This window comes from Nasonia vitripennis, chromosome 3 (genome assembly GCF_009193385.2).
Source record: "Nasonia vitripennis strain AsymCx chromosome 3, Nvit_psr_1.1, whole genome shotgun sequence".
In the NCBI taxonomy this organism is placed as follows: domain Eukaryota; kingdom Metazoa; phylum Arthropoda; class Insecta; order Hymenoptera; family Pteromalidae; genus Nasonia; species Nasonia vitripennis.
In genome coordinates, this window is record NC_045759.1 from 22,253,534 (window position 1) to 22,661,542 (window position 408,009).

Below are 408,009 nucleotides of genomic sequence, written 5' to 3' on the forward strand. Positions count from 1 at the left end.
TGTATTTCTCATAGAAATCAATAACGCAGATATATCATATACCGAACTAAGGAAATGATCTCTTAAAAGTACATACACAGGCGAAATGGACGATTTTTGTATATTCGCGTGATGCGACCCCCTCGCCGCCTCTAAAGTCGCGCGCAGTAAAAAAGGATGAGCTCGCGGCGGTTCGTGCATTGTTCTTTCTTCCAACTATATAATATTACATTATGTAAGAAATTTTTTGCCGGTTTAACAGCGCGGGATTCTTTTCATCTACACGTAAGCACTTGAATTATCGAAAGTCATTATTTTTATATACTGAAAATAGCTCCTGTACAGAGGTTGAATTGTCATCAGCAGCACTGAACCGCGTGAGTGTACTAGTAAACTTTTTCTTTTTTCTTATACCGAACGCTCGCCGTTAGCTCGTGTATCACACTCTCGCCAGAGGTAAAGAGTACGAAAGCGACAATTTTCCCGTTCTCTAGCTCGCGGTCTTATATACGTTACAACTAGAAACGAAAAAAAATACTTTATGCTTCTCATCTCTTTTATAAGACCCTCGTGGTGTGTCACGAGGACGCACCGCAAATCTTTGTAACACACAGTAACGAAATATACATAGATAAATCGCTCTTTGAATTTCAACAATCGAACAATGTATAATAAACGCTTAAAGTATAATCGTACGCTAAGATAACGGTTAAAAACTATCGTACAATGCCAACTGCATTATATCGGATAAACGCACGTATATAGATGCATGGACGTAAAAAAGAAACGTATCATTTACATAATAAAGCGCCGTATACAATACGGCTCGACGACACTGGATCGAAGTATAGAAAAGAAGAAGAAAACAACTATCCAGAGCTCGGCTTAAAATCGTATACGCAAACGAGCCACGAAAGACAAGAAAATCATAATTGTACAAAAGACTCGCAACAGTGGTGGATCTTTCGCCCCATGCGCAGGACTCACTGCCGTCGCCTCGCTCTCTGCGTGTGTCTCGACTCGCAAACCGCTTACATCTCTGAGTTATCTACATTATTTTGTTAAATCTCCTTTGTCGAGTTATTACAAAAGTGCGCGCTATAATAATCTACACGGCTTTCGATGAGCTCGATTATAAAGCTTTGAGAGAGAGAGAGAGAGAGAGAGAGAGAGAGAGAGAGAGAGAGAGAGAGAGAGAGAGAGAGAGAGATTAAGATTTCTGCGAATTTAGCCTTGTACGAGAAGCGACGCTATCGCTCTATACGAGAAAGTGAGATGTGTGTGTATCAACGTGAAAAAAGAAACTATGTCGTGAGAAAGAGAGATAGACGGTGCAAGTGTGTGTGTGCAGTGTATACGAAAAGAATTACACGCGTCAACGCGACTGGCGCGCGACGTCCTCCTGCTCCTCCAAGTGACTAAATTTTTTTCAGGTACTCGATTACGCTGTACTATACGCTCACGCGCATATCGTACACCTAACTACTTAAAGAATACAATCAATAACAAATCGCGCCTCCTCTACGGCGCGAGTCTCTTCCTTTGTCTTTTTTTTTTCTTCTACATCGTCGTCGTCGTCGTTTTATAAAAAGGAACTTTTGGCGATCGCCGACAAAAGTTGATAATAACCTACACCTACACCTTGCTGCACTTTCGTTTATAGAAAAATATTGATAAGAGTAGTCGGGGGATGCGAGCGGGGCGAAAGGTGCATATCTGCAGCCTGCGAGCGGATAGTACGAAGAAAAATCGTGTAAGCTGAATCGTTATACTCCAGAATCGGTATCGCATAATAGAGTCACAATCGATCGATCATCAGAGAGCGAGAGCTGCACGCGCTGGGAAGAGCATAAGAGCTTTGGAGAATCTACGGCTAAGTGCGCCCGGCAGCGGTTTGCCTGCGCATGGCCGATGATAGCTCGAGGATGTCCTGGTGAAGTTGATGGTGCGGCTGGCAGTTGACTAGGTCGGCTCGGGACAGTTGCCGGCTGCCAGGCTGGCACCTGGGCTAGATGAGTGCGAGCTTGGGGGGACAGCAGCCACCCTGGAAGTGCCCGGCTGGACCGCTTGCCTCCCGCTCGCGCTTGCGACGGCCCTGGCGTTCTGCAGTCTGTCAACAGAGACACGTGCGCCTTCGCTTTAGTACATATAATCGTCTGATTCGAGATTTATCGATCCCGATGTACACGTATATATAAAAGAGTACACGAAATTGGCGCAAGAACCGGTGGTGCACAGGAGCAGCTCGATTGAAATTCAACGAAAAAGCCGAATTAGCTTCTTTTTCTTCGGTACTTCCGAGCGCGGCGAATTTCCGCCGAGGCTGTGTGTGTGTGTGTGTTCGTGCGATATTATTTCCGTGCAGATCGGCGAGAGATGGAACGTAATTTTAAGCACCACGCGATACGTGACTTACGGCTATCTGGCATTCTCTCCCGTGGCACGTGTTTCTTTTTTGCTTCTCCCGAGACAGAGAGAGAGAGAGAGAGAGAGAGAGAGAGAGAGAGAGAGAGAGAGAGAGCTGTTATTATCATCAGCTGCTGTTTTTCGTTTAGTACACAGCTACTACAATCGCGAGTTACACACTAACTGACGTGCAGTACTACGTGATTCTTATACTCACCGGTCGCGAGTCGTCCCATGACAGGCTGCGATGATAGATGGGGAGAAACGAGAGGTTAGTGTGTTAGTTGAATTAGAGAAATACTTATACGTACGTTAGTAAAATATATACCAAGCACAAGATAGAAGAAAAAACTCACTTGATTTTTGATTGCCGCATAAACTGCTGGATCTTCCTTGCAGCCTGATGTGCCGCTTGTTGGTGTACCGCCTGCTGTCTGGCACTGGTCGCCGATCCAGGCCTCGATCGGTAGTTCCTGTAGTTGCTCTGGATCACCATCGCGGCCTTGGTCGCTTGCCTAAGAAGAAAGCCACGCGAGAAACTTCAATAATTTATCCCAATTGGCTGATGATTACGGGCGCGATTAATTTCCATGAAAGGCCGCCGCCGTCGCCGCCGACGATACATCAGCCGATTCCCTCGGCGGCGGCGGCGGCCAAAACAAAGGCGAAGAAAAGCCAAGGCGCTAAGCAGACAGGCGGCCCGCGTTTCATTTCGCGCAACAACGAGCAGCAGCCGCACGCGGAAGACGAATCTTCTCCTCTCTCTCAGGGCTGCACCGAAAGTCGTATTAATTTAATGCCAGCTTAATTTCGTATTCGGCCCGTCGCGGGCAAGAAACGACGAAGCAAGTCCCCGCAAAGTTTCCGAATTATTTACGATGGCAATTAAAAGTTCAACGCCGGACTAGACTCTACTCTTTCTCTCTCTCTCTCTCTCTTTCACTCGCGTATAGGCCCTCGGTTATACGTAGAGGCGCCGCAGCAGCGCCGTCGGATCGTTAACTCGGAGCACGCTACATCGTATAATCGTGACTTATTTCGAGGGAGAGAGAGAGAGAGAGAGAGACTCGTTCGAATAACTGATGATCTCGCGCGGCCGTGTATATTAAACGGGAGAGAGTCTTGCGCGCTGCATTGTTCGATTATGAGTAATTATCGCGACGGAGTTATATATTGTTGACCCTCTTACAAACTCGGGCAAGTTTCAGAGGCCGATATTTTTAAGAGCTTTTTATCGCGCGCCGGATTCCCACTTTACTTTATTTCCCATCTTCCGCGGCTTCTACTACTTGCTCATCGTTTTCTGATTTTATCAGCCGCGTATACAAGTATATACCAAGCCTCGTAATTACCTCGGCTCAATTTTTGCCGAGAGAGCGAGTTATGCCGAAATTAGATCTACTTTTCATCGCCGCGGAATATTACACGACGAGGGATGCCGATCGTTCGCGTGTGTGTCGTGAATTATACAAGACGCCCACCTGTGATAAGCGTACTGCTTGTGCCGCCGATAATACTGCTGGATGAGCACGGCCGCGTGTCTCTCGGCCTCCTCCTGCCTCTGCCTGCCCTTGTAGCTCCTGTAAGCCTTCTGGATCATCCTGGCGGCTTGGTAGAGCTCCCTCTGCTCCCGATCCGAGAGGGTCAGCCTGCTGAGATCGGCTTCGCCCTCGGACTGCTGCTGCTGCTGGGAGCCGTTGCTGGCGGCGATGGCGGCGCTACCTATGATCTTGTCGGTCGAGCAGTTGCTGCTACCGGCGCCGTTGTCCAGCTGAAGCTGGAGCTGGAGGAAGTCGCAGAAGTCGGCCGTGGTCGGGGGTGGCGAGGGCGAGTCAGGAGTCAGGCAGCTGCTGGACGGCGAGGAGGGCGAGGCCTCAGCGTCCGCGTCGGAGACGGAGGCCGCGCCGCCACTGCACTCGCGGTACGAGTCGAACAGCTCGCCGCTGTCTAATGGCTGGAATAACGATCTCGGTTTAGTTTATCGGTCATGTATAACGAGATTTACAAGTCGAGCGCTCTCACCATTTGCTCCATCAAGGCATCCTCGAGTGGCGGCAACGGCGGTGGCGGCGGTGGCGAGGACGGAGACGGGGGGTCACATTGCTCTCTCTTGATCCTCTCGGGCAGAGCGGCTATAATTTGCTCGGCCAAGGTCAAGACCCTCGCATCCTCCTCCCCTACAAACAAGCAATCAGTTGCCTAGCCGAACTCGCACAACTCCTGATCCTCTCGCACAACGCGACACGTGCTTTTGATGCAAACACGCACATCGATTGACAACAGAGATTATATGTATATATGATTGTAATAATGTAATAGTATATAGGGAGGGTATACAAAAGCGCGACTCGTCTCGATACGTGGGATGTAAAACACATCTATGAAACACTGAACATCACACAACATCGAATTCGCTGCAGGTCCCCCAGATCAGCTGCTCCTGTGTCGCGCAATAATACAACATACACACCTGCACAGTCATTCAACACTCAATCGCAGTCTATAATGCAGTAGAAACAAGGAAAGCAGTACAGGCGAGGAGTGTAGGACACAGGAAAATCCTTAATTGACTGGTCCGAAGTGACGCGGGTCATGTGTGTTACGTCCGCGCCAGTGGCAGTAACGGGGACAGTAGGAGCTGGATAAGAGCTTTACACGTGTACGTAGCTGGTGTATACATGGAAGGAGCGAGGCTTTGAGAGCGACGGACGGACGGACGGACGACGTGAATGCCGGAGCCATTCCGCTGCCCCGGCAGCGATAATGTAGAGCCGAGACGTTCGGTGTCACGCACGAGTACGTATATATATATCAATCAATGCTAAGACCAAGACGTAGAGCTTACCAAGGCCAAGCAACACCGAACCACACACAAGCTGCTACTGCTGCTGGGCTTTCTCTCTCTCGGTATAGTGCTAAATCTTAGGCCCGCGCATTAATCACAGTGCTAAAACACACACACACACACACACACACACACACTTAGTGAGATAGATAGAGAGAGAGAGACCAAGATTCGCGTCGTTGTCTCGTCTCGCCATTAATATGGATGCTAGCTCCTGTCGCTGCTTTCATTCGAGCTTGAGATATTACCGACTACCGACGGCTCTACTATACATATAGCCACTCCACAGCTGATAAGAGTATACACGTGCTTCTTCCACATATAGATATATGTATAGAGAGAGAGAAAGATACACACTCTTTGTATTATTGCAGAGAGAAGAATTTACGTGTGTTAGTGCGAGATAGAGAGAGGTACATAGTCAGATCGCAGGCAAACAAACAAACAGCACAGCAATAATGTACACATGTAATAACACACACAGAGTTAAAGAACAGAGCAATTCGGGCGAGACAGAGAGATTAGGTACGGACCTACGGACTCCGGGGGACTAGGGCAGCTATCCATGCCCTGCTGGCCGAGGCCCAACGACGAATCGTCGTCCTGCAGCAGCTCCATATTGTCCAGGAGCGGCGAGCCACCTGCGTAGTTTGGGTTTTATTTTTTTTTTCCTTTCTTATTGGAAGATCGAGAGTCCGATCATCGGGGGAAAAAATTATAGTGCGCCGAGGGCTCTATACGATATACTCGAATACGTAATGGAATACAGCGAGCTACTTTAGCATAGAGGCATAACTACTACTTGATCTTACGTTATTTCTAGACACGGGTCGAGGGAGCGAGTGTGACTAGCTTTTATACGCTTAGAGTCTCTGATGGTACTGATTTGTTCGCAAGGATCGACAGAAACCGAGTGCGCAGGAACAGCGATTACGATCGTCGCTTTTCCTGTAAACCATAAACTGCACCAGCAGAGAATCTCAAAAAAATAACAATGATATAGTGTACACACAGAACGCAAAGATAGATACGGAGAGTGTGTACACGCCCTTCTGTTGAACAGCAGAGGCGTACACCGCGCCGGAGAGAGAAAAAAAGTCAAGGAGGTGGTGGTTAAACACAAAAGATTAATAATAAATACACAGAGAGAAGAAGAAAGAAAAAAATAATAAAATGAACGAGAACTAACAGAGAGCCAGATCGAGACCGCTGTCTTGGGAAGGCCTCCTAGGGCTCGGGCTGGCCGGTCTCAAGAAGAGCCTCTCGTCTTGCCGGCGAGCTTCCAAGCGATTCAGCTCTTCGGCGATAAGCGTGTGGCCGTTCTCCGCGGCGAGCTCGGTCGCGCTCCTGTTCTGACAATCTCGCACGCGCAGCGCCATCGCATTCCATCTACGACAAACCAGACAGAAAAGAGAAAAACCCTTTTTTTTAGCTGCTCTCTGCTCTCTGCCCGCTAGTCATCATCATCATCATCATCATCATCATCGCGGCACTCTCTGCGTCGGCACTTTTGTCATGCCACTTGCGCGCGCTTGCCTTTCCCATTTTCTCATCATCAGCCTTTTTGCGCTCGACCTTCTTTTATCGTTCTCTGCGATCGGCAAGTGTGTGTGACAAAAGGCGGAGTCGACCGACTGGTTTCGAACTCGTGTCTTCGTCTATATCGAAAGCAGTTTCGGAGAAGCGCAGAGGTTTCGCCTTCGAGCGGCCGCATTGGTACGTAATTACCGGTGTGAACTTGTTGCCGGTTGGCCGTTCTCCAGTTACAGCCGGCTATCGAAATCGTAACTCGAGTATTCACGCTTTCGACAACCCATAGCTCGAAGGAAAGCCTCTGCTGCTCCGAAAGGAAAAAAATCCCCGACCAGATGTAGAAGCCGCCAAGGCAGTGTGGCCTCACCGGTAGAGGATCCTCGCGGTGTCGGCGTGTCCAGCGGCGCAGGCCCAGGCTAGCGGCGTCAGACCTGCGGCGTCCTGCCTCAGCGCGTCCACCTCGGCGTCCAGCACACTGCTGGGGTTCTCGGCGCGCCAGTGCAGCAGCGCGCAGGCCAGTCGGGAGTAGCCCAGACCCGCCGCCAGGTGCAGCAGCGTTGGCCCGCCGGACTGCAGGGGCTCCGCGCCGGTGCGCCAGGGTCTCACCACCGCGTCCTGGGAAAATTAATCGAAAATTTTGTTACAGGATGATTCAGCTGGCTAAACGCTGAGAAATGAGAAATTACCTGACAGTAGGCGACGAGCCTCTCCTCGAGATGCGCGGCCGGCGAGGGTGGCCCTGGTCCCTGGAGCCTGGTCTCAACGTCGGCCAGTCGATCGAGCAGAGCCTTCTCGGGACTAGGTTCGCTCTGGGGCGGCCTGCGGTACTCGAAGGCGACGCTGTCCGAGACGACGAAGCCGTCGCAGGCGACCTGCAGCGAGGCGACCCCCGCCGCGTGCGCCGGACACCTGCAGCGCAACACCCCCGGCTGCACGAGACAGGCCTCCACCGGCTCGCCGTCGAACAGGATCGAGTAGGACTGCGAAGCGCCGCCCGTCCACGGCCCCGCCACCAGCACCTGTCGTCGTTTTTTGGATTTAATTTTTCTTCCGATCGTCGACACGGACGACAAATTCGAAGAGGGTTAGAGGTATATTAGAGGTTACGAATGGGCCGTATAACATGTAGCTGGAATTTACTCGCGCGTGTAACGAGAGCAGCGCGGGGCCGATAACGTACAGCGCCGTCGAAAGAAAGTCGAAAATGGCCGGCTTTAACGAAATTAACGAGCGGCCGTTAATCATCGAGTTGCCGATAATTACCACCGCGGCGGCAGACTAATGCGCGCATTACGATCTCTTGCAAATTGTTTTCCGCGCGTAATAACTCACCGCGAGCGCGAAACATATAATTATACAACGTGCCTTGACGCCGCCCTCGGTGTAGCTCCACTCGGGGCTGTACTCGGCGATGTGGACGGGAGCGGTCGGGTGGCAGCCGTGTCCGGGCTCGGCGCTCTCGGGGGGGCTGATCCGCACGCTACTATCAGTCTTGTGGTTGCTCTCGGCCTCGTTAGCCGCGGCCTCGAAGTCGTGCAGCTCCGGCAGGTCGCTGAACATGTCGAAAGCGTCGAGGTTCACCAGCACGTCGTCCGTCGAGTCGATGAAGTCCATCGGATTGATGATGCTGTTGTCGGCCGGCGAGGGCGACGGCGATGGGTGCACCATGTTCGCCGACAGCGTGCGCTGGATGTCCTCCTGGCTCAAGTCCAGCGTCTCCACGAAGTCGGCCACGACCGCCGACTGCTGCGAGCCCGAGCAGTCGGACGCGATGCCGGTTCTGTGGATCGACGTAGCGAAAGTTTTGAACTTGGTGCGTTTGGATACAGGCGGATGATACGTACCCGTGACTAGGGTCCTTGGAGTCGATCTCGTGCTGCTGCTGCTGCTGCTGCGTCTGCTGCTCGCGATCGACGCTGGTCTGCTGCTGCACGACGTGTTGCTGCTGTTGATCCGTCACTTGCTGCATCTCCACCTGCTGGTTCTGACTCTGCTGCTGCTGTTGGCTCTGCGCTTGCTGTTGCTGGACCTGCTGCTGCTGCTGCTGCTGCTGCTGGTGATGATATGGCTGACTGTTGAGTATGAGAAGGCCGCCGCCGCCCTGGATCTGTTGCAAACTTAAAACTAGCGGAGCCGGCTGCTGGCCCTGAGTCGAGTGGGAATGTCTCGAGTAAACCCGCGGAGTGGTCGAGGCCGTCGTGCTCGGCTGTTGACCTCCGGTAGTCGAAGAGACCTGATTGTCGGGTGTGAGCCTCCTCGGCGCGAGCTGGGCTGCCGCGCTCGAGTTGACGGCGCTGGCCCTCTGCCTATCCAGCAGCTGGGAGACGATCATGTCGACGGGGTGCTGGCTCGGGTGGCCGGGTCCGAGGCCGATTCCCGGATCGACCTCGTCGCCGCCGAGGAACATCGGCCTGAGCTGCGAGGCCAGCTCGTCGCGCGTCCACTCCTTCTTGTCGGGCGGCAGAGCGAGACAGGGCGGCAAAGCCGCGAGCTTGGCGTCGCCGTCCGGATAGGGCACGTTCAGGTAGTGCACCAGCACCACGTCCGGGTTCTGCAGCAGCCAGTAGCAGCGCCGGTGGAACGTCGGCAGGATCGCCGAGTGCACGTAGCAGCCGTAGATGCACTCCACGCCCTGGACCTGTGCGAGCACGAGTGTTTTAGGGATCCGGTACAGCATTCAGAATCGTTAGTATCAATATTCCGCGCACCTTCAGCTTCATGTGATCTTCCCTTGTGGTCTTGCCGTCCTTTCGCTTCTTCCAGCAGTAGCCGTCCCGTCGATAGCGGACCTTCTTCCTCGAGTAGAGCAGCATCGAGCCGCTCCTGGGTCGCACCTTCACCTCCCGACTCTGCCATTCTGCGTGACGCTGAAAGCTTATTAGGATCGCCGCGATCTCCTGCAACGCCATGAATTTCGCTTTTCAAAACCTATTCTGCTCACTCTCGTTATATTATTGTTATTATTATTGACATCGCGCGATCGCGATCTCGTTAGCGTGCGTCGCGATAACTCAATCGCGCGAATTAATCCTCTCTCCGGGATAATTTATTCCTCGACATGCACGCGCCGGGTGGGCATCAGCCTTGGAAAAATCGATTTTTCTCTTATTCCGTGATTCCGCTATAAATACGAGCGTTACAGCGAGCCCTCGACGGGAATAAATACACTCCGTCGAAATTAGCAGCGCTTTAAGCCGTTCCCTCCAAGGATTTCTTCGAGCACTCGACGCTCTTCTCCTCGAGATAACACGAGGCCGACTTCTTCATCCTCCCTTTTCTCCGTATTTTTTTTTCTCTCTCAAGAGAGAGAGATTCGCTTGGTGAGCGACTGGCTCGAGTGCCAAAGCGCACGTGGGCCGAAATTACGATGCCGAGCGCGTCCCTCCGACGGCGGCGGCGCGATAGGCATTGGTCCACGTGACTCGAGTCGAACGACAGTCGAGGAAGAGCAGCGAAATAAAAGGGGATCTGTGTGGCGGAGGAAACGCGCCGCTGACGGGGATGAATTTTCGAAAAAAGCGCCCTGTAACCTACTTGCTCCGCGGGAAGTTTAAGATCGCGATCTATTGTGCCAGCGTTGTAGTATGTACTACGATAAGGCCGCGGCAAAAGGGAGAAGAATAAATAGAGGGACGAGATAACAAAGGGTTATACGGTTGAAAAAGCCAGACAAATACGAGGCAAAGATTCATCGATCTATTTTGATTTATTCGGTATAGCAGCGGGAATCAAACTGACCCTGCAGCCGTGCACGGATTCAAAAGTTAAAATACCGGCCGAGTTATTATACGGACGATTTGCCGTGATTTAGCGCTCGCCTTCGAAGACAAGGCCGCGGCGAGTAAAAAGCTATACGAGCGGATGTAGAGAGCAGAGACATGTCGAGAGGGAGAAACGCGGAGCGCGAAATAAATAGAATAAGAGAGAGAGAGAGGTCTAGAGAATTCGGCGAGTGCAAGCTCTCGACGCCGCCGTATTGATTGGCCGGAGCCGCGAGGGGAGAGGGAGGATGCAACCCTGAGAGGATCTCTCTCTCTCTCTCTCTCTCTCTCTCTCTCTCTCTCTCTCTCTCTCCACCTACACACCGGGGAGTCTTATCGTTTCATTCATGCCGTCGCTCGTCGCGGAATATGATCCCGCACTGCCGAGTACCGGAGGAAAGTTTTTAATTCCATTGCAGCCGCCGCATCCCTTTTTCCAACCGGGTTATATTTGCGGTGATATATCCTAAAGACCAACCGTAAGTCTCTCTTGATTAATTTGCCGAGAGCAGTCGAAAAAAAAATATAATTTACTCGCCCTAAGAGCTAAAACGCGCGGCGGCGCACGTTTCGGCGCAACTTTCCACTTGACTTTCATGTCGATGCATCGCGCGCGAATTATTACGTGTAGCTACACAGCCGTATTTGGACATGCAAATGCCGCCAGGCCCGCTCGTTATTTACATACATTAAGTGCGCTTTTTTTCCACAGCCGCGAGCGCTATTAGCTTCAATAAAATTTTTTCAGCCCGACTATTCTGCCTCTGCCGGCAAAACATGTAAATTATTTTACGACTTGTGCTATCGAGTCGAAGAAAACGCTGGCGTAAGAAAAAACTGATACGACTCGGTACGTAGAGTGTATAACTATGTACTCCTTTGTTACCGTCGGACACAGAGAGCGGGACAAAGAGAAGACAAAGGGCGACTGTTTTACTTCGCGATGTACCGGAGGGCCTCGGCGGCTTTATTTCAAGCTAATTAAAGGGCCGCCTTTGACTCTAACAAGTCTCTTGTGCCTACTTTGCAGCTCTCCCTCTCTGCACAGCTGCGGCGGATTCGCCCGCGAACAATTGATTTTTCAAACGGAATAAACACGCGCTTTTTCGCGCGTGTATTAATTCGTAAAATATACTCTGCGAACGAGAGCGATAAATTGGATTTTTCCCGCGCGGGGTCATCGCAGCGAAGCCGCTTTTAATCGCATTACTCGCTCTCTCGATCGCGAAAATACATCGCGTTGAAAATTTTTCGCGATCGAGCCGAGAGAGAGAGAGAGAGAGAGAGAGAGAGAGAGAGAGAGAGAGAGAGAGCAATCGACTGGTAAGTATTTGTTTCGTCCGCGCGTTAATCTGAAATAATTCGTTTCATTTATTCTCCATGATAACTCGCGCGAGCTATAGCTGGACAAGAATCTCGAGGCCGAGATAAAAATGAAAGCATCATCGCTTTATATACGACCGGGCGAACAATCGAAATGATTAACCAAAGTGTCCGGATAAATCGCCCGACTGAATGGGCCAATTCTCCCGGGGAGAGGGGTGAGAAACTCATTGCGCTCTCCCTCGGCACCTGGCGCGGAGGTATAAAAAGTCCTCTCTAAGTCATTCGCCGCGTGAGAGAGAGAATCAGAGCTTTTTTTCCACCAGCAACGACCCGCTCCATTTACCGCGAGCGGTGAGCTTGGCCCTCTCGCATATACATCTTTATTCACTTTCCTTCTCAGCTGGAGCTGCAGCTGCATCTAATAAAGGACGCGCGCGAGGATAGGGCTTCGAACTTTTCCGGCCATCGCTCAGCTCTCGTCGTACCTGCGCAGCCTGAGAGGATTTTCACTATTATCAGAATTCCGGGATCTTCATAAAGCTCCGCGCAAGCGCGATTTACTCTGAGAAAGAGAGAGAAGTAAGGAGCTGTCCTTCAGCGAGGAGAGCTCAGGCTGTCGAGAGTCTGGGACGTCAGGATGATGGAAGGAGATATTTTCGAGCGGATTTATAACGCGCTCTTTTCTCTGCCTCTAAGAGCTAAGCGAGATATAGATGTATACTTTTAATGCGCGAGAAAGAAATTTCGTTTTTTTTTTTTATTGTTTCTCCTCGCGAAAATACGTTATACAGAAGAGGGAGAAAAAAACGTTATATGGGATCCGGTAGATTTGCAAGAACGCGAAGGAAGATTGCGCGAGACAGCCGCGCGAGATTTTCCATCGCGTCGACGGCTTTCCGCTGAAATACATTTCACCCGATGCGTTTCCGAACGATTGTCGGGGGCTTCACCGCCGCGGGAAACGTTTACCGCGCGAAATACTCGATTTCACGCGACGCTTTTCGTCTCCAGCTTTATACACCTATATACTTCTTGTTTTTCATTTTTCGGAATATCTCACCCACACATGCTCGCGTTAACGTCACACACATATACAGTCGATTGATTTTCGGGCAAAGCGCGCGCGACTTGCGGTGAAAAAGTATATACGCCCGCGCGCGCGCGACGACACATGCCGGTTTGATCGATGAACCAATTTCGAGAGAGTTGAAGGGTTGAGAGAACTTTCTTCCTGCCACACGCGCGCGCGCTTGGACGGGGAGAGAAAAAATGCCCGCGTGCAAAGTTGCCGAAGTGCGATTTTTATTCGAATTGCAAATGCCCCTCGTCGAGTACTTGCGGAAATTTAAATGTAAATCATTCGCGCACACGTATACACAGAGAAAAGGTGACTCGGCGAAACGGTTACTCGTGCGTTAATAAAATTACGCCAATTTGTGTCTACGTAGCCGCGCGTGAGTGTAGGTATAGTCCAGGAAGAATTCTTTTCCGGGTGAAATAGGGCATGAAGGAAAGAAATTGTCGGAGAGAGAGAGGAAAGAATTCGCCAGCCCTTCTCCCCAGCATCGGCTTTCTTTATTCCCAGGCAGTCAAAGCGCCCGCCGCCTCTTGCAATTCCCAGAACATTCCGAACGTGGTTTGGATGTAAATATCTTCTTTTCCGAGCCGGGACGCAGAAATTACAGCCCACGACGGCCTGACGTATATGCGCGGATGTCAACGTCGAGCGACGACGAGGTCTTCTATATCTGCGTGTATGAATCTGCCGTTTATTTTTTCATTTTTTCTTTACGATGAGGCTCGTAAAGCTCAAACGCGCGACTGTGTAGGTAATTTCCTCTTTTGAAAAGCGAGCGATATCGATCGGCAGGAGGAGTGAGAGAGAACTTCATTAGCGAGATGAGAAAGTTAACGAGGGATTGTTTGAGTCAACCGTACGGCTTAGCTCTCTCTCTCTCTCTCTCTCTCTCTCTCTCTCTCTCTCTCTCTCTCTCTCTCTCTCTCTCCCCTGCAACATTCGACTGAAACCATCTATTGCCTCATTCAAAGTTGCCCTATTCGACTACCTCTTAAATAATTAATTAGATCGAGCTTTAAACTGTTAACTAGTGTTTGGCATTAGCGAGTAATCAACTGTTAACTAGTGATTAGCACTCCGATAAATTGTGATCAATACCGCTTTAAGTAGCCCTAAGCACTTCGTTGTTAACTACGTTAGTATTTCAAACTTCTATCATAATTTGTTATATCTTGCGCAACATTGTTTTCCTATTGAAAGCATAGTATATACATCTATATTTATATATTGGTTTCTACTTTCTACTTTCATGCGTAAATTGTTTGTTATATTATAAAGTTTATTATTGTATCATTTATATGCACCCCGGCATACGGTTCTGATGGGCCTTGCCGGTAATAATAAGTTTTCAATCAATCAATCAATCTCTCTCTCTCTCTCTCTCTCTCTCTCTCTCTCGGGGAAGGATTAAGTTCCTTTTTTATTCTCCTCTCATTCCGAGAGGTGCTACTGCTGCTGAAATTCGTGTAGAATAGCCGGAAGTTATCCCGAGTGTTTAATCTTCCGGACGACGAGCTGAGTTGGAAAAGTCGAAAAATCGAGACTATGGAACTTCCCGATCGGCCTCTATTACTATTCCTCGAGATTACGAGCGCAAAGGTGCGCAGACACTCGTTCTTATCTAGTTTTTATTTCGCAACGTGCACAGCACAGCGTGTTTACTGATGAAAGCGCGATGCATACGACACGAGGTTAATAAAAAAGCTAGAGAAACTCCGCACCTGTTGTGTGCATGTGTGCAGTGCTGCAAGAAAAATCCGAGGGGCGATAGGTATTCGCGCGCGTAAAATCGCGAGCGAATTCTCGCCGGAGTGGCGGAAAAATTTTGCATTATTAAGGAAACAGCCCCTGGAACAATCGCTACCTCTCGACGACATTTTTCCCCGGGAGGCATTCCGGACGTGTCTCGGATATAAATATCGAGACGCGCAAAGGCGCAGCTGCCAAACGGTAGGACCTCCCTCTCGTTGCGCTGATTTACAACTGGTTAATTGATCATTTGCATTCGAGTCGCGAGGCGAACTTCGTCTTTTCCTCTTTTTTTGCTCACCTGTCCAATTAGGAAAAAACAGGGTGCCCTTCCGCGGAATTATATTTTCAGGCGCGTAAGGTCCGCAGAAACTTGAAATTCTGCAAGCTCCCCCGACGCGTTATACACTATATCGCGTGAAAAATTAAGAAACTGACTTTCTTACTCCTGTTTACGCGGGGGTTAATGTACATTAAAACTTCCTCGCGCGCTGTGAGCGAGCGGCTCAGTCTCGCAGAGCTGCCGAAGGAAAAAAATCAGGACGGCGCAGACTAGCTCGTTTCCCGCGGCGAATATATAGGACGAGTTGTACTTTCACTCAAATGAGCACTTGACCTAATAAAAATATTGTCATAGTAAAGCTGAATATTTAAAAACTCCTACTACGACGAGAGAAGCTGCAGCAGCAGCGACGCTGCAGCCACTTCGTCATCCGGGCTTATCCAAAACCGAAGAATTTCCCTATCCCGATTCAATCCTTTTCTCGCGAGTAGGAGGCCATTTCTCTGTAAGTGACTATCGCCTCTCTCTTTCGCGCAAAAGAGCAGCCGCGTCGGTTGGCTCGCGTCTGAGAGTGAAACTTCGCGCGGAGATTCGAAACGAGGGAGAGAGCTTTTGCAAGCGCCGCCAATCGGGAAAATAGGTCAGGAAATGCAGCCTCGGAGAGAAGGAGCTGAGATGGATATAGAAATTAGAGGTACCTTCCTCTCGTTACGTAAGGCGTTATTTTTCTATAACGGCAGCTCTCCTTGTAGACACTATGCGCGAGCTTGAATTTTTCGTGCGCGAAATATGCATCGCAGCTGCTGGAGGTGGGGGAGTCACGAAGAAGCGGCAAGAAATTCGCTAATTCACGTCCGCCGACTAAACGCTAAATCACTCGTGCGCGATGTGCAGGCGGGGAAGGAGAAAGTACTGCAGCGAAATTGCGACGGGAGAGAGAGAGAGAGAGAGAGAGAGAGAGAGAGAGAGAGAACGGCCCCGATCCTATCTTCAAATATGTACGTATATACGAATGCGAGCACACAGGGAAGAAATTTTGGAATTGTTTCGCTTGATCGATGCCGCGAGCGGCGCAGTTGAATTAGCCGCGTTTATTATGTTATGTGTATGCAGATTTCTCGCTTCTTTTCTCTCTCTCTCTCTCTCTCTCTCTCTCTCTCTCTCTCTCTCTCTCTCTCTCTCTCTCTCTCTCTCTCTCTCTCTCTCTCTCTCCGACGATTTCAACTTTCGCTCCGCCGCGATGTGCGTTTCGGGCCGCCTTCGTGCGATTATTATACAAGGAGCTGGCTATATGTAGTTCGGGAGAATTGTTATTTATGAGGCTCCACTACACCGGGACGTATTATGCAAATTAATTTTCGGCTGTAATGAATAGCAGAGGCATATAAGTGAGCCGGTGAGGAGGCCGGGCTCGTTTATTTTTCGCGGTTTCTGGGACTCGCGCATAATAATATTCCACGCCGCGATTAAGTACACGCGGTTCTTTTTCGAACTTTCTTATCGCGTTTGTACGAGATAAAATACAAGTTTCGTATACGCCTGATCGTTTAATCGGTTAATCGAGAATTAAACTAGTACAGCGGCGCGATTCTATCTCGTGAATCATCGCAGAGAAGATAAACGCAGCTCGTCGCTAGAAAATGATGACTGTTTGCGATTTGCGATGCGGCGCCGCTAAAATCGCATTATTCCCGATAGCCCCCGGCAATATTTGTCACCCTGTAATGACGCGAAAATTATACTATCCGCTAGATAATCGTAAACAACGATGATAATACACCCACTGCCGCGTGTACAGTGATTAACAAACTCACGTGCATATCGGAATTCAATATATCGCGCAATTTTAATCGAAGAGAAAAGCAGGGATTTTATCAGAGAGAAATACTATATAGACCACATTGTCGGGTTATGACTATAAGCTCGACGCGCGACGGCGGCGGCAGCGTCTTGTTCTCTCCTTATCTGGCCGATCTCAGCCCGAGAGTCGAGTATAGGATAAAACGGAATATGCCTTTCTCTCTGCCTCTCACTCCTGCGTATTTAGAGCGTCGGAGAGTGAGAGAGAAGGCTACACGGCGGTGGCGAAGCGTGCCAAAGCAATAGATTCCGCGACTCAGCTTCCGGGAGCCTTGAGGCGGTGGCAGCGGCGGCGTCTCTACGTCCCGAGCGTGAACCGGAAGTGATGTGTCCCGGGCGCTGATTTACGCGCGGGGCTTCGGGAAATCGGTAAATCCGCCCTTATAGCTTCCTACGCTCCTTATGTGCGCAAGTGCGAGTAGTTTACACGCAAAGTGCATTTCCATCCGCTCTAGGTTCTCTATACGTATACGCCTATACCTATACTCTCGCGCTATCTCAGGGCGTAAATGGGATCTCGCGATTTGTTACAATTAGCGCCGATCTGCGAAGTAGTGGGACGATTTGGCCAGGTACGCGCGCCGGCGCGTTTACGTGAAACAATCAGACGTCCCGCGCGCGGCACGAGTGTTATCAAAAGCTAGGACTCGTGGGCTGAAAATTGAAACTTCGCTACGATCGCGTAATTTTTACGAGCTGCACGCGAAACGATAAAACTGCGAAGACACTCGGATTAAAGAAGCCGACAGCTGACAGTTATCAGAGAGAGTGATATGTGTGTGTGTGTGACGCGCCCTCAAAAAACTGCAGATATCTCGAGTTCGGAAACTTTGACAGACCTTGTCCTTCATACAGCACCGACTGTTTTTCTCCGCTGGCTCGAATGACTAGAACTTTCGGATTTTTCAATTAAACCCGTCGCTCGGCGTAATGTACTGCCCGCGATCGAAGTAGTAGCAGAGAGAGAGAACAAATATTTTTCGCGGCGCGCAGATAGTTCGAAACCACCGGGATCGTAAACAGCGGAATGGCTCTGCGTGTGTGCTTCCGGAAGAGAATTTCCACAGCGAGCGAAAAATACCTTCGCGGAGGGGCGAATTTCAATTATAAACGCGTCGAATAATATATCGCGCCGAGGGAGGTGGAAAAAAACAAAGGAGCGTGTTTAGAGCGGGGAACCGCAAAATTCGCTGCTGCTGCTGCTGCTGCTGGCGAGTATAGGCTGCCTAAAAAATGTATATATCCGAAGCGGGTGAAGAATTTCCGAATGGAATTCTTTCGTTCGAGCCAGTGAGGGAGACGCCGCACCGTTTTTTTTCGAGAGAGAGAGCGGAATAAACCTTCCCTTTTCATTATTTCGATGCGGCTGGCCCAGTTTCGTCGGTTACACAGTGTGTGTGTGTGTATGCACACACACACGCTCGCAGCGGCCCTAATTACGCAGTCTCGACTAGCTCGAGGGAGAGAGGAAAAAGTGGAGTATTTTTCATGAGCCTTATGAAGCCGGCCTGTGATCTCGGCTACGTTTAGCCGAATGCGAGAACTGCCTTTTACACCTGCGGATCCGTCGGCTATATATATGGATTTCACAGCGACCGCGATAGGTTAAGTTGATTTTAATTCAGAGGGTGACCCAGATACGATCGCGTTGATTTTTTTCAGATTTCACAGTGATCAAATCGACGGCGCGAGAAGATTATCCGTGAACCGATTAGAGAAAAGTATATGTATACGCTCGTCTGACCGAACTCGGGCTCGACTACTGGCGGAGGGAACATTCCGCTTTGTTTAATACAAAGCCGAGAGAGCGAATATTGACCTCTGACATGAATATTAAAACGCGAGCCGCCGGGTATTCCGAAAATTTCGGTTAACATTGTAATCTATACAATATTTACGCGAAATCGATGAATATTAATATAAAGCGCGTTGTTTACCGCGGGTACGCCGCGGCCGATAAAAATTTTAATAGCCGCGCGTATTAAACTGAATTGTCCGATTATATTATGGTATGTCACTTATTTTACGCGAAAAGGCGTTAATACGATGGAGCGAAAAGTTTTTTTTTTTTAATCCCTCGCGCAATTTTTCTACGCTATCGATACGCGGTATTCACTCGAATTCGAATAAAACGTCGAAGCAGCACAGGCAGAGGGAGATAGTTTTCCCGCGTGATATTGTGTAACCCAACGACGAGCTAATGTCGATATGAAAGTCGAAAATACGACTCGACGAGATAACACTGACCGATGGCTATTCACGGTCGAGAAATTCATTCAGCGGTAGCAGTGAGATATATCGAACATCGAATGAAACACTGGCGAGTTTTATTCTGCACCGCAATGGCGCACGTCGGGGAAATGGATTTTCCTTTCGAGAAAAAATAAGAGAAGTACATCGAGCCGCGTTTATCAAAGTGTGGAAATATTACAGTCACATGAGAATCTAATAAGGGGATATGATAATTCGGCGTTTCCAATTTTCTTCGACTTTCCTTCCTTTTTCCCGCCGAGTTCGCCGCAGAGAAAATGAAGTTTCCAGGGGGAGACGATCGTAAGTCAGGGAAAGCTCGGGGGACTCGTTGATAGAGTTCGCGGCCAGAACATATGAAACCCCTTTTATGGCTCAGGAAAAATTGATCTAGTTTTACACTTCCCACCCTCCTTCTCTCTCTCTCTCTCTCTCTCTCCGGCTGCGGTTACGGATGGAAAATAAAGTGTGAATAAGCCTTAATTTTTCACACCTTCGCTCGATCTCGAGGCTTCCTCTTTTTTCTCTCTTTCTCACGGCGAGTAACGCTGCTCGAGGTCGAATAAAACCGGCTCTCCGATACATCAAAGTTTAAGCCCAAAGCCCGAGAGCGGAGCAGATCGCAATCGCTCTTTCTCGTGTAGCGGCCATTCGTCAAAAAATCCCCGCAGCCTTAGATCCGCCGCTAAAGTGTCTCCCCCGCGCGTCGTCGCCAATAAAACCTGAAGAAGGAGGCCAGCTTGGAAGAGGAAAAAAAAAGAACGAAGTAGCGGCCAAGACGATGACCGAAGCGGATAAAAGAGCAGAGCCAAGGCAATAAATCTCGGCCTGTGTGCGCAGCCCTCGCGAAATAATTTAAAGAACAATGCGCGATGCATCTCGGCTTATATAGCGTGTGTAGAGCATCTTGAAAAAATTAGCCAATTTCCCGGCGCTGCAGCCTTTGTGCGCGGAACACACCAGACTCCTCAATGGAGCGCCTCGCAGCTCGTGTGTCCCGATACAGCGATATTTCAATGCTTTCTCTCTCGCGAGCGCGCGGCATAAAACGAGCCGGCGGAAACGCTTCCTGACGGCGAAGAGCCCGATAAATCTGTCCCCTTCTAGCTCACACGCTTACATAAGGACGCGATAAGAGCTCCGCAAGCGCATACACTGGGAGAGAGAGAGAAGCGGGGGCCAATTAAGCGGGGAATATGGGGGCGGCGGAAATTGCCGGGAATCGATATCGCTCGCTTTGTGCACTACTGGTGGCGCTACTACTGCTGCTGCTCTGCTTCTGCTGTTATACTGGGACCGGACAGAGCGGAGAGAGGCTCGATTTTCGGCCGATGATAATGAACCTAACGATGCACAATTAGCTGTCGCTTTGTCGCCCGGCGATCGATGCAGCTGCGCGGCGCTGCTGGTCTGCGGGTCGGTTTTGTTCGACGCGACGAGTGTTTTTGAGTAACGGCTCTCTGCTCTGCGATTCGATTTTGTCCGATTGCACAAGTGCGCCGGTCGTCTGCAGTTTACTGTTATGTCGTATTTAGGAAGACACGAACTCTGTGAAAGATGTTTAATTTTTCTACGATTATATCCGAAAAGAGATATAACAGCCGGAGGACGATTTATACATCCCCGTGTATACCGAGGATAATTGGCTAATCTATTTAAAGTATATCGTATCATACTACACACACGCACACATTTTTAATTATTACGACTTGCTAACACGAGATATGGTGTGCGCGCAGCCATTTTATTATACCACTCGACGACTCTCCTCGGTCTCGGAGCAAAAAAGTAAAGCACGTGTGCATAATCGACCCGCTCGCCAAAGTAAATGCCGCGAGAGAGAAAGAGAGGTATTACAGAATTCATAACAAGTATAAATATTTAATTTCAAAACAGCTTCTTCGCCACCGCGCGACTCTAAGACAGTAATCTCTACCGCGGCCAAAGCGTCGCGTCTCTCCTGCATATGCATTATACGCGCCAAGTTTATTCAATCAGCGAAATATATAAGGAAATAAAAGATATACGCGTACATAAATATAGATTAGATTTTAAAAACGCGCGCGTACACATAACCGCTGCCCCTTTTTGGCAAACGCACTCGCGCGGCCGCTTGGTTTTCAGCCAATGTAAATTTCATAAAGCTACTGCGTATAGCGAATTTACGAAGACTATAACGATATTTTCTTCCGCTACTCCCTTATTCTCTGTCGACACTGTTCTGGAGAATGATTTGGCGTCGATGAGAGAATTGCGTACGTCTAATCGAAGCCGGTAAAATGAAATAGCGCAATTTAAAAGCGAATCGATCGCGAGAAAGTGAGTGAAAAAAAAGACAAGTACGCGGAGAAGAATTCATGGAAATCGTTGTAAAGAAAAGAGACTACTCGTCCGACTGCACATCGCCGGATCCTTTTCGCCGGATCATCGCCGCTCCCACGCGCTTATACACACGTGTACGGGTTATATAGGATGCAAATTGGATTTGTCCCTCCCCCTATACTAAACCTCGTCCGTGTGTTAAATTCCACAAGGGCGATTAAGGCACGGCCGATCAGAGTCCGTATAATATCGTCAAAAGGGAAGCTTCGATGCAAAAAAGGAATAGAGCCGCGAATTCGGATTAATGAGACACCGGATATAAAGTGCGCAGAGATACGCTAAAGCGTGAATAACGCGGCGCGCTCGGCGAGGCGTCAATTCGTCAGTTGACAGCGTTATTTTTCAAACGGTCAGCCGACCGTGCGCTTGCACGCCTGATGAATTTCGACAATCGTCGACCCTTGACACTCTCTTCTCTCTCGCTTTTTTCAGCATTTTTTCCGTCTCTCTCGTTTTTTTTTTTTAATGTCACTTCGTTAGCGTAATTGATATTTACGCGTCGCCTGTGGGACGGAAAGAGAGCGACGTTTTTAATGAGTCGTCGGTGGGGACATTCGACGATTCTGAAACTGCTTTGTTTTACAGCTCGAATCAGAGCCACAACAGTTTTTTAATAAAAAATCGCACTAACGCGCAACTTCGCAACCAAGCTCGCTCGCGCACCTCGTAAAAATCCTCAGCCCTCTTTCTCTCTCTGGTATATGAGAATTAAAAGCCCGAAATTCTGGAAACAAGGGTGTCCATCCGCGACTGTACATACGCTACGCGCAAAAAGCTCAGGCGGCGGCAAAAAGGATCTCGCTAATGGAGCACAGCACGGAGAGAGAGAGAGAGAGAGAGAGAGAGAGAGAGAGAGACGTACTTTGGCCCGACGCTCCAAACTTGCTCTCGCTCTCACCATCGCGAACATGTGTGAGAGAGCGAAGAAAAAGCTCGCGACTATACGTAGGTATACCTAGACGCAGCGAGCTCTGACTCTGGAGAAAAATGGCGCTGAAGAGCCCGACACGATTTACGGTGGAGGCTCGTGAGCGATAAGACTCTGAGAAAACAAGATCAAGCGCGCACTCGTGCAGCTCGCGGAATAAGACTACGCGCTCGACTCTGACGGATTTCGGACTTGACGCGAGCTCTTAAAGTCTCGGGATTCTGCTGAGCCACCCCGAGAGAGAAAGAGAGAGCGGCCGGTGCCAAAAATTCTTGAAAATTATTTCTCCGCTCCTTCTCTCTCCCGCGTGTGATTTATCGCACTTAAAAAGTCTTTGAATTTTGTTTATATCAGAGAGAGAGAGAGAGAGAGAGAGAGAGAGAGAGAGCCGGCGTTGAAGTAGGTATGAACTGTCATAGATCTTGCGGAGCGAGGTATCAAAATGAAATTTGAGGAGGATTTTTACACAAGCGTCGCACGTTCTCATCTCGCCCAGCAGCCGCGAGAGAGAAAGATCGAGTGGATGAATTTTCCATTCTTCGCGCGCAAGGCCATGCACGTATTCCATTTTTCTTCGTATAATTTATACTGTGCGTTCGAAACAACGAGCTTCTATAAGACAGTAAGCCGATAAAGGGGGAGGGTAATTATCCTTGTCAAACATAGAGAGGGGCTAGAGGCAAAACGTGATCTTGACACGGTGATCAGCTGCATCCCTATCCGACGGCGCAGCTGCTTCGACCTCATTAAGCAATCGGGTTGAGCTCTATCTGATTTTTAATCTACCGGAGAGTATGAACCTTCTACTGGTATGCTTTGAAAAAGCGCGACACGCGTAGCGGGAAATTCCTCTCGCTTTTTCTACACTCACACAGCTCGTTTCCAATTAGAGAGGATTTGTGTGTACACTGCGCGAAAAAACAAACGGATAAAAGACGTCGATTCGAGGGACACGTCGCACTCTGGAAATAGCGAAGCGTGCGTGGGAGGGAAACGAAATTATTTCGAAAAAAAGCCTCTTTGCCGAACAATGTGTGCTCAGCGCGAAGATCGCCGAGCAAAAAAAGAGAAGAAGAAGAAGCAGCTTCTCGAAGAAAGCGGCTATTCAGTCTCACACGTGTTTACACACTATATAGAGTATGTGTATATATCGTCGGGCATCTCTTGGTCTACTTCCGGCGACGAAGAGTCGACGACGACGACGGCTTTCACTTCTCTCTCTCTCTCTCTCTCTCTCTCTCTCTCGGCCCAAAGCCACAAAAGCTCATTAATTTTACACGCGCCGGAGGGGAAAATCGAGAGACTGTGGGCGGGTGTCGCCGTTGTGTATACGCCGCTTAGCACGTGATTCTCCAGATTCCATTTTCACCAGGAACGTTCTTTCCTCGCTCCTTCGAATTTCTAGCGAAATATTGTGCATCGTGAAATCCCCTTAGCCGAGTTTCGCCGCGAAAGAGCGAAAAAATCGGCTCATCAAGATAAGCGCGCACGAAGTGTCCGTGTATAGAGCCGAAAGTTCGAAAAGCTAATTTTCGTTACGACGCGAATTACACCCGCTCGCTCGCGCGGGGCTAAACAGCTGTTTAACGAGGTATAAACGGCGTCGCGACACGAGGATCTCTCGTAAAAAAAAAGTACAGAGGAGAGATCGGGTGACTTATACTCCCTCTCTACGTATTAATAGAGCCCCACGAGCGCACACGGCTCGAATTATCCTACTCGGAGTTTCCCAGCTCTGCGTGACGAGTCGCATCATCGAACTTTGCCGATTTGTCGTGCCGAAATTACAGAACTGTATCCATTATCAGCTAACCACACGCATAATCTCGCCGGCGTTTCTTCTCGCGAATTCTCATCACCAGAGCTTTTTCCAATTACACACCTCCTTCCTCCTCGAGTGCATTGTTTCCCGAGCCTTTCTCTCACTCCTTCTCCAATTATTCCGGCGCTACAGCCTTTCCCGGCGACGTTCCTCGCGCACAGAATTCCGCCGAGCGCGCGAGCGCTCCAGCTATTGATCGGAGGCCAAGCGGGGTCAGAGCAGCAGCAGCAGCGGACGTGTGCGCGCGGCATCGGTGACGGTGCACCACTACCACCATCCCCGCGGCGGCAGACACAGCTGCGCACGTGCTGCTCGCGCGGCGGAAAACTGCACGTCCCTCTCACTCTTTTTTTTTTTTTTCGATTTCAAAGCGCGCAGTCTTATCGGCCCTCCCGATGCTGGAAATTACTATAGGATTTCGATGGCTAATACCGAGGGCTTCTTTCCTCTCTCGTTTTTTTTTCTACTTTGCGAAAGTGCGTGCTTCGATTACACATTACAACGACGAGACTTACGCATATCGGGCTCTGCGATGAGTTACAAGCCACCGCAGCTAGTATAGTATCTTCAGCTTCGAAACTCCGAAAGCGTTCTTCTGTAGCGCAGCAGCCGCTCGGCTATTATACGAGAGCAGAGAGCAGAGGCTAAAAAGAGGAACTGTACAGAGCGGCTCGACCGCGAACTGCGCGATACCATCTGTGTGCTGCTGCAGCGTCCGTGTGTTAACCGAGCTCCCCCCCCCTCCCCCCCCCGCCGAAAATACTCCGTAAATATATTCATGCCAGCTCGCTATAAAAAGCCGCTTAGAGCTTCGCATATGTTTACAAATTAAAAAGCGCGCGATACACCGACTCTGTACTCTCTTTCGCTTCTAGCGCCGCGGAGCCGAAATTGCCTTTCATTCTGCGCTCTTGGCTCGGCTTCCTTTTTTCTTCATTTTAATTACGAGCAGAGGCATCGAGAACCGTTAAACGCGAGCGAGCGATTGTTTTGCAACGACCTATATTCTCTCTTTCTCGCGCGCAAGCGTTCGTAAGAAAATTTTCGTATCGCATGTTGAGACGGAATTACGTGTACTTATTCTGAAACACGTGTATTGACCTGCGACGGCGATTATACTCTCGTCGTCGCCACGAGAAAATCCAGCTAATTTTCAGTGATAGTTCGGAGATTATATTTGCTTAGAGGAATGCTTTTTCATATAACACACACCTCTCGACTCTGCATCACGCACACGTGCGGCTTTATCGCGAGCATATTTACGTGCCGATTTGATTTTTTAAATCCCTCGTTTTTCTTCACCCGAGAGCGGCGTGATTTACAGCTCGTGTATGTGTTCGTTCTCGAGAATCATTTGGAAAAGTACATCGCCGGTCACTTACCTCGTTGGTATTCCATCGATGCCTCTGCGTGGGGAAATGCTCCGCGCGAGGCAAAGTCTCCAAATTCTCCGGCAGCTTGATCGGATCTCCATCTGAATGCATTTCATGGAACAGAAGAAAAGGAAGGCCACTTAGAAACGGGCTTCTTTGCCTTTTTTTTGCGTATCTATATCGTTTTGAGTATTTTTGTATAGCGTCGTTGCATAATTATGATGTTCTTTTTTTTCCTTATATAGCTGATCTCTACGGTGATAAAGCAGAATTACCCGCGAAAGGGGGATTTTTTCGCGGAGGATCGTCGTGCGGCTGGAATATATTCTAAAAGCTTTCGCGGTATTACCGTGAGGAAATAACTCTCAGGACTGCATTGTACTCGCGCGATTATTTAGAAACGCAGTAGGCTAAGAAAATATTAAAATTCAAAGCGTCCCACTTGCGTTTGTATAACTCGATTTTTCCGCATATTCAAGGCAAGAAGATCTAGAGCTGCGTCTTATTAAATCTGCGACTATAATGTGGCATGCATGTGCGCGCCTCTATAGATAAAAAGCAATTCATGTAAACAGGACTTTTAAAGTGATTCCTTTCATTCGCATTATCTTATTCACTCGTGTGTGCACATGCGAACTTCGTTTCGAATTCAGCGAGTCGTTTCATATTTCCGAGTGTGTGTGCATGTGTGTGGGAAGTACGTACGTATACAAAAGTATAATGCATTCGGAAACGTCGGACTACGGAACCTTGAACCAATTGTCGAGTTTCGCGACTGACGTTTCCGTATCTCTTTCTCTCTTTCTCTCTCTCTCTCTCTCTCTCTCTCTCTAACTCCCGTGGAGATAAACAAAAAGCAGAAAAAACAATGCCGCGAATAAAGTTTGAAATACGTCCAGCTATACAGAGAGAGAGAGAGAGGAAGAGACAACGCTCGGATTAATAAGCGAGAGTTTTCCAAGTCCCGCTTCCTTATATTATTGTAATGCCGCCGCGGAAAGAAGACCCTGTTCCATAATGACGGAAGTTTGCAGCGTCGTTATAATAATGCGATCGTGACTTTTTCAAACGCATAATCGCGCAGGGCGTATATCGATTGCAATTATCTCCATCAGGTATATATAAGGGCCATTTATCACGATTAAATCGCGGACGAGCGCAAAAAGCCGAGAGGCTTAATTAGAGAAGTAAACAAGAATCCGATACGGCGAATCCATTGACCAACATTCCGAGCACGATAAAAGCCAGCAGCGAAAAAGCTACGCTTCCTTCTCTCAGCTCTCTCCCTTTCCGAAAAAAGAGAGGAAGGGAAAAGCTCCCCGCACAGCGAGTCTCGACCGTAAACACTCGCGCGAGACGCATTATCAATTCAAATGACCGAAACAAAGCAGAGCGGCGGCACCAGAGCCTCGAAGATTTGCATATACGTCAGGAATCGACGACGCGCATAATGAAAGAGCCGCACGCTTGGACGACGATAAAAGTGAAAGAAGACCATAGGCCCTCGGCCAAGAGATTCCGCCGAAGCTTGCAGTGCACATAGTGTGTGTGTGTATGTATGTGTGTATAACGAGCTTGAGACACGGAAAGTATATAAGGCGCGAGAGGGAGCCTTTTATATACGGCTGTATAAGCCTATGTGACGATGCATGTCGCCTTCTAGTACTACATAGCACACGCGCGGAGCTGGCACACATTCCGCGCGCGAGTTACTTGCGTGCGCTCTCTCGGCTACCTTTGCCCCCCTCGCTGTGTGTAATTTTCGATCGGGGTGGGGTTTTTGCACACACACACACACACACACGCATATAGATCGTTAATCGCTTTCCGCCCTCGAATTAGAGGCTGTCGCGCGGATTTCTCGCAAGAGGCTAATGAGCGCGCCTTTTTATTCTTTCTACAAGCGCTGCTGGAAAGCTGAGAGCTAATGAAAAGCGAATCTCGTAAGGAGAGAAGAGAGCTAATATAGGAGAGAGAGAGAGAGAGAGAGAGAGAGAGAGAGAGAGAGAGAGAGAGAGAGCATCACAGCCGATAAATGTGTAAATCCCTCAGCGAAGCTGCATCCGACGCGCTGCGTCTATTGAAACTAATGGTCGGCTCGAAAGGAGCTCGATCATCAATCAAAAGCCAAGGTGGTTTATAGCGCATGTGTATAGCTGCGAACTAAAAGCTGTGTGTATAGGTGTGTGTCTGTGTAAATGAAAAGCTCGTGGCGTACAAGTCGTCTCACTGACGCACATCTCCAGCGCCGTGTACGCCTAATGGGGCACCGTGTCGTGCGTGTGTGTGTGTGTTTACGTTCTAAGAAGCGGAGAAGAGAGAAAAATAGAGAGAGAGAGAGAGAGAGAGAGATAGTAAAGAGAGTAAAGAGAGAATGAAAAGAGAAAAAATCGTAGTACACTACTGCATGTCGTGCGTGCGCTCGAGCAAGTCTCACTTGGTGCGAGTGGCGTCGGGTAAGTCGCGTGGTAGACGACCCTCTGCTGGGGATGCTGCTGCTGGTTGTATCCGGCCATGGTACTGTTGTTGCTCTGTTCGCCACCGATAACGACGAGTTTGTTGCAGCCGCGTCCGCGCATCAGCAGCACGTGCAGCACGTCTTCCTCCTCTGTATCGGCTTCCTGCTGCAGCTCTGGCTATCTGTCCGTACCAGGCTCATCCCTGACGACGACGCGTCGCGGTCGTCTCCTCGCCAGCCTGAAGAACTCGCTGACGCCGCGCGGCGGCTCCGTCTGCTGCTGCAGCTGCTGCTTGTGATGGTGCTGTATTGTACGGAGTCGCGGCTGAGGCACATCGCCGCCACCGCGAGCTGATGGCCACGTGGTGCAAGCTGCTGCAGCTGCACGACGGGGCGACCTCCTGGAGCGTGGCGCCGTTGCGGCAGGCACCTCCGCGGCCGTCGCTGATTCCACCTGAGGCTTCGTCGTGAAGAGAAGATAGTCGATAGGCTCGCGGAGCACCTCCTGATAATATTCGCAGCACAGCGATCTTTTTTCACTCTGTTATTCAAGCACGTGATTCTTCCTTCCGTCACTCGCGCTGTCTCCTCTTCTTGCTATATGTACCTGAGCGATTCTCTCAATTCTTCGCTGTCCTCTTGGGGGCTTGATCCTCTTCGTTTACAGCGACAACAGTAAGACAGATATACATACAACAGACAGAAAGACAGGCAGCAGGCAAGACAGAGAGAGAGAGAGAGACAGACAGACAGACAGACAGTGTTGGTGTGTGTTTGTATGTGGGTGTGTGGGTGTGATGCAGTTACAGATACACACAGCGGATGTACAAATACATAGAGAAGAACGAGGATTACAGTGAGAGAGAGAGAGAGAGAGAGAAAGAGAGAAATAGAGAAAGAAAGAGTTGTATAGAGACAAGGAGGTGATGTGACGGTGGTGTTGTTATATGTTATATGTCGGCCTCCCGCGTGTCTGCTCCCGAGCGGCGGGAGCCGCAGAGTGAGCCAGCCCGCGCGACTCTGTACATGCGTGAGCGAACGAGAGAGAGAGAGAGAGAGAGAGAGAGGGCTTACCCCTAGTTTCGACTAGTCCCGCTTGGCATCGCTGCTGCTCTCCAGACCTCCCCGACAACGAGCGCGCGCACCCCTTCGACCAATCCAGCTCCGCGAGCGGCCACAGCCCCTAGCTATAGCTATATACATGGAGGTCTCTCTACCTCCGTCTCTCTCTCTCTCTCTCTCTCTCGCGGAGCAGACACTTTTCAGGAGAGAGAGAGAGAGAGAGAGAGCTCGTTTTCCCTCGTGTGTGCGAGTGCCAGGACGACAGTCCTGCCTCGTCGCCTTCGTCAGAGGAGCAGCCAGGCACGACGAAGCACATGGCTCTCTCTCCCCGACGTCATTTCGACGAGTGCCTGTAATTCCCTGGCTTTTATCGCTCCCTCTCCCTTTGAGAGAGAAATACGTTGCACCAGCGCCGAAAAAATCGATGTGTCTTGATTTTCGCGCGAGTGTATAATAATGCACACTGCTCACCCTTTACATACCCGTACGCGTGATCTAGGTTCCGCACAAGGGGAGGCGCGTGTCACGTGGAAAAGCGATAAGTCAATCCGCTTTATATGCGCGCCGGCGGCCTAAAAATTCCTACATTCCGAGAGAATGGCTTAAGATCTACGAGATATCGATGAATAATTCGATCCGCTGAATTATTCCTCGCGAGTACGCGTCGAGCTTTTCGCGACGTTATTAGCGAATCGGGATGTTTGTAATCGGTCGCGCTGGTGTATTGGCCAAATTCTACCTATCTCCCGGTAAACAAGTTGGCGGGCCGAAAACGAGTCTCTCGCATGAAAGAGCAATAAGTCAATCTGTTTTATATGCCCCTTGGCAAGCGCGCTACAGCTCTTATCAGGGGGATCGATAAATAATTCGATCAGAAGCTCTCGAGAATCTTTTTAGAATCAGCGATCGAAAATTACCGAGCGGAAAGTTCAAAAAGCCTCGGCTTTAATCCTTCCTACTTACGGCTCCGAAAAAGCGTGAAAAACGTCACAAGCGCCTAATCGGTAGATCATTAGCGCCCGCCGAGGTGTACACGGCCCAGCTGTAAAGGCTTTGGAAATTAAGCGGACCGGCTTATACGTGCGGTGATGCTGGCGGAAAAAGCGTACAGCAGCAGCGGCCGGCCGGTGATAAATGGATTATTTACTTGAATAATGCAGCTGGCCCGCTCGAATTTCAACGCTGTTAGCAAGTGTAGAGCAGTTTACCGCCGGTGCTGGCCACTACCGACGCTCATTTCTCTCTCGGCCTGTTCCGCATCGATATAGCTTCATCTGCATGTTTCGAGCGAGAATCGGACTGTACAACGTCGCGCGTCGCTACCGATGTTTGCGACGCGTGTGTGTATACATGTGGCTCGCGGAAACTTGACTTTGTCGGCGACTCGCGAAGGGGGCGTTTTCCCTCCTACTATCTCTCTCGCCAAAGTCAATTATTATCCTCGAGCGCGGCCCTGCAATTTCGCGCTAAATTAGCCGCCGCGCGAATGTTTAATGAAAGGTGATTGCGAGCGAGAGCGGATTAATGCGCTAATGTTTGCGTTTGACCGGTAATCGATCGCTCGAGAGAGAGAGAGAGAGAGAGAGAGATTCAATTTCCAAAAACGCTCGCGAGCGCAATAAATCCCCCCCCCCCCTGTAGTACACAAGCGCACACACACACACTACTGCGAGCTTTGTTTCGTCTTTCCGCTCTAATGGCGATTCTAGGGACACGCGCGCGCGCGCGCTTCTGGCTTTGAAAAAAGAAACGGCTGTTAAAACGTGATTTTTCTTTGACCCACTTCAGCGACCGCTGCACGGACGCGCGGATCGATTTATATTTTACCGCCGTGTGGCGCGCGGGGAAGAAAATTTGTAATTCATCGCGTACAGTAGCCATAGTGTGTCTCTGTGTGTCGATGTTTTGGAAAATGTATCGCTCTGTGTGTTTTTGAATTTTAAGCTCGTCTCCTATACCCGTTTGTGCGTTCCAAAATTCCGATCTGGTGAACAGCCGAATGATTTAACGCCGGTATGTACAGCCACTGCTGCTATATCATAATGAAATTGAAAGTTCGCCGCGAGTGCGCTGAATGCGGTTTTACAATTTACGCAAGAAAAGTCAGCAGCTTGTAAATCCTCGCTGCTATGCTGCTGCTGTTGTTGCTAGTGTGTATAGCGAGTGTATCGAAACAAAAAGACGCTTTTGGAAAATCCAAACCAAAATGCGCAGACAGACAGAGAGTATACCGCTGGATTCTAATGCTCTTATCTCGAGGAGGCAGAGACACGCCGAGGATCGGTTTTGTGTACGGCTACTCCAACTCGCCTTAATTAAAGCTCGCGAGAGAGAGAGAGAGAGAGAGTGAGAGAAAGAGTCACGCACGTATATATACAGCAGTATAGTGGAAGACGCAGCGCGAGGGAGAGCCGGCGAAAGAGTTAAATCCAAAGCGGGAGATAAATTCGGATTATCTCTCTGGAGCTAGAGAGGCCGGCATATGGCCGAGCTTTATTGTCGTTTTTCTCGCGTCGCGCCGCGCTTTTTTATTTCGCGGAGAGAGGGCAAGTCCAAGGGATTCGCCTTGAATTTTAAGAACCGGTGCTGCCACCTAACAGTGACCCCGAGAAAGGAGCTGCCGCCACTATGCTGCCTGGGAACGGAGTAGGTAGCGAAAAGCTCTTCCGAGAGCGCAGTTGTTGGAATTTCGAGAGTAGTGCTTTTTTGATTCGAAATTCTGCCTCTGAGATTTCATCCTCGAAATTTCATTAATTTTCATACCTCTGCGGAGAAAAGAGAAGCTTAGTATTATAGGAGCAGAGCAGAGATAAAGCTCTTCGGGCTACCTAATACCATACAGCGGATAATAGAAGAGCCAGTGGAGCTTTGGCATAGCATAGAGAGCAAAAAGCGGCGTCGGCGGCTGCACGTCGGCTAAAAATCACTCGCTCTGGCGCCTCTCTGACTTTATCCCTATCGAGAGAATCTGATTAATAGCCGGATTTGCGCCTGCCCGACTATGTCGTACACCTATATCTATACAGCGGGATTTTCGGGATTATGTATACGTCCGGGTTATAACACACGTGTGCTCTCCCTCTCCCTCTCGCGCGAGTGCGTTACATTAAGTATAAAGCCCTTTCCCTGCTGCACTGATAGCCCGCGTACGAGCATTTTAGAGCTCGCGATTTTTATCTTCCTCCCCCTGTAACTCGATTTTTCCCGCGGAAAAGCGGCCGGTTGATTAAACGAGAGGGGAAGAAATCAAACGCGTCATCGGCAAACGCTCGAGAGAGTGAGCTAACACGCGTCGCCGGTAAATTCGAAAATCTCGCCCAGCGGAATCGAAAGCAGCTCTCTCTTTGAACCGCGAGCGAGAGACGGAGAAAAAGCGAGGAAAAAAGAGCGAGAGCTGCACCTCGAGGGAGCGTCGCTCTCTCTCTCTCTCTCTCGAAAGATTTGCGACTCTCCACTCGGGATTTAATGTCCTCGAGTAAAGGCCAGAGCGAGAGGGAGATAGAACTCTGTCGTTAGGTCGGGGGCCAAAGGACTGGTCGCGTCCAGCTCCGGCGAGCGCATTTATTCGTTAATCGATTCCGGCACGTCAACGAGCAGAGAAAGCCCTAGTGCGCTCGTTTGCTCGGAGCTCCTGCTGCCGCTGCAGCTCGTAAAGAGAATAATCTAAAGGGGTTGACACGTACACACAGCTCTCTGCGAAGGGTGTAGAGGCTAAAGTCGCCCCTCTGTGTGTGTATGTGTGTATACGGCCGCGTATACTCGAGACACCTTGGGCCGCCTCCGGTGCAGTAATATGTTGCGGCGTTAACGCTTAATGTGGCGAAATCCCGGCGTCGAGCGAGATGCCGCGACGCAGATAACCGAGACTCTCTCGATTATTACTCCTGCGGGCCGAGCGCGCGAGTTATTGTTTTAAATCGAGAAAGAGGACCGATACCCGCCGCAAGGATATCAGACACGCGACGATCAATTATACACGTGACTCCCGCGATAGAACCGGGTCACGCGTCAAAGCGAGCTGTCCAACTTTTTTTTCTGTGTATGTAGGCTCGTAAATTACCGCCGCTGCGCTTTTTTCACTGCTCGCTCTCGGATATAATACATATAGCCCTCCATCCCGGCGGCGTTTGGCATCGGAACCCACTATACTCGCGCCGCGTCTAACTAATCTTCCGCTCTCCGTCTTCTTCGTTCTTACTCTTCCAGCACGCGACGTCTGTATACTGCAAGCTCCTTTTTTACCCGCGTCTGAGCTTTATCTCGCGTCAGGCTGTATGAGTTACTTCCGGCCCAATACTCTCCCATCCGTCTCCTCTCGCGGCTTTTTTTCTTACTTTTTCAACTCGAAAAGCGAAATAATAAAGAGGAGGGGAAAAAAGCTCGCCTCGATCCCAAGCGGTACGTAGGCCCTTACGAATTCACGTCTCGAGGTAGTTACGTCGCGCACGACCCGTCCTTCGCTCTCAATTTTTTCCTCTCTCTCTCTCTCTCTCTCTCTCTCTCTCTCGCTCCTCCGGCCCGAGAGACCTCGGACGTGCGAGGCGCCGGTCGTTAGTCGTATTTATTCGAAAGGGACCGACGGCAAAGAGGGAGAGAGAGAGAGAGAAAGACTCGCAGTGCCTTTTTAAGACAATCGATAAGATTACCTACTCGTCATGGCCTCTCTCTCTCTCTCGCTTCCTTCTTTTCGCTCTTGCTCCGCTGGGAAAAGTTTGCGCCGTCTGCACGTCGAGCTTCCGTTACGTATACCTATACGCTCGTCTCTTCGTCCGGGAGCTTTCGTCGCTTGTTTACGCGGATAATCGAACGCTTCGTGAAAAATGCACTCGCGAGGCGAAATATAGATAGCCAGTCGCGGCTGTGTGTTTATAATTTACGATTAGCCGCGCCTCGTCGTCGCGTTAAGATGATTGACCGAAAATTATAAGTGCTCTCGGTCGCTCAATTATTTCTGACATTAGCGCGGCTATAAGACGTTACGACGCCGAGCTAAAGCCTCGAGCAGACCCGCGTCGTATCGTCTAACGCCCTAAACGCCTTGATCTAAGTCAATGATTCCATTAACGTCATGCAAATTATGAGCGTCGCTATATAAGCGATGTATATTTTACAACATCGCCGTACATAAGTCACCTAGTAAATCTAAGAATAACGGCAGCCGTCGGCTCGCAACAAAGGAATTAAAATCACGAGAGAGAGAGGGAGAGGGGGGGGGGAGGGAGTTAACGGAGTGAATTTATGGGCCGACATCGAGTGCATTTAAACGAAATTACTTCCTCCGCGCTCGCGCATGGGCTTCTCTCCCTCCCGGCAAAGTAACTTTCAACAAACTTCGGGCGAAACTTCAAAAAGTAAGTGTATATCCGAGTATACTTGTTTACCCACGAGCCTTAAAAAGCCTTAAAATTACCTCCTCGGGACAGAAACATCCCCGTCCGTGTGTGTAAGTGTGTACAAAAGGAGAGGAGCGAAGGCTAACCCAGAAACAAGCCGTGTAGGTTTTCAAAAAAAGCTCGGCCCTCTCGCGCGCAATTCCTCCTCCCGACGGCGAGTCTCGTGACCTCATCTTTTTCCTTTGAGAAACCGAAGAAGCAGCTGCGGCTTTTGGGGAGCTAGTCGAGCTTAGAGACGCCGGAGGATGAACTCCCTCTCGCGATCGATCGGCTCCAGAGGGAAGAAGTACAGAAAGAAACAACGAGCGAAGAGACGTAGAAAGCGGAGAAAGAGATGGTCGATAGCCAGGATAGGCTGCTGCGCGACGCGTTTAATATTTTTGCCCCGATGTGTATACTGGGATTATATCGAGAGGCAATTGGAAATCCATCGCGAGAGAAGTGTCGGCGATGGATAGCCTATAATTACGCACTGTGTATAGTAGAGAGACGCGATGAATTTCTATCGACTGTGGGTCGAAGCTTTCCCTCTCGCTCGACGGATTAAGTAAATCGAATAGCTTCTCCTTCGACCACGCAGCGAAGGTTATTCATTAGCTCGCGCCTGACGTCTGTATACGCGCGTCGACGAAGCTTTTTTTCCCCCTTCCTTACCGAAGGAAGACGTCGGTATTTTTTTCACGGCTCCGTTTGTTTCCGTAGTGACTGCGCGATATTATCCCGCGTCTATACACTAGAACTAATGAAAACACTGTGCCGAACAGCCTCGAAAATCTACAACCCACAAGCGGACTTATTTCGAAGGTCCTTGAGAGCGAAGCGGTAAACAGACGTTCGTGCGAGAATCGCATATCCAAAGTTCGCACGACACGGCGCGTCAGCGCGTTAAGGACCTTATAAAGATGCCGCGCGCGAGAGAGAGAGAGAGAGAGAGAGAGTTCAAACAATTACATTTCCTGCTTTCTCTCGTTCTCTCTTACAATTAAATGCGAAGTTTAATTGCGAAAGGCACAGGCGCGTTAAAACTTATCGCGTTTACTCTCTCCTTCTTTCCTCGAGCTTTGGCCGCGTGCTTTTTTTCCCCGACAAAATTCCAATTTGAAAGAGCCGCTTTATAGCACGTACATCGATCGTCGAGCTTGATTTATTCGCGAGATACGTTGAGGAACGACGTCGCTGATGCACTTTGCATAAGCAATACGTACGCGCGAGTCCGGGATTTATGCCCGTAATTTTGAGAGCTTTTAGTTTCCGCGACGACGCTTCGATCTCGTCTCGCGGCCGTATTTTATTTCTTAAATTCAAATTCGATAAATTCGGACTTTTTTCCATCACAAAAACAATTCGCCTGGGGGGGGGGGGCGAATTACAAGCTTGGAAAATTGAATTAAAAGCCCGAGAGCGAGCGAGTCAGCGTCGCCGTTGGCCCATAATTTCAACGGCCCCGGAATCCGGGGAGCGGCGAAAACGCTCGGAATGCAATATCCGCCGTAAACTTTCGCTGTGTGTGTCGCTCTCTCTCTCTCTCTCTCTCTCTCTCTCTCTCTCTCTCTCTCTCTCTGTCTCTCTCTCTCCTCCCACGCTTCCTTTTTCTCTCTTCGGGAATCCTCGCATGATTATCGGCGCAAAAGACGGAGGAGCCGCGCGTGCGTATCTAAATATTGTGGAAAATCGCGGCGGCTCTTTTTTTCATCGCCTATATATAGGTATTCGAAAGAAGGAGGAGGAGAAGGAGAAGAAGAAGCAACGCTACGTGTCTGGCGTGGTTTCTGGAGCGGCCCGCGACTATTGCGATGCGGCTCGCGTCCCTCTCGCGCGGCCGCCGGGATCTAACGAATCAATATAGCGCGCGGAGCGAGGTGTGGGCGCCGAGATATCGGCTTGATTGTTTTATCGCACCGCGAGAGAACCGGCGCTATATACACGCGCTCGTTTTGATTGGTGATCATCGGGGGGATGATTAGGAAAAAGCGGCCAACTGAATTATATTTATACGTCGGCTCGCGAGCTTTCGAGTTTTACGGCCGAGCTTTTACGGCGCTGCTGCTGCTGCTGCTCTTCTCGCTTTTTATTATAGGTACTCCACTCCCTCTCTTCTTCAGCCCGGTATATGCCCTCATAAAGCTGATATGCGTGAAGCCGATCGATCGCGGATTACACTACGTATCCGTTTCGAAAAATCGATCGAGAGCTACTGAAGCTGCCTCCCGAGATAATTCATGCGGCTCTCGGGCGGTTTTTATCCCACACACGGCCGCGATCGGCTTCATTTAAAATTTAAATAACCGAGAGAGAGAGAGAGAGAGAGAGAGAGAGAGAGAGAGAGAGAGAGAGTAGAGCCAGATAAGGCGGCGAAAGTTGAGACTGCGCGAACTTGAGGTACACTTTCGGCTGAATAATAACAACGCGGCGCAGCTTGTTTCGTATTCTTCGGGATTTTTTTTCTCCTCGCGCAACTCGTCGCGTTATTACGCGGTATTTCTCTCGTATACAACACTGGCTCTCTCGAGCGATAAAAGTACACGCGAGTCGAGGTACGAGACTTTTACGGCCCGAGGTGTATGATTCAATTCGTTCAATATTTAACGAAGCTCTTCTGTGCGTTTATGCGAGCATCTTCGTATTATGTACGCTTACGCCCTGTTTTTTTTTGAATACCAAACGATCGAGACGAACACGCCTACGTATTTTTTTTATTTTAAGCGAGGAGACATCCAGAGGAGCATAAAGTAAAGTACCGTCTTAAAAAATAGAAACAGTCCCAGCCGTAAAGCTTCTCTCTCTCTCTCTCTCTCTCTCTCTCTCTCTCTCTCTCTCTCTCTCTCTCTCTTCCGCACAGAGGGAAGCACACATAAATAGCAATAAAGCAATGAAGCAATTTCGTGAATAAAGCCGCCCCCGCATTTGGCGGTCACCACGGGGGGCAATCAGCATCGAAAAGTAGTCGCAAAGTAGCGCAGCCGTCGTAAAAGCTCGAAGACACACCGCCTGTGTGTGTATCCCCTGCACCTATACACACACACACACATACACACACACACACGAACGTACGTGTGTACTGCACGAGCGAGCCAACGACACAGCAGCCGCTCGCAATAAACGTTCGGCGTAACTCTCTCTCTCTCTCTCTCTCTCCCAACGTGCACCTACCTGCGTGTGTATATATATATATATAGGTAGACACGCACAAAGACACGTGTGTATACGGGGGAGCTTTAGCAGCCAGAGAGCGAGTGTGTAACGAAGCGGGCAAATCCGAGGGTTGGTTGGTTGCCGCGGGCGGCCATAGTTAAGCGTCGTAAACTATAATCCCAATTACAGCGAACGGAATTATCCGCGCAGAAATGTATAGCGCCGCGACCACAGCAGCAGCCGTCGGCTTACACACGTTCTATATACGTGTGTGTATGGGTAAAGTGCACGAGGAGGGGAGTGAATCGCGACCTCGGCGCGGCGTTTGGCCTAATATTCACGAAAGAACGAGCACTGCGAAGCTCTCGATCGTGAACTTGCACGTCTAAAGCTCGAGCTTCCGTAATCCCGAGGCTTCGCTCGCGAGATATATATGTGCGGCACTACACTGTCATACGCTAGTCTCTGCTACTCTCGCTGTCTCTTCGCTCGGTTGGACGCGAAGATATTCTTTCGATGCCGCGTCCGAGAACACTAGGCTATAATTCAATTAAGAACGCGGGCCGGTTCAATGATTTACACAGCGAGCTTGCGGAAAGCTTTTAGCTTCGACGCGCTCGATAGACCGTCGAGGAGCGGGATGTACATTATCTCGAACTTTGCGACCTTGGCGTAGCTGCGAAAACTTTTCGTCAGCCGAGGGAAAACAAGTCGCGAGCGCGACGAGCTTTTTCTCCTTTTTCTCTCTCTCTCTCTCTCTCTCTCTCTCTCTCTCTCTCTCTCTCTCTCTCTCTCTGTGTACGTCTCACTCGAGTTGCCGCAGTGTATGGAACGACGCGCTGTTTTGCTCGCGGTTGTGTGACCTACGCGAAGCTTTGTTGCGCGCTCGACGTTTGACGTTCGCATTGTGCGGAAGACTACTCGACGTAAAGAGTATATAATCGATTTCGAACGAGCGAGCTGAGGATTCCATTGTGTCTGTGCGTCGGACAGTCTCTGAAGGAGACGAGTTTACGAGAGGACGATTATGCGCTTTTTTCGAGAATCTATATATACTATATTCTCTTCAGTTTTCTATAAATCGCGCGCGACACCTTGGATTCATTGGTCTCCTCAAAAATTACTCTCTCTAGCACATTACGTATTCGAAACTCTCGTGATTTATTATAACGGCAGCCCGTTGAACGGTAATTGATTCCTGATTTTCTTTTGATATGTATGCGTCGCCCAACGTATACCACAGTCGCATACTCTCGACAAGAACGACACACATCGAAAGCGTTTTTATCCCGCGCGATATCGATTCTCATACTTTAATTGCAATTCCTTTCCGATGACCGCGCGGCGAGTAATTATTTCCGCAATACTCTAGCCAACAATTTCCGGCTTTTCATTTGTTATCGGCGAGCGCGGCTTTCGAAACGATTCGATTCGCCGTGTGTATAATGTGCGACGAAACGTTATTAATTCGGCTGGGAAATGCGTGCGCATGTTTTGGACAAATGCTGTTATATAATCGTCGCCGGCAGAGATGTAAGAGTTAAACGAGTTTTCTCTCTCGCTTTATATATATATATATATATATATATATATATATATATATATATATATATATATATATATATATATATAGTAATACAACAAATTAGGAATTAAACGTATAGAGCGCTTCTATATCCGCGCAGCGACTGAATCGTTCTCTCGTGTCGAGCTCATCCCACGCGACACGTATCTATATATAGCCTCACGCTACCATACCAAGTTTAATTGCTTCTTCCTCTCTTCCCTCATTAAAAGTACGAGCGTCGGATCCACACGATTCCTGGCGTCGTTTTCAATCATAATTATGCATCGACGTACCTATATAGACATACGCATCAGCACTTACCGTTCAATGCACTGGCGTCGGCCGTCTCGGCGATTTTCGACTCCGAAACAGCCGCGGAGTCGTCCTTGCTCGTTCTGTTCAACTGGGCCTTTTTGCCATCTCCGATTCCTTGGCTGCGCTCCTGGCGCAGTTCGTTCGTCTTGGCGACCTGCGCTGACGTCGTCCTCCCGCTGCTATTGTTATTGTTGTTGTTGACGTTGTTGTTGACGTTGTTCTCGGCCGATGTAGCCGCCTGCGGAATTGCGCAATTCGATAATGCCATTATATGGAAGGGAGAGTGTATACGTATACAGGGAGGGAGGGGGGGGGTATCTCTAGTCTCTCGCGGACACGTGCACCGAGCTGAGTGCAAAAGTGCGTCACGATATAGTGGGCCGACGCGTTCGTGCATTAGCTTCTCGCGTCGCGAGTTTTTGGATATACAGCTCCATTCGATTCACTTGGAGCGTATTCCCTCTAGAGAGTAGGCGAGTTGAACTTGCAAAAACGCAAGTCGCCCACAGATCTACCTGCCAGATGAGCTTGCGCGCGATCCTTAAACCAGGCGCCCGCAGGTTGTACGTGTCCGTTCCTGAGAACCGCATCAAAGAACCGCGTCCGTACTGCACACGCATCTCGTGTGCGACGACACCCCGAGAATTCAGCCGCACAGCAGCGCGTTTAATCCAATATGCATTGACGACGAGTACAAGGCATCCCCCGCGGACATATATAGTATAAGGGGCAAAATCGCAATCAAACACGCCTGTGTGTGTGTGTGTGTGTGTGTAGGTGCTGTACAGTGTGATATATACGTACCGGCGGCTGGAGCGCCGAGGATCGCACGACGACGATCCTGTTCTGATTGTGGTCAGCTGGCGTGTTGGCGGCGGTGACCTCGAGGGCATTCGAACTCGCCGTCGTCGACTGGTTCGTAGCGCAAGAGCCGTTGGTGGTGGTGGCGCTGCCGAGCGAGTGCTGCCGGATCACCAGGACACTGCCCGCCGGCTCGAGCACCACCACCTGCCGCATACTGCTGAGTCGCGTCGTCGCCGTCTTGAGGCTTGTAGAGACGCGAGTACGATGACAAGGGGCTGCGCTAAAACAGCGATAGCGGCTGTACGCTTAGAGGGGGACAGTCACTGCTGCCATCCGCTTGCTGTGCTCTGCGAACAGAAATGCGAGAATAATTTTTTTGACTTTTCCTTGTAATATAAGGGGCTGCCGGGGTACTGCTTTACCGACTGTGGCGCGAAATTCAAATTCTTCGCTAATACCACAATCTCCGTTAATGCAGAATAAAGCATAACACGCAAGCGCACTATATGCATACGCGTTATCTGATAAGCTGAGATTCGTAAGTGCATTATGCGGACGTAGGGAGTGAGAAGGAGAGCCGCGTAGTACACTGATTCTCGCACTTGTCGTGCAAATTCGGTACATCCTATACACCGTACGTGTACATACACCGCGACGCTCTGCTCGGCGTCTCGACCTCTGCTACTACATACTCTCGGCTCTCCCCCTCGTGCACTCGAGAGGGCCTGAGCGCATATCAAATTTCTGTTGTATCCGACCGACCGACGCGTGTCAGATTTTTATTAATATTGGAATTGGATACTCCCACGACCTCTTCGACGCTCTTCTCTCTCTCTCCCTCACTGCACGAGAAAATAGAAACTAATGCTCCGTCACCTACAACATTTTTCTTCCCTCTTTTTTTCCCCGCAACATACCGAGCGATTCATTACGAGAACTGCGGCAATCAATACGCTTCTCGCGAGCGAGAAGTAAAAAAGCGACGATCGGAAAATCAATACTCAGCCGTGAAATAAATCCCGACGCGAAAAGCTGCCATTAAACCGTCAGAAGCGTTATAATTGCCGAGCCATTATCCTCAGGCTGCAGAGCGCCGAGCGGAGGAAGAGAGAAAAAAGAGGGAAAAAAGGACGCGAGTCGATCGTTGAAAGTGGAATACTCGCGCGTTTAGGCCACACGTTCTCCCCGCGGCGCTAAAAATCGCACATCCTCATACAGACAGACGGGCAGACACTGTGCTATATACAGTTCTCCTGTAGGGAAGGAGTGTATCAAGAGAGAGGGGAGACAGGGGGGAAAGGACGAAGGAGCAATGAAAAATTCTGCTGACTGCTAGTCGCCCGAGGTGTATTTCGATGCGGCTCACGTGCGACTCAGCTAGCAATATAAAACAAAAAAACGAGCCCAGAGGACCAGAGAGAGAGAGAGAGAGAGAGAGAGAGAGAGAGAGAAAGAGAGAGAAAGCAGCAACGCCGGCACATATATATATATGGGGAATTCTACGGGAAAAATGCCATTTTCTGGTTGGAGAAATCGAAAAAAACAAATGTTGGGTCACACTCCAGCAACTTTTTTTTTCTTATTGTACATGTTTAGAACCATGCAAAACCACGTTCCAACATCAAAGAAGTGCCTTGTGACACTGTTTTCTGGGCCCTTCAAATTCGTCGAAAAATAGGATTGGAAATGCGGATAAATCATGAAAAAAGATAGAAATTGCTTGACTTTGAAAAATCCTGGAATTTTCATGATTTATCCGCATTTCCAATTGTACTTAACTTTTGACCAAATCAAGCATTTCTAACGCATTTTTTTAAAATTCATTTTCCGTTTGTGCCTTAATCCTTTAGGTACATGCCCTTGAACAATGGCTATTTTTCGACGAATTTGAAGGGCGTAGAAAACAGTGTCACAAGGCACTTCTTTGATGTTGGAACGTGGTTTTGCATGGTTCTAAACATGTACAATAAGAAAAAAAAAGTTACGGGAGTGTGCCCCAACATTTGTTTTTTTTCGGTTGCTCCAACCAGAAAATGGCATTTTTCCCGTAGAATTCCCCATATATATAGAAGAGAGAGACGAAGGCTAGCGAAAAATCGCGAGACGGAGCAATTGCAATCGCGATGCACGAGCGAGCTTTTCTCTTTCTCTCTCTCTCTCTCTCTCTCTCTGTCTGTCTCTCTTTGAGTGAACTCGCGGAGCTAAAAAAAGTGCCGCTACTGCAGCGACAAAGAGAGCCATCCTCGCCTTTTCTTCCACCCGCAGTCATGTGCGTATACTTCTTGACGAACACGCTGTATACGAATCGGTGCATTCCATCGTCCGCGGCAGCGTATAATCTCGTCTGATTACCGATACTTTTCAATCGCACCGACGTCTGATATCAAACGAAACGCTCGTCGTCGGCGGGGAAATAAATATTTATAAGCGCAAGCACACACACACACACACACACACACACACGTGCACATATACAGAGTGGTCTGTATGTAGGTAGGGAGGAAAAGAGCAAGATAGAGATTGAATTCGACCGCGAGAGCAGTGCGCGAGGCCCTTAATGCAGCGAAGCGTCGGGAATTGAGAAATCTTTTGATATCCAGACGCTCTTTGAATCGTTGCCAGCGCGGCGGCGAGCGGGAGAGAGCTGCGCGCATGCAGCCTTCTTTTAGAATCGTATATTAATTTCCACGGACTCGATTAGGGGGAAAGCTGGTATTTTCGGGGATGTATAGAGCGAAACAAATGGAACATGCCCGGGAAAGTGAGGTTTCTAGTCTGATTGATTGGCTGTTATTTGTTTGTCTAATGTACGAAGGTATACGGAGATATCTTTTCCGAGGAGGCTATAAATCTATCATAGGATTATTAATTAGTCGCCAATTAGCCGCTAACACACGTCGGGAAAAAAGCCCCGTTGAGACTTATTTTTTCCGCGAATATTTGTCTAGCAATTATACACCGCAGTCGCTCGATTAATCAAAAAAAGTATCCGCTCTCTAAGACACTGCTTCGTCTCTCTTGGCAATTGTTGATCACATGCGCGTATATCGATGATACATCGGATTTCACGCCGCAATATCTTCTTTGTGTAATAGTATATACAACGTCGGCACTGAAACACTGCCAGCGAGCGTATGACATACGCGACGATGCTTTTTATAACACTGCAACAACGCCTGTGTGCGAAATAAAAAGTGAAAAATCGACGTTGCAAAAGTTTACCTATACGCCTGTATAACTCTCGCGCTGAAGTTATTTCGAAGTAGCGCGAGAGCTGTTTTATGAAGCGTGTCGCCTCTTATTCGAGCGAGTATAGTATATAGCCTGTAAATTTTATTTGACAATGAAATTTTATCGGCGATTTTCGCTATTAGTTGCTTTGTTTGATGTGTACAAGCCGAGCGTTATATAGCGAGCGTCGTCGGATTAAAAATAGACAGACCGCAGGAGAGAACACGAGCGCACGCTCTCGCGGATGAGGAATTTTGAAACGTCGTAAATTCCACGAAAAATTATTGCGCTATCTAGCGCGAACATTGCCGTCATTATTTTTAACCGAATGGAGGGCCCCTTATTTTTCTATCTAATTAAAAAATTCATTCAAAGCTCCCTAGTTTATCGCTTTACGTACCACACACACACACACACACTCTCGATGTATATTATACACACAATTAAAATTCCGAGCACGTGTTACATTTGCATACGACTGTGGCGCTCTCGAGTAGACAACACACATACACATGCACGCAGTAGATGGCAAAAATAAAATTCATTATCTTACATTATTTTTTCGCCGCGCTCATTAATTAGCGGTGGCATTGTTTCCGCGAGCAGCGCGCGATTGAAACAGTTCGTAAAATATATAGCATCCGCGCGAGAACGTTAGCTTTGACAAGCGTTGCCAACGAATGAGAATTTGGCACACCGAGCATAGGCCTCCTCTCTCGCGGCAGTGTTATATATCATCGGAGTTGAAAAAACCGAGAAACATTGTAGGCGGGAAAAATCCCTTTGACTCGAGGAGCCTTATATACTTTTATAATTTACATATGCACGTAATAATAATAACGAAGGATGAAAAATTTTCGGACTCGCGACAGTCGTGTATAGTCGGCATTACCCTAATTTGCTCTTGAATCCAGCATACACCTATATAGAGCGTCGGCGTGCGGGGCTAAGCGCTCTTTAAAAATTCTCTAATATTAGAGCGAATGCATGTATAGCTAGGGAGAGAGAGAGAGAGAGAGTTGCGAGGCCCACGCACGCAGCGCGCACAGGCTTGGAGCTACCGGCACTAATAATAAAACGTCCAGAGCTATGCCCGCGAGTTTAAAAGGCAGAGGAGTGAAAACCGAGACTTATTTTCTAACAAACTCGTGTGTGATGTATTCGCTATAATTGTTTCTATAGCTATAATTGCCATTCGCGATGCGCTGAAAAAGTGAAATAAACACTCAGGCTTGCATCGACCGGTGCATACAAAGCCGCGTCGACGAGAGAGAGAGAGAGAGAAAAGCTCGATCCATCGAACGCCTCGTCGTCTGCAAAAGGTCTAGACGAAAATAAACGCGCGCCCCCCGTTGTGCGCTTTCTATTCGTGAATTGTCGTCGTCGCTCGCGCGGCTACTGATATGCGCAGGACTTTGACACCAGCGGTTACAACTATATATAATTTGTATCTGTAAGGGGGAAAATTCTCGCTGTTGCATGTGAGGCGGAATTCAGCTGAGGACCGCAGTTTACCTTCCTTTGAGTAGACGACCAGCTGTCGCTGTATGACCCACTTAGCCTACTGCTCTTCGTCGTGTCCGTTTATCTCCTCGTCGTCGTTGCGTTAACACTCGCTAATTGTTTCGCAACTGCTGTCGAATTTTTTTTCATGTTCCTTAGAGCTACTCTCTAGGATCTGGTATGCTATCTACTTCGCGTCTAATATTCATCTCGAAATTTCAGTCGGCGCGCGGATATGATGAAATTTAAAAATTGATCGCAACACACACGTGTACACGGACTACTGCTAACGGAGAAATCTATCCGTTCCATCTATATGTAAATATAATCAAGAGCGCGTAATGCGATATACATCCGCGTAACGCATCCCCGAGCACTTTTGCGACTGCTACTATACTCGATCTCTATTTCCGTCGCCGGCAGTATATACAGCGGCAGTTACTTTTTTTACGCGGATTATTACGCGAGTCTCCTCTTCATCCGCCAGTATAACACAGCCGATCGAAAAAAGCTCGCCATGTTACTAACCTATACACGAGGCTAGGTACAAGCAGATCAAATATTCAAAATTCAAATCCAGCCCGCGCGCAAGCTCGGACGCGCATGAATTTTGGAAAAGGGAGCCGCCTTTACCCTCCCTCTTTCTCCTCTTTCTAATCAGCCCGTTAACCCGTTTTGCAGAGGGCGAGAGCGCGATCTATTTATAGAATAGCACGTGCACTCTTCTCGCCTCTTCATACTTTCGGACATAACGAGATAGACGACACTTCTGTGAGGCTCCTCCACGAGCGAGATATTCAGAGACCCTTACGCCGGCCCTAGCAGCGAGCGCTCTTTGTGAATACATTATCTTTTTCCCTCTCCGCTTTATCACCTTCGGAGATGTTCGCGCGCGTCGTGCTTCTTTATTTCGCCTCGAGAGAGCTGAGGGACACGACGATGTTTACATCAAGTCCTGCTGGGGCCTGTCTGACCGGGCTCGGAATCGCTCTACTTACACAGAGTCGCTTAATTTTGGTAAAACAACGACGGCGAATTTATCGCTCGCGAATTTTCGTACCCCGCGCCTGCGAGGGAGAGAGAGAGAGCAGGCGTGCGTGCGCGCAGCGTTTTATTTTCCTTTATCTTTTATGTTTGTGCCCCCGTACGTTTCCTTCTTCTTCTTCTTCATTTGACTCGCGGCGGCGTATACGCCGGAAATCGAGGGGATACTTGGCAACGGAATCGCAAAGTTGCGGCACGTGCAGGAATTGAGTATCCAGGCCGAGTAGTAGCGTCGCTACACGACGACGACGACGACGACGACGACGACGAAGCAACAACGAGAAGTAGAGGAAAAAGAACCGCGACTACTGTGTACAGCCGAAAAATCAGCCGAGACACAATTCTCATCCCGCGTTTAAAGATTAAATCTCGGCTCCGCCGCGATGTAGGAAACCGATTAGAATACACGTGTCTGTGTGGGATTGAGCTGCCATGGAATAAAAAGTTTGTTAGAAAAGTCAAAGCGTTAGAGTCGCGCCATATAACAAGAGGAGACTAGAGAGAGAGAGAGAGAGAGAGAATAATTGCAAAGCGGCCGATTATACACTCGGCGGCTGCCGCCGGGGCACAATAGTAAAAAAGATTTAATCGCAAAGTTTTCCCCGAGAAAAGCCGATAAATCAACGCGTACGTACACCCGCCCGCGCACACAGCTACAGAGAAAGATCGCGAAGGTGTGTGCAGCAGCAGCAGCAGGAGCTACTCGTTCGGCGAAAAGAGAGCTGCACGAAAAGCTCGTGTACACGCGCGCATACAGAGAAAGAAAGAAAGGCAGTAGGGAGAAACTGAAAAATTGATCAAGCGGGAGCTTGGCACCGGGCAGCACGTCTAGCTCTCTCTCTCTCTCTCTCTCTCTCTCTCTCTCTCTCTCTGTATGTATGTGTGTATACGTGTAGAGGACACGGAGAGAAAAGCGGAAATTGTTGCACGCGCCAGCGAATTCGCGGAGCGCGAAAAAAGCGCCAGCAGGGCATATCCTACGCCGTAATGAGAGTCGCTCGCGAGAGAGGCTTGGAAAAAGGAAGGGAAAAAGAGTCGCGTGATGTGTACACGCACAAACTCCCTCTGGTTTATCGATTAGCCGAACGAGACTCGTATAGCTCTCGTAGCTTTTTTAACAGCCAATTGAGTGCGAGAGGTACTGTGTGCAAGCTCTCTCCGATGTTTATATCGCGAGGGTAAACAGCGAGCTTTTTTGTCTCCCGCGTAAAAATCAGCGCGACTTCACGAGGGAGTATTACGTATAAAAGTGTATATATCTCAGCAGACGGTCCGTCTTGCGTCGGTCTGACGTCAAACGACCTGACCCGCCGCGCGAGACGAAGAGCGAAAGAGCTGCCGTCCATTAACGAGAGCTAATTGATTAATAAGTATGGCCGCGGTCGTCGCTTTAATTGACCCGCGCTTCAGCTCCGTCTCTAGTTCGCAATTAAATCATATATACGTATACCCCGAGAGAGAAGGTGCTTTTTTCTCTCGCGAGCTGACCGAGCGCGAATCGATATAGCACAGCCGCGGGCTAATTAACGCTCAACTCCAAAAATACAGCGCGCGTTTCGTAAACATTGCTCTTTCTCTCTCTCTCTCTCTCTCTTTCTCTCCCTTTCTCGTTTATCAAACGCCGCGGAAAACTCCTCGAGAGATCTCGCGCGCGGTATAATAAGCCGCGCCGTGCGCGGAAATAAAGAAACCGACACACAAAGCTCGCGCACCCACTAACCAAGTCAATTTTCACTCCTCGCGCGCGAGTGTGCCAGTGTGTGCGTATGTATATGGTGATTTCTCCAGCGTACACGCAGGGAGCGACTCATGCATGCCGGAGCACTTCTGTGTAATGAAAAACTAGCTCCCTCTAGCATACTCTCGCTGCTACTGCTGCTTTTTTATCAACACCTCTCGCGGGAGAGAGAGCCAGTATACGCTAGTGCTGCTGTATATATAGGAGTGGAAGCACGTGAGGCCGCGTGTATAGAGCGAAAGAGAGAGAGAGAGAGAGAGAGAGAGAGAGAGAGAGAGAGAGAGAGAGAGAGACTGTTTGATCAATCCATTAGGCCGAGTCACGAAAGCCAAGCCGGTGACGTAGATTCTCCTCCATAAGGTACATATGCGCGAGTATGTGTGTGTGTGTGTGTATGTACAGGGGGTGTGAACCACGAGAATCGCATGACTGAACTCGCCCCGCGAGTGTATTTTCGACAATTGTTACGACGATTTTGTTCCCCGGCCTATTTTCGAAGCTGCTGAGCTGTGTACTTTAGGACTTGGATTTTCGCGCCTACTCGAATTACGTTTTTTTTTCAGTAGCGGCGAGGCTGATTAGATTTTTCAACGGGGAAATCGTGTGCGACCTTGATTTCGAAGGCTGCGATCAAAATTATTTCTCGAGCGCGCGCAATTATATGCAAATCGTAAGGCATTGATTAAGTTGGCGCTTGTCGAGCATCGGGGCGAAAATCGAAAACGACCTTAGCAGTAGTTTTCGAGAGATGCTATCGGGTAGTACGGCTGTAGGAAACGCAAGTCGGAAAGAAATATTAATAAAGAATATAATGAAAGAGAGAAAGAAGTGTACATGTGCAGAAGCAGCGCGATATTCGAGGAGAAAAACGGGCTGAAAGTTTTATTAGTTCGAACGAGATTTAAATCTCTCCCTAACAAGGACAATTTCGTGACACAGAAAGCTACTTTTAGCGGAGAAAGAGAGTAACGATACAGGCGTCGTTATCTGCGCGAAAGGAATATCTCGTGTGCATGTGACTCTGATTCTTCTATATACGTGTATACATGTATGTATGCCATGTATAATCTTGGCTTCCAATGTTTTCGAAACAAACGAGGGGGACTCGTCCCAGGGCGCATTCTTATATACCTATATATATATGAATTTGCATACATACACGGCGGATTGATTTCGTGCAGTTCGCGGGCTGAGATATCCCGACGACGATTCTTATCTATAAATTATCCTTCGCGACTGCGCACAGACACTGTAATATACTAGCTCTTTTTCCTATAAAGTCGCGCAGGCATTATAACACGCAGCGGACTATCCATACCCGTTTTAAAACGAAGCTCGCGCTCGCGCGGGAGACATCAGGGTTTCTTTGACTACAGGATTACAAAGAGGCTTCTAAGTATATATTAGATCGAGCGACTTAGCCTTAAGACGCTTAAACGCGCCACCCGCTACTCTATATGCACTCGTATATATATATATGCTCATAAACCGAGTCGATCGCCGCCGAGCAGCGCACGTGTGTCCGCGATTGAATTCTCGCTTTTTAACTTCCTCGTAAATCAAGGACTGCATATATAATCGATATACATCCAGCCCCGATTTTACGATCTCGTCGCTCTCGCGCATTAAATTAAGCACGTAGTGTCATTAAGATCAAATGCGCGTGTAACGAAATGCGGAATAATCGCCGGTGCAGCAAGTGTGACAACTATATATATATATACGGCGCGATATCGCGCTTCTCTGTTAATAAGCGACGTTATCAATGTCGCGCTTATACAACTGTATTTAACACTGCAAGAAGCGTATTCCAGCGGAGATAATCGAAATGTGACGGGATTCCCTATATACTGTGCATTAGGTATATTGTATTTACGCGTGAAATATTTCGATAATACACGCGCGCTTGGCTGTAAATCGATATTATTTTTTCCCGCAATCTCCACACTCCCAAGCATAAGCGGCTATCAATTAAAAGCCCCTCGTGTATAATAGCACTGAGCTAAAATCTCATATGCAGAAGAAAAGAACGTCGCGATCCTTAACAGGTGGCAGCGATCCACGAGTGAGCAAACAAAAACAGCGGACGGAAGATGGATCGAGGCTAAAGCCGCGACGTTTCTCTGCCGCAGACACGACGACGAATCCAATAGCACTATACACACTCGACCGAGCGGTTTAGCCGAAAAGGAAGCGCGGCAAAGGAGAAAAAAGAGAAAAGAAAAGAAAAAAAGAAAGCCAAAGCACCGCGACGGAGCTGCTGAGAAAGAGAAGAGAAAAAACAAACTGCCGCGCTCGCGACTTGTCATTTTACCTCCTATTTCAAACGGCTAAGGAATTGCGCTTTTCCCGCCGCCCACACACACACACGCGCGGATTATATTAAATTCTTTATCGCGCCTTTTATTTATATCCCTCCTATGTTTAACCGACGAAAAATAAAGCAGCAACAACGAGGAGCGATTTTTCCTCGAAAAACCTATCGATTATTATAAAAGCTCGCGTCTCCATCCAATTATACCCGCATACGACGGCGGCGTAAAAAGGGCTTTGTGCCGAGTTTTTCCATAGGCCAGAGCTAATCGACTTTGAGAGCGAGAAAGAGCAGCTGCGATGAGCGCGTGGAACGTGAGAAGAAAGCGCGGGCATATACCATAAGCATATCGCTAAAAATAGCCCCGACAGAGACTCCTCACTCCTCTGCCGGCGCTTCACGAAAATTCGATTCCAATTTCGCGGGATATTTCGTTATAGCTCATATACAGACTGTACATGGAATATTGTTACTTTTGTCCGGTAGTCTGTGTAGTCGCGAGGCCGAGTTGCGCGGTAAATCACGCTGAATTGTGGCCGCGCGCGATAACAAAGATTCGAGCTCTCGACTTTAAATCACTGTATATGACGTATATTTCGCCGAAAAAGCGCACGCAATGGACTGCTCGGTAGAACGTTGCGGGGAAAAACGTTATGTGGCTGAGTAATAAGATCCGACGTGAGAAGAATGTGAATCGCGAGTGGTAGTTCGAAAACGACTGCGGACGAGCGTTTGTACTTTATATTAGCGGCGGTATAGCGGATAAAATCTGATGAAATTATTAGATTTGCTCGAGAACCTTTTCTAGTCCAAAAATAACTCATGCGATTGTTTGCAGAAGCTCACGCCTACGCACAGCTTTACACAATCTAGCGTTATACCGAATGAAAACGCGACGCGTATCGCGAATAACGTCGCATTGATAACGCAAAAAAGAGAGATCGAGCGCAGCAGCAAATCAAAGTGCGGCGTATAAATAAAAAAAAAAAAAAGCCATTATAAAAGTCCAGTGCAAACAAAAGGGACGCGAGAGGCATGAACAGCCTGTGGGTTGTGTGTATGTGGGAAAAAACAAATTGCCCAAACGGGAAAAAGTTTGTACATGAAAACTCGACACTATAGTACACGGCGTTTATGAAAAACTACGCGACGCAAAGTTGCCACCCACACGTATACGCAATCATCGCGGAGGATTGGAAAAAATCTCTCTCGGACGTGGGCGAAATGTGTGATACACACGGGGGAAGATTCGTTTTGCGACGTTGTTGTTTTATTTGATTTTTCGCGCCGGGACTAGCCGAGTCGCGGCCAGTGGTAAAATTGACCTGAATTGAACGTTGCCCGACTCGTGTCTCTGTGTGTTAGTGTCCAGTGCCAGCTGCTGAAATTACGAAAATTGATGTTAACGATTCGCGAGGTGAACCTTCTGTGACGAAAAAAAAATGTTCGAATAAATCTCTTTATAGCTCTCTCTCTCTCTCGTCTATTTCTTGAATCAAGCATCTCTCGATGCTTTTTACTGCATCATACACGATGCTTCGTTGTTACACACACGCACAACATACGAATATATGCATGAAACGCGAGATCTAGAGTTACGTATCTATACACACACACACACACACACATCCAAGCCACAGCTATATACCGTTTACATTAAATATGAAAACAACGACTAAAAATACATGGAGTAATCCCTTTATTTTTTCATAATACATGATTATACGCAGTCGAGGCACATATGTATAGCCGGAGAGTTACGTACATGGTGAACTACGCAGAAGTTGGTGAGAGCAAAAGGCTTTGCGTTCTATATACTTTTACACCTATCGCCTCTCGCGGGCACATAATAATCCAATAAGAAAAACTCGACAATAACCAGCAGCTGTAACCCGATTAACAACGCCGACGGCAACGAAATATACCGTCTATGAGCATACAACATCTGTAGAACGCAAAAGATTTTGCCCCCAACATCAAGAGCAACATCAAAAGCCAACAACAACAACAACAACAACATCAAGAATCATATGTGAAAAACACACTGCTATATAAGTCGGCGTAGTAGTGCAGCAGAGCAGCGGCCCGTCCATGTCGTGCCGCAGGCCTCGAGGATCGTCTGCTGCTACACCCCAGCTCTGTCATCGCGCTGCTATTCTACTATACGATCCCGTCCTATGCACAACCTTCAGTCGCTGCTGCATCTCATCGCTGCTCTCGGTGTATACGTGTGTGTGCGTGTGTGTGCGCGCACACGTTACAAAAGTCCCGAATCAAAGAGCTACTACAGCTCGTCGAGAGATATCGCACGCACGAAGACGCTAGCTGTGTACGAGGGAAATTCCGGCTGCCGCGAATTCCGGTCACGCACTGGCATTCCGCGCGCAAGTGTGCCATATCGCGAGTGTATACGCCGCGAGCAGCAGCGGGCGGCGTATTTCCGTCCGCGAGACGCAAGCGCACACCAGCTACTTACACACTTTTCCTAGCTATCAGACCAGCTACCCTCCGATGGTCTAACTGCACTGACAGCACGGAGGCTACCTATATATACGCGCACTGCACACTGGATCGCTTAATGGGGTTTTTTTCCTTTCAGAGTAGACACTCGTTTTTATTACTGCTCCTATGCGCAGCTGGACACATGCTGCGCGCGCTTTACTTGGCTTTTTTGTCCTCGGACACTCGCGCGCGAGCTCCTATATGTTTGTTTATTTATCCGCGCGCGAGCACACTTGTTCCCGGCGACGACGGCGAGAAAGGCCGTGTGTGCAGCGTCCACACGTTCGCCGAGCCGAGAGAGTGGAGTAGGTGAGGAGGACAAGAGCGATAGGGAGGCAGAGCCGCGAGGGGCTTGAAAAATCGAACGCGGCAGAGCTGCATGTACAAGCCTATATATGTATGTATATACTCACGTAGGCGTAGTGTAGTCGGCGACGAGCCCGCCAGCACCAGCTGACTACTCGAGCCATGCTCCAACTCTCTCTCGCTCTCTCTCTCTCTCTCTCTCTAGCCCGGGCCAGCTGACATGTCGCGCTGCTCGTCCGAGTAAACTATAGGAGCCTCTGACTCCAGGACGAGGATGAGCGACGCACTTAACCTCTGCGGAGGAGATGCGGCCAAGGAGGAGACGACGATTCACTCGCGGATTCCATGACAGCGGCCGCCCGCGAAGGAAGAAAGAATACGTATTATGGATGGATATAGAGGTGCACCAGCGCGCACACACATACACGCGGAACGAACGCCAGAGAAAAACTACTGCCGCTGCTGGCCTTTCGCATGCGCCGTAGCAGAAGACACTGCCCGCGAACAGGATTTTAGGTTAGGTCTGCTCTCGCTCCCTACTCTCTCTCTCACTATATACCTATATATGTATAGATGTTGGGCTGAGAGTATAACGCTGTTGCTCCTTTTTGCTGCTGATGCGTGACGTGCGATTGGGATATAGGATGAACTGCCGGTGAAGAATTGATGACGGTCTGATGGTACACGACATTCTACTACTTGGTTTGGAGTTTTTTTTTATTTTTTGTGCGGGAAAATCAGTTGCGTTTCAAATATTTTACAGCTTTTATTTAACCATCAACTTTTATTAATTTATTACACAGGCTCGATAAAAGTAATATAAAATGGGAACCAATTGGGAAACGTAAAAAAAATCAATTTAGCCGATAATTTTCCTTAAAAGAATGCACATCACGTTCTCGAATACTATATTGGATATGTAATCTCAATGATGTTATTGGTGAGAGAGCCCGCTTACTGACAGAAGGCGTCATACTTTGGTTTTTCGGTTCGAGAATTTTCGCCAAGATCCGAGATGTGTTTATCTCTCCGAACTTGGTTAACACTCTTATCACCCTGAGATATGACACTATTCCTCTGTCGGTGATCAGGCAATAATTTTGACAATCAAGGTTCACATTATCTTTGTTAAACATTGTTACTAATTCATTCAATTCCTTAATAATTAACATTGTTCTCAATAATAACTGATAAAGATCATTTTGAAAATTCATTCAAATAATATATTTATATAAGATCTCGAAGGTTTTGCTAATAATTACTCCGTAATTGCGAATAAACAAGATGTTTGTATCAGTTGCACATGTATTTCAACATACATTATAATGACTTTGATATACAGACAAAAGTCACAAAACTTTTTTACTCGATAAAACTCGAACAAAGTATATATATATTCCCACAACAAAGTTTCTTTCCACGTCTTTTGGTACTCGTTATTCGGTATTTGTCTACAGAATCACTGTCATGAACTGTTTATGAACCAGAGGCAATGTCGATTATATGGTCAACATCGGGCGAAACAATGATACTAAAGAGACAAGAGACTCATCCTCCATTCTACAGAGAGCCGCACGCTTACCAAACACCCATGCATTGAAAAAATTGATAACCGACGCAATCGGCGGCGTTGCGTTTGATCTTACAAAATATCGACAGATTTTCAATACCCGGTCGTTCTGGCAAATTTCTGCACCTAATCTCAGAAAAGCTATATATTCGTCTTTGCAACGATTCACCGCGTAAGTCAAGCTATTGAAGACAAGTGGGTTATATCTCTACGGTATCAGTGTTAAGCATACATTTTCGTTTTACTGAATATAAGATACAATAACTCCAGGTGATTTCGTCGCATTCGCAAGTGTACATACATCATAACAAAACCATATTTCTTCTTCTGTGTTGAGATTACTCGTTTACTATTAACGAATGAATCGGAGTATTATTAGCATCTCGTCTCGTAGAGACCACTTCGGCCGATGTACCTAACCCATTTAATAACATCGTGATCAGAGTAGTTCAGCTTCGATTCGAAGACTTTCAAGTAACGAACTTTGAAGCCTGACGGGGCGAAAGGTACTTCAAAGTTCATAGATATGGGAGGACGCGTCCACTTCTTCTTCGTGTCGGTCTCCAGCAAGTCAATTTCGGCGGAGAGCTGAGTCTCTTTCATGCCAGCCATGCGCTTGATTTTCCAAACTATCGCATTTTCGGAGGCCTTGTACTTTGCCTTTCCTTTCAAGCAAATCAATTGAACCCCAGCAGTATTCAGGGGCGTTGGAACGCGTACCTCGATTTTCTGTCCCAACAGAGATGGCTTAAAGTTAGACTTTAGCACAGCTTTGACTTCCATTTTAGTGCGGCCAACCTCGCGTACCAACGGAATTACGCGGAAGGGCAATGAAATATCTTTCGTTGTGCGGTACCTGCAAGTTACGCGGCAAAATTAGAATCGAATTTGATTGACATTAAAATCCTCAATGAAAATCTATTTACCTCATCAATTCAAATTCTCCATCCGGTGGTATAAAACTAATGGAATGTTCCGTTTCGAATTTGGATAATTTGACGCATTGGTGAAACTGGCAATCGTCGATAACAACTACAGGCTTACCGGATCGTGCTCCAGTAGGATCATCTCCACCAACATTGCCCAGTCCACCGCCTCCTTTCGTATTTTTAGATTCCATTACAATCTTATCATTGATCCCAAATTTACACTCAGGCATGCCGGATAGATAGGATTTCATGACCACCTGTAGAGATGTAATAGTTTTGGTTAGCATCAGCAGAAATGATAAATACTTGATAATTTCAATTGAAAGAGATGCAAACCTTTCCGGCTACATGAGCGCTTAGTACTTGCCCTTGCGGGCTCATCAATAAATTAACGTATTCTAATACATCAAGGAAAAGTTCGTTGCGTCGGTATTTAATGCCCTCTCTTCTCCATCCAATCTGCCCAGTTACTTGCGATGTTATTTGTGCTTGTTCTTCTTTCGTGGCAGATTTCACACCTTGCTGTGTGATGAAGATCTTCAGTACTCCAGTGTCACAGTTTTGTGGGTAACCAAAGTCAAGAATTTCTGTTAGATAAAACTCATCGATCAGCTTGTTCATTTGCTACTCGCTCTCTTACTATACTGGGACTTGGTCTTACCATCGAGAAGCTCGTAAATCAGAACAAAGTTGTTCTTGATGTTCTCCTCGGAGATCTTTCCAAAGTAAGACTGCATGACATCAATAATCTTAAGCAGGAATTCAAACACCATGGCAGCGTTGACATTCTGCTTTGTAACAGCAGCGAGCCAAATATTGGCTCTCTTAATGTGGAAGAAGGAGGTCCTAGCGATGTTGGTCACTGGCGAGCGTACCTGCTGCCTGGCATGAATGACATTGACCCGAAATGCATCCACTGCATTGCGACCAATGTCATCGCGGTACACCCGGGAGATGAGGACCTCTCCCTTGTGGTTGTAGACAAACAAGCCACCAATCATTTTGGTGGATGCGCTGATCTAGCTTTACTATTCACTACCTGCAACGAAAAGAATCATCATTAGAGCAGGTGTACGAGATAAAATATTCTTGTGATCTGATGAAGCATTCGGTTGAATGAACTCGAGCTTCGTAATCAGACAATCCATCAATCAAATCTCCTGCCCCGCGGTATCGGATAAGAGTACAAGACTTCATTAAACCATTACAACATTTCAGAGTGCAAGAGCCCTTGAATCTCCGCGTGTACAAATATCACAGTTGATGAGAAAATTGTGGAAAAAAAATCCAGCGGCTCTTTATTACACTTAAGAAGAGCCTCATGTCTGTGATGGTTATCAATAGCTATATCAAGTAATTGGTGCAAACAAGTGACACACAGAGTAGACGTACGAGGCCAAGCTTTCCTGCTATACTTATCTCTCTGCATGTAAGACACTATCAACACAAACAATCGCAGCTACGGCTCTTAAACAAATAAAGCCGTCGGCGGGCAGTAAACTACGGCAAAAGGCAACAATTACAGGTGTAAACCGCGGAACAGCGTTAAGCCTATGTGTCCTCGCATCGACCCACGTATGAATATAGACACGTTACTGCAGCTGCAGCAGCAGCGGAGGCAGTAATATCCCAAACGAAGCTCCGAGAGATGCAAAACTAATCGACGTGTAATTGAATTCAGAGCCGAGAGATATCAAGTCGATACGCCCCATTCTATAAATGACACTTCCCGACAAGACCGAAAGGAGGAGGAGGGAGTACAGCAGCAGCAGCAGCAGCGAGTGTCGTGTCGGCAGCGGCAGCCTTTGCCAAACGGTCCGCTATATTATCGATCTGTGCAGGAGCTGTTCGTTCTGCTCTGTGTGTCATCGGCGATATAGCCCCGAAATCGCGAATCTCAGCCTCTACCGAGGAGGCGATAACTGTTAAGGAATAACAGGTAGAAATCGAGGATACTCACGCATAACTAGGCTGAAACTATACTGCAGCCGAGCCAGAGAAAATATCCGAGAAAAGGCCCTCCCTCTCACTCGCTCACTACTCTGCCGTGTACTGAAACACGGCCCACTGGTCCGTACCAACCTAACGGACACTCGAGCCTCGCTATATGCTTACTGCGTGACGTAGCCGCGGCCGCAGGAGCGACACCCACTTCCCACGACTACTCTGGTCATACTCTGCCTCGGCTCTTTTTATCAATCGCCTCGCTCTTTCTCTCTTCGATTTTTAATAATACTCGAACTATTTAAAAAATTACGACGACCACTGACCGACCCACACCTTCGCGTAAAACGCGACAAGCGTTAAACGCTCGCTTGACTCGGTGTCGTGGCGCGACTGCGCTGGCGCCGATTTGAATGTGCGCGAGATGCTTCTCTCTCTCTCTCTCTCTCTCTCTCTCTCTCTCTCTCTCTCTCTCTCTCTCTCTTCTCTCGCATCTCCGAAATCTCGGCTAGTCGCGCGTTAACCACTTGCTCGATCGCGCTGATGATAATCAGTCCGCGCTGTACAAGTGCGAAAAATGACGCGGACGTAGCCGATCGAGTTCCATTCGCGTTCGTTTTGAAAAATTCGAAGTATAACGGTTTTTATGGGGCATTTTATCAACGAAACTTTAAGTGATATGCGGGAACAGAGGAGAGAGTGTTAAGGCTGAAGATTTTTTAGTGTCCTTTTTTTTTTGTTGACGAGATTATTTTTTGTTTTACGATGTCGTACGACGATAAAAAGCAGCTGAACGAAGGCAGCTCGAGTAAGCCGAAGAAATGCATCGAGCCGGAGACTCTGAAAAAAATCAAGTCCATAGCTAGTCACGTTGGTCTGCTGGTGACGCTGATGATTTACTGCCTGATTGGAGGACTGGTGAGATTTCATTTTTTTATTCGATAATAATCAAAGTATAACATAAATTGATTATTATATCCAATCGTTTGCTCCATCAAAAAAAAAAAAAAAAAACGTGGGTCCATCGGAAACACACGAGCGGCTTTTACGCAAACGCGAAAATGACAAGAGAATAAATTTTTGTCTCGTTCTTACGATATTTATATACGTCCCAGTTTTACGAGTTCTCGGCGTATAACACAGAGCGAGAGAGCTTGCGATGTTCGCTCGCGCGCGCGAGCTTCCGTTACTATTTCTGCTGCGACTCCGAATGAGAGACTTAAAGAACGTTGTTTTGGAAAAGAAACAAAAGTATCGCATCACAAATAAAGCGTGGCGATCTCGCGCGCGAAGCGAACCGCGCTGTTGTATTATTTTCAGGGAACGGCTTCGAGCCGCTTGTTGATTCGACGATTTTTATGCGCGATTTTTCGCCAAATCTCGAACGAAACGACGTCTTCTTCGGCGAATCGCTGAACGGTGTCCTTTACCTTAAAATTTCCCAGGAATCGAACTTTTTAGTACAAACCATGTTAGCATTACACTCGAAGCTAAAGCGGTGACGTACTGCAGATAGATAGCGTGAAAAATTTCCCGCATATCGACCCACTCCGCGAATAGTTCTCTCTAATATTCAAACGAAATTCGAACGGGCTCGTAATCGAGCAGCAGTAAAAACCGGCGTCTTTCGCACAAATGAAAGCTCGCGCGTTTACGCGTTAAGAGTCGTCTCGATGATGTCGGGGGCGTTTGATGCGTCGAATCATCGATATTCTCGGATCCGCAGCGCTAGTAACACACGCTGAGCAGAGCCGCAGCACGGCAGTTCAGCTCTATCGGCACTTCTTCGAGTTATTAGCTTTATAACGCGCTCTATAAACATTTTTTCTACAAACAAGCACTAAACTCTCCCGCACTCTCAGCTGCAGCTATTCGCTTTGGAATAAACAGAAGCACGTGCGTGTGTCTGTCGGAATCTGCGTTGTTATATCGGTATCGATCGATGATTAATTAAAAAATTATCGCGTCGAGACGACTCTAATTTTAGCGAAAATTCGCGCGATGATGATTAAAAAGCGCGGAAAGACCAATTAAGGCAGCGGTGAAACCGTCGTCGTCGCGATGTTATTAACGACCTCCGACGAGAGCCGAGATGTGGGAAAAGCGAAAAAAAAAGTTCTCGCTCTCTCGCGGACGTGTGTATTTAGCAGACGACGACGACTTCTGTTTGGTCAACAGAGCGCGAGACGCGGTGCATACAAGTGCCTCTTCGACGATCGAAAATAATCCCGGTTGTTGATTCGAGAAATAATGAACCCGATCCGGCTCTGATGTGGGTGGGAGTTGCGGGGAATTAGTGGGATTCCGACGTGATCGGATGGCGAAAGAACTTTATTTTTGGGCTTTGCTCTGCGAAATCGACGATTATATAGAACGATTCGTTGATTTTTTCTTCCCGCAGGTGTTTAGGAATCTCGAATTGCCGGCGGAATTCGAGAAACTGAACGGTTTGAAGTCTGCGCTTTTGAAGCAACGACAGGACTTGCTGTCCTCCGTCAACGGCAGCGTCATCACCAATCTCACGGATCTAGCCAAATGGGTAAAATATAACGAAGCTTCTGTATAATAGTACTTATATTAACTGATGCACTCGATAAATCGTATCCACAGGAGGAAGCCACATTGCGACCCTACGAACAAGCCGTCCAGGACGCAGCGCGTTCCGGCCTCTCAATGGAGCTAGTACCGAAAATCACAGCCACGGAAGAGGACATACTCAAGGCGGAACCGATAATCGCTGAGAGATGGAGCATCCTTCAGGCCGTCTTTTTCGCCAGTACCATCCTCACGACTATAGGTGATTTTTTAAAATATAAACAAACATCTAAGCTCTGCGGCGAAATGCTCAAAGGACTGTACAGCAGACGCATTGTGCGTCCCCTTGATTATTAGACGGACGCTTACAGATACTCCGGACGCGCTCTTATCGTACTGGAGCCAACTCGCCGGCCGCTTTTGTCTCCATTGTGTCCTTTGATAGCGCCGCTGCTTCTCTCCTCTTGCCTGTACAGACTATCGTATTCTCTGTGATGAAATTTCTGATCTTAAAGGCAAGTTATTTAAATTAAATAATGTGGAAAAATTCGTTAATTTCCAGGCTACGGAAACGTCTTCCCCTCGACGACGTCCGGCCGAGTGTTCTGCATCATGTTCGCCCTGGTGGGCATACCCCTGACTTTGACTGTGATCGCCGACTACGGTAAGCTCTTCGCCGAGGGTGTAAGCTCCGTCGCGAAGAGGATGCGATCGAAGCTCCCGAAGAAGTTGATCTCGTGCGTTCCCAGCAATCAGACTGGGAAAAAGTCGTTGGGAGCACTGGCGGCTGTGCTGCTGCTGCTCATCTATCTGGCATGTGGAGCCGCGCTTTTCATGCTCTGGGAGACCAACTGGAGCTTCTTCGAGGGGTTCTACTTCTGCTTCGTGACCATGACGACTATTGGATTCGGTGACGTCGTTCCCAGTACGTTTTATATTCTACCATTTTAAATTCGAGATTACGATATAAAAACGTTCTGTTTTAGCGAATCCAAAGTACATGCTCTTCTGCACTGGCTACATCCTGGTCGGTCTCGCGCTCACCAGTACGATAATCGAGCTGGTGCGCCGTCAGTACGCGCACTCTTGGAAGAAACTGCAAGCTCTGAGCGGGCCCTTTGCCGAGACTCTGAGAAAGCTCGGGGAACAGGCCGGCGGTGACATGTCCATCTTCCAAACTGATCTCAAGTAAATTACATCCATCATTGCTCTATACTTCTATATTTTGCGTATCCAAAATTTTCAAAATTAAAAAAAATTTTTTTAGACGACTAATGAGCACCGCAATGTCGATGTCGCGGCGAAAGAAGAGTGGCGTTGAAAAGAGCGATCTGAAGGATGCCGACTGGGCGGAGGCTTTTGTAGCCGCTTATCAGGCCATGGAGGAGAGCAAGAAGGATGAGCCCAAGCCGGAGCCCGAACCGTCTAGAAAGCCCATCATGCAGATCATTATTTACGAGTCCAGCGTCTGAGTATGCGCTGAACTTTTTCATCAGCGCGTCGATCACCATATTTTGATATACTGTTTCATTTTCTAACCGGTTTTTACGAAACTCCATTAACTGTGGCCAAAGTTACGCGATGCCAAAGAATGACTTTTGTTATTAATGACTTAATGTAAGCTTAAGAAAATATTTTGATATACGAAACCATGAATAACAAACTTCAAAATAAGAATACACCGCATTAACCGTTATTACTCGAACTCACCTCTAACCGCCAAATTCAAACTCTCGAACGTCGGGCAATCGAACGCGCTTCACCGCCAGGTGTCGCTAGACTCAAGGAAAAAAGTCGGTTATACAGGCGAGTTTCGCGCGCAGCGGTCGCCATTTTCGTTTGAAAAGGCGCCGTCCAGTCGGAAAACAAGCCGCTGCAGCGTTCGTACGCGAGGGTGAGACGCGCGCGCGCGTTTATTGCAACGAAAAAGCCGTAAAAAAGTAGACGAGATAAAAAGCGCGTTCGCGTTCTTCGTGTGTATCCGCGAATACACAAACGCCCGTAGGCTGTAGTGCGCGAACACGACCGTCCGTGACAGATTCCCGGCAATACTGACGTCGCGATTGACACATTGTGTGTTTATTGGAACGAGACCAAAAGCGCGCGCGTGCACCGTACATATAGGTATATACACACTCGAGAGAGGATTTCGCATAGCTGTGGTAGTGAAAAACACTGAGCTGACATGTCGGGGGAAAACTGCCTGGTCTGCGCAAGTGACGAGGGTATCTTCCTGGACGTCGTCGAGCAGCCGACGCTGACGACCAAGGCCCAGAATTGCCGTTTGGAGAAGGTGAGTGTGAAGAGGGCTCTTGTGTAGTTTGGAGGTTAGGACGCGTTTTATCGATGAGGAGGGGAAGACTCGCCCGGCGTCGTGGGGGACTGCTGCTGCTGTGGGAAGCATGTTATGAAAAATTCAACTTTACTAGCTTTCGCAGCTTGGATACGCTTTGTTCGCGGGCTCTCGTAGTTTTGGAGCAAAGATCTTATTTTTTCAACACTTGTTGCTACGGTGAACGGTACCATGAGTGTCTTAGTTCCTGTTTTGCTGGATAAATAAGTCAAGAGAGGCTGCTGGGATTACCGCATCGACAGGTTTTACACAATTTAAACACAATTAAAAGCAGTTCCCAACGATTCGTTCGTTGCATCAGTGCAACAAAGCCCCTGCGCATACCTATACACACCATTCGCCACTTCCACTCTCCCAACGAAAAAATCGATCGGAAAAAATTCAAACCACACGAGAGAGTCGAGCCAACGAGCGCTTTATCGCTGTAGGGGGGTCAGATTGTAATTCAAACGGCTCATGGCGCATGTGCATCGCGGAGACACACGCGAGTTTAAAGTGCAAGCCCTGCATAAGATAGCGATGCTGCACACACGCATCCTCAGCACGATAATCGCGCGCTTTTCCGCGACTCGCGCCTGCGCGCGTCGAGCTTCTCCCTTTTTTTTACTCGCGAGAATATCGATGTACAAGCGGGGTGAAAGAGCGCGAGGGGATACGTGCATGCGTGTATGTAACACATCAGCGGAGCAGAACACACAGCGCGAGGGAAAGAAAAAGAGAAAAAAGAGAGCCGTTTTATTTTGCCCGGTTCTTCGTCCTGTTGCGGCGAGAACACACAGAGTGAGAGAGGGAGAGTGAAGCTTGCTCCGAAATGTTTGAAGCAGTAGTAGTCATGACGTGGTGCAATGCATGCCGGGAGCGTTTTCATTTGATTGTTTTCTGGTATTAAGTATTAATGAGACTGATCTTCGAGTAACCCAGTGGGCCGCCGAATGGAACTCTATGTTCGAAACGCTCCGATGAGACCTTGGACGTCCTTAAAAAAGTAAACAAGGATTATTTACACGATTACGTAAACCCTAATCGCTACACATATAAAGATTCCATTCTCGCGCAATGAGTGACATCCACTTGCGAAACCGTGTTTTGAACAATCTCTCGCAACGCGCAGTATATATGCAACGCTTTTTTTTCGCTTCAGAAATAAAGACGGTTTAATTGCACGGCTGATGTAGCTATATGTGTGCAGTAGTAATAGACGCATCTTATAATATTATATTACGGAGTCCATACCATTCTCTATCGCAGCGCCGTCCTCCCGCTCGACCGCCGCCGCAGCTGCTATAGGCTGGTTGCTGGCGCGCACACATGCTCGATGCCTGCTGCAAGCCCTCCCATATACTTATAGTGTATGCTGTACGTATATACGTCGCGAAAACGTATACCCTTTCCACACAAGCATAACGCCTGTGTGAGAACTGCGAGAAGACTCGTTTTTCCTCCGACTTATGAGCAGCTTGTGTACTGGACAATCTCGAAGTGGGAGAAGCAAGCGAGCGCACACACATATAAGAGCCCGAGAGTCGAGCTTCGGTCTAAACTTTTAACCTCTAATCCATCAGCCAAGCTCAGCCGGATCCTGTATATCTGGAGCAGAATAGTTTTTCAGGAAAATAAGCTGGAGCGGAGCTGACACGGATCGCGAGGTATCACCACGCGTTCATGGGCTTCCGGTGGTTTTTCGCGCGAGACATAGCGTGCTTTCTCTCGGTCGAAGGGCTTCGCGATGTCGGCCTCGTGAATATTGTTGTTGAGACTCGTTGCTCTTTCTCTCTTTTTGCCGCAGTAAATACATGCTTATCTGTATTGTTTCTTTGCTAATTGTAGTAGCTGGGTTATGTGTGGATGCTGTTACGATTGCATTTATGAGTGAGTGCGAAATCTATGTCATGTGTGTTTGCTGAGCAAGTGTTGTAATTATTAATGAATTAATTCTTATTTTATGAATCCCCAGGTCACTGATAAGGCCCAATCGACAAAAGTCTGTCACAAATGTGCATTTGAAATCGAGCAATGCCATAACTTCGTTGAAAAAGTCAAGTCAACTACCGGCACGCCAACTCCCAAGAGGGATTGCTGCGTTTTGTGCTTTGATCCATATGACAAGGACACATTCTTTGATCTATCGAAGCAGAAATTTGGCGTAAATGATTTCGTACAGAGGATACATGACCTTTTTACAGACGAAGTGAGTATAGGAGTTCAAAGTCATGCTCTTAATTTGGTGATAAACCATTATTGAACAAGCTTTCATATTTGCAGTTCAAAAATAAACAACTACAGAAACTATTGATCTGCCTGTCCTGTCGATACTGCATTGATTTACTGACAGATTTGAGGAATTTATCTCAAGAGGTACCTCCCAAATTAAGAACCATAATAAAAAATGGCATTAATCCAGCTGATCTCCCAAAGGTAAATAATATAACGACATTTCTACAAAGCATATAGCTTTTCATTTCTAGAGAATATGGTTATCAAATTATACTTCTTTTTCCAGACTAAAACATCAATAGTAAGTCGCAAAACAACTTACATCCAATCCTCTAATTTGGATTTAAATACTCCGTCGGACACAGACAGCGAGTCCTCCAGCATCATGGCCAGTAAGAAGAAAACAACTAGGAATAACAGATCACCTGTCGCAAAGACACAGCAAAAATGTGAAAAATGCAAGATAGCAATCAATGGTTTGGATTTTTACAAAATACATAAAACAAGATCTACAGTTTGTAAAACATGTTGGCTTTCTACAGACCTTAGCAAGACACCAACTAAATCTAAGTCTAAGAAGCGTAAAAAGGTTATATACCCTGAAACAAGTCTGTGCTCTGTACTGTTAAACGATGTACTGCAATCTAGTTATAACGATAACAAGGAATTCAAAATTGAAAAAGATAGTGAAGGTAATACTTTGTTCAAAGTAAATAATCACAGTGGATGTGAAAACATGACTGAAGTTGAAATCCATTATCCAAAACCAACTTTAGTAGAGAGTCAAAAAAATGAAAGGATCTCAAGTACAGAAGAGAACAAAGAAATCAAACAGATCAAATCTTCCAGGGCTAATAACAGAAGAAGAAAGGAATCTGAGGAAAGTATTCAGGAGGTGCCTGAAATAAAATCAACAAGAAACAGACAGCGTAAAGAATCAGAGCAAAGTATTCAAGAAGTATCTGAAGTACAATCTACAAGACAGCGAAGAGATTCAGAGCAAAGTCATCAGGAAGAGTCTGAAGTAAAATCGATCAGATCGAGCAGAAGAAGGAAAGAATCGGAACAAAGTATACAGGAGGAAACTGAAGTTAATAGTAGCGTTGGTCGGACTCGTCGGGGATCTGAGCAAAGTATACAAGAAAGTGCGGATGCAAAAAAATCGACTAGAACAACTAGAAGGAGAAAGGAGTCTGAACAGAGCATCCAAGAAGTTAATGAAGAAAAACCAGTACGAACGACTAGAAGGCGAAAAGAATCTGAACAGAGTACTCAAGATGAATCAGAAGTCAAGACTAAAAGAAGTACTAGAAGCCGAAAGGACTCAGAACAAAGCGTACAAGAAACTGAGAAAGTTCAAAATTCAACAGAAGTAAGAAAAAGAAAAGATTCCGAACAGGAAATACAAGAAGAAGATGAAATAAATGTTGATACTGATAGTGATACTGCACCAGTTTTGAAAAAGGCTAAAAAGTCGGAAACAAAAGCAGAGCCATGGCAAAATTCAAAGTCGAAAGTAAAAGGCCAAAAGAGCCCACCTACGCGTAAAAGAGGTAGAAGTAGTTCCATTGAATCGACAGGAAGTGTCAGAAAATCAGCCCGGAATGCCAGAAAAAATAAAGCTCAAGAGTTAGATGAAATCATAGAAATTGATAATGAGTCAGATACAGATGCGGTGCAAAAAGAAAATGTTTCCGATAATGAAGATGTATTGCCCAAAAGAAAACGTACAAAAAGATCTAGTTCAATTTCTAGTAAAGAATCAACGCCAGCATCGCATTTTAAAACACCTTCAAATAAAAGTAGCCCAGAAAGTACACGATCTACAAAAGATTCACCAAATCAAGATAAATTAACTACTCCCAAAAATCTAAATATAGAGTCTTCAGAATCTGAAGAAATCGATATTTTAAAATCTACCGATGAAGAAACAAAAGGTGATGATTCTTTGGAAACTGAAACCAAAGATGAAGATGTTTTTGAACCTAAAGTTAACGATGACACAAAATCAAATAAAGATGAAGAAGAACAGATTACAAAGGAAGCTGACGTTTCACTAGAGACAAACTCAAAGACTCCAGATGATGATGCCCCTGCAGAAAATGAGGATGAAAAAAGCGACGATGAGGTAGTTCCAGGTACTCCAATAAAAAACAGTACAAAATCAAATGTCCAAGAAAGTCCAAAATCAATTGCAGAAGAAAAGGCTAAATCCGAAGACCGAGAAAACACGGAAAATATTAACAATGAAAATGATGCAACTGCAGAAGATAAAGATGACAGCGAAGAAAAGCCTTCATCTAGTAGACGATCATCTGCAAGCTCTACTAGATCACGAAAGACGAAATCATTAGGAAAACAAAAATCAAAGAAAGGAGGAAAGAAGTCTACAAATGACATAATAGTCTATGATACTTCTGATACTGAAGAACCTAAAGATTTGGAAAAAATAGTAGAATCGTATACGTGCACTATATGTGACAAAGTATATGAAAACAAATTCATTGGTCTTCAACATGAACTTACGCACATGAAAACCTTGGAAATAAAGTTACCAAGAGTTGAAGTTGAAGTATCAAAAACTGATAAATCCAATAACGAATCAAATACAAAATCAGATAGCAGTGCAAAAATAGATGCTTCTCCTTCGAAAAAAGATGTCGATGATAATGAAGAGAAAATGGAATCCGAAAATGAAGATGAAAAAGCCGAAAATGAAAATGAAGAAGTCGAAAATGAGAAGAATGAAGCCGAGAATGAAAAGGAAGAAGCCGACAATGACAAAGAAGAAGCCGAGAATGAAAAGGAAGACGCCGACAATGACAAAGAAGAAGCCGAAAATATAAATGAGAACGAAGAAGAAAAAACGAATGATGATGAGGCTATAGATGATGAAGAACCAAACGTTAAAGAGAGCGATGAAACATCCAATGCTGGTGCAGAGGGCGTTGAAAAGGAAGAATCCAAAAGAACGGATGAATCTGAAAAGATTGCAGTGAGTGATAAAGAAGATGAGCAAACGGTTGAAAAAGATACTCTTAGTGAAAAGTCTGAAACTGAACAAAATGATGACGTTGAAGAAGAGAATGACGATGACGTGAGTAACAAACGATCTCCAAGAAGATCAACTAGAAACACTGAAGGCAACTCGGATAGAAAATCTAGAGGACGAAGAAAAACCACGAATGAAACTGCCGAAACCGAAGAACAATCGCTTACAGCAGTGATATCCGATGACGACAAAATTGCAGAGGCTGTCAAAGAAACTTTAAACGATATAGCGGAACTGCAAGGAAAAATACAAGCTGCTTCCGCAGAAGAAGCATCAGAATCAAATCAACCAGATCAATCTACAATAGAAGCAGTTCAGGAAAAAGAAGAACAAAATGAAAATAACATGGAAGTTGTGGAATCCGTGGAAATCAGTCCTCATCAAAATGATGACGATGACGAAGTCACAGAAATATCTGAGGATAAAGACAATGACGCTATGGAAGTCGATGAAGTACAAAATGAAACACCAAAATCTGATGAGGAAGTCATGGAATGTGATTCCGTCCAGGATAATAACGAGGAAGCCGTAAATGGAAAAGAAACAACTCCTGTAGTGGACATAGACGCTGAATCTCCGAGAGAAGTAGTGGACGTGGAACAGGAAGCTGCAAAACAAGTTGAAGAATCTGAAGTTGAAATAACAGAGGTCGACGAAGCAGAGGCTGAAACGATTGAACCTGTGGACGAAGTTGTTTGCGAGCAAGTAGACTTAACAGAAAATGACGAGTGCGAAGTACCAAGGCCCGACGACGATATTGAAATCGAAGAAGTTGTGGAGCCCGATAACGTCCAAGAAGATGAAAATACCGTAGATTCAGTGACTGAAATCAACATAATTGCCGAGGGGGAACCTTGCGTGGAAAATAATGCAGGAAATACAGGTAAAGAACGAAATGAGGCAATCAACGAAAATAACGACGATGAAGATAATACTACCGAAGACGAAGCTCTGGCACAACAAAGTTTAGAAGAACTATTGCAACGTAAGGGTCTTCAAATCATTGACGAGTTTGCAGAGTCAGTGACTGATGGTGATGAAGAAAGTGAAAAAGAAGCAAATCTTGGTTCGGAAAAAGAAAATTGTCCAGATAAAGACGCAGACGTCGACAATGAATTAGAAATCAAAATATCCGATGCAGAGTGTACAGAAATCCTGGGTATCCACAACCGATCAATCAACAAGCAGAAAGACGTTGAAGTTAGTATAGCCGGTGAAAATCAAATCATCCAAGACGTCGATGTGGTCGAGGAAGTGATACACGACAGTGATGTGGTGCAAGAAGTTGAAGTGGAAAGCAACGGTAATTGTTTAGACGTAGCTAATAATGTTGTAGGCCAAGTGACGACAAACGCCTTTAATACGGGAACTGTGGACACTCAAAAACGTTCGGATTTACAAACGGAACCTATTTCCGATGACGAGACGGTCTTTGTGTCGGAAACCTTCGGAAATATTTCGAAAGAAATTCGCAACAATCCAGATATGCCTTCGCTCGATCCCATTGACGAGGGCATTGATGATGAATAATTGTTTTATTTTTAAGAATCTAGTCCACCCAGTCGTATCATTTTAATGTAAATCCAACGTTTTTTTTTATTTCGATCTTTGTTCCACATTTTTTTTTTTATTTTTTAGTTTATGTTATACGTTTTACACCAATTTTCTACCCGTAATTTAATTCCAATCATATATCATATACACATTAAGTTATCCCTCATCACAATCATGACATCCTTTTATTTCATTTTGATCATCGAGCTGGGCAATGTGTCCAAAGTGTTTTATCATTATAAATTATTTACTTTTTGATCTTTTTAATAACTTTAATGAACTGAAATTCGGTAATGTTTTATACCGATAATATGATTCTATTGCTAGGAAATTTTACCCTTGTCGTTAATTTATATTTCAAAAATCAATCTAATGTAATTAAAGTAATTGAAGCATCTTTTAATTCTAAATATTCTTGTAAAAAATTCTTTATAAACTTATGGTAGTTGTGCTTCAATTATAATTGTAAATAAAACAAATGAATTATTAAATATACATGCAACATAGATACTTAAAGTAACAAAAATTATTTGTATGAAAAAATATAGTTGAAATGCGTTGAACTCCGTACCCAACGGATTATAGGATAGAGATAATGCATCAATTTAATGTGCACCTTCATTTGAGAAACGCATATAGGTTAATCACGACTGCTTGTTTTGTAAATATTAATGGTTTGTGTATTAGGCCCGTAAAAAACATAAAATTTTATCATTGTGAAGAAGAGTTCAAAATTAAATAGTATAAAAAAAAGTTATCTATTGTTTGAGTATACATAACGTGAAGATATGAATCGTACAATTATGTGATTTTTACAGTTAAACTAGAAGTATAAGTTTTGTATTGTATGAAAACAAATTTGTTTCTAGATATATTAGATTTTTATTAGTAAAATATTGGTCAAACATTGGCCTTATAATTATAAACTGAATAAACTTGAGTAAAGCATTACGATTATACGCAACTAATGCCAAAATCTCAGCATAAACTTACAACATGATTGAAAACCAATAAATAAAATAAAAACATTAAACTTTATTGTTTGAACCAAAATATTCTGTAAAATTTGCTTGAAAAGGCAAAAAATATTTGATCATGAAAATTGTAGAATGATTCTCGTCCCGACTGTCCAATATTTTTCTAATAAAAAGCAATTTTGGAAAATGCAACATTATTTACCTAATTTTTCATTAACTAACACTCAGCTTGCTCGTAAAAATTAACTTTCCGAAAGTATCTTGAAAAAGTGCCTCAAATCCACCAAACATTACACTCTCATCCATCAAATCATGCCATAATAAATTTTGTTTTTTTTTTCTTAATTTCTTGCTTTATTTTCCAGTTGTTTATTAACACTTTCCGGCGCCATATAATTCTTATATTGGATTTTTCGACACCCACATGTTCATGACGTCACATGTGAAAGGAAAGAGATAGATGATTAGACGAGTAACCGAGAGATCTTCGTATTGTACATTTTCCCTGCGGTGTATCTCTCCTCGACCAGCCATTCCAGGAACACTGTCAGGATGACGTGCACATCGTCATTCTCATGATAGAAATCCTTCATTTTCTGCATCCTTTGAGGCTTTCTCTTAAAGCAAGGACAAAACGAGTCTTTGGATGTATGTACGCTTGTATAGATGAATCACAATCAAATATGTATCACCTAATATAAGAACGGTAATCGATTTTGCACAAATATCATAAGGTGTTTTCGAAGGATTTCTTTAGTTTGGTTTAGCTCCGATTGTTCGCGTAGCGTACAAAGTGGCTATTTATTTATTATATACTATTGTGTTACGTGTTATTGTATTGTTTATAATGATTACGCAAAATTTTATTTGTACGGAATTCTAATGGTTTCTTTTCAATGTTAAAAAAAATGAGTAAACTTCAGAAAAAGCTAAACTAAATGAAATCCGTGAAAACTTCAATGATAGAACCATACAGTACACAAACAGAATGTACCTTTTTCATGTATCGGGATTTTGTCAAAGCCCTCGCCACGGTCCCTCCATCGGCAGAGATTTAGCGTGGCTTGAACATCGCCCTTGATACTCCGCATTATCAAAGCCTTGTATACATCCATCATCTCTTGGCCTTATATTAGCGCGAGAAAAACATCTAATTACAATATGTAGGCGTCTCTCGGCAAATGTGCATAGCAAAAAGTAGTAAAACCTAACGAAATCTAAATATTTCTTAACGATCGCAAGTCGAAAATATGTAAATAAATACTAGAACAGTAAAGCAAAGATAGCTGACTCATGTTTTATTATTATTTATTAATCTTAACGTTGAATTCTATCTTTAAGCCGTCTGTTTATGCGGAGCACAATTGTGAGATGCCGAAACAGAAACAGCATTGTTAATTTTGCTACTGTTGAGTATGCATCGATGCGTTAAATACAATGTAGGAAATTGCAATTCAAACTTAGGATTGATAACAAATTGTTTATTTTTTCAACTTGTTCAAGTTTCAAGAGTTAGACTACTTCGTTTTATTATGTAGTGTTAACCTTAGTTCTAGTATAATAGTTACGAAAGGAAACAAATTTTTATACGACTCAGAGTGAGTGTTGTAATTGAGGATAGCCCGAGTGAAATTGTAATTAGATTAATTGGCGTTTATCAATATCGATAATTGCTCTACAATAAACACCTGTCTTTTAGTTTAATCACAATCGACATATCTACGCGTATTGATAGGTAATTACATACTTTATTTTCACTGATTCAACGATAAGAGACATTATAATTATTTCATAATATAACAATGATATAAACATCTTGTAAGATAATAATACTGCGTATTACACTATGAAACGATTTAAACAATCACAATGAACTTTTTATGTAAATCGGTGTAATAAATAAAAAAAAACCGAGTGAACAGTTACTTTTAATCGTTACCTCTAGAAACTCCTATCAAACACCTGACACGACTCGCTTTCTTCATCTCGCCGATTCTGGTGTACAGCGAAAGTGACATTTCAAGATTCGGAGTAGCTTCCTTGGGATTATCCTTTAAAAACCGTCGTATGACTGTACATAAGTTTCAAACCATTATTGCTTATCAAAAATGTATTACTTGGCTCAAATGATATTCTCCGGCAAGCCAATGGGCTTCAGCCAATTTATCTTGCAAATTAAACTTCTCGGCGCTGTCTTTGAATTTTTCTAAGTGCTCAAAAACTTTGTCGTGATCGCCCGTCATCTAGAATATGGTTTAGACAGTTAATTTTATTATTTTTGTTTATCGTTTAAATTATTGTACTGCGAACACTTGGTTATTTGTATACTTTGTGCGCAAGAGCCATCTCCGAGTGAGCGTTGCATATGCCCAGAGGATCGGGGATCCTCTCTAGTATCGCAAGGCCTCTAGAGAAATGCTTAATTGCTTCCTTGACATTTCCAGCGGCAATTTCGCTCTTACCGAGCTCGTGATGAGCCTGCGCCACGGATTCTTCGTGACCGGCTGCAGAAATAATCGCGTAAGATAAAAATCAAATGTGAAATTTTGCGATTCGGAATAAAAAAATAATGAAAATGTTTTCACCGACATTCGCAAGCAGCGGACAGCGCGACTCTGCAAGAGTTCACCGACAGCTCGACCTCGCTATCTCGAACATCGCGAGCTATAGACAGAAGGACTTTCTGCAGTAATGTGCAACATTCCCGAAACAAGTTCTCTTGCTTGAAGCCCAAAATTTTGGAGGCGTTCCAAGGCTTCTCTCTGGAATCCCGCTGGGCTGCGCGTACATGCTCCAGCGCAGTTTTTGCATCGTTCACTAAAATGTTTACCGCAGTTTTTAAACAATCCGTCAACTTTGTTTACGCCATCTGAAATACCGAATTTTGCTGACACTCGTAAAATAAAAATCTCGCGTAGACATATCTCAAGACGGAGACGACTTGCTTGTCTTTCTCTTTGATCTCTTTGGCTATCCATACGGCAGTGCGATACAGGCTGTCGGCTACCCACAACCATTCCCAGCCCAGATTTTGAACGAACACTGCCGTCTCGATTAGGGACATGGTTCTCGAAGCCGCTGGTACTGAGGAAATTATTCATCGCGTCTGTCGACTTAATAAACAAAATTCTGAAAAGTAGATAAATTTACTTGTACGCCGACAGAAAATGGTGAAAACTTTCCGGAGTCTATCGACCAGCTCCTCGTTGTCCCTCAGTCGAGGTTTATTCCAAACGACAGTATCCGGTCCTGCTACTCTCCTGGTTTGCTCCTCTAGATCAAAGAGAAATTCGAAGTATTCCGCCGCCTCGTGCGAGCCCTCCTCGCGCAACTCGCTTATCACTGCATCGTTGTACGGGATTTTCTGCCTTTACGAGGAAAAATCGGATTTATTTATTTATTTACACTCGAAAGAACTGTTATTTAACCTTCTGATTTCTGTGGACGTTAGAAAAGGTAATTTTGATTTGATTTCCTCCTTGGTTTTGGGGATGTCCCTCGCCGCTACGGACGTTAAACTCTTCACACGCGTCGACCTTATCATGCTCGACATTTTTTCTCAAAATTTTTAACAAAAGTCTTCCTGATAACCTAATCTCCACTGATATTATTCTCTTACTGCGAAGTTTGCTTTATTCATCTCGATATATAGTAATGGAACATAAGTATCTTAGTGACGTTATTTCAAATGAAAAGCATCGGTTAATGGTTTTGCAGTAAATCCACTGCATAATTTATTGCACGAGATAAATACCGGGTAAACAATATAAATGACAATAATATTTTATCGCTGGGCGTTAAGGTAGCCTTATACACATACGGCGCGTCGGATACGCGTCACCTCAGTGGCATGTTCAACGATGACAAAAAAAAAATTCGCATTCGAAATTTTACGATGCAGCAAAAAAACGAGACGAATCGAAGATAAACGACATGCTCAGAGCGATAACGCGCCCGATCCACGCCGTCTGTATACGTTCCTCCTCTCGCACTAAAAACTATAACGTGTGTGACGAATAATCGTTAGAAATCGTTGCACAAAGTGTGCACATTGAGACCCCCCACGACAAACAAAAATTATAGTATTAAATGTATATAGAATATATAAGAACAACAACGAAAAAAAAAACAAACATATAAGTAAAATCTGTCGCGAAAAATTTCGCGACGACTGTACTCCCGAGCAACGTGCGTTTCTTTCAAAATATTATAAACGGCGCTTCATAATCATCCCTCTCGGAAAAAGAAGATATATATATATATATATATGTGTGTGTGTGTATATAGAATGTACACATTAACAGGTAATAACAGTTAAAAATGAATCAATTGACTCTCGTTAAGCTTTGCGACGAGGCGGGTTGTTTTTATCCGATAATGTAAAGGAAGTAGATAAGAAGAAAAGGTGTTTTATGTCTACACTGTATAGTGTGCGCTCAGCGCAAGCCAGTCTAAGCCTTGAGGCCAGCAGCGCGTTTCCTGGGCTCGAGCTTGACCTTGAAGCCCTCGGCGCGCTTGAGGATGATGTCGGCCTGGAGCCTGAAGTCCTCCTCCTTGACGGTCGACCTGACGCGGAAGTTCCTCAGGATGGTGGAGAGGAGGATCTTGAGCTTGAGCATGGCGTACTTGCGGCCGACGCATGAGCGGGGACCGGCCGAGAAGGGAACGAAGGCGTAGTAGTGACGGTTGGCCGTCTTCTCGGGCAGGAAGTTGTCCGGGTTGAAGACATCGGGGTTGGGGTAGATGTGCGGCTGGCGGTGGAGCTTGAACGTCGCCACGACTACCGTGCAGCCGGCTGGGATCGTGTAGTCTCCCGAAGCTGTTGTTTGGGAAGAAATCGTTATATCAATAGCGATCGTTTACAGACGGGCTTAGTCTCGCTGATACGTACCGAGCTTCAGGTCGGTCTTGACCTCGCGCGCGATGATGGGCACTGGCGGGTACATACGGAGGGTCTCCATGAGACACCTCTCGAGGTACTTCATCTCCAGGGTGTCCTGGAAGGTGGCGGGCCTGTCGCTGTCGCCGAAGATCTCGTCGAGCTCCTGGATGACCTTCTCCTGGATGTCGGGGTGGCAGCCCATCATGGAGAGGAAGAAGCTGGAACCGGCGGCGGTGGTGTCGTGGCCCTCGAACATTATGGTGTCGACCTGCTCCTTGACCTCCTCGTCGGTCAACACGACTCCGTTCTGGCTGGCCTCGACCAGGAGGTCGAGGAAGGCCTGCCTCTTCTTCTCGCCGACGTCGTTGTCGTCGACGTCCAAGTCGTCCTTCAGTCCGGCGGACTGTCCGAAGGACAGACCCTCGACGACGGTGGTGCTCTTGTTGTCCTTGGCGGCGGCGCTGGTGTCGACAAAGTTGCGCTTGCCGCTCTTGTAGTCCTCCTTCTTGCGGGCGATGACCTTCTTGGTCAGGCCGTGGATGATGTCGAGCAGATGGACCTGCTCCTTGCCGTACTTGGTCAGGTTGAACAGCCAGTCGGGCCTCAGCCAGACGCGGGTGTGACGCAGATGGAGGATGTCGCACATCCTGTTGAACATCGAGGAAAACGGAAATCGCCGCGTCAGCAAAATTCGGAGACATGCAAATAGCCTTCATTCTCGGATAATCGGGCGCATTAGCGATGCGCCTGCTCTCATCCATATTGAAAAAAGCGCTATCCGGCGCGTTAAATCGAAAGACTCACTTCATCACGGCCATGGCGTACTCGAAGCCGCTCTTGTCCTGGGTGCTCTTGGACACGCCCATGGCGGTCTCGAGGAGGATCTCGACGGTGGTCTCGGACATGTAGTCGTGGATGTCGAATTCACGCTCGTCCTCCTTGCGCATCTTCTGCACGACGGCCCGGGAGTTGGCGTTGAACAGGTCGATGAAGCTCTTGAGGACGTTCAGGTGGAAAGTCGGGGCGATCAGCTTGCGGTGAGCGCGCCATTTCTGACCTGTGGAAAATCGCCGAGAGCGACGTTCTTTCAGGTTCTGGTTTTTCACGTCGAACGCGAGATCGATCGACACGGCTTACGTAAAGCACGGGATATCTACTTTTCGCGGACTTTTACACGACGCTTGCGTATATAGAGAGACTTACGTTCTCTTTACCGATGAGCTAACGCCGCATCGTTACGTAGAATCGGTAACTATTCGAAAGCTCTTGTTCGAGTTGAAGAAAAAGAACGATTCGATACGAACGTCACAGCTTAAGCGCGTAATCGTCAACACAAAGAAGAAGAACGAGCTGCCAGCCGCGACGGCTAGAAAAATCCACCGAGAGAAAGCACCCGTGCGAGCGCGAAAATCGGCTTCCTGCTCCGGAGAGCTGCATTTAAATTTTCGGTCGCGCGCGAGAGATGGAAAAAGAGACTCTCGAGAAAGCGTTTCCTACTCGCGGCAATTTAGCTCGCGAGCGAGAGAGAGAGAGAGAGAAATTACACCAGATACACGTAATAATCTGCCGCGGCAGGCCGTGTGTCTCTCCGGACTGTGTTTACGTTTTTCCTTTTTCGCTGCCGCCGGTGACGTCTATTACAAGTTTGCCTTCGGGAATTTTGTTGTCACTTCTAGGCTTTACGCAATGAGCGTCGTGTTGTATAGCGGGCGCTAATTATATCGCGCGAAATTGAGATTCCGGGCTAATAATGGCGGATATATTTTTCGAAAGTTTCTTTAGCGGGGGGGACAAGAAAAAAATCGCAAACGTACCGGTGGAGATGAGGAGGCCGTTTCCGAGCCAGGGCTGGAAGAACCTGTACTCAGGGGACTTGTCGATGTAGACGTGGCTGGAGAGGATGACCTCGACGTCACGGGGGTCGATCAGGAAGATGACCAGCTTGGGTCCGACCCACAGCTTGATGACCTGGTCGAACTCGAAGGACCTCTTGTAGACGTTACGGAAGATGGCTGTGGAAAAATTCATGTTAAATAATGTCATGTTAAATAATCGACAACGATGGTAGCTATGAATACTCACTGTCGGAGCTTCCGATGAGCTCGAGGGCGTTTCCCAGCAGAGGCAGTCCTTTGGGTCCGGGAATCTTGTCGGAGAGCTCGATCATGTGACGACGCGAGATCCTGAAGTAGACGTAGTACAGCAGGATGGCTGGCACTAGGAGGGTGAAGAAGACGCTGGTAGCGGAAAATCCACTGGCCGCGGCCGCAGCCACCGATCCAGCGACCACTTCCGGTCCGGCTGCCGACATCTCGATGTCCTTATTTCGGTTCTGCAAAAGTGTTTTTTTTTTTGTTTTTTTTTTCAGCACTGCGGGCTGTAATTTTCGCTGCGCGTGATTGCGAGGACTCGACACGTTCGGTTGTAACCCGTGTGTATTATTATCGCGTTGGACCGATTTGGAATGTCGTTTGTCGTTATTTACAAATAGAGCGAGACTGGCCGATGGTTGGGAAGCAAGCTGATGTTGATTACGTATATAGGACATAGTGCTATCGCTCGTTCACAAATCGGTGACAATTTATCAAAGTGACCGTCGAATAGTAAAAATCTCATCTCACGTCGACTCCAAGCACTATGTATATATATATATATATGTATATCAAACGGTCACTTTCATAAATCACAATTCAAAATCAGCCTGCATCCGATCCCCTCGTCACATCCTCGTCGAACTTTCAAAACCGGCACTTGTTCTCGAATTCTCGAAATTCCCGAAGATCCGATCAAATGACGATGAAAAAATTGAAAAAAAAAAAAAGGCGAGATATTCGCAATCACTGTGTATGCACTACGCGCTGGCTATATCCTCTGACGACACTTACGCTCGAAGCACAAAATAAAACAAAAGGTCGAGTTCCAGCCGATGAACCACCACCGAACTACCTGGGCCGTGCTCGCGACGGGCCTTTTATAACCGCCGCAGTATAACGCGCTTCTCCCACCATATCGACGGCTCCGTACACCGGCGCGCGAGAATCTTGGACTGACTATACGGCTTTTCCCCATTAGAATCGCTAATGTAACAGCGCGACGAGAGGTCGGACGCGAGTAGCCCCCCCCCCCCCCCCCCGAAATACATATCGCGACGCAAGACGTCATCGGTATAAGGGGATGCGCGCGGTTGGAAAATTTTCCTAGAGACTTTTCAGATCGTCTGAAATGATCGTGATTTCTTTATCGATGCCTTTTTTTTAAAAAGAATCATGGTCGATTTTGAATAAACAGAGTGCATAAGAATCGATATTTCGATATTCCGCTTTTTTTCATCGATACAAGCCAGCATAAATGTTCGCATCGGCATTTTCCCTCTTCCGCTTTCTTTTCCCGGAAAAGCGTGCGAAAATCATTATAGCTATATATCAGTATAGCAGCTCGACATTGTACAGCCGCGAGACGGTACACTTGGCGTAAATAAATAATACATTATTAACGAGGTCGGAATCAGACACGACGAGCTCGTGCGTAATCGTGCGTTTGTCGTCTGGCGTATAGGGAGGAGGCGGGGGGGGGGTGATCTAATAGATATAGACAGCTCACTATATGAACGTATCTTTGTAATGTGAAATTCAATTGGATATGACGTATAGGTATGTTAGCAGGCAAAATTGAATAAGGAGTCTTTTTTTAACAATACAAGCCATCGCACAGATTGATTGTCATGTGTTTGTTTTTGGTAAAGTTACGTTCAAATTCGTACTGAGCTATGTCTGTCTATTTGACCCCCCCCCCGGTATATCTAATTTACTGGCAGAGATTAATTGTTTGCATCGATAAGATTGACATCGAAATATTTCTCGAAAAAAAGCTCATGCTCTGACGAGTCATCGACACGTGAATCCGCGGTGCTGACCCGATGATGTTTGACCGATCATTAACAAACAATGCCCCCGTGAGTTTTGCGTCCTCAGCCGATTTTTCCCACGCTCATGAGTCTATCGCTCGTTCTCTCCACGGCTATAGCTGGTATAGACTCTTACAGCGCATATATGTGCTCGCAAGCAAGGAAATCACTTGTGTTGCAGTTTCTCCCCGACTTCCGCGACATATCGTGTAATGTTTATTTCGGGGCGAGGTGCGCCGATTTCAATAAAACATCGCGGCGAGAGGGAGAGATCGGCATTGCAAATGATCGCTATGTGGCGGCGATTTAAAAGTCGACGAGATAATAAGCACCGACGTATCGAGAGCTCAACGAGTGATGTCATAGTATATTACAGCTTTCGGGGACTGTTGTTTGATAACGTGTGCGCGGGACGAATTGTTTTAATAGAAATCGCTGCATCACACCAGACGAACCGAAATTTAAGCAATAGTCGTGCGCGTTCGCTGGAATACGTTAGTTTTGTATGTATAGATTCACTACAATCTGTATGTATAGAGCCGAGCATACGGAGACTAGAATCGGATCTGAAAACGAAATTTAAAGACTAGCTTTAAATTTTCCACGGCTATGCGTCTGGAATATCGTTAATTTGTGCGTAACAGATAATGCATCGGACGAATTTTTCACGTTCATATGTTTCCTCAAAGTGACGAGTTGTGGAGAAATTGCATCAGAATGTAACACCTCGTTACATTATAAAGATCCGAGTTGCGGTGAGCTCGGAAATAAATGTGTCATTTTCACCGCGATTCGGTCAATGAATTATTTATCGATCTACTTGGGAAGATTTTAGGAGAGGCACGAACTTTCCGCATGATTTAGTGAACGACGTGTTTAGTGTCACACGTGTACAGTCTGTTGAATTATACAACTTTTCCGAGTCGTTCTCGATGGTTGATGTTTGTTTACACTACGTGTGTAATGATGAGCGAGAATATCGAATATGATTCAGGTAAGTAAGTACTATGTACAAAATTGTTGCGATTATCAATGGCATTCCATAAATTTGTAACTTAAAATTGAAGAAAATAAAATACTCCGAGGCTAACAACGAAAGCCAGCAGCTTCGCATGTTCGCCTGCAAGCTCGTCCGCCTACGCCACTGAGTTTTCCCGGGAAAAGCTTCTCTCCCGCGGCTCGTACTATAGCAGCACTATACGCATAAATGGCCGAAGCGAAAGCGAAAGCGATGTCTCGGCACCGCGAGCGCCGAGCGAAACGGCGCACCAGGGTGAAAAAGCCGGCGGGAGCTCGTCGAAAGCTCGCAAGCGTCTCCTTGGCGACGAAGCTCACCAATAGGCAACTTTGCGTACTAGGAAAACATAGCCATGCCACGGGTGCGTGTTGTCGAGAGAGTCGCGGCGACGCGTCGTTACCCTCTTGTCTCCCCCTCGTGCGTCGACGCCGCCCTCGCGGTCTATATCCTATACGCCGCCTCTACGCGCCTATAGCTATATATAGAGGTGTGGGTGCGCGCGCCCGCGGCTATTATTGGAAAACGCATCCCGATGGCGCTCGCCTCAACTGCCTCGAAGAGAGATTGTGCTGGTATGGCCGATTGCGGCTTTGCGGCTGAGGGGGAGTTATGGAACGTGCTTGAGGTTTGACAAAAATTCGGGATGACTGTAGGTTTTTATATAGAAGAGATTTTATTTAGCTTGGAAAATGTGACAACTGTATTATGATACAGCTCGAGTGAAGACTTTTTACTGTAGGCTAAATTGCAAAACGAGTAAAGTAATATCGCACTGCTATCGGCATGTAAGAGCGAAATTCATTTCCATCATAAGGAGAGGACAAATTGGTAGTCCGCAGACTTAGGAAGAGTTACATCAAAGTTGTGTAATCTAGATTACGTGGAATGATTATTTCGAGAACATTTAATAATAATTTGAAAATATCACAGAGTTGAATATGTATTTAATACATATAAGTGAGGTCCTTAATATAATCAAGCCCAAAGAGTTAAGAGCAACGTCATTTTATTCAACATTGCGTGCGTCGAGTCGATTTATATAATATACAAGTGCAATTTTCAAAACCCAACTAAATAAGTACAGCACGATTTCCTCCGCATTTATCGCGAAAAAAAACGTCAAATCGCAAAAAAAACAACAAAAAAAAAATCCGCACAGTTTTCTCCCATCTTATATATAGCTGCAGCAGCAGGTGCAAGTCCACAGCGCACCATCGCTCGGCGCATCTGCAGCAGCAACAGCAGTACACAACGATACCGGCTGCGCGGCATCAAGCGCTGTGTAATACATATAGCCGTCCCTCGCGTTGTTACGCCCTTGCAAGTGAAAGCTCTCGCTTTCCCGCGCCGGCAAAAGTGAGAGGGAAAGTGCGCCGCCTCGTCCCAGCGACATCTAATCCTAATCTCTGTCGCGACTCCCTCTGCATATGCTACTGCGACGGTATCAGGCGGACAGAAGCCGCGAGGAGAGCTATGCCAGAGTCGCGCAGAGAGAGGAGGTTTCGCGCCGCCGCCGCCGCCGCTACATACATGTATGTATAGGTATAGTACGAGAGGGAGAGTGAGAGAGATAGACGAGAGCGGAGTCGGGAGGTATAGGGTGGGAGGAAACGCTGCGGTGCGGACGGCGTGTGTTGCGTGGAATGAAACTGACTTTTATTGCTCTTTTTATTTACCAAATTAAATTTTAAATTAATTATATTCAGAGCAAACTAACACTGTTGCGTGTCTAGTAATAGCGCCGAGTTGTGAAGCGGCAAAAAGATTAAGATAAAGAGAGAGAGATGCGTTCGACGCTAAAGGATATTACGGCGCGGGTATATAATTGGATTATCTCGAGACGAACTTGATTAAATTGTGCGATGGCCTGTGCACAAACTCGCCTAATGGACGCGGATTATTAACGGCTTGCTCCGCTTTCCTGCTAGACGGAATGCGTGTGTATGTATAGTAGCGCAGATTATGGCTTGATTCAATTACGAACTTTACTCTGTGTTGCTGTTTATTAAAACGTCGCGCGGTTTCTCGTGAGAATTGACGCTTCCACTATTTTCCAGTGACCTGGAAATGAGATATTTCCATTTTTACGAGGTAATCTAATCTAATTTATATTATAAAAAAAAGGAGCGCATTATAATCTAATCTTATCTAATCTAATCTAATATAATCTAATCTAATCTAATATAATCTATCTAATCCAATATAATCTAATCTAATTTATATTGTAAAAAAAAGGAGCGCATCGACTTTTGTAGGAAGCGGCTTGTATTAAAAAAAAAAAAAGTGGAATTAGGGAAAAAAACTTTCATTCTTTTTTATCGAGGCGCAAACATCGATGTATCACGCGAAAACACGTCCAATCGAGTCGTTTTCAAAGTTTTCAATGTCTCGTGGGAAAAAAGCGAATCACGCTTACAATGGGCGGATATCCAGGTCAGCGCCCGATGACCCGACCGACGATGTTCTGCGTTTGTCGCGTGTATATAGCTTTTAACACCGAATATTCGTTTTTAAGCTTGGTTTCTGATGGAATAGAAATCAAAGACTGAAAATATCATATTGATTTCATAGACTGCGTCTACATCTTAATGAAATAAATAAATGTGACAATTATGAATTTCTGTATAATCTAGTCTGCAAAGGTATATACCGAATAATTCGCTGATATCTGTTACCGACGTAAATTAGGTTAGCTCGAGGAATCGAAACAGTAAAAATAATATTAATTATGTTGTCTCAATATTGTTGGCCTGATAACGTCGCTTCTCCAATGAGTTGCGATTTTGGCATTTGAATTTCGCGCCAACGCCGACATTTCCAATATCAGTTCCTCTCCTCTGCAGCAGAGGTCACTAAAACCAAGATGGCGTTATCAGATGGAATTTTCAATTTTTCCGGTATAGTGGGATGACGTTATTGTTGTGATTTTTTTTAAATTTCCAGTGAATCTACGTATTGAGCTCTCGTCACATTTTAACGGAAGATTTGTAAGAGACTAAATTGTTCGAACAACTGAGAAGAATATCGTCGTCGACTCACCTTCTACGAAAACCAAAGTAATAAACACAGTGTGGTATCTCTAACTTTCGTTTATTTGTATTGCATTAAGTAAATTCTGTCGAACAGAACAAGTTTAGAATTAACATGGCTTTAACAATTAACGATTATTAAATTACTTGTCTTACAGAGCATATAAAATGTATTCTACACGATACAAATGTATGTCAAAACAACACTTAATCCATAAGTGAGGTTATGCAGATCCAAGTGTTTGCATTGCCGCACCCGGATGTATTTACGATTTTCAATGTAACATTTAATAAGTTATTAATGATACGAGTACGTCCTTTTTTCAGTGGCACGATTAAGTAGGTGATGTAGAATGTAACTGGCAGTGCGTAATTAATGGTACAGCAGTCGCTAAGTGGGAATATTTATTTTGAATCTTTCTTAGCAACCACTGCACTCTGTATGCGCTTCTTTCCTGCTGTGATATTGTTCTTCTTCTTGATGCTCTTACGTCTGGCAAGTGGAGAGTTTTCAGAGCTCGAACTGTCACCCACTGAATCAACAGGAGGTTTTGGTTTCATTTTTGATGTTGTTATGGTTGCCGCAAGAACTGCTCTGTTGAGCTTTCTTTTAGACTCTGACTTGTGCTTTGACTGAACCTTGGGAAGTTTGGCAGTTCCAAATAGCTTTAGAGAGTCTAATCCATCAGAGGTAAGCATGATTGCATTGTTATCCAGAGGTTCTAGGCTAGATTTGACTGCTCTCTGTCGCTTCACTCGAGGCTTTTTCTTTTTCAGGGCCTGTCGATTCTCTTCTTCTATGTTTATCACAGGAGGAATCTCAATGACTTTAGTGGATTTCTTGCGGGCTTTCTTTTTTGATTTCTTCGAGTCATTTTGCTTGTTGTAGCTCAATTCTTCTAACTTTCTTGAGCAAGATCTAGAATATAAAGGTAAAATATTAGCAACAATTTCTGTACTCTGCTAAACAAGGCTCAAGTAATATAATTATTTTACTCTAAAAGGGCTTCGTTGTCAGTTTGGTATTCACAGGCCATCTTGGAAACACCCCAGCTGAGAGGATAATTGTTGGTCAAAGAAATCTCAACGCTCTCTTCATTTTTCACCTCATAATTGCCCATTCCAGTCCAAATTTGTCGTCTCAGAGACAACAATTTTATCTGCATGTCCTGGCTCTTTTGTATAACGGGAGACAGATTTCTGAGAGGCCTGCAAGCGTACGGATAATCATTCAAATTTTGAACAGAGAGAAGCGATTAAAAATTAATACAAACCTAGGCAGTCGTCGGCGCCGCAAGCGCCGCTTGTTTTTCCTGGCCAGATCGGCCGAAATGATTTCTTCGCCGAGCGACAGGCTTCGAGGTCTTACGATTAAGGGTAAATCTAAGTCAGACTTCTTTTCATCTTGATTCTCCTTGCCGTAGAATCGCGTCTCGTCGTCCGAATCTTTCTCCTTCGTCTCTGCGGCCGAACGGAAGTTGGTTTCGTCGCCCGAATCCGTGAAGTACAAATCGCTGCCGGGATCAGTCGTTGGTAAATCCATCGCCTTTCTGTTTCTCATCTGAATCAAGGATAGGAGGTCAAATTATTGAAAGTTTGTATTACTTTGTTTTTCAGAATAGAACGACTGACTGCCTTTCTGCGCATCATTACAGTCCTCGGAAGATTGGTCTTGGGCTTTTTCATCTTTCGAAATGGGTCCGCTGTGGCAGGCTTCAAGAGCATAGGAGAAGGCGGTGGCACGCACAAATATCGTCGGTCCTCGGTACAGGAATTCAAGCGCCTCTGTATCATCTCGTTGTTGTACTTGTCTTCTTCCGACGAGCTGTCGGAGGTGTCCCCTTCATCGCTGAATCGAAAGAAAATTTCTTTAATAGCCTTCTCGTAATTTTTAATTACTCGTCCTTACCTAGAGTAATCGGTAAGCTCGATATTCGTCGGTTCATCCGCGCTGGATCCTTCCTTAGCCAGCCTTGCTATTATCTTATTTCTCAGTTTTTCCTAAAATACGCAACGCGTCAAAATACCGCAAAGTAAAATTTAATATTGCCAACTCTACCTTAATAGGATCGTTATCCGAGAAGTCAAGCAGCGTCTCGCAGAAAGCCTTGCCGATCTGCTCGTAATCCTGCGTGGAAAAGTGGGTCCCGGACCTCGAGCCGAGCTTCGATCCTCCCAAGGACGCCTCCATAGTATAGCTGTTCTGTATGCCCATCAGCCAGACGACGACTCTTCCAGTGCCCTCCTTGCCCTTCTCGATGTGAAACTTGCAGTTCTCGAAGGAAAACTAGAATCACCGCATGAAAACCTCCTCGTTCTCAGAGAACCGCTATGAGAGAAAAATCAGAGACAGACCTTATCCGCTGCGTTCTTGTGCAGCATGAGTGGAAACACCTGCTCGGCGAGTTTCCCAGGACAGCCGGCTCTCTTGCTCTCGCAGCCGTAGATGAATATATTTTGCTTGCGCGAGTGAGCGTGTAGATCGCAGTACATGGCGATGCCGCATTCCTCCATCAGTCGGCGAATCATGAGCTTCGTGTGCCAGACCGAGGGGTAGCTCTCGCGCATTACCGTTCGGTACTGCCGGTTCAGGTCTTTGCCCGATAAGGAGCAGCGGTTGTTGCCGACTATCACGCCGTCGGGGTTCAGCATCGGCACCAGCTTGAAGATGAAGCGCTCGCGGAGTTCCTTTGAAATTCAGACTTTTCAATTGCTCGTATAGTGTAACGATTCGTACCTCGTATTTTACATCGGAGATAATTTCCGCGGAGGAAACGTTTCGCGCGCGGATCGCGTTGCGCCAAGCGGGAAGCAGTCGAGGATAATCATATGCAATTAGGCGAGGGCCGTTATTATCGCGTGCCTGTCAAATTCGCTTATATTCGGTAAACCAACTGTATATACTGTATATACGTATAGGTGTACACTACACAGAGAAAGAATTCTGAAAAAGAATTTCATTTTCCTCTTACCCTGGCCTGATTGGACTCGCCGGTGAGAAAGTCGATGATCCCCTTCATTATCCAGCTCGACGGCGTCTCGCCCGGATGCACGCGGGCGGTGATTACGACGCCCTTTTTTCGACGAGCCTCGTCGTTCGCCGTTGGCGCCGTTATCGTCAGGTAGTAAACGCCGTTGCCTGCCAGACTGCGGCATAGCAGGCGCAGTTTCGTGAAGCGTGTTTTCACCGGGTCGTTGGCTATTTTCGCTAGGTACTCCTGCAAGTTTTTTTTTTCAAAGAAAAGTGGTAGCTGCGAAGTTCGGTTTATTTTCTTTTACCTGGAGATCGGTATAGGTGTAGGGGTAGCAGTGGGCCAGGTAGACGATGTCCTGGTCGTGGGGGAAGTAGATGTTGAAAGTCAGCGTGTGCTTCTCCTTCTCCTCGTCCCTGTTGGAGAGAAATTTTATTGTAGAGTTGGGTGCAACGCGCGATAGCGATATAGTGTTTTTGCCACAACTCACGACGAATCGTTCTTGTAGTAGCTGATGTTCTCGCCGCATCTCCTCCAGCCGATCGACTTCAGGTTCGCGTCTTTGGTGGAATAGAGCAGGGGCCTCAGTCCCTCGTTGTACAGGCTGTCTTCTTTGCACAAATTGACGATGGACAGTCTGAATTTGAATGGAAATGTCGATCGTTTAAAACTTCGTCTCGATCGTGGATAGTTGAATGCATACTCGCACACCTGTACATCGTCCCACTTTTCGTGTTGGATATCCTAAAGTAGTACCATTGCATGTGTCGCTGGGTGTAGAGGTCCTTGCGCAAGTGCAGCTGATAATAAGTGTCAGTAATTTTAATGACTTTGCCCAGATTCCCCGACTCGAATCTAGACTCGAAGCAGAGGTCCGTTCCGCTTGATTGTGTCACGCAATCCGCCGCAGTTTCTTCGATCGTCGACGGGGCGTCGAGGCTCAAAACTGTGCTACCGCCTATGCATGATCTGCTGAACTGTAATTTTATTTTATTTTTTCCTGTACACTAACTCGTGCTAACTTCTGTCGGATTCGATAAGCCGAACTTTCGTTAACCCAATTCACTACTGCCTAAAATTTGATCTAAAGGATATTTCTATACATTCAAGACTATTTACGTAATTCGTCGCATTTGCAGGACAGTAGCGGTAGACGATAGTCCCGGACTCGTCCCCGATGGGCTTTGGTCTTGGCTCCTTTCCGGTGGGCACGTAGAAAGGCTCCGGCTCCGCAGGACTGTACTCCACGTGTCGAACTCTGTCTGGCAAGACCTGCGATCGAAGAGGAACAAAAAGAAAACAACAATATAATCTCATCGCATAGCATAGCGTGATTTCGCAAATTGGGGGCGCTTTACTTGACATTCCGTGGGCCATCGTGCTTCCTGTGTCACTGCGTCTAATCCAATAAGGTTGGAATCGACCAGCAGCGTTTGAAAAGTTTCCTTGCTCTCGCGGCACCTGACAAATCCCGAGGTCAAGGATAAGACGGAATCTAGGTCCTTCCTCTCGATTCCACAGCGCGACTGCAGACATTGGCTTGCTATTGAATTACCTGCGATGCATAATACGGACTCTTGCTTATTGTACTCTTTAAACAATGGTAGTAATTTAAAGAATAATTTGTGGATCGATAGATTCGTATAGGTACGCGTTCGGAGTGACTGCGGCGTATACGTTAATTTTATTTTTCTAAATTTTCAATAAAAAAAAGACGTGGCAAATGTTACATGGACGATGTCATTGCCGACGATTTGCCTCGAGAGAAATAAAGTTTACCAGGAATCGGTTGTACCGGAAATAAGGCAGCTTGCAGGTCTTTCACTTTGCCGCTCACGACGTACTCCATTTCTCAGCGTCAGCATGCCAAGCAGTCCGGACTGCAGTTTCGCTTGTAGCATCGTCGTCCCACATTGTTATCACTGCATTGATAGTAAATAATTCTTAAAACACTCGCCGACGAGCTCACCTTTCGAGCTCGTACACCCGTACACTTCGCGGCTCGCCTCTATGTTTAATACTGTCATTTTCCTTCGTGATCAATAATTATTGCATCCGAGAATCTCTCATTTACGTTCTCATTCCATAATCTCGAGGATAAAAAATCCGATCAAATTACACAACATTTGCAACGCGACATTCCGTTTCCTACACTCGAACGAGTCATCCTCGCTTCCCCTCGCAATCATATCCCAAAAAAGCTCGACTGCCGCAAACGACCCTTATAGCTCGACCACGAAACAGCCCTCCTCACGAATTTCCCCAAACTTTTCACGCGATGCAGCAGCAGCAGCAGCAGCAGCCGGGGGAATCCCCGGCAGTCGTTCGTTCAACCTACTCGCGTGGCGCCTGACTCTAAGACTACTACTACTGGGCTACGACGTCTCCACGAGCGCAGCCGCGAGCGCGTCCGGCTGCTTCCTTGACAACGGCGAAATATCGACGTTTCGGAGGAGAGCTATGCAGCGGCCGCCGCCGCACACACGGTGATCGCCCTCTAAATTATTCGCCGGCAGGCGTGAGATTGATACGCGACGCGTATATGTGTGATGTATATGGGCAGGTGCGGTTATTACCATTAGCTGCGGACGCTCTCTTGGATACCAGCCAGAAAATTTCGCTTTGACTTTGCGGATAGTTCGGGGGATTCATCGGAATAGCTATTAGAGCGACTTTGATGGGTTCTTTTTTCTCTCTCTCTCTCTCACTCTCGGCGATCGATGTAGGCGCACACTTGTGCGGAGGGAATACTTAAAAATCTTTTTTTAGAATTATTGGAAGAAAGTTTTCATTGGCTGAGATTGCTCAATTAGCGACTTCCTTTGCCGGTGAGCTATCGGTTCGGAGAAGTTATGCTCGTTGCTTTTTTATTGATCGCGAGCTACCTTGAATCGCTCGTTTGAGGCAAGCGAAAAGAGATTAATGATGAAAAGTAGGAGTCTTTTATCGATAGCAGGAGCATTTAGTCGGATGCTATTTTTAAGGCTCCTCGGCTACATCGTTCGTTATTTTTAAACGGAATCGCATCTGTCTCTTTTTGCCTGCAATTCATAATTGATTCGATTTTCTAAAATTGTAGCCGAAGAAATAATTGAACCACAGAGCAAATCGCAAAAAGGAACCCGAAAAAAATCCTCGAAAAAAATAAACGATATACCAGCAACTATATAGACCTCCCGTCTAGACGGGAGTTAAGGTGATATTGATCAATCAAGCGGAACGCTATCTCCCATCGGCGGCAGCGGCAGAAGGCAATTTGATTTTCTCGCGCGTTCAATTTGCACTTTTGCTTATTTGCCCGCAGATTCTGGAAAAAACAGTCCAATAGACGAGCAACAAAATGGGGCGAACGGCGACCGTCGCAGTTTGCACCCTCAATCAGTGGGCCATGGATTTCGAGGGTAACTCGCGCAGGATCCTCCAGAGCATACAAACGGCCAAGGAGGCCGGCGCCACTTACAGGAGCGGACCTGAGCTCGAGATATGGTAATTTTTTTTTTTCTTAAGCGCTAGTGACGAGGTGATCGAATTGATGATGTAAATGATTCATACTTTGCAGTGGATACAGCTGCGAGGATCATTTCTACGAGTCGGACACGCTGCTGCACTGCTGGGAGGTGCTGGCCGGCCTGCTGAAGGCGCCGGAATGCGAGGACATACTCGTGGACGTCGGTATGCCGGTCATGCACAAGAATGTCACTTACAATTGCAGAGTCGCCTTTCTGAACAGGAGGATACTGCTGATACGGCCAAAGATGTACCTGTGCGAGGACGGCAATTACCGCGAGACCAGGTGGTTCTCGCCTTGGACAAAGGTACGATTTTGCTATTTTTTACTGAGTTTTTTGATATTTTTTGTTCGTTGTATTTATCGTGCTTTATTTTTACATTTTTTTGTTATTGATTTGCTTGTTAAAATTTCGTTATGCAACTACCGATGTGATATCTGTTAGACATTACGTGACATTTTCGAATTTGGTTTATTTATGAGAATTGTTTATGGAATTAGGTTATGTGCTTCTTGGATATTGAAAAGTTAAAGATTTTATATTACGAATTCACTCAACGATTGACAATTTTATTGCCAGTTTCTGTATAATAAAACGAAATACTTTAAAATCTGACAACTATTTTCATTAATCAAGCTGCAATTAGAAGCTGCGATCGGTAACTACAGGTTATTAAACTGTCAATCGCGATTGTCTTATTTTTTTATTTGCGTTCATCTACTTACCTACTTGTTGTTATTGATGCGCATTACTTTTCAATTTTTAGGAAAGAACCGTCGAAGATTACTTTCTGCCAAGAATGATCGCACAAATAACGAATGAAACCAGAGTGCCGTTCGGTGACGCTGTCATTTCAACTCGAGATACGTGCATAGGTTTTGAGATTTGCGAAGAACTGTGGAATCCGTCCAGCAACCATATACCAATGGCTCTCGACGGAGTTGAAATTATCTCCAACGGTACTTTACCGCATATTTATAAAAATGTATCATTGTCATCAAGTTTATTTGTCAAATTATTCTTCAGGCAGTGCATCCTACTTCGAACTTCGAAAGGCCTACATAACGATAGACTTGGTAAAGTCAGCGACATTCAAATCGGGTGGCTGCTATATGTTCAGCAATTTACGTGGCTGTGACGGCGCTAGGGTGTATTTCAATGGGGGTTCGAGTATCACGTTAAACGGCCACATTCTCAATCGGGGAAAGCAGTTCGCTTTGGAAGAAGTGGAAGTCACGTTATCCACTATTGATCTTGAAGATATTCGGTAATTATCGTTTGTTCGATATCGTTACGCTTGAGTAAGACGCGAGAAATATTTCGATCGTGTTTTAGTATTCCGATTCATTGGGGAATATTTTATATCACTTTCCGTACGAGATATACGATTTCTATTTTGGAGCAAAAATGATTGCTGAACTGATGATCTTTTGAAATATTCAACAGGAGCTACCGGAATAGTATTCGCTCTAGATCTCATTTAGCTGCCAGGTCAAACCCGTATCCCAGAGTAGAAGTGAATTTTGCATTAACGTCAGAGAATCTGATTTCGAATCCACCAGATAGACCCATCGATTGCGACGAGGATACGCATACGAAGATTGAATATCATTCCCCTGAAGAGGAAATTTCAATGGCGCCAGCCTGTTGGCTGTGGGATTACCTGCGGTATATACATAATCATCTTCTTACTGCAGTATTAAAGAACTTTCTTTAAAGTGTATATCTTCAAGTATTTTAGGAGATCGTGCCAAGGTGGCTTCTTTCTGCCACTGAGTGGTGGTGTAGATTCGTCTTCCACAGCTTGTTTAGTTTACTCGATGTGTTGTATGATTGTTGAATCCGTCAATAAAGGAGGTATTATTACGCTTTCATTGATTTATAATTAGCCAATGCAATCGATTATGATACATTTAACATTCCGTTGATTCGTAGACATGCAAGTAATTACGGATATAAGGAAAATAGTGGGAGATCCGGAATACGTACCGACGGATCCAAAGCAACTTTGCAACACACTTCTCGTTACGTGCTACATGGCTACCGAAAATTCCTCAGCTGAGACCAAGGGTAGAGCCGCCGAGCTTGCGAGTCAAATCGGCTCTTATCATCATAGTATTGTCATCGATACAGCTATTTCAGCAATTTTAGGAATATTTCAGCAAGTTACGAAGTTGACGCCGAAATTCAAAGTTCAAGGAGGTTCGCCAAGAGAAAACTTGGCTCTACAAAATATTCAAGTAAAAAACATTGTATTCAGGATACCGACTTGCAAAACTTATTTTTATGCTAACAAAATATCTTTGTAGGCTAGAATACGTATGGTGATTGCTTATTTGTTTGCCCAATTGATGTTGTGGGTACGAGGTAGGCCAGGTGGTCTCTTAGTCCTTGGAAGTAGCAATGTCGACGAGGCTCTGCGTGGATACTTTACGAAATACGATTGCAGCAGTGCAGATGTGAATCCAATTGGAGGAATTGCCAAAAATGATTTGAAAAGATTCCTTGCGTTCTTCCGCAAGAAGTACAATCTTCCCGCGATTGATCAAATCTTAGAGGCTCAGCCAACTGCCGAACTAGAACCTCTTCAAGGTGGTCAGCTAGCACAACTTGACGAAGTTGATATGGGAATGACTTATGTCGAACTGGGGATTTTTGGTCGACTTCGAAAACAGAACTGTGCAGGACCATTTTCCATGTTTTGTAAACTCATCCATACTTGGGACAATATCACTCCGAAAGAGGTAACTAACTTGTAAGAAAAAGGTTGATTGACAACTACTTTTTACTAAAATAATAAAAAAATTTAGGTTGCGGATAAAGTTAAACATTTCTATCGTTGTTACGCTATTAATCGGCATAAAATGACGATTTTAACACCATCTTGTCATGCGGAAACGTACAGCCCTGATGACAACAGATTTGATCACCGACAATTCCTGTACAATCACACATGGAAATGGCAGTTTAATGCTATTGATGAACAGGTATCTACAACTTCTTGTATTTATAATCACTGCTCAGGATTTATTCCAATGTTTTACATTTTCTTCAGGTGCAAAAGTTGAACAGCGAAGACAGGACTACGAGACCCAGAAAGAGTGCTCCAAAAGTCCCTGCAAAGCCTAGGTTTATGTCAATCAGCTCTGTTGTCAGTAGTGAGTAGTAGAAATGCGTATGAATTTGCGAAAGGCATATTGTATGTTTGCTTCTTGGATGAAAGCCTGAACGTGCTTATTAAAAGTTCAAAAATCAATATGTTTTAAACATACATAAAAAATATTTAAATAATTTGACGAATCTTATCTTTACAGATAAAACCCATCCAGGCGTCGTAGTTTGACAGTAATAGCCAAATATATTGATGGCAGTTAAAAGACTATTAGTTATCAATGTAATTGAACAATGGCGTTATGAAAAATTATATTGTATATTCTTGTACCTCATTGTAAATTCAAAATATACGATAGAGATTAATATTTTTAAAAAGACTGAAGTGCAATGTTCCATGTTTGGCATATCAGAATCAATAAATATATTTTACAATAATTTTATGACTGTCATTGCCTACTAATTCTTTTGTTTTACCAATGAGAATTTTATAGTTGATCAGGATGAAAACGAGGTTTCAATAATCGCAGTACTCCACTTTTGTGCGTTAAATTATTTATTTTAATATTTGTAGAACGCTAGTTACGCAGCTTTTACATCAGCAATTTTATAAGCGCGTAGAATAGTCATTGTGATGTTGAATCATTGAGTTCAGACGTTCGTCAAAGCGCAGTTTGCATATTATTGCAAGATGCATTTACCATTTCATTATACTATATGATAACATTCGTATGCGATGGTCTTAACGATGATAAATATTTATATAATAATATATTTAATAATATTAATAGTAATATATATATATAATAAGAAGACAATAACCATTATATTATCAACGATGAGAATACAGCGGTATAAGTAAAAAGAGTTTATCGTTTTGAGAATAGAAAGATACATCCTGCACATCGGGTGTTGCTGCGTATACATTCAAAAGGACTTTGCTCTTTTTATTAAACCGACTCGAGCGCAATTTAAAATAGTCGGCCAGGTGAATCACGACAACAGTAATTATTATGCGGTAAAAACAATACTGGACGTAAAATTAAATAATTGACGAGACATGGAAATCGCGCGTCTTGTAAGATCTCGTTATTTACTGCTTTCTCATGAGTATTTCAGTGGACAGATTGATTTGTATGTTTTTTCGCAATCGATTCGTAATCCATAATTCATAATGAAATAATAATCAATAAAAATAATATATATGGTTATATATAATAATAATTATAATAATATTAATGTACGAATAAATCTCACGCTATTTATACACAATTAATCGTTTACTCTACACGATTTAATTAAAATATGCAAGGTACTAATAGTTGTAAGACTAAATTGGACCCGCGTTGGCCTGAAAAGCAGCCGAAATATCGATTAGACATTATTTACAGTCACCAACATAGATAGTTTTGTATATAGATATTTTTACAATTAAAGAATACAATTCCAACGGCTACAAACTAAATTGGACGCATATCGAAAACAACTTAACCGATGATCATTGGGATCGGTGTATAGAACAAACAATCGTCAAAGTGAAAGAAATATCCATTATATAAATATGTATTTCGTGTGTGTTCTGACGCTTTGACGATATATTTTTCTATCACTTCCTTCATATACTTTTATCTAACTCTCTTACAGTTTTTCTTTCAGAAATCGTTCTGATATCATTACGATATATCTATAAGAATAATATGTACAATAATTTTATATTCCGCGAGCTTAATGCGTTAAAAAAGTGAGAAAGCACCTCATCTCTTTCATCTGCTATATAAGATTCAATTCCTCCTTGAAAAATCGTCAGCACCTTATGCGCCCTTCTTTCACCGTCGCGCGGATTCAAGTATACAGAACTACGAGCATATACGTAATTTGTTCCTCAAGCGAAAGGCGCCTACAAGATTTTCTACCACCGCGAAATTGCACGAAACCCCGATTGTGTATGTGTGCGCGTATACATATATATTTTAAATATTATATTTAAGGTACTACGTGGAAAAAAGATTCTCTTCACTACGCGCTTTTACATTCATGTGTGCCCTTTGAGTAAGCTTCGCGCATTAGATAGTGATTCGATGCAACGCGAATGCCTTGATGTATTTACAATTGAAGTACATATGCAAGATTCGATTGCATCGACTCCCTCCGAAGACTTTACGTTCCAGACGATATACATAAATGTATTTATGTAATTATCTCTTTAACGCGAAGACTTGACGAGAAGGACCCTTTGATTATGCGACGAACACATACGCATGTATGCACGCGTAGAGTGTATTTGCGTCTAATTGTAACGAAAGTTTCATTCGCGCGAGAAAAATCGTTCAAATATGCTTTTTTCTGCCGCTCTCTATATCACAGGTTATACCGTTTAACAAGGTGCGCGTAAACTCTATAAATGATTAGAAAAAAAGAATATCCTCTCCTGTCTTATTTATACAGTATATCATTAAACATAATTTACCACGTCAGTCGATCGAAAGCCACGCGAAGTGCAACTTCCCCGTGACCTTCTTATATAGTTTATAAAGTTGATCCATTGTTTTAAGTACATTAAGAGATCTCTAACGTCCAGCAGTCTTTATTACCATAGAACCTTCAGAATCAGATTCTCAAGTCTTATATTGTTCATTTCTATTCGAGAGATTTGTGCAAGTGTCTACTATGGAGAAAAACAGCTAAAGTTATGCTTATTGAAAGTAAAAGGAGAAAAAAATGGTGCTCAGTTGCTGCTTAAGAATGTCGGCGTCAAGGGTCCTTGGCGCTTCTTCGTTGAAACGCGAAAGATCTCTTAGGAAAGTCTGCCCGCAAAGTCGGAAAGCAACGTAACGCGCCGTGCATCTCGTTAAAGTAATCTATCATGGATAAACAAGCAACCGGCCGCGGCGCACATATCGGTATACTCTCGTGTAGATATACATGCGGGAGAATCGGAGTACAGGAGGAAAGTCGCGCCGCGGTAGACATGACATTCCTGAAACGTTGAATCCAAGTCTTTGGGCTCTCTAAACATACGCAGTCCTCCATTAATAAAGAAACTTAGGTATCCCCCTACCAGCAACAACTCACTAAAGTATACTGTCTAAAGTCGAATAGTAAATACTGAACGATGCCACTTCGCATGGACAAAGTCGGCGGCGCTGCGTCTCTCTCTCACTCTCACTCGGGTTAGCTGCTCTCTCTCTCCCTCTCTCTCTCTCTCCTTGAATGCCGACGTTGTCATCGTCGTCCTCGTCGTCTTCTTCCTCGGCATCAGAAAGTGGTTGCCCGACCCATGTGCAAGAGGTTTGAGGCCCGGCGCAGCTGACTGGACTCGAGCGCCTTCGAGGCAGACTTGACGCAGGAGTCGGCGTTTCGCGAGTCCCGCTGCAGCAGCCCACCCTGAAGATTGACACGAGCAAGAACAGTTGACGTGTTTGTTCTCTTTCTGCTTGTGGCTTGTTTGCTTGCGCTTATAATGCGCCTTATTTTTTCTAACTCTTTTGCGGAATCAATAAAAAAAACTATGCTCTACGAGACGTTGTTGCGCGAGCTTTGCTTATCGTTGGCGTGTTTTAGACTTTTTTGCATTCTTAAAATTTTCGCTCAGATCTCTCGAAGGAAGCTTCCCTTTGTCTTCGTTGGTTCTCTGTTATTAGGAATGTAAAAATGAAAAGAAGAGCAGCGATAAGCAAAGTCGGCCAGCGCGTCGCTCTAACAAGTATCTTTATTCGCATCTATATGAGTAACGCAAGTACTTCTTGGTTTGTTTTTTCTACGTGCGCACCTGCAGCAGCATGTTGGCGAAGTTGCTGTTAGTGAATTTGAAGTGCCGTTTGTCGTAAAACTTGAGCAGAGCCGGACTGTACGGGTGCTTGTCCTTGAGGTGGAGATAGTGTACTTCCGGTTCCTGTGTCGTGTGGCCGCACTCTTCGCAAACATAAACCTGCGAACACAAAGAACAAAAGTTCCAATTAATAAAACTGTCGCAGACACGAGCTATCGTAAAAGATATCGAGTTTAGAATGAAGATCGGCGTATTTACCTTAGTACGACGTTCCTTGTAGGCGTACTGATGTTGGACACCGTGCACCTTGAGGCAGTGGCTCTCGAGGGAGCATCGCTGCGTGAAACTTTTTTCGCACAAATTACACTTGTAGGGACGCACGCCCGTGTGCGTTCGCGTGTGCCTCTTGAGGTCGAACGTATCGTTGAAGCCCTTGCCGCAGAACGTGCAGAGGTATCGCTTGACGTCGCTGTGGCACTTCATGTGTCGGTTCAGCAATCTCTGGAGACTGAAGTTTTTGCTGCATACTCGGCAGGTGAACCTGTTCGGATCGTCATCCTGCAAACAAACGAATCGAACATTTTACATTGCATACTATTGCTTCGTGATCGCAGGCTGTAGCTGTATTCGCGAGCCTTGGAAGTCGAGGAAAAAAAAATTCGCGCAATAAAGAAACGCCTGTCTGTACCGTTCTTTGTCTTCGCGATCGCGGCAAAAACGGCATTATAATTAAAAACAATCGAGCGGGAGCGGGAGGAGAAAAAAACCGCACGAGCGAAGAAAGAAAATTGCATTACCTTGCCAGGTGGCGGTCTCGCGGTGCGATCTTCGTCACGGGTGGTCGCCGCTTGCCTCTGGCCTTCGATTGCCAATGGATTCTTGATTCCGTGTCCTCCATTGACAAACTCCAGTTGGCAGTCACCGGGAAGTCCCAACTGTGCAAGAAGAATAACACAACGTTTAGTAAGATTCGCGAAGAGAAAAAGAACCCGACGAAAACAGCCGTGCCGTTAAAAATGGGATAAAGCAGTCAAGTTGATTGGCATTGCATAATTACGAATTTGAAACTAATCGACCGATTGGAAATTCTCTAACTTTTTCCTAATGTATGCTTTTGCCTCTATCAAACCGAGCTGCTTACCCTCTGTTGAAGTACACCGACCCTTTGCGTGAGCGGCGGCTCCCCGGTGGTCGAAGACGTGCTCGAGGCGACTCCGGCTGGACTGGGTGCGTGATCCATGAGGTTGCAAGGTGGAGAGGTGCTCGTCGAGGTCGCGTCGAGCGAGCAGCTTCCGGCTCCGGGGCTCGGCAAGCTTCCACCAGCACTGCTTGCTGAATCGAGTTCTAAACCTGTAAAGAGAGGAAAGCAGTCGTTATAGTCGAGCCGAGAAAAGAGTTGACGTTAGAATTTGTTAGTCGATTGTTAGATTCTACGAGACAAAACATTGGCTACGTTTGCTGGCTACTGAAGTTCTCGAAACAATTATTGAAGTATACGAAGGATGAATGTCAAGTCCGATGAATGAAGTAAATCTATTGTTACTTTGGCATACACAGAGTAGACTCTACAAAAGTGGAGGATGCGGGGGAAGGGGGAAAATAGTCAAGAGGCCCACCACTGCCAGTAAAGCTGAGACCGGGACTCAGCAAACCTTGATGATGATGCTGCTGATGCGGAGACATGGCCTGCTGCTGTTGCTGCTGCAGTTGGACCTGGATCTGGAGCTGCTGAAGCTGGGGCTCGTTCGGGCTCTGGTTCAAGTGCAGGCCCAGCTCGGATCGTTCTTTGGAAAGAGTCTGGTAATTCGACTCGCCGTTCGAGTAGAGGCTCGACAGTTTCGACGAGGTGAAGTGCTGTGGTGCTCCGTAGTGTCTGAAAATGGAAAGAAAATGTTCACGTCAGCTCCGCCGTCACAACCACTAGAAAATCCTCGACTCTCTCTCTCTCTCTCTCTCTCTCTCTCTCTCTCTCTCTCTCTATCGCAAGATACCTACCTCGAAGCATCGAATCCACGCGTGAGGGAAATGCTGTGCTCAGGGAAAGGGTCGACACTGGGCTCGACGGGCGTGTTCATCTGTCCGTCCTGTCCACCCATGCCGGTGCTACCAGCGGACGCGGGGGAGTGCAGGGTCTCGTCGAGAAGTTCACCGTTGCCTTCCTCGGCTGGCAGCCTCGGCAGGAACAGGTCCGCGGCGTCGCTCAAGCTCTCCAGCAAAGCCGTGTGGTCTGAGCTGAAGGTCAGCGTGGCCGAGAACTGAAGCGGGTCGACGACGGCGCCCGAGACCACGTCGAGCATCATGCCAGAGTCGGTGACGTCGTACGCGCCGTACTGGCCGCTGAGCAGGTCGTTCGGCTGCATTTTGTAAGCCGTGAGGTCTTCCTCTTCCTTGAGTGCGAGGCCGTAGGAGGCGCAGACGTTCTGGAGCAGGGAATACTGTTTGCCTTCCTGGGCGGCGTACTGGTGCTGGCTGTTGAGGGAGCTGTCCTGCTGGCCGGTGTCGCACTCCATGCCGACAGCTTGCGAAGCTGTCAGATAGCCATTGCCTGTTGGGAGACAAGGATCTTTAGTCGGGGCTTTATTTTTCAGTTGGTTTAGGCTAAAGGTCGCGAGACCATTACTTTCGTAATAGTTTGGCATGTAATTCATGTGGTGAAAATCCATATTACTGTAGTAATAATCCATATAACTGTGGTAATAATTTGTATTACTGCAGTAATAATTCATTATTCCGAGCACCGAAGCGATCGGCACTTTCACGTTTTTAATTTACAAACTATTAGGACGAGTGTCGCTCGCGCATAAAGCCCGGTAGTAAAATTTTCAATTTGAATGAGGAAATTCCACGTCAATCCCGGCGCGCGGTACTCGACTGACTGGCCTGTATACACAAGCTACACCACTTGATTCTCGGTACAGCAGCGAGAGTACACACGATCACAACATCGAAAAGAGAAGCTTACTATAAGCGTAGCATTACGCACACTCACCATTGTACTGATTGGCGAAGTTGGCGAGGTTGTTGCCCCCCTTGAGGCTCTCGTAGAACGGCGGCAGGGACCCGGTCGGCGGCGAGCTGGGCCCGTAGTTGCCGCGGCCTCCGTTGCCACCGGGGTTCATTCCGCCACCACCGGCACCACCGCCGCTCGCACCACCGGCTGCGCCACCGGCACCACCACCGCTAGCGAATCCACCCGCGGATCCTCCGCCGGAAGCTCCGCCACCGGAACCGGCTCCTCCGTTCCCCGACTGTCCCGAGGATCCACCGGAGGACTGTCCACCTCCGCTAGCCGCGCTGGAGCGTCCGTGACCACTGGCTGCCGAGTGGATGGCCGCTGCTTGGGGTCCGGAGAGGCGCATCGCCAGGAGAGGTCGGGCTATCGAGTTGCCGATCGCCGAGCGCTGTGCCTTGGCCGCCTCGCGGCCGGATTCCTCGGGCTCGGACTCCTTTCGCTTGGGCACCGCGTAGTCGATCGGCTGCTCCTGTGAGAATGAACAAGTTGGTATATTCGTATACAATAGTTGAAGCGCGTGTACTCGAAAGGGCTCTCCATTCGACTGACTCTATTTGCCCGCCCCCTAAATCCCCGTAAATACTTATGCGTAATCTGTACCATAAAAACCAACTCACCTGCTCCGGCTCCTGTGTACGTGGAATCTCGATCTTGGTATCCTCCCTCCTGGTGCTCTGCACCTTCGGCGGCACCCTCTGAATCACTGAGACCCTCGTAGGTGCCTCGAGTCTGGGCGTCCTGGTGCCGGGACTCACCGGCCTCGGCAGCTCGATCCTCTCGGGTTTGCCAATGAGTTCGGCTGCCGCCGTTTTGCGGCTGAGGACGTGGCCGCGACTGCCGTAGGGGACGTCGCCGCCGAGGATACTCGAGATGAAGCGACGAGCCGGTGTCGCCTGCGCCGTTGGCTGAGGCTCTGGTCGACAAAGTCCCGGAGACGACGAGGTACCGGGCGGCAGGACCAGGCTTGGCGGCGGCGAACACGCCGGCGACGAACCGCTGCGCAGCGATTCCGGAGTCGTGGCGCGCTCATCGTCGGATTTTTCACGATCTGTAACAGAAGATAGAGGTATTGTTTTAAAAATCAACTCAATCAACCGCTCGAATCGCTCAATCACAATCTTCGCGACACGCAATGATCAACTATTCATAAGCGTGTGCGCACGCGCGAGTGATTAATCGCCGGCGCAGCGAAAAAATCAATTAACCGAAGAAAAAAGCGAATCGCGCGCATAGATTCGCAGCTGGCGCCGGCAGCTGCTCACCGGTATTATAAGCGAGACGGAGAGGGGATACATAGTGGGCGTCTAAGCGCAGGTTCTCTTGACTTTGACACTGATGCAGCGGCGCAAAAGTCCTCGAGCGGAAGCGACTTTTTTCCGAGCGCGCGCGCGGCTCTTTGTCCGCGATAGGAAAAGACTCGCCGAGTGGAACGACGACGAGTCATTTTACGGGAGTTTGGCTAATTTCATTTAAAAGTGAAATCATCGCATCGAGATTTCGCTTTTACGAGCGAAACTCAACGTTATGTTATACAGACGCGTTACGAAAAAAGAATGTCGGAAAATCCTCGGGACCTTCGCCGCCGCCGATTTCCTAACGAGCGATAATAGTTGGACATGTATAAATACTCCGAGGAAGAAGACGCGACGCGGTCAAACAACTATGGACACCGTTGCTCGTTTGCGCAACGCCGCGAGATTACGTCAGGTGTATGCGCGTATGTGTGCGACGCAACGTCACACACACACACACACACGCACGAGCGAACGAGAGAGCATCCAAAATGGCTGCCGCCGCTGCCAGGTATGTATGTAGTATGTGTCGCGTTAGGTAACCTTCGCCGCGCAGGGAACCCGTTCTCGGAGTCGGTTTCGTTTCGAAAAAGAATTTTTTTCGAGGGACGCGATCTTTTGCAGCTCCGACGCGCGGAAGGAGTGAGTAGAAAGCGCTTCCGAAGGATCCTCGTAAAACCGTCGTGCTTTATTATTTTCATTTTTTTTTTCGTCGCCTTATCTCCTCCGTCGACGCGAGTGAAAAGTATCGAAGGCTGTACACTGCACCGCTGCAGTAATGAGTGACTCGATTGTCGGCTTGAAAGATTCGGATTAGCATTTTTTTTTGTAGCGGATCGTATAGTGTCCAGGGAAGATTCGAGAGACGGAAAAGTACTCGCGAAGCGGAGCGTGTCGAAACACACTCAGCCGCGCGCGACAGAGACAAAGTACGAGAGCGGTTTTTTTTCCAGCTCTCTCGTAAAAATAAAAATGAAAAGAGCGAGTGTATTACACACACGCGGTGTACGATGCACTCTCGGCTTATCGGACACTTTCCTCTCTCTCTCTCTCTCTCTCTCTCTCTCGCGAATATTTCAGCGCTTCTCTCGCTTTTTTATCACCGTCACGAATATATAAGACAAACCGTATAATTTTTTCGACACTTTATCGCTATATTTTTTCGCAGTTACATCGAGCCGCGCGCTTTATAAATAGTCCCATTCTTATATCCTCGGCCGTTTTATAACGCTAAAGCAGCCGAGGCAGCGGCGAAGCGAGTTTCTCCCGTATAGCCTCGGTAAAAGGCAAACCAGCTTCGCCGTGTACAAGAAGAAGAAGAAGAAGAAGAAGACGACGACGACGACGACGAAGCAGCGGCAGCAACAGCAGTACAGCGAAGTGCCGGAGAAGCCGAGGAGACGGCGACAAAAAGAAACTACAAGTCTCTCTCTCTCTCTCTCTCTCTCTCTCTCCTACAACAGGAGGCGCTGGAATGCCAGAGATACACCGCGCTGTATAACGGAGAGAGAGACTCGAACGCTCGATAAAGAGGGAGCGTGTTGTATAGCGGTGAGCAGGTACTATACGCTGCGGTGATTTTGATGCGCGAGAGGGAAGGACTTTTTCGCCTGCTGACAGCGGGATTTTTCTAAAACGGCAGCCTTCGCGGATCCTTATTCACAGTCGGAGCTCCTTAATCACTCAGAAGTGCATAACGGTCGCAATTACTAATCGGCGACACATCGCAGGTGAACAAAAAAAGTGCGTGTACATATATAAAATCGCGAGAGAGCCAATCACGGGCAGAAAAATTCGGGTCAATGTCAGAGCCGCGAGCGCGGAATGAGAGTGCGTGAGTTTGCTCTTGGATCGCAGCGCATATTGTGCCCGCTCTACTCGCGCAGAAGAAAGATCGATCCGCTCGCTTTTATGCGCGGCACGACGCGTTTCGACGTTTCAATGTCAGCGCGAGAGATTCGCGATTTCTACACGGAGCGGATTTTCGCGTGCGCTATCCGGGCACGCGTAGATTTTAAGCTCGAAGGACGAGGACGATTTTTGAGGAGCAAATACGCGCGCGCACGTGTGGTTTATGCTCTGACCTTAATGGTAATGCGATTCAAATGGCAATTAGGACAGCGTGTCGAGGACAAGTCGGCGATTCTTTTTTCTCTCCTCGCTGATGCCGCGGGGATGCTAATTGCGAATTTTCGAGCGGAGGACCCTGGGCCTATTTGTTTCCTGCGGCGATCTGGGAATATTTATAGGAGAGAGAAACACACACGCGTGCGTCGCTTGTCGAGATTTCTGCGGAATCGATTTATATTAGGATCGGCTTACCGGCGAGGAGATCGGTATGTATACGGTTTCGCCGATCGTAGATCCGAAAATCCCTAATTCATCGCTTGCGGCCTATTAACAACCTGTTGACTGCACGCGGATGCAATTAAAATCGGCTCAGGCGTATACACATCGATTTACCGATACCGATCCCCGAGATCGTGTACTACCAGCTTTACCGCTCGAAATCCCCGACGATCTATGCGATCGACCTTTAAGCTCGACCTACTTGTCTCTCTCGTCGGCGCAACCACTCCCAGAAATCGTTTTCGCGCCTCTAGCCATGTAGCTATAATTACACGTACAAGCGGCGGAGAGAGAGAGAGAGAGAGAGAGAGAGAGAGAGAGAGAGAGATGGGGCGAGGAGCGGCGGAAACGGAATGTGTCGCTCTTTTGCAATGCGCATCGATATGACGTGCGAGAGCTTTTTTTCTCTCCTCGCGAGGAATGCGCGAGTGATAGATAAGAGTTACAACCGTGATTTATCGCAAGGGCGAGGAAAATGTTTGTTTTCCCCGATCTCTACGACTTCCGTAGAACCGCTTTTTATACATTGATAGCGAAGCACCTGGCGAGGAGCTGTGCTATACGCTCGCTTTTAATTTTCTGCCCGTCCATTAACGATTATGCGCCCGTATGCCCGCAGCGCCTGTCGTATAATTAGACGCGAGTGAGTGTATGGCTGCGGAGAAAAATAAAAACGAGCTTTACGCGCGCGGAGACAAAGAGTAATCTGCCGCGACGACTGTCCGGACTCATGCAGGTGATTGAATAATCGCAGGTATGAACTTTTTTTTATTTATTCGTGAAAAAAAATCGTTCGATTATTTCCAATCGCATAAACATGCGTTGTGTGCGTTAGAACGATCGCTTATGCTAATCGATCGTTAACGGTTCCCGCAGCGCGCGTGAGTGTGTGCCATTGAACTCGCGCGTATTAGTCGAGAGAGACGTCGATGAATTAACTTTCCGTCGCAACAAACGATATTTTTCAACTTTCATGTGTGCGTAAACGCAACAGGGTCACGATCGTCGATTTTCGCACCCGACGAAAATAACCAGCCGATGTGTCCATTAAAGGACGTAATATCACGAGAAAACCCGATTCGCGCATACAAAATTTTAAAAAATTCGCCGGATACACGAGCGCGCGTGCGAAAAAATCGACTCTCCGCAAAACGCCGATCGCCGGCGAGGGTATATCCCTGAGCTCAATCCGTTACGCAGAATCATCGCTCGGCCATAAAAGCGCGAGCCGGTCGAAAATAAAAAAGAAATGTATGTACGTATATACATATATATATAGAAAAAGGAGATCGGAATCGAACAAAGGAGAGCGAGAACAAGGCTGCAGTGCTCTGGGCGCGACGATTTTTTTTTTTGCTTCAACGCAGAGCGGAGAAATTGCGATGCGCCCGCGGCAGCATGTAGCCGACTAATTGAACTTGCAAAATCTAGACGAGATTTTCATTGTCGCCGATGACTCGGGCACTTTCGAGACACTCGCGCGTGTACGCATTGATGACTCATCGCCGTATATAATAGCGATTTTTCTCGCGCCGCAAAATTTATCGCCGGTGTAACATCAGATCGTATACGCGAGAGAAGAGCACAGGAGAGCCATGCTGGAGAAGAAAATAAAATCGGCGAGCGGCATGAGAAATCGCGAAAGCTCGTGCACTTGGCCCCCATCGCCGGCTGGGAATTTCGGTCAGGGCTCTTTGGTACAACGTTGCGCCATCGCCGTCTCGACGCGAATGTATAAACGATCGTTGCTACACTCTACACACACACACACACACGGTGCGCGCGAGTGTATATTAATGTAAAACCGCCGAAACTCACTCGGCCCCTCGGGCGAGGTTGCGAATATTGTTGTGTGTGTTACGGTTATTACGCAATAACCGTGAACATTTATATATTATAGTAATAGCGAAACAAAGCTGTATAACATACCGTTATATAGCTAACACGCGACTCTGCACTGCACGCTTTGGAAAAATTAACATGACAAAGTCGCGGCGCACGTGCTCCGCGGCATTATTTAACTCTCGTCTCTCGCTCAGAAACCTCTACCGACCGAGAGCGGCCTGTTCACCGGTATGGTTATGTCTGGCCGAACCTGTTTCGCGCGAGCGATGATACCCGCCGAGGTGAATCCGATCGCGACCGTTTCGTTCGACGAGCGCGCAAAAAGCGCCGCCGCCAGTGTGCCTTCTATAGGTCTCTCTCTCTCTCTCTCTCTCTCTCTCTCTCTCTCTCTCTCTCTCTCTCGATCTTTGTACTCATTGCTTCTTTTTTCAGGCGAAGCCGAGGAGTGGCTTTCGTCCTTGTAGGCGGGATAACTTCAAATTTCGATTTCTTTCGGGACAAAGGACGCGTTATATAGTTTCTCGAAACACAGAGATCTATAAGAAAAAGCTCGATGAATCAGCGCGAACGGTAAACCTGCATAGCGCGCGTGCTATCCCCTCGTGAAAAGTATGTAGCGCATCGCTCGTGTACACGCCGACGAGAGAACAGGTCGCATATATAAACCTGCAGCACGCGCAGACACTTCCGGACTAGCCGCCGGCGGCGCAGCGATATAGATATCGCGAGTCCATTTCTGCCGCTGTGTGTATATATGTATATGTATACAGGCTTGCTAAGCGCGAGCGAGAGAGAGAGAGAGAGAGAGAAATAGAAAAAGAGCACCGGCGCATTGTAATTCGTCTCGATGAGCGAGCAACCTGATAGGCACCTGCCCCACTACGCGCCGGCGCATATATTATAACGCCGCTGTCGAGTGCTCTACCCTACTGGCCCCTCCGGCTAGCGTATCGCGCCTCTTTGTATAACGCGCCTGCGTGTCAACTGCAGCTATGCACGCGTCCGTTAGCGATTCTTCTTCCGCTATAGCTCTCGCTCTCTGTGTGTGTGTGTGTGTTTTTTTTTCTTTTTGTTTGGTTCCGAGATAACACGAGATAAGCGATTGTAAAAAAATTGATCGGCTACCTTTGTTGCGGATAACAGATTTACGCGCGGCGATATCGAGAAGACGGATATATCGGCGAGTCCGTTACAAGAGAGCGGAGGGATCACCTTGAAACTTGTTATTATTTCTCCGATTCGACTCGTTAATCCTCGTAGCTCGACAAAGTCCTATACAATCGCGGTGGAGCAGGAGGATACCCGCGAGAAAAAAAAATATTTATCTTTCGAAAAGTCCCCCGAAAAGAGAGAAATCCCTGCCGCGGGAATCTTTTTTACGGCTCCTCTTCGTCGGAGCGCACACAATAACGAAGGCGGACAGCAGGAAAAGGGAGGGCGGCTCTAATGCCCGCGGTCGTCAAAACCCCCTCTCGATTAACGCCGACGCCGAGGAGGAAGAGAGGCCCTTTTTTTCTAAACCAGTTTTAGGACCTGTGTATCCATACCGATCGGCCGTGAGTGCATATATGCACACTCGAGAAACACCTACTCACTGTACCGTTGCTCGTATAGCGAACAACGAAAAAGGGGCTCGAAAATCTCTCTCTCTCTCTCTCTCTTTCATTCCCGCGCCGGTGTTAATCTCGACGGCGAGTTCCCACACGGGAATGCACATCACGCGTATATCGTAGCGCAGGTGAGTTATGGATTATATGCGGTTACAAGCATTTAAATGCCGTAAGAAAATTTTCGATCGGTTACGCGGCGCGCGGTTACACACACTCGTATGGAAATAAAACGCGACAGTGCGTTATATTAGCCTGCGATTAGGGAATTACGAAAACCGACATTATCGGACACGCGCAGCGAGTACCGTTACAGCCACACGACGGGCGAAGTTAATTAGAGACGCGAAAAAGCGCGCGATTTACGAATCGAAGCGCGGTTACAGTCTTATGTCAACTAGCGATGATTTCACATCGCTCCGATACTTATTATGCACGCACGCCGCGGACGTAACCTTTCTGTATGCAGTAATAACTCGACTACTATCGAGCTACCGCGGCACTGCAACCCAGTGTAAATAGCATTTATTTTTAAGCGTGATGTGCCTGCCGCCGGCTGCTGTTTTCGCGGAGAAAATAACATTTTTCTCAATGCCGATATCTCGCCTCGATAAACAGCGCGCCGATCGTAAATCGCGCGGCAGGCAATAGGAAGCTCCATAAAAAACAAGAGCCGCGAGCCAGCAGTAGTCTCTGTTTGAAAAGTGAAAGAAGCAGTGTAGCATACAGCTCGATCGTATTCCGAGAATAGGAAGAAGAGAGGAAAGGACGATCGGTAAATATATACGATTCTCCGAACGCGTGTCGTCTCTCTCTCTCTCTCTCTCTCCGCGATTTCGAGTTCTCCTCAAGGGCAGCGCAGCGCTCTCGCGAGTTTTATTCGCGCTAACGAGCGGCTCCTCTAAGCAATACACCTGCGTGTGTCAGGTGCCAGCACCTGCGGCCTCAGAGATGCTCCACACACTTCCCGTATTACGTGTATGCGTGCGTATACGGAACTGGGTATATAAGAAGTGCCCGAGGGGCTGCGCGAGGACTATCCGAAAATCGCCGGCCTTGCGCGTTAGAGGTCCTTCTCGACTCCGGCTTATATACATATCTATGATTCTTTTTGCACGCGCTCGTATCCTTCCTCGGGCGCTGATTTTATGCGAGCGCGCGCGCTGACCTTATAACATTTACGAGATTTAAATATTTATTTTTTTCGCGCGCTGAGCTCTTTCCTGATGCTTTTTTTTTATCCTCGTCGGTTCGACTGTGAGAGAGAGAGAGAGAGAGAGATTATAAGTGCGCGAGGGGAGGAGAGACAAGGTGAGCGTAATTTATGTAAGAGGCTGCAGTTATGCTATTTATATAAGAAAATTATTCGCGGAAACGGCTCGTGCTTTATTTGTTATTGATTTAATTACGGTAACGTTACACGCTTGATTTTAGAAATGCGTGTGATTTGCGTTATCGGATTATCAGGGCTTCGCGTAATGGCTTAAGTAAACGTGCGTTAATATACGGTGTAACGGTAGCGAGAGCAGCGTAATCGGTCGAACCGATTGATTTCACGACATTCGTTAACGAGTCGCTCGGAAAAGCAGCTCGTAATGGTCAATTTGCGGAGAACGCTCTCTCGAGTTATCGTCGGAGATCCGTTTCGAGCGTGCGCCGGCGTAAATACACAAGAGATAAAAAAGTCGCTCGCGCGCGCCTCTAATTACCGACACAAGCGTATGCAAACGAATCAGAATTTGAAATTTGGAAAAGCTCTTACCGATACCGAGCGGTATCGGTATCGGTACGAATCGAAAATCGCTATACTCACACTGGTGCTTGTTGACGATGAGGCTGAGTGGCTCGGCACCTCCGAGTGGGCTCTCCTTGCCGCCGCCGGAGGAAGGTGGGCTCTTGCCGAGGTGCTGCGCCTCGAGGAGACGCAGCTGCTGCTGGTGCAGCCGATTCTTGATGAGGAATATCTTGGGCATCCTGAGGCTGCTCTGCTAGCGCTACTACTCGCGAGAAAGGAGCAGCAGATCTCCTCCGACGGAGAGACGTGCGGGCGCTCTTCTTCTAGCTGGACTCGCCGCGGCTCTTATCACCGCATGCTGCCGCAACGGCATCCACTCAACAACAGATCGGTAGCACTTTTTTTTTTTTTATTTCCAATAGCTCTTGCTCGGAATAACAAAAAAAAATCTCTCAGTCGTTCCTACGATTATCTCGAAATTCGACTATGTTCTGCAAAAAAAAACACACTCGCGTCACACTCGGCGATGATGAGGATGTACAGTTATTATTGAGATGGGTACAGCGCAGCTCTGGAGTGAGAGCAGTTGTCGGCGCGCAGGTAGGAGCGCGACTGATGCGTGTCTTGTAACTGTGCAGATAGCGTGGTAGACGATCGGAACGACTACAACGACGACAGCGGCGTTTGGTTCGCTCGGCCTCTCGTGCTCGACTGGCCGGGGGCCTTGGCTCTCGCTCCTGCGCCTCCACGAGCCGCCGTTGCCGCCGCAGCCGCGTATACACAGGTAAGTCCAGGGCCTCGGCGCTCTCTCATCCCCACCCCTCGCCTACGCTACCGTTCTCTCTCTCTCTCTCTCTCTCGCTCGCTCGCTCTGTCCCGGGGCCCTTTCGCTCTTTCTCTTTCTCGGAGGAAAGAGAGAGAGAGAGAGAGAGAGGGACCGGTTCTCTCTCGCTCACTCACCTTCGCCGCTAGATTCTCTCGCGCTCTCGCGAGAAGGAGGAGCTGTGCGCGTATAGAGGAAAGAGAGAGAGAGAGAGAGAGAGCGCGCGAGAAGGAGGAGGAGGTGGAGAGGCGCAGAGGAGAGAAAAGAACGGGGAGGTGTATTACAGCCGTGTGCATCTCTCGGTCCCGCTTCGGGCCTCCCCGAGCACGGGCTGCGTGCGCATGCGCAGCTAACGGGCTCCGATGCAGTTCTGCACTCCACTCCCTCTCTCTTTTCATCCTTTCCTTCTTCTCTCTCTCTCTCTCTCTCTCTCTCTCTCTCTCTCTCTCTCTCTCTCTCTCTCTCGCTTCGCTCCGCAGCTCTATATCCGCCGGCTCACCGCATCGCGGGCTTTTCTCGCGTTTTATGGATAGCCTCTCTCTCTTTCTCTCTCTGGTACTTATTCGCGAGCACCGGGGAATTCGTGCGTGCACGCACTCTCCGTACACCGCGGCGTAATTTTCTCTCGAGGGATACACCAGCATTGCGAGACTCGACAGACTCTCTGCGGCTCGCGCTTTTTCCGTTTCCGTTTCCACGCGAGCGGCTGTAGGTTTCCCTTGGCTTCTTCTTATTCTTCTTCTTTTCTCTCGCGTCGGTTGTACATATTTCTGCGGGACGTCGAACGTTACAGTACACGCAGTTTTATTTTTTCTTCGCGCGCAATACAAGACATCGCTATGAATCAGCGCTGATGATTTTCTCTCCGGGCCGATCGCGTTTTTCCGCGTCTGACTAACAGCCTTTCGCCGTAGCTAAGGATGTAAGTAGAGACTCTCCTCTGGGCTGCAAAAAACCATCAGGAATGTGTAAGCCGATCCACGCGCACGTGTAAGTATAGAAAAGATCGATGATCCGTATGGAAGTGTGTACAGCATATAAGCCCATATCGACGGAGAGCCCTTATCTACGCGGCGAATCGGCGCACTATTTGCGAGCCCGTATACACACACTCACTCTCGCGCGAGTATATTTACTCCGACCGATAAGGAGAGAATCGTGCGGACACATATCCCGCAAAAAGCTGGAGAAAGAGAGAGAGAGAGAAATCCATGAGACGTAGAGAGATACCGCGAGCGTGTGTAGAGGGAGGAGTCGGCTCTCTCTCTCTCTCTCTCTCTCTCTCTCTCTCTCTCTTAATGGCAAGGTATGCGCGTGAGAAAGGGCGCATGTGTGTGTGCGAACCGGCAAGGTTACGTACAGTGCCGGTTACGCGCCAGCTATACGGTATATCCGCGCACGCGCGAGTTTAGCGGTATGGAACGTGCAGCTGAGAGAGATGACACGGAAACTTTTTTGCTCGCATTATCAAAAAAAAAAAAAAAAATTTCGATATCTACAGGTCCGACGATTAGTGCGCGATTAGTGTCCTAATGATCGCAGAGCCTCACGGCATAGCTATAAACTCTTTCGAGGCCCCGAGTCCAGGCGGGAGGTAATTCTGAAAGGAAGGATTATAATCAAAAGAGTAATGGACTCCACTAATCGCGCATCATCGCAAACCAAAGACAATCTCGCCGGGGGATTATCCTAAATCCTTCGGGTTAATCCTTCTTCCGCGGCAGCAAACAGACCAGTCGAGCACAAAGCGACACCAAAGGGCTCGATTACAAATCCGGAGCAAAGCATCAGCTCCATCCGCTCTCTCTCTCTCTCTCTCTCTCTCTCTCTCTCTCTCTCCGGTGCGCATTTCCCTCTCACACTCCGGTCATATACGTACACCGGCGAGAGCCAAGGAGGCCGGAGGCCATTATGCAGCCCAGTGGGGTGCTACAGGTAGACGGACAAATAGAGACGTGTATATATACCTGGTTCGCAGCGCCAATTGTCTGTCCTCCCGACTACCTGAGTGCGGGAGAGGCATGTATATTCATTCGGACCGAAGTGTTTGAAGAGAGAGGGCCAACGAGGGTGATTTCAACGATGACCGCTTCATTGGAAAACGGACTCGATCGGAGCGTCGGATAAGTCGAGGAACGATCTGCTGGAGACAAACGAGTTCAAGAGTATTACAGATTCAACAGATCAGAGTCGCGTCACATGTTTGCGCGAGAACCGGAATCGATTATACGCTCGCGACACCTTTTGCCGCATGAGCCGCTCACATGCTGTGCAACTCTCGTTGTTGCAGAGCTCATGTGCCAAGTATGATCGGTAAAAGAGGGTATATGACACTGCCCCTATGGGGGGACAGCCCCCTTTTTTCCTATATAGCGAAGAGCAGATCTCGACGAGGAGATGCAGACAGCGGCGTCGCATAACTCAGGAGTGGCGCCGGACGAATCGGCACAAGTGCAGGCGTTTCGTCGTCGAGAAAAGGAATTCCCCGCCGCGTGTGACTTTTCTCGGTTAAAGTGGCGCGTTTTCTATTATGTACCGACGATGTGTTTGTCTTGCGCGGCCGATTGGTTTGCCATGAATTATTTATCGCGTTTTTGAGAAAAACCTCTTCGAAAAATTCGTTATATAGTGTAAGCGAAGTAGAGAGACTGCGAGAAGATAATGCTAGTGTCGCGCGCGATTTCTAAAATAATTTACGGCGTCGCTTATTTTTATCTCCTAATTACCCGCCGCCAGGAGCTTTTTCTTTCGCCAAACAATTAAAGGCACTTCAACGCGCGCATTTCTCCTTGATCATCATCCGAGCCATAAAACACAATCCGCGTATAGATGGAGAAAACCAAGGAGCCGATCGCGAAGAAATCGCTTGCATTACATACAGTTTCAGGATCACTTTTACGCGCGATGACTATAAGGTCGAAAATCCTACGCGCATAACGAGCATCAAGGTGATACACCCACACACACACACACACACGCACACGAGAGCGGAGCACATCTCTCTCGCTCACAACGGGCCTACTTTCTCTGGGACGGCGCACTGTGAGCTCGCGAGCGGCAGAAAGAGAAAGAAAGACAGTCCTTTCCCAGAATTTCATTTTGCCTCTCTCGCTCGCTCGGCTCGACTCGCGCTCGTTACGCCGAGGCGGGCGCCATTCGCATAATGATTACGCGCCGAGCGCGCAACCGATTATCTAACGCTTCGCGTAATGGTCCGCGCACGCTCGGCTCTGTATATGTGTGTATATATATATATACCTGTATAGTGTATAGCGAAGGCACGAGAGATGATAGTGCTGTGCGCGCGCGCGATGGTACGTTTTTTGTGAACGGCTTTTTTGTCTGCTTTTGGCTCTGAAGTGCCTCGTGGAATTCGCGGGATGTCTCTTTATATATAGGTGCGGTTTTTTCGAAAAAAATTATGTATTATACGACCCGCTTTTATCATATACGGATGTGTATAATATGTTCATTCGAATTTCCCGTTACTCCAGAGCTCCAAAAAAAAAAAAATATAACATTTTTATCCCCAGCTGATAAGCCCGCGAATAAACCCGAAACCAGTGCAAAACATAATCAACGCGAATATACATCTCTCGCGAATATCCGCAGATTACGAAATCCGCGAGCTTACGCGCGTGCGAGTCGCTTTTAAAAATATCCGCAGCTCGTGTGAAACCGAATCGCCGCGCGCGGATTTAAAAAATCGATCGGATTTCATCGTCATGCGCAGTTCTCCAGCGTATAATTTACAAGCTCTATATATCTACACGTCGATCGATCGAAATTTTGCAGCTTTTTCGTACAATCATCTATAACGCACGACAGCCGACACGTGCGCTTAATTACAAAATCAATTAGCCATTAGCAAATCCAGACCCCCTCCCGCAGCATCCGCATCGATCAGAACTCTCTTGATTATCCGCGTATATAGTGTTTGCCACGCGCGCAGCACAAGCGGATACATTCCGGATGCAAATGTTGCGAAGCTATATATAAACACGATTAAAATTGAAGCGCGCGCTTCCATATCCCCGTTGATGAAACATTCACGCGCGTCTTTCCCACGTGCCGCTCGATGATACCGATGTATATAGGTATACGTATACCTACATGCATTAGCGGCGTGTGTATATAGAGCCAGTGCGACAATACGAGCTATAGGCACAGCCGCACAAAGACAGAGGCACAAAGAAGCGGGAAAATGTGTCTAGGCTTGCGAAACCGTTTGTTGTCGTAACCAAGTGCCAAAGTCAAGGCCAAGGCGCTCTTGGCTTCTTATGCAACTATCCGCGCGCGCGCGCGAGCGGGAAAATCAGCGCCGCGAGATGCGGTTAATGCGCGCTACAGGTATATACATATAGCCTATCCTACCTACCTATATACCCATTGCTCGAGCGTTTCACCCGTGCACTTTGTGTAAAAGGAGAAACTGCGCCTCGTCGATGTTTATGTTCCGCCGCCGCCGCCGCTGTAATGACTGGCACTGAACTTGGACGCAATTATCGAGCTGTACACACGTGGAGTTCTTTTTTCGTGCTCTCTCGGCACTTATATTCTTATTGTTTTTATCGTTTTTTTTTTATTGGAGAGGAGACGTTTCAGTGGATTTTTCAGGTATGATTTTCGAAAGTTCGAATGTCGCGAGTGTCGCTTTTTGCGCTCCGGCTAATCGTCTATGACCGGTCGTTGCGTGTATCGCGCGGTTCCGTTATACGCGTGCGGCTAAATTTATATGCGCGAGATTTTTCAGCGCTGATTCAGGAGCTGCAACTTTCGTCGCGCATTTTTGGCGCTATTGATAAAGTTGCTAAAATAAGAGCTGCTGGAGAGAGAGAGAATTTACGTAATTACACTAGTCTATCAAGGCAGCCGCAGATTTTTGGAAAAATTCCAGCACAGAAGCAACAGAAGCACAGCGCTGACGTCATGATTTCGGAGTGTATAGTGCAATTTAATAACCGCAGGTGTCCCCGGTAGCGCAGCTTTATACGACGGGTTTTCGCGCAGGCCTCGTCACTGTCTTTAATTAGCTGCAAATTCGTGAGATTGTCGCACTTTACAGTAGAACTGGCCTTTACCGTTATGTTTATTTCCCCCTTTTTTCCTCTGCACCTTTTCGTGAGAGAGAAAAAATCGCGTCCCCTTATTGCCGACGCACTGCAGCGCCGTCGTCGTCATAAACGCATTTTATTGGTCATTAGGGCTACGTAATAAATGCGTTATAGTTATCGATAAATGCTTTGACGCGCATCGGACCGTTAACGAAGCCGCGTATTAAAAAATCGAGCGGAAGTTACACCAGTTAACGCGTAATTAGATTATGCCGAAAAATAAGGCAAATAAAGCGATCAATTCCCGCCGTGTAATGCGTGATTTATAGAAAGATATGCGTGAGATAAGCGTTACGCGCATTACCTAACATTCAAAAAAGTCATTACGCGTCCTCTAGTTCTATAAATAATCCATACAGCAGTGTGTTACAAAAGCGTACATGCGAGCTTTTTCCGCAAATCGTAACTACAAATATAAAACCATCAGCATTCGGTCATCGATATACACACGTAGATCCCACGTAACTACTTGCTGCGCTTATCGAGAAGCCTCGATCGCAAGTTCTACTGCTCTTTTTTTTTCAAAAATCCCGCGGGAGTTTTAAAGACTAACGGTGCGACAGCGCGCGTCACATAATGCTACTCGAAAAACAATGGCAGCGATTTTCCTCGCGCGCAAAACAAAAAAACTGGTGCGGAAAATTAACGCTCAAGGATTCGCCAATGAGAGCTTACGCAATATTACGCTTTGCGCGCGGCTCTGCATCACTCAAATAAGCAGCGACGGACGACGTAACCGAACGACGACGACAAAAAAGCGCTATACTCGGACGTCGTCCCGCATTCGGAAAAGTTTTTACTCGCGGCTTTAATGACAGCGCCGCTCGAGATAACTTCATCGCGCGGCGAGATGTTATCGGTTCTTTCAGCGATCGTATAAGCGCATCGGGCGCCTTGTATAATTATAAGGCGTTGATTTTTATAATTCGCTGAAAATAAAAGCGCGCAAACGTTCGGGGTTGACTGAACTCCTGAAAGATGTATAATATACTGCATCGGCGCAAACTTTCACGGACTTTTAACCTTCGGCAAAGGTTGAACGCGCATGCGCGTCTATAGACCTGCCGAAAGCGCGTAACTTATTCCGTAACCCACATTACGGTCTCCCTCCCCCCCCCCTCTATCTCTCTCTCTCTCTCTCTCTCTCTCTCTCTCTCTCTCTCTCTCTCTCTCTCTCTCTCTCTCTCTCTCTCTCTCTCTCTCTCTCTCTCTCTCTCTCTCTCTCTCTCTCTCTCTCTCTCTCTCTCTCTCTCTCTCTCTCTCTCTCTCTCTCTCTCTCTCTCTCTCTCTCTCTCTCTCTCTCTCTGCTGCAGTCGAGTTATTTATACACATTTCGCTAATTGTCCGGCCGAGAACGAATATAGCGTGAGGGAACAATGGGTGGAGACCCTCGGCGAAATTGCTACACTGCACCCAAACAAACCTCCCACCGTCCTGAGCCTCGCCCTTTTTCAAGGGATTACGTATAATGCGTACCCCTCGTAACTCGACGCAATTACGACGCAACGATGGGACAGTGCACCGGTGACCCGAATTTTTCCTGCGGAGGCTGGGATTGCTATTTACATACAGTCCAGGTATACGATTCGCACCCAATAAAGACACAAAAAAGGATTCGGGGCGGGGAGGAATTACTGCGATTTATGCCGGCTGCTGCGCAATTCCTTTTCCAGTATGCGAAAACCTTCCCTGAACGACGGCAATAATACAGTATGGGCGAAGTACGATCGGTTAATAACAATAAATTAGCGTATAACGGTCGCGTTTTCAGAATTTAAGGCTGTAAAAGATTTTGGTGGAACGGAAAACGTTTGACCGAAGAGGTGATAAATTAGACCGCGTTAAGGTAGTACTACCCATACTGTGCGGTAGTCAAAACAAGTCCACTTTTTATATTATGTTTATTTGCGAGATACACATAATAACAGAAGTTGCATAAATTAAGTTACATTAAATAATGATTAAACATTCTCATCAAATAATTTTATTTACCGTAATTATCAATATAAAGTTTCAGCCAGAAGCTGATTTGACTCATTTTTTTGAAGTTAAATGTACATTTTTTAACGTTTATTTGTTTATAACTACGCTTACACGTTCCAAGTTTATATTTTTGAGGTATCAACTTATTCGTTACATGTTTATCTACTAATTTGCAAAGTTTGGGTGAATTCTGAACGGTCAGTTTTGTGAAATCAAGCAATTACTCGAAAAGTGTAGATTTTCGCAAATTGAAATGTTTCTAACCTTTGTCACAGGTTCTAAACCTTCACCAAATTTTAACTGAATGTTTATCTTATTAATATCTAACAGCATACCGAATTTTATCAAATTCTGAACGGTCAATCACTTTTGGGTAGTACTACCTTAAATCAGCACAAAGCCTACGACGGCATATTTATGGCAAATTAATTGTCAAAATTGTGCGCGCGAGGATTGCACAATATACAGCCGCGAGCACGACTGAAGAGATTTGGAAAAGCGCACGCGTCACATAGTAGCCGAGCGCATGAAGGCAAATATAACTTCATTCATAATGGATTCACTCGCGGAATAATGATATCCTCGTCGGTTTCAGCTCGTGTGTGCAGCAGTCGATGCAAGAGAAGCCAGAGATTACATAAACGCCGCGGCGTCTGTCGGCTCTCGATCCGTGCATATATTAGTGCGCGCGTTCGACATAACGAGGAATGCAGCATATGCAGAGATTACGAATATCTGAAATCGAAAACAGTTTTTCGAATAATATTTTTAGCCGCTTAATCATCGAAATTGATAAGCATCCGTGACGGCATCTCTACTCGAGATCTATAGGGAAAACTCGTAATAGGTGTTAGAGCTCCGACGACCACTATTAGCATAACGTTCCCCCGAAACACACACCCCTGTACGGATTACACCTCTTGGATAGTACACAGTATCGGGTTCAAAGGTCAGCTCGTTCGCGCGCAAACGCCTAATCACGATCGTGTTCCGGCGCGTAATCAGTCGACGATCGGCCCCGTGACTTGGAGAAAAAAAGGCCCATCTCTCTCTCTCTCTCTCTCTCTCTCTCTCTCTCTCTCTCTCTCTCTCTCTCCAGGTGTATGCTCTCTTACACGCGCTCCTTCTCGTTTCCCTCGGCTGGAGTTTTCCCGACGTCGCTTTTTTCCCCGGAGTTCACTGGCACCGACGAGTTCCGGTCGTTGCTCGCCAGCAGCTAGCACAGAGAGTGAGAGAGAGAGAGAGAGAGAGAGAGAGAGAGAAGAGGTGTACTGTATATTACAGGTATACTACGCAGAGAGAGAAAGACCGGCTACGGGCTTTAATTCGCCTCCCGACTGTTTCGTTATACGCGTCCTTTTTTCGCTCGCTTCGCGCACTTCTTTTTTTTTTTCATTCTCGTTATTTCCGCGTCCTCGTCGCTGAAATACACCGGCTGTTACGCAATTTTCTTCATACTGTGACCGCTGCGGAAATCGGTTTTATTTTCGCGTCGCGCTTTTTTCCTCCAAGCGCTGCATTTTACTCGATTCATCATACTCGCCAACGCGTTTCTTCTTCTTCTTTTTTTTTTCTCGAAAAACACTCGGTGAAAAATAATTCCCACAGCGGCGAGAGACAAGCGCGACGGTAATGACCTTAACCCCGCGAGTGTATAGCGTATAGCTTCGCTTCGCCTATATGCGCTTCGTCTAACGCCGTGTAGAGAGAGAGAGAAGCTTGCGCGCGCGCAGCAATCACTTCGCCGGATGTACGTCGTCGCAGCAGCTGACGCGTACGTACTCACGTAGGCGCTTCAATGTCAACGCACCGGGAACAAGCTGTATTTTTCTTGGTCAGCGCAGCCGAGATAGAGAGAAAAGAGTGTAATTGACGGACACGAGGCAGAAGAGGCGGGCGCATAGATCGTATTTTAATAATCACGCGCGCAAGAAAGACGTAAGTAATTTACTTTGCGCCGCGGTTCTCCCGGTGAGCTGCAATTGTGATGTCGTAATCATAGAAATTCGCCGCGGTCGGCTTCCCTCGCGCGGCGTCGTATTTTCGAAATGCTTCTTATCGCGGCGCGTCGATTTTTCGGTATAAAATCGCGCCAGCCACACACACACATACACAGGTATACAGCAGTCAAACATACGTGCTTCGCCGGCGAATACACAGCACGAGAGGGAGAGAGAGAGAGAGAGAGAGAGAGAGAGAGAGAGAGAGAGAGAGAAGCGTCTGCTCAAAGACACGTTCTAGGTCCCGTACGCTTCCCGCGATAGCAGCGGCAGCCCCGACCTGGCCAATTAAGGGCCTCGAGCCACGGCGGCGGGCCCCCCTCTGTCTTATACGTGCCTCAGCGCTATAATACCCCAGAGAGAAGAGACGTGTGTGTGCGCGCGAGTGAGAGTATCCTTATATACCAGGTTCTGCACTTGTAGCGCTGCTTGTTAGAGCCGCTGTTCCGCTCGCGCGTATACGCGGGGATGTGTAGAGATAAGCGCGGCGTATAATATACCTTAGACTCTGCTGTTTGTACGAGAAAGAGAAATTTCCATAGGATAGCGCGTCTAATGCGCACACACGGCAAAAGGCACTTTCCGAGTATACGCACACGCGGCTAATCGAACAGGGACAGTGTGTTACTCGTCGAGACACACAAAGCTCGTAACGCACTTCCTTTTGTCTGACCGACATGCAGATTCGGGGCCGGTTTGCAATCTACGCGGCGTAATTTTCTCCTTGTACGGATGAGACGAGCTTATATCCATCAGCAGAGCCCTCCCGCGAATTTCGATTACACAGAGACGCGCTTCCTTTCTCGCGGTAGCAGAAACGCGCCTCTGCGTGTATAATACACACTCGTTTTCGCTGGGAACGAGAGATTTCATCGTATAGCGTACCTGTATATACGCGGCTCTCCCGACAGAGACGGACGGCGAAAAACCGCGCGAAAAAGGAGCAAAACGCGCGTGCGCTTATATATATACGTGCAGAAGGGAGAGGAACGTGTAGACGCTCGTGACCTCAAGAAGAACTCGTCGAGGGACCGGTCTGAGCAGTACAGAGCGAGTGTGTGCTGTACGTGTATGTGCGCCGCGCAGGGACGGAGAACACGGTACCAACAGCGGCTTTATACCTCTCCGCGGCGTTGCAGCCGTGGAGTCTTTCTACTCGGTCAGGCTTTTTAACTCTTTGTCCCTTCCTTCTTCTTCTTCTTCTTCTTCTTCTTCTTCTTCTCAGTCTCCCTTCTCGTCGATTAATTCACCTTTCTTCTCGGCGATGATTTTCCAGAGACGCCTTATTATTTATTTTTGATTAGGAAGATTAGACACGCGCGCACGCCGCCTGGGACGGCAGAGAGCTGAGGTAATCATTTCGTTGTCCGTGAGAGAGCTGTGAGAACTGAGAGCTGACGTTATATGTTTTGATGGAATTCAAAGCTGATTCAATCATTGGATACAAAAAGTTTAAAAAAAAAAGGAGACTCAAGCTTCTAGGTTTATAGCTATACACCGGGACACCTTACGGACGAAGTTACGCCCGTACCAGACTCATTACTCGTCGTGCTATACATAACACACAAGATGGGAAGGTATAGCGCGTAAAGTAACATCATCAGCGATGCGCGGCCGTTTCTGTGAAAATTCGCGCGCTTCAGCGGAAGCGGATTATACTTATATACGCATAAAGCGCAGCCGCGCGTATTATACACGTTCGCCGAGTTCCTCCGTATTCAAACGTGCATTATAAGAATAATTCGAATTTCCCGCCGATTACACTCGAAATACGAATCAATCATCGCGAACTCGCACCTTAATACGTTATACAGCTCGAGCTATCGTGTGTGTTATACATCTACGGCAAACGTATATCCTCGCCGAGGACGCGGGGTGCGCGCAGGAGCATTAAATATAAATTGCCGCGAAGGAACACGGGAAGGCTGTTATATGTGCCGCGCGGCGTCCTAGTCGCGAGCGCGTTTATCCTTTTTGCCGGGGAGAGAGAGAGAGAGAGAGCAATCTCGGGTATACGGCTTTTAAAAGACCGTAAAAAGTACGAAAACAGTCGGAGAGCGGCGCGCGAGGAGATTGCCGGGAAGTTTGCGGAGGATTTTTTTTTCCACGCGAGTATAGTAGTACAAGCATTTTGAGTATTATATAGTAGCAGGAGGATATACGATATTGTAATACAACATTGTTTTGCCTGACGCAACGGCGGTTTATTTATTCAAATGCGCGGCGAACGGCGAAAATATGCGCGATCGTTCCGTCCTTTCCATAATTCATAAAAGCAGGTTAGTCACGCCAATTAAATGCGCGATCTGCATTCCCGGCTCGCGAGGATCGCCAACGGTTAAGCATGCGCATTTGCGTTTATATGCGGAAATTCTCCTATCATCGATTGAACTTTTCGTCATCGGCGTTCGATCGTTTCACCTTAGTATTGTACACACAGCTCGTAGTTCATAATACACTGTATACAGCGAGTCGAGTAAACAGCGCCGGAAGTGCGGCGCATTTAAATGGTCGCTTCCCATGACCAGTACTCCTCGGCTGGCTGAGCTCCTTGGAGGAGCTTCTTCTTCTTCTTCTTCTCCTTCGACGAGTGCACAGGGCCATTCTCACGCGAGCGAGTTATATAGCAGTCTGTTCCCCCGACTCGCGCGCGCGCTGCGCATCTTGATTATCCGGCTTTTCGGAATTTATTATTCGGCGCGCGAGAGTCTCGACTTTACGCTTAGCTGCTTGCGTGCGTATGTGGTAATATGTAGGCAAGCTCGTCGTTCACGTCTGCCGCGGCGACTATTTTTTCTCTCGATTCGAGAGAGTCGGTTATGTTTTCAAGGCTGCAGGGCCACGAGGCCGTGTTGGTGAAGAACTGTATATTAAATGTAATAATTATCGTCGATCTTTGATTTTCCTCATGTCACTTTGCATTATAACAAGCTGTCGATGACGAAATGTGAGAGCAGAGCGCCTTTTAATTTTATTCGATCCGTTCGATAAACCCGAGAATCTCAAGCAAAGTGTAAATCAAACGAAATATGAAATACTCATTTTCCCACCAAAGAATCTCCCCAGAAATCCGGTTTTTATATATTTTCCAACGCGCAGCAGCGGCATTCCGCGGCCGAGTTTGAAGATTTTACTATATACAATACATCCACGGCGTCATGCGGAAACGCCTGGATGTAATGTGTAAGAATGTTATCGAACCCTCTCTCGGACCGGCATCGCGCACAAAGCGCGCGAGCGCGCGATAACGGGTCCGAAATAAACTTGAAAAACAGCGGGTACCTGCATCGCGCACACATCGCACCTCCACACACATCCCACTAGATTCCATTCTTGTTTTCACTGTCGTTACGACGGCAACGCGCGCGCGAAACTCGAGACTCAAAAATGCATTTCCCTTTTACGGACGTGGGCTCTCTGCACCGTTGCGAGTGCTACATATTATATTCCCGACGATAAAACTCGAAATTCTTTCGGCTGCGTGTACGAACTCGTAAAGTTACGCGCAATTTTTTTCCTCCATCTGGCACTGCCTTTCCCACGACGTCTGTCTTCGCGGCTGTATTTTCCGTTATCGTCGGAACTTGACAAGGATAGTGATCGAGTTCGAAGATAGGTGGCGCACGGACGCTTTCCTACTCCCGTGATCGAAATTTGCGAGTCCAGTGCACATAAAGCGGTATGTTGCAGCTACGCCGAATTGGCCTTGTTTGGCCTGCTGCTTCGGCCGCTCATGCTATAACTGCTATCATCAATAAAATGATCCTTATGTGCTTTAGCAAGTGTATTTTTATAAACTTAGGCGGTTCATACTGTGACTGCCTAAATTCTTTATCAAAAGTAAATTAATATAACAATAACCCCCTCTTTGCTGCGCGGGCGTGGCATCAGCCAGCTTTACTTTCTTCGCAGCACCGTTAAAATACCGCGCGAGAACATACTCTCATCCAGGTGGCGGCGGAGGTCAGCTTACGCGAGGTTAGGGTATATCGCGGCCTTCTTCTCTTCACAGCACACAGCGAGGCTTCGCTAAAACACACGAAGCGACTAGCGGTGTGTTCTTTGTTCGCGTCATTTATTCCTCTTTCGAGGAGGGTGGGAGAGACGAAAATAGAGGTGACGCGAGAGCGAAATGAAGAATTTTTTTTTCTTCCATCTTCAAACTCCAGAGCGCAATTTAATGAGCGCTTGATGAGCGGACGGGTGCGTTCACCTCTGAAAGAGAGAGAGAGAGAGAGAGAGAGAGAGAGACTATAATACTCGCCGCGCGGCAATGATTAAGGCTTTGCTATGGTATTATATGGCTTTGGGTATAATAGCATCTCCCGAGATTCTTTTTTTTCCTTCGTTCATTCGTGACGGTGCACGTGGATAAAGAATACAAATGTAATTAAAGGATCATCGCTAAGGGTAATGGAACTCTGATAGATAAAAAGCTCGTGCAACGCTAACGAACGAGTTACCATAACTCAATCAACGTGTACGCACATCATACTAGAAGCTGCCAGCTAGCGCTCGCTAATGGATAAAAATAGCGCGATCTCGGTGTGAAAGACCGGCTGCAGAGGTCACACGCGGCATCTCAGCTCCTCAGCTGTTGTGCAATTTGCTCTCCGGTAGTGTCGGCTGTATACAGCTCATAATGCGCCGTCGGAGGAGAATACGCGGCCGGCCGGCAACAGGTGTGTGATCGCGCGGGGGGGCGAAGAACCGTTGGTCCGTCGCGCGAAGCTCCCCGCGAGCAACGGAGCCTCATGTAAGAGAGCAGCAGCTAACGAAACCGAGAGTCGTTTCGATCTCGATTCCCCGTTGACGGACCGACGGTTTATGCGCGTCGTGCTTATTTTCCTGCTCGAGGATACTGAGGCCTTTGTTTTGCTGATGTTTTCGAGCGAGTATACGAAAAGTCGGGGAATCCTGCGCTCGGGCTTCGGAAAAAAGACACACAGAGGGCCTTTCATTAATCTTCCTAATGATTTATAGTTCGCGCGCGCGAGCGCGTAATGTCCCACATCAATCGATCATCCCGGAGCGTAATTACATTCATAATTCACATTCCGTCTCTCGGAGCGCGCGTTGTGTTAAATTACGGCGAGTCGGGGCTCGTAAAGGCAAATTAACGAAAAAGCTCCAGAGAATTATTAAAACGAATCTCCCCGCGTAATCGGAGAATATTCTCTCTACGCTCGGAAGCTCGTAGAGCGCGAGATGATCGTCTCGGTCCATCTGAGAAAACTTCCATATACCTCCCACGGACACAGCTCGCGCGCGTTTCACGATCGATCGCCGCTCTGTGCTCGCTCGCTCGGATCGCGATCTCGGCTCTCCGTACTTTTCCGCGCGATTCTCCTTCCGGCCAGCAGCGCAGCGGCATATCAGGGATTCCAGCGATGACTCCTTGGAATTCAGGCCCGGCAAGAGCGAGAGAGAGAGAGAGAGAGAGGGTTTCCTCCGTGTGTATGTACGTATACGTATGTATACGTGTACGAAGGCGAAGGAAGGAACGAGAAGGAAAAAGAGCGTGTGTAGGTACACGCGCCGCCGCTGCGAGTTCTGAGTGTGTATACGCTCTTGCTCAGTGGGTTTCGCCAAGAAGACGTAACGGTACATCCGCGGCCGTCGGCGTCCAATGAACCCGCTGCCGCCGCTGCTGCTGCTGCGCAGCTCCTGGGGCTGAGCGAGAGAGAGAGAGAGAGAGGAGGTAGAGCCACGTCCTTATGCCTCCTTCCTCTTTCTTTCTCGGGCTTCTCACTCAGCCACCGCCGCCGGTTTCTTCGTGTGCTTGTACGCGTGTGTGTGTGTGTGTGAGTGTGTGAGACTCACCACCGGACTGACGCACTGCACAGAGAGATCCTTTTTCAGCTCGGAGGTTATTTTTTCAGAACGCTCGCGAATTCGAAAAAAATGTATAAATCATCACGTATTCAGCGTTGTGTTCTTTTTTTTTCTTGAAAAGGTTCTTCCGCGCTTTAGGAAACTCCCATCATAGCGGTTTCGGTGTTTTTACGCTTCCTGTTTTTTTCCTCCGTCTCGATCTCAGAGGAGCATTAGTGTCGTAGCGTCTCGGTGTTTTGTCAAGCAGCGAACGCACAAAATGTACTCGTCCATAGCGTATATAAGCTGCGCGAGTTTTACTTTTTAAAAACCGTTAACGCGAGCCAGCGGAGCTCGAGAGATTGAATCATCCGGGCTGACTTTCCGCCTGGAAAGTAAACAGCCGAGAATCTTTGTTTATCGAGCACCTTTGTCCATACACACATTAGTATATCCCTCAAAGTTTAAAGCCCACACGGAGGCGAGAGCGAAGGATTCCCGAAATCCTCGTAAAAATCAGCGGCGGGTAAATTACGGTAAGAATGAACCTGCGCCCGAGAGGACCGACCTCGGCAAGGTCATAATTTACATAATTAAAAAGCCATTCCACTGTGCGACGTGTCGAAGCGCGCCCCTCTATAGAGCTGCACAGAGAGCGCAGTTTTAACGTCTCCCCGAGCGGCGGGGGGGGGGGGGGGGACGGGGGGAGCGAGACACGGACAATCGCATCGCGATGAAGATTACCATCTGAGCCGTGCGCGGTGACTGACCATGATTCAACGAGGAGGAAAGAAGAGGAAAAAAATAACGAGAAAGACCGACAGGTCTAGCTATAGCGCGGCGGTGTGTAGGCAGTTGCGCAAGACGGACACATAGGAGCCTCTCTCTCTCTCTCTCTCTCTCTCTAACGAGAGTCAAAGTCCCAGGGTCTCGAATAACCCGTTTGGAGTCGGTGCGTGTGTGCACGGCTGACGTGGAGAGAACATCGCTATACGGGCCCATGGCCTAATCCGTGCAGCGTCGTTACGACACCTGAGAGAGGGCATGAATGTTGATTTCTACTCGGATGGATATTTGGATTCCCGCGTCGTCAGGTGACTTGGCTGCTTCCTCGACTCGCCCGCTGCTTCTTCTTCTTCTTCTTCTTTGGTTTCCACGCAGAGACTCGTCCTGCCGCTCACGGCGTGTCTTCCCCCACTCCTTACTCCTTTATACTTTCGTGGCTGAGCTCATTGCGTCATCCGCAGGCAAGATCACCGGCCTGAAACTAGGTCGTCTCTCTCCTCTCTCTCTCTGTCTTTTTTTCACCTCTGAGAGTTCTCGGTTTTTTTTTGTACATAGAAGCCGCGTGATTTTTTCGCTCCACGAGTTTCCTCGAGATAATCGATTACAGAGTGGGATTCGGGGTTGAGTGACTGCAAGGTGCACGTTTTCCTCGAGCTTATAGCTCACTTTGGTTCCCCAGAAAAATATGCGACTGACTCAGATGTATACCACGTTCACCCCGCGACGAGGCTCTAAAATCCAGGGAATTTCAAGGATGAATCAGGGGCGGCTCTCTGTCGGTCATCCACACCTCGCGGGGGAATTCCGCGAAGAGCATCATCAGCGGAACGCAAAAGAGAGAGGAAAGCCAAAAAACCCGACTCCGAATATCCGGTTATAATACCTTCTCCTTACAGCTCGCTCCTGTTAATTGGCTTTTATGCGCTTCGGCGGAAATTCGGCAGGACTTTACCGCGCACTACTGGCGCTAATTAATTTTAGGTCTCGATGTATAGCGGTATACCCCTTTCACACACACACACACACACACACACACACACACACACACACACACACACACATCCTATACATCCAAGCCTTTTGCGCGAAGAATTTCGAAATCGAAACCGGCGATCTTCGATTCTAGCGCGGGTCTGCAGCATCAACGATCCATGCAGCATACATCTCTAATCCGGATTTCCCTTTTGCATACAACTCTCCGCGGCGAAAACAAGCGACTCGATTACAGCGTCCACTGATCTCTCTCGAGTCGTCGGCCGAAACATGCAAAACGATCGCTGCACACACACACACACGTATAAGCTCGGCCGAATGGCATTTGAATGCGATTATCCGCGCTCCTCCGAGAATCGTATTTCAGCAAGGGTAATCGCATGCGCGCGCGAGAGATATTCATCGAGGGGATGCCGTCACGTGACTGATATAACACGCTCCGCGAGACAGAGCGAGAGAGATGTCGGCTACGAAAATTTATTCAACCGGACAGCGTAACGCGGGGCAACACACGAGCCGAATGTTTGATGAGTGTGTGGAGCCTATCCGAAAAATCGAATCACGATGCACACGGCGTGCTATTATCGCGGTATGGTTAATAAAATAGCCGCGCGGTAGCGGCTACGCGTATACAGCTCTGAGGTAACGTCCTCGCGCCGGCGGCGTATAAATACATTTTTAACGGTTTATTCGGCTTTTCCTTATGATTTCGCGTCGCGCGCGGTGACGTGCGGTTCATCGGAGTATAATATAGCCGACGATGACTGCGAGTTCGAATTTTGAATGTGCGAGGGAAAAATGGCCTTGTTCGCTGCGCGAGAGGAACCGGTGAGGTGAGAAAATTAAAAAAAAATATTACCGTCACGTACGCTCAGCGTACATTATAATGCTCAAAATTTAAAAGTGTGAGAAAAAAAAACTTGAGAAAATAATTTTTCGCCGAGTTTAGCCGATGAGTAATCCGCGGCGTATAATAGCCGCTCGCGATACGTCCGATATCCATAATTCTAATGTAACGCCTCTGCGCGATCTCGCGTCACACCTCGCCACACTGGCTCTTCGTTATTCCCACTCGATCGCGGAGCCAAAACAAAGGGATCCGCAGCGATTCTATTCGTCCGTGCAATAATCGCGCGCGAGCTTTACGTAACTTATTGGCGCGCGCGGAAAACAATCCGATGACGCTTTATGCCATTGAGAGAAGCTTTTTGCCCGCGAAAACAAAAAGAGCGATAGGGTAATCGGTAAAGAACAAAGACTGAAAATTCCGAGGAACAGCTCGCAGAGGTGGTATAATTTCTTCGCATATACCAGGCACATACACGGGAAGAAGAAAGAAGAAGAAGAGCGCAGCGTCGCGTATCCGGAAAGCAGGGCTAATAACGTCTCCGGCGATGTCGCGCTTAACCCTCTCGGAAAGCCCGGAGGCAAAGACGGAAGGAGGCGGACTCTGTATACGCCTCGGGAGAGCCTAATGGAATAGACGAGAAGCAGATAGAGAGAGAGAGAGAGAGAGAGAGAGAGAGAGAGAGAGAGAGAGAGAGAGAGAGAGAGAGGCCGGTGTATAGCTACCGCACGCGAAGAAGGAGAGAGAGAGAGAGAGAGAAAGACGGAGAGGAAGAATTTACAGTTATCTTGTTCGCGGCGCGGCGCGTTCTTGTCGCGATCGACTCGCCTATGAGCACGTGGTATTCGCGTATCGCGCTTTTCTCATTCTCTCTCTCTCTCTCTCTCTCTCTCTCTCTCCCTCGTACTCTCCCGCGGTGTAAAGCAATACCGACCGCGAGGATTTCACGGTAAGCCGATCGCGCGATCGATTTAAAGAGCGCAGAAGTAAAAAAGATACTTTTTTTACCCATATACACAGGTATACATCCACGCGTATAATACTCGCGCGGCGGCGATTGAACTTGACCCCTGGCTTGGCAACCGCGCGCGATGCTTCGCGAGTAGACTCTATACACTGATGTGGAAGCGTGAATATATAAAATTGTGCTGCTTACGCAACGAAATCTATTCCGATGTAGCGTCTTACGTTATACGCGAGCGGCAACACACACACTAACTCTCTTTCCCTCTCATTATCGCCGTTAACTCGTCTGCAGCGAACGTGTATTCTCGGGCAAGGTCTTGACTTAGAAAGTCGTGCGCGCTGGCCGCTATACGGACTTTGATGCGCCGCGCGAGTGTGATGTAACTCTCCGCACGCGCTAGAGAGATATTTTCCATTACCTATACAGAGATTACACACGCTTTTGTCTCGATCGTGAATCTCGCCCGCGCGAGCTTTATTGAAATGGAATCTTCGGCCTATCTCTCGGCGCTTCGGGATTGTTTACACTCTCCGCGATAGGACGGCGTTGTTAACGGTTATCGCTTTCTGTGTTCCGAGAGTTTTTCCTTTCAGCCTTGGGGTATCCCATATGCGGAACGCCGTTTTTCACGCGCAGCGCCCTCGGAAAAACGCTTCCTTCGTGGAAAAATATGAGCATCCGCCCCGACGCCTATATATACCTGACGATTCGAAAGGGTAGAAAAAGAGAGAAAAGGGTCCGACGTGCGCTTTCCATTGTGGGGGATGTTTATACCTGTACGCGCGAATGCGGAGGGGAAAAAAGCCTCTCGATATCCATGCGTGTGTGTGTGTGTATGTGGGTACAGCTTCGACAGGTAAAGGGATGGAGAGGATAGGGTCGATTTCCGGCGCGGGATGAAAAGACGCGCCGGGAAAGTGTCTATAGACATATATTATACGAGTTTAATCACTTCCGTCGATGCTGCATCCCGCGTTTCCGGCTCGAGTGTGTGGGCCGTGTGTGTGTTTGGATAAAGGGGTGGATTTGATGTCTCTTTGATTCGAACGATTAGCCTTGAGCTGTGCGCGCGATTGAAACAAAGCGAGAGCGCTGTCGATATACAATGGATTTCATTCACTCCGCGTCAGTCGATGTTCGTTTCGAGTGAGTCGATGTTTTTATTAATTTTTAAGGAAGACCGTTATCCCGCTTATTCAATCACTTGTCTATTATGTATCTAAAAACGAACACGGGATGAAAGTATCTTTCGCGCAAGGATTACACGGCTGATTCTCTCTCTCTCTCTCTCTCTCTCTCTCTCTCTCTCTCTCTCTCTCTCTCTCTCTCTCTCTCTCTCTCTCTGTCGGCTAATTTTTTCAACGGAGTATACAGAGAGAAAAAAAAGAGGAACGAGCGATGTGTATCTGGTTAGCATAAGTCGCGCGTCGCTTTTTTCCGAGGCCGAGTCGGCAGATCCTTTGCATGACAAAGATTCCGCGCGAGCGACAAAGTTTAATGACACCAAACGCTCGTATAATATCGCTACGCAGAGAGAGAGAGAGAAAGAGAGAGAGAGAGAGAGAGAGAGAGAGAGAGAGATATGTATAGGACGCGGCTAAGTGACCACGCCCGCGACTATTAATAGGAATAACACGCGCGCATTTTTATTTATGTAAAAAACACACACGCACACATACATCAGGAGGATCTGAATTCCAGTTCTATCGTTTGACTCGTACGCGATGATACAAGACCAATACGTATACGAAAGTAACAGTTACGTATGCAAAACTCATTATACCATTTGTTTTGCTCCCGGCCGCAAATTTCCTTTTGTAATTAGCAGCGTCGCGTTTGCGTCGTCTCGAAAAAAAAAAAAAAAATTCTGTACACATACGCACTGGTTCGATCGATTAAACCTCTCAGCGAAGCGCGAGTAAGTATTATTCGACTTCACGGAGTGCGAGCAAACACACGCACGAATCTCCGTGCGCGGAAAAAATATCTGTATAAGATCGTGTACACGTCTCGGCGATCGTAACGCATTGACGCTCGGCGTCACTTTAAAAGGCGACTTAAACACACGCTGTGCGCTATAGGACGTTAATTAAAACGTAGCCCCAACCGGAGAGCGAGAGACTCGACAACAACGACAACTACGATTCGACGACGGGATATATAACGAGTAAACCGCTAGTTGTACGCGCGTCTCTCTTATACCTATATAATCCGCAGCTCGAGTGAGAGAGAGGCTCGCGACGAAGAAAAAGAGAGCCGTACGCGAGCGAGCGCGATGAGCACGGCAGAAAACCTGCCGAGCGAACGCGCGGACCTTGAAAGTGCGCGCACTCGAGCCAGCGCCGGCAGACATGTCAATGAACCTATTAAAAATAAAACTCGTTATCGTCCTCTCGCAGCTCGTTGCCGGGGAGCAAGGAAAAAATTATTAAAAACTTGAGGAGCTTGAGAGCAAGCCGGCAGACGAAATATCTGAGCGATCCGATCTATCGATTTATATACGTGTGCGTGTATGGATATGAGAGAATATCGGCCGACGCGACTGCGTAACTATGCGAGAATTATGTATGTGTCTTATTTATAGCGGATATGCCCGCAGAGAGAGAGATGCTGGGCAGCTCTCGAGAGTTTAGTGGCCGGAGATAGTGTACGTGTATAGGTATTATGCGGAGAGAGGATGGCTTGGATTTTGCGATTTTATGGTGATCGATTATATATAGATATGTGTGTGTGGGGGGGGGGGGGGTAATTTGCATGCGAACTTCGTCATTTTTTATTATACGCATACAGTGCATTGAGGGATATCCTGAGAGAAATGTGTTTCGAAACGACGCTTATTATGTAAAGTGAAAGACGATAATAATTTTCCTGCCTCAAAAATTAAACTCGTGTACATATCGCAGTCTTTCTCAACCCTGCGCTGACGTCAAAATCGCAATCTATAATTTCCACGCTATCACGTATAATGAGAGTACGAAATATCAAAAACCAAAAAAACGAGCTTACGCTTTTGGCAACGAAGCCTCTCACCCTCACAAAACACACCGCTCGACAGCCGCCGACGACGACGACGCGACCGCAGTAAATCAGCTCTCCTCCTCACAGGGTCGTCCCTGAAAAACAGGCTCTGCCGCCGATGAGAGAGCAATTAGAAAAAGGTGTACTAAGCCAGCCGACTCCCGGCCGTCGTTAAACGAGCGATAATCGAGTTAATCCTTTCGCGCGCGAGCGAAAAAAATTGCCTCTCCCCCAGCCCCGCAATAATTATAATCTCCTCCGTAAAGCTAATCCTCGGAAAAACGTGTTTTCTCGTCAACTCTCTCGAAGCAGAAAAAAAAACCGAACCCTTCGGACACCAATATAACCCTTCGCTCGTAAACCATCGCGCGCGCACTTCCTTCCTTCCGCGTGTGCAGACCGCGGAGCCCTGGAGCTGGAGAAAGTTCTATGGCTTTACAATCCTTTCGTCCATGTCCCGTGGAGTTAAAGGACTGTAAAGCTTCTCCCGAGTGAGCTGAGACCAAGTCTCAGCTCTTCTTCTGCAGCTCAACCCGAGGAGAGTCAACTTTTTCTGGCCGGCCAATCCAATTATCGCGAGGACTGCAACCCTTTCTCGATCATTTCCATAATTACGAGCCTCGGCTTTCGGGCCCTTTTTGCCCCTCGGAGTTAATCGGATCGCTTAGGACGGCAATCGACTTCAGCGACCGACTACCACTTTTTTTTTTGCAGAAAGGGTTAGGCTTTTTTTTGCAGCGCTTTCGGGCTAAAAATTCCGAGTAGCCGTATACGATCGTCTCGGTTTTATTGCAACGGCGCGAGCGTCGAATGTCGGTCACTGAGATTATAGAATATTTGCGGTACTGCGGCGAGTTTCGTAATAGTTTTGTAATAACTGTATAGGGGGGCTTATACATGTAAAAGCTTTGTAATTACACGTGCGAAGCCGGTGATTGGGAAAAATGCGTTTATTAAGGCTGCTGCTGATGATGATGACGATCGCGTATACATTTTGAATACAAGTTTGGCATCGATTTTAATTACGACCGTAAACCTAATTAACACTGGATCTCAGGTATAGGACGATCAACGCTCCGGGAGGATACCATAACGACTATTGAAATTGCGGCGCTGAGCGACGGAAAAATCTTCAAGCCTCTCTTATCGTCGCAGAAACAAAGCAAAAATTTTAATGGCTACTGGCGCATTCGATAAAAAATAAAATTGTACTGCGCAGCCGATAAGTATACAGCCGTCGCGCTTAGCCGCATCATTACGCATTCAAAAAGGAAGTGCGCGCGAGTACGTGTGTGTGTGTGTGTGTCGCCTTTTAAAACGTCAACGCGAGATACAAAAATTATCTTAATTGGCTGAAAAGCCAAGACTCGCGCACGTCACCGCGAAAGCAGCAGCAGCGCAAATTGCTTTTAAATTAACGCCCCGTGTCGAGTCTCTGTCGCGGAGCTTCTCCGAAAAATCCTCGGCGCTTTTGTTTATACCGGGGAGCGTGATTCAAACGCCATTAACCGTTTCGCCCTTGGTAATTAGTCAATGTCGGTGATTTATTTTCATAGATGCGCTATATGGCCAACGGATTATCGAGGCATCATCAGCGATAGCTATCGCCGCGCTTCCATTGTCGATTAGAGTGACGATGCTATAATACGCTTTCTAATCCCTTCTATTGTCGCTAGCTTGGGGCTCGTTATTGTGTGCGTGCGCAGGTATTTGATGAATTACATCTTCGGATATTTTCTTTCTGATGCAAAACTCTATATACCTCACGCGCGATCGATTGAATTGCCGCACGTGAGAACGTTTATCGCGATCATATACGCGTTTTTTATACACACCTGCGGGGGCACTTCCGGAAGGTCGAATTCTAACAAACGCGAGCACAGGTAGAGGAGGTACACGTACCGACTGTTACTTCGTCGTCTCCTGCGCAAGGTGAAAGACCTCTTTTCACGTATGCTTTTTTCGCCTCTCGATATAAAAAAATTGTGGGAAAAAAAGAGTCGGTGAAAGATACGTCGGATGAGCCGAAAAAAAACACACACCCTGCCCACTTCCGCGCGGTTCCTGATCATTATATTCTTCGGATATATCTTATAATAGACGCGTATGTCCGGATACGATATCTTCCGCCGCGCGCATTACGCAATTTCTCTCTCTCTCTCTCTCTCTCTCTCTATATATATTTGCATAAAGAAATCACGAATTCCAAGCTCGTAACGCGCAATATGGCGTAACTTTGATTGTTTGCACAGAGAGCGCGTAACATCGCGTGATCGCGGTAACCGCGGGCATCAGCGCACGCGAGAGGGCACTTTTAAACCTTCGCTGTTAAAGACTTCCCGATACGATTATACTTCGCGCAAAATACGCGCGATAAAGAGCGATACTTTATAGACTCGAGGTTTGTGTGGGTTTGGACGAAAACGGGGGGGTGGGGGGCGTTATTATCCCACGCGGTGGATAAAAAACAGCGCGTAAATAAACAGCCGAGCTCTCGCGATTCTCTAAAAAAAAACGCATTAGCGTCGCGTTCCCCGAATCGCCGCGTATTAAAGCCAACAACAATCGACACCTACGTTCTCCTCGTCGAAAAAAGAAAAAACCGCGTCGTTGCCAACTGGCGTCACGCCTGCAACGACAATGCAGCGATCTTTGGCATGAAAGGCTAAAAAATCCGGTTTCCCAAAAATTCGACGCGATCGTAAACGGCGCCATACAATCGTTTCTCCTCTCGAAGCTTTTTCCTCGCAGACAATACAGCAGCAGCAGCAGCGGCTGCGAGGGTGTACCTATACTGTCGACGTAAACGTTTTACACCCGAGGGTCGGGCCGAGGGCAATATTTCCTTCTATTTCCGTCTTTTCCCGCGGACTTATACGAGCGTGCCATTCTTGCCTACCGGCAGCGAGAAAACGTCGCCGTAAAAAAGGGGTTCGGCCCCGATTATTACTGACCGAAAAAATGCCGCCGTGCGCACCGCACGACACACTAGGCAAGGCTTGGTCGTCGAGAGAGAGGACTCCCCCGAGAGAGCCGTTTTATTGCCATCCCTTATTGTGCCGGAGTAGGTATGCGGAATACGGGAAAAGCGCGGAATCAGTGGGCCTGTAGGCTCTGCAGAGCTTCCGACTTTTATTACGGGGGCCTCTTTTGCACTGCTGCTTTATACAAGTATATATAGGTATAGGAGAGGAATATTTCGTTTATGTGCGCGCTTTGTTTGTGATGAATTATTCATCGGGTTATTTAGCGGATTTCCGAGATGAGTATAATAATTTAATAATATAAACACTGCACGCAAACATCTGTACATCACGATCTTTTATTACTCTCTTTCTCGATTCTAAAGCGGAATGCAAATCAAAGCGCGTAACGCGCCCGATATATCGAATAGATAAAAGGAGCCGATAAACCCTACGCTCTCCAATTCAATCAAAATCCCAGCAGCAGCGAGAAAAAAAGGAACAGAGGAGGCAGAGCGAAATGGAAATCCGATCGAAAGCACTCTCGCCCTCTCTCACTGAAAGAAAAGCATGTATATAGCTGGGTGTACTGCTGTGCATAGCGGCGGCGCGGTCCCGTATATCCCGTATACCTACATACGCGCGAGCGTCCTTTTATAATACAAAACGCTCCAGCGCGGGCGACCTCGCATCGACGCGCGAACGGAGTAGGAGATGAAGGACGCGTGAAGGGATTATAAAAGGTGTGTGTGTGTGTGTGTGTATACCGCATTGCTATGGATTTTAGAATATTTAAAAAATTTGTTTCATTTTTATTAACGACTTTATATATAAGGTTTATATCTGCTAGATGCAAGACGAGCTGCTTTGTAAGCATTTGAATAACAGATATAGATCAGCGGCTTTGGATTTAAAAGCAGCACCCTCACATGTAGCCATCCGAACAGGATGCAGCCGTATACGTAGAATCATCTCGAGAGCATCAATTTTCCGATTTCCCCGCTGTACACATACGCGCGCACATCCGCAGAAAGATGTATATACCTCCGGATCGCTCGACAGCGGTAGCAGCATCCCTCGCGCGTATACCTACACGAGCATAGCGTGGGAGAGACGGACAGGTGGTAGGAGCGAGTATAGCAGCAGCGGCTCTTAGTTACGGTTCGCCCTTTTCTTCCTGGCTCTCTCTATACACACACACACACGCACACACACACACAGAGGCATCCTCCGCGTACCTCTCGAGATCCGCCTATATGTGTTTTCTGTAGCACCTTGCCCCTCTCGGATCATCCGCATCCGATGTATATGTGGATTCCATATATTCCGCGAGGAGTATAGAGAGCCAGCTTGTGGGAAAAAGCCGACTTTCGTATATACGTACCTGCAGCGTATTTCACGAAAAGGGATACAGGCGCGGAGACGAGTCGTATGTGCGTAGACAATGGGATTCCCTCGCGAGAGAGCCGGGGGAATATATCGTTATATTCGCGCGAGGGATATTTTACATTATGCGGGATGAGTTTTGCGTTTTTTGTCGCTCTTCGTGCTATATTCGCGACGGAGGGAGGCTATATTGTTGCGAGCGTTGCATTGAATTCGAGGATCGTACGTTGTGCTTTATCTCGATTTTTCCTGCGCATTTTTTGCAATAAAATTACGGTTATACTCTCGATGATCGCCTCGAAGCCAGTAGCCCCTACGCTGTAAATTACGAAACGAGCGTCGAATAAATATTCCGTTTAAACCCGCAAGTGTGTCACTGCGGAGTAGGCGAGGTTAACCCCATCATTGGCCTAATCCCCCTTAAGCTGGCCGCTCGTAAATTCAGCACCAGCAGTGCCATACCAGATTCGCACACAAAGGGATGTCGAGCGAGAGAAGATTATTACGCCTGCAGTGGGTCCGCAGAGCGAGCAATCGGACACGAGCTTCATCACCGTCATTATCATCATGTGCTGGTACACCGATGCGTATTTATTCCGCAAGGACGAATACACAGGCCTTTGAGCTCGGATAATTCTCACCGCTCGACCTGTATTCGTTATTTTTAAACAAAATGTAAAGCATCCTCGCCGTCAACCAGGGCAAACAAATATCGAAACGATCCTTATGAATAATAACAACACGTGTGTTCGCAACCTGCAAAAAATACTCGTACACGCACAACCAGGTATAACGCGTCCCGTTGTGCGCACGAGCGGGATGTGAAATAAACGCGAGCGATTTATGCGGGTGCGCCGCAGACAGCAAAAAAAAAAAAGGAAAGCTAAAAAATTCTTAACGGCGAGCGGCATCGCAGGACAATCGAGGTCCTCCCCCTCGAAGGGCCTTTTACTTTTTCAGCGGTCGCGAGCAGGTATACGTCGTCGAAAATCGAAACTGGTCCGCTCGCGCGAACCGTTGAGAGGCTGTGCCTTTTATAATGCTGCTCTATACCGTGTATACACACGCAGGGCTTTATACACTCCGGATTTAACAACCCTCCGGTGTATATAAGCGCAGTGGCGGGCAAGGTCACCCTTTCACCCACTTCCAAACCGGCATCATGTGGGTTCCCTCTATTATTCGGCTGTGTATGTCGTACTTGGAAATGGTATATTCTAATTTTACACCTGAATCCGGACACCTTATAGCGCTATAGGATTTTTTTTTTTTATTTTCGAGTTGATGTGAATAACCTGCCGGATTCGCGCGCGCTGCGGGTCTTACGATTGTAAATAGACAGATTTTTGTAGGGGTGTATAAATTATCACTCGAGGATACAGCGATATAGGAGATTTATGGGAAAAACGAGCATGTGTGCGGGATTAACGTATGAATTTCGCTCCATAAATTGAGAGGCTATACTCGGGAGTGTATAATCCCGCCTTGCGACCGATCAAAATTTTTCCTATACGCGCGTCAACCCTATAACGGCGCCCATCAGACACACACACATACTATAGCACCATCAATCTCTCTAAAAGTAAAACCAAACACACTCCTCCGCATAACAGTTCCCTCGGCCCACGATATCTCAGCTCGGGCATTTCGGTTTCTCTCTCGACTGCATCGCTCGAAAAAGTGAGCAGCAACAAACAGCATTCAAGGGGTCCGCCGGAATCCTCTCTCTCTCTCTCACACACACACACACACACGCACAAGAGCAAGTATATACAGGGAAAGGCTCGTCGGTCGGTTGGTCGGTCGCTCGGTCTGTCGGTCGTCGTCGTCGTCGTCGTCGTCGTCGCGGGGGGAGGCTATGCTCACGGTACATACACACGCTGAGAGGAGGAGGAGAGAGAGAGAGAGAAGAGCTAGCCGCAGCCGGCTGTCCTTGGACTCCCGCTCGCGGACCGCCGAGCACGGCCAGTCAATGACCGACGCATTCCTCTCGACTCGCTTTATATATATATAGGTGTACGCGGCGCGCACCAACACGTCGATTCGGCTCTACTTCACTCTCCTCTCTGTGTATAAGTAACTCCGGCTTTGATTTGCGGATTTTCAAGAGCTGGTCCCGGGGAGATGCACTTGGCCGCGAGTATGACTATGTTTGGAGCGTCCATGCGCGCGAGCTGTTCTACGGCTTTCTAGTTCCCCGAGTTTTTACCTTCGACAGTTTTTCTGCTTTCCAAGCCCTTCGCGCGTCTCTTTACACTCTGCGTCTCTACTCGAGCTGTACCGAGACGCGATGATAAAAATTTCAACCAACAGCTTTTACAGCTCCTCGAACTGTTCACAAAGTCGCACTCGCTTGCAAAACATCATCATTATACTCGGGCTACGAAAAAAAGGACGTGTTCCGCGAACGAAGATCAGCGCTCGATATTCTTTGATTACGGGCATTCCGCCGACGCCTTTATCAAACAGGACGTATACACTTCGCTGTGAGAGGATAAACGCACTGTGTATTTTCCGCAGCGCGAAAAGTCGTTAAGACCGTTCTCTTCTCTTCTTCTTCTTCTTCTCAGATGCGAATGTAAAGCGCCGATGTTTGACTTTGCCGGTATTTGCGGAAACTCGTTTCGGAGAATCGCGGCTTCGACGCGCGGGAATGCTCGTTTTATTCAAATTCGAGCGAAAAGCAAGTACAAACCTCGTAATTCGAAACTATACTTAGTGTAGCTTCCGAATTTTTCGCACAAACCACATACACACCCCTCATTTGCATAAACTTATCCAGCCCGTCGCTTTCGATTAACCGAGCATTTTTCGGCTTCCAATCGCTTCCACTCGGGAAAAACCAGACCCGATTAATATCTATCCCCCGAGAGCTAGCAGTCCTGGAATATAGCTTTCATCCGCGCGCGCGGATACTTACACCTGCCGATAAATTTCGCTCCTCTCTCTCTCTCTCTCTCGCGCGCGCGCGCGCGGAGGCATAAAAGAGCCCCGGTACAAGCTATATATACTCTCTCCCTCTTACTGGCGGCGCTGGGCATAATTCAGCAGCCGCAGCGCCATACTTCACGCAGCAGTTCAAACATTGCCATTACCCAGCAGAGCAGAGCGCAGTCCGCAGCTCTAATGCACCGGCGCGATGAATCAAGTCGTACGTGTATAACGTGTACTCCGCTCGAGGTAAAAAGCCCCGCACACCGCCCGCGATTACTGTTGCAGCTCGCTCGGTACGCGAGAAGAAAATCCTCTAAGCTTGTTCCGCGAGTCTGCGCTGCATGCGCGCGCCGGCTCGCTCTTGCGCGTGGCCTTGACCGTAGTTCGCGCCGCTCGCTATACGTGCAGCGCGTGTGCCGATGTCTACGAAATATTCCGCGACGAGCAAGTTTTGTTAAAGCGCGAGCTTGAACTTGAGGAAAAGTCGTTTATAGCTCGATCGAAGATCCCGAAACTCGCCGCCGCGGACTACGTGACCGGAGCCACGGACATCCTCTGTACGGATACTCTGGCGAAAAAACAGACGCGAGTTTATGCATGCAGAGATTCGCGAGCTTTGCATCGTCGCAACGTGTGCTATAATGCCAAAGAGGGAAAAAATCGGATTTCGAGCGAGAAGGCGCCTAAGAGCGCGAGGAATACCAAAGCGCGATCGTAAACCTATTTCCCCGCGCGCGCGTTGACTACTCGGCCCCCGAGATCGTGAGGTGCATCCCATAGGCGCGCGAGAGAGCCGCCCGGTAAAATGTGTTTCCCGGTCTCTCGCGTGAGAAAAGCCCGGCGCGGGAAAATTGAATCGTAAAGTTTTTGATTAATTTTTTTTTTCGTATCTGGATTTTACGAGCGCTTGGCATGATCGAAGGGGATTTTTATAGTATGGATATACGTGGATGTAGGGCGGGGCCGATGATTTTTTTCGACGAAGATCGAGCTCTTTAACGATATCATGGGATTCTGGAGAGACGAGGCGGTGGACTATAAATTGTTTAGATTAAATCTAATCGCGATGATTGTTGTGAAGCAAAGCTTCTCGGAATTATCCTTTAGGGGTCACAGCGAACACAAAATGAAAATCGCGCGTAATAAGAATTCAAGAATGTCAAAAGACACGTATAAGCTAATGCTACATAACTGGAAGACTTCATTAAAATAATCTCCGGCATTTGAAACTCGATACACGTAACCATATACACACACACACACACACACACACATCTCCGCTGCTAACCGCTCGATTCTCCTTCTTTTTTCACCTGCTCGACGACGGCGCAACCTTGATCTTGAAATATCACGCTAATGTCGAGTGATTACGCCGCGTATATAGTCGTCTCGTCGCTCGTTATTTCGTTGACGAAAATTGCGAAATCACCGCGCGCGCGGTTTTCAAGAAGGAATATAAAACCACCTGCAGCTCGCAGATTTATTTACATTCCTCTCTCGTATGCGCGCACGCGTATGATGAATTGTCCGCCTATAGCGGATACGAAGGTCGTCACGCGTCTCTCGAATGAAGTCATTAAATTCACCGCCTAGCGAAATATAACAGTGCTTCGTTATTCGGCTCATCAAAGTTCGCTTTAACAAGTCCTCGCGCTTGGGCGCCTGATTCATCATCAGCAGCGGCAGGTCTGTCCTGATGGAGTTTTAATTCTTTCGGAGCTCTCCTCTATAAACACACACACACACACACACACCTCGCTCGAGCGCGCTTCATTTAAATTTCAAAGCCGAGAGCTGCTCGTAATTTTATGTGCGCATTAATTCGCCGCGCGGCGAGCACTCGATTCGCGCGATCTGCATTGAGATGCAAAGGTGTCTCGCGGTATTGAGATTTTGACGTTGTTTTTTCCTCTATCGATCGATCTCCCGCTGCTGATTTTCACGAATCCGAAAAACGCAGCCATAAGCCGTGCTGCAGCGCGTATAGCACGGAATAATTCAAGGAAGAAGTCGAGAAAGAGAGAGGCGCAAGCGAGTGGTCGCTAGGCTGGTTTCTCAGAGAGCCACGCTGGCTTATACTCTCTGGGGGTCCCTCTCCTTTCCTTCGAGCCACTTGTTTACTCCTCGCGCTCCGTGGCCTCATTTTCGGTCGTGCACCTTCCTCTTCTTCTTCGTCGTCGTCGTCGTCGTCGTCGTCGTCGGCGGCTAATTCACCGTCGCCCCGTGTAAAAGAGACACGCGCGCGTTACGCGACGAATGCACTCTATCATTATATTCCTATTCCTATAATTATTATTTCGTCCGTGTGACTTCGATTCGACTTCCTTCCTGCATCGGAGGAAGCATTTCGGCGGTACACTCCACGCGCACTGCGCCTTTTTCGGTCTAGCCGCAGCTCTCTGCGCGTGCGCTTTTTATTAATCGCGATCGATTACGTGTGCGCCGGCGGTCTGGAATTTTTGAGAGCTTCGCGACACGCGGCTCTATCTGGAAGCGATGAAAAATCAGCGGAACGTTTAGGCCGACCGAAATTACAGCCTGTTGCGTATTGTGCATACGTTAGAGGGAGGCGGATACGGAAGGGAGTCTATAATATAATAAAAGCTGAGTGTTCAGAAAACAAACACGCGACCGCAGGCTCGATTATGCGCCCTGGGAACGACGAATATGCACACGCAGCATATGCCTCGAGCGCGACCGCATGGCAGCTTAATGTTATACATCTTTATCGGATTTGTCTAAATACGTAAACACGGGGAGAGAGAGAGAGAGAGATGAGCAGCTTAGCCGTGCGATGTCGTGTCTTTCCACGTGAGAGAGTGAAATTACACTCCTTTCAAACGATCCGCTGCGGTCTTTGCGCAATTTTTTCCTTTTTCATTCATTACGTGAGAAGAAATTCGGCATTGTCGGCCCTCGCGGCATATGTCTCGGAAGGAATTCCTTTCTTCCCGGCGTCGTCAGCGTTGCAGTCCACGTGAGAGAGAAGAGGAAATAACGTCAGGCGCGGGGTAAACCCGTAAATAATTTCGCTCTACTACGCCGTGCGCTCCTTTCCGAGTATCTCTCTCAAAACAAATGACTCACTCGAAGAAAAGTAGGCGATGCGGTTTTTTTCGGGGATAAGCGAGAGCTGACGCAACACGTCGTAATGAGCCATCGGAAAATCCTGCGGACTTTCTTCGGAGAGTAGTGGGATATGAAAAATAAAAGCCCTGTCGTCGAGTGCACCAGAGGAATACACATATCAAGATGGCTGCAACAGCAGCAGCGCCTTCGTGGCACGGAATCCGATATTACCTCACGGCCGGCGTGGCAGTGACAGTGGCCCTGTCTCCGATCCTTTTTCCCTCTCTCCCTCTGGAGAACCTTTCGATTCCTCCACGCGGCTCTGTTAGGCGCTCTCTGAGATGTATATACGACGACGAGAGCTAGCTGGCTTTTGAGTATCCCCAGCGCTGATTTATGCGCGCGTGGCTGGGCTTAACAGGATGTTTTAGCGGCGAGAGGGAAACGCTCTTATATTCCTATACGCGAGGGGAACAGCAAGTATAAACAGTGATTAGGGCTTCGTAAGACGATTCAGCCGCGTCGTTATTGCGTGTACAGCATGAGAAAAATCAATTAGCGCTCTGGAGATAAGCTCGGGCTTTCCTCCCCTAGTGAACCCACGAGCCTTGCTGGAATGCTCTCGCGGATTAAACTCGGCTACCTTTGTGAGCGCGGCTAATTAAAATGAAAATTCTGTTTGTTTCCGCGCGGTGCCGTAATAGCGCGAACTCGTTACATTATACCATATAACTACTCGCATATCACGGCAACCGTCTAATGTGTAATTTCGTCATGGTGTAAAACAAGATTTTTTTTTTTAACGAGAATCGCAGCAGGTGCGCGCGCTTCGTCAAAAATTTATTCAGCCGAAGAAGCCTGTCGTCGTTCCAGCTGTTGCGCGCTAAAATTCACGACTCATAGAACGCATCATACAGTCCCTCCCCTCTCGATCTCCTCGATATTTTTATCGGAATCTCTATGCGAAGAGCCGAGCAAACAATCAAACGCCCGAGAGGGAAAAGATGGCCGCGATATCAGCGATTACGATCTTCCTCTCTTTCATATATCCCGCGCACGCCGCAATACATTACGCTCGCGCGCTCGCGGAGTAGAATGTCACGGCCATCTTTATATTTCAAGTTCGCGCTCTCTGCTCACTCTCTCGTGACTCTCGTTATTCAGATTTTTCCACGCAGATGCCGCAAATTCAATTCGCATTGTTATACCCTGCGCTCTATGCGCCAGCTCTGCTGCTATTTTTCCTAAGAGAGAGAGAGAGAGAGAGAGAGAGGACTCACGAAGCGAAGCGAGCGCGAGATAAAAGGAGGAAAAGGAGTAGAGCGAGAGAAAGAGAGGCGAAGAGAGAAGCAGAGGGAGAAAAGAGAGAGGACAGAGCTGCAGGACGTTCACCTCGGCCGCCATTACACAATCGCGAGAGAGCGGCTCCGCGAGAGTCAAGAGCGAGGCACACGCCATCTTGGTACCCTTGCCCGCGAGCTGCGCGCACGACACGGACGACGTTTCCTGCCCGTGATCTTTCCGTTTGTTTCGCGCGCGCGCAGAACCGCAGCTCTCGTCTGGATATATAGGTTGCACTTTTATCGCGCTGCAGTTTCCGCGAGACGCGCACCGCGGTTATTGTTGGCGAGAGCTTTGGCTTTTTAACTGCTTTCTCGAGAAATATGCTATAAACGCTAGGATGATAACGATCATTTTTATTCGATTTTTAACACTCGTCCATCTCACTCGACCCGATTCATACCCTGAGTAAACAAGTCATCTCTCCATAGCGTTATACCTTGTAGGCTCGAAAAGTCCAACAACAACAATGAGCCTTACGGAGTGTAACAACAGTTAGACAGCACTACGCCTCTCTCTCTCTCTCTCTCTCTCTCTCTCTCTCTCTCTCTCTCTCTCTCTCTCTCTCTCTCTCTCTCTCTTGCAAATAAGCTCCTCCGAGTGGCAGCGGCAAAAACAACGACTATACACACAGGCGACATAAGGCTAGCAGAGAGCGGAGATTTGAACGCTCGGCAAGACGCGGAAGCTTATTACGCAGACACATGTTGTTCCGCCGCCGCGGCGGCATGACGTGGCCGAGAATGAGTCGCGGCCGCTCCATCTTTTATATATCGGCTCGGAAATTATTATACCAGAGAGAGGAGGATGGCCTATATGCTAATGATCGACGCACAGCATTCGTTTTCGTCCCGATGATGCCGCGGTTCATTGACACGACGACGCGCCGTCTTACACGTCGATCATCGCTGGATCATTCGTAAAATCGCGATTTTTTCGACGCCTCTATGATAAATCACCCCGCCGGCTTTGTAACGACGCTTTTATCACCGCCTTGTACGCGAGTTATGATGTTACCCGGTGCACAGTTAGCTTATACACTTCTGCCTTTATTATAGTCGTAATCAAACGTTTGACGGTCGCGCGCCTGCTTTTGTCGCTTGGTATATAACGTATAGCTTTTTGTACATACAAGTTGCTCCGTGAGTTCTCCGCTTCGCAAATTGCGAAATTCCTCCGCGTAGCGTCTTCTCAGATGAGTTTTCTCTCAGCGCGCTCGAGATAACGTCTCTCTGTTGGAACAATCGCGAAATTAGGAGTAATGGCTGATGAAATTTCGAGCCACGAAAGAGAGAGAGAGAGAGAGAGAGTTAAGATAGCACGCGCGCGAGGGGAGAACGTGTAATCTCGCGGATGGTATTACACGGGATATTGTAGGGACTGTATTTATTAGGGATTTTGCGCGAAATATCGCCGCGCGCGCGAGTTTCAATTGTCCGCCTGTGGGAAGCACTATGTTTTAGTCCGGGATTTTTCAACTTTATACTTCTCGTTCGAGAATATAACGAAGCGTAGGTCGACACATCAGTGACTAAGATTCAGAAAAAAGCGCTGACGATTTTTCTCTCTCGCGGTGGGATGTAATAAAGAGCAATCGCGGCGCCGTAGCGATGATTCACCCGATTTCCTGAATGGAAATCAAAATATAAGAAAAAAAAACGGAATCGTAGAAAAACGTAAACAAGCGTCGGATGGAATCAAAACTCTCTGCCAAGCCCGCAATAATAACGAAGAAGATGACGAGAGTCTCGGAACCTTGACTGACGAATCTCGCGGCGAATCATCGCGACTCGCGGATTCCATAGCCGTGTGTTAAGCGGCTGATGCCTCGGCTGCGCGCAGGTATTTACACCGCTCGCGCTTGGCGGTGTACATGTATGTAAGTAGGCCGACGCCGTCCGGTACCGTTATCGGCTATATACACGCGGCACATCGCGCGCATACGAACTACGCGCATAGAGAGAAAGAGCCAAGAAAGACCGGTAGATCTCCTCTACGTGTGCGCACGAGTGTAGTGCGGCATTCCAGCGGTTACACTTTGTTACGTTAAGTTACCGCCCTTTCGTCATCGAGTCTCTATGGCCGCGCGCGCAAAGAGGTTTCTATCTGTCCGCGCAGAGCTTTGGGGCCGAGCACAATGCGCAAGTGCGCGTTTCAGATTCTAAAGGCGTTTCTTTCTTTTTTTTTTTTTTTTTTTGAGGAAAATTTGTATAGAGGAGCTTTTCTCTCGTAACTTACAAGACTCTCTGATATACGTGACGGAGAGATTTTTCGCGCATATCACATCATCCTCGGATGTTTCTCGAAGAGCCAAGCCCTGCATGCATACGTGTTTTCCTTTTTAATTACAGCTCATACGCGAGTATACACACACACACACACACACACACACAGGCGAGACATACACAGCAGCGAGAGGGTCGAGGACCGGGATGTAGGCCGAGGGTTCAAGGTGACACGCTGCGTGAGTGTGCAACGCAGAGCTGATGCTTTTTCGTCTCTCGGACGAGAAACAACGTTGCGACGCCTTTCTTTTATATGTATATGTATACCTATACCCAGTCGGTGGAGAAAGAGCCGATGCAGCAGCGGAGAAATTCCATCGGCGGGAGTCTCTCCCATTGAAGGTGTAACACTTTTACGAAAGAGTTACGTTTCCGCGTTGCGTAACGATCATCCGCGATGACGCGCTCTTTGAATCTCCCGCGCTTTTTTCTCACACCGTACAATCATCGCGCGAGATCGCTTCGATTATTTTGGTTGATTCGACGGAGAGCGAGCTATACACTTTTTTTCTTCTAGCGCACTTCTGATGATCACGGCGTGACCGGCTGCCGTAATAGGCTTCTAAGTGCGCGCAACAATGATCCATTGTTGTATACATCTCGAAAGAGCAGTGGTCCGGGGCACTTAAAATATTAAGAAAATCACGCAAAAAGTCACTCCTCTCGCCACTACAATGAGTATTGTGTCTCATTATCCCTATCTCTCTCTCTCGAACGAAATCCCTTTTATCCCCGCGGATCGCGCGCTTGTAACAAAAGACCGCTCGCGTCTTTTTTGCACCTATCCCGACACGTAACGTGTACAACATCGATAAAAATCCATCAACAGTATCAAAAGCCGCCCGATGAATGGCAGCAACAAAGGCGTCCGTTTCTCCGTCTCTAAATCTCGGGCGTCGCTCGGCACTCGGTGTGTATCACCTTGACCCTCGCTTCGATTATACGATCGAACGGCATGACGCCTCATTTGAGCTCGCGATCGCCCGCGATACGCTTGGATTCGCCGCTCGCTCGATCCTCTCGCGCGCTGGACCGAAACGCCTGGCGCTGATAAATCGCGATAAAGAATTCGCGCGCGTGTATGTACTAGCTTATACACCACTGCGACTGGAAAGAAATCGCCTTATCAGCGCTGCCGAGTCCGTACTATTTGTTTACCCGGCTTATCTCGGCTTTGCCTGAAGCAGTATGGTAGTATAGTGGTATGTATATACATGTACTCGCCCCTTTGCGCCGATCGACAGTTCGATGTGTATAAGGTGCACCGCTGCGGGACATACGTTAATTGCCCCGAAAGAATTAATGACTTCACAATATGATGCCAGATTAGGATTGCGCGCGGACTATTGAATGGGGTATAAGCTTTATCGGCGGACATCCAGCTTATTAGCGGATTTAAGTGGATGCGGGCTTCGTCGGCAGAGAGCGAGGTGTGTATCTAGATAAAAAGTAAATTATTTTCCGTCGGCTGATACGCACGGGGATCGTTAATTATTTGGCGGTGTGCTGTGTGTACGGCTGGAAAAATTCCGGGGAAATATTACAGAGTTGTCCCCTATATTTTGCCGCTTAATTGCGCTGATTATTATGACGATTATCGCCGGGCGTATATATAATGTGCAAGTGGATTATGCTTCGTTTTTCCGTAAGGATTTGGAGCAGATTGCGAATGCAGGGTCGCGACGCTGTTTATTTAGTCCAACCCAGAGACAATAAGAGTAACATTTCGATGTTTGTTTTCCTGCTTCCTTTTTTATCGAACTGATTGCACATATTATTTTCCACTGCTCGCGAGCATAAATTCACGATAAAGCCACGATTTTATACATTACGAAAATTTAATCATCGCACGCAACCAAAAAATCAGGATAAAAGCAAAGCAAGCGCAACGTAATTCTCAAGCCAGCGCGAGAGATAGAGAGAGAGAGAGAGAGAGAGAGAGAGAGAGAGAGAGAATCGCCTTGACCTCGAGGAAGAAAAGGCCAAGATCGGCTCGCTAGCTGCGCTATCCTGTATACCTTCTCCTTTCGCGTATACAGCCTTTGGCGTTGCAGCAGCAAAGAATATTCCTTCTCCCTCTCCCTCGCGCGGAGAAGTTCGCGCGCGCTGCGCAGAGAGGGAAAAAGACAAGACTCTCTCGTTGCGAGGAACGGTATAAGTGCACACGAGAGAGCGCCGCCGCGGCGCACGTTATAAGTAGGCGAACGTAACTGTTTTATTAACCGTGGCATGGCTCGGGCACCGCGTCTCCTTCGTTCTTTCTCTCGCGGCGGCGGCTCTGTCCGTCTTACATAATCGAAAACACAGAGAGTGAAAATCTCGCGGACGATCCTACTTTCTTTATCTTTCTCCGACGCCGCCGCCCCAAAGAGGGGCTTTTAGTGTGCCGATCGATAGGTATAAGCTTTCGTGTGATTTTGCACCTGTCGTTCGATTTTCTTCCTGTATTTTTATTGCTTTGTTATATGCCTGTACGGAAGACGCATCGGCTGAGTTATTTATCGAGACGTTTATGGGTAGAAGAGCGAGGAGAGTGACTGGTGGAAAAATATATTGGTAGAGGTCGCTGACCTCCTGCCTGTATGGATGGATCGATCGATCGTTCGGGAATCAATATATTAATAGATCGAAGAGGCTGAATAGAAGATAAGAGCCAATTATAGTTTTTTTCCTCAAACGCGATCGTAGATTCCGAAACACACACGCGTCTATCGGTATAATTCCAGATAAGCGAAGGAGATATATAGCGCGCATGCAAATTTTATAATCGTCGAGTATCCATCGAGAAATATTAACGATCCGACGAGCCGTCGGCTTAATATACCCCAAGCGAAATCCAGTCGAAAAAAAAGAACCGTTTCCTCAATAGAAGATCAGCAGCATCGTCGAGCATAATCCCACACACAGCGATCTCCTCAACGATGATTTAAACTCCCCGCTACATACACTATAATACCACGGCATTTCCATTTTACGTAACTCAACCACTTTTTTCGTTGTAATCAAAACGGTCGCGCGCATTATGCCGCGGCCAATGTCAAGGTCTCTGCATGCACATGTGCGCGTTGTGTTTAGCATTTCGAGCGCGCGACACTTATCGCCGCGGGCTCTGTTTGCGCTGATACACGTATGAGGCTCTTTTTTTTCGCGAGCGTACGGAGATTCAAGGTCGGGAAAAATTACGTGCGGGAAGCGAGAGTAGTAGCGTACTTTCTAAACGCGGTCGTTGACCCTTTAGAGCTTCCTCCAACAAGGATGATGATGAGGCTGATGTATTCTCTAATCGCTCTTACTTCGTTACTTCATCTCGAAATTGTTATTAGGCAGACTTATTCACGCGTAAAAAAAGAGGAAGAAAAAAAAGAAGAAGAAGATGATGATGAGGCTCGAGGTCACTCTTGGGTGCAAGTGTTTACGCCGGTGATGTAACTCTGGTACAAGGGGGCGAGACGAAGAGGAGGAGGAGGAGGAGGAAGAAGAAGAGAGTCCCCCTCGCTTTCTGTTATTCATCGATTCGCTTTCTCGTTAGTTATGCGAGTACTCGAACGAGCAAGAAAGTATATGCGGATAACGTTAGCGCGAACGGTACACAGCCGTGAACTGTTATATCCAGCCGCGGACTCACGCGGGGGACCCACTGGCCCAGCGATCTCTTCTCAGTTCGCTTAATAATGTCGTTTGGCCAACAGCCAAGGTTAGATCTTCTCTCTCCCGCGCGGACCGCTGACTTCGACTTCGCGACATCTATTTGTATACTATATTGTGTGAATTCAGTGATATACATATGTGTAGTGTGTGTGTGTGTCAGTGTGTTATATACCATTGTTTGTTTTGTCGATGTAAACAATTCATGTCTGAATCTATTAAAGTGAAATTACAAAGCGAATTGCGGATGGTTTCATTCATTCGACCCTCGACACCGTAAAGTGAATGCCGAATTAGGGTATACTTCGCGACTTTGATCACCTGTCGCAAGGGCAAAGTTTGTTTTCGATAAGTGCATGTTCGATTGTACGGGGCGATGAAAGTGTAACAGCAATGACGTCAAAGTCTTACTTATAAATTAACGACGTACACGCGCAGTCTCTTATTCCTCTCGGTTCTCACACTCGATTTATCTCGATGTACACACGTGTATACCAAAAAGTAGAGACAGACTTTGATTACTGACTCGAGTTTCGTGCGGCAATAACAGCGTAAAAATACACGTGTACAATCATACAAGACCAGGAGTCTTCCATAAAAACCCGTTTCCGACGTTGATTTACACCTTCGAAAGATCGTAATCGACATAATTTCATAACCAAAACATCAAAATAAGGGACAGCGACAATAATCGCCTGCGTCGAAAGAAGCCACCGCAATTTCGACTCCGGGAGCAAGGAAAACATCGCGGAGAGGACCTTTCGCCTAGACACGCGCACAACTTTACCCTACATTATACACGTGCGCGGGGGCCGTCGTGTCGGAGGCTAATTGCCCCAATTCCAAGAGAAGTCCGCAAGGTCGCCAACTGAAATATTAACCGACAATAAAAATTCCTGCTTGCATAACCTTTGCCGTGCCTATAGACACCACACTTTCTTTCCCCCGTCCCTCGACCCTCTCTCCGCTACAGTTATTACAGAGGGATCGCGCAATCCTCGTGGAATACCTATTACCGCAGACGAGGCGAGAGTCTCTCCGGCTCGGCAAAACGAAGAAGAGGAAGAGAGTTCGGAACCCAAATGACAGCTTCCCGTCGATCCAATTTCCAAAGGCGAGCAAGCGAAATTTCGCTGTGTGTGACAGAGGGTCGACTCCTGCATTATATACAGTCGGAGAAATAAGGGCAAACCCTGACCGCGAGAGACTTTGACTTCTTCTTCTTCCTTCCGTTACGGGTTTCTTCTCTTCGGCTTCGCCGCCGCCGCAACAGCAGCAACAGCAGCATCAGCAGCAGCAACAAGTGGTTAAGGTTTTTATTGTCTAAGACTCAAGGCTTTACGAAGCAGCGCTGCTGCTGTTCCAATTTCCCCGGAAAGCTGGCAAGAGAGTAAGCGCGCGTGTAGGTAAAATCCGCCGAGTGAGAGAGAGAGAGAGAGAGAGAGAGAGAGAGAGAGAGAGAGCGCTGAAATTGCTGTGCCGTTAAAAGTGCCCCGGCTGTTCAGCTGCCTCGGGATCTTTATGGCATCGCGCAGTAAAATAGCGGAAGGGTATATATCCCAGCTCTCATTCCTCGACTTCGCTTCCAAGCACACGTATAGCGAGCGCGTGACGAGGACGAAAATAATGCAAAGCGTGCAGCGCTCTCTGCAGTGTATGGACCTCGTTTCAGGGGAGGCCGTAAACTCTGCCGAGAGATGCTTCTGCTGCTGTTGCTTTTCCAGACTTCCGCAAGATAGCTTCTGCTGCTGCTGCTGCTGCTGCTGCATGCACTGAAGGTATAGCACGACGTGTTGTGGGAATATGCTCTCTCGAGTCTTTGCAAATTTCCTCCCCTGTCGTGCAGCGCCGGACACTTATGCCGATCGGGACCGGATAAGTTTTCGGCTAGAGAGAGGAGTGTGGCAGTATTGTGGGCTTTTAACCGTTTTGAATATTGTACAGATGTGTGTTTGAGAGAAAGGCTTTCGATCGGACTGAATAGACAATGGAGGGATGAGTTGCCGATCGATGCCGATATTACATCGTACCGATATTATCGGTAATGTACTGCCGCATCCAATCTTCCAATCGTATACGTGCAACAAAGGAGTATTATCAGCGTTGAGTTTTAGACCGAACAAAAAGATAAGAATTATTCAGACGATGTTTAGGGAAATGGCCGCGTCGCGGTTTCCCGATTTTTCGCCGATATACGCGAGCGAAGCTCCTGAATAATGTCGTTTTGCATTCCTGCGCGCGCTCGAAGCAGCTCCTCTTCTCTCTCTCTCCCTCCGATATACACATAAACGTTGCCGTCACGATCAGCGAGCCGAGTAACGAACGAACATCGAGATCTACAAGACCGAATCGAATTATTTCGAGACTCGGGTTCTATTGATGAGCTCCAAGTCGCGACGACGCATGGGAATCGACTCACAAGACACGTCTTCATTATATTGTCGGATGCATTAGGGCATTTTAGATTAAGCCAATCGAGATAATCGAGCGCTGAGGATGCAAATGACACTGTCGCTCGTAGAGATCCGCCGATACAGAGACTTTAATGGGCTTTATACTATCGTCTCTATTCCTCTTGCACTGACTCGCATATACGTATACTTCGTATTCGCTCCATACTCGAATCGGCTATATAGCGTTCTTACAAATTCGTACTTTTGGTTAACATCGACTCGGGGAAATAAAAGGCTGCTCGCTGGCAATCTTCCAATTTGAGGAGTAACGGTTGCGCGCATGCTTTTAATTGATCTCGTTAGTTGAGGGAATCTCCTCTCCTGGCATATTATGCACACGTAATGCGTAACTTACCGTTTTCGCGGAGAAGAAGATTCTCCCCGCGTATTACAATGCATAATCGCGTATGTATAACTAACTCTCAGGCGCATCGCCTTGGAACAGCGACGCTTCGATGATATTATACATACGGTATAGAAATTACTCAACGAAAGCTCGCATTGTATCATAGCGTGTGTACTTTCTATACGCGTTATACACGTTAGCTGGGGCATATATTAATCAGAGGAAAATTGCTAAAACCATTCAAGCCGCCAGTGTGACAACAGCTGTCCCGTAAGCTTCTCTCACGATTTAATTTTCCACGCGATCGTGCTCGCGCGATGTAATTAATTACGACCCATCATCACAGCTGTTCGAGACAATACATAGTATATAGAATTGAAAAGAAGCTATTATTATATGCCACACTCCGCTGCAGCCAGTCGAAAAATTATGCATCGCTCAGCTGCGCGCGTTTATGTATTATTTATACACGCTATGTGTGTATGTGCAGCATAAGCCTCGCTCGTATTATCTTCGAGTTCGCGCGTGTACAGTATGTTTGTACCTGGCACGTACTGTAGAAGCACGAAGAAGAAGCAGAAGAAGGAGAAGAAGAAGGAGAGGAACGAAAGGAGGGGAAGAACGAAGAAGAAGGCATAAATAATCATGCCGCAGTGCCCGGGCAACGCTCCCACGAGGCTGGGGCCAACTAACGGTCCGCACCTCCACCATCGGCAGCAGCCGCAGCGCTACCACCACCACCACCACAGCTCGCTCGCTCGCTATCAGCATTCAATTGCGTGCGTGTGTTCGGTTTTCCCTCTCCTTGCATACTTCAACCCTGAGTGAGAGGCTACTCTCTGCTCGTATGTCTGTGTGTGTGTGTGTGTGTGTGTCTTTTCCTTCTTCTTCTTCTTCTTTTTCCTCTCCGCACACGGATACACTCGAAGAGACTTGGACTCCGCGCGCTTCGAAAATTAAAGAACCTTTCGCTTCTGCATATATATATATTATACAGGGTTAAACCGTCGATGTTATTTTTGACGCTTTAATATCGAAAATATCTCACACGCTCGCTCGCGAGCGCACAAAGCCTCGCCTTAATCCTACCTAACAAATCGCGGCGGCGATTCGTATTCGCTCGTGCGGATAATATTTCACATTTTTAAGCAGGCGTATAAGTATAATTTATACCCGCGAACTCGCGGGCGGATTCCCCTGATTGGGACGACACACCGCCTCTATCCCTTTCTTCAACTCTCTTTGTGCCGTGCGTATATACCGAAAAATGCGGGGGAAAAAGAAAGAAAGAATATGTACGAGCTCTAAACGCCGGGATACGCATTCGCACAAAGGCGTCGCTGCTTTTTGAAGAAAATATGGTAATTTCGACAAGTGCCTTGAATAGGCGGGCATAATACGTACTCGTGTGAGTGCACTCCTCGTTACTTTTTTTCTTCCTCTCGCACTGTCTCCTCTTTCGACGGTAGAGAGAGAGAGAGAGAGAGAGAGAGAGAGGGAGAGAGAGAGAGAGAGAGAGAGAGAGAGAGAGAGAGAGAGAGAGAGAGAGAGAGAGAGAGAGAGCAAAGGGGCAAGCCAATTACGTCGGTTTCGTATACATGTGCGTGTGTGTGATTTTAGGATTTTCAAGCGTACAATTATTACGGTACCTCGCGTTAGAACACGCGCACCTTGTCGCGTGCGCGGGATTTTCTTTTTTTTCACAGAGAGAGAGAGAGAGAGAGAGAGAGAATCCCTGCGTATTAGTAGATACTCCTGGAAATAATAGCGCCTCACTAACGAGCGTCCTCAAAGCGCAGCGGTTACCGTGTGAAAAAGCTCGCAATAAACAGGCCTCCGAAATGGCACCCGCAGCTTCCTCGGATGCTTGCGACAATGAAAAAAGCCGAAAGAACATGATGGCGGTCTGTAAAAACTGCAACTGCTAATATACTTAATGCCGTGGAGAAATTTTGCGGAAAACAGCCCCAAGAGAGAGAGAGAGAGAGAGAGAGAAAGAGTCCCTCGCTGAATATATATATATATATATATATATATATATATATATATATATATATATATATATATATATATATATATATATATATATATATATATAAACGAGAGCAGTGATATACAATCGCGCGGGTCTACTGCAGGCTCGTAAATTACGAAAGAACGACCTTGCCCGGCCCAGGTCAAAACAGCGCGTGCGGGCAGCTGAAAAACTATAAGGGCGCGTGCGGTCGCCTTACAGGGGGTCGCAGTCGTCTAGTCACGAGAGTTATTGCTAATACAGTCGCGCGCGCTTACGGAATGTGAGAGTTTAAATATATGTATATCAGAGGTGAAAGTCCAGAGGAAAATTTCTCTCCTGCGCTGTGTTACACGGGCGGATAAGAGCTTTATTCCGAGAGAGAGAGAGAGAGAGAGAGAGAGAGAGAGAGAGAGAGAGAGCAGCTTTTGTGCCGTTTCGAAAGGTTGTCGCCTCTAATCGCGATTTGAAAGCGACGAAAATTCCCGCCACTTCTTGATAATACACTCTCGCGCAAGTGCATTAGGTATAAATATAAACGATCCAGGCGAAAATATAGTTACCCGTGCGGGGGGCGCCCTTCGCTTTATACAGATATATAAGGAATAGACCTTGTTTGGCTCGTTTTCTATATAGAACGAAACTCGTCGCCGAAACTGGTTCAACGGCGGATAAGGGTTTTTTGGCTTTCGCGCGCGGACACACACATGGGAGCTTTTTTTCACGGGATAACTCGTTCGCTGCACATAGAGATACGCGAGTCATTAATTGTTACACTACGCGGCATACGGTGCTTTACTTTTACGATTTCACTGCCAGCTATATCGCCCCGGACGATCGATGCGGAGAATTGCATAGTTTTGTCCGCTCTGCGGATAGGTTATCGCGCAATATGATCCGATCGGGAACGGCGTAATTAACGAGGGCTCTCGGCCGTTTAGATAAATTTTTCGAGAGAAAGAGAGGAGAATCGGAGAATCGTTCTATCAGCGGCATCGGGGGAACTGTTAGAGACAGAGGAGGGGATCGAATTAATCTAGATTTAAGTATAATCGCGAATCGCGCGCGGATTAGTTATGCTAATGTATAACAGAGGTGTAAAAAGTTGGAAAAAGAATTGGATGATCGAAGGTCTCGATTCATTTTTTGCTCGATTATATAGCCTGCTTTTTACTGATGGGGATATCGCTAGTATCAAAGCTACCGACGAAGCTGTTATTGATGATATTGCTAATAAAGTTGTAATTGAAATACTCGTATAGATCGGCTGTTGCTTTCATTCGAACGCGTTACGGCCAGATTTATACTGCCCCGTATCTTGGTTTTTTAACTTCTTTGAAAAACCTGTATACTCTCATTTCGCCTCGTGTTATGTGCACGCGGAAAATTTATGAACAACTGGCTAATTATTATTAAGGACGCATAAACTAACCTTATTACTTTCAGCAGCAGGATTTCCAGTTTCCATTACCACCAGGATTCAGCAGCTCTCTCAGGCCCCCCCCCCCCCACACCGGGATGCACCTTCCGCAGCGCTGCCGAAATCCATCGAATATATTCACACCATACTGCAGCATCTGCGAAATGAAAGATTCCGATGTACCTTAAGCTCGATAATAAAACAAATAATTCTACAAGAATCCTAACCTTTTCGAAATTCTCCCTTTCTTCAACCGAATAACTGATACCCTCACACAACGCTCTACGTATACTCAAGCTCGCACACATACCGGCGCGATGCGATCTCGCATTTCCCCGAACTCGACTGTTTACAAATCTCGCGAGCGCCGCAGCTCAGAAGAAAGAGAGACGCCGTATCGCGCACCAAGGGTGACCTCCCGCCTCACATTAGGTATACTCTCGCAGTTCTCCTCTACGCGACACTTGCATCGTTGTATATCTATATCTATATCTATATAGTCCAGTGTGTGTTTTATACCAACATGCAGATGCTCGGACGTTTCTTGATGCGATTCCCGCATTCGCTCCTCATCTTCTTCTACCGAGTATGCTTGAACGCTCACCTCGTCAACGAATACTTGCTTTCGGCGGTCGAGCCGAGAAGAAACGTGACGGAGATCATTTTCAAACGCCAGTGATCGCCGATCGGTAATAAGTACTCAGTGCATTGTGTGTGTGTGTTTTAATAACGAGAAAAGCAACATGTCAGTGGCGTCGTTTCTTACGAGGGACTCGCTCTCGCGATTCGAGCGGGAGAGCTCCTACTCTAGTGTCTGCTCGTCCTCGTCCTCGTCCTCGTCCTCGTCCTCGTCCTCGTCCTCGTCCTCGTCCTCGTCTTCGTCGTCGGCGAGTTCTGCCAAGTTTTCTTCCGACGATGCCCAGAGTTTCAGTTCCAGAAGCACCATCGTAGCAGCCAAGCCTCGACCGTAAGTTTGATCGTTTTATTCTCTGTCTCTCTTGTGGAAGACACTTACTTATCATTGTCACGTATATGCGCAGCGTATAATGCGAGCTGTGATCGATCTCGGATTGACAGTTGCAACGCCATGAGACAAAGGGCGGTGCGCGAGCGCGTGCGATTTCTGGGTGACCCGCATACCTAGACGAGCGCGCGCTGGTATTCGAATATTTTATCGCGTGCCTCTCTCGAGAGCTGCCTCGCGCATTCGAATGATATGTGCTGCTTTATTTTATTATCAGAAGATTAGACGCGGTTGTTGTTTGTTTGTTGTTGAGTCGATTCGAAGTGGTTTTGGATTTACGGTTTTGGTTTTGAGTGCATTGAGATAAGTGCTGTCAAATTATGCGCATGAATCTAAGATTTGTCTTGTTGCTTAATTTTGTAGAGCTTTAATCAGCTATCGCAGAACTTACTTGTCTAATAATATCTGTGTCGACAGGTTTGGCTTACCGGAATACAACTACTTCTGGATCGAAAATGAATCAAAAACCGACTCCAAGCTGTCGTATTACTACAACTACAAGAGCAATAGCGTGGTATGGCAACGACCATGTCCGAAAGATGTTCCTCTTCCATTCTACAAAAAAACTTGGGTAAGTGGTATTGTAAAGCGATGGGATGATAAAGTTTATTTCATTCGAGAGGTATTTACATTTCTTTATTGTTTGCAGGGTTACGTAGAGCCAAATTTGTCAGGCAACAATGAAGATGCAATGGTTTCAGACCCAGAAAATGAAGTGCAGAGGAGAAAGCGCATAAACGTGAGGCAGAGAAATAAGAGACTCATGGAGGAAGAACTGAGGAATGCTATAGAAATTGTAGAAGTTAAAAAAGTTATCAAAAGTAGAAGGGCATTGGATACTTTTTGGAAGCTCTACAGACTTCCTGGAGAATCTCTGATGGATGTGAAAAAAAGGTTGCTCGATTCATCAGCCTTTGCAGTCAGAGTAAAAGAAGAAATGCCTGATGTCAAGAACTGCAATGGGGATACCTTGATGACGTCTATTAAACAAGAGCCTTCGTTCAACAACCTTGATTATTCTGTCCACGATCAATCACATGATCAAACCATCAAAACTCTGCATGAAGATTCTGATTCGGATCCGGAGAATGTCAGTTATCTTATCAAACAGGAGTATTTAACGAATTATAATGTCGAGGACTCTGAAGAGGAATATGCAAAGCAAATTGAAGAGTATGAAAATGAAGTTCCTGAAGAATATCAAAAAGATAAAAACAATGAGAGTGAGATAGAATCAGAAGATACCACAGAAAGTGAAGATGAACATCAACACGAAGTTTATGGAGTAGAGAATCCTCCTGAAAATTCTAACAATTCATTGAAGACTCAGGAAGAATGCGAGCAGGACGAAATAGATAATTTTGAATACACCTACGAAGCGCCATGTTTGTTCACAGACTTGTTTGAAGTAGAAATTGACGAGGACGACAGAGAAAACATTTTTGAGCCCCCAGAGACACTTGTTGAGAATAGTTTGCCTGAACAAGATGTGAATTGGAATTTTAAATCAACTTCAGGAAACCCTGCATTCACTCAATCTCTACTGGATTCCATCTATGGAGCTCCGAAGCTCAAGGAACTCACAAGCAAAGGTTTACAATTCAAGAAGAAAAATAAAATTAAATGCAATAGAAAGAAGGCAGCAATGAATAAAATCAAGACAGAGCCAGCTGAGGTCGTGCAACCGGTAGTAGTACAAGATCCGAACACTCAGGGCATCGTTTGTGACATGTACGGTACGCGGACAGTCAACTACAATTATCCACCTACGATGAAGATGTCAAAGGGGCGGGAGATCACAAAGTTGAGCGACAACAGCGACTCTGAGTACGAGCCTCCAATTCGCAAAATTAAGCAAGAAGTGGTCAGTCCCAACGAAGACAGCTCGTCAAACGTCCCCAAGTCAACGCCCGCAGCAGAAAAGAACGACAATAATCCATTGAAATTAACCAGCTGGTTCCCCAACCGCAAGCGAAAAGCGAATACCGGCAATTCCGACGAATCCTGGCACGGCTCGAACGCGTCTGAAATGGATTCCGACTTGGAAGAGTTCGATCAGAAGTCGAGAATCAGATACATGAAAATAAAGAAGGAAAAAGGTTTGCCCGAACCACCGATTCCAAAGTCAACAATGAAGCAGATTAAAATAAAGAGAGAGAAACTATCGCCCGAACCGGAGAATAACGAAGCGAGCTATTCTCGTCCACCCGATAACAGCTTGGCCATCGCTATTGGGTCTATCAAGCGGGAAGCGAGATCACGCTCATCTAGCTGGGAGGCGAAGGAATCCGAAATTCCGGAGTCGATGACCTCAACGTTGCTGCTGGACTCAAGCGTAGCGAAAGTCGAGATGTGCTCGCCGGTTTTCGAGATGGACCCGCTCGCCACAGGCGTCGTGATAGAGCCGGAGAAGAACGCCGATGCAGGCTCGGACTCGGACTCGAGTTCATCCTCGAACTCGTGCTCGTGTTCACGATCATCGTGCTGTGGATCCTCCAGCTCGAGCAGCAGCGACGAAGGTGGCGACGACGCCAAGGAAGTTAAGAAGGAAGATTCGTAAAATCGCTATGTGTCGTAAGATTGTTTGAGTCTTTTTTTTTGAGACTATAAATCAACTATTTTGTTTTTTATTTTTTTCTACGACGATGAGGTAACCGACTTACTACGCCTTTCATAAAGTTACGAAATATTTTAGTTTTACGCAATTTCAATTGCAACGCGATCAGTTCTTTTTATTCTTTATTGACCTTTGATAATGTTTAATTTATATCTTAAAAGTTAATGATGTACAGCCTATCAGATTCTGATTGCCATGTTTCTATGTAAAAAGAAGGCAATACATTTTTTCACTATTTTTCAAAAACTTCTGTTTCTTCTTGAATCTAAAAATAATTTGAATCTCCAAAAGCGCAATCCTATCTACAGGATAATCGATGGATTCAATGAAATTTACTTTCTCATATATATCCCGTTACTAGCATCCAATCCGCTCTAAGATGAGATAATAGCCAATCAAGCACCGTAATTCTTGTATCTATCTCTCGAAAAAGGTCAAAGCCTTCGTTCTCGACGTCGCGCTCTCTTCTCATCCCCGCGAAACAATGCACATCTCATCTCTCGTATAATCCCGCAGGTGTATCGTCCGCCGCAGCTCTTCTCCTCTTCCTATTCTCAGCAGAAAAATACTCCTCGCTTCGTACTTACACAGCAAGAGAGACGACGTCACCGACTGCAAGCATCGCTGGATCCGGAAAAGGCGGCACGAATCGTCACGCGGCTTTGAGCGCGCGAACCGCGACACGAGAGCGCATGCAAACAACCTCGTGGAAACACAAAGCGACCAAGGGACACGACGACTTTCCGCCTCATGCAGAACGGATAAGAATATATATCGTCGTTCTCTCTCCATACGTATATTCATGGAAGTACAGGCCGCATTGTTGCAGCGAGCGTTTTCTTCTTCCTCTCTCGCCGGCGAGCGGTTATAGACGTCGTTCGAGGGCAATTTTGATATATCGTTTATGGAAAATCTTTGTGTAGAGTTTACGCGGATGTCACTGTATATGCAAGGGTCTCGCAGGTTTGACAACGTGCGGAGAGAAGGTAATTACGATGAGAAGTATGGAGGCATAAACGCTCGAGTAAGGGTGTGCTTGCAGGAATTCTGAACAGGAAAAATGTCGTGTACACGTGTGCGGGCGTCTGTCGTCCGCGTGGGAACGAGAGAATTTATGCATCTGTTTGAAGTTATGATTTTGTGGCTTTCTTTCTTGCAAACTTTGACACAAAGAGCGGAAACTACGTCGTCGCGAGTGACATTCTTCGACTCCAAGCCTTCCGCATTGTATCTCGAAAAAAGAGCGAGATCTAATTACAGCGCGTAATGGCACAATTTACCGATAGTCGCTCTCTCGACAAAACCGAGGGATCGATCTGCGACTGCGATTTAGAATGCAATTCTTCGATTGAATGACTCGCTCGTCGATTCTCGGAATATAGATAGGTACATACATAGACACAGACACAGACAGAGAGAGAGAGAGAGAGAGAGAGAGAGAGAGAGAGAGAGAGAGAGAGAGAGAGAGCGTGCCGACAAAAATTAATCCCCGGCTCTCCGCCTGCACATATTAATCAATTACAGTAACGACTCTCTCCATTCTCATTAGAGTCAGCTTGCAGCGACGTCGCTCTGTGCCGTGGTGGAAGAAGAAAAGTCGCTAATCCCTTGTGGAGCGAGCTCTCCTCTCGCGAAATCGTACGTTAATTGCCCCGCGCGAGTCCGTCTTGTTAGAGCCTGCGACTACTCTCCTCCCTTGTGTATTCTGTGTTTCGCTCGGGGGACTACCATTACGTAGGCATTTTTATCATCGTCGTCAACTCACCCCGACGACGCCGCTGGCTAGATTTTACGATCCGGCATATGGCAGACGTTACCTCCTCTCGCACTTTTATTCACGCGTCGCTATTCCGCGTCATATGTTACGGAAGGCATTGCTTTTTCTGCGCGTATACGCGCCGACGTGCGGTTTATGCATTAAGGGGATTGACGCGGTTTTATATTATATACGCACCCGTGATTGTGGGGCGCGACTCAACAGGTGCGGACTTTCGGATACATGGATACTTGGCTTGATCTTGTGGATTTTGTTCAACTGCTGTGTCTTTTGACTTAATTATGACGGAAGTGGAAATCTGGACGTTGGGCTCATTCAAGTGCAAAATCGAGGGCTCCTTGAACGGTTGCGCAACCTGCGCGTGTAAAACGCGACAATATGTCTTAAACTCTTCCGGGATTCCATAAGGCGCTACAACATACCAACCCAACCCACGCGCTCGCGGCTCTTTCGTCAAAAATAGCAGAGACAGCAGCAAACTCCGCCGAGCAATTACCCCGAGCCAAGGCCAATTACACCTTTATCCAGCTATAATTTATTAATCAAGGTGCGCTCGCGCAGAGTATTACGCTGGAGATTGCGCAAAGGCGCGTAATCGGCGTAGAGGATGGGAGCGAGAGAGAGAGAGAGAAAGAGAGCCCCATAGAAACCGCCGCACAGCGAAGATAAGAATCGCGCGCGCCGCGAAGCGCTTTGACCGTGAACTCTGGCCCGTGGGAGGATTTTTCTCGGAAGTCATGCGAGGATGGGAAGCGCGAGCGCTGAGAGTATAATGGCCTTGCTAAATGAGCTGAGAGTTCGAGGGAAAGAAACTTCTTTTTTGGGAGAAAGAAATTTTACGCGAGTCGCGTGTGATGTCATTCGATGGTGACGACGAAAGTCTTTCTTTCCGCTTGGGGTTTTTCGGTGTGCTTGTATCCTTTGTTGTTCTGGCGCTCTTTCTTGGCTGAGTGTTCGGTTGAATAGTTTTATTCGAAAGAGATTCTAATTTTCAAATTAGCTACGTAATTGTAATTGGTAGAGTATTTCTTACCGTAATTAGTAAGGTCTTTCAAAGAAAACCGATAAAACGCTATTTGAGAAAATAAAAGGAAAGCAGCGTTTATGACTTTTTAGCAGAAAATTTTATTAGGCCGTTTACAGCCGCTTTCTTTGAAAAGCGCCGGAGGACACAAAAGAGACATCAATGAAAATAATTTAGTACTTCCCGCGGCGTTCTCTTCTTTATCGTAGCGCGGTTAGTTGTCGGTAACCGGGAATCGGGTGCTTCCGCCTTGCAGAATCTCAACTTACCGACGCCTCGTAACGTAGAATTTCACCGAAAATTGCAATTGAATTAACAGTTTATAACGGAATCTATTCGAGCGTAGATCAATTATGCATCAGCGGTCGCAGCCGCTTTAAAGTACTCCATGGCAAAATTGATTTCCAATACACCACTTCTGCGCCCGCAAAACCAAAGGAACAATGGTACCGCGATTCTCGGCTGTATCCAGCAACAATGTGATCTAAAAACCAATTTCCAGAATCGCAATAATCGTATCTCCATCATCTCGTATCACGCCGACGACTCAATCCAAAAGCAATCGAAAACAAATATCCTCCACTATACACAGTCATCACAGGAAAAGAACAAAAAAGCTCAATCCCCATTCAGTGTATAGAGAGAACGCGAAGAACAGAACGTCTCCTCCTCCCCCCCCTCGAACGAACGCGATCCGCTGATCACGTCCCTCCAATTATCGCTTTCATTCAAAACGCGCGAGCTCAAGAAAATTCCCCTCTCGCACGTAACACGCCGAAAGCTCTCTATATACGCACGATCTCGGAAATAAAGCTGTGCTGCTACTATACTGCGATGAACTTGCGGCGGCGGGTATACGCAGAGCGTGCGCGGCATCGTCCAAATAAATAAAAATTGATGATCCGCCCGGTGATTGAGAGAGAGAGAGAGAGAGAGAGAGAGAGAGAGAGAGAGAGAGAGAGAGAGAGAGAGAGAGAGAGAGAGAGAGGAAGTTACGTGCTCGGCCTAATTGTGACGAAGAGCATTATTTATGCCGCGATAATTGAGCCGATTTGAGGAAGGAAAAAGCCTTGTTTCTTTCCTCATCGCGTTTGATTGAAAAGAGAATTCTTCCACGCGGCGATGGTTATTTATTTGGCTCGACTGATGCCTCGGGACGATTACTGCGGGATTCCGTGAGCTGCTCCCTACATGTACTACGTTACAGGAATGAATTTGTAATACAGGGAAAAATGCGTTTCGATCTCGTTGTATCGGGGAGGGGAAGGAGAAACGATTACACTTCAAATCGTTCCCCGCCATTTTTGCACTAAGCCTTGTAAAAACAAGAGAATCGTAAAAAAAGATTATACCACGCGTTAAGTTTTTATTGTAACATATCATTGCGCGTTATAGTATTGCGTGCAGCTTTACTCGGTCGCGGCTTTGAAAAGTTATGTGTCCGCCTCAGCTGTTAAAAGTTTATAGCATTTAGGCTTTAATTTATCGATCGATGCAACAAAAAATATTGTAATAATCTTGTATGGTTTCTGTACACGTTTAGAAAAAAGGTCCGCCACTCTGACACTGTGAACAAAACCGATCACAAACACCGTTAGCAACATTTTTCATAACTCTGGACTCGTCGCACAGCGCGAAACCCGACATTCGCCAGTACCACCTCTCGGCGAAAGATCCACCTGGAAACCGGTTCTGTACCCCGTCACCCATTTCACCGTAGGGGCCTCTTTCTCTCTCTCTCTCTCTCTCTCTCTCTCTCTCTCTCTCTCTCTCTCTCTCTCTCTTTCTCTCATACGCGCACACGTGCGTTCGGACGAAAAGAAAAAAATGAAATTCCATCCAGAACTCGATACGCACACACGGTAGAGCGAAGCGCAGCACGCAGTGGTGCACGTCGCCACTAATATGGTTAGTCGGCATTAGGCGAAATAGAATTGCGCGCTCAGGGGCTTCTCTCGCGAAACCCTAAGAGTGAAGGTATAGCCGCGGATGCGATGCTCGCGAGTCAGAGGTGCCAGTTGACTGGCAACGTTCTTCTGCTGTGCGTTTATCGTTGAAAAGTTGAAAAAAAATCGCGCGAGGATTGCACGTGCGCATACATACTTATATACGAGTGCACGCACGCGGTGAATGAGATTTTCGAGCGAGCCGAGGAGACAAAATGCCCGGGGAGAACGAGCACGAGGAGGAGGAGGAGGAAGTCGTCGACGATGGGTGAGCGTTATTTTTTACAATACACACGCACACACACACGTACTCGACCCAATAAATAGCTCTCGCTCGCTCACTCTGTAATTTTCTGATAATATAATCATTGGCTATTACGTTTGTATGTGTGAGTGTGTGTGTCTATGTATATAATACGTCGACACTTTTAATGAAAATATAGCTGACCATGTGTAAGAGTACACAATTTTTCTATCTCTCATAATCGCACACGCAATCCGACACTCCGCTCCGGCTCTCTTTTTCTCTCTAGCTCTCGTCATCCATCATCGTTATCATCATCCGTTATCATCATCCGTTAGCCTTACAATGTAACGTTCTCTCTTTCCTTCTCACTTTTAATTCTCGATTTTAGCCGCTCGTGAGTCGGCGAATTTTTTTTCTCTCTCACCACACAATACCTTCGCTACAGGTATAGCTATATATGCGATCTCTCGTCTCCTCGAGGAAACTCGCTGTTTTTCCTAGCTTTTGTGCATTGTCCATTGCAAACGCTTTTTCCAATTATACGTCCTTGTCGTCGTCGTCGTCGTCGTCGTCGCCTCTCGCGCACTCGTCGCGTCGGTGTAATTTGCAATTATCAGCGCTTCTTTTCATGCCTATGCATAATTCACGCGGAAACGCTTTAGAAATGAACTCTCGCTTTATAACGAGTTTATGCGCATAAGCAGGTGTATTATGCCGACTCTGCGAATATTTTCGTCCTCGTCGCTTCGTATCCGAACGGAAAAAAAAAATAATCCGCGTGAATATATGGAAGGCTATACACTGTACGCACAATAGGACCACGAGGCACAATGCGCATGTATTAGTCGCCTATAAATAAAGCGGCGCATCCAGCCGCACATTATACGGCCCAGCGCGGGGAATTAAAAACCGAGAGCGACTATGAGACAATGGCGCAATCACAACAAAAGCGAGCGACGAGCCTCGTAAACATCAATTAACATAAAGTACCTCATATATGTGTATCAGTGGCACACGCACACTTGCTTACGGTTCATTTGTCCATAAAACAATAGATTCACGATGACAACAGCGCAGAGAGCGAGTCCGTATATCTCGATATAGACGTAAACGAGCGCGCGAGACACAAAAACCGGTTGCCGTGTGCGCGCGGAGTTTACTCCCTCTTCTTTCCGCCCCACGCACATCCCGGCCACGCGATACTTACCGGTAAAGTATACGCGATCTCGGGCTCGCGGCTCTGCATATCGAGAAACGTGGGTATCGGTCGAGGTGTCGCGGGCTCCTTTCTATAACACACAACACTGTGTGCTCTAATACTTATACCTCTGCATTACACGTCGCGAGCGTTTATTGTGTCTGTGTCGTGCGCTCTGTCCGTCGAGTCTGTTACAAGTAGTGCAGTGTGTTTTTCCTTTGTTTTTGACATAGATCTGTGTGCAGTGGTAATTAGTGCTGTCATGTCAAAGCGCTCACGTAGTTTGTCCAAACACTTACGTCACTACGCGTCGTCCTCTCGCTGATGCACATGATTTACAGTGTAGAATATAATTTTTTTAATTTTCGCTCCGCGCGCAGCGATGTCTGCAGTGCAGCAGTGTTTTATGTTTCAATCTCGCGGTTTCGAGCTCGCGCGCATCGGCTGCGCGGAACTGATTGATTGAGTTTTCGAGTGGTATCCACCTGCGGTGCGAGAGAGAATTCGCAGCGAGTGTGTGTGTGTGACGCTTTTTCAAAGATTCTCTCAAGAGAGGATCGAGAATAAATGTCAAGCGCGCAAATTTCATGCGCTAACTTCAGCAATATCGCGTCTATGTGCAAACTGTATCGATGACCGTCGCTGAGGTCACCGCTCGATTTAATGCGAAAAGTGAGAAAATAATCCAAGCAAAAAATCAAACTCCTGCTGTACGAGTAAACATGTATGACGCATATCTAGAGCGCCGAATCTGAAGGAAAAAGAAAGACGTCGATTGCGCTATACTACATCTCGTGCAATATAAAAAATTAATTTCTGCACGAGCGCTCCTGGGTGACCTTAGCCATGGCGGTATAAACTCGGACTGTCTCGCGGAGTGTGACGAGATCTCGGGAAGGATCGAAAAGAGAACAGAGCAGCAGCGAGTATACAGTTATAATAATGCATTGGCTGAAATGCTGGCGTCGACGTCCTTGGCGAAAGAAATCATTAGCGCTAGTGGTAGACTCAACCGCCGGCTACTACCGACACAATGTGGGAACGTGGAGGAGTCTGCCTGCGGAGCAGCAGCAGCACACGTGAGTCTCCAACTGAAACGATTCGTATACTTACTCTTCCATATGTATCAAGCGCTCGCGTCTCTGCACACTCTTCCGTTTGCGTAAGCCGCCGCCACCGCGCGTCTGGTTTAATATAGACTGCGAGAGTACACTGTTCTGGGCACGGAAATGATCTTGGGGAGTATAGGCAGCAAGTTTTAATTAAGGACTATAGTTTATTGGCTTTGTACGCGTGTTTGGCGTTATAAACGTACGCATGGTATATAGTTGTAGTATTGGAAATTTGGATTTTGACGATGACGGCGAGTGAGATTGACGCGGGCGTCGAAAGTGCACTTCAATCACGCGTCGAAATTGCATTTTTTTTTGTTCTCTTTCTCTCTCTCTCTCTCTCTCTCTCTCTCTCTCTCTCTCCGCGCAGCCAATTTGCCAGGCTAGATTGAATTATATACAGCGCGCGAATTTCAACTTCAGTTCGGTCGCGAAAGTTTCCTCGAGCGGTATATAATGATCATGTAAATGCGCTGTATGGTTAAAAAATGCAGATGATGATGCCGATTCGGCCACCGCAGCTGCTGCGAGTTTATGCATGCGCATCTCTTGAAATATAAATTTTACGATTTAAATAAAATATGCCGAGTTCGGCTCCGAGTCCGCCGATTGGATTCCGCTTTACGCGACACGGTTTCACGAGTTTCGCTAAATTAATTTTACCTTCTATATATCTGCGCGATTGAAATCGACGCTCATTCTGCATGCGAGGAATGATTTGTGCTTTTCCTCAAATTCAGTAGGATATAATCGTATATACTTATACTCGGCATTGATGAGGTGTTTTTTTTTTCTCGCGAGGCGAAAAAATCGACACACTTTTCTCAGCGATCGCCGTTATGCAACGCGACCTTGCAGAACGAACCGTTTACAACTTTACTAATACACATAAATGCAGGCAGTGTCTATAAGTCTATAAGTCGCCTCGAAGGCGTGTATGCTGCAGCAGTTCCTAAGCGAGTATTTACTTAATCTGCCAGGCATTCTTCGTATAATTGCGCACATCCCGACTACTTCTCATACTTCGGCCGTATTTTTTTTTAACTGCGCGCGCTTCTGTCGAACGAGCTGCGTAAACTAGTTTCCTCTATTTTTCCGGCATGGCATGAAAAAGTTTGCAACGCAGAGAGCGCCACTGTTAAAAGAAAATTTCGTCGAACTATGTATTTTTTAGGAATTCGATTCGCCACGCAGCGAATAAACGTTACATGGATGTTCTTTTCGAGAAAAGAGAAAAAGTAGCCGCACGCGGGAAAATTAAAAGTAAACAGAACCTTGAAAGTTATTAGAGCCGGTCGTTACATACGTAATTCCCGGCAAATCGAATTAGATTGTAAGAGTGTACACAACAAATGCGTATTTAGCCCCCTTTCTCGGCGGCCGATGTTCATCGACGCGATATAATCGCGTCTAATGTGTACACACACGCAGAGGCGGATATAACTCAGTGTCTGGTCGTTTCATTCAGACGGAGCTACAGGCGTTGAACTAACACCGGAAAAGCATCGATTGCGCTTTCGATTATTAAAAAACTTGCGCCATTGTAGTACAACTCGGCGAAACGTCGTATCGAGAAGGGAAGTATAGGGTGTAGTAAAAGTTGGTATGATTGCAGAGCCAAGTTGGAAAAGAGTTCGGCAAGTCTGCGAGCGAGAGACTGATGAAAATTGAGAATGAGAGAGGGGGAGAAAGATTTTACTGGCTCGTTATGCGCAATCAATAGAATGTTATTAATAGTCGAGTGTGTGCCGGCTCTTCTCTCTATACTCGGTCGAAAATAATTATTGATTAATATGCCCGGCTGTCTTTCGCTGCAAGCTATATGCTCTCTCTCTCTCTCTCTCTCTCTCTCTCTCTCTCTCTCTCTCTCTCTCTCTCTCTCTCTCTCTCTCTCTCTCTCTCTCTCTCTCTCTCTCTCTCTCTCTCCACTTCATCTCTTTACTAATGATACGACTAATTGAACGAGTATACATCATCGAAATCGAAGATTTTAACCATAACGATCCATAAAAATTACCCTGTATACTCTGCAGCGGCAACAGCAGCGGTATAGCAGCGTTGATTAACATTCAAAGGCTTTGTTTACAGCCCTGCAGGTATAATGGGAAAATAATACGTACGCGCGCGAGCTTTAATCACGCGAAAACGTCGTTGCAGCGCAGCTTTTTTACGAACTTCGGCAAACAGCTAACCCTCGGAAAATCGGGAAAATACAATCCATTAGCCTCGATTACACTTCCGATGTAAAATATTCATGCCACACACAGGTTTCCGACTACATATTCTCGCAAGAAACACAACCAGAGAGGCCAGCTTCGCTCCTCCCTCGGCGAACTCTCAGTCTCTCTCCTATGAGAGAGCAAAGCTCAGCGTCGGGGCTATAGAGAGAGAGAGAGAGAGAGAGAGAGAGAGAGAGAGAGAGAGAGAGAGAGAGAGAGAGAGAGAGAGAGTTCCGTAAGTAGGCCAGATCCGCAAAAGTGCAACTCCTCGATAAAAATGACGAAAAGTTACCAGCTACTTCCGGCCTCGCTTCTTTCAGCCGTACGCTTATATTCGGAGCCATCCTCTCTTGGCAGCTACACAACGGCACACAAGCTTCTTTCTTCTTTTTTTTTCTACGCGCGCAGCCTCTCCTTTCAAGCTTCGACCCTCAATAGCTCAATTGAGGGGGCGGCTACTGCCGCGTGCACTAAAAGAGAGCCGGGGCAGCTCGCTCACGTTCCCTTTCAAACGCGCGAAACTGCGAATTAAAAATAGTTCTCCTTGGCTCAAGAGAGCGCGAGAGAACTGAAAGGAAATTTTTCGCTTGTTTGTGAGCGCACGGCGCGGAGGTGTATATACAAATGCGCCGAAATCTCAAGCGGGGGGAAATTGCGCGCGATACGCGGCGGCTTTTAATTACTTAGAAAAAAAAGTGCGCGGGTAAACGCCGCTGCCTCGAGGACCTTGATTTTTTCAACGCGAAATCACTGGGGGGGGGGGGGGCTAGATTATACGAATGCGCGCAGGTGCATAATTCTCCGTTAAAGAGCGATTGAAAACTCGCGGCGTCGTATAATCGCGTCGCGGATTAAAGAGAAAAAATGCTATAATTGCCTTTCTCTTTCGCGCCGAAACAAAGTCGAGTCTCTGCGTTGTACATTTTCGCGCGCGCGCTCGGTTTAATTAAAAAGCTCTGGCTGTATTAATACAGCGTAAATAAGGGAATTAATTTCCCGACGCTCGCTTTGGCGGCTTTAGCCGGAAATTCGAATGGCCTTTCGTGTTGGTGGGCGAGAGTATTTCGCGCGAAATAATCCGCTGCGCTGCGCAGTAGAAACTGCGAAGTAGAAACCGAGCGTGTGTGGTCAGACGGACGTTGACTACCTTGAATTTCTTCGAGCTTTATTCCCCGAGCTTAATACGCATCTCGCTCTCGCTGCCACGGATTATGATATGCTAATTAGACGAGAGAGAGAGAGAGAGAGAGAGACCAAAGTCTGAGGGGCGCGAGTCAATATTTGCCTTGTATAAGGTTAAACTCGGTATTACACATATATACTCATGTATTATCTTCTCTTCTCTGTAACATCCAGCACATCTCGACATGTATACTATATACACACCGCACATGCACGTCGCAGAGAGGAGGACACGTCGGATAGAGAGAGAGAGCCGTCTATATCACGCACACAGAACACACTGCACGATAGCGAGAGTTGAGAGAATCTGATGAGATAGAAAAAAAAAATACAGAATACGCTGTGTCGTGTGCATTATAGGTTGCTCGGAATGTCAGCGGGGCTAGGCTACAAGGTGAAGTTCGAGCCGGGCACGAATTTGCGCTGTCGCGAAGACCCGAAGCCCGACGAGGCGGAACCTGAAGACAGGTTGGCTTTCATCCATCGTCCTCAAAGCATCGCTCGCCTCGTTAAGCTATAGACCATATCACTGCCCTTCGCTGCGTTATCGTGCGTATTACGTCCCTGCAGTTCTGTTATACACCGCAGGGCTGCTACTCCGATCATTGACGAATCGTCGCACGCGTGAGTAACAGCCACACACACTAGAGACGAGAGCCGATATGCTGCATCGTTATGTATTTTTCTTTATACCTACGTCAAAGTTCTATGTATATTTTTGCGAGAGCGGTGATTAAAGCTCTTTGATTTGCATATGCGACTGTTGTTTTTCGTCTTATTTACCTTCGCCCGGCGGCGAGCTTGCATCGTATACAGACCGTACGCTCGCGCTGTTAATTAAATTCAACATGCATTCGACAGTCGTCGTGTATACACACGGCAAGTAGACGCGAAGCGCGTATTAAACTGAAAATATTTAAATAAGATTAGGCTAATTGAATTAAACCGCTGTTCCGCCAAGGACCGGGACGGCGATAATACGGAAGAGAGCGAGAGCTTTTATTTCAGCGCGTCGGGGAAAGTTTTTAAACGACACTGCGCAACGCGCATGTCAGATACTAGCGGGGAGAGAAAAATAATCAGAGAGCCGGTGTAGAACATCGCGCATATTGTCCAAGTTGCCGCGATACGGCAACGCGCCGTTGCAGAGAGCTATTGATAAAAGTTTTTACGTTATACTCCCTCTCGATGCACACACGCACACAGCTACACTAGCAATAACAATAACGCCCCGGCGAAACTTTGTCAATTACCCGGGATAATTTCCAGCTGATCAGCTCATACGCGTTGTGTGTATGGCACACGTCGTGTGCCTCCATCATCGCTTATTGAAATTCCAGGGAACGCTGGCGCACGCGAGCTTTTAATTTTTCAACGCGGCGGTGCTCGAGCGGTTTGCGAAATCGAGAGTATAGAGACGGTTGATCGTTGCGGGCTTGCGGGAAAGCAAGAAAATCAGCGAGGCATCGATTCTCTCTTTGCCGTTAAAGCGTAAATATTGTCATGCCGGCGCCTGCGCGATACCTCGCAGGCAGGCATATAGGAGCTGTATAGCTGAGTGTAAACTGTAAGTGTATAAGCGTTACATACGTCTCCGCGCACTCGTGGGGCTTTATTCCGGAATGAGACGCACGCGTACGTGTCGAGCTTTGACAATCAAAGGGAACACGCGACGAGCGCTCTGCACACACGATAATACATCACGTATAACGCACATCGAGAGAGGGCAGGAGCTTGCGCGCTTTTTCCATTATTCCCGCAGCCGGCATGCATGCGCTATCTCCCTCTCCGCTAATCAGAAAGAGAGAGAGAGAGTGGAAAGGCAAAGCTCACGAAAAAAGCTCCGGAGCACGAGAGAGAGAGAGAGAGAGAGAGAGGGGGGGAAGGAGAGGTATTCGTGCGCGGCGCGAGCGAGAGAGGAGATGGATTTACGAAACGGCGCATGCCTGACCGACGGGGCGCCCCTGCGCGCTTCCCCTCCGCCGTAGCGGGAGCGCACGCGAGCTTACGTACACGCCGAGCAGGAGAGAGAGAGAGAGAGAGAGAGAGAGAGAGTGAGCGCGAGCGAGCTTGCGCGCGCGCGCGCGAGGAAAAAAGCGACGGAGCAGAGTAGCGAGTCAGTCGGCTCCTGCGCGCTAAGCTCGCCAGCGGCAGTAGCGCCGAAATTATTCTCCCTGCTGCTGCTGCTGCGTGTGTGTGTGTGCGCGAGAGTTTGTATACAATAGTGTGTGCGTGCGTGCGTGCGCGAGCGAGTCGCCGTGTGTCGGTCCGCAGCTGCTGCCGCGCGGCAGTGTCATGGAAATCACCTGACGAGCAGTCGCGCGGGATGATCCGTGCAGCGCGCAGGAGCGACAGACAGACGAAGAGAGAGAGAGAGAGAGAGCTGCGAGGAGAAATTGCGCGCAATGAGAAGCGATCGAATCGCGCGGCTCCGCTGCTGCTGGCATCAGACCGAACGGGGCTACTGACTACCTACGTAAGAGCGAGAGAGATGAAAAATTAAGCCAGGGCGAGAGAGAGAGAGAGAGAGCGAGAGCGGCGAATATATAAGCCAGCGTTCGCGCGACGATCGATTTTGCCACTACCGCCGAGGACGAGCAGCAGCCAGAGAGCGAGTGGCCGCCCCGCGGCCGCGATCCTCCAGTGCGAGCGCGATACCTGCACACCCGCAGGCGGTGAGATCTGGCTCCGCGTGCACGGCACGCACGTGCGTTGATAGATAGAGAGAGAGTGAGAGCACTGCCACGGCGGCGAGCAACAGTCTGCACAGTGCGCCGCGGGCATCGGCGGAGGGACACGTGTGCAGCGCAGAGCGGATGCAGCCGCGGACACACAGCGCTTAGGATGGGCTGCACGAGCTACCGCGGCTGCGAGGCGACGACGAAGCTGAAGACGGCAGCAGCCTGCAAACCGGTCGCGGCGGATCAGCTGGTGCGTCGTCGGACGAGCGCGACCTGCGCAGCCGGAGCAGCCGGACGACGCTGTGAGAGGTAGTGCAGGAGGAGATGCAGAGGCTGCGCTCGACGTTCAAGAGGTCGCGCACCCCGACCGGCGCCGAGATGAAGTCCCAGTCGAGCCTCGAGGTGCCGAAGCAGGTGCGCTCGGCCTCCTTCGACGAGATCCAGCTCGAGGCCCAGCGACAGGAGTCCAAGGCCAACGCCGAGCTCAAGTCCATCGCCAACATAGCCATGGCCACGAGCAGCAGCCTCAGCCAGCAGCAGTCGTCCTCCGCCTCGTCCTCCTACTCGCCGGGCCGCTCGCTCGCCGCCGCGGACCCAGCTGCCTCCGCCTCCTCCTCCAGCGGGGCCGTGCGCAAGTCCATCGCCACGCTGCGCATCCCCCAGCTGCAGACCGGCCAGCGCAGCAAGAGCTTCGACGTGGCGACGGCCGAGCGCGGCCACGGGGCCAGCCTCCTCGACCGCTCGTCCTCCTCGGCCTCGGCCTACGGCTACGTCTCGCGCTGGCGGAGCAGCGCCGAGCGCGAGAACCCGCCGGCCCAGGCCTACAGCTGCTGGCACTGTGCCTGCGTCGACGAGTACCGCGCGTCCATCGGCGCGGCCGGCTCCAACGACTCCTGGGAGGAGGACGACGACGAGGACGAGGCCGACGACGAGGAGGCGGACGACGAGGCCGACAGCGGCGCCGACTGCTCCAACCAGCTCCAGCCCTCGGCCGTCCAGCTCGACAGCAGCGACAACAGCTACTACTTCGTCGTCGTGCAGAAGGCCTGCGAGCCCGAGGCCCCGGAGTCCGCCGCCGCCGTCGCCGACGAGGAGGGCAGCGACTGCTCGCGCCGCGAGGGCAGCCCCGAGATCCGGGTGACCCTCACGCCCAGCCCGGACCTGCGCTCCAGCACCGACGCCGAGCCCGACTCGGCCGGCGAGGCCAGGTCGCCCCAGCTGCTGCCCCAGAGCCGGCAGCGGCGCAGGTCCATCACCCGGCAGGAGGCCCTCACCGCCTTCCCGCCGGACCTCTCGCTGCACGGGATAAGCCTGCTGGCCGACGACAGGTCCACGACCGGCCAGAGCAGCCCCGACGAGGACGACGACGAGGACGACGAGAACGATCAGGAGAGCGACGCGACCTGCGGCGCCGCGGCGGCCGGGGGCCTCGTCGTCAGGGACATCTTCCTGACGGTGCCGGAGCTGAAGCGCGACCGGGCCGCCTCGGTCGACTCGTGCTTCAACAACAACAAGAACGGCAAGATCGAGACCTGCTACTCGCTGCAGGTGCCGCAGCAGAGCGCGCGCTCCAAGAGCGTCGACATCGTCCTGCCGACCGACGTGCAGACGAGGTACACGGCTCTGCTGCCCGGCAACGAGGAGGCCAGACCTTTTACTGGGTAGGTACGTCTTGCTCAGAGACGAAGCACGTGCCTGCCCTCCTGCCTGTTTGTGTACTCGTGTCTTTCGTTCCGCGTGCCGCACTGCGTTTCTTTTGCGTTTATCGATGTGTGTTTCTTTCCGCGCGCCAGAGGGGATTCGATAGGATTATGCCTCCCCGCAGACCCTCGGCTCTTCCCTTCTACACACACACACACACACATACACAAATGTGCATGCGGCGTTGTATACCTACGGTCTGTAGGGAAATTAGCGCGAACTTTCGCTATTTTACACAGATTGCAGGATGAAAACTCTATGATTGTATTGTGCCCCGAGTACATCCCTCCGAGCCCGCTGCATGTCTCTCTCTCTGCGTATACATGTATAGGAAAAGTTCCTTTATATTCATCCGGCGTGTCCCAGTCCGCGCGCGCGCGCGCGATCAATCTCCCTGCGAGCCGTAAAAGCGACGTATCGCGACACGCATTATTATTTACATTTCGTCTTCCCTCATTAGCCGAACTTCATTTGTCTCCCGGCAGAAATGTGATTCCAATTATAATAACATGTTTCCGATCCTCTTCCATCATTCTTCCCCCGCGCGCCCAACCGAGATTAATTTGCATGCTATAAATCTCGGCCGTTTTCTTTCTCCCTCTCTCTCTCTCTCTCTGCGTATACGCTATAAACAAACGTTTCCATATGCACGCGCGCCGCGCGGAGCTCCAGATAAATAATTTATAAATACGATTACACACACACTCTCTCTCTCTCTCTCTCTCGGAATTAAAACGCGCACGCGAGAATTTCGTATTCACTAATTCACCCTCCAAGTCCTCTGTATAAGAATTTCTCACGATCAAACGAAACAACCTGTCTTTGCAGCGACAAGGAGGACGGGGGTTCCGGACCCGGTCAGAGGGAGCCAAGATCAACACCCGATTGGAGCGACGCCGCCTTGAACGGAGAACATCTCTGGGTGCCGACCGCTGCCTCCGGTGAATTCTGTTACGTCAACGACTGTTCGGTGAGTACAACTTTCCTTTCGAGTCGAAAGAGAATAAGCAATGAGTCCGCTGAATTATTCGCAGAAACACGGTCCACGACTAAAGTGCTCGGCCTGTCGAGTGGTCGCGCACTCGGCCTGCACGTCCGGGCTGAACTTCGCCTGCAAGCCGAGCTTCCGGGACGTCGGGGTGCGCCAGTACCGCGAGCAGAAGGTGACCAACCACCACTGGGTCCATCGTCGCTCGCAGAAGGGCAAGTGCAGCAACTGCGGCAAGTCCTTCCAGTCGAAGCTCAGCTTCTCCTCCAAGGAGATCATCGCCGTGAACTGCAGCTGGTGCAAGAACGCCTATCACAATCGCGAGTCCTGCTTCAACGCCCAGCGCATTGGCGAGGAGTGCGAGCTCGGCGTACACTCGGGCATCATAGTGCCGCCCTCGTGGATAGTCAAGCTGCCGAGGCGGGGCAACTTCAAGAGCAGCCTGAGAAAGTCGCCGAAGAAGAAGAGATCCCAGCCGAAGAAATCCAAGGACAAGGAGGAGGAGAAGGAGGACCCGGGCCAGCTCTGGGTCGTCAAGCCCATACCGACGAACAGCGTGACGCCCGTCCTCGTGTTTATCAATCCCAAGTCCGGGGGTAATCAAGGCGCGAAGCTGCTGCAAAAGTTCCAGTGGCTGCTCAATCCACGCCAGGTCTTCGACCTCACGCAGGGCGGCCCGAAAATGGGGTGAGTCAGTGTGCGAGAGCGATGTGCCTAATGCAGTTAGCTGCCAAGCCAAGCCTGCGGGGGGTATCTCTCTCCTGCTTTCTACTTAGCGCGTCGCTGTTTTGACTCTTCTTTCTACTCGTAAATAAACTTGCGAGTAACGAGACTCGATGTCGGCTATGCAAATTACTTTTTCATTCAATTTTTCAAAGCAGTTAGATCGAGTTTGTTGCTTTTTTTCACCTTCTCTCCCCGAGTCTAATTAACGATAAGTTGGTAATTGTACAACAGCCCCGGAGAACTTTCGCAATGCTTGGAAAAAGCGTAGCTCTCTCTCTCTCTCTCTCTCTCTCTCTCTCTCTCTCTCTCTCTCTCTCTCGTGTGCAAAAACTCGTGTACCATGTAAACTCTCCGAAGCACAAAGCCGCTTCAGCGGCGCGCAACTTTTCCCAATTTAGAGCTGTCCAATTATTTCATTTTCCGCGGCACGTGTGCGTGCGTACCTTAGAAAAAGATTTTTTAATTGCTCGCGGTTACACACAGCGAGAAAGAGCGTGTACGTGTATAGCGCTCGAACGTCAATGCCTTATCGCGATTTATTTTCGGACGTTATTAGATTATTTTCGAGACTTGCGCGCGCGCGCGTCCGCTGCAGCATACTGCCAATATTTCTCCGCGTCGTCTCTCTTTGTGTACCCAATAAACGTCCGATCAACTTAGAAGCCTGCCTGCCTGCCTGCGCTCTATTTTTACGCGCGCGCTTAGTTAATTTTGGGGCCGAGTAATAAGAAAAAAGCTAAAAGGAATCCGATATAGCGCAGGTAAAATGTATTAGGTTTCGACCCCACCTCGGTATCTCTCTCTCTCTCTCTCTCACTACTGAATAAATGAGCGACTTAGGGCCTAGGCCGAATTGTTGCGATCTATTTCCACTCGGCGGCGTGGCTGAAATATTGAATGAGAAGGTTTGTCGTACTCGCTCTTTCTCCTTCCTTCCGCGGCTCGGCGACATATTCCTATTCTTTCATCGGGAGATCCGCGAAAATCGAAGGGGGCGGGAAAAATATATTCAATCGAGAAGTCTCGCTGAGTGTATTATGCAATCGACTCTCGGACTTTTCCTCGTCGACAAACTCGTCTAATTGCAGATGCATCGAGTCATTAAATAAAGATGAGTACCGCCGCCGTCGCCCAATTTGAACGCGTGTAGATCTTGTTTTTAATTAAAGCCAGCTCTCGCGAACTTGCCGAGATTGTGCCGACGAATTTCCCTTGCTTGTATGAGAGAAAATCTGCGAACTACTATAGCAGCACTAGTAGTGCAAGTATAGTCGAGCTCTCGAGTCAGGGATTTACATGAGGGGAAACTATTCAATTATAGCGTTTCATAAAGTAGACCTGACGTATTCATGATTCGGCTAATTCTCCCGGGTTTGACCTCTGGGATATAGGATGTATATATAGAGTATACTGATGATCCAACTTGATGAAACAGCGCTCGCGCGCGGTTTCCGCGAAACACTAATGGAATTGCCAACTTGTTCTTTTCTTCGGTCAGCCGCGCGCGATGTCCCTCTTTTTTCAATTTGTTGAATACCCATCCCTTCGTAAGAGGGAGTGTACATATGGACGGTAAACTCGATGATAATTCCGGCGCATTGTTTACCGTTTCGCTTCGTACTCGCTAATTAACTCCCAGCGGTGACATGGACGTGCTGCAGAATAATTAAACTAAATCCCGAACTGCTTTATTGTTAATTAGGGCACGCGTATGTAGTTTTTCACGGAATAATCCGCGGCTAAATAAACATAAAGTTTTTAAACGTGCGACGAAGTAATATAAATTAATTAAAATGAGCTCGCCCCCCTCGAGGCGTGCAATTTGTTGACAGAGAGAAGTTGTAATATTCGAGGTGCCCGAACGTTTTAGATGCGCAAAGAAAACGTCGCCTAATTACTATAATAACGGTAATGGCTCGGTCGGTATAACGGTAAATAGCTTCGGAGGACTATAGAGGGACGTACTTTATTTGAAAAGTTGAGTATACATCGATATATTCTGAGTGTCAAACACATAAACAATTTTACGGCTTCCACATAGGGTTATTATTATTATCCGAAGCGCTCCGCGCAGAGAGGACGAGTCAATCATTAAATTGATTTTTCAGTGAATTAGAGTACAGTAGTGCTTCTCGAAACAAAATGTATGTACGTAGCGAGTTATGCAACGTTAATAATGCAAATCACGAATGAATTGTTCAACCGCGCTGAAGTACTGTGATTATAAGGCGTCGTTTGCGATAACAGGCTCTTGTTGATAAACTCCCCGCTTGGGCAAATATTTTCTTTGCAAACGGAATAGAAAGGGATTCGCCAGAGCCGCCGACGATTTCGAGTCAACAATTCAAGTATAATGCGTTTCATTTTTAATGGACTTTCTCGAACTGCGAGTTTCCACGGTGTATATCACTCGCGGCGGGCACCTGCACCTAATACTCTGCGGCATAAATGTATGAGGCGTGTATGGGGTTTTTTTTATTTTCGCCCGAGCGAACTTTGCTAGGAAAAAAATTATGCATTCTCATTCCGGCCGCTCTTTGTTTACGGACTTCCACTTTGAATTCGCACCAGCTGACCTGGAAAGCTGCGCCGAAAGGAAGCTTAATTCGTTCTAAAAACCAGAAAGAGAGAGGGGTACGAGCCGTTAAATACCAAGTACACTGCGCTCCTTCGTTCATAAAAAGCGTTTTGCTCGCGAAGAAAACAAATACGACGATGAAATGAGAAAATATTACGACGTTTATCCCCGAATTTAATCATATTTCTCACCTTCGTACACCGGCCATCGATGTGTCCCGTCGAAAAGTCGTGGAGAATATAAGCGTACGGCGACGGAGAGAATACACTTGGTACATCGAGCTTATCTCCCCTTCCGATCGTAAAATCCTCAATAAAAGAACAAATATCATCTTGTCCCCGCTGCTCGCGAGCGCCAGAGTCGTTCTGCTATTTTATGCGCGTAATTATTCCCCGACCCTGCCAGCGCTATGGCTAAATTATGCGGGCGGGTATATTAAATTATATTTTATCGTCGCTATTTCCAAGCGCTCGCGCGTCCCGATACGATAGCACGCGCAGCGAGTCCTCCGCTCGAACGTTCTCCGTTTTTTCGGCAAATCGAGTGTGAACGATGTAGGCCTAGCTAATCGTATTTTTAACGCTTCTTCGCAGACTGGAGCTGTTCAAGAAGGTGCCAAACCTGCGGATACTGGCTTGCGGCGGCGACGGTACCGTCGGCTGGGTTCTCTCGGTCCTCGACCAGATCGGGGCTAATCCAGCACCGGCCGTGGGCACACTACCCCTGGGCACGGGTAACGATCTGGCCCGAGCTCTCGGCTGGGGCGGCGGCTACACGGACGAGCCCATCGGCAAGATCCTCATCAGTATGGCCGAGAGCGAGATCTCGATCCTGGACAGGTGGCAGCTCGTCGTCGAGCGCAACCCGGACGCCTCGGGCAACGACGAGGACGCGGCCAAGGGCAAGGAGAACCTGCCGCTCAACGTCGTCAACAATTACTTCTCGCTAGGCGTCGACGCCCACATCGCCCTCGAGTTTCACGAGGCGAGAGGTTAGTTGCTGTACACGCGATACCTCTACTACTTATACGCCTGCGGCACCGGCGGCGGCGGCGGCGGCGGCGGCTTTTAGCCGCGAAAGCTTCTTTTTTAATGCACTTGCGGAAATCTAAGAGCCTCCGCCGCCGTTGTTTACGGTAACGGATATACCTTGTGCGCTAAGTAGTCGGGCCGTGTTTTATTAAAGTCGATTATGCGCGACGTAGATGAGAGCCTGTGCTTTGCGGAGTATGTGTACAATATACCTGTGTAAAACAAGTAGCTACTCTTGCTCACGCGGGGGAGATGTCAAATCCAGTTTTGAGCCACTCTTCGCGAGTTAAGCGCGGCGGCTTTCTAATTGCGGCTGCAGCAAGCGGCTCGGCAAATACGCGCGCTCGCGCAATTAGAGCGAATGCCTGTGTTATTATTAACGTATCGCTGCTTGTTAGTCCGCCACTCGACCCTCCTGGAGTCTCCATTATTGTAGCAGACACTTGTCTTCCGCTGGCGCGCGCGCATCCGCTCCGATTTCCCAACAACGCTGTAGTCGAAATCGAATTCTCGCATTATAACTGAAAACGCGAATAAAAAAAAAGCTGAACAACCAAAGTTCATGGGAGCGCGTTCCACGAGCTGTGAAATATTTTCCGGCTGCCGGGAATCACGCGTCTCTCTCTCTCTCTCTCTCTCGCTCGGTGAAAAATTCGCATAGTAAATTTTCGCGAAATCCAATGGAAAATCGTGTGAAAGCGGAGCACGCGCTGCAGCGTATGCAGGTGCTCTCGCCCGCGATGTACTTTGTGCACCGGCGTGGAATAGACGCGATTTTCGCGTGAACGTCAAATTGGAAAACTAAATTCAATCGAATTCGCGAGAGCACCCTCTCTTTCTGTGTATGTATACCCCCTTTCGAATACTGTGTCGTTGTGTAGACGGAAGAATAAGGACGCGAAACACATATTAAACGTATATAGCGCACGTTAAACAGTCGAATCACGAAATGAAATTTGCTCTCAATCGGAGCGCTGATTGTAAAATGATTCGGGCGTATCGGCTGAAAGTGCACAGTAGGCCTAGCCGCAATTACGTTTCACTCTGCTATACGGTATTTAGCGCACTCGCAGCGAGTAATGAGCGTTGATCAAGTTAGTAGGGAAAGTGCGCGATCGGCTCGCGCGGGGGCGTTATTATAGCACTGAGAGAAATAATTCGGTTACACCTCGGCTAATCAAGCCTTTGTCAAGCGATTTCCTACCTTGAATACATCGAATATATGTTTCGCCCTGTGTGTGTTGACTTTTCTAAAACACCCTCGGGGCTACTGGCTTGAACCGCGGGTGTATATAGCACATAAACCGCTTGCGTAAGCGAATATTCGTAAATATTTAGACCCTGCTATGCAGAATAGATGGCAGTGGGATATATATTCGTCGTCGGTCGCGAAAAGAAATGTTACGGCGATTGAATAAATTTGCTTTCAATTGCACGAGTGTCGGTACGCTTTATGACTTTACTGAATTATTTCTCGCGCGTATAGACGAAGGGCGAGAATATAACGCAGACACACAGAAGCACACTCGCGCGTGTGTGCGTTAGGGACGTCATTATTCTTGGATGGAGTTCGGAATATATACAAGGCACGTCGCTGAAATTTTACGCGGCATCTTGCATTTAGTAGATTTGAAAGATGCAGTAGGTACGACGTGGAATATAAATGACGTTTTCGCGTAGCCTTCGCTCTTTATCACGTATATAGAGGGAGACTATGATATGGGTCGGCGCGAGTGTATACAGTAGGGGCTATAGATGTGTACAACATTCGCATTCTCCCCGCGGAGTCGTCGGGGAGTAAAACAAAGAAAGAATTAAACGCGTCGAGCATCAAAAGCAGGAGCGCGCGCGGAAAAAAGGCTGAATTTTCCAGTAGAAGCGCCACTCAACACCTTTTGAGGGATAAAACCTGCGCGCAGCTTTGAGTACACAGAGAAAAGTTTTGAATTTTCAAAGGACTTTGGAACGCGCGCGCGCGCGGAGCCTCAGCTGAAATATTTAGCCCGGCTTGCACATCTCGGTCTATGTGTGTTGAAATATTCACCGAATCCGCGATATTTCCATGCGATTCACGAAGCGTCGCTTTTAAACGCACAGAAGAAAGAGCGAGCGAAGAAGAAAAGAAATTGGACGAGAATACCCGACGAGTCGTCCTGGAATACCCCGAATCTATAAAATTTTACACGGTTCTTTATGATGCGTATACCCTCCCCGAGAGAGTGAGAGAGCATGTGAATAGAGATCTCTCCCTCTGCGCAGTAGCGTAAATAAGCGCGTTGTTTGTTTTGCCGAGCGAGTCGCGCGCGCGCGCGCATATAAGCGTTCGTTTTCTTCTCTTCATCTCCTCTTTTTGCGCGCAGTTTCGGAAATCCTTAATGAAGACTCTTTCCGCGGAAATATTTAATTCGACCAAGTGAGCGGCCTCGCGGCTGGAAAGCGCCCCTGGAAATAGGTCATAGTCGCGGCTCTTTTTGAATCTTTCTCTAAAAAGAACGGCCATACACGAGCCTGCTCATATAGATACGTTTCGGCGCACATTCGTCTCCATTAGTTTGCGGCATTATGCTGGCGAAAGATCGATACGGCTGCGATCCGATTAATCAAAAAAAAAGAGAGGGGGGGGGGAGAAAAATTCGAGAACACGATACTCGACGCGAAAAAACAAGCCTCTCGCTGTAAAAGCAAGCGTGTCGCGCGCTACGAAATTCCCACCGGCGCGCGAAAATACCCCAAATACAAATTTTTCATCCGTTGCATATGTATATACGCAGACAGCGGAGAATATCGGGGGGTATTTGCATGGAAATTGATATACACGTTATGTACGTCTGTTTTTGTATTCTTTCGCTTCGCAGAGGCCCATCCGGAGCGCTTCAACTCGCGGCTGCGCAACAAGATGTTCTACGGCCAGATGGGCGGCAAGGACTTGGTGGTTCGCCGCTGGAAGGATCTCTCGGAATTCGTGACCCTCGAGTGCGACGGCCAGGACATGACACCGAAGCTGAAGGAGCACCGAGTCCACGCCATCCTCTTCCTCAACATCGCCTCCTACGGCGGAGGCACTCATCCCTGGGGTGGTGGCATCGGCAGAGAACCCACCACCGAGGACGGCCTCATCGAGGTCGTCGGACTGACCACCTATCAGCTGCCCCTCCTACAGGCCGGAGGACACGGCACGAGCATAGCCCAGTGCAGCACTGCGAAAATCATCACCACCAGGACCATACCTATGCAGGTCAGTTGGGCTCTCTTCGTCTTTGTGCCCGCGCGTTACGCTTTAGCTCTGTGTGTATATAGCCCTCGAGGACTGTTAAACTGGATAACGGCAACGCAAATATTAAGCCGGACGTAAAATATTCAAGTGTCGCCGGGAAACTGCTAGGAGATTGTATGGTAATAACGGAGCGGAGAAGAGAGTCGAGTTGAATATGGTTGTTCGGAGAGAGAGAGAGTGAGAGAGAGAGAGAGAGAAGCGCAGTTTCATTTGTTTTATTCCCCGAGTTTGATCCCCGTAAGAGCTAGTTCGCTAAAATTGCATTCCCCTTCTCGCTGCAGTCGCGTATATATAGACACATACACGCGCGCTCGCGAGGAGGAGGAAATAAGAAATTCCAGCGATATTTTAAAGCGAGCCCGCGAGTGTTTTCCGAGCGAGGGACAAATTCGAGAGCGATCGTCCTAGTTTCTCGGAAAACTAGCCTGATGTTCAATCAGTCGGTAAGTGCATCGGAATTGCCGTAATAAGGAAGATTCGATTAGCCGCTTAATGAGCCACTCGATTAAAATATAATCACGCTTGACAGAGATTTTTTTCATTCCCCAAGTATATACTCGATCGAAGACGATTAACCCAGTAAAACGAGAGCCGCCGATGTGCGTGTGTTTGCTCTTGCAGGTGGACGGCGAGGCTTGTCGACTGCTGCCCTCCATTATCAGCATGAGCTTGCTGAATAAAGCGACGATGCTGTCGAAACGACGCAATACCGGCGGAGGCCGGAGACAGAAGGCCGCGGAGATCGAGAGGCTCAAGATACCGCTCATGAGGATCAGAATGGTCGACTACGAGAGGTTCCACTCGGACAAGGAACAGCTCACGAAGGCGGCCACGGCCTGGAACGCCGAACCTCTCGACCTCGACGCCGCCATGGACCTCGAGTCCCTCAGGAACATGCTCGCCAAGGAGTATCCCATGGATTCGTGCTGTTTTCTCGACTGTTAGTTATATCACACGATTTTTCTTCTTTTTTTTTTTTCAAATTTATCTCTCCAGCGCGCGCTCGCGATTTTATGAGCCGTAAATTTCCCATCGGCGTATATAATGATTTTTATTATTACATATCCGATGCTTTTATTTCGTTGAATAAAAATTTATAACCTATATCGATTCGATTCCGCGGATAGCTCTCGGAGCGTAAAAAAAGAGGACGCCGTAACTTGTACCGTAATGGCAGACTGTAAAAATGGAGCGCAAAGAGAATACACGGAAATATTCTTTTTTCGACAAGTTCTTATTAGCGTCGTCGTCGTAGTCATAGTCGTCGTATACCGAGCGAGTATAACGTTTGTTTTTTGCTCGCTTGATTTCAGCTTGTACGGCGGAACGGTTTTTTAGAATTGACCGAGCGCAGGAGCAGCTTCATTACGTCACGGACGTCGTGAGCGAGGCCATCTACGTTCTCCAGGAAGGTCCTGCGAGCCAAGGCTCACAGAGTCAACAACAGTCCGATAATCAAGCGACATCGAGGTACGTATATATTCCTCGCGCGTGCACGACTAATATGTATGAATTCGGATTTTGAATATATAGAGCGATGCCTGATTCTAATACAACTCAAATGACTCGTATCTTTGGATCGGATAGCCACTCGATACCGTTCAGTATATAATATCCGTTTTGATGATTGGGAAAACAAGGGCCGCGCGCCGCCACCGTCGCCAGTGCTGCAACGCGTGTAGGATATTATTCATCGCGGTAGTAAAATATTTACGGCTCCACTAAGAGCCCTGGGATAAATTAAGCTGCATAAAGCAGTGTGGCAGCGCACCGCGTGGCTTTGTCGTAAAGATCCGAGTGCGCGATACACATGTCGTATCAGTTTCGAGTTAATTAACAATTCCGTCAATATTTGCGCTCGCGCGCGATAAACAACCCCGGGCAATCAGTGCACTCCGGGGTACAAACATAAATGCCAAATTATAAATTCATTCGCTCGTGCAATTCAAGAGAAGACCGGCGAAAGGCGTCCGCTGAGAAGAAGGCGCGCACCGAGTCGAATCGCTCCCAGCAACACCAGGAGGAAGATCAGCAGAGGTCGCAGCATCAATCACGAGCGGAATCGGCGGCGAGGTCGCGTCACCCGTCCGGCAGCAACGTCAGCCGGAACAGCCTGGCCCCGAGCGACTCGGAGCGAAGGCGTTCCGCCAGCGGTGACAACTACGTCAACAACGAGGACAGGCAAGGCTCGTCGTCTAAGCATCACGGCTCCTCCAAGTCCATCACGTCAGCCGGTGCTCGCAGTGCTACGGGGCAGCGCATGCAGCACGAGCAGCCGCCCGCGTTCATTAGGTAAGGAATGGGATGAAAAGCTCCGCGTGTCTTATTTCTCGAATATATTAATTCGGAATCATGCTGCCTTCCTTTTATAAATCACTTATTGTTTACTTTACAATCAGCAGAGCGGCTTTCTTCGCGCAAAATCGAGTGTAAATATTGGGATAATGCGCGCGTCCAACGTTACGTAAGCTCGTTTCTCGGACTTTTCGAGCTTTCCCGCGCTAGTACGTGTGTACGTATGAAGTTCTCGAGGTCGATTAATCAATATAGCGAGAGATTTCCAAGTGGTTAATTAATTAATCAGTGCAAGTGTTTGCCGTACGAGAACAGCGGCCCATTCAATTACTCGCGGCCTCTAAAGACTCGGGGCGTATTGACTCGAAATTTTCAATGGAAATTAATCCGTATTTTATTCACGACCATGGAAGCTGCGAGCGAGGGTTACGCTTAAAGCTACAAAGGCAGACACAATCGATTCGCGGGTTATAATGAAACGGCGACACGCTTGTGTCTTGTGATTTCCGTTACAGTCCGCGAGACAGGCTGTTCGGCCTGAGCTCGGAGGTGCACACGTTCAGCACGGAACTGCTGGAGAAGACGTCGGACGGAATCCTGAGAGCGGCGAAGGTGGGAGACCTGCCGGCGTTGAAGGAACTACACGAACGGGGCTACTCGTTGCTGTCCATCGACTCGACGGGCCAGACGGCCCTCCACCTGGCATCGAGACTCGGCCACCGGGACATCGTGAGATACCTGATCGCGTGCGCTCCACCGACGATTCTCAATATGGTCGATAACGACAAGTAAGTTCTGTCGCGGCAATTATCTCTACGTCGGCAGTGCGCCTAGCGTAGGAAGTAATTACACAGTGCGCTGGATGCGCAGCTATTACGGGGAAATAAGATAACGCGCACGCGAGTGACGCTCGAATTGTCGCGCCCGCGAGAGGAGAGATCATTCGAATCGTATTTCTGTATACGTGTATATAGTCGATGCCTGCCTGCGGGAAGAGGCGGATGACGACGCATATTATGTGGGTCAGAGGGGATATACGCCTCCTCCTCCTCCTCCTCCGGCGCTATTCGACTTTTCATTCTATATACTCATTCGAGAATAGAGAAAGTGTCAAGGATGTTGCCGTGATGAATCACGGCCCGCATATTAAAAATTCGCGCGAGCCCGATTCATCACGCGGCGGCTAACTTTTTAAGTATGATCGATCGGGAATTTTCATTTTTTTCTCCTCCTCGTTCGCGAGTCTCCGAAAAAAGTGTGTACAGCCTGATCGATCGCGTCCCATTAACACGTACTCCTAATTAAAATCCGACCTCTGTTTCTCTGTGTGTCTGTTGTGCGTCAGGGGTCAGACGGCTCTCCACAAAGCGGCGCAGCAAAAACGCCGATCGATCTGCTGCATGCTGGTGGCTGGCGGCGCGAAGCTGACGGTCCGGGATCGCAACGGAAGCACACCACGGGAGCTCGCCCTGATTGCCGAGGATCGCGAACTCGCCGCCTATCTCCACAGTAAGTTATCTCCTGTCTCATCATACATTTTTCTCTCTTCTTTCGGCGTATTGCAAGAATCGCGTGCGGATCTATCGTCGCGCATATTCATGACTTTCTCGGACCTCGACTAGTCGATTTCAAGAAAAACTGAGTCGCGTTCGCCTTGGACTTTGATTCGCTCGAACGATATATTCCTCTCGCAGACTCGCCTGTAATTTTCTGATCGAGCAGTAGAGTATGTAGCATATCACACACGCGCGTGTGTATTTATTTTGACGCGTTGCTGCAGCCGCGAGAGTGCATTTCAAACAGATCGATTGTCTTTGCGCAGGTCAAGAACAGTTCCAACTGGTGACGGAGGACATGGACAGCATGTCATGATTTCGTGAACGTGCGTAAACCCTGCAGAGCCGAGAAAGAAATCTGTCTCTCAAGCCTTGACCCGATGTATCTTCCTAACAGCTTTAGAGTGAGATTATAGAGAGAGAAAGCAGCACACACACGCGCGCGCTCATATACACACAGCGCATTGTCTGAGCGTTTAATCCCCGAGATTATCCAGGGCCGCGATCGTCTCTCCCCCTCTCGCGTGCTCTGGCAAATACATGTATATATATATATATATATATATATATATATATATATATATATACACATTGCGAAAGCGAGCAAGTCAGAAGATTTTGCAGCTACGCGAGCGCGGTTCAGTTATAAGCCGAAATTCTAATGTGGTATGTCGTGTGTGGGAGGCGAGTAGTATCAAAGTATTAACGAGAACGGGATAACTCATTTAGAGCCGTGTGTACATTTTAAAGTTATATCTTCTAGGGGGACAAGTATATTACACTAACCAAGAGAAATGTGTGTGTGTGTGTGTGCGTGACTCTCTGGTGGATGTATAGAACCAATTATTAATTAATTCTACAACGGATTTTAATATTATACTCTCGAACTACCAAACGATATAGAGCAAATTTCTACACGTTTACAAACGTAATTAACTGCAGAGTAAACAATTTTGACGTCTTAACGATATGTTCATATCAGACTTTTAACCGTTAAAACGAAATACACACATATGTATATTATATATTAATATTATTATGATAACAAAAGAAAAAAAACACGTACGACTTAGCGTTTAGCGAACCGACAGAAAGTGCTCGTATATCAAAGGGAACGGAACACGCGAATTTGAGGCTTTCAAACTCTCGAGGATATACACCTACATTTACTATGATATTATAATCGTAATTGAACAAATTCCTTCATCATTGTGTGGCAGCGTCCACTAACGCATCACATTATAATGGATGTTCCGTACCAATCCAAAAACAACACATCGCTATAACTACTACCTTGAAGTACAGGGTGGGGTAGGCTAAAATTAGATTTTATCAAACCACGAGTGGCAAGAGAAGCGGCCCGAGAGAAGGAGCAGAAACAAATGAAAGAAATCGAAAGGTATTTTCAAAGTCAATTTGTATAAATTTTTAATTCGGTTATATAACGAGAAAAATGGATGACAAGAAAAAAAAGAAATGAAAATAAAAATAACGACGTATTTTCTTATTATGTGAACGAACGTTTTGTTCAAAACTGCGTCTGATTCGTTTTAAACGGCCGAAAAAAAAAATGAACAAACAAAAACAAACGGGGAAAGATAAAGAAATTTTATTAAACAGCATAGGTATTTATTCAGTACCAATATATGAACAAGAGGGATCAACGTACGAACACCAATTAGCTATTAGAGGCGGTCTATCGCAACTATACTATTATACTGCTATTGTTATATATAAATATAATCTAATCTTACGTATCGACTATTGATAAGGTCGTGTTAGCCTATTTGAAAATTTCGGGAGGTACGTGCTGCAGTAGCCAATATATAGTATACTGCAGCTACGCGATTAAACGATATAAATATATAAATATATTATATCTATAGCTACAACAGTCATCCTTCCACTATGTCTAATTTTTCGTGTCATTAATTATACGGTAGACGGAGGAACCTCGAAAAGCGGATATAAGCTATCATAACTTTATATAGTAGAGAACGAAAGATAAGCGCGGTACGATATGTAAGTAGAGCGCGTGTGTATACGTTTTGATTCTAGTTTCAGATAGTTCTGAAATCTCGACTGTATAAAGTTCGTTTCCAGCAACTTTCGTTCGTTTTTGAGGATAAAGTTAATGTGATCTCTCGAGACTATAATAACTTCGTGTGTACGTGTATGCAGAGTCGGAAGGCGCGATAGAGCTGTAGATGAGAATCGCGGCGTAACTTGTTATGCATAAGTCGGGTAAACACACATACACTCGTGTCCGTCTCGAGATGAGAGAAAACAATCTGTACTTGGAGAGTCTCGTGAAATGTGTAATTTTTCTATATAGTTGCCTACAATTCTCGTTAAACTCTGTCTCGTAAGAGAGGGTAATAATATTTTGCTACTGCAGATTATATTTTTTAAAGGGCAGTTTTCTTTCCATTGAACGACGGCTGCGACCCGCTATGTCGCGACGTTATTTTATTTGTCTTTAGCTATATATACATATATTTGAATTTTAACGCAACGTTTTCGACGAAGAGATTGACGATATTTTCTTAATGCAGAAAAGAACCATAAAATTTATTGATATATACGTACGGTATCAGTCGAACTCCAAACTGCACTGTATATGAAAGCGATTATTCTTCGATCTCCGTATACCTTTTCGCTCTTACATAAATATAAGAAGATACGTTTTAAATCATCGAAAGAGATATTTTAACGACTTAAAATGCCTTTGCCGAATCCCGGAAAAGGAGGCATAAGTATATATCTCGCTATCACTCTACCAGTACAAATATATTGAAAAAATGATCATCATTAAAAATACATTTTATACTCTGGCAGAGTGCCGTGCAACGGAATATAATCTGATCCCTCTGTATCTGCCGCGGGGTACAAAAGTATAAAAAAAAAGTATCGAACGGTTTATAACATTTTAGTAATCCAATTCTAACAAAAAAAAAAAACAAAAATGTAAAAAATTTTAACAATTTTCGAAAAATTCAAACGACAATCCCTCGTATAACTATAACGTTATCTTGTATACTTATGACGCAGATGTTGATTTCGTGTTGGAATGATATAGATGAACTCGTTTTCGTTAAGAGTCGATCGTCGCGCTTTCCTCACTACGGCCAGACAGTATTTAATTACATTAAAAAAAATTTAGCAGATTATATATTATATGCATGCCTGTAGTGTATATAACACAGATAACTATATAGCGTTGAACGTGAACTCGAGCTCTATATAGCGGGAAGCATCAATCTTTTAAGTAAATTAGCTACAGTTGGATGCCGAAGAGGATTTTAAAGAATATGTTTTATTTAATTAAATGCGCCATACCTCTCAAGAAAATTTTTATAAATCTCACGGGACTTGCACACTTCATGACCAGATGGGTTGTTTGTATCATACACTTGTCATCTACCTTTATTTTTCTGAAAGATGTTAAATTTTCGTAGACGGATGTTACGTAATTGATGAGGAAATGATAACCACAACTGAATAATTAAGTAAAGTATGTGTATAATAAATATTCTTTAAAGTTGATTAAAGTCAGCCTCCAGCTCTTAAACTAGCTGAGTCTTTGGGGTACTTAACGAAATATGCCTTGTACGGTCCAGATTAGCACGTAAAACCGTGAGCAAAACCAGCAGCAGATATGTAGCGGAAAAAGAGACGAATCGACTGCTATCGATTAGAATAACGTCGATAACTAAACAAAGCATATCGAGCGAACGGTCTCTGTATAGATATGTACTATGTAACTCACAGATACACTTATACTTATACACACATCGCGTTCCCGAGACTAATGGCGATGCTGTAAATGTACTTAAAAAAATTATATATATATTGTAACTTTAGCGCGAGTGACTATTGCGTGACATATACGAGCCGTATGAGTTAATTTGTTCATATGTATGTGCGCGCGATACGACGATGTGTAGCGATTACGACATGAGATATATCGAATATATAACGTTATAAATTATAAAACGATGATATAGAAAAAAAATTATAATGTACATCGCTAAGGAGAGTTTGGAACTGGATAAAAACGACAAGTATATTATTAAAAATAAAGAAAACACAACATTGCCTTCCTCTCGAGAGATATCGGTAGCGGAGTTTTGCGGCCTGCGCGTTTTTTCTTTTACGTTTTAGAGCAATAAATCAGGACAATCATAATGAGGTACACGCAGGCCGGATTCTCACCGTTTCTCAAATTGTAATAGCATCTATCGTTGATTTGATTAATTATACGTAAAAAAAAGGATAAAAACGCTTGTATATTGTCGAAAGAGAATGAGAGACAGAAAAATAGAGAGAAAAGGAAGAAAAAATTATATATATTATACATAATCATATCTGTATTACGTTTTTATGAATGATGAAAAGGCGCTTCGCGGTAGCTATTATACGTTGTATAAAATTTCAACTTTCATTCGAGTGATCGTACGTACACTGAGACAGTCTAGATTGAGCCTGTGCAACGAAATATAACTGTAATCGTACTACTTAGCAAGACTTCTGTATTATTTTCGACTACTTCGTCGACCAACGTACGCTTGAAATCGAGGGGGTGTGGAAGCACTCCTTCGACGAAGCCTAAACTTGGAATAGCTTGAAACGGATTAATTTTTAATTGATCTCGTAACCCTATAGACTCGCTGAATAAGTGACGACTTTAGCGTCCTCTCCAAGTTCCACAAAAAGCTCAGGACATCGATGGAGTCTTTTCTTTTGTGAACCCCTCTTGCATTTTTCATTCAAATCTACGTCTGAGTCAGACACGTCGGGGATTATAAAACACCCGTGCTCACGAAAAAAAAGCCGATAAATCAATGGAGTATAGAAAAGTAGGGGCGTACAATAGACACTTATTTTTTATTGTTCTTTCTCCGAAACTTATGTGAGCGAAAACACGAGGGAACTACTCATGGCTGATTATACAATACTATCGAAACGTGAAAATCGCTATGGCAGAGTATAACTAAATTCTTCTTGTTTCTGAATTCACGAGTTTATATTCGAAATTGTAGAAAAAAAGAACACGACTAAGTGATGTAAAAATTCCTTTTTTAGATGTTAACGATAGCTCGAACGCGTGTTTATCGTTTATAGAACGTGTGTTTGAAATTAAAGGGAAAAAACACAATTAATTATTTAGATAATTTATTGTTACGTGAATTTAGAACTATACGCTAAACTAGACGAAATTATACGATACATATATTGAACAAACTATTTCCTAGTTCTTCTATTTTTCCAAACTTTCGTTAAGTGTTGTGGTCAATACTTACATTTTTTAAATATTTTTCTAGTGTTTACAACTTGATCGAGAAAGTGTAGGAAGGTGTTTGGCTTTATTACATGCGATTTCCAATTTTTCACCAATTGAATCGTTCTCCATCTCTTACATTTTTTTACGTGACTAATGTTACCTAGAGAGTGTATACATTCTATGGTAGTGCATTTTTGGTCTATTAATTTTATCACGATTAAATGTTACATATACAAGTTTTTCCTATTATGTAACATGTTAATATTGAAATGTTAGATATGATGTAGTTTTTGAAGTCGTAAGATTTTTGTGCGAGGAAGTCTTTTCTCGATTTCTTCGACCTTGTCTTCTCTTATTTTTTCATCTTCGCAAACTTAACATCCACTGTGATATTTACCTTTAACTTATGATTTCGAACTTCATCAGGACTCGCTCAGAATCAAAACAAAACAGTTGAGTTGATTTGCAAAAGAAAAAAAAAAAGAAAAAATGGTTGTGAAAATTTGAAAAAAAGTAGCCAAGTGTGTGACCGCGAGGTAACGAGGCAAGAAGGCGGAGCGAGTTCCTATCAAATTTCAAGAAGGGCAGCAATTTATATGTGACACTTTAACAGACAAACACCAAAGTATTACAATGGGAGAAATAGTGAAGTTTATTAAAAGAACGAATTGAGGAAAAGTTAAAAGTCAGAATGAACTACGTTTACTCGAATACGAGGAAAACTTTAAAACAGGCTGTTGCTATCTTCTGTAAGAATATTCACCATTGCTGTTATGTATTATAATCTCTGAAACGTAAATTATTTGTTATTTAAAGAGAAAAACGAGATATTATAATTTATATCGACGATATTGCCATGAATGATTAACTAAAATTTTGTAAAAAAAATTCCTTATGTATATACGTGAATTGACGACAATTCGTAGACGTAGTTAACTACTATAATTAAAATGAAAGAGAATCTTTCACGAAAGTTTCTTTCCTCACGAAATCTTTGTTCTTCCACGTTTGGCATTCTTTTATAAGAAATTGCGTTGTCATGCAGACAGACTACATGTGCTTTCTTCCCGTGTGATATAATTACTTCTTACATATGTAACGTAACGAGCTATGCGATCTATTCCGTGTTAATCGATTTATTTTTTTTACCCTCCTATCATTGTTAACTTCGTAGTGTATAGTTTGAAATTTTGAATTCTCGTGAGAATGTAAGCGTCAAAATTTATGATCGTTATTGTTGTTATTATTATCATTATTATTTAGTGGCGTTAATTGTCGTTGCGTTAATAATGATAAATAAGTTTATGAATAAAGTTTCAATTCTTTCCATTTTCCACATTGAGAGGAAGAGAGTAGTCTATTTAAAAATATAATGTAATATTATTCTCGATCAATCGTCCTCTTAATTTAATTTAATTTAAATTACTATAATAAACGCGTTTGCTAGTCAAAGGTTCAAAGCGTAAACTACTAAATCGAAAAATAACGTTGTTACTTTAAGGGGCTGCTAGTGCATGAATATATGCAAGACGTAATAACAGGTATACGTTCTAATTTTGCTTTGACTCTATCATTTCATCCAGCTTATGTTCGAAACTCACTTTCGTTATACGAAATAGCTGTAGTGGTTTCTCTGTGAATATCAAAGGTACGACTGTTTGCGTAAGATACAACGAAAATTTGTCGTCGACTTTTTGGAGACTACTCTAATGATAAACTTGTTACTTCTCAGAGATATGACACTTTTTGTCGTGAACGTTTTAGCCTACAGCTGATAATAAATCCAAGTATGTATATTGTGCGTTCGTAGCCCCTTAAAACTATTTCAATTTAATGAAGAGAATTACAACTTAATATTGTTACGATTATCATCGTTATATATCGTAGTTTAAAAACTGGCTATTTTAATATAAAAAGAACATTCGAATCGCAGAAGAATTTGTATAAGAGCAGCTTATTCGGAAAACAATTGGCCATAAGACATTCGACAAAGAGCAAAACTGTATATTCCTGCCGTTGGGAAAGTTGGACAATTTCAATTTGAGACAACGCAAATTTTGTCCATTGTATATTTAGGTAAAAAAACTTGGTAAAAATGATCATACCTTATACAAACAGAATCTGCATCATAAGACAGGACCAATAAATAGGAGAAATCGAAGTGTTGAATTTCGTACAGGTATAGAACCAATCTGTTGAATAAAAGTAAAACGAAAAACTGACAAATCCTTAAAGACAACTCGGCACTTCTCGGTAAGCATGAAGTGCTGATGTATATGTATATCGATTCGTTATTCCAATCAATCGTATTATCTTACAGTGTACTCGCGTATATTTTAATACATAATAATTGCATCCTAACGCAGTGAGGTAAAGAAAAAATGAAAAAAAAAACATTTTCTAGCGTATAGACAATTCTTACCGAGATATGCAGGCGTACAGTGGCGTAGCATATATCAGCGCGACGAGGCTGTAATCGCGCGACTTGTGGTACGAAACTTATTATAATCACGATGGTATTGAATCACTATATTTTCCTCGATAAAAGAAAATGATTTACTTCTAGTGTTTATTAAATTTTATGAAAATAAAGCACTTTACTACAGCACATTCCTCTTTGTTTTGTTACAACCCTGGCGCGTTCTGATCATATTACACTTTGTACAGCATGAGAGACTAGAAGTGGTATAAAACATTGTCATGATAAATCAGTGCAAACAAGTAATCTAATTAGAGCGCAGGTGAAAGCTGATGCCGCGCTGGTGCCAGACGTCCCTCTGCTCCTTGACGTATGGTACCGGTAGCGAGCAAATGAGATGGCTTCTGAAGGAATCGGTGTAAACGGGCACTTGCAGTGCGCAGTGGTCACTAGTCAGCTCCATGTCGGCGTTTCTCCACTCGGTACCGGCTTGTTCCTCGCCACTTGGATTGTTTGCCGTGTCATCGACGAAGGCTATGAGACAAGGCGGCGCTGTCACGACCGAGCTCGCGTTGGCTGTTACCTCTTCCAAGATGCCGTTCTCGATTCTGGCCCCTGCAATTGTTTCATTAGCGTTTTACGAGTATACGACGAGTGATGCTTTATATGGTTTCACGGAAACATAAATTAATGTTACTCTACCTGTCAGAAGAAGGCCTTCGACGTAGACGGCAGTTTTCCATCCTCCATCTCTGCTGTCGGAATCCTCGGTCCATTTGGTTCTCAGGCGCAGATTTTCAAAGGGTCGACCGGATTCTCGAGCAGTGTACTGTTTAAGAGCCGAGAGGAAGGCATCGGGTCTGGCGAACCAGCAAAGCTCCACTTTGTTTGGCAGACCACTGAGAGAGGCCAACGATTGGTACCTCGCGATCAGACGATTCACGAAGGGCAGAATCTCTCGTGGGCCGGATTGCCACTCGGATATCCACTTGGCAGGAGTCTGTGATAAATTGAGTTGATTTTGTTTTTAAAATAGTAATAGTTGTAATTTCATTTTTTTTTTGACGGTCATCACCTTCAAGTCATCCGCAGATCGAAGACTGTCCAAGTCGTAGCGGACGAGTCGCAGCAACTGTCTCGTGGTGGTCACTTCATCGACGAAGAATCGCTTCAACGGATCATCCCTGGATTCGCGATTCTCTTTCTTTCCACTTCTCGGATCGTCTATTCTCTGCTGGTCGATGATGAGTTTCAGGTCCTTGACGATCTTCAAAACCGACGACGACATCTTACCATCAGCATTGTCCTTCCTGACCTTCGCGTTCTTCCTCAGAATATCTAAAAAATCATCCCCATTCAAAACCAAACACTTTCAACCTCCTCAGCATCACTCACCATTGAGATATCTCAGCGTCAGTTCAGCCGCCGACTTCTCCCAAGCCCTGTGAGCGTTGGCAGGTAGTCCAAAGTACACCTGCAACGAGTCGGCGTCGTCTAGCCGATCGATCATGTAAATCGGATTCTCGGAGTTGGCTTTTGGTACGCTGACAGCCCCTCCGAGCTTTCGTCTCCCGGTGTAAGTGTCCTTGGACCAAACTTGCCGCAGGATGGCCCGGAGCATACGCATGTCGTACTCGTCCTGCAACAGACCCCCGTAAACCGCGACGTCGAGGATACCTCGATCGGCTTCCCAGTCCTCGGTCTTTTTCAGACTGTCCCGAGGGTTACGTCTCACGACCAGTTCGCAAGCTGCCTCCAGGTCGGCTTCGCTCCAGGAGTAAGCTTTGATCCAGCCTTGAGGCACGAACTTTCTCCTCTCCTGGAGTATCGCGTGCAGCCAAGAGATGAGAAGCGATTTGCAAGGATCGGGTATCGCCGGTTGTCTCTGCTGCAGTTGCTGCAGGGATCTCTTTACGTTGCGCTTCACGCCTTCCGGTGGCTCGTACGCCAGTTTCAGGCACAACCCCGACAGCCCAGTGTAGAACCCGGAACATTCCTCGGTGGTCATCCAGATTCTGGTGTTGGGATTCCTGTTGGTGGTGCAACTGGGCGAACGTAGGATAGTCTCGAGCCGAGGCAGCCAGTTCAGAGCCAGCTGAAGGTTGCTCAACAAGAGCCAGCTACCCTGCCTGTTAAACACGAGAGTTGAATCGCCAATCAATGAGACTTGAGCTTTGCATTTCGATTATCCTTCAACTCACTTGCAGGCGGTTTCCAGCGCGGCTTCAGCCTGGGCCACGTGTCCCTGTCCAAGGGAAACCTCGTTGAAGCCTGTAGCCGTGACCATTTGATTCGCTACCAAACCGCTGAGTTCGGGCTCTGGATCGGCACCAGGCGACAGCAGCAGTAACACCGGCCGTTTTTCGTTCTCCTCCGCGATTTGCTTCAGCGTCCAGGACGGCGGCGTGAGATTTTTCACTCCTGTGCATGATTCCCAATCGTCGCGTTATCGTTTCCCCCATAAAAAATCATTCAACGACGAGGCTTACCCAACTGCTGAGCCGCCCACTTGGAGAGAGCCGTGTGCAAGTGTTCCGGATGCAACGCCTGTATCACCAGGATCTTCTCGAAGTGGCTCATGCTCTCCTCCGCGTAGATACTCACGATGTTGCTAACCCAGCTCTGCTTCAGCTTCTGCACCATCTATGTGCACACAAGTCGATTATCGCGCGATTAGAGCTGAGCCTCGAAGCGGATTAATAATGAAAAAGCTCGAAAAAGGCTACTCGCCCCCGGCATAGCGCTGATCAAAGCCCTGACGGCTGACTTTTGCTCGGCTGGCACGTAGCTCGGCGCGTCCAAGTCCGAATTGCCGCTAATGTATGCACTTTCACCGGATAACAAAAGCCCGCGCTGCTCCTCCGGCACCGAGCTCAAAGACATCGCCAGATGCAGGGCCAATGGGAGTCGGTGCTTCCTGTAGACTGCCTTTGTGCAGTGGTGAAGGGTTAACGTTATTACCCTGCAATTAAAATTTGGTTCGTTAGCTCTCGGCGGAAAGCGAAAAAGAATCCGTGATGCTCACGATTTTTCCAGGATTTTCTCGCGCTCGTCCCTCGACGCGGAGTGAACGCCGTTTCTCAGTTTCTCCGCCTCTAGGAACATCTCGGTGATGGCCTCGGCGGTGAAGACGTAGAGCGAGCTCAGGGCTGCGAAGGATCTGACGAACTTGTAAAGTATCGCCGTGAACTTGGCCAGTCTCTCGTGTTCCTTGCTGCGCTTGTTGATGTCCTCCAGGTCGCGCCGACTCTCCTCCAAAGCTCGAGCTATCTCCTTGGCCTTGGACTGTGTGAGCTCGAGGGTAGCCAGGAGACCACCACCCTGCTGACTCTGGGCTTCTTGGAGGATGTCCTGACCTCGAGCCGCGCCCAGCTGGACCAGGAGGTCCAGCCGCGCTGATTCTATCTCGCCGGAGAGCTTCTCCTCGCGCTCCAGAGCTTCCCGGCGACGGACCTCTACTTCGGGTGTTTCTTGCAGGATTGCCTGTGTTCGCGTCGAAATTTATGATGATAATCGTGTGAACTATATCAGCAACTGTTATCGATCACTTTACCTTCTCGACCAACCGCTCGGCCAAGCTCCTGCTTCCAGATCCAAGGCTGATCTTGACGAGCGTAGCGTCGGCTTCACTGGGCAGCTCTTCGGCAAGACTCTCCTGCCTCGTGGCCAAGAACAGTTGAAAGCCCAGCTGTGCGGGCAGACTGCGATCACCGATTCTCAGCGGCCTCTTCCTGAGCAGCGGCAGCAGAATCGCCGGGAGCTGGACGATCTCCTCGACGAGCAACGGCTTGCCGAATCTCACCGCAAGCTCGACGCTGGTCAGGAATCTGGAGTCGCCGGGTCTGGTCGTCTCCAGGCGAGTCTCTCCTACGTGAGCTCTGAGCCAGTTGACGGCCACACCCGAGGGGTCCAGGAACAGCGGGACCAGATTGCCGCGAACCGAACGAGCCGCCCCGACGAAGCTCTCCGTGTCGACGGGCAGACCCTGGCCTCGCCACTGAAGTCTGTCGCGTTCGCTTATCAGGAGGTCGACCACCTGCTTGCGCTTCTCGTCGTTCTTCGGAGGGTTCTTTGAAAAGCTCTTCATTGAGTATACCTAGTATAATACGATATTACGACGAGACAGTGCGCACCGACCTGATAAATGAGCAAAGCAGCAGCGTTGGCAGCCTCGATGCCGATCCTATTCTTCCTCATGCTGAGCGTCTGGGACTGAGTTTGCCAGTCAGCGTGCTCGGCGTCGAGTTTCCCCAACAAAGCCCGAGCCGTCGCGAGACTGGACTCCGTCGCCTCGGTGCGTAATTGCAGCTCCGCGGCGCCTCGCGAGTGAGCCGCAAGCTCCTCTTGCAGCTGAGCCACCTTACTCTCCACGCTATTCAAGCCCGACTCGAGCTTGCCGATCTGCGCCTCCGCTGCTGCCAGTCGGCTGTTCGATCGATAATGCGCGGATTAAAGGAGATGTATATGTGTATAAGTGTCGAGAGCGAGACTTACTCGGCGAGGACGCGCTGCTCCCGTTCCAGCGGTGCCACCTGTTGCAAGATCTGGCCGTACTGCAGGTTCGCCAGGACCCAAGCGGCCAGAGGCGCCGCGGCGACGGAAGCCCTCTTGGCCGTCTTCTCCTCGAAGCTCTCGGGCCTCTCCTTCACCAGCTTGGACACGGCCTCGAGACTGGCGGCGGTGCTCCTCCTGGCGTCCCAGTTCCGGATCTCCTCCTTGATGCCCCTCTTGGCCAGGAAGGTCTTCATGCTGTTCCAGGAGGTGTCCCTGATGCCCATCAGTCTCAGCACGCCCTCCAGCACGTCCCGCACCGGAGCCGGGGGTGCCCGCAGAGACCTCACCTCCGAAAGCGCGTCGGAGCTTATTCCCGCCACGGCTTGGGAAGCTTGCTCGACGAGCGGCTCGACTTTGCCGAGCTCGCCCTCGATGTCGGCCTGAAAACGTACACGTATATCACTGCACCCTCGCCGCACTTAATTATACGAATTGTGATTAATGCGCGGCGGTCTGTGTATAATACCTTCCTGCGCGCCAGCTCAGCACTCTCGCGCTCGGTCTCGGTTTTCAAAGCCGCCATCTCGCCTCTTTGTCCCGTGGCTCCCCGCATGGTCGCGGTTATCTGCTCCAGCGCTGCGTTGGCCCGGCCTCTCTCCACCTGCTCGCAACAAAGGCGTATTCTCTATCGGTATAATATCCGCGTTGAAAAAGCGTCACCGCAGGATTATTAACCTCGAGCTCTCTGCGCTGTTTGGTCACGTCCTCCTCGAGTTTGGCCACCCTGTCGCCGGCCTCTTTCAAGCGCTCGATACCCGCGTTGAGGTTCTTCAGCTTCGACAGGATCTCCTCTAGCCACTGCTCCCTCAGCTCTTTCCACTTGTGCAGGAGGGCCAGGAAACGAGCCGGCGCTTGCTGGGACGAGGAGGCGTTCAGGTGGGCCTGGATGACTTCCTTCACGCCGGAAAACTCCTCGTCCACGTCTTTGGATGGGTCACGGTAGAGGCTCGCTAATTCGGTTAGCGGCCCTTCCATCAGCCACCACTCGCTGCCCAGACTCTGGCCCGTGGTCTGCACGCAGTGGCGCAGGAGATTCGAGCGGGACAGCCAGGGCTCCCGCAGGTCGTTCACGTCGACTATCAGGCCGACCTTCAGGTGCTTTCGCAAACCTGCACGTTTCGAGTGTTGAACTGATTTGAAAATTCAATTAATTTCGAATGCACTCACGGTGGTAGAGGTACTGCTCCAAATTGCCCGAGAATTCCTCTCTGGCCGCTAGATCGGCGAGAGGCGCGACCAGACCGTCGAGTTCTTCGGTCGTGTAGAGTCCCGGCAGTTCGCCGTTGAAAATTATCGCACTGGCCAGAACGGCGACACCTTCCTCGCGCAGATGATGCTCCTCCAGAAGCAAAATCGTCGGCTCGCCGTCGATACCCGCTGCCTGTACTGCTGCCTTCACAGCCGACTTTCCTTTGCCTTCGCAAAATTATTTTTACTCTGTACTAGTTCAAGTTGCACCCGCGTTATTACAGAAGAAAATCGAGCATACCAGGTCCAGAATCGACGAGCCTCAGCGACGAGATGACGGACACGATCTTCGTCGCTGATTTTCGCCCAGCACCAGGTCGTCCCGTCAGCAGAATGCCCCTTTGCTCGCAGCCGAGGCCCCAGCTTATACCGGCGCTGATTTCCAGTAAATAGGAAGAGATGGTGGTCGACATGGTGTCGCCTTCGCGAATGCATTTGGTCACCGCGTTCTCGAGCTCGCTCTTCCAGTGCGACTCGGAGAGGAGAGCCAAGCCAGAGTTGGTTCGGTTCCACACGTAGACGTTGTCCCCTGTCGTGGGAGCTGCTGAACTGCGGGCGTATACGGTTGATTCCAGGCGCCTCTGTTGCTTCAGTAACAGCCTTGAATGACGAGAAAAGTTGTGGTATTTTTATTTTCATTTCAGATTGGGTCAGTCCAAAAATGAATTACTTCGGTCTGAAAAGTCGACGAGACGCGTCGATGAGGTAACTCGTGATCTGCGCTTCGTTTTCGGGCTTGGGATAGTACTTTAGCGAATCGATCCACATCATCAAGTCTCTCGGTGTCCACTTGACGCTCGTTTTGTCCGCGGTGATCTCGTTGAAAGCTTCGACGATCGTTGGCGACATTTTCGTGATCCACGCTTTGATCATTATCTCATCGCTCTTCAAGGATTCTCGGAGATGCAGCTCCACTATCGAGTCCAACTCCTTCGCTTTCAGGCTCCTATTTTTTACACAATTCATTAAAGTTAATTTTGAAACCATAATCACTCACGGCAAATTACTCACGGCACGTAATGCGACGCCAACAGCGAGTCCAATCTCGGATGCAATTTTGTCGAGGAATCTCCCGTCGACACAATTGTCAGCGGAATTTTGGCGAATTCCAAGTCGTCCTCGTAGAATCCACCTTCCTGAATCAACTGACGAATCAGTTCCTGCAAGCTCTTCGAAGCAAGGTGCAAGTCTTCCACCACGAGTATCAGTTTCGAGCCATTTTTCGGTTTGTAAGTTCTGCCTCCAGCCGACGAATCCAACTTGATGCAAGAGCGTTTCAATCTCGTAATCAAGTCTTTGGATCCGTACAAGGACGAGGCTTTGACTATCATGAAGGATTCGTCCGACTCGTTTTTCACCAGGGTTAAAATCGCCGACAGCATGGCGTTCTTTCCACAGCCAGTCGGCCCGCGGAAGATAACCGCTTGTCCCGACATTATCCACGGTGAACTTGCGTTGATGCCCCTCTGCATCGATCCTGAAACATGTTTCATCATACACTTGCCGCATATGATGCACGAAATAGTGTAAAACTATGTAATCCTTGCAAACCTGAAAGGTAAACGGATCCGTCCTCGGTTTCAATCGTTCTCGCGTCGATGGTGAACTGATCCAAGGCATCCTTTTGTTTGTTATACAGTACATCGTAAGGCGCGCCAGAATCAGGACAGTAGATGCCCGTAAGTTGGTAGATAGATCGAGCCAAATCTTCCCTAGAAGTGGCGTCTTCTATCTGGCCGCACATCGAATTCAACAGGGCATAAGTGCAGCTGGCTTGAGTATGAGCGTTTCTGAAGTGCACAAGTGCCGAGTGCAGTAGACCCGACGCCGATTTCTGCTCCTTCTTCACTTTCAGAACTTGATCTATCAGAGAGCAGAGGTGCGACGCGACGATGTTCGACGCCACCGATGGCAGATCTTTCATCAGCGGAGCTTTCAGAAGAGTCGCGGCTGAGACGGTTCCAAGATAGACGATGCCCAGTCGAGAAACCGTCGCTGGACTCGCTCCGGACAATTTGTGCGACTCGAAGATAAACCTGAAATCGGTGATTTTTGTAAATTCAGTAATCTACACGCGAGTAGCCCTGAAACAGAACAGTTTTCGACTGGCTTTCACCCCACCGCTCAAACTTCCGAACTCTCGAGTTTCGGCTAACGAAGATAGGTGGCGCGCAGGCGCTTTTTCGTTACCCGCATCGCTATGCGCGCAAAACGTATTATAAAGGTCTGTGCAGAGTAATGGCAAAATTGTTTCGTTAGACTTGGGACACTCGTGCTATAACTGCCCGAGTGTGGAAAAAGAAGAGTTTGAATGAGGATCGTACATATGTATACCTCGTTTCATAACCCAATTTAATTCCGACGCCGTTGGGCAGCGTCAGAATGCGATTATCGTCCAAAGCAGAATTCAAAGCTTCCGCCCATTCTGGCTCTACGTCTCCGTTGAGGATAATCCACAAGGGTTGACTACCGCAATTGGAAATGGCGCTGGACAGCAAGCCCTCCTTGAATTCTCTACGATATCGATTAACAAGATTGATTTAAATTTATTAAAAAAACAAGAAAATCAAAAGGAACGATCAATAGCGTTCTGAAGCATGCATTGCGTGATATATACCGCGTCTGTGGATCAACGGAGCCCAATAGCTTTGATTTGGAAATTGCTCCGGGATATATACTGAATAATTTGACGGACTCTCCTGTTCGTGACAAGGCTTCGGCTAAGCTTCGAATAATTAACGATTTCCCGCTTCCAGGAGGTCCCACAATAGCTGCGCCGCTCCTTGTTTGCAACTGATCGTGTAACTGAACGCATCTGTTGATTAAACTGTCGTGCAGGCCTTGCGATTCGCAGAATTCGGATAGTATCGATTGCAAGTTTTCCTTCTCCTTGATGACAACGCCGGACGACGCAGAGCTGGCGCTGGGGAATATGTCGTTTAGCAGAGTCAAAAACTTGCTCGCGTCTTTGTCGATCAACTTGGGCATGGTGGAGCTCTGTATGGCGGCTAACATTCTGCAAGAGATGGAAATAACGTTAAACACAGTAGGCCTTTTTTTAAATTAAAAAAGTGCTCGAGCGAACCTCGTATTTTCATTAATCTCGTCGCTCGCCGCCGGAATCGCGCTCAGAGCCGATCTGAGCGCTCTCAAGCCCCAATCGTAGTGCGGCTGCTTGGATAGCAATTTTTCCGCGGTTTCGAACGTCTCGACCAGCTGATCGGCCAGCGTGGAGGCGTTCGTGAATCCAGCGCACTCGAGCAGGGATTTCACGATATTCGCTTTGTTGGGATGCGCCATCCCGATGGGCCTGAACAGTCTCGCCAGCGAATCCGGCAATTTTCGACGCCCGCCGTAATCGTCCCCTGCAGGATTCATCGTGATGAAGAGGCAACAGTGCGGATCAACCGGTATTTCTAATCCGCCCAAATTCGCCTTAGAGGCGCCGTCTCGAACAGCCTCTTGTAGCGGCCTGATCAGCATAGCTACCGCGCTCATGGTACCTTCCTCCAGACGATTGAATTCGTCGAAACAGCCCCAGGCTCCTGCCTGCGCCAAGCCGCTCAATATTCGACGCATACTGCCGGAGTCCATACCTGAGGGAGGCGGTTTATTGTAGAAGATCAAATCGATTTGTGACAATAAGGATTGACACTTACCCTCGTCGCAGTTGAACACGAGGACGCGACGGCCGAGGATACTTCCCAGCGCTTTGACGCTCTCGGTTTTTCCGGTACCAGCTGGCCCGGTCGGACTGCCTCCCAGTCCCAGTTTCATTGCTTGGGTCAGCGCGAGATAGCACTTTTCCGTCAGCGCTGTTCTAACCAGGCCGACCGCGGCTCCTTGATATTCGAAGCGATATGGAAATTCGGCTTTCGCGCAGCGTATAATGGCGCCGCCACCCTGGAAATCGATAAGTGTCATTTCAGCGCTGAATATTCATTCGGTGTACGATGGCTGCGATATTAAAAAATTATTCACGCTTTTGTAAGTCCTGAGCTGACGGCTCCAGTTCCACGCGAGCTTCTCCTTCTCGGTGACGACGTCCAACAGATTTCTGACTATGTGCAGGTGGTGCACCGTCTCGAGCAGGAGATTCTTCGCCTTCAACGATTTCAGCGCGTCGTCCGGATCCTCCAAGCCCCCGTACCGCGTCCGCTGATTCTCGAGGAATTTCAGCAAGTTTTTCAGACCCACCGCGTCGTCGTCGATGGCCATCTCGCACTTTTCCGTGAAGCGTATCCGCTCGCACAATAGGAGTATTTGCGTGGGGTAAGCGGCAATATCGGGCGTTTGCTCCAGTAAGCATGTATTCAGACTCTGCTGTAGGGCGTTTCGTATACCCTCTTCCAGCGTCAGCAGCCATCTGGGAAAGCTCTCCGAGAGGCTTACCCTCTCGGAGAGCTTTAGTCTCTCCCCTTCCGGAGATACGACGCTCGTGATGTAGCCGTTCTCCTTCTCCACCGAGCCGACGCCTTGGTAGAGCTTCGACAAGTGGACATCCAGACCTTTGCCTTTGCCGGATACCAATTCGAGGAGGTCTTCGTCGCTCAAAAAGTACAGTCTCGGATAGGCCGATCTTTTTTCCTCCAAAAAGTCGTCCAAGCTCCTCTGGCACCTGTCCATCAGGTCCTTGAGATTGGCCAGAGCGTGGAAGGGCAGATTCTTCAAAGACGGAATTTTCGGATCCCTCGCTATCTCTCCCATGAAGTACCTGCGAGTTTTCAATTAAAGCGAGAATTTGATTATCCGTCGCTTGTAACGCGATCGCCTTCAAAGTCTTTTCTCCTTTTACCTAAACTCCTTATCGGCTCGAGCCCACCTCCCGGAGTCACTCGGCGCGGCTCCGCTGCCGTAGACGGGGTCTAGGTAAATCCATTTTCTTTGAACTACGCTCAGTACTTTGATGCGCTCTTCCAGCTCGTAGAGAGAAGCCTCGCAGCGCGCGGCCCTCGAAGCGAATCTCTCGTATCCCGCCGCGCCCTTTGCGCCTTCCAGAATCAGCCTCAGCTCCCCTTTGACCGTTGATATATTCGAGCGTTGTTATGGTTAACGAATCAATAAGTGAATCAATGCAATGCATGCGACGATATGATTTACCTGCCCTGGCCAGGAGCGTGCTGTAATCGCCGATGATGTAGACCCCCTCGTTTTTGCTGTCCCTGGACTCTTGCAGAGGAAGCGACGTGTAGCTCTCCCAAGCCTCCAGTTCCGTGATGGCTTGACGGATTCCGCTCTCGGCTGCGGCTCGTTTCGTCACGTCCTGTAACGCGGAAGCGAATCAACCAAGCTCTGAGATAACATCGAGTAGTCAACAAACCTTGATTCGCTCAGCGTTGGCTTTGATCAGCCCTGCCTTCTGCAGCAGATGGCCCAGGGTGATCTCGTTCATGCGCTTGATCCTGGTGAGCTCGATGATCTCCTTGAGCTCGTTCCAGTGCTCCTCGGCGAGCTCGTCGCCCCTGAGCAACTGCGCGCAATCGACGGCCTCTCTGAGCTCGGCTATCTTACGGCCTATGAAGGAGTTCGCCTGCAGCGAGGGCTGATCCTCGAGCTGGCTCCTGGACTGCAGTTGGATCCGGCTCTCCCAGGAGTCGAGCCAGTCGTGAAGCTTGTGAAGTCGGCGTCTGGCGACGGACCACTCCTCCTCCTCGTGTCTCTGAAGCTCCTCGATGAACTCGTTCTGGAACTTGGAGTTGAGCTCCTCGGCCTCGAGCTCAGCCTCGATCTGGGCGATCATCCGTTCGTCGCTCTCGAAGATCTCATCTACGGGCAGGTTCAGCCGCTTGCAGTCGCTGACGAGAGTGTCGCGTTGCTCGGTCAGGTTGGTCCACTTCTCGCGCATCAGTTCAATCCAGTCTCTGGTGATGACCTCCGGTCTGGTGCTCCACTTCGCGTTCCAGCGCTCCTGCTCGTCGTGGACGGCGAGGACTTGATGGCGGAGGTTCAGCTTGGCCTCTTCCAGCTGGTGGAGCATCACTCCGTGGTAGTTGTCCAGCCGCTCCTTCAGGCTGTCCCATGCCGTGTGCGCGTTGCTCAGGCCGTCGAGCTTTTCTCTCGTCCAGGCGGCCAGGATTCGACCCAGCCCGGAGACGTCTTCCAGCTCCTTGGCGATTTCGTCCGACTGCGTCTGGATGTGAGAGTAGGCTTCGTAAGCTTCTCCGATTTCCTCGATCGTGCGGGCTCGGTGGGATAATTTCTTCGACGCGGAGAAGAGGAAGTCGACGATGGAGACTAGTCGGGAGGATGCCTCTGATCGCAGGTCCAGGGCCAGTCGCTCCCAGTACCTGTTCGCGTTTACGCAAATGAATATCTGTGTGTTCTAATCTTTATCGACAAAGTCGGTACCTTCGAGAAAGAGATTCCAGGTCGTTTCTAATGGTCCCGGTATCGACGACTATGCACGATATCTTGACCTCGTTCGCTCGCAATTTGCCAACCTACAGTCGATAGAATCGTCCCAGTTTATATACTTGCAAGAGAAATCGAAAACAAATAGCCTACCTCTTGCGCCCACTGCTTTGCGTCTTTAAAAGCTTTCTCCCAGTCCTGCGGCTGCTTCCCCTTTAATCTAAAAGCATCAACAAAAGAGTCAACGAAAATTCAAAAGCTTGACAAGAAGAAGGTCAGCCTCTCGGTACAAAGCTCTCGCGTATACATGCATTATGCACACAGCAGTCGAACGACAGCAGCTATACGTATATATCGCTTACGGCACTCACGTTTCGCCGATATCGATTTTCGCGGGCGCAACAAGAGGCAGCCACTTGACGCGCAGGCTTTCGAGCGCGTTAAGCAAAATTTCCGCCTCCTTGTAGAGGGCGCCGAACAAATAGGCGCTCCGGGGTATGAGTGTCTGGAAGTGGCCGTCAACCTGATCGCCGACTCCGCGGAAATTCGTCGGAATAGCGAGGAAACGCCGGATACCCGAGTAGAGCTTCATACGGATGTCCTCGAGCGACGGCCGCCACTGGAGCGACTCGTCTCGGAAGGTCAGCTCGACACGGATCTCGGGCAGCTTTTTCAGCAGCTGAGGCAGAGCGGCTCTTTGATAAAAAAAAAATGATCGTTAATCCTTATCGTTTATTTGTCTTCGGCTCGATCATACCTGTAGGCGATCCCGAGAGCTTTCAGCAGCTGGCGGTCCCAGTGAAGCTTCCAGACCTTGGTGTTCCCGTAAGCGGCCTCGACCGAGCCGACGATGTCCCGCATGCTTCTCAGCGTGTCCTTCCAGGTGTTCTGATTGGCCACCAGGTTGATGGCGTCCCCTTTCAGTAGGCTGCACACCAGATCCCTCAGAGCAGCGTGCTTCGCCGCAAGCTCGGAGTTCTGCCTCGCGAACTTCTTCACCTGACGGTACAACGAGGCCAATCGGGATTAGTCCATAAAATACAGCCTCTCGAATCTGCACTCACCAGCTCCCTCAGCCTGTTGGTGAAAACATCCACGGCTCTCGGGTCGGACCAGGCGACCCCGGACTGCTCCCTGACCGCGCCGGCCAGCTCGAGGGCCGTGGCCAGCATGAGAGGCCTCTGCGAGGGTATCATGCGATCGCCGATGGTGTTGTGGAAGTTGGCTATCTGCTCGAGAGCCCGAGCTCGGCCGGTGAGCGCCGAAGCGCGTTCCACCAGGTCCTTGACCTCGCGGGGCAGCTCCACGCCCTGGCCCGCCAGACCGCGAGCTTCGCGGATCAGAGTCGTTAGTCGAGGGTCGAAGTTCACGCGCATCATCTTCGCGTTGGTGATCTCCACGACCGAGCTGTCCTTGCCGAGACTCAGGTCGTTGCTCAACACCGATTCCCGAGTGTCGTTCACCTAGTTTTACGATTGTTTCTTTTTATTACTCACTCGGAATGCGCGAGAGATCGTAAACTCGGTTTCCCGTTGTTAGCACTATATTCATATAATTACCCAGGTCTCGGTGAGCTCCTGTCGCAGTTTCTCGGCCTCGTCAATGGCGTTGACGAGTTTGGCCGAAGTTTCCTCGTAGCCCGGCAAGTCGTCGAGCAACTGCTTGGCCAACTTCTGCAAGCTCTCGAGCCTCAGCTCCGACACCCGGGCCGTCTGCACGCTCTGCAGGATCTCCGGGGTGTCCAGCAGCTCGTTGGTGTCCGGTCCGTTCTGGCAGGAGTCTTGAATTCCAAAACACACCCATAGATAAATAGCTGCATTACAATAGTTCAGAAAAAGCGACAACGATGCACCCACCGATGAGATCGGAGTAGGCGGCGAGCAGCGATTGTCGTTCGGCTCTGAGCCTGGCCTTGATGGTGTCCCTCTTCATGAGCTCGCTGTATCGGCGAAATTCCGTCTCCAGAGCGAGTGGCGTCTTCGCCCCGGTGATCTGGGCCTTGAGCTTCGCGGCCACGCGTTCTTCCGCCGGGGCCAGGCTGCTCTGCAGCTTGTCCCGCAATCGATTCCACTCGACTTCGTTGCTCTCGTCCAGCAGCTCTGCGAGAGTGGGTTAAAATCAAATTCATCGGTACAAAACCTTTTTCTCTACATTCCTGGAAACACGAGCGTATTATTCCAACAATACTACTACACGTACCTTCGACGTTGTCGAAGCTCTTAAAGAGAGCGTCCGTGCCGAGGTTCGCCCGCTCGTTTGTCGTGAGGAGCCTTGTTAGCTGGCGGTTCTGCGCTCGGATTTCCGATATTTCTCTGGAATTTTTTTTTTTTTTTTTTTTTTTTTTTAAGCACGTGTATAAGTATGTAGGACGCATAAGTGCGACGTTATTGCAGTACCTCAGTCGCGTTTCGAATTTCGTGGATTTTTCGGGCTTGTAGGGTTTGCCTTTCCAAGGGTGAAGAGAATGATGAGGCCAGAATAGCCTCGTTAGACGCACCGACATCTCGACCCATTTTTCGCATATCGCTGCTCCGAGGTTTATTGCTTCGTCCTTTGCTCGGTTGTCCGACTCGATCTGCGACGGATGCAATTAGCGAGCTCTGTATTTTTCCCTTTTAAATATAAGATAAATACTCACTTTGCCTATGAACGCTTTGATCAGCAGAGTGATCTCGCCGCCGATTATCTCGAGCAAGGACTGCATGCGCTCCTCGGAGTAAACCGGCCCCTTCAGCTTCCACAGATCGTCCAAGTTTCCGGATATCGAGTCGAGTATCTCCTCGATCATCACCATGCCTTCCCTGTACATAGATTCGAATACAATGGCAGCGTCTATCTCTAAAATTGAAAAAAAAAAAATAAATAAATAAGGCCAACCTCGCCACCGCGGCGCTTTCCATCTCGCGCCTGATGTTCTTCAGATAAGCGACGGCTCGTTCGCGCAGCTTCTTCTCCTCCGAGCTCCTGGCCGACATGGAGCTGTCGCGCATGTAGGCTTCCTCCTCGACGAGGCTCGAGGTGGCCTTGGGCCCCAGGAGCTCGTTCTCGAGCTTTTTGAGCAGAAGCGAGTCGAAGCCGACGTCGTGCAGTGCCGGTGTCCAGACTTGTCGAAGGGCCTCGGCGAGCGACGTTGCGCTGCTGCGTTTGCTGATCGACGTGACCTGAACGACATCGTGGAAGTTGTCCTCGGTCACCGTCGTCTCGGATATCTGGTCGTGAATATTCGATTTGATTTATTTGAAAAATGATGAAAGACTTTTCAAAAATAATCGCATTTCATTATTTCGGAATTCTCAGTAAACTCCGCGATTCCGCGACGTACTTCCCCACTCAGTCTGTTTATTTTCCTTCTCTTATCTCACCTCGTGCGCTCTTTCAATCGTAAACTCGCAGATAACGACTGTGCCGTCACTTCTACAGAAGAAAACGCGCAGAAAAAAAGTCAAGTCGTTAAACGAGAAGCGGCTTCGTATAATACTCACTTTAAAGAAGACCAAAGTATTCTCGCCGAGCGACAGTTCATTCGTCAATTTGACTCTCGGCTTCGAGTACCCCGTAGACGAGAGGGGAACGGCGCAAAGCGTCCGACACTTGGCCTGATCCAGAAACTTTTCCAGCAAAAACTCCTCGTCCCTCTCGAGTTCATCCTGCGGCGCGGCATTAACTCCGAAAAAGTTGTGAGCCGTCGCGATGATGAAAGTTCGTCGTCTGTCTGCCGCGACCATGTTCGCTTACTGAGCATCAGCTGCGGGGGACTCTTTCACCGGTAGAACATAGAGTTCCATGTTATCGATGTAATTTCGTCTCGGAAAAATGAACGTCGAGCTACGGTGAATGCTGGTGCGAGCAACGCGAGCAACGTATCCATGACGACGCTCGAGTAGCCAACAACAAAACGCTGACCGGCTGTGTATGTGTGTGTGTTTATGAGGGGTGTATTGCGCATGTATACTGATATAGCGTTGGATATGCCCTATTGTGTACACACGGACTATTCGTTATTTTGGACGTTGCGCGAGGCCGTTGAATTTTCCGGCGCGACCTTGCTGACCAAGATTTGCGCTGCGATCGATCCGATTCGATTTTTGAAGAAAAACGTCGGGAGGTAATTCTTGCACGTAAGAAAAAAAAGATCATAACATCATTGACGAAACACACGTTTCGCAGGTGATACTTTCGTTCGAGCACGCGGCGAAGCTAACAAGTTAATTTTTCTCTCTTAAAAATCGATGGACTTTGTTATGAAGCATTTAATCGATGATTGGTTGCCTTTAAACTATTAGTGCTCAGCAGGCGGCAAAATTAAAAATCCTTCTGAAAAAATATAATCGATGACGTGATATTGACGATTGATGAAGACAATAACATAACGCCTGGATATTATACCTCCCGCTGCGCGACACGACCATAAATGCGAAGAGTTAAAGGAAAAGAAAAATTTGCATCGCGCGTCGAAAGGTGCGCGCGCGAGCGCATTCCTCTCCTGTCGTGACTAGCCGGACAACAATGCATAAGTAAGAGAATCTCGCGCGTGTGTAATTATTGCTGCGAGAGCCATGACGCTTCGTTTAGCGGCTTCAGAGGCGTCTTTCACGTCGAGAGCTAATAAGTGTAAGTATACTCGCTGTTGCTTCGATGTGCCTCTGCGAGGAGTACGTGTAGCTTTAATTTTCAGCTGCATTAGGGCTGCATTGCCGGAGTTAATATCGCGCGTTGGTTTTTCACTTCTCGCGCGAAACGTACGCGAGTGCAGTGGCTCGAACCACATTAGTACAGAATGCTCGGAATCGCGCGAAATCAAAATCCATTCCGCGCGCTTGCACTGGCGCCTAAAAATAGCAGCCTCGACAATTCGCCCAATAAAAAGTTCATATTTCTCGGAGAGCATTAGCGCCACGCCTCGCTCTAATAAAGCCTCTCTCAATCTCGCGAGCGTCAGTCATCCGATCGCAGCCTCGACGGAATTAACGAGGGAACTGCGACGCTGCAGCCATAGAGTTGGTGCAACGAGAGGAAACGGCGGCCCTCTCTCTCTCTCTCTCTCTCTTCACCACACACATCGGATATAGAAATCCGTTTCTCTGCGGACGTACGTTTTATACGCGTGAAAGAGAGACGGAGAGGAAAAGAAGAAGAAGAAGAAGAAGAAGAAGAAGGAGTGGGAGAGAGATAGAGAGAACGCACACAACCGATTATCTAAACCAAGGCCGCCTGCGTGCCGTAGCTTCACAACGCGATCGCCATCAGAGCCGCGGCAGTCGGTTCGCGGATTCCTTCGGCGTCGCTGCTCGCGTCGAAGACGTCACCTGTGGTGCATATCGCTGCAGTCCAGGAGCATCGATGACATAAGTTCCATTGTTCCGAAGCATTCGTTTGTTGACACCTGACTCTGGGATACAGGTTTGTGGCGAGATTTCCTTTTTCTCCTCGTATATCCAGACGGAGTCTCTTGTCGTTCGCGTCTCCAATCTCCGCGGGCTTTATTTTTAACGCGGCGTAATTTTATGCGCGAGTATTTTTTTGTTTTCTGCTTCCGCGTTGCGGAACGATGAGCTGCTGCCTCGAGTATGATTTAACAGTGTTGTTCGAATCGCGTTTCGACCCGTTCCTTCTGCGACGCTCGCGTCGGATTTGCATACGCATCGTAAAACGAAGCGATATTCCCAACGTTCGTTTATCGCTCATCATCGCGGCGATACCCACTTTCAATCCCAACAAAGCCAAAACCCACCGTGTACAAACGCGTAATCACAAGCTAGAGCCGACTAATCCAACAGCAGCAGCAGCATCGAGAGAGACAGGTAATCCGTCAACTAATACTCGCATTTAGCCGCATCAATCAATCGATCAATCAGTCGAAACACACGCGCCTGGCGAACACAGAGCGCGAGCGGCTCGGATAAACAAACAGTATCACGATAGCACACATGCTCTCGCGTCCGCGTGTGTATTATCCCGATCCGGCGGGGCCGAAAAAGGAGCAAAACAGAGCGAGTGCCAGCCTACGGTATCATCGGCCCGAAAGAACAATATTTGCCTTGCATCGCGCACGCTCTCTCTCTCTCTCTCTCTTGGTGTATTTTGAATCGCGTGCACGCGCACTCTCCGCCTTTGTATACGCGTTTACGTATAGATGCAGACATCAGCAGCGCGTTTTGTGAAAAAAGAGGAATTTCAAGCCGCGCAATCGCTCCGCGATGAATCACTGGCCGAACATCTCTGCTGCTGCTGCTGCTGCGGTCATTACGTAAGGAGATTCTCAAGCGCGATTCATCTCTTATTGCCGCGTATGACGACTCTATGTGTGAGTGATGCCATTGATGAGCGGAGCTTGAGCGCTGCTTTTTGTGTATATAGCAGGAGTATCAGAACCGGTGTGATTTTGGAGACTTGTATCGCGGCGAGGGAGATAAGAGACATGAAGCCCGATCACGTGGACGATAAGGGACTGCCCGGTACGATGGCGCTCGTCACCAGCATCGTCACCCATGTTCTCCTGCTGCTCCCGGTACTCTACATCGTGGGAGTGGCCTTCGAGAGCTACCAGTTCTTTTCCTGGCATCCCATCTGCATGGCGCTTGGCGTGAGTTGCATTGACGATTTTTCAATTTTGTCGGTATGCATGTGAAAATTATAATCAGCCTTATACTTGAGACGAGAATCTGGTCCATTTTTAATTTCCGCTTATCGGACACGACGGGAAGTCTGCACTTGTCCTATCTATCGGTCCGGCTGATAAAGGAGGGGTAAAAAATTGTTACATAGTCGAAAGACTCTCGCGCAGCTACGATTCGTTCCGAGAAAATAATTATATACGCTGATGAAGATCGAAAGGTACTCCTGAAAAACGACGTAAATTATAACAGTCACCAGTCTGATTTATACCGCTTCCAGAGAGAATAAATTCATACAATAGAATCGAATTAATCACTGCATCGATTTTACTTCAGCAGTATTCGCGGTGCGTCGCACCGTTTGAATTTATGCACACGCGAATCGGAATTTCAATTGGAACGAGCGCGAGTGTTTTTTTATTTTCAATAGCGGCATCGCCCCCCGACGTTATAACAGAAAAAAAGAATAGGCGAAATTATTCGAAGCGATAGCTGGAAACTCGTCCATGCACAGACACACACGACATCGAGAACAATTGTTAGAAATTGCTTTTAAAGAGGCCGTCAACGAGGCCGCGCCGGCGTTAAAAATTGCCGCTCGTTCCTTTTTAATAATTTTCCCACCTTGACTCAGCGGATTCAGCAGTCGCTGCAGGCACGCGCACAGCCTTAATCATTAGCTCTTTATAAGTGCCTCAACGCTTAGGCTTTACGGCCTGTTTCTCGGAATGCTCTGATTCGAGCCGTGAAAAAAAGGTTCGAAAATATGCACGCGCTTTGTTATATGCGAGAACTGTGAGAAAACGAGCTATTCGTCACAGGAGTGACATTGGATGAAAATCTGTTCCACAGGCTGGCCTGCTAACCGCCGAAGCCGTCTACGCGATCAACGGCGAGGCCTACGTCAGCAAGAAGGTCCGACGCTCCAGTCGCGTGACCCTCCACTGGATCCTCCACGCGGTGGGCATCGGCCTCCTGATAATCGGCCTGGTCATCGTGATCGTCAACAAGAACGACAAGGGCAAGGAGCACTTCGTCTCCACCCACGCCCAGTTCGGCCTGGCCACCTTCGTCATCGTCTGCGTCGTGGCGAGCTTCGGCATCCTCGCGAACAACACCCAGTGGCTCTACCCCAAAGTCAGACCGGTACTCGTCAAGGTTCTCCACGCGTTCGCCGGTATCACCGCGACGATTCTCCTCATAGCTACCGTCATCAACGGAACCTACAGCAAGTGGTGGACGAAGATCGGCGCCTCGGAGACCGGTAGGGATCTGCTGTTCGCCTCGCTCTTCATCGCGGGCTTCCTGGTTCTCGTGAAACCCGTTATAGGGGTCATCGCCAGGAGTCGCGTCCTCGCGAAACCAGCGCCTGCCAGTGCTACTCAGCAGACCGTCGAGAGTCAGCAGACGTGATGGGGTCAGGCGCGTCTCGATCGTCGCGGCGGCGATTGTTTCGGATCGCGTGGGTCGATATGCGACGACGAATTTCGCATCAGACGACTGAAACACGGTCGCGAGAGATGAAGAGGAGATTATAATTATAGACGAGCGTGGATGCGCTGCATCATCGTATTATATCCCCGATGTGTTTCCAAAGATATACGTGTTAAGCAACGGTTTCTATTTTCTCATTGTTATAATCTGGTATTCTCTTTCTCCGTGCGCAATATGTATGATATGCTGCCGTTCGCTGTAATGGCACGGAGGCGTGGACGAGAGCTGGAGGCGCCGCGAGGTGCGAGAAATTATTGCCTTATTACAAGTTTCGCGAATCGACGAGGAGGTGATGATGGGACTGTTTGTCGCATCGGAGAAATTCGTTCTCGATTGGTTCTATTGTTTTCGTTTCGAGTACTTTACACAACTACTTATACTCACTCCACTTATTACGTCGATGCCAGTATATATTAACTCTATATTATGGACTAATAGCTTTCTCAACGGCTGTTGTGATATCTTTAGATCGGAACAACGGTATACTCAAATATACGTATTTTTCATGATTTAATACTTCTTTATTATTATTTTTTTTAATCAAAAATCGGAATAAAATCTCGTTTCCGTTTGTTACACGCTGTTATTTTTTGAAATAATACGTGCTATGTAATTTTCTAGTACAAGTCACACAACGGTCAACGCTATTGTTGAAGAGATTTTTCTATACGTCTATAGTAGATTATGTAAGAATACCGTAACGTATTCAGAGCACGCATGTTGCAGGTTATGACCTCATTTGTAAGTACCATCTACAGAATTAGAACTGAATTCTTGTCAGTAATAGACACCACGTCTGTACGTTGTATACTTAATTGTAAGATGTAACTTTTTATTATTATTTTATATGCGTGCAATTGTTGTTTAATTGTTTTAACAAATATTTTTTATATTGAAAATTTTATTATTATATACCTACCCGCATATAAGCTGAAAAGAATAAAAATAATATTAATTTTTCAGAGTCATTGTCTTATCGTCAACCATATATCAACACTTTATTAATCTTACACGCATCATATACATATACACAGAATATAATGTATATATTTTCTTTCATAGTACAATATATTTGCATATAATGGTACATTACAACTCTGTCTTAAATTTAATACATTTTTGCTTTTTGTGTAATACAGTCAGCCATTTTACAAGAATACTTTTCTTATCGCAACAAAACTCTGCTTTTGCCTTAACATTATGTAACAACGTGTATACATATATATATATTTATTTTTTTTTATACATATATAGATCTGCATCTATTTTTTATTCATTTTTATGTAAAAACGCGATGTGTACAATAAAGTATCCGCTGAAACGAAAGATTCTGGCGTTTTATCCTTATATTAGTTGATTTTCAACTGAAAAACACTCTTCTCGTGTGTTTGAGCAGCGATAACTGAATCAATACGCGGCTGTCTGTAGTTCAAACATTTTACTCTCGAAGCTGTAGATCAAACATTTTACGCGAAACGCGAGAAATTTTGAAATCCTAAATATCGCGCAACCACTCGATATTGTATAACATAATCGTAATTTTCAATTGAATTTTCTTGACACTATCTTGTATACACCGCGTTGTTATAATTCCTAATTCATTTTCGGCATTGTGTCTACGTGGCTACGTAAAAATATATCCCATTCTACATAATATCCGAGTATAATACCATTAATGACTTTACTGTCGTGGGTAAAGCAATTAATTATACTTTGAACATAATAGGGGGGAATAACTTTTACGAAGACGTTGCAACCTCGGTAATTGTTAACCCTACAATATATGTAACACTCTATCAACTAGATCATCACTTTTCCTTTGTTTTGTATTTGTTGCACGTGTTTTTTGTCAGAAAATTATTCCCAGTGCTTTATCTTTTTTTTCAGAATTGATATTCGTGTGATACTTGATAAACGAACGTATTTTGTTCATCAGTGCGTTAGCTTTTGGAAAATTTTGAATTTTAACTTTTTTTTAGTTCCACTCGCGCATTCACACCGACTCGTTATTTTTACGGCTCATTCTCACTCATACGCACGCAATACACGTGTACGAGACCTGACAATACGTGTTCTCTACATTGTTTGGGGTGACGTTCTATCCCAAGGAAAGTAAAAATACATGTAACTTTCACTCTATTTGCGATGAGATTACCACACCAAAGAATTTAGAGAGTAATTGTTTTTCCATGTCTGTATATTATATGATTATTATTGTGCTGCGAAAAAGGTTATAGGATCAGGCATTTATCGTTGAACTTAACGTTACTTTCCCTAAACCCTTTACTCGTACAGTATTTAGGACACATTACTTTGTACTGTCTGCTCTATATTTTGGTAGCTCGTATAATAAGCTCAGAACACTTAGCCGCTCGCTCGCGTCAACCAAGCGCCAGTCGCTGTCGCTCGAGTTCGTTTTTTTCTTATTTTTTTTTCTCTCCTTTCGTTTTCTCGCTACTTTACTTAAGAAAATGTCCGCAAAAACCTTCCCTCCTTCCACCGATCGATTCATATGGGTTCGAATATTTTGTCACAAAACTTGCTAGTGGCTCTTTTCTCTTTTTTTTTATTCGTCGTACGTACTCTTAAACATTAACGTCTAATTAACAACAAATGACGTACACATTAGTTTTGTTTTGCTTTTTAAAACTCATTTTAGATGCGACGTCTGCTTAAAATGTCAAGTGTGTCTTTTGGGTGGACGCTACAAAAATTTGTTTTATAATATATATATATATATATATATATATATATATATATATATATATATATATATATATATATATATATATATATATATATATTAACTTTTAACCACGTATAATTTGCATAAAGCACCGTATGAGTATCATAAGTTGTACTTTATACATTTCCTACTTCATCTTATTTTGATACTCATTTTTGTTTACTTTATCAGCTATACAGTAATTCAATGTACTGCATTATATAAGTATCCGCGCAGGACATTTAATTCATTTTGATGCGCTAACTAGATCAGTCACTCGTCTTATACATGTAGATTTTCTTCATCAGGAAAAATATCACTATGTATCTTTTGCGGAAAAATACCTTTAGCCCGAATTATTACATTAGCATGTATCTACATACATATACTTGTGCAACAAATAAATTTATTATATATTAATATGCATATTTTTTCGCAACATGATAAATCTTCGTGTATATATTATTATAAGGTCTCTTTCACTCCGGCATTCTCCTGATGGCTTATTTATTCACAATCACGCTGATTCTTTCTCTCTTTGAACAATAACAAGAGGTACGACGTTTCTCACTGGTTTTAATGTATTATACTGCAGGTGAAGATCACCAAACATATTTTATTGTTGTTTCTGATGAGCTCATCCACTTTTCAACGTCATCAGAAACGAGATTTTCTTCAATTCCGATTTAATTAATTTCTATACTTCAATATTCTTAAATTTCCATAAAAACTCAACCGAATCAAACCAGTTTATAGTTGACTACTGTAACTTATTGCTTGTGTACGCTAAGAACGTCAATACAGACTATGATATTACGCAATTGGCACTGAAAATTAAATTTTTTACGTAAGCCATTATTTCTCGATTCTATCCAAACGTGAATAAAGACGCTGTTTTAGGATAATACACGTCGATTAATTTCACGATAGCTTTAAATCTTTGGCATACTAGTGTTCTCTGGAAGTTTTCTTTTTATTATTTCATGGTAAGTTCTTTGTCTATGAAATCTATTTTGGCTGACGTGCTATTTTCCTGGAACAATCGTTTTGTAAAATTCACCTATTCTCTAATGCAGCAATAATCAAAATTATGAAGATACTAAACCCTTGAGAAATGTTGAAAAATTTGGTAGCGGTGAAAACAAATGAAAGACGTTGAAATTCGATTGAGTGTTGCGTTATTTAGTTTTGAAATTTATCAGTCGTCATACATTTTATAAACTGAGTTATTTACACTCGTGCTGGAAAAATACATCTACCACTTTCTCTTGTCTATTATTGAGCAAAAATATTCTTTGTTTTCTTCATTAATTCTATTGTATTATTATTTGATACTGCAATTCTTTTCACGATAAAAACGCAAATCATGATTGCATCGATGTAGGTATTTGTAAATATTGAAATCAAGTCTCGTATCAATAGAATATATTCCATACTTGATCTATTTCTCATAAAAGAAGTTCTTACTGTGTCATATAAGAACCGTGAAAATAGTTTTCAAATCATTTTAGGAACTTGTATCTATTATCTAAAGACTTTCAGATTTCTCTTATTTAAATCGATGATCTAGTAAATCAAGAGAATTTTTAATAACTATACTAGTTGTAAAAAATTAAAGGCAGAGATCGACGGACGTTTCTTCTTTCGCGTTCTAATTTACGAGTCTAGGTATATGTCAGTGGAGCAAATAAATTAAAAAAAAAAAAACAGTTCCAGCATGGTTTTCAAATGTCAAGATGGTCTACATATTTTGCACGAGTACAAACACTTTTCCACCTTGAACTATTTACTATTTATTTGAAGAATGTTTGTAAATGAATGGAGTAAGTCAAATAAAGCAAATAAAATGATGAGTTTACATCTAATACACACTGGATATACCATTATTTATATAGGTAATAACAAATGCAAATAAACCTTGATGGTTTATGCATTGCACTTTCGAACACATATCTAAACATTAGTTTATGTATATATGTTAATTACGACGCTCTGTTTGAGTATTACTAACAGTGTAACTTATAAACGACAGACTTAAAAAATAAAGGATCACGTTTTTTAAAGATTTTTTTTTGTTATTGACTATCGACATTGAACAATCCAGCTCTTTTTGATTTCTTTTTCTACAAATCTATGGTAATCGCGAATGCTGATCATTCTCGCAAACTTGTAATTGCAATATTCACCACAGCCCAATTTTTCAGATTTGTGCAAAATTATGAATAAGGGTTATGCAGTTCAAAGTCAAGTTAACCAATGTTTTCCCAGCTTATAAAATCAAAGTAGTGCCATTTTCGTCTTTTCGGAAATCTTTCAATCGATTGTTATCTCAAAATCAATATAAAAAGCCCTAAATACATATATTTTTTTTTTGTAGATAACTTTACCGATAACCTCAATACATCCTATGCATCTTCAATAAAGCAGTGAATTTTCATCTAAAATATATCGATTTTTTATAATATCTTAATACATTTATTTACAACTTTAAACCAGTTAAAGTTTCAAACAAAGTGACTTTCTTCTCGTCTACAATCTTTTTCGTTATTTCTCTTCCTACTTATATTTAAAAATAATATCCTTGTCTCAACTAACTTCAACAAGTAAATACTAGATGCAACACAGTAAAATTCTCTGTCAAACAATCGATAATTGGAGAGTTTTCACAAACCGTTTATGATACTTAAATCCGTATTATGCTCGCCAAAGATAATTTCTCATTTTTTTCTTATATACGTTTGCACTCGTCGAAGCAGGAAGCAACATCGTTAATTAATTTTTTTATTTTGTCCTCTATTTTTAATATGTATAATGTATATCCTATACTTCTCTTTGATTAAATTTTAAAATATCATCTCGTAAAATCTGACCAATTCTCGTGTATACACCATATTAATAATCGCTTTTGAATTCGAAAAATCAACAACGTTCACATAATTCCTCAATTGATTGTGAAAGACGTTTATATATTTAATATTTGGCTCAGCGCGCCTCTTTTCCCCCCTCAGCCATCGCGCGTATACATACCCTTCCAACGCGTTCCGAGTGCACGCGCACCTATATATAAGACAACAAAAATCATAACAATTTTTTTTTTGGTTTAGCGTTTGATTATTTTCGACAGTGTAATAATAAGGTTATGCCACGCCGAATCGATTTTAATTTCCACAGAGAAATAGAGAGACAGAGCCGAAACTAAATTCCTAAACAATCTGACCTACATATCCGCGCGCACTCGGAGCGGCGTCGAAAAATCGATAGCTTGCCCTAGAGCGCGCAAAAAAAGCATCAGCCGACATCGAAGGGTCCAGCAGCTTATTGTTGTTGTTGTTGTTGTTGTTTAAAATCCAAAAGTGGAGAACGCGCGATCGCTGGATGGAGGATAGTAGTAGTCGTCGGCGGCGTCTTGTCAGACCTGCTGCGAGGTGATGAGATCGGTTTTGCTCGAGTTCTTGAGTATCGAGGGCCCGGGCAGCTTCTGGGAGGAGCCGCTGCCTGGGATACCCGTGCCGCCGGTCGCCCCTTGCACCGTCATCGGCTGTCCGTTCACCAGGACTATCGTGTCGCGCACCGAGTCGTAGCCGCATTGGGGTCCTGAGGATATCGTTTTGACTTGGCAAATTTTTTTTTTATTATTCTAGTACACTGACGAGGCCACAGTTATATGTTTATACGTGTTTATATTACAATTAATCTCTTCCATATTATAGCGATCGAAAGATTACGCGTGACGTCGATTTGCGAGATCAATTGCAAATCGTTATTATGCATAAAATATTGTTATCTTTATCATAATAAAAGGTAAGGCAGATAGGAGGAAGGTTGACTTTACTTCTAACTATTCAATTTTTAATACTCTGCAATAATGTTTACTTTCAAGGGGACACGTTTTAAACTATATGTTAAGTATACGACTATTTCCAAGGATCACCCAGAGCTTCTAGCTGTTCCATCACAATGGCTCGCACGGTATGGAAGAGACTACGATGTCAGTAATGAAAAGTACAAACACAGCTATACACAGTGCGCGCAATCAGCATCTACACTCCATTTCAATAAGCGCTAGAGGAGCATAATGCACAAGGCAGTCGAGGGTAGGAAAAAACAGCAAGGCGTAAAATTAAAGCTCTATGCTCGCGAGAGAAAAAGGAAAACTCGCACAAAGTAAATTCAAACGAGTGGGAGTGAGGCGAGAGAGAAACCGCAAAGCTAGAAATCTCCCCTCCCCCAAATCTCTATATGATCTATCTCGCAAACTTTACGACCTCCTCCCTCCTCTGCGATGTCGCTGCGCGTAAAAGCACTACTGTCCCCCAAAGCGTCAGTGCGGCGTCTATGTGTCACCCCACGGCCCGAATAACCGAGAGGCGCATTAATCCCGGCGGCGCAAGTTTGCCGCCCCTCGAAAGACCACACGCGGAATATAGAAGAGGCTGCTACTGCGTGTTCTATACTGCACAACACGGACAGGCGCGCGTTACGGCGGAAGGGCGTAGGCTTGCGGGAAACGGGGACAAGGATAGCAAAAGAGAGAGAGAGAGAGAGAGAGAGAGAGAAAGAGAGAGAGAATACAATTACCAGGCGAGGGCGTGTGCGGCAGAGTCCTGGACGGTGTGAGGGGGTTGCGCGTCGCCGGTCCCCAGTCGGAGGTCGGCTGCAGGAGCTTCCGGGCCCTGCTCCAGACGCTGTCGTTGCCGGAGCCGCGCAGCTCGTCGTTCTCCTCCTCCTCCTCGTCCTCGTACTCGGAGCGCGGCCGCTTGCTCACCCTCAGCTGGACCTGCAACGGCGGATCGATCGTTAAGCTATATGTAGAGAAATCGGCAGGTCGTTTGTACTCACAACCGCGAGGCCGACGATGACGAGGACGGGCACGAGGCCGACGACCCAGCCGACGGCGTCGGCCCACCGCGGGTAGACGTAGGTGCCGTAGCTGAGGGGCTCGTACTCCACCCAGTTGAAGAAGAGGATGAAGAAGAGCGCCGCCGGCGTGACGACCTTCCACATCCACGTCCAGAAGAACCTCCAGCAACGGCCGCGCACGCCGATCATCTGCTGCACGTCGTCGAGGAAGCGGTCGGCTCCGTACACCCACGCGACGAGGATGCACTCGCTTATGGCGATGAGCAGGACCGACCAGTTGGCAGCGTACTTGTCCATCAGCTGCAGCCAGTACATGCCGGCCTGGCTCGCAGAGAGTGGAGGAGGAAGAACGCGTAAGAAGTTGGTAGAATGAAATTATGCTTCGATGCGGGAACTCACGTTGGTGGTGAAGATGAGGCCGCCGCCGTAGCCGAAGACGGCGCAGGCGAGGACGACCCAGAACTTGTAGTTCCGCAGCGCGGGAATGCCGTCGAGAATGGCGGTGGTGACGGTTTCCATGAGCGCGAACTGCGAGTCCAGCCCGAGGGTCAGCAGCATGACGAAGAAGAGCAGGGACCAGACCGGCGCCACCGGCAGTCTCGAGACGACCTCCGGGTAGACGATGAAGGCGAGCCCGGCGCCCTGGTCGACGACCGACTTGACCTCGACGTCGAGCTCGTGCGCCAGGAAGCCGATCACCGAGAAGATGACCAGCCCGGCGAAGAAGCTCGTGCCGATGTTGCTGACGGCGACGATGAGCGAGTCCTTGTAGCAGTTGTTGGTGAACTTGTTGTACGAGCTGAGGGTGATGAGGCCGCCCCAGGCGGGGCTGAGCGCGAAGAAGATCTGCACCGCAGCGTCGCCCCAGACCTTGGCCGAGGCCAGTCGCTTCCAGTCCGGCGTCAGGTAGAACAGGATGCCCTCGTCCGCGCCCGGCAGCATTATTCCCCGGATGAACAGGGCGATCTGTCGATCCGGGCGTCGATTCGGGCGAATGAAAAATGAAAAATAAAATGTATAAAGATGGCTCGGCTCACCAGAACGACGTAGGGGAAGAGCGCGGTGAAGTAGACGACCTTCCCCGAGCTCTGGACGCCCTTGCTCAGGCAGAGGAAGACTATGACCCAGGCGAGGAAGAGGCAGCCCGCCATCTTCGGGCTGATCGAGCCGGTGTCCTCGATCCCGTGGCTCAGCCGCAGCACGTGATTGCTGCAATTAACGATATACTGCAGTCATCGTGCCAGTCAAAGTTTTATTACGGTTTTATAAATAAAATAACGCGCTCAACTCACTTGAAGTACTCCTCGGCCGGGGGCTTGCGTATGACCGAGGTGAGGTTCTCCGGGCTGAAGTTGATTGCTGCTAATTGGCTAGAGTTGAGACATTCCCTCTTAAAGTACGTCATGTTCTGATTGGCGCAGAGCAGCGCGGCCTCCGGCATGAAGCACTCCCTCGTGCTCCACTCCTCCTCGCACTTGCTCCAAGGCAGCTCGCCTCCACCTATGGAGCCGTTATTATCATGCGCGCGTGATCGCACTTCAAACGGATCAATTCAATCTCGTACCCGTGACCGAGGCGAACATGTAGAAGAGCGTCCACGCGATTATGAGGTTGTAGTAGAGCATGACGACGGAGCTGACCATGACCATGCCGTAGCCGAGGCCCCGCAGCAGTGGACAGAATCTCTTGTAAGCCGCCACCGGTCCCAGACTGGCATACTGGCCTGTATACAAATCGGCTCGTTCACGTATAATACAGCTGGTATTATAGAGCTACTTATAACCACCCAGGCGACTACTCACCGAGCGACAATTCCATGAACATTAAAGGCAGCCCGGCAATGATGAGCATGACGGTAAAGGGAATGAGAAAGGCACCACCGCCGTTCGAGTAGCAGAGGTAAGGGAACCTCCAGACGTTGCCGAGGCCTACGCTGTAGCCGAGGAGCGAGAGCAGGAAGTCGAATTTCCCGGACCAGGTGCCGCGCTCCGGGTGCTCGTCCTCGCCGGCCTGCAGCGGCGCCTGACTGTTGGCCACCGAGTACTTGTCCTCGTTCTGCTGGCAGTGCGCATAACGTCGGCGTAAACGAACGTGTGACGTATTTTATATAGCCGCGCGGTGCAGGGCTGATAAAGCCCAACGCGTGGGTGGCACGTGCCGTTTCAGCCCCCTGCGCTATAATAACAGCAGCTTACGCCTATACTTATCAGGGGAAAAACAAAGCTGTTGTAATATCTCCGAGACCGAGCGAGAAAAAAGCGCTCTCGGTCAAGTTCAGGATCGGCGCGTTTAAAGTAGAAACAGCCGAGTTGGCTCGGACGCGCGGCGACAAATCTCGCTCGAGTCGTCGAGATTGAAAAAGTTGATTTTCACAATGCCAGCATTAATGGCCGCCTCGCGTCGGATTTGCATACGCGGCTCTATACGTGAATCGGAGAGGGACGACGCGCCGCGGCGCAGAGAGAGAGAGAGAGAGAGAGAGAGCGCTTGGGGAGTAGCATAGGCGCGCATCATCATCGTGTCCCGAAAAAATCGATCCCCTCGCCCGCGCGCGTCTTAGAAAAGGCATTATAAAATTAGAAAGAAAAAAGACTCACGTCCCAGCAGTCGAGGTAGGGGCGTATCCTCGGCGACGAGTCCTCCATCCTGACGCTCTGCTCGCAGTTCTTCTGGCGCACTCGAGTCGATAATTCTCTCTAAAAAATATCGCTTGCTTCCTTATGCAACTCTCTCTCTCACTCTCACTCTCACTCTCTCTCTCTCTCTCTCTCTCTCAGTGCTCTCTTTTCCTCTTCATGCTGTCTCCCGCTTGGGCAAACTGGCAGCGTAGGAGTATAGCAGCGTATAACCGAGAGAACGATGACAGAAGCTGTAGTCCCCGTACTCGCCGCACATGCCGCGACACACTATGCGTATAATTATGAGCTGCTACTACGAGAGGACGAGGATGCTGGGAGTAGCTGTAGCTCCGGCGAGCTGACCTTGCTGACGCTGCTCGCTCGAAGGCACTTCCATCGGGGCGACCTTGAACGCTTGCGCGCCCGCGAGAGCTGCGCGGTTTCGAGGTCAAAGCTCGCGATGCTCTCCTCCTGGGAGAGAAGCAGCTCCGGTGCAGCGAGTCGTCGAGCGGCTGTTGAGGAGATACTGATGCAGCAACAGCAAGTGGTGAAGATCCGCGCCCGGCCAGGCTGCACACACACACACACACACACACAGAGAGAGACTTGGCTGAGAGAGGAGCAGCACACGCGCGCGCGGCCAGCCAGCTGGCGCTCTCTCCGCCGACTACTACTACTGACAGAGAGAGAGAGAGAGAGAGAGAGAGAGAGAGAGAGAGTGAGAAGAACTCAGCAGCCCCTCTCTCGATCGATATTACTGCTCCTGCGAAACCTTGCACCCTTTCATGCGCGCGCGCACCACTCCCCACCAGTTTCCTTCCCGCTGATCTGTGTCTTTCTCCGTGTGTGTGTGTGTGTGTGTGTCAGCCGGGCGAGTCGACCGGAGTGATTTATGCCTCATTCAGCTAACGACGCATCTTTTATTTCCTATCTCTCTCTCTCTGATGTGCCGCGTGCGTGTGTGTACGTAACGAGAAGGACGCCTATACGATATAAACATGCGGCTGACTTTTTTTTCGCCGGGGGGAGGTTCCTCTTATTTATATATATATTTTTTTTTTCGCCGACGAGATTATCCTAGGCATACACGGCCGGGATCTGTAATTTCTGCACTTTCGCTCTCTCTCTTGGCTGCAGAGCTGTCTGCTATTTCTTCCGCTGGAGCTTGTTGTGTTCCGGGAATATGCCAGTATACGCGTGGGAGAGGGATATGCTACTCTATTCGCGGAAGTCGCATATTCGACACGCGCCGCGAAATTCGGATCGCGCAAGAATCGTTGTTATTATGATGTAAAATTAGCGTCCGAGAGGAGGCATCCCTCTCTGGCTGTATTAAAAATGAAAAACGCGAAATCCGAGAGCGGTTAACCGCGTAATAGAGGGTAGCTCGCTTGGGGGGGGGGGGGGGAGAACCGCACGCGCGGAGGGAAATCTCTCCACACGGCAGCAGCAGCAGCAGTGGAGATAATGACGTACACATATTAGAGAGTGAGCTGTCGGCGGCGCAGTTGTATGCACAGAAAGGGGGGGGGGGGGAAAGGCGGCATCGATCAGCCTCTGGTAGAGAGAGAGAGAGAGAGAGACGCGCAGCTCTCTCACTCTGGGCCAAGGTGTATTGATCATTTTCAGATAGGCGGCCGCTTGTGCGCGACGACGACAGACCTCGGAGGATTTTCGGAGGATGACGCCGCGGGAGCTTTTTTCTCGCCCCGGCAAGGGCACACTCTAGAGAGAAAGAGAGAGAGAGAGAGATTAGCGCCTTTTCTTCGCCTGTCGTCGTTGCGCTTCGTTGTATGATATGATACGGATAGTTGGGAAGAGAAAAAATATCGACGAATTGCCAAGTCGCTTATTTTTAACCAACGACGGTAGGATAAGACTCGATGGAATCAGCGACTATTTAATTTGGTCGTCGGATATCGCTCGATGCTACGAGGAAGCGCGATGGGCACACATCGCGCGAGGAGGTGAAGGTCGCTGTAAAATCAAACTTTCGTTCGATGTGTATACCACACGCGCGCACGGGTGAGCTCTGTAATGTATGTGGACACGCTTTTTGGCGGTTTGGCAGCAGAGAGCTTTCGGATGCGGAAGTTTTCAACGGTTTCATTGTGTGTACCAAGTTTTTATTAAAAAAAAAAATCATATCATAGGTATATAGTAATTAAGGCGCGCACTGGATTACAACGGCATTGTTCGCTGATCGATAGCTCGTAAAAGCGATAATTGGCCCGGCTGAAAATTTTTTATCGCTTTCTCTCTCTCTCTCTCACACTCTCCAGTTATCGAAGTATCGATTGAAACTACTCTCTCACTCTCCCGCTGCTAATAATCGATACGACCACCACTTCAGCCGAACAAGAGAAAAAAAAACATTTTCATCCCCCCCGACCACTCTCTCGTGGCATCACGCGATATTGTCCTTTTCACGAAATAACACCGCCTATACAGACACACAAGTGTCGACGATACTCGGCGCGAATTAATAGACCAGTGCGGCGGAGGACTGAATCGACGCCGCAGAAAAGGTCGTGTCGAGGGTCGACAAAAAATATATAAATCAAGTCATCATTCGTATATGCCTATATAGATGTTGGATCGTATATATGATTAATAAGCCGTATGCGTATTGGGGGATGAAAGAAAATTCATTTCTATTAAAGTTCGATCGAATATATACGTTATAGTCGGCGTTCGATATATCCGCAAATGAAGGAGGAGGAGCTGCCTCGAGGATGTTCTCGAGGCTCATTTTCTGTCTTATCAGCGCTTCTCCATCGGACTCTCGATTAGCCTCTCTCCGCTTTGGTCTCGCTTGGCTATTGTATACATCCCGCAGCCTTTTTCGCCTCTTCCTCCTCCCGCCGCAGAGTCAATTTCCTCAATTACAATCGATCCTTTCTCTCTGTGTACACACAGCTTCTTCTTCTTCTTCTTCTTCTTCTTTTTTGCCCTGTATACGTGCTAAGAGTATCGGGTTATCTCTCCTAACGCTCCGACACTTAGGACTAATTCGACGTTTCTTTCCCGAGGGCTGTTACGAGGCTTTTTATTTCATTATTTGCTTAGCTCAAACTGACTGTACTACCGCGTTCTTGATTTTTTTTTTTCCCCTTTGCTTTCGTAGTATCTTGTACACAGCGCCGCCAACTTTTTTCCAAGCGTTCTTCTTTCGGCGCGTATAATTATATGCTATATAGGATTTCGAGTAAGCGCTGCATAATTCAGCGAATTTCGCGGGAAATTTATTCGAGCTCAAACAGCGATAATTGCCCCGTATAAATATACGAGGCGGCGAATTTGCAATAAAGCGTTGCAGCTGATATTCTCTAATAATGAGGTATTATGCCGCGTGTTATCCGGCTATAATACATCGGGTCCTTTGGTGCATAAAATTATTGAGAAATAAATGGGTGAAGGTAAGTATTCTCTCGGACGAATGCGCGAGAATATTATTAAGTATGTGTATCCTTATTAATGAGCGACCCAGTTTTATACGCGGAAATTTTGTTTGAACAGCGAGTCCCTCGAGCCGACGACTTTTTTAATCTCGTCGAGTGCGTCATATACGATTTTCAAGGGAGACTTTGCGTGATTCAATTTTATCACGAGTATCGGTAGTAATTCGACGTGAAAGTTATACGCGACCTTACCCTAAATGCATATTATCGCGCGCCTCCGTGCCGACCGTCGGTAAGGCAGAGCTCTGCCGTCCCGCCATCAATAACCACAACAAAAACACGCGACGACGACAGGCCACGCAGGGAGAGATTTAAAGGAACCTGCGTCTGAGTAGGTATCGGGTATAACTGAGCGTTGCCGAGCTCTAATCAGTGTTTTGTTTCTCGATCTTCGCTCGCGTGCATCGATTCCCGGCGCCTCAGTTTCCGGCTTCCCGTCTTCCGCACCTGTTTTCAAAAAACGGGCCATTATAACAGTAGGTATCTCTTCCGCATAAATCGCAACATCATCATCGTCATCGCATCATCTCTCTCTCTCTCTCTCTCCCGCAAAGATCCCAAACGTCACGTATACATACACATATAATCAGTGCTGCCAAAAAACGATCACTCTCAGCACTTTGACTGTAAACAAAGCAGGGCAAATTTGTGAGACTCGTACGGATCAGCGAATGCTCCGAAGCTCATAAGCGAGAAATCAGATCCGAGAGCAGCAGCAGCAGCAGCATCAGGAAGCGGCGAGACGGCACTACCACAACAACAGTCGGGAAAGCGTAAATATACTACGCCTGCGCCTCGAGCTTGTCTGCGTATAGGCTATACAGTCACGCATCAGCTTTGCACTCGCGACACTCGCTTGTCGTGTCTCCAGGTGGTTCTCCGTCTCCGTCTTGCCTTCGCCGAATCGAGTGGCAGTGCGTTGGCCGCAAAAGTGTTGTGCAGTGCGTAGTTCAACATCCAGAGATAGCTGCATCCGCGAGGCGAGAAAAAACAGGGCTGGTCCCACGAAAGTGCAGAGAAAATAAAAAAAAGGCCGCCGCCGCCGTGTGTGTGCGCGTGATACTGTGGATTCTGTCCGTGTCGTCGTCGTCGTCGTGTGTCCGTGCGTGCGAGCGCGACGGCCAACATTACGACGATTCACGTTCTATGAGCGCTAAGGGCCAAGGGGACCCTGGAGAAGATCTCGCATCCAGGTTAGTCTCTCTCTCTCTCTCTCTCTCTCTCTCTCTTCTTCTTTTTCCTTTCCTCGTCTACGCGGATATAAATATACGTGCGTGCGCCACGCGCTCTATCTCTATATACACACCATCTCTCTCTATCTACTCTCTCGAGTGATAGTCGATATTTCTCTCACGCAGGTACGTATGTTTATGTCGTCGCGTCGAGTTCGGATTCTCTCGCTCTTGGCGATGAATGTATACTTATGTAATGCTGCTTTTCTACCTTGACATATAGGCTAGACTTAACCTAGACCCAGAAACGATTCGACGACTTTTCCGGAGGAAATTTCGAAAATTTTTCGTCACTCCACCAGGCCAGAGAGACTTGCAGACGAAATTCAGCGACGCGATTTTTAAAGAGCTCGAGGTTTCCGCTGATGCTGCGATTCTCGCCGCCGTCTTTGTTTACCTCTCTCGTGCTATATACTTTGCTCGCGGAGTTGCATTGAGGTTACTCCGAAAACTCGCTCGTTTTCTCGCGCTAACTTTTTCATCGGCGCTCGAATAAAAGCTGTCCGAGAATATCGTGATCGGTCTTTCCACTCTCCATCTCTGACCTTACGGTTTATAATTAGCGCTTTGTCTTTCACGCTTTGTGCGTATCGCTGTGGGTGTTATTTTTATCCGTACCGAGAAATGCCAAAAAACTGCTTCTTTGCAACTCTTTTCCGGGGTGTGTACTATATTTATCATCATCTTTGCACACACACTGTTTGTTCAACAATCTTAATGTGCTCGCGCGAAATGTCTAGAAATAGATGATGCAGGCTTTCTCATGAATTACGTTTTATGCATCGCAGGGTAGGAGCAGAGAGCCCTTGCAGCGACATGAAGCGTGCAGCTGCCAAAAAGTTAATTGAGCGATACTTCTACCAGCTGATCGATGGCTGCGGTAATCCCAGCTGTGACAATCAGTATTGCGCCTCTAGTGGCAAAGTAAGCATTGTTTTAAACATCAGTTATACGTTTTGGAAAAGTATCATTTTACAAGGCAGTTGGTAGCTTTGAGAGACCAGTTGTCCACGCTTTGTTACAAATCAAATTTCAAAAATTGTACAAAGAATCTTGCTTGTTGAGTTTATAAAATTTTGATTAGCAACTGGAATAGTTTTGTAAGAAAACATTGCTTTCTAGGTTACAAACCTCACAGCAAACGAGGCTGCAGCTCAGGCCATCAGCTTGTTTTCACAAGATGCAAGATTGTGCGACGGTGTGCAACCAAGTAAAGTTGCCAGAACAACTCTGGAGCCAGGTCCAGCATCTCTGGCCAAAAGCTTACCAAACAAAAATGTTAATCCTACGTGCTCTGTGGAAGGTATGTTGAAAACTTGTTCAAGCTTACGTTTTCAAACTATTTAAACCAAAGCTGTCTACATTTGAAATTAGTAATCACTATTAGTGATTCGGAGGAGGCAAAAGATTCAGACTTTCCCACTGATTATTCAAGTGAAACTGATGACAAAAGCATAATAATTGATTTTGTCAAAACTATGAATAAAAGTTTGTTATAATTTCATTTACTTTGACATATAGTTGAAACTCAGCGTCAAAACTTTCTAAAATTTTTAGATCCGTGTGATTCAGATAAGTCGAAAAATAAACGTCGTAGAAGAAAACGCACTGCTTTTATCAAGAAAAAAAATCTTAAAAAATCAAGTAACCCATCCAAAATCCAACAAAATCCTGAATCTTCTGAAACCGAACACCAATACCTCCAAATTCATAAATTAATTACTTTGGCTTTGTTCCTGAGATATGCGGAGGCAAAGAATACTATCCATGAATCAAAGATTGAATAATTTTTTTACTGCATATCTGTTTTTTATGATAAATTTGATAGTAATGGAAGCTTGATTAAATTTCAATTGTGTACCGTGAAAAATTCAATAAATTCGTCTATCATATGTTTTGTAGTTTTGCATAACTTTATTTTCTCGCCGACTCATATTAAAAAGTCTAAAACGTTTGAATTTAATTTTCCAGGAAAAGCAGTGCCATATCTTACAGAAACCAAGCTTTTGGATATCATTAACAAATGCAAATCGGATGGTTCATATTCTCTTCTCATTAGGACATTGGGAGAAGTGTTTTTATCGGCACAAGCTTTGAGTCTGAGTTTTCAAAAGTCTGAAAAGGACGACTCGCCGCTTACAGCATTACTCGATAGGGCACCTGCATCCTTACTATGTCCACCAGGAGACTTGAGTAAAGAAGCTGTTAGATCTCTCCAGGGAGAGGACAAGGAAGAAGACAGTAGTGATCCCACACCCACAGTTCCTCAACTCGATGATACCAGTGTGGATTTACCTGCTGTTCGTCGAGCTTTCGCGGCGCTTTGGTCCTTGCCAGGTAAAATGATTAATCTCTGTCATTTCAAGGTTTTTTGTACTCAATCACTCAACCGACGATTTTATTAATAGGAGAAGCATTTGAATCTGCATTGCTACACGCTCTAGTCATATTGGCCGATACCATAGAAATACACTTGCGAATATCCAGTGTCCATAACGCGGACAGTACGGATACTCTGTTAAATGTATTCTTAATTGTTTTCGAAATACCTGCACTCGAATCCCCCGAGTATTTAGAACAGGCCTTGCACATGCTGTGTAAAGCTGCAAGTTGCTTACCCATCGCGGCGCAAGCAAAACTTGCACGTATTTGGGCTCGGCACTGCAAATCTCGTTTACCAAGTTTACTTCAAGCTCTCCAGCAACTTATTACTGTTAAGGTACGTATGTATCCATGAATCGCATAATTTAGCAAGCAGAACTGTGATTTAAGACATTTTCGCAGGTTATTGGTGGCTCTTTCACACGAGATTATTGCGTTCAAGACACGGATACTATCACAGCACCAACGAAAGTTATGAAAATTTTGTACTATGCTAGTATTTTAGCTGGTGAGCTGGATTCACCAGATCTTGCCCACGACGAAGACGGCGAAGCAAATAGTTCTGAAAAACCTAGCCAAAGAACAGTGACTCCTCAGGTACATGGAGAATTCTTGAAATAGTCAAGCTACATCATTGACTGTGAGACATGCTAACGTGAAATTTTATTTTTTGTACAGGATCCATTAGCTGTTGAATTAGCTATATCGTCCTTGGACGCTCGTATTCCTCTTATACCTTTTACCGACTTCTACAACGAACCGTTAAGCGATGCAGTTGAGATGGACAAGGATTTTGCGTATTATAAGAGTGAACAGCCAATGAAATTTAGTTTTATGAATTACGCGTTCATTCTTACGCCTGCTACAAAATCTCTTGGCTTGTACTATGACAATCGTATAAGAATGTACAATGAACGTAGGATGAGTTTTCTACAAACAGTAGTTGGACAGCCCACAAATCCGTACCTTAGATTAAAGGTAAATTGATCTAACTATATAATACATTTACGATATGAGTTATGTCTTATTGATTGGTAAAACTGTAGGTCAGGAGGGATCACCTCATCGAGGATGCTCTAGTTGAATTGGAAGTAGTAGCTATGGAAAATCCTTATGACCTTAAGAAACAATTAGTTGTTGAATTCGAAGGGGAACAAGGAGTTGACGAAGGCGGAGTTTCGAAAGAATTTTTCCAATTAGTAGTTGAAGAAATTTTTAATCCTGATTATGGAATGTTTACAACACAAGTTAGTATTTGATTATTTCTTTGTGAAGTTATTCTTGTTTTTAATTGAATTCATTCTACAAAAATATCATGACATTTGATAGGAGGATACACAAACGATGTGGTTCAACCCAACGTCTTTTGAAAGTGATGCACAATTTACACTTATTGGTGTAGTTCTTGGATTAGCAATTTACAATAACGTAATTTTGGACGTGCGTTTTCCTATGGTTGTGTATCGTAAATTGTTGGGTAGAAAAGGAAGTTTCTCTGATTTAGAAGATTGGAACCCGACCCTTTATCGTACAATGATGGAAATGCTGGAGTACACTGGGGATGACATGTCGGATACGTTTATGCAAACATTCAAAGTTGGTTACAAGTGAGTTTTTTCGTTTCTATTTTATATTTAATCTCTGATAGACTTGAAGAAATTGTTTTTAAATTGAGTAATGCATTTCAGAGATGTATTTGGTTCCCTATTATTCCACGAACTAAAAGAGAAAGGCGACGAAATTTACGTTACCCAAGAAAACAAAAGAGAATTTGTAGATCTATATGCAGATTTCTTACTTAATCAGTCCGTGGAGAGGCAATTCAAGGCATTCAGACGTGGTTTCCAAATGGTTACAGACGAAAGTCCATTAGCTTTGTTGTTCAGACCAGAAGAAATCGAACAATTAGTTTGCGGGAGCAAGATTTTCGACTTTGCTGAATTGGAGGCGGCTACAGAGTACGAAGGTGGATATTCAGTTGAGAGCGAGGCGATACGTAACTTCTGGCAAGTCGTTCACTCATTGACGCCCGAAGATCAGAGGAGACTTCTACAATTCACAACGGGTAGTGATAGAGTACCCGTCGGAGGTCTTTCACGTCTAAAAATGGTCATCGCGCGTCATGGTCCAGACTCTGACAGGTAATGATTCAAGATTGATTTTTTACGTTTATACCACGAAAACGTGCATTAACGTCTGAATATTACCAAATTGCAGATTGCCAATAGCTCATACGTGCTTCAATGTGTTGTTGTTACCAGATTATAGTACGATAGAAAAGCTGCAAGATCGTCTGTTGAAAGCAATTAATTATTCAAAGGGCTTTGGTATGCTTTAAGCAATTAAGAAGCGCTTATTTCATTAGCGATAACGCGTATCAGGAGAAAAAACTAATTCTCTTAGTCCCAGATTTTTATTTATTGTGAATGTTATGCGAATCTATACACTTTCTTCTGTATTTAAAATCTTGCGGATTTGACAATTTTTATGAACGCGTGCTTGCGAATCGAAGATTCATCATTGCAAACTTTTTTAATTACTTTTTACGCGGACAAAAACTGTTGAGAAACTTCGCTAGCGATGACGTTTCTTTATGTGTAATAAATTGAACTTGAAATTGGCAAGTACAGTGTAAAAGTCCAAATAAGTCGTGAGAAGAGTGACTGTGATGCGAGTACTAGTAGTGGTCGAGTAATCCGATAATAAATAATGTACAGAACGTTTTACAAATGTACATGTTATTTTTTTTTAAAGAAATTCTTAACCTACTAGGTTTTATGCTTCATAAAAGGATAGATGCATATGAAGCCCTTTACTCCACTTTTCTTCTGTTGCTAAATACTTGCACAGGATAAATTGGCTTTAAATTTATACAAGTACGCTGATAAGCATTCTGTGTATGTACATATTATTATAAATATAAACTCTCAACGCGTAATTGCTATAACAGCAGCACTTGAATTATATCTAGCCGAAGTGTGACCCCCCCCCCCTCCCAAGCTATGGAGAGCTAATATAAAAGTTACAAACAAAACACAAGTGAAATCTTTGTAAAAATGTCTAAATCGTTATACCTTTATTTGAGCACGTTTTGTATTCATATTTTGCGGCATACAATATAAAAATACAAAATTGAATTTATATGAAAGTTTGTAATTAACATATCTTTGACTGGTCATCTTGCAATCAAACGTCATTTTAGTCACGTGACAATAAAGAATCATTGTTATAATACAGAAAAACAACTTTTTCATTCTACTTTATTAGGAGCATATAAAAGTCATGTATAAAAGTACAACATTAATAGGTACATTATATCATTAAATTATATAAAATCAGGTTCGGCAACATTTTACAAAGATGGATTCATAAAAATTAGCTAATCTTCGTTCATAATTAATATTAAAGACGATAAATAAACATTTTCCACTGTTGTGTAAAAATGCATCTAATTATTTGGCGTGAATGTCGTATGCCGAGTATTTAGCGCTAAAACTTGTTTGGACGGTTTTTTCAATACCACAATAATCACAATTAATGTGATGTTTTGAGATTCCTACATCTAATGGACGGATTGATTCCTTGAGAAGTCAAGTTTCATCTCCTTATGCTAATAATTTAATGGCTAAGATGCCAGTCGGCAGTAGCAGAGACATTGCAATGCTTGAGGCACTATTACATCTGTGATCGAAGTAGCAGAAACACCACGTCACTTCATCATAGTAATCTCTATGAATGTCAAGTTGAGTAATGGAATTGTTAACGTAGTGTCCTAATCGAACATCTTTGGCTGCTGGTCTGCATCCTTCGTACTTGTCAGCTGGAATGTCTGTTCTGAATCCTTGCACAGCGCTTAAACATTCTCTTGTGATGATAGTTTCAGCTAGAGAACAAGAGGTGAATTAAGCAACATCATATGTTAATTTTAATGATTTAATTTCTCCATCACACTTGATATATCTCTTACCTCCTTTTCGTTCAATAATCTTTACACACTTGTCATCGTACTCTGGACATGTTTCTCCCCAGTACCAGAGCCAATTGAATGGTGTTCCACATCCAGGCATATTACTGTTGCATCGGTAGCAGTACAAAGCATCTCCTACGAAAAATATTTTTAGATATTAATCATCAATTGAAAGAGTGTATAACATTGAGTTTTCTTTCTTCGGTGCATTTTTCTACTAATTACATAAATTAAATTCATCGTTGAAAAATTCGAAATCAACTCTACAGTGACGCATCGTCTTTCGAATATAAAATAAAATAAAAATAAAACAGGTGTTTTTTTTGGAAAAGACATTTGTTTATGAGGACCACGCCCCCTGCAAGCTTTGTGTTTGGTTATGATAAGTCGTGGGCGTGTTTACGTGTACGAGTGTAAATAATTCTGACTTACCCCTCTGGGCAAAAACTGCCAGAAGCAGCGCAATACACACGGTGTACTTCAACATTTTGTTCAGATAACAGTCATTTAAAATTAACAAAATGAGTAAGTAACGCGCTGCTCGACTCGCTTGTGTGGCGTTGTGGTAACTACTACTACATCGGATCCGCCATTCAAGTTGTTGCTCATCGTGTAACGAGTGATCGAGTGTCGGTTGGTAAAACAGAGGATCTCTGGTGAGAGGATTTCTAGCTTACCAACGGTAATTGTGGAAAATTTTCGAAAATTATTTTCTGCGCAAATCGCGACTCTACAAGACCTATTCAGTTATAATTATCCTCTTTTTCTTAACATTGAGTCATGCGGGTTGCTATTCGCATTATTGCTGCGCACAAGTTGCATTTTTGCCTTGCCGTCGAATATACTCTATTATTTCCTTCTATTCATGAATTAAAACACTCGAAAATCTTAAGTAAAAAAAATTACAACGTCACCGTAGAGGACTATGCTTCAAATCCTGTAAAATTTGATTCCAATCACTCTGGACATCATCAACGATCCATTTGGCAAAATACTCATTATAATTCAATTAAACTAACAACTCAAAGCCTCGACGTTGATCGTCGTGATTTGCACGCCGAAAATCGGCCCGTCCGTAACGGTAATGCGAATCGCAAATGCCTGCCAGCAAAAGCATTCTAAACACATAAGTATCCTCTCCTTCTCTCTGCTCACAGGGCTGAGAGTGAATCACACGCCGTATAAGTATTTGGCCGTCTAGACGACCGCACAGCTGCGTAGAATATTCACATCAGCGTGACGACTCTTATTAAATGCTCATTAACATCCCCGGCCTTGTTTAATTGATTTTCTATAACTATACGTTGTGTAGCAAGGGTCGTTTTGAGGAAAATGCCGGCGCCGTTGTGTGTGTGTGTGAAAAGTCGGCGGATTCTGCCCGCATCGATGACGCGTGGGTCTGTCGCTTTATTTTTCTTATATATTATATAGGCGATGCACCCGCATAAACGACGCACACAGTATACCTTTGGCGCACGTTTCCCGTCGGATTACTCATCGGTCGCAGATGAGACGGCTTTTGACCGGACGGTTTGGTTGTAAACAGAATCTTTTTTAACGACGACGGATGATGCTAGCTGTGTTTGTAAAAGCGACTCGGGCGAAAAAAATTTTAAATTTGTGTATGTATCTTACGGCAATTCTATAGAAGATATAGCGCGCGCGCGCGCAGTATATTTGGGTATACAGTGTGATTTGACAAAAAATTTATCGGGTTCTTTCTGGTAAAACCAGCAGATAATTAATTTCTTCTAGCTATCTCCTACACAGTTTCAGATTAACCGTTTGCGTCTTATCTATCCTTTCTCTCCCGCCTCTCGTTTTCTATGCTTGTGTCGCCCCTACCGTTTCACTTCCTGGTTGACTTCTAAAATTACCATCCAGATGTTGTAGACCACTGAGACGAATACTCGATCGTAGATTTTTTTTATAATAAACGAGAAAAATTATTTATTTATACGAGCTGTCGGCAAAATATCGATATCGCGTGACACATCCGTGAAATCGAATGGGGCGGACCTATAGTTGAGCGAACGATAAAAATGATCGTGTTTACAAACAAGCGAATGTTTGAATTTCTAACTATACCTGTTTGCAAACACATTTAAAGTTCGTTCTCCCGAGTTTGAGCGTGGAAATCGTTCTCTCTCTCTCTCTCTCTCTCTCTCTCTCTCGGTAAATTTGCGAATCACGCGTATTTACTACGAGTATAGACACGACGAAAGAGTCGGCTTTGTTTTTAGTTGCCATTCATCATTCGAACATCTACACACGGCTTTACATGATAATAATCGTTTCGGAGCAGCTTATTGACTCGCTGACTTTGGAGTCGATGATGCAATTTTTAAATTTAGTATCTCGGCGATTGCGACGAGTGAAGCTCTTGTTGGAAACCAGCAAATGTTAATTTAAAAAATAGGAGTAATTCTAAAATTCCAAAAGAGTTATCATATTTTTGAGGTCATGGTAGATTTCGCATTCTCGTAATTTGATGAATAATGAACAAAATCAGTGTCGAAACTACCTGGGAATCTCGATTCGATTGGAATATTGCATTCGATTTTTCAAAAAGCCGCAAAGTGCATTTCGGAGCACTGCCACCTGCTGCCGCCCCGGTTCGAATAATCAACTTAGCACTCGAAACGCGTTGGAAAGCATGAAGTTTTCAGTCAAAAAACTCGAAAAAAAATGGGAAAAAAAATTCAAAACATCGCGGCCGTACGTTGACACGGTCTCCGGCGTCCCCTCTACAGCTCTCCCTATGTATGTGAAAACGTCAATTCCATCCCCACGCCCGCATTCCATCAGCGGCTCCCACACCCCCTAAACTTCTCTCGGGGGCGTTTTCTCTTCCATATGCGCATGTATATACAGACACGCGCGCGCATCGGCTATCTCTCTCTCTCTCCTCGTCGTTGTGCGCTGCATCGGTATATGCGGGCCGCGTGCTTTGATCGATATACCCGCACGCACACACATCCACCCCGAGATTGTCCCCATCGCCGCTACACATTCGCGGGAGCCGGCGCTGCGATCGCCGCGCCGCCTCTGTACGACCGGCTACTCGGCTACATGTATACATACAGCACATACGCGCTCGCGGGAAGAGAGGGAGTCCGGTCCGCTAGTAACAGGTGGTTCACGTTGGTTGGTCGAATCTCGAGCTGTAGCGCAGCGGCGGCGGCGGCGGCGGCGGCGGCGGCGCCCCTCTCTCTCTTTCTCTCTCTCTGCCGGCGTCTGTGCTTTGTCTCTCTCGCTCCTTCGTGCAGTACGCACTCTCAGCGGCGCATACATACAGCCCCGCGCTACGCGAGAAAGAGAGAAAGAGCAGCGGAGTCGCGACCGACCGCAGTGCGCTCGCAGTACCACGTGCGCTCGGACGCGTTTTTTTCCTGCACTGACGCACCTACACTCGAGATAGAGACTGAGAGAAGAGCAGCTGGCTGCACATCTCGCCGCAAGAGTGAAAAACAGAGGAATCGCATCGCCGAGAGTTGTAGTGAGTGAGAAGTCGGCGCGAAAATTTAAAAGGACACGCCCAAAGCGGAGTATATACAGTATAGTGTTGCCTGCTACTACTGCTGCCGGCAGTTCACAAAACGCCGCGGCGCTGTAGAGGAAGAAAACAGCAGCAGTCGGAGCGCATCGTTCGCAGCAGCAGTGCGCGAGTGTACACAGTCTCGCTCATCGATCGGCCCCAGCCTGCTACTACTGGCCCTATTATTTTTCCGCCCTTCTCGCCCTCCCCCCCCCGGCCCTGGTGCATATACCTACACACAACGTACACACACACACACACACAGTGCAGTGCTCGGAGTATAGAGAATATACAAAACACATCCAGCCGAGTATTCCACACAACTCGCGGAGAGCGAGACTCGCTCGTCCTATACACATACACGCAGGCGCAGTGTGCTCCGGTGCGCGGTTTCGTGATCGTGAGAGGGAGTAATTCGATTTTTGCAAGTGTGCCAGTGAACGACATTCGCCGCAGCGAGGAAACTAGGCTGCAGAGTCGTGTGTTCAGCGAGAGGAAGCTTCGTTAACCGAGGTAAGTACCTAACCCAGACGTCGATACTTCTTGCGGGAATCCCCGGCGATTCGCAGCGTCCACCATATGTTTTATCTCGGCTCGCGTGCGCACACCGCCTCTTGTACACACACACACGGAACCGAGACGCGCACACGTATCCCTGCGATAATACGCGAGAGAGAGAGAGAGAGAGAGAGCGTGCGCGAAATAATATTATTCGCGAAAGCCGCTCTGCCTTTATTTTTAGGCTCGCGCGCGAGTTCGATGGCTGCGCTATACTTCTTCGCGCGGCGGGATCACGTGTGTATTGGCTGCCGCCGCCGCCGCCGCCGCCGCCGCTCTGTGTCTTGTGTATACACATATCGCTCGCGCGCAAGGAGAGAGAAGAGAGGCGGATAGACGTATATAGCGGCTTTTAAAGACGGGGCTGATTAGAGATAAGCCGCAGACGACGAAAGAGATTGTCGGGGGATTGGATAGCCAGCGCGGAGGTCATCGAGCGGACGATCGTTTTTCGACTTTTCTGTCATGATTCCGGGCTTCTTCACGCCGATCACCCATATGCTCCGGTTTTACTCGCAACGACAACGAACCTCGAGCACCTTCTCATACTCGTTATGCTCTGGGAATTGTTTTCTCTCCTCGAAAAAGGGACGCCGCATAATCGCCCGTAGTCGCGAAACAACTTTCGAACCTGCACCCCCTCCCCCACTTATTTGGAATCCACCCGGCGACTTACGCGTTTACACACGCAGAGACGTATACGCGGATATCTCGGGGGGGAGAGGCGAACGAGTTCTGCGCTCTCCGCTCAATTCGGCAGCGTCGGATTTTTCGGTGATAAAAAAAAGCACACACGCCGACGCCGCGAAGAAGAAGAAGAGAGAAGCCGGTTCGAGGAGATGAAAGTCACATACACACACGCGTTCGATAGCGGGACTTTGGGAAAGTACGCGCGTCTCGGGCTGCTCTCGCGCGCACCACCGCAGTGTAAAAAAGATGTGATCGGGCGGATTTTTTCCCTTCACTCTCGAGAGTGAGAGAGAGAGAGGAGGTGGTTTTTTGAGAAAAGGCGATACGCTTTCTTTTTTCACTTCGAAGGAGCAAGCGCGGTTATCGCTATGCGGAGATTATAAGCGAGATAGCGTGCAGCGCATAGGTTGTGTTTGCGATCGATCACACATGTGTGGAAGCTTATCTCTCTCGGTCGAGTATGCGGAGGTACGGATCGATCTCTGCGGGTGAAAAAATCGTCGATGATCGCTTCGAGAGATTGGCCTTGAGTCCCTGACTCTTCTGTGCATCTGTCTCTCTCTCTCTCTCTCTCTCGAAAAGCCGCGTGTAACACACAGTATAGCTAGGCACTACAATATTCCCGTAAACCGGTTACTCGCGCCGGCCGCCTTCGTCATTTCTTCACCTTGTGCTTTTTCCAGCGAGAGTAGGGAAAAAATGCGACGAGCTTATGTGCACACATGCGCGCGACACAATATAAACCGCCGCCGCCGCCGCCGCGGTTGCAACGCGCATTTCCGCCTCGCGGTCTCTATTTTTAGCCCCCGCGTATACTCTTTAATCTTTCTCGCGCGCGAGATTTTGACGGCGTCAATAATAATAATCTATTCTCGAGAGCGCGTCACTCTTGGATCATTCACTGCGCCATTATATTCCAGAGAGAGAGAGAGAAATCTTTCGGTAGCAGTATATACACAGCTCGTCGTCGTGCAGTCGCAGTCATGCTCCGCAGAGCGTCCCTTCGGCCGTCAATTTCACTTCATCGCCGGCACTCGTAAACTTCTCTCTCTCTCTCTCTCTCTCTCTCTCTCTCTCTCTCTCTCTCTCTCTCTATCTCTCTCCGTCGCTTGCGCAAAAAGTCGTCCTCGTCGTGCTTTCTAAACAATAATCCTCCAGCCTATAACCCCTTCGCGAATCGAAGTCGTTCCTTTATTTTTCGTGTCCGAAGAGCGCATTAAGTACAAGGGTCCATTGACCGGCTCACGCAAGCACGTGGGAGAGGCAGTAGCAGCGGCGGCGCATTCATACATCGCGATAGGATAGCGGAGGGGGGAGTGAGAGGCGCGAGCGCGCGGATGATCTCACTGTAGTGTGTGTATATAGTCGAGAGAGCCGCCGGCGACTCTGATGTGGAAGTAGGTCTCTAACGCGGATTTCGCGCGCGACGACGACTATGATGATGTGAGACGACGCGCTCTCTTTGTATAGTCTGCGCGGACGGTTGAAAGTGCGCCGAGAGAGAGAGAGAGAGACTCGTTGAGATAATAGGGTTTTTCCTTTCGGCTCGTCGCGCGCGCTGGATTCCCGCGTGGTGTATGCAACGATGTGCTTTCCTCTTTTTTGAGGAAAATCCGATTCTGTATTGTGCGGTGGTGTGTTTATTCTCCTAAAATAAAAAATACACATTCTGAGAGCTTATCGCAGGCTCGGCTGTGTTCACGTGCTAGATAAACTAGTTCGCGTACGGCACGTCAATCCGTTATTCGCCTCGCGCGCGCACGCGCGCGATAATTCGCCGAGTTTCAACACATTTCCATCTCTTTCTCTCACTCTAGCCGACTATAACGCGACAATTGTTTACACTCGCGCATTGAAATGGAACAGCTGCCGGATGTCAAACACCGAAACGTCGCGCGCGAAAACAAGAAGCATTAGAAAACGTCGTTTCTATTTCCCTCTCTATCGCAATGTCTATAGAACGATTTCGAAATTATACTAGTCCTACCGGGTATAGTATGAAATAGACTCTTCATTTAATACATATTCGCGCGATGAATCACGGTCTTTTGTGCTGCACAGCCGAGGAAGAAACGCGCGCCGCCGCGCTTCAGAGAAATTTCTCTCAGCAGCGCCTATACCGGCGAGTTTCACCTTCGTTATTAGAAGGACGCGATGGGTGTAATTGTATTTGTAATAATAACGAAAACTCGTTCGATATTTTTAAATATATGAATCCCAAAAATTTCTCTGAAAAGATCTCGATTTCCCCGCTCCTCCTTAAAAAAAAAAAAAACAAGAAAAAACCAGCACCGATCGATCACCAAGCTTGTTTTTTCTGTCTCTCCCACAGTGAAAGGAGTAAAGGGCGCGATGCGTTAATTCGTTCGAATCCTCCAAACGACGACGAACACACAGCATCAGGTTCAAGCGCCTCTCTCGAGACAGGTCCAGCAAGAGAGTCAAGAAGACGTTCCAACGAGAGAAGAAGAAGAAGAGAAGAGGGAGGGAAAGAGACAGCTAGAGAGAGAGAGAGAGAGAGAGGGAGCGAAAAGCCGAAGAATGGAGTTTTACGACGTGGGAACCAGCGCCCTTGGGGAGCTCTGGGATTCCTACCTCGTTGAATCGGTGAGTTGTGTGCATGTGCATCGCCTATGGCCTTAACTCGGAATTGATTTATTTAACGCGCCCCCGTATACGCGTTATGTATAGGTGTGTGTATATATATATATATATATATATATATATATATATATATATATATATATATATATATATATATATATATATATATATATATATATATAAATACGTGTACGGCCCTGATCTCGTTGGAAAACCGGGGAATTCTATACTGTATATAATACACACTCTCTTTCTCTCGAGGAGAGGGACACCTTTCTTTAATTTATGTAACAAGAGATACATCGTGAAATTCACACGCGGCCGCGGTTTGCTTCAGTCGGGCTTGTTATACTTTCACTAAAGTTTTATGTCGCTACTTTGGCTCTCCTTAATCGAGCCTGGTATCGATAAACGATGTATAATGGAAACTACAATTCGCCCGAGCTATGAATTTCTTATACACTGTCTTACTATAGGTATACTCGTACTCCGATAATGTTGTCGTTTATAATTTGCGTAAAGCGAGCTTCGATTGTTCTTCTGATTCATGAATTATAAAGAGAGGCTCCGCGATGTTTATAAACGAAACTTTGGCGCCGATAACGTGAGTTAGTCATGCGACTCTGGGACACGCACGTGGTGTTTGCACGATTTTACGAATTTAATAGTTTCTTTAATGCTGTTGTATGTTTCATAAACTAAGGCGTAAATGCGTCTTTGAAAAACTAATGCTGCGATTTTTCCAAGAACGCTTTATCTCGCTGCTTACATCTCCCAAGAACGCCTCGATTCAGCAGAGATGTATAACTTTACGCAGCACTGTTTCTTCCAGAGAACTCGAGCGAAGCGTCTTTGGTCATCGCTATTATCTACGCGATCTATACACGCGATAACGTGTCATTCCCGAGCGATGACTTCGATTTGGGCACAGGTCTAAACGACCACTAATAGTTTCAGTGAATCACCTTGCGCACTTGCTATTATCGACTTTCCGTACATATATAATTCTCCTTCAAATACAATACATAACGCACATCATTATCATCGGCGGCGCGTCGAGTAGCTCAGCCAAAGCCGTGAGTGTACACGGATAAAGCGGAAAACTTCGCGTTTTCTTTTTTTATTCCTCAACTCTCGCGCTTGAAACGTGCTTTTGACTACATTAGCCGCAAACATATGTTGCGCTCTGTACAAGATACGGGCAGGTGAGGTAGATTTTTTCCTTCAGCCATAAGTACTATTGCACACTAATATGCGTACGAATAATCGCGTTATCTGTGATTTATTTTTAACGCGGCATGTTACAAGTGTCGAGAAGGTTAGACCAATCGCGGATGGTGTCGTGCGCTCGTTATATTGCGCAAGAGAAAAACAAACTCGAGAATGTATAATTGTATAACGCGTTTACCCTATTTTTTGCGAGCGATAAGCAGGGGCCGTTTTTATCTAACCGCAGAGAGAGAGGGAGAGGCGATAATGTATAATAAATACAATAGTGTTATACGTGCAATGCATCGCACGCCTCCGCGCTGTTATCGCTCTGGATGCGCGAACGAGCTTGAAATAATTGGGTCAAGTGTCTTGTATCGTTACGGCGAGTGTTTAATCGCTGTAAAATTTTGTCGAAAAGACGCATTCGTGCGAACTCAAGAAAATCGCGTAATACTTTTCTCAAATATTTTCCACCGCCGAGTCGTACGTCTGACCTATAGGCTAATGAATTACCGCAGGATTGTAATACCAGTGCGTCTTTATAACCCCACATACGTACATATGCGTATAATAACTCCGCACTAACCGTTGATTACAAACAAACTCGAAAAGCTGCGAGGCTTATCGAGCGTATGCGCGCGAAGCTTGTACAGGTGCTGCTCCCGAACGCGCCGATGACATTAATGACACAGGTGCTTTATGCCGTTCCATTTTTCTTTTTTTATTCTCTTGCTCTCTAGCCAGCTCCTACACACACACACACACATACACACTTTATCGCTAATCGTGATCCCTCGCGCGCAAGTACTCGTAAAAGTACGTATGTACAGTGTGTGTGTACCATACGAGCTTACATGCACGTACGTACACGGCCGCGAGTATTTTCCTCTTACGAAATAACAGAAGCGCTGCACGCGCGCGATTATATACCTGCGCGAGCGCAATGTTTTCTACGCTGAAAGCTTATGTGTGTGTGTGTGTGTGTTTTTCGCGATGGAAAATATTGTTCTCTCGTGCATAAGCATAATTGTGACCCAGTTGGGTTGGATATTAAGCTTTTCAATTTCGTCGCGGTCAAGGTATGCCGAGTAATCCACGAGCAGATGGTCGCGCGAAGATTCGCCGGAAAAGAGATCGAATCGGAGCTGTAAGCATGAATATCGTGTCGCCTTATCGGCTGTGTATTATACATTCTTGTAATTTCAGCGCTTTTAATAAAACAATACGTCTCCGCGCTGATAAGCGCGACGGCTTTAATTCGAGGTATACAACGCGACTTGTTTCAGCTTAAAAAGCTCTAATACACAGCGCAATGTTTACCCAAGCGACGCATCGACACCTTTTTCCCGTCGACGACAAGCACACTTAATAGAAAGAAAAAAAACGTGAGCATCGATCCGATATCTCTTTCCGTCTATATACTTTTTTTTGTCTCCAATCCTACACAAACGCACACGCGCTCGCGTGTCCGGTGCGAATCGGCCTCCTTTTTTTCGCTTTCCGCTTCCGTCAGCCAAAGATGATAGTACATAACGTGCGTACAGTAATACGAAAAACGCGAGGCTGTGCGAGAAGACGACGCTCGTCCTTGGAATATCCAAGAGTAGCATCACATCCAATGCGATCATCGCGTAGAGAGACTCTCGATTCAGCGAGTTATATTGGACGCAATTGACTCTCGCCGCGCTGCTCTGCAGATGCGTCGATAAGAAGACGGATCGAGCTTATGCTATACACAGTATATAGCTCTCCTCGGCTTTTCCGCTGCATATTTTTTTTTTTTTTTAGACGTACGACGCTCGTACACAATGTGTCGCTACTGCGCGGCTCGCGCGCGTTATCGCGTCGATTGAACGCGGGCGTGTATGACGTTTCGGTGCGCGCGCGCGCGCGAGCTTATCGAAGGAAACGCGCGCCGAGAGAGAGAGAGAGAGAGAGAGAGAGAGAGAGAGAGATAAACCCGTGCGCGAGGTCTACTCGGTCACGAGCAGAGCGAGCGTATGCTGGACTCTCGAGGGTTACCGGGCCAGTGGAGCTGAAAATTTTCTTCCTCCTTGTTCCCGACTTGCTGAACACTATATGGAGTATATTACACTCTTTTTTTGCTATACACTTCTGCTTCCGCCTTCGTGTCTACCATGACCCTATATCCACAATCCACAACAATAAATCACCGATCACTGCAGCGACTCGTGCGAATCATCGATCGCAGCTTATCAGCTCCAGCGTTCCGTCCCTGATTTCATTTATTCGCACAACTCTGTATATATCCGCATTTCGATGTATACCGCACGCTCGCTCGCTCGCGCATAAGCGATAAAAGCTGCGCCGCTCTAAAAATACACCGCGACGATCGTTCCGAATAGAGAGCCCTACTGTCCTCTCATCATCTCCTTCTGGAAATTATAGTGGCAAAAAATCACCTCTGCAAACGATACGCCTTTTCGCGAATAGCTACTCTTGCATCAGCCTCGAAAAAGCAATAACGCGTATTCGCGTGGGCGGCCGAGAGAGACCTTATATCGCAGGCGTAATCTGCGCACACGTATATAGTCGGCCGCGATAATACCGGGGTATTGTAAAGTTTGCCTTCCGCTACAGGTATTGCAGGCTTTTTTCCTCAATTTTCGTTCGCGCGCGGAGATGAGGAAAATCCCCGTTTGTTTATAGTCGGATAGCAGTAGGATGTGCAGCGGCGAGATAAGGCTCTGTGTATACGTTTTATTATATACTCGAATCACGGGGAGGGATCGTTGCTCAACCGGCCGGGATTTACGAATCGAATATGTGTATAGTATAAAGCAGAGATTTTGCGGAATATTCGAGCGACACGTGGTCGCGCAGATGGTGCAGTCGCGCTCGCGATTTCATCATGGCCGCGTTGTTGCACTCGCCTCCGTGATTGCGCGCGCTCACTTCGGATCTCTCAATTTTTCTGGCCTCGTTTAGCTCTATCTCTCTCTCTTTGCGTGTAATTACATACGCTGTGCTGCGCCGCGCGTATAGCCCGAATATAATTCGATTATAAACTCGCGCGTCCTCCGATTTTTTATCCTCCTTTTCTTAACGTTTTTTAAAGAATAACTATACGATATTTTTTCTAAGCGATAAGAATAAAAGTTCGCAACACACAACACGCTCGGCTTATCGATCGACAACCCGCTGTGTACACAAAAAAAAAGAGCCTGACGAAACGTCAACTACTGCGGCAACGGAGAGAGAGAGAGAGAGAGAGAGACGCGTCGGAATTTCCGGACTAGCCTACTCTCCGCTCTCGGAAAATCCAGATAGCATTTTTGTCGGCGATAAGTGAGAGACAGGACGAAATAAATGTATCATACGTTATAATACCTTGCACTAAAACAGCGGCTGCGAATCTTTATAATTTCGCAGCGGCGGGCTGTTACAGTTAGCAGTGCGCAAAGAGAGTATAGCCATGCGCTCTTTACAGTTAACTGCAGCGCCTCGTCGCGGCCTTGAGTGCAAGTATAACCCCTGCAATGCGATGAGCACACCGTCGACTGCAGTGAACTACTGCAGTATACTGATCTTCTTATGGAGTAAAGGTTTCCTTTTAGACTCTCTCTCTCTCTCTCTCTCTCTCTCTCTCTCTCTCTCTCTCTCTCTCGCGAAGGCGTGAAGCGAGAGAGCCCATTGTGCTGCTGGCTTGCGTTCTTGGAAAGTTCTGTGGGCTGTGTGTACTATTATTATATATAGGGGACAATTCGTCTTCGCTCGTGATTTTTTCTCTCATTTCGTTTCGTCGCGCTAGTTGTTGTATTATTACAGGGGAGGGGATATTTTGTAAGGATTACATTTTCTCTAGTATAGCTTGAATATTCTCGGGCTGCGCGCGTATACTTTTTATCATTCGCGGCGCAGCGGCGGAGAGAACCGGTAGGTCGAGTCTCGACGACGCTCTCTTCCAATTATATAAGCTCCGAAATCCTCGAAAAAGGAGAAAATCCTCGCGTAGACAGACACAGAAACGCTACCCTCTTTTAAAAAGTCGGAGATAGATATAGAGAGCTACCTGCCGCTCTCGGGCAACAGGTTCCCCCTTGGAAATTCTCAGGTGATAGACCCTCGTGCCTCTCGGAAAACCGGCGTTTTCCCACAGAGGCTACTCAGAAGGAAAGCCGCACGCTCAAACGCGCGTGATTCGGCCTTTAAAGCGAGTATACATATATATATCTTCCTGCGAGACAATCCTTATGGCTGCGCTCGCGGGGAACAGCACTGTACACACAGCGAGCGACCCCAAGCCGCGCTTGGAATAGCGGCTCGGTATTGGTCGCCGCGGAGCGTCATGGAAAGGAAGGTGGAAGGCAGGAGAGAGAAGCAGAGAAGAAGAAGGTTTGGAGGAGAGTCGAGGACGTTCACCTTTTTTCGTAACTCTCGGTGGCATCCACCTGCTTATGTATACTTGTGTGAGGAGCGCGAGAAGGAGAGGGGAGAGGAGGGACGCTTCCGCCCAAATAGTCCTCGCGCGGTGGCCCCTCGCTGCCGCCATCGCATGATCGAGGCGTTGGCTCTTTTCGGGGCCAAGGAACTCGCGCAGGAAAGGAGCCGCGGCCTCAGGATTTTATAATGTCAAGCGCGGCTATTATACCCGTCGCATGCGTTATGCGCGTTGGCCGGCCGGCTTTTTTTGGTAGCACCGGCTGAAAAATAATCGCTCGGAGATCTCTCAAGGCTGTGAGTTAATGGGAGCTGCGAGCGTACAGTTTCCAAGGACTAAATGTAATTGGCTCGGATTCAAGCGCACCGTCAAAAGTTCCTGCGGTTACTCGTACCGCACACGCGTGCATCGCCCAATTTTGAAAAAAATCGTACCTCAAAACACGCACCGGTCTCTTATAGGAAGACACAGCCATGGCACATTCCTCACGCGCGGACTGTTTGCGCAAAGTCGTCGCTCTATGCGGTCGCGAGTCAGCGAAATAACTGCAGCAGCAGCAGCGAAAATTGCCGAGTTCCGCGCTGCGCTCACCTGGCCGTTCGCGGTAGCTATATCTCGCGGCACTGCTCATCTAATGCCAATAATAAAACGCCCCGAGTCAGATGGATAGCGCGCCGATGAAAATGAAAACGTGCGCGGGACATCGTGGATGGATGCTATAACGTGTATAAGAAGAGAGTTCGTTGGATGCGGCTTCCGCCGGAAGAAGCCTGGCCGGAAGTTGTAGTATAGCGTAGACTCTCTGGGATAGGAAAGAGAGAGAGAGAGAGAGATAAGAGGGAGTGTGTGTATAGCTGGAAGGGTCCTCTCTATCGAGTCGAGTGGAAAAAAGTGAATTTTGAAAAAAGTTTTCGTAACGGTCATTACGCACAGCTCTGTATGGCAAAACCTTCGACTCGATCTCTTTCGCGAAAACCTCCACTCGTGTCGCCGTTGCGTATAACATGCAGAGCGAGAAGTAGTCGCTCCGCGCGGAAAAAGTTTTTGCGCGCTCAGCCGTGTGCGTGCGCTCTCGGCTGTGGCGCGACCTTCAACTTGACCGCTTGTCCGCAGGTCCTTGACCCGCGGGCTCCCAACTCTCGCGCTTATATATTATTGAGAAATTGAAGTTTCATCGTTATTATTAATATTATACAGCCCGACGTGAAATGACGACTGCAGAGACGCTGCGGTTTCGGGAGGAATGTCCCCTAAGCTCAAGCGACTCTACCTATATACATACCTCGAAGTAATGAGATATTTATTGGGGGTCTCGGCGCTAGTGTCGCGGCAGGCTATTGTTTGGAGATTTCACTAATTGGAAAGCTGTTTCCGTTTTTCATTATACAAATCGATGCGAGAGCCGCTTACGCGATTCATTATACGCTAATGCCATTCGCGGAGCGCTTCGTGCGATCGTAGAGTCGAGATATACACCGGGGCGTTCTAGAATGGTAATTTAATTGCGCCGGTTGCACGAAAAATAATACGTCGCTGACCGAACGATATCGCTCCTGTTTCAACGCGCCGCGCGGACTCCTGGAATGCCGAGTCCCGCTATATACCGTCTCTATATATATAGATGCATCAGGCAGCTATAACACGTGACTAATACCCCTTTCCCTCCTCTGTTGCAGAGCCTGAGCCATGACGCCCTCATGGGTAAGGACGACGACTGGAGCTGCAGCATCGGCTCGGCCAGTCTTCGGGACTGCAAGCAGACGTCCTTCGGCGTGGTGCTGCGGGACCGGCTCATGACCGATGCCGCCCTCGGTGGACCCAAGCCCATCAAGTCCGAGCATAGCTACAGCATGTTGGCCTGCAGTCCTCCGCCCACCATCACCACGACCGCCTCCAGTGGAACCGGGGTCAGCAGACTTCAGCAGCAGAGTCATCAAGCCGTCGACCACCATGTGTCCGGGGTCTTCGCGGGGGCTATCGTCTGCACGAGCGAACCCAGCAGACTGGATGGTGAGCTCTTGTTTTCGATTTTTTGTTTCATTTATAAAAGTTTTTATATTTCGATTGATGATAGATTGCTATAGCTTGTCTCATTTTACGTTCTCAAATGTTCGCGCGCTTTGACCTTGAAGTCTTGAGCTAGTGCAGTCGAATTTGTAAACACTACTCGCATCGTGTCCCCAACTTCCCATCAGTAATCGATAATTGTCGTTGCAGTGACGGATATGGAAGAAGAATGCTACCCGGCCATCTCCATGAACACAGCGTCCGGCAGGGATTCCTCGAGATCATCGCCCGTCTCGTTCGTCACTGCCTCCGACAGCGTCGAGCTGACGAGGCCGGACGTCTGCATCGACGAGGACGAAGCCGAGAGCTGCACTAAAATCAAGGGCGAACCTCTCAGTGCTCCCTGCAGTCCCTGCGCTTCGAATCCGACGATTCTCATCGAGGACAACAAGAGCACCATGGCCATCTCGCCGCACAGCCTACACCTGACCGGCTTCGCCTCGCAGACCAGCGACAGCGAGGACGAGGATGAGGAGATGCAACAGGTATGCCGGCGAGAGAATCTGCTTTACCTTGGGAGCGAGAACCCGTTTCTCGCATTCCATTAGTAGCCGCGGAGACTTTTTCCTCCACGAATACTTTTTTGAGAACGTACGTGCTGAGCGATCTGTGACCCCTTTTGCAGGAATTCAAAGTCGAGACCTTCGAGGTGCCCATCGAGGACGACGTGATCGACCAGACCTCGAGCCAGGAACTCCCACCCACGCCTCCGAGCAGTGCGAGCTCCGACAGCGAGGGCACGGTCTCTGCCTCTTGTTCACCCGAACGCAGGGATTCCCACGGCTCCGTCCACGTTCAGAGCCTCCGAGGCTTCCTACAGCCCAGGCTATACGTCACGACGAACGGCACCATCAGCCAACACGCCGCCAGCACGCGTCAACCCATTCACACGCCCCTCATCTCTTGTCAACCGGTAAGCATTGATTTCGCTGCGCTTACGCACTAAGTAGTTTTGTCGGTTTACACGCATTCACTATAATATCGATCGCTTGCTGCGTTACAGAAGGGCTCTACGGGTGTGCTTGTACTCACCGAGGAGGAGAAGAGGACATTGATCGCCGAAGGCTACCCAGTGCCGACGAAGCTGCCTCTCACCAAGCAGGAGGAGAAATCGCTGAAGAAAGTGCGCAGGAAAATCAAGAACAAGGTTCGTTGACGAAAATTATGGACGAAATTATGTATAAGCTTGAAAGTACGAGGTTCTAACGCAAATGTGCTGGTTTCCGCAGATCTCCGCGCAAGAGTCGCGCAGGAAGAAGAAGGAGTACATGGACGGCCTGGAGAGGCGAGTGACGCTGCTGACGAACGAGAACTCGACCTACAGGGAAAAGGTCTCCACGCTGGAAACCACCAATCGCCAGCTGCTCAAGGAGCTGCAGCGTCTCCAGGCGATAATCCAACGAAACAAGTCTTCCTAAACGTATTCCTCCGCGTCGAATCTGCCTCGCAGGAGCTCGGTAGACTAAAATATTTAAAAAATGAAAGAAAGAAAGGAAAGAAAACCGTTGTCCCGCGGAGCTGACGCTATAGAGAAAGTTTCATAGGAAGTCAATGCTTCTCGACTGAGCGAGTTATATTATAACACTACAACCACGATAAAGCTATGAACATTTTGTCCAGAAATGTCACGGTTAGCATTTAATGATTAACTTTATTATATATAGAGAGATATATGTAGCATATAGGGAGACAGAGCGGCATGGTGCCTTTGTTAGAAAATATTGATAGCAACTCGAGCTTGCACTCAGATATTTTTCAGAGTATACGGACTTGTGGCCTTTACGCCAATTACGTCTTTGTTGTATAATGCAGTCACGGGCTTCTCTTTCTGTCTGTGTGTGTGTCTTTTCTTGCGTCCGGAGCCCCAAAGAGAAAGAAAGTTTAGGGACCTAAAATATTTTATCTAAAAGTTTACATTACCATTTACAGAGTTATTCTAGGATAGCGTGCTAAACGACTGTACACGAGTTGATCGTGCTAATCAAATTTTGTTGTTCGTGTGCGGAAACCTGGGGCTGGTTTATATAAGTTTTATACCCTCGCGCGTTCTGCACGCATTATATTTGAAGGAACGTTTTCAGCTCTACAGATCATGTATATATAGAAAGGTTTTTTTCTTTGCGAGGCAACGAAAATGAAATTTTCTCGAGTCATGTCTTACTTTAACGCGATACATATTGCTCTTGTGGTCATAATGTCTTCATTATTGACTGTTGCCAAATCATCGGGAGACGTGCAAGTGAGTTGCGAGTTATCATACAAATCAACTTTGTTTCATCAGCATCATTATTATTATCATCATTTTACCCCTTATTTTTACTCTTTTAAAGAAAAAATTATATTATAATTTACACGTGTGATTGAGCGAACGCTTTGGACTTTTTTTTTATCTGACATGGATAAGTATATGATGAGGAGAGGATTTTGAGCACAGGCACATTTTACGAAACACTACTCTAGATGTTTTTAAAGAATAATTAAAATCTGTCAATGCCTGCCGAATTAATGGCTTAAAAAGATCTCGTTGTAATGCAAATCATAGATATATTATATATAGAATTATATGAAAAAATATTTGATATTTTTTGCAGATTTATGTATACGTCTTTTTCTACACTACGAAAGAAAAAATTATGATTTTTCAATCAATCCATATGTAATACTGCACTCGTTAAACTGATAATTTTTAATAGCGTGTGCTTTGTTTCGAATGGCGCTCTTCTGCGTCCAAATAGTACGATACAAATTACTTATCGAAGACTTATTTTGTCGATTGTTTCTTTTTTTTTATTTGAGAGAAAAAGACGAGATATGAAAAAGAAAAATATACACGAAAATCATATATTCTATAACGAGTTTTTATAAAATTATATTTGCGCCGTATTTTAAAGATATATTTCACTTTATATACATGTTATAACATATGGCACTTGTATATTTTATATACGAGAAAGTATGTAGAGAATATATACGCAATGAGTATAGGAGAGATATACGAGTGGCTATCATCAATTTTTGCGACAGATCTACAATCGTGTTGTTTCGTGTTACTTGTTGTATAAAAGAAAACTATTGCATTACAGACATTTCTTTTTCGCGGTGCCGCCTGCGCGTCCTGCAAGCGTCACCGCGCTCAGATATATGCGCGTCTAAATGTTAATAATATTTTATTTATGATAAAATATATGAGAGTGAGAGATAAACCGAGAGAAAGTATATTATTATTATTATTATTATTATTATTATTATTATATAGGCGAGAGAGGGTGATATATCTATATGGAAATCGTGTATATTATGCGACGAACTTGTGGAATGAAGAAAACAGGGGAAAAAAACATAACTATATGGAAGACAAACATGAATCTACATGCTATATATACACGAAGAGCGTTTTGTAAGTTAAAGAACGATATTTTTCTGCGCTGTATATGTGAATGCGAATAAAGCGATATGTCACGTTATACATTCTACTATTTTTCGCATACATATACCTCACACTGGATAGATCGACTGGGTGTTGTCAGACAATAATATAAGAAAAAGATAAATAAAATAAAAAATAAAACTAGTGCGACCCAAGAAAAAAAAACAACTGCCTCGTTCGTTCATTTCTTTCACCTTGATTTTATCCGGCGATCGTCGCAGTGACACACAAAAAACAACGAACTCTCTTGCCTAACCGTATCTATATCTCGGGCGGGAAGTTTCGTTGATTATAAACAGTATAGTCTCAATTATATCCCCGAGAGCGAAGATCACGCGCGTGAGCGCAGGAGAAGAAACTAATGACGACTTGAGCGAGAGAATAAGGGATGAGCTATATATCCTAAGCGTCCGGAGGGATGACAAGTCGCGGAGTAATTGACCTCGGGGGTCGGCTTAATCGGGAACGAGCTTTCCCTTAATTGTTTACCATCGCCCCGACACAAGAGATTAGGTCCTCATCGAGTTTGCGCCTCTCGAGAGTTTATTTCGCGCACCGCGTCTCGTCGTTGGGTCATCAGATAAGAGTGTACTCGACCGTCTTCAAGCGAAACGGGAGCTAATCTTATTTGCATCTTATCTCGGCGGGCGAATCGGGAAAAGAATTATTTTCGGCTGTTTGCTCGGCGAAATTGAAAATTTTTTAGTAGCTGCGATTCTCGCCTTATCTCCGCCAAGCGAGCTGAATTTCGGGTATATCGTGTGATGCAACGAAACGATCGGCTTTCACTCATAGCACTTTATTTACAAAAGGATTATATAAAGTTTTAAATCACAAGTTCTCAATATCCATCTCGATGTCCTCGATGGAATTGTTGTCCACTTCCAGCACCTTCTCGAGGGCGATGAGACTGACCGGTTCGCTGGTGTCCAGCAGCTTCCTCTCCTTACCGATCGCCTTCTCGTGTCTGTAGAGCGGATTCTCGAATGTCTCGCCTCCGCTCGACTGTTCCGCCGACGAGGCCTGTTCCTCCTCCTGCTCCTCCTCGGCCAGCTGCACGTTACCCTCGAATAGGTTCTCGAATCTGGCGAACGCGAATGACTTGCGCTTGTGGCCGTTGACGCGCCGCTCGATGCAGATCACCGAGCCGACTTCCCGAGCGGCGTCCCAGACTCTGAAAGATTTTTTGAGAAAATGTTTCATGAATGAGAGAAGTTCGTATAGAATACAATAAATTGATTAATCCTCGCTCCCTTGACACTTTGACGCTCGTCCGCAAACGACTTTACAACTGCATTATCCCGCGCGCGTAGAAATCCTATCAAAACAACGTCGCGCGCAATTATATGCCCGCCTCGACGACGCGAGCGAGTCTTCCTCTCTCTCTCTCTCTCTATGCTTTTATTCCGGGCGATAATAAAGCTTTGAAACTCTCGCCCTCGTAAACCTGATCAAATCTCCATAATAATAGTTCGGACTTTATATATAGCGCTTGGTTCTCTGGCGTCAGCTCTCTCTCTCTCTCTCTCTCTCGGAAACTACTATCCAAAAGCGACGTCGACGGACATGCATATTTCGAAAGGGAAGTAGAGAGAGAGAGAAAGCTAATAACCATCCGCAGGGATGAGTGAAATCGAGTTTAAGAGAGCAAGATGCCGGGGAAAATGAAATAATAAACCGTTAGCCGAGTCGGGGGAGTTGAACTAATTAAAAGCGCAGGCGCGATTCGGAAACTCGAGAGAGAGAGAGAGAGAGAGAGTGTGTGTGCTCGCGCGCTCGGAAGAAGAAATTATATACCGGAGGAAAATTCGTAATACGAGGAGAGCTAGCCGAGAGAGAGAGAGAGAGAGAGGAAAATTAAAAAAGATCGCACTTTTAGCTCAAGGGTGGAGGAGAGAAAGTCGCTGTCGCGCTAAATTTGACTTGCGACACGACGCACAATAATCTCTCGCGAAAAATTTCGCCGACTCCTTTTTTGTCGGTGGCGCCGGAGATGCGCGCGCTGCTGGTGCATATACGTACGTACGAAAAAAAAAAAAAACAGCGCGCTGCGGGAGTAATTTAAAAATTCTAATTAAAATTCGCGGTCCACACCTTAATTTCTTTATCTCCTGGACGGAAATTAATTGTACGTAACGCGTTAGTTTTCTCAAAATCACTTTCGATAGAATCTATAGCCGAACCGGTAAGAAAAACACTATACGAAGGGTCGATAAACGGCAAACACTCGCGGATATAACTCGATATCACACACGTGGCGGCACACCCGAGGAGCAGAACTATTCAGTTGCGGATGAGAAGAGCCGCGCGTATACAAAGCCCAGCACTTGCAGTTTTATTTGATTTGCCCTCGCGCAGTGTCACGTACACTATATATCTATGGAACTTTATTGGAAAGTAAAGTGAATTACTCGGAGGAAAACTTGGTACAGAGCTTCTGTGATTTTCCTCGCGAGCCGCGTGTGTTTGGCTTCTTGTACAAATAGGGCAATTTGTTAAAAAACTGTTTTTGTCGCCGCCTCCCTCTACCTCGACGTAATTTCGGATATCTCCGTATACGCGTCCAGAACTTTAATATAACGCGCGCGACCTCTAGCATAATTACTTTTTTTCTACTGTACTCGCCTCTTTTATTTCTAAAAAAAACCATCAGCGAGCAGCATTATAATCAACGCGTGATTTTCTCAAACCAATCCTCAACAATACGACGTATATCCCGCGCAAATATTTACGTCCAAATATAGCGCGCAAAGCCGCTATTTCGCGATGCCAGCTGTGCGCCAGGCCGGAATCAACGAGCGAGAGCGAGTTTCATATCGGTGCGCAGTACTCTCTCTCTCTCTGCTCTGCCAGTTCAACCAGGCGCGCGAGCGCAAAAGTTATTAGAATTCTTAGGAGGCCTGTATGCTGCACCGAACCCGTTTAATATCGTACTCTTGAATTTTTAATACTCACTGCGAGTAGGTGTAGCCGAACGCCGGAAAGACCAGAATGACGAGGAGCACGAGGAGGGCGAAGCTTCCCAGGAACGGTGCCAGAGCCATCGTTAGCCGGTGATCGACGAACGGACCGCCGGAAGTTTCCGAGGAGAGAAGCTCGATGTTTTGCTCTGTGCGGGGAAGATGAGACATTATAATTTCGATCGGATTGTATTATCGACGAGCTTATTAAAATGTTCATCTCTCGCTCATCTCGACGGCATAACAAAGAGGAGGATATCTCCTCGCTATGCTATACCGCGCGGAGCGTATTTTCATAGCGACCTCCTTATCAATCAGCCGGAAGAGTTCGCTCTTCGATCTCAAATCGGACGTAAAAGCGCGTATTACCTCTAAGAGCGGCTTCGACGTCAGCGACGCCGAGGACGACGTTGCTACCGGAGTAGACTCCCTTCTCGGCGATGAGGATTTCGCCGAAGCCGTCGGACGTCTGTCTCGAGTGCCAGGACAGGCTTTTCTCGTAGCCGGCGAGGATGTTCCGGGCCACCCGGGTTGCACTGCTCAGGAGGGTCTTCTTCGAGAAGCGCACGCGGCCGCCGCAGTAGTGGCAGCAGTGGCCCTCCACCTGTTGGAGGGAACGATCAGACGATTGTGATAACTAATAATGTAGCGAAGTAAAAGTTTCCCGACCTTGAGCGGGTACTCGCAGGCTTGAGGGCCGCACTTTGGCCGCTGGACGTTGCAGACCTCCTCCCAGTAGTCGCTGATGTCGCCTTCCTGGCAGGGACAGTTCTTGCAGTTGGACAGGGCGCCGTAACTTTTGGACAGGTCAACGCGTAGTTATGCAAAAGTTTATAATATAGAGGTTAATTAAGAAAAAACTACCTGACGCTGAACCGACTGCCCAGAAACTCGGCCTTGTCCCTCAGAGCCCTCCACTCCCACCTGGCCATAGTCGAGTTTTCGTTCTCCAGCCTCACGGCCTGAACCTCGACGTCCCGCGAAACCGGCAGTTTCGCGCTGAACGTCCTCGAGCTCGAAGGCAAAACGACCACGTCTGACTGACAGGGTAGTCTCTCCATATGGGGCACAGCCTCGGACTCCACGTGCCAGTTGTCCGGATCCAGCCAGAAGAACGGCGTCTCGCGCAACCACACGGCCGTATGAAAGTGACCTTTGTTGGCGGCTACCTGCACGTGGGATCAAGTGTTGTTTTTTTTTCCCAGGGAGAAGATAAGAAGACAATGGGTTAAGGCAGCTTCGATAATATTTTCCCGCCTGTTTGCTTTCGATACGCTCGCACCGTGTTTGCAGAGGATGTATCAGCGTATATTTGAAAAAAAATACTCGAGTTCCACTATACTCGATAAATAAAAAGATCACATATAGAGACTATCGCCAATTACCAGAATCTTGCCGTCTTCGGGCAAGGCGACGAGACCGTCGTTCGGCAGCTTCATTCCCATGAGCCTCTGCTGGTCGAGCCGAGGAGGCAGACCCACGGCGTGACGCATCTCCAGCGGGAATATCACTTGGCTATCGATTGTCGGCACACTTCCGCCCAGCCAATTGTTCGCCACGTCCCAGTCGACGTTTCCCGTCCAGCGTTTCTCCAGACACATCAGCTGACATCGAAGCTCCGAGTAGACCAATAGGAGAGTCAAGATGCTCTTCATGGCTTATTTTTCGGGAGAGATGAGCGATGCGAGGTGTGAGGATAGAGAAGGACTGAACGCGAGAGTTATGACGAGGCTTTGGGGGCGTTTACGCGAAGCCGATACCAGGGAGTATCGGGTGTCAATTACTGTAGAGAGCGATCGCCGTTTGAATATACGCGGACGAGTGTGATTGGGGTGTGGTGGTGGGGGGGGGGGGGGGAATTTTCTTTATGGGCTGCGGCGAGTGGAACTTTTTTTTTATTTTACTCTTGAATGTAATCGGAACGCGCTCGCGTTTGAAGGAAGAGCGGATAATTGAATTGAAATTAAACGGAAAATTCAAAGTACACAGCACACACACACACACACACACACAGAGATCAGACTTATTATAATTATACTCATTTTATTTGTTCACAGAGAGATGCTATACACGTTACTTTGATCGAAATTTCGTTACACAGTGTACACGTGTGCGTGTGTGTGTGGGCGTCAGTGTGTCCTGTGGTATATCGGTATAAGTATAGAGCCATAAGTGCCGGGCTCTCGCACCAGGAATATAGTTACAAGCTACAGTAGCGGTCCTCCGGGTACACTCCCTGTATACGCGCAGTAGCATATCAGCCTCCTCTAAGTACACTGGATATCATCGCTTTCCTTATACTACATCTGTATGTACGTCTCTCCTCTCCGCTCTTTTATGTAGACTTTTATCTCTCCACTACGACTATCTACTATACTCTCCGGCCGTCTCGTATCTCGAGAGTCGGTACATGTATCTATGTACGTCTTATATTATATATACTTACGTTGTACTTGTGCTTATACAAATATATTATATTGTATGTATATACCAATAAATTGACATGTGACTGCGTGTGAGTGTGTAGTTGAGATATATATATTGTATAGTATATTCAATAGAGCTGGTGTCCGCCTTATTCGGTAAAATTGGGAAAGCCGCTCGCACAAGTATGCGTGTGTGTGTGTGTATGTGTGTGTGTAATACATCAGATGCCTTATACAGAGCGTAATTTTAATGCCGCGCAAAATCATATTATACAAAGAGACAGTCGAGGGATATAGCAGTAGTAACGATAATTATAATTACACAGTGCGTGGGGTGCGTATCGTCTTATCGTTATGTATATTGATTCTTAATCTTCTTTGCTCGCTATTTAAAATTCCTTAAACCTAAGCGAAAACTGACCCTCCCGCAAATGAAAGAACAATTTGCGATGTTACAATCCCAACCTACTGGTGTTCAGCTCTCTCTCTCTCTCTCTCTCTCTCTTAATTCGCCAACGGAATAACGAAAAATATAGATGATAAACCCGTTCGCGCATGTGACGACGACTTATGCGTCCTCGAGCATCTCCTCGTCCTCGTCGTCCTGCATCGTTGCCGGCTCGTAGAATCGCTTGCCCAGACCAAACAGGTACTTGTCCCTCGAGTGCTTAACCGGCACCTTCTCGTGCAGGCCGTCCTCGCGCATCATCCCCTCGTTCATCTCCGCGTCTCGTTTACCTGCGTCATGTGCTTCGTTAGACTCGAGAATTTCTCGGGCTCAGCTTTACCGTCAACATCAACAACAAGCTCAGCTCGCGGATTTACGTTAAATGTGTTATTGTGCAGCGGCAAAGTTTTCAAAATAGGCGACACTAACCCAGGCCGAAGTTGAATCCACCGGTGCGCTTGATGGCTTGCTGCTGCTGGAGGTAGTTTTCGAGGGCGTCCCTCTGCGCCAGCTGTTCGTAGAGGTCGCTGGGCTGGATGAGGTAGCTCAGATCCAGGCCGTACCTCGAGTCGTCGTCCTCGCTGTAGCTGCTGCGTTTGCCAAGGCCGAAGGAGTAGGGCCTCGTTCGCTTGCCCAGCCCGAAGGAGAACGGCTGCGATCGCTGTGGAAGATTTCGTTGTTTTTTTTTTTTTTTTTTTTAACCATTCGATAAGTCTAATGGCGCACCGCGTTACTTTGAATAATAGAACGAGCTGTAAGTATAGTTTACCGTATACACACATGTAGTAGTCTACCTATGCGGTAACGTTATACTGTAGGTAGTGCAATTTAGCCGAAAATTTTGGAGGAAATATCCGCGAGCTTAATGTATGCGTACGCTCATTAACGTATACGATATCATTATATACATATAAAGCGAATAACGAACCTTATCGTCGACCCAGCGTTTGCCAAGCCCGAACTGGTAGATGGGCAGCCTCTTGTACTCCGAGCGGTAGGTGTAGGCTCTTTTGCCCCCGACGATCTGTTCTCTGGGGTCGACCAGGGGACTGAAGTGTGGCCCGTGAGACGAGGACGACGAGGAGGACGAGACGCCCGAGGACGACGAGGCCGAGGGCTGTTCGTCCATGGCCACCGATGTACCGCCCAGGATGCTCAGGACGCAGAAGATGGTCAGGCTCATGGCTGTGCCGGAGAGATTGGACGACGACATGCTTCTTTTTGCTCGATTCGTCGCTGTGGAAGAGGACATTTTGAACTTGTTTGTCGCCGAGACGCGATGAGTGTGTCTGCTCCGTATTCGGGAAGCTCTTAAGGCTAATTACGTTATTCGCGGTAACGTGATTATTCTCTTATGTACGCATTATGAGAGTCTGCCTCGAGTACACACACACACACACGAGGCCTTGACACTCGATTAAACGAATGTTTAATGGAAAAGCGCGTTTCTTCCTTTTTATTTCGAACAGCATGCAAAACGACCCAGTCGAGATACGATATTATATACTCCCCGATGTTTGCTTTACGATTCCACAAAGCAATAAGGGGACATTTTTCTCTCTCGCCGCGACGCGGGCAGCCTGAACAAAGCATATGCTAAACAGATCTGGCGGATTCTTTCGGAATACACGCAACGTGGGCCGTTTTATAAAACACACGCACAGAGGTCAGCTCTTTCGCGTTTTTAATCCACGCTTAATTCTCGAAAAATCAGCGAATTCGAGCACAGAAGCCGGAGAAAAACCATTCCACACATATTCAGCTCGAAATAACTTCCCATTAACTCCTATACACCGCACACGTATTCACATAGTCGAGTCCACGTCGAAACAATTTTCCGGAGCTCGTCACGTCGTCGCGTGCGAGATGGAGTCGGGGCATCTGTTGCTCGTACCCTCGTCCCCCCTCCGGGCAACTTAATTCAATATCTCATCCGAGAGAGAGAGAGAGAGAGAGAGAGAGAGAGAGAGAGAGAGAGAGAGAGAGAGAGGACTCACTTGTAGAAGATTTTTCATTAAAAACTGCCGCGCACGGCAGCAATCGTAAAAGTCGCTGTTTTCGCGAGGTAGATCGAAAGGTGATACTAATTAAAAGTAAGTGTGCTCCAAGTGTCCCTCTGCCGGCCGGTAGCGTTAATATATCGTTTTATGAGCTTCTTCCGGCTTTTCTTTTTATACCGCCATCGCGTATATACAGCACGATTAAGTCGGTGGAAAAGTTTTGCCATTTTGTCCCGGCGTCAGATCCGGAAACTTCCCTCTCGCGAACACGGCTATAAATAAAGCCGTCAATGGGATATAAAAGATAAAGTTGCGCGCCGGATTCGTTAATTGCCGCCCGGATTTGATCGGCTCGGGATATGCGCGCTACATGAAATTTTTCCACGAGAGCTGTATACTCTTTCGAATTGCAGCGAAACGCTAATAAAGTATATACTGACATTGACGAATGTACTGCGCGCGAGAGCCGTAGTTATATGCGAGGATTGTGCGGGTGTGTGTGTGAAAAATAGCCGAGAAATAATTTACAATCTCCAGTCCATCAACTGTGCTGCACACGTGTCCCTCACTCCTCAAGATGCGCCCGGGGCGGCTATCCTGTACACGATATTGAAAGCCCGCCCGCTCTGCATTCGCGGCCCGGGATTTTATTTGCTCGCTCTCACCCCCCCCCCCCCTTTCATCCCCCCTTCGAAAAAAAGGAAGGAAGGAAAAGCCAAAGTGCCGGGCGCGGAGAAGAAAAACACAAACTGCCAGCGGTTGCCTCTCGCGTGCAAACAATCAGCGGTGAAATTCCACGGGGTTTATCTTTCCTTTTCTCTCCCCGCGCACTCCAGGAGAGAAAAGGGCTTTGTCGGAAGCGAGCGAGCGCTAAGAGCTTGATCGTGACGCGACTGTGCGTATATAGTTCACGCGATCGTTCGCCGCGCGAGAAAACAACGCTGCAACGGGTCGAGTTAATGAAGCGTGTGTGTGTGTGTGTGTGTGTGTGTGTGTACTTATCGGGGAAAATGCTCGAGATGTATATAGCTATGCAAAAAAGTTGCGCGCGCTTTCGCCGGGATGAAAACGTCAAACGGAGCGAGTCGTCGTCGCTCACGGAGAATCGAGTTTGCTCCCGTAAGATAATGTCTTAAATTCACTCGTGGCTGTGTTGCAAAATTGTGCGCCGCAGCTGGGTGTCTCTCGGCGCTCTCTGCGCTGTTTTCCTAGATTAAAAAGCGCAGGCGAGTGTAGCGACGCTGATGCCTCGCTTTTTGAATTCGAGCTCTCTCGAGGCGGGAGAGTTGAGCTTTTGCTCCGCGCCGCGGATAAGTTGTAATCAAGTCGCGGGACGATTGTTTGCGAGAGGCTTCTTACTTTCTTTTTTCAGGGAACAAATTAATTTCGTTTCAAGTTTCATGAAGGGGAATGCAAGAAGCTGAGGGAAATGATTTTTCGCGCCGTTACAGGTGGCACGAGATAATGTCCTACGAGTGAGAGAAGCCTTTGAAAGCTGAGGGTGATTTATTTCTTTACAGAACGGTATGAATATACTTTTCTCGTTCGTATTATGCGGTGCCTCTGCGGGGAATAATCTGAATGCTAATGAAGCTCTTTCTTCAGGTTCTCCCACGAACTTATCGATAACTAGTCCATCGTCATCCTTCACCGCGAATACTGTAATACCTCGAAGAAGCTTGCCCGATTGCGCCAGCTAATTATCGAAACGAATCGTTTATATTTATCACTGTACACACCTAAACATCTTCAAGTCTCGATCGCTCTCTCTTCATTGGCTTAATTAAGCCGCTTTGTAACTCGCCCCAGAGATATTCCAAGTAAGTCTCTGCAGCTCCAACTTACAGAAGTACACGTCGAGCAATTATACCAAGATTCAAGCGCTAATTAGATGGCAAACTTCTATACGCCGATACATCCGGCGACTACGACAGCAAAGTCCCCCGTGAAATCAAACGGAATCACCAGTTCTCTCTCTCTCTCTCTCTCTTCTCCAGAATTTCATAAATCTCAATTCCACCCAGAAACCCAGCAGCGGAAAAATTCAACTCCGCTCGCGTCCATAAACTCTCGGCCAGTGAGGGAGTCGTTCCGTATAAAACAGCCCGTTGTAAATGAGGCTCTCTCTCTCGATCCCTTGGAAAATAATTCACTACTCGGGTTGCAGTCTCTCTCCTTCGTCGCGAGGAAGTGAGCAGCGATTCCGCGGCACATCAGCATCCAGCGGCGGCGCCTCGTTATACACGGAGACAACGGCCGTAAAGAAGCGCCGGGTTTTACGAGGGCGCAAAAAATAAAGAAAAACGCAAGAGAGAGAGAGAGAGAGAGAGAGAGAGAGAGAGAGAGAGAGAGAAGAAATGCGCGACCATTGCGATTAAACTCGGCTTTACAGCGTATACGCACTTCGCGAGAGGGTATAATAGTGTCGAAGAGCCAATTACCGTATATACTATACTGACCGAAAGCTCGGCGGCTGTATAGGATTTATTTTATTTTTCTTCTGCATTGTTTTCAACTCGTATGCAGAAAATCGGATTAGATATATTTTCCCAATGGAACGCTACTGTTCACGTTTGTTTGCGCAACGCGTTAATTCGCGGAACGATACATAATATTCTCGTATATAGGTGTGCGTGTGTGCGCGTGTGTGTGTGTGTGTGTGTGTGTGCAGTCGACACAATTTCCGGACAATCGAAGACTACGCTCCGTATATGGATTTCGGACTCTCCCGTGTATGCTGTTGCGTTTCTCTCGTTCTCGACGCGTGTGTGCATGACGCAGCCGTCGAGAGAAAATATATAGGCGGAAAGCTGAAGCTCCGCGAGGGAAAATCCCGGATCGCCAGATTTTCCCTTCATTGTCCTCGAAGGATCACCGATGCGCTTCTTCTCTCAAATATTCTGACCGGTAAATCCGACGCGTCTGCACATCAGGAATGAATATCGAGAAGGTGAACAAAAAATAAATCACCCTCCATCGTAAAAAGTCAATTTACAAGTATAACTCTGAAAATCTGGCACACGCGCTCGCCTGAAGTGAATATTCGCGATATTACAAATCGCTCGCACTAAAGTCTAAACCGCCCTCGTAAAATCTCCGCGGGTTATAACTCTCGTCTCGCGGGCGCACTTTTTTTCCCCGTATATACATACGCAACACACATGCGAGGCCGTGTCTCGTCCCATATTGGAGCTAGAGATTTATGCATAAAACTCGCGCGTCGCGACGCGTTTCATCGGGATCCGCGGAGCCGTTAAATGGCCTTTGTGTCTTCGGAACTCGTAACTTTCTTTTTTATCACGTGGAAGCTCCGCGGACAGATCTTACGACGAGTTATATGCCCTGAAAGTAGAGGACTAAAGCTACGCGCGGAAAACTTTGCATGTTACATACATACGGCCGTTCGTTTCCATAGAAGAGCGTTGTAATGGCTGTGTGCTATTCGTCGGAACTTTAAACTTTCCAAAAACGCCGATTTTACAGGGAGTAAAAAGACAGACGAGCAGCTTCGACGATGCAGTCAATCATACAAAACCGTCGTACCGTAAAGAACGAAAGCTGTTTTATTGAGCCACACGTGCCGCGAGTTTTTGCCATTTCGATTAACGAGCATCGCACGTACATCTGCCCTCTCAATTAAAGAGCCAGAGTAGCGTCCTGCAACAAAAGCCGCCAGCTCCTTTTCTCTTAACCGGCGGCGCGTTGAAAAAAGAGAGCCGCGAAAAATAGTATCCTGAAGGAAGATTGCCCGTATACAAAAGACACGCGGAGGTATAACAATGGCTCTATAGACCTGCCGGTAAAGAGAGAGACTATGGTTAAGAAGGAGGATTAAAAAAAGCTAAGGTGCAGGTCTTTCCTTCCAACTAACGCGCCTGTCTTGCTTCTTTTTTCTACGCGAGCTTCTGGAAAATAGTTTTTAATCAACAACTGAATTCGCCTGTGTAATTGAAGCGTCGCTTCTTCACTCTGGTATTCCTTGTAATTAGCGTCGAATTTTTCACACTTCTTTGCGCGTCTCGTTTTCCCGCTGTGTAATATACATATAAGAAAAATCCATCCGCACGACATGCCTTCGATACCTATTATCCTCTCATTATCATATACAGAGCCGTAGCTCAACGCGCGTAATGAAACGACTCTCCATCCTAACAAGAGCCCGGCAAAGATATGAGATTAATGTCGCCTCGATATGCTTCGAGAGCCTGACGCGCCGTGAAATTAAATTGCGCGGGCTTTCCTTTTATTTTTTCGTACATACGTGTCTTTATACGCGATAGTGCGCTCGCGCGGATGACGGCGCTCGTATGTCCATATACGTGGGTGGCGAGAACTCGTGGGATGATGGATCCGCGACATAACGCTGCTGCCGTTTGTTTTTGCAAGGCTACGACGACGACGACGACGACGAGGAGGTGAGATATTATCTTTCGCAGCGGCAGCACTTTACCTTATGAATAACGCCTATTTTTCGTTAATTTCCTTTTGCTCCTTTGATCGTGTGTAAGAAGTGCGTTTGTAGGAGTGGAATATAACTTTATTTCCTTAATGCAGTTTTCGTGGAGGTCTATGCGCGACTGACGAGACTCTGGACTAAGAATAGACATGTGCGCGTATTATTGGATTCGTTGGAAACGTTTGACGGAGGCGACGTTTATCAGATCGAAGCGCGAGCTGCAATTAAATTAACCCTACGCGATGGATTACGAATTGATTACGTCCCAATTTCTATATGCTTCGGTCGTGTTTTTTAGTACAGCTGCGTTGGATCGATGATTGCAACTTAATTTGATTATACCGAATAACGGCTATGTGACTCGTCGAATTTTTTCGTTATTGACGCTGAATAACGCGGGATTGATAAATTGTTAACTTTTTTCTATTTTTATAACTTTTTCACCTTCGAGTGGGAATAGATTTTTCGTCAATTCGTGGAATGGCGTTATGTTTTCAAAAAAACCTACCCTTAATATATTATTCTGAATCACTTTTTTTGTTACCTCACCTTTGTTGCTCTTTATGCATAGAATATATCCAAATTCATAATCATATCATTATATGTAAATTCATTTCGATGCTTTACCACACATCTCATAAACAGTATTCAAAGGACATCAATATTCCGTGAAAAGGATTCGCTGAGCGAGCTTCCATCAAATTAAACGATCGTTTGAATTCATCCACCTCAAAGTATTATAATAAAACGAGAAATCGCGATTCCAAAATCTCTCAACCGCTTCGCCTGAGAGAATTGCATTCGACAGCTTTAAAAATTAACAATTATGAATTAACAAGCTCGAATTTACATTCGAATGCATATGCCATACAACAACGCCCACATCAGAATTCAAAGCACAAGCCCTCTGCTGCAACCAAACAATTTCCGAGCGTAATCAACCGGTTTTCGCAAAAAAAGTAGGCATCCACGCGATAATCAGCTGCTTGAATTAATTAAAAGTTCGCGCACGAACTGTTCGAACAATCGCATTTTGAAACGCTCCATTATATACGCGCGGAAAATAGAACCTCCGCTTCTGCGATGACAAATTTCACTGATTATACCTCTGGCTTTTATCGTTGCCGTGTGTATCGGAAGATGCCTGCGATAGCTTTTTACTCAGCCCCGTAACTTTCTTTCCGCGTAAAGGTAGCTCGTTATTTTTGAAATTTCACAACGTAAACATCGCCGGAATCCTCTTAGGCGCGCGTAGGCGCATGGGAAAGCACACGTCGAAAATCTGTATTGATTATGGAATATCTGCCTCGCGTGTGCGTATATATATATATATATATATATATACATATCGGTAAAAACCTGGCCCCCGGGCGATGTTTTTCCGAGGAAAAGGCGAGTCTCCTCCGTGCGCGCACACTACGCTTGCGAGTCAAAACGTTGTATTGTTTTACGGATTTTCCGCTCGACGGATGATATCTATATACGCGGGTATAAACCGCAAACAGCTGCTGCAATATGTACGGCTGAGATTATGCGCTACAGGTCAAACGGGGCTGGCTTTTCAATTTTTCGTGCGATATGCCGGCTCGCGATTATTACCCTCCTAATGGTCCGGTTAATCCTCCCCGTCTCGCTTCTTTTCTGCGCCGCACTGATATAGCGTAATCCTCCCTAAGACGTTCTCGAATATAGAAGAATTCTGTGCGCGGGGGGGGGGGGGGGGAGCAACTGTCGAGTCTTTTGAGTCATTAGTGCATACAGCTCTTTATTAATACGCCCGCGGAGATACACAGATTATTGCTAGAATTAAGTTTGCCATACCGGATGTCCTCGATTTCTTCGCTTACGTGTAGACGCAATAGACTGGATTCAGGAGGTGTATCGATCCCGGATGGCATGTCAAGCGCCAATAACGATCTCCTCTTTATCCGCGAATCGGATCGAATCGGTTTGTTCCGATTTTAATGCAGCCGCGCAAACTAAAATCAAATAATACACCCTGCGCTCTGAATGCTAAGTATTGCGTATCATCCGTCCTTCGACCGAACCATAACCACTTGTTACGGCTTTATCTTTTAATAAGCAAACAGACGCTAGAAGGTTTAATTAAATTTTCAAATGAAAACGAAAAGTCAGCTCCTCTTTCGGGGAAAAAGATCTATTAATTTTCTCGAAGAAATTAAGCTTGTTTATTAGAACCCATGGATTTTGTTATCAATTTATAGAAAATTTAATTAAACGCTCCGACTCCACCCCCAGGCGCTATTTATAGTGCGAGCCGGTAGGCGAATTATAAACTGAGAAGAAAATACTGAGCAAATACGGTATACTCCATACGGCCACAGGTGCTGTGTAAAGTCAAGTCGGATGAATGGAATCCCTTTACTATTTTATAGCCGCGTGTCTCTTAAAAAATCCCACTTTTCCCGGCGTTTCTTCCAATTTTACGGCTAGAAAAGCTACACGGCGTAAACCGATACATTACCGAACACGGGCCCAATTGCAGCAATTAAAACGCTTTTCTAGCGTTAAAACGATTAGAAAAGAGCAAGCTGACTGTACTCAACGGAGCAAACAAATTAAGGGCTGAGCTCGAGTCGATCGATCAGTTACAAGGGGGCATTAGACGCGGCGTCGAGTTTGTTTGTTGAATTGCCGCTTCGCGCGCGTAGATGCAGGTGTCGTTCGTAGAGAGCGATTAGCGCGGAAATCGATGGGGACACCTCTTATGTATACGCTGTTTCTTTTAAAAAGTGAAATAAAAAAAATGCTCGGATCCTACGCTCGAATTTCGAAGAAAATCGCGTTAAAATTTTTGCTCGATTTGCATGCAAACGAGAAACGCTTCGTTAACGCCCATATGCATATGCAACTTATTTTATTGACGGATGTATGTTCAACTCGCTGATCTTGATATATATTTCGCGCTCATTTCACACACACACACACACACACACAGTTCACGTCCAGTCCTATTACCTTCAAACTTATACCGTCCCATAGAAACTCTTTTTATAAATAAGTCCGACGAGCGTGTACTTCGTTGGCGCTGACGTGAATATTTTGATACGTCAAAAACTTTTGCTCCATTATCCAAGGCGTGTATGGCACTGAAATATGCGATTTTGTGCGTATAATGATATATACAGAGGAAAAGCGAGTTATCACTTTTCGCAATAAATGTAACTTCGGGACCTGCTCGTTCAGAGAGTCTGTGTGAACGTTTTAAAAATATTGTTTATTTAGATGATTTTTGAAAAATTTTATCAACCAGTATAACTAATAAAAGTGTTTGCCGAATCGTCCCAGAGGGAGGCCGCAGGTAAACCAACTCGCTGTGGGCACTCAATATGATTAGGTATAAGGAAACAGTATCGTCACACTTCTCTGAAGCCTTAAGGCTGACAGCTACTTCTAGTGCCAGCAGTCGATTATCATGGAAACACGTTTCGTTAAAATTCAGCGTAAACTGTGCAATATAATCAAAATTAATCCTCTACGTAAATGACCTAATCCACTTTGAGTGTTTACCCAAACTATACGATTCGACCGAAACGCGCGCATTTCCGACGAACAACCAACCAGACGCAACAAGCAATCCCGAAACGTCAAACATGCGCTTCCGTAAAAGCGCTGGATTTTCAGAAAATAGAAGAAGTTTAAAAAAGCCTGTCCGGCACTCTCGAATCGTATACGCAGATAGCGGCCTGTTGCTCCTATATTCAGTATACATATACAACACACCGAAAGCTCGCGACGAGCAGCTCTCACCTGTTGCTGCTGTTAGAAGCCTTCCGAGGCAGCCTCTCTCGCGCTCGTTTTCCTCCCGAAAGGCGATCTGCTCGAGCACCTTCTTCTTCTTCTTCTTCTTCTTCTCTTCTTCAACACTATAGAGTTGTTTCGGCCTCGCGGTTACTCCGAGCTTGCGGCTACGAGTATATAGTGAGGCTGAGAGAGCTTGCGTGTCCACAAGGGGATGATGGTCCTCGTGCAGCTCGCGGCGCGGGAATGACGACGTCGACGTCGCGACGGCCTCCTATATATGAGATCGCAGCGCCGGCCCAGCGGCAGCAGCAACTGCGCTGCTATACGCTCGAGCGCTGTGCTTGGCTCCCTTCTTCCTACCTACGCATACGCCGTCTCGTCGCGCACGCTTCGGGGAGAGCTTTTTTTCCTAGCTTCTTTTTCTCAATGGCTCTTCCAGATGATTTTCCATCGGCTCTGTGTTGTGGCGAGAATTTTGAACGTCGGCCGACACACAGCCGCGCACACGCATATAGAGGTAGCTAGAGGAAAGCTCGTTACTGTATTGCGCGGGCTAGATGACGTTGCGCAGCGGACGCGCGCTCTATGACGTCATGATACAAGGAAATTTGATAATCATCGGAGTGTTCTTCCTTAAAATAGAGAGATTGCGTTGGTCGAGGCTTATCTTGTTTGTGAAAGCTCGGCGCAAACGTTTTCGGAGGTGTAATGAGTGCTTGCAGAGTTATTACACAACGATGGATATCGCTGATAGCTGCGATGAGTGATGGTGAAGAGTAAACGGCATTGCGCGGTATCGCAATCGAACCTAATATTTTCCAAAGCTTTATCAACGTCGTTTCCAGGTTTCTCGATATCCAACTTCAGCCAATAGTCTTCTTTTCCCGCCTCGTTTCCACCGAAGAAACGATACTTCTCCGACTGCATTGTTCACGCGCCAAGCGCATTTAATTAAAGACGCACGCCTTTTTCAGCTCTTAATTGCGTAATAGGCCCTTGAAGACCGAAGTGCGAGAACGAATTCTTCTCTCTTCTCTCGAGAGACGACAACGCGCGCGAAGATGAAACTCTTCGAATAATGAAGCTCCGCCGCTGTGCAAGAGAGCTGTTACACTCAGAGGCATAAGTTATTCATTCTGCGAGAAATACTCCACACTGCAGTATATTATAAGCAATTTTCGAGAAGTTGCGATGACGATCCACTCGAATTATTCCATATAGCTACTCGTTCTAACTCGCAACTAGTTTGTCCGTGCGCAGCTCGCTGTGTGATGAAAATTTCATTCACTGATTAAACGCGCAATCGAATTATCCATTCTGATGGAGAGTTTATTTTTCCTCCAACTATATATGCGGTACGATCAAATGGCTCTGAATGCGGTACAAACATACACGTCGGCAAACCCCATTCTTTTTTTTTCGTTCGTTAAACGAGTGACTACAGCAGCAGCGGCTGTCAACGAGCTTGCGTAGGTTTAAACTTTTTCCCATTGAGGTCATGTGACACATCGAAATCGGAAGCAAACTACGCTCGCTTATTCCGCTCCACATTCTAGCTACCCCCCATTCGAAGTTGTTTTTTTTTTCTTTCGCAGCTATGTATTCGCACTCGAGGATCGTTAATCGGCGGTATGATCTTACTTCCTTGGAAAAAAAAAAACTCGCCTCCTTTACATTTCAACTCCGTCTCGCTGCGCGAGTCCGCCGCTAATTACTCGAGGGCCAGCTGCGCGCGGAACAACAACAACAGCAATGACAGTGTGATACGCGGACGACGTCGAAAACGGGGTAATCAGAGAGGGGTTCGTCGCCGCAGCAATTCCGGAAAATTAATTTGGCCTCTTTCTCTCTCTCTCTCTCTCTCTCTCTCTCTCTCTGTATACGTATATATACGTATACGTGTGTGTGTGTGTGTACTGTGTGCCATAGCAGCTCTACGGGGAAAAACCTCTACGCGCCGGAAGATAAGAATCGGGCTGCAGCTCCCCCAGCTACATACGAAGCCTGTGGGATACCTTCCCTAATAGACGCGGACGTGCGAGGGCTTTGCAAAAGTTTTTCCTTGCGTGCGCAGCCGCAGCCGAATTTACTCCTAATTTGTAAGAGAAGCTTTTCGTATACGAAGAGAAGCCTGATTGGATAACACACAGGGATATCTCATCAGCGCTTATGTTTGGGCTGTGTATGTGTTTTTATTGAATTACGTAGGTGTAGCTTGAATTTTGATAGAGGGATTGCTTTTTTCCGATCGACGCGGTGAAGGGTGAGGAAGGGGGATGGGATCCTTTTTTAGCGTGGGTATACACACAGCTCGTGCCGTCGTTGCTTTATTTTCGGAAATTGCATCCTTTTCAAAGAGTTCGTTCGAAATGAACCAGCGATGTATAAAAGCGTCACTTTCTCGAAACTTTAATTCGCCGAAATAAACAGCGTATACCTTACATTCGTGCTTGTGCATCTCAAAGCCGAATATTAGACGCGTCGAGTTTATAACTATATGGGGGAGCGGGTGATTGAAAAGTTAAGGGGTACCGCGTGAGCATCAATTTTGCTAATCGGACGAGTCGTGCGGAGGAGAAAGAGGGATGTAAATTTATCACTTAGTTTTAGGGATGATACGCTGGGCCAAAGTTTTCGCGAAAATATGTGCGTAACTTTTTTGCCCGGGTCCGTCGACAATTCGTTTACAAGTTTTCGTGTGCCCTTTACTGACCTCGTATACTCGTATCTTGCATAATACACCGAAAAATTTTTTTTTCGCTTTTTGACGTTTCAGATGTAGATGACCCTCCGCAGATTTTCATCTCGAAATTTCTACACCGAACGACGGTTATAAATTGCCAACTTTCAATAAGATCGTTGAAATTTAATCGATTAATTATACTGCAGTAGGTCTTCCTTTTATTGCCTATTTACAGCGAGTATCGGACGTTTTACAGCCTTGTCCGCGATAGCTTCGCAACAACTTCTATACGTCGCCGCCGAGAAAAATCACATTTCAAGCTCTACCACACGCGCGGGACTTTGCCATTGAAAAGCCCGCGAAATTCAAATCTAAAAATGCCGAGAAAAAAACCGTCACACATAAGGGAGTGAAATAAAAGACAGAGGATAAGAAAGCAGAGAGCACGAGGGCATAATGGCAGCTAGACGAGAGACGTAAAAGCCGGGTATTCGCTTATATATACGCTAACTGCTCGTAAAGAGCCTCGTCTTCCACTTTTCGAGTCTGGCGCTCGTAAAAATCGCGAAGAGTCCGGCCTTGCTTCTCTCTCTCTCTCTCTCTCTCTCGCATCGCATGGAGAATCGCGTATGTTTTCGTTACAGGAGTAAGTGCGCCGATGATTAGGCGACGGATGTGTAGACACGAGGGAAGGGAAAAAAACACGCTATCGAGCTTTTACAGTCAATCAGAGTGAGTGCAGCTCAGGAAATTTTTTTTTCTCGCTGATGCGTTGCCGTATGCAAGTTGGGAAAACGTTTCAGCTCGAGCTCCGCGCGTGAGAGCCGATTGAATTATCCTGGAACTGACTCGTCTGATGGTTTCGAGTGTTCTATTCGTTAGGAGAGATTTATTTATTTTTTTCACCCGAATTAATTTCGACGACGCGTCGATCGTCGTTTGCGAGAAAAAAATCCTAGAAAACACTCGGCTGTTCCGGAAGCGCGACAATAGTGACTTTGCTCCTATATACTATAATGGATCACACGCAGCATCTCGACGAAAAAAAAAAAAAAAAAAAACGGGGGAGGCTCCGCGCGCCGACGAACTTGAGAGTCCGGTCACGCGTGGGCGTGAGAGATCTCTCACTCTACGCGACTCGAGGAAAATGAAAAGTCCGAAAAGCGTGTATCCCCCGAGAGATTCTGATCGACTCTTATTGTGGGGTAAGTGTCGAGGATGTTTTTTCTTTTCTCTTCGAGGAGTTGAGGAACGAGTGAGACGGGAATAATGGAAATAACAATGCGGTGGTCTGTATTGTATATAAACTTGTATATTGCAGTATAGTGCGGGGGTGGGAGAGCAGTGGCTTCCGTCGGAAACAATTGATTTCGGCTGGCAACTGCTGCGATATCGACTCCGAGCTTTTTGTCGGCTCTGAATTATTCAAACTGCGTTAATTTCGAGCTGTCGTCGAATTTCGAACAACTTTTACTACGACAAAGCTCCGAGCTTTCGGAAATTGCGAAAACTACATACACGTTCATCTACACCGCTGAATCATTCATCGCAATACACGTCTCCCGATAAAATCCCTTGGCAAACTAATGAAAAATCCGTAGCGAAATTAAAAATAAGAGAAGCTAATCGACGCAATCGTGCGTCGTCGACTCCATCAAACTTTAACCGCAATAAGCTCTCCCGCTCTCGCATTGTCCCTCGCGATTCCATCAAGCGCGATTATCCAATCCGCGAAGCCGAGAGCCATAGGAGATTACCCCAGACCGCAGCGCGCGTTATTATGCCTTATCGCCGATATCTTCTTCATTAGCTACGGCGCCGACTTAATATACCTTCGCACAGTCTAATCTACTATACATACGTGCGTCTATATACGCACAGGCGCACTTGCTATGTATAATAACAATAAAGAGCTGTATATGGGGGATAATGGCTCACTCGCGCAGCCACCGGCGCGACTTTAATATTCGAGGCCATTTTGTGTGTCTATAGGGAGAGAGGAGAGATAAGGCGTTCGTTATTAAAAATTTACTCGCTCGCACCTCTGCGCCTTTCGTATTAGCGCGGAAAACAGGTGTAATCGAAGCGGTAATTCCTTCTAGCGATGCAGTTGTAAACGACTGAGAAGGGTTTTTTACATGTATATAGGATTCTCTCTCCGGGAAATAATTTGGTTATCCGAGAGCCGTACGTTCGCTGCGTGGATTTTAGAAATGCGCTCCGGGGATTTGATAGACTCGCGCTTCGACGATAGCGTCGGAACGCCGTGGCGTTGTATCGGAAAAATAGAGTATATACGCATTAATTCGAGGCGGTTGGTTATTAGAAAATGTATAGACAGCGGCTTTATTGATCCGGGAAATGTGTATCGACGTTTTGAAATTCGCCGTCGCTGGCGCAAACTTTTTTCATAAAACTTGTACTGTATGGTCTACGCGATGAAAGTTGCAGAGATTTCTTTAGGATATTCGTATCCGAAGTTCTAACTTTTGTGAATGTACTCCTCCGCAAACACACTCTGGTGTATCGTTATATTATTACAAAATTCTCAGAGCTCCAGGCTCTCCTACATACTTCGGTGCAGGCTATGTACAGACAGGTGATGATCGTCGATAAATAAACGACCGACGATCGCTTACTGGCTCTCACGTAATTGAGAATAATAAACCGAGAGTCAAGTCTCTCCTCAGCGTCGGTCTCCCTTCTTGTGGTGCCAGTGCTTGTGGTCCGCGTGTCCGGCCTTCTTGCCGTGTCGCTCCTCGTGGTGACGATGATGATCGTCGGCCTCCTCCTCGCTATGGCCCTTCTTCTCGTGATGATGGTGGCCCTTGTCGTGCTGGCCCTTCTCGCCGTGGTGCTTCTCGTGCTCGCCCTTGTGGCGGTGGCCCTTCTTGTGGTGGCCGCCCTTCTTGTGCTGGTGTTCCTCGTGGTAGCCACCGTCCTTCTCCATGTCGCCGCCCTCGTGGAACTCGTCGAAGAACTCGGTCTTCTTTTCAAACTCGTCCTGCCGATTGCAAAGCTCGTTAATATATAATCATAGTTCATAGTCATCGGCTCGGATCGATGTAACTCGACGGGCGCCCCTACCTTTTTGTGGATCACGTGCTCGCCCTTGGTGCTGTGGCCCTTGTCGTGGTGTCCCTTCTCGCTGAAGGCGGCCTTCTTCTCGCCCTCCTCGCCCTTCTCGTGTTGCTCCTCGAAGCCGGCCTCCTCGTGCTGCTCCTTGTCCTTGCCCTCCTTCTCGTCGTAGTGCTGCTCGTGCTTCTCCTTGTCGTGCTGGCCCTTCTCGCCCTCCTCGTGCTCGTGCTGCTCCTTGTAGCCCTTTCGCAACGAGTCAATTTATCAATTTAACGCAATGGAAATAAGCTTCTCTGCATCAGAGACCTGAGAGATCGATGCTTGTCGTATATACCTTCTCGCCGTGTTCCCCGTGCTCCTGGTGCTCGCCCTCGTGGTGCTCCTCGGAGCCGCCCTCCTCGGCCTCGTGATGTTCCTTCTTGGGTTTGTGCTGCTTCTTGTGCTGGTGGTCGGCCTCCTCGACCAGATCGGCCTCCTCTCCTCGGGGATGATGCTGGGCCTCGGCCACTTCCGGCTGGTTCACGTTCTGACCTTGCGTCTGGTCGTAGTCGGCCCGAGGCTCGACGTACTGCAGGCCCTGCTCGTTGTAGTCCGCCGGCACGACTCGTTTGAGGGCTCCTCTCTGCAGCACCGGTGAGTTCTTGGCTCGGGCTGCTGGTGCTCGGTCGGGATAGTCCAGCGCGTCCTCGATGACCTCGTAGGACGGTTCCCTCTGCTGCTCCTCGGCGGAGTCGTCCAGCGGTTCCACGTAGCGCTCCACGTGGCTGTAGCTGTACTGCTTGTTGTCGTTGTTGTTGTCTCGGGCGTTCTCGTTGCTGCTGGGGTACTCGTTGGAATCGCCGTCGTCCACCACGTACTCCTTGTGAGGTATCGTGGCTGGCACGTAGATCGGCTGGGACATCGTGCCCGAGTTGTGCTCCGCTCTGACCGTCGGAGGAGACACGTCCGCCTGCACGTCGGCCTGCACGTCCTGCCGCGCGGTCTTGCGTCTGGAAGGTGCTCGCGGTTGCGGAGCCGTCTGCTCGCTCGAGTGAGCGTCTGTCACCTGCTGGCGAGCGCCGTTGCGTCTGGATGGAAGGTTCTGGTGGTTGAGATTCTGCCTCGATGGGACGGTTCCGTGAGGCAGGCTCTGGTGCTCCTCTCTGGTCGGTGTCGTGGAGAAGCCGTGGGGTTGCTCCCGAGTCGTCGGGACGGTAGAAGCTTGCCTGGGTGGCACGGAACCTACGCCGGCTCGATCTGGCCGTCTTGGGACGGTGTACATCGTCGGCTGCTCCGTCGACGTGGCCCGACGTACCGAGTTCCGTCTTCGCGCTGGGGGCGGACGGAACGTGACGATCTCCTCCTGGCTCCCCGACCTCGTGGAGTACGGAGACGGCGAGGGATACTGCCTGGGTGGTATCGAGTGCTGGATCGTTTGCGAGTGCTGCTGCTGCTGCTGCCGTTGTCTCGCGGGAACAGCTTGCGGATGTTGCCTAACCGCTGCCGTCGGACGGAAGTGATGCGCGAATTCCGTCGCGTACGGAGCGGTCTGCTGCTGCTCCTGGTCCAGCTTCGCCGCCAGCTCGATCGGCAACTTCTGCTGCCTGGCAGGTGCTACGGGATTGGCTGGCTCCTGCTGCTGTCTCGCGGGGGCCGTGGCGCCGAACGTCTGCTGCTCCGTCGAAGCAGTCACCCTGTTCCTGGTTGGAGCCGTCGGCAGCGAGAACGGCCTGGGCACTCTGTCACGGGCCTGTACCAGCACTTCCGGCTTTTGCGCCCTATTTCGCTTCCTTTTCACGGCGTCATCTGCCCGCGACGCAGCGCCGTAATTATCCGTCGACCTTGCGCTATTAGACACGGGTCTCTCGGTCAACGGCGGATAAAGCGGCAAAGGATGATGATGAAATGAATTTTCCGGGGCCGGCTCGTAAGCTCGCCGCGGAGACGAGGCCTCGCCGGCCAATTTGGATGCGTTGGTGCTCGGAGCTTCTCTTTCGGCATTATTCACGCGGCTTCTCGATTGTTTGCGAGGAACTTCGTAGTACTTCTTTTCGAGGGGCAGCTGCGTCGTCGTTGGACTGGGCGGACGATGCAAGGCTTGCCGACGAGTGGCTTTTTCTGCGTGAGAGAGAGAGAGAGAGAGAGAGAGAGAGAGAGAGAGAGCGGAAAGGAGGTTGATTAGCTTTTTGAATGACGCGGTTTCGGGGAAAAAGATTTTCCTCGTTATAAATTCCGTGGGCGGTGAGAAAAAAAATATCACCGTACCTGCGATACCGTCGCTCCTTTTCACGGCTCTGCTCTCCAGCCCTTTGCCGTCGATCTTTTGCGGCTCGTAGCTCACGATCGATAAAGCCTGCTGCAAGCTTCCCGCGTCTTGGAGTACGTCGTAGTCTTCGGCCGAGAAGACGTAAGGGTTTACGGGGAACGTTGTCGTCGCTTCGGCCGGATTCTCTTGGTTTCTCGAGCTGTTGTGCTTTTGAGGGCCGTCCTGTTTCGCCGAGCACTGGGACACCTGTTCGATTGATTAGTTTTTTTTCTTTTTAATTAATTAAATCATAAGTACTTCATTAGAGAGAAAGCTGCAGAGGAAAATTCGAAGAACACGCTCTTAACGTAATGCGATTATACTCGAATCGCACTAATTAGCGACCTCGTCACTCGGTAAAAACACTCTCAAAAGCCGCGCACTATCACAGAGGAATATCACCGATACACACGCATCTGCACTTATAGAATAGTAGAAAAGAGCCAATTGCGCAGCAGTACCATGTGCAAAAGAAACAACAGCAGCGGCACGAGAACCTCCTCGATGGACCTCCTACTCTTGTTCGCCATGATGATCCTCGCCTGAAGGACCGGTAGCACGTACTGAAGCTGTCCGTTGCCGAGCGGCGACAATTATATCACTTCAGCTGCCTCTGGAATCGAAGGAAAAGCTCCCTGTTCGCGAATGATATGACAATTTCACAGCTGATCGTCGGTGGATGTCAGTTATCTGGCTTCCTCCTTTCTCTCACGGGTTGCACAAGCGAGCGATGTGGAGTCTATACGGAGTCGCGCGGGCATTTCAAGGATCGGAAATCTCCGTGACGGTCTGTCGGATTGTGCTTTTTTTTTCTCGCTCCTTCTTTCGGGTTCGCCGATCCGCAATCGATGCGACAATTAATTAAAACGAGATCGAAAATTATGTCATTATTACGGTTGCCAATACGCGAGGCGCTTACGGAACGATTTTAATTGTTTGACTTTTGAAACGGTTTTCTTAACCCCTCGCGCAGCTGTCCGCTGCAGGCGTTGCGTCAATGTTTTGCCAAGTCTTGTCTCTGCGTATACGTATAGAGGTGCTGTGTAAGGAAATACAATTCGTTAACATTTATTACTACGATAAAATTTACTGCTGCTTCATTATAGAGTAGCGAAGCTTGTTTTTTATTTATATTATAAGTATAATTTGACAAACGCTGATATCAGCGACAAATTCCTGAACCGAAACCAAAAAATTAATCAAGCATTTTACAGATCGCAAAGTACATGCATTCTTTTCAAACATCCTCTCTGGCGCCATTAGCCGAACGAAGCTCGGAAAACGCGATCGGTTCCTTCTTGCATCAAGAAACCGTATTAACGCGAGTCTCTCTTCACAATCGTATCGGCGCAGCGTAGACAAAGGATTTACGGCATAAGTGAGGAAAAAAAAGAAACACGACTCGCCGGCGTAAGGGTGTAACAGAGTGTGACCAATTTCACGCCGGCTGTTTTCACTTTCCAGAATCGGCCGATCACGGATTCACACAGCGAGCGGAATCGACGACATTATTTACAACTACCGATATAGATATCTCCTAATAAATACCGATCTACTTACAGACGACCGCGGCCGATTTCGTCCGCGCGATTCCAAAAACCGAGGAGAATCGAGCGAATCTGTATAGAGACGGTGTATCGATCAGTCAAACTTCTTTGGCGCGAGTCGTGCCGATTTCGCAATGGTAGAAGCCTATTATTCGGCCGCGATCGTTGCGAAACGCGCCGAGGAACGTAACACAGCCTCGATCTCGGAGAAATAAGTTTAATGAGGTGTTGCTTTTCTTTAAATTTTTGATTTTTGTTTTGTTTTTTTTTTTTTTAATCAGATTTTTAGTTGGAAGCGTTTGTACAAATTATATACTAATAGCTAGGATATTTACAAAACGTTCGCTTTTCCGTTATTCTAAAAATCACGTGTTAGGTAAAACGCTAATCTAGTGATGATGGTGCTTGTGCGCCCAATGCTTTCCCATCCCGTGGCCGGCGTCCTCTCCGTGTTTCTCGTGATGATCCTGATGGTGCGAGTGCTCTCCCTTCTCCTCGTGGCCCTTGTGCTTGTGCTGATGGTGGCCGTGATGATGCTCCTTGCGATGGGCCTTCTTCTCCTGAAAATTCAGCCATTAATGCGTGTGCATTTCGTTTAAATTGTTCGTCGACAGTTTACCTCGTGCTTCCCGGCATGCTCGTGTCCGGCCTTTTCGTGGCCACCTTTGTGATGATCGTGGTGCTCGTGATGACCGCCGTTCTTCTCGTGGTCGTCGCCCTCGTGAAACTCGTCGTAAAAGTCGTGCTTCTTCTCGTACTCGTCCTGCGGAAGCAATAACGAAATAGATGCATTCTATGAAAGTAATGCTGCGTCGAAAGAAAAAGACGAACCTTTTTGAATATATTATGTTCGCCCTTGGTGCTGTGGCCCTTTTGGTGTTTCGCCTCCTCTTCAAACTCCGCCGATTTCTCCGCCTTCTCCCCCTTGTGATGGTCTTTGTAATGACCCGCTTCCTCGTGCTTCTCACCCCCCTGGTCTTTCTCCTCCTCGTAGTGATGGCTGTGACCCCCTTTGTCTAAATGTTCCTTTCCAGCTTTATCCAGCTCGTGGTAGCTCTTGTAACCCTGCGAATTACGCCGATTCCTGAATTTTCATCTCTTTTATTCTGTATGTGAGTGAACGTAACGTTACGCATACAGCCGAAACGATGAAAAAAAAATCACATTTTACTTGCTACAAGCCTTTCGAGGCGAAAGGTAAAGTGGTACTTATTCCATAACTTATAATATAATACCTTATGACCCTCGTGGTCCTTATCCTCGTGATGCTCGCCATGATGATGCTCGCTCTCCTCTTCTACCTCGTGCTTCTCGGGCTCGTGGTGGTGCTTGTCTGGGGGCCGGGAAAAAGGCTTATAATTTAAGTATCGCGATTTGCAGAGGCTAACAAAGACGAGAGTATCTATTCCGCAGTTACACGCCGAAAGCTCTTTTAATCAGATTACGGCCGACGCGCCCTTTACATTCTCCGCAGCGGTAATAGGGCTTTAAACGCGTATATTTTGTTAACAACTATTAAAAAAGCGCAGACCTTCGTGCTTCGTGTCCGACGTCTCCTGATCCTCCTGGACGTATCTGAACCTCAGAGGTCTGCTGTAGATCTTTCGAGCGGTTCCGCACTGCAACAGCACCGCCGAAATCAACAGCAATAACAACACCGCCCGATCATTGCGATTTATCATCGCTGCTGCCACGCATGTGTGCACACGCTCTATTGTTTATAAGAACATTGACTACTGTACGAATATTAAAGAGCAGCTGAATTATATCGCGAAGCGAGTTAATCGTCGACTAAGAGGATGAGCGGAGTAACGGCCGGTTTATAGCCGTCGGCCGATTTTTCACGGGGCAACTTTTTGCGGAGAGACGAGCGATGACACGGTTCCGCTGGCTTTTTGCTCGCCGGAACTGCTCCGATCGAGATGGTACAATATTGACTGTAGCTTCATTGTTCGGCTGTCAGCTGCACAAATCTCGAGCTCTCTGATGGGTAGCGGATTGTTCGCTACTGCGACGTTTTTTGCAATGTGGATCGATAACGGTAAGCATTAAGTTGTAAACAGGGTATTAGCCACGTGCATACATATCTATACAAGAGTGCGTCACGAAGGATCAGGTCGCGTATACATAACGGCGTTACCGGGTCACGAGCTTTTCTATATACTTATACTTCCGGGAGGAAAAAAGCAATTCGCTATTGCAAATATAACTTTTCGATCAACTAGTCTATTGTATAAGTGCCCGATTCTTTCCTTCCCCCGCACGTAATCTATGATTCCAGGCGATCATTATTCAAATTACATAAAGGTATTATTCAATTCGGTCCGAAAAACCCAGGATGTACGTGAAATTTTTCCTCTCCCAAAGACACGGATTTTCGCCCAGAAAAACGACTAATTTTATTAGCATTTATCGTTATCTCCGCGTGCAAGAAAGCGAGACGCGTTTCCGATGCGCCGCAAAACCGCAAATTTTCACACGCTCGTACAGCGCAGCAAAAACTATGCGGATCTCCTCGTCGCTCTAGTATCATAATATGCGAAAGTTCATCCCGAGGTTTTTGCAAAATTACGGGATTACGCTTTTCGACTGACCCAACTCACGTGGGCGCAGTAGTAATAGCAGATTTTGAAATTAGTAAACTGCAGAGGGAATTATGTTTGAGTGGACAGTCGGTCGTGTGGTCATCGGACTGAATTATTCATGACGCTGATGATATGTGGATTAATGCTCGTTATTGTAATAACCAATATGTATAAATCATATTAAACGAGTCGTCCCGCTGTCTCTCTTTATATTCGCGATGTTTACGAAGCTCGATCACCGCAATTAGGTCAAGATTCTAAGGCTCTTGCTTCTATTCAAATCGAACGTGCCGATCAGCCGTTCTCAAATTGGATGAGAGAGAAAGAGTGGATGAAATTAAACAAGATTTTTCATTCCGTATCGTTTTTCTAAATGTTTGCCTCTTCGAGATGACGAAGGAGATCCGACTCCTAATCTCCTCGAGTATTAAGTCATCGCGTCTCGGAAGTTAAGAAAGATTTAAAAATCCTCGAAAGAGACTCGCACTGACGTCATCGAGAGGGAAAGGGGAAAGCCTACGCGATATCTGAAAAAGGCTAAGTATATATACCCTTCGTAAAGGCTATGAACTCTCTGGATGAACAAAAGCAATAAGAGCCTTAAAATCGGGGCGGTTTAATAATAGCCGAAGCCTAATTCACCAGCTCCATACACGCGAAGGTGTTGAAAATCAACACAACAAGCGCAACGGCTCACGTGTCCACAGCGCGTACATCGAGAGATGAACGTCCGGTACACACACACATACACACACAGAGATACTCATCACGTGTACAACGTCGCTAACGAGATATGCGAGGGACTAAGCAAATTAGCATCGCACCAACACATAGGAGGAAAAAAGCAAGAAATTAGACAAGGGCGGCTGAATAAATAAAACAATAGGGTCTCGGTTAAGTCGGACTAATTCGATTTCTTCCTCGCGCAGCCGTAGGTATATAAGCCGCGACTAGGAGTCGCACGCGCGAGGATGCATCGCCAGTTGGATTTGCGCGCGCTGACGCGCTGCAGGTAGACGAAGAAAAACAAGTGTTTTCATACGTACGCGTAACAGTGCGTGGCTGCAGAGAAGAAAACATAGATATTCGATATAGGGGACCGACGAGTGAAAATGGTGTCGTCGGCGAGCGAGAAGGAGATGGAGGCGGCCCCCGAGAAGAAACGTGGGCTTAGCCATTACGCTTTTCACTTGCCGAGACCGCTGAATATCGAGGAGAAGAAGTACCTGCTGTCGGTCGAGAGAGGCGACTTGCCTAACGTCAGGAGGATACTGCAGGCGGCTAGGAAACCGGTAGGCTGATATATGTTTTGACATTTGTGTGCGGTATCGCGAAGCGGACGCTCAAGTGTGTCGAGAGCTGTTGTGTACGGCTTCGCGAAGACTTACTACAGCTATGTTGAATTTTACTGAAAAAAAATCGCGATTTCGCTTGCCGCAGATCAACAAATCCATCGACGTAAACTGCGTGGACAGCCTGGGCCGCGGGGCTCTGACACTGGCGATCGAGGCGGAGAATTTGGAGATGCTGGAACTGCTGATCGTCATGGGGGTCGAGACGAAGGACGCGCTCCTGCACGCTATCAATCAAGAATTCGTCGAAGCCGTCGAGCTGCTGCTCGAGCACGAGGAACTCTTGCGAAACATCGAGATCGAGGCGGCAGGTGGCAACTGTAAGTTCGAGAGAGTGAGAGAGAGAGAGAGAGAGAGAGAGAGAGAGAGAGAGAGAGACCGGATAATCGCTCATCCCTTGTATAACACGACCGAAATTCAATTGAGCTGGTGGAAATGATTTTTACGAGTCGTAATGTCGTTTGATTTTCTGAATAAAGAAAATAACCAGACCACGCGTGCGCGTGTGTACTGCAGGCAAAGCCGAGATAGTGCACAGCTGGCAGAAGGTCGACCCGTCGCTGGCCCGCTACGCGCCGGACATGACACCGCTGATCCTCGCGGCTCAGAAGAACAACTACGAGATCCTGAAGCTTCTGCTCGACCGGGGAGCTACTCTCCCGATGCCCCACGACATCAAGTGCAGCTGCGACGACTGCGTGCGCGCGGCAACAGGTACGTATGCGCGGATTTATATATCATAGGAACGCAATAAAGGAATTCCTTTCGATTTTCGTTTTTTTAATAATAATAAAAAAAAAAAAAGCCATGGCGCCATACAGAGAGATAGTTTGATGTTTAATTTGACGCGCTCCGTCACAGGCGATCCTCTGAGGCTCTCGAGCACGAGGATAGCCGAGTACCGGGCACTGGCCAGTCCAAGTTTAATAGCCCTGAGCTCGCCCGATCCCCTGATGACGGCCTTCCAATTGAGCTGGGAACTGAGGGGGCTCGCCCTCGCCGAGCCCGAGAGCTGCGCCGAGTATCTACGGCTACGCAAGCAGGTGGAAAAGTTAGTGTGGAAACGGGTGGTTTTTTTTTTCTTCTTACCTCATGCAGTTTCGTTGACGCAGCTCGAGTATTGTAATCTCGCGTTTTCAGATTCGCAGTGGACCTCCTGCAGCAAACTCGCAGCTCGTCCGAGCTGAACACCATCCTGAACTACGACCCCGACGATCACTCGGCAGAGCCGACTAAACAGCTCGCGAGACTCGAACAGGCCATTCGTTACAGGCAGAAAAAGTTCGTCGCACACCCACACGTCCAGCAACTCCTGGCGGCTATATGGTATAAATATACATATCACGAGGATTGTTTGCACACGTTCTCTGCATAATTTATAATTACGCAGGTACGAAGGTGTGCCCGGCTTCCGCAGGATGGGCGCAATCCAGAGAGCCTGGATCATAGTTAAAACAGCCCTGCTCTTCCCGTTCTACTGCACCATTTACTTTTTCACGCCCAACACGTCGACAGGACATACGATGCGCCGGCCCTTCATGAAGTTTCTCGTACACGCGTCGTCCTACCTCTTCTTCCTACGTAGGTGTACTTAGTATGCAATCGTCTAGGTATTATCTAGCAAACTCAGCGATCAATTCCCGCAGTGGTATTGATCCTGGTGTCCCAGCGTTTCGAGGAGGAGCTTCTCAGCTGGTTCGGCACTGATTACGACCGGCAACAGCTCGAGGAAGGCTTCTCCAAGCAAAGAGGCCTGGGCCCCTCCTTCCTCGAGTGCATCGTCGTCATCTACGTGCTCGGCTTCATTCTGGAAGAGACGCGAGAGGTGGGGAAAAAAACAAAACAAAACAAAACAAAGCTTCAAAGCAGCGATGCACGACTTTAAGGTAAAAAAAAAAAAAAAATATTCGTCACCGCAGGTCTACGTAGACGGTCTACGAGCCTACCTGCGCGATCTCTGGAACTTCATCGACTTCACGCGCAACGCGCTGTACGTAGCGACGGTCATCCTCAGAGTGGCCGCCTACATTCAGCAGTCGGCGGAGATCAATCAGGACAGCGCTGCCGCTACGATCCCCCGCGAGCGTTGGCCCGACTTCGATCCGCAGCTCATCGCCGAGGGCCTATTCGCAGCGGCGAATATCTTCAGTGCGCTGAAGCTCGTGCATCTCTTCAGCATCAACCCGCACCTCGGTCCGCTGCAGGTGAGCGCTGGGCGTGATGTTTAAATGATAAAAATATTGAATTTTGTTCGAAGCAATAAAAAAGCATATTTTCAGATCTCCCTCGGGCGCATGGTCATCGACATAGTCAAGTTCTTCTTCATCTACACGCTGGTGCTGTTCGCGTTCGCCTGCGGTCTGAATCAATTGCTCTGGTACTTTGCCGAATTGGAGAGGAAAAAGTGCTACAGCGATATCGACGAGCCCACTTGGGATTCGGCGAGCGACTCTTGCATCAGGTGGCGGAGGTGAGCGTTTCTGCGTGCAACGGCTCTCCCGCGAGAGCGCTATTGTTATTACGATTATTGTGCGCGTGCACGAAAATTAGAGGATTGGAATAACGAGGGTAATTGGATTTCTTTTTCTTTTCCGCTGGGTTGCAGGTTCAGCAGTTTGTTCGAGACTTGCCAGAGCTTGTTCTGGGCGAGCTTCGGGGGCGTAGGCATCGACAGTTTCGAATTGACTGGTAAATGTATTTTAGTTTAAAACGCTAACTTAAAACGCTAACTACTCCAATTAACTGCTCGCCATTAAATTAATGCCGCGTGTGTGTGTACGACTGCTATATAGAGAGAGAGTATTTTCTTTAAATGAATTTCAACTTCGAAGCTCTATATCTCATAAAGCGAACATTTATTCCACCCCAATGAAAAGGCATCAAGAGTTACACGCGATTCTGGGGCCTGTTGATGTTCGGCTCGTACTCCGTGATAAACGTGATCGTCCTCTTAAATCTCCTGATCGCCATGATGAGCAACAGCTACGCCATAATCGAGGTAACGATCCGTAAAACCTCAGCTATATCCTATTAAACCTTTTGTGATACATCGTATAAAAGCATCAATCAAATTTTCGTATCCCACAGGAACACGCCGACACCGAGTGGAAATTCGCCAGGACGAAGCTCTGGATGAGCTATTTCGAGGAGGGCAACACACTGCCACCGCCGTTCAATATTTTACCTCATCCAAAGCTTCTGATGAGGTGTTGCGGTGTGCAGCGCAAGAGCATGAGCAAACGCAGCAGCATTCGAAGACGCGCCCGAGAGCACAAGTAAGCGCGGTGTATTTTTTTATTTTTTTAATCACACTCCGATATTTATAATCGAATGAACTTTCAAGGTACGGCTCGGTGATGAAGGCTTTGATCTGGCGGTACGTCGTTAACGCTCATTCAGAGCACGAGATGGAACCCGTGACCGAGGACGACATTCACGAGCTCAAGTCCGATTTCTCCTCTTGGCGCTGCGAGCTTCTCGAAATTCTCAAGAGGAACGGAATGGACACCGGTGGCGCCGACACTTCCAACAGTAGTGAGCTATTTCAGTTAAAAAAAAAAAAAAAAAAAAAAAAAAAAAACAGCCGATGCAGAGGATAATGCGAAGCTTACAATCGAAAATGCTTAATTTTTTCAGCCGTCCTCGGCAAGAAGATGCGAGTCTGGGAGCGAAGGCTGATGAAGGACTTCCAAGTGGCATCTCTAGCCGACGACCCTATCGAGGAGATGCAGCACCTCGAGAACCCGCCGGAGAACGAGGAGATAGCAGCCAAGTGGCGCAGAATCGCCCGGCTGGCAGTCCTGAAATCCGCCGAGCACCGCTGGACACAAGTGATCGACAACACCGTGACCAAGTCGCAGATCGGCAGAAGCAACAACCGAGTGTCTCTGAGGAACCAGGCGAACCTCAAGCGAGTCATGGAAGAGGCCAGGAGACTGTCGCTGACGAGTCCACCGCCTCCTTTGACTCCGATTAAATTGCCCGACACGATCAATCCGACCAATATACTGAGGGTCTTGAAAGATGACGATGACTTTAACCATTTCCCAATGGACGTGTCGCCCGCTATCAGCATGACGATGGCGATGACTCAGGAGCCTGCTTCGCTGACGGACAATGTTAGAGTTGGTTTCGACATTTTCGATCATTACGAATACTTCAATATAACTATTATCTTCAATTAGTCTAATTTGTTTTTCCAGACAAAGAACGATTCCTCGGCGCTGAACTACGTGAACGAGCGGTACCAGGGCCGATCAGCTTCGCCGCGGCCTCTTGCACCCATACGCACGTCGCCCCCGCGCGTCGTCAAGCGTAAGCCGCAAGCTCCTCCACCGGGCCATGCACTACCCAGAAGTCCTGCCAGCAACATCCTCAGCGTTGATAACCTCGTGGTACCGGGCGACGGTAGCAGCAGCAACGTCGTGAGGCCGAGGCCCAAGAGCCCGAGGAGGGTACCCGAGGTGGCGATCAGCCCCGTCACGCCTGAACAGAAAGCTAGCAACTGCGGTAGAGGCTTTGTGAAGATCGAGCCGAGATCACCGAGGGTAGCAGCTGCCAACAAGTCGCCGAGGAGAAACGGTGGCTGGCTCTGAAGGGAGGGCTGGTAACTTGCGTATCGACTGATGGTGAAAGGCTGGCGTCCGAGCTTGGGCGTGTTTTGCGGAAGTGTACATGACTGCACTCGAAGGTGCCATTGCTGTTGATTTTTTCATTGTTTTTTTATTTTATAGAAAATTATTGTTGATTAATGAGATAGTTACACAGTCGTTGAATTTACGAAAGAATCATCGACGATGTTTTTAGAGAACGTAGAAATGAGACGTGAAAGCAGAGGCAGAGATTTTTAACGCTGATAGTAATATCATTGTATATAGCTTATTATCTAAGTAAATCGTTTGGGACTTTTGCCATGTATTGATTTTGTTTACAAGAAGTTTTTGAATAAAAACTTGTGTATTATGTATATATATATAATATTTATTTACTCAACTACAAATACATGCATCTTCTTATTCTCTTATACCGAATTCAATTATAACAATCACCCATCTTTACGTTCGAAAAAGTCCATCTTCTCATTACGCGAAACGCGAGAATGCAATCAATTGATTTTCTTGTGTGCTATTTAACATTGGTTTCGGGACATAAAACTTCGCTCAGCGTGAGAATCAAACGCGCTCCTCATTCACACATAATCATTCGCACACATTTGCAAAAGAATGAATCGAGGGATTCTCGCAGATGTCGATGATAAAAACAGTGTACCGAAAAAAGTTTTCTCTGTATATTTATATTTGAATGCCGACCGCACAAATTCTTGAAAAATTCTTACAATACCGTGTCTGGGCTTGATTAGGCTGCTTGCACAACTTTGCTCTGAGCAGTTTTCTGCGCGGAATTTATCTTGTCGCCGAGCGACAGGGCCATACCCTGGCTCTTGGCGCGGATGCGGATGTGTCCGACCACTGGAGCATCCGGCTTGTTCAAAGGTTTCTCGATCGACAGATTCGCCAGAGCGTCCTCGCCGAAGATCGACTTGGCGTACATGTTTGCCGCCATAAAGCCGCACTGACCGGAGAGAGCCTGAAATTGCATCATATTATGAGCACGTGTATTGTGCAATTTGCGCAAATATTTGGATGCATCATGTTATTAGCGCGTATATTATGCGCGTGTTTGCGTAAGAGGTTATCGAAAAACAAGTGAGTCACGCGCGTGTGACTAAGACGGCGCACGGCATTAAAAGTGTTAGAATTAATCCTGACTTTTCTTACCTTCTCTGGAGTGAGGCATCGCATGTTTGTGGATTTGAGAAGATGAGCAAGATATTCCCTAAGATCTGAAAGCGTCGTGTTGACTGAGACCTTGTTTTCCCATTCGAACTCCGCCCACATTTGCCGGAACTCGGCGTCTGTGCATGTGGCCGGGACAATGTAATCCATGATGTCAATATGAATGTCGTTCAGCACCACAACACTTCTGTCAGAAGCAGCACCACTGACGTCATACACTGTAAAATTGTTATACAAAATTAATTACTCGTTTTCTTAATATTATTCGCGTTCTCAACACTTACCGATATTGCCGAAAATAATTCCGTTTTCCGTCGAGGCAACCTTGACGTTCGCCTTGATGCTGGCGAAATCTCGGGGTGCCAGGACAATCGGCTGCGGCCTCTCGACGAGCTTCAAATCGCCCATGGTGGCGAGCTCCAACGTGCAGTTTTGCAGAGTGTCTTCGGTTTGATTGACAATGAGCACGTCGAGTACGATATCGTACTGGTTGACGTGAACAAGAGCCTCGGCGTAGACCGGGTCGGAGAAACCGGTCAGTTGGGTTACCTTGCTGAGGGCACTAGGTGCAGGAGCCTCCTTTTCACCACCAGATCTGCCGGCAACTGCGGCACTCAAACTTTGCTCAAATACATCGCCAGCTCCGCCCGTCAGATCCGAGCTTTTGTTCAGCTGGAGGAACTGAATGGGATCGTCGACCTGCACTATATTTCCGGGTTTTTCCTTTGCCTGGAATAATTAAAAATCCTATAGAGTCGTCCCATGGGTTAGAAATAATTGTTTCATACCTTTTGGTTTTGTGACTCCTCTTCGGCCTTGGCTGTAAGCATTTTGCCCAAAGCATCCCTGCAACCTTCTGTGAATACTTTTTGTACGAGAGGAGTTGGACAGGCCAAGGAACGCAGACATAGGGAGATCCTTTCGGCATCGTCGTGCGTTATGGCTTTCGATGGTAGACCAGAACGACCCAGCTGAAGAAGACTCGACATAATGAGCATCGATTCAGCTTGCATCCTCTTACTCTTCTTTCCGTCTTTTTCCAATTCCTTGTAGCGCAGAGCTAACTTAGCCAATGTGGTAGCTAGTGCAGCGGAAATAAAGAAGTCGCCGTCCATCATATACTGCACTAAAGCGGGACGCTTCTCTTCTTTTTTGCCTATAAAAACATTAATAATTTAAAACTTCTGCTACTCGGGTACAATCACGCTTTGGAAATTGAATAAGTACCAGAAGAAGCTGAACTGAATGCACTCTGGGTAGCGTACGTTCCGTCGGAAGTAACCAGCTGTGCAGGCGCAGCTTGGCTACCTTCTTCCTCTTCTGGAGGCTTGTCACCTGCTTGCCTCTTGTTTTCAGCCTCGACGAGAGGCAATTCGCCAAGAACAGATCTTACGCGCGCCATTACAGTTTCGATATCTTCTTTGGATGTAGCATATTCGCCAAGAATCCACAAAGCTCCTCTATGAACTTGGACTGACCGAATTTGTGGAAACGCCTAAACGACATAGGAGTTTTAAATTTGTAGAAGCTCGACACACGAGAATTAAATAGAAAGCAGTCAACTTACCTCGAGAAGTTTTTCAATGATCAAGGGTCTCAGATTTTCGAATCTTTGAATGGCTTCGCGAATAAATACAAGTACATCATTTGCTGCTGCTTCACTGCTCTCTGCAAGGAAATCTGTTAATACTGGGATTACTGTTGCAGCCACTTCTGGGAATTTAATGGAACAAGAATGTAATGTTCTAACAAGAAGTTGTCTGTATTTTCCAGCATCTTCCTGTTCACCACCAGATGTTCTGACGATTTCTTTCTTCAGTAGTTGCACCATTTCTTCTATAGTTCTCGTTGTAACTAAATCCATTGCAAGAGCAAGTGTTTTCGTTCTTACTTCAAGTGCGGGAGAACCTGTACAATTAGAAAACACATTTGAAATTGGTCCAGGTACAAAGCATGGTTTCATTTTTCACTTGAATGTAAATTATACCTAGAACCCGCAAAACATCCATCACAAGATCTTGAAGAACTCTTTCATGATTGGGACTATCCTTCAGAGAAATTAGCCTATCCAGAACAATCAGTTTGACATTGTTGTCACTTTCTTTTACAACTAATTCAATATAACAAGAAGCAGCAGCTTTAATAGCAGTTGGAGCACTCGAAAGCGTAACTAAAGTACCAGCTGCTTCGTAACGAACTGCGGCACTTGGTGAGTTCAGTAAACTATAGATACATCTAATAAAACGAGCTCGCTCAGATGGGTTTGCAAGACAGACCTATGCAGAAATTAGAAATCAACGTAAGTAAAGATTCTCTGCTGGTATTACATAGCCCTAAGCTGTCAGTTATAAATACCTTATAAATCAGCTCGACAATAACAAGTTGCAAAATGTCACCGAAGCTTGGAACTTGATCCAAGCACGCAGAGAGATAAGAAAGAGCCTTGCTCTGATCTGCGTGTAGCAACATGAGAAAAGCATTCCTTCTGCAGGACATGTCCTGCTCGGTTTCCAAGTACTTTGAAATTTGTTCCGGAGCATCGGGAATGAGGAACTCAAAGTTTTTGTATATAGTGAATATTGCTAAAACAGCATTGCGTCTAACATAGGAATGCCTGTGCTCCAAACAAGCCGTTATGGCTGGCATGAGTGGCTCCAAAAGTTCTGGCTCCTTAAGTTTGCACAAAAATCTGTCGAATAAGAACAAAAGTAGGTTAGCACACTTGCCAGAAAACATTTACTCCGAAAAGGCTCACCTCAAGGTAGATCCCCTGACGAATTCATTGGGATGCTGCAGGTCTTTCCTGTAAGCATCGCAGACGAGGATCATCTCCTGCAAGAGCTTGCCATCTGCGGTTGTCTTGGGCACGATCTCCCAGAAGATGAGCAGCAGCTTCTTGATAGTGTGATCCTGCAGCGGCAAAACAAACCTGATGATGGTCATGAGGAGGCCAGGCAGCCTCTCGCCGCTCATGATCATGTTGATGGTCTTCTTGAGAGCATCGATCTTGACGTTAACGTCACCCTTCTCCAGATCTTGCTTGAGCTGGAGCTCGTTCAGCGGCTCCGAGTCCGTGGGAATGTTTATGAGTGTGTAGCATGGCTGATCGGCTATGCTACTCATCTTGTCCTGGCTGGTGTCTCGTCTATCAGCTTGTGTCCTGCTGCAACATACGTGTCGCGCCCCGATCAGACACTCATCGCATCATAATATTGCAAAGCTGCACCGCGATTGCATAGGGGAGTCTCGCGGAGTGGGTGTGGAGAGGTTAGGTCAGCGAGTGACAAGCAGCTGTGACAGCTGCAGTTCGACAAGTGGCTGGGGAAAGCAAAGGGCAAAGGTCGCGCACCTACCTCGTGATTACAAAGCGAAGGAGATGAGCAGAGCCGAGGTGGCGCAGATAATTGACATTTAGCCTTTTGTCGCGAATGAAACGGCATACGTGTCAAACCCCTGCAGGTTGAACTTCGGCCGTTCTCCGCTCGGAGCGTGCGGTGAAAGGGTTTATTATTATTATGATCGGAGTGACGCGTTCTGCGCATGCGCAGCGGCTCGCCAGGTGATACGATATATGCTTACGCGCCTGCACAGTACACCCCGGACACCTGTGTGACTTTTTTTGCATTATCTCACGTTCGGGGAAGGAATATTTTATGTAAGCGCGAGCTTTTCGCCATTTTTCCCACCACCTTGGCTCAGTCGGTGCCGATGGCTGCTAGTGGCGCTACGGGTCCATACGCTCGCTGTGGATACGACTCTTTGCGCGTTAATCGAGTCCAGGTAAATTTAATAAGCACCGCTATTTTATCCGTAATTTCTCCGTAATTTATTTTGTGCATAAAAGTGAGAAATTAGCACAACATCTCATTCGGAAAAGTAAAAAACAAAAATAATCGCGAGTGAATCTCATTCATGTATCATAAGTATGCCAGAACGACTGCGCGTAGTGCTGTCCGTCGATAAAATTTAAAGCAACTCGATCGAGAGACAACCGGCCTAAACTCCTCTGTAAATATAGTACCGCCACGCGCTCATCGTTTGTTTACAAATCGATTACGATGCGTAAAGCGTCAATAAATATACATATACCTATTATAATAGTCTTTCGCCTCTCGGATTTTTGCGCGCGAACGTTTGAAAAGGCCGACGGTTTTTTTTTCTTTTTCTAACCACAGAATTACAATCCGTGACCCCGAGCCGATAACCGCGAATATACGGAACAGGCTATATACGTATATGAGAGAGGAGTAGGGAAAAAACGAGAATAAAAAGTTGAAAGTCCATCTTAATCGTCATCTTAGCATACGCACGATTATGCAAACGCTTACAACTCGAGCGCGATTAAAAGCGCTGATGACAACCACACATAGCGATCATGCGTACAGGTCTATTTATAAACCGTATGGAATTTTACCGCAACTCATTTTTCTCTCGCGGTAAACAAAATCTGCGAAAGGTCCCGTCCTCAGCTCTGCAATATAAGCAGCTGTCACGATTTTCCCATGTGATGCGCGGAAAATCGTCGCGTGTCTGCGTTAATCGCGCGATAAGTTCGATTTCCTGGAAATTCCATAATTGTGAGTTGGAACGTCTATAAACAGTTACTGCGCTTGAGAAAAGAAGGTACATACGATTAGAGAAAGAGAGAAAGAAAAGTCTATATTGATTAGAAAAGCGCGCAATTATTTCTTTGTCCCCGTAAACAATTAGCGCGGAGGAGGATCTTTTGCGCGCGCGTCAACGGATGCGCGGAAATACCTGGGCTGCAGGCACGTATGCCGCGATTATCGACGAGAGATGAGCGCAATTGCGGCTGCGATTTCGTGTGCACGAGGCTGCTTCGGGCTGAGGGTTGTGGAGAGAGTTTTTCCTTGAGTTTTCTGTTTGCAAGGAATTTGAATGATTTATTTTATTTTTTTTTTGTCTAATTGTATTTAGGGGATCTGTAAGTGTTTTTTTTTTGTGTTACAACTTTAGGTGGCACGTATTTTTGCTTCTGGATGCAACACGGTCATCGTTTTTACACTGTCCAATAAAAATTTGTATTAGACGTATATTAAGAGAATTTATTCTCTTACCTCAAACGTACTGTGGATGCACAAAAGGAAATTTCGTACAGTAGCACGAGTGCGGAAAGGAAAATTTGTTTTCACGCCGACATTCTTGCCTGATAGGCTTATCTTTGCAATTCCGTCATTACAATTGTTTAGAATATTAAAAAGATAGCAATAAATTTTGCAGATACTTTTACCGTTAATAATTGAATAAAATTTGCAACCGACGAACGCTTACGTGAAATGTAACAATTTTGTAAAAAAAAAAAAAATAATAATAATAATAATCGCACGTACTTCTCAAAAGCACACTATCATCAACGCCGAATGTGATTCTGTCGAGGTTTACAAAACATCAGGACGGAGACGCCACTGCATGTCGCGCGCATGTTTATACGAGTGCAACGAGATAAGATTTTCGTTATCCTGTTGAATGTCCTGTCAAAGAATTTTAACAACAGATACGAGTGCATTTTGTTCTCTTCGCGAGGCGCAACAATAATAAAGCAAAGTTTCAATTTCCGCAATTCAGCTGAAAATGCAAATGACAGCATTTGCATCGAGCTGCTTCGAGCTACTATATTTACCATAAATCCTCTCAGTCGAGTCGATGCATCGCGCGCGTCGTCCTACACCCGAGGGACACCTTGCTACATCATAAAAAATCGTCAAGGATAATTCAGCATCTCCTCTGAAATTCAAAAACCACATGCATCGCTCGGCCTTAATCCAATTCCACGACGCGAACTTCTCTCTGAAACATCCCATAACGCGCACGTGAGAAGCGCGCGTCGAGGCTGAACTGATCCGCAGATCTAGAACATAAGAGCGAAGTCAAGCGAGCCCACGTGTGCGAAGACGTCCTCGCGTCGGGCGAAAACTAGTTCATTCTCTCGCTCATATTATCCACGTTCGCTATGATAAAAAGCCCGTTGCACGCATTTTCTCGCGTCTGACGCGAGTGCAGTGTCCTCGGGCTTGCATACTCGCGGCATGATACACTTGTAGCTATATAGCCGCGAAGCGACTATACGCGCTTACACACAGGTGACCGTGTGTACTCTAAGCACCGGCAGGAGAGAAAGAGAACGATAATAGAGTGAGGCGCGCGCGCGCGCGCGCGAGAGAGAGCGATTACCGGAGCGCAATTTCAACACGTAGGCTCGGATAAGCCGGAGGATTAAAACCGGATGAAAGAGCGGGCCACCTGAATCGAGTGCTTCACAGACATCCGAGCGCGCGTGGAGTCGACATCGAGCTTTCTCTTCTCTCTATCTCTCTCTCTCTCTCTCTCTCTCCTCTTCTTCGCCAGCCCGAAGATGCTGCTGCTCGCGAAGAGGAGATCGTTACTGCTGCTGCTGCTGCTGCTGGTGACCGGTATCGTTTACGCGTCGATCGGTTCGGCCGGTGCCATCCACGCGCAGCACTGCAAGAAGACTCTGAGGAACAAGATGTTCGAGCTCTGCAGCGGAGGCTTCAGGAGCAAGAGGAGCCCCGCGCAGATCGACGCCCTGGATCCAGCTGCCGATTTCGCAAGTACGTCTGCAGCAGCGTTGCATTGTTGCTGCCGATACGGTGTCACGGTCAGGAGGACTGTTGACTAACCGATTTCCCTCGCTTTAAGTATACAGTCTGTGGCGAAACGCTTTTTTGCGCGGTGAACGATCGTTTGTGCGCGAGGAAAACCGGTGCCAGACGTGTGTGTGCGTGTGCGTGCGTGTGACGGTTAAAAATAGTTCACGTGCTGGGCGCATGGGATATTGGAGCGATAAGCCTTTTTCCACTCGCACAGTGTGTGCGTACGCTATTTTAAGATGTGTTTTTCGTGCGCGTGAAAGAAAAAACGATACCGATAGGATTCGAAGATCGGTTATAGAGTCATTAGTTCCAGGCATAAAAAACAGAGTCTGTTTTGATCAACGGCTCATTTGATATCGCTGAAATCGTCAATGAAGTGTCACGGACAACAACCTACATAACGGCCCGGCGCCTCGCGTGCGCCGCGTTCATTCAGCCACGCGCTAGCTTTTTTTCTCGACTAATAGCTCTCTCGCTGTATACACGCTGCGATGAGAGTCCGGGAAAACAATGAAAAAGTGACACTGGGATTGATCTATTTCGAGATATGCACGCGCGTTCTTGTTTTCATTGAAAAATCCACTCGTTATTTTCGACGATCTCTAGGCGCCGAGGATCGTCCCGTCGAAAAGCTTATCATTCTATATTAATGAAAGAACGAGTCAACAGATTGTGGATTTTCGCTTTCGAAAGCGTTAGTTGATATCTTATACGAATTACGGCCAATGTTGTCGGATTCGGAAATTCCGAAAAATTCGCGATCTTTGAGCGAGCCCGCACGGGGTCAACAGAAGATTTCATGGTCGCGCGCGAATTAATTAATTCGGAGCTTATTTTCGTGCGATGCGCGTAAAAAGTGACATTGGAACGAATTTTTAAGATACTATTTTCCCCCGGAGTTCATTGGAAGTCTTGTCGATAACATTTGTTTTTGCTACGAAAGTACAGCGACCCTTTTTTAGCGTAATCTCAACGATTACAGGAAAAAAGCGAAATTTTTTCAATTCGTCAGTGTCACCTTCTCTAATTTGAATTTGAAGTAGAGTTTGAAAACCGTTCGTAGGACACAGGGAATTCGAAAACTGGCAAAATCGCGGCATCGCGTCTGTCTGCCGACAATATACTCTTTCCGTTGTTATCAATTTTTCTACAATATCTTATCACCGAACGTTATCGGTCCCGCAAAAAATTAATACGGCTTACGTAAGCGTGCGACGACGAGTATTTCTCGTTAGATGCTGGGGGAAAGCTCGACTTCGAGGGGATGGGATCTATGCGAGTCTCTCGAGTTAATATTTATCCCGCGGAGTTCATTGCAAGTCGATATGCGATAATGTTTATTCGGAGCGCGTTAATCTTCACTTAAGTCACTTTTTCCAACTGTTACATGGCAAAAAAAGAACGCGCCTGTCCCAATAGACGAGCGATAAATCGGTATGTATAAATAATCGTGATACAAACAATTTGCGCCTTTTTTTTCTGTTGCTCACAACAATGCGACAACAATATAAACGAAATTAATGATCTCTCAGTCATTCCCGCTCGGAATATTCCGAGATAGCGTTGCAAAATTCATCAAAATAGATATTTTATCGTCGTTGGTCAACACAAAATGATAATTTTTACTAGATAATTTTCTCTCTCTCTCTCTCTCTCTCTCTGTTTCTCTCTTATACACACACGATCGCCCGGTTTGTATAATAAAAAAGTAGTTATTTTTGACAAAGAAGTATCGCATTATGTTTTTATCGCGAGTTATCACGAGCCCGCGGCGATACCGCCGAGAGAGCTTCTCGTCTCTCTCGTCTTTTAGAACGAGGCTACGGTCTACCTTTCCCGTCGACCCTATACACTATAATCTACAACAATGTACCAACGATCTTTCGTCTTCTCCTCTCCAACGTCTATAGGCGTGATCGAGGAAAGCCACGCGAGAAAGCGCCAGATAATGTCGATAAGGGAGATCATCGTGTCGTCGAGGGTACCGATCCCGGACATGGAGTACCGAGCAGTGCCGCCGAGTCTCTGGGCTAGACAGGGGGATTCGTCTCCGCCTGCGCTCGACGAGTCCGCCCCTCAGCCGCGGCGACGTTTGGAGCCACTGCCCCAGGTAGGCCTTACTCACGTTGTTGTTCGATTTTAGGCGGCTGCAGGGCTAACGATGTTTATCTTGTTCAGGAATCGGGAAGCCACGTGGGCTTCGACATCAGCTACGATGAGATGCTGGAGCTGTACAACGAGATCTACGGGAGATCGGGAAGAGCGACGTCGGACGCTTGGATGGCAGCCGCCTACGAGTGCTGCAAGAACGAGGAGCTCTGCTTAATCAAGAAGAGCATCGATCTGCCTTGTCCCTGGTAGCTGTGCAGATTCTATAGCCAGATTTCATTCGATCGTTTTTCTTGTTCAAAAACTGTGATAAACCATTAAATTTATTTTTTTGCAAAAACCTGACTAGAAACTAGAACTCATCACCATCGGACTCGTCTCTACTATACACTCATTCCCATTCTTAGTCGATAAAGCACTCGTTACCAAACCGTATCCTGCGGATCTCCGTCTCGGACCATCGGAATTGGCATATATCTATATAACGACACTCGTTACTTAATGTTGTCGCGAGAAATCAAAATCGTCAACGCGACGACGCAACGATCGTATATAGCCGGTCAATTATCGCGGGTAGACAGAAATCGGCAGTGTACAAACATATTTATTGCGATTGGAATAATACGCTACATACTTATTATGAGCGCGCACGTGTCACAATAAGTGTATCATCAGCGTGTTGGTTATATTTGTACATTTGTGCGTCGAAGATTATCATCGAACGGAAAAACATTGTTGTAAATACAGGCAGTATATAATTATATAAGAAGGAATAAAACAAAAAATAAAAGCCCAACATAGGCTCTGCAATCGAGTCCTTATTCTACATACATATTATAATGCACGTAACCCGCCGAGCCGATCGAGTTATTTTTAGTTCAACTTTAAATTTGTCCGCGATAATGATTCCGCGCGCGAGCTCGAGCAATAACCTCGAGATTGCAAGTTGGTTGTTGCACGCACTCGATGCCATATACTGCAATGTGCGCAGCTCTTTGAAAAGGGAAAGGAGAGCAGGTTATACACGGGGAGAAAATCAGGGAATCGGCGGCTCTGTCGGGAGTACAGAAAATTAAACGAGACTTGGTGTAATTTGCATATTCTCGTCTTTTATTGCCTCTCGCGCGCGCTCCCAGCAAAAAAGCCGGCAGCCACTTAATAGTTTTTCATATGTCTATATATATATATCATAATATATTTGCGCCCGTGGTGTAAGCACAGACCGCGTAAGGTTCTATACATATCGTCAAAAGGCACTCGCTTTCTCTCTCTCTCTCTCTCTCTCTCTCTCTCTCTCTCTCTCTCTCTCTCTCTCTCTCTATGCTGTGCTTTCCTATAGCGAAATCCTCTCAAAATTCGTTTTCTCTCTCTCATACTTGCGCCCCGCATGAAACAGCGTTCCGCTTTCCTCTCGTGCATGTGTACGTGTTACGTGTGTGTACGCGTAAGAGTAAGTGCGTTCGCGCGTGTGTGTGTGAAAGTGTGTGTGTGTGTGTACGACAATATGTCTTACGCGGGCCGTGTGCGACGACCGCGGTATCAATATCACTTTTCATTTGACAATATATTAATTAGAAATTAATACTAATGAGATCATCGGTTGTTAAGGGAGGAGCTAGCGGCTAAATCACCGGCAGGTGCACTGCTGCTTTTCTTTTTTTCTTCTGTCTCTCTCTCTCTCACTCTCTTATACTCGCGTCGTTTCTCTCTTTTATTATTATTATTATTATTATACGGTTTACACTTTTTTTCTCATCGTCACTGATTGTTTTGTCTATCATCATCATCGACACGCCTGTGTGCCTGTTTGTGCGGGGGTGTACATTCTATAAGTATATACAGCAGTTATATAGTAATCAGCAGCCATACCTTTATCACCACATTCGTAATTATTAATTAGATCATATAATTATAATATCGTGTACATTATGAGAGTAGCAAAAAAGGTCGTCCGGACAGAGGCGATGAAAATTTCGAAGACATATCCAAACAAATGTTAAAACGGTACATAATATACTTGTACGATCGATCTCGCGGCTCGCGAAGTCAAAAGTTTTTCGGATGTCGCAGAAAATCGTCGTCGTATAACAAGCGGTTAAAATCCTTGAACTCAGAAATATCCATTCTGACACGTTATCGTCTGTGTGTTTCGTATTTAATCGGTATTTTTATTCGCAACGTTCTTTTTCTCTCTCTCTCTCTCTCTCTCTCGCTCTCAACGTCAACCTCTCCGTCGAAAGTTCACTCTTCTCTCTCTTTCTCTCTTTCTCACTTAACGTCGCATCTCACTTCATTATCATTTTATTATGCCCGTGCGCGGCGCCGCGGACTTTCCCTATATATCACGAAGAGCATTATTATTTTGTCTTTGCGCATTAATGTTCCATTTTGTATATTCTTTTCTCTCTGTTCTACATAATGTATCTCTCGATATATACTCTACATTCACAAAATTTATATATATATATATATATATATATATATATATATATAAATTAATCTATGCATATACGTTAAATCTATGTGATATAAAAAAAAAAAAATAAAATAAAATAAAATCCTCACAGCAACATCAGTAGTAGTAGTAGTAGTATTACATATATAGCAATGTAGTACCAGCAGTAGTTTAGCTATTTCGTCTATAGATGGATTGTTCGTGCGTATTTAAAAAAAAAAAGATCGCGATCACGAGCTTACTAGAAATTAAATCACTGTTTGGATCTCACTCTTTTGTTATTCACTTAAAAACTACATGATCTTGCAGAGATTCTTGATAAGCGACGATCGCACGTGTCGATCGGCGACCTTGTCTTTTCAGTCTAGTCAAGGAATATTATATATAGTAAAAAAAAATTACGAAAAAAGTATCTAACATATAAAATAGATTGAACAGATCGGATGACAGATTCGGCCGAGTCTCGATGCATTATATATATATATATATATATATATATATATATATATATAACGTTCGCTGTGACAATTTCCTCCGCGAGGCGATCCTTATAATTCGTTTCTCTGCGATCCTCGAGCGTGAAAGAGTTGCGTTTCTCTCTTGATCATCGTGTGCGCGTGCGTGTGTATACATATATACATACATACATATATACATATATATATTCTGCATGACTATACGGCCTCGAAGATCATCGTCCTATAGCGTGTGGTATCGGTAGGGGCGATCCGTTTGCCGGTACTGCTCCTCGTGTCGCACCAGTTCCGCAAGCTTCTTCCTCGTCTTCTGCGCAAGTTCGACGTGCAGGAGCCTACGGGTGCATAGCAGGAAAAAGAAAATCGGTTAGTTATCGACTGTACAGTGTAAACGGTGCGGGAATCGAACAATCGTTGCAGTACATATTAGCGCAGCTCGGCGAGTACGCGTCTATAAATATTTATCAGTGCACAATTGCTCGCAATCAGTAGAGGAAATGTACGTGGCGATATACGTTTCTGTAATGCATCTAAATAACCCTGTCGCCCTGTTTGCCGCATACGAGCCGATTATCAGCTGCCGCTGCTGAAATAACGTCTGAATATATACAATATAGCGCGAGATAGGAAAGTTAAAAAGTTTTTTTATCGCCCGAGCCTCGGTTTTCCAACGTGAAATTCCACTCGTCGATAAAAAAAAAAAAGAGCAACGACGACGTTTGCAGAAGAAAGAAGAAAAAAAAAAAACGATAAGCGGGTGCAAGAACCCGTGCGCGAGATATACCCGGCCGTTTTGTATAGGTATACAGGCGTATGCGCGCGAGTGCAACGATGAGAAGGAGGAAAGATGTATAACTTACGTTTTCGCGCTAGCTCGCAGAAGCCTCGGCTCCGGGGACTTGACGGCGGTAGACTCTTACGCCTTATTCCTGGGCTTGCAGTACTGCTCCATCTGCTCGATGCTGCAGGAGTTGTAGCAGCACTCCTCGACGAGGCCCGGACCAGTGGTGTGTCGCACCTCGGTCTCGCTGCTGGTGAACGGCTCGTTGTAGCCCCGGTCCTTGCAGAGCAGGTAGAGAGCGTCGCTGAGGCTCCTCGAGCAGAGTCGCACGGCTCGCCGGTAGAAGCGCCGGTGGATGTTGTTCGCCTCGGCCTGATGCCTCGTGAGCTCGAGACTGAGCACGAGGAGAACTAGCAGGAGGCAGAGCCACCAGCAGCGGGAGCCGATGCTCCGCCTCGTCGTCGACGTCGTTCTGTCGCTGTCGCTGGGGTACATGCTGATGCTGCAGCTGGTACCGGCCGGCGCCGTTCTGCTACCGGCGCCTCGCGTCGACCGAGAGCTTCCGTTCTTCCCTCGTCGCACACGCGAACACACACACACTCGTGCTGTCCGATGCGCTGATATGAGTCGAGAGAGAGAGAGAGGGAGAGAGGGAGAGAGAGAGAGCTTTGGGGTTTACTTTCGTGGGAGCTACTTGTCGTCGACCGGTGCGTTCATCTCACACTCACAGCACTGTTTTTTTTTTTTTTTTCTCTACGTGTATGCGTTATTGGCTTCTACGCAAAATACTCGCTGTACTGTACTACGGCTACTGTTGTATCACACACGCACTTGTTGACGAGAGACAGACTGAGAGATTGATAAAAGACTGCGGCGAGAGAAATGAGTTTCGGCTTCTTGGTCCCTCTCGGTCTTCTGTGCGTCTGCGAGAGATGGCGATGAAGCAGAGCAGAGCGGATCGAGATGTGTGTTAAAACGCGGCGCGCGCCTCGAGCTGTGCCCCGCAGACGACAGACAGAGCCGGCCGAGAGAAGCGCGAGAAGGAGACTGAGACCGAGCGGCCGTTCTCCCTTCCCTTACAGCCTCGAGCTTATCTCTCGACTCTGCTTACAAGCTCTTTCTCTCTCTCTCTCTCACTTCGAAGTTCCCTCTCTCGCTCTTTGTGTCTCCTGCGCGCGTCCGAATCGGTGCGGCCGTTTAGAGATTTGAGGCCCAGCACGTCTACGTGGGGGCAGCGAGCGCGGAAGGAGGTGGAGAGAAGCAAGAGCGGAAGACCAATCTGGTAGCGGTTTGCTGCACGAGCTCGAGGCCACCCTACCGATCGTCGACACCCCCTGCGCTTCTTCTTCTTCTTCTTCTGCTTCGGCTTCTCCCTCTCTGTGTGCGACAGGAGCTCTCTTAGCTACTAGATATAGATTTGGTCTAGCCAAGTCAGAGCTGGGAGAGTCTACGACGGATCTGTATGTAGGTTCGTCGTCTAGCCGATTCTTTTCCAGACTGACCTGCCCTCGATCGCCGCTCGCTCCTATATTTATACGCACGTGCGACTGTGCCTGCATTTTCGACTGTTCCGCCGGATGCGCCTCTCCCTCTCGTCTTGTTTGCTTTTCGGCCGTTGGCTGTGGACGAGATACGCGATGTGAAGAGGGAGAGAAAAACGGAGAGAGAGAGAGAGAATCTACTCTCTGCTGCCGACCTCCTATCCTCATTTCTTCCCACGGACCGCACTGCGCGCTCTCCTATCTCGATGCATAATTAATAATCCGACGACTGGCTTCTCTCTCACACACACACACACACACTTACTCGATACCCAGTAGTATTATTATACATTCTATTATTCTCGCGCGGTTAGCCGCAGACTAATATGTCTATTGCTATTTCGCCGATAGACATTTGGCCGACCTATTTTCGGAATCGATCGCAGCCGTCGATCCGATTTTTTCCATCTATATAGAGGCGACTATTATTATCGTGTATGCAGCGCGCGCTTTGTCATAACGATGGTAGAGACGCAAGTCAAAGTGCAAAGAAAAGTTACGTTCCGGCCTGTGAGAACTAGACAGGAGCTTTTTTGCCGATCTCTCGCGCAGCGAGTATACTGCAGGACTTATGCAACGTGCAACGCCGTGTGCAATACGCACGCGCAAAAACCGATCGAGCAACGCGCAGCTTTGTACTTTCTAATGACCGCTTATATGAGCGAAATTTTCGAAACTTTTTGCACAACTTTTGCCGCTCGACTGTCTTGTAAATGCATACCGATTTATTTTTACACCGCGCTATCGAACAAAGTGCAGTATATGAATCACTCATCGCCGAGGTATAACAATAGGCTCGTGTACACGCGTGCTCAAGTCCGCGGGACTGTATACAGCGTATAGAGCTGCGTGTGCAGTATAGGATATTATAACAATACACTCGCGTCGACGCATGCGTATATGTTTATGCGCTTCTATATCCCGCGCGGCGAAAAACTCGACGTTTCTAGGTCGAAAAACAGACCTCAATATTCGCACTTTGATCGCCATCATCGCAGATCGGAGCGGAAATATGTACACACATATACGCACGAGCGAGTGCATGTAAGTTCAACTATCGGGGAAAAAAAAAAGCCGCGCGTATGTACGTACGATGATTGGGCCCACCTGCGTCATAGCGAAATCTCCTCGATGTCAAGGTCGCGCTCTTACTTGCGCAAGTCGCGAGCCACCTGTGTGTGTGTGTGTGTGCGTGGCACACGCGACGCTGCATGTACGTCTCTCTCGGGAAAGAGAAGCCGATACCGGTTAATCTGTCAGGAATTCCAGCGGCTGCACGGAACAAAGAGAACATTTTTTTGCGCGCGTGAGCGTTGCGTAAGAATGGAATAACGAGGAAAGAAGCGGCGACGATTTGTTCGCCGATTTTCTCAAGAGAGAAAGAGAGACGATTGATCAATCTGGCGCACACATCGTACGTAGCTCTCTCGCGCCGATCGAAATTCAGGGTTTCGAGTTATTACTCTATCGCAATATATATAAACTCGATGTTTTGATTCCTCGAGTCGCCGATGAATTCGAAAGCTGCTTGCTTGCTTACGTTCTGCTATAAGTGCCTGTATTGAATTGACCTAGAAAATTTGCCGACGCAATTATTTTTGGGCACACGCCACTCGGCCCTCGCCAATTAACATAGCCGGGAATCCCACTGCTACACACTATTTGTATATCGTATTGATTTTACTTTCATTCAGTCGGAATCTTTTTTTTTTTCGCACGGAGCCTCGCAACGAACGAGGAAGTCGAGAAAGAAACCGATCTGCGTTGCGAAAAGCAATAGAAGAGAACAAATTGCTGCGCGCGAAACGAGCGATAAGAACGACTATCCTTGTACATATCAGCGAAACGTTGAGATTACGTTGTTATAGTACTCTTCGTATACAGTCAAGTATATGCAAAAATCCACACTAATGAACGAGATAAAATACGCACTGCGAGATATTAGCGATCTCTTAATGAACTGGCACCAGCAATGTTTATAGTTTAACAACGATTGGTAAACACTTAATCCGACCAACCGATCACGATTGTTCAGCAGCAGCACGTGTTTTCGTGGTTTTGGCATACTTTCCTTATCTGTTTTGGACATTACGAATTCCTTGCTCTCTATGTACTAGCGTGTACACGATCTCTGTTTGGTAAATTTATCTTTGCTCATTATTACCGCTATAGTGACGCATGCACCTCGTATACCGATCTACATCACTTATTCTCTCTTTTCGTCGTCCTCGTTCTAGAGACTGATCGTTGCAATTCATATACACGTTCTGTGTGACGAAGACGCGCGAATACGTAAGTGCCTTACATAATGAAGAGGAGAAATATTGCGAAGGAGTATACAACTTTCGACAGAGTTAAACGTATGCAAGTGCACTCGTCGCTATTCGCCCTCGTATCGTCGAGTCATCGCGACAATGTCAGAGGATCCGATGAACCCTATATACTCGTGATCGCCGTGTGCGAGAGAGCTTATACAATGCGCTGATAGCTGCTCTCTTTCTCTCTCTCTCTCTCGCACATAACGATGCGCTTTTATACGTCGCGAGTTGCTGTGTTTTGCTTTTATTTATCCCGAGCGAAGATAATAGGGCCAACGTCTTGCGGGAGAGAGAGAGAGAGAGAGAGAGAGACTCGGGTTACAATATTGTTGCCGCCGCCTCTGCTGTTTCTGCTGATTGTTAATAATCGAAAGTATATGTATATACGCGGAGAAGTGCTGTCTGTAACGCGTGTAACGTGCGGCTCTCGCACTGCAGCACCGAGGAGAAAGAGCTGATGAAAAATACTTGCACGCCACGTAACTCGAGCTTTATTTACTCGATTCTGCGGGAGAGGAATAGAGACCTTTTCGAAACGAGACGCGCGACTTATGTAAGTTTCGAGCGGCTGTTATTATTGCGCGAATTTGAATACAATGCGGCAATCTGTTATGTTCCGCGAAAAATGGGAGGTTCGAAGTGCGAAGATTGCGAGGTGTGTGTGTACACTTACCGATCCTCCGACGATCGCGCCTCTTCTAGAAAGCCGCGCAGTGCGCGGCTGCAACTAATTAAACGATAATAATATCAAGGCATAATATAAAATTTATCAGCTGCGTTTGGCCCAATTATACTTTGCTTGTTGTTTACCAAGCGTGCACGCATATTATGATTGTGTACACATAGACACGCACACACACACACACACACACTGTCTCACTCGCATGGCAAAACATTTTTTCATCCTCCTGTCTCTCTCTCTCTCTCTCTCTCTCTCTCTCTCTCTCTCTCTCGGCAATTTGCAACTATGTTCTTCACACGCTCCGAAGCCGCGCTATACAGTTAAGTATTTTTAGAGTCGGCGCAGTCGGAAAGAAATTATCTCTCTCGCGCCTATATAGCGAGAATAAAGAGCGCTGTCTTTCACTTTGCGCTTTATCGTTATAACTCTCTCTCTCTCTCACTCTCGGGGCGATATTCTTCCCAAGAAAGCCGTGATTCGCGCCGGGCCGACGCGCTATATATGTATACGTAACGCGCGCGAAAATCCAAGAAGCCTCTCTCTCGGCTATCGCTCGCAATTAGTACGTTATAGCGAGAGCTAGCCGCAGCCAACATCCGCATTTTTGCCGATTCGCCACGAGAGAGAGTGAGAGAGAGAGAGAGAGAGAGAGAGAGAGAGAGAGAAGACACACGCGATCTAGATCGGCCTAGACGGATCGATCTCTTCTGCGTCTCTGCGTGTGTGTTTGTGTGTCTATCGCGAACTTAACCCCGATATACGCGCACGATCCTAATTCCGTTTTATAACAGCGGTATAAAGAGCCGACGCTGTACTGGAGGGCGAGTCGCCCACAGCTGCTCTGCGAAGCGTATCCGATGTACCTCGATGCGATCGCTCTCGAGTAATGAGCCGATTTTATAGCCCCGACGATAAGCCGGGCCTGCAGACGAGCATCTGCTCATTCCTTCGCGATGATGAGACTTTGCGTACCCCCTTCCCAGAACGCGCTGCACGCATATGCCTCTCCGTGTTTATTAGCGGTTTATCTCCCCCTAGATGCGGCGTTATTTATAGAACAATAGGATATAAGATCGAAAGCGGCGGCGCTCTCTTGTAATTCGCTTAGCGCAGAGTGTACAGTCTGGGATGTCTGCAGGCTATTTGTTAATACGAGTGAACGCGCCGATTGGGCAATTAGCCGGCGGCGATCGTATAATAATGCACATGTAGGGAAAAATCGGCAGTCAGAGTTTATCAGTCGCGTTGAAGTTTGTACATTCTCTTAGTCTGCCGGCGTATTTTCGAATAGATATATATATATATATATACAGTTTGCGCGCGCGAGGTCCTTTCGGAGAATTCAGAGGGGATAATGATAAGGTTGATAGGGTGGTCCAAACGTCAAAAGGAACGATAAAGTGACTAACTTCGACGTCACTTATCATGCAAGCATAGTTAAATAGAAACGCCTCGATAGATTACCAAGATATAGATTTCCGAGTGCAAGCAAACAGGGCCACCCTCGGAAAGACAATACCTGTTTACGGCTTTCACTTCTACCGATCTCTTTCTCTCATACTGTACACTCTAGCTGCTCATAACAAGAAAATATGAAGCGTCACGATCGGTAATTGCTGTAGAATCTGTCGGCTGATTTGCTTATCGGTCGATATTGTGCCTCGGCGAGAGCATCAACAGATTTGTTTACCTTATTGCGGCTGATCTGCGGATCAACACTCTGCGGGTTCATTGCAGGTAAACACATACGCGCCGATGCGTGTCCCTCGCATCATCTAACTATACAATGCACATTAGTATCTTTCGATTAGGCGATGACGAATCGTTATTTTATGCGTAATAAAGAAAAATTCTCGTCGCGACGGTCCGATTGCGCCAGGAATATAATATCGTATCCTCCGTCTGGACATAAACAGCAGCCCTTATCGTCTCACACGACGCGAACGACGAGGGATTTTCCTATTAATCGTTGTATTGTTTCGAGCCGCACCGCTTAAGCTTCTTCTTTAAAGGCGAATAGAATGGAGAAAAGACGAGCGCTGACCATCTGCGGTAATCAAAGGACAAAAAGAAACGAAGCGCAATTGATTAATTGATCGATCGGGAGCGCGAGCTTTGCTTCTATATTTATAATGAGCGACGGCCGCGGCACACGCTATATATAATAACCTTGCGCGAAGGAACACAACACAGTAGTAACATACTAAAGTATGTAATAACAATGATTAATTGTATCTTATATATGAAACGTTTTATTATATACCACTATCTAAAAGGTATAATTAAAAAGATAGTGGTAAATTAGCCTGAGCATTAATTGTGCGCGCGAGGGAGAAAATCGACAATCGCCGCCGGGGAGAAACGCAGCGAGAGTCATAATTAAAATGCGTTTTATATAGTTCAGCTAAAACCGATTCTTTTCTGCGGGTGGCGCATATAGCGTGTATTCGGAGTGTCCTTGTCTGGTCGTTTACCTATGGATGGTCAGTTTTAAAAGCGAGTGCCTTAATTGCCTGATAGAGGGCTTCGCGCCGAGATGTCTAATTAAAATTTAATCGCGGCGAGTGTGTGTACTGCGAGCTCACTTTTTGCACGCAGCCGATATGTCGCCACCGAGATCGTACGTCTTGAAAAATGTCGAGCGACGAAAACAAATGCGGTAATCAATGGTCAGGGCCCATATACACGAAGGCCCGCAGTTGAAGAAAAAAAAAAAACGATATCGTTGTCGTTATTTATAGATTATTTGTACAATCACGAGCGCTTAATTGACGCCATATCCGAGGGTGTTATACTCGCACAAGTGCCGAAAAAGCAACGCAAGTCGCAGCTCGACGCGGATGTGCGTGTACTAATCGAACGTACAAAGTCATCCCGTATAAACAGTATAACTGCTCGCGCGATTACGTACTGACGATCGCAAAGGTCGTTTCTCAATTTGTTACGCCGATTAACCTTGGCTGCGCCATATAATTATTGTTATCGGTTAACAGCACTGCTCCGACGCAGACTCGCTCGCTTTCTGATATCGAATTCGCGTTGACGATGATGACCGACGCCGTTGTCGCTTCTGCCGCTGCTGCGATTGCAATTATTATTTCTCCGTTTATCCTGCACACTATAGACTCTCTCTCTCTCTCTCTCTCTCTCCTGCAGCGTGTACTCCAACTCTTTACGGTGTGAAGTTCGCCGGAGGACATGACTTTCTCCGGCACTATATCTCGACGCGGCTGTTGTTGTTGTTATTATTATGCAGAACGCATCTCTCGCAGACTATTATTAGACATTTCACTTAATTAAGCGCGATAAGGGCTCCGACGGCGCTTTTTTCAGAGCTGCCCCGACGATCGCAGTGTTTTCTCCGTATACGCGGTTCCCGGGGGACGAGGGGCTTATCGATGACAATATTTCGGCGGCTAGACGAGAGAAAAATAAGCGCATCTGGCGATAGTTTTTATCGGGGCGCATATAGGCGGGCGGAAAATTTACTTAAAGCCGCGGTTTGATAGAGATTTGATTAAGTTGTTATGCAGCTGATTAGGGGCTTTGAATAATTGACTCGACGATACACGCGGGCTGCAACGAAAAATAATTTTTTGTCATGTGTATTCCCGGAGAAAAAACTGATCGGCGTTGACAAAGTGGCGAAAAATCGAAGGAATTGTAAAACATTGAAAGATGAAAAAAAAACTGGTAATAAATAGTGCGCTGTGAGCGTACGCGTATACAAATGTCTTTCGAGAGAGATAAAAATCGGCCGGCGAATTTCGCGCCAGGGGAGAAGACGCGTACACAGATTATAGTCTCTCTCTCTCTCTCTCTCTCTCTCTCTCTCTCTCTCTCTCTCTCTCTCTCTCCGCGAGGCGACGATAATTTATTCGCATGGCACGTGCGCTCGTCCATCCACGACGAGATTATGTGAACAAGAAGCGGATGTATCGCGATCCGCCGGGTTCTCTGCCACTGACCCCTAAGTGTCGCGCTCGCGTATACGTTGATATACTTTAGCGAGCTTTAAACGCGAAAAGAACTTTAAGATTAAAATCGATATGCTTTTCATCTGACCTTCCTTCCCTTCGGAAGAACCTTTACCCAGTTTTCGAAGGCGCGTGCGCTCGTTCACCCTTATAATCTGGCATCTAATTCGCAGCGACTTCTCCCTCATTATAATACGCACAGGGCCGCTTCTTCGTATCACCATAAGCCGCCGCCACGTGCATAAACAATGTGTCGCGACGGCTCGCGTATTACGAAAACAAAATGAATAGGCCCCTTGCCATCAACGCTTTTCGAGCGCTTTTTCTTGCCCCTAACGCACTATCTTATCGCCTCCTAAAAGACCAGATAGTTTATAGAGGATTCTTCTAGTTTTGCTGTACAAAACGCCTTGCGTTCAGCCGTGTGTGTGTACAGTGAGGCGAGAAAAAAAGCAGGGGTTTTCCACCCTTATAATAAGTACGAAAGACACCGCATGCTCTCGTCGAAAACAATCCGCGTTATCGCACAGGAAACTCGGATAGCGTGGGTAAAAAAATAATTTTTAAAAACTCCCCGCGGCCGCTCTGGCATAATCTCGGCCAATTAGTAACAATTTTTTCGACACACCGATCAGCCTCGTTCGAAAGTGTTTGTCGAACGTACTCGTCATACGGAGCAGAGTGACTCGGCTTATCTCTCTAACCCCTTCCATAACCCGCGGCGGAGCGCCGACTTTGCACTCTCGGCTCCTCCCGCCGAGTGGGGGCTTATCGCCGAGTGTTTTTTAATAATCGCGGATTACAAATTTTACGCTAATTAGTTTAATTACACGAGGCGTGCTTATGTCAAGTGCGATTACAAGGTAGAGTTTATGATATTATAAGTACTCGCGCAGCTCTCGAGTACATTTATATTCGCGTATACACGCGGCTGACAGATAATGCGGGTGATTTAGCGATGGGGACCTCTTATTTCAATAATACGCGTATAAGTAGCGTCTAAATGCGAAGATAATCGCAAGTGTTTACGTTTCGAGGAGAGAAGCAAGTCCGCGACGGAGATACATTCGCGAGAAATTGTTTTTCCAATATTAATGCGATGTTTGTCCGTTAAACCGGATGATTTAGCTTTATTGCAAGTGCACGTTGTTTGTAAAGTCAGCAGTCTGCTAATAGCCGCAGTCATAAACGGCTATGAGGAGTGTGAACGTTTCACTGTAAATAGCGACGATATATAGTCAAATTAAAAGTCGAGCGTACAGTTGTTAAACCAATCCCTAGCGCTAACACAAAACACAGAGCGATTCGATATAGAAAAACGAGTTCAATAGACCTGGAGATTAAGAGAACAAACGACACGTCACACATAAAAAGTGGCCAAGCGCAAAAAACGACCTTTGCCGAGATTACCTTCAGTCAATTAACTATATAGAGAAAGAGCGATTATAAAGCATATATAAATGCACTCTCGCGTCGCGTATATGCATACTCTGCCTGCGCTGCGATAATCCGTAATCGGGCGAACTTTCCTCGACGATTCCAGCGAAATTCAATGAGTCATAGCGATAAAAATTATTTCTGGAGCGCGAAAATGCACTCTCTCTCTCTCTCTCTCTCTCCCTCTCGCTTATGAATTCTTTCCGTCACCGCGGCATGCCAACCACTATCGCCCGGTTATATTATATACACAATTGTCTGCCTCTCTAATTGCTCCGCGGCGTCGCTCACGAGCTTAATCAACTCGCAATCTCGCGACTACTTATATGCATATATTGAAGCGATATACTGCAGCGCCGACGATAGTGGATTCGGCGAAAGTCGTTATATTACGGACTTTTTCGAGCGTCGACGCGCGATTCCCGGAACACAATATCCGCGAGAGAGAGAGAGAGAGAGAGAGAGAGAGACCGTTGTTGCTAATAAAGTCTCGTCCTTTGAACTCTCTGTATCGCCGCGCGCGATATAGTGTATCGACACATCTGCAGACGCCTCCTGCATTGTACACGACTGTGTTGTGATATGCTACGTATATATAGATCGAGAGAAAAAGTGCACACGAGCCGAGTCGCGCACATTGCATAAGCGCGTCTAGTCGAGTCGGAAAAATCGAGGCCGATAAATTATAAGTCCGTCGCGGAGATCAGATGCGCGAAGCGACGCGCCATATGCGGAAGTGGATTAATGCGAGCGATAATAGATTAGGCGACTTTTCTCATAAAGTGCAGCGTGTGTTTGTGTGTGTGTGTAGTATATATAAGTAGGGAAAATTGATCGTGCGCCGCGAGTTTAATTTAACGAGTATATAGAGGCGATAGGAAAATTGTAATTCATTACAATCTCTCTCGGCTTGTATTTTTATACCCGCTATATTAGTATCGCGAGGGCGTTATTGATGTATTTATTTCGAGAGTGTAACGACTCGAAAGAAAAAAATCATACATCTATACGCGAGTGTTTTGCTCCCGTTCTCGCGCGCATATATTTTATCAACTGTAATCGTCGCGATTCTCCGTCGCTGTATATCGATTTTTTATTGGCAACCTCTTCACCCGCTCTACAGATTAGATGAAAATAATCCTCACCAAAGCGAATAAATCTCGCTCTCGACTTACTTTTGAACGCGCGTATCAGTCATCGTATACGCTATTGTATATAGAGAAATGTTTTTTCACGGTTCGACAGCCGACAGCGTCGTCTGACCGATAAACGCTTGCACTACTGCTGCGCTTCCTCGCGCCGCCTTTTCGGCTGCTGCATCGGACGAAAACGTCATCAGCGCTATTCACGACTGTTATAAACAATGCGGCCATAAAAAGCTCGCTTTTCCGGCCGGTTTTCAAAATAATCCAAGCTATCTCTCTCGAGGCTTTTCACGCGCGCAAATATCGACTCGCACCTCTAAACACAATCCGATAATAAGCGCGGTGAAAAGTCGATTAATTTCTATTTCGCCATACTATAATTCTTCGTCTCGCCGCTATATATACATTCGCACGCATCGTGTATACATATAGCGTAATCGAAGTTCGAAGCGCAGCGGCGGCCCCTTATGTAAAACCGATTCGGTGCTGCAAGCGCTCGCGGCTATAATTAGATCGCAATTATCGTCCGACTGATCCGCGCGAGTATACATATTATGCCGTGCTGGTGGGGAATCTCGAGATGCGTATGTGCGCCTGTACGCAAAACGCGTCGGAAGAAGACGAAGATATTGAAGAAAGGGAGATATTGCGAGCCGTGTGTGAGCTTTCGGATCGAGATCTGGGTCATACGCACACGGCATATGATTGCGGGCGAAAAAATTAATCGCCGTGTTAGTGGCGCATCTCTGCTCTAAGAATAGAGCGAGTTTACGAGAGCAGACCACTCCGATGATGATGTATTCAATTAAGCGCTGGACTTTCCTCGGAATTGCGTACATCCGGACATTTTCCCAGTATACACGTTATATACGCAGCATCCAATAATAATAATTCAGCGCTGGATCCGATCAACGAGTCTCTTTTCGTCAGAAACGATCGAGCCTATATGGACTGAAATTTCCGCGAAGCCGTGGGTATAATATGGAAAATGCGTTTCGCGAGGGCTAGAGAAGAGCGGAGAGAAGTTAAGCTCTGCCCCCGAGGCGAGGACCGCGTATATGGCATAAGTCGGGAAAACTTTCCTCGCTGGATATATGCGCAGCTCGTATAATAATGCGAAAATGCGGGGAGGGAGTAAGAGATCTACGTATTCGAGCGATAATAATTCACGGAGACAGGGTCGAAGCATCGAAGCGTGCGTTGATTTCGTTTACTTTTTCAGACATCCTATTGATTGAACATAAGATGCTGGAGGAGTATCCTTTTCTGGATCAAACAACAGTACGACAATCGAATCGCGAGCTTCACGCACGCTTACACTGAAGACTCATCATTAGCATACCGCGTAGAGCATAAAACGAATCGTACCGCAAAAAAAAAAATAAATAAATAAAACACCACCGTCACTTGACAATCTCATTAACCCGCTCGTCCTCAGCGAAGCAGGCGTTCATCCTCGAATAATTATGCATAAATCGATGAGCGCACGCGGCTATATATAAGAGTCGTTCGAGCCCGGGGACAGCTTTTAGTCCAGCGAGAGATGCAGAGCACCGGTGGATGGCAGTTCGGCTTCGGCGGCAGCGCCGGCATCAAAGACTCGTCGAATTCGGCGAAGAGTACGGGACGCCTCATCAGGGTCATCCTTCTGGGCCAGCCTGGCGTCGGCAAAACCGGTGAGGGAGACAGACAGAGTCTCACATCTGTGTATATAGAGTTGCGAGCGATTGATTTATCGTAATTAGTGAGAGTATAGAACGGCAATTATCGTCCCTCTCTAGTGACTCAGTTAATCGAAGATAATGAGCGAAGCAAAGTGATTCATTAATCGATTAGTTTTAATTGAGTGAAGTAAACTATTGGCTGTTGCGCGCGATCGAGTCGTATTTTACGAAAATTGCGTTTTCAAATTATAGCATGCATAAGCGACAGAGTCTCGTCTGCAAAAAGTTCTAACAAGTGTGTCGCCCTCTTGAAAATACTGGCATCATTTTATGACGTCATTATTTTCAACAGGTTGTACTTCTAAATACTTATACTCTTAAATACTTCAAAATTGATAAAATGGTTGCCTGTATAGGTGCTACCATCCGGATGGTAGTACGGAAAATGGGGGCTAATGTCCAAGAAATTAATAATTTTTAATTATTTTACTAAACAAAAAATATTAAAAAAACAATATTTCTTTGGCGCAGTATAAGTACGAAAATAATGACGTCATAAAAGGTTCCAATCTGTAGCTTCAAATGACGTCATCTAATGACGTCATTTAACGTCATAAAATTATTTTCAACAGGGCGCGCAATCGCATGAATTGAAGTTCGCACGCATTATTAAACTCTCGCGCCAGCCGACAACTATAATAAATAAATTACGTAACACCATCAGCAGAGGTAAACATCGAGCTCACTCGCATAAATAATAGTCTAGCTCGTACCACTTATCAGTAGTCGAACGGCTCATTGTTCCGGCAAAGTCGAACAAAGCGCGCGCTGTGCTACAAAAATACAACGTTTACTCTACATCATTCCGTAGCAATAGCAGTGCGCTTCGCGAGTCGCCGCTTCATCGGCGAATACGACTGCAGCATCGAGCGCGTCTACCGGGTCGGCTCCCAGGACTCGCTCGTCGCCTACAATAACTCCCAGCCGTACCCGCAGCCGCACAACCAGCGCATCCTGCCAGCGGCGAGTTGGGAGATCGCGGATCCACCGGGTAATCCGGCAAAGGCGCCGAGCGAGTCTCGTCTGCGCTGGGCCGACGCTGTCCTGCTCGTTTACTCGGTCACGGACCGCGTGAGCTTCGACGAGACCTGGCGGCTCAGGTTTCTGCTCAATCAGGCCAGGAAGTCCAGCAAGAAGTTGGCCGCGCCGGTGGTGCTGCTCGTCGGGAATAAAACCGATCTGGCCGGACCACCCGATGGGGACCGTATGGTCAGCACCACCGAGGGCAGTAAGAGAGCTAGGGACATCGAGGCTCACGGCTTCCACGAGATTTCCGCGAGGGAGTCGTACGAGCAGGTGTGTATTATTGGGTAAGCTAATTGCAATCGAGGCCAGTCGAAATATCGAGCTGATAGCGTATGTGGGTTAACGGCAATCGGACTTTGGAGAACGATGTAATTTTACGATCGTATATTTATTTATATAATACGCGATAAGTACGATCGCCGATATATATATATATATATATATATATATATACATAATTGGCTATACCGGAATATAGCGTTTTAATTAAAAAAAAGAGCTCTCATGGCGTGGCGAAGATAGTCGCGTTTGTTACTTCGGGACTGGTTTATCAATTTTTTGCCCTTCTAATGCGATAAGTCTATCGGTATAGCCGTCGACGATTTTTTTCAACACCTATACAGCGTAAGTAGTCTGGACGTATTTTTAGAAAGAGTGTATATGTACACGCGAGTGCAGTCACACGTAAGAAAATACATCCGAGAAGATCGAGCGTGGCTCGGATTTTTTTTCAAAACCGTTGTTTACATCCTCAGCAGAGAGCGTCAGCTCTCTCTCTCTCTCTCTCTCTCTCTCTCTCCTCCGTTCATTACAGTCAGTCATGGCGTTCACGCGTGATCGTGAGACCCGTAAACAAAATCGATATCTCTCGCGCTCTCTCGGCTCTTCTTCATCTACATCTCGAGACATATATATATATATATATACATATATAAACTCTCGATTAATCTTGCTCTTCTCTCTCTCTCTTTCTCGTTCGTTCTTCCTCGTTTCGCCTTGTCGAAAGGTTTCCCCCGCGAGAGCGCGTTTTTTCTTTACGGACTACTGCTTCCAAAATTAACTACTGTACTCACACTCATCGGATCTGTTTACAGCTATGCTAAACGAGAGAGCGAGAAAGAGCGATAGACGATTTTTTCGAGCGCGGCCACGTCAATCAACGTCAGAGAGAGAGAGAGAGAGAGAGAGAGAGAGAGAGAGAGAGCACCGTAGAGCAGCTCTCCTTATCGCACCGGGATTATATCGGCGAGCATATAAGCGGGGAGGCTTTCGCAATGGGCGCGCGGAAAAGGCTGAAAAAGTCACGCGAAAATACGAGTGGCCAGATTAGAATAAAGAAATCGCGGATAAGCTATCGTATACGCGCGTTACAATATTATAATATATATATATATATAGAGTTCGTACATGTTATAACATAAGTATCTCTCGCGAGGGGTTAGACTTTTCGTACGTTCATCACGCGTTACGCAACGCGCCGAACGTGATCGCCGATAACTCGTTGTACATACACATAAACGAGTATAAAATTCACACAAACGCGTGTGTCCGCAGGTCACGGCCGTCTTCGTGAGCGTGGCGAGGCTCGTGCTGCTGTTGCCAGCGTCGAGCTCAGAAGAGATGCAGCAGCAGCAGCAGCAGCAGCAGCATCAGTTGGCTGCTGGTGGTGGTGCTTACTCATCGAGTAGCTTCCGGCTACGAGCCTCCACCGACGGTAGTATCGACGCGAGGAGGCGCCAGACCGTACTACAGCCTCTCTCCAAGAGGCGACTCAGCATCTCGGCCAGGGGCGCGCCCCACTGACGTCTTTGCTCTCTCTCTCTCTCTCTCTCTCTCTCTCTCACTCTCTCTCTCACACACTCTCTCTCGACTCGAAGCAGCTATACGCTTATATACTTTATTACGTATACTTTCACGCACGTACATACAGCTCTCTGTGACGCGAATCTCAGCTCTGTCCGATACACACGCACACATGCGCGATGCATAATCGCTTGTACTCGAAATAAACTTTTTAAAATGCTCGAGGGTCGAGTTGCGCATCGGGAGATTGAAATGAATATAAACGCGCGCTTGGTTAAAAACAGCGTGTTTTGTATAATTATTTACAATTAAATTACGAGCGCGCACAGCTCTGCCGCTCGTATTATCTTCAGCCGTGTCGCATTGCCGCAACGAGTGCTTTTCCGTTCTCCTCCTTGATGGCCTCTCTGCAGCGCTGGATGGCATTGCTCGCCGCTTTGCCGACTGAAACGAAATATATTTTACAATGTCCCATCGTTATATTTATGTTTGTTATGATATTTTATGCGCTTAATTATAGCTCCACTATCTGGCTTTGTTTAAATTCTTAAGATATTTTATTCGCCGCGAGGCTCTCAGATTAGTCGTCGCGTATACAGCGTCACCGATAATAATTCGCCACGTAATAATACGCGCTAATGTTATTATAGGCGTAATGAGATAAGAAAGGATAAAAGGATAGAATATGCGCGCGAGGCTTCTCTTTGTGTGTGACGCGTTAACGTTAATTGATTTACGCACGTTACGTTTCCGAGAGCTCTATTATTATGTAGTCTCAAACAGAACGAATTTTCGTGTAACGATTAAAAGTACCTCTCAGACGGGAGACGTTCTGAACGCCGACGTTGAGCTCCTTGAGCGCGGCGACGAGTTCGTTGAAACTCTTGGACCTGATCTCGTGGTCCCTGATGAGATCGCCGTTGACGGCCTTCAGCTGGCCGAGTCGCTTCCTCATGCCCTCGACGTTCTCGAGAATCCGAGCGTCCTCCAGCCTTATCACCAGATTCTTCACCAAGCTCGAGCTGCCCGCTGTTTCCGCCTGGAGTCGCGCCTCCACCTCCTTGTAACCTTTTTATCGATTAAAAAAATATATATATATATATATATATATATTCATATTTACGCCCAGCAAAATTGCGGAAATTTCGGGGCTTTCTCAGAGAGGATGTTTGTCTTCGGCGCCATTGAAGCTTATCATATATATATATATAAAACGAGATAAATACTCTCGAGCGAACCTTTGAACCTCTCGAGAGCGTCGAGCATCCGCTGTTCCTCCACGGGAAACTTGGCCTCGGAACTGAGTTCCCGGAGGCCCAGATAGGCAGTGAGAGACTGGACGACGTCGCCGGCGAAGCTCGGGTCCTCGGTGCGCAGAGTCAGCTTGCCGGAGGCGTCGACCTCGAGACAGTGGACCTTCTGGTCACGCAAACAGCGAAGCCAGATTTCCAGACTACCGGCTTCCGGGCCGATCTCCACCACTTGGATCTCCACCGAGAGGATCAGGCTCTGATTCAGCCAGAGGGCTACTCGCTGGGCTCGTTCTGCTATCTATAGTTTAAAAAGATAAATTTTGTTTGATCCACGAATATAGTACACACGTACCTCCATAACGACCCCGCAATCCTTGAGGCTCTCGGGCGGCTCCCGGGGTCGGGGTATCGCCTCGTACATGCAAAACTGAGCCAGCTGATGCGTCAGCTCGAGCACCATGAGCAGATCCGAGGCAGGAGCACCGACGCAGGTCTTAACGTGGACATCGATCGGCCCGTTCTTCGGAAAGCGCAGCGCGATCTCGAGCTCGCCTTGGGGCTTGGCCGGGTGCACTACCAAACTTTCGCCCTCGAATATTCCCTCGGCGAACACCATCGCGTAATATATCTAACGGAGAGAGAGAGAGAGAATAAGAGCGATGATGCATGCGAGCGAGCTTGGCTTATTATTTTGCGGGACGAGGATAACTTTTAGTAGCTGCTGTATTACAATCCGGTTATACAGTTTAATAAAAGTGAGCGATGAGGTGCGTGATAAACTATGCCAAACTATGCATGAACGAATAACTTTTACTTACGAGCAATCCCGGCCCCGACGCCAAGCCCAGTCTCACCGCGCCTCTAGCCGAGGCTATGCTGATGGCCAGCTTCGATCCGACGTAGTAGTTCGACTCGGAGACGCTGCGCTGACGGAGTTCCATCTGCAGAGCTTGTTTCTTGGCCATCAACTCGCGATAGACGTCACCCGGCTCCGGAGATTCTATTACCGATCCAGCGGCGTATCCCCTGACTATGCAAAGAACGGCACATTTTGAAGAAGAAGCTTTTATCCCAAATCCCATAACACACACACACACGCGAACCTTCGCCGGTGACGGTAACGATAACGAGGTCGGATCTGCCGGTCCTTCGGTAATCCGCCTCGACGAGGCCGGCGATCGGTGCACTCATGAGCACCTTGAAGATGACCTGGCCGTTCGAGCAAAGCCTCGCGTCGACTTTACCGCTGCTCCAGCCGGTCACCAGCTCCATCGCTCCGTCGCCGTTCAGATCGAAAGCTCGCAGCGATACCACTTTGTGCTTGGACTGAAACGATTTTTCACGCGCTCGTACCTTGTGGATTTTCTTCTCCTATTAAATCTGTATACTGTGTATACCTTGATGCGCCAGAGTATGTGTCCGGAGTCGTAAACACCAACTGTTCCATTTCCGTCGAGGCGAGTCGCGTAGGCGAATCGTCGTTCCGGAAGCGCGTGCAGAACGACGATCGGCGCGTTCTCCGCCGTTTCCCACAGCACCGCGTCTTCCTTCTGCACCTTGATCCCGAAATCCGCGGTTCCCGACAGCAGCTACATTTTTATTAATAGACGTACCAGTTCAAAACAACCCCATCAATCTCTCAAACGGTCGCTCGAGTGCACTATCTCTCCTAGGCGATAATCACGACACGGTAGGAAAATTCGAAAAACAGATAAAAAAGGACAGTCACCTCGTTATCGCCGTCGCCGTTAAAGTCGAAAACAGCGAGCGCAGTGACCTTCTCCCTCGCGACTGTCCAGAAGATCTCCTCGCCCTGAAAGTCGAGGACCGTGATGGAGCAGTTGCCCCCGACGATCGCCACCTGCTGCTGCAGCCAGCCGAGTTTGCCCACCGTGATGCAGTAGGCGCCGTCCGGTAGCTGCGATGCGGATTTTCAGACTTTCAATGATTCGCTTTCTCTTTAAGGCACAACAAAATCGGTATGGCTTACCTCCTTGTAGAACAAATCGGCGTTGTCCTCGACCTGGTAGGCGAGTATGTGGGTGGAAGTGCCGACGAGAAGTATGTCCCTCTCGTCCTCGCCCAAACGGCCGGTGTGCAGCGCCGTTACCTTATCGATCCGAAATCAAATTGAAATACTATCTTCTCGTATAAAAAATACACAGTTTAATTCTCAAACGACAAACCTGTCTACCGATCTGCAGCTCGGCGAGTTCACCGCTCCACGAGAGTCTCGCCTCGGAATTGAGCTCAAAGTTCTTCGAAGCAACGGCATCTCGATGGGGGCTGTGCACCAGGACGTTCCCTGCAGACGTCGCCGCAGCCAGACAGGCGTGAGACCCGTCGAATTTCCCGCAGCCCGTCAACCCGGCCTCGACACGACGCTGCAGGTTCAACGAGAACGTCGCCATTTTCGCGTCCCTGTATGATATGCTCGCAGTGTTTGGCCGCCGGTAGCGAAGGCGGCAGGTGGTCTTTTTATTGATTGCTCGCGAGTGTCTAGAGCTATTACACGCACTCGCACATGGCGCGACGCGCTCGCATCGATTTGGAAAACTTTGTTTTTAACAAAGTTGCCGCTGCTGCACTTTGTCGCTTGGCTTGGCTTTATTTATAAATTACATGGAGCGCTGGCCGTTTAGTAGGCTAATTTCCGCGGACTAGATAAACGGGGCCGGTGTGAGCTGCGTTATTTATATCGAATGAACTTTGGATACAACTTTCTTTTTTTTTAAACTTTACGCTTTATTGCAAGTAGAAAGTTTGTTTCGTCCACGAATTTAACAATCAATGAATCAAGCGCTGTTTGGTTCACACTTTGTTTATTGCATACATAATAATATGAATTCGATTAAAATTTATGCATGTTGATTCATGAATTACTCGGCATTCTTTGTATGAAACCCATTTATACACACAAAACTGCAGATGACTGTTTCACATAGTTATGTTCGTAGTACCCACTGGTACGAAATAGAATATAAACGTATGATACACGAGGTAGTTCTTAGCGTTGAGCTCCTCCACCTCCGCCACCTCCAGCACCGCCGGCTTCTGGATTTGTCGCCGATGTCAGCACGAAGAATATCAGAGCTGGCACTATGTACATCCACTGGAAAAATTTGTTTAGTTAGCGTACTCCGTGAAATATTAAAGATTAATTGAAAAAATTTGAAATTGAAATTTCATTTCGATAAGTAACTTACGTATTTAGCAAAGAAGGAGCGATTGTCCTTAACCTCCCCGCTTTCTCTGGCTTGTTTCTCTCTTTCGATCTTCTGAATGTAAGTGGCAGTGTCGGGTATTGGCCCACCATCCGGGTACTTGACTTGAACCTCGGTAGTCCACATTTGGGTGGCTGGAGTATCCTGGGAACATGGACCTCTCGAAATCAAATTGATTGCAACTGGCTCAGCTGTGCTGTCCAGCCAAATATATAACGTATCTTGTAAATTGGAACCAACTAGATTACACTGAAAAATTCAAACGGACTTTAGTATGAGGATTCCTGATTCTAATGTTTCAACGGACTATATAAATGAAAATTACCGCTAAGACTGAGGAAAGAAAAGTAGTTTCACTACCGGACGATGTTTTGACTACTGCTTTCAATCGATATTTGCTGCCATTTTCAGCAAGTTTACTTAATTTATCTACATTAGCATTACTTATCGATGGCTGAGCAACAATAGCTGCTCCACTTCGTATACTGGAAATAGTAACATTACCCCTTTCCGTATACTGAGGTACAGGTAGATCATCAAAGGAATGGTACAGTCTTACTTGCAACCACCCATCATAATCTAATTCACTCTGCAAAAAAATTATATCAAGTTTAGAAAAAAGTGGATTATCAAACTAGCTACTCCCTGTCAGTTCTTTTGATGCTTACAGCTGATATAAACGAAAATAAACTTAGAAATGCCAAAACAGTTCCATAAGTTAAATACATTTTTGACTCTGGAGCTCTAGAAATTTACTAGGCTAAAAACAAAACACTCGTGACTAATAAATAATAGGCATTATTTTATGGAAATCGATTAAAACTCGTGTCTCATCCTCTTCATGATTTCGAGGTTAAGTGTTGTGTTGTCACTTGACGGGACGGTGTCGCCATCTGATCCAGCAACTTATACGCCACCTGCTCTATCTCTTTTCAAATGAAAAAAAAGTTATCATTGTAGAGCGTCAATACCGTTCACTTCGATCCGTAAACAATTTTTTCAATTATTTATATTTTAATGAAGGGTAATCGTTGACTTCGTGAATCCTTAAAGGTTTGTGATGCTAAGTATTGAATTTTTTCACGTTTACGAATATAGAATCATTAATAGCCTTAACTTAAACCGGCGCCAAGTACATACTTTTTAGGTTAGTTTTTGCGTTTTCAAAATTCTTAATGTAGACAAAAGTTATTGTCTACATTACAGATGGACGACCAGAATCCAACAAGAATTAGCAAGATGATCAGGGAGATGCGATCAGGAACAGATGGTTTGCAAAGAAGCAGAAGCAATAGCAATAGTTTTTCCCTTCGCCCAGACAATATCCAGAGATTGTCAACTGCTAACGAGGTTGGAGAGAGCCTTTGTGAAACCCCAAAACGCCAGAAGCTAGACGACTCCGCAAGTGGATCTTTGAATAAAACTGACAGCGAAATACCAGGAAGTCCGTGGGAATGGCGCAGAATGAAAGGAGAGGTAAGTGAATGAAACAAACGTTGCACAAAAATTTACTTTGGGCTATAAAACTGTGTTATATTTTAGATAATTGGTATGAAAACCAGATTATCACATCAAGAAGCTACTGTTCAACAATTACACAAACTTCGGCATGAAATGGAGGAAAGTTTTAAAAAAGAAAAGAAACTGTTAGAAATAGAACTTGAGCAAGATAAACGAATGATAAAACAGCTGGAGTTGAGAGTTGATGTTGGACGAAAAACTGTTCAAGAAGCTAAAGCTGCACAGGCACAGGCTGAACGAGAGTTATCTCAGGTTTGTTGTGTCAATTTATCAAGTTTTGAAGGAAATGAAATTCTGCAACAAACTATTTCTGATTTGCTTTTAGCTGAGAACCAAAATGGAACATAAGATACTGTCACTGGTAGAGGACAATAATAAGCTAACAGAAGAGCTTCGACTTTGTATTAAGAAAGAAGTAAAGCCAGATATCACTAAACCCTGTGAAACTTCTGTAAGGAATATTGAAGATGAAAAGAAATTAGAATTAGCTCATAAAAAAATTACTGAACTTGAGGAAAAGTTAAGGGAAGCAAGAGTAATACAGCAGAAATTTGAAGTACAATGTGTCGAATTACACAGTTTGAAAATTAAATACGAGAGCCTTGAGAGTGAAAGGTCCATGATGGAAGATGGAAAGAAATTCATGCAAAGAGCTTCTAAAGTAAGTGAACTTGAGAGAGAACTATCGCATGCAAGAGACCTGATTTCTTCATTGAGAGAATCTGTAAAAGGAAAGCTGCTTTTAGAAGAACAAATGGCAACAATCGAACACAGGTGAATAACATCTAAAATATAATTTACAGTCTCAAAGAGAGTACAATTTTACATTTAAATTTAAATTTTCTTCTAGGTTACAGCGCACTGAAAGTCTTGAAAAACAGGTGTCTCAATTGGAAATCACACAAAGTGAACTACTTTCAAAAATAGCTGAATATGAAGCAATTGGAATTCCCGGCGGTCCCATCGCTATTAGACGAGAAATCAATCGGTTACAACAATCCGAAGCTATTTTAACTGCTGAAGAAGGTCAATTGAGATCACAGATAGACGCTCTTAAGAGGGAACTCGAAACTACAAAGCAGAAGCACGAAGAAACGAAGAAGTTACTCACGGATACAACGAGTTCTCAAGAAAGATTGAGCAGGTTTGTGAGCAGGTTACAAAAAAAGATGTCTCTTGTAACAAGGGAAAGGGATAGCTATAGGCAGCAACTTGATACATACGAAAAAGAGATCACTGCATACCAAAGCAACGAAACTCCCACTGTAACCAACGAAAGGATTCCAATGCTAGAACGTGCAATAGAAGGCTACAGGTAAACAGGCTTTTTTTTATACCAACATAAATTCTAATTGCATTGATACAACCAACTGATTTGCTCTCTTCAGAGAACTGGTTGCCAAACTAGAATCTGATCTGGAGGTTTGCGATGGTAAAGGTCTGAAAGAGGAAAATAAAAAGCTCAAGGCGGAAATCGAGAGATTACAAGGCGAGCTCGAGCATCGTGCCCTCAAGGGCGATTTCAACATAAACACGAGAATCCTACATTACAAATTGAATCCTTTGGCATTGGCTGAACAAGAGGCTGAGGCAAAACAGAATGCCCTACTGCAGGAAGTCGAACAACTTCGTGCTGTCGTGGCCTCTGGCAACCCCTCAGGTGTACCGGCAGTTTCCTCCTCGTTGCAAGCAAAAGGTTCGTTGATTCGCTCAAAGAACATATCATTGAAATTCACAAGTCCAAATGTCGATAATCTTCCTATTTTTATTCTCAGAAATAGCGGAACTCCAACAAAAGCACGAAATAAAAATAGCTCGTCTGAAGGAAGCTTTCAAAGCTTCGTCGCAGGAATACCGACAGGCTTGCTACCAGCTATTCGGCTGGCGGGTCGATCGAACGAAGGAGGGCCAGTACAAACTGTCGAGTCAGTACGCGGACTCGCCGGACGACTACCTGTTCTTCATCGTCAACGACGACGGCGTGAACATGATCGAGACGCCGTTCTCGGCGACGCTCTCAGCCTTTATCGAGCGCTACCTGAAGATCCAGCACAGCGTGCCCATGTTCCTCAACGCCGTGCAGTCCGAGCTTTTCGATCAGCAAACGGTGGCGAACGTAATCGCATAAAAATGTTTTCCTACCGAGATGGTCTTCTGTAATACAGTGTAAGGCATAACTATATAGTGATATTTATAAGATAATCGTTCGAATACGGTTCGTAGGCTAATTATATATATATTGTCAAGTAATTTTACACTTACCGTTGACTCTTCCCTTTTATACTCCGAATGTCAAGACGTTGATGCGTTTTCAAAGAAAAAAATCTAAAATAGCGTAAAATAAAAAGATTATTATCGATAATTCAAGCGTCATCTACTTCTCTCACTTGACAGTGTACTGAATATTTCGAGAAAGCTCACCCAGACATTTAGTTAAACCGTCAGGACAGCGAACCGCGACTAATTGGTTGTTTAAAGATAATTGGAAAGACAACTGTCTGGCCAAGACTCCGGTTATATTACTAACTCAGCTCGCTCGCTGCAGCGTATACACTCGCACACTTGGAAATTCCATCGAAAACTTGGCGCGTTCTCTCTTCCAAGTCGCGCCGACGAGATTTCACGAATACACACACATACAGACAGAGACGAAGAAGAGCTTACTTATCGAGTGTATGTAGGTGTAGAGTCGGGCCGCTGCGCTCCACCGCAGCCACTAGACACGATCAGAACTGCGGCGCTGTGCAATGAGTGCAATTACACCCCGGCAGCTGGACAATAATCAAACGACGCGCGCTCTCTCTCTCTCTGCCCCTCGTTAAAGCGAATACGTATGTAGCTCGCGTTATTAAAGCCAGCACGCTTGGTGTGTAGAGATAAAAGAAGAAGCTGCGGATACTCATTAAAAATACAACTTTTTGCGTGTCAATAACTGCGAGGGAGGAAAAATGGAACGAGCTGCGCATGGAAAATAATAATAAAAGCGCGAGTGCGCAGTGCGATGCATAAGAATTGAGGTTGAAAGCGCACACTGGGTTACGAGTACTGCTGCAGCAGCTTCCTTTTGGTGGTTCTTTCTTTTTTTCTCTTCTCATCGCTAGGGAACGAATCGTCATTGTGCTTTGCCAGCGCTGATGAAGTTCATTATTTATTTTTCGTTTGTTAACGATGAATCAGATTGTTTGCATAAACAAATGGACTACCGTACATAGCAGCAAGCTTCGAGACAACTCGAAGGATAGATACTGCGTGCGCAATTAAAATGTAACATCGTTTCGCGGAAAATTTTTGTTCGCAAGCTCGTGTATGGCTCTTCGTTATAAGTCAGCCGCACAGTGTACAGTATTCCCTAATTAACCGGCGACAAAGCTTGACTGCGCAAAAAGCAACAGACCGAGCGGCGGACAGCTGAATCGAAGCTGTCCCCGTGGAACTTGCTTTACAGCTGCCGTGTCGTCCTATTGGAACTCCCGTGTATATACTGCTATACACATACATACATAGTACACACAAGCATCAGCGAGAGCGTATACCGGTACGCTCGAGAGCTTGCGCAGATGCGCCGAGACAGCAGCGGCAGCAGCAGCTTAGATTGCTAGAGAGAGCTTGCTGTCTGCAAGCTTCGCCCCATAGAAGACATAGCGCGACGGCAGATACGCCCGAGAGAACTCCCAAGCCGAAACTCCATTATCCTTAATTATAATCGCGTTTAATCGCAAACTCATCGCTGCAGGCCAGCCCCTCTTATATACCTATAAGTGTGTGTGTGTGTGTGCGTGTGTGTATGTGTATATACGTATGCGCTATGTACATACAGTATACTGTACACTGTGCAAGCATATGCGACCTCCTGATTATCAATCAAGCCTCGCCCGAAAGTTAACGCGCGACGACGCGGCTGCGACCGCTGCTTTCTTACCAAATTGATGATTGCGGAGACTTGTGAATATATCATTTACTATATACTACACGCTTGTAAATAATGCGGGGCGCGAGGCATTAGCGACCACTTTGTTTTCGTTAGAGGCGCATGCTCGCTGTTTCATTTTTTACGGCACGAGCCGAAGCTCTCCGCGCTCGTTAAATTTTAAGCTCAGCTGATGGAATTCAGCGCCGAGTCAACTTTGTAATTCTTTCGCGCAGCAGCTGACACCGCGACTATCCATTATTGTAAATCAGCTGCTGAGCGAATGAATCACACGTGTGTAAGGTAAAAAGCTCTCTCGTAGAGAGAGAGAGAGAGAGAGAGAGAGAGAGAGAGACCGGGGCGCACACACTCGTACGCGAAGAAATATAATCAATCGCGGCAAGAGTAAACCGGTATCTTATCAAAGTTAGCCCATCTCCGTAGTGCGCAAACTTCGCCGATAGCCACGAGGCGGCAATAGCCACCGCCGCAACTTCCGCGCACGTGTGTGTGTGTGTGTGTCTGCACTTTGGCCAACTTTGCTGATCAGACTTGGTAAGAGAAAGAGGACGAAAGAAGAAGAAGCCGCCGCCGAGGACACATCCTCGATTGTCCGGGATACATATTGTCCGAGATATCGGCGGCCGATAAGAGGAGGAGCGCCGGCCGGAAAAACGACCCTCGAATTCTCGTGGGAAAAGACGCTGCAGTATAGGGAAGAAGCAAAGCTCTCCGCACGGCGGTTCTTCTTTGCGGCGCTGGAGTTTCGGCAAGGAGGCCGCCGCCGACGCCGCCGCGCGGAATTATTCAGACACGGGAGTGTGTGGAGTTTGGTCTCGGGTCAGCTCGGGAATTTACGTTCTCTGGGTTAAAGTGATACGGTTTGCTCGTGCGAGCTTTTAACCCGATGTCTTTTAAATTAGAAAAAGCTCCGGTAAAGAGCGAGAGCTTTCTTCTTTAAAATCGCCCGTCAAAGCTGCGGAGAAGAAAAAAAGCTGTGTACTCCCACGACGCTCAGGTGTGAGCAACCGAACTACTACTGCTATAAGTCCCCAGTCGGTGCGGCAGCGGCAATAAAAAAAAAGCTCGGAAAATTACAGGCGGCGAGAGTAGAGAAGAGAGCCAGGACGCGATTCCCCGAGGAGCTGTCGCCTGTGATAATTATCAGTTACACGCTTAATTCTTAAGAGAGTCGCAAGAGGAGCAACTACTCGAGAGTCTCGGCGGATGGATCTGTAGAGCAAACGTAGACACACACACAGTGCTATATACCAGGAGCGAGAGACGTGACGGGAAATAAGAAGGGTCCGAGTAGTGCCGGCCGGAAATTACAGACTCCAGCCGCACGTACACACACACACACACACACACACACACGGTCGGCGAGTAAAAGGGATATACTATAGGTGGAGTGAAGAAAAGTGCTCCGGACGTCTATATATATACCTGTATACCGTGAACGAACGAAGAGTAGTGGAGTACGCGTAGGTCAAGTTTATCTCCTTCGTCGACGGACTGGACGTGCCGCAGCAGCTCTTTTCTCTCAGGTGTATATACGCGCGCGAGCGCGCTCTCCCAAAGAGAAATTTTATTTCCGAAGGGATCTATGAATTAAGCCAGGAAAAAGAGGCTGTATTGTCCGGACGATTATTCGATTGTCGGTGTATAACGGCGAATTAATCGCAGTGAATTATAGCGAGCTTTTTTCGGACGTACGCGGCGGCTGAAAAATGAAATCCCATCCGAAAAATTGCGTTAGCCGGCACACTTGGAAAGAGCAAAAGTTGCGCCTGGGCAACTCGACCAGGGATGAAGTACTGCGCTCTCTTTCGCTGGGAATTTATCGCGAGTTTACGCGCTGGCCCTCGGTAAATTTAGCCGATATAGTAATTGGAAAGCCCGCGTGAGTACAGCTCTTGCTCTCTTTCGTATAAAGAAACTGTATACATGTACGTATAGCGAATACTCCGCGGCAAATATTTCCTTATACGCGTATACCTACATCGGTCGCTCGCCGTTGACCGTCTGTTTACGCAGCGAAAATAAAATCCCCGCCGTCGTAGCTCTCTGGCGCGACTACTGTGCTGTGGACGTATACGAATTCCAATTTTATAGGGCGCAGCTTTTATATACGTACTAGAGAGAGAGAGAGAGAGAGAGAGAGAGAGAGAGAGAGAGAGAGAGAGAGAGAGAGAGAGAGGCGCGAATCTGCTGGCCAGTGGGTGATATTAAATTGGAGATCGGATATGTCAATGCCGATCGACTTATTCGCCTCGTATTCTCTTTTCTCTTTTTTTCATTCCTCTCTCTTCTTCTCCTTTATGTCCCTTTACTCGCGCGCGCGCGCGCGCACGAGCTATGCGAATAATAAAATTTTCAAGTAGGTGACTCCAGAAATCGCCGATAAATACGGTTTATGCACACATGACGCATAGCTACGTGCACTATATACGCGGGGGCGTCCGTCGTCGTCGCCGGCGCGGATAAAAGATATTCGATTTATGTTTTTTGATACTCTATTTACGACTCGGACGTTTCCAGGCTGTAACGCCGCGCACAGCTGTAAAAATATCGCCGCATGAAAAATTAAAACGATCTCGAATTGCGCGCGCTTTTTTCATTTCCGCAAAGTTCGAATTGTTTCGTCGATATTATGGTATGGCGAAGCGTGTCGTAGGGTTTGTTAGAAGCATAGCTTGTACATTTCCGTTCGAATTTTAACCATCTAATAATACCGCTAGATTTATACCCATAACAATATATAGCTACACGTGTGTGTGTGTGCCTCGAGGCTCGGAATTCGACAGATCCGCACAGCGCGCGGAGAGCTAATATCATGGCACTTGCCGCTGTTTCCCTTGGGTGTACAAGCCTCTATACATATCCCCGTGCGTATACGCGTATACACAGCACGAGGGCGCTCCAGCTGCGAATAATTAAAAGCTCGAGTTATACGTTCTTTCGCTTGTATCGGCCGAGAGCTTGTAATGCGTTCGGAACGACCGACGCGCGCGCTGAAATATTTACGCCTGACTACAGTCGAGCTTTTCTACTGGGATATCGAGAATCGAGTAAGTATACCGTCGATATTTGAAAATAAAAATGTAGTCGAAATCACAAACTCTCGGGACGATGGCGAGAACCATCCAGTCCAAAGACTCACCCCCGTAAAGCTCGCAAGCTCGGTGTACGAAACGCTCGCATCAGCACGAAGTGGAAGCGGAAGAAGAAGAAGTATACAGCACTGCGAAGTAGCAGTTTCTACCTCGTGAAATTTCGAAGAAAAGTGAGTTACCGCGAAGAGACTCCCCCACACGGCAACTCGATGATTGGGTTAATGCCTCAAAGTGCAGATACTTAACGCTCGTTAAAAAGCCTGGGCGCAGCAGCGGTAGATATAGCGCGCGCAGGTGGAAATGTCTGTATACGCCAGCGCTTATCGGCCTTAAAGACATTAAAGTGTGCCTAAGTGGCGGTGTGTACAGCGGCGTCGTCGCGCTGAAGAAAGTCGCGTGTCTGCTGAATGTTTACGACTATACTTTCTCAGAGAGAGAGAGAGAGAGAGAGAGAGAGAGAGAGAGAGACGGCGACTCTATACGTGTATACACAGCCACACACACACACACACACACACAAGCGATATAGCCGCTCCTTCTTCACGCAACCACTTAGCAAAACGACTAAGCAAGCCCATCAGGGGCGGCGGCGGGTCTAAATAAAAAAGGAAAGGCGAAAGAGGAATGGCCTCGCTTCAATCTGCGAAATAGCGGCTTTACTGCGCACTTTCGAGCGCCGCCGCGTGCGTGTGCGGGTATTGTCTTTCTGGGAAATTAACCGAGCAGCTGGACTTGATATTAAGGCGCCCGGAATGGGAGGTAAAGTGAATTCTTTGCAGCTTCTTTTTTTCTCAGCTCCTCGTCGTCTTCTTCATCTTCTTCTTTCGCTTTATACACAGACAGGAGCTTGTTTTATGGGACGAGTTTATACGCTGCGGTGACCTTACTTTATGGAAGTTTCGAGGGCAATTAGCCATCGGGCAATGTTACAGAGCAGCGCGACCGCGATGCAGGGGAGCTTTTCGAGGAACTTCTTCTTTGAACTCGATCTCATTTATGCTCGTGTACATCGATTTCAAGTTTTACACGATAATGTTTACCGAGACTCTCGCTGCTGCTGCTGCTCTGATTCTATAGTTATCATAATACTATAACAGAGACATAAAGAAAAAACACACGCGATTCATTCTCCAACGCGCAAAAAGCGCTCTTCGACTTCTTCCAGAGGCTCAAGCCACAGCGCGCTGCGTTTTGAATTTAAATCTGTCCTTTACGACGTGCCGCAGAAGAACATATTTTCCACTACACTACAGTCTTCTCAGCGAGAAATTTCCACATCATTCCTCGTAAAAGCGCTTGTTTCAACAAACAGATATGCGCTTTGCCTCTCTCTCTCTCGGCTGTTTTACTGCCCTACATTCATCGAGTTTCGCCAAGTTAATAACTGTTTCTTGCGACTTTACAAGCTACACACCCCCACGCATAATCCACTCAGACGAAGACACACCTTCGTGTAATATCAAAAAACTATTAAGCCCTCTCTTGGAGAGAGAAATATCGCGTGAGCTTATACATCCTCAGAGGCTACTTCATCGAGTAGAAAGCTGCGCATACATACAACGAGGAGAATTTCGCGGATTAGAGACGCAACGCGCAAGCTCGCGCGCGGCGGGCAGAAAGTGGCCCTCGTCGAATGCGGCGAAGGGAGAGAGAGAGAGGCAATCACGCCGACGGCTGCAGACGGACGAGGGGCTTAAGTAATAGTGCGAGGGCCTAACTTACGGATTCGAGGCACGCGAGTAACCGGACGCGCGCGCCGACGGCTCTCTGTACATGTGCGCGCGGACGCTGCAAGCTCGGCTCGAACTCGAGCTTCTTTGTCATACACGATTCAATTAAGGCTGCTGCTGCTGGACTCTATGCGCTCCGATGATTTTGTTATATACTATATCGACTTTTACTATGTACGCTTCTCGCAAAAAACGAGCTTTGTTTCTCGCGCGCAGTAGTATATAAAAACCTTTCAATCCGGCGGGGGCCGCGCGGTTGTAAAAAGCTCGAAATAAAGGAGTCCGCGTAAACGATAGAACGCGAGCTTTTACGCCGCCATGCGTAGTCTAAACAGAGCGGCCCCCGATAAAGCTTTCATTTTTTTTTTAACTATTTTTTATTTTCGACAGTAGTCATCGCTGAATACTTTACGTTATTTCTTAGCTCTCGAAAAGAGAGAGAGTCGTCGTAACTCGAAAATTTTACGAGCGAACTTTCGAAAAATCTCGTTATGCCGTGCGCGCTCTTTATACCCGGCTTGAAAAAAAAAAATCAGAGAGCGCGAGAGAGGTCGCAAAGAAGCAGCCACTCTCGCGTCGTCCCCCGAATTTCAAGCCTCTTTTTCTCTTTTTCTCTCTCTCTCTCTCTCTCTCTCTCTCTCTCTCTCTCTCTCTCTCTCTCTCTCTCTTTCGCGCAAAAAGGAAAATGACAAATCATTTCTATAACGAGTACGAGGCGGCGGCGGCCCTTTCTCTCAGCAGCCGAGAAGGGCGGCGAGCTTGCAGATATAACGGCCTCGCCGCGTTGCAGAGAGCACCGGTACATAGAGCTTCCGGATAAGAGGCTGCTTTTAAGCGCGTAAAATATACATATGCGTGTATGCAGCTGCGGCTGCAGCGCGCCGGTCTTATGTCTGTATACGTGTGTGTGTGTGTGTGAGTCTGCACCTTTACGACGCGGTGCTTAGACTTTTCCCTGATGGATCCGAGAGGCGGTCGTATTATACTCGTAAAAAGCGCATCAATCGTGTGCGTGTGTGTGTATGCACTATATACGCGGGGGGGAAGGGGTGGAGACAAGGAGCTTTCGGCAGGGCGGGAATTTTCGAATCTCGGATATACGTATTAGCTATTCTCCAGCATCGTAATAAGTATACTTTCAAGCGTATCATCAGGAGCAATCGCTTTTCAGTCCCGACGAGATTCCATTCGATACACTCACTCTCTCCCGTCGCGCGCGAACTCAAAGCGAAGCGATGGCTCTTTCCTATACACTCTAGCCGCCGGTATAGCAGCACTTCTATCCCGCGCACACAGAGAGCAGACAATAAAACGCCGCCATAGAGAGAGAGAGAAAGAGAAGAGCTCACGTCCCGAATCACACGCACGCTTTGCTATAGGTTTGACGAGAGAAAGAGCTGCGGCGCCGGTGGTGGTAGGGGTATAGAGGAAAGTGCAGTGTATACACACAGTCGCGCGAAAGAGGCTCCTGATTTATGCTGGCGTCCTTTCTTTCTCTCAGCTCTCTCCAGCGAGGCTGTGTGATCGCGACCAGCATCTGAAACGAGTGTCTTAAGATAAATCATCGACTATTGAGTTTCCACGCAGAGCTGTATGAGGAGCGGATTCAGCGAAAAACGAGCCGGCAATTAGAGAGAGACAGAGCTCAGTCTCTCTCTCTCTGTCTCACTCTCTCTCTAGCGAAGGTGTGTACGTATACGTGTGTGTGCAGCGGAGGACGTATACCCCAAGGGCTGCGAGAGAGAGAGAGAGAGAGAGAGAGAGAGAGAGAGAGGATGACGAACGATCGTCTGAGGCGACACGACTGAACGGCTGTGCTATGCGACCGCGAAGAGGAGGGAGAGAGGGAAGAGAAAGGAAATTGGTATGCGGGCGAAGAAGCTTCCGCGTGATTGGCAGAGGCCAACTCGGCATTCCTAATAGGCGAGAGGCTGGAAGCGCTCGATAAGCGAAGGGGACGCGAGATAGATAAAGGACGTATACCCTGTATGCGACGCGATCCATTTTGCCCTAGCTGCTACTCTTTTATTTCCCTTAACGAACCTGCCGCTGCTTTTTTTTCTCAATAGTAGCTCATCCGCGCTCGACTTCTTGTATATGCATTTGCGTACATCGACTCGCTCCGGGCGCACATGGTTTATGCAGCGAGCTCCCACACACACACACACACACATACACACACACACACAGTCGGGCTTCTATTAGAATGAGAGAGACGCGCGGGGGCAAAGTGGCGGCGCGCGGAAAGGGGTGCGCTCAATCATTCATAAAATGCGCGTTTTAAAAGGATCGCTCGCTCCCGGGTTAAATATTCAAAACGCCGGGACGCTCTCTCCCCGCAGAGTTTCTTCTTCGAAGGGGGAAATCCGCACAGCTCTCGCTCTATATATGGCGCGGAAGACGCCCGCGCGCGTATCGCTGCTGTCGCCAAGTTGCCGCTGTAGCTTCTCCTCGTTTTCGGCTAAGAGGAAAAAGGTAGAGCGTATAGAAGCTGCTGCGAGAAGCGCACGCTACGCGTAATTGTTGTTAACGATGCGCTTTGAGAATAGCAAGTGAGCTTGCAGCCAAGACGAGAGATGGGCTTCTTTTTTTCTCGACAGATGAGCGACATCAATGCTGCTGGATTTGGAATTTTAACATCATCAAACATCTTCATCAGTGCGCACTGCCGAAAAAGCCGATATCCCTGGAAATTAAGATCATCCCGTCGATAAAGCGCCGACGCTACTCGACGCTTGTATTATTCAATGCGGCGTCGTGTACATACACACGTATCCGGGCTTCGAATTCCCCCGCGCAACTGTCATCTCGCTGCTCTCTTGACTTCTGCGGGCGCCGCGCGCTTCGTTATAACGAGCCGCCGCGGGAGTATAATAACACACGCGACGCTGATGCGTATAATCGAGGCTTTAATCTCTCCGCGTGCACGTCTATTGTCATCGCTTCGGGACTTTCTTCGCGTTAACGCTGGGCTCCCTTCGAGCTCGAGTGTGTGCATTGTTTAAAAAGCTGCGCGAGCTATTGTTTCCCACTTTGATGAGCGACACACTGGAAGATTAACGAGGAGATGCGCATGGATAATCGATCGGTATGATCCCCGAAAACACGAAAAAAAATTACGGATTACGTGTAGAACGAGAGAAGGCAGTGACCGGACCTGTAATCCTCGTGATTAGACGAAGATCGTAGCGGTAATAATAAGCGAGGGAGGGAGAGAGGATAGGTACTCGCGAACTTGTCGGCGGTAGCAGAGCAGAGATAGCAGGACAGATTCTCGGGACGAAGCACCTAACGAGGGGGATCCTCTCTCTCTCTCTCTGCCGGATTATCGCGTGTCTGTTTGCATTATTGTTCGTCGTCGGTCCTGGCCCTTCTTCTCCAGCACTGCGCGCGGATATCTCGGGCTCGTAGTCGGCTTGTCATTAATTTTAATGCGGCGAAACGATGCGCCCCGTTTGTTACAATTTACGCGCGGGTTTGCTCTCTCTTTCGCCCCTCCGATTCCTCCGAGAGAGAGAGACGATTAATTTTTCACGCGGAGAGCCGAGCCGGCCGTTGTCGCTGAGCGACAGCTTCTGAATAGCCATGACTTCTAACCAAACAGATATTTTATTCAGTCCGCTTTCTTCCTTCCTTCCTTCCTTCCTTCCTTCCTTCTCGTATGTATAAAACGTTCCCTTTTGCATTTTTATACCCATTTTCCCTTGTTCCCGCGACTCTCTCTCTCTCTCTCTCTCTCTCTCTCTCTCTCTCTCTCTCTCTCTCTCCTCCTTTTTTTGTCGACAATCACCGCGCGCGCGTTCCCGTCGCGCTGAAAATGAGTGTCAGGCGCCGATCAGTATGCGGAGAGAGGCCGGTTAAGGGACTGCTGCTGCTGCCGGACTCTCCAGCCCGTGGGGTTTAAAATTTCCCCGGGGAGCGCGCACTCGGTGGTGCCTCGAGAAGCCGAGGAAAAAAATCGAGCCGATATCGCTGCGGGAATAGTCCCCGTCGCCGGCGCGCGAAGGTCGAGAACTTTTCGCGAGCGAGAGAGAGAGAGAGGGAGAGCCTTTGTTCGGAGTATATGAGGGCCGCAATCAATGCGGATCTACTACGAGGGCAGATCTGGTATTTAGATTGGATTTCATATTTAAACAGGCGCAATCCTTTTTTTTTACTCTCTGTGCGTATTTGCGAAGGATTCCGCATGCGGGGCGCGTAAGGGATGTAACTCGATCCCTTTTCCCGTAATGCGAACGAAAGGAAAGCACATCGCGGCTCGTAAATATACTCGTTAATATTCAAGGCGAACGCGCGCGGCCTTGCGCTCAGAGTCAAACGAAGCGAGATAACTGCAGGACAGGGCGATTATAAAATAAAGGAGAGAGCAAAGCAGCTATCCGAGCAGAGACGAGGGAGAATCCCATTAGATACGATTCCAGCGGAATAATGGCCCAGCCCGCGTTATTAACCGGCCGCGCGGCGGAACTGAGCGCGCGGAGCGCATTAGAAGTTGCATCTCTCTCCATCGTCCACTGCGCTGCACTAATTCCAACTCCGATCGCGCATCGAGTTATATTCGTCAGAGTAGAGAGAGAGAGAGAGAGAGAGGGAGGCTAGGAGCTACGCGGCTCCTAATGCAAAGGAGCTGGTCCAATCGGCCGAAACGTGTGCGGCCTGCAATTGCCGCCGACGCGCCGGCCTCGTGCACACCCACACAGCGATATGACGGATATAGATAGAGAGGATCGAGCTTTATAGGGCTGCGGCGCAAGCTGCTATATACGGCCTATCGTTTGTTAATTAACCGGCTTAATTAATAATTCAATAACCGGCGTGGCGACGACGCTGCAGCGTGCAGTCCACTGCCGCGCGGGTAAGTGCAGCGTTTGCGCCTGTATCGCCGCCTCGGGCCTGTGTGTATACGTATACGCCGACTGGCATATAAAGCTCTATATACACTCGCACGGGCTCGACTTGTGCTCGACTGTACGAGCTTGGAACGCGGACGACGTGGCCGGAGTATTAATGCTTCTTTTGTGAATTAAAATTTGTGTTGCGATTCTTGAGAGAAAGAAAGCTTTGCAGCCGCGAGGGCTACGTTGCATTGTGTTCTGCGAGCCCGGGATTTGTTATGTATCGCTGTAAATATAGGACTTTATACCGGAGCGTCATTGATTATTCATCGGGCCGCCCCGACTCGAGGAGCTCCCGGATTTTTCCCCTCGGATATAACGAGCCCTGCAGGTCTGCTACTCCGAGCTTTTTTTTCGCTTGTGCAGTAGACCGCGCCAAATCGAATTAGCGATACAATTTTGGACTGGCTTCACTCCCGCCAAGCTTCCGAATAGGGCCGCTAGGTGGCGCATAGGCCCTTTATATTTACCCTCATCCAAATCTGGGAACCCAGTGCATATATATATATATATATATATATATATATATATATATATATATATATATATATATAGCGGCATGTCACTTGTGCTAAAACTGCCTCCTGTTAGGACTGCTGCTTGGGCCACTCAGGCTAAAAAGCCGATTTGTATTGTATCGTATAATTAACTTGATAATTTTGTCTTCACTTTTTCACGCAGAAAACTTAATCCTCATATAGGCGCCTAGTGCACAATATATATTTTTTTACTCGCCGACGGCCGCTTTGTACAAAGTTGCGTATGCGTGTGCGGAGGAGAATTTCATATTTCCAAGAGAGAGAGAGAGAGATGAAGCTCGCATTATTTACCGTGTAATGCAAAAATTATACGCCAGCTTACACTAAGTCCTCATCTTCCGGCATTTTAAATAGCAAAAATAGTCGCTCTCCCGCGCGAAGCGGCTGCCCTGCCGCGTTCTTTTTTTTTTTCTCCTCCCCGCGGGTAAAAAGTATCGCGGCTTGAACTATGCAAAGATTAAAAGGGATTTTAATCATCCCTGAGTAATCCCGATGTTCAGTATATGCATGTAATAAAACGAAACTAAATTGCCGCGCGCATCGCTCGATGAAAATAATTCGTTAACACACAGCCTTGAAGGAAGAGCATCAGCAACACCTGATGAGCGGCTTGTGAGTACATTGAAAGGAAAACACATGAATTATTTAATAAACCAGCAGCAGCAGCAGCGGCGTCGGAATTTGCATAGCCTACAACACATGCTTCTCTCCCCCCCCCCCACCCCTCCTTGAATACACTATAGTAGAAATTTACATCGGAAAGCCGCTTCCAAATTTTTGCGATACACACTATACATGCCCCGCAAAAATAAAGAAACGAATTTCGCGCTCGCATTAATGAAGCTTGCGCATAATTTCCTCGAGCTGACCTGAATTTTCGCGCGAATGTATGCGAGCACAGAGAGACCGAGTGTGGAGTGTATCCTCGAGCGGTGGCATTCCGCAACAGGTTTGTTTGTCCCAAAAACAAGTGCGCGTGCGCGCTCGCCTCAAAAGTTTCAATAGGAAAAGTTGCGAGGCTTTATCGGAAGAGAGAGGGAGAGCTGACAGCGTCGTTTACACTCGCTAATGTCATGCGGCAGTGGAGCTTTTTTTTTTATTCCGGCCCGAGCTTTCCGCGCTGAATAAAACGCAAAGAGAGACCTTCGCCGAATTATAGAGGCCGCGCAAGCTTTGTCGAAAAGCTGCGCTGCAGTTGGGTGGAAAAGCGCAGTTCCTTTGTTTTTGAAAAATTAAGAGAATACGAGAGCGACAAAAACGTTCTGTTTGCGTTTTCTACAGCTCGCTCTCTGAGTGTACGCCGCTCGGTACAATGTACTGCCGGCGCAGGATTTTTAGTCCTCTGGCCGCAGGTTTCTGGTCCATTTCATTTTTCGCGTTATGTACCCGTGTTTGTTTCCGTGCATTCGAGTTTTTTTCTCTCTCGCTCATATATGAAATGCACTTTGTTTACCCAGGTTTTCAGTACATTTGCGCCGGGAAATTCAAATTTCGTTGATATGCTTATACGCGAAAATATAATTACGTTCCGTGCGCGCATCAGAGACGTAGATGGAGTACGAACTTTGATGAAGAAAAAAAAAAGGAAAAAAATTCCCATCCCCGTGCGTTCTCTCGCATATTATCACCACTTCAAAGCCCCTACCCTCCTCGCGGCCCGAAAAAATGCCCATAAAGTCAACGCTCGCGCTGCCCCCGTAAAAAACTCGGAATTATCCCGGCACTCTCCCACCCCATAAGCGCGTCGAGATAAAAAAGAGCTCGTATCAGGCGGAATGAGGAGGAGAAAAAAAAAAGAAGCCAAGACGAAGAATAAGACGCGACTGTATACCCACGCACACACAGATGAGCGGCAAGAAATAAGAAAAAGGCTCAGTAGGCCAGTAGTGGTGAGAGGCTAAATAATCGAGGCACGCATACAGGTATATAATATATACGCGACATCGAGCCGTGCATTCAATTGCCGGAGGGAGAATTTAAGCGCATAAGCAGATATCGCGCTGAAAGGACTAGAGGCGTATACACTCGCGCGCCCGCGCTTCGAAAAGAGAGCTCTCTCTCTCTATATATATATATACACCCATACACTGGTAGAGAGAGAGAGAGAGAGAGAGAGAGAGAGAGGAAGGGAGAGGGAGAGTAGAGAAATACGATCTCGGGAGCGCCAGTCCATTAGTGGCCGCACTCTCTCTCTCTCTCTCTCTCTCTCTCTCTCTCTCTCTCTCTCTCTCTCTCTCGCTACAGGACTTTTCAGTTTACGCGTACACATCACGAGGGGGATGCTCCTCTAGCTCTGCCGCCGTCGCCTCTACGCTGCACCTATGTGCGCCCTGACGATGCCGCGTGTATATACGTATAGAGCGCGGAAGGATGAGCGGGAGGAATGATAAATCGATAAAGACAAAGCAAGATAAAGCGGAGTAAGCTAGAGGTGAGCCGCGCGTTTTAGGTCTGCGGAGTCGCTGGATTGCGTGCGCGGCGGGGATAGTTTCGGGAGATGAGGCTATTTTTTCGCCAGCGCGGAGAGCCCCGTGCGTGTATTGATTATTCTCTGGGCGCCCGAGGGGGAGAAACCAAAGTTGTAACTCTTTGAGTTTTGCGAGGGAACTTTTTACATTTTCTAGTCTGCAGCAGCTTCGGTATGGCGTGGGCGTATCGGAGAAATAATATGCGTATACGGGAGTCCGGGTTGTTATTTTTCCCTGAATCGAGTATATAGTGTGTACGAGAAGTTTTCACAGGGAGATCGAGTGCTTTTAACTGACCTTTAAAAGCGCGGAACTTTATAACGATCATTTTTTAATATGAAACTGGAGATGCACTTCGGATGCATGTCGAACACCGATGACAAACTTTTGATCCTCCGGTTCATCATGGCGGTATTTGTATTCTTTTGAATATTACGGAGAAATACTATGTACACGGCTGTAAGACAGTACAATGAAAGTTTTAATAAGGGTATTCTGTCAGCGCAGTCAATTGGCAGTATAGCAGGACATCACTTGCAAAGTATAACGAAGTATTCAATGCCGGAACGCATATAATTGCAGTATACACGGCGATCGCGAATCAATTTCGATTATTTTAAGCGATTGTGTTTCCTTTTCATGCAGAATCATAAAGCCTTTACCGAGTAGCCGATAATAAACCCTTTCACAACACACACGTAATGCTGGCGTTTGGCATTGCGAAAATCATCGCGATTTTTAATCACCGACTACGTTTAGTCAGAGATAACGACTGTACACACAGCTTTGAGTGAGTCACGAGCGACTCTCGCCTTTGTTTGTTTATTTATTTATTCATTCGGGATTCGTTACCAAATGCAAAAACGCTGTACACGGATATCGGCCACGATGTACACTGGGGGGAAATTTTAGAATATCGAGAGTTTATTAATACCTTAATTGATCTGTCTCTCGTTCCTTTTGCCCGACGAGCCGCGCCGGGGGTGGCATTATGCAAAGAATGCCAGCTCTGGCTCATGAATAATTAAAGCCGCCGCGAGATATCTCTCTCTCTCTCTCTCTCTCTCTCTCTCTCTCTCTCTCTCTCTCTCTCTCTCTCTGTACAAACTCGGCGAAACGAGTTATTTATCATAACGTAATAATGAACTTTTGCATAAATAAGAACTTTTCAATTGCGACGCCCAGCTTTTTCCCTATAATACCCACACACAAACGTGTAATAATCATAGAAAGTCGAGAGTGAGCAAAGGGGGGAAAAAAAGTTTCCCAACTATAGACCTCGCGTATACTAATGGCGCGATCGTCTCGGTAAACACACATATACGCGCGCGCAATCCTCGAAATGAAGTCCGAACGCGGAAATAAGAAAAGCTAAGCAGCAGCGGTAGTATTAACGAAATCCAGCTAGCCGGTAATATAACGAAGCGGCGAAAGGTGAGCCGAGTATAAAAGTTAGTCAGCCCCCTGCCGGTCCTTTCTCTCCTTTCCCTTCTCTGCACCGATGCCCCAGCGAATTAATTGGTTTACGGTCGCAGGGAAGGCACGTGCGCGTCGACGGGGGGGGTGGGGGGGAAGAAAATTTTCGAGGGAAATACACGCGCGCGTGTCTTACTCGGCTCTGTACACTTGTATACGTATGTATGTATGTGGAGGCGAGTAGAGTCGTGGAAAAGCTGGTGGTCAACGACGACTGAGCGGGGGTGTATTGACATCGGAATATAGCGCTAATTCGCGAGGGGGTTGTTGCGGGGGGCGATGCTTCGGGTTTTAATTAAAGTGGGGCGGAATGTTATAAGAATTTTCCTGATGTTTGCGGGAGAATCGAGAGAGAAAGAGAGAGGGAGATATATAGAGCGGTTATATTGAGTTAATTACTTTTTTATAGCGCGATAAATTTTTCCTTCGAAGACCACTATACGGCAGTGGTGATATTCTCGATTACCATAAGAAACCTTTCCTTCCTTATTCCCAGCGCGCGTAGTATCAAAAACTCCCCCGCGCGCACACAGAGAAAAGAAGCTTGAAAAATTGAAGAACCAAGCCAAGCGACGTATAATCATTTAAAAGCTTTTCTCTATCCACGCGCGCGCGGAGTGCCCCAGCGTTAATCAAATATACTCTCCCACGATCGAGCTCTCCTCTCATTGAAAATTCTCTCACTCGCAGAGAGGAGCGAAGAAAAACTATACAGGAGGGAGAAGAAGACAAGAGCTCACCGCAACTCGCAATTTCCAGCCTTAACTTTGAAAAATCTCCCACACAGCAGCAGCATCAGCGGCAAACATCGCAATCCCTCCTCATTTTCAGCATAACCCATCTCCAAGCCCAGCCAGCAACAACAGCCCAGAGCCATTAGCCGGACACGTGCGCCGCCGGATTTTACAGCGTATCTCCATCCGGAGAAACTACACGCGCCCGGCGCACGTCTAATTGTATATAAGTCACAGAGTGAGAGAGAGAGAGAGAGGCGTGTATACACGTGAGCGGCACTTCGAGAAAGTCTCTCTCTCTCTCTATATATATACCTATATCCATCGCGCGTGTACAAACTGCGGAGCATGCGCGAGTGGGAGTGGCGTAGAGAGCCGCGCGCGCGAGAGACCCGAGCGCAGCAGCAGCAGCCGCCGCAGCACTCGCGCGCTGGTCCGGCTGACGCGCGGCCGCACGGGCTTATATTGCGCGCGTAAAGTTCGAAATCGCAGCCGCCGCTGACTCGGCACTTGCCATCTGCGCTGAATATTATTGGCAGAGTGCGACAAAGTGTTTGGTTTGAATTTTTCTCCGCAGATATAGTGCTTCCGAACGTACCTATAAAAAAAAAGAGATGTGCCGGCTGTAAGACGAACCGAGAGAGAGAGAGATAATAAAAGTGGTGTGAAAAAGCGAGAGATGTGAGAAGGGCCGCCTAGGGGCAAGCTCTCGTTCTCGTGTCGCGCGTCTAGCAGGAGTAGCAGCAAGTGAACGATGAACCTCTCGGCGGAGCATCACAGGAGGAGGACGTGCCGGTGGATGCCGACTGCCTTGGCGCTGATGCTTCTCGCGCTGACGACAGGTGATTTCTTTCTTCTTCCTCGCTTTTCATCTTTTTCACTCGCGCGCGCTCGGGAGGTTCACCTACTTTTCACCCGTCCCCGTGTTGTTTGCGTTAGCACGTGCGCCGTCTATTAGCCCTATGGGTTGGCGGTGAGCGATGAGGTATTAGCGTGCGCTCGAGGTGTTTCGAATTTCAAGTGCACGCACATACTTCCCGAGCTTGATTGATGTGCCTTAACGCGCCGCTCTGTTTGCTCCTCTCGTTATTCTTCTATGTACTCCGGTTTTACGCGATTAAATTCTTGAACGCAACTGACCGGCCCGAGCGAGTTTTACCTCGTCTAATGAAATTATACGTGGATTCCGCGCAGCGGTACATCCTCCTTTGTTAAACTTTCCGCGAAAGCGCGAGCGTAAAAGAAAGATACGTGATGTAAAATTCCAGCGCGTTATATACGAGCGTAACGAGATTAATTCGCATTCCTCGCCGGCTTGGTTGTTCGAAACGAAATGAAAAAGTGACTTCTCTCCGCAACATCATTATCAGCCGCTGCCGATTCGAACAAGTCGTATACCTCGCGGCAGGAGAGAAAAACGATGCTACTGGCACGTTTCACGCGTCGTTGAGCCGCGGCCCGATAAACGTGCCTGCGCAAACACCGCAAGGCGTCGGCAACGAATCGAGCGCGAAATGCGTCTAACTCTCGTCGAGCTTTTTTGCGCTTATACGCCGACGACGAGGTATACATCGCTGACGATAGCCGAGGCGATTTTTTTCCTGCGCGAACGAGATTCCAAAGTTATATACGACGACGAGAGGATCCGCGCTCAGAGGGAAAGCTATTAAAAGTTATTGAGCTTCGGCCGTTTTTACGATATTTTTTCGCGTAAAAGCTCGCATTTTTTTTTAGGCACGCGCGGGCATACATTTGATCCGCGGTCTTATGTACGGGCTGAAATTTTGATTTAATCAAGCCTAAAAGGCCCGCGAGCCATAATCCTTTCAATTTAGATTTGCCGTATTCGGTTGACGAGCTACTCTCTCTCTATATATATACCTGCGCTCGAGCGGCCGCCGGGGCAGTAAAATGCATATACACACTGTCGGCAGCCCCCGGCGAATATACTGCGATTTAAGCGGCGCCTCCCCGCGATTGCGCCGTTAAATTTTAATTGTCGCGCGTAATTATTTATAAAATAAAGCTCCAGAAGCGTTTAAAGCGCAGGGAGCGAAAGAAGCACTCGCGCATGTATAATGGATTTTTTATACGTATAGGGGGGGGAGGGGGGGCGAGTATATAGCTCGAAGAGAGGAGGAGAGCGCGTAAACGTCAATTTAACAGCGGTAAATAGCAATTATAAAAACCGTCGGCGGAATTGCCGGACGAGCGGCGTCCGTCTCTCTCGTAAAACTTCGACATGATATCACTCTTAAAGCCGAGCGTGCGCGACTGAAATATTCACTGCGGATATAAACGTCCGGAGGATTCATTTGGAGAACGTGACGGTTGCGCGCGCGAATCAAGCGACGACTCCAGTGCGATGCTAACGAGTTTATCGGCTGGAAAAATAACCCGATTACGTTCTCGAGATCGTAAAGTTGGGCCGCTCGCGATTGCGAGAGAAAAATAAGTGGATTTCTAATCAAAAAAACAGTAATCGAACTCTGTCATCGAGGAAAGCGCGCCAAAAAAAGTTCGCAAACACGCGCGCGAGTTAAGTGTACGTATTGCAGAGCGTACGTAGATTCGCAGGTAAGTAATTAAATAAATTGAATATGGATTTGTTCAGATTTATTAATCCGTCTTTACAGCTTGGAAACCCGACAGAGACTAACTCGTTACCAGTGCAAGAGCCTTTTTAAAAGGTTTGTAACTTTGTTTGTTTAATCTTTCCTCCATTGTTCTCCATGCGTGCTCGATGCGTGCTTCGCCGTATGTGCCAACATAAACACCTTATTGTTGCAGATCTCGAGAAGCCAAAGCGATCGATACGGCATGCAGAAGGCGATCGATAACAAGCGATGAATAAGTGACGACTAATACGGCTCATATAACTCCTCCATGCCCAAGTTGAATGACGTCCTCGTTATTTGTTATCTCGGTATGTTGTGGGCTCCCGTTTGGACTCCTGCTTTTACATGAACCCCTGTTTTTACATTTATATTTATAGATAATGAAAATTATTCCAATTATTAGAATCAGCATGACAATTATAAATGACGCTATTGATGTATGGAATTCGATTCCGAATTTTGTGAATTTTGGTGTCTCCATCGTAGGTACTGCTTGCGTTTTTAGCGGTTCGAATCTCCGTTGATGATTCTCGATGATCAATGGTTGAACTTCCGACACCTTAAGTTCTCCGAGATTGTCGTCCACCCTATGTCCCTGTATCAACAGATTGTTTCCTCCAAAGATTTTTGTTCCAAAAAATGTTTCCTTGTTCTTGTTATTTTCGATTTCTGTTTTATAATTACTGGATATCAGTATCAAGTTGTTTAGGAGTGGATACGCCAATGCTAGAGGCGCATTTATTGAAATTGTTATTGTTTTTGCGTCTTCTGCGAGGATTTGATAGCATACATAGTCGCTCTGATAGATCAATTGACATCTTCTTGAAAATAATTTTATTATCGAACCATCCAGCTTCCACGGTATCGTTACGATCTCCGTCTGGTTATTTCGGTTAATTATAGCAAGTCTTTGAAAAAGGGAGAATTCAATGGAATTTAGGATAGGAATTTTTATGGTATAAATTATGGAATCGTGGATAGTTACGACTGATCCCTGAGCAAATCGAAAGTCTAACAAATTATGATAATGTGATATTAACTCTTTTTGGGAATAAAGTTCTAATAGATGTGTCTTTATACTTAGTATTTGTTCATGGGTTAATATTTCCAAATTAAATTTTTCATCGATGAAAACGAATGATCTTTTTATTTTCCCTAATAGATTTAGAAAATGTTGCTCCTGCACAATAAGAGTTACAACTGTCTCAATTAATTCAAATCGCGTATTTTGATCGTTAAGAATCTTCATAAGATTCCGTAAGTTTTTGTTAATTATTTCAGTATTGCTATTTATCGTTCTGCTAATTTGATTCATGCAACTTATAGATTTATTCAAAACCGAAATATCTTCATTTTGTTGTTTCTCAAAATTTTCTAAATAATTATTAATCTTTTCTAAGTCATCTGAATCTGGATTTCCAAATATATATTTGATCATCTTTCCTACTCCATTTATTAATCCTCTCTTTCTTCTTCCACCGAATGGTGCTATCTCCTGCAGATCTTGATAGATTTCTTGACATAATAATCTTGCTTCCATTAATAGACTTGAGTTCTTGAGTTCTTTTCTTGAGGATAATATGGTGTAGTCAGTCAAAATTCTGCCATAGGTGCGTTTGAGCGACGATGTGTTTATGAAGAAATGTACGTAATGATAATTTTCTATAATTCTTCCAACTCCTTGCTGATAATCAAAGTGTGTCGCATCAGGATTAATTTCATCACTTTTTACGGTTATCGTCGAAATGGCCATAATCATCGCCATCCCCAGGATCGTCATCATTTTTCTGCAAAGAAGAAGTTTTTCTTAATCTCTTTGCGCTCTTTAGATTGTAACGACGTGGTTGTCCGTGTATATAACATTCCAATGAGGGACCTTGTTGTTTCTTAACTAATAACTTTTGATAACGGGGTGCGATTTTATTTCGTTGCTGTTGGTGGGTTTTAACGTATACCTCTCTACTTTCCAACTCATTATTTGAATCATTAGGTAATTTTTGTTTCTCTTTCTGTCTTTTGTACAATTCGTCATAGAACGGTAAAATTTCATTTTTCCGTATTTCATTATATTCCTCGGTTATGTCGACTCCAGGTTCGATGACATGCTTATGCAGTTCCTCATATGGTCCATACAGTAGAGTAAACGGTGCAAAATTTGTTGATGAATGAATGCTCTGATTATATATTAGGATTGCTGTAGTCATATGATTCTTTATTGTTTCTCGAGGATTTTTATCGACTAAAATACTTAATTTTTCTCTTAAAGTTGAATGTAATCTCTCTATTGGTCCATTTGACGTGTGTCTATTGATTGTAGTTTGATGATATTCGATTTTGTGTATCCGACAAAATTCTTTAAATACAGCAGAGTTAAATTCACTCCCATTATCCGTAGTAATTTTATCTGGGAAATTGTGATGTGATGCGAAATGCCTCAGTTTGTTTAATACTGTTATAGCATTCCCATCCAATAGATGATAAGCTTGAGCGTATTTCGAAAATATATCAATAATTGTCAGAAACTTTTCTTTTCCAACATGAAAAACGTCCATATGTATGTGCTGTAAGGGCCTATTAGCGATAATGGGTCCATACCTTCCTGTTTCGTAAGGCTTTCTCTCATATTTGTGTTCTAAGCATAGTTCGCATTGGTTAATATAGTTCTGTACGAGCCTATCCATATTTAGTGTATATAACTCTTTCTTAAAATGGGCTATTGTCTCTTGAATTCCATTATGGGTTCTATTATGATATTCCTCAAGTTTCTTCAAAAAATTATTTTTGTCTATTACGGGTGTATAAGTGTTAGTTTTAATCAACTTTAGTTTTTCATTGAAATGTTTTAGCAGTACTCTGTAAGCGATCATTTCCAAATCATCATTCGTAAAGTAAATCCCGTATTGTTTGTCTGGTTTTACGTTTTCATTTAGAAATTTTAATAATTGTGTTTCAGCTTCATCCTTGTTTATCTTTACCATATACTGAATCTTGAGCTTATCTTTATTTACTTTCACATTGTAGTCCCTTCCCGATTTTATTATAATGCTATAATTAAATGCATGAATATTTTTGTCTGTTATAGGCAATGAAAACACTGGATCTTCTACAGCAGTGTGAGCTGTTTCTAGATCATCGCCGGGACTCTCGTCCACTTCCTCGATTCGGCGCGATGTTATATCCGAGACTTGAGGAATCATTGAAAGTGAGTCATCATTCTCTTCCTGATTATTTATTTCTATTCTGCTTAAGGCGTCAGCTACATAATTTTCACTTCCTTTCCTGTATTTAATCTCATAATCATATTCCTCTAATTTTATTTTCCATCTAATCAAACGTGAATTTGGTGTTTTTAAAGACCAGAGCCAGGTTAGTGGTTTATGATCTGTTTCGATTGTAAATTTCCTCCCGTATATGTATGGTCTAAAATGTCGACACGCCTCGACTATAGCTAGTAGTTCTTTTTCGATGGTCGAATAGTTTTGCTCAGCTGAATTCAGGGTTCGTGAAAAACATGATATGAGGTGTTTATCTTGCGATAGAACGCTACCAATAGCGACATTTGACGCATCAGTTGTGACAGTAAACATTTTTGTGAAATCTGGATAAGCTAGTATTGGTGCATTGACGATTAATTCTTTAAGTCTATTGAATGCTTCTATATATTGTCTATCCTCTATGTTTATTTTTTCTTCCTTTTTAAGCGCTTTCGTTAGTGGTTTTGATATTCTAGCGTAGTTTTTTATGAATTTTCTATAAAACCCTGTTAATCCTAGAAACGCTTTAATTTCTTTTTGTGTCCTTGGGATGGGATATTTTACGATGGCCTTGATTTTATCTGGGTTTGGTTTAATTCCTCCTGGTGTAATTATATGTCCCAAAAAAGGTACTTCTTTCCTTAAAAACTCACTCTTATCTAATTGCACTTTCAAACCGTATTCCCGAAGTTCTTCAAATACTAATTTTAGATGTTGTAGATGTTCTTGGAGAGATTTTGAAAATATGACTATATCATCCATGTATACAAAGCAAAATTTGTGTAAATATTTTCTGAGAATTTTGTCCATTAATCGCTGGAATGTAGCTGGTGCATTTTTTAAACCAAAGGGCATACGACGGTATTCGTAGTGTCCATTTTCTACTGTGAATGCTGTCTTCTCTACTGAATCTCGATCAACTGGTATCTGATGGAATCCTTGTGCTAGATCTAATGTTGTAAAATATGCGCATTTTCCTAAATTCTCTAAAATATCGTCCATTCTCGGCAATGGGTATTTATCCTCAATGGTTTTATCATTCAACTTACGATAATCAATAACCATTCTCCATTTCTTCTTTCCACTTGCATCTTGCTTTTTGGGTACTATCCAGACAGGTGATGAATAAGGTGAATTACTTGATTGAATAATTTCGTCATTTAATAATTTTCCCACTTGATCTTGAATAACCTCCTTCAGGTGATATGGATATTTATAACTTTTTACATAAATCGGATTTTCGTCCTTTGTCCTTATTTTATGTGTGACTGCATTTGTGGCTGTTAATTTTTCACACTCATTATAGAAACAGTCTCTAAATTTCTGACACAAAGCTATAATTTTCTCCTTTTCCTCTTCATTCATGTGTTCCGTTCGGATTTGCACTTTTGTCTCTTGATGATTGCTCAGTATAACCATTTTACATTTATCCGGCATATTGTTTAAATAATTAATTTCAAATCTCGGTGTGCTAAATATTTGAGTTCTATAGTTAATATTTGCTTTTAAATTTTGTAGGTCCTTGTGACCTATTAGACAATCATATGTAGAATGCCAAGGAGCAATTAAAAATGTAATTGGTGTATTGTCACCTAACTCTTGCAAAATCGGAAAGGTGAGTGCATGTGTCCCTTGCGTTATTTTATGCAAAGATTTAATTTCGAATTTATATGGAAAAACGTAATTTGAAAATAAATCGTAGGCTACTTTAGGGTTAATAATCGATGATGATGCTCCCGAATCTATTAGTATTTTAAGCGATGGATTTGTAGTTATTATGTGTGGTAGTTCGGGCGAACTGCCTATGTTATTTAAATTTACTATGTTTCTTCGGTTGGATCGGAATCCCGTTGAAAATTTTCATTTTCTGAATTCTCTTGATTTTCATAATTGTCGTCATTCACGTTAATATCTTCTTGCTCCTCATTGTAAGCATCTTCCTCCGGTTGCTGCTCCTCTTGATAATGCAACTCTTCGGAAATGAAATTCGGTGGTCCGGTACTCCTAAAGAATTTATTCTGAAGGACAAAATTATTTGACCGGTTGCTCTGATTATTATTTGGCCGATTGGTGTTTCTGGTATTAATCGACATCGGTGTCGGTCGATTTTGCTGAATAGGTCGTCCGAAATTATTTGCAAATGTCGGTACAAAATTATTTTGTGCAGTTGCGGGTCTAGGTGCAAATGAAAACGGACTTTTATTTGCTCCAGAGTTATTGAACGGACTATTATTTCTCTGATTCATAAACGGGCTTGTACCCTTTGAATTATTGTTTACATTATTGGTTTTTGGTTTACTTTCGCGTTGTCTCGCGAAATTTAAACATGCAGCTTGTTGCTCGTGATTGTCAAGCTTTCTGCATTTTATCAGACAAGCCTCTATATCCGCCAACTCGAAATGTGTAAGATGTGTGTGATACGGCTCTTTTATTCCGTTTATAAACGTATTTTTCGCAACATTTTCGTAAAACCCAATCTTCATACTTATCAAGTTACGGTCTTGATTGTTTAAGTTTATATGTTCTTTTAGCTTATTTAAACGTTGTTTAATTTCATCAGCATACTTTTCATAATTTTGATTCGATAGTTGAAAACAAGAGCTAAGTTTATTGTATAGCAGGTCCTCCGAGCTGGGATCGCTATATCTATTTATTAAGAGATTTTTACAATCATTCCATGTTGCTGGATCATTCGCAACTATTAAATTTAAAGCTTCTCCGCGAATTCTTGATTTAATTAACGCAAATAGCGCTGTATTTAATGCTTCCTCTGCAGTGACTAAATTTTCAACAAATTTATCGCATGTTTGGAGAAAGTGAGAAAGGAGCTTTGTTCCTCCTTCATAAATTGGTATCGCGTCACGCCATATGGCTAACCTCAATTTAAATTGTTCCACTGTGATTTGCTGCGCCATTTTGCTCTCAAATCAGTCGTATTTAGGGATAAGGTAAAGATAGGTGAATAGGGAATTTCAAAGACTTACTCTCTTCTTTGATGATTCCAGGTGAATCTCTGTTCGAATGTGGGCCTCAAACTTGACGTCCCAAAAGTACTGCGACGAAGGGGTTGAAACACCAGCCGCTTCCTCTCTGATGATTTCCGTCACGGTATTGGAGGAGAATCTCGATTCAGCAGCCTCGCAGTATCCTGTCCGCAGCGCCAGTTAAGTGTACGTATTGCAGAGCGTACGTAGATTCGCAGGTAAGTAATTAAATAAATTGAATATGGATTTGTTCAGATTTATTAATCCGTCTTTACAGCTTGGAAACCCGACAGAGACTAACTCGTTACCAGTGCAAGAGCCTTTTTAAAAGGTTTGTAACTTTGTTTGTTTAATCTTTCCTCCATTGTTCTCCATGCGTGCTCGATGCGTGCTTCGCCGTATGTGCCAACATAAACACCTTATTGTTGCAGATCTCGAGAAGCCAAAGCGATCGATACGGCATGCAGAAGGCGATCGATAACAAGCGATGAATAAGTGACGACTAATACGGCTCATATAACTCGCGCGGGCCACTCGACGCTTATCAAATCCTGCGGATATCGGACGCTCCGTGTCAGCTCTCGAGAGTCAAAGGTTGTACACGACGCGCCGAAGGAACAAAGGCGGGACGTGTATAACGAGAGAGAGCGAAAAAAAGCGAGCGAGTATGCGGGTGTGTACGCTTGTATAGTGTATACGTATACGTATATAGAAGGGGTAGGGAGAGCGAAGCCGTTGCCGCAGATTATGCAAACGGCAGCCAATTCGATTCAAGTGCACCGCAAATAACCGCTCTTTTACCCATTCGGCTAAATGCGCGCGAGAGCTGCCGTTTATACGGAGGCGATCCATTAGAATATCGCGTATAGCCTCTGGCTTTTCCGCTCTCCCGCTCCGTCTGTCTCTTGCGGGTTGCGCTGCAGTGTCATTTCGCGTTTCGTGGATACGCTACTATTCTTTTCGGGAAGGGGGCAGCTTCGCGTATAAGGAGAAACAAATGAATCGAGCTTTCGGGGATGAAAGTTTTACTATCCCTTCGGCGAGCGAGTTAGAAGCTAATGGGGCCTACTTCGTTCGAATAGCTTTATGGCCGCTCGTTGCGTGCGGATCGTAACGATAAGGCAACGACGATTGATTCTCTATAATATAGAGTTATTCGTAATTCTTGGAGTATTTAGCGGTCCGCGCAGTATAGGGAGTCGATCAATCCATCGTCAAATTTGCCGAGGGCGATTGGTTTGATCTCAATTATAGCGAGCTGTATGCATCTCGCGAGAGCCGGTTGAAATTGACACGGTAATCGAAAACTAGCTGATTGTGCAATTGATTGTCGGAAAATTTGTACGTCCGTTCTCGCTCTCTCAATCGACCGACCGACCGACTGGGCTAAACCTTGGATATTACGCGGAACGAGAGTGTATAGAGGATCATTATGCCGGCGCTCGAATTCTGCGATAAGTGGACAATTATGTATACGCGGAACCGCAGAAATGTGGTCGGATCGACCGCTGGCGATTCGAAACTAATTAATCCACCGGATGACTGCGCCTCTTGTGTGTATACGTGCCTGCAGCGCGTGTGAGTAAGGTAAATTAAACCGAAGGCTAATGAATGTCTTTCGGAGAATGCTGTGGTATAGGAATAAGTATATAGTGTTCACCCACATATATGTACACATAAAAAGAGTTATTGGATTACGAAGCAATGAGTTGAATCTGCATTATTAACGAATCTCCAGAGAACGCGAGCTGATTACGAAATCATTGCGCTTGAAAATTTATATAGAGATTGTGATCCATTGTTATAGCAGGTAATATAATTGCACGGCGCACGCACGCAGGTACATGCTTAAACAGTATATCAATCTAGCTGGTCAAATATTTAACCAGCCATCTCTCCCGCGATGATTTCCACGAGCTCGTACACTGCCCGTATAAAATCAAACTTTAATAAAAATCGATTAAGTACACCGCTAAATTAACCGATAGAACGAATTTGTTGCTACGTTAAATGTTATCTCAAACGGTAGACGCAGGTACAACGAGAAAAAAAAAATCCACACAGGAGCTTACACACACATGCTAATGTTGTTTGTTTTAACCGCAAGTGGAATCATCCGTCACGCTCCTGTGTACCGCGAGCCATCTCATGCATCTTTTCCTAAGCCACGAGCAAACAGGGCAAAAGAACGAAGCGTTAAACTCTTTCCGCACTACACCCACGCGAAACAACGAGGGTCGGGGCTACAGTCCCGAAAACCGCCGAGATAAAAAACGAGGTACGCGCGTATTTTTCGGTTATTATTGAAAATCGCGGAGCAAAACCACGCTATATAGCTTCAATCGGATTACACCCCGAAAAAAAGGAATAGCTGCCAAATCGAGAGGCAGTGTGTGTGTGTGTGGTGTACATTCGCTCGGCGAAGCGCGCGGCGCTCCATTAATCGTCGTCTTAGCGTGGAAATCACTGCGGGTACATATAGAGGGCTGCATAGAGAGGGGATATTTGATTGGAATTACAAGCACTCGGTCGGTGAAATTATGCAAACGATCCGGGAACATTCGTCATGCTAGAGACACCGAGATTCGCTCGGCGGGTTATATAAAACTTTGAAACGGGCCGTGGCCGAGAAATTCCCGGGAAAGAATTTATCGAAGCGCGCGGGAGCCCGCGGAAATGATATTAAACGCGGGACGTTTGAACGTGCGAATTTCGTGTCCTTTTTTTTCTATATAGCTCGGCGGACGACGACGGGAGGAAAAGTTGCGGATGTATTATAACTGCTTGGGTAAATATGAGCTTTCGATGGGCGGCGCGCTATATGAAATTCGCGCTCGCGGAGCTTTTTCAAAAGCTCTTCAAACAAAGGCTACATCCCCCCGCATATCGTCCTCGTTATATATTAAAGGCGGCTGACAAGGTACAAAGTGATGAAAGTAGTACTAGTACTCGGTTTTTCTTCAATTAGCTCCGTAAGCGAAGCTCTAATTTTTTGGTCAACGATCGGTTTGTTGATAATAAATGAACACACTCGGCTGCATCGCGAAATTTTACACACTTCGCGTACACACGCACACCAACAACGCGAACGAAAAAAAGTTTCAAGTGCACCACTTGCGGGCTATCGGCAGGATGCTGCGGAGAAAAATAACGAGCCTCGCGGACGAAACAAAAAATCAAAAATGGGTGTATACGTATAACGCTGCAAAGAGAGAGAGAGAGAGAGAGAGAGTCGAGGGAAAAACGAGCGCGCAAGCACACTGTTACTTGAAGCGTGTGTGCTAGAGGCAATATAATTAACAATGGATCCGCGAGAGCTTGCGCGGGCGCAGTGTTAACTGAGGCATTCTCCGATCGCCGAGAGGCTCTGGCTCGCGGTTTCCTCCGCCGCCTTTTGTTTTCCATCCCCGTTTCTTTCTCTAGCATCGCTTTTTATTTCGATTTTTCAATTTTCCTCTTCTTTGCATTCGCCTGACGTATACTCGATTCGATAACAATATATACGTCTGTTTAATATAATACGGAATATACATCCAGCCGGCACTTAATCCTCTTCGGATCGTACGGTTATCTTATCCGATGCAGCGAATATACAGCGAGAGGGAGACGTAATAAATTTCCGCTCTTTTTCTCTCTCTCTCTCTCTCTCTTATTCCCTGGAATTTGTTTTCCTCGTATAGTGTATGTACATACACCGCCAACTTTGATATCTTTCTTTCTCGCTGATTATCACGTATATACCTATATACACACACCCATACGTGTAATCCGCTCTCTCCGCGAGCTTTGCAATTATCTCGCGCTATACTGTTGCGCTCTCCTCTTGACGTCGAGTCGGTGTGCAGCTGTGTGTGTGTGTGTGTGTGTGTGTATACGAGAGCCGCAAGAGTAGCGGGTTCGGGTGATACACACTTTTCCAGCTTGTTTGATACGCGGCCCGCGTGCGGCTACTCTGTGTGTGTATCTCGTGTGTATACTTACTTTATTGCAACTTTTTGCTCGTTAATCTTCTCGAATTCCCGTGCCATTATCATTATGAGGTGAGCGTATTTTTTCTCCCGCAAGCTCCCTCGCGCTGCAAACGTGAGGCAAGAGCCAAGAGAGGCAGAGAGGGGGGGGGGGTCTAATGAATATTAGCATTTTTTTACGCGTTCGCATTGCCATGCATCCATTCGAAAAATAACAGCGGCCAGCTCTTGCAAAATTAATATCCGGTTTTCTATTTTCGTTACCGCGGAACAGCGAGCTTGTCTCTTCTCGCAAACGAGGCTGTTTATTGCCCCTAAAATAAATACGAGCGAATCGCATATACGCAGTGTGTATTTGTTGTTTGATGACTCCGCGAGCCGCAGCTTGAACAAATAAAGCGAGAATTGTCGGTAATATTCGGCGAAAAGAAAATTCATAGAATCACATACGGCATCGAAAACAGAGCAAGCTCGCATCTCGTAATATCGCGCATAAACAAACTCGACGGTATAGGCCGCAGTGAATGAAAAATACATACGCGAACGAACTTTGATTGAGAATATGACGACGGCACTCGAAATCCCGAGGTGCGCTCGGCGAAAACAAAACTCTGCCTTACACTCGCGGCGAAGAACCTTCATACGCACAAATAACGCACTCGTCTCGCGAGAGAGTCCCTTCGAGTGGACATATTGTTCGGCCGTCGTGTCCACTACTCCTTTTTCTCTCTCTCTCTCTCTCTCTCTCTCTCTCTCTTTCTACCTCTCGACGTCGATCCGCCGCTATACAATGGATGCCGCAATGCAGGACGCGAACGATCCTATACTCTACTGCACGGCAGTTTGAGCTGTCGATCACAGAAGCCGAGCGCGAGAGGACAAAAGAGTTTTGCCCAAAGGTGCGCGCGCGCGCGCGCGGATTTCGTCGTCGTAGCGAGCGGCTACTCGTTAGTACCGATCCAATTAACACTTCCGCCGCCGAGGACTCGAAGTTTAATTAGCGCGATGAAGTTTGACAACGCGCCGACGCGGGGGTGTCTGCTTCATCCCGATGCGAATTGGATTTTATTGGCTGGCACTAGCGAGCTTTTTTGTAATTTTCCAGCCCACAGTATAGACATACGAAGTAGGTCGGATCAATCGAAATGAAGAGTGTGCGCGGATGATTCGCGCGGAGAGGGATGAGCCGCGGGGATAACTCGATTTATCTAATGAAATTTGACGAGCTTTGCTATCTAATTCGATTATACAATGGTACACACTCGTGGCATCGAGTCGGCGTATGCTTTTTCGAAATGAATTTTCCATCCGTCCGCGCGTCGTTCCCGTTGTTCGTTATTTTTATTTATTTTTTTTTGTAACAAACGCGGCTTTGCACTTGTTTCTCACAAGCGGCTGCGCGCTGCACCGACGAGAGAAAAAAATATCGCTCGGCAATCGCCGCGGGATAAACGCGCCCTTTTAAGTCTAGACGGTATTGTGCCCGTTGCACATACATACACGACCTTGACTTTGTCTCTCTAATGTTTACTCGCACAACGTCGGCTTTCTTCGAGTAACATGTGTTATTGCAATCGAGTCGAGCGACTTTTAAAGCGATCGTTTGTCAGCGAATTCGCCGCGTTTAAATGATTCAGCGATCTCCGCGGTCCTTGGATTATATTCGCGTGTGCGGTTGTTATAACCGCAGGGATCGTGCGTTTATAATACACATCATATATTTATCGGCGTCGAGGCTCGTCGAGGTATTCAACATAATTCGGGACTATTTGAATATTATGTATATATACACATACACATCGCACGCGGATTCGGTACATTCTGTAATTAGTATAATATAGTAGTCGCAGTTCTACGCTTGTTACGCGATCTATTTGTCGTGGCTGGAATTCGCGTCCGCGCTGGTGCTACTAATTCGACAATGCGATTGTTCTGTATTTCAAAAGTAGTTATACAATTTCTCATTAAGTAGGCGGTTGCGAAGACGTCGCCGCAAAAAAAGAATCGTGCGTGCATGCACAACCCCTCAATGGCCATTTACGTAATGAAACTATACTCTTAATTAATATTATACTCGTGCGCGGGGGGCGCAGAGGCACATTAATGAAAAATCTTGACGAGAGTAGCTCGTTATTTTCCATCTCGCGGTCGCTTTTCACGCGACTCTGTACTCCTCGTCGCGGCTGATGTGCGGCAGAAAGTCTTCTACACAATTTTTCCCATCTCATTAGTCGGCCTGAAAGAAATCGCGAAGCAGCTGCCATTAATCCTAATTATCATGCACCTTGGAATATAATAGCAAAGACACAGTGGCTCACTCGGAAACGAATTTCCGTTCACTATGTACAGGGCTCTCTCAGGCAGTCGTATAAAGGGGTTGCTAGCAATTTCGGCTATTGGATTCCGAAACTTGGAGGCTCCGCGCGCCGGGCTGCGGCCGTTTAAAAAATACACGAGCTCGCGCAGCCCGAAAAAGATCCGACAAACAATGTCCAGGGTAAAAGGCAAACTTTCGTCCCAACTGCTACTGCCACGGCTGCTGCTGCTGCGTCGTAAAAAGGCCAAAAAAAAGAGCTAGTGCGAAAGTGCGTTTTCAAAAGGCTTTTCCGCGAGCGCGGAACACGATCGAAAAAAAATATACTCCACCCATATATATATATAAACGCGCGCCACTTGCTCCCGACACAATCGCGTTGGCTGTGTGTGCCTATATAGATCGCGCGCAGGGGAGAGAGAGTTTGGAAAGTGAAGGCGCACCTGGCTCTATAGAGGGCTTTTTATTCGCGCTGCGGAATCGACGAGTGTGTATTAACGAGGTAGTAAAGGCCCAGCAGAAAGGGCCAATTAAATGGTAATCGCACCGGCGCTGCGCCGCTATATGAATTGAAGTGTGTGCAGCTCAGTGCGTGTATAGCTATGGGTATATAAGTTCGTCCGGCGCTTATCGGGTTCGAGGAAACAATCGGACGGCGGATAAGAAACGGACGTAAAAAAAATCGCTACGGGGGAGAAGCTCGAGTTTATCGAGATTGCGGCGCGCGAGGGCGAAGAGAGAGAGAGAGAGAGAGAGAGAGTTTATGACGCAACAATACCGGGAACTGGGTATAGTGCGACGACGACTCGACCCTCGGAAGTTATATGTTCCCTTCGACTGTCGTCGTATATATTATGATAATTGCGGTTTCATTAGAAGTGATTTAGTGGACTCGAAGTGGAGCGGCTTATTAAGTGCATGGCTAATTGATTAAACGGTTCCGTCGAGCCAGCTCGCGTTTATATATATATATATATATATATATATATATATGGAACTCTTTCTTTTTCACAGCCGAGTCATAACTCTCTGTTAATACTGGTTTATTATACCGGGGAAGAAAATCACGGCTGCGTGGCCGTATACTTTTGTCATTCTCACAGCTTTCGCGTGGAAAAATTAGGTCAGAGCTTGCGAGCATTTAATTTTCTCAAAAAGCACATCACAGCTCCGCGCCGCGGGTATAAGCCTAATGCCACCTGCGGCTAAGGAAAATCCCTCTCTCACAGTATATAGCGTGCGCATGAAACGAATCCGAGGAGAAATCAAGCCGGAAGTAATTTTTTAAGCCTCTTAGATGCTTCCCCCGCAACAACATCACGCAGCCGTGATTCTCGCGCGCGACTTATACACCCACACCACGACGTGGATTGACCCGCGCGAGTTATGTGTATACTGCACCCACACACACACGCAGAAGAGGATATAGGTACAGCCGAAGTTTGAGGAAAATGCCGCGGGCCAATCAACTTACGCGGAGCCCTGATCTTACGAATTCTCTCACTACCTACACGCTGTGTATTATGGAAGCTTGATGAATGGCCGCCGCGCGATCCGACGAACTTTTCGGCAGGTATTAGGTAGCGCTTGATATCGAGCGCGCATTGTCTATATATACATAAACGACTAAAGGGGCTCCACTGCTGCAGTCTTAACATAATTATATTATCGGAATCTCGTTTGGCAGTAGTGCTGACTTGTTATATAGTCGCGCGGGGGTGGCTGCGGCTTCATCCCCGGGCTTTGGTAATATGTTGCAGAGCTGCACTATATAGTGTATATAGCGGTCCTACTAAGATGGCTAAAGTTATCCCGCCGCTCGCGCGCGATATCTCCCGCGATTATCGATTCGGAAAAAGTTGCCCCATAACTTTCCAGCTCCTATCTCTCAGTTATCGCCGCTGCTGTGATTTATTAATTATCCTACTTATATACCTGCACCTTCGCTTTTAATCGCCGTCCCAAGATCTTCGACCATAGGTATACTGCGAGTGTAATGGCTAACGGACTTATCTATGTAGGACTCGAATAGACGATGGACGTCGAGTCGGGGCTAATTCGACGAAGACTATTCGCGCGATAAATCGCCGGTAACGGCGCGCTATCCAGAGGATAATTGTCTCCGCCAAGATCGCCAATAGCCGTGTGTTCATGAAGCGGAATACCGGACGGTTACTCCGCTATACCGAGTTATCGTGTCTGCATCCCTCGCAGCGGCAAACTGTTACCTACACCCGCAAGACAAGCAAAAGTTCGAGGTAAAATCAAGCCTCCGACGATCATCCAAACCGACGGCGCGTGTAGTCGCAAGATTGAATTTCCCGCGCCACCTACACAGACTTATACCCGTCTTCCGGCCGGGCTAGTCCCTATCGATTTGCGATTCGATTTTACTCCGGGGCTGCGCAGCGCGCGAATGATTACCGGCGGCGAGAAACCGCGCGGGGTTTCTCGTTCATTTTTCTCACCGCGCAATTTCGCGCGTTCTCTCTGTATACGCGATCGATCGCGAGAGAGAGAGAGAGAGAGAGAAAGAAAAAATAACGCAGGAAAACTCGATATACGCGCACTTGTAAAAAGCGCGGGAGAATTCAATTTCATCGCGCGTATTTTGAAATTCCGCGCCGAGCGCGTAATAGAACGCAACGCGCGCGGGAATAATCGAGCCCGTTGGGGGAAGCGCAAATGAAAGCCGTACACAAGCTCTCCATTAAATCTGCAACGCTGTATAGCCTTCTCTCTCGGGCAATAATAACGAGCGATCGGTTAGCCGGCATCCCTTTCCGCGCGTGTATGGGTATAATGCATTCGAAAACGTCGTCTGGCTGTGAAATATACATCAAATTCGACGAGCCGGAGCTTTTTTTGCTCTCGCACCTCATCTCGCCCTCGTGATTTCCCTGTAAGAGCAGTAATCTTTGGAATTTCCTTCACTCGTCGTCGTCGTCCGATCGATTATTCGCCCGAGCTTTTCCGGACGTCTACCCCGGTTCTTGCTCTCTTTCTCCTGAATAAATCATAGGGAAATTCTATATATTCATTCGATTGCTGCTGCTGCAGCTTTCCCTCGCGTCTTGCCTCAGGACGGCTGCTCTTCATCTTTATCCGCGCGCGACGCGCTCAATTAATTTTCCGCGAGCTTCTGTGATGTCTCCTAGCTCCTCTGCTCCTTCCCTCCTCCCGAAGAGCGAGCAAGAGACAAAGCTCAAAAGCGCGCGAAATTCAAACGTAACCTCGGGGGCGCTGGCGCGATTCAAAAATTCCGCAGCTGCATAAAGGCTATACACGAAATGACGAGACAAGTGGCGGCGGCGTCTGTTTGCCTCGTCTACTCGCCCCCCCCCCTCTCTCTCTCTCTCTCTCGCGAGAGCTATTTATTTTATTGTCCGCAGGCGGCAGCTGTCGCGCGCTATAATGGAATACACATCGCGCGAGCTCATCCTTCGACCGGCACAATGCGTCACATCGCGATGGAAAACCAGTGTCTCTCACTCTCTACGTCTCTATGGGTCTATATATGGATCCGCGGCTTTTTAAATAATTCGCCAGCGGCCCTTTATATTCCGAGGCGCGCTTAAGCAGTAGTTAACTGCGATACAATGCCGCGCGTCCCCCGCTCCGCTCTTTTATTCCCTCTTTCGCGAGAGAGAGATGCCATACTGCGCCGCTCTCGCTGCGGAAGTCGGAGACTAGCGCCGCGTAAATAAATTACGCCCTCGTCCTTCGCTCCCTTATGCGCTGCAGTGTTTCGGCGCGCTTCTTTTTTTCCATATACACCCGTTCCGTCTGTGTCTGCCTGTGTCCTCCTGACGAAAGCGATATAAAAGAGGGCAGAGGGACCGCGGACGATAAAGTCGTCGTGCGCCGTGCTCTGCTCTCTCTCTCTCTCTCTCTCTCTCTCTCTCTCTCTCTGTGTCGTGCCTCTCTTGAGGCTCAGAGAGAGAGAGAGAGAGAGAGCCGCAGGCACTGCGCGGGGAGATTCCGCCGGGCCAATTAAGCCGGCAATTACTTTAATAATTAGCGGATTAATTAATATGCCTTGGACCGAGGCTGCCGTACGAGCGAGACGGTGAGTAAGAGAGAGAGAGAGAGAGAGAGAGAGAGAGAGAGAGAGAGAGAGAGGGAGACAATGGGCTATGGGGAAAGGGGTCTGTATAAAGCGAGAGCGCGCTTTCTTGCCTCTGCGGCTGCAGGCCGATATATCAGCGTGTTATATAGCCGGTATAAGTTCCTTGACGCTGCTGCTGCGTCGATTTTGCCGTTAAACGCGCGGCTTTGTGCCCACCCCCCGGCTGTACGCCGTATTACAAGACGAGATAATGAACTATTCTCCGAGGGAGTTTATCGACAGCGATGTATATCGTTTTGATTTCCTCCTAGCCTTTTTTTTATTCAGCAGCGCGCTGTGTTTGTCGCGCGCGATGATTCATGCTAATTAAGCAGCTGATTGGATTCAATTCGTCGGATCTGCTCTTCTGGGACTCGAGCGGTGATCTCTGTCGTGTATAACTCGAGAGCTATGCGCAGAGAAGAGTATATTCATTCCGCGCGCGGCCACGAGTGAGATTTGAATGTTTAATAGCCGCATTAGACGGCCTGCGATGCGCCGGGGCTTCTCGGGAATTTGTTTTTTTTTTCTCCTCTTTCAGCGACGCGTAACACATGTGTCTTCTAATTGCCCGTAATTAGTGGCGCTTGATAAAGGAGCCGGAGCAATTACGCCGCGTGCCAAAAAGAAAGATTACCCTTGTTTACGTTGAAATTCCTCGAAATACAGAGCTTCGCGAGCGGTGTATAGTTATAAAAATGACCCAGTGGCACAATTATCGAGAGCAAACAATCGACGCTAAAATTTGTCGCTCTCCCCCACACAGCTCATCGTTAGCGAACTGCAATAATCCAGCGGCAAACGCAACGCGGTGTTTACCGCAGAGCGAAGGAGGACGACTGTGTAGCAACGGCGGGCTTTTTGAATTTCCCGCCGCTGTCGCGCTTTATATACAGACTCGCGCGACGCTGCTCGCTCCTCTGCGCGCAATATACACAGCGCGCAAACAGCGCCCGCCATATTAATCGCGTTATTTACCCGCTAATTAAGCGAGCAATAAATTCGAGCAGTCGCGGCCCCTCGTATTTACCCGTCCCGCGCGCGTGCAAAGCGGCGATTTCTCGCTTTTGTACGCGGCGCGCATCGCAGTTTCAATTTACAAACGCTCTAGTCGTGTCTATATACGTTTATATAATCCACTGGACGACGCGATGCTGTGTTTTACGTTGAAACGATCTCATCACGCGAGAGCAGATGTCGACTTCTTTTCTCCGCGCTCGTATCTCCGACGACGATGGTAATCAAGCTGGAGACATCCCGCAGATTGTTGTAATTACGCGCGACACTCCACACATACGGAGGATGGCGTCAGTGCGCATAGCGTATACGTCCACGCATTCCGTTTACCCGCCGCTGCGAGATGTGGGACAATTGGCTTTAATTGGCCTTTACGAGAAGCTCGTTCAGGGCCGTTTTCTTCGAGACGACTGAAACGACGACCGCGCGGCGGAAGATGACGCTCTTCTATAGTTAACGCTTTATGCGCGCGGAGGGGAGGGATTCTTCGGGCGAGCGCCGCGGGCTGTGTGTGCTGGAATTCAGCGAAACTTTTCTGTTTATTAGTTCGCCGGGCAGTTTTCATCGGCTCTTCTATATATTCTATACTGTGGGTTATGAGATTTACACACCGTATTAATAAGAGTTCGTGGATGAAAATTTCCTCGTCGAACTTTCGGTATTCCTATATACCGACTCTCTCTCTCTCTCTCTCTTTCTTCCTCCGCTGCGAAAAAGTTCGCTAATTGCTCGCGCAGCGAATATAAACCTCGACTCGCAGCGAACTCTCTCTCTCTCTTTAAAACGCTAACAATTACACTGGCCAGTCGACAGAGAGAGAGAGAAGAAAGAAAGAAATGCGCTGAACGCGAAAGTATCGAGAGAACGAGTTCTAGCTCACTTCGACTCGCTATACAGTCATCTATGCTACTGCACACGCGTGCGCAGATTAGATTATCCGGAAGCCTCTCTAATTTCCCGATACCAGCAGCGGCCCATCGGTATTCTTTTTTCCGACGCGTCGGTGTGTAGGCGAAAATATACCGTCCATACGTATAGACCCCCGGCAGCGCACAAATCCAATCAACTTTCGAGCTGCGCTGCCGGCGGAACCTTTAAACGCGGACTTTTTTCGAAATAGAGTCAGTTATTTATTCGGCGAAGCGATCGTCGCGAATTACTCGGGAATTTACGATTTCGAGCGAGTGTACGCAGGACTCGATAATTATTACACGCGTGTGCTACAGCATGGCTAATCGAATACTTTCAATTAGTCGCGCGCGGGCTATATCGCTGTATGCGGAGCTGTCCGGCAGCGTTAAATAAATAATTCCTTCGCCACGCGCACGCGTGGAACTACGATCGCCGGAACTGGAATTTCCTCTTCGTTATGAACTGGACTACGTGTGCTCGTGTGTACCGCGTTGTTACCGACGCTGTACCGCCGCTGTTTGGTTTACAAGCCGCGTGTGCCCACCGCTGCAATAATACCTACACGCGCGCCTACACTGGCCGAGAGCCGCGTATTGTGTCTTAGGCGCGCATTGAGATGATTTCGCTATTGATACGCGCGCGCGATATCGACGTGATGAGGTATTTGGATTTTGATAATATCGCGTAAAAAGCTCGTAAATTTCAGCGGTGCGGTGAAAGTCGAGAAATTAATCTCGCCCGGCGATAAATTTTGATTACGCGTCCCAAGCGCGCTTGATAAATCGCCAGAGGCGAACAACAAACACGAGATGAGAACAAACATGAGATCAAAAAGCTTTGATTATATAACTTTATTGCGTGAAAATCGAATGACTACCTCATACATTCGCCAGATGGAATTTCCGCGCGAATTCATTCACGGGGTATAACGGATATATTCGAAAACACTCGCGCTTTATTTCGATTTTCCATTCCCGGCGCGAGCGTCCCTTTCATTTTAAGAAGCGAAGGTCGAAAAGCTCGCGTTTGTTTGCGCGCGACATGTAATTGGCGTATACTATAGCTGCTTCTCTCTCTCTCTCTCTCTCCCTTGCAAATGGCATCAATCCATTAAAGGTTGTATCGATACGCGTATGCATACACGTTTCGTGCGTGCATCGACCAGGTATACATGATAAAATGGAACGAACGTATACTGGCGAGGACGTGTTTATTTTGCGAAATCAATTCATAACGACGTGCATTAAACGTGAAATACACGTTGTAAAATAAACGTGCGTGTACTAATGAAAATGAAAAAATTTTCAACGTTTGTGTTGCAGGCAGCGCGAGCAACGCACCGCCGGGAATACGTTACGTGAAGAAGCTTCACGCGCCGAACGTCGTGGATCCGCGGAGCACAAAGTTGCAGATGAGATGCGAGTACGACCTGAAGGGTAACGAGCTCTACACGGTCGGCTGGTACAAGGGCGACGAGCAGCTGTTGCTCTACTCGCCGTCCAAGAGACCGGAGGACAATGTCCACAAGGAGCACGTGAGCATCGAGCACAGCAACGCCGAGCAGCTCACTTTACTGGGACATCAGGACGACATGCGGGCGAGTACGTATATTTGCCTGTGTTATGTAGCATTTTTCCAGAATTACAGTATAGCGAGGGATTTCGTTGTTTTATTTCTTTCTTTGTCCCATAGACATGGAGTTGTACCAGGGCACGTACACGTGCGAGGTGACGCTGGAGAGGAGCTTCGACACGGGCTACGCCTCGGCGAACGTCAGCGTCGCGATACTGCCTCAGAAGAACCCGGTTCTCGACGGCGTCCAGAACCACTATCAGATAGGGGAGTACCTCGACGCCACCTGTACTTCGGCGCCGAGTCTGCCCCCGGCGGAGCTGACCTTCTACCTCAACAATCAGGAGGTATAAACGAGTGAATTTGAATAATTATTCTAAAAACTAATTAGATCTGCGTTCGCGCAGGTAGTTTCGAAACAACGATATTACGCGGAAAGTTAATAAATTAAACAGCGGCTCCGAGTAGCTTATACGTACAACACCCGCTGCGGCGAGCGGGAAAAAAAGCCATAAGACTGTAATCCGCAATAATCGACTGATACACACATTTCATCCAGTACGTCGGTCCACCGCAGAGCCGCCAAGTGTACAGCTTTACTCTCTCACTCCTGCACACATCGTGTGTGTGTGTGTAGGTATAGAGGCGGAACTTTCGACATTAATTAACGAACTCGGGGATTTATTACACGACGGCCGCTATACTGCGCCGCGACACGCACCGACTCTTTCATCCCCGGGCGCACAGCACTTCCCCGCCTGTACAGAGCTATAGCTGTATATAGAGCCGCTAATCCGGCAAACTTTTCGCAACTCGACACCCCGCAATCATTCCCACGCACTGACCACCAGCAGCAGCGGCGTATACATAATTCTCCTCGCGCGCTATATATATATATATATATATAGACTATGCACAACAAGGCTCTCGCGGGCATATGCCACGCGGAATTATAAAGCATCGGCTGCACTACTGGGACCATATGCACACGTATACATAGACACGCGTATATAGGAGAAAAGGGCTAGCCTCGGATAGTGGGTCGAGTCGTTTTCGTGTAATTTTCCCGTAAAGTTGCAGCCGCCGTATAGCGCTGAGCCGGGTAATAATTTCGAGAGAGAGAGAGAGAGAGAGGCAACGGGATCAACGCGCGAATCCAATTAGAGCCAATGGCCAGACCGTCCCGATAGGCCCGGCCGCTATATAATTTCGGGATGACCGCAGAGAGAGAGAGAGAGAGAGAGTTGACAGGCTACTGCCGCTCTCTCCAGCAGCACGTGTGTGAGTGCGTGTCCGCGTGAAAGGGGCTAGTGTCGACGAGTAGGTGCTCCGGTGTATTATACGTGACGCGCGGTGTGCGTGGAGGGTTTTAGGGCGCAGCAGCTGGGCCGTTGCGATGAATTCGTTATTGTCGAGTGCGCGTGCGCGCGCGCGCTGTTTTCGCGGAAAGCTATATATACACATGCGAAGTCGCTCATGGTTTTTGGGAGGAATTTCACGACTCCGCTTTACAAGAGCCACTCCGCGCAGATTACGGCATTCATGACGCGCGCGCGCTGTATCGTGATGTTTTTTGGCAAACATGTATACAGGTAAAAAACAAATCGTTTTCTGCTCGCAGATGCCGTCGCGGGACAAGAGCCAGCAGCCGATCGGCGACGCCACGGTTTCGCGACTCTCGCTGTCGATGCCCCTTCAGCGACAGCACTTCCCGGGCGGCAGTATGAACCTCACCTGTCGAGCTACTCTACCAGGGGTCGAGCTCGATCGGGACTACAGGACCACGAAGCTGGCGACTCTGGCCGCTAACAACCAGCGACTGGCTCAGGAACTGCCGAGGATGTCGTCCACGTCAGCCGGTACCTCCAGGTGCCTCGTATCCTGGATCCTCGCGATCCTCGGGATTACGGCCGCTTGCGCGACGCTCTGAGACAACTGAGCACGCGAAGCTCATTATTTTTTATCGTATACTTTACCACGCGATTCTCTTCATTTTGTATAACGCATTTATTTTTTAAAGCCCCTTTACTTATCGTCTTGTATACGACGTTGTATGCAATATCGCGAGGCGTATAATAGTATAAGGATAACAGTAATAATGATAAGTTGGACGTGTAGCCGCGCACATCATGCCTGTCGAATATACTCGCGAGTTATATTGTTGTTTTCCATTGCGCATACATAATTGAGCGCGCCACAAGCCAAATATACAGCGAGCGTTGATTTCCGCGACACATAGAACTGATATTTTTCTTCGATACACACAAGTATATCACACGCGCGAGTATATTATAAAGCAAACGAATTCTATGCGCAAACACACACACACACGAATATATCAATATCGACGAAGAAGTATAAGAAGTATACAAAATCATGGCTGTATAGCGATGTAGTTATCGGACGAATTTTTTCAGCGCGCGCGTTTATCAGCTGATCGTTTTTGTACCCCGCGATTTGAACGTACTATACAGTACAGAGAGAGAAAGTGTCAGAGACGAGCGAAATCGTGTATAAGTAAATATGCGTATAAATATTATAAATATAAAAGAAGAAACTACGCACCCGTCGATCATCCCTGTATACTGGCCTGTATCGGATATATTGTACGACATGATACGCGCGTCGGCGAGAGAGATATCGTGGGAGAAACTCAACGAGATATCCGTATGTATAAGTGGTGGCCACGACACACCGCGTCCGTGTACATAGTGTGTATATTGTATTACGATTATCTGTAGAGAGTGAGTGAGTGAGTGAGTGGGAGTATGGGATGATGAGCCCGCGGGAAAATCGGCTCTGTGCGTGGATGTATAATAATGGAGATTATTAGGCGCGACCCCCACACCTTTGTATTAAATATTAAACGACGAAGAGGATTACGCGCGAGTGCCGATTACACAGTAGAGGGACGAATGAAAATTAGCTGTATATCTATGTCGATACACAATTGCGATAATATCTGTGTAAGTTTCAAGGTGTTATACAGAATAACGCTGATTATTAAATCGATGGAAGTCAATCGTTACGAGTGTCTGTTATTTCATATATATATATACCCTCTATATACTCCGTCCTCAATTCCTGCCACGATGTGTATTAAATTTTTATCGAAGCCGTGTAATAAAACGTTCGTTAATCGACCAGCCCAGCTTTTCCCGGCTGCTCGATAAATTTCACGAATTCCCACGATATGATCGTTGATATAACGTATAAGCGAACGTTACAGATATCTCGCCTCGTGACAATCCACAGGATCCAGCTTCCTGGCGAGCGATTAAAGCAGCAGCTCGTCGCTCTCATTAGCCAGATAAGAGCCAGCTTGCGACACTGAATTTCTTTAATTGCGCGAGAGAGCCGTCGAAACAGCCGCCTCTACACACTGTAGCAGTGGATCTCCCAAAGGAACGCGACATCTGGCAGCGGCATAAAACATGGATCGAGAGCGTCTTTTATCGAGTATCTTTCTCTCTCGCGGGACACACTTCATTGGCGGCGCGTCTCGCTCGAAACTGATACAAAATCAATAGCAGTCTGCTCTCTCTCTCTCTCTCTCCCTCTCTCTCTCTCTCTCTCTCTCTCTGTCTTCGCGCATACCAGAGAGTTGCTTGATGCGCACCACCGACGACGACGGTATGCTCCTTCGTGAGAGAGTAAGAGTCGCGTTGCAGCAGTTACACTACGCGGTAATTGAATACCGTCTCTCTCGCTTGCGGTACAGAAGCAGAGAGAGAGAGAGAGAAGACGGAGCGACGCACAGTCGCGCGCAATTCCGAGGCTGTCAAGGAGAGTGCCTCACTTCCGGCTCAGCGATTTCGGTTATAGGTGCAGGGATCTCTCTCTCTCTCTCTCCCTCTGCGAAGCGCGAGACGCTTCTCCGGTGTATTATTGCTGCTGCAGAGGCACTGAAAGATGAAATCACGTTTGAGAATTCATTCTTAGGGCTTAATGCCCTCGTTAACGCGATTTACCCGCTCTCGTGGCGTTTGCTTTGTTAATTGGAGATATGTGTGTATACTCGTTCGCTGGTAGTTTTACACTCGAAGGACGTATAGCACTTTGAAATAAAAAAAAAAGAGATAAAAGAAAAAGTCGACCGAAGCGACGCGCTAATCGTGATGGAGGGAGGTACGAGACACATACGCGTGCGGGCAGCTATAATGCCGCCGCTAATAGAGGCGCGAGAGTCCCTTGTATTCCTCGTAGACGTACGGGTTTATGACGGCTCGTTGTAGCTCATTACCGACCCGGATTATCTCGTATAATACGTCCAGGCGAATCAAACTACTTTTCCATCCCGGAGGTGTCCGTCTGCGTGTACACGCATACGCGACCTATATGTGCGCGGTACGTGTATAAGCAGATGTGGCACGCGATGGGCTGCGGAGCGAGAGAGAGAGAGAGAGAGAGAGAGAGAGAGAGAGACGAGGATGAGGATGTATTCTATTCAGCCGGTAAATTGACCGAGCAGCCGGTCGCGTCTATTATACACCCGCGGTCATCGGTGCAGCAGCGTCTGTGCCTTATAGCCCTGTATAAACAGAGAGCCGAGCGCGTTGATTGGATTAGTTTTTGGATTAGACTGTTTACCCGAAACTTTCGAGGCTTAATATCGCTGATTCTGACGTTTAACGTCCCTTTCATATGTTTTCGCTCGAAAAAGGCGTATAGGTAATCCTTGTACATACGTATCCGAGAGCATCGAAGCGCGTGAATATCGCGATAAAAACCAATACACAGAGGGAGCAGAAGACAAATGGTAGGTTGAGTCGAAAAAAATCCAATCACTCACGAGCAATTACACTTTTGCCCGTAGAAAGTGATCGCATATATACAGCTCTCCAGAGTGAGAGAGAGAGAGAGAGAGAGAGAGAGAGAGAGACGAAACTAAAACACAATGTCGGATATACCCTTTCATCGATCACACCCCCTCTTGCACTCTTGACTTTTCCGTACATATAATACACGCACACGCGGCTATAGCGTAACAAGTGCCGCGTCGCGATTTTTCTCAGTCACGCGATACGGGCGCGCGCGCAGTCGTGCGTAATTATGTCACACCCGACTCGCGCTGATGCAGTTGCAGAATTCGAAGCGAAGGACGAGACGATCTATTTGATTCCGCGATGTGTCGGACGTCAGAGGATGATGATGACGATGACGAGCGCTGCCGAGGAAATTTAATTGACCGATGCTCGTCATCCGTCGCATCGGCCCCCGATTGATGAGTACATTATACGCGCGGCTCTTCCCGAATTTTCAATCTATAGAAGTAAAGCTTTTTCGTCATGTTCGTAACGCGCGAAATCACAGTATCCATCTCTCTACGAACTTATTGAATTTGCGAAAAAAGCTCTACTTCAAATTGCGCGCGCAGGGCAGCGAACGAAATCCGCTAGAATGAAAAAAAAACGCGGTTATATACTGCGAGCATGCGGAAAACCCAATGGAAATGTTATAGCGTCTGAATAGGTAGAAAAGCTTATGTTTATGTATATAGGTAATGCAGCGTAAACCGGAGGCCCGTCAAGACGGCCTAGACTGTTTCCGCTGCAGCCGCGGAAGTTTTAATGCTTACGACGATGTGCACCACACGACGTCGACGCATCGATAGTTTATGTATACCAGCAGCTTTCATCCGCGAGTAGGTATTGATTTTAACTTCCGCATAGATACATCCTCTTAGTAAGTTGACTGATGCTGCTGCTGCTGCTGCTAGTTAGCTCTGCTCTCTATCTCGATCGTGTTACACTTTCGAATAATATAATGCGTGTGTGCTGATTTTCAAACGCGCGAGTAGTTCTCGATATGAATAATAATCGATTGAAAAAATAAAATAACGAAAATTCAAAAGAACGCATCCGCAGGGCGTCCCTAGAGCCGCTTATCGGTGTCATCGAACTAGCGTATACACTGCACCTCTTCTGTATACACAACACATACATAATCAGGCTTAGGGCCAGAGCGGCAGCAACGTCGATTCCGCGCTGATGTCGAAAGAGCCGCATGGCGCAGTAGGTGTAGTAGCGCAGGTCCGCAGTGAATCGAGCTGTCGCGAGATAAATACGACAGGACAGACGGCATATATGCAACTATATATACACATATGCGCGCGCGCGCGTTTGTCGCGCATATGAAGCAGCAACTCGCACGTACTCGATCTCTTTTATGCGACGTGTGCCCCGCTTCTGTGTTACGGGCTTGTACCGGTACGCCGCGATGTATCTTTGAACAGGTATACGAGAGAGGCTTTCTGGTTATTGTTGGGGCTCGTTGCCTCGGGTATTGTATACAGCTCGATTGGGAGTAGTCTCTGTCGTCGTCGTTGTGCATATATGTATACCCGTATACTGCGGCCGGCCTACACTCGCTGCGCATTACGCGATGTCCGAGCTTGCGTCGAGGGACGACTTTCGCATTGTTTGTAACTTGTTGAATAAATAAAGCGAGAAATTTTAAAAATCTCGAAATTCGAATACGCGAAAAAGCCAACCGAATAACAAACTACAGGACACCGTTCGAATCTCCGCACTCTCTCGCGTTATGAATAATACGACATACGCGCGTATAAAGCTCGATAGCGATCGGACATTTTCGCGCGTCGAGCAGCGCGCTGAGCTTTTTGTTCGCTGCTGTATACAACGCCGCGACGGACACACAGCGGCTGTCAAGAGTCTGCCGGAGCGCTCCACTTACGGAATTATTCATTTCAACTTTTGATACGGCGCTGGCGGTCCGATAAACTGTGCATTGCCATCAGCGTCGAGAAAGAGAAGTCTATATAAATGCGACAAAATTTCGACGTACGAACGCGGAGGGAGAATGAAAGTTTAATTAAATTTTATATACGAACTCGGGAATCCGGTCGATTATGCTCATATACGCGAATTTCAGATATCGATTCGATACGCGGCTACTATATTACCGCAATAATCATAGGCCTCGCTTCATCAAAGCTGGAATATATGTAAGTAATTGAAAGGTATGCGAAGAATTTAATCGAGCGCTATATAATGTAGCATAGAAAACTCGCTGAGCGAGTTGTTCTTCGTGATTAAATTAAAATCCTTTGTTATACCGTGATCAGCAATTGTTAATTCGAAGAACCGTCGGCAATTAATGGCATTAATTATTTCACGAATGGCAGCGCCAATTTATATCGGCCTAATTGAACATTAGACCGAATACTACTGTACGAGCCCCCGACTAATCCGTAATGCCTTATTCAAATATACATATTATACCTCGTCCCGCGCACGGACGCGGACTCTGGGCAGCGCAAATGATTCAGCGCTCCTATCAACGATCAAAATCCAGCCCCCGCGTCATTCATTAGCCTTAAATAATGCCTCCGGCAGCAAGAGCGAGAGAACTATTCTTATAGCCCCGCAACGAGTCAATAAATTTCCATCGAACGGATTCAATTAAAAACGCTTCGTCTGCAATGAGCGAGTTTACGATTGTAATTCAAACTTTTTCATAATCCACTGCGCGCGTAAATTCAGTCATGCCCCAAATCGATCGACAACCGAAATGAAAGCCAAATAGCTGTATATATACTATCCCACAGAGAGATAGCACAAGACGCTGGTCCCAACGCAACACGTTATATATACACGTCATCGCGTTTCGGTAGATTCGCGCGGCCCTCGCGGCATCGCAGCTCTGACTTTGTCTGAGCTTAGACGGCGACGACGACGCGACAAGCAAATATAGCCAGCATTGCTCGAGTGAGAGAGCCAGTGATGTTTGCACCTCGTCGTCGTATTTACAGGGTTTCCTTACTCTCACTGCGCAACTATTCCCACTGCGACGCTGCTGCTTCTGCCCGCGAGAGATGTCTATACACGTATACAACTGTACAGTCCGTTTGCCCATCGTCTACAAAAGCCACTTGGCCAAAAGCGCGACATGTACACATACTCTCTCTCTCTCTCTCTCTCTCTCTCTCTCTCTCTCTCTCTCTCTCTCACACACACACACACACGCCATCGGCCGTTGCACTTTTGGGGGAAGCGATAACGACGTTTCTCCCGCTGCAGCAGCAGCCGCCGCCCTGGGATGAAATCCGAACGCGCAGCAGCGCCGACTGATTTATGGCCGTTCGTTTATTATATGGCAAGCGCCGGAGAGATAGTTAACTCCGTGGGAGATGCGTGTAAACAGCCCGGCCGCTTATATGTGGGCGTCTCTGTGATATTACACGCGCTGCGGAGAGACGTTGTGAGGGCTGAGTTTTCAGTGCGCGTTCCTGGTGCAAGGTGTGATATGGATATAGGCAATGTGTTTGGGAGGTTTTTGATAGCGACGCGATTGATTCCCGACGCTGGTAACTGCTGAGAGAAAAACCATTCGCTGTGGATCTTTGTTTCTCGAATCGCTGTACGCAACATAATAAATTTGAAAGAATGTATAAAAATATTTACAGACTATCGAATTAATTAAACGAATTTGATACCGATTCACCTTCTCATTGAATTTCTATACAAAATTACAATAATACTCACCGGAGCTAAAGTTCATTAATTTTTAATTGATTAATTAACCAGACTGAAAAACGCATCGCGGCTGAATCAATGAAAGGTTTTATTAGCCGTAATAGCATCAACCCGCCGCCGGGTCGCGGTACATATACTCCACGCAACCGGAAATTTCGTAACACAGCCGTACGTAGGGAGAGAAGACAGGCGGCAAATTCGTAAACTCGTTGGGCGCGAATTTCTCCAAGTGACAAATCCGCTTCCCGAGAAATTGTCTGCGCAGTGGAGTATATGTCTATAGGTATACGCGTATACACAACCGAGTAACTAGGGAGATATAGAGGAGTTCCCGCAGCGTTTATGAGTGCGGTGTATATGGGCGGCGAATCAAAGCCGATAGCGATACGGATTCATTTCTACTATTCGAAATATCGAAAAATATACGAGAGTATTTTCAAAACTCACGCCCCGATAAACCCCGAAAGAAATCAGAGCGGCGGCTCGTCGCAGCTTAATTTTCGCGCCTCATAACCCCGCCGCCTGTATTAATACAGACGCAAAAGTAGCCGCCGCCGTCGCAGCGGCCCATGAAAGCAACGACCTCGTTTCTCTCCTGCTCCGCCGCTGCTGCTTCTGCAGTATCGGAGCAGGGCTTTGGAGAGGTCAGTTATAGGGACGGGGTAGTATCGGTCTTACTTCCCTCTTGGCAGAGGAGATGCTTAACTCGATGTTCCCCTCTCCCGAGCAAAGACGTTCGAAAAATGTCCAGGTCGGCTCCTTCTCCCCCTCCCTCTCGTAAAACTGCCGCCAGCTTGACGTACACACCAATTTTCTGTCCTCCTCTCGGGATGTATGCGCGCAAGCGGTGTGTTTCGCTCCCTTTTGTCGCCTCGGAACTTGCCGACGAGTTTATTCTTTCCTCCCGTGTTCGAATTTAAAATTCGAGAAATAAAAAAGCTTTTCCGCATACCTGATGCGGAGAGGACGATCGGCTTTCAAGCGCGAAATGAAACCTGTGGAGTGAATTCAAATTTTATTTACAACGCGGACCGCGCTGTACCGGGCTGCTTTATTTATGTTTCGAGAATAAGTGCCGCAGCGTCTCTCCTTTACGGCATAATGGAAGCAACGCGGAGGCTGTATAGACAGTGAGTATAGCGACAGCGGCGGCGGCGGAGTGTCTCTCGGTTAAGAGAGAAGTTAATAAAGCAGAAGCATTTAATATTTGCTCGAACGGCCGCCAGCGAGGAGATTACTCGCTCGGCTTTCGCGGCTGGTTAATTTATAGTATTCGTATAGTAGTACAATTGAAAAGACGTACTGCAGCCTGTTCTAACCACTCGCGTTCGATTGCTCGTTAATAAAACACAACTTTCTAGACCTGGCAGCTCACCCTAAAGGTGCACTGAGCTCTCTAGACCAAAAGAGCACGTGTGAATTAACCCAATTCGACGATTATATCGTAAAAAATCACAGAGAGCTTGCGCGCGCGCTCGAGTCAGTCGAGCCAGCTTGGCACAATTGAATCCACTCCTCTTACATACACGCGCGCGCCTGCCTCGCTACCGTCGACTTCAGCACTTGTAAGCTCGCGCAGCCAAGGCAGTAGGGCAAGAGAACTCGAGAGTGAGAGAGAGAGAGAGAGAGAGAGAGAGAGAGAGAGAGAGAAAAGAAGACAGCTCAAACCTCTTTAAAGACTTTCCCGTTCGTTAGCCGCACTCGAACAATCGAGCTCCCGACTCGACCCCTCTCTCTCTTGTGCATGTGAGCTCGAGATTCTCGCGAAAAGTTTCCGACGGACGAGAGGGACTGGCAAAAGTCGGAGTAGGAAAAGTGCCTTACGAGCGGTTTAATGACACGCGCACCGAGCAAACGCCGGCCAGCCGGGCAAAAATGGCACCGGGGGAAGTACTAATTAACTTGTACTCGAACTTGGACTCGTGTTCTATTATTTTCCCTCGCGCTCTGCGGTCGTCGTTCTTTCTCGCGCTTTGATTCAATTCACGCGCGCTTCGAGCGTTTACGCGTTATATCCGCGACTGCGCTGTGTACTTCTGTTTGATGACCGTACGATAGAGGCGAGTTATAAGCAAACAATAAAAGCGTCGCCCCATCAAACGGCTGCTATAAAAAAAAGAATACTACGAAATCCATGCGCAGGACGAGAAGAGAAGACACACGCGGATATAGGCGACGTATGAAATACATCGAAAAATAGAAGAGGCTGCAAAAAGGGCATCAACGCGAAGAGCCGACGAAAAAGACAGAAGCAGAGCGGCTTTTTCCCTTTGTCGCGTCCGCACACCTACGTCCTACATACACATCCACGTATATAGGAGAGCGAGAGGCGCTCGGAGGAGTAGGTGCGGTAGAAACTAACAATTCGCACGAATGCAGGAATAATAGGAGCAGCGGGGCGCATGCCAATGTGGCGCGCTCGAGCATTAAACGCGAGCTGCCAGTATAGTGTGCCGCAGGCTGCGGCACCTGCATGCAGCGCTCTACGGCTACATACACATACGGCTTCTCTTCTGTCTCCCTCTCTCATTCGCTCTAGCCTGTGTTTGTGTTTCCGTCCGCGTGTGCGCGCAGGTACACACGCTTGTTTATGCGCGAGTCTAATGCAGCTTTAAGTAACGTCGCAGTGCACTCGTTGCCGCTGCAAGCTGCAGCCGGAGGCAGCTCCTACACCGGCTGCAGCTCACCGCGACTCGAACTGATGCGCGTCCTTTATGCGTGTATATAGATTGAAGAACGAATCGCTGCCAACATTCCGATCCAATTCTCAGCTGCAGGATTTTTTCGTAATTTTTCATGTGAACACTAGGATTCGTCGATATTTTACGCGTAAAGAGCTGGCTACCGAGAAAGCGCGTTCGATATTCAGTTTTCCGCGTATACGGCCGCCGCAGTAGCGTATCAATTTACCGCGCGCGCTGCAAGCCATCCAGTCAATTAAGACGCATCAGCGCGTTAAAAGGGTACACATCCGAAATGTAAATCACTGCCGATGATGCCGTACTAGCGCGTATGTCAACGCATACATTTGGCCCCCGCATATCGTATAAGGTCCCCGCCGCAGAGAGTGCCGCGGCATTAATGGCCGACGATTAGAGCTTGCAGCCCAAAAAGCTCTCGCCCTTTTCTCCGCGGCGACGCTGCTGCTGCAGCTCGTCGTCGCGAGTTTAAACAGAGCGAGCGTGAGGGAGAGAAGGTCCTCCTAATGGGATATCGATATATTCATGGAGCCATCGCTCGGCTTCATCTTTACTTCGGCGCTGCAGTGTATATAGAGCGGGAGCGAGCGATCGAGAAAATACTCGCCTCCTGGATAATCGAGCTGCCGTCGGAGGAGAGTGCTCGGTTTTTTTGCGAGCTTCAGCCGGGGAGTAGAGGTTAAATGTATATGTATATGGGAAATAATCCGAGCTGCAGAGAGAGAGCTTCGGTATGAGAAGGCTGATTTTTTGCTCCAACGGCGCAGTTTGTTTTAGTCGCGACGACGACGCCGATCTTGCCGTATAATGCGAGTCCGCTGCCGATTTTCGAGAGAGACGAAGAGTAGTGTATTATACCGAGCTCTGGAACTTTCGCCGAGGGAAAAGTGGGACAAGCGTGGATCGTCACTCGTCGACTCGTCGATTTCACTTTGAAATTTCGAGTGGTATTAATTTCCCGACTGACCTGCGCAGCCAAGCTCCGAAATCGATGTGTACAGAAAGAGAGATAGCCGTTCGAGTAGGAGGAATTTATAAACAAACGTGTGCAACGAGGAAAAATTGGGTTAATCGTAATTCCGTTCCTATTACAGTGGAAACATTATACGCTCGAGCCGCACACGGGTGAAATATGATCGAGTACCTCCGCAGGGATGTATAACGGATGAATGCGCTGCTGCCTCTTTTTAATTCCAATGCGCGAGCGCGGATTGCGCCATAAAACATAATCGAAAACCCGTCTCTCCGGACGATCTGCGGAAGTTCAGCCTTCTATACACAGCTCTGGCAGCGAATGAGAGTAAGTATACGAAGCGAGCGAACGACTAAGAAAAAAACGTCGGCGGGCCAAGGGAAAAGTTTAAAAATTAAAAGTATATTATATAACCGGCTTGTTATTCTATATCTTCCGCCCATCATAGCTAATTAAGTCGGCTCGATATTATCCTCGTTATTATTCGCGAAAAATGATGTGTAGAAGAGGGTGGAAACATTGAGCGCGAAACACAATGAAGGTATCAAATGCGCATCGGGCCATATTGTTTCCGCGCGATTCCGTTCGTGAAAAGTATGCATCTCATTGTACGCTTTTTTCCTCTCTCTCTCTCTCTCTCTCTCTCTCTCTCTCTCTCTCTCTCTCTCTCTCTCTCTCTCTCTCTCTCTCTCTCTCTCTCTCTCTTCCATCAGCATATCGCATCCGAGTTACAATAACACATTTTCTTTCCGCGAAAGAGCTCCAGTACATTAGCGCGTGTATAAAAGTGCACGAAACAATATTTCAGCCACTAGAGCGAGCGCGCACAGATTTCTCCCGTGATGTATACCCGGGCGATAAAAATTTGCAATCCTATATCGTTCGCGCACGTGTAATACAAGAAAATGGAATCGGACCATAATTCTCGATAAACAGCGAGTCGTAGAAATCTCTCTCTGGCACGGTATCACATTTCACCCGTGATATGGCCTCTCGAAGCAAATTGGCCCTGAAATAACGAGTGTATATACCTATACCGCAATGGCACACACACACACCCCAAACAAAGCGGGTTCATCAACTCCGCCGCGCGTCTGCAGCCTCGGGAAAAAGGTGCGGGCGCGTCGATCGTTTTTTCGCCCCGAACTCTTTTTTTTTCTCCTTTTTTAATACGAGCACATAGACGTCGCTCGCGGTAGTTAGCCGCGCGCTGCGCGTATATCCGCGCGGGAGGGAATTAAAGCAAAACAAATAACGCAAAATATCACCGGGGGTATCGAATTGAAACGTTACACCGCCGCGCGTGTGGGTAGCCTGTTTTACGCACTCGCCGCCGCAATAACAAATACGAGCTTTTTCTCATTCGCCTCTGTGTGTGTGTGTTGCCTCTATGTGCTTTTTCGGCCGCCATAAATTACGCGCGCGCGGCTATACGTACGGTGTGTGATTTTTGGGAGAGCGCAATCATTGCTCTCCGTTGTGATTAACATTTTCTCGCTTGCTTGCCGGACTTTGATTTTTCAATTCTTCGTATACGCATGCACGCTCGATGCGCTGAATAATGTATCTGATTTTCAGGGGAATTTGAATTATTATTAATACTGACTGACGAGTATGAGGAAACAGGATCGAGAGCTTTCTGGGAACGAGCGAGTCGTCGTTACGAAAATTTACGAATTTCTCGTATTGACGTAAAATATTAAAAGGTTATCTCAATCGGTCGTTGCGGGGGAGAGTAGAGTGTTTGCTCTATTACCGCGTCCAAGTGGCCGATTTCCGAGGAAGTGTGAATTTTAATAGCGCGCTCGATATTCCGTCATAAAACTTTTACATTCGAAAACTCGTCGCGCTTTTTTTCAAAAAGTTCGCCGGAACACCGCTATATAGGCTCGAAATAATTTACTTGTCCTCGCGGCACAGGTATATAGAACCCAGTGATTTCTCTCTCTCTCTCTCTCTCTCTCTCTCTCTCTCTCTCTCACTCCCTCTTCTGAAGCTGCAGTAGTTAGCAGCTCGCTCGCGCGCGGATAGAATCGCTCGGCTGTTTAACTCGTTCTCTCATCCCTCTCCTTCTAGGCTCTCTCTCTCTCTCTCTCTCAGTGGCACACACTCTGGCGCTCCTCGAATTTATGGGACTTTTGAACGAACCCCCGGTCCACTCCATTATTCCTCGAGAATTACCTCCGAGCTCGAGCGCGGATACGACCTCTAGCTTTCTCTCGATCGAAGCTAAGAAGCCTCCTACTCTCTTCTCGAGCTGCGCACAGAGAGTGAGTAGGTATCTTATATATAGAGAAAGCAAGATATTCGCCAGCGCGAGAAGGAGGAAGGCTGTAAAAAGCGAGGAACGAGTGGAAATGAAAACAGAGAGAGAGAGAGAGAGAGAGAGGAGTCAAGGCTGCTGTAAAAAAAATATAGAAATTAATCGCCGCGCGCGCGAGAATAAGGGCGAGGCGCGATGAAATAGAGAGGGGCGCAGCCTTGAGAGGCGTTAAAACAAAATTCACGATTATTACTCGGCGAAAATTGACGCCGAAGGGATGAGCTTTATATACGACGCGCCTCAGTCGCGCTCGCGTGTGTGTATATAGCTTCGTCGAATTTATGTATAAACCGAGGGCGAATACATAGCTTCTTGATTAATTTCTTTCGAGCGTTTACGGCTCTACGTTTTACACTCGTTCGATTTTAATTTTTCCTCTCCTTACTGGCGCGTGAAAATTAGAGATGCGCCTTGGAAACTGTTCGATATCTCGAAACTCCCTCGTCGTATCATAATCCGCGGAAATTCATCGCAGACTCTCGACTATACGTTATAATTCCGAAAGTTTCCGTGACTACCTTCAGAAAATCGCGCCTTCTAACCCAATAACTCCGAAAAGAAGCTATAATATCTCGGCGCTCCGGCGCGCGTAGGCGTTTATTCTAAAACAAAAATCCGACGACGGCAATCTCGCACGTAGCGCGTGTTTTTCCTCTGCCGCGGCATTACGACGTGTTATTTTTGTAAAAGAGATTGGTTATCAGAAGCCGAGGCTGCGCGCGGCGAGAAAGGGACAGGAGCAAAAAGCTCGACACCTATACTCGCGCGCCTGCGAGTAGTAATATATATCGGTATATAAAAACACGTATCTCTCCGTGGCCATCGTGAAGCTTGTCAGGTCGAAGAAGAGGAGGTGGGAAAAATTTCCCGCTGTTATTTCAGAAAATGAGCCGACGTGCGAAAGAGAAAGAGAGAACAATGGCGCGGTCACGAAACGTTTACACTTGGCGGACGATCTCTCTCTCTCTCTCACTCACTCTCGCGCTAGTATAGTCGAGTCTCGGGCGTGTAAGATGAAAAATGAGCTGCTGCTGCGAGTTTGCCGTCGTACTAGACGCCCTGGTGAGAACGATTTATTTTTATCGGGGGAATTGTTTTGCTTGCTGGAAAGGCGATAATTGTGAATTTTCGGTGATGCGCGCGGGAGCCGTGTATTTCCGGCGAGGTAATTGAAAGCGATGAGAAAAGGCACTTTTTTACACTACTCTGCTATCTAAGAGAGAAAAAATAAGGGGCCGATGCTACAGACAGGCACAAGAGGAGTAGACGCGGGAGACAATGATGAAATAACTATAAAATTACATTTTACGAGGGCGGCCGTTTTATTGGCCGAAGGATTTCCGCTCGCGGCGGCTGTCGAATCCGCGCGTCGTCGGCAATTTCTTCGAGTGACTCTCTCTCTCTCACTCCAGACCGCACACAGCGTCGCCGAAGGGTCCGCCAGGGATTCCCCTCCGTCGGCCGGGTTATTCCGTATTATTCCACCCCCTTTTGTCGGTTGTGTATTCGCCGCGGCAGATTCGTTCCTCGTATCTAACCTTCCGCAGCCCTCGTTTGCCTATATACGTGTATAGCTATACGTAGCGTGTGGATTTTTCGAGGGAGGAGTGTAATCGTAAGAGCGCACGACAATACGGTTTTCGGGGACTCCGGGCGTGAAATGCCTTATTGAAACGCTCGATCAAAACTAAAACCGAGGACTGCTCCTCTCGATTTTCCACCGAAATCCCGCACGTGTGTGTATAGAAACACGTCGGCGAGAGTCATCCGTCGCGGGGATCATACAGGCGGATATATTATATCCTCCGCTCTCTCGCAGACGACTACTACTCCCTCAATTCTCCAAGACGTGGAGGAAGTACCACTTAGCCCGTCTCCCTCTCTCTCTCTCTCTCGGCCCCAATTTCCGGTTCTCCATACGACACGTATCGCCGCAGACACACACGCAGTCTGTGCACCGCTCGAATCGATCAGCCCTTTCAGATCGCGCGCGATTTCACGCGAGCCCGCGGGCACAGATCGTGACGTGTATGTGTGTGTGTGGTTGTGTATTGCAAAAGGGCCGAATTCAACTCGTGCTCCGTCTTTTCTCGCGAGAGGGAAATTCGATGCGAGAGAGTCCGAAGGAGCGCAAGGTTGAATTTAATTCCCTTTGCCGCTCGGGCCAGTAGAAAGAATCGAGTGCAGTCAGACGCGCGTAAATAAGCCGTCTTATACGCGGCGAGAAATCGTGTGAAAATAGCCTCTTCCTCTAAACGGCGAATCTCTCAAGGCGGCGAATTTCGCGGAGGCGCTCTAGCGGAATACACACAGTGTACATTATATTCTTTATCCGAAATGGCCTGCCCCCGCCGCCGTGTGCCGATATATATTGACAGTTTGCCTAAAATATTCAATTTGATATCGCGCGACGCTTTTCTCCTCCGCTCGCTCGCTCGCTCGCGTATACGCGCACGAGAGAGAAAGAATCGATATTTATGTCTACGATCGCTCCTGAATTCGCCGGCGCTTCCTCTTCTTCCGCCGTCGCTTCTTGAAATACGTAAACGAGCTTTATGAAATCTTATGCGCCCGGCGATATATATATATATCCGCGGCGCGTTTCTCCCGCACTTTACGACCTTATAATTTATCCAAATTCTTCTCCATGCACATTTTCTCCCATTGTTTCCATTTCCTTGTACTTTATTCGAAAAAAAAAAGAAAATGATAACGCTCGATCGTCGGCTATCCGACTGCAGTTGATATTTTAATCGACGCGACTGTGTATACATAGCCATCCGCACGGCGAAGTCTCAACTCGGAGCCGACGCGCGGCGGCGGCGGCGGGAAATGCGCGAAATGGAAATTGATTGGGGTCTTAGCGCACGCTTAAGTAAGCCAGCGCAGCGGCGCTGAGTTTATAGGGTATATATATATATATATATATATATATATATATATATATATATATATATATATACACGCACAGAGAGAGAGAGAGAGAGGGCGGTACGTAGCTATAGCCGGCAATAAACGCCAGCGGCCGATCTCCAGCAGCGCGTGATCGAGATTTACGAACGCAGCGGAGAAGCTGCCGCTGTGGCCGGCGCCGCCGATATCGGAATTTCCAAACTCACTGCAGTGTGTACACCAGCTCGCGGGCATCGGGCTCCGTAAATTAGATCAATTACATGCCGCGGCGCCGTCGTCGTGCGCGCGTTTTCGCGGGGGAAAAATTGCATATTATACGCTGGACTACTTGGAAGTTTGTTATTACGACGAAGCTGCCGCGATTCGTCCTCATGTTCGGAACGCGCGGCGGAACTAGCACTGTTAGTCTAGGTTAACCAGACCGCTGGACTGCGGGGAGGAAAAATGTGTAAGGGAAAAGATCGCAGCTCGCTGCGCGAAATTGATTAGGGTCACGCTGCCGAGAGCCACTGCAGGTATAAACGCACACACTACTGCAGCGTTGGCAATAAATGCCAGCCCTGATGACAAAGTTGCCCCCGCCGACCGAAGTGAATTTCCAACTCTCGCGCGCGAAAGTACAAGCGCCCAGTGTTCCTCTCCTCCTCTCTAGGGGTATATACAGAGCAGGTTCGGCGAATGCGCTTGAAGGATTGCCGCTCTGAATTCCTTCGGCTGGTCGAGAGAGGATCGCGCTTCATTCGAGGATCTTCGCCGCCGGCCCACGGGATCGTCATTCAAGTCCTCGACATTGTCTCTAATAAATTACACGGGAGGGGGGTGGGTATAGTATGCAGTACCTCGGCTGCTTCGTCTCTTCCGCAGTAGTCCTGCAGTGTCTGCTGACGGGATTTTCCGACTGCCACGACGAGCCCTTCGAGTGTCGTGCGGCGATGTTGATGCGATTCCCGTGGTTTTCCACCTCCGCCATCAGCTTCTTTGCCTCTCGGCTACTGTTTGATCAGCGACGTCGAGAGCCGTAAATTGGCCGTATATTTCGTGATCCGTGTACGCGCGCCGCGGGAGTCGAGAGAGCAAATCTTTATTACGGATGACGGATCGCGACGATCTTTCCCGGGGGCTGAGAGCTATCCCCGGCGGCGAAGATTATGCTAAGCCGGATATAATTGGAGTGTACAGCGGCGCGAAAGAATAAAACACGTCTTATAATTCAACCCGCGAGATAACTTCATCGACGATTGTATAAGCGCGGTGCGACGCTGGAAAAACATCGCATCGCGGCGGCGGCGGCTCTAAAAATTTTAATTAACTTTTCCGAGCGATTCTCCCGAGGACAAAGAGAGCTGGCGTCGGGGTGTGAGTGTCTTCCTCTCTCTCTCTCTCTCTCTCTCTCTCTCTCTCTGGCGCCGATTTCCGATGGACTTTTAAATAAGAAAGCGGAGAGAGCGGCTCACCCCGGCGGCACACCAAAGAGCTAATTCTCGCGCGGTGGAGCTCTAAATATCGGAATAAATTGCGAGAGGGCGTCGGCCGCGAAAGGGATCCTCCGAGCGAGCGAGAGAAGGAAAAAGCAGCGGTGCCAGCAGAACGCCAGAGAGAGAGAGAGAGAGGGGTGGCCCTTATCGCGTGTCCGCTCCACCGCTCTTCCAAGTGAAGGCGCGCAGTAGACGTCGTCGTCGCCGTCTTCTTCTTCTTCCTCGCCCTTGTTTGCAGTCGGCGGAATCGCTGATCGATTAGCCGCACTCTCGATGTGCGGGCTCCCGCGTTGCCATGCACGCGTGCGTTGTACTTAATAATAATGCGCGGCGTCTATTTTTATAGCCTCGGACGCGGAAGTGCAGCGTCATGCGTGTCTAAGTGCAGCGAGGGTCAAAGGAGGCGCATTAGAAAAGCTTCCTTCGCGGATATTTTATCTGCGGCACGTCAGCCGGAAACATCGAAAGAAGCCAGAGCGCGGAAACACTAAGGCGGAAGATTGAATTCGAAAAATGTCATGTATCCCCCTCGCGCGAGTGCTGTGTATGGTTCGCAAGCGTCTTTGAAAAGTCCACTTTTCAATAATCCTTAGCTGCAGCCCGAGAGCTGCAAGAGTCAAAGGGTCGAAAACGTCGCAAACAGAAGATAGCGTGTGCGTACAGCAGACACAAAGCCTCGCGGAGCAGCAATTTCACACATCGTGACAAACAGAGCGAGAATTAGCGAGAGTAGGCTACATAGCAATCGCTCCAGAAGAGAGCAGCTCTTAAATTCGATTTGCGCTCTCTCTCTCTCTCTCTCTCTCTCACTCCTCCCAACGCTTATCCCATAAATCCGGTCTGCATTTAGCTCGTTCGCTCTCCCGATCCCGAAGGCGGCTGGCTGGAGCGCAGTGGGGAGCTGCAAGCTATATATACGGAAGACGCTCGACGTATCGGGAATCCGGTTTAGATATATAAGGATATATACCTGCGAGAAATCGAGCGGAAAGATACGAGCGAATACGTAATATCCGGGCATCCACCCTCCCCCCTCTCTCTCTCTATTCTTTGTCTCATCCTCTCGCTGCCGCACACACACACACGTGGCTCCTTTCTTCGCTGCTGCTGCAGAGCCGAGAATGAGCCGGTCGCGCTCGAGGAAAAAGAGAGTATCGCGAAGAAGACAGAGGCGCTGCTATAGCGTAGCCCTCGAGCCAGGCATCGATCTCTGCACCTCGCGCACATACATACAGTTCGCGTGCATCTCTCCTCCTTTTATCCTCTTGCGAGGAGGAGGATCTTTGAGAGCGAGCGTCTGGGCCGTCGTCCTCGACGGCGTTCCTTTTTTTTTACGCCACCGAGAGCTCTTTTCTTTCTCTATCTCTCTTTCTTTCTTTCTTCCGGCAGCGCGTGTCAAAGATTATGAAATTTCGCCCGGCGCGCGAATCGAATGCGCGAGCGCCAGCACTTTTGCTCCGACGACTCGTAGCGTGTAAATTGGACGGCTCTCTCTCTCTCTCTCTCTCTCTCACTCTCGATACTACGAGCGCGATAAGGAACGATATACAATTGTGATTTCCGCCGGAGACGATCAATCCTCGCCGCTTCGCGTTACTTATATACGTTCTATCTACACGTCTTATCCGCGCTGTTGACTTTTTTTCGAGGCTATTGTTCTTTATCTCCAGGCAGCTTTTTGTCTCGTCTCTCTTTCTCTGCTCGCCACTCCGTGATTTGATTCGCAATTGCGCTGTAATAATGTAGCGTGTAACGTTTGCGTTTTGTGGTGACTATTTTTGCCATATAATTGCGCGACGTTTATTATGGAAATAATGACTCGTCAATAAATTTTCCCGCGGTATGTACGCTGTGTATGTAACCGCGCGCGATCGCAACGAGATATTTATTTATATTGCTTTGCGGCGCATCGACGTTACGATCTGCTCGGCTGTTTTTCAATTTAAATTAATGTTATGAGAGAGGGACAATAAAATATCCTCGCCACGGGGGTGCGGGAAAAACAAAATCGCGGAAATTTTAGTGCATTGTTTCAAAGCAACGTGTACATACATACATACCACGCGTAAACATTTTATACGAGTGTACGCGATCTCCAGTCTCAAAACAATGCAATTTATATAAATTTTTACTGCTCGTCCATCGGGGCTGGATGGAAAATACGCTGAGTCAAAAAATGCCGAACTTTTCCTCGAAGTGCTTTACGTAATTTTTTTTTCTGCCAACGCGAATTTAAGATGACATCCCTTGAAGACGCTCGCTCCCGGTACAGCCCCTGTAACCAATACATTACACAGATGCACGCACGAGCTCATCGAATTCCTTCCTCCCTCGGAGCCTTGTAATCTTCCCATACACAAGTCCAGCCGCGCATCTCACGCCTCTTTCTCTCGCATCGATTATTTTTATCGAGTCTTCCCCACACACACTTACACTCGCACAGGGTACGGCGATGGTGACCGCCGTATATATATATATATATATATATATATATACATAGGTGTACGTCCGCGCGGTCCCACCCCCGCAAAGTGCAACACCAGCTCTTTCCCACTTTCGTTCCCCGACGAGCGATATCCATTCCGGCCGAATATGTGTGCGCGCTATGCAGAGGATTCCGGGCACGAAATCCACCCCTCGATCTCCTTCGATCGATTATATATATCCCCCCCTGAGGGGGAGGGATACTGCCGCCCGCCGCGTTTTTAGCCGTACGTAAATAAAAGTGCGCTCGAGCGTGTGTTATATGCAAAGCGTATATGTTCCCGATATACACAATTTCGGGGATAGGCGCATCGCACTGTGGATCTACAGAAGCCACAGTGTAGACTCGTGGCTCACTCGATTCTATAGTTATCCAACTTCATCGAACAAGCCCTACGATATTTTAAATGTTGTGCATTAATATGCTTTCTTCCAGGTACGTAAAAAAAAACCATATCACGCGTGAAATAGTATAAACGTAGGTACGGGTCTCCGATTGCAGCCGACACGTTTCGACGCCTCGCGTAGTCGCGTGCGTGACGAATCGCGTTGTTGCTGCACTCGGTCGATAAGTTTTTACCGACGATGCGCCACAATCGCTCGAAAATTCCTAAATCCTTAATAGTTAAGAATTCTTCTCTTACTGTGAAGAAATTTTCGTTTGCAACAAATGCATGAAAAATAAGCTGTGGTTAAGTCGCGAATCCTTTGCGACAAGGATTCTTTTCTCTCAGTGTATAGATTTCAGTTTTTCGATCAAGCGCCTAGAAGCATGCGAAAAACCGTCGTAAAGTTCGCAAAAATCGTCCGATTCTTATTCTTTCATTGGCGGCTTTTTTGTGCGCTCTTCCGATGACACACGCGGTGTTTCTTGAGAAAAATTTAGCGCGTTCAAATCGACGAAACTGATATAGTAGGTATTTATAAAGCAAAATAGAAAAAAAATTAATTTGCAAAAATCAAAAAATGTGGTAATAGTCTGTACTCAGTACATGGGACAGTGGTCGGGACACACTGTTGGCCATTCGCAATGATCAGTGAACATCGGCACCGCTACGAAGCTCGTCGGACAGCATACACGTCGTCTGGGTCTTTTATCGTTGGGCCTACTCTCGGGCTCGTCAGCGGGGCCTATACGATGACCGGTGAGAGGCACATCCTTTGGATCTAGTCAGATCAAGGCAGCCTTCATCGCGTTACACATGGACACGGCCATACATGCATCCGACTCGGACAACCCCCCGTTGGAGTTCGACTCCACAACGGGCCCACTGCCTAGTCGCTTGCAGGATCCTTACAGGATTTGCTCCACCAACCTCTGGCTAGGCCGAAGAGGTAGGGGGACTTTTTGGCTAGCGGAAGCACAGGCGAGATGACTTTCGTCAGAGCTTGACAGCGGTCTCGATGCTCACATAGGTCTTACCTGAGAACATTCGTACCACGTACTATAGTAGGGGTTGAAGCGGTCTTATATAGTGATCGGGAACTTTTCTTGTCGCTTGCGAGTTGACGAGTTGTTTGTCAGCCACCTAGTGGCAGGACTCGGGAACTAGCATCGGAAAATTGGGGGTGGAGGGACGCGCCGCTACGGGCCCGGAGTACATTGCAGGTATATGAAAGAACAGAAAGCGACGTGTCAGCGCACGAAGCCCGGATACCTGCGGCTTCGAGGCCTTGAAGCTCGGAACTATTTATAATGTATACGTGCGATGGATTTGCAGAAAAATAAATGAAAGATTTATTGAAAATTCAAATTTTTCACATACTAGTTGTACATGTAGATCGTGTATTATTACGCGAATGACCAACAGTGTGTCCTGACCACTGTCCCATGTACTGAGACAGACTATTACCACATTTTTTGATTTTTGCAAATTAATTTTTTTTTCTATTTTGCTTTATAAATACCTATTATATCAGTTTCGTCCATTTGAACGCGCTAAATTTTTCTCAAGATACACCGCGTGTGTCATCCGAAGAGCGCACAAAAAAGCCGCCAATGAAATAATAAGCCGCGTATACCCAAATTAAAACGAGTCTCGTGCCAATTGATACCCCAACGCGATTCGACCCTGCGCGAAATTATAGACCGCGCGTATATGTGCGCAAGCGTGTAAAGGCTTCTGCCACGGCTGCAGATGGGCGAGAGAATTTGCCAATTTTCAGATCTGTGAAAGGACAAGCGCCGGCGCAGGTCCGAAACTGGTTATCTGCAGGAAAGTCAGCACGAGCCCTATATAGCTCGACGTTAGAATTTTGCCGGGATGCGAGATCAGCAGCTAGCGCGCGAGCCAGAGCTATGCGCTGATGGAACTCGCGGCGACGTGAGATCGAAATGGGAGAATCGCGCGGTGTTGTGTGTTCTTCTCGCGAGAATCGCCGTATATTATGTATAGTTCTTTGTGACCGATGCAACTCGATATTCTACAATTATTTATCCGGATGAAAAAAAAATTAATTACCGCGTGCAAGAGTACCCATATGCTCAAAGGCTTGGAGAACGCATCAGCTGCACAGGCGGGCGACTTTATTTGAATTTTGATTCGCGCAGTAGCGCGTCTGTTTGCCGTAGCTTTTCCATTTGCGAGATTCGCCGGGGCGTATATATAATTTATTGCGCACGCGGATCGCGTATATACACACAGAAGCTGCAGTGTGTAGCTGCTGTTTATGCGCGACCAACCAAAGAACCTGTTGCGATATTTGAATAATGTGTAAACGTCGTACTATGCCGCACTACACTCCGCTCTACTCACTGCGAGAATTCGCAAAAAGCATCGCAGTATATAGCTACGTGTTTAATACAAACACTGTATAAATAAAACCCTCACTCTCTCTCTCGCTTCCGCAATAACGATGCTGCGAATAAAAAGGAAAACTATCTTCTCTCTCTCTCTCTCTCTCTCTCTCTCTCTCTCTCTCTCTCTCTCTCTCTCTCTCCCCTCTCGAGGAAACCTACTTTCGCGACAAAGCTCCCCGGCGCCGAAAAAAGAGATTCGGATCAACTTTCGCGCAGCGCACACACACGCGCACATAAATAAAGCAGCCACTCAGGCTCTCTTTTCCCTATATACTACACCGCGACGTCGGTACGAGCTGCTGCTCCAAAGGGAAGGAAAAAAGAGCGGCAACGAGATGAGACATATACGCGATGAGAGGGAGGGAGAGAGAGCTACTCTGCGAGAGCAAAAAGTCGATAAAAAAAGGCACAGGAGTAGAGCGAGGTAAAGTGTGTGTATAAGAGAGTCCCGCTGGGACTTAAAGCTACGCGTATACGAGAGCGGCGTGTGCGGGCCATCGATTTTTCGCGTGCGCGGGGGCCAGATGGCAAAATAAATTAGGCGGGAAATTACCGAGTCGGCCACAGGCCATTGGTCCTCGTATCAGGCCTACGTGTATGTGTGTATAGGTAGATTCGAATACTTCCGGCTTAATTGCAACTCGGAGAGAGAGAGAGAGAGTAGTGGGAAACCCTCGACACCGATCCGTCATCGTATAATGCCGTCGAGCTCACGGCGACGATAACGAATTGTTATTTCCGTATTTCGTTCTCGCGCGCTTCGCTCGCTCCCTCTCGGCCTCTTCTTCTTGTTCTTTCTCCTTGTGTATATACTTTTCCCTGCGTCCTTGAAACGCGCGTGCGATGATGCATTCGAAATTTCGTGCGCTCGCTAATTTGAATAATTGCGCGGGAAAATCATGCGTTTCCTACATCCTATGTCCTTTTCGAGAAGCGTCGAGTGTCGGGCGACGAGGAGTAATTAGCAGCTCGCGCTGTTTACGATTTTGAAGCGCTATAATTAGGTCGCGCCGCGCGCGGTCTATTAACTCCACGAGAGAGTCGGTTGAATCGAAGAAAAATATGTACACTTTTTCGCTACTCGAAAATCGCTCGATGAATTTCCAACTCGGGCTCGATAATTTCGAGCGAGGGAAATACCGAAGAAAGTCCTCCGAAATCCCCTCCCAACAAGTGAGAGCGCTCTCGCGCGTTAGCCGCTATTTCACTTTATACGCGCGCGAAATACATACGCTCGTTTAGCCGGCCCGGCTTAATATCATTTGGCCGCTTTGCTATCGGAAAATCGATCAGTTCGAGCCCCGAACGCTAATTGCGCATGATCCGATTTTCGACACACACACACGCGCGCGCGCGCGCGAATTACAGCTTTTTTCTCCGCGCCGAAGGAGTTTTTCAACACTCGCCACTCTCGATATTTATATTTATGATTTCGAATCCGTGTCAATGGGTCCGAGCGTAAATTCAGGTTAACGCGCTTTTTTACACGCATACACATACATGTAATAATAACGGTTGCGCGGCGCGATATTTTGTTTGATATTTTTTGTATGTTCCCCCGCTCGAAAAATGCGAGGACGAAAATTTTTATCGGCGAACGCGAGCGCGGAGTATCGAGATTACACGCGTTGAGAGAGAAATAGAGATCGAATTCCTCGCTCTCTCGGCGATATCGATATTCGCGCATCACGCGGATAGAATCTATAAATCCTCATCGCCGGCCGCGCGCGCGTCTTTTTGCATTTTTCCTGTGAGCTGCTGCTAGAAGAGAAAGGTGAATTTATAAAGATTACGAGCTGCTGCTGAAATTCCTTTGTGACGTCGCTTATTTGCTGTACACGCGAGATGCTTTCCCTGCAATTTTTATAATACCGCGCGCGCGTACAGAAATATACGCGGGACGTTTATATATTGATCAAACGCAAGCGCACGTACAAGGATATGAGAAAAAAGCGCGGAAGAAGCGATAAGGCGCTGAGTATTTTTACGGGCGGCTCGCGAGCGCAGACGGCGGGGGCAGCATTGATTAATTAATTTTCCAACTCGAGCGGATAAGTGCGTTCAAAGGTGGTATACGGCTGCAGTGCGAGAGAGAGGGAGTGTGGTAATTGGATTTGCCCTGGCACGACGACGATCGCCTAATGCACCTTCGGAGCTGCGCGCGATAACGAGGCCGCTCGTCAATGAAACGCGCGCGCGCGCGCGCGAACTAATACTGCAGCGGCTGATTAACGATAAGACCGAAGACGAGTCGAAAAGAGCCGAAATCCAGCGCCGGAGTACGAGGACACACGCACGTTATATAGAGGGCAGATTGAATTTTTAATTGCCTTTCGCGCAGTTTGACGAAATTAAGAGCGCGTTCGTAAAACTGCGACGTTATACGACGACATAGTGACGGCACATATCCAATCAAGGGTTTATCCTCCCTCCGTTTAATGCACTTAAAATTAAACTGGACGAGAAGGAGAGAAAAAATTCGATCGATCAAAGCGTAAATACGCCCGTAACGAGCCGGGCCAATATATAAGCCAAAGGAATAATCGTACATAAATCGAGAGGACTAATCGAGGGTCCGGTGTTACAACACACGCACAGCAAATATCGGCCCCGGCTGGGATTTATAAGCCTGCAGATGGGCCACAACGGGAGAAAGTGCGCGAACGTAGCAGGAAGCATACGTCTTATACACACACACACACACACGTATGGGTATAGAGGGAGCTTTCGCGTACAGTCACTTCCTGCTTAATTTCGTACCAGCCGCCGGCGAGCGACCCTTCGGTAAATCCGTCATCGTCGCCGGCCGGCGCCGCCGAGGAAATCGCCATCATTTATACTCCACTGTGCGCTCCGCGAGCTTATTTACTTTTTTCCTCACGTTCCACCTACGATCGAGCTGCGATGGAAAAATAGCGTATACGCAAGCTGAACTTGAGTGACGTTGAATTTTTGATGGTACAGTAGTTCGGCTTTAATGCGCGGGAATAAGGGTTGTAGGCGCGGGGAAATTGAGGAAATTTTAGTCGAAATGAAATGTATTATATCGATGCTAATAAACGCGCGATGACGATGACACTGACGAGCTGCCGCATCGACGTGTGTTTTCGTCGCGGCCCGGCGCAAAGTGTCACAACTTTCCACCCCTGCGCAGTGCGCGGCGTCATGCATATATATATATGTATATATGCGCCGATCCGCACCCCCCCAGCTCTTCAGCTTGCTTCCTTCCTTCATCCGATCAGCCCATCCCCGGCGCATTATCCCTACGAGCATCGCTTCTATATACATACACAGTGCACACATACAGAGCTCGAACGTCGTCGGAGCTGATGATCGCGCCGGGATCGTTGTATTATTCACGTCGTCCTCTCTTCCTTTCCATCCTTTTCCATCAGGGCGTCGAGCCTTGCACTTGACACACAGACGACGTCTCCAGCTCTCCCCCTTCCTCTAGCCCCGCGTCGATATACAGAACGAAATTCGCTGCCGAGTCACGGGCGGACGTGTCAATATTTTCCTGTGCTGGGCTGGATCTGTACCGTTATACACAACTCTCTCCGAATCATCGGCCGCTAAGGAGCCATCGACTTTTAGGCTTTGATTTATTGTTCCGCTTTAATTTCGCTTTCTATTTGATCCGAATCGACGACAATAACAGGGGATTATATAAGTCCGAATTCATTTTCCGTAAATAAAAGCTCGTCGATGCTTTCAAACCGAGTTTTGATCAGATACAGCGATATGCCAGAGAAAAGCATCAGTTAAACGGCATATTCGATCCGTCAGTCGCAATTCCGTACAACTTTCCGGCGAAGCGTGTGTATTCACCTTTCATGACACACGGGACGTCGAGCTTTTTAATAAATATGGGCGATGTTTTTGTCGAATTTTACAATAGCGACGCCGCGGAACAGAGAAATTTTATCTATCTCTCGCTCTCTCTCTCTCTCTCTCTCTCTCTCTCTCGATACATGCGTGCAGCATTCCGCTCGCTCGCAATATTTTCCGAGGCGGTGAAAAACAACTTTTTCGAATTTCAAAAATACCTCCGCTTTGTGTACAACCCTCGGAAAAGCTTTCAAAAAAGGGGAGGAATCGGAAGAAATCCCCAAAGTCACATCCCTCACTCGCGAGAGAGCTAAACAGGGCAAACCTGATTCTTGACTCACTCGCCACCTCATCATCATCATTTCTCTCTCTCTCTCTCTCTCTCTCTCTCTCTCTCTCTCTCTCTCTCTCTCTCTCTCTCTCTCTCTCCATCTCTCGACTACATATACAGGGAAAAGGGCATCCATCGCGCGGCCGCGCGCGTGCGACAATTAGGTTAACATCAAACGGTACACGCACGCACATAGGGCAGTAGTCGAAATATCGCGCGCGAGCGCCGGAATAATGAAACAGCATTAAAGTAGAAGGACAGCTCTCTTGACATGCGCTCTCTACCTCTGCGCTATATCTAGGTACAAATGGGCAGAGGCACGCAACAGCATCCCCGAGTATAAACAGCACGTGTGCGGCGGAGCTTCCTCTCTTCGAGCGAGAGATTGCACCGAAAAATAATACGCATACGCAGCTATATCTCGATCGATATACACCCGCTAAGCTGTCGACGTATTCTCGTATGTAATAACGCCGTGTGTGTGTATGGAAATCTCACTCTATATATATATATACACACACACACACACACAGTGCTGGGATTGAAAAAGAGGCGCGACTTTTTGCGGCTGCAGCTGCGCGAATTTTGGCCGTTCAATTAGCGCGGAGTGCAGCATCAGCTGGCGAGAGCGAAATGCCCAGGAAATAATTTTTTGTGTGTGCGTGGGCGAGAGTTTACAAAGACGAAATTTAAATAGGCGCGCGAGCGCGTTTCCGTTATATTTGCGCGCGCGAGAGCTGCTGCTGCACAGCTTTTAATTAGGTTAATGAGTCACCGGGTTGTGATTAAATTTCTTCGGGCCCTGCGCGGCGGCTACTTGCTTTGCCTTTGTGTGTACACGCGTAATTTTTTTTCGCGCCAAAATTAAGAGAGCCGGTCAAAGGCGAGAGGTTGCGATTATTAATTCTGTAATACCGCTGCTTATACCGGAAACAGTATACGTATACGTACGGTATAAACGAATTGGAGCGCGAGCGCCGCGATAATTATCGAAAGCAAAATCCGCTTTTTGATCAAGTTCGATATTACGTTACGAATTCTCGCGGCGGCGAATCGGCGCATCGTTGGCAAAACAAATACTCTTTCAGGTACAGGATCCGCGCGAATTTTTCCTCTCCTGCACTGCACACAGCTTCACTACGCGCATGCAGCTTAATCAAATTAAAGCCGTTCCACAGCTGCCGGCACAGTATTGCGCAAAATTAAGCAGAAAGCCCGCGCTTGCGCGCTGTACACATTCATTCGCGCGGTGCATCCTCCAGGGGTATAATGCGAAGACGCGATATTTCACGTCAAATTATCGCGCAGCTCGAGGCTTGGGCGCTCTTTGTCGGGGGTGATGGGCTTGCCGCTCGGAATCGAGCGTTTACCCTTTGTTCCGCGCTTCACAATGCCACGCGAATAATGCTACTTTTCTGCACGCGCAGAAACCGGCAAACTTTGCGCGCGAGTCGAGTGAGGAGCTCAAGGAAATTTGTACCGTTAGGATGAGATGCAAGCGAGAGAAAGAGAGAAAAGAAAGTTAGTTTTCAAAAGAATAACAGTACGCGAACGCGTGTATCGATTCGGGAGGTGTTAAGCAGTTCGAGAGGATTTTTACGCGGAAAGTTGTTGCGCGCGCATCGTTTGTGTAACCGCTGTACGTCTGCGGGATTCGCAATTTAATGATTGTTTTTGGAATGATGCCAGTCAGCGAAACGTGAGTATTTTCCCGATCTCTGTACGAATTCGGTTTCCGATCCGCGAACTCATAATTATCGTGAAATATAAACACGGGACATGTATACAAGCGCAAACATAACGGCTGTTATTTCAAACGAATTCCTCGAATTCCCGAACACATTCGCATCATCTGATAAATTGAATTTCCAGGGAAAAAAAGTTTAGAGCCCTAAATAAAATTCCGCGAAGCACACACAGGTCCAGAAACGAAGAGAAGAAGAAGAAGCATCTCCGCAAAGTGCGAACGTTAGGAGCGGCCAGATGCTCCGCAGTCACGATACACGCAGCGATTGTATAGAGGGAGTCAATCGAAGCAAGAGCAGCGTGCGCGAGCGAGCGGCTGATTAGATTAGGAGAGCTGAGCGACATCCGTTTCTCGTCTCTCCCTCTCTCTCTCTCTCTCTCTCTCTCTCAGCTGCAACTGCGTTACACACTCGCCCCAGCTACAGCGGAGAAAAAGGGGCCTGATAAAGATTAGTGGGGCGGACACGTCAGTCCGAGATTAATTTTATTGTAGATCCCCCCCCCCTCTTTCTCTCTTATTCTCTCGCTCTGCTCTTTCGGCTATATATCCCGTAAGGAGTTTTTAATGTCGCAGTCCGCGGGAATTGCCGAGCGTTAGGAAACAAAGTTCGGCACTCGGGCCCGAAAAATGACCCCGTCGTAAATTCGGCGAAGGAGCGAGTGAGAGAGAACGACTCGTTCGACGTACGCGTGTGGGTGTGTACACAGAGAGCGACTTATACATGCGGTCAGAGAAAGAGAGAGCATATAAGAGAAGAAAGTCATCGCGCGCGGGAGTAGAAAAAGGGCGACGCCAGTGGCGCAACGATTCCCCTGGGGGCTGTTCTCCACGACTTGCCATCATCGTCGTCTCCACATACACACACGCGCGTACTCTCTTACGTGTCGTTACGTCGAAGCCTAGTTCACCCTGTCGCAGGCTATATATATATATACACATGCACACACACACAGGACTCTCCGATAACATCCGAAAAATGTCGCCTGGAAAGTATAAATTTTCATGCCGACTTCCCGAAGAGCCTCTACTACTATGCGTAATACTCTTTCCCTCTATGCTGGCGACGCTCGTTTTATGAAAAAAGCCCGCAGCACACATTTCGCCTTTTCAGTATATACGCCACATATAGATGCTTTACATCGGGCGCGAGCGCTTTATGATTTTTCAGCGACGAGAGTGAGAGAGAGAGAGAGAGAGAGTAGAGTTTGCCGTCGGAGTTACGCCGCGCGCGCGAAATATAATGCAATTAATCGCATTTGCATGGGGCGAAGGTAAATGTCGAGCGCCCGTTTCTGCGGCTTCCCTCGCGCATTATTATGGTAATGGAATGTGTGTGTTCGCGGCTATATACAGCTCGGCGCGCGGAGAAACAAGTCGCGCTGACTTTTAGCGCGAGTGAAAGAGAGAGAGAGAGCGCTGGTGGCAAAGATTTTCAGTATTATCGCCCTTTTGTTGCGGGTGTAAATAACGCGATCGTCGCGTATAAACGCGCAGTTTGAACACGGGGTAAATATTTTAGGATTCGCGCTGAGTGAACCGCGGTTTTTTATTAGCGGCGCGCATTACGCGACGAGGGAGTTTATGGCGGTGAGATTTAACAAAAAAAAAAAAAAAAAACGAGTCGGAAATTGGCGGGATTGTCGATGACAGAACGAACAAGGATGGATGAGAGACGAGAGACTCAATTTCCTTGGAGCCTATACACGATAAAACGGCGATTTCCGAGGGCCGCTCTAACAATATTTGCCGGCTGAGTCACAAGCTCGCAGAAGCGATAAAAAATACAATAACTTCTTCGTCGCTTCACCTCGAAGAATACCGCGGAGAAGTGTGTACGATATGGTAAAATTCCGACTAACTAGAGAGAGACAGAGAGAGAGAGCCACGACGCAATAATGCACTCGCAATGATTAACCCCGGAGTAGTTTCTATCTTTCGGGTCGACGGACCCTTATATACGTATATAACCGCAAGAATTTCAACAATGAACCGCTTAGCGGCATCTTCTCATACGGTTATATAGTGATATCAAGGAGAAAGAGAGCAGTCCATTCGCCGGCGATAGTAATAACCGTAAATAACGGCGATAAAGCCTCGTCAAGGGATGATGCGTCTCCTCCTCATCCTCCTCCTCCTCCTCCGCCACGTATATAGGTGGGGGAGAAAGTTATATTGTGTATCCAGTGCGTGAGGCTCTCGTGATGACTCTTTTATTGGCGCGACACGAGTCTATATCTCTCGTTTCGGCAGGACGGCCGAACTATTAGCGCCTCTTGGGACACGTTTACTTTCCCTCCTTCCCTTCCTCGCGACGGCGACGAGTTTCGAAATCTTTAGCCAGCAATTTCTCAGGATTCTGGCAAGATACGAGAAATACATCTAATTCATATGTGCGAAAGACTTTGCAACGAACTGCTAGATCAGGGGAATAATATATGTTCGCTTTAGGCCTATATGTAGGTTAGATTAACGAGAAAACGTGCCAAGGTGCCGAGAACGCCCGATAAGTGAACCCCCAGAAACACGCGATTTACAGCCTCTGGTTCGAGCCGTTGCTTCGTCCCTTAGCAGGAACTGCCCAAACATCTGCCCTAGCTATTTTTGCATATTTTTCCGTCCCCTTCAAGCCTGTGCAGGTTAGATTAACGAGAAAACGTGCCAAGGTATCGAAAAAGCCCGATAAGTGAACCCCAAGAAACACGCTAAAATAGATTCAAGTCGAGTCGAAAATCCTAGCGTGTTTCCGCTCTACGCACGTACAACACTCGGGACCGGTGAGTGCGTGTGTCTTATTATGATGCAAAGCCGGTGTTATAATTAGTATTTTTCCGCAGCGTAGTTAAAACGAAAGTATCAAGTTTATCTTTACACGCTCTAGAAATACGTTTTAACGAGCAAACTTGCTTTATAATCCTCTCTACCGGCGCGAGGATGAAACTTCAGTAGAACAGCACATGCCAGCCGAGAGAGAGAGAGAGAGAGAGAGAGCTGGATGTAACCAGCGCGGCGCAGAAATCCAATGAAATACTCTTATAACACCGCGGCAGTGAAGCCGTCGAAAGAGAACCGAGCAATTAACCGCGAGGAGTCGTCTGTTTCGCCGCATCGGTCAGCCGCACACACACACACACACGTTCCCATACGTATTCATACACACATACGAAAGCCGTAAGGACGTGGAGGTGAAATTGCAAGGGGCGAGAGAGAGAGAGCGAGGAGACGTATAGCAGCATCGTCTGCAATACCGGTTATGCCAGCAACGCAGTGTACACGCGCGGTCTACCTACGGCTCGTCCGCAGGCACGCGCTCGCGTTTGTCTCCTGCTCACACTCTGCTACTGCTGCTGCTGCAGGCATGTCACGGCCGTGCTACATTGCACCCCCAAGATTATATTCGCCGGCTGGGGGGGGGGGGGGAGGATGAAATGCGTGTAACGCCTCGCCGCTGGAGATGCGATGCTCTGACGGCTGACGCGCTTTTTTTTAAACAAAGTTATATATATATATATATGGATTTATATAAATGTGTGAAACGCAATAGAGCAGCGCTGCCCTTTTCAATCGACACGTCCGTCGCTGTATACAGAAGACCGCGAGTAACAAGACAGCTGCAACGCATATACGCACATGCATATCGAAAATACTCGGAGCGCGGAACGACTGACAGCGAATCGTTCATTACATTGTCGCGCGCTTTTCAATCGCGGCCCGGAAATCCAACCGAGAGAGAGAGAGAGAGAGAGCCGAGCGGCTTGTCAATCGCCTACGCGCAATATACAACCGACTCGCTCGATCGGCAAAGTCACACGCAATATACACTGCAATATAAGTTCGATCTTTCTCTGACGAGTTTAACGAAATTAATCAAGCGACACCCGGTCCACACACGCTCCGAACAAATCGATCCCTCGCGGCGCGAAGCCGTTTTTTCGACGGATCGCAAACACGATTTGTCACGCGTGCCGACGCGCATTAGCTAATATCGTTTATTGATTGATATTTGATGTATTATGTACGTATATAGCTCGAGGAAAGATCGCGTCTACGGGCTCTGCGCGAGCTCTAACGATTATGGATTGGAGAGTAGAGGCCGGGGCTCTTGTCGAGGGCTCGGCTAATTAGCAAACTATCGACTCGATCGGACGCTGTCTACTCTCGGATGACTGGGCGCCTAACTTCTTTACAAAGAGGGCCCGTGTTATACCTGCGCCTGCGAATAGTGCGCCGCGGCTAACTTTGTCATTTTTCGAATTTTCCGAAGAGTCGAGCGTGTCCGTGTTGCATTAATAGCAAATTACTCTTATTGCTCAGGACGAGACTCGTGCATTTGCCGGCGGCTCATACGGAAAGTTTGGAAATAAAGGGAGTGTGATTAATGTTATTATAGACAGCATTGCTGAATAAACTATCGAGTGGAGATAAACGGCCGAACGAGCGCGCGCATAATCGCCCCGTCGTGTCCACCATTAAGAGCCAGTCACACTGCAGTATATACACGGCAAACATAAGCCGTCGCTCTCGGAATAAATTGACAACAGACGGCGGCCGATACGACGACGAAGGGAGGGTTCTCGCTTCGACACATCCGAACGAATCGCTGCAGGAAGAAAGGAGATAACGGAGCCGATAGCGCATGGCGAGGCCAATTATCCAAATGATTCCGAGCCGAGCCTCTGCGCGGATTTTCCCTCTCTATACACCGTGACGGCCCCCTTATCTTCGTCTTTTTCTTTCTCTCGTCGTTATATTTTTCGAGTCACGCAAAAAACTGGAGGACTACACGTCGTATACCCATCAAGGAGCGAAGAGTCTTATTCTGCGGTAGCGTCGAGAGGTCGACGGGATTTCATATTGCTCGTTGCGCGCGCCCGTATGGAATTATTTTTACGGAGCGATTGGCTTGTTATTACAACGCGCACTGTGCTGCGCGGCGCTGTTCTATGCCCCTTGGTGAAAAATTAAAAATATCGTGCGCATGTCAACTTTCGAGCGAACTACGCGCGGAAAGCTGCTTGTCTGTGTATAGACATCGATCTTTGTGCGCGCGGCTTTAAGAGGATCCCCGCTGTAGCCCCCCTTAATTTTCTTCGAAACTGTTTTATCGACCGTGCACTATGAATTTATTCATGAATTACGGCTTTTAACGCGCAAAATGCAAATCCACTTGCTCCGCTTAATAGTCTTGCGGAGTGTTGTAGCAAGTTATTCAAAATGGATGTATTAGCCCCCCTTAAAACGACTATGAACGAAGATAATCGAAATATTTCGTTGGTTATTTTTACCCGAGCATTATCTCCGTTAACATTTTGACTCTCAAATGCCGTAGTTTATAGTACCGAGTACGTACAGTTGTGTTCAGTTCACACGGTCGGTAAAACAGTTTGTAGGATATGTGAGTCCCCCTAAGAAAACGTCTACGATCATTAGCAGTCCGCGCGCGCAAGAGAGAGCACAAATTGAAAAATAGTAGAAGCCCGACAGTATAAAGATTGCATCTCCCTGTAGAAAACTCGCTGAAAGCCCTGAAGACTCTCTCTCCGCCGTAGTGACGCGAGATTGAATAAACATTCATCAAAACTTTGTTTTTCGCGGCGTCGCGGCGGCTCTCGTCGTGTCCGTAACAAGGGAATCGCTCGATTTAGCATTTAGCCGCGGAGTTTCGATGTCGCTGTAGTCTCTCTCGTGGGAGTACAGCCGCCGCCGCTGCTTTTGATGGAATTAAGAGCCGGGGACCTTTTCGCTCAAGGGGCTGCGCGATGCCGGCCCCAAGAATTACGAAGCCTGTTACCACTCGTTAGCAAGTTCCGCAAGTTCGCGCTGCAGTTCTCGCTCGCTGTGTAATATCGAGGAAAAAAAATAATATAAGCGCATTATACTCGCAGGCCGCTCCGCGGCGCCTCTACAATTAGTCGGGTAATTGATTTTCATTTTTAGTTATACGGACGCGCTTATTGGATTATTTTCTTTTCCTCCGCTTTCCGCGCCGCGCGTCGCTCGATTATATTTGTGTCGAACTTTCGAAGTTTGCGGATTACGACGCGAGGGATGAGATTAATTCGGGCCGAGCTGTGTGTATCCAAGGCTGGTGTAATCCAGGAAAGAAAAACCGACGGACCGTTATACGATAACTCTTGTCGAGTAATCCGAACTCATAAGTACGCCGGGAAGAAAATTAACAGTATAACAGGTACAGCTCGAACTGCTCGTGCTGCACATAGATATCCTAGGGAAAACGACTCGATTCTCACCGCGGGCTGCAGTTACTTGACTCGTTATACCTACGGTTAAACTTCCATATGCGCACGCGAGCGACTCGCCGTTACAAGCTCGAGTTCGACACTGCGCGCGCCAGCCGATTCTCGATGCGGCGGCACACACGGTATATAGTGACTGCAGCAGTTGGCTTGTAAATAATTACCCGGCCGAAGACACATAGCTGCGCGTATGTGTGTGTATGACCGTATATATATACTGGGGTGAGAGAGAGCGCACACCGGTGCTGGAACTTTCGGACGATAAATTCGTTAATTAAAAGTTGCCGCGCGGGAATCACCGCACACGTGCCGCCAAAAACTCCTTGAAATTGAATTTCATCGATATGCCCTCGCGCTTACTAATGGCCGCTTTTTTGCAGCCGCCTCTGTATAGAGTCTTAAATCAATTCTCCGTCTGCCTGATGCAGCGCAGGAGGCAATCATTACTCGGCCCTCCGAGGAAATATTAAATCCCCCCCGATGCACTTGCAACAACACGACCCAAAATAAAAGAAGAAGAATATATTATTAGAGCTCCGAACGAATATCAACTAATGACAATCAGCGCACCGGCGTCTCGGATTGCGCGACTACGTGGGCACAGGGGATTGGAAGCCCGAGGCTGCTGCACGTGCAGTTCTCTCTTTGATACGCAGAGAGAGAGAGAGAGAGAGAGAGAGAGAGAGAGAGCACGCGCGCGAGTTAAGTGTACGTATTGCAGAGCGTACGTAGATTCGCAGGTAAGTAATTAAATAAATTGAATATGGATTTGTTCAGATTTATTAATCCGTCTTTACAGCTTGGAAACCCGACAGAGACTGACTCGTTACCAGTGCAAGAGCCTTTTTAAAAGGTTTGTAACTTTGTTTGTTTAATCTTTCCTCCATTGTTCTCCATGCGTGCTCGATACGTGCTTCGCCGTATGTGCCAACATAAACACCTTATTGTTGCAGATCTCGAGAAGCCAAAGCGATCGATACGGCATGCAGAAGGCGATCGATAACAAGCGATGAATAAGTGACGACTAATACGGCTCATATAACTCCTCCATGCCCAAGTTGAATGACGTCCTCGTTATTTGTTATCTCGGTATGTTGTGGGCTCCCGTTTGGACTCCTGCTTTTACATGAACCCCTGTTTTTACATTTATATTTATAGATAATGAAAATTATTCCAATTATTAGAATCAGCATGACAATTATAAATGACGCTATTGATGTATGGAATTCGATTCCGAATTTTGTGAATTTTGGTGTCTCCATCGTAGGTACTGCTTGCGTTTTTAGCGGTTCGAATCTCCGTTGATGATTCTCGATGATCAATGGTTGAACTTCCGACACCTTAAGTTCTCCGAGATTGTCGTCCACCCTATGTCCCTGTATCAACAGATTGTTTCCTCCAAAGATTTTTGTTCCAAAAAATGTTTCCTTGTTCTTGTTATTTTCGATTTCTGTTTTATAATTACTGGATATCAGTATCAAGTTGTTTAGGAGTGGATACGCCAATGCTAGAGGCGCATTTATTGAAATTGTTATTGTTTTTGCGTCTTCTGCGAGGATTTGATAGCATACATAGTCGCTCTGATAGATCAATTGACATCTTCTTGAAAATAATTTTATTATCGAGCCATCCAGCTTCCACGGTATCGTTACGATCTCCGTCTGGTTATTTCGGTTAATTATAGCAAGTCTTTGAAAAAGGGAGAATTCAATGGAATTTAGGATAGGAATTTTTATGGTATAAATTATGGAATCATGGATAGTTACGACTGATCCCTGAGCAAATCGAAAGTCTAACAAATTATGATAATGTGATATTAACTCTTTTTGGGAATAAAGTTCTAATAGATGTGTCTTTATACTTAGTATTTGTTCATGGGTTAATATTTCCAAATTAAATTTTTCATCGATGAAAACGAATGATCTTTTTATTTTCCCTAATAGATTTAGAAAATGTTGCTCCTGCACAATAAGAGTTACAACTGTCTCAATTAATTCAAATCGCGTATTTTGATCGTTAAGAGTTTTCATAAGATTCCGTAAGTTTTTGTTTCTCTTTCTGTCTTTTATACAATTCGTCATAGAACGGTAAAATTTCATTTTTCCGTATTTCATTATATTCTTCGGTTATGTCGACTCCAGGTTCGATGACATGCTTATGCAGTTCCTCATATGGTCCATACAGTAGAGTAAACGGTGCAAAATTTGTTGATGAATGAATGCTCTGATTATATATTAGGATTGCTGTAGTCATATGATTCTTTATTGTTTCTCGAGGATTTTTATCGACTAAAATACTTAATTTTTCTCTTAAAGTTGAATGTAATCTCTCTATTGGTCCATTTGACGTGTGTCTATTGATTGTAGTTTGATGATATTCGATTTTGTGTATCCGACAAAATTCTTTAAATACAGCAGAGTTAAATTCACTCCCATTATCCGTAGTAATTTTATCTGGGAAATTGTGATGTGATGCGAAATGCCTCAGTTTGTTTAATACTGTTATAGCATTCCCATCCAATAGATGATAAGCTTGAGCGTATTTCGAAAATATATCAATAATTGTCAGAAACTTTTCTTTTCCAACATGAAAAACGTCCATATGTATGTGCTGTAAGGGTCTATTAGCGATAATGGGTCCATACCTTCCTGTTTCGTAAGGCTTTCTCTCATATTTGTGTTCTAAGCATAGTTCGCATTGGTTAATATAGTTCTGTACGAGCCTATCCATATTTAGTGTATATAACTCTTTCTTAAAATGGGCTATTGTCTCTTGAATTCCATTATGGGTTCTATTATGATATTCCTCAAGTTTCTTCAAAAAATTATTTTTGTCTATTACGGGTGTATAAGTGTTAGTTTTAATCAACTTTAGTTTTTCATTGAAATGTTTTAGCAGTACTCTGTAAGCGATCATTTCCAAATCATCATTCGTAAAGTAAATCCCGTATTGTTTGTCTGGTTTTACGTTTTCATTTAGAAATTTTAATAATTGTGTTTCAGCTTCATCCTTGTTTATCTTTACCATATACTGAATCTTGAGCTTATCTTTATTTACTTTCACATTGTAGTCCCTTCCCGATTTTATTATAATGCTATAATTAAATGCATGAATATTTTTGTCTGTTATAGGCAATGAAAACACTGGATCTTCTACAGCAGTGTGAGCTGTTTCTAGATCATCGCCGGGGCTCTCGTCCACTTCCTCGATTCGGCGCGATGTTATATCCGAGACTTGAGGAATCATTGAAAGTGAGTCATCATTCTCTTCCTGATTATTTATTTCTATTCTGCTTAAGGCGTCAGCTACATAATTTTCACTTCCTTTCCTGTATTTAATCTCATAATCATATTCCTCTAATTTTATTTTCCATCTAATCAAACGTGAATTTGGTGTTTTTAAAGACCAGAGCCAGGTTAGTGGTTTATGATCTGTTTCGATTGTAAATTTCCTCCCGTATATGTATGGTCTAAAATGTCGACACGCCTCGACTATAGCTAGTAGTTCTTTTTCGATGGTCGAATAGTTTTGCTCAGCTGAATTCAGGGTTCGTGAAAAACATGATATGAGGTGTTTATCTTGCGATAGAACGCTACCAATAGCGACATTTGACGCATCAGTTGTGACAGTAAACATTTTTGTGAAATCTGGATAAGCTAGTATTGGTGCATTGACGATTAATTCTTTAAGTCTATTGAATGCTTCTATATATTGTCTATCCTCTATATTTATTTTTTCTTCCTTTTTAAGCGCTTTCGTTAGTGGTTTTGATATTCTAGCGTAGTTTTTTATGAATTTTCTATAAAACCCTGTTAATCCTAGAAACGCTTTAATTTCTTTTTGTGTCCTTGGGATGGGATATTTTACGATGGCCTTGATTTTATCTGGGTTTGGTTTAATTCCTCCTGGTGTAATTATATGTCCCAAAAAAGGTACTTCTTTCCTTAAAAACTCACTCTTATCTAATTGCACTTTCAAACCGTATTCCCGAAGTTCTTCAAATACTAATTTTAGATGTTGTAGATGTTCTTGGAGAGATTTTGAAAATATGACTATATCATCCATGTATACAAAGCAAAATTTGTGTAAATATTTTCTGAGAATTTTGTCCATTAATCGCTGGAATGTAGCTGGTGCATTTTTTAAACCAAAGGGCATACGACGGTATTCGTAGTGTCCATTTTCTACTGTGAATGCTGTCTTCTCTACCGAATCTCGATCAACTGGTATCTGATGGAATCCTTGTGCTAGATCTAATGTTGTAAAATATGCGCATTTTCCTAAATTCTCTAAAATATAGTCCATTCTCGGCAATGGATATTTATCCTCAATGGTTTTATCATTCAACTTACGATAATCAATAACCATTCTCCATTTCTTCTTTCCACTTGCATCTTGCTTTTTGGGTACTATCCAGACAGGTGATGAATAAGGTGAATTACTTGATTGAATAATTTCGTCATTTAATAATTTTCCCACTTGATCTTGAATAACCTCCTTCAGGTGATATGGATATTTATAACTTTTTACATAAATCGGATTTTCGTCCTTTGTCCTTATTTTATGTGTGACTGCATTTGTGGCTGTTAATTTTTCACACTCATTATAGAAACAGTCTCTAAATTTCTGACACAAAGCTATAATTTTCTCCTTTTCCTCTTCATTCATGTGTTCCGTTCGGATTTGCACTTTTGTCTCTTGATGATTGCTCAGTATAACCATTTTACATTTATCCGGCATATTGTTTAAATAATTAATTTCAAATCTCGGTGTGCTAAATATTTGAGTTCTATAGTTAATATTTGCTTTTAAATTTTGTAGGTCCTTGTGACCTATTAGACAATCATATGTAGAATGCCAAGGAGCAATTAAAAATGTAATTGGTGTATTGTCACCTAACTCTTGCAAAATCGGAAAGGTGAGTGCATGTGTCCCTTGCGTTATTTTATGCAAAGATTTAATTTCGAATTTATATGGAAAAACGTAATTTGAAAATAAATCGTAGGCTACTTTAGGGTTAATAATCGATGATGATGCTCCCGAATCTATTAGTATTTTAAGCGATGGATTTGTAGTTATTATGTGTGGTAGTTCGGGCGAACTGCCTATGTTATTTAAATTTACTATGTTTCTTCGGTTGGATCGGAATCCCGTTGAAAATTTTTCATTTTCTGAATTCTCTTGATTTTCATAATTGTCGTCATTCACGTTAATATCTTCTTGCTCCTCATTGTAAGCATCTTCCTCCGGTTGCTGCTCCTCTTTATAATGCAACTCTTCGGAAATGAAATTCGGTGGTCCGGTACTCCTAAAGAATTTATTCTGAGGGACAAAATTATTTGACCGGTTGCTCTGATTATTATTTGGCCGATTGGTGTTTCTGGTATTAATCGACATCGGTGTCGGTCGATTTTGCTGAATAGGTCGTCCGAAATTATTTGCAAATGTCGGTACAAAATTATTTTGTGCAGTTGCGGGTCTAGGTGCAAATGAAAACGGACTTTTATTTGCTCCAGAGTTATTGAACGGACTATTATTTCTCTGATTCATAAACGGGCTTGTACCCTTTGAATTATTGTTTACATTATTGGTTTTTGGTTTACTTTCGCGTTGTCTCGCGAAATTTAAACATGCAGCTTGTTGCTCGTGATTGTCAAGCTTTCTGCATTTTATCAGACAAGCCTCTATATCCGCCAACTCGAAATGTGTAAGATGTGTGTGATACGGCTCTTTTATTCCGTTTATAAACGTATTTTTCGCAACATTTTCGTAAAACCCAATCTTCATACTTATCAAGTTACGGTCTTGATTGTTTAAGTTTATATGTTCTTTTAGCTTATTTAAACGTTGTTTAATTTCATCAGCATACTTTTCATAATTTTGATTCGATAGTTGAAAACAAGAGCTAAGTTTATTGTATAGCAGGTCCTCCGAGCTGGGATCGCTATATCTATTTATTAAGAGATTTTTACAATCATTCCATGTTGCTGGATCATTCGCGACTATTAAATTTAAAGCTTCTCCGCGAATTCTTGATTTAATTAACGCAAATAGCGCTGTATTTAATGCTTCCTCTGCAGTGACTAAATTTTCAACAAATTTATCGCATGTTTGGAGAAAGTGAGAAAGGAGCTTTGTTCCTCCTTCATAAATTGGTATCGCGTCACGCCATATGGCTAACCTCAATTTAAATTGTTCCACTGTGATTTGCTGCGCCATTTTGCTCTCAAATCAGTCGTATTTAGGGATAAGGTAAAGATAGGTGAATAGGGAATTTCAAAGACTTACTCTCTTCTTTGATGATTCCAGGTGAATCTCTGTTCGAAGGTGGGCCTCAAACTTGACGTCCCAAAAGTACTGCGACGAAGGGGTTGAAACACCAGCCGCTTCCTCTCTGATGATTTCCGTCACGGTATTGGAGGAGAATCTCGATTCAGCAGCCCCGCAGTATCCTGTCCGCAGCGCCAGTTAAGTGTACGTATTGCAGAGCGTACGTAGATTCGCAGGTAAGTAATTAAATAAATTGAATATGGATTTGTTCAGATTTATTAATCCGTCTTTACAGCTTGGAAACCCGACAGAGACTGACTCGTTACCAGTGCAAGAGCCTTTTTAAAAGGTTTGTAACTTTGTTTGTTTAATCTTTCCTCCATTGTTCTCCATGCGTGCTCGATACGTGCTTCGCCGTATGTGCCAACATAAACACCTTATTGTTGCAGATCTCGAGAAGCCAAAGCGATCGATACGGCATGCAGAAGGCGATCGATAACAAGCGATGAATAAGTGACGACTAATACGGCTCATATAACTCGCGCGTGTGTGCCAATGGACCCAACGCGTCGACGGCGACGACGACGAATTTACCGCATCGGCGATTTTGGCTAAAATTCGCGTTGACGTAATAAAGCTTTTAGATGATATACAGGGCGAGCGAGCGGTCGCACATTTGCGCCGCTAGCTCGAAGTTTACAGCGGGTAAATGATAGGACGCGTATAGGGCGTTACGAGAAATTCGAATAGCGAATGGCAAAGTTTCCTCCGGTATGGGTTAATTCCGAGCGGATTTTCGAAATTACGGCGACTGATTCTCCGCGCAAAGAGAAATGGACGTGTGCAGGGTTTGAAAAAATAGAGCAGAGCAGAGTCATTAACGGTGTATATAGTCGACAGTCGGAGACCGGCGCGTGACATTAATTCCCCCGAACTTTTCGAAAAATCTCTCTCTCTCGTGCGCACAAATCCCAGCTACACACACGGCCATAAATCGCCCCGAAAACAGTGAGACGAGCGCAAGCGTACGATAAAGAATAAAATATAAGGCCACATTTCTGGCCTCCTACACACACACACACAGAGACACGACGCGAACGATATCTCCCTACTTCCTCCGCACGG

The 408,009-nt window shown here is 46.9% G+C and overlaps 30 protein-coding genes and 1 long non-coding RNA gene across 81 annotated transcripts; 13 read left to right on the forward strand and 18 right to left on the reverse strand.

Annotated features, from left to right (window-relative positions):
* Positions 1–387: 387 nt before the first annotated feature.
* On the reverse strand, positions 388–53,165 carry LOC100120371 (calmodulin-binding transcription activator 2). Of its 7 annotated transcripts, XM_031927480.2 has the most exons (16): positions 52,182–53,006; positions 40,307–40,653; positions 39,509–39,740; positions 25,585–25,676; positions 9,472–9,660; positions 8,608–9,401; positions 8,129–8,543; positions 7,450–7,782; positions 7,131–7,378; positions 6,420–6,619; positions 5,764–5,871; positions 4,408–4,562; positions 3,867–4,339; positions 2,742–2,900; positions 2,603–2,627; positions 388–2,089 (listed from the first exon to the last, which is right to left on the reverse strand). In XM_031927480.2, exons 2-16 carry the CDS (start codon positions 40,517–40,519, stop codon positions 1,988–1,990), a joined length of 3,738 nt encoding a protein of 1,245 aa, XP_031783340.1. In that variant the 5' UTR covers positions 40,520–40,653; positions 52,182–53,006; the 3' UTR covers positions 388–1,987. The 7 variants fall into 7 exon arrangements, with proteins under 7 accessions (XP_031783340.1, XP_031783338.1, XP_016839205.1 ...); XM_031927478.2 differs by lacking the exon at positions 2,603–2,627 and having other exon boundaries at positions 52,613–53,007; XM_016983716.3 differs by lacking the exon at positions 2,603–2,627 and having other exon boundaries at positions 52,182–53,007.
* Positions 53,166–53,360: 195 nt separating this feature from the next.
* On the forward strand, positions 53,361–61,601 carry LOC100120425 (potassium channel, subfamily K-like). 3 transcript variants are annotated; one of them, XM_031927484.1, is made up of 8 exons: positions 53,361–53,460; positions 53,518–53,624; positions 58,177–58,305; positions 59,789–59,926; positions 59,998–60,184; positions 60,485–60,847; positions 60,909–61,110; positions 61,190–61,597. In XM_031927484.1, the coding sequence occupies exons 2-8, from the start codon at positions 53,622–53,624 to the stop codon at positions 61,392–61,394; spliced, it is 1,227 nt and encodes a 408-aa protein (XP_031783344.1). In that variant the 5' UTR covers positions 53,361–53,460; positions 53,518–53,621; the 3' UTR covers positions 61,395–61,597. The 3 variants fall into 3 exon arrangements, with proteins under 3 accessions (XP_031783344.1, XP_031783345.1, XP_003425669.1); XM_031927485.2 differs by lacking the exons at positions 53,361–53,460; positions 53,518–53,624 and adding an exon at positions 57,269–57,382; XM_003425621.5 differs by lacking the exons at positions 53,361–53,460; positions 53,518–53,624 and having other exon boundaries at positions 57,850–58,305; positions 61,190–61,601.
* Positions 53,696–63,733, reverse strand: LOC100114041 (AP-2 complex subunit mu). 4 transcript variants are annotated; one of them, XM_032598000.1, is made up of 5 exons: positions 63,509–63,733; positions 56,105–56,482; positions 55,780–56,030; positions 55,441–55,700; positions 53,696–55,370 (listed from the first exon to the last, which is right to left on the reverse strand). In XM_032598000.1, the coding sequence occupies exons 2-5, from the start codon at positions 56,442–56,444 to the stop codon at positions 54,890–54,892; spliced, it is 1,332 nt and encodes a 443-aa protein (XP_032453891.1). In that variant the 5' UTR covers positions 56,445–56,482; positions 63,509–63,733; the 3' UTR covers positions 53,696–54,889. The 4 variants fall into 4 exon arrangements, with proteins under 4 accessions (XP_032453891.1, XP_001606373.1, XP_032453890.1 ...); XM_001606323.6 differs by lacking the exon at positions 63,509–63,733 and adding an exon at positions 57,404–57,747; XM_032597999.1 differs by lacking the exon at positions 63,509–63,733 and adding an exon at positions 56,836–57,169.
* On the forward strand, positions 61,768–71,997 carry LOC100679202 (myb-like protein X). Of its 7 annotated transcripts, XM_031927473.1 has the most exons (5): positions 63,928–64,060; positions 64,230–64,463; positions 64,538–64,690; positions 64,776–68,844; positions 70,438–71,997. In XM_031927473.1, the coding sequence occupies exons 1-5, from the start codon at positions 63,938–63,940 to the stop codon at positions 70,446–70,448; spliced, it is 4,590 nt and encodes a 1,529-aa protein (XP_031783333.1). In that variant the 5' UTR covers positions 63,928–63,937; the 3' UTR covers positions 70,449–71,997. The 7 variants fall into 7 exon arrangements, with proteins under 7 accessions (XP_008203516.3, XP_032453884.1, XP_031783335.1 ...); XM_008205294.4 differs by lacking the exons at positions 63,928–64,060; positions 70,438–71,997 and adding an exon at positions 61,768–62,215 and having other exon boundaries at positions 64,776–70,264; XM_032597993.1 differs by lacking the exons at positions 63,928–64,060; positions 70,438–71,997 and adding an exon at positions 62,332–62,517 and having other exon boundaries at positions 64,776–70,264.
* Positions 70,495–73,675, reverse strand: LOC100679412. The gene is made up of 9 exons (XM_031927483.1): positions 73,501–73,675; positions 73,223–73,440; positions 72,965–73,156; positions 72,662–72,889; positions 72,401–72,576; positions 72,190–72,315; positions 72,012–72,123; positions 71,067–71,198; positions 70,495–70,689 (listed from the first exon to the last, which is right to left on the reverse strand). The coding sequence occupies exons 1-9, from the start codon at positions 73,623–73,625 to the stop codon at positions 70,646–70,648; spliced, it is 1,353 nt and encodes a 450-aa protein (XP_031783343.1). The 5' UTR covers positions 73,626–73,675; the 3' UTR covers positions 70,495–70,645.
* Positions 73,676–73,774: 99 nt separating this feature from the next.
* Positions 73,775–77,887, reverse strand: CYP4G43 (cytochrome P450 4G43). Its single transcript, NM_001172521.1, has 6 exons — positions 77,840–77,887; positions 77,037–77,286; positions 76,769–76,966; positions 75,759–76,011; positions 74,964–75,601; positions 73,775–74,891 (listed from the first exon to the last, which is right to left on the reverse strand). Exons 2-6 carry the CDS (start codon positions 77,263–77,265, stop codon positions 74,524–74,526), a joined length of 1,686 nt encoding a protein of 561 aa, NP_001165992.1. The 5' UTR covers positions 77,266–77,286; positions 77,840–77,887; the 3' UTR covers positions 73,775–74,523.
* Positions 77,888–79,447: 1,560 nt separating this feature from the next.
* LOC100120553 (glutamine-dependent NAD(+) synthetase) lies at positions 79,448–92,935 on the forward strand. Of its 3 annotated transcripts, none has more exons than XM_032598004.1 (12): positions 79,448–79,852; positions 89,182–89,363; positions 89,437–89,692; positions 90,153–90,345; positions 90,413–90,653; positions 90,833–91,054; positions 91,128–91,243; positions 91,322–91,626; positions 91,696–92,130; positions 92,197–92,373; positions 92,442–92,544; positions 92,701–92,935. In XM_032598004.1, the coding sequence occupies exons 2-12, from the start codon at positions 89,218–89,220 to the stop codon at positions 92,727–92,729; spliced, it is 2,223 nt and encodes a 740-aa protein (XP_032453895.1). In that variant the 5' UTR covers positions 79,448–79,852; positions 89,182–89,217; the 3' UTR covers positions 92,730–92,935. The 3 variants fall into 3 exon arrangements, with proteins under 3 accessions (XP_032453895.1, XP_001604185.2, XP_031783465.1); XM_001604135.6 differs by lacking the exon at positions 79,448–79,852 and adding an exon at positions 82,755–82,932 and having other exon boundaries at positions 92,701–92,873; XM_031927605.2 differs by lacking the exon at positions 79,448–79,852 and adding an exon at positions 82,792–82,932 and having other exon boundaries at positions 92,442–92,515; positions 92,701–92,873.
* On the reverse strand, positions 82,948–89,516 carry LOC103315589 (cytosolic carboxypeptidase 2). Of its 6 annotated transcripts, none has more exons than XM_016984632.1 (15): positions 89,430–89,516; positions 87,673–87,799; positions 87,236–87,432; positions 86,997–87,149; positions 86,589–86,854; positions 86,368–86,514; positions 86,185–86,293; positions 85,878–86,123; positions 85,261–85,593; positions 84,965–85,192; positions 84,815–84,906; positions 84,541–84,754; positions 84,180–84,466; positions 83,902–84,114; positions 82,948–83,824 (listed from the first exon to the last, which is right to left on the reverse strand). In XM_016984632.1, the coding sequence occupies exons 2-15, from the start codon at positions 87,776–87,778 to the stop codon at positions 83,311–83,313; spliced, it is 3,105 nt and encodes a 1,034-aa protein (XP_016840121.1). In that variant the 5' UTR covers positions 87,779–87,799; positions 89,430–89,516; the 3' UTR covers positions 82,948–83,310. The 6 variants fall into 6 exon arrangements, with proteins under 6 accessions (XP_016840121.1, XP_008203531.1, XP_008203528.1 ...); XM_008205309.2 differs by having other exon boundaries at positions 83,902–84,105; positions 84,538–84,754; XM_008205306.2 differs by having other exon boundaries at positions 84,538–84,754.
* Positions 92,936–93,035: 100 nt separating the features above from the next.
* Positions 93,036–154,639, reverse strand: LOC100679293 (transcriptional regulator ovo). 7 transcript variants are annotated; one of them, XM_032598001.1, is made up of 12 exons: positions 154,536–154,639; positions 154,321–154,465; positions 108,186–108,598; positions 99,897–100,327; positions 99,256–99,748; positions 98,262–98,811; positions 97,883–98,139; positions 97,408–97,616; positions 97,064–97,201; positions 96,525–96,827; positions 96,267–96,425; positions 93,036–95,881 (listed from the first exon to the last, which is right to left on the reverse strand). In XM_032598001.1, exons 3-12 carry the CDS (start codon positions 108,343–108,345, stop codon positions 95,753–95,755), a joined length of 2,829 nt encoding a protein of 942 aa, XP_032453892.1. In that variant the 5' UTR covers positions 108,346–108,598; positions 154,321–154,465; positions 154,536–154,639; the 3' UTR covers positions 93,036–95,752. The 7 variants fall into 7 exon arrangements, with proteins under 7 accessions (XP_032453892.1, XP_032453893.1, XP_031783462.1 ...); XM_032598002.1 differs by lacking the exons at positions 154,321–154,465; positions 154,536–154,639 and adding an exon at positions 110,898–111,041; XM_031927602.2 differs by lacking the exons at positions 154,321–154,465; positions 154,536–154,639 and having other exon boundaries at positions 97,919–98,139; positions 108,186–108,880.
* Positions 154,640–154,712: 73 nt separating this feature from the next.
* Positions 154,713–158,195, forward strand: LOC100679319. The gene is made up of 3 exons (XM_016984063.3): positions 154,713–155,275; positions 155,750–155,903; positions 155,982–158,195. The coding sequence occupies exons 1-3, from the start codon at positions 155,052–155,054 to the stop codon at positions 157,890–157,892; spliced, it is 2,289 nt and encodes a 762-aa protein (XP_016839552.1). The 5' UTR covers positions 154,713–155,051; the 3' UTR covers positions 157,893–158,195.
* A 12,567-nt stretch (positions 158,196–170,762) lies between these two features.
* LOC100120648 (eye-specific diacylglycerol kinase) lies at positions 170,763–193,378 on the forward strand. The gene is made up of 11 exons (XM_008205384.4): positions 170,763–172,996; positions 173,865–174,006; positions 174,071–174,711; positions 177,922–178,319; positions 181,215–181,594; positions 182,255–182,573; positions 182,947–183,103; positions 183,584–183,925; positions 184,444–184,716; positions 185,274–185,437; positions 185,751–193,378. Exons 1-11 carry the CDS (start codon positions 171,660–171,662, stop codon positions 185,798–185,800), a joined length of 4,203 nt encoding a protein of 1,400 aa, XP_008203606.1. The 5' UTR covers positions 170,763–171,659; the 3' UTR covers positions 185,801–193,378.
* On the reverse strand, positions 193,324–209,065 carry LOC100120673 (cytoplasmic dynein 2 heavy chain 1). Its single transcript, XM_031927599.1, is given in 37 exon segments — positions 193,324–193,802; positions 193,890–194,187; positions 194,263–194,525; positions 194,583–195,316; positions 195,389–195,608; positions 195,677–195,830; positions 195,918–196,149; positions 196,213–196,670; positions 196,741–197,256; positions 197,325–197,613; positions 197,682–198,121; positions 198,208–198,342; positions 198,417–198,850; positions 198,909–199,157; positions 199,231–199,589; positions 199,660–199,935; positions 200,001–200,466; positions 200,541–201,025; positions 201,324–201,503; positions 201,607–202,005; positions 202,075–202,585; positions 202,649–203,703; positions 203,785–204,004; positions 204,090–204,252; positions 204,310–205,276; positions 205,338–205,429; positions 205,494–205,560; positions 205,712–206,035; positions 206,098–206,339; positions 206,405–206,803; positions 206,900–207,120; positions 207,197–207,439; positions 207,540–207,652; positions 207,737–207,915; positions 207,979–208,141; positions 208,218–208,549; positions 208,823–209,065. Coding segments are annotated over 37 exon segments (12,429 nt in total). The 3' UTR covers positions 193,324–193,494.
* A 187-nt stretch (positions 209,066–209,252) lies between these two features.
* On the forward strand, positions 209,253–215,569 carry Cyb561d1-like (cytochrome b-561 domain containing 1-like). 4 transcript variants are annotated; one of them, XM_032597731.1, is made up of 5 exons: positions 209,253–209,445; positions 209,508–209,951; positions 210,016–210,740; positions 211,698–211,923; positions 212,807–215,569. In XM_032597731.1, exons 4-5 carry the CDS (start codon positions 211,759–211,761, stop codon positions 213,365–213,367), a joined length of 726 nt encoding a protein of 241 aa, XP_032453622.1. In that variant the 5' UTR covers positions 209,253–209,445; positions 209,508–209,951; positions 210,016–210,740; positions 211,698–211,758; the 3' UTR covers positions 213,368–215,569. The 4 variants fall into 4 exon arrangements, with proteins under 4 accessions (XP_032453622.1, XP_032453621.1, NP_001135914.1 ...); XM_032597730.1 differs by having other exon boundaries at positions 209,508–210,740; NM_001142442.1 differs by lacking the exons at positions 209,253–209,445; positions 209,508–209,951 and having other exon boundaries at positions 210,590–210,740; positions 212,807–214,412.
* An 834-nt stretch (positions 215,570–216,403) lies between these two features.
* LOC100120713 (sodium- and chloride-dependent glycine transporter 1) lies at positions 216,404–224,345 on the reverse strand. Of its 4 annotated transcripts, none has more exons than XM_001604271.6 (9): positions 223,631–224,345; positions 222,836–223,088; positions 222,598–222,756; positions 222,326–222,533; positions 222,071–222,242; positions 221,433–221,999; positions 221,013–221,354; positions 220,752–220,950; positions 216,404–219,767 (listed from the first exon to the last, which is right to left on the reverse strand). In XM_001604271.6, exons 1-9 carry the CDS (start codon positions 223,676–223,678, stop codon positions 219,583–219,585), a joined length of 2,133 nt encoding a protein of 710 aa, XP_001604321.2. In that variant the 5' UTR covers positions 223,679–224,345; the 3' UTR covers positions 216,404–219,582. The 4 variants fall into 4 exon arrangements, with proteins under 4 accessions (XP_001604321.2, XP_008203539.1, XP_008203538.1 ...); XM_008205317.4 differs by having other exon boundaries at positions 216,404–219,785; positions 223,631–224,317; XM_008205316.4 differs by having other exon boundaries at positions 216,404–219,785; positions 222,836–223,091; positions 223,631–224,312.
* Positions 224,346–227,400: 3,055 nt separating this feature from the next.
* LOC100120731 (ubiquitin-protein ligase E3A) lies at positions 227,401–233,867 on the forward strand. 5 transcript variants are annotated; one of them, XM_008205322.4, is made up of 13 exons: positions 227,402–227,588; positions 227,667–227,885; positions 227,984–228,305; positions 229,133–229,268; positions 229,467–229,647; positions 230,316–230,681; positions 230,753–231,063; positions 231,129–231,323; positions 231,405–231,704; positions 231,773–231,973; positions 232,056–232,333; positions 232,415–232,867; positions 232,944–233,867. In XM_008205322.4, exons 3-13 carry the CDS (start codon positions 228,259–228,261, stop codon positions 233,062–233,064), a joined length of 2,589 nt encoding a protein of 862 aa, XP_008203544.1. In that variant the 5' UTR covers positions 227,402–227,588; positions 227,667–227,885; positions 227,984–228,258; the 3' UTR covers positions 233,065–233,867. The 5 variants fall into 5 exon arrangements, with proteins under 5 accessions (XP_008203550.1, XP_008203544.1, XP_032453896.1 ...); XM_032598005.1 differs by having other exon boundaries at positions 227,749–227,885; XM_008205319.4 differs by having other exon boundaries at positions 227,667–228,305.
* LOC100120756 lies at positions 233,484–235,414 on the reverse strand. The gene is made up of 3 exons (XM_001606679.5): positions 235,126–235,414; positions 234,694–234,828; positions 233,484–234,609 (listed from the first exon to the last, which is right to left on the reverse strand). The coding sequence occupies exons 1-3, from the start codon at positions 235,178–235,180 to the stop codon at positions 234,332–234,334; spliced, it is 468 nt and encodes a 155-aa protein (XP_001606729.2). The 5' UTR covers positions 235,181–235,414; the 3' UTR covers positions 233,484–234,331.
* Positions 235,415–237,864: 2,450 nt separating this feature from the next.
* On the forward strand, positions 237,865–253,356 carry LOC100120780 (cyclic AMP response element-binding protein A). 2 transcript variants are annotated; one of them, XM_003425628.5, is made up of 7 exons: positions 237,865–238,744; positions 241,812–242,086; positions 249,374–249,707; positions 249,915–250,249; positions 250,390–250,677; positions 250,768–250,911; positions 250,994–253,356. In XM_003425628.5, the coding sequence occupies exons 2-7, from the start codon at positions 242,021–242,023 to the stop codon at positions 251,180–251,182; spliced, it is 1,356 nt and encodes a 451-aa protein (XP_003425676.1). In that variant the 5' UTR covers positions 237,865–238,744; positions 241,812–242,020; the 3' UTR covers positions 251,183–253,356. The 2 variants fall into 2 exon arrangements, with proteins under 2 accessions (XP_003425676.1, XP_031783769.1); XM_031927909.2 differs by lacking the exon at positions 241,812–242,086 and having other exon boundaries at positions 237,867–238,744.
* Positions 253,357–253,974: 618 nt separating this feature from the next.
* LOC100120803 (protein amnionless-like) lies at positions 253,975–258,045 on the reverse strand. Its single transcript, XM_001604354.6, has 6 exons — positions 257,537–258,045; positions 257,016–257,320; positions 256,821–256,947; positions 256,521–256,755; positions 256,147–256,300; positions 253,975–254,365 (listed from the first exon to the last, which is right to left on the reverse strand). Exons 1-6 carry the CDS (start codon positions 257,804–257,806, stop codon positions 254,023–254,025), a joined length of 1,434 nt encoding a protein of 477 aa, XP_001604404.1. The 5' UTR covers positions 257,807–258,045; the 3' UTR covers positions 253,975–254,022.
* Positions 258,046–258,174: 129 nt separating this feature from the next.
* On the reverse strand, positions 258,175–269,520 carry LOC100679594 (allatostatin A). The gene is made up of 4 exons (XM_003425630.5): positions 269,253–269,520; positions 259,954–260,261; positions 259,455–259,686; positions 258,175–259,315 (listed from the first exon to the last, which is right to left on the reverse strand). The coding sequence occupies exons 2-4, from the start codon at positions 260,236–260,238 to the stop codon at positions 259,146–259,148; spliced, it is 687 nt and encodes a 228-aa protein (XP_003425678.1). The 5' UTR covers positions 260,239–260,261; positions 269,253–269,520; the 3' UTR covers positions 258,175–259,145.
* A 4,728-nt stretch (positions 269,521–274,248) lies between these two features.
* Positions 274,249–278,306, reverse strand: LOC100120847 (filaggrin-like). Of its 3 annotated transcripts, none has more exons than XM_008205332.3 (6): positions 278,004–278,306; positions 277,753–277,904; positions 277,252–277,498; positions 275,342–277,104; positions 275,017–275,250; positions 274,249–274,933 (listed from the first exon to the last, which is right to left on the reverse strand). In XM_008205332.3, the coding sequence occupies exons 2-6, from the start codon at positions 277,819–277,821 to the stop codon at positions 274,616–274,618; spliced, it is 2,631 nt and encodes an 876-aa protein (XP_008203554.1). In that variant the 5' UTR covers positions 277,822–277,904; positions 278,004–278,306; the 3' UTR covers positions 274,249–274,615. The 3 variants fall into 3 exon arrangements, with proteins under 3 accessions (XP_008203554.1, XP_008203555.1, XP_008203553.1); XM_008205333.3 differs by having other exon boundaries at positions 277,753–277,926; positions 278,004–278,201; XM_008205331.3 differs by having other exon boundaries at positions 277,753–278,201.
* Positions 278,307–278,387: 81 nt separating this feature from the next.
* LOC100120873 (histidine-rich glycoprotein) lies at positions 278,388–281,305 on the reverse strand. The gene is made up of 5 exons (XM_016984780.3): positions 280,370–281,305; positions 280,074–280,171; positions 279,670–279,903; positions 279,458–279,601; positions 278,388–279,398 (listed from the first exon to the last, which is right to left on the reverse strand). The coding sequence occupies exons 1-5, from the start codon at positions 280,518–280,520 to the stop codon at positions 279,228–279,230; spliced, it is 798 nt and encodes a 265-aa protein (XP_016840269.1). The 5' UTR covers positions 280,521–281,305; the 3' UTR covers positions 278,388–279,227.
* A 1,083-nt stretch (positions 281,306–282,388) lies between these two features.
* Positions 282,389–287,747, forward strand: LOC100120898 (transient-receptor-potential-like protein). 2 transcript variants are annotated; one of them, XM_008205334.4, is made up of 15 exons: positions 282,389–282,715; positions 282,864–283,095; positions 283,292–283,489; positions 283,637–283,826; positions 283,916–284,101; positions 284,166–284,356; positions 284,422–284,600; positions 284,695–284,979; positions 285,055–285,245; positions 285,381–285,463; positions 285,652–285,773; positions 285,863–286,050; positions 286,119–286,309; positions 286,412–286,899; positions 286,978–287,747. In XM_008205334.4, exons 1-15 carry the CDS (start codon positions 282,536–282,538, stop codon positions 287,368–287,370), a joined length of 3,297 nt encoding a protein of 1,098 aa, XP_008203556.1. In that variant the 5' UTR covers positions 282,389–282,535; the 3' UTR covers positions 287,371–287,747. The 2 variants fall into 2 exon arrangements, with proteins under 2 accessions (XP_008203556.1, XP_008203557.1); XM_008205335.4 differs by having other exon boundaries at positions 282,391–282,715; positions 286,412–286,893; positions 286,978–287,737.
* Positions 287,733–292,202, reverse strand: LOC100114081 (coatomer subunit beta). 2 transcript variants are annotated; one of them, XM_008205336.4, is made up of 10 exons: positions 291,924–292,202; positions 291,326–291,730; positions 290,926–291,259; positions 290,558–290,846; positions 290,138–290,478; positions 289,798–290,065; positions 289,359–289,726; positions 288,855–289,299; positions 288,553–288,788; positions 287,733–288,361 (listed from the first exon to the last, which is right to left on the reverse strand). In XM_008205336.4, the coding sequence occupies exons 2-10, from the start codon at positions 291,691–291,693 to the stop codon at positions 288,131–288,133; spliced, it is 2,880 nt and encodes a 959-aa protein (XP_008203558.1). In that variant the 5' UTR covers positions 291,694–291,730; positions 291,924–292,202; the 3' UTR covers positions 287,733–288,130. The 2 variants fall into 2 exon arrangements, with proteins under 2 accessions (XP_008203558.1, XP_001606861.1); XM_001606811.6 differs by having other exon boundaries at positions 291,326–291,733.
* Positions 292,203–294,703: 2,501 nt separating this feature from the next.
* On the forward strand, positions 294,704–298,107 carry LOC100679663. Its single transcript, XM_016984718.3, has 3 exons — positions 294,704–295,160; positions 297,113–297,312; positions 297,381–298,107. Exons 1-3 carry the CDS (start codon positions 294,944–294,946, stop codon positions 297,561–297,563), a joined length of 600 nt encoding a protein of 199 aa, XP_016840207.1. The 5' UTR covers positions 294,704–294,943; the 3' UTR covers positions 297,564–298,107.
* A 293-nt stretch (positions 298,108–298,400) lies between these two features.
* On the reverse strand, positions 298,401–302,527 carry LOC100679703 (insulin-like growth factor I). The gene is made up of 2 exons (XM_003425632.5): positions 301,103–302,527; positions 298,401–300,577 (listed from the first exon to the last, which is right to left on the reverse strand). Exon 1 carries the CDS (start codon positions 301,516–301,518, stop codon positions 301,159–301,161), a length of 360 nt encoding a protein of 119 aa, XP_003425680.1. The 5' UTR covers positions 301,519–302,527; the 3' UTR covers positions 298,401–300,577; positions 301,103–301,158.
* Positions 302,528–313,653: 11,126 nt separating this feature from the next.
* LOC100120973 (ras-related and estrogen-regulated growth inhibitor) lies at positions 313,654–317,220 on the forward strand. Of its 2 annotated transcripts, none has more exons than XM_016984534.3 (3): positions 313,654–313,799; positions 314,659–315,143; positions 316,428–317,220. In XM_016984534.3, the coding sequence occupies exons 1-3, from the start codon at positions 313,667–313,669 to the stop codon at positions 316,674–316,676; spliced, it is 867 nt and encodes a 288-aa protein (XP_016840023.1). In that variant the 5' UTR covers positions 313,654–313,666; the 3' UTR covers positions 316,677–317,220. The 2 variants fall into 2 exon arrangements, with proteins under 2 accessions (XP_016840023.1, XP_031783186.1); XM_031927326.1 differs by having other exon boundaries at positions 313,656–313,799; positions 314,668–315,143.
* On the reverse strand, positions 316,947–320,548 carry LOC100120997 (Bardet-Biedl syndrome 2 protein homolog). The gene is made up of 10 exons (XM_001604535.3): positions 320,116–320,548; positions 319,920–320,039; positions 319,659–319,847; positions 319,327–319,518; positions 319,033–319,255; positions 318,748–318,959; positions 318,282–318,557; positions 317,915–318,227; positions 317,490–317,744; positions 316,947–317,120 (listed from the first exon to the last, which is right to left on the reverse strand). Exons 1-10 carry the CDS (start codon positions 320,338–320,340, stop codon positions 317,026–317,028), a joined length of 2,100 nt encoding a protein of 699 aa, XP_001604585.1. The 5' UTR covers positions 320,341–320,548; the 3' UTR covers positions 316,947–317,025.
* Positions 320,549–320,649: 101 nt separating this feature from the next.
* LOC100121020 (ER membrane protein complex subunit 10) lies at positions 320,650–322,201 on the reverse strand. Its single transcript, XM_001604555.6, has 4 exons — positions 321,822–322,201; positions 321,479–321,742; positions 321,136–321,402; positions 320,650–321,041 (listed from the first exon to the last, which is right to left on the reverse strand). The coding sequence occupies exons 1-4, from the start codon at positions 321,879–321,881 to the stop codon at positions 320,937–320,939; spliced, it is 696 nt and encodes a 231-aa protein (XP_001604605.1). The 5' UTR covers positions 321,882–322,201; the 3' UTR covers positions 320,650–320,936.
* Positions 322,083–325,015, forward strand: LOC100121045 (mitotic spindle assembly checkpoint protein MAD1). 4 transcript variants are annotated; one of them, XM_001604580.6, is made up of 7 exons: positions 322,083–322,206; positions 322,360–322,629; positions 322,696–322,926; positions 323,000–323,448; positions 323,525–323,989; positions 324,063–324,370; positions 324,450–325,015. In XM_001604580.6, the coding sequence occupies exons 2-7, from the start codon at positions 322,360–322,362 to the stop codon at positions 324,800–324,802; spliced, it is 2,076 nt and encodes a 691-aa protein (XP_001604630.2). In that variant the 5' UTR covers positions 322,083–322,206; the 3' UTR covers positions 324,803–325,015. The 4 variants fall into 4 exon arrangements, with proteins under 4 accessions (XP_001604630.2, XP_031783184.1, XP_032453897.1 ...); XM_031927324.2 differs by having other exon boundaries at positions 322,101–322,206; positions 322,342–322,629; XM_032598006.1 differs by having other exon boundaries at positions 322,102–322,206; positions 322,335–322,629.
* On the reverse strand, positions 324,779–327,470 carry LOC116416919. Its single transcript, XR_004227218.2, has 2 exons — positions 325,096–327,470; positions 324,779–324,999 (listed from the first exon to the last, which is right to left on the reverse strand). It is a non-coding gene; the product is annotated as an uncharacterized LOC116416919 (long non-coding RNA).
* A 14,479-nt stretch (positions 327,471–341,949) lies between these two features.
* LOC100679863 lies at positions 341,950–367,314 on the forward strand. 2 transcript variants are annotated; one of them, XM_003425633.5, is made up of 4 exons: positions 341,950–342,381; positions 364,037–364,315; positions 364,407–364,633; positions 365,908–367,314. In XM_003425633.5, the coding sequence occupies exons 1-4, from the start codon at positions 342,294–342,296 to the stop codon at positions 366,214–366,216; spliced, it is 903 nt and encodes a 300-aa protein (XP_003425681.1). In that variant the 5' UTR covers positions 341,950–342,293; the 3' UTR covers positions 366,217–367,314. The 2 variants fall into 2 exon arrangements, with proteins under 2 accessions (XP_003425681.1, XP_032454102.1); XM_032598211.1 differs by lacking the exon at positions 341,950–342,381 and adding an exon at positions 350,959–351,068.
* The last annotated feature ends 40,695 nt before the right edge of the window (positions 367,315–408,009 follow it).

Excerpts from the sequence above, each read along its gene's own strand:
- LOC100114041 (XM_032598000.1), bottom strand. The coding sequence starts at position 56,444 with ATGATTGGTGGCTTGTTTGTCTACAACCACAAGGGAGAGGTCCTCATC. Across the intron at positions 55,701-55,779 it reads GCGCTCATGTAGCCGGAAAG|GTGGTCATGAAATCCTATCT; the intron begins GTTTGCATCTCT and ends ACATCTCTACAG. Across the intron at positions 55,371-55,440 it reads GGAGAATTTGAATTGATGAG|GTACCGCACAACGAAAGATA; the intron begins GTAAATAGATTT and ends CGTAACTTGCAG.
- LOC100679293 (XM_032598001.1), bottom strand. The coding sequence starts at position 108,345 with ATGCCCAAGATATTCCTCATCAAGAATCGGCTGCACCAGCAGCAGCTG. Across the intron at positions 97,617-97,882 it reads TCTCAGCTTTACTGGCAGTG|GTTTAGAACTCGATTCAGCA; the intron begins GTGGGCCTCTTG and ends CTCTCTTTACAG. Across the intron at positions 95,882-96,266 it reads TCGCCAACATGCTGCTGCAG|GGTGGGCTGCTGCAGCGGGA; the intron begins GTGCGCACGTAG and ends GTCAATCTTCAG.
- LOC100120553 (XM_032598004.1), top strand. The coding sequence starts at position 89,218 with ATGGGGCGAACGGCGACCGTCGCAGTTTGCACCCTCAATCAGTGGGCC. Across the intron at positions 91,055-91,127 it reads TGGCTGTGGGATTACCTGCG|GAGATCGTGCCAAGGTGGCT; the intron begins GTATATACATAA and ends CAAGTATTTTAG. Across the intron at positions 92,374-92,441 it reads TTAATGCTATTGATGAACAG|GTGCAAAAGTTGAACAGCGA; the intron begins GTATCTACAACT and ends CATTTTCTTCAG.
- LOC100679703 (XM_003425632.5), bottom strand. The coding sequence starts at position 301,518 with ATGTACCCCAGCGACAGCGACAGAACGACGTCGACGACGAGGCGGAGC.
- LOC100679863 (XM_003425633.5), top strand. The coding sequence starts at position 342,294 with ATGAACCTCTCGGCGGAGCATCACAGGAGGAGGACGTGCCGGTGGATG. Across the intron at positions 342,382-364,036 it reads GCTTCTCGCGCTGACGACAG|GCAGCGCGAGCAACGCACCG; the intron begins GTGATTTCTTTC and ends TTTGTGTTGCAG. Across the intron at positions 364,634-365,907 it reads TCTACCTCAACAATCAGGAG|ATGCCGTCGCGGGACAAGAG; the intron begins GTATAAACGAGT and ends TTCTGCTCGCAG.
- CYP4G43 (NM_001172521.1), bottom strand. The coding sequence starts at position 77,265 with ATGTCGGCAGCCGGACCGGAAGTGGTCGCTGGATCGGTGGCTGCGGCC. Across the intron at positions 76,012-76,768 it reads CGGCCTCCTCATCTCCACCG|GTCAGAAATGGCGCGCTCAC; the intron begins GTACGTTTGCGA and ends GATTTTCCACAG. Across the intron at positions 75,602-75,758 it reads TACGCCATGGCCGTGATGAA|GATGTGCGACATCCTCCATC; the intron begins GTGAGTCTTTCG and ends GATGTTCAACAG.
- LOC100120973 (XM_016984534.3), top strand. The coding sequence starts at position 313,667 with ATGCAGAGCACCGGTGGATGGCAGTTCGGCTTCGGCGGCAGCGCCGGC. Across the intron at positions 313,800-314,658 it reads GCCTGGCGTCGGCAAAACCG|CAATAGCAGTGCGCTTCGCG; the intron begins GTGAGGGAGACA and ends ATCATTCCGTAG. Across the intron at positions 315,144-316,427 it reads CGAGGGAGTCGTACGAGCAG|GTCACGGCCGTCTTCGTGAG; the intron begins GTGTGTATTATT and ends GTGTGTCCGCAG.
- LOC100120425 (XM_003425621.5), top strand. The coding sequence starts at position 58,153 with ATGTCGTACGACGATAAAAAGCAGCTGAACGAAGGCAGCTCGAGTAAG. Across the intron at positions 58,306-59,788 it reads ACTGCCTGATTGGAGGACTG|GTGTTTAGGAATCTCGAATT; the intron begins GTGAGATTTCAT and ends TTCTTCCCGCAG. Across the intron at positions 61,111-61,189 it reads ATCTTCCAAACTGATCTCAA|ACGACTAATGAGCACCGCAA; the intron begins GTAAATTACATC and ends AAATTTTTTTAG.
- LOC100114081 (XM_008205336.4), bottom strand. The coding sequence starts at position 291,693 with ATGAGTAGCATAGCCGATCAGCCATGCTACACACTCATAAACATTCCC. Across the intron at positions 290,479-290,557 it reads GGATGTTTTGCGGGTTCTAG|GTTCTCCCGCACTTGAAGTA; the intron begins GTATAATTTACA and ends CTAATTGTACAG. Across the intron at positions 289,300-289,358 it reads AGGAGTCACAAAACCAAAAG|GCAAAGGAAAAACCCGGAAA; the intron begins GTATGAAACAAT and ends TAATTATTCCAG.
- Cyb561d1-like (XM_032597730.1), top strand. The coding sequence starts at position 211,759 with ATGAAGCCCGATCACGTGGACGATAAGGGACTGCCCGGTACGATGGCG. Across the intron at positions 211,924-212,806 it reads CCATCTGCATGGCGCTTGGC|GCTGGCCTGCTAACCGCCGA; the intron begins GTGAGTTGCATT and ends TCTGTTCCACAG.
- LOC100679412 (XM_031927483.1), bottom strand. The coding sequence starts at position 73,625 with ATGTCGAGCATGATAAGGTCGACGCGTGTGAAGAGTTTAACGTCCGTA. Across the intron at positions 72,124-72,189 it reads GAGAATATCATTTGAGCCAA|GATAATCCCAAGGAAGCTAC; the intron begins GTAATACATTTT and ends CGGTTTTTAAAG. Across the intron at positions 70,690-71,066 it reads AATCCCGATACATGAAAAAG|AGAAAGCCTCAAAGGATGCA; the intron begins GTACATTCTGTT and ends CCTTGCTTTAAG.
- LOC100120371 (XM_031927478.2), bottom strand. The coding sequence starts at position 40,519 with ATGCGGCAGGTGGTGGTGCTCGAGCCGGCGGGCAGTGTCCTGGTGATC. Across the intron at positions 7,783-8,128 it reads ACACCGAGGGCGGCGTCAAG|GTGCTGGTGGCGGGGCCGTG; the intron begins GCACGTTGTATA and ends AAACGACGACAG. Across the intron at positions 6,620-7,130 it reads ACCGCGAGGATCCTCTACCG|ATGGAATGCGATGGCGCTGC; the intron begins GTGAGGCCACAC and ends GGTTTGTCGTAG.
- LOC100121045 (XM_001604580.6), top strand. The coding sequence starts at position 322,360 with ATGGACGACCAGAATCCAACAAGAATTAGCAAGATGATCAGGGAGATG. Across the intron at positions 323,449-323,524 it reads ATGGCAACAATCGAACACAG|GTTACAGCGCACTGAAAGTC; the intron begins GTGAATAACATC and ends ATTTTCTTCTAG. Across the intron at positions 324,371-324,449 it reads CTCCTCGTTGCAAGCAAAAG|AAATAGCGGAACTCCAACAA; the intron begins GTTCGTTGATTC and ends TTTTATTCTCAG.
- LOC103315589 (XM_008205306.2), bottom strand. The coding sequence starts at position 87,778 with ATGCTACAAGCGAAACTGCAGTCCGGACTGCTTGGCATGCTGACGCTG. Across the intron at positions 86,124-86,184 it reads ACACCTATACCGATCTCCAG|GAGTACCTAGCGAAAATAGC; the intron begins GTAAAAGAAAAT and ends AAAAACTTGCAG. Across the intron at positions 84,115-84,179 it reads CGGCGCCGACGACTGCCTAG|GCCTCTCAGAAATCTGTCTC; the intron begins GTTTGTATTAAT and ends GTACGCTTGCAG.
- LOC100120713 (XM_008205316.4), bottom strand. The coding sequence starts at position 223,678 with ATGGAGGACTCGTCGCCGAGGATACGCCCCTACCTCGACTGCTGGGAC. Across the intron at positions 222,243-222,325 it reads CCGGCCGAGGAGTACTTCAA|CAATCACGTGCTGCGGCTGA; the intron begins GTGAGTTGAGCG and ends CGTTAATTGCAG. Across the intron at positions 219,786-220,751 it reads GCCGCACACGCCCTCGCCTG|TCAAAACGATATCCTCAGGA; the intron begins GTAATTGTATTC and ends AAATTTGCCAAG.
- LOC100120731 (XM_008205319.4), top strand. The coding sequence starts at position 228,259 with ATGAGCGCTAAGGGCCAAGGGGACCCTGGAGAAGATCTCGCATCCAG. Across the intron at positions 228,306-229,132 it reads GGAGAAGATCTCGCATCCAG|GGTAGGAGCAGAGAGCCCTT; the intron begins GTTAGTCTCTCT and ends TATGCATCGCAG. Across the intron at positions 231,324-231,404 it reads AAAGAACAGTGACTCCTCAG|GATCCATTAGCTGTTGAATT; the intron begins GTACATGGAGAA and ends TTTTTTGTACAG.
- LOC100120780 (XM_003425628.5), top strand. The coding sequence starts at position 242,021 with ATGGAGTTTTACGACGTGGGAACCAGCGCCCTTGGGGAGCTCTGGGAT. Across the intron at positions 242,087-249,373 it reads ATTCCTACCTCGTTGAATCG|AGCCTGAGCCATGACGCCCT; the intron begins GTGAGTTGTGTG and ends CCTCTGTTGCAG. Across the intron at positions 250,250-250,389 it reads AGGATGAGGAGATGCAACAG|GAATTCAAAGTCGAGACCTT; the intron begins GTATGCCGGCGA and ends CCCCTTTTGCAG.
- LOC100120997 (XM_001604535.3), bottom strand. The coding sequence starts at position 320,340 with ATGGCGACGTTCTCGTTGAACCTGCAGCGTCGTGTCGAGGCCGGGTTG. Across the intron at positions 318,960-319,032 it reads CGTTACCGTCACCGGCGAAG|TCAGGGGATACGCCGCTGGA; the intron begins GTTCGCGTGTGT and ends TTCTTTGCATAG. Across the intron at positions 317,121-317,489 it reads GAACGTCTCCCGTCTGAGAG|TCGGCAAAGCGGCGAGCAAT; the intron begins GTACTTTTAATC and ends ATTTCGTTTCAG.
- LOC100120803 (XM_001604354.6), bottom strand. The coding sequence starts at position 257,806 with ATGAAGAGCATCTTGACTCTCCTATTGGTCTACTCGGAGCTTCGATGT. Across the intron at positions 256,948-257,015 it reads GGCAGTCGGTTCAGCGTCAG|TTACGGCGCCCTGTCCAACT; the intron begins GTAGTTTTTTCT and ends CCTGTCCAAAAG. Across the intron at positions 256,756-256,820 it reads CCTGCGAGTACCCGCTCAAG|GTGGAGGGCCACTGCTGCCA; the intron begins GTCGGGAAACTT and ends TCCCTCCAACAG.
- LOC100121020 (XM_001604555.6), bottom strand. The coding sequence starts at position 321,881 with ATGTATTTAACTTATGGAACTGTTTTGGCATTTCTAAGTTTATTTTCG. Across the intron at positions 321,403-321,478 it reads TTCTTTCCTCAGTCTTAGCG|TGTAATCTAGTTGGTTCCAA; the intron begins GTAATTTTCATT and ends TGAATTTTTCAG. Across the intron at positions 321,042-321,135 it reads GCTCCTTCTTTGCTAAATAC|TGGATGTACATAGTGCCAGC; the intron begins GTAAGTTACTTA and ends AAATTTTTCCAG.
- LOC100679319 (XM_016984063.3), top strand. The coding sequence starts at position 155,052 with ATGTCAGTGGCGTCGTTTCTTACGAGGGACTCGCTCTCGCGATTCGAG. Across the intron at positions 155,276-155,749 it reads GTAGCAGCCAAGCCTCGACC|GTTTGGCTTACCGGAATACA; the intron begins GTAAGTTTGATC and ends CTGTGTCGACAG. Across the intron at positions 155,904-155,981 it reads CATTCTACAAAAAAACTTGG|GGTTACGTAGAGCCAAATTT; the intron begins GTAAGTGGTATT and ends TATTGTTTGCAG.
- LOC100120756 (XM_001606679.5), bottom strand. The coding sequence starts at position 235,180 with ATGTTGAAGTACACCGTGTGTATTGCGCTGCTTCTGGCAGTTTTTGCC. Across the intron at positions 234,829-235,125 it reads GGCAGTTTTTGCCCAGAGGG|GAGATGCTTTGTACTGCTAC; the intron begins GTAAGTCAGAAT and ends TATTTTTCGTAG. Across the intron at positions 234,610-234,693 it reads GATTATTGAACGAAAAGGAG|CTGAAACTATCATCACAAGA; the intron begins GTAAGAGATATA and ends CTTGTTCTCTAG.
- LOC100120847 (XM_008205332.3), bottom strand. The coding sequence starts at position 277,821 with ATGGCGAACAAGAGTAGGAGGTCCATCGAGGAGGTTCTCGTGCCGCTG. Across the intron at positions 275,251-275,341 it reads ACGGGGAACACGGCGAGAAG|GGCTACAAGGAGCAGCACGA; the intron begins GTATATACGACA and ends TCGTTGCGAAAG. Across the intron at positions 274,934-275,016 it reads AGCACGTGATCCACAAAAAG|GACGAGTTTGAAAAGAAGAC; the intron begins GTAGGGGCGCCC and ends TGCAATCGGCAG.
- LOC100120648 (XM_008205384.4), top strand. The coding sequence starts at position 171,660 with ATGCAGAGGCTGCGCTCGACGTTCAAGAGGTCGCGCACCCCGACCGGC. Across the intron at positions 181,595-182,254 it reads CCAGGACCATACCTATGCAG|GTGGACGGCGAGGCTTGTCG; the intron begins GTCAGTTGGGCT and ends TTGCTCTTGCAG. Across the intron at positions 185,438-185,750 it reads ACTCGCCGCCTATCTCCACA|GTCAAGAACAGTTCCAACTG; the intron begins GTAAGTTATCTC and ends GTCTTTGCGCAG.
- LOC100120898 (XM_008205334.4), top strand. The coding sequence starts at position 282,536 with ATGGTGTCGTCGGCGAGCGAGAAGGAGATGGAGGCGGCCCCCGAGAAG. Across the intron at positions 283,490-283,636 it reads CTGCGTGCGCGCGGCAACAG|GCGATCCTCTGAGGCTCTCG; the intron begins GTACGTATGCGC and ends GCTCCGTCACAG. Across the intron at positions 285,464-285,651 it reads CGACAGTTTCGAATTGACTG|GCATCAAGAGTTACACGCGA; the intron begins GTAAATGTATTT and ends CCCAATGAAAAG.
- LOC100679663 (XM_016984718.3), top strand. The coding sequence starts at position 294,944 with ATGCTGCTGCTCGCGAAGAGGAGATCGTTACTGCTGCTGCTGCTGCTG. Across the intron at positions 295,161-297,112 it reads TCCAGCTGCCGATTTCGCAA|GCGTGATCGAGGAAAGCCAC; the intron begins GTACGTCTGCAG and ends CAACGTCTATAG. Across the intron at positions 297,313-297,380 it reads GTTTGGAGCCACTGCCCCAG|GAATCGGGAAGCCACGTGGG; the intron begins GTAGGCCTTACT and ends TATCTTGTTCAG.
- LOC100679594 (XM_003425630.5), bottom strand. The coding sequence starts at position 260,238 with ATGTCGTCGTCCAATCTCTCCGGCACAGCCATGAGCCTGACCATCTTC. Across the intron at positions 259,687-259,953 it reads AACGCTGGGTCGACGATAAG|CGATCGCAGCCGTTCTCCTT; the intron begins GTTCGTTATTCG and ends AATCTTCCACAG. Across the intron at positions 259,316-259,454 it reads TGGATTCAACTTCGGCCTGG|GTAAACGAGACGCGGAGATG; the intron begins GTTAGTGTCGCC and ends CACATGACGCAG.
- LOC100679202 (XM_031927472.1), top strand. The coding sequence starts at position 63,938 with ATGGGCTTCCGGTGGTTTTTCGCGCGAGACATAGCGTGCTTTCTCTCG. Across the intron at positions 64,464-64,537 it reads ATGACCTTTTTACAGACGAA|TTCAAAAATAAACAACTACA; the intron begins GTGAGTATAGGA and ends TCATATTTGCAG. Across the intron at positions 64,691-64,775 it reads ATCCAGCTGATCTCCCAAAG|ACTAAAACATCAATAGTAAG; the intron begins GTAAATAATATA and ends TTCTTTTTCCAG.
- LOC100120873 (XM_016984780.3), bottom strand. The coding sequence starts at position 280,520 with ATGATAAATCGCAATGATCGGGCGGTGTTGTTATTGCTGTTGATTTCG. Across the intron at positions 280,172-280,369 it reads GTCGGACACGAAGCACGAAG|ACAAGCACCACCACGAGCCC; the intron begins GTCTGCGCTTTT and ends CCCGGCCCCCAG. Across the intron at positions 279,399-279,457 it reads AGCATGCCGGGAAGCACGAG|GAGAAGAAGGCCCATCGCAA; the intron begins GTAAACTGTCGA and ends CTGAATTTTCAG.